At 39.6% G+C, this 576,716-nt stretch overlaps 1 protein-coding gene across 5 annotated transcripts; it reads left to right on the top strand.

Annotated features, from left to right (window-relative positions):
- The first annotated feature begins 143,806 nt into the window (after window positions 1–143,806).
- Window positions 143,807–573,354, top strand: LOC136858362 (peripheral plasma membrane protein CASK). 5 transcript variants are annotated; one of them, XM_068228998.1, is made up of 12 exons: window positions 143,807–143,917; window positions 264,140–264,331; window positions 332,555–332,719; window positions 355,711–355,785; window positions 418,493–418,591; window positions 436,569–436,707; window positions 447,362–447,418; window positions 471,240–471,359; window positions 478,843–478,965; window positions 498,988–499,095; window positions 559,376–559,551; window positions 570,848–573,354. In XM_068228998.1, the coding sequence occupies exons 1-12, from the start codon at window positions 143,912–143,914 to the stop codon at window positions 571,025–571,027; spliced, it is 1,440 nt and encodes a 479-aa protein (XP_068085099.1). In that variant the 5' UTR covers window positions 143,807–143,911; the 3' UTR covers window positions 571,028–573,354. The 5 variants fall into 5 exon arrangements, with proteins under 5 accessions (XP_068085099.1, XP_068085107.1, XP_068085102.1 ...); XM_068229006.1 differs by lacking the exon at window positions 447,362–447,418 and having other exon boundaries at window positions 355,711–355,779; window positions 478,855–478,965; XM_068229001.1 differs by lacking the exon at window positions 447,362–447,418 and having other exon boundaries at window positions 355,711–355,779.
- The last annotated feature ends 3,362 nt before the right edge of the window (window positions 573,355–576,716 follow it).

Below are 576,716 nucleotides of genomic sequence, written 5' to 3'. Positions count from 1 at the left end.
AACAATCATATTCTTGGTTTCAACAATATTCCGCAACTGCTCACACAGCAGAGGAGTCCGTGGGTACAATTACAGAAGTTGTCATTGATGCTTTCACGGCCTTACTTACAGAGATGATACTGTGTAGGCTTTTGGGCTTATGCCGTGTCAAGAAAATAAGGTGAAATTCTTTACGTTTCGCAGAGATCTGTGCTCTGGGTCCTTAGAAGAAATCTCGACTGTCCACCAGAAAGGCTTCTCAAACAATGACTCTTTGAATTTAGACGTTATAATAGAAGTGATAAAGGTACATACATTCGCCACCAGATGACTCCCACGGCGTGGGACAACGGTAGCGTTCGAAGCGGAAGCTGACCGAAGCTGTGGAAATACGTAGAAATCCTAACAATTTCAACAGGGACACCGGTTATCAATTAAGTAATACCTGGTTGCCAGCCATTAAGAATTTACGTAGGTAGTTCCCTTCCCTGTCCCTTCACTATTGTTATTTCGTCTCAGTGTTTTCCTAATTCGTACGTTTCCCGTTGCCAGATGTTTCATTCCAGGCTTGTGTCTATGTCATACACCTGTCAAAGTCATATGTTACGTACACACATTATGTGAACCGCTTAGACTGTTTCTGATGGTTCGGTCAGCTTCCGCTTCGAACGCTAACGTTGTGCCACGTCCTGGGAGCCATCTGGTGGCGAATGCACGTACAATTTCCGCTTCTATTATGACGTCTAAATTCAAAGAGTCATTATTTAAGTAGCCTTTCTCGTGGACAGTCGAGATTTCTTGTAAGGACGCAGAGCACAGTTCTCTGCGAAAGTAGAGAATTTCTCCTTATTTTCTTGACACGGCATAAGCCCAAAAACCTATACAGTATTATGTCTATAATTACATAAGTTTTTGAAGATACCGTGATTAGTGCTCGTTTATGGCCCTCGCGCCGCTCCTCAGAACTAACAGTCTGTGATTTTTATTTGTGGGGTGCCCTGAAGGACAAAGTGTACCAAACAAATCCACGCACATTAAAGGAACTTAAGGGAAAGATACGAACTGCAATAAGGTACATTAAAGTGGCCGAGCTAAATCGTATCAATCAAAATGTGCTCACCCGGTACAGTGTCCGTTTGACTGCGGAAGGAATACATTCCCAGCATTTACTATGAAATAAGAGTTGAGTGTAGTTTCTTAAACTATGTTTACAAATTTCAGAAACGAAGACGAAGTACAGGCCGGTTGTGGCCAGTAAGTTGTGACACTTGCACGGTGATGGAATGTATTGACATTTGCACGGAACGCCAAACATTCCAGGAAATTACAAAGCATGGGTTATTTCAGAATGCAGACGCAGTGGAAGGGAAGGCCCACCCGGTAAATAGAGTCCATTACTACAGGTGATACCTGATGACATGTAGTAATGCTCCGGTTTGAACTGGTGATAATAATTGTCAGTTATTGTTCTGCAGCTCTGGAGTTTGCCGAGACCAGCATGTGGAAGCCTTTGTTGATTTACAACTGGCAAATAACCCGGTACAGTGTCCGTTTGGCTGCGGAAGGACTGCATTTCCAGCATTTACTATGAGATAAGAGTTGAGTGTAGTTTCTTAAACTATGTTTACAAATTTCAGAAACGAAGACGAAGTATAGGCCGGTTGTGGCCAGTAAGTTGTGACACTTGCACGGTGATGGAATGTATTGACATTAGCAATCGACTATGGCAATAAAGATCAACTGACTTACTGGCGGTGTGTACTGTAGATTTGAAGAAAAGTGCATGTAAAGGAAGAATGACAACAAATACAGTTTTAGGCGAGGCAAGTCATGTTACCATTCCGGATGAAGCGTTGAATGAAGTAAGAAGAAGTGTAGTAAATGCAAAACACCTTGCAAGGGAAAAAGACAGTATGATTTCAACAATTTACACCGAAGAAGTAGGCAGCTCTTCAATCGAGGCTATGACATTGTGACATCGCTGTCATCAGATAGGAGTGCCAAATAATCATTACATCACATCCGACGGAAAAGAATAGGATATACAAAAGACCCGTCGATTCTGATATAACTATGGGGAAACGCAAAGAGACTGCCTCCCCATGGCGTTCCTTGGAAACGGGGTGAAGTCAGCTAAATGTCTCTTACAAATTATAAAATTAACAGGTACATATAAATTACATGTAAATTCACTACCGTGATTACAAAGTAAAACGTAATGTACTGCACGTGTCTGTTAATACCAGAGTACATGAAACTCTCAGCTCCGTGCAAATGTTACCATCCTACTTCTTACTCACCAAGTACTGTTAGGCAGAGGGAAAGGCTCCGCGCAAGTGTCACTCCTGTCACTCCGTGCAAGTGTTTCAGCCCCGTGGCCAGGTGGCCCGCGGGTGTGGGGAAGCCAGCCGGTCTTGGCTCAGCGCGTGTGAGCGGTAAGGTTTTATACGGAAAATGTATCAGCTAACGTAACGTACTTTCAACTGATCTTTTCTCGTTGCATTGTGAACAAAGTCCTGTAAATATTCCTCTTCCTCCTCTGATCTGACCACTTTGTCAAACTTCTCTGGTTTTAGATGTGAGAGAGATAACCGTTCTATCACTGTGTTCCTTCGACAAAATTAATGTTTCACCCTCACGTAGAAAGTGGTGAGTTAAACATGTCTGTTCAGTCCATGCACTCATAAATGTTGTCTTTGGATAGTCACAGCACTCATTAGCTGAGTCTACAGTTTAGTAGTTAGAGGTGGTGGTGGTGGTGGTGGTGGTGGTGGTGGTGGTGGTGGTGGTGGTGGTGGTGGTGGTGTTTATTGTTTTAACAATAAGTACTTCTGGGCAACCGTCCTCTCTTATTATTAAGGGGAAGAAAAGGAAGGAGTCCGACCCATAAAAGAATGAGAGTGACGGCAAAAGAAAGGGAAGGCCTACGAAGGGCATAAAAGTGAAAGACACGCTAGACCTCTCAAACCTAATACCATCGGGGTCGAAAAGAATAAGAATTGTGGAGGTCGAACAGGAAATATGAAAGCGAGGGGGTTGTCATACGTAGGTGGAACCAATACCAGACTCAATTGGGGTTCTAAAAGTCATATGGTCACCAGCCATGCTCCCAACTTGAGAGTCCCTGGGGTTCTTCGTTCAGTCGCCTCTTACGACAGCCAGGGAATCAATCAATCAATCAATCAATCAATCAATCAATCAATCAATCAATACTGATCTGCATTAAGGGCAGTCGCCATTCAATCGCACCAACACACGGTGGTGTGTTAATAGTTAAAGTAGTTGAGAGAACTCAGAATTACATCTTTGCGCAGGCAGTATCTGTTGGATTATATGTGAAATAGTATGATCCGGCTCGAGACTCATCTTCCTACTTTATTTCACTTTGGCGGAGATGGCTTCTGCAGAGAGATGGTAAGTCCTATCTCCACCGTATGAGAGTGACAAATCTTGCGAGTTAGTTATAGGTCTGTTCATTTGTTATTCCATTTAATTCTGGTCAGAGGCACATTGCAGTAGTATTTCGGCAGGAGAAAGGAAGAACGAGGATAGAGAAAGGAGGGCTACTTTGAGTTATCGAGTTCTCCAGACTGTACGTGCCAAAAAGTAAAGTTATGCGTATAATAAATCCTCGTGTAAATTAAATCGCATAATCCCACAGTCATTTTCTGGTGTTAATAGCAATTCGAGAAAGTTAATGACGTCTGTATTATAGGACTGGAAAGGCCGGGTCATGAAAATACAGTATGTTGTGACGGAAATGGAAATGGAAATCTAATCATCCCAATCTATGGAAAGTGGCCATTTGGTTGTTGTGGTTATTGTTGTTGTAGTTAGCACACTAACGAAATAACGTGGTCATGTGGTCGATTCTCTGATTTGCTTTCGTCGGTTTAGTGTTCTATGTATGTACTATTCTCTTCCAGTCTGTTGTTTGAAAGAAAGTGACTGTTGTAGAGGAAATTTCATCTTTACTTTTTGAGACTTATTCGTTTGATATTATATTTAAAAATAATCACTATACTTGAAGTGTTTAATTTAATTCAGAACGAAGGTTCGATAGGACATTTCAGCGCATTACAAATAGTGTTTCACCCCTGTGATAGGGCGATAAAATACCAGGTGGTTACAATTAATTCAACTTGCTCTACTTCCCCCACTCTAGACAGGAAACTATTTATTGTACGCGTACCAAACGCGGTAGGATTAATGTCCAAATTATGGACTAGAAGATTTGAATTATTCACCGTTTCTATGAGTATCTTGACAGACCACTACGTGCCTTTATCGCACATGGGTGTTGATAGTACGCACCGCAGTCGTTGAAGAGTCATTGGCTTGGACAATGTTCACATTATGTTTCCTGTTTGTGCGATCGTTTCTTCTAGACGGTTAAATTCGGTAATTTTAATCGTCCGGTATAACCATGGTATCCCATGCCTGTCGTATGAAATGACTAGAGAAGTGGCACCTGACTCTCAACATGGGACAGTGTGTTAGCTACCATGTGGCCCCGAGCTGGGGCTTCCACTTACTTGTGCCTGTCGTCTCGCTTCACCTTTCTTACCCGAACTCTCTGCGTCAATTCTTCTTCTCTTCCTAGCTCGGCGGTATTACGTTTGTGAGGCCAAGGGGGTCTTACATTTCCACTTCCCTCGATGCCCTTCCCTTTTATTTGCCCATACCCTCATTCTTCCAAGCGTCGGAACTCATCCAATTTTTCCTCTGATTCGTTTTAAGATAGTTCTCGTTCTTCCTCAAGACAATAATTTCCACCACCACCACCACCACCATAGGTCGACTTTACTTGCCATTAGTACCACTACTTTACCAGCGATTAGTACCATTATGAGAGGCAGGTGACCTGGATTTTGGACCCCTTTAGACTACAAGCATCGTCGATTTAGGATTTTGCTTTGGAAGCAGTCCCTTGTTCAGTTTATACTATTGTTCTAAGTTATTTCGTGCGGGTCGGATCCACTGATTGTTTTAAGTTCTTTATCACTGTTCATCGTCGTCTTTTTGAATTCTAGTCAATCGATGGATTTTGGAATTATTTTAACTTCCAATGTTGTGATTTGGATCCGCTGATTATTTTAAATTCATACTCATCCATTCTTCATCGTGTTTTGAATTCTGGTCAGTGGATTAATCTTGGTATTTTAATTATCATTATATTTTGTCTCGTATTATCAGGGGCCGATGACATAGATGTTTGTCCCCTTTAAACAACATGCATCATCATTATCACATATGAAGAAACTGCATATTTCTCTCCGGCTATTAGCCGTCTGCTATTCTCAAAATTGCTGATTCGGCCCCGGTTACGGTCGGTGAATTTCAGGGTGTTTAAGTGCAAAAACTCTGTATTGTTGTTTTCCTGGATGTTAACGATCTAAGATTCTGACACTTTGGTGTCTTAAAATCTATAACAAGCGAATGGACGTCAAACAAATAATATTATCATGTATTATTATTTCTCACACTTATCCGAATATTTTTTTCCACTTCTCTAGCATTGCTGTGCTAAACATTGTCTGATAGGTTCATATAACGCCAAGTACTGAAAGAACTAGGCCAAGAAAGAAAGACGGAAGGAATGGCGGTTGCTGTTCATATCAGTATAATGTTTGCGGAGCGATCTACCGTGTCGATTTTATGAGATATTTACTGCTGTCTTCGCGTCCATTTTACGACCCTGAACTCGAGGGGTAATATTTTGTCAGCGTTTAGGTATGAACTCTGTTACAGACTGTGAAGTTGCAGCTCATCATTTGACAGGCATCTTTTTATGGATTTAAAGAGCGCATATCTTCTACTTTGGTCTTTGTTACTATGTCCTCTTCGGAATTATATGACGTTGTATGGCTTCGTCTCAGTGCCAACCTTAGTCATTTTATGGATCGTAAATCCTTCCTTTAACTTATTACTAATGGCGTTCAGTGTTACTTCAGTGATATCTAAATTTTATCAAGAAATTGTACAAATATAGGAGTTATTATCGTCCGCATCCGTGGATAAACGTTCAGCCAGCTACCTTCGGTTCAAAGGCTCCCGCGTTCCATTTCCGGCCAGCTCGAGGATTTTATCCTGTCTGGTTAATTGCTCTGACTCGGAGACTGGATGTTCGTGTGTTTCTCAATTCAGCACCTGATTTAAAAACCAGAAATGTAATATCATCAGTTGCATTTTGGTAACATGAAATGAAATATGTGAATTAGTTACATGCGTCGGAGAACGAAATGAAATGTGTGAATTAGTTGCGTGCATCGGAGAACATTTTAAATTAACTTTTCTTTGAAATTTTTGCATACATTTTGAATTCTTCTTGCTGTAGCAAACATTTACCTTACCATGGTCAGTCAGGTAACGGTGTAAGTCTTTTCCTTAATCTGTCATATATATTTACAATGCAATTCTTAAGGTATGAAGTAAACGATAAAATAAAACTCAGAAGTGATATTCGTAAAAATAATACCAGGCCAGTTAACCAGAAAGACATACCTCGTTATGGTCTACAACAGGATTTTTTTTTTTTTTTTTTGGCTATTTGCTTTGCGTCGCACCGACACAGATAGGTCTAATAATAATGTTATTTGTTTTACGTCCCACTAACTACTTTTTAAGGTCTTCGGAGACGCCGAGGTGCCGGAATTTAGTCCCGCAGGAGTTCTTTAACGTGCCAGTAAATCTACCGACACGGGGCTGTCGTATTTGAGCACCTTCAAATACCACCGGACTGAGCCAGGATCGAACCTGCCAAGTTGGGGTTAGAAGGCCAGCGCCTTAACCGTCTCAGCCACTCAGCCCGGCACAGATAGGTCTTATGGCGACTATGGGACAGGAAAGGCTCAGGAATGGGAAGGAAACGGCCGTGGCCTTAATTAAGGTACCCCAGCATTTTCCTGGTGTGAAAATGGGAAACCATGGGAAACCATCTTCAGGGCTGCCGACAGTGGGATTCGAACCCACTATCTCCCAGATGCGAGCTCACAGCTCCGCGCTCCTAACCGCACGGCCAAGTCGCCCGGTTACAACAGGATAAAGCCATTTCATTGTTCAGTTAGTTTAATAAACTGTCATTAGATCTAAAGGAACTACCATTCATTATATTCAGATGTAAGCTTAAAAAGGAGTTAATAATACATCCATTTCACTCAGCAGGATTACTTTGAAATTAGTGAGTCTGTTTATATGGAGATTATACGTTATTCTGAATATGTGTATGTACATTTTCGGTTTTTCTTTTCCCTGACAATATCTATTGTATGTAAGATACTTAATGACTGAATACATTACGATTGCCTTGTCTATTTACAACCTTCTGAAGAAAGCGATGACGCAGTCTGTAGCAAAAATGTATTGCTGCTCTTATAAAGTACACAATCTTTGACCTTGTTGCATTATACACCGATTATGACTTGGTAACATTTAATTTAATTCATAGCATTCCTTTTCAACATTGTAAAATTACAAACGACCATAACTTAATATTATCTAACCAAATGTAACTTGTTATTAGTTAGAAGTGTGCGCGTGCAGGCCTGTGAGCTGGCCACTTCAATGTCCGTTTTACAGTGGGCCCGTACAGTGTGCCTGCGACTCACTACAGTAGAGGTGTGTGCGTGCAGGCCTGTGAGCTGGCCACTTCAATGTCCGTTTTGCAGTGGGCCCGTACAGTGTGCCTGCGACTCACTACAGTAGAGGTGTGTGCGTGCAGGCCTGTGAGCTGGCCACTTCAATGTCCGTTTTGCAGTGGGCCCGTACAGTGTGCCTGCGACTCACTACAGTAGAGGTGTGTGCGTGCAGGCCTGTGAGCTGGCCACTTCAATGTCCGTTTTGCAGTGGGCCCGTACAGTGTGCCTGCGACTCACTACAGTAGAGGTGTGTGCGTGCAGGCCTGTGAGCTGGCCACTTCAATGTCCGTTTTGCAGTGGGCCCGTACAGTGTGCCTGCGACTCACTACAGTAGAGGTGTGTGCGTGCAGGCCTGTGAGCTGGCCACTTCGATGTCCGTTTTGCAGTGGGCCCGTACAGTGTGCCTGCGACTCACTACAGTAGAGGTGTGTGCGTGCAGGCCTGTGAGCTGGCCACTTCGATGTCCGTTTTGCAGTGGGCCCGTACAGTGTGCCTGCGACTCACTACAGTAGAGGTGTGTGCGTGCAGGCCTATGAGCTGGCCACTTCGATGTCCGTTTTGCAGTGGGCCCGTACAGTGTGCCTGCGACTCACTACAGTAGAGGTGTGTGCGTGCAGGCCTGTGAGCTGGCCACTTCGATGTCCGTTTTGCAGTGGGCCCGTACAGTGTGCCTGCGACTCACTACAGTAGAGGTGTGTGCGTGCAGGCCTGTGAGCTGGCCACTTCGATGTCCGTTTTGCAGTGGGCCCGTACAGTGTGCCTGCGACTCACTACAGTAGAGGTGTGTGCGTGCAGGCCTGTGAGCTGGCCACTTCGATGTCCGTTTTGCAGTGGGCCCGTACAGTGTGCCTGCGACTCACTACAGTAGAGGTGTGTGCGTGCAGGCCTGTGAGCTGGCCACTTCGATGTCCGTTTTGCAGTGGGCCCGTACAGTGTGCCTGCGACTCACTACAGTAGAGGTGTGTGCGTGCAGGCCTATGAGCTGGCCACTTCGATGTCCGTTTTGCAGTGGGCCCGTACAGTGTGCGTGCGATTCACTAGAGGTACAGGGCGAGCTCTGCAAGCATTTCCGTTCTTCATACATGCCACGTAAACAAGATCCCGGTCGCAGTCAGATTGTTCCCGTACGCTTGTAGAAAACCCATAAACTTTGATGAATGGAGAATCAGATTGAAAACCAAATATAAAGACAGTAAAACTTGCCTCAATCTCAGCCTGTACACTAGCGTTGTAGCATGTGATGATATTCCGGTTCACTCTCTGCAATTCAGCTACGTGAATATTTCATGTTTCGGTGCGAACTGCATTTTTCAGTTCTTGTGTGTTGGGGGATTTACTTCTATACATTCTATCTTTCAAACTAGCTCACAAATAGAAGTCGCAAGGCGTTAAATCGAGAGAGCGAGCTGGTCATAATCTTCAATACTATTATTCTGTCCCCGGAACATCACGCACTGCCTAAGTGGTATGTGTCGGAAATATCCAAACATCCTTTCCTGTTCAGCTGGTTGAGGAGGAAACTAGTTCAGTAGTAATGCTATGCATCGGTCAGAATTAATGGCATCATTTATGACTAATAGCGCACCAAACTCCTACTTATAAGAGCATGAAATGGAGTTTCATGAATTCGTCTTGGATTTTCTTCTGACCAGTACCGGTTGTTTTGCGAATTTACACGTCCATCCAAATAAAACCATTTCAGAAAACATCACTAATTCAGGATTTAATTTATAACTGTTAACAGACCGAAGAAACCAATTGCAATACTGTTTTCTTGCATCTGGGTCTCTTGGACTTAAAATTTTATACCTCAGTGACTTGGTAAAGATTAAATTTTACTTTTCTTGCTGCCTACCATGCAGAAGAATATGAAGCCTGACTTTGCTGTGTCAGTTTCCGTAAAGGTTTTCCGAGGAATCACTAAATGTTTTAGTTATTACAAGTAGTATAATAGGCGGGTTCTGCCGCCACCTCCACCTCAGGCTCCCAGTGGCCACCTCCACCTCCACCTCAGCCAGAGGCCTCCCAGTGGCCACCTCCACCTCCACCTCAGCCAGAGGCCTCCCAGATGCCTCCTCCACCTCCCGCGGGAAATTTGAATTTGTAAACAAAGCCACGTGCTTTTTGACAGCTGTCATCGACAACAACGCATCGCTAACCTCAGTACTGCCATCTTGACGGGCCTAAACCTCAGTAGTGCCAACTTAACCTAACTAGCATGAGGTAAACAAAGCCACGTGCTTTTTGACAGCCACGTGCTTTTTTGACAGCTGTCATCCGCCATCTTTAAACCACAAAGCACTGTGCTACCCTCTTTCGTCACCTGTCATCGGCAGTGCTGCCATCTTGACGGGTCTAAACCTTAGTGCTACCAACTTAACCTAACTAGCGTGAGGTAAACAAAGCCACGTGTTTTTTGACAGCTGTCATCCGCCATCTTTAATCCAGAGAGCACAGTGCTGCCCTCTTTAGCTACTTACCTTTGAAATGTGGTGGCGGATAATTTGAAAAAATGCTTTTTTGACAGCAGCCATCTTTGTGCACCGTGCTGCCCTCTTTAGCTAGATACCTGTGGTGGCAGGCAATTCCACGTGACAGCAGCCATCTTTAATCAAGAGAGCGCCGTGCTGCCCTCTATGTGGTGGCGGCAAATTGAAAAATTCCACGTGCTCTTGTTTGGAAACAAACTCATGTGCTTTTTTTTTGACAGCTGTCATCTGCCATCTTTAATCAACAGAGCACAGTGCTGCACTCTTTAGCTAGATACCTTTGAAATGTGGTGGCGGCAATTTGAAAAATTCTATGTGCTCTTGTTGGGAAACAAAGCCACGTGCTTTTTTGACAGCTGTCATCGGCCATCTTTAATCAATAGAGCACCGTGCTGCCCTCATGCGGGGCAATTTCGTCAGCTGTCATCCGCCATCTTTAATCCAGAGAGAACAGTGCTGCACTCTATGTGGTGGCGGCAAATTCCACGTGCTTTACAAACCCATGTGCTTTTCTGACAGCTGTCATCCGCCATCTTTAATCCAGAGAGAACAGTGCTGCACTCTATGTGGTGGTGGCAAATTCTACGTGCTTTACAAACCTATGCGCTTTTCTGTCATCCACCATCTTTAATCTAGAGAGAACAGTGCTGCACTCTATGTGGTGGTGGTAAATTCCACATGCTCTTGTTTGGAAACAAATTCTACTCGCTCTTCAGCTGTCATCCACCATCTTTAATCAAGAGAGCACCGTGCTGCCATCTTTAGCTAGATACCTTTGAAATGTGGTGGCGGCAAATTGAAAAATTCCACGTGCTCTTGTTTGGAAACAAACTCACGTGCTTTTTCGACAGCTACCATCCACCATCTTTAATCAACAGAGCATAGTGCTGCCCTCTTTAGTTTGAAATGTGATGGCGGCAAATTCCACGTGCTCTTGTTTGGTAAACATAGCCATGTGCTTTTTTGACAGCTGTCATCCGCCATCTTTAATACAGAGAGCACCTCTTTATCGTAGTGTTCGATTCTAGTCTTGATCACTTATTTTGTTTTCTGAACGCATCAATCAATGTTCTGATCACATGTCGTATCGAGTACAGCGTTTGATTCTACTCTTCTTATGTTTCGAAAGTCTAAACATGCACAATAATGTTATCGCTGCACACGCTTGCCTTCGCGATGCAGGTTTAAACTTGTTCGATATAAAGCTATGCCTTGACATAAGAGGCGGGGGAGGAGGTAGAGAAGGGGGAGGAGGAGGAGGAGGAGGAGAATAATAAGGCCTTAACAGCCTATGTATAGTCGCCATTGTTTTTAAAGATGATAGCTGTCAAAAGAATTTTTCAAATTATCCACCACCACATTTCAGCTAAAGAGGGCAGCAGGGTGCTCTGTTGATTAAGCACATAGAATTTCAAATTGCCCTCCACCACATGCATAACAGCAGCTGTTATCTTGCGCAGTAGCCTCTAAGCTAGCTTTCTTCATAAGAGTAGCCGCCATCTTGTGCGAGCATCCCTAGGCCGTCTCATAAGGAGCTATGTATAGTCACCATTTTGTGTCTGCCATCTTGCGTAAGCATCCCTAGGACGTCTCAAGGCATCTTGTTTCTCATAAGAGCAGCCACCATCTTGTGGAAATAGATAGCTGCGAATGCCAAAGGGCTTAAGTAGGAATCGAACCGTTGATCTCATCATTAGACTATGTTTTTTCTTGTTCCTGATACTACGAACCTACGTATTAGGCGGAAAAATTTTGTCCGTTTTGCTCTACGATGCATCGTTTTCGAGATATTTAACATTTTGCATTTAAGCCCCAAATTTAATGAATCGAACCTGCACGGCACGTTATACTCTCTACCATAGCTAAACCTGATCATGTTACGAAGACTCGCTTCAATACAAGCTAAAACAGAGTGAATGCCAAAGGGCCTAAGTAGGAACCGAACCGTTGATCTCATCATTAGACTATGTTTTTCTTGTTCCTCATACTGCGAACCGAGGTATTAGGCAGAAAAATTTTGTCCGTTTTGCTCTACGGTGCACCGTTTTCGATATATTTAACATTTTGCATTTAAGCCCCAAATTTAATGAATCGAACTAGCATGACACGTTAGCCTCTAAGCTAAGAGTAGCAACTATCTTGCGCAAGCACCCTTAAAGCGTCTCATAAGGAGTTATGTATAGCTGCCATCTTGTGTCCGCCATCTTGCGCAAGCATCCTTAGGGCGTCTCAAGCCATCTTGTCCAAGGACCCTTAAGCCGTCCCATAAGATCAGCCGCTATCTTGCGCAAGCATCCCTAGGGTATCTCATAAGGAGCCATGTATAACTGCCATCTTGCGCAAGCATCCCAAGGGGGTCTCATAAGAACCTGTGTATAGCAGCCATCTTGCGTAAGCACCCTTAAGGAGTCATGTATAGCCGCCATCTTATGCAATTAGCGTCGAGAGAGGGCTGCTGTAGAATTTTTCTTTTTAAATTATCCGCCACCACATTTCAAAGGTATCTAGCTAAAGATGGCAGCACTGCGGATGACAGGTGACGAATTTACATCTACTACGATAAAGAGGGCAGCACGGTGCTCTCTGTATTAAAGATGGCGGATGAAAGCTGTCAAAAAAGCACATGGCTATGTTTACCAAACAAGAGCACGTGGAATTTGCCGCCATCACATTTCAAACTAAAGAGGGCAGCACTATGCTCTGTTGATTAAAGATGGTGGATGGTAGCTGTCGAAAAAGCACGTGAGTTTGTTTCCAAACAAGAGCACGTGGAATTTTTCAATTTGCCGCCACCACATTTCAAAGGTATCTAGCTAAAGATGGCAGCACGGTGCTCTCTTGATTAAAGATGGTGGATGACAGCTGAAGAGCGAGTAGAATTTGTTTCCAAACAAGAGCATGTGGAATTTACCACCACCACATAGAGTGCAGCACTGTTCTCTCTAGATTAAAGATGGTGGATGACAGAAAAGCGCATAGGTTTGTAAAGCACGTAGAATTTGCCACAACCACATAGAGTGCAGCACTGTTCTCTCTGGATTAAAGATGGCGGATGACAGCTGTCAGAAAAGCACATGGGTTTGTAAAGCACGTGGAATTTGCCGCCACCACATAGAGTGCAGCACTGTTCTCTCTGGATTAAAGATGGCGGATGACAGCTGACGAAATTGCCCCGCATGAGGGCAGCACGGTGCTCTATTGATTAAAGATGGCCGATGACAGCTGTCAAAAAAGCACGTGGCTTTGTTTCCCAACAAGAGCACATAGAATTTTTCAAATTGCCGCCACCACATTTCAAAGGTATCTAGCTAAAGAGTGCAGCACTGTGCTCTGTTGATTAAAGATGGCAGATGACAGCTGTCAAAAAAAAAAGCACATGAGTTTGTTTCCAAACAAGAGCACGTGGAATTTTTCAATTTGCCGCCACCACATAGAGGGCAGCACGGCGCTCTCTTGATTAAAGATGGCTGCTGTCACGTGGAATTGCCTGCCACCACAGGTATCTAGCTAAAGAGGGCAGCACGGTGCACAAAGATGGCTGCTGTCAAAAAAGCATTTTTTCAAATTATCCGCCACCACATTTCAGAGGTAAGTAGCTAAAGAGGGCAGCACTGTGCTCTCTGGATTAAAGATGGCGGATGACAGCTGTCAAAAAACACGTGGCTTTGTTTACCTCACGCTAGTTAGGTTAAGTTGGTAGCACTAAGGTTTAGACCCGTCAAGATGGCAGCACTGCCGATGACAGGTGACGAAAGAGGGTAGCACAGTGCTTTGTGGTTTAAAGATGGCGGATGACAGCTGTCAAAAAAGCACGTGGCTGTCAAAAAGCACGTGGCTTTGTTTACCTCATGCTAGTTAGGTTAAGTTGGCACTACTGAGGTTTAGGCCCGTCAAGATGGCAGTACTGAGGTTAGCGATGCGTTGTTGTCGATGACAGCTGTCAAAAAGCACGTGGCTTTGTTTACAAATTCAAATTTCCCGCGGGAGGTGGAGGAGGCATCTGGGAGGCCTCTGGCTGAGGTGGAGGTGGAGGTGGCCACTGGGAGGCCTCTGGCTGAGGTGGAGGCAGAACCCGCCTATTATACTACTATTACAGTCGGTTTTAATTCGGGTTTTCGTCTTTTAATCACCGAACTCACAGTTTTGAATGTATTCACAATTTTCTTAAATCCTTAACGCATTGGCACTTGAGATTCAGAAAATCATTCACGGAATTCTCTTCTCATTCTCCCAGCAGATCCGCGCTTTAAAAATCTACTTCACGTGAATATACGCTGTCCAGCACTCAATTCAGAAGGCATGAAACGCACTAAACCGATCAATTACTGCTGTATAAGGAGCAATCACGTTGTACGCTGTACGGGAGTTTATCGCAGACTCACTGAGACCATGACATCACTGGGTGAGCTATAAGGATCAGGCGGCTGCTGCATCATCCACTCGCCCAGACATGGCGCAGGGAATAACCGATAACTCTACTGAGGCTCGCACTGCATTAGTCTGGGTTTGGGTTAACAGATTGTTCCAAAATCATCTTTGTAATGTGTACAGTAGCGTGTCGAGACATTTTATTCATCAGTAGAAACTGTGAATTCTTTTAAAACTACTTGAAGGTTTTTGTTGAAATCGAGAGCATTATTTTCCTGAAATTCACTGTTATAGATACTGGAAGATCTGTAAAGTGGTGAATCTTGACTGGTAGATGTTTTGACCTTCATCTTGTACGCGAGGCTATATACGATCCACGCTCATCTAGTGTGTGTCGCTAAATGTCTAAGCACGGAGAAACATAATAGAATGTGCCACGACACCTGAGAGAGTTCAAAATGGAAGGAATAATTTCTGAATTTCAATTCAAACGAAAACTATGCAATAAGGATGATGGCCACTTTCTATATTTTACAGGGAAGCACAAAAGATTATGTATATGTAAGTGATCGACAGGTCCTTTGTATTTATTTTATTTTGTTAGTACAAGGAAAATATAGAATCTAAATATTTACTTGAGCCTTGGGCCTTTCAGCTTCCCGGTGGACCGCAGACATCAGCCATTTTACACCTTTCGTAAATGGAACTTGATAAATGTCTTCCCGTCCCCGCGGTGTAGAGGTAGCGTGCCTGCCTTTTACCTGAACACCCCGGATTCTATTCCCGGCCAGGTCACGGATTTTTACCTGGATCTGAGGGCTAGTTCCAGGTCCACTCACCCTACGTTTACAATTGAATAACTATTTGACGGTGAGATAGCGGCCCCCGTCTAGAAAGCCAAGAATAATGACCGAGAGGATTCGTCGCGCTGACCACGCGTCACCTTATAATCTGCAGGCCTTGGGGAAGAGTAGCGGTCGCTTTGTAGGCCGTGTCCCTTCGGGGCTGTTGCGCCATGGTGTTTGGTGTGTTTCTTTACAACTGTCGTTTACTGTTTATGAAGACTGTCTTAAGGAATTCAGTCGTAGAAAAACTCTCATTTTCGGAGAAAAACAACCATTAAAATTGAAATTGTTCGTGGTGTGGAAAGAGAAATACGATAATTTCATTGTCAGTCAGTAATTTTAATTTCACTATATGGCAACCTCAAAACATTACGTTATTCTGACGCTACCATTGGGTACCACGTCTGTCATAGTGTCACGGGAACTGTAGAATGTGAAAGTACAGTATAGTATTCTTATTGTACATAATGCTTTAAAATTTCGTTAAGCATGAAGCGGTTGATTGTTTATGTCGCTGATCGTGTACTAAAACTACCTGCCATAATAAACCTCATAATCAGTAATGTTTCAAACAGAAACACTGAACAAAGTCTGCAACCACGAACAGTGCCTCCATCAATTCTGTGATAAATATAGGCACTTTTCAGTCTTGCAAGAATAGTACGCTCAAAAACTAATATCGTTCGTTCGAAACCTGTTTTCTCTCTAGGGTCAGTTTTTCCCTCGGACTTAGCGAGGGATCCCACCTCTACCGCCTCAAGGGCAGTGTTCTGGAGCTTCAGACTCTGGGTCTGGGATACAACTGGGGAGGATGACCAGTCCCTCGCCCAGGTGGCCTCACCTGCTATGCTGAACAGGGGCCTTGTAGAGGATGGGAAGTTTGGAAAGGATATACAAGGAAAAGGGAAGGAAGCGGCCGTGGCCTTAAGTTAGGTACCATCCCGGCATTTGCCTGGAGGAGAAGTGGGAAACCACGGAAAACCACTTCCAGGATGGCTGAGGAGGGAATCGAACCCCCCTCTACTCAGTTGACCTCCCGAGACTGAGTGGACCCCGTTCCAGCCCTCGTACCACTTTTCAAATTTCGTGGCAGAGCCGGGAATCGAACCCGGGCCTCTGGGGGTGGCAGCTAATCACACTAACCACTACACCACAGAGGCGGACTCAAAAACTAATATCACGAGAAAATATTTTCGAAAGTCATCATAATGAAATACGGGCTCTGAAATAAAATAAAATATCTCTAGGCATATTTGGAAACGTTTTCTGAGAATTTAATTAGTAGTGATAAAGCATTTTAACCCATACTGGCAAAATTTTCAACCACGCATGTATAATTTAATGGCCGATCCTTGGTCGAGGAAATAAGGAAGGAAAATCAGTGAATGCCTCCAAACACTTGCTACTGCCTTAACACACCCAATACTCACCGTGGTGCATGTAATACTGTGTGAGCGGTTATGGTGGCGCACCCACCGCTAGAGCAAAGCAGTGACAAGGTGTGACGATGGCGCACCTCGGAGTCACACAAATGCGATATTTGCCCAAAACAAATAAATAATGGTATTGCTAGTGAGACTAGATGTTGGACGTCACTCTGGATACTTCGATCTTTTCTACTCCAATATAATTACTGGTTTCCGGACATTTCTTCAAAGGCTTTTTTTTGCTCCTCGGTGAGGGAAATATTATGTATGTCCGTAGCCGGATTGTTTTCAGTATCCAAGGACTGAGTAGGATACTAAATCAAGTCTGCCACCTCTTAGGCCAACGAGAGTCAAAGAAGCTTAGCGAATCATTAACTCGTAGGGACTTCTGTATTGCTAACTTAAGAATTTATCCCAGTATACGTTTATAATGTTGTTGATGACTGGCATTGTGTAGCAAACACTACCTTCCATCCTGCTGATTGCTCTGGGATGGGTGGAAATTAATGGAAATCTCTAGGGGTTAAGCACTAAATGCTATTCCTGTTTTGAATACTGCGTAGCTCTCAAGCCTGGATCGAATTTAGTTCTGAAATCAGCGTGACTGTGGTTATGTGACTTCACAGTATTGACACATTTAATGTTGGATTGTCTACATTAAGCCTAGAAAGGATAAGGAATAATAATTTCCCTTTAAAGCTTTCCGCTGCTGCAATAGCTGTTGATAATGGATAAACTAACAGACGAACAGTATGCTTCAGTTTACATTTCTGTTCCCGTGCAATTGATTCAAACACTGCATTGGAAACTAAAATACTATTTCGCTCTCTTGCATTCTGCGGTGAACTGAAAGATCATAGACAAAGTGAGTTCATCGCAAAGACAAATAACACCATACAGTTTGTTACTACGTTCACACTCATAAATGTCGATATACTTCTTGAAACTCGTCAGTCTCTAGAACTTTATTTTTTATCACACTGGGCGATTTATACTTCGCACAACTTCATTAGACATTTACGAGCAATTGAATTATAGTCGCTGCCGTAGTGGGGAAATAGGGCTGAGTTCGGCCCGGCGAATATAATAGGAGGGTGTGGCATGTAACAGCGAGGACGTCAGACCTCGTACGGGCTGTATGAGTAACAGTTGACTACAGGACTTAGCGCATTTTTATCGTGGTCAGAGCAAAACTGCCGCCGCCAGAGTCAACATTCATGTTGTACTATGAGTTCATGACAGGGGTCGCCGTCGATTAGCTGGGACTGTAAGAGCGGATGGACGGGTCACAGTCCAGTGCCACAGGGCCACTCGTCAGTTCGGTACGGAACAAACACGACGTGTGAGTAGCCATAGTAGTCAGAACTATTTCCTTGCCATGTGGTACAGGAGCAAGCGGCTCACGAGGCTACCTTTGCCCAACACCCGTCACAGGGCACAACGACTGACATGGGTAAAGAAACACCACCAGTCGACGCTCGAAGCATGAAAAAAAGGTCTCCTGGACAGAGGTGTTGAGGTACCTGTGGGTATACGCCGATAGCCGGGTATGAGTGCGTCGTGGACTACGTGATGCAATGGATCCCACTTGCCAGCATGGTACAGTTCAGGCCGGTGGTGGTGGTATCATTTGTACAGGGACTGTTCACACTTGATGAAATGGAGCCCTTGGTACATCTGGCAATATCCCTCACCGGCGAATGTTACAGGTACCTGCTGGCAGATCTTGTTCACCCCTTTATTCGCTTCCAGCACCCTTCAGGTGACTTACATCTACAGCAAGATAATGCTCCAGCCCATCGCTCTTTGAATGGTGACTGACTGGTTCGATGATCAACCACGGATGTGAAGGTGGGTGCTTGGCTCCCGATGAGGCCTTATCTCAATCCCCTTGAGCACATCTGGGATGATGTAGAGAGGGATATGCGTGCCCTGGACCCTGCCACGACAAGTCTTCCTGGATTCTGGGGAGGCTATGCAGCGATCATGGACAAGACATGAGACGAAATACATAGAGCACTAGGCTACAATGTATCAGCAATAGAACAATGCTGATATTCACTGACTAATGACTCTGAATCAGTAATGGAGATGGAACTATGGACCGGGTCCATCCACATCCTCTCTTCAACTCGTTATGACGTACCCCGCTTGGGCTATGACTGTCCAGTTAGGATGAGAGATTTGCCCCACTTAATCTCCAACATAGTTATCCCACGAGGCCACATATTGATATAGAACTTTAGGTTCTGTAGCTACCATACTGATACCATCTTTCTAGCTGCGTTGTTGACGAAGGCAAGCCTCAGAAATTTTCCACCGAGCAAGTGGCTGCGCGGTTTGGGGCACGTAGCTGTTAGCTTGCATTCGGGAGATGGCGGGTTTGAATCCCACTATCGGCAGCCGTGAAGATGGTTTTCCGTGTTTTCTCCTTTTCGCACCACGCAAATGCTGGGGCTGTACCTTACTTAAGGCAACGGTCGCTTCCTTCCCGTTCCTAGCCCTTTCCTGTCCCATCGTCGCCATAAGATCTAGCTGTGTCGGTGCGACGTAAAGCAAATTCAAAAAAATAAAAATAAAAGGTGCCCTATGTTATATCCAGCTCTATAAATAGGTCTGTATTTCCCAACTACTGTACATAATAAATTACGTACATACAAGATCCAGTATGGAGACCTTGCAGGTTTTATACTTACACAAATAAGTAAATAATAAATATAATGCGTTACAATAGGCTAAATACAGTGCAGAATGTGATTATGTAGTGTCATTCGCAAGTAGGAAACGTTCTTAGGAGGGAAATTTACTCTCTTCAAACTTCTTCGGAGGCCTTAATGTATTGTACGGATTTATTTTGACATTAATATGTCTTACAGTTGGGAGTCATCCGAAAATTTGTGTAACGAAACATTGTCGTGTAACAAAATGTGTGACGCGGTGTTACTTAGCAACAGTACCTTGAGAACTGCACAGGCCATGGATCTATATAAAGAGAGCTGCACAGGCCGTGGATCTATATAAAGAGAGCTGTACAGGCCGTGGATCTATATAAAGAGAGCTGCACAGGCCATGGATCTTTATAAAGAGAGCTGCACAGGCCGTGGATCTATATAAAGAGAGCTGCACAGGCCGTGGATCTTTATAAAGAGAGCTGCACAGGCCATGGATCTATATAAAGAGAGCTGCACAGGCCGTGGATCTATATAAAGAGAGCAGCACAGGCCGTGGATCTATATAAAGAGAGCTGCACAGGCCGTGGATCTATATAAAGAGAGCTGCACAGGCCGTGGATCTATATAAAGAGAGCTGCACAGGCCGTGGATCTATATGAAGAGAGTTGCACAGCCCGTGGATCTATATGAAGAGAGCTGCACAGGCCGTGGATCTGTATAGAGAGAGCTGCACAGGCCGTGGATCTGTATAAAGAGAGCTTCACAGGCCGTGGATCTGTATAAAGAGAGCTGCACAGGCCGTGGATCTATATAAAGAGAGCTGCACAGGCCGTGGATCTGTATAAAGAGAGCTGCACAGGCCGTGGATCTATATAAAGAGAGCTGCACAGGCCGTGGATCTATATGAAGAGAGTTGCACAGGCCGTGGATCTATATAAAGAGAGCTGTACAGGCCGTGGATCTTTATAAAGAGAGCTGCACAGGCCGTGGATCTTTATAAAGAGAGTTGCACAGGCCGTGGATCTATATAAAGAGAGCTGCACAGGCCGTGGATCTGTATAGAGAGAGCTGCACAGGCCGTGGATCTATATAAAGAGAGCTGCACAGGCCGTGGATCTTTATAAAGAGAGCTGCACAGGCCGTGGATCTTTATAAAGAGAGCTGCACAGGCCGTGGATCTATATAAAGAGAGCTGCACAGGCCGTGGATCTGTATAAAGAGAGTTGCACAGGACGTAGATCTGTATAAAGAAAGTAAGCCTGTCTTCGACAGTCAAAATTTTCATGCGAAATAGAATCGGAAAATTGAAATGAACATGTTAGTGTTTGTATTTGACGAGAAAGTTACACTTTGCATGTTACATACATGTCAGCTGTACAGAATCACAATATGTATTACAAAATGTCGTTATATATTTCTCAAATAGAGACGTCCACCCGCACTTGCGGATGACAACATGGGCCCGGAAGACAAAACAAATAATTATTTCCATCCAGGCCAAACCTTCCAAACCGATTCTTGTAATAAAACACGTTCTCCTGAAGTTGAGTTTATATTTCTGCATGAACAATATTTTAGTCTAGATTTACCTCAGTCAAGCTAATTCCGTTAAACATACCAGCATCAGTATTTAGATTATAAAGAAGGAATATTACGACGCATCCAACTTTTATGTCTGACGTGTGGGGTGGCATGCCTGACAGATGAAGAAAGTTCATAAATTCCATAGGATAATGTACTACTTCAGAAACATCATCGTATTCTACGTAATCGATTCTAATAAATAGTCGCACCTCATCCCCCCTCCCCCCCACCAAAATGAACGCATTTAATATTTGATATTTAATATTTGATTTGGCATTGTAAGTAAGGTACTAACCCTGTGTATACCGACATCAAACATTATATTTATAGGTTTAATATTCTTTCTGAAAAAAAAAGTGTACCTGTGAAGAAGTTATACACTACCATGCGCTCATTCTTTTTTTAAGTGGATTTGCGTTATTTTATCACCTTTCAAAATATTCAGAACCTGTTGGTTAATAACTTTAACGTGTTCTGGTACTTTAGGAAAGAGAATTGAATCCTCGTTACGATGTGATGAAAACCCAAACAAATATTGTACATATTTTTTGAAATGTGCTTTTGAGAAATTTCAGAATTACATTTTGGCCTAGTTCTCCATTGCTGAGTTGTAGAACCCATTTACTATGGTTGGTATCTCCAGCAATTTACACAATTTTTTGTTTTGAAATCCTTTTGGGCGAGAGGGTAGAATATTTTAAAACTGACTGGGCGGGAGTCGGAAACAGCGAGGACATAAAATCCTTCTGGCACTGACATTTGAAATCGTTTGAAGTGTTTCAAAATATCTGCAGCTAATTTTATTATCGTTTTCAATTTTTCACCATTTATATGTAAATTTCTAATTTTATTTCCTAAGTGCATGCCCTCCTTTTTCGTTGTAACTCCTTTCAACTCATAGCGTAATACGTAATTCTTATTTTTCTTTAGACGTCGTAAGTTGATTAATAATATAGAGCAAACGGTTATAATGTTTTGGCTCAAGCAATATGGGAGCCACGCGTATCCGTTTGCTTCAACTCTGGCAACACATTGGTGATATGTTGTATCGAATTCGTTGCAGTATCTCTCTTTGTTCACTTGAATGAAGTCCCACGATCTTCAAAGGGAAGGCCACGTACCTCTCATATAGAATCAACTGTGGACGGACAGTTCGACCTCTTGCCAACAGGTGAAGATGTGCGCGTCAATTTAGCGAATATGGTACAATCACTTCACTTAAACGTAATTTTATTTAAACATTAATTTCACTGTATTTTTCTTAGCAAGGAGAGAAGCTGCTGAAACATCGCTGTGAAAGACAGAATAGGAATTTATATATATGTCATGGTCATGTATCAATATTTCACTTCACAGCCTGCTAGATAAGATCGTGTCACACATTTTATTGATTTATTAAACATAGATCTATCATCGTGTGGTAGTGAAAAACGAACAATGTTGAAGAAGAAAGAAAGCAAGCAGGCAAGAGAGAAAGACAACTTTATATCCGCTAAAGAAGATATGAGTGATAACATGACAAATGAAGGATTGCGGAATTAATTTGACTAGAGGAGAACGATATGTCGAAATTTGAACCAAATAAGTGATAATTTGTTAGGACACAATTTAAAATATCCAGAAATTGTACGGTTGATTTTGTAAGATAGAACTGAATTGACTATGACCAAGAGATTTGAGTGGATATTGTCCGCAAGAGTTATATAGAGATGGAAAAGTTTGTGCAGGATAATGTGGCATAAAGATCTAGATTTAAAAAAAGTGTGTATAGTAATGACCATAGCAACAAAAATACAGTATTCCATAAATAGAACAGTGAACGTATTATCTACATGCAGTTACTGTTCGTTATCCGAACGAAATTGCATCTTTGTAACACCTACAGCGTTTACTGTAGACAAAGAATTGCTACCCGCACAGTAGAAACTACTGATTAGTGTATACTAGAATTATGGCTAGCAAGTGTTCATTATGCTCTTGTGACTGTACTGCATTAGTGTGATTTGCGATATCACGCAGATAGGTGCAATAATTACCCCAGTAAGAATATTTAATAAGCCATATCATTTCGAAGATTACCATATTGTTTTAATCATGGTTATAGTTGCTGTGAATGAAGCATACAGTTCAGTCATCAATGGGGCTCTTACGGTATAATCAGCACATATATCAAGCGGACACACCCGGTCTGCACTTAGAATCCGGTGTAATGATGGATGCACTGTCACCCACATCGCACCACATTCGAGTGTCCTCTCCAAAACACACAATCAATATGTATCAATATAATGAATATATATGTTGGTTGCCTCTGTAGTATTTGTTGTCCAGGGCATTGCTGGGGTCAAGCTGGAGCCGTCACGGGCCTTACGTCCCGATTAATAGCTCTCTGCAATTACAATAACTGGATGGGTGTGGATATTGTTACTCTCGCATGTGCAGTATTCAACAAAATATTTGAGAAACTCAGAAGCAACCCCATATTAAATGCACGAGTTACAGATTTTGTTCCAAGTTTAAAGTTTGTATTTATGTATTTAACATATGGTAAACAGGGCGTACATGAACAGTAAGAATAATACAGGCTACATAAAAAATGACAGTGATGAAGCTACGTATTATTTAGCAAAATGGTGATCTCATCAAGTTATACGAGGTATTATAATAATTCACTATTGGATATCCAGATCATTATGAAACTGAATTAAGAAAATCGGGACATCTATTAAGTCTGAATATGGTCCTTGGTATGAGCGAAGGGGTCACTCAAACGTAGTATGTTCTGTTGATTGATATTCCGCTCCGAAGTCGGAGGTAGAGGAACTGCGGAAGTCTCATTTATGCAGACACACATCAGTGTTTCGTACGAAGCCGATTCAAACACGTCCAAGTCTTACGTGACTGATCGTAACCTCCTGGGATGTGATTAGGATCAGATAGTTTATACCGTTCTGGGACTAACCTCCTTGGCTGATGTTTGTTTCCATTCACCAGAAAGCTACTCTTTTAGTTCTCTAGCTGTTCTTACTAGTGGGTCCGCCTCCATGGCTAAATGGTTAGCGTGCTGGCCTTTGGTCCAAGGGGTCCTGGTTTCGGTTTCCGGCCGGCTCGAGGATATCAACCGTCATCGGTTAATTCCGATGATTCGGGGGTTGGCACTGTAAACCGTCTTCAGCATTAGAATGCATACTAGGTAAGGCCCCACTCTCAACAAATGCGCAGGTCGCCTATCAGGCGTCAACTCGAACCCTGAACAACAATACATTTTATGTATCGCAGTGGCCTAATGGGCCTCGAATTCACATAATGACTTATGTCAAAACATTTCTAATTACATTTCGCAGAATTCCACTTCCTGCATTTAAAAGCTTAAACAACTTTCACACTCGCTACTCTTAGTTCATAGGAAAGCCACACCTGAAAAGCGAATCGAAAGATTCTGAAAATACAGGGGCCGAAGCCCATACTACACGGCCAAGAAATGGAAAACAAAGGTTATTGGAAAGGACGAGAACAAAATGAAAATGGAGGCTGAACCCAGTCAAGCACTCCAAGTACAAGACTTATGATAAAACCTAATAGGGCTAAAGGCCTGGTGACACAGAGCAAAAGAAGAAACAAAAGAAGAAAACCCTATATTAAATTAAGAGGAAACGCAGATCGACCTAACTGTTACATGCTAAGGGAAACACTGGAATCTTCCCTTTGTCACACGTAGATATAGTTCCATAGATGATAGTTCAGCTTTACCTTATGCCACCACCTTTACGCCAGCCCCAGCCTCTGCAACCGGCTCCCGAAGGAAACCTTGTCAATTAACGCATCATTCTCAAACTCCCGGTGAAGACTGACACCTTAAGGTTTAAACTCACAGCTGTATATAGGAGGCTGTCTCACTGATCTAGAAATATGACGTAATTAAACTCTTTGATTGGGGGAACACTACGTCATTAGGAAGAAATCTGATTGGTTGATCAAAGTTTCAGACAGTAGTGACAACACAGAAATAAGTCAAAAACAATTGAAAGGGGCTCAGGTTATGAAACCTTAAAATATGAACATTCCTGATCAAGTTAATTACCGGTACATTTCGGCCAACAAGCTTTGTGCATATGGTAAAGTTCAAAGAGTTTCTGTTAAATTTTACTGCTGACAGGAAATAAACCGGAATTCAAACTCAGTGAGTGGCCGTACTACTGTCACAATTATTATTATTATTATTATTATTATTATTATTATTATTATTATTATTATTATTATTATTATTATTATTAATTTGTTGTTACGTAATGGGTTCCAGGGGGCTAATAAATTTAATTGTATGAAATATTTATTATACTACTTTAATCCTCATATTCTGCTCGATAACAAGATTCTGTTCTCCTTTGATCTGTTTCCGCAAACGGTCCCATGTCGGTCACATGTTAGTTCTTGACACCTCATGTGATAGGTTGTAGTATGCTCCAAATGACGCTAATATAACCCAAAACTACACTAATGGACTCTTTCATAACATTGATTATTTTAAGAGTAAAACTCATCCAGATTGCTGTGGGAGCTATCTACAGCAAAGTAGTTCTGCCCTGAGCTGACTGAGTGGGCTAGCGGCTCAGGTAGTTCCTCCCTTCCCGGCTCGTCTCGGCTCAACTGAGCTCAGCTAATACTATCGTGTTTGCCGCGTCGGCCCCATTTCGGCTCAAACGCTTGCTGTGGGCTAGTTTGAGACGTAAATTTGGTCAAGAATACGAGTAGAGGCAGATCACTTTAAGTAAATTTATCGTTATCATTTTGAACCCGGCAATGACGGATATGTGTAGTTTGTAATGATAGTAATAACACCATGCTATTACATGGGAGGTTTTGCCATTAACTACTATCGGGGTTAAGAGATGCCAATTTGGGAAGTTGATCTTAGGTATTTTAACGTACCTGTTAGTCAATCTACTGACATTGATGTCCGTCTTATTGTGACAATGTTATTGGTAACCGACTGCGTTTACTTTCATTTACGCGCATATCTTGCATTCCTAGCAAATAAATAACTAAGAAGCCACAATGAATAGCGTCGGTGGATCCCGTTAAGTGGGAGATAATGACGCAGAGGGCTGTAAAAAGAGTTCGTAGGTCGTGGTACCCGAAATTCGTGGTAACCGAGGATACCTTCCATTAGAAATAATACATTCCCTGCCGGGACCTAAATTCTGTTCATGTAAACCCAGCGTTCGTCCTAGGCGAATTCGTGTTAATGAAGTTTTACTGTAGTACTTTCGTTGTTCAACCCGTACCATACTGGTTTCAAGAATAAAATCAAGTCGTTTGATAAGGAATGGGCTATATTCGGAGGTGGTACCTTCACCTCGCTCACAGTGGGGTTATGATTGTCACTCATGCTTACAGAAGTGCACCTCATATGGGCGACGATAAGGCATACTATGTAGAGCTGCAATCGTTGTTATGAGAGAGCGATTTCTTCAGTTTGATGGGAGTGAGCGGTAATGTTTTTTAAGGCCTATTTTGTTGTAATCCCGCAACAAGCGCGTGCATTACCTCACGGCATCCTTTGCGAACAAGCAGGCGTCAGTTGCAGCTGTGTAACTAACCTGTACGATGAATTGTGCATCTTTAAAATGTTCAAGAATATTGAATCTCCGCCGCGTGTGAGATACGGTCTCCAACACGTTTTCTGAGTGCAAGAAAAATGTCGACTGCAGACTTTCATCGTCAGCTTTGTGAGGTGTATGGTGATAATGCAATGAGCAAATGTAAAGTGCGAAAATGGCTACGAGAGTTCAAAAGTGGTCGTGAAAATGTTCATGACGAAGAACGCTCAGGTCGACCATCTGGATCACAGAAGATTGACGATAACCACTCTCTCATTGGATTTTCTTCAAGTGTCTAGGTGTGTACTGAATAAAATTGTGTCTAGAAACCTAAACTTCAGGAAATTGTGCTCGCGATGGGTGACCAAACTCCTCACAGAAGACCACAAACGAAAGAAATTGGCCAGTTCCCTCACCTTTTTTACTCGTTTTGCCCAAGAATGGCATGCTTGACATGTTGAATCGAATCGTCAGAGGAGATGAAACATGGGTATCTCATTTCACCCCTGAATCCAAGCAACAGTTAATGGAATGGTGATACTCAACCTCTCCTGTCAAGGTTTAACCCAAACAAAAGCTGTCACAGCGCAAGATCATGGCAACTGTGTTCTGGGACAGCCGTGGTGTTCTGCTGGTGGACTTTATGCAACGAGGAATGAAGATCAACGCAGAAGCCTACTGCGCACGTTGACCAAACTCCGACGTGCGGTTCAGAACAATAGACGCGGCATGCTGACAAAGGGAATTTCCCTCATTCACGATAACGCAAGGCCTCACACTGCTGCCTAGACTCGGGAACTGATTGACTCTTTCAGGTGCGAAGTTTTGGATCACCCACCATATAGCCCTGGCCTTGCTCCGAGCGATTTCCATCATCTTGGTGTGCAGCGCTTCAACGATGACAAAGAAGTGAAAACGGCCGTGAACTCTAGGCTATCTGAGCAGGCGGCAGACTTCTTTGAAGAGGGATTTCAAAACTTAGTTTTAAGGTATGGGAAGTGCCTAAATAAACAAGGCAACTATATAGAAAAATAAAGAAACGTACATAAAATTTAAAAATAAATGTGGTTTGAAAATATTCTTATTTTGTTTTATAAAAACGGCCCTTAATTAAAAACAGCCCTCGTACTGGACTACCTAACCGTTGCGGTAAAGGCGTGCTCGGTTCACGTGTGTTTGATTTCCCGCTAAGAATTCGAACACCGGGCGAGTTGGCCGTGCGGTTAGGAGCGCGCAGCTGTGAGCTCGCATCCGGGCTCGAATCCCACTGTCGGCAGCCCTGAAGATGGTTTTCCGTGGTTTAACATTTTCACACCAGTCAAATGCTGGGGCTGTGCCTTAATTAAGTTCACGCCCGCCTCCTTCCTATTCCCAGGCCTTTCCTGTCCCATCGTCGCCATAAGACCTATCTGTGTGGGTGCGACGTAAAGCAAATAGCAAAAAAAATGTCGAACAATGTAGAAATGAGACTACCACTTCTGAAGAGGGGGGCACATGCCACTTAGCCTACTCCACAAATGAGTACTAGGTTAATTCTTGGGAACAAAGGCGCCCGGCCTGGCATGGACCTATCCACACTATCCGACTTGGTCCCAATATTACGGAAAGTGGAACCCTTTTCTTCCACTATTCCAAGCACGGTTACTAGACTAGACGGTAGGGGTCACGCGCAGGCTCGCTTTGGCTGGTGGCGTCATCTGATCCCCACTGCCGGGCTTGCAGTGAACACGACCAATTGTAATTGTGTGTTTCTATTAATGATTTGCTTGTTTTTATTTAACCACTTGCTAAATATTTTTCAGTTTTGTCAAATATAATTGCCAGTTGTTATGGTGTAGGTAATTATGTTGTAATTTATTTCAGTTTTTTTTTTCCAACATTTCAAGTAATACAATAACACTGTGCTTAACACGAACTATTCCAGTAGCTTTCTAACTAATAAATTATCTTTTGCCTCGCAAATAATGTATTTACGGTTCGGTTTTCGTATTTTCTATCCATCCACTGATTTTAGAACGATTTTATACGTAGTTTTATTTCTAAAACTAGTTACAAAAATTAAGGAAACATGACCAGTCGCGCAGGATGCTTTTTACCGTTGTTTTGGTGGATTGTTGGTGTTAAGTAGTATTAAAACATCTAATATTATATTTATGTATAAGTTATTATTTATAAATGTGTATTAGCCGGTGGAATGTTGGTGAAAATCCCCTGAAGAAACGTCAACCTCTTCCACCATATTAGGGTCACAATTTTTTGGTGAAGACCTATCTGTGTCGGTGCGACGTAAAGCTACTAGCAAAAAAAAATTTGGTGGGAAAAGAGGTTTCCGCAGGCTTAGGCCATATAGAAATGTGGTACGAAAATGCGATCAAATGTTCAATATTTAAAAAGACCTAATGAATACTCCTAATTATTATTATGGTAGGTTCCACACAAAATATTTACACCAGATTTTTACTTGGTGGTTTTACATTACTTCAAAATCAGTCTATCAAACAACTCTTAATTTTTTCTCACTTCTTCTTTTTTCATTAGGAGTTCGTTACCACCTCTTGCAAGAATTCATGTGCCTATGTTTGTTTATGTTTTTCATCCCTATGAACGTTCTGGTTCTAACGAAACAAAAAACAACGAAATCTTCAAGATCAGGATGTTTTTCTTTTCTTTTTTCCTTTAAAAACCTAAAATCTCCTGGACATTTCTTAATGTAGCTTTCATGGAAGGCACTAAATTCAACTTGCATTTTCTTCTTCTTAATCTGTTTACCCTCCAGGGTTGGTTTTTCCCTCGGACTCAGCGAGGGGTCCCACTTCTACCACCTCAAGGGCAGTGTCCTGGAAGGTGAGACATTGGGTCGGGGGATACAACTGGGGAGAATGACCAGTACTTCGCCCAGGCGGCCTCACCTGCTATGCTGAACAGGGGCCTTGTGGGAGGATGGGAAGATTGAAAGGGATAGACAAGGAAGAGGGAAGGAATTGGCCGTGGCCTTAAGTTAGGTACCATCTCGGCATTTGCCTGGAGGAGAAGCGGGAAACCACGGAAAACCACTTCCAGTACGGCTGAGGTGGGAATCGAACCCACCTCTACTCAGTTGACCGCCGGAGGCTGAGTGGACCCCGTTCCAGCCCTCGTACCACTTTTCAAATTTCGTGGCAGAGTCGGGAATAGAACCCGGGCCGGGCCTCCGGGGGTGGCAGCTAATCACACTAACCACTACACCACAGAGGGGGACTGATGTTTACTTTTGTTATCTAATTCCTTCCTCAAGATTGCATTATTAACATTTTCTGCTTCAATTGGCGCCTGCGATTGTAAAATTTGCCATATCTCCTTACAATGATTTCGCTTTTGTGCCCTTATTTCACGATCTTTACAGAACTGACTCGCTAAATCATTACTACTCAGAGGCAAATTTAAATGTTAGGCCGTAAATCACGTCAAATTTTAAAGTTTCACTGTTCTTTGGAAAACGATGCAATTTAATGTCTAAGTCTTTCTGATGTCTATCGTGGTTAGAGCAACCAGCGGCAGCACAACACACCATGGCAGAGCACAGCACAGCACAGAAAAATTAAACTCTTACACAGATGGTGAGGTAAACACCATCACTAGACTAATGGTGAGGTAAACACCATCACTAGACTAATGGTGTTCTGCTTCGTTTAGCGAACATGGGGAACGCGTGACGTCAGGAGGCGTGGCTTGCTACTGCGCTCCCAACTGATGACCCCTACCGTCTAGTCTAGTAACCGTGATTCCAAGGGCTTTCATGCCCTGCACGAAGATGACTACTACTACCGGTACTCCTAAATTCCTTTCACGGAATCTGTGCAGTAGTGAGCGTTCTGCGCAAGCAGCACCGTAACTGGCTGATCCAATGAGTAGTCAGCACAAAAGGAGTAGAACGGGAGAGCGATCAGGCTCCTCATTCTCCTCAGTGACGTCATGCACAATATACTTCACAGGTTCCGTGAACACAGTATATTATTAGTAGCTTCAAATACCGCTATCGCCTTCAGCATTTTGTCTCAAAGGTATCCATAATTTTAAGCCCATTCCTGTAAGACGTTTCCAGATTATTGAGATGAAATTATTCATTTTTACCTTTTTGTGTAATACTGTATAAACCTGTATTGCTTAATTAATGTTCATCTTCTTCTCTTTCAGGTGAGTACCAGATCAGAGTACCAGAGAAATGGCAGTGGTGAGGTGAGATGAAGAAACGTTTACCTGACTTAATTACTGCTTATACAAGCTGTTGGTATATTTTTAAATATATTTTTGTAGTGTTGTACTATTTTATACTACGGCCTACTTATAATTTTTTATCTATTTGACACTGATACAGATAACATACAATAATAATAATAATAATAATAATAATAATAATAATAATAATAATAATAATAATAATAATAATAATAATAATAATTCCGAGATCGATAGCTGCATTGCTGAAGTGCGGCCAGTATCCAGTATTCGGGAGATAGTGGGTTCGAACCCACTGCGGCCTGAAGATGGTTTTCCGTGGTTTCCCATTTTCACACCAAGCAAATGCAAGGGGTGTACCTTAATTAAGGTCACAGCTGCTTCCTTTCCACTCCTAGCCCTTTCCTGTCCCATCGTGTCCATAAGACGTATCTGTGTCGGTGCGACGTAAAACATGTAAAATAATAATAATAATAATAATAATAATAATAATAATAATAATAATGGCGAGTGGCCTCCGGAAAGGCTTGGTGCAGGTCTTTCGAGTTGACGCGTTATAGGTGACCTGCGCGTCTGTGATTTTCTAAAGCTTAAAACGGGTCACACATCCAGACATCGAACCATCGGAATTAACCAATGAAGGTTAAAATCCCTGAATGCGCCGGGAATCGAACCCGGGGACCCTTTCGACCAAAGGCCATCATGCTATAATAATAGATACTTGACGTTCAGTCTTTTAAACACATGCAGTATATCCAGCTAAAGAAAGGAAAGAGAGAGTTATTTTATCCCCTTTTCTGTTAGTTGCATAGCTATGAAGTACTTATGAACACTAAAGTGTGAATTCCTTACCTTGGCGCTGGAGCACTGATGGACCTACCAAGCGACCGCTGTGCAGCCTGAAAGCCTACAAATTATGAAGTGACACATGGTCAGCATGGCGAATTCTCTCGGTGCCAACCGAGATGGCTGCGCACTTGGGGTCACTTAGCTGTGAGCTTATATAGGGGAGATAGGAGCCCACTCTCAGGAGCCTTGAAGATGGTTTTCCGTAGTTTTCCATCTTCACATCAGTCAAATACTGAAGCAGCATCTTGATTAATGTAACGGTCACTTCCTTCCCTGTCCTAGCCCTGTTCTGTCCCGTCGTCGCCCGTAAGATCTGTGTGACTGTGCGACGTAAAACCAATAACAATCAGTCAAAATCCTCTCGCCGGTTATTCTTGGTTTTCTAGACTGGGGGCGCTATCTGTCAGTCAGATAGTGCCTCACTTCTCACGTAGGCTCGAAACAGCCGTCAGGTCGAGGTAAAAGTCCCCGACCCATGCGGGAATCGAACCAGGACTTCCTGGTTAGAGGCAGGCTTGCAACACAAGACTGCGGGGCCTGCGGTCTGCAGTAGGCTTGTTTCGAATGAGATATTTAACTGTAATACAAGCATCTCTTCAACCCGAACATTTTGCTCCTAACATTGGATGCAATTGAATGGTCTGGTGCAGGTGGGTAGCCGGGGGGGGGGGGAACTCCATTTTAGCATTTTTTTTTTCAGGAGAGGCATAAAACTGAATAACATATTTCATAAAGCCTGAATAGTTCGGAGAGGTATATTATCGAAGCACCTACTGTGAGGAGGTAAAGCGTGGCTACAATTTGAAAGTTCAGACCGATTGACATTGTCTATTGTAAGTATCCTAAGTCGCTGACTAATTTTACAAACATATAAAACTGCATTTAACTTGAACAATCTGAATATCTGCGTTTAACATGAAAATTATGAAAATTAATATTCATTAAATAAAATACACACTCGTCGGACCTTGTACTCACATTTACTTGTTACCTGCTTACTTACACATACGTTATTTGAAGGGCGCCAGCTGTCACTCAGTACAGCAATAATAGAATGAGACTCTTGACTATCTCTAGGGTGTGGGGTAATAAGCTTACTTTTGACAACATACCATATAAGTTCTGGGAAAAGGAGATTGGCGTTCGGTTTCCCCATTAATTTTGAGGTTAAGATATTTTACTGTTATTGAAATAAAACTATGAATTCGTTTGATAGAACAAAATATATTCTTTAAATAATATATAAAAAATAGTGAGTCTTGTTGCGATAAAACAGATGAGAATATGAAATTATGACTTTGCAACTGAAAGAAACTAGGCATGAATTTGAATTCTTCTGGACCGGACATTTAACAATGTATACGAAATATTTCCCTCACTGATTCACTTGACTGTACCTTCAACACTTTGAGTGTAATTACGACGTAATCCTTTGATCTGGTGTTTACTGTAGATGTGTCACGCCTAACTTGGTGATACATCCTTGTGACTGCTTCTTCTCCATATCATCTGACTTCTTTGTAAGTCAATATGGTATTACCTCTTGGCAGGTCCAGGGTTGCCCTCTCTGACTCCATGGTAAGCCCTTGCGTCCGTGTCTTCAACTAAGTGACGGACCAACTTTGGCCTCACTCTCTCAATGACCAATGATTAATGGCTCACTGAGTCTTCTCCATCTCTCGTTCACACTCGTTGACTGACCGACTGAGGCCTCTTCATCTAGTAGACTTCTTCACTGTACTGCTTCCGTTTAAGTAATGACTGTTCACTTAACCATTTTGACTTCTTCACTGTACTGCTTCCGTTTAAATAATGACTGACGCTACAATATGCACCCACCTTTTATAGACGTTGGTTGACACAGTTACGCAATCTCCAGAAATAACAATGACATACTCCCACAACGCCTCAAACCGTTGCATGTAATGGTGAAATCCCCTGGGGCGGCTGAGTCTCCGAGCGAATTTCTAAAAGCTCCCGATGACGTAGCCATGACGTAGCAATAACTTGGCAGAATCACCAGTAATATTGCACAATGTAAGGATGTCACACTCAACATCTGATACATCGAAACTCTCGCTGTACAGGTATTTAATGTTAATCTACATATACGTATATATGCATACACTCAATTACAAATAATAATTATAACAAAATAATAGTAATCTCATAGATTAAATAATGATAATGATAATGATACAATAATAATAATAATAATAATAATAATAATATACATATTATCTTGTAACGGGATTTGAACCGTTACACTATACTAACACACATTTAAAATGTCTTGCACCAAAATATTAAAAATATGTTTAAATATTTGAGAAAGTCTCTTTACATAAATTATTAACGTGGAAGATGATAAAGCGAATGTATAATAAAGACGTGTGCTCCTCGAATACAAAATTAAATAAAAATAGTTACCATAGTAGGTGGAATGTTCAGTATTTAAACTATGTCTTCGTCTTCTGTAACGGAGTCAGTACAGTCTCCACTTGCCTCACCTGAGGTACACTTCCCTGCTTCACAGAACCGCATGTCATTATGTGGTACGTACTGCTACGCCAATGCTATCGTGTCTTTTAGTTTCATGGGTTTTAATGGCAGCTTTCTTTGGTATGCACCTGGAGTAGTGAGGGTAATACTTCGAGATTGCTTCAGCGGCCGCAACTTGAAGAAGATAGGCATGCTTGCGGATCCATTACATTCCACCACATCACTATTGTGAATGTAACGAAACACTCGAAAAGTACACACTTGTAAAGGTTTTCTGAAAGTAGCCTAAAGTTTTAGATGACTCACAAAGTCTCGTGTATCATACCAGTGTTCACGGTGATTACATGGAACTTCGGTGGTGACGGCTTTTTCCTCGGAATGTGCTTCTCCCTACCGAATGTTTGCTGAACCATTTTGGGGAAAGAGGGCGATACATCCTTATAATAATAATAATAATAATAATAATAATAATAATAATAATAATAATAATAATGTAAGAGGGAGTAAGTCACATGTTTTACCGTCAGTTTCGAGCGGATCTACCGCATTCCTACACCAAAGATGCAACTAATTTTATCACACACAGAGATGAAATAAACAGGTTTTCATCAATTTTGGAGTTATCCCCCTCTTACACCAAACCCTTCAATCATTAAACACAATATATCACCGAATGGTGATGGTCTGGATGTACAATACAAAAGAATACACAGCTTACCAGGAGGTGCGGCAGAAATGCCAGCTGTATGTGTTCGGTTGGTCCTATTAATAGACTTCACAAGTGACTGCTAACACCAAGTAAGGCTATTGGGAAGAGTAGTTGATCACACGAACCGTGATTCTTTCACCTAAATGTAAACACATTGTCATAAACACTGCAATCCCTACCCCCATCCCGCTTGGCGGTCACTGTAAGCTACACTGCCTCCAACATGCTGTTAATTCTAGAGGACGCATCGGCCTGTCCCGTACTCCGCATGATACGAAGCAGAAAATTTTTTCTTTACAACTTGCTTTACTTCGCTCCGACACTGATAGGTCTTATGGCGACGATGTGATAGGAAAGGCCTAGGAGTGGGAAGGAAGCGGCCGTGGCCTTAATTGAGGTACAGCCCCAGCATTTGCCTGGTATGAAAATAGGAAACCAAGGAAAATTATCTTCGGAGCTGCCGACAGTGGGGATCGAACCCACTATCTCCCGGATACAAGCTCACAGCTGCGCTCCCCTAACCGCACGGCTAACTCGCGCGGTAGGCAGAACAACTGATTGGCAATCTGCCACCTGGGAGACTGCCCTAAGTGTAGATAAATGGTGACTGATTGATAAGGTGATGTGGTAAATATGATGGGGGAACCAGATGCTAAGGGCCAGGGAAATAGAAAGCTGCCTACATGTATTGTAAATTACCTTACGCTCCAAAATGTATTATCTCATTCATCTCCCTGTGACATCTAGCAGTTCTCTTATTACCTTGAAACTATAATATTAATTATTTCGTGTTCCATCAGTCACCATTGATCTGCATTTGGGCTGTCGAGCATGTGGCAGATTTTCTATCACTTCTGCTTCAATTTGCTCTCATGAATTCCAACTTTATCTTTATTTTATGGTCTTACCTACCTTTGAAAGCTCCACTCAAGCTTATTCGTCTTCTAATGCCATCTCCACTGACAGCTCGAAACATTCCGCTTATTCGACCAGTTCGTCCCCTTACTTCCAAGTCTTCCCAGCCCGAAGTTTACAACAGTTTCCTAACTCTATTTTATTGTCCGAAATCACCCAGAACAAATCGTGTCGCTTTCCTTTGAATCTTTTCCAGTTCTCGTATCAAGCAATCCTGGTGATTGTCCCATACACTAGGACCATACTCTAAGTTTTGCAAGTTGCTTTACGTCGCACCGATACAGACAGGTCTTACGGCGACGATAGGACAGGAAGGAGCTAGGATTGGGAAGGAAGCGGGCGTGGACTTAATTAGGTACAGCCCCAGCATTTGCCTGGTGTGAAAATGGGAAACCACGGAAAACCATCTTCAGGGCTGCCGACCCACTATCTACCGAAAACTGGATACTGGCCGCAATTAAGCGCCGTACTTTAATTAATGTCTTACCAGTGACTTATACGCTCTCTTTTACAACCTTACTACAACCCCTATTACCTCATAACCATATTACTCGAGATGCATGGCATATAATATATTTTCGTAGTGAGGCTACAAAGGGCTTTAAAACAACAATGTAAAGATGAAAATTCATACCTAAGGCGTGTTTTCTTCCCAGCATTTACGCATTTGTCTTTTGAACCTGATCTTACAGACAGCGATGGAAAATATGTGTTACTGTTATTGAAAACAATGTTAAACCAGAAGATAAAAGAAATATTTAGAGCTAAATGAAGTGATGTTTATGCCTATCATTGTCATGGTTAGGAGTTATAGGCGAGGCTATTTTTTCTTTCCTTTTACGACTGAAAGCCAACGGCAGTAGCCGTGTTGAAACACCGGATCCCGTGAGATCTCCGAAGTTAAGCAACATTGGGCGTAGTCAGGAGTTGGATGGGTTACCACGCGCTGTTGGTGGGGGGTAAGGGAATGGAGGAGCGGAAAGGAACTGGCCACCCTACCGCACGTAAACTCCGGCTCAGGAGCACCTCTGCGGAAGTTCGGACCTGCCTTCGGGCAGAACAACCCTTACCTTACCTACGACTGATATGAAGTTAACCTAGGTTTTGACTGTATAGGATTTAAACTGGCCAGTGCGGAAAACAGCCACAGGCACGAGATGAGATTTGAATCCCAGTACCTGTTCATTGCGTGCGTACCTTACTCCTTGACTTAAAAATCTTAATTTGTAATATAAAAGGCTTTAGTTGCGAACTTGGCAGTATATGCAAATATTGAATTTGAATTATTTGCATATGGTCTCTTAGCATTTTGTCACTTACAAACTTAGCGCTCCATATTTTTATTCAAAAGGCGTCTACAAAGTTACTTCCTTTTGCTCCTCCCAATTTGTCTTGAATTTAAAAAGAGAACGCCTATACCAACTGTGTGGGAGCAAACACACAGAAATCCAATTTACATTTCAAACATTTACGATTCACAGTGCGTGCTCCATAAAAACACAGACTATAGCCGCCTTGGGGAGCATCCCTAGTTAGGAAATATGTTTCTACTTTTTTCCTGAGACTAGGCTTCAGAAATGCTCTTTATAGAGAGCAGAGGGAATATTATTAATCAGGTGCCTAAATTATAACGAATGAAGAGGTAAACAAAGTTAAAACAAATTTCAGAGGAAAAATTTAGAAACCGAGATGAGAAGGATTAAACAGCAAGGCACTAAGGGACTAGATTACCAAAGTTTGATCCTATTATTTATTATTTATCGTATGGTTTACAATCACATCACAATAAAAGTATTTTAAAATTATTTTCACGTCTGAACACATTAAGTCAAAATGAACACATTAAGTCAAAATGTCAGATTGGTATCTCTAATATAATTTACACCGTTTTGAGTAGCCATCAAGAACTCGGCTGGATCTCCTGAGAAGGCTGATAGAGGGCATTCTTTGATAATATGCTGAACAGTTTGTCTTTCAGCACCACAACTACACTCGGGGAGATGGAATTTTCTTCCATTTATAAAGGGAGTCTGCACATCTACCACAATTAGTTCTGATTCGGTTTAGAGTACAGCAAATTTTTCTGGCGAGCTCAAAACCTGGTGGCTTAGATGTGATGCATGGCATAGCTTGCTGTTCTGGTGTTGCAGAGGTCTTCCATAATTGCTTCCAGCTGTCAGTCATGTTGAAATTACTATCAGCAAGCTACCTTGCAGTATTCAATGGAGGGTGGCGAGAGCGAAGTATCTTCCTGTTAATAACAGGGAGGTCAAGATGTACAGGAAGAGAAGAATTGTTGCACATATTATTGTACACCTTGATAAGTGCTTGTTCTCTTCTGACGGATGGAGGTGGTATGTGACTTAATGATGGCAGCCAGTATGTAGGAGTAGGAGTACATCTGATTGTCCCTGATATTAAACGCATGGTTTGATCCTGATTGCTAGCGACTATCTTCAAATGGTGCTTCAATATTTTCCATTCGCATTCGTATTCTTGGCAAAATACTGGAATAGGACATATTTTTGATGACCAATACTTACCCTAATGACTGATTTTTAGCCATGAGACATGACAATAACAGAAAAACAAAAAAAACATCTCCTAACAGACCATGAAGTCCACTGAAGAGTGGAAGGTAAAGCTTCCACTATTGACAGTATTCGGTGCCATAAGGGATAGGGTGGTTAGCCCTATACCTTTGCCCCCAGGAATGAACCTGCTGGTGGTAATTATTATTTTAAAAAGGAACTACAACTGGCAACCATCTATTCGTAATTTTTTTTTTTTTTTTTTACAAGTTGCTTTACGTCGCATGGACATAGATAGGTCTTATGGCGACGATAGGGCACGGAAGGGCTAGGAGTGGGAAGACAGCGGCCGTGGCCTTAAATGAGGTACAGCCCCACCATTTGCCTGGTCTTAAAAATGACAAACTACGGAAAACCACCTTCAGGGCTACCGATAGTGGGGTTTGTGTCCACTGTCTCCCGAATACTGGATACTGGCCACAATTAACCAACTGCAGCTATCGAGCTTGCTACTCATAACACTTATCAGAAGAAACCGTGAGAGAGGTGAAGAATGAAGGTCTCGGAGAAAGAAAGGCCAATAGGGCGTGAAAATGAAACACACCCTGCGCCTCGCAAAACGAATATCTTCGGGATCAGAAGAGAAGGAGAGTTGACCAAGGGAGGTCAGATAGGAAAGATGAAAGTGAGGAAGGAACCTGGTGCAAGTAAGTGGAAGACTGAACTAATTGTTTCATGGTCGCCAGACCACGCTCTCAGATTCAGAGACTCGGGGGGTTCCCCTATTTAGTCGCCTCCTAAGACACGTAAGAGATACAGTGAGTGTATTCTACCGACCAAACCACAGTGGGGGAGTTAAACTGGTACTGATTTTTTGGGGTAGTCTGAGGAAACACTAGCGCAAACTCATCTCCAGAATTGGGAGACATGTTTCTAAAATTTTTCGACTTAATGGCGGGAAATAGAACTCGCGTCATTATGGGTGAGCCTAGCAACCTTTACCGCCTCGATTAGTAGCTCCTTCACAATAAGAGAGTTTATCAGAAAAATCTAAGAAATAATTAAATAACTTGCGGCTTTCAGTGAATCAACGCATTAAAATACACTGACTGACAGAGCAAATGCAACACCAAGAAGGCGTGGTCAGAACTTTATGCCAATTGCAGGGTAGACTGACGTCACTGAGGTATGCTCATGATGTGAAATGCGCCGCTGTGCTGCGCACGTAGCGAACGATAAATGGGACACGGCGTTGGCGAATGGCCCACTTCGTACCGTGATTTCTCAGCCGACAGTCATTGTAGAACGTGTTGTCGTGTGCCACAGGACACGTGTATAGCTAAGAATGCCAGGCCGCCGTCAACGGAGGCATTTCCAGCAGACAGACGACTTTACGAGGGGTATGGTGATCGGGCTGAGAAGGGCAGGTTGGTCGCTTCGTCAAATCGCAGCCGATACCCATAGGGATGTGTCCACGGTGCAGCGCCTGTGGCGAAGATGGTTGGCGCAGGGACATGTGGCACGTGCGAGGGGTCCAGGCGCAGCCCGAGTGACGTCAGCACGCGAGGATCGGCGCATCCGCCGCCAAGCGGTGGCAGCCCCGCACGCCACGTCAACCGCCATTCTTCAGCATGTACAAGACACCCTGGCTGTTCCAATATCGACCAGAACAATTTCCCGTCGATTGGTTGAAGGAGGCCTGCACTCCCGGCGTCCGCTCAGAAGACTACCATTAACTCCACAGCATAGACGTGCACGCCTGGCATGGTGCCGGGCTACAGCGACTTGGATGAGGGAATGGCGGAACGTCGTGTTCTCCGATGAGTCACGCTTCTGTTCTGTCAGTGATAGTCACCGCAGACGAGTGTGGCGTCGGCGTGGAGAAAGGTCAAATCCGGCAGTAACTGTGGAGCGCCCTACCGCTAGACAACGCGGCATCATGGTTTGGGGCGCTATTGCGTATGATTCCACGTCACCTCTAGTGCGTATTCAAGGCACGTTAAATGCCCACCGCTACGTGCAGCATGTGCTGCGGCCGGTGGCACTCCCGTACCTTCAGGGGCTGCCCAATGCTCTGTTTCAGCGGGATAATGCCCACCCACACACTGCTCGCATCTCCCAACAGGCTCTACGAGGTGTACAGATGCTTCCGTGGCCAGCGTACTCTCCGGATCTCTCACCAATCGAACACGTGTGGGATCTCATTGGACGCCGTTTGCAAACTCTGCCCCAGCCTCGTACGGACGACCAACTGTGGCAAATGGTTGACAGAGAATGGAGAACCATCCCTCAGGACACCATCCGCACTCTTATTGACTCTGTACCTCGACGTGTTTCTGCGTGCATCGCCGCTCGCGGTGGTCCTACATCCTACTGAGTCGATGCCGTGCGCATTGTGTAACCTGCATATCGGTTTGAAATAAACATCAATTATTCGTCCGTGCCGTCTCTGTTTTTTCCCCAACTTTCATCCCTTTCGAACCACTCCTTCTTGATGTTGCATTTGCTCTGTCAGTCAGTGTACAACAAAATGAAATAGCATCAATGACTGTAAGTTTACAACCAAAATAAATGTACAAATATTCATACAGTTGAACTAGTATAGTGTACTTACAGTTGGTAGGGGACGTTTTAATTATTTTGACTAATCGAAAATTCATGGTATGGCAATGCGTGCTGATCTTTTGTTACTTGTTGTACTCGCATCTTAGGTTTAAGACGACAGTGTTAAAAGCCATAGCCTCTAATAATGCATTTTTCTGATGTGGAAATGGGTAACCACGGAAAACTCATTTCAAGGCTGGTGACGGTTGAGCTTGAACCTATCATATCCCTAATGCAAGTTTACAGGTACATTACTCGTAGCGCATAACCTACTCGCTCAGTGCGTACAAAATACATTCCGATATGCGATATAGGCCCTACTGCATTTTTTATTTGTGTAAACGAATTAGAAATTGACGTTCTTAGCAAAGAAAATTTGCTTACATTATCCAAATCACGATCACATTTCTAACATATTTATGCAAGAAATGTTTATGATGAAGATGTTTTCGTTGAACATAGTCCTGTATGGAAATGAAACACGGATAATGATGATGATGATGATAATATTATTAATAATAATAATAATACGGGGCGAGTTAGCCGTGCGGTTGGGGACGCACAGCTGTGAGCTTGAATCTGAGATATTGGGTTCGAACCCCACTGTCGGCAGTCCTGAAGATGGTTTTCCGTGGTTTCCCATTTCGTTCCAGGCAAATGCTGGGGCTGTACCTTACTGAACGCCACGGCCGCTTCCTTCCCATTTCTAGGTCTCTCCTATCCCATCGTCGCCATAAGACCTATCTGTGTCGGTGCGACGTAAAGCAAATAATAATAATAATAATAATAATAATAATAATAATAATAATAATAATAATCACATGCCCGCAGCTACCATGTGTGCAAACATTTTGATTTGATTTTCAAAATATTAGTCGCCTTTGTTCTTGATGTTCTGACATTTTTTGTATGCGCTACTTGATTATTAACCATTACTCTCCTTCTGTCACTTTTCTCACAACCAGGTGGAATCGTGGTTATGAACTGTATCAAACTTGTTGACTTGTCCTTGTTTTTACGGTCGGATCCCCTTCCTGACACTAACCCTATATGGAGGGATGTTTTCACTGTTGCGTGATTCTATTGTGATTGGTAGTGTGATGTGTTGTATGCATAGTATATGGATGATTATTAGCAATCATTATTAATATTAAATTTAATTATGAACAGCCTTATGAACACCTAATCACCTTCTGACATGTCCTTCCGTTCTTTCGTCTGAAAACTCGTAGTCGTCCAGCTCTGCTAACGGGAAAACAATCAGAATTCGATTACGTCAAGGACCCAACCCTTCCACACCACTGGAGAGGACATGGTTTAATGGAACGATACTTTTTATCACACGTCTGGTCCAAATGAGCTGTAATTAGATTACCGTGTATTTAATTTGCGACAGTTGTAATCAAATTATCTGGTTACGTATTTCAGTTTGCGAATGATGAGCGGTACTACTCGGGATTTGGGCTACTATCGCCATAAATCTTCTCCTGTGCTGTAGTTTACTCTCAACAAGCACGCAGATAACATCCGCTCACCCAGCGGGAAATAGTAGTTACAAGATGGATGTGGCGGAAAGTGCACCAGGGAAATTTAGATGGCGTGCACGTAATCGTTAATATGCTATTATTATGTGACCTATCACACAGTCTAGAGCTGTTCTGTTATGTTATGTTGCTATGTTTGCGTGCACTAATTCTCTTCAGTTAGTATTTTTGATAGATTATATATTTAAAAAAGAGATTAATAAACTAACTACTCGATAGACACTATCGCTTGTTTTCACATAGGAGGGTCGAGTCATAAGTCATGGCAACTATTGTTTTTCTCGCGAACAGCAGACAATACGGAAAATCTAAGCTATGCATTTGGAAATATAGGGCATGTACTTATGCATAGTGCCTGAAGACAAATTCTGACTTCAGGCGAATCTCGTAGGAAAGTGACAGAACACAGGCCATTGGTAAACATTATTTTATTATAGTACTAGCTGATGTACCCGTGCTTCACTACGGAATTCTACATTGTATACGGTATTCTAGGTTCGGTAGTGTCCGCGTTGTGAGCAAAAATTGTATTAAATTGCGTAGCACTTAACGTTACCCTAGAAACACGACGGGGAAGTCACCAAACGTCTTTTCTCATATGAAGACTGGGTTAGGGAATTTTCATTGTAAGGGTAGGCCCCCTTGCCTACCATCAGTCACAATCAGGTTGGGGAGTTTTCATTTTAATGACAGACACTCACTCTCCACCTGCCTTTTTACATCCTCAGAAAGACTATCTTAGTAGTTTCCCCAAATGAAATGAACATAGGTCATTACAATGACGTCAGTATGAATGGCGCGATTAAAAGCAATGCTTCTATATGAAAAACTCGATCAAATGAAAAACCACACATTTTCTCACTTTTAACGAACAGTACTACGCTGCCGATCTAACAGGCCAAAGTTCCAAAGCTGGAATCACCAAGCTGCAGAGAGCCGTGATCCGTGAACGCACTTCGTCTTATCTTCGGCCGGGTTGGGGTGTCGAATAGTGGAGACTCCCAGGGCAAAAACTATGCCTTCTTACTAATCTGTTTAATAGGAGTACCCGATGAGTCGGAAAATCTCAGTTCACTATGCAGGCGGCGAAAACATCTACCTGATTTGGAGACAAATTTGGCCTCCAAGCCAGAGGAGAAACCCCCACCTCACTGCTAATTTGGAATAAAATGCATGTAGAATTTAATAGAAGTGAAGAGGAAGAAGCTTTTCTTAAGAGACGGCTCTTTTCAGGGTTGAATTTTGAGTTATTTCGTGAATTGTGGTGCTATAATTTGGATTAGTTCTAAATTGTAGTCCTAGACCAGGTCATACTACTACTACTACTACTACTACTACAACTAAGTGAGCGTCTGCCTTAAGTGTGCACACTGCTCATTCAAAACAGTGCGTCAGGGTAGGGATCGTATAGCTGGAATACTATGATGAGATAGTCTGTAACGCACCGGCAGTGTCAGAAAATATATGAACCAGAGGAATGTCATGCTAGAGAAGAAAGTTTTCTAACTCCCTAGCTATTTTCCGCCAATATTCAGTCAGGCTGTTATACTCGTTACGTAGCAGTAATCCCATCTATTTGAGTTGAGCAGCAGCATAAGAGACAAAGAACATCACAACAAACAATGGTCAGTGTAAAGTTATTGTTGATCATTGTTGTGCACTTTCAATATTGTAGGCCTCCACATTTAGTTTTCCTCGGACTCTGAAATACCACTCTTATCATAGTCGGTACGGTAAAACTGAATAAAACATAAATGATCGGAAATTGTATTCTCTGTAACTTTTATTATGTAGTACTTTTCGGTACGACCAATAACAGGGGTATCTAAAAATTAAATTTTAAGCGCCTTCCCCTAAATTACAATTTCATCCAGAGTCAGTAAAATTGTTTACAACTTAGACTGTAGTTTCTTATTCCCCGACTCCATATACCGATTTTCTTTAAATTATGTTAACCCATTTTCTCGTGGCTCGGCGTTGATGTGAACTTGGCAACAAAAATACAAATTCATGAATATCTGTGTTATCCAAGCCGGTACGGTAAAAATGTATGACATAAATGGTCGGAAATTTAATTATATATAACTTTCGTTATGTAGTATTTATCGATAGGACCACTAATAACATAAATATTTGAGAATTCAATTTTAGGCCTTCCCCTAAACTACCATTTCAGTCAGCGTGAGTAAAATGATTTATAGCCTAGATTGTAGCGGCTCATCCCCCGACTTTACATACCAATTTTTATTAAATTCTCTTCAGCCAGCCGTTTTCTAGTGAAGCGTGTACATACATAAAGACAGACAGACAGACAGACAGACAGACAGACAGACAGAAATTACGGAAAAGTAAAAAGTGCATTTCCTTGTTACTATGGACATGACCGATACAGAAATACCATTGTTTTCAAATTCTGAGCAATGTACGGACAGAACTCTTATTTGATATGTATAGATAGACAGCAAATACACAAGACTACGTACAAAGGACAGGTCTCCACTGGTTACAGGCCTTCGAATCACCCAAAGTTTCCACTGTGCGTTGCCAGCGGTGGGGCAGGCGCTGAATACCATTCACTGCATGTGTATCGCTTGTGTGACACCTCTCTCTGAAATGCTGTTACGATGTCCTCTTTGTCAGCAAACCGTTGTCCACCTAATGCTTCTCGCAGCTCTGTATGGCATTGGCGTGCATTTCTGCCGCGGAGAACCACGGAAAACCATCTTCAGGGCTGCTGTCAGTGGGATTCGAACCCACTACCTCCCGGATGCAAGCTCACAGCTGCGTACCCCTGGTTATTATTTCTTGACTAAACTTAAGGAAGTCTTTTCTCGTATAATACACGTACTCATATTCTTCTTGGAAATTTCAAACTTCCTTATAGTTTCCCTGTCCTCTGTACGTCAAGAATGAGTGATGTTGAAGACTCTTTAAGTGCAGGGAGGGATGTCTGCCAGAATAATGTCACTTATCTTAACTTTAACGTAGATGAGCAATTTACCTGTCATTTACAGGTGCCTTCTTGCATTGGCCACCTTGGTGAGAAACTAGAATCGCATTGAAATAATTTTAAAGACCGAATTTAACCGTACTTCCTAAGTTTCGTGCTTCTCTCTTATTCGCGTATAAAGAGTCAGTATTCTCCTGGGTAAAATACAGTATACTCGTCCATTCGTCTTACAAGACCACTTCAGTGCAATTTGTTCATACCCACATCTTCATCCATGCGTTCACTTCGATCTTACCTTCCTATAATTGCTCCCATCTATTTCTACCTGTAAACACGGTTGCTGGTTCCGTACTTGCCATCCACACTTTAATAAATTATCCCAAGTACACTCAGCCTTCTCTCCTGTACAGCTAATTCATCCTGAAACTAGAGCGATGCGAGGTCGCTTCGTTGGTTTCGCTGCTCACCTGCACGTGAAATCATAAAAAAATTCTCAGTTTAATTTTTCAGTTTTTTGAATATTGTAAGCTTTTCTGAGTCCAATAATACAAAATATGTGTAAGATCCTGCAACATAAATAATAATAATAATACTAATAATAATAATAATAATAATAATAATAATAATAATAATAATGACATGTGGCCTCCTTAGAGGCCTGGTGCAAGCCTTCTGTTTGATGCTCACGTCTGTGATGTTGTGGCCCTACCTAAGATGAATTATAATGCTGAAGACGCACAAATACCCAGCCCTCGAGTGAGAGGAATTAACAAATAAAAGTTACAGTCCCTCACCTCACCGGGACTCTAACCTGGGATCCCTTGGACCAAAGTCTAGCATTCTAATCAGCTAGCCATGGATCCGGATATCCTGCAACAAAAGTGTATTTTAAATGACTATTTGAATATGACGTCTTCACTACCAAAAACCCTCAGCTGTCAGTTAAACATTACATTTCACTATACTGCTAATAATAAGAGTTGGTGTGTGACATTTCTTAGAGAGAAGTCCGTTTACTGCCTGCCGAGGCGGGATAAAGGGAGTGGCTGTGTGGTTGCCATGGAAACGAGGGTTGGGCTACTGCGGTTGCCATGGAGATAAAACTTCAGGGCAGCTCGTCTTGCTGGGAGTTGCCAAACCTGTCACTGTCACTGATAAGAACCTGATTGTTTGTATAAGAGTGATCGCAAGTGGGACGACACCGCCTGGCCAGGTAATCTACAACAGATCACAGCGGTCAGAATGAAGGAGGGAACAAGTGAGCCGGAAGCGAGGGGTAAGAGCATGTAGAAAGGAATACTGGAATGTGGCAACATCGTGAAATGGCACGTGCAGTGCTCCTCCCTCCAACCTTACCTGTCAGACGCCAACTTTAGTTAAGTCTAGTATAAGTGAAGTCCATTTTTCTCAAGAACCATAGAACAAGGTTGGCAAACCTTTACCGACTAGCATGCCAATTACGGTCTTGTTCATTAGTTTTTGCTGTCTCGTGTGCCATCGGTTATTTTTCTTTAAAATCTTGATGAAACCGCTCATTTGACTTCATTTAGGTATTACATTGCATTACATGTAAATCCATTCGACTGAATATTATTTCATTATTTCATTTTGCAAGCATCTCTGTAAATTATGTTTTTAAAACAGGCAAATTTTAAAAATAATGTATATATCTGTGGCTTGGTTCTAAAAGGGCCAATGTCATTTTTTGATCGAAATTGAGATATTAACTGATACAAAAGCGTTTTATCCTGGCTTGCAACATGTTAAAAGGGCCAATGTCTCTGTTAAGTACTAAACGAACAGTTAACGTTTAACGTTTAAGCCCTTGCCAATAATGTTAGATTACCAATAAAGAATAGAGACCTGACAATTTTTAAAGAATACGATAGAAAAATGAGCTTTTAGTAAGGTGACTTCCACAAAGAAAGTATAAAGTTATATAAACTTAGTTGTTGAAAAAAATAATTGGAAAGCTATAAGCAAAACTTCAAATGCTCATAGCTCAAAAACAGGTTTTTTGACATTGGACCTTTTAGAAGCAAGCCACAGATATTTGCTTTAACCTAATAAATTTTTAAAAAATACACTACCATAGAATTAACTGAGATATACTACCTTATTAAAGCGTAACGTTAAAATATGCTACATTGCTATATTTTCGACCTATTTATTACATGTTAAAAGTATTAAAATATGTCAGTATGTTGTCTGACGTGCTACAGAAGTCGTGTTCGCGTATCAGCTAGTGACACGCGTGTCATAGGTTCGCCATCCCTGACCTAGAGCAATCAAACTCATTACACTTTTAAAATTGAATTAAAACTGGAAGAGAGACCAAAATCTACATTTTTCTTAAAATATTAGTAGGCTCTAGCCACTTCCTAAGTTTTAGACAAAAACTATTTTCTTCTTGAGAGCCACTTTTAATGGAGTAAAACACTTGTTGGATACACTCCTAAGTCTTCATCGTTGGTACTAGTGTTATTAGCGTGCAGAGAAAGAGTTAGGACTCATAAAAGTAATATCTTCTGTGGAAAATGTTCGTAGGGTTGTGGCAGAAGTTTGAATTTTTAAACGTGTTGATGAACTAAGGGAGAAAGAAAGTTGATATTGTGCATATATTTTACCCCGCTTGATGTTAGAAGGTAAGAAAAGTTTGGTAGTCTCAAAACACATACTTTACCAGTTATGAACCTATAAATTGAACCTTAAAACAAGCAGGTTTTACAGTCCCGGCGCCTTCAGCTCGATGCCTCTCAGCACATTATCGTCCGTGCAGTGCTACTATAACAACAACTATTACTACTACTAAGTTACTTGCGGGAACTTCCTCCACAGGGCTGGACTCGAAGTGCAGAGAGAATTAATTTTGCAGCAGTGGCAGGTACCTCCCAATGCAACTCATATTCTTACCCTGTGGAATGCTGACATGCAGAGTTGAGGAAAACACAGCGTATCATTAGTGAGGTGTGTTCGTGTGGTGGCTGGCAGTCGCAACCTTATGTTTAGAATTTAGTGTTCTTAATGGAGCACAAGTCCAGAATAGCTTTCCAAATCGCAAATGTCTGCACCGTGGGACGCTGTTTGATTTGTACGCGATGTCTTGTGGTGTGGGCCTTCGGTTTTACCTGAGGATAAAATGGGCGTAACCTCCGACGCGATGTTGCAGAGCCGTAGTAATTCAATGCGGAAATTAACGCAACACATGTTTGGTATTTTCATTATTCTTCTTATTTGTCTTCTGCTTCTTCTTCTTCTTCTTCTTCTTCTTCTTCTTATTATTATTATTATTATTAATCTAGTAGTAGTAGTAGTAGTATTTTCATTGATTTTATCATAAGTTATTTCACATAGTTACAATTGTCGTCATCACTGTTATTCAGATGTGAAGTTCTTAGTTATAGCACGGTTGCCTTTCGAAGTGAGAGGCACGATGCGGTACCAACTTAAAGCCGCTTGACAAGCCAAGTGCTGACCTCACTTTACTGCATATCACGACTACTGTAATTATCGCCAGCGAATCTACATCCATGTACCATTTCCTACACATACCCCCCTCTTCCTCGTGGTTTAACTTGTGAGGAAGCGAAGGTTAACTTTGCTAGAAGGCCACTAAGGTCTTAACTTACCAAGACAACTGTTGCCCAGCCAAATTACCTGCAGTTATTGGGTTTCAGATGGTCAGCGTGCCAACATCTTCAGCCCTATTGATTGGTTTTCGTGACCAGGTCCACTGCCTTTCAATTACGACAGCTCCGCATTTGGTCTGAGGAGGCGGAGTGAAACGTATTCCAGTCCTCAGTCCAGAATGAAAATCCCTGGGAATCGCACTCGGAGCGTCCAGATAAGAAGCAAGCACGCTAAACCCTACATTGCGGGGCTGGAATAATTACCTGCCCGGCACTGTTAATGCCCCGTGCTTCGCCACGCTCTTCATTGTGGACTGTGGTGAAACCTTCTGGCTCATTTCTGCGTTAGATGAGCCTCAAATGCTTGTCGTGACACAGGGTATAATCATTTATGTTGCACTAGTTATATTGCAGGATAGCTACCTACAACTTCCTCCAAGTTTGCTGCTTGGATTCGTTTCGTTTCTCCCTCTGTACACAGACCCTTGAACCTGTCTCCCTTGTGTGTACTTGGTAAAGTCATCTTTGAGTCTGTATGCTTGGATATCTAGCGAAGTTTACCTTAGCTTCCTCAGAAGTTATGAGGACTGACAGACGGAGAATATGCTTTGGAATTCTGACTGCATTTCAGTCAGCATCGACTATTTCTTTGTTCTTTATGCAATCCTCGGTTGGGTAGTCTGCCCAATTTGAAAAATTCGTAAGAGTGCGTGTGATGATGTCGCACCTGTACAAGTACATGCCCTCAGCAAGTGCATATTCTAAAAGACATGTATGCACAAATTAACTTTGTTGAGTGTGGTCCTGTCGGCAGCCCTGAAGATGGTTTTCCGTGGTTTCCCATTTTCACATCAGGCAAATGCAAGGGCTGTATCTTAATTAAGGTCACGGCCGCTCCCTTCCCACTCCTAGGCCTCTCCTATCCCATCATCGCCATAAGACCTATCTGTGCGACGTAAAGCAAATAGCAAAAAAAACAAAAACAAAAAGAAACTTCCTTCCCAATCCTAGGCCTTTCCTATCCCATCTTTGCCATAAAACCTATCTGTGTCGGTGCGACGTAAAGCCTCTTGCAAAAAAAAATGAGTGTGGTCTCCATGGCCGGGACCGCTGGCGGCGGCTACGCCTTCTTGCGCCACATAATTTCTTCCGTTATGAGTCAGGTGCAGTGATGGAACCACAGAGTCAGTAAAGAGTCGTGGTAAAAAGCAAAAGCACTACCAATTTAACGAATATTTACGAAGTAGATTATCTTAATTCCTTAATCTGAATTATAAAAATAAACTAGCTATTTCAAGAGATGCAAAATCTAATTTCCCTAGGAATAAATATATTACCTTTTCAGCGCTTTTTGTGCTTTATTCAGTTCGTTTCATTTATCATGTTCTCAATTTTTCTGCAAATTCTGTGTGATATTCTTGTTAAAAATCTGTTTGAATTAGCTTTAAAAGTAATAGGATATTTTTTCGTAAATATGAAAAATAGAGCTTCTCAGATTCTCAGATTAAGACAGGAGGTCATCAAGTAAATTAATGAGTAAAAAATAAATTAGTGTTTTCCCAGTGGCTTACAGCTTGTGATCCGAACTGAGTCTTGTACATTATCACAGAGTTGCGTACGAAAACACTACCCTGGAATGAAATGGCGTATGGCCTTTAGTGCCGGGAGTGTCCGAGGACAAGGTCTTTTGATTTGACATCCGCAGGCGACCTGCGCGTCGTGATGAGGATGAAATGATGATGAAGATGACACATACACCCAGCCTCCATGCCAACGAAATTAACCAATTATGGTTAAAATTCCCGACCCTGCCGGGAATCGAACCCGGGACTCCTGTGGCCAAAAGCCAGCACGCTAACCATTTAGCCATGGAGCCGGACAACACTACCCTATTAGCAAGTGACACGAATGAGTCGGCCAGCTACTCCATGGTTCCACTTCCTTGCACTGAGTTCCATTCTTCTTTCAAATCTGACTACAGTTCACCAATTTTGTTTTTCTTAACACCCCAACTGTATTATAAGAATGAAAGTGTTTTTCTTGGTTTTCTGTGGTGCTCCTTCTTTCTTTCACTAGGTATGGTCATAACTACCTCGAAAGCAGAAACTCTTCGTCATCTTCTTATTCTTATTACGATCATTATTCGTTCTGAGATTTGTGCTCCTCGGGAGATCATAACTATTTACTGTAGATTTTCTGTATCTATTTACTGTGTCTCACAAACATCGGGCTTTAGATTGAGTATGGAATAATTGCTTACCTTCTTCTGTTAGCTTCCCTATCCGGCCACCATGATTTCCCACGTCCTATTTCGTTTAATTTAAACCCTTCGTGATACTGTTATTCTGTAAGAACTAATGCCCCTTGAACCGAATCATTATCCTTAATAAAGCACATTGCAATTTTTGTCCAGAGGCAAGCAATGGCTGTGCCTTCCACTAGAATTCATCCTTATCATATTTTCACGAGAACGAATATTAATAAAGGACTATTATTATACAAGTCAGATGACCAGTCATTATTCCCAGTTCAAAAATTGTCTCCGTAATGAGCACGTTGTTTCTTTAAAAGGTCCATGTTGGTTGAATATATAGGGAACATCGACATTGACGGGCAGGTAGCCTGCACACGGTAGCTGAGGCCATATTATTATTATTATTATTATTATTATTATTATTATTATTATTATTATTATTATTATTCAGGCTGTCGATGATGGGATTTGGATCTCCCATTTGAATCCAACCTTACAGTTACTCGACGCGTACCGCGCAGCCAACTCGTTTGGTATTTATTATGTAGTTAAGGTTCAAGTCGAAAAGTATTGCTTATTTTCAGAATGGTTGATATTGACAAGCCCTGTTTTGAGAATGTTGTTATTTCTTATTTTAACTTTAATTTTCATATTATTGAGGTACTCATTTTTCACAGAAATTCTCATTGTAATATGAACAAAAGCAGCATAACGGGTTTTTTGTACTACCCGTGTATCAATGTTTGCACGTCCGTGTAAGTGAGATAGACTGATGGAATCTTCAGAACAGAATAGAATAGAACACACCCATCCTCTAATTCCGAATCGCCTGAAAGTGGGGAGAGAGCATTTTCGATTTTTTTTTTTTTTTTTTTTTGTAATAATGCTACTTGTTCGGGACGTCGACCCATTTGTATCTTTTGCCTCTACTGGCACCATATTGTATGGACCTGCGTGTAATTGGAATGGCGGTAGTGTGGAATGTTGTGTGTGAGGAAAGGAAGACTAAGGACGTCACAAACTCCCAGTCCGCAGGCCAGGGATATTAATCATTAAAATTAAAAAGCCCTGACGCAGCCGTGAATCGAACCCGGGGCCGCCGGCTAACAGGCGGACGCGTTTGCCCCTACACCGCGGGGCCGGACTTCGACATGTCTTAAAGGTCGACAAAATTGTTTATTCGGAACCTTTAAAATGAATACACTGCCTAAGCTGTTGTAGATACGTAGATCAGAATTATATGGACGACGATTGCAACTCCTAGTGAAGTTTAATGAAAATATTCCAGCCTATGTTTATATTCAATAGATAACTAGTTTATGTGGTTATCACCTGTACGGTTCATCAAACAGCAATGTGTATGAATCAGTATCGTAAAAACTCTCAAGAGCTTATGAAAATGAACCATATAAGCGAGAGAATGTATTGTTTATTAGGGTTGGCATGAGATATGATTTTTGCCCAGTTTTACGCCTGGATTCCCTTCTGACGCCAATCCTATGTGGTTTTGGGTAAGTGGATTGCACGCCGCAGGGCGTCTAGCTCTATTGCATGTTTTTATGGTGCTTGATATTGTAATGTATTGTGTGTAGATGAAGAGAAGTTTACCGAGACAAACACAATCAGTCACAGTCTGAGAACCAGAGGAATTAACCATAAGCAGTTTAAGTCTTCGGCCCGGCAGGGAACCGAACCCGGAGCCCTCTAAACGGAAGACCAGTGGGCTGACCATTCTGGCAAGGGGCCGGACAAGGGAGAAAATGTAATGGCAGTCCATTACGCTGCAATGCACATCTTCGATCAGTAGTATCCATTTAAGAAAATAATATCTTGCACGCATTCCGCCACCTCAGCTTATCCAAACAAGATTCGCATAATGTTCGCATGGATCGTAATAATACTCATACATTGGTACCTGCTACGGAGCCTGAATCCATCAAATCTTTGCAGTGGCGTAATATTGCAGGTCAAGGAATCAATATCAATATAATTTAAGACATTATACTAACCGAACCAGCAACAGGCTGTATTATTATTATTATTATTATTATTATTATTATTATTATTATTATTATTATTATTATTATTATTATTATTATTATTATTATTACCGTGGTTGGTGGATCAGCAGAGGTGAAAGAAGGTGCTGGGGTGAATGGGTCTAACTACTTTGTCAACAAAGAATTTAAACAGAAATGGAAGGTTATATTCTTTGAACAGCAACAAGTTAACAAATCCTCACTTCGTGAGATAACAATTACATAGCAAATTAAAAACAAGATTCAAAGAAAAGAAAATTCAGATTTTAAATCTTTAACACCTTTCGGCTTCAAGCCCTTAGTTTTACAATTTTTGAGTGGTAGCTCAAAACCCAAATTTTGTTTCAAGAGCAGAAATACCCTAATACGCGGAGCCCTTGCTCCTCATTACACTATCCGGCCTCCCAGAGGCACGTTTACAATACATTAAAGAGCTGACCCGCTCTCAATTTTTCGAGCCTATTAAAGGCCATACCAGGCTTTACCATTAATTGCCCTCAAGGCACAACTTACAAAATGAAATGGGGGTATCTTGTACCCAACCTACTGGGCCTTAGCAGAAAAAGAATAGGTTAAGTAAATGGCCCGACATACAAAAGGAAAGGAGGCGTGAATTTGCACTCCTACATGAAACTTCTTAAAACATAAAAGGCACTAGGCCAACGAAACAGAGGTTATTCCCAAACTATGGAAGTGACCCCTATAAGAAAGAAATCTGAACATTACGGAAGAAAAGAAATTCAGTTACCAAAACGTAGTCACCTCAAACCAAAATGAAGGGGAGCTCGAGAGGGTAAATCACCCTCTATCCCCGAATTACAGTCACAAATTTACTTAAGTTTTTACATAAGCTGGTAGAAATTTACATATTTATAGAGATGGGTTACATGGTGAAGGTTTCGGACCTTTCCCGCGGGTTAAACTGCTGAGTTAGCAAGAAATAAAGATGTTAAATGACCATTACCTTATTGAAGACCTGCTCCCAGATGAAAGAGGCGCTTCCCGCCTCCTGCGTCACGTCCACACTCTTAGTTAGATGTTGATGAAGTGGCCGAGAGACAAGAAAATCAGCAGTATATAAACCCTGGGGGAATGTTCGAGACCTTTCATGAATAATCAAGCCACACCCTCTTACTTCATTGGTCAGTCTTGAAAGTACACTCAAAATCGAAGAAGAAAGACACGATTGGTCAAAAATTAATTACAGAAATTCTGGATTGGCTAAGTTCAAAACCGGCGGAAAGAAAAGATTAATATTGCCAACCCACAAATGAAAGAACGAAATTTAGTAAAAAAAACTTATGAGTACAAAATTTCTTCAAGAAAGTTCTTTCACTTCGCACCAGGGTGCATGATCATAATTTTTAGGCTGTGTCATCTGTGAGAGAATGTCCAAACTTCTTGATAAATAGGAAACAAAAACACGTCGAAATTCACACGGTGACATCTTCAGAGGAAAGGTTTAAGTAGGTCCAGTTTTAAGTTCACTGTTTCTCCTGTAGAGGAGTACTTTAAGGCGGAAAATTCAAATGTGCGGCATAGTGGTGTACCCCCGGTACAATTATTATAATTATTATATTGCTATTACGTCCCACAAAGTACTTTTTACGGTTTATGGAGATGTCGACGTGCCATAAAACTACTGCACACATTTGGATGTAATTTCCAGTGTTCATAAATTCTGTGAATGGGCATAAAAAAGAATTCAACGCGTGTCAAGCCTGGGATGAAAAGTAGCTTATTTATAAACGCATAAATACTTTACAAAACTGAAGATCTTAACTTTGCTCGGTGATACAAAATATTATTAAATGTTCGTAAGTTGGCCTTTCTTTTCAGTCATGGGGAATAACCATGCCAAGTGCCTCATTTTCTGAAAAATAAAAGTAACAATAATGTTATTAACTTTAATCCACCAACTACTTTTACGGTTTACAGGGACGCCGAGGTGCTGGAATTTTGACCGACAGGAGTTCTTTCATGTTTCAGTAGGTCTACAAGCACGAGGCTGGCGTATTTGAGAAACTTCAAATACCACCGGACTGAGTCGGGATCGAATCCGCTAGCTTGGGCTCAGAAAGCAAGCGCTCTACCGTCTGAGCTACTCAGCCTAGCCTCACGGAAAGACCCTGGAACTTGGCTTTGATCAGTGGCGGCTCATGACAACATACCAGAGTAGAATGCAAATCAGTACACAATAACTTAAATAATTTCACTAAAAGGTCCTTGTACGCTTGCTTCTCCGCTCATAATTTAGTAGAACCAAGGATGTATTTTTCCGAGACTAATGAGTGAGTGTACAACAAAACTAAGATTACGACCGCCGGGCTGCGTGGCTCAGACGTATTTCTGACCCCAAGTTGGCAGGTTCGATACTCAGCTCTGTACGAGTAAAATTCACAGCAATTTTGCTACAATGCTGTATTGTAGCGAATATTAAAAGATGCGAACTTGGATTTACATAGCAGGAAGTTCACATAAGTATGACAACAAGCATAAAAAATAGTGCGTGCAGTTGCCACGTTTATCAGTACTCAAATTAATCGAAATTGAAACGATTCTTCACCCATAATGTTAAGGAAACTTCTTCCCGTGATTACGAACCCTGTTCAGAATTGCCTACTGGCGAAATCTTCCGGCGATATAATGCAATAGTAACTTCTGAGAGGTGTGGCCAACTGTAAAAGGGGAGGTGATGGACCCTTGTGGTCAACTGTAATACTATCACCTTGTTTGAGTGTAGTTGTAGACGGAAAGGCACATACCTTACCGTACTCCTCGCATATGGAGATATCTGTGCATAAACCATGACGTCATCTCCATGCGCATGCGTATAGTCTTCAGGCTCGTAGCAAAATCTCCAGTGTGCTCCCTGCATTGTCAGTAGAAACGAACAGCTGTCAGTGTAACGGAGCTATGATATAAGTCGAATACTTTCGATCGATTGATAAAATCAGGCAGAAACAAAGGAAACAATTTTGAATTATCCATGAATGCGTGAATATGCCTTAGAACTGGGTGTTCACGTGCTCTTGTGCTCCTGAGAGCCCACCGCCACTGCTTTGATTGCTCGTAAAGGTAGCATTAACATTTTGTTTCTTTTACCCTTTGCTTGCCTCATCGTACGACTTTCTTTGTACTTCATTCCATGATTTGAGAACACAATGAAGCATATACTGTATATCTCGTTAGCATCCCGCCTACGCTACCGCTTAAATCTTAATACTTCGCACTACTTTGGAAAATGGGACTATGATTATTCTAAAAATATGTTAAGTGTATGATATCATGTGATTACACAGAACCTGTGTATGTGATGAAACACTATAGACACCACTGTAGGAATGAATAGCTCTTTACTGGGCTAATTCTTGTTCTAGGACATTAAAATATTAAAACTATATTTCTCTTCAGAAGGATGATTCTTATAAATTGAAACGGAACTCTACAAAATATTATTTACCTTTATGTGGTGAAAACCAAAAGTCTGAGCCTAACGACTCCAGTAGGCCTACTAGGATATTGCTAGTTCATGGAATGCAAACCATTTGGGTGAAGACATGAATAGGCTTTTGGGCTTATGCCGTGTCAAGAAAATAAGGTAACATTATTTACGTTTCGCAGAGAACTTTGCTCTGCCTCTTCCGAAGAAAATCTCGACTGTTTACGAGGGAGACTTCTCCAAGATTGAAGTTTGAATTTAGATGTTAATAATAGAAGTAATAATAATTTCGTGTGGCTATTTCTAGCCGGGTGCAGCCCTTGTAAGGCAGACCGATGAGGGTGAGCGGTATCTGCCATGTGTAGGTAACTGCGTGTTGTTGTGGTGGAGGGTAGTGTTATGTGTGGTGTGTGAGTTGCAGGTATGTTGAGGACAGCACAAACACCCAGCCCCCGGCCCATTGGAATTAACCAATGAAGGTTAAAATCTCCGACCCGGGACCCTCTGAACCGAAGGCCAGTACGCTGACCTTTCAGCCAACGAGTCGGACAACAATAGAAGTGAAAGTGGCACGTTCATTCGTCATCACATAGCTCACCGTACGTGCTAAAGCCGAAAAGCCTATATCACGTCTATAAGTACGGGCCATGAAGGCATCAGTGGTAACATTTGGGTGAAGTTTTAGGTATATACACTAGGTATTGAAATGATATATTGCTTAAGCATTTATTTACCTGGAGTGAGTGTATGGAATCTCCTATGGAAAAAACAATCCTGACCGAGCTCGATAGCTGAAGTCGCTTAAGTGCGGCCAGTATCCAGTATTCGGGAGATAGTAGGTTCGAACACCACTGTCGGCAGCCCTGAAAATGGTTTTCCGTGGTTTCCCATTTTCACACCAGGCAAATGCTGGGGCTGTACCTTAATTAAGACTACGGCCGCTTCCTTCCCACTCCTAACCCTTTCCCGTCCCATCGTCGCCATAAGACCTATCTGTGTCGGTGCGACGTAAAGCAACTAGCAAAAAAAAAAAAAAAAATAATAATAATAATAATAAATAAAAAATCCTTGATATCCAATTAATATGCACGGCGCGTGTTTATATAATTAATTTTTGCTTTTTGATCCTCTTGTGATACATGTCGTAACACTTACGATAACGGAAGTAAATCAAAACTCCCGTAATCTACCAAGTGTAGTTATATTTGTTTTTACCTTCAAAGTTTGTTTCCATTCCTTGTAAACATGTAAGAAGCTTTTAAAACCATTTTGATGTGTAAAATTTAGAACGGCAAATATATGAAATGGTGACATCAATTTGTTGCCATGCCAGCCTCGGAAGTTACAGTCTCAAAAATGAGAGTTGACAGAGGGTAAGCTAAATGGAATTCGTTTTGATTTGTCGGTATCGCATGTTAATTCGGACTGTCAGCTTTGTGGATTACTGAAATTTAATTGGTGGTGTGATGTACGGAGGGTCTGTTATTTAATCATCCACCGATGTAGCAAAGCTGAGTATATGAAATACACAGGAGTGGAGGCATTGACGTTGAAACTCTCTTTTGCAAGATTAATTCTTGTTACGTCAATCTTCTTCTTCTTCTGCCTCTTACAAGTTGCTTTACGTCGCACCGACACAGGTAAGTCTTATGGCAACGATGGAACAGGAAAGGGCCAGGAGTGGGAAGGAAGCGACCGTGATCTTAATTAAGGTACAGCCCCGGTATTTGCCTGGTGTGAAAATGGGAAACCATGGAAAACCATCTTCAGGGCTGCCGACAGTGGGGTTCGAACCCACTAACTCCCGAATACTGGATACTGTACGCACTTAAGTTACTGTAGCTATGTTACCTCAATATTACTGTTTCTATTCCCTGCAGTACCTTAGAAATTAAGTAAATGAATATAATAAATAAATTCATGCATAGGTCTACGTACAGACAGACAGACTGATGTACAGTTATTTTCGTCCGACTGCTCACTAATTTCTTACAGAATACTGCTGGTCACAACTGCGAACTTTGTAACACAGGGAAGCTTATATGTGGCACTGTATTATGAAGATAAATCAAAATGACGACATTTTCACAATATTACTTGCTCGTTGTTCATCTATTTTTTGAAGAAAAATTTGAAAATGTTTTACGTAATGAATCCGGCCTTGTTCATTATATAAGAATGACATTGAATTTATGAAAGAGAAATGTTCCCTTGAAAATGTATTTCTATTGTATACTATAGTGTAAATCTGCTCTAAGGGGGCTTTATAGATGATTCAGCAGTTTGTGCGAATAAATCAGGTCTCTTTGCCTTATTTGACTTCTTTGGAAAACATTTGGAGTTATGTGTGTACCAAATGTAGGCGGGACGTTGTAAATAAACTGTAAAAGGAATGTCTCTTGGAGTACGTCCAAGTCCTACAGTCACACTCAGATGGAAGGTGAAATAAATCGGATGCTTCCCCTTTAGGAGCTCATCCCTTTATCCGATAAGGGGAGGAGATGCTGACCTGGCTTTGATAAATTATTGACAATGACAGCAGCAAACAGACTACGAACTGATACAAGCAACCTCTGATGAATACAGCACCTGTGTCCCTCACCATCCAGCACTCCATCGTCTTCAGCTCGGTGCAGTCTTCGTGAATTCATTGTATATAAGAAATTTAGCCAAACATACCTAAAGAATTGAGATTACTTTTAAATAATTCTCAAAACTGTGATCAAAGTTATTATGTAGGCAAATATTTAAAACTAATTGGACTAATAACATTAACGGATTGTAAATAAAGGTTATTGGTCTCTTCATAAGTTTACGAGGGTATTTAGAAGTTGATGTAAGGATATAAAGGAGAGGGCATGTAGGTCTCTGGTAAGATCCCAGTAGGTGTATGGTTCTAGTATATCGGACCCATACCAGGATTACTAAATACGATCATTGGAAAATATCCAAAGAAAAGCAGCACGATTGGTTTTGGGTGGTTTCCGATAAAAGAGTAGTGTTACGAAAAGTTGCAAAATTTGGGCTGTAAAGACTTGGGAGTAAGGAGACGAGCTGTTCGACTAAGCGGTATGTTCCGAGCTGTTAGTGGAGAAATGGCGTGGAATGACATTAGTAAACGAATAATCTTGAGTGGAGCTTTTAAAGATAGGAAATATCATAATATGATGAGGTAAATTTGGAACTCAAGGGACAGATTGGAGCAAATATCCATATATAGGACAAGGAATTAAGGACCAAGTTTTTTGAAGTCATTTAAGAAAAGTCTAGGTAAAATTTGATAGGAAATCACCTTTGTGACAGTTCTAAACATAGTACGATGATAATTTGATGTGATTTGATTAAGTACCCCGCGAAACATGCTTTAACAAACTTTACTTCAGGAAACGAAGCCAATAAATCTCCTCCCTTCAACCCTGGCTGGGAAATGGAAGTGGGATGAGGTACCTTTGTTAATTTTGTTAAAATGTTGGTATTTATTTACCGTATGGCTTTTAGTGCCGGGAGTGTCCGAGGACGTGTTCAGCTCTCCTGGCCATTTGCCCATGGGCGAATTGAGCTTCTGGATATGGGATGATGATAATGAGGTAGGGAGAGGGTGAAACCCGGTGGTAGAGGTGGTGGTGATTATAGTTTCAAGAGGAAATACAACTAAGCAATCATCTTCGAATAACACTAATTAGAGGGAAAAAATGGAAGGAGTCTAATACCGTCGGAATCGGAAAAGAACAAGTGTTGGCCAAGGGAGATGAAAGTAAGGAGCTTGGCACAAGTAAATGGAATCAACGTCTTTTTTTTCTATTGGCTTTACGTCGCACCGACGCAGATAGGTCTTATGGTGACGATGGGATAGGAAAGGCTAGGAGTTGGAAGGAAGCGGCCGTGGCCTTAATTAAGGTACAACCGAGCTCGATAGTTGCAGTCGCTTAAGTGCGGCCAGTATCCAGTAATCGGGAGATAGTGGGTTCGAGCCTCACTGTCGGCAGCCTTGAAGATGGTTTTCCGTGGTTTCCCATTTTCACACCAGGCAAATGCCGGGGCTGTACCTTAATTAAGGCCACGGCCGCTGCCTTCCAATTCTTAGGCCTTTCCTATCCCATCGTCGCCGTAAGACATATTTGTGCCGGTGCGACGTAAAGCAAATAGCAAAAAAAAAAAAAAAAAATTAAGGTACAGCCGCAGCATTTGCCTGGTGTGAAAATGGGAAACCACGTAAAACCATCTTCAGGGCTGCCGATAGTGGGATTCGAACCCGGATGCAAGCTCACAGACGCGCGCCTCTAACCGCACGGCCAACTCGCCCGGTAGGAAGCAATGGCAGGACTCAGCTAAGGGCCTCGTGGTTGCCAATTCACTCTCCCAGGTTAAGAGCCCCTCGGGCCCCTTTAGTCGCCTCTTACCACAGGTAGAAGATACCGTGGGTGTTATTTTACCGCCCTCACCCACAGAGGGATAAAACGGGATGTCGGTATAGAGTATGCTCCTTTCTAATAACACCAGAGGGTCTGCTGAAGGCTTAACGTCTCCATACAATGGACGCATCACCATCAACAGACATACATATGTCCTCACTCCATATGAACACGACAGAGAGGTTTGGAAATCACACCAGGCTTTTGGCAGGCTAGAAGTTGTAAACCACCACCTCTCCTACCCTGCTGGCCAACATTCTAATGGTGACCAATGGGACTCGAACCGGATAACCAGGGTACCATAGAGACTTGGCGCCTTAAGGATCATGGCCACTGGGTGGGGAGGTTTATTAGTTAAGGCATATCTGAAGGTAAGTTTAAGATCAATGGAACATGGTATTTTCACATCTGCTGGGCAGTTGGGCTATTTTGCTGCTTTTAGGATCGTGTTTTATAATCGGTTGTATTTCATAACTAGCGAATGTACCCGTGCTTCGCTACGGTATTCTACATTGTATTCGAATATCGAAGTAAATAGTGTACATGCAGTAAATAAGATAGTTTTAAAATTGCATGTCTCTTAGCGTTATCCGAGAAAGAGCATGGGGAGGTCCCCGTACGTTTCCAATGTAAAGTGTTTGTTACGGATTTGTGATATAACGGCAGGCTCACTTGCCTACTGGCATTCACAATCAGGTTGGGAAGTTTACATTATAATTGCAGGCCCCATTGCCTACTATGCGGACAGAATCGATTTGGGGAGTTTTCGTTAAAATGGCAGCCCCCCTTTCCTACCTCCAGACAGATTACAGTTTTTATTATAATGGCTACTATCACTACTATCACTCGAAATTGAGTTATGCAGTTATCATTATAATGACAGGCCCCTTTTCCTACTGCCAGCCAGCGTACTGCCAGTCACACCAAGTTGGTGAGTTTCCATCAAAATAGCAGGCCACTATGCCTAATGCCAGTCACATTTTAGATGAGTACATTTCTTTATAATGGCGGGCACCCTTGCCTACTGCCAAACACAATCGGGTAGGGGAGTTTTAAACAAAACTGCATGCTCACTTACCTTCTGCAAGTCAAATCGAGAAGGGAACTATTCATTACAATTGTAGGCCTTCCTTACTAATGACAGTTACACAGGAGTTGGAGAAGGAACCCTTTCCTACTGCCAGTCAAAGTCGGTGTGGGGAGTACTGATTACAATAGCAGACCGACCCTTTCTCGATCGCTAAATCGACATCAGTGAATATATATATATCGACATACGAAAGTATATGCGTGTTTACAATATTGAAGACCTTCATTTACAGATTAACTGCTACTAAACGTACGTCATATCGACAAAGGATTATACCATAAGACACGCCGGATTTAGTGGCCTAAATGGCTGGTCCAATGATATGTCATCTATTCTTGGGTCAGATTTAGAAACGTGGAACAGGGTAAAGGTTTTGTAAGATCATCTCACATTACATTACTTTTCGGATAATAATGTGACAGCTACATACGTAGCATTTGGCTCACATATGGCTACTGAGTGGGCCAATTTTCGTGAAGAGTTTGATGATTCTGTATTTCATATAAGTAATTGAAAGTATGAATAATGCATGTGAAAATTCCAAATTGACTTAACATCGATTAATAGAGAAAAATCAAACGTAAAAGGGATACAGATACGGCATAAAGTCATAAGACCAAGGTTGTAGATCATTCCAAATTGAACGGAGATTGTGCAATCCGTTACGTGATAGGAATTTCCGAAGGTCTGCACCATCATTAAAATTGCCTGCATATTTCGATATTCTTCGGGGATAAAAAATGAAAAATTTAATGATATAGGATTTTTCATTCGTTACAGGCTAAAACGTATAATTTTGTCAAATTTCAATTATCTTCTTATTCTTCTGGCAGATTATGCCACAATGTGGATTTTGGGCGAGGCGGGTAAAAATTAGGACTTTCAGGAAATCAAAAATTATGGAGATTGTTATTATTACCCCTTAAACGGAAAGCTGTACGAAAATTTCGCCAAAATAGTCAGTGTAGAGGTACACAGTCGTTACGATTTGATTTATATAGATAAGGAATCTGCTCCATGTAAAACACCTTTTGGGCTATGTCCGCTGGACTTAACCTGCAAAAGTGACCATTCATGATATCTCCCTTATTAATCCTCCTGACGAAAAAATGCACATGAAAAAAAAAGGTTTAGAGGTGGAATTCCATCAGGTTTGGTCGATTTCCAGTCAGGTTGGTCTTGTTCTGTATATATTGTGGAAGAGTAAAATCACCATTTCGGTTCCTTATAAACCGCCAGTCCATTCCGGAACATGAAATGTTATTTACGTTTAAAACCTACCTTTGGACAGGTGGATGCTAAATATAAATTTTGTTTCGAATGTCTTCAGTAGTTTTCAAGTTGTAAGGAATACGCTTTACACGCACCCGCTCGTGAGTTAAGTCCGATGGGACTTGTACAGAAAAACGGTCCTTTAATGATATCTCCCTTATTGATCCTCGTATCGAAATGATGCACATGAGAAAAAAAGGTTTAGACATTAATTTCTACCAAGGTAGGTAGACTTCCATAAACTTTTGTTGTGTATATTTTTTGGAAGTGCAAAATCACTGTTTCGGTTTCGTATAAACCCCCAGTTAGTTCAGGGATTTAGAAACAATATTTGCCCTGAAACCTATCAAGGACAGGTGTATTCTAAATACGAATCTTGGTGGAAATGCATCCAGTAGTTTCTAGCATTCACGTACATACGGCGTAATTAAGGAAGAAAATAATACAGTTAAGAATGTTGAAACTAATAGAAAATGGATTATAACTGAGGACAGCCGGATAACGACAAATAAATAAATGCCGTGAGTTATGGATATAATAAAGCGCTAACAGAGGAGAAATTTAGGTTCAGTGATTCTTAGGTAAACAAATATGAAGATGACTAATGGTGTTATTACTTAATCTATTCGAGGGCGGTTATAACCTCCAACGATATTCCGCCAATATCCCGCAGATGAGCCGATTGATGCCTCTCTTGCCATCTACCCAAGGAACAACCACGAATTTAAAAGCATGATGAGGAAAATGGCAATACGTTACTTCCCTACTGGCATGCAGTCAGAGACGTTGCCATGGTAACCTGTAGGTTCGTTGTCGGTCTGTCGGTCACTAAATGCAGAGCATGATACCAGCAGAAAATTGTAAATTTCTCCGTCATGTGAAGAGTAAGGTAAATTATGAACATAACGAAAGTTGTTTATAATGAAGAGACGTTTCACGTACGGTAAACGAAGTTTACAGAAAATCAATAGTATAAGAGAAAATAGAGGAAAACCCCTGTGGTTTTCCTATAAACACCCCGTCTATTCAAAGATTTTAAAATTATATGCATATCGGAACTTTTCCTGGGATGAGTATACTCTAAATATGAAGTTTGGCTGAGATCTATCCAGCCGTTTCGACGTGATGGTGGGAAAACCCCCCGTCTATTCAAGGATTTTAAAATGATATGCATATCTAAACCTTCCCCGGGATTAGTATACTCTAAATACAATGTTTGGTTGAGATCCATCCAGCCGTTTCGACGTGATGGTGGAAAAACCATTCTGATTTTCCTATAAACCCCCCATATATTCAAATATTTTAAAATGATATGCATATGGAAAACTTCCCCGCGATGAGTATCCTCTAAATATGAAGTTTGGTTGAGATCTATCCAGCCGTTTCGACGTGATGGTGGAAAAACCATTCTGGTTTTCCTATAAACCCCCTGTCTATTCAAGGATTTTAAAATGATATGCATATCAAAACCTTCTCCGGGATGAGTATACCCTAAATATGAGGTTTGGTTGAGATCTATCCAGCCGTTTCGACGTGATGGTGGAACAGACAAACAGACAGACAAACAGAAACAATTTTATTTATCCCCGCCCAAAGGAGTCCTATGAGTGCCTTACACAACAGTATATTTTTTTCCCAGATATTAAGTCTTATTTGTACCTATTTTGGTTGACAGCTATGCCCAAACGTACATGCATAATCTCACTGCTCTAGAATCCTGGAGCTGACGTTGCCATGGTTACGGCAGTTCATTTCTTTATCCGATTCCTAGAGCAGGGGTAGTGTGGTGCCAATATCTCCGTAACGGTTGGTTTTAGGGCCTTAAAACATGGTTTTCGGGCCCGTAGGGCTTACCGAGTTTTGTTCTTTGCGTCAAGAGGATTAAATTGAGCTTTGTCTCGTCCTTATACGACAAATTCGATATTTTGCCTATAATAGTATAAGAGAAAATGGAGGAAAACCGTTTTTCCTATAAAACCCCCGTCTTTTCAAAGATTTTAAAATGATATGCATATCGAAACCTTCCCCGGGGTCAGTATACTCTAAATATGAAGTTTGGTTGAGATCTATCCAGCCGTTTCGACGTGATGGTGGAACAGACAAACAGACAGACAAACAGACAAACAGAAACAATTTTATTTATATAGATAGATAGAACAGAGCTGCCTACAAGTTTCGGCTTCAGTTTATTACGAGGTAAGTTCGTTTTACAATAAGCTTTAATATTTCCCTAATTCGAACGTGACTCAGTAACAAGCAGAGGAATTATTTTAAAAGTAGAGGGCAGACTAATCCCGTGGGCAGTGCCTGTGTTGTGTTCTTGACGGGCGGTACCAAGGACCGTTGCCTCCTTTGATTGCATTTATTTAGCAGCTAATCCCATTGTCCTGCCTGTTACCATTTCTTGATGGATGCAGTACTTTTGTATCCATCTCTTGGCACAGGCCAGAGCAAAGTGTAGCTTCCACTGAAGTCCGAGTCTCATCCATGGCTGCGATAATATGGAAGTTGCTGGGGTATGGTTGGTTCTGAATAATGACATTCGGAGCACAAATAGTGTCTGAGTGTTATGAAAGGTGTTGCTCATAGGGTCAGTCGTGCTGCAGTGACATATTCTGGCCCAGTGAGGAAAGCAATGCCACACTACCTCACTCCTCATCTTGCCTAGTATGCCTCATCTGGGCTCTGCCATTGGTTTTTCCAGTTTCCCTATTACTGCATAGCCTTTGGTGGTGCTATTTGAGGATCCAACCAGCCTCTGGGCTGATGACCTAACAGACAGACATTCCCATTGTCTGCAAGAAAAGGACATGTACGCATATTTTTTGTTTAACTTTGATGTCTATAAACTAGAAACATCTGAACTGAACATTTACAAGAATTCTGGTTATATTTTCACTGTTCAAATATGCGTGTATTCGGAATGCTGAAATTACTTATCATAATTATTTTCATCATCATAATCATTAGTAGGCTATTATATTTTGGTCGCAAGTGTTACTTTCAATGTGAGATATTAACGAGTAAAGCAGTTAATAACATTAATTTTAAATTCTTTTAAGTTTCAAAGTTAAGAAAAAAAAGGAATTCAAATGTTCACGGAGATTAAACCTGTTAACATGTTAACCTCCCCCCCCCCCCCCCCATCCCACCTCATGCGTGCGCTCCTGCCTGTAATTAGGATTCTACATGGAAGAGTACCGGTACGTCATTTGTATTATCTTTTACTTCCGTTACTTTAAAGTGAATTGTCAAGATTCCGTTACTGCGTTAAATATAATTCGTGAAAGAATTCTAGAAAACAAGCAGTGTCCAATTTGAAATATTATTCTGGAGCATATAGATGCTGCCAACTTTTTGCGTTTACGGAACTTTTCACTCCGAGCGCGCAAGTTTGTTTGCCTGCTCACACAGTCTCGGTCACTCATAATAAAAATATATGACTTACTCGAGAGGTGTTCCCCTGAGTAGATGGAGCCATAAATTTCAGGAAATATTTCCTTTGTGTGCATTGTTTGAAATTGGGGCTTCTAGACGATTGGGGGCTTGAGAGAAATATTGTGCTTTTCTTTACTCTACATTCATAGAAGAGAATTCCTCTGGAGGTACTGTTATGATTTAGTGCGTTGCGGCTGGCGGCTTTAACAATGGTGAATGGTTCATTTTTCTGTCTATGACACTATGATTCTTTAGAAATGCAATACATACATCACTACGCGTTCATTTGTTATAAATTGACATTTCTTGAATTAATGGAATATCTAACTTGATATATCGGGCATTTATTATATTTCGAGGCAGGCAAATATCGTTCTTGTATTCTGCAGGAATATTAAGATTGATTATCACTAGGGTTATGCAGTAATAGGGTAGAATGCAAACTTACTGACGTTAGTAACGAGTAGAGTCTACCTGCACGACGGTATTGTTATGAGGTTTGCATAAACACTAGGGGTTCTGCCCATTAGAACCCTAATGTTTATGCAAACCTCATAACATTACCGTCGTGCAGGTAGAATCTACTCGTTACTAACGTCAGTAAGTTTGCATTCTACCCTATTACTGCATAAACATCCAGGCCCTATCACTAAACTTACCGTTTGGTTTAAAAAAACCTTACTACATAATGGTATTAGTAAGAATAGGTCCACTGACCTGTACTAACTTACAGAACTTCCACCTTCGGGACTGAACCAGAGGGACGTTACGTTTTATTTCTATAATTCCACATACGTTAGCTGGGGTTCAAACTAGGGCCTCCTAGGTGAGAAATCAACGTCAACGCCTCTCGGCTATCGCTCCTTCCTCTAATTAACATCAGTAGACCATTAGATTCTAAGAGGTAGGCCTAAACACGTCCGATGGTTTACTACTATACGTCTTGTATTAACTATTAGCTAATTATAATTTTAAAAACGAAATATCTTACATAATACATAATGTCATTCCGTATCGTCTCAACATATCCGAATTCCAGAGAACGGTTCAACGAGCTAGTTTGCTACCTGGACGATGAGTCTCAACATATCCGAATTTCCAATTGTGGTACTGTTTTAAAATACTCTGCATGTATACAATATTATTATAATAAACACAAATGAATACGAAAAGGTTCATTGTTATCATCAGCCGGACTGCACGCCCTCTTCAAAAAATTTACCTCAATCTTGAGGTGGGCCTGCCGTATAACCTTGCACAAACATATACGACAAGGTGTCAGTAGACACACGGACGCCACGAACCCGCGCAAAGTTAGGCCTAGTCCCATTTTTAAAATGTAGCTTTTGCTTTGTCACATATGTACAAGCTTAATTATTTACAAACTTTACAATGAAAATATGTATTCGTCAGAATGATGCCACAGATTTCAATAATAATAATAATAATAATAATAATAATAATAATAATAATAATAATAATAATAATAATAATAATAATAACCTGTTAATAATTTACAACTCTCACTAATCCACCAGAAACAACTACCCCTCTAGTTATGGTATACAATAAAAGAGATTATCTTCTAAAAGGTAAGATTACCTCAAACTAAATTATTAAACATTTTCAATAAGAAAAATATTTTTTTTAAATACGGTTAGATTGTCTAAAACATCCCAATGTGCCAGTTAATGTTAACACTACTAAAACAAAATTTACATATGAGACTGTTTTGAAAATTGTATCTGTTTTATGTATCTCACATCAACACTAATCTCTTGTTCGCAGTTGTTCGGAATCTGGACAGTTTTTGCCTTGTTCGCAATCTGGACTGTTCACAATCAAGACACAACCCCTGTGGTCACCAACCAGTACTTCCGAGTTAAGAGACCCTCGGGGTTTCCCTTTTAATCACCTCGTACTACGGGCAATGAGCCCATAATCCTACGGTTCGGCAGGGATACCGTGGATGCTTTCTACTGCCCTCATCCCTAGGGGGAAGTGTGCTCTGTAGACATACTGTCAGCTTAAATGAAAATTTATCAACACATAAGCTATGCGGAAAACATTGTCCTCCGATTATGAAAATATTTAGTAGTATATCCTCAACATTCTGCACATTACTCATAAAATGGTATGGCTGATGGAAGAGTTTCTTCATGTTACTGTCAGGTTTCTCAGAAAGAAATGAAGAGGTAAGTTGATTCAGAGTTGCGAGTCTCGAGTTACCCCCGGGTGGGACAGCAGCGTCTTGGGGCAGTGGCGAACAATGGGCTGACCTGCTCTGAAGTAGCTTTCTTCCCGTCTGCTATTACGACTGTATTTTTTTTTTCTGAGGACACAATATCTTTTCAAATATTTATCATACGGTGGGTGCTTCAGCCTGCCAGCATTGTGAAGGACCTCTGGATGCTTGATATCGTGAGTCGAAGCTGGGTTATAACTCATTCTTTTGTTGTATATAGGAAGAGAGGAGGGTGGAGAGATGACTGTGTTTAGGGCCGTGTTCTCTGGAAATAGCTTGCTCTAGTGGTATTGGAGATCAGCTGTTATTGATCTCGAAGATGATACTCGTGTTTCGTAATGGGGTGCTCACCGCCTTCCCCCTTTAACTCTACCTCAGATCATGAGCAAATCGAAAGAGTTTTGAAATGGAATTGAAGGCTTCCATGAAGCTCCAAGAACCGATGCGTAGCTCATAACCATTTATTTTTCCTACTTCTGTGACTTACAGTACATCGTACGCACAAGTAAAGACATGAACAACTTGATTACGTGTCGAAAGGAAGGTTTAATCGAACCACATGGACTGCAATGCACCGATATCGTTCATTGTGTATTCGACAGTGTTGTGCATTACAAACTATCGATAATATTATTGTATAGGGTTGTGTAATCCAAGGTATTGTTGATCATATTACATAAAACAAGTCATTGTGAACAATAGTATGTCATTACCGATCATGCTATGTAGTCCAAACTACTATTGACAGTATTGTGCAATACAGGTCGTTATCGATTATATTGTCATACATGTTATTACGTGTACCGTTTTGTGGAATTTTCTTATGTTGTGTAAGAATGACTTGCTCATGTTGATGTATAATACAGGCTAAACCATCCACGGAACAGATGATTTTAGCTTACTTTCCTACAATTTAGACCTGTATATTTTTAATTCCGAATGGTTGCTCTGAGATTTCTTCTGCACTTAATATGGAACATTGTGTGAATATCTTGCGCCACGGACGAAATTGCATAGATTTTAATTTCCTATATAACATAATTAATTATATGATGCAAATTCTGAATGCTGTCGTCAGTCTAATTATAAATAAATGATCTTTATTTTAAAGGCTAAATATTAAATTCATAAGAACTCCCCGAGACTATGCAGCAGTATTCATCCATACGATGCTAATCTTAAGCGGTCCTTACACGATCAATAAAATTGACAATACAAGCGATATTGATGAAATCCACATTTTTTAAAATCTTGGGGCGTCAGTATTTAAAAGTGGAGGGGATATTGTCAACACTCAGTTGTTGCCGCGCTTTCGTAGGAAACGGAAGTAATCTTTATGCGGAGTATAATAGATTATACAAGTGACCTTGAGACGATATCTGAAGACTTTGAAGCAGTAAGCTCGGTGAACCCTGACAGCAACATACAAAGACTATCGCAAAAGCTTGGGGAGAAAACTGCTCACTTTGGATGCCAAGCAGAGACAGTTTGCTGAGAAAGCAATAAATGGCGTGCTTTTTGAAGCAAGCTTGAGCACTCTCCATCGCAACTCCGTAAAAATAAATGAAGTATGTCAATGTCTAAGCCCTCAAAGTACCACACAACCCGGAACAAGTAGTGGCAACACTTCATCCTTCTCCACATTCAATTATTTTTCTCCTACTCACTTATCCCACTAATCAACAACAACCAACAGCAGGATTTATCAGTGGTGACTTTTTCCAACACCTCCGCAGATTAAGGATTTTGAATTTTGATTCATTTTGATTGCTTTAATTCTTTTTTGTTTTCTTTCTGTTTAATCAATGCGTAATTACTATCATATTTTGCTTTGAATTATTCAATATGCGTTTCCCTACTTCTACCGTCATGCTATTTTCATACAGGTAGTGAAGAGGTTGTGTGTACTGGCAGACTGATATACTTAGGTAGGTAGGAAGGTACCTGAAAATATATTTAAAACACTTACTTTCATGTAGTTTCGTAGGACATGAACAAGAGTTTTACTCATTTCAGTTATACTATAGCTTCGCTGATAGTTGCAGGCGACATGATACAGAGAACTTCAAATCTTCAAAGTTTCTTCCTGTAGCTAAGTACCCCAGGGTTAAGGCTAATCTTTCATTAACAGGAGTGCATTCCCTCATGTTTGTGTTCTGCCTTCTCGAGAGTGGTTCTACCATCTGTAATAATTTTATGAACGTCCTTTCTTTCATTCTGAAATAATTGATCTTCGGCATCTGTCAATCTGATTTTACTCAGCAGCCTCAAGTGAGAATATTCTTCACGTTTTTTCAACCGTCCGCCTCTGTGGTGTAGTGGTTAGTGTGATTTGCTGCCACCCCCGGAAACCCGGGTTTGATTCCCGGCCTTCTCACGAAATTTGAAAAGTGGAACGAGGGCTGGAACGGGATCCACTCAGCCTCGGGAGGTCAACTGAGTAGAGGTGGGTTTGATTCCCACCTAAGCCATCCTATAAGTGGTTTTCCGCGGTTTCCTACTTCTCCAGGCAAATGCCGGGATGGTACCTAACTTAAGGCCACGGTCGCTTCCTTCCCTACCAAGCGAGTTGGCCGCGCGGTTAGAGGCACGCGGCTGTGAGCTTGCATCCGGGAGATAGTGCTTTCGAATCCCACTGTCGGCAGCCGTGGTTTCTCATATTCACACCAGGTAAATACTGGGGCTGTACCTTAATTAAGGCCACGGCCGCTTCTTTCCATCTCCTAGGGCCTTTTCTATCCCATTGTCGCCATAAGACCTACCTGTGTCGGTGCAACGCAAAGCCACTAGCAAAAAAAAAATATATATATCTTCCTTCCCTCTTCCTTGTCTATCCCTTCCAAACTTCCCATCCCCTCACAAGGCTCCTGTTAAGCATAGCAGGTGAGGCCGCCTGTGCGAGGTACTGGTCACCCTCCCCAGTTGTATCCACGACCCAGAGTCTGAAGCTCCAGGACACTGCCCTTGAGGTGGTAGAGGTGGGATCCCTCGCAGTCGAGGGAAAAACCGACCCTGGAGGGTAAACAGAAGAAGGAGAAGTTTTTTCAACCACTCTCATCCACCGATTTCGCTGAACTCGACGAATACTTCCTATAGACATAATTATTGCTACACGACCTTTTTTTTTTTTTTTCGATCATCCATGTTTTCAAAACATACAACGCCACAAAAATTCACTTGAAAATACACAATTTCACTAGTCCGAATGGTGGAAACAAACGTACTGAGCACGTTTATTGATACAATTATTGACAATAATATTGACCGTGTAGGGTATGGCGATATTGACGGTGATATTGACATGAGTAAACGACTGTATTGACAATAATGAATTTGTCGATAATATTGATCATGTAAGGGCCGCTTTAGTATGACGGAAGCTACTGTACATTTACTTCGTCACGTAACTCTGTACTGTACTTCTCAGTACTTAATAATGTCAGGCCACCTAGAGGCACCTTCCAAAATACCAGAAAGAGCTGACCTGCTCTCGATTTGTACAAGCCTATCAAAGGCCGCAACAACCCTTACTACTAACTGCCCTCAAGGCACACAAAGAAGCAGGGGCATTTCATACCCAACCTACAGGGCCTTCACATGAAGAAAACAAAACATCGGGTTAATTAAATGGCCCAAAATACAAAATGAATGGAGGCGAAAACATGCACTCCTACACAAAAGTTATTAAAACCTAAGAGGCACTAGGCCGATAATACAGGGGCTAATCCCAATCTATTGAGGTGACTCGTATGAGGAACTTAACCCATTAAGGAAGCGTAGAAACGGTTATGAAAACGTAGTCACCTCAATTTCAAAATGAAGGGGAGCTCGAGAGGGTAAACCACTCTGTATCCCCGCTTTACAGTAAAAGAGATTTGTAGTTTTCACATAGACAGAAGAGGAATTTACATTTTAAAGTGGTACGGTAGGTTACATATTAAAGGTTTCGAACCCTCCCCGAGAGTTAAACTGCTGAGCTAGCAAGAAATGAAGATGTTAAAAGGCCATTACCTTGTTGAAGAGCTGCTGCTTGAAGAAAGAGGCGCTTCCCGCCCCCCTGCTACATATCCACACACTGAGTTAGATGTTATACTAGTGGCCACGAGACAATAAAATCAGCAGTTTTTATACCCTCGTGGAAAATTCGAGACTTTTGAAGAATGAGTAGACACACCTTCTCAACTTTATTGGATAGCTTAGAGCTACATATCCATATCGAAGAAGACATACATGATTGGCTGAGAATTAATTAAAGAAATTCGGGATTGGCTAAATTCAAAACAGGCGGATAGAAAGGATTAATATTGCCAACCCACAAACCACAGAACAAAATTTAGTAAAGACAAAACTTATGAATACAAAATTTCTTCAAGAAGGTACATTCCTTTACACCAGAGTGCATGATCATAGTTTTTTGTAGAGACATCTGGTAGAGAACGTCCACACTTCTTGATCAATGACAAAAAAAAAACCATCAAAATTCGGAGAAACAGTTGAGTTAATACAGTTTTTTAAAGTTCAGGCTTTCTCCTGTAGAGGAGTTTCAATTGTGCGCAATATTTGAACAAGCGGCGTGGAGGTGTACCGCCCGGTACAATAATAAAAATAATAATAATAATAATAATAATAATCATCATCATCATCGTATGAGGGCAGTTACCATGTGCAGGTATTTTGATCCGGTGCCATTTAGACTACCTGCATGTCAGTTTCGTTTTGCTTTACTCTGTCAGGTGCTAGGTAACAGGATCTATGGCGATCTATGTCTGTTTTTTAAATTATGCCGGGTAAACATCAAGTATGTCACGAGATATAATTGACATTTCGACATCGTTCGACGTGAGGTGCCGAATGAACGTTTCTTCCGCCCTTCGAAAATCCGACTACCTCTGCTGGCTTTGAACCCAAGATCTTAGGATCCAAAAACGGACACTGCGCCAGTGATCCACGTAGGGAGTTATAATAATGATAATAATAATAATAATAATAATAATAATAATAATAATAATAATAATAATAGTAATTGCTTAACGCCTCCTAAGCGCCTAAATTACTGCCACGGGGTCTCTGGTAATTAAACAGTCCTTAATAACTTATTATGCCAAGATTCGATGCCACAACCATGTGCACAGCAGATATGACCACCTAACCAGTTTAAACCTACAGCTGCCCTAAGAGTAAATCAATGTGATCATAGTTCGTTGAATAATATTTTGAATAGTTATGAATAACTTGCCCCAATGATGATGAATGTCATTGGTTTTGATATGAAATTGATCTAAACCATCTTTCATGCAATGTAAACATGAATGAACTCTACTTGTAAAATGGGATGGGGTACAGTATTCGTAATCGTTTTCTCTTATTCGAACGATAAGTTATATTCTGTGAAAATTCTGTGACTGGCCGATTGCTTAATTATTAGCCTTCGGCCTGAGGCTTTGTTCAATAAAAAGCCCACATTTTAATACATATTTTCTCGTCAAACTTTTAGACAGATTGCAAATCGACTGCTGATTGGTTACATGAGAAACTGAAGACATCTGCGTCTGCATCCCTTTGTTGAGAAACGTTGAACCTCTTTTATGTAAAAATCGACGGAAAGTTGAGAGTTGGGGAGGTAGAGCTTGACCATGCCTCCGAGGGAAAATTCCATATATTCATCGTTGTGGCGTGCTGTACTACTGGTTCATATGAAAATTTAAGTATAGAATTCCACAAAGCGGGAGGCATTTTTCTGGCTTTCTATGGTATATGTCCCGGGGGTACACCTCCGTCCGGTTAAACTGCGCTTCTTCTATAAGGCCATCTATGTAATTGAACTTAAACTAATGTTATGCAAGATACTTGGGGTTGCAACTGTTAGATGTATCAATTATCGGCCTAAGTGCCCCCTCTGGCGGAATTAAGGACAATTAATTCTTAAGTAATGTTGATTTTCACTGTTACCTAACCTTAGATTTTGAAGATTGTTTTGTTCTTGTGTCAAGGTTGTCAAAACTTCTGCCCCCCTCCAACTCCTGTATCAACCAATCAAAAATTTTGGGAATATTTTCTCTAGCCAATTAAAATTGGGGGTGTGTACAAGCATCCAGCCTATCTGTAAAGAGTTCTGGAAACTTCCCCTCGAGATGCTATAAAATCTGGGCGCTTTAAGGCCGTATTGTCATCACCATTCACCATTCATTCGCTCTCAGCCAAGCGTTCAGTGTGGACACGTCAAGGAGAGCCACGTCACCGAGCCAGCTACCTGTTAACCGCCAGCTCGCCAACATCGCCCGTCAAGCACCCTGCCTGCCGCTTCCAGCCCCTGACTCAGCCTTCGTAGACTACCTGCCAAGCATCTACGGACCGAGCTTGCTCCCTGCCAAGCCGCTAGCTCGCCTGCTTCGCCCGTCAAGGATTCTACCTGCCCGCTGCCAGCCCCTGCGCCACAAGCACGTAGACTACCTGCCAAGCATCTCCAGCCTGCCATTGTGCGGGCACACTTCAGAGCAATTTGTCTAGCGCTCAGTGCGTATCTGCTCGTGTCTTGTCCCGGCGTGATCCGTATAACTACACTTGACACGACTGGTACCCACTGAGTGCGCCTTTTTCAGACGCTGGTCCTCTACGGAGTTTGACCTTTACTCTTATAAACGCTCATCCTACCCTGCCAGACTCCCCACCCAGTAATATGGACACCCCCAGTGGATCGAGTAGCTGGGGCCCATATTCGAATTCGAACCCGAATTTCCACCTCCCCTTCGACATCACCTTCCAAAAATCCTCTCTCACCGGAAACGAAAGCTATCTATGTGTTCACAAACCAAACCCTGCGACCCGATCCTCTCTACATGACCACCGTCGGAAAATCGTAACCATCCTCCACCATGCAATCCATCTTATCCACACCATAAGAGAAGTTACCAACAACTTTGTATACATCTTTGCCATCAACCGCTCAGCCTGCTCCACCCTAATCGATCTCCTCTACTACAACGGTATCCCCTCCAGATCATCCCTTGAAGAAGAAGAAAAAGAAGAAATTGAAGAAACCGAAGAAGAGCATCCCTTCGAGAAACCATTCCACTACACCAGAAAAAATACTTCATTCCCCATCGCCCCCAAAAGTAACTTCCTCATCATTCCACTTACGAACCCTGGACCCGTCCCTGTCACCCGTCAAACAGTCATCCAAACCATCGAACCTATTATCAGCAAACATATTGCCGTCATCGAGGAGACCCATAACAACCACCTCCTCATCACTCCTATCCGCAATAAATCACTACAGACCATTCTCAACGCACTAAAGCATTCCGACATCCCACCCCCAATCATTGTCAATCCTGTAAATAACTCCCTGAGCCAAGACAATACCGCCCTCGCCCACACCAATATTAAAACCCGATCCAAAGAAACCAAAACCACCATCACTCGCCACTCCGAAGCTCAAACCAACCCGCTTCCCCCACCCACTCCCCCACCTCTGCCGCTACCACCTACCAAGTCCATCCAAGTTCAAACCAACCTTCCACCTACACAAACAGTTACTGGTTCTGGGCCTCATAACCCAGTCCCAAGCACTCAGACCAAGGACAGACGTAAAAAATCTGCCCCCAAGTCTAGACCACCCAGAAACACTGCCTCACGCCCCCGCCCTCCCCCGCACGCACACTCCTCAATAGTCACGATGTGCTATAATTGCCTGAAACTAAATCACACCGCTGCTACATGCACGGAAGCTACCCGCTGCAATAGGTGTGGTGGTAACCACCGCCACACAGATTGTAAGGTGCCAAAGGACCAGGCGAAGTGTGCCAACTGCCAAGGCAGTCATGCCACTTCGTTCCCTGGCTGCCCATTTTTGAAGAAGGCAATTGGAGCACATTACAAGCACGCACAACACCTACACACTAACACAAACCCTCCTCCACTCCTACGTCATTTCCCATCCACCTCTCAGCCCCGCCAAGATAACGCAACCCTCCTCATATCACTGCTAAACCTTATATCCCCTCTCCTCCCACTCCAAGCACCCGCCATGCCAAGCAATCAAATCCTCCTACATTAACCTACCAAACCAAGAAAATCAACTCCTCATGCCCTAATCAGACCCTGCACCCCAACATCTGCACTGAAATCTCCCCCTCAACATCCTTACCTACCTCGTTCTGAGCACTGTAAATTAATTAATGCGTCATGACACTGAAGCAACATCGGGAGTGGTCACCATCTGGATGGGTGACCCTCCTCTCCAGACTACGTTGGGACTCCGGCAACGAAGCTTCGACGATTGTTTCTTTCAACCGCCCCGCAAGGGGCGCAGGTCATATTCTGACCAATGAAGACTAATATCCGCAAGTCTAGCCAAATCAACAACGCCATGCTATCGAAGAAGAGAAGATCTCCAGTAAGAAAAAGCACTCAAGGCCCGAAAAGGGTCGAAGGGCTAAAATTCCTCACTGGTCCCCCGGGACCTATGAGAATGGCTGCTGGTATTGTCATCTTCATCGCTCCAGTTTATTGTGTGCGGCGTGTACTAAGCGGGCAGAGGCCGCAGGCTGGCGTTCGGAAGGGCCAGCAACTCAAGGTAATGGCAGAATTTTCTTAACATGTGATAGCTCCAGGCAGATAACTTGAGGGGAAGGTTTCAAAGCCCTTTTGTTTTATGTAAATTTCTAAACTTGGTGCTTTAAATGTAAAATCTTCGGTCAGTTTAAGGACTTTGTTTTATTCCCTACGGGGAAATATGTAATGTAAGGGAACAAAGAGTGATTTCCATCGGTTGATTCCCACTCAACTTGGTATGGGGTGACTAAAGTTTCTTATTCTAAAATTTTTAACACTCTTTTCGTATTTAATGTTTCTCATTTAGTCACCCCGGCGTAGAATAGGCTTAGCCTCTGTATGTTTGGGCCATAAGCCCAGTTAGGGTTTTAAGTGTTTTCTAGAAGGAGTGCAGGTGTTTTGCCTCCTTGCATTTTCTTTTGGCCGATCGTTATCAATCTTTTTCTTTGTACATTGTGGCCATTTAGTATGGGCACTTATTGCCCCTGTTTATGTTTCTGGAACAGAAAGTGAAAGAACTGTTGAGGAGAAGTGACTGTAAATACCTCATTTGAAATTTGTCAGACATAACCTTGTGCGCTGTAAGAAGAAACTTGTGCCTCTGAGAGGCTGGACTATATTAACTCTTGGAGCTCAGACTCGTAGGCTATGTAAATTAGTAGAGCAAACATGCTCTTATAAATAGTATACCTGTTCAGGGCTACAATGCCCATCCCCTTGTATATAATCATGTTGATCATTCTCTCTAGTTTTGTATCTGATCATGGACTTTTAAGTCGTTGTTGTGGGAGCTGACAAGCTCATTATTATATTGTCGTTTATTCAAATTTCCTATCTATCAAATTTTAAGAAGGAAAAAAAAAAGGAAGGAAGGAAAGAAATAAAATTTCAAAATATAGTGCTTTAACTTATGCTCTGGTCGTTTCCTTGTTCGCCCATTAGCCCGGCACCTTCTTACATCTCTGTAAGCCACGGAATTTACGTATCAGTATAGAATACGGTTTGGGGGTGTAGTCATTTCTGAACAATACTCTCTCATTTCGACGTTTGTCGCATTTATGCACTACATGTTTAAGACACAGGCCTTTCTCCATTAAAAGCTCAGTTATACAGTTCCTCAAAAAATTAGTTCCATTATATCAAGAGATCCTCAGATATAATGCAAGGAATTTGTTTATATTCCTAGATCAGTTATTATTATTATTGTTATTATTATTGTTATTATTATTGTTATTATTATTATTATTATTATTATTATTATTATTATTATTATTATTATTATTATTATTATTATTATCGGCAATCACTCGCGAGCGAGTATGATAGTCTTCGTAGTCTTCCTACCGATGTGTGTTCAGATGGCTGGTCAGTCCAATCCGTGAGTTACGTACTCTACCACAATGGTGACAAGCATATTATGTTGAGGAGCCTGCTGGTAATTGGCCGTTTCTCCTCAGGACATCCCTGTGTTTTCTCCAAGTGCACTTTTCCGTTGCAATAGGACGCCTCTGTTCATAAAAAACTGCTACTTCTTGACGTAGTGTTTCTCCAGACCGAACGCTCCAGAGCGCGCACTTCCCATTTGTCACTATCAAACATTTCTTCAGCCTGGCTCTGATAGTCTTTATACCTCTTTCTCTGGCCTCCAACACGGCGGTGATCCGTACTTAATTCAGAGTAAAGTACTCGTTTCGAGATGCGATCATTGGACATTCGAACTGTGTATCCAACCCACCGTAGTTGATGTCGAGCTAGGATCGCTTCTGTGCTCATACTTCCAGCTTCCTCCAGAATGCTAATATTTGCACGTTTATCCTACCAGGCCTTCATTATTTTTTTAACTGAAAGGTATTCATGCACAGATTTGTCATCAGGTACTATAAATCACTTAACTTCCGCCTTCCTCAAATTATTTGATTTTTTCAATTTTTTGTCCCTTTGAAGCAATCGTAATTGGTTCTAATTGAGGAACGGAGTTCGTTTTGGTCTAAGAATACTCAGTGAATCAAGCTCTTTCATTTCAGCTCTTAACTATTCAAATTGGTTGATTCTGAGGGGTTATGAGTGCACATTCAATTTGACGTCTGATTTCTTCAGCATTTTTTCTCATTGAAGCAATCATATCTTTCGTTCTAATTGAGGTACGCAGTTCGTTTTGATCTAAAAACACTCAGTGGATCAAGTGATTTCTTTTGAGGTAATAACTACTTAAATTGGTAGATTCTGAGAAAAGTTATGAGTACATTTGTCTCCATGACGAAGGTCTTTGAAGGACTTTTTAACAGTTCGGCGCGTAGTGTTGTTCCAAGGAACGTTTAATTCAATTTCTTTGTGTGATGTATATTCAAGTGTTTTGTTGACATAATATTACATTCTATTACGGTACCACAGCAGATCATGTGCTTTATTTCATTAACTCGAAACTTTGTAAATACATCCGTGAGGATAGTAACGAACAGCACCATACTTTGTACATTGCGGGCGGAGCCAGCCGGAAACTGCTAGTATTTCTTATAATTTACCGTAATTCCCTATTTTCTGAGACATGGTCATACACTTTGACATAGAAGTTGTATTTATTTTCATAAAGATATCATGGTGTAGATTTTTCAAATGTCAACAATGTTTACACAGTCACTTTAAGAATGCCACCATGTTGCACTGCTGAGAGTTTATCTTCTTCCTCTTCTCGTACCGCTTTCCCCACACCCTGGTAGGGTCACTGGTGCGAACTGTGTCGCACAGTGCATTCAGCTCTGTTTTACGACCGGATGCCCTTCCTGACAAGCCTATATGATCGGATGTATTCACTACTGCGTGTTTCTTTGGTTGTGGTGTGTAGTGTGTTGTGCTGTATGACTATGAAAGAAGAGTGTGGTAGGACGAACACAAACACCCAGTCTCCGAGTCAGAGGAATTGATCGAAGATGTGAGTGCTGAAAGTTTCACATGTCTTGCAGCTTGATAGTAAGTAGTCCTTGCCAGCTGCTTCGAGTATTTTAGGTGATTTTACCAGACACGAGAGTTTGGCTATTTTTAATCAGAGATCATCTTGTTGGTTGTGTGTTGCTCCTTATTCCGCAAGTTTACAATGCTGTTCATGGAGCGGTTCGAGGTTGTCGACCGTAACAGATACCTACAGTGAAGTAAATATCCACCAATAATGTTTTCCATAAAGCTTAATGCTTATCGACATGTAAATAAATTTATGCGGGACGAAATTTTGTCTACTTTTCGTCATCTTACGAATAAATAGACGGACATTAAACCACTAACTTCATTATTAGTTTTATTCTGTGTTCCTTGGTTGGAAAGCAGCATGTTCTTTGCCATTTATGCAAAACACTTTAACATAGCTGTTAAAATTACATTTTCCACAGCTTTCCAAAGATCCATTTTAGGCGAGATTCTGTGTGTAGCGTGCACTGTGTCTCAAGATATAGGCTAGAACTAAGATGTGAGCGATGCTAGTAACACCATTCTATGTACAGCCAGTCCCATAGATGAATGGTGTGGGTTGGTGTATGCATTTCAGAAGGCTTGCCTAACTGATACGTAACAGCACATTCTGACTCACTGGAGAAAGCAACGGGGAACTACCTCAGTCATCTCCCTAGTACACCTCTTTGTTCAAAAATCATCGCACTCCGTCATTGTTGTTGGCATGTTTAAGATCTGTGATGGCTAGGGATGGGAACGATATATCTGTTTTACGAAATACCGATATTTTCCTTTCGATTTATCGATGTATCGATACCGAAATTTTGATTCATTTTATCGCATAATATATAGGTTTTTCCGTAAATGTATATTTTTTCTTTGACTTATTATTATCATGAACAACATCCGCACTAGAGAACTCTGATACCAGTAATTCTGTAAGAGATGGTGATAGTGAAGGTGGAATTGCAACCTGGAAATATCTAATACAATCAGTACCTTCCTCTGAGCCTCTGATAAGCAGGGATAGAATTCGAATACAAGCAGTAGAATATGCAGCACCTAGGGACGTTCCGATATACTAAAATATCGATATTTCATTCGATATCAATACTTAATTAAAGTATCTGTACGTTGATAAGCATTGCGACATCAATCGGGGACAGCCTAGATATAAAACACTTCTGTTCTGTCAACAAACTATTAGTGATTAAACTACCATAAATTTAAGCCGTCATGATAAACACATATTCAGTAGATATCATCATGAGTGTTTTCGACATTACTGCTAATTATAATATGCAGACTACGATTCGACGTATAACCTGCTGAGTATTTCTCGATATCATATTAATTTTTTTAAAAAAATACAAGGATTTGAAATATGTTGAAGTTTTATAGCACTGGGATCACGGCAGTTCCAAGAAAAGCAAGATAATTAAGAGAATCAAATATAAGGAACAAAATATTTTGTGTAAAATCATGATAAAATATTTGTTGTATCTTCAATGAATGTGACATGTTTAGAGCATTAGAGGCTACACTATGACAGTGCTGCCTCTGTGGATCTGTGCCGGAGTGTCAGCCTCCGGATCCAAGGTAGAGGGTTCAAATCCGCCAGAGGTAGTCGGATGTCTGAAGAGCGGGAAAAAGTCCATGCAACACTCACAACATGTCGTACGATGTCCGCATGTAAGAAATCTCTGGTGACATATTTGGTGTTTCCCGACAAAATTAAAAATGAGATATAGACGCCCAAAAGAGATTAGGTTTACTCTGCAATCTAGACGACCTAGAGTAAAACGGATTGTCGAAATTGACGAGCAGACAGCCAGATGGCATCAAATTAAAATGTCTGCACACGGTAGCTGAGGCAATACGATTATTATTATTATTATTATTATTATTATTATTATTATTATTATTATATCACTAACACATCAACAATACAGTAACTAGATAACCAATAAAAGAACATTGAAACGCTATTGTTTATTTATTATACTTCTACACTTAAATATTGAATACATGTTTAACCATGGTGAGCTTCTGGAGTTAGTCCCTCTTGTATGCAGTACAATAAAGATGATTTCTAACAGTTGGGAAGGAACTTTTAACAGCCAAAAACTCTGAAAAACTCAGAATACATATACAAATATTCGATAGATAATTAAACCGCGAACTCCAGTAGCAAGATAAACTCAACCAACCAGACGCGTGCGCAGGCAGAATAAACAAAAGAAGCTCAATATAAATGTACCGGGCGGTACACCTCTACACCGTTTATTTAAAAGTTGCGCCAGTTGAAACTCCTCTTCTGGAGGAAGGTTGAACTTTATCTACTCTATTAATTCTCTACTTTCTCAGAAGATGTCACCACGTGGAAAATTTTGAGTTTTTGAACTGTGTCACTTTTGATGTGTTTTTGTTTCGCTTGAAGTAAGAAGTGTGAACTTTCTCTTCTAGAGGACACTACTGAGGATCAACAATAGCGCACCCTAGTGCGGAGTCAAAGAACTATTTGTTGGAGAAATTTTTATTTCAAAAGTTTGTTTCTTGTTAAATTTCTTTCTGTTATTGTTTAAGTTGGCTGTATACCCCTCTTTTTCCCCTTGTTTTAGATTTATCCAATCCCGAATTTCTTTTAGTAATTTCTGACCAATCTGGTGTATCTTCCCCCAACTTGTATCTGTTGCGGGGTCCTATCCAATAAAAACATTGTGGGCGGGTGTTTTCATTCCCCTAACGCCTAGAAACTTCCGCGAGAGTATATAAACTGCTGATTTTAGGGTCTCCGGGCCACTTCTGTTCCATCTTTCAGTGTATTAAGTACATAGCAGGAGGCGGGAAGCGCCTCTTTCCTCGGCGGCGGTCAACAATAAGGTAATGGCCGATTAATAAATTCTTTCTTTTCTTGCTCAGCAGTTTAACTTTCGGGGCGGGTTCTAAGCGTTCAACCATGTAACCTTTTCCTAAAATGTAAAAACAACTGGTATCTATTCTATTTTAAAACGACATATCGGGATAGAGAGTGCTTAACCCTCTCGAGCTCCCACTCACATCGTCTTGAGGTGAACTTATTCTCTCAACCTATTCTTCCGTAATGTAATGTAAATTGCTATTAAGTCACCTCTGTAGTATGGGATTAGCCCTTGTAATAACGGCCTAGTGCCAAAGTAGGTTTTAAAATCAAAGTGTATTAGGAGTGCAAGTTCGCCTCCTCTCAAATTGTTTTAGAGGTCATTCAATTAACCTGCTTTTCATTTAATAGACCTCAGTAGATTGGGTATTTTACCCCTGTGTCTATTGTCCGTTGAGGACAACTTGAAGGTGGAGTTTGGTGTGGCCTAGGAGAGGCTTAAATTAAAGAGCGTGTGGCTCTTTTGGAAACGGAGTGTTGTATGCCTCGAGGAGGCTTTACTGTGTAATTTGGAGCAAGGGCTCCAGGGTTTGATTGGGGTCTTCTGCCCCTTTGTTAAAATTTGTATATTGGAAAGTTGGGCTAGTTGCTCAAAAATTGTGAACTCAGGGCTCGAAGCCCAAACTCTGTAATCCCTGTAATTGTACATTTCAAATTGTGTTTCGGCTACTAAGTACCTGTTCTTTGTTATTACTTAATATTGAAAAGGAAATATAACCTTGTTAACTTTTACATTAACTTTGATTCCGTAGTTTGAGACCCATTCACGCCCGCACCTTCTTACACCTCTACCTACCACCAAAAGACGGTAACAAGTGGTAGCAGAGCGTGGTTGAATGGGTCTCAATTTAGCCCCTTTTGACGGCTAAACATTGTTTGTTCCGAACTCTAACCATTTTCTCAGTTGCTGGATTTTTTTGATTTTTTCCAAGTTGTTCTGTGATCATGCCCGGCCCTCGCGATGTTCTCCTTCTTAACTATTTGCGCAAGGAGGAGTTGATCTATGAATTGACTATTAGAAATGTACAATCTGGAGGCACGGTTGCAGTAGACACTAACAAGCTTAGAGAGTCCCTTGATTTGCCCATTTCCATCCCCAATTTGGGAGAGAAAGAAATTGACGACTCTCTTTCCACGATCACGGAGAATATTACTGGGCTAGCTTCCGTAGTCAGTTTTTTTGATGAAAATGATCCGTCTCCTAATCAAATTAAGCGTGTGCAAGGCAGGCTATATCATTTTTCGAATAGGGTTAACGATCTGTTGTCTCTAAAACTGAATGATGTTCAGAGGAAGGAAGCTAGTACGCTCCTGGAAAATATTTCCGAATTATCTAGTAAGGTCACTCAATTGTTAACTGGGGAAGTTCCTCCCAAATCTGATCAACCCACCATAGTGAATCCAGGTAGTGAGGAAGCGCCTCCCAAGGGAGAAGTTAATAGGATAACCGTTGCTGCTCAAACTATCCCTGCCCCATTGGACAACGAATCTGAACGTCGTGCATCATTGAGTAACATCCGTTCTGAATTGACTTCCTTGCCATTGAAACCTTTACCTACTATGTCACCCGGGTTTAGCAGCTTGCCTCATCCATTGGCAATGTTGCTAAGAGGTATCTCTAAGTTTTCGGTCAACACCACCAGTGAAGTTATTTCTTTCTTAAGGTTTTTAGTTGAATTTCAGGATCATGCCCTCGTATTTTCGCTTTCCCCTTGTCAAATTTTACAAATAATCTATCCTTATGCTATTGGTGTTCTCTCAGATAAAATAGTAAGAGCCATAGCTGAACAGTCATCTATCGAAGATTTCCATGCACATCTGCTTGCAAATTTTATTCCTGCCCGCGCGAGGTCATCTCTTATTCAGAAATACTATTATCGGGTACAGCGCTTGGATGAAAACCTGGCAGACTTCATCCAAGATATTAAGTTTTATACTAGGGTGTTTGCTCTTCACTTCCCTGAGGATCAAATTGTACAAGCTATTGTGGAAGGCATTTCACCATCTTATAGGTCATACTTGTGTTTTGCGGCGTGCCCGCAAACTTTCTCTGAACTTGAAGCGTTGGCCGTCTCAGCGGAAGGAGTTAGATACGCCGATTCTTTGCGTGTAGCAAAAGAACCCCCGCCTTCTTTTAGTAATACTCGGCCTCCACCTCGCCGATCAGTTACCCCTCGTAAATGTTATGCTTGCGGGTCGCCTGACCATCTGCGCAATAAGTGTCCTCTGATCAAGTCTAGTAGGGCAAATAATGGAGCTGGTTCATCACAAGGCTGTTTTAAGTGTGGGGCCTTCTCACATATCGCCAAAAATTGCCCAAACTCAAATAGCACCCCCTCCTGCTCAACTTCTGGTGCAAATTCCACCTATGCCAATAATAAAAAGTGACTAGTGGCTCCGGCTGAGTCGACTAATCCATCTTCCCGAGACTCAGCCCCTAGTAAACAGATTGTAAATGCAGAGAACGATCAGCCTTCAAGTTCATCTTTTGAATGCCCTAAAGAATGTCTTAGGATTGCGGCGGATACCCCCGCACCTGTTCCTTTTCTTAAGATTGAGGTAAATAACGAGCCTATAACAGCTCTCTTAGATTCAGGTAGTGTTTGTTCGATTATTGCGGCTGAATGGTATTCTAAATTGAAAACGGTTTGTTAACTTCCTGACTATGTCTCTTCTCCTGTTCAATACGTTTCGGCTAATTCATCTCCATTAGAAATTCTAGGTTCCTTACTGGTCAAAATTCGTGTTTTTAAGTTTACATGGAAAGTTAAATTGTTTGTGGCCAAGCAATTGTCTTGCCCCATTATATTGGGAGCTGACTTTATTTCTCACACTGGTCTTGTGCTCGATCTGCAGTCTAGGTCGTGCACATTCAAATTTGCTTCTAGTTGTAAAATCCCACTATTAAAGTGTAATTCTGTGTCATGTTGTTCTATGTCGCCTATCCAGGATGAGATGTTGTTAGACCTTAGACATCTACCTGAGAAGCAGGCTGATAGCATTCGCAAACTGTGTCAGTCGTTTCCTGAGGTGTTCTCTGATACTCTTGGTGTTACTGACCTTATTGAATACAAAATTGAGGTTACGGATTCGATTCCTGTCCGTTTTCCACCGTATAGGCTATCTCCACCTAAAATGAAGGCTCTGAAGGAAATCATCGATCAGATGTTGAAGGACGGTATTATTAGGCCCTCTAAGTCAGCGTATTCTTCGCCTATTTTTTTAGTACCGAAACCCCAAGGAGGTTTCAGGCCTGTCATTGATTACAGGGCTCTCAATCGGAAGGTGGTGTTACAATCTGTGCCCCTTCCCGACCTTCATTCTTGTTTTTCATGGTTTAGTAAGGCCAAGTTCTTCACCATCTTGGACTTAAATCAGGCCTATAATCAAATTCCCCTTGCCGAAGAGTCTAAACATCTTACAGCGTTTGCCACGGACTGGAATTTATACGAATACAACCGCGTGCCTTTCGGGCTCCCCACGGGGGCAGCTGTGCTCACTAGGCTACTAGATAGGGTCTTCTCCGACATCAAATTCGAGTACTTATATCACTACTTAGATGATGTCGTAGTATTTTCAGAGACTTTTGAAGAACACCTAGATCATCTGCGAGAAGTTCTCGATCGCCTTCGTAAGGCTGGGTTAACTGTTAAGTTGTCCAAGGTTGCCTTCGCTAAGCCCTCTATGTCTTTCCTAGGGCATATTGTGTCACCCGATGGTGTAGCAGTTGATCATTCTAGAACACAGGCCATCCGTGATTTTAAACCTCCCAAGGACATTAAAGGTATCGCCAGGTTCATTGGTATGGTGAATTTCTTCAGAAAGTTCATTCCTAACTTTGCTAATAGAGCGGCGCCCTTAAACCTTCTTCGTAGGAAAGGCATCAAATTCGAGTGGGGACCTTCTCAACAAGCCGCTTTTGAAGACCTTAAATTAGCTCTTTGTAATGCCCCTGTACTTGCTATGCCTGATTTCTCGAAGAAATTCATCGTCCAAACCGACGCGTCGTCGTCAGCAGTAGCTGCAGTCCTTCTTCAAGAGACTGAACTAGGGAGGCGACCCATCGCCTATGCGTCTAGGACATTGTCGGCTCAAGAAGCCAAGTATTCCATCTATGAGCTCGAAGGTTTGGCAGTCTTATTTGCCTTAGAAAAGTTCCGTCTCTATCTGGAACACGTTAAATTCGACCTGGAGACAGATAATCAAGCCTTAAGCTGGGTCTTAGGTAGGCCGCGTCGTACTGGTCGTATAGCCCGCTGGGCTATTCGTATTTCCGCCTTTCAGTTTGATGTTAGACATATCAGAGGTACCGAAAATGTTGTTGCTGATGGACTCAGCCGTATGTTTCATAACGACGTAGAGACCCACGAACCGGTCGACAGTTCATCACCTTCCGAGTCCATACTATCTGGTGTTAATGCCATCTTAACAGATGCTCCCATGCTTTTTAGGGATATTGAGAAATACCAACGTGAAGATCCGACGCTGGCTCCGATAATGGAAACCCTTTCTTCTGGGGAACATGCTGTCCCTTATGTTCTGAGGAATGGTGTTCTATGTTGCCCTTCGAGGCATGATAAGTTGATGAAAGTTGTTGTTCCAGCGGTTCTTGTACCTATGATCTTCAAATACTATCATGAGACCCCATTGGGGGGGCATCTTGGAATCTTTAAAACTCGTGAAAAGATTCGTGAAATGTTCATATGGAAAGGTATGGACGGTGAAATTCGGGAACTTGTAAAAGCTTGTAAATCTTGTTTGATCAGTAAACCCACCATGTCCACTAAAGTAGGCCTTTTGTCTTCTCATCAAGCGTCGCGCCCCATGGAACGCCTGTATATTGATTATGTAGGACCCTTCCCCCAGTCGAAGGGAAATGCCAACAAATTCATCTTTGTATGTGTAGATGGTTTTACCAGATTTTCTTGGTTATTTCCGACTAAGCTGGCTACCGCTCAGTCCACCATTACCTGTCTAAATTCTATTTTTGCTTCTTTTGGTCCGTGCCAATATATTGTATCTGATAATGCTAAGGCGTTCACATCAAATCTTTTTCGTAAATTCTGTTTTGACTTGTCCATCTCTCATGTAACTACTTCCGCTTATTACCCTCAACCATCTCTGGCTGAACGGGTTAACCGTAATCTCAGGTCCGCACTTATTGCCTATCATCATGAAGATCATTCTAGGTGGGACACGTCCCTGCATTGGTTAGCTTTTGCTTTGAATTCGGCGGTTCATGAATCTCACAAGTTCACTCCAGCTTCTTTAATGTTCAAGTTTGTTCCCAGCACGCCGCTCTCTAACCTCTGGTCTCTGAATGACATTCTGCCCGAGACAATAGATCCGGACAACATTAAAGATCTTTGGAAGAAGGCTAAAGCTAATCTTAAAGTATCTCATGAAAAGGTTAGGGAAAGGTATGATCGTGGACGGAGACCCACCACTTTGAAGGTAGGTGACCAGGTTATGGTCAAAAATTTTGTTCCCGCGGGCAAGCTTGCCCCCAGATTTCATGGGCCTTGTATCATTCTCGATTTTCTTACGCCGGTTACCTTATTGCTAAGTAATCCAGCCACCGAGAGGATATTTAGAGTTCACCTGTCCCAGGTGAAACCGGTGTAATTTCTGTGTTAACTTGCTTCATATTATTCGGAAAGGATATGAAGGTTATATTTTTTTTGAGTTTCACTTTTAAGGCATACTGCCCCTTCTATAATATTTTGGTTTTAGATGTAAGCCTTTTGTAAAACCCACCCCGATCCGTTAAACTGCCATCCTGTTCTTGCCACGGCCATTACCACGCTCCCGTCTCCTGCTCCACCTTACACTGTGGCTTCATAATAGTAAATGCCATGGATATCTACACGCCGCTGGCCCCTCAACCTCTCCACAAGCCTGTACCCTCAAAGAAGATGATAGTCCAACACTATTCTGCCGCCTAGCTTTAATGTTTCAGCGCCCCCGCAGCCGCGCAGCGCCGTGCAGCGACTGGGGAGGGGGATGGGCCCCCTCCTCTCCAGCGAGGACGACAAGTGCACGGCGAGCCGGAACTCTCCTCCCGGCCAAGGCTGATGTGCGGCGCACGACCTGCTACTGGCCCGCAGCCTGTATATGTTCACCGCGGGCGCGGCGTGCTTCAACACCTCTGCTCCCCTCATAGTGCGGGCGAGCGGTATCTCAGGGTACTTGAGGGGTCCGAGCGGCCTCCTTTTGGACGCAAGCTGCAACGGCCGGTCCGGCCATCCAACTTCATCAACATCAACTACATGGACAGTTACCATAAGAGATAACTACATTTGGGAATTCAACAGCAATATTTGGTGGACCGTGCAAAAAATTTTTCTTCACTTCTAAGTATTAAAAGTTTATCTTCAGAAATTCAAATTCTACAAACTTAAAGACTTTCATTCACCTGCAACAACAACATTTTGAAACTGAATTAAGAAATCTTGTAAATGCTTCTGCTATCTATCTTCGTATCAACATCATTACTTGGACTTTGTTTCAAACTAATTTCATGTGTCACCCCTGGAGGAACTTTTGGGGGGGGAGGTCTGTACCGGGCGGTACACCTCTACACCGTTTATTTAAAAGTTGCGCCAGTTGAAACTCCTCTTCTGGAGGAAGGTTGAACTTTATCTACTCTATTAATTCTCTACTTTCTCAGAAGATGTCACCACGTGGAAAATTTTGAGTTTTTGAACTGTGTCACTTTTGATGTGTTTTTGTTTCGCTTGAAGTAAGAAGTGTGAACTTTCTCTTCTAGAGGACACTACTGAGGATCAACAATAGCGCACCCTAGTGCGGAGTCAAAGAACTATTTGTTGGAGAAATTTTTATTTCAAAAGTTTGTTTCTTGTTAAATTTCTTTCTGTTATTGTTTAAGTTGGCTGTATACCCCTCTTTTTCCCCTTGTTTTAGATTTATCCAATCCCGAATTTCTTTTAGTAATTTCTGACCAATCTGGTGTATCTTCCCCCAACTTGTATCTGTTGCGGGGTCCTATCCAATAAAAACATTGTGGGCGGGTGTTTTCATTCCCCTAACGCCTAGAAACTTCCGCGAGAGTATATAAACTGCTGATTTTAGGGTCTCCGGGCCACTTCTGTTCCATCTTTCAGTGTATTAAGTACATAGCAGGAGGCGGGAAGCGCCTCTTTCCTCGGCGGCGGTCAACAATAAGGTAATGGCCGATTAATAAATTCTTTCTTTTCTTGCTCAGCAGTTTAACTTTCGGGGCGGGTTCTAAGCGTTCAACCATGTAACCTTTTCCTAAAATGTAAAAACAACTGGTATCTATTCTATTTTAAAACGACATATCGGGATAGAGAGTGCTTAACCCTCTCGAGCTCCCACTCACATCGTCTTGAGGTGAACTTATTCTCTCAACCTATTCTTCCGTAATGTAATGTAAATTGCTATTAAGTCACCTCTGTAGTATGGGATTAGCCCTTGTAATAACGGCCTAGTGCCAAAGTAGGTTTTAAAATCAAAGTGTATTAGGAGTGCAAGTTCGCCTCCTCTCAAATTGTTTTAGAGGTCATTCAATTAACCTGCTTTTCATTCAATAGACCTCAGTAGATTGGGTATTTTACCCCTGTGTCTATTGTCCGTTGAGGACAACTTGAAGGTGGAGTTTGGTGTGGCCTAGGAGAGGCTTAAATTAAAGAGCGTGTGGCTCTTTTGGAAACGGAGTGTTGTATGCCTCGAGGAGGCTTTACTGTGTAATTTGGAGCAAGGGCTCCAGGGTTTGATTGGGGTCTTCTGCCCCTTTGTTAAAATTTGTATATTGGAAAGTTGGGCTAGTTGCTCAAAAATTGTGAACTCAGGGCTCGAAGCCCAAACTCTGTAATCCCTGTAATTGTACATTTCAAATTGTGTTTCGGCTACTAAGTACCTGTTCTTTGTTATTACTTAATATTGAAAAGGAAATATAACCTTGTTAACTTTTACATTAACTTTGATTCCGTAGTTTGAGACCCATTCACGCCCGCACCTTCTTACACCTCTACCTACCACCAAAACTCGGTAACAATAAATATGGCCAGTCGCCCAATATGGTGGCCATTTTTTTCATGTATCGAAATATGCATTCAGGTTTGATGATATTGTAGTTGGTCTTGGCTTATCCTTATTGTTAGCAGTATATCGATATCGTTTGAATATACCGATATATTATGTGCAATATATACCGATTATCGAAAGTAAGTTTTCAATATATCGCAATATCAATATATTGGTATTTAACAGATTTCTTCCATCCCTAGAGGTGGCACACTTGGTGTCAGCTGATAAAATTAAATTAACTCAGCCATAGTATCCGTTCCCGTAGAATCCCGCTTTCGTTCCTAGATAGCAGCACAATAGTAACGTTCAAATTGGTTGGCAGACCACCTAGATGGCACCGCTTCAGATTATTATTATTATTATTATTATTATTATTATTATTATTATTATTATTATTATTATTATTATTATTATTATTGACGTATGCTACTCCTGACAGCTGGTGGTAGATTCGTTCAGGATCCAACATGTCTTCGGGCCTGTAATTAAATCAAGTAAGAGACTGTAGTACATAACAAGGTTGCCTTTAATCACTTTCATCTTGAACACATGGTCAACAGTGAATTTGTTTCCCCTTCTACTTTACTTTGATTGTACAGTCGAAAGCAGCGCTACCATATAGCCACTCATAATAATGCTATGTGACTACCGTCCCTTCAATTGCTTTGGACTTTAAGAGACGTCGGCGTGTCGAATGTTGTCCATAGGCGTACTTTAATATTCTGGAAGCCAATGACGCAGAGTTGTCGCATGAAAACGCCCTCCAGTGCGACCGACCTAAGCTGGGATCGAACCAGCTGCATCGATTAACCGGCTACGTCACTGGGGCTGGTATTCTATCATATGCCAGCATATTTTTGACATAGGTCTCTCACGTATGAGCATACTTAAATACCGGTCGACTGTGTTGGGATTCGATCCCGCATCTTTAGCCTAGAGGCGCCGACGAACCAACTAAGATATACATCTGATCATTTATAAAAGTTACCTTGCTGCGACTGCAGTGAATCCTTACCAATTAATTAGTAAACTGGTCATTAAATTATGTTCGAATATACTATGATGTAGGTCCTACTTATGAGCTGGTTCGGTGCGGATTACGGATACAGCATTGTTTGCACGATGTAGAAGATTATCTAGTGAAGTTCTCATGGGACTTTACTAATTAGGAACACTGTAATTTAATTATTATTTAGTAATACTGCGTAATCGGGTATTAATTTGTTTACTGCGTGGGAAGCCTTGTTAGAGAGGGCATTCACAATCTGTGCTCTTAAAACGCCCAGTTCCGGTTGCTTTGCGTGGTGGAAGTACTTTCAACTCCAGTCAGCTCAGCGACACATTTCGAATAGAAGCCGAACGACAGATTCTCTAACTTACTAGCGAATATCCCTTTCACGAATTATTATCATAATAAATAGGCTTAATATTATTGGCTTTACGTCTCATTAACTACTTTTACGGTTTTTGGAGACAATGATGTGCCAGAATTTTATCTCGAAAGAAGGCTGGTATATATTAGTATCCCTCCAGACACCACCGGACTGGATCAGGATATAACCAGCCAACTTGAACTCAGACAGTGCTCTAGCCGGCCGAATCATTATCGTTAGGGTAGATAACCTAACTATTGCGATAAACGAAAAACGAACGTCTTCCTCTTTTCCCGGTTTATTTACGAAGTGACCGACTGCCTGGCATAATTGCCTAGACGATCGACTTTTTTTATCCTCATAGCTACAGAATCGAATATCTGAGTCAACTGGCATTTAAGAGTGCTTAAATGAGAGATCATATCAGTCGATTTTAAGACTCCATTTTAACACAAAACTTTCCCTGCATTTTTCCCATTTGCCTCTTTCACTGTCAGGAAATCATCTTCCGTGCAAATATGGCGATATCGGGTACGATTTTATCTACACAACAACGGTAAACTACTCGCCTTAATTAGAATAGTCTTGATCCTTCGTGGTTCATTTCTGAGGAGGTAGACCAAGATCTTCTCAAAACGTAAACGTTTTCGTAGAGCTTGTCTCGCTCCTGCTAGCATAACCCAAAAAAGATTATTATTATTATTATTATTATTATTATTATTATTATTATTATTATTATTATTATTATTATTATTTATTCATACATCTTCACTGTAGACTGTTATGTCTTTAGTATTCAGCCTGCAATCTTTTGTAAATTAACTAAGCGCCTCCACAATCCTGTATTTGCAGCTAGCTGTGTGGCTTCGTTTACTTCCACACCTCTTACTTTTAAATAAAAACTGAATCTCCTTGGTCTCCCTTTACTCATGATCGAGTTCATTAATCTGCTACGTAGCCGATCCTGCTCCATTTGCCTCACATGACCCCACCACCAAAACCCGTGTGTGCGTACCGCTTCATTCTTCGAGTTTATGCCTCTATCTCCTCATTCTGAGTATCTCTTACGGTTGTTCCTACCTGTTAGTAGGATAGCAATCATTCTCCCTACTTTCATGTCCATTACTTCCAAATTATCAGAACGATATCCTGAGTCCACCCAGCATTCACTCCCGTACAGCAAAGTAAAGATGGTTTCGTCTGAGAACTCACTTCTTGATGGCAGCTGCAAGCTGACTGCATTAGTTATGCTGCATCTTGATTCAATTTCACTCAGTAGGTATACTACCATCCTGGGAGAATACACATCCTAAATACTTGAAATCATTCACATGTACCAGTTTCGTATTCCGTACCTGACATTCAATCTTCTTAGGTTTCTTCCTTAAGACATCACATGAACCAAGAGCTCATTCTACCATCAGTTCTCACTATGGCGTGATTATCAATATAAATGCCTTCTGCATGGAGTTCTAAACTCAAGTGTACCGGATTACCTCTCATCAAACTTTAATTACCTCTCTTCCTATCATAACCTTTAACAATAGATCTGTCACTCCAGGGCTTAGAACCGCTCGGTTGTAGTCACAGCCGCTAGGCTGTGGAATACCCTTCCTGCTACCATTAGGGATTTGCGTCCTCGTAGGAGATTTAAGATGGATTGCCGAAATCACTTGCTGAGTGCTTCTAGCTGACTTGTACGATGAGTGAAGTGTGAAAGAGCATATTTTCATAAAAATTAGAAATGTATTTGCTACTTATAGGTTTTTTACTCTGTTTCCTTCTTTTATTATTACTATTGTTTCATAATTACTATCATGTTTATTTATATTATCATGTTGTACATTCTATTATTATTTATTTTAATACTATCTCCATATTTACTATTAGTACTACCGTATATTAAAGAAAAAATATTTATTGTATTTAAAAAATATACTTATTTCTTTTAACTGTTGTGCTTAAGTGTAAGAGAGGGCTTTGAGCCCTAACTTCGCCACGAATAAACATTACTTACTTACTTACTTACTTACTTACTTACTTACTTATCGCCTGTAATTACCTACCCCTAGTACCAGAATTCTTCAGTACAGACAACACCTTTTCCCTTAGTACTCTGTCATACGCCTTTTGTAGATTTGCATTTGCTATTCATATCGCAACATTTTTTCAATTACGTGACGCATACTGAAAATCTGCCCTTGACTGTCTATTTGTATTCTAAAGCCACATTGGTTTCTTTTTTTTAATTTGCTAGGGGCTTTACGTCGCACCGACACAGATAGGTCTTATGGCGACGATGGGATAGGAAAGGCCTAGGAGTTGGAAGGAAGCGGCCGTGGCCTTAATCAAGGTACAGCCCCAGCATTTGCCTGGTGTGAAAATGGGAAACCACGGAAAACCATTTTCAGGGCTGCCGATAGTGGGATTCGAACCTACTATCTCCCGAATGCAAGCTCACAGCCGCGCGCCTCTACACGCACGGCCAACTCGCCCGGTCACATTGGTTTCCATCTGCCTTCTCCGCCGTTGATCACACCTTTCCAAAATACATGTGTACACCCACGGTTACTAGACTAGTCTAGTAACCATGTGTACACCTTTCCTGGTATACTGATCAATGAAATACCTCGATAATCGCTGAAATCCGTACTGTTCACTCGCTAGTAGATAGGTAGAATTACTGCTTTCGTGCAAGCAGAAGGCACCTTACATTATATGCTAATTCTATTACTCTATGAAGCACACTGTCGGCTTTACTGTGCGGCGTGGTTTGAGCCACGTAGCTGTCATCTTGCATTCGGGAGCTTGTGGGTTCGAACCCCACTGTCGGCAGCTCTGAAGATGGTTTCCCGTAGTTTCCTATTTTCACACTAAGGAAATGCTGGGGCTATACATTAATCAAGGTCACGGTCTATTTCTTCCCACTCCTAGCCTTTTCTTGTCCCATCGTCGCCATAAGACCAATCTGTGTTGGTGCAACGTAAAGCAAATTGTAAGAAAAATAATAATAATAAATATCTCCTTTCCCAAATTGTTGTTGCAATCCTTTCTGTTCCCTTGCTCTTAAATAAATACAGTTACTGTTTTCATCCAATTAGAAGGTACTTCAATCACAGTCCAAGTTAATCATATTACTCTGTGAAGCCATTTCATCCCTGCCTTCCCCATTTCAGTTCTGATTTCACCTATTCCATCTGCTTTATGACTGTTTACCATCCTTTTCACTTCCTCGAGCTCAATTTCACTGCTATCGTTCTTCTTCCTCCCCTTAAACTCCATTGTTCGGGACTTCGACCGAAAGAGTTCCTTTTACATTGAGAAGATATTCAAAATATCCCTTCCATTTTCCCAATGATTCTCCAGGATCTACAGTGAGTTTACGCCTGATTTTCCAGAAACGATATTAATTCCCCTTTTCTCTCCCTTTCTGAGATCCTATATGACCGAGCGAGTGGCTACGTACTTTGGGACACGTAGCTATCGGCTTGCATTCGGAAGACATTGGGTTCAAATTCCACTGTCGGCAGCCCTGAAGATGGTATTCCGTGGTTTCCTATTTTCACACCACGCAAAATGCAACCGTACCTTAAGGCCGCGGTCGCTTTTTTGCCACTCCTAGCTCTTTTCTATTTCCTCGTCGACAGAAGACCTATCTGTGTCGGTGCGACGTAAAGCAAACTGTAGAAAATATATATATTCAACTAAATAACTATTTATTACAGTCCAGAATGGTTTACCTGCCGCTTGACCAAACCTTTCCAAGTTGTTACCGAAACCTTCCCATTTTTTTTTCTTTGACTCTACAATTATTTGTTTCGTTCTTTTTATTTTCATCTACGTACAATTCCCTGTCTACATGAATATCCGCAGCCTGTTTCCAGTCTTCATTCGACCGGGTCAGGAATTGAATTAATGAAGCCCCTATCTGGCGGCGACGATATGAATTAAGCCGACTGCCTGTCGCACTTCTCTGGGGCAATGATTAATGACAGATGAAATGAAATAATATTGGAGAGTGTCCAGTTTAAAGTATTAGCTTTCTGTATCTCTTCAATAAGGAGGTTACGTTGCTGTTGGTCGAGCGAAAAGAGCCGAGGAGCGAAGATAACTCACTTCCGATCAAGAGTCTCTTCAGAATGTAATTCTCAGCTATTTTACTCTCAACAGCCTGTTTCTATTGTCTGTACTTAGTCCTGTCCGAACTCGTTCGGTGAATAAGGGCTCCACTTAACGTCAAAGTCAGCTTTCTCAAGCACGATGTGCTGCCTCGTTAAAACTCCTCTCTGGTGAAATGACAAAGGGCCTTTGAGGAGGTTCATTCGGCAAAGAGAAGCTGCTAGGCTAAGGAATGAAGAATTGAGCCCCAATCTTTACCTTCCCTCTTTGTAACTGAACACTGTCGTCCTGTAAAGAATGTAGTTATCTGCCAACTTACTAATTTTGGGCGTAATTAGCTAATTGACAGAGGAGACTTATCCCACCCACGCAACAGCAAATTATTTCAGAAAACGATAATCCTGCACAACATTTCAGCAATAAACTCATATTGAAGTACAGTACAGACATACAGTACTGACGGATGGGTTTCCAATCATGATTAACAACAGTTGGTACTGATATTTAAAGACGAAAAGTGTATGAATTTATACTGCCGAAGTTGGCATATTTTGAAGCCTGTAAATGTCATCTATGTTGACTGGGATCAAGCAGCCGTGTGTATGTCTTAGAAGACTTATCCAGACAATTTGTAAGACTGGTATGTTTTGCTTTATCATCTGTTAGTTCGCGGAGTCCGGCTCCATAGCCAAATGGTTAGCGAGCTGGCCTTTGGTCTCAGGGGTGCCGGGTTCGATTCCCGGCAGGGTCGAGAATTTTAACCATGATTGGTTAATTTCGCAGGCACGGGGGCTGGATGTATGTGTCGTCTTTATCATCATTTCATCCTCATCATGACGCGCAGGTCGCCTACGGGTGTCAAATTAAAAGACCTGCACCTGGTGAGCCGAACTTGTCTTCGGACACTCCCGGCACTAAAAGTCATACGCCATTTCATTTTTTACGTTCGTGGAAATTAGACATTTTTTTTCTTTTCTCTCCTTTCCGCCATTTATATGGGGTTGGCACTAATGTGGATTAAGCCTTCTTTTGCGACTGCACACCTTTTCCGACGTCAACCCTGTGTGGAGGGACCTGTTCACTATTGCATATTGCTGTGGTGGCTGGTGGTGTGATGTGGTTATTGTTTTTTGTTGTTGTTGCATGTCCATTCCTTATCCCTTTTCTCTACGGGGTTGGGTATGAGGTGAGGTGGATCTGTCGTGGCGGGTTTTTATGACCGGATTGGATGCCCTTCCTGGCGTTAACCTCATCAGAGGAGTCAATGAGATGAAATGAATGACGCGATATATGATAGTAGGAAGAGAGGAAACACGGTCCCGGCATATAGCCTACTCCTGTCGAATAGCATCAAGGGGTCTAATCAAGGCTTAACGTGGCTGGTAGTGTGATGCGTTGCATGTAAATGAAGGCGTGTATTAAGATGATCACAAATATCCAGCCCCAGAGCTAGAGGAATTAACCAAACGTGGATAAAATTTCCTATCTGGCTAGGAATCGAACCCAAGCCCCCTGAAACGAAGGCCAGTACGCTGGCCTTTCATCCAGGGATCCGGACGTGGAAGTAAGATAAGGATAATAATTATTAATATAGTTTTTGAACCTTTTCTCCAGGGCACTCCTAGATAGGTAATAAATCTGTAGGCTTATTACAAAAGCACTGATATCCATCTGTTCGTATGTTTAATGTAAATTCCCATCCAATGTTATGAAATGATGCCATTTAACTTTATGAGGCAGTATTAATTATGTGACGTGTGGGAACTGAAATAACTATAGCTTGGCAGGAAGTGATTATCTGACGGATAAGTGAAATTTGTTGTTGTTGTTGTTGTTGTTGTTGTTGCTGTTGTTGTTTGGGTCATCAGTGCATAGGCTGGTTTGATGCAACCTCTAGATTGAGGAAGTTTTACTATGTAATATATTGTGCCCTGACAGCAGTCCCTGTCACCATTTTGTAAATTTTAATTCAGTATCTCAAGGTTGGGTTAAGCCGCGGCGAAGCAATGCAGTCGGAGATCCATGAAGGCTCCACTCAAGGGACGTGCAAGTCCGACGAGTTGGGACACAGGTTAATTAAGTGGACTGTTATCATCGTGGCTTTTAACGTAGAATGTAATCATCATTTTCTGCCTAAATTACGTGAGTATTCCGCAATAGAGTATTAAGAGATCAAAGATATTGGCATATTCGACGAGACACATTGACCAACATTTAATCTTATACTAAATTAAATAACTAACCTAATGTTCCTACGCTACTTTAAATGAGAACTCCATAAAATATTTTAATTATGGAAGGATCTCCCGTTTAATGACTTAAAAATAACTTTAAATGCATTAACTACATTAAAAACAAATTATTGGCAACACAAACGAATATAGGAAGGAAAATATTCTGTTAACTTGAAAATAAACACCTAACTTCAGGCTCTTGTTACAAATAAATACAACATCATCAATCGAAACAAAAGAGACAAAGTGTCCCTCTGCTGAAGGCTTACATGGAAAGATCAGTTATCAATCTCGCATTTTTCAAAAATAAATCACTGGGAATTATAGAATCGTCCACTTCAGAATGTTATTTCCTACCCAAATATCTCATAATATTCCGTCATTTCTCCTTTAAAAATCATCGCACTATATGTCAGTATCTGTCTATCTAGCAACTTGAAAAATACCGTTATTCTAACTTCATAAAATCACCATAAATGCAACAGAAATGCTTGAAAGACACAGGATCACAACATAATGTAACATCCATCAAAATCATGTATTTAAAAGACAGACTCGATCCTCACGTACATTCATCGGTGACTGCACCTAGATAAAAAAAAAACATCAAGAGACATTGCAACGTCTACGATAACTTTGTCTAACTACGTTGATTCTGCGCCTCCGGATACCACTGCGTCGTTTGACCTGGAATACTACATTAGCACTAGGCGTCAACTCAAACGATCTACAAAATCCAACTAGCAAAGAAATGGTTTACTTACCATAGAAGATCATATTTCTTTTACGACATAGCCTCAATATCTTTACGTTACCGATTATCTTGCGAAGATCCTAAACATCCCTTTAAAATCGTGCGCTCTGGTCAATCTTGTATTTAAATAGGATAAATGTGACGATCAACTACTAGTGTTCGTGAGTGCAACATCCTATAATATTATTCTAAAATACGGCCTCGTACCTAAATAAATTATTCAACACGACAACATCAAAATTCACGCATGACCAACATAGTTCCTACCGTCAATACCATCATCAGGACCTTCACATAACATCATCATAAAATTCGCAATCCTAATGACACATCTATAATCATCACATCTCTCTATCCACGTAAATATTTTCAAAGATCCTACCGTAACTAACACCTTATTACATCGCACAACTCGTCATGCACAGCGAATTCACAATACTAAAGAACAATCTATTCAGGCAATTACGTAAAATTACTAAATACGTTGCCGCATTAATTCCATATCACCACAATAGTATCACACTTCTATTATCAAACACTGTATTTCCACACAAGCACATAACATTTTGAAGACCACAGAATCGCACGTCGCAAAATACCGAGCTCCTCCGAGGTATTCTGAGCTACAGGTTAAAATTAACGTTCATTACCATAACACCATTACGGTACCAATAACATCCATGTCGAAAATCATTCCGTAAGACCTTGCTAGCAAATATTAAAGAAATCTTACACAACCATCGCATATTATCACAACGTAGTCTGGCTCACCACACTAGACGTAACGATCATAAATATTACAACGCCATGTCCAACAAATAACGGTCGCTTTCAAGTTAAAATTGTTCATGTCAAAATTGACAACAAAATAAATACTACTCTACAACTACAATAAGCAATTACGTGGCGGAATATGTATAAGATATTCAAGTACTCATCCTGTGTTGTTGCTCCACGACGGTATCACCTTCCGAGTTCAGCTCTCACTCAATAACATTATCAAGTATTGTCCATCACATTTCAGATCAGATCCTTTGAGGTCCCTCTATTTTAGTTGTTCATGTTGATACGTGCACACATTGTATCTGAATAAATAACTGCTGACGGTTCCATTTTACCTGAAACTTAGAGATATCAATTAGAACAAGGTTATACACCTTAATACAATTTTAACAGTTCAAGCGATACACTTGCCTTTTCATTCAATAACAAGATATCTTGTTTTACAATATTGTATGTTTATAATATGCCAATATCTCTTTAATAACTCCTTTCAATACGATCTTTTCCCTATGAATTCTTGCTTCCGATCTTTCCGAGGTGCAGATTGAGAGTATATCAACTTCTTCAGAGACAAAACAGATTCTACTACAACATAATAATTGCAGACGGTTTGCTTTTCAAAATTCTTCTCAGCTTCTAGCTCCCATATGTTTCTGACAATTGGAAACATTTGACACATAATGTAAGACGATCTCGTACAAATCAGCTGTATTAGTAAAGGAACTTATTTAATAATTGCCGCCTCGTATTTAGGTTAGTAATCGACAGTTTCCTTTCTTCATCTCGATCGTCGGATCGTGCGAGACTAGATGTACAAGGTATGGCCCTCTCATATAAATTTATTGTTTACATATTTCATGGCCCTCAGTAACATTCTGTCGCAGATATACTGCCGTTCATGCATTTCGGAAACTTTACTTGAAGAATGCGTATTATTCATATAATCCTGCCCTATGTTTCACGATGTTTAACCTTCTGCTAATATTTCCGAGATACCACGGGGTTTAGAGCTGATTATCAATCTGCTGATATCTTCAATTCGGCGATGCCGTTCACGTAATTAGACAAATCAACTGCCCTCTAATTCATCTGGAGGTGTGATAACCGGACATAAGATTTCATTGACGTTATTTCTCGACATAAACTTCCAATGTGTCCACCAATCTCATCCTGACATACATTGGAAGGTTATATTCCTCCTCTACTCAAAAATGAAATTTCGTATGAAAGGAGAAATTTCATATTCATGCCAGATCTTATCATAATTATTTTCTTCAATGAAATCTTCTTTTATCACGTCTGAAATGAACGAAAATAACTCTGGTCTTGAGATACTGTTATACCATATCCTGTCTGGACTTCATCATTCGTCATCTGATCCGTCGGTCAGCGAATAAACATCCCAAGCATCTCCGTTTCTTTCGTCCTCCACGATGATATTAACCTCCTCCTCTTCAACGATCGGAAAATTGTACTGTTTAAGACTTGAAGCATTGAAAATAGCAATATTGTTGGACTCCAAACTCTGTATTTTATATGCGTTATTTCCCAGTGCTTCAATAACCTTGAACGGCCCGATATACAAATGTGCAAACTTGGAATAGAATTTTTCCGTGGGACAAGATACGGCTGGTTTTCTTACAAGAACATATGTTCCAACCTCCAAAGGTTCTCGAAATTTCTTATGCCTTAACTTCTTGAGACGTTTTCCGGCCTGCCTTTTCATACACGCCTGAGCTTGCTTTATGTTCTCTTCGATGCTAGGACTTTCTTCGACTGGTCTAGCAATGATCTCGTTCCAGGGACGTCTTGGTTGCTCGTTCATGTGAAGAACGCTTGGAATATTGCCGATAGACTCGTGCCATGTAAAATTTATACAATCGGCTATTGTTGGTAAACAAGAGGTCCATGTCCAATGACGTTCATGGCAGAAAATCCTACAATATTTTGCAATTTCCTTCATGACCCTTTCAGCTGCATTGGATTCAGGGTGCCTTATTGAACTGAACCGATGTTGAATGTTCATTTTCCTTAAAGCTTCCGCAAATTCGTTTGACGTAAACTGTGTTCCATGGTCCGTTATTATGCATTTTGGTTTACCCATCTTTGGTATCGTTACTCTTTCTAAACTCCTAATTATGGACTTAGAGTTGGCCTTCCTAATGGGCTGAAGTGATACAAATTTTGACATCACATCGAGGACTACCAATACAAAACGGTTTCCACGTTTACCTACGGGTAAACTCCCATACAAATCCATGGCATATACTTCCCTAGGTCGGTCTGGTATTACAGCTATCGGTGGTTGATACAATAATACGGAGTTGTATTTTACCCTCTGGCATATATCGCAGGTTTTTACTATTCTCCCGATGGTTCTCCGGAATCCAGTCCATGTGAAAGTCTCTCCTATTGTAGCCGCTAATTTATCTAGACCACCATGACCAATCATTCTATGGATGTACCATATGAGTTTACATCTTAGTTTGCGTGGCACCACCACTCTTAATTTCTTCCGATCTTTGTCTATGTACTTATACAAGATGTTATTCGTCAGCACATAATCATCTATTTGATCTTCGGGTCCATTATTAGCTGACCTTCTTAGACAACATTCAATAATCTCTTTCAGAGATGAATCCTCAAGTTGCAGCTCCGGCAATCGTTTTAAGCTTTCCAAGCATTCTTCATCCTCTTGAGTTATTTCGATAACATTGACCTCCAGAGGCTCTTCTGTTGGATTTCGGCTTAGACTGTCTGCCAACACATTACTTTTACCTGGGCAGAACTCAATTCTTAAATTAAATTGCTGCGCATAAAGTGCCCATCGTGATACTCTCTCGCTGGACAATGTGGTTTTTAACACAAACGTTAGTGCTTTATGGTCCGTCCTAATAACTACCGGATACCCATACACTATTTTCCTCCACTGTTGTAATGCGTAAACAATGGCCAACATCTCAAGCTCAGTGGTCGTATACTTAAGTTCATGATTTCTTAATTTTCTACTAACGAAGGCTAAATAGTTTATATTATTCTCTCCATTACTCCCCTGATACAATACAGCTCCAACTCCAACTGCTGAGGCATCAGATTGAATGATAAACTCACGATCGAAGTCCGGATATCCAAGTTTTATACTGTTAGCCAGTAATTCCTTCGCGTTAACAAAAGCTCGATCATGACTTTCATTCCATCGCCAACGATTATTGGTCTTCAATAAATCTTGCAGGGGAGCTAATATCTCTGTATACCCTGGACAGTGGCTAGCGAAAAATCTCGTCATTCCCAAGAACTGTCGGATATGCTTAATCCTTCTGGGCTTCGGAAAGTTACATATGGCCTGTATCTTAACTGGGTTTGGTCTTATTCCAGTTCCATCAATTACATGTCCAACAAACAAGATTTCAGATTGGCAGAACTTTGACTTGGATCGATTGATTTTGAATCCAGCCTCATCTAAATTTCTTAACAGCTGTTCCAACTTGACTACATGCTCCTCGAAAGTTGCTGTCGCCAGTACGATGTCATCGACATAAATGGTTATAAATTCTTTTACTTCCGGTTTCAAGTTCCTGTCTAAAGCTCGTACCAATGCAGCCGCAGAGTTAGAAATGCCGAATGGGAGTCTTTCAAAGATATACGTTTGATTATCAAACATGAAACCAGTAAATAGCTTGGATTTACTCTCCAAAACTATGTGGAAGTATGAGGAAGTCAAATCTAAAATCGTGAAAAATCTCTTGTTCCGGAATCCTCTTATTATCTCCTTTATTACTGGGGCTTTATCATACTCAGGAATTAATTTGGAGTTGACCTGTCTCGCATCAATGCACACGCGAATCGATCCATTGCTTTTTCTTACCACTACCAGAGGGCTAACGAATGGTGTATGTGCTTTAGATATTATACCATTATCCATCATCTCCTGTATTACCTTCCTAGCCTCGGGCATGAATTTATCTGGTATAGGGTACGGTTTAATCTTAAACGGCCTCCAATCTTTCACTAATAACTTGTACTCAAAGTTCTTTATTGCTCCAGGCTGCCTCTTAAAAGCATTGCTATACCTTTTCAGCAGATTCTCAATTATCCCTTGCTGTTCAGGATTTCCTCCTATTCCACTGTCGATTGTCTGTCCACATACAGCATCTTCTGTGTCGTATCTTTCCACTATCTTCTCGGCAACATGGGCAGCTTCATTTATTGAAATGTTCATGGTTTTCTGTAACTCGCTCGTTTCCTTGTTTTCTATTCTAGCTGTAATGTCCAGTCCTCTTTCACCGTCACATCTGATCCTTATTTCTTCTTTCTTTAAATCAATTACTATGTTGTTTTCCCTGATAAAATCTGATCCAATAATCAAGTTATATTGGATTTTGTCCATGACTACAAATGGATGTTCCATTAAATTTCCTCCAATTTCTATTGGCAAATAAGTTTGTATCTTGCATCTCGTGACCTTGTCTGGAATTATGCCCTTGATTTTCATGTTAGCAATCGGAATTACAGGCAAGTGTGCTTTGTCTTGTAACTCTGAGAATAGTAGTTTAGAGATGATACTTATACTTGCTCCAGTATCCAATAATGACAATACTCGAATACCCAATATTGTGACGTAAATAACGGGCAGTCCTCTCTTTAATTTCACTCCTTTAGGTAGACCGTCTTCGTACAACAATTCCTCGGGTTCAAATTCCCACGATTCGATTCCTGCTATGACCCATTCGTGCTGCCTATAATTTGGATTTAACTTACAAATTCTATTGTTTGTTACTGATTCCAAAACGAAGTTTTTTTTTTCACCCCGTCATTGCCTTGATTATTCTTGTCAAATGGTGTGGCCGCGGGATTTAACGTTTTATCAGTACCTTCTTTTCTTTGTTCTTGCTGATACAACAGACTAGTCGCGCCCACGCAATCAGCGTTCATATCTTGATTCAATATCGCTCGTTCCCATTGTTTGCACTCCTGTTGCTTTCTTAACTCGCCAAGGTACCTTTCTCTTTCCTTGTTTATCTCCTCGTCCTGCCGAATATCTGATTGTCTTGAATTTTCTCGATACCTATCTCTGCGGTACGGCCATTTATCTCTGTTCCGACTCCACCTTGTATTTCTATAATACCTAGGATATCTCCGCTCTTCGTTTCGAGACGGTGCCCACTTCTGGCGCGCCTTGTCACTCTTCTCATCCCTATGTTCCACTCTTCTGTAGCCTTCATTAGTCCTAGGTCTATCTCCTTGACCGTGACTATTGTATCCCTGGTTTCTTTCTACACCTTCATCTCCTGCTGGTGTCACCACATTTACCGTCGGATCGACGTGTCTTACTATGCGGCTACTAGTATGTGTTGTCGTACTGTCAATTTGCCGAAGTATCGACTCTGCTTGCACGGCTGATTGAATGTTTGCCGCCGTCAATAATCTCTGTATATCCGCAGGGAACTGTTTGATTATTGCTCGTACCATTTCTGTTTCTGTAGGTGGAGAATCAAGCTCCTTCAGTCGATGAAATTGCATCGTGAAGTATTCGGCAAACCTACTCGGTCCCGTTAAAGAATATTTCTTCGAGTATAGATCGAGTCTGATTCCTTGCTGTACGTCGATCCCCCAGAATTTATCCAAGAAAGCTTGTTTAAAGCCTGCATAATCCTCAAAAACGTAGCGAAAAGCTTTAAACCAAATGAGTGGTGCACCTTCTAAGTGTTTCTCCACTGTCTTTAACTGGCGCTCTGTAGATACCTTTGTCTCCCTAAAGTATTCCTCCATCTCTCTGAGAAAACCACGAGGAGTCATACTGGATCCTATATTTCCGTTGAATTTCTTAGGCCTATCCTCATAAGTTCGTATAATGTTAACAATCTGGGTTCCACTTCCTGTATGAATTGTTCCGTTGTCATTAATATCAACGCAAAACTGAGGTATCTCAAATTGACTGTTTACTTCAGTCTTCCTTCCATCCTCAATTATCGTCTGTCGGTCATTCAACGATGATACCAAATTCCTATTTGTTTCGTTTTCAATCCTCAGGTTCTGTACGTCCTTTTGAATAGCATTTAAGTCGTCTTTTAATCCTTTTATTTGCTGGTTCATCAAAGTTTTATTCTCTTCAGTTTCTTCCGTTATCAAATTGAACCTGTCATTGATCTGCTCTCTTGCTTGGGTTATCTCTTTCCGAATATTCTCATTGGTGATAATGACTTCATCCGATACCTTCTTGAGTTTTTCATCCCAACTATTATCAGTCTCTTTTATCTTCTCCTGCATCACATCTACCTCTTCTTTGAGCTCTTTAAGGTCATGGTCGACTTGAACTCGCAACTCTTGGATGCTTGACTTAAAATCATCCTTCAATTCTTCGAATTTTTCTTGAAAATTCCTCTTATTCTCGTTCATCGCTGCATTCACTTCTTCTTTTAAATTTAATACTTCTCCTTGTACTTCAGCGACTTTCGATCCTAACGATACAATCTCTTCTTGCATCACTTTCATATTTTCTTGCACCATATCGGTGATTCTGTCAAAAGTTCCTTGCATTTTCTCCCGTGATTCGTGGATTTCTACTCTAGTAGTATTCTGTGATTCCTGGATTTTCCTCTCGGTATTTTCTTGTGCCTCCTGAATCTTTTTCTCAGTATTCTCTTGCGACTCACGTACTTCCTGAATCTTTTTCTCAGTACTTTCTTGCGATTCTCTCACTTCTTGAATCCTTTTCTCAGTACTTTCTTGTGATTCTCGTACCTCTTGAATCCTTTTCTCAGTACTTTCTTGTGACTCCTGAATTTTCTTTTCTGTATTTTCTTGTGCTTCCTGAATTCTCTTTTCTGTATTTTCTTGCGCTTCTTGAATTCTCTTTTCTGTACTCTCTTGCGATTCCTGCATTTTATTCATTTTTCCAGCGAGCTCCTCCAATAACAGTTTTACTTGAGCAAGAGACGCCATCGTAATTTCCTATATCGTTCCTTATTGATAATGTATCACTCTCAATCTCACTCTACAGTCTTTGTCTAGTGTTTCCACAACACCTATACCTGTCTAGCACCTCACGAATTAAATTCAATAAATGAACGTATGGGTCTCTCCGGATCTGACCCGAAATATGACGGACATCCAATAATAAGTGACACGGAACAACCTATCGCTCTATCCGAGTTACATGACTCATTATCCCGATTAACAAGAGCTGAAACTTTACGGAAAATCCTTCCATAATGTCATAAAATAAAACTAAGTAAAATCGTGGTACTGATTAACGGTCAAATCCTTCCAATATTACTCATAAGATATATGATTAAATAAATATTTCAAACATTCTTCACCAACAATGTTGTAGATTCAATGTTCTCTGATTACCGATGTCTCTTCGAGTTTTCCTTTCTTTAAGTCTACTGCCACGCGATAAGTAATTCGACTCTAGTCGTTCGGTAATAAAACAATTCAACTCTGGCCCCACAGTTGGGTGTCAAGTAAAATTATATAACCTATATGTGCCCTGACAGCAGTCCCTGTCACCATTTTGTAAATTTTAATTCAGTATCTCAAGGTTGGGTTAAGCCGCGGCGAAGCAATGCAGTCGGAGATCCATGAAGGCTCCACTCAAGGGACGTGCAAGTCCGACGAGTTGGGACACAGGTTAATTAAGTGGACTGTTATCATCGTGGCTTTTAACGTAGAATGTAATCATCATTTTCTGCCTAAATTACGTGAGTATTCCGCAATAGAGTATTAAGAGATCAAAGATATTGGCATATTCGACGAGACACATTGACCAACATTTAATCTTATACTAAATTAAATAACTAACCTAATGTTCCTACGCTACTTTAAATGAGAACTCCATAAAATATTTTAATTATGGAAGGATCTCCCGTTTAATGACTTAAAAATAACTTTAAATGCATTAACTACATTAAAAACAAATTATTGGCAACACAAACGAATATAGGAAGGAAAATATTCTGTTAACTTGAAAATAAACACCTAACTTCAGGCTCTTGTTACAAATAAATACAACATCATCAATCGAAACAAAAGAGACAAAGTGTCCCTCTGCTGAAGGCTTACATGGAAAGATCAGTTATCAATCTCGCATTTTTCAAAAATAAATCACTGGGAATTATAGAATCGTCCACTTCAGAATGTTATTTCCTACCCAAATATCTCATAATATTCCGTCATTTCTCCTTTAAAAATCATCGCACTATATGTCAGTATCTGTCTATCTAGCAACTTGAAAAATACCGTTATTCTAACTTCATAAAATCACCATAAATGCAACAGAAATGCTTGAAAGACACAGGATCACAACATAATGTAACATCCATCAAAATCATGTATTTAAAAGACAGACTCGATCCTCACGTACATTCATCGGTGACTGCACCTAGATAAAAAAAAACATCAAGAGACATTGCAACGTCTACGATAACTTTGTCTAACTACGTTGATTCTGCGCCTCCGGATACCACTGCGTCGTTTGACCTGGAATACTACATTAGCACTAGGCGTCAACTCAAACGATCTACAAAATCCAACTAGCAAAGAAATGGTTTACTTACCATAGAAGATCATATTTCTTTTACGACATAGCCTCAATATCTTTACGTTACCGATTATCTTGCGAAGATCCTAAACATCCCTTTAAAATCGTGCGCTCTGGTCAATCTTGTATTTAAATAGGATAAATGTGACGATCAACTACTAGTGTTCGTGAGTGCAACATCCTATAATATTATTCTAAAATACGGCCTCGTACCTAAATAAATTATTCAACACGACAACATCAAAATTCACGCATGACCAACATAGTTCCTACCGTCAATACCATCATCAGGACCTTCACATAACATCATCATAAAATTCGCAATCCTAATGACACATCTATAATCATCACATCTCTCTATCCACGTAAATATTTTCAAAGATCCTACCGTAACTAACACCTTATTACATCGCACAACTCGTCATGCACAGCGAATTCACAATACTAAAGAACAATCTATTCAGGCAATTACGTAAAATTACTAAATACGTTGCCGCATTAATTCCATATCACCACAATAGTATCACACTTCTATTATCAAACACTGTATTTCCACACAAGCACATAACATTTTGAAGACCACAGAATCGCACGTCGCAAAATACCGAGCTCCTCCGAGGTATTCTGAGCTACAGGTTAAAATTAACGTTCATTACCATAACACCATTACGGTACCAATAACATCCATGTCGAAAATCATTCCGTAAGACCTTGCTAGCAAATATTAAAGAAATCTTACACAACCATCGCATATTATCACAACGTAGTCTGGCTCACCACACTAGACGTAACGATCATAAATATTACAACGCCATGTCCAACAAATAACGGTCGCTTTCAAGTTAAAATTGTTCATGTCAAAATTGACAACAAAATAAATACTACTCTACAACTACAATAAGCAATTACGTGGCGGAATATGTATAAGATATTCAAGTACTCATCCTGTGTTGTTGCTCCACGACGGTATCACCTTCCGAGTTCAGCTCTCACTCAATAACATTATCAAGTATTGTCCATCACATTTCAGATCAGATCCTTTGAGGTCCCTCTATTTTAGTTGTTCATGTTGATACGTGCACACATTGTATCTGAATAAATAACTGCTGACGGTTCCATTTTACCTGAAACTTAGAGATATCAATTAGAACAAGGTTATACACCTTAATACAATTTTAACAGTTCAAGCGATACACTTGCCTTTTCATTCAATAACAAGATATCTTGTTTTACAATATTGTATGTTTATAATATGCCAATATCTCTTTAATAACTCCTTTCAATACGATCTTTTCCCTATGAATTCTTGCTTCCGATCTTTCCGAGGTGCAGATTGAGAGTATATCAACTTCTTCAGAGACAAAACAGATTCTACTACAACATAATAATTGCAGACGGTTTGCTTTTCAAAATTCTTCTCAGCTTCTAGCTCCCATATGTTTCTGACAATTGGAAACATTTGACACATAATGTAAGACGATCTCGTACAAATCAGCTGTATTAGTAAAGGAACTTATTTAATAATTGCCGCCTCGTATTTAGGTTAGTAATCGACAGTTTCCTTTCTTCATCTCGATCGTCGGATCGTGCGAGACTAGATGTACAAGGTATGGCCCTCTCATATAAATTTATTGTTTACATATTTCATGGCCCTCAGTAACATTCTGTCGCAGATATACTGCCGTTCATGCATTTCGGAAACTTTACTTGAAGAATGCGTATTATTCATATAATCCTGCCCTATGTTTCACGATGTTTAACCTTCTGCTAATATTTCCGAGATACCACGGGGTTTAGAGCTGATTATCAATCTGCTGATATCTTCAATTCGGCGATGCCGTTCACGTAATTAGACAAATCAACTGCCCTCTAATTCATCTGGAGGTGTGATAACCGGACATAAGATTTCATTGACGTTATTTCTCGACATAAACTTCCAATGTGTCCACCAATCTCATCCTGACATACATTGGAAGGTTATAATATATATATATGGATATTAGTTACTGACACAGTTAATAAGGGTTTTCCAAAGGGAAAGAGACATTCCACGTCGTAACGGATAAAAACTTTTAAAAAATTGAATAGGTTTTAAAAATTAGAAAATTTCAAAATACATATTGAAAAACCATCAAAACACTGTTTAGTGTTTTCCTATCTGTAGTTAGTAACTTCCGAGGCCTGTATATCAACTACCCTTAGAGAGGGAAAATTGAATGAGGTTTTATTGCCACATATACATAAATTAAACTCTTTAATGATATGTAAATCATGTGAATTGTTCACAATAAAATTATTGAAATGATCATTAAAATGTTATTTTTATCACAAAATGGAAAATACATTTTTAATACATACATTATTTTTGTTTCAGCTGTTGAATAAATCTGCGTTCTCAAATTTATGGGGCAGTGAATTATATATTAATTATAATTGAGAGAAATCGCGCTAGCTGTAGGTCTGATGGCCATTTACTCACTCGAAAACGTTTGTTTTCTCTCGGAGCAACAGTATTTATTATATTACAATGATTACTGTGGTAGCTGGCCCCGCAGTCTACGAGTACCGAGTCTGCATCTCACCCAGAGGTCTCGAGATTCATTCCCGGCCAGGTTATGTATTTTTACCTGGATCTGGATGCTGGTTCGGGGTTTATTCAGCTTACGCGACAACAATTGAGGAGCTATCCGACTGTGAGGTAGCAATGCCGATCTAGAAAGCCAAGAATAACGGCCGAGGGGATTTGTAGTACTGACCATGCGTCACCTACGAAGTGCTGACTAGTGGTCGGTAAGCAGGCCACGGTACGTTAGGGCTGTAGTACCAAGGATTTTGATTGGTTTGATCACTGTGGTGAGATTGAGCTTCCAGAAGAAGCACGTATTTACTCAACAAACGGCCACTCGGCGCGTGTTCAACCGAATTGCACCAAAACTGATAAAAATCGGAACTCCACAACCGTGGCAGTTTTACTTTCTCCTTTCACCTGAATTTCTCAGAAATAGTGACTTATAAATATAATTCCTCTTGTTCATAAATTTCAAATTTAATCAAAATTTGTATTGTATAGGTCCGCCTCTGTGGTGTAGTGGTTAGTGTGATTAGCTGCCACCCCCGGAGGCCCGGGTTTGATTTCCGGCTCTGACACAAGGTACGAGGGCTGGAATGGGGTCCACTCAGCCTCGAAAGGTCAACTGAGTAGAGGGGGGTTTCGATTCCCCCCCTCAGCCATTCTGGAAGTGGTTTTCCGTGGTTTCCCACTTCTCCTCCAGCCAAATGCCGGGATGGTATCTAACTTAAGGCCACTGCCGCTTCCTTCCCTCTTCCTTGTCTATCCCTTCCAATCTTTCCATTCCCCACAAGGCCCCTGTTCAGCATAGCAGGTGAGGCCGCCTGGGCGGGGTACTGGTCATCCTCCCCAGTTCATCCCCAACCCAGAGTCTGAAGCTCCAGGACACTGTCCCTGAGATGGTAAAGGTGGGATCCCTCGCTGAGTCCGAGGGAAAAACCTATCCTGGAGGGTAAATAGGTGAAGAAGAAGAAGAAGTATTGTATAGATTTGAAGAAGACGAGAGAATACAAAAGAATGAATTGTGAATATTAGAACATTTACTGAAAGAATGCCTTTTTTAAAAGACTGCTTCAGGTACCGTTCTCTGTTTACTCTATTTAACATCATTATCATAAAACGGTCCTTTTTTCAGGTGTATGTTATATGTATATCTTTATGGAATATTATGTAAATACTCAATAATTTCCTGGCTGCATTGCTGATAGGGCTTGAAGCGAAATAAACATTTTTTTAAAGAGCTGAAGTGCGCAGAAATTGTAATCTCTTGTCGGTTACAGTTCGTGTAGAGTTGCATAAAGTTAAGGCACAAGTTTTAAAAAACAGAAGAAATGAATTCACTTTCATACAATTAAAAGAAAACCACCACCACCACAAAAATAGGTTTTGTGAACGCTGTCGGTCTCCTGGTAACCGTAGTGAGTAACGACTGTCAAAGTATTTTTGAAGTGCAAGAGTAAGTCAAATTTAATTACTTTGTTTCCAGAACATGTCAGTAAATAACTTAAGTTCTTAAGACAATTGTTGCTGTATTATATATAGTATTGTCTTTGTACTGTAAAGAAATGAATTCCCTGTCCTCAATGGTCTGTTCACAATATTTCTGTAAAATGTTGACGTGGGAAAACATACTATACACTGAGTGACGAAAAGTCACGGGAACAGGTGTTCCATTAGAAAATGTGCCGTGTATGACCTCTGACCGTTGTGGCTAGCTGCGGCGTACCTGAGCAGTCTGTCACAGATACCACGTCGCGGGTTAACCGACTTTGATCGTGGGATGATCATCAGCGCATGGGTCATATCATTGCGGAGATAACACACGAATTCGTGTTTCCGAGTTCGACAGTGTCGAGAGTGGATCTTCAATATCGCAGAGAGAATGTTACTACCCGCGTAAACAGCCGCACGGGAAGACCACAGGCGTTTAACAAACGGACATCACGTCGCCTCAGCGGAACCATACTGGGCGCTCGACGGGCTGCTGTGAGTCAGATCACCTCCCAGTTGAATGTTGGGAGTCAGGAACCCATTTTTACATGTGCCAGGACTGTAAGGAGGAAACTGCACCGCATAGGCTTCACCAGCCGACGACCAACTCGTGTTCGTTTGCTGACACTTCGACACAGGCCTCCGAGGATGGTGGTTATAAGTGCTAACCGTTACGCACGGAGGGGGACAGGAAGAGCTCGATGACTAAGGCGTGCAGTGCCTTAATTTCTTCCTCATGAAGGAATGACGAAAGCATTCGAAGCATGGCACTGTAAATTATTTTTTATTTGGCATATGATGACAACCTCTTGCAAACTAATTGTACAGCGAATTTGAAACAGAACAACATCATTGAGAGGGAAATATAAATTAATCAATTTAAACAACTCCTGTAGAAATGTATTTGCACAGTATGTGCACTCAATGCTGAACTCCAGCTAAATATCCAGTCCACTTATCCACTCCACAGCCTGGAGTGTTGTTGAGTTGAAGTCTTCTATGTTATCTAACAAAAGCTCGAAGTGGGCATTCTTGTACTAAATGCCTCACTGTCTGTTGAACCCCACCACAGTCACAATAAGGAGAATCTGACCAACCCAGTTGTGTAGACTGGATGATGTTCTACCTACTCCAAATGTGATGCGGTTAAATCTGCTCCAGGTGGCGTGGAAGGTTGAAGCCAATAACTTTTGTGGATGAATTTTTAATATCGATTATTCCTCGTGGTGGATATAGCGATCACTCTTTCAACCAGTTGACGGTGGGGTTGAAGCAGGTAGATGTTTTCTTCATGGCAGTCTTCCAAGCAGGCTGTTGAGACTTAAGACGCGTTTGACATCCGCGTGAATTGGTAGTGTCTTATTCTTCAGCATCCTAGACCAAAGACGAAACAAGACCTTCTGTCTTATTAGGTGTGGAGGTAGTATACTACATTACTAAACACCGGTAACCATTGGGTTGGTGTAGCACGCAGTGTACTGGTTATGATGCATATGATTTGGTGGAGTTGGACATCTACTAACTGTGTATAAACACAGTTAAGCCAAACACCTGAGCTGTGGAATAGACCAAAGCTATAGCTCTTGTCCCTAAAGTATTTCTGTCCGCTCCCCGAGAGGTTTCTGCCGAACGCTGGAGAAGGTTCTTATGGGTTCTTATTTTGTTTCGGATGTTTTCTGCAACGTTACTCTTAGGTACTTTGGAGTGGCATTATGAAGTAATTATTAGTCTCTAAAGAATACTCTTGGACGGCAGTTTGCTTGTGTATTGGTCAGATGAAATGTAGATGTTACTGTTTTCTGTGGGTGAGGGTGAAGATGCCGTCTGTTAAAGTAATCATTCAATTACTGGAGGTCTTGATTAAGAACAGTTTCAACCTCTGTGAAGTTGGTTCGTTGAACTGTGAGACTGATATCATCTGCATATATGAAATTACGGGACACCGTATCAGGCAGATCGTGAATGTATAAATTGAAGAGAGTAGGGGAGAGAACCAATCCTTGTGGCAGGCCGTTATTAAGTTTGTGAAATATACTCCTGTTGTGTTCATAGCGGACTACAAAAAGTCGGTTACATAACACGTTGTCAATTAGCGTTGCAGTTTTATGCAAGGAACTGTTTTAATGTGTTCGCCTGTAAGACCTTCGCTCCAAATTGTTTCATGTGCCGCTGTAAGATCGAAGAAGACGGAAACACTTTTCAGTTTGTCCTCAAAACCATCCTCCAGATATGTTGTCAGAGATAATACTTGGTCAATACAGTCATGGCTAGAACGAAATCCTGCTTGCTCAACTGGGAGTAATGGTTTAATTGCTGGTGCTATTCTATTCAGGATCAGTCTTTCTAATAAACTGTAGGTGACAAAGAGCAGAACTATTGGTCTATAACTTTGTGGAGAGTAGGATCCTTTCCTGGTTTCAGAAGAGCAATGGTTTTTGACTTCTTGAAGATTGGTGGAAGTCTTCCTGACTGAAGTATGGAGCTGAAGTATACAGAGAACCATCTTTTAATGCCTGGACTGCAGGATTTTAGCAGTTCTGTTTATATTCCATTCAGTGCTGCAGCTTTGCCATTTCGGAGAGATTTTAATCCCTCATCGACCTCTTCAGGTGTCGAAGGTTTTCAGTTGATGTCATGAGACTGATTGATGTGATGGAAATGATATTTTCGTTCTGCATGTCTGAGCTCTTTTTTTTTTGGGGGGGGGGGAGACTGCTTATCTCTTGTTTATCTAGAAGTAGATACAAGGTGATTTGCTATTGCGTCTACATTGACGGAAGACTGTTGCTTTGACGGTATGGATATGCAGACCAATTTTCGAATTAGGGACCAGGCTCTGCTACTTGAATAAGTAAAATTGATATTTCAATAGTTTTTACCCACTTCTCTTGTCCTTGGGATATGATACTGAAAATACAACCTGCCATTAATCTTCCTAAAGGGGTAAGGCCCTAGCATTTCAGTGAATGTTACAAATAAAGTCAAAGTATTTATTCGGTAATAAAATAACATGAATAAACAAACAACAGAACACAGGTTAATACCCGCGCGAGAAAAGCCTTCGCAAATGTTCCATGCTGGTCCATTAATAACCGGTGTAATCGCCTGACTGTTGAATGCAGGCATGTAAACGTGCATGTATTGTGCCGTACAGGTGCCGAATGTCAGCTTGTGGGATGAAGTTCCATGCCTGTTGCTCGTGGTCGGTCAACACAGGGACGGTTACTGCCGGTTGTGGATGACGCTGGAGTTGTCCAATGATGTCCCATAAGTGCTCGATTGGGGACAGATCGGGGGAACGAGCAGGCCAAGGCAACATGTCGACACTCTGTAGAGCACGTTGGGTTACAACAGCGGCATGTTTGAAAACACCCCCCGGCAATGCGGTTCATGAATGGCAGCGCAACAGGTCGAATCAGCAGACGGACGTATATATTGTGCCGCACCCACACCTAATTGTCTTCATATTTTATTCTCTGATATCATAAGTCAGTTAATTGTTCTCTAACTTGACGTCTACTTCTTCCCGATGGCACCACATGTAACTATGAATTGCCAAAGCGTTTCTTTCAATCTAAATACCTAGCTGTCATTAGAATATGAGGTAACTGTGTGTCAGTAGGCTTAAGATTCATAAGTAGCGCGTGCCTTGGCCGCCTGGTTAGTTTTTCACTCGTAAAGGACAGTCCACGGCTGGTGATTGAATCATATTGGAAGACATTCCATTTTTCCATTATTTTTTGCCCAATTTTAGAAATGATTACACCTCTGAATTTACAATGATCGCGAGTTTAATGCTAGATGAAGAAAACAGTGTTGTTTCACATTGACATCCTGAAAAAGTACTCGAAGTTTGGTTAAGAGTCCATTAGTAATATTACTGATAAATCTCCAATATGTTTAACGTGTTATGAACTGTTCGAGTTGACTCATCCTGTATATAGATAAACAGATTTTGCAGAATTCAAACGTTTTCCATCTAGTAGTAACAACATTTCACTCAGGCTAACTACTTTCTGTAACTTTGTTTCGTAGACTACAACTACTGTAGAGTGGTCTGTAACTGAGTGAATGCTGAGTAGCTCAGGTGGTAGAGCACTGACCTTCTGAGCTCAAGTTGGCGGGTTCGATCCCGGCTCAGGCCGGTGGTATTTGAAGGTATTCATATACGTCAGCCTCGTGTCGGTAGATATACTGGCACGTTAAAGAACTCTTGCAGGACAAACATTAGGCACCTCGGCTTCTCCAAAAACCGTAAAAGTAGTTAATGGGACGAAAAACCAATAACAATATTATAACTGAGTGAATCTACTAGTCATGCATTGAAATAGGTTCCTTCTCAACATTTATCTGAAGTAATTTTAATAATAATTTTACGTTGCATGGGATGGTTTGTTCCACTTTTGTTGGGCAGGGTTGAGGAATCACATTTCATAAATCTCTTCGCATAGGTTGGAATTGAACTTGTACTACCATCGAAGGCAACTAGCGATGCCATTTGCCTACCGGTCTAACCAATTACAAGCATAGTCTAAAGAAAATTAAGAGCTTAAACTGGCCTTGCCGTTGAAATCTGACCAACGTTCAATAGAGAATCTGAAATAATTTCATATTCCCCGCACATCCTAAACCCAAAGATGGTAATACTACACGTTCACAAACAGCATATGGCTCAGGTCATTAGCAACATGCGTGCATCGAAGCACATTTCTAGGTACAGCATCAAAGTCCAGACTGTAAATATGAAGCTGCTTGGGGGTTATTCTAGAGCACACGTTTAAAAACTGCATTCTCTCTTGTCTCGCGTTTCATAAGCGCAACAAATGACAAAGCAAACGTACGTGAAATGTAAATTTCGAAGCTACTGATGTATAACATGTGAAACATTAACAACGCTAATGTCATAATCTGTTGAGTGTTCTACTTTATCCTTGCAATTCCTTTGTGTACTCCCATGCCTTTGGGTAAACCAGATGTTTTATTTCAGACAGCATGTAACCGTAACCTCCAAGCGATAAATATGTTGTATCCTACAAAACTATGAATTCATGTATTCTTCTCCAGTAAACCAAGCTCTGATAAAATAAATGTTTATATAACATCTCGATAATAACGTAGCCTATGCTGAGTCCTCAGCCCGGATTCTCGCTGTATCCCCAGTAAATCCAACTATGACCAGTCATAGATATACTACTGTCGACCGAAAGTATTATGTGTACTCGAGTTTGGAGGTTGTTTATGAAACAACCAATAGGCCTACAGAAAATCCAATTACACCACCATTTTCCTAGCTTCATTTCACGTTATATCATCTAGGTTTCGAAATTTTAATATATACACTGGCGGGAGAAAAATCCGAACACCATGTAATAAGGAATGCAGAATACGGAAATTTTGGCAATATACTTGTCGAGGTAACATATTTAATTGATTAAAGATACAAGACTACAGGTTAACGTCCGCACTGTTGAATGCAGGTTGTAGTCCAATGATGTCCCATACGTGCTCGATTGGTGAAAGATCGGGGGATCGAGCAGGCCAAGGTAACATGTCGACACTCTGTAGAACACGTTGGGTTACAACAGCGGCATGGGGGTGTACATTACCCTGTTGGAAAACACCCCCGGGAATGCGGTTCATGAATGGCAGCGCAACAGGTCGAATCACCAGACGGGCTGTAGTTAGGATGCGTGGAATAGTTAGGAGAGTGCTCCTGATGTCATAGGAAATTGCTCCCCAGACCAGAACTCCCGGTGTAGGTCCAGTGTGTCGACGACGCAGACAGGTGGAATGCAGGCGCTCACCTGTCCTCATTCTAACAAACATACAGCCATCACTGCACCAAGGCAGAACCGGTTTTCATCGGAAAACACAACGGACCTCTACTCAATCCTCCAATGAGCTCTCGTTTGACGCCACTGAAGTCGCAGACGGCGGTGGTTTGAGGTAAGTGGAATGCACGCCGCAGGGCGTTTGGCTCGGAGCTGTCCTTCAAGTAACCGATTCCGAACAGTTCGTTGCGTCACTGTGGTGCCAACTACCGCTCGAATTGCTGCAGACGCAGTCCGTTGTGCCACAGCCATACGCCAAATACGGGAGTGCCACGGAGACGTCCGGAGCCCAGTCTTCTTGCAAGCGTACCTTCTCGTGACCACTGCTGCCAGCACGCATGCACAGTGGAGACTTTCCTGCCAAGTCGTTCTGCAATAGCGCAGAAGGAAGTTCCATCTTCACATAGCCCTACTATACGGCCTTGTTCAACCGCAGTGAGCTGTTGATACTGGCCTCTTCGTCATCGTATAAGTCTTGTTGACCCACTCACAGTCACTCCGTCCAATCTCACGGGTAACTAACGCTCTCGCACACAGTAGCGACGCTAAGAAGCTCGCCCCCTCCCTCTCGCAATAATTAAAAATGGGTCCCTCATTTCCTGCTAAGGAATGTTACAAGTTTATTTCGTAGTACAAGGTTGTATACACTGACTGACAGAGCAAATGCAACACCAAGAAGGAGTGGTCAGAACTTTATGCCAGTTGCAGGGTAGACTGACGTCACTGAGGTATGCTCATGATGTGAAATGCGTCGCTGTGCTGCGCACGTAGCGAACGATAAATGGGACACGGCGTTGGCGAATGGCCCACTTCGTACCGTGATTTCTCAGCCGACAGTCATTGTAGAACGTGTTGTCGTGTGCCACAGGACACGTGTATAGCTAAGAATGCCAGGCCGCCGTCAACGGAGGCATTTCCAGCAGACAGACGACTTTACGAGGGGTATGGTGATCGGGCTGAGAAGGGCAGGTTGGTCGCTTCGTCAAATCGCAGCCGATACCCATAGGGATGTGTCCACGGTGCAGCGCCTGTGGCGAAGATGGTTGGCGCAGGGACATGTGGCACGTGCGAGGGGTCCAGGCGCAGCCCGAGTGACGTCAGCACGCGAGGATCGGCGCATCCGCCGCCAAGCGGTGGCAGCCCCGCACGCCACGTCAAACGTCAACCGCCATTCTTCAGCATGTGCAAGACACCCTGGCTGTTCCAATATCGACCAGAACAATTTCCCGTCGATTGGTTGAAGGAGGCCTGCACTCCCGGCGTCCGCTCAGAAGACTACCATTGACTCCACAGCATAGACGTGCACGCCTGGCATGGTGCCGGGCTAGAGCGACTTGGATGAGGGAATGGCAGAACGTCGTGTTCTCCGATGAGTCACGCTTCTGTTCTGTCAGTGATAGTCACCGCAGACGAGTGTGGCGTCGGCGTGGAGAAAGGTCAAATCCGGCAGTAACTGTGGAGCGCCCTACCGCTAGACAACGCGGCATCATGGTTTGGGGTGCTATTGCGTATGATTCCACGTCACCTCTAGTGCGTATTCAAGGCACGTTAAATGCCCACCGCTACGTGCAGCATGTGCTGCGGCCGGTGGCACTCCCGTACCTTCAGGGGCTGCCCAATGCTCTGTTTCAGCAGGATAATGCCCGCCCACACACTGTTCGCATCTCCCAACAGGCTCTACGAGGTTTACAGATGCTTCCGTGGCCAGCGTACTCTCCGGATCTCTCACCAATCGAACACGTGTGGGATCTCATTGGACACCGTTTGCAAACTCTGCCTCAGCCTCGTACGGACGACCAACTGTGGCAAATGGTTGACAGAGAATGGAGAACCATCCCTCAGGACACCATCCGCACTCTTATTGACTCTGTACCTCGACGTGTTTCTGCGTGCATCGCCGCTCGCGGTGGTCCTACATCCTACTGAGTCGATGCCGTGCGCATTGTGTAACCTGCATATCGGTTTGAAATAAACATCAATTATTCGTCCGTGCCGTCTCTGTTTTTCCCCCAACTTTCATCCCTTTCGAACCACTCCTTCTTGGTGTTGCATTTGCTCTGTCAGTCAGTGTATTATTACAATGAACAACAGCGACGCAATGGCGATAATATTAATAGTAATAATAATAATAATAATCATAATAATAATAATAATAAATATGTATGCCGCTTTATAAGGCACCGATTCTTTTATTCGTCGTTTTTCCTTTAATTCAGATATTGTTATGAATTCGGAAAGAAAACGACTGCGGCTCTCGTAAAAGTACCGTTCCCGGTTCCAATACTGCCCTGGTAATGAAAATAAGAAAGGCATTTGCAGGACAGCCAACGTAGGATTTGAACCCGCAGTCTCCCGAGTGCATTGATAGGCCCAGATAGCACACGAACGCTCTGACATAAGTGGGCTGAAGCTGATAATGTTCTTTTTTACCACTTAGGCCGGTTTCGGATATGAACTCGGTAGTTGAGTGTTGAGATGAGCAGTGGTGAACTGGGTGAAACTAGCCAGTAGTGAAGTGTGTGGGAAGAATGAAACAGGATAACATGCATCGCCTACGCTTTAAAAAAAAAGGGTTGATACAACACAGTCATGGGCCCCTCACAAACCCCGTGGGGTCTGCAGGGTCGTTATCGCCACCACTGCTCGCACAGTACAGCCCGTATTAAAGCAAATCTGATGTGCAAAGTCATGGGGCCGCAACTAGCTCCACGCTAATGCGATTTGCGGGAAATTTGAATCAACGTCATCTTTCAGATGTATAAACACGCCTACCAACGTTCGTTAATCTAGCACAACCCTTTCTTGGTGTTTGGATATTTTTTTTTCCACAAGTGTATTTTAATTGTTTGTAATCGCATATGGAACGCAAAAAGTGACTGTTTTTAAGCTTGTTTCAACCATGCGTCTACTTTAAAACATAATTTCTCCACAACACTCGTCTGATCGAATCTAAATGTTAACACAGTTTACTGTGGGATTGTTTATACATTTCAGAATTTTGTAATTCTAAGAAAAAGTTACCAATTTTCCTCTGCTCGGGGAGTTGGAAAATTGCGCTCTTGGTCTCGTGATCTTTATGTACCCAATGGTTATGCTATATGACTGTGAAATACTTAATTTGAATCCATTTCGTTTTATCAGTTTGTGTTTGTATGGGGTAGAATAATATGGATGTGTAGCCGGCCGAAGCAGGGAAGGTCGTGGGACGTTCCTGCGACAGCCCGGGACATCGTGCCATGCCACGTCTCGCTCGGGAGTTGAATATACTGATTACAGCTTACATGTACGTACAGCAACATTAGCTTTACCGTTTGTTTAAATGTTTCCTCCGGTATTTAATAATTACCAGTGATTAACATTGAAACAAATGTAATTATAAGATCTTGGACAGCATTTCCCATCAGTTTTTCTCATGAGCGCATTTAAAAGTAAATGCCTGAGAAAATTACTTGTCCAGTAAATAGATTCTTGCTTATTAAGCTACAGAACAAAAAAGTACGTAGTTATAATAATAATAATAATAATAATAATAATAATAATAATAATAATAATAATAATACCGGGCGAGCTGGCCGTGCGCGTAGAGGCGCGCGGCTGTGAGCTTGCATCCGGGAGATAGTAGGTTCGAATCCCACTATCGGCAGCCCTGAAAATGGTTTTCCGTGGTTTCCCATTTTCACACCAGGCAAATGCTGGGGCTGTACCTTAATTAAGGCCACGGCCGCTTCCTTCCAACTCCTAAGCCTTTCCTATCCCATCGTCGCCATAAGACCTATCTGTGTCTGTGCGACGTAAAGCCCCTAGCAAAATAATAATAATAATAACAACTGACAACACTAATTTTATTCACTGACTAGTGGTTTTCCATAGATTTCAAGAAGTTTGTATACTGAAGTAACAGGCTGCGCGATATTTTATATTAGGAATTATTTCAGTTTTATTTTCAAGAATATTATCTTCTACACTACTTTCACTGGTAACTGAGTGTATTATATTCAAGTGAGCTGTCAGCAGGAGTACTTTATAAAAAACAAGCGTACGATTTTTAAAGCTGCCATTGGAGGTCCAAAGCCTTCATGAGGAAAGCTGATGGGGAATGTTTTACATTTTAATCCTATTTGTTTCAACTCTGATCGCAGGTAATTACTGAATAACGTGGGAAACATTTTAAGCAAACATTACTGTACATACAACTTGTAGTCCAGGGCCTCTCAAACGCCCAAACTCTCACGCGTACAGAGCGAGGTGCATAGGCTCTGTGCACTGTGCATCGGTACGCTTCGCCTCAACTCGGCTTGACTCGGATGGTGTAGTGTGCTGAGAGCGACGAAGCGTTTGGTGGTAGACGACGTGTTTATCAGTGAAATAGATAAGCGCACGACAACTACATCATAATGGAGCAACCTGTTTCGAAGAAAGCAAAGACTTCCGAAAGTCCATTTCAATCGAACTGGGAACTTTCGTATTTTTTTTTGTCTGTCGTGACGATAACGCCAAATGCGTATTCTGTTGGACGATAATTACGTGCGTAAAAAAATCGTCTACTGAAAGACACTACAACAGACTACATTCGGAAAATTATTGTGAAATCATAGGACACGTCAGAGAGAAAGAATTAAGGAAGTTGAAACATCTTGAAGAAGAACATTCTATATCCACAAATGAGGTTTGTTCCAGTACTGTAGCATTTTCATTTTGGTTACGGGTTCTGCATTTTTTAAAATTATGTTTACATTCCTCTCAAACATGTATGTGTATTTCTAATTCACTTTTTTAATTTTTTAATAACACTGGTAACCTTGTCCCATACAACTGAGCGTCTCCGCTCACCACACATAAACATTTCGCAGTGGCGGAGAAACAGCAGTGAAGGTGAGGAACGCGGAGACAGGCCGAACGGGTGAGACAGGTGTAGGGAGAGAGGAGTGGAGGGGTCTGCACTCTGGTCAACCAAGCGAAGTTGTCTTTTGCACCGTGCACAGTGCATGCACCACGCGCATGCACCCTGAGAGGCCCTGTGTAGTCAGTAGATCCAACTCCGAGCGAGGCATGACATAGCGCGGTGTCCCGGCCTATCGCGGCAACGTCGCACGACTTTCCCTTCATCGGCCAACAACTCTACCCAATACAATTACAAACTGGTATAAAGAAAGGGAATTAATTAACGTATTTAACAGTCGTACAGCATAACCATTGCATATGCGAAGATCACCTACGCAACCGAAAACGCACTTTTCCAACCACCCCGAGCCGAGGAGAAGTTACCTTACAAAATTGATAACAACTTTTTTTGTTGAAAACGTACAATTATGAAATGTACTGTATAAACAATATTTAAACATTCAAATGTATATTGTATTAAAATTAGGTTCGATCAGAAGAAGAGTTTTGGAGAACAAGCATTACCCCATGGTGCTCCAGCCGTGACGGGCCTTGGCATACCCAGCGACTGCTGCTTAGGCGGAAGGCCTACAGATTACGAGATGACGCATGGTCAGTGCTACGAATCCTCTCGGCAGTTATTCTCGGCTTTTTAGACCTGGGCCGTCATCTCACTGTTAGATAGCTCCTCAATGGTAATCGCGTAGGCTGAGTAGACTTCGATTCAGTCCTCAGATCCAGGTAAAAATCCCTGGCCTGGACGGAAATCGAAACCGGAGCTTCCAGGTTAGACCGTGGGGCCGGCAGAAAGCAAGTTTATTTCTTTACAATTAGCTTAACGCCGCACTGACACACACAGGTCTTATGGCGACGATGGGAGAGGAAAGGCCTAGGAGTGGGAAGGAAGCGGGCGTGGCCTTAATGAAAATACAGCCCCAGCATTTGCCTGATGTGAAAATGGGAAATCACGGAAAACCATCTTCAGGGGTTCGAACCCACTATCTCCCGGATGCAAGCTCACAGCCGCGCGCCCCTAAACCATCTTCAGGGCTGCCGACAGTGGGGCTCGAACCCACTATCTCCCCGATGCAAGCACACAGAAAGCAAATATTCCAATATCAAATTTATAATTTTCAACTGAAGAAGAAGAAGTAGAATACTGGAACTCGAAGGGAAATGAAAACAAATGGGCTCTTATAAACAAAGTGTTTATCAATATACATTGCCCTAAAGAGCAAAATGAGATAACAGCACAGCACAACACAGCACAGACATTACAGTAACTAGACGAGCACAATTCGATAAGAGGCAGTACATTTCAATATATATTATTGAAAGTTCTAGACCCTCGTCGCATCCTTAATAATAATAATAATAATAATAATAATAATAATAATAATAATAATAATAATAATAATAATAATAATAATAATTTGTAATAATAATCTATATAAAACACTAGGCTGGTTTTTGTGACCGCGAGTTTCAGAGAACGGCTGAACCGATTGACATCGTAAAGCATTCTGACGAAAACTCTTAGCCTGTAGATTTGTAAAGTGTCTTTTTAAAACCTAAACATTTCTTGCCGCATATCTTTAAACTATTAAATGAAAATAAAAATGTACTGTAGCATTCTGATTTGCTAAAGCGCTCGTCAGTACTTCAAGACCGCCTGGACCGTGAGAGCGCTGAACAGGAGGCACAATAGGGTGGGCGGAAGAGGGTAGGCTCGCATGCGCTGTCTGTCCTTCTGGTAGGCTGTACTTCGTGGACAGGAATAACCGCTGTTTTGCTACCCAGCGGTTGAACAATCCACATTACATTCAAAATTCCTCTAAATTTAAATGAGAGTTCGGGGTCTGGATGAAAATTAAATTCCTAAGCAGCTTACGATGTTCCATTAGCTCGGCTCAGTGTGGGATAAGCTGCAATGGCAAACAGTTATTCATTAATGTCCGTGAATCGTCTAAGATATATCATAGGTAATGACATTCCATTCTTTGTGTTGGGAAATTATTGTTCTTGGGGGAGAATTCATAAAGGTTTAGCCTGTTTTGCCACATGCTTATCGCCAAACAATTATTCATTTATAATTGTATTGAATATTCTCCTCTTTGACCCTTCTTTAAAATGCACCGCATGCATAAAAACATGCGAGCAAAAACACAAAAAAAAATGGAACTCGCTAATTATTTTGCAAGAAATCGGTAACAGCGACTACCCCTCTGCATATGGTGACGGATCAAATGTGAGTGAACTACCAGCCACAATTTTAGCACATGATGATATTGTGATTGAAATGTATAGCAAAACGTTCGTTTCTGCCAAAGATGTCATCATTTTCTCTAAAGTTTCCATTCTTAATTAATTTGAAAGTCATTGGGTTTAAACCCTGTCGTTCAAAACCACACACTAGCGTCTACAGATTAATACTGACGATGAAAGCTAGCTACTTCAATTTCCTGCATAATTCTTGAATTCTTTGGAATTAATGGTTTGCCTCCACATATTATTATTCTAAAAATGGGAGCCATAGTTATGCTCCTTAGAAATCGGAACGCTCCCACCGGCTCCTAAACGGAACCAGATTAGGGCCTAATTCTAAGAAGTATGTACGAAAATTGTTTAGATTTTGAAATAATAAATGGAGATAAAGCAGGAGAGAGAGCTCTAATCCCTCGAAATGACTTTAACAACGTTCGATTGAACACTTCCATTTTCTTTCAAACCGCGTCATTTTCCATTTCGCTTGGTGTTGTATGTCCGGCGCTCCCTTCTCGCTCCGCCAGCCAGCTACACGCGCGCCAAGTGTCATTCTTCTAGCCTCGACGCGCAGCCCTCAGTGCGCGTGCCTGGACCGTCGTGTGTGTACTATAAAGAGGAACTCCCAGCCTGTCCTGATGCCCACTTGCCCCGGTGTCCAGCTCCAGAATACACCCTACGTCGAGCACGGAGGCTACTCCTCTTGAAAATGTGCTTCGGCCAGGTGGACTGAATTTCTGGCAGTACGAGGTCTCACCTCTGGTCACTGCTCCTCTTATTCCGCTGCCCATATCCAGTCATACTATTACATACCGTTATATTTCCCTAATTAATGCAAGCTCCCTTGGTTTCGCCAAGTAAGAATTCTTCCAACATTGAACTTGCTCTTATGAACTCAGCAAGGAAGGACTTTCCAAAACATTTATGTCAGTACTTCTGATAGTTTTCGACTATCGACTTTTCATATCAAGGACTATCTTTTCGAGATAGAAGTGGATGTAAATACTGTAAACTTGTATAAAGTGTACAGAAGATAGACTCTTTCTCAAGATTCCTAATTCATTTTGCTTCAAGTTAAATTTCAGTTTTATTTGTGTAAATAGTGTATTTTGCATTTGAAGCGAATAATAAAGTTGTGTTTTGTAAATCTCAACCTTGGTTACAACACTTGGCATTTTGTATCACGATCAATAAACCTGAAGGGACGTGAAGGTCTCTATTTACCTCAGCCGGTTTTCAGCCATGGCCACTTACACTTATTTTAAAGTTGCAGTAGTACCAAAAGATAATTGTACAAGGAATGCACCTAACAAGTGGCCACGTGGTTCCGGTCAGGTAACTATCAGCTTGCATTCGGGAGATAGTGTGTTCGACCCCCACTGTCCGCACCCCTAAAGATGGTTTTCTGTGGTTTCCCACTCTTTCACACCAGGCAAATACTGGGGCTTTAATTAAGGCCACGGTCACTTCCTTCCAACTTCTAGCCATTTTCTATTCCATTGTTTCCATAAAGCCTACTTGTGTCGGTGCGACGTAAAGAAAATTTTAAAATATAAAGTACACTACAAGGAATGACATATCAGGCAATCCTTCAATAAATATTTACCCCATTGACCGTCATGCCTTGACGGGTTTCAACTAATAATAATAATAATAATAATAATAATAATAATAATAATAATAATTTCGAGTGGCTATTTCTAGTCGAGTGCAGCCCTTGTGAGGGAGACCCTCCGATGAGGGTGGGCGGCATCTGCCATGTGTAGGGAAGTGCGTGTTATTGTGATAGAGGATAGTGTTATGTGTGGTGTGTGAGTTGCAGGGATATTGAGGACAGCACAAACACCCTGACCCCGAGCCATTGGAATTAACCAATGAAGGTTAAAATCCCCGACCCGGTCGGGAATCGGACCCGAGACCCTCTGAACCGAAGGCCAGTACGCTGGCCATTCAGCCAACGAGTCGGACATAATAATAACTGTTACGGAGTTATCCGTGGTAGTTAGAGGTGAAAGAAGGTGCTGGGTGGAATAGGTCTCAACAACGAAATTAAAATTAATTTAAAATTTAACAAAGATGTTATTTTCTTTTCGAGATCAAGAAATAACAAGAATAACAGGAACTCGGTTATATATCAACAAGTTGAGAATGTACAATTACAGTTTATTAATGGATTTTGGGCTTCGAGCCCCAGATTCACAATCCCTGAGCAATGAGCCCAACTTTACCTATGTACAAGGTTCAACAAAGGGGCAGAAAACCCCAATCATGCCAAAGAGCATTTGCTCCCAATTACCCAGTTAAGCCTGCTCGAGGCACACAGAAAATACAATTTTTAGAAAGAGCGAACTCGCTCTCAAAGTTCAAGCCTATTCAAAGGCCACACCAAACTCCACCTTCAAGCTGCCCTCCACGTACACTAGAACAGGGGTAATAATACCCAAACCTACTGAGGCCCATTCAATAAAGAAACAGGTCAATTACATGGCCCAAAATTCTGAGTTGAATGGAGGCGTAGCTTGCACTCCGAATACACTGTTAAAACCTAATTTGGCACTAGGCCGCTTATGCAAAGGCTAATCCCATACTAAGGAGGTGATACGATAAGAAAACTTATTTACATTACGAAGAGAAGAAATGTGGTAATGAAAACGTAGTCACCTTAAAACAATATGAGTGGGAGCTCGAGAGGGTTAGGCACTCTCTATCCCAATTTATAGTTAAAGAGCCAAAATTTCACCAAATATCTCTTACATTTTAAAGATAGGTTACATGAGAAAAGATTTCGAACCCGCCCCGAGGGTTAAACTGCTGAGCTAGCAGGAAATAAAGTTATTAAATGGCCATTACCTTGTAGATGAACGGCTGCTCGAAGAAAGAGGCGCTTCCCGCCCCCTGCTACGTAATCACACTAGGAGAGATGTTACTGAAGTGGCCAGGAGACAAGAAAATCAGCAGTTTATATACCCTCGCGGAAAATTCGAGATGTTTCATGAATGATTACAACCCGCCCACAGAATTTTATTGGATAACAGCAAAACCCATACACCAGACGAAGAAGAAACACCTTATTGGTGGAAAATTAATTACAGACATACATGATTGGTTACATTCAAAATAGGCCAATTCTCAAACCACAGAACAAAATTTAGCAAAAACAAAACTTATGAATGTTAAATATCTTCCGGACGGTTCATTCCTTTACACCAGAGAGCGTTATCAGTTTTGGTAGAGACATCTGTTAGATAATGTTCAAAGTTCTTGCTATGGAGCAAACAAACACGAATCGAAATAGACATAGTTCAGAACACTTCAAAATTTACAGTAGAGACATCTTCTGAGAAACCTAGAATTAATATGGTAGTTAAAGTTCAGGCTTTCTCCTGCAGAGGAGTCTCAACTGGCGCAATGTCTGAATTAGCGGCGTGGAGGTGTACCGCCCGGTACAATAATAATAATAATAATAATAATAATAATAATAATAATAATAATAATAATAATAATCTACATAAATGTGTTGCTAAGCGCAAAACTCGGGAACGGCTGGACCAATTCGGCTAATTCTTTTTTCAAATATTCGTCGAAGTCCAAGTAAGGTTTTTACGAAGAGAAAAATAAGAAAAAATGCCAGCAAAAACGTAAAAACCCCATTTGTCTTTTTCCATTCAAACTGTTCGTCTCTCTTTCCTTCTCCCACGTTTGCGCTTAGCGCTGTCCTCCTCTAATCCAGCGCGTTTGCTAAATGTTCGTAAATCTCAGTGTTATCGATTAAAATGGGTAATTATCGGATTTTGTACAAAATTTCAAGCCGCATTTGATGCCGCTAACAAAAGAAAGGTTTACAAAACAATTGAGTGTGAAAATGTTAATATAATGGAATGGTACCTAAAATGCAAAATTCTCATTGCTTAGAGCTTATCATGTCATAACTCCTATTTTATATTCATTGCTGGTAAAGGAACATTTCAGCTCGACGTACGTACGTTTGTTTTTACATTTAAATGATAAGAACATGCACTACTGTATATTGTAACAGAAACGCCCGTACTTCAGTATATCGGAGAGCATGAGGAACGACAAGGCGTGTACGGCCCATGCTAAGAGAGTAAGAGAGAAGGGTAGTGAAAGAAAAATTCATGATTAAGTGGATCCTTCAGTTTATTCAATAAAATAGGCAAATAATTATGTCACCTTTTATAGCTGAATTGTAGATTTGTCCCTGAGGGCGTGAAGAGGACGTTGTCCCGCGGCGGCTGCGTCGTCTTGCGGTCGGCGTCGGCGTTGTCTTCCGTTGTTGGTGTTTGTATTAGTGTTGATGACTCGAACCAGAGGCAGGAACGGGGAAATGTGGAGCTTCCACATTTGACGTCATGGGGTACTGGTGTGACACTTCCCTATGGCGAAGCACGCCGAAATAGTTCCCACAGCAGCAAGGATAAAGTTAGAGTCACAGTTCGTATTTGGAATAATACGCAAATGAAACAATCTAGGACCTTCCGAGGTGCGGTGATCAAGCACTTCATAAAGAAAATCGAGTACAGTCTCTGCACTGTACTCCACCAGCATAATACATTTGTTGAAATAAATGACAGTCCAAGTTCCAGTACGTCGTGATTTTCAGATTATCACTGGCACTTAAGATCATAATGCAACACAGTTCAACGGATAGACACAATTAATGCAAGAACACAGTTTTAAACGAATTCAAAGCTGGCACAGTTTATGTGAGAACACAGTCTTTAAATGAATTCAAGGCTGACACAATTAATGCAAGAACACAGTTTTAAACGAATTCAAAGCTGGCACAGTTTATGTGAGAACACAGTCTTTAAATGAATTCAAGCTGGCGAGAACACAGTCTTTAAACGAATTCAAGGCTGACACAATTAATGCAAGAACACAGTTTTAAACGAATTCAAAGCTGGCACAGTTTATGTGAGAACACAGTCTTTAAATGAATTCAAGCTGGCGAGAACACAGTCTTTAAACGAATTCAAGGCTGACACAATTAATGCAAGAACACAGTTTTAAACGAATTCAAAGCTGGCACAGTTTATGTGAGAACACAGTCTTTAAATGAATTCAAGCTGGCGAGAACACAGTCTTTAAACGAATTCAAGGCTGACACAATTAATGCAAGAACACAGTTTTTAAACGAATTCAAAGCTGGCACAGTTTATGTGAGAACACAGTCTTTAAATGAATTCAAGCTGGCGAGAACGCAGTCTTTAAACGAATTCAAATATACAGCCGGACCGAGAGACGAATTATGTCGCGACGTGCTTACTTGCACACACTCGCTGACTCACGGCTTACTGCCGACTCACTCCACTCTCTGCCTTCAGCACACTGCCGTCGCATACCGTACCGCACACTCTCTTTCTGCTTTACTGCAGGCTCTCTGCTTACATTCTGCCTTACCCCAGGCTGGCGACTCGCTTATATTTCGTTCATGCAGCAATGGAACACGAAGGAACCTTCTGCGTGACGTCGCTTGTCCTTGGCCGGTGTTCTGGAACGTCGCGAACTTGCTCGCAGTTCCCATTATGCCTGTGCGCTCGGCGCAAGTTTTAAATGCTTACGGCCGGGTGTTAGCGAGCTTCTCTTAATAAAAGAATGAAACGTGAATGCTCGTAGGGTGTTACCGTTTCATCATGTATTTCTTTTCAGTCATGTTCAGAGATTTTTATGTGCAGGCACGAAAAAGTCAGTCGCTGGCCAACTTCTTTGCTATTGAATTTGCATGGGGGGTCAAAGCGAGGCAAATGGTCTTCAGATATGGAAGTTAGAAATTCTTATCTTGCTTAGTTCTCAGTTTGTGACAGGAAGAACGCCTCTTTGGGTTTTGGTTTCGCGCGTAAGCTCTCCAGATAGTCGAATGCAGTGTCGTGTTTTGTTACAAAGTTGGAGACCTTTGTCTACCCTGATTGTTTTTGAATCTTCGCTTCTCAACAAACAAGTTCATCGATTTCTTTGGTTGATTGGTTATTTTGTGTGTGCTTCCATATACAGTATACTCATTTCAAGACTCATGCCGCCTATAAGACGCGGGTGGAACAACTTCGGTCGAAGAACTCGAAATGCTACAAGCCAAGCTAATTTTCAGTCTAATCGGACTGCACAACAACGTGAAGAGCGAAATGGAACTGAAAAAAAAAACCAAACCCCACGGCACTACAGCCCTTGAAGGGCCTTGGCCTACATAGCGATCGCTGCTCAGCCCGAAGGCCTGCAGATTACGAGGTGTCGTGTCGTCAGCACGACGAACCCTCTCGGCCGTTATTCTTGGCTGTCTAGACCGGGGCCGCTATCTCACCGTCAGATAGCTCCTCAATTCTAATCACGTAGGCTGAGTGGACCTCGAACCAGCCCTCAGGTCCAGGTAAAAATCCCTGTCCTGGCCAGGAATTGAACCCGGGGCCTCCGGGTAAGAGGCAGGCACGCTACCCCTACACCACGGGGCCGGCGAAATGAAACTGAAAGGATTCGGATATCACAAACCCGTGCAGCGCGTCGTTCAGCTAAGTTTGAATCGAGCTGCTTTCAGTTACCATGTTTCAATTGACTACAGTGCCTACCAATGCGTTGCTATTGGATCTATGAACTCAGTTTGTCAAAACTGTAACGCATTGAAATACAAAAATGAAGCCGCTGTATTGTGTTGCGCAAATGGCAAAGTGAAATTAGTGCCATTGATTCCACCACCAGATCCATTGTACTCATTGGTTTCAGGAACAGGACCAGATTCCATACATTTCCTTACAAATATCCAAAAATATAACAACTACTTTCAAATGACTTAATTTGGGGCAACAAATGTACTTGGGGACAATTTCATGCCAACTTTCAAGGTAACATATAACAAACTGACTTATCCCCCCATATTGCTTTCTTTTCAACTATTTTAACGGGGAAGCATAAAGGAGAAAACATTTTGATACCACGGATCCCTATGATTCCGACTGACATACCATTTGAATTTAAACGACTGCAGTTTCCAGTGCGGCTCGCTTTTGCTATGACCATAAATAAATCCCAGGGGCAGACATTGAGTGTTTGCGGCATTAATCTTGAAAACCCATGTTTCTCGCATGACCAATTGTATGTTGCCTTTTCCCGTGTTGGAAAACCATCAACTTTGTTTGTTTACGCGCCAGGTAATCAAACAAAAGAATATCGAGTACCTTAAAGCATTACAATGAAAAATATCTTCATGGTGTTGATTGGAATCAGTGTTTTCTATGATACTTATTTCCTACGAAGAAAGAGGAGTAAGTTTAGCCACATTATCTTCACGCCATCAACTTTATCAAATTACTTCATTTGCAACGGGGGATAATTATGGCTCTGTGACGGATTTGAAGACCTGCTGAACAGTACCCATCTACGTTACAGTCAGTCAGGGTTATTTCTGGGTAGTGATATGCTGTGACCTATTTAAGCATTTCCTTATTCACAATCAAGATTAATATTGCAGGTAATGAAAACACGTTTTCCCAGTAGTTTGTTACTAACTTTTGGTAGGAGTAGCAAATTAACTCATTTGATGCTGATGATGTAGTTATTTGCATTATTCTGATTTTTGCATCAGTACAGACTGAATTTTTGCTATTTTTGCTATTTCCTTTACGTCACACCGACACAGATCTTATGGCGACGAAGGGATAGGAAAGGCCTAGGATTAGGAAGGAAACGACCGTGACCTTAATTAATGTACAGCCCCAGCATTTGCCTGATGTGAAAATGGGAAATCACGGAAAACCATCTTCAGGGTTGCCGACAGTGGGGTTCGAACCCACTATCTCCCGGATGCAAGCTCACAGCCGCGCGCCCCTAATCGCACTTCCAACTCGCCCGGTACAGACTGAATTTCAGTTCGTTCCATTGTCATTTTTGACAGAACGACGTCTGTCGGGTCACCTAATAATAATAATAATAATAATAATAATAATAATAATAATAATAATAATAATAATAATAATAATAATGGTTTAACGACTAGGTAAACAGTTTTACTGTTTTTGGAGAACCGGTGTGTTGCAATTTTATCCCATAAAAGTTCTTCTACGTGCCGATAATTCTATCGACAGAAGACTGGCGTAGACTTAATTGAGCATCTTCTAATACTGTCAGACTGAGCCGCGATACCATCCGCCACCTTACACTTAGAAAGCCAGTGCTCTCCTCTCTGATCCCCCTGTGGGTGGGGGCGGTAGAATAATATCCACCCTGTCGTAAAGGGTGACTAAAAGGGGCCCCAGAGCTGTTAATTGGGAAGCGTGGGTGGTGACGATGGGGTCCTTAGCTGAGTCCTGACATTGCTTCCACTTGCTTGTGCCAAGCTCCTTACTTTCAGCTATCCTATCCTATTCCGATAGTATGAGGCTTATGAGGCATAGGGACTTTCATTTTCACGCCCTTCGTGGCCCTCGTCTTTCTTTGACAAATGTCTTTATTTTTCGAAGCTTCAGACCGCTTTCATTTTTCCCCATCTGATTAGTGTTAATATAGAACTAGAGGAGCCATGCTGCTCCGCAACATTCGTTTTGAATAGGTGAAATTACGTGTATTGATGTGAAATTGCTCCATGCGTTGTTCCAACTGTCATTGGGACTGTCACCAATTATCATAGCGAACCCGGGAACTGTGGATTCAACACTACTCTTGGTCATTTTGGACAGTTTCTTTTTACAATCCTTCTTACTTCCATGCCAATGGAGACTGAACTTCGACTTATACGGCATCCAATTCTTCTTAGTAATCCGGAAAAGTATGGATCCGACACTAATATTTTTCGATGACTTTTACATGTCACTCCTTCCTAACCAGCCGGGCTGGGTGGCTCAGACGGTTGAGGCGCTGGCCTTCTGACCGCAACTTGGCAGGTTCGATCCTGGCTCAGACCGGTGGTATTTGAAGGTGCTCGAATACGACAGCCTCGTGTCAGTAGATTTACTGGAACGTAAAAGAACTCCTGCGGGACTAAATTTCGGCACCTCGGCGTCTCCGAAAACCGTAAAATAGTAGTTAGTGGGACGTAAAGCAAAATAACATTATTACCTTCCTAACCGTAGCGGTGCTGGGGGTAAGGCATATGTTTACCAAGTTTGGCTTAGAGCTATGCTGGAAAACACACACACACACACACACACACACACACACACACAATCTCGGTCATTTTGGACTTTTTCTTCTTCAGCCCTTTTCACCACCAATGCCGATGGAGACTTAAACGGCATCCGGAGTGTCACTGTTCATCTCGACGATCCAGAGAGTAAGGATTCGATATTAATATTGGTAATTTTCGATGATTTTTACATGTCACACCTTCCCAGCCCCCAACCGTCGGGGTGCTAGGGGTGTCTTACCCCCATAGTATTTTTCTCCAGTTAGTAAGTCATCTATACCAAGTTTTGTTGAAATGGCAGGTTTGCCTATAGACGCCTGTCATTTTTAATCGCTTAGCTTCGCTGACATCTTTACGTAAAGATTAACTCTGTGAAAGCCGCTAAGTACAGAATGTATTGCGGGCTAGAGCAGTCCTTCGCCAGCGATTAATGGAGCGGTCATTTAGTGATTTAATTTTATGATTACTCAAAGGTGACTGAAATTAGAGAGACTTATCAATGCCTGATGATTCGCCGGTGGGAAATTCCGAAGAGAATTCCGGTCCAGTATAACGGCCAGACGGAGTGTTCTAAGTAAACGTTTTTAATATATAGATTAATAATAGTTATTATAGTTCAATTCTTACGAGCTTAGACTTGACATTTGAGTGCTGCCTTTTGGCGGAGGCTAAGTAAATTAATAAACAGCCAATCATAGACAGGCGATCACCCCGATAGAGCGCGTCAGACTCTAGTTCCGGTTACCACTGTTGTCGATCTGTTGTTTACTTATAAGCACGTACTATCTGTCAGGTGTGTGTTTTATTGTGCTCAGAATGACAGCTAGAAATAATGATTTAATGGAGTGGTTGAAGGAGCACAATATTTCGGTTCGCGATGGCACGAGGAAGGGGGGATCTCATGCATCTTGTGAAACAAAACAAGCCCTTCGACCCATTTTACGTGGTGGATGAAATAGACAGGAGGCATGGGCGTAAAATTGTTCGTCCAGCATACCATTGCCATTTCAACGCCATAGAACTGATTTCGGCCCAAGTGAAGGAATATGTAGCTGCGAATATTGTTAATCTTATGTGAGTTATGCATGTTGCTACAAAGAATAATTGATTCTGGACTTATATTCCATTACATACGTTTCCGTTCGTGTTGTGTGTCGTGTCGTGAATACGTTGTTTGTAGTCGTAACAATTTGGCACCAATGTCTTCCGGTTAACTGTCAAGTCGAAACTCATAGAAATGGAACTATAACATATTACTAAAATATTTCGACATATTCATGTATTCACTTTTGCATGCTCCTGTGATGGTTAGTATTGTGATGAGTTGTACCTATATAATAAAGTAATAATAATAATAATAATAATAATAATAATAGCCAGCGTCCTCACCGTTCAGAGACTTGAGAGTTTGGTACACAGGTTGATTTTTGAGAGGAAGGCGATAAGAGAGATCGCCAATAATAGAATCCTTATAATTATCCCAGTCAGCAACCATTTTTGCAACAGTGGGAAAACGCTGCTCACGATAACGTTCTTCGATTTGGTATAAACAGTAGGAAGCTGCTCTAAATTAGCAATATCCATCTACTAGTATAGGCACAGTCCTTCGCGTTTCCATGACAGTAAATTAGGTGGGGCCGGGCGAGTTGGCCGTGCGGTTAGGAGCGCGCGGCTGTGAGTTTGTATCCGGGAGATAGTGGGTTCGAACCCCACTGTCGGCAGCTCTGAAGATGGTTTTCCGTGGTTTCCCATTTTCACACCAGGCAAATGCTGGGGCTGTACCTTAATTAAGGCCACGGCCGCTTCCTTCCTATTCCTAGGCCTTTCCTCTCCCATCGTCGCCATAAGACCTATCTGTGTCGGTGCGACGTAAAACAAATAGCAAACAAAATAAGTGGGGCCGAGCTGAGTTGCCCAGACGGTTGAGGCTCTGGCCTTCTGACCCCAACTTGGCAGGTTCCATCCTGGCTCAGTTCGGTGATATTAGAAGGTGCTCAAATACGTCAGCCACGTGTCGGTAGATTTACTGGCACGTTAAAGAACTCTTGTGCGACAAAATTCCGACACTTCAGCGTCTCCGAAAACCTTTAAAAGTAGTTAGTAAGATGTAAAGACAATAAATTAGGTGGACAATATTTGTGACAGAGAAATGCGAGGGAAAGACTAGTAGGAAAGCCAAACTGTGAAATTGGAAGATGTAGGGGAACGGGTACTCTACTCTGACAGAAAGAAATGGTGAGCGCTTGACACCACACCCGGGAAACTGGAGGTGGAAAATGATGATGATGATGAGGATGATGAATGTTTGTGTAGCCAACGTGAAATACTCGCGACGAACCATGAGTCCACGACTGACCGCTCATTTATGGAGAGACCACAACGAGGAGACGTCACAACAGACGGCGCATGCGTGTGCGCCTTTTAGAATTCCTGTGAAGCACATGACCGGCAGTGAACCAGCAGGTGATCTTGAAGTACTGGCGAGCGTTTTGGTCAATAAGAATACTATATTTTTCTTTACTTTAAAAATATACGACTAGAAATGTTTGTTTCTGTCGGTTCAGCTGTTCTCTCAAAATCATTGTAACAAAAATCAGTACCGAGCTCGATAGCTGCAGTCGCTTAAGTGCGTCCAGTATCCAGTATTCGGGAGATCGTGGGTTCGAGCCCCACTGTCGGCAGCCCTGAAGATGGTTTTCTGTGGTTTCCCATTTTCACACCAGGCAAATGCTGGGGCTGTACCTTAATTAAGGCCACGGCCGCTTCCTTCCCACTCCTAGCCCCTTCCTGCCTCATCGTCGCCATAAGACCTATCTGTGTCGGCGCGACGTAAAACAAATATAAAAAAAAAAAAAAAATCAGTCTAGTGTTTTAAATATATAGATGCTTGCCCAGTCGTATTTCCTCTTAAAACAATAATCGCCACCAGCAGCAGCAGCACCGCCACCACCACTCTCCTGTTTGAGCCACTCAGCTCCGATCTACTTTCTGCTAACCTACAAACAGCGTCAAATTTTGTGAGTTATAGTAAGTTAGCTACCGTTGCACGATAAATATATTTTTCTATTATTCCATTTCATTGACATTAGAAATATTACTGATGATAGTGAGTTATTCACATCACGTCATGGAAGGGTTCTCTTAATCTTCGCGGTATTTTCTCCCACAATTACTTTCGGTAAATTGATCCCTCGCTTTCTCTGATCTAACTGGTTGTCCGTGAGATCTGTATGAGATTCGGTTACGATAATCTGTATCTTCTGAACGTCCTCTTTGCCCAAGTTATTCAATCGGGAATCATAAATAAGGAATATAAAATTTTATTGGTAACTGGGAAACTTCCTCCTACTTCACAAGTATTGAACTACGATACCTCCTATACTGCGAGCGGTGGACATATGCATATGATGGTCGTATCGCAGCCAGAGTAGTAACATTAACGATAAATATGTCACCGGTACGATTCCCATTGATTTTTACTGTACGTATGTCCGTGAAACTTTAGCATCTTTGAGCCGTTCTCACTGCTAGGTAGTATCAACATTCTCTTCTTTACAAAAGCCCTCTAGAAGTCGGAGTATTATTGAAATCATTCGGAGTGGCTTTCAAAGAAACTAGGACAGTGTGCAAAGAGCTTTACATTTCATTACACTCGTAGATTCATTTTTCTTTCTTCTTAGAAGGAATGTTTAATACCACTTGTGTTCTATGAGTAAAACAGAAAGAACAGAATCCGTTGTTCAAAATATTATTTCTCCTCATAGTCTGCTTTCTGTTGGGACCTGCACTGGTGGTTCATTTTTTCTGTTAAAGTTAGAGACTATATTTGTGCATGTAGATTTATTATATCCAACAAGATGAAATTTTCTATTATATGGGTGATCTGTGAAAGCCGTTCTTTAAATACATGTCACACTTAGTAGTAGTAATAGTAGTAGTAGTAGTAACCCGAACTTAATTTATCATATTCAAGGGATCATTCATTTGTTGGTGTCATCTACAACAATGAAGAATAATCACAATGTCTAAATCAGAATTCAATAGAAAACTCTCCGAGTACTTTAAGTATCTTCCTTCTATTGCTAAACTCCAACTGGTGAATTCAATAGTAACTTGACCATCGTTAATGTACTGTAGGTGAAAGCGTCTATTACTATATAGTCTTTGATGGTGTGTGAAACTAACTGCTTGGCTGTTGAATTCGGCGAGGTACCCGTGGTCTGAGGTGAAGTGCTTGGAAATAAGACCTGAGTGAGTGCGGAAATTCACGAGGAATCTCTTCACCAGGATTCTAATATTACATCTCCAAATGACTCATCTCGTCTTCCATTGCCATAAAGTGTATTTCTGTAAATATATAAAAATGTAAGACTAATGAATAAAATAAAATGCCTAAATGAAAATAAAATATCAGGGTTGAAATAGTAAAATATGGAAGTAACACGATATAAACGTAAAAACTCCTGAAAGTATTTAAACTTTTTAGAACCTAAAGTTACCACAACTGCGTTCTGTAACATATGAAGATGCACGACGATTTTCACGTGCGTTCATGCAACCTATTTACATGCAAGTAGGAGTTGAAATGCTCATAAGATGACGATAGCAGGAGGCTTTCAATTTTGCTGTAGATGTAGCATCTGTAATGTCGATGGGGATTTCATTTCACCAGCTCGTGACGGTGATTGTGGTACTCTGTACGGGGGTTCCTACAGGAATACGGTAGTCCTTAGCACCGCAGAAAAAAAATACTCATTCAATGGATCTGTTTTAGCATAAATATTTATAATGACTTCAATTTTAAAATAACATGGTTGATTTAAGGGCTCAGAATCGGTCATCGGCTCACAAAATCATTTAGATGAATACATTTTTATGTAAAAAATGTTAAGAACGAAGTAAAGTATCTTACCTTCTTCGAAAACTTTAGTTTCTCAAGTTTCCCAACAATGAGTTTCATTGACGTCCTGAACTTCTCCTCCTGAATATCTTCCCTTACATAGTGAGTTGAAGCATTTTACAGCGTTATCCATTATGGTTAACTATTTTTGTTTGACTATGTCAAGCAGTTCGTGTTCTTTATACATTTAGCACCATGATTTTCCGTTGATCACTTAATCAACCCGTGGTATCCGTAGCAGCTGTCGGAAAATACAGATTTCAAAAGGTTATTTGATGCTTTGATCAATGCCCAAGCTTCGAGATAATTGAGAGGTGGTGGTGATTATTGTTTTAAGAGGAAGTACAACTAGGCAACCATCCTCTACAAAACATTAATCAGAGAGAAAAAAATGGAAGGGATCCAAAACTTCGAAAAATGAAGCTCTCGACTAAAGAAAGACAAGGGCCGCGAAGGGCGTGAAAATGAAAGACTCCCTAGGCCTCGAGTGCTCTAATTCCGTCGGGGTAGGAAAATAACAAGAGTAGACCAAGGGAGGTAGGATAGGATAGATGAAAGTGAGGAGCCTGCCACAAGTGAGTGGAAGTAATATTTCAGGACTCAGCTAAGGGCCTTGTGGGCGCCGACCCACTCTCTCAAGTTGAGAGCCTCTGGGGCACCTCTTAGTCGCCTCTTACGACAGGCAGGGGATACCTTGGGTTTTATTCTACCACCCTCACCCACAAGGCGTAGATAAGTGAGAAATACTGGGTTAAAAGTAGACGTGATCGTACTGAACGACGTTAATCACAAAAACGAAACGGCATTTAGTTTCAGTGTTTGAATATTGGTGATAGCCGATTCCATGGAGTATTTTCTCCATCTATTACTGATTATTATTTTAATTGTATTTCCGCCTTTGTAAAATTCCGTGATGCTTAAATAGCTGTTGCCTCTGAATTACACACCCACCATGTACTTCTAGTTCTTGTTTAAAACAGGAAATGATGTCGAAACTCTGAGTCCAGCGTAATCATATACGGTATAAGGCTCCCTAGTCAAGACGGTAGTTTCATACTTATAATTGTTATAAATTTGAAGGGATGTCGGGGTGTCAGAATGTTGTCTTGCAAGAGGTTTTTAACGTGCTGGAAGTCAACGACACGGAGTTGTCGCATTTAGTACCATCACATACTGTACTACCGACTTCAACTGAGATCGAACCCGCCATCTTGGTAACAAAGGATCAACGACTAATCGATTGAGGCCAAAAATCAGCACACATGGAAATGCAAGGGTTCGATTCCCCGTCAGGTAGTCCAGAAATTTAAAAACGAGACTTCCACTTCGAAAGATATATTATATCACCCTAGGGTTTAGTTAGGCAAGTTGATACCTGGATGTCCGACTCGTTGGTTATGTGTTATGTGTGGTGTGTGAGTTGCAGGGATGTTGGGGACAGCACAAACACCCAGACCCCGAGCGACTGGTCAGCGCACTGGCCTTCGGTTCAGAGGGTCCCGGGTTCGATTCCCGGCCGGGTCGGGGATTTTAACCTTCATTGGTTAATTCCAGTCGCTCGGGGGCTGGGTGTTTGTGCTGTCCCCAACATCCCTGCAACTCACACACCACACATAACACTATCCTCCACCACAATAACACGCAGTTACCTACACATTGCAGATGCCGCCCACCCTCGTCGTAGGCGCGCGCGCTAGTTGCTTTACGTCGCACCGACACAGATAGGTCTTGTGGCGGCGATGGGACAGGGAAGGACTAGGATTGGGAAGGAAGCGGCCGTGGCCTTAATTAAGGTACAGCCCCAGCATTTGCCTGGTGTGAAAATGGGAAACCACGGAAAACCATTTTCAGGGCTGCCGACAGTGGGGTTCGAACCTACTATCTCCCGAATACTGGATACTGGCCGCACTTAAGCGACTGAGCTATCGAGCTCGGTCCTCGTCGTAGGGTCAGCCTTAGAAGGGCTGCACTCGGCTAGACATAGCCACACGAAATTATTAATTCCTGGTGGAAACTTCACGTTAATGTTCATATAATCACAGCTGCGAGACCTTCTGTTTTACGAGTACTCTGAGCCATAGGGACATGACTTCTCATTTCAAAACTTCCACATGGATTGGCTGGGATTCAAATCACAGCTCCCTAGGTTAGAAATCAATGACGATGCCACTTGGCTATCGCGTCCCATCAATTCCTGGGAATAAGTTGGGCGGACATAAATCCCCTATTTCTGTCTTAAATAATGGAATGTAGAATCCCCATCTGGTCCGACTTGTTGGCTGAATGGTCAGCGTACTGGCCTTCGTTTAGGAGTGTCCCAGATTTGATTCCCGGCCGGGTCGGGGATTTGAATCGCTTCTGATTAATTCTGGCTCGGGGACTGGGTGTTTGTGTCCGTCCCAACACTGTCCTCTTCATATTCACACAACACACTACACTACCAACTACCACAGAAACACGCAATAGTGATTACATCCCTCCATGTAGAGTTGGCGTCAGGAAGAGCATCCGGTCGTAAAACGGCCAAATCCACATGTGCGACGCAGTTCGCACCCGCGACCCCACAGATGTGAGAAAAGCGGTAGAAAAAGGATAAGAATCTCCATCTGCTCCAAGGACTTTTACGGCCCGTATAAGGGATACAGTTTTAATGAAGATAACAATCATGACGCACATCGAAAAAAAATAGTACCGTTTCTGTCAGTAACGTGTAGCCTCCGACTAAACGATTAGTTCATTACGATTCTGGTGATATTTGAAGGTGCTCAAATACACCAGCCTCGTGGCGGTAGATTAGCACGTAAAAGAACTGCGGGGCAAAATTTCTGCACCTTGGCGTCTTCGAAAGCAGTAAATGTAGTTAGTGGGACGTAAAACTATGACTATGACTATTATTGTGACTCGGAATTCAGAGCATAGTTGACGCCCAGTACAAATGACACCCTTGCTTCCAGCTGAACAAGATCGGATGGAATGGAATGACAAATATTTGACGTAGGCCTACTTCCGAACGATGGCGGTGGATATGTTTGACGGGATTCTCATCATCATAACATAGTGTGAACAAGGAACGGAATGGCGGCTTCTCGTGTTTCGTGGAAGGCTGTAATTGAGTGTGAACAAGGTGAGTCTCCCGAGAGGATAATGAAGTGAGCCTTGGCTCCGAGCCAGAAGTAGGCTGGCCGGAGAGGAGACAATGGCGAGAACGAGAACATTCTGCTGAGAAAGTGACAGGTAGACGACACTCAGCGCCACCAGGTCAAGAGGATGTTCGTGATTGGATAAGGAACTGAGGAGAGACTGATTTTCAAAGGTGATGGTATGAAGGTAAGAAATGTAAAACTTGTTTCTACCGGAAAGCTGTAATGTATTTTGTGGCTGAATCCAATCGCATAGCAGACAAACTACGCCAGGGGTAGACAACCTTTCAAGTTTTTTTTTTTTACTCGAGGGGTGCCAAGTAAAATGCCTTTTATATTTAATTTTTCTTCTTTTATATATGTATTGATTACTGATAAATCGTCCGGTTTAATGGTTGGCATGCTGTCTTTAAGTCCAATGAGTCCCGGGTTCGATTCACGGTCGAGTCGGGGATTTTAAATTTCATTGGTTAATTCATCTGGCTTTGGGGCTGCTTGTTTGTTTTTGTTTGTTTGTGCCGTCTTCATCATTAGAATTCATCTTAGGTTGGGCCCCATCCTCACAGACGTGCAGGTCGCCTATAGGGTGCCAACTCGAAAAACGTCCACTAGGCGTCTGTGGAGGGCACACGTTGTTGTTGTTATTATTATTATTATTATTATTATTATTGTTATTATTATTATTATTATTATTAGCCCACCTGGTGGCCATGATCGTTAAGACGTTGAAGTCTAAACGGTCTGACACCATGGTTAGCCGGTTCGAGTCCCGTTGCTCGAAAATTATTTTCACCAACAGAATGTTGGCCGGCAGTGCAGGGGAGGTGGTGGTATACAGTTTCTAATCACTAGATTGCGTGCCAAAAGCCTGAATTAAATTCCAAACCTCTTCGCAGTGCTCATATGGAATGAGGGCTTAAGATGTTGTTGATGGTGGTTCGTCCGCCGAATGGAGACATTAAGCCTTGAGCAGACCTCTTGGTGCTATTCGACGGAAGTAGGCTATGTGCCGGCACAGGGTTTCACCCTCTCTCTTCCTACTATCATATATCACGTCTTCATTTCATCTCAATAACTCCTCTGATGAGGTTGACGTCAGGAAGGGCATCCGGTCATAAAATCCGCCACGACAGATTCATCTCACCTCATATCCAACCCCGTGAGAAACGGGACAAGGGTTGGAAAAAGAAACATGTATGCATTTATTGTTGGTAAGTCGTCCGGCTCTACGGCTAAATGGTTCGTATGCTGCCCTTTTTGCCAAGGAGTCCCGGGTTCGATTCCCGGTCGGGACGGGGATTTTAAATTACATTGGTTAATTCCTCTGGCTATGGGGCTGGTTGTTCATGATTAGAATTCACCTTAGGTTGGGCCCCATCCTCACAGACGTGCAGGTCGCCTATAGGTTGTCAAGTCGAAAGACATGCACCAGGCTTCTCCGGAGGGCACACATCATTATATTATTATTATTATTATTATTATTATTATTATTATTATTATTATTATTACTGACGATTCTAGAACAAAGATCGTTTCAGTGGAATAAGCGAGACAGAAACTATTATGTTTAATACCATTCGATAGATACAAAAAGTACTGAGCCTAAATGTTGGGGCATGTTACAAAGTGGACCTATGGTCAAAAGCTGATTCATCAAGATATTAAGGAAAGTATAACAATTCAGATTATCAGAAAAGTATTTTTTTAAATCTTTATTTAAATATCGATGTCATTAATGTGAAACTTGGCGCTGCATAGCCAACTTCATGTAGTCAGGAATCGCTGTACGTAAGCAGTTATCAAGAAGAAAATCCGTTAATCTTGCTCTGTATTTTGACTTAAGACGATTCAAAGTTCAGAACATGAGCATTACATAACAAAGAAATATATTTTGAAATACTCCTCGGCTACCATCGTGTTATTTATCAAATGAAAATAAAATAAAGCATAACATACTTAAAAAAGTAAGGTGGGCAGTTAAATTCTATTACGAGGAAGCCATAGCGCCTGCACAAACCGCGTTCCCGACCCCTGGACTACGCTATTACTGCAGTGCATGTGTGGACCGGTCCTCGGTATAAGGGTGTCTTATGCTTGAAGTTTGTGTTTCTTGTCAAGAGCAGTAAAATGGAAAATACTGTTCAATGCTCGTTCTATTATATTTAATAAGATTGTTATTTAGCTCTGTAGTGCCGGAAGTGTCCGAGGACATGTTCGGCTCGCTTAATCCAAGTATTACTATTTGGCGCCCATGTACGAACTGAGTGGCTGGGTGTGATGATGAGTTTAAGGAGAGGGTGAAGCCCGGAGTCGGCACATAGCCTAATCCTGTCGAATAACAACGAGGGGTCTGCTAAGGCTTGATGTCTCCATCTGACGGACGAATCATCATCAACCGCGTCATATGTCCTCACTCCACATGAACACAGCACAGAGTTTTGGAACTTAATCCATGCTTTTGGCACGTAATCTAGTGATTACAAATTGTATACCATCACCTCTCCTAACCTGCTGGCTAAAATTCTGATGTCGAACATTTTTGCCACCAACGGGACTCGAACCGGCTAACCATGGTGTTTGAACATACAGACTTGGCTCCTTAACGATTATGGCCACCAGGCAGGTATTATGTTTTAATAATAATTAATAATATTATTGGTTTTACATCCCATTATCTACGTTTACGGTTTTCGGGAGTGTTACGATAAAGCTAACAGTATCGGTACATCCTTTTCTGTCTTGTTTTGAAAATTCTACGTAATAGGAAATCAAGATACGATTTAATACGAAACCTACGATAAACTCTAAATGTATTTTAATAATGCTGTATGCATAATAATAATTTCCGTGTAACCTCAAAATATTTCATGCGAACTTCAAGTGTAATGGAGACTGTGAATGCGTCCTAGAGAATACACGCGATTTATGAGCTCTAACGTGTGTTTGACAACAATCGTGAAATTATATGATTAGGCTTTGGACAAGCAGATGAAGATCATGTCATATATAGTACTATAGCGTCAACCAGCGTTTATGTAATGTTTTAGTTTATGCTGTCACGAGCCGGGAGACTATTATATGCACGTCTAATTGTATATTTTTTAATAAAAAGGTGTCTGAAAATAGCTACGTGTTCTTAACCCAACCTATCTTATATGCATAGTAGATATAGGCTGTGAAGGCTCTTGGATGACTGGAAGGTAAAGGCTTCCACTATCCGTAACCTCGGCACTCAAGATTGATGGAGTGGTTAGCTCTACGCTCAGCTGCCTTTGTCCCGCAGGAATTAACTGGGTGTAAGATGAGTGAACCTGAGGGCTATCTCGTCTCGGCAGCACTTTAAAACGTCTTACAGCGGAGTCTAAATCGAACGTGCATGTGTTAATGTAGAGAGGTTGAAAAGAAGGAAGCGGCCACGATTATTAAGCACAATCCCATCATCCACTTGCGTTCGAAGAGGGGAGGGGAAAAAACCAGTAAGTTATCAAGAATAGTCGACGACGGTATTAAAACGCACTCGTCTCCCGAGAGTTTAAAAACACCGAGATATGCAGACAGAGGATATGGAGTAAGTTTTCATTATTATAATATTATTATTCCCCTTCTTTTCTTTCCTTCTTCTCCCTTTTCCTTCTTATTTTTTTAAAGTCCCTTTATTTGGTGTATATTCTAAGGGTCGCCGGGGTGACGGATATTTTTCCCGCAGGAGTTCTTTAACGTGTCGGAAATCAACGGCGGGAGTTGTTGGCTTTAAACATCCGCAAGTGTAGGCTTTTGATCTTCCTCAGCCGAGATCGAAGCCGCTATCTTGGGAGCCGAAGTATAACTTAACTGATTGCACTACAGAGGTCGATAATTATATTATTATTAGATGGATGCGTGGCGTAGTTGTCTAGATATTCTCATCCTGTGCTCTAGTTCACGAGATCAAATCCTACAGCAATTTTTTTCAGATACGAAAAATTCATAGGCGTCTCATCAGATCGATAGACTAATAGTGGAAAAAGGTTGTATTATTATTATTATCGGTAGAATAGAAGTACCACACGAGGTAAAACATCCCATTGAAAAACTTGCACAGTCAAGTGTATATTGCTGTATATGTTGAATGTGAACAATTCTATTATATTAGCCGTTTGTATACAGTATATTATACGGTATTGTATTACCGTACTGGCATAGTGGTCCAGCACCCCAACCACAACTCATTCTTGTTCAAATCCTACCGATTTTGGGCGGGACTTTCAGTTGGTCCATGGAGAGCATTCGACTTTAAACCCACAGCCAAATCCCTTATTGTGCCTAGGCGCTCCTCCATAGAAAATATTATATCGCATTTTAAAAAAAATCTAATTAGAATTGTTATATTTTGGAGTTCCAGCGTACTGGGCCAATCTATTATTAAACAGATATCATACTAATGTGATTTGCTCTACGTCCCACTAACTACGTTTACGGTTTACGGGGACGCCACCCTCTGAGCCACTCAGCCCGGCAAAAAAGATATCCATCGTTTGTGTAATGATAATGGAAAGACATGCCGATTTTATGGTTCAGATGAAGTACTGTGTATTCTAATTATACTTCGTGAAACTTGGGCTGTGCAGTGGAGAGGAAAACAAATTGCGCTGTGTGCTGCCGTTTGTCAAGCTGACGGTACGGTGTCTCTGACGGATGGATTGTTTTTGTTCCCTTCCTTCTGAAGAGATTAGATTATGAATGTGAGGCTGCTCTCGGCGTGTGATGAGATCAAGCAGTCTTTCTTTGCATTCTTGAAAAGGATTTAAAAAATCAAAATGTTATCTATTGGTAAGACAATTTCTGCATACATTTGCATGAATATTTTAAAGGAAAAGTGTGGGAGTCCTGTTAAGAAATTCGCTGCTCCCCTTATTAAGACAGTATATCATGATCTTAGTGTATACAGTCTGTGTGAAGACTAGGGTCCGGATTTTTATATAATATCAAAATGTGAAATCTATAAATATATAAATGAATGTTTGTTTGTATGTATGTCTCGAATGGACTCAAAAACTACTGAAGCGATCTGGCTGAAAATTTCACAATTTGTGCTTATTACTCCTAGGAGGGTTTAGGAAGTGTTTTGAACTAAATCTGGTGGGTGGTTCGGCATAGGGGGTGAGAAGGGTGAAAATAAAATAAAATAAAATAAAATAAAATAAAATAAAATAAAATACGGGAAGGTAAGCAAGCCGCATGACAAGGCTGATCAGCTAGTTGCCTAAGACCCTGGAGATGACTATTGTGAAATACTGCCAAGCCAACTGAGGTACGGTTTCCGAATTCTAAAAAAAAAATATTTGAAAATATTGCTTTTCATAGGAGTATCGCAGTAAGAAGTCAGTGTGAAGTTTCGTTTTGATTCTCTCTTCGAGAACATGATTGTTGAACAATAAACTTTCAGAAGCTAACTGTGGATTCTGTTCGTAATAAGTATGTTTGAAAGTACGGTATGTTACTTCGCGTGTGAATCATCATGAATTTTGTACTGTAGAATATATAAGGACCGGGTGAGTTGGCCGTGCGGTTAGGGCCGCGCAGCTGTGAGCCTGCATCCGGGAGATAGTGGGTTCGAACCCCACTGTCGGCAGCCCTGAAGATGGTTTTCCGTGGTTTCCTATTTTCACACCAGGCTGTACCTTAATTAAGGCCAAGGCCGCTTCCTTCCCACTCCTGGCCATTTCCCATCCTATCGTTCCCATAAGACCTAATCTGTATCGGTGCGACGTAAAGCAAATTATAACAACACAGCAACAACAACAACAACTGTAGAATACTTGTTGTAGCTGTGCGTGGTGCTTACTTCTTAAGGGGAGGTGTAACTAGGTTATCACCCTCTCTTAACACTGATAAAAGGAAGAAAATGAAAGCGTTCCAACCGTTCGAACAATGAGGGTATCGGAAAAAGAAAGGGAAGGATCATGAAGGGTGTGAAAATAAAATTCCCTAGGCCTCGCAAACCTAATACCATTGGAGTCGGAAGAGAACAAGAGTTGACCAAGGAAAGTTGGATAAGAAAGTGAAAATGATGAGGCTGGTACAAGTAAGTAATGTAATGTAATACATATCTTTATTTCCACCATAGTACATACCATCGGTTAGGTAATAAAGAAAACAAGCCACTACTTCCCCCGATGTCTAAATTTACAATCTATTAAATCTACTCTGTAGCATCCCACACATGCGCAGATATCCAGCACCACATGTAAGATGCTACCTTAACTACAATCTACACTAACATCCTAACTATGTGTTCTACTGCCTAAAACTAAATTAAAAGAACTGGCTGGTCGTGGTATCTCCCCTGGTAGAAGCAAGTGGTAAGAATCACAGACTCAGCTAGTGGACCGTGGTTGCCAACCCACGATTCCAAGTTAAAAGCCGCTGTGAATTGCCCCTTTTATCGCCTCTTACAATAAACCGGGGATACCGGGAATGCATTCTACGCTCTCACCCACAGGGTTTCATAGCCCTGTACGCTAAGTTTAAACAGTCCCATGAAACAAATGTCCATTGATTCACTGTAAATGATTATCTCGAGTGAGAATTTCCTGTGGGTTTTATCCCTGTCGATTATAAGCAAATACTGGGATAATAAATTACTCGTTTCAATCATCGGGGCATCTAACAGAACCCAGAACCAAGATCTTCTAGCTAAGGGCCTTCTAAGTATGGCATGTAGAAGTTTACGGAGCTGATGCTTTCATGTCCCTACTTTAAAGGAGGAAATAGGAACACTAACATTTTAAAATTTGGTCTTCATGTTAAGATCCATTCAGAACGCAAGTTGAAGTTCGCGATGCTTATGAAAGAAGTAGAAGATAGGCACAGAGCTTCATTCTTCGCAATATATTTACAGTTTCTATATTTTTCTCGGGAAGACATTTCAGTGGCACATTCCGTTCTGAGACAAAATCATTTTCAAGCCTCTAAAACACACCGGCGACAAACGAGACAGTAGCATTACCAATGTAATTGTGTATCGAATTCTGTTGCGATATTTCTGAATTTTTCATTTCCTATGAGTACTTAAGATAAAAAGTAGTGTGTACTTGGGAAAAATAATCGTACGTTCTGCGAAAACCTGCTAAACTTTTTCGAAAACTGATAACGAGCTGTCGCCATCATCTGGTTTCCTCCCAGATATCCTGGCTTTACTATAGAAGATTTAAATTCTGAAATAATGTTAGAATAAGGTGATCTCAACTTATGAAGAAGTCGCCGGCCTGAGGTCTAAGATAGCTTCCCGGCTCAGAGCTTTAAGATTGGCAGAAGATGATTGCTATGTTGTTATAACGGTACACTTTCATGCAGTCCAGCTCCATGGCTAAATGGTTAGCGTGCTGGCCTTTAGTCAAAGGAGTCCCGGGTTCGATTCCCGGCAGGGTCGGAAATTTTAACCATAATTGGTTAGTTTCGCTGGCGCGGGTACTGGGTGTATGTGTCGTCTTCATCATCATTTCATCCTCATCACGACACGCAGGTCGCCTACGGGAGTCAAATCGGAAGACCTGCATCTGGCACCGAACTTGTCCTCGGACACTCCCGGCACTAAAAGCCATACGCCATTTCATTTTTTCACTTTCATACCGAAAATCTGACTCATACCCGTAGACTGCAGTAAGGTTTTTTCTTCCGTAAAGTTTCCGCATTTACCCAGCCCTTACCGCTTCTCTTTATGACTCGCTTGAGGTAAACCCAGAGAAACAAATATGAACGTTGTTACATTCGGTGTGAAATGAAGAGTGGGGAAAAACTTCCCTTGATGTAATGTTCTATGATTGGAGTAATTAAGGAGAGGTGGGTCTACTCCAGTGTAATTTGATTGTAGGAAGGGACGTGTAGTACTCATCCAATAGTAAACTCGCGTCCTCATCCCGAGGTGGTGCAGTTCTTTTCAGGCACACTCCCAATGGAGGTGAGATGCATGTAACATTTTAACCACATACCAGACCTGCCACTCTTAAATCTCTGGCAGTACCAGGAATTGAACCTGCCTCCGAGGACGGCAGTTAATAGCTGAGACTGACACTCATCCACTGAAGAGTGTAAGGGCAGACAGCACTTATACATAATTGGAACCTTTAAGTAATTAGGGGGTCACTTATAGTAAGTATTCACATATAAGACTTTACTTGTGAATCATGTTGCTAGAAGCATGCTAGAGGGGAAAGGAGATTGACACTGGAGAAGGCGGGGGTGTTAGACATTTCATTGCCAACCTAAATGAACGTTTCTGCATGAGCCACAGCTTTCGCTCGCAAATGTACATGCTGCTCACTTCCGTTGAGTAGGGTTGTGCCATCTCGAGAGAAAACGAGGATATGTATTTACTTCTGAGCCATCTGAAGACGGGAATACTTTTTTCAGTTTCATGCATTGGATGGTATTCGAACCGCGGCCGCTTGTTAAGAAGCCGGTGATATTGTCACTTATTGTTAGCTTCACGCCTCGGCTTGCCATTTCAGTTCGACGTGAATGCCAAGACGATCCCTAATATGCAGGCCACGGTTTCTACCTCTAGTTACGAATACGCATACCAGTGCACACAACACAGTCACAGATTCTGCACTGTATAGGTCTGCTGAATTATGATGAAATTGAAAAGGAAAGCTGTGTGCTTCTTTTCATTCATCTATTTTAGTGGTATTTCAGCATTCTACCCGAGGCGATATATGGAAATTATCATATCATTGCATCGCACCACGACAATTAATCACTCTGAGGTCCCATTTGTGCATCAGTGGTAGAGTGTCGACCTCGAATCCAAAGATCGCGGATTCAAACCCGGTAGAGGTAGTCGGATTTTTGAAGGGCGCAAAGAAGCGTATTTGATACTCCATACCGTTCGTTGTTGGCATGTAGAAGATTAGTGACACATTTAGTGTTTACCCAACAATAAATAGAATTCGACCGTAGATCGCCAAAGAGAGATCCAGTTTACAATGCCATCTGGTAGAGTAAAACGGAACGCCTAAATTGATGGGCAGGTAGCCTAGATGGCGTCAGATCAAAATGTCTGCACATGATATCTGAAGCCTTATTATTATTATTATTATTATTATTATTATTATTATTATTATTATTATTATTATTACCTGTTTGATTGAAAGTCATCTGAACTGATCTGAACTGTAACCTTTTCTTCGCGCTAAAGCCCTGAATCAGATGATTGAGATGGCTTGATTCATAGCACAAAATTGTTGGCTCAAGTTTTATCGGAGGAAGAAATGATTTTTCTTTCTTTCTTTCTTTCTTTCTTTCTTTCTTTCTTTCTTTCTGTTTTAATCTGTTTGCCCTCCAGGGTTGGTTTTTCCCTCGGACTAAGCGAGGGATCTCATCTCTAACGCCTCAAGTGCAGTGTCTTGGAGCGTGAGACATTGGGTCGGGGATACAACTGGAGAGGAGGACCAATACCTCGCCCAGGTGGCCTCACCTGCTATGCTGAACAGGGGCCTTGTGGGGGTGGGAATATTGAAAGGGATAGACAAGGAAGAGGGAAAGAAGCGGCCGTGGCCTTAAGTTAGTTACAATCCTGGCATTTGCCTGGAGGAGAAGTGGGAAACCACGGAAAACCACTTCCAAGATGGCTGAGGTGGGAATCGAATCCACCTCTACTCAGTTGACCTCCCGAGGCTGAATGGACCCCGTTCCATCCCTCGTACCACTTTTCAAATTTCGTGACAGAACCGGGAATCGAACTCAGACCTTCGGGGGTGGCAGCTAATTACGCTAACCACTATACCATAGAGGCGGCCGGAAGAAATTTTTAGCATTATAAATATACTTTGTTATAATAATAAAAACACGTTATTCTCATCAAGGTATGAGAACTTCGGTGAATGCCAGTACAGTATTTACCAAAATATTTGCTAATACATTTCAAATTGATTTTAAGAATACATAGCCAAAAATAAACGATCCATTGTAGGTAGGAGAATGAGTGCCTTAGACTGTCTAATTCGGGAACGTGGAGTCATAATACTGCATCATGGAACCTTATTCGAGAGTATTTCAAATTGAGAATTTCCCGAAGGGCTCGACTGGTAACGGTCTTTCTGTTAGGGTCGACGTACCATTTGTTGTTATGATGATGATTATGATGATGATGATGATGATTATCATTATTATTATTATTATCATCTTTATTATTGTTATCCCAAAACTGGATCGAAGCCAGAACCAGTACAGTCATTATTGTGGTATGAGCTAGAAAAGGTCCGTTACGTCCAACGATCTGCCTCCGTGTGATCTTGATTTTATCAGTATGAGAGTAATTGAGGTTGGAGTGATACTAGTAATACCATCATTTATGCAGCCAGTTCGTGTAATTAATTATATGAAAGAGTGGTTTGAGGCGTCGGTTATGTATACTTGTCAGCGAGTTTTCGTATGTAATAGTACCTACAGAGAAAAGCCACGGTAACCTATCCCACTTCTCATTTCCATGGTACGTCATTCAATGACATATGATTGTGTAGCTGTTGGTATTCCAACCGACCTTCGGACTGAGAATTCAACATGCACCAAAATCAGAATATGTTTAAAAGTATCTAAGCACAGAAAAGAAACCGTACTCGTAACAGACAAATTATAATATGTAGAAAATATGGAGGCAAATGTCAAACACCTTTTTGGAATACAAGTAACAATCTCAAAATCTCCATCAGAATGTTGGCCTGCAGGGTAGGAGGGATGGTGGTATACAATTCCAAAAGTATGGTGTCAGTTCTAAACCTCTCCGTAGTGCTCATATATAATGAGAGCATACAGTATGACGCTGTTGTTAGTAATTCGTCCGCGTCCGGGAGATAGTGGGTTCGAATCCCACTGTCGGCAGCCCTGAAGATGGTTTTCCGTGGTTTCCCATTTTCACACCAAGCAAATGCTGGAGCTGCACCTTAATTAAGGCCGCGGCCGCTTCCTTCCAACTCCTAGGCCTTTCCTATCCCATCGTCGCCATATGACCTATCTGTGTCGGTGCGACGTAAAGCCACTAGCAAAAAAAAAAAAAAAAAAAGTAATTCGTCCGTCGGATGTACACGTTAAGCGTTGAGCAGACCCTTGGTGCAGGGTCCTGCTTTGGCTCGACCTATCTAATGTCGCCGCAGACGCGTGTAGGCCTAAAAGTAGTAGTCGGCAGTGCAAATGTTGCCAGCTCCTGAAATTAATTGGTGTTAGTTGTATAACAGTACTTCATCATTTTACACCAGAAATGAACGGTGTTCATGGTTTTGAGGCCCCTTAAAAAGGGCATAATTTTTCAACTGATTATTAATCCTTTCGCTGGCGTCCAATTTACATACATGATTCTAGAATGCAAATCAACGACTCTGTAACAACCTAACGTGCATTTGGCACTTGAAGAAGTGACACTTCGTTATGAAAGAAAGAAAGAAAGAAAGAAAGAAAGAAAGACGCACTGAAAAGTTTCTTGTTTCCTTATTTTTAAGGGAATCCCGTATAAGCAATCACAGTTCCGCCTAGAGTTCAGGTCTTCCCCTACTCGCCTTTTGATGACATCACGACTGCCAACGTCAAAACTTCAATTTGAACTATTGCGTTACTATACTCTCTATCATATTGCATAAAACTTTAATTAAAAAACCACCAACATATCCACTGGCATATTCATAAGAAAAGACTAGATTTCCCGCTGCCCACCGGGTGTTAAAATTTGTCCACTGATGAGTTTAAAAATTTCTAAATTTAGTGGAAAAACCACCGTGTTGGAAACACTGGTCAGAATAGAATCATGCCGTATGCAAATATATGTAAATTTCGAAATCGTTCCAATTCCCATAATCATGGTCATTACCTGAAACAACCTGAATGCTAGTCATTACTACTTGTGAGATGTGTGAGCATTGTAATTTGATGCTTATCTCGCTACGGTAACAATGGATTATTCGGAGTATTAGACGTGAAACCAAGATCATGATGACAAAATTATAACTAGCCGAACACAGCTTAGGTCACATTCAATGTTACCGTTGAGATAAATCGCACTGATTGCTGTACTATTAGCCAGTAGCTCGTGGAAGTTTCCGGTTATCTTGTGCTGTAACTTTAATTAAAGTGGAAGGGAACTTCCAGCTCAACTATAGTAACTGTATTCAACACGTATTATACAAGCTACACTAGCTAAACGATTACTAGCTCTTGTCCTAGTCACTAGCGCTCTATTGTGAACCACGAGATACAAATTAATACTTCAGTTAAAGTTTACTCTATAATTTAGTAGCTCATGTACTTTGTAGCTATTCTTGTTTACGAGATTGCTTAGTCGATAGATGCATTTTAACTTATGGTTGCCTGCTAAAGAATTTAAAGGAATCAGCTCACACTTCAGATGAGTTTTTAGAAAGGAAAGTTCATGGCATATCTATGTTTGTGGACTCGATTCCGGTTGAGTTAATAGATTTTTGAAGGACAGTCAAATTTCGTCGAGCCCCTATGTTCCACCTGAAATTAAAGGAAATAAGTCATTAAGTCTAGTACCTAAAGCAGTATGCGGATGTTTTATTTCTCTTTAGTGCTTTCAGGGCTTTTACTGTGTCTAATTTGTAAGTTTAATGCTGAAGCTCGATTTCTTAAAATACGTCTATAAACACCGGCCGAGTTGGGCGTGCGGTTAGGGGCGCGCAGCTGTGAGCTTGCATCCGGAAGATAGAGAGTTCGAATTCCACTGTCAGCAGCCCTGAAGATGGTTTTACGTGGTTTCCCATTTTCACACCAGGCAAATGCTGGGGCTGTACCTTAATTAAGGCCACGGCGCTTCCTTCCCATTCCTAGGCCTTTCCTGTCCCATCGTCGCCATGAGACCTATCTGTGCCGATGCGACGTAAAGCACATAGCATTTCGTCTATAAACAGACATCTATCTATAGAAGATACCTGCCTAAGAAGGATCAGCTTTGCAATAGTGTGTTGCAAGTAGTCCAGACACGCGCCGTTAATAGTTTGTAAGGGTGTTCAAGGACAAAAACAAGTGTTCCGCTACAAGTCAAAGGCTGCCGGCTGCGGATCCAGTGACCTTGGCAACTGTAGCTCAGGAGGGCTATTTCTACGGAGCCTTTTGGGCATTAAGGGATGTCCTGTCCAAGATCTTGACACTGTGAAGGTGGCTTTGACAGTTTCCATAACGAAGACGTATTCTAATTAAAGACTGTAATTGTCTCTGTTTTTAATGGTGACATTGACCAGGCTTGCTTTGGGATGGTGGGTTTAATTCTAGCATAGTGCTTTACTCTCATAACTTGAGTCGTGTCCCCATATTCGAACCATTCCCTGTAGGCCTGTTGCTTGATTGTGAGCAGGACGTCTGGATGTAGTAGCTGGATATAGATAGTGATCACAAAAGAACCATTTGCATGAAAAGTTTCATTGCCCTGTAGCTTCTATTATAAAGCTGTACAAATTCCATTACAAATATGTGTATTATTCCTGTGCTGAAATTCGATTCCATTGTTTGCTTATGAAAAGTGATATATTGAAAATCGAAACAGTGACAGAATAAAATATTTTAAATAAAATGAAACGAACTTACTGTGTACTTTACATTGGATTCGCAGCTTGGCTATCCAGTTTATGATACATGGGAACCTGCGAAGACCTGACGTAATTTGAAATTGACCGCTTGAACTCGCATGTTTTTATGCTGTTTATGCCCCTGTTAAAGTAAATATTTGAAGGTCAAATTCAGTAACACATACGCATTCACCACTTGGAATTTAAAATGGATGGAACAGGAAAGTTGAGGAACTACGAGGGCTGTAAATAAAGTAGAACGATATAAACGAACAAGTACAGTTGCATTGTATTCCTTCAGTGTAGTCACCCGCAAAGTCTACTACCTTTTTCCAAATGCTGGGAAGCCGCAGGGGACCGTTGGCAAGGCGTGCTTTGTTGATGGCAGCGACGGAGCGCCCTACTGCGCAAAGTACAGACGCCACGTCAGGAAATCGGCGGCCTTGGAAGTTTCCTTAACTTCAGAAACACGTCGAAGTCATAAGGACTAATGCCTGGTGAGTACGGAGGATGTTCCAAGACCTCCCATTGCTACCGCTCCAATAACAGCTTAACATTGTTTGCAACAGGATAGGGCGATCTTTCGCAATACACGTGGCCTTTTTGCGGCGGATAGCCGAACGCAAATGTCGGTCCAGAAATCGGCAATAGTAGCCACTGTTAACGGCTTGTCCCTCAGGCACAGCATGCGTAAGAATAACACTCTCTTAGTCGTATGCCACAATCAGCATAAGCTGGACGTTGCGAACCTGGGTGACGTCGTTCATTCGATTGACGCTTTCATTCACGCTCGTAGGATCGTGACCACGTCTCAACAATGGCGACAATACGCTGCAGAAATGCGTCTCCTTCGTTGCGATATCTGTACAGGTGGATGCCACCCATACATACCAGTGCCATTTCTCTACATCGGTGATTTGATGTGGAACACAACGGGACGCAATTTTCCTCATGTTAAGACATTTCGTCAGTACGTGCCACACCGTGTGATGACTGAGACCAGCCTCTACGGATAATTTCCGGATAGTTCATTGATGATCTACAGAAACGAGACCACTCGCGATGTCAATCTGATCTTGAGGAATGGACGGCCGCCGATCTGTACAGTGCAAATCCGCAGTCGCATTCCGACCCGCACGAAACGCAGTGACCCAGTGTGCAGGCGTCCTGTACAGCAATGCATTCCCGCCACAGGCTTCACGTAATCCTAAATAACATTCTGATGAATTTTTGCCACGGACAACCTCGACTTTAATCCACGAACGCTGGTCACCTTTTGAAAACACGCTTTAGAGCGGTGAAATCGACACTCTTCACTTCAGCGGCAGACGACAACTACACTCCCAATTGAACCGAATGGCTGTCAAATACACACTACACATCGACAACAGCGCCACCTGATCGCCCCCATATACTATATGCGCATATTATCATCACAAACTTTCTTTGAAATATGATATTACCTCCACGAAAAAGTCGTCAACCACAGGAGTCCGACAATACAGTATAATGGAAGTTCAGGAAAATATGTCACGGTTACTAGACTTGTAAATTGTCCTGCTTTCATTTAACAGCAATGAGCAATCTTCATATTGGTGCTGCAAAATTCCACGACTTCCTTGAAAAAGGAAAATGAAAACCTACAACCTGTTTTCCAGTCATTGACCGGGTCAGGGATGGAATGAATGAAGCAGATATAGGCTATTAGAACGATGGGGTCGCCACTCCCAAAGTGATTTATTAATGAATGATAGATGCTATGAAATGAGAATGGAGAGTGTTGCTGGAATGAAAGATGACAGGGAAAACCGGAGTACCCGGAGAAAAACCTGTCCCGCCTCCGCTTTGTCCAGCACAAATCTCACATGGAGTGACCGGGATTTGAACCACGGTATCCAGCGGTGAGAGGCCGACGCGCTGCCGTCTGAGCCACGGAGGCTCCCCACGACTTCCTTATACCCCATAAAAAGATTTCACTTTGAAATCCACACAAGAGACATGATTCTTAACGTTCAATCATGTTACCATGCGAATTATGATAAGTTAGGTGTTGACAGTGCCACATTAATATCTTGACCGAGCTCGATAGCTGCAGTCGCTTAAGTGCGGCCAGTATCCAGTATTCGGGAGATAGTAGGTTCGAACCCCACTATCGGCAGCCCTGAAAATGGTTTTCCGTGATTTCCCATTTTCACACCAGGCAAATGCTGGGGCTGTACCTTAATTAAGGCCACGGCCGCTTCCTTCCCACTCCTAGCCCTTCCCTGTCCTATCGTCGCCATAAGACCTATCTGTGTCGGTGCGACGTAAAGCAACTAGCAAAATAATAATAATAATAATAATAATAATAATAATAATAATAATAATAATAATAATAATAATAATAATAATAATAATAATAATAATATCTTGAAAATATTGATATTTATATTTCCATCACGATTTCAACTGTAATCGCATATTTTTACGTTTAATTCACTTATTTATTCGATCTACCCATTCAAGCGTTTTAATGTTTGGTCAGCGGACCAGAATACCTCACCTTCCTCCAGTGTTCAGGCGTGCAAGTTAGTATTAGAAATCTATTGCTACACCCAATTTTTGTTTGCGTCACCATGTTAGCAAAACCATCAGTGCTAACCAATGAGTACAGAATAACATTATCATTGTGCTGCCCGAGTTAAAGTCAGAAGCCAACGAATATGCTTGGCTGTCGTATAGCCAAAAATACAGTATTGCAGACCGGTTGCTGTCTATTATTGATCAACGTACGACATTTAAATACAATAATTCAGTATTATAGTTTGAGTTTATTGAGGTGGTGTAAGGATTTGCAACAAAAATTAAGATAAATATTCAAGAAAGAAAAACAGAAATGTATAATAAAATGACAGGAAATTGTAAATAACAGTCGAATTAGCTGCAGGAATTTTGAACCACTTCAGAAGTCTTCAAATGTCAGTGCCAGCAGATGCCTATTCCACAACGATTACATATTTAAAAGCTACAATCAACAATCTGTCGCCACTGATCTACATTTGAGGCTGTCGCCCAGGTGATAGGTTCCCTATCAGTGGTTTACCTACTCCTTCCTTAAATTACTTCAAAGAAGTTGGAAATGTTAGTATTAGAAATACTCTCTTGGTAAATTGTTCAAATTCCTAATTCCTCTTCCTGTAAATGACTATTTCCCCCAGTTTTTCCTCGTGAATTCCAAATTTATCTTCATATGTTTTAAAAGTTATTCGTTTACTAATGCCATTCCACGCATCTCTCCACTGACACTTTGAAGTATTCCGCTTAGTCGAGCTGTTCTCTCCTTCCTCCCGAATCTTCCCAGCTCAAAGTTTGCAGCATCTTCATAACACTATTCTTTTGTCAGAAATCACCCAGAACAAATCGTTCTGCTTCCCTTAGGGTCTTACCAGTGACTTATATGCTCTCTCCTTTACATCCTTACTACACCCTCTAAATACCTTCAAAACCATATGAAGATATCTGTAACCTTCATTTACAGTCCCGTTTACGTGATGAAAATCTTTACTTGTATTACCATCTAGGTACTTACAGTGATTCCCATGAATTACTGTCATCCCATCAGCACACTAATTAAAACTGAGACGACTTCTCCTCTTGGTAAAACTTATGACCTTACTTTTCACTCCGTTTACAGTCATACCATTGACTACTGTCAATCTCACAACTTTATTGAGTTTGGTTTTTTTTTTTTTTTTTTTTTTTTTGCAGTCACTCACAATCCTCTAACTTATTTATTACTCCATACTGTATAACACAATCCGCAAAAAGCCGTATCTGGCCTTGGATAGGTCGATAGTGATACGTCCATTTGACCTCCTGATATACGATATCTGGTATATCTTGTTGGAATTCTACGAGTCTCTCAGAAATAACTTTACCTAAACCCGAACTAGCCGGCCCCGTGTAGGGGTAGCGTGGCTGCCTCTTACCCGGAGGCCCCGGGTTCGATTCCCGGCCAGGTCAGGGATTTTTACCTGGACCTGAAGGCTGGTTCGAGGTCTACTCAGCCTACGTGATTAGAATTGAGGAGCTATCTGACGGTGAGATAGCGGCCCCGGTCTTGAAAGCCAAGAATAACGGCCGAGAGGATTCGTCGTGCTCACCACACGACACCTCGTAATCTGCAGGCCTTTAGGCTGAGCAGCGGTCGCTTGGTAGGCCAAGACCCTTCAAGGGCTGTAGTGCCATGGGGTTTGATTTTAAACCCGAACTACCTTCTTTTAAACCAGTTAGTAATTTGGCGAACGTGTCTAATATAATCGGAACGGCCTGTAGTACAAATACGTGCTCCCTATAATGTCAAAACCAAGAAGCAGACTGACGGTAATAAATCTACCACAAGAATCAGTAGATTGGAAACACTGCATATCACAGAAGATGGAGCTGGGCTTATTATATATTTAATAAATACATTCATTAATGAAATAGTACAATATGAAGGACTGTTCCTCTTGTAACGTTCCAGACGTTACAGTGTAATTATGTTAATTTTATTATGTATAATTAATTCAGGAATTTAACGTCATGATATTTATTTTGGTATGTAATTGTATTATAATTCATATTTAATCATTTGCTCACTATCATTTCATTACTTTGTAACTACGACTTGTAAACGAGGGCTGAATATTCTAATATTCACTTAGATTCTTGCGACATTTGTTTAAAATTAACTTGCAGTAGATTTCCGCTATCTTGCCACATCACCGAGGAGGGAGAAAGGACAATTTTAGACACCAAGTTCTGGGAAAGCGAGCACGTGTTCACGCGTCCTAACGTAAGCTACCGTATTTCGACCAGAATTATTCAAACTAATCAACGCCTATATTTTGAAAGGAGCGTCATATTGCCATGGATACTGAGAGAATGGACCAATAGAAGAAGAGTTAATATCAGAGTTAAGACCCGTCAACTCTAATATCTGGAGTGGGGAGAGACATGTCATCTGATTGGACCACGTGGAGCGACCTGTAATTAGCGCCAGAGAAGGTCATAAAAGGGCGTGCTGGAGCTCTTGGCTTCATCTTGATCTCTACTACTGGACTCGGCTATATTCTACTTGATCTTCTTCGTTTGATTCTACGTTAGTATTTTACTTCATTACCACGACGTGGTACTTAGAAATTCCGAATGAGGGGTGTATAGCCACTCTCATCAGGAAGTACGTACAGCTCAGCTACAAGACCGGTTTGAACCAGTCTAAGTCAATAGGTAGTATTAATCTAGATAGAAATGAAACTTCAGAGAATATTTTCCGTAAAGTTGGAAGGATTCTTAATTGAGTATCCTCTCCAAATAACCCAAGGTGGTTTTGCTAACTATGACTTAGGGCTTATCTCCAATATACGGGATAAAGCATAATAGGGAGTGTTAGTTTTGAAGTCATCTTCCAATTAGTGGTGGGTGCAATTTGCAAGGCAGGAATGGTACTTAGCTGCAGATGAAGAGATCTCAAAGACGACCGATGATGTTCCAGCTACAAGGAGGGAAGCCTTCCAAGGACCAGCAGAACAAGACTAAATGGTGAGCAAGCGAGTTAAAGATATTGCAAGTTTTCGCGAAGTAGAGTCATTCAATTTTTTATTAAATTCATTTTCTATTTTAAATTCAGTCTTCGTTAAACCGTCGTCATTCATATTAAATATAATAAATAGTATTTTTCTAGTTCACTTCAATCAATCTGCCTTAATTAGCCTTTTGATTTTTAATTCTCCTGCTTAATGATTAGTGCACTATCACCCCACCCCTGTGATAAGAGTCCGTCCAAGCTTGATTATAAATTTTTATCTTTAAGTCCTCAACTTAAAGATTGGCGCCCTTAGCTTGAATGGTTGCATTTCTCATTTGATGATTGTTCTCCGAGAGGGGAAGTCACATAAATGCCGCTCCAACGTGTGGCGAGAAAATCATTAAGTACGGAGCAGTTAATAACAGTAACGATATCAGAATTCGTATTATGGGCAAAATTTGGATATCCACGTTTCATTAAGAGTGTTTGATTGTGGGAAGGGTCATGGCTGATCAGACGAAAGAGGAGAGGATGTTGCGCAGTGGACGGGCGATAAAAGGCAATAACGTATTGAGTTCAGAGGAAGAGTTGTGTGGTCTAGTAGAGGAAATTGAAGATAGAAGTGTAAGTAGTATGGAGAGTGAAGGCAAGCAGAAAGAAATCAGTATGGAGTCAGATGATAGTAGGATGGGGGGCGAAGCAGAAGTGAACACTAACAATGAAAGTAATAATAATGATCAGTTAATGAGAATGATGCAGTTAATGTTAAGTAAGATAGAGGACAGTAAAACTGAAATAAAAAGTGAATTAGAACAAACTAAATCTGAGCTTAAAGGTGAATTGGAACAAATTAAAACAGATGTAGAACAAACTAACACTAAAATTGAGAATATTAAATATGAACTTAAAGAACAGTTAGAGCAAACTAAAGCTGAATTAAGCAGGGAGATGAGGGAAAATAAGGAGGAAGCGAATCGGAGAATGGACGAACACAGTAGGCAGTTACGCGATCTGGTGGTAAAAAATGAACATTTTAATAAGCGATTAGAGGACCAGAAAAGTGAATATGAACGGCGAGGGAAAGAGGTAGAAGAAAAGTTTGCGGGGCAGAGAAGTGAATTCCTGGAATTAATGGGGAAGGAAAACAACTCTACTAGGGAGGAAGTAATGAGGCAGGTCACTAGTATTGATAAGAGAGTTGAGACTCAAAGAGGGGAAATACGGATATTTAAAGACCACGTCCAACAAGAGATGGACACGGTAAAGCTTAGAATAGAAGATGAGACCCGGGCAAGTGAAGAAAGGTTTGCGATAGTTGAAGAGAATAAGATTGAAATTAGGACATTGAAAGAGAAGCAGGTTAATTTGGAGAGAGAAATTGATAGGAGAGACAGAGATGTAGAATGCCGGATAGAGAAAGCAGAAAATCAGTTAAAACAGGTGGCAAAGGATAAACAGGTTTTCACGGGAAGGCAATGTCTAGGAAATAGCTACATTAGGGAAATAGAACTACCTAAATTTAATGGGAAACAAACGAACCCGCTAGATTTCCTTAAGATGATAGAAAAACGATTTGAAAAGCGTCTAGAGGAAGGGTCTATGGACTGGGAAGACGTTATGGAAAATATTGACAATGCTTTTGTAGGAGAAACACGGTCTTGGTTCATGGTCTATAGGCAGACGATGACGAACCTGAAAGAATTCAGAAATAAGTTTAGAGAGAAATTCTGGAATGAAGCGATACAAGCTCGGGAGAGAGAAAGGGTGGTATTTGGGAGGTACAAACAGCATGAAGGAGTTACTATGACCGAGTACTTCCTGGCACATGTCATGATTTGTCAGAACTTAGATGGTATAACAGAGGGGTCTGATGTAGTAAGACTACTTTTAAGACATTTTCCGGACAGGGTGAGAGAAGCGGCCTGCATGCAAAAAGTTGGAACTATTCCGGAGATGGAGAACCTACTAGGCAGTTTTGATGCTTTAGGTAACCTTAGGAGTAGAACGGAGAATATTCAGAACTTTAGTCATCACAACGGAATGAGACATAACGGTAGAACACAGAATCACGAAGCTCGCAATCAGTTCAGACCTCAGCAGAACAGCAGGAGCGGAGCACAGGAATATAGGACAGGAAATTCCCAACGGAGGCCAGAGCAATGTACTAATGAGTCCAACGTCAATACACAAAGGGAACCTTTAAACTAACTAGAGACTGTAATGTTAGGTCAGAATTCCAGCCTAGTATGAAGGTAGCGATGTGTCTTGCCATGAAAGTGTTACCATATGACCTCGATGTTAGAAACGATTTGTTGTATGAACCCGAGCAGAATTATGGAGATTCAGGTAATAAAGTAGTCAATCCCGTTGTTAAATTGAAAGTCTGGGGGGCGTGGGTTAAAGTTTTGATTGATTCTGGTAGCCAAATATCATGTATTAGTTCTCAGTGGTATGAGTCATTAGTGAAACAGGGTATTCAGTTGGAGGAAATGCCTGTTAAGTCTACGTTCATCATTACGGCTGTTGGAAAGAAGTCTAAGCAAATTTGTAAACAAGTAGTTGTTCCGATCTGCATTAATAATTCTATTAGCGTTCAGATATGTTTGGTAATTCCGCATTTGATATTTGATCTTATCTTGGGATCTGACTGGTTAACGTTAAAATTGGCTCAGTTAAATTACAATGATCTTGTGCTAAATTTGAGGTGGAATAATGAGGATATCAAGGTCAAGTTTGAGGAGGAAATTCAGAGGAAAACGGAAGTTAGTACAGTGTGGAGAATGAGAGAGGTTTCTAAAGTAAATGAAGAGGCTAGTGAGGGCCTGAAGTTGTGTCAGTTGTGGATTAATGAGGATAAGATATGTGGCTTGAAAGAAGCCGTAAGTAGAAGTGAAGTAAATGAAATCCAGAAGGACAAGTTATTTGAAGTGTTGTGTGAACACGTGGAGATTTTCTCCGAGAAACCTGGTGTTACCCATCTGTATGAACATTCTTTTTCTGTGCTGGATAAGACTCCATTCAGCGGACCGCGATATCCGATACCACACAAATATGCAAAAGCCGTAGAGGATCAAATTCAAGCTATGTTAGCAGACGATGTGATTGAATTATCAAACAGTCAGTATGTTAATCCCTTAATTGTTGTGCCTAAGTCTGATGGATCAATACGTTTGTGTATTGATGGCAGGGAGATGAACCGACGTATTGGTGCTGATCAGTTGAGATCACAAACCATTGAAGAGTTGATACAGAATTTTCAGGGTAAGAGTTGGTTTTCTACGTTAGATCTTAGGAGTAGTTTTTGGCAGATACCTTTAAGATCAGAAGACAGGCCTCTTACTGCTTTCAGCTATAAGCATAGTTTGTACCAATTTAGGCGTGTTCCTTTTGGGACCCGTACGAGTTCGGCAGCTCTTATTCGCGCACTTAGTATTGCCTTGGGAGATGATACTGGAGATTATGCTACTATTTATATCGATGATTTGGTTATAGGATCTAGTACCTTTGAAGAGCACTTGGACCACTTGGAGAGGGTTTTTTCTAAATTAGAGTATGCTGGTTTTACTCTGAAACTTGACAAATGTGTTTTCAGTAGACGAGAGGTGACTTTTTTGGGGCACCGTGTATCGGCAATGGGAGTGACGCCTGAGAGCACACGAATTGAAAAAATATTGAATACTACGACACCTAGAAATATTAAGGAGCTCAGATCGTATATTGGTGTATGTAATTTTTTCAGACGATTTGTAGTGAGATTTGGTAACTTACTAGAGCCTCAGAATGAACTAGTGAGAGTGTTAGGTTTGCCTGAGGAACCACCTCGTAATGCTGAATTTTACGTCCGACTGGCACGGGAGAACCTGATTAAATCTGGAGATAAACGTAAAAGACAACAGAAACGTAAGGTACTGGATAACTTTGAGGTAGGCGATATGGTTTTGGTGAGAGTTCCCATGTTGTCAAACAGTGAGGATAAGGTAACTAAGAAATTTTTTCTGTTATATCAAGGCCCTTATAAAGTACATCGTAAACTAGGACCCTGTGCTTACCAGTTAGCGGATGGCGAGAGCGTAATGAATGGTTCATATAACATTAGTAGTTTGCGGAGATACCTGTCGTGTGAGGTGGCTGAACCGGATTGTGAGATATAGGTCAGTAACTCGGGGAAGTTGCTACTTGTTATGTCAGACTACGAGTGGGATGAGTTTACGGCTCTATTGTGGTGGTATTTCCTAGTTGTGTTTGTAAACAAGGGAGGTGTTTGTGTGTAGCGGTAGAATTACGCTCGTTCATTGACGATCGATCATCTGTTTTCCGTATGTGAGGCCATGAAATTTGATATATTTGTTTTCTGAGATGTTACAGAAGGCTAATTAAAGCTGACGACGGCAAATAATTAATTTTCCCGTATGTGCATTTCTAACTTGCAATAATTTTACCGTGAGCTTAAATCACGTGTGTATTCGAGTGAAGTGTATGGCATCCTGCTTCAAGATAAAGTCGAAACATTCGAAAGAGTGATAAAAGTGTAAATTGTTTGTATTATTTGTTTTACATGTTTCTAATGTAAAAGATTAGAAGAGAACGTGTTACTGCTATCTAGCAAAGAATGTCGGAGAGATGGGGAGTAAAAGGACATATAGACACTCGGCAGAGTCTGTAATCTGAATTGTATATATATTATGTTATATTTTCTAGGATAATCTTGTTTTTTTTTACAAAAGTGAAAAGGTGCTTGTGTTGGGCATAATTTTGTAGCTATACCTCAAGATGAACTGAAATAACAGACAGTCGCAATGGTAAGCAGTCTAAGAGAGATATGATGGAAAGAGTGAGATATAATTAATTGTATGTAAATAATGTCGCTCGTTATGGGCAAGTAATAGAGGTATTTCAAGTCAATGTGGGAGTAAGTGTGTGAGTTCTCAACTCATATGATATTTGTTAAGAACTCATGGGGGCGTATGTAACGTTCCAGACGTTACAGTGTAATTATGTTAATTTTATTATGTATAATTAATTCAGGAATTTAACGTCATGATATTTATTTTGGTATGTAATTGTATTATAATTCATATTTAATCATTTGCTCACTATCATTTCATTACTTTGTAACTACGACTTGTAAACGAGGGCTGAATATTCTAATATTCACTTAGATTCTTGCGACATTTGTTTAAAATTAACTTGCAGTAGATTTCCGCTATCTTGCCACATCACCGAGGAGGGAGAAAGGACAATTTTAGACACCAAGTTCTGGGAAAGCGAGCACGTGTTCACGCGTCCTAACGTAAGCTACCGTATTTCGACCAGAATTATTCAAACTAATCAACGCCTATATTTTGAAAGGAGCGTCATATTGCCATGGATACATAGAGAATGGACCAATAGAAGAAGAGTTAATATCAGAGTTAAGACCCGTCAACTCTAATATCTGGAGTGGGGAGAGACATGTCATTTGATTGGACCACGTGGAGCGACCTGTAATTAGCGCCAGAGAAGGTCATAAAAGGGCGTGCTGGAGCTCTTGGCTTCATCTTGATCTCTACTACTGGACTCGGCTATATTCTACTTGATCTTCTTCGTTTGATTCTACGTTAGTATTTTACTTCATTACCACGACGTGGTACTTAGAAATTCCGAATGAGGGGTGTATAGCCACTCTCATCAGGAAGTACGTACAGCTCAGCTACAAGACCGGTTTGAACCAGTCTAAGTCAATAGGTAGTATTAATCTAGATAGAAATGAAACTTCAGAGAATATTTTCCGTAAAGTTGGAAGGATTCTTAATTGAGTATCCTCTCCAAATAACCCAAGGTGGTTTTGCTAACTATGACTTAGGGCTTATCTCCAATATACGGGATAAAGCATAATAGGGAGTGTTAGTTTTGAAGTCATCTTCCAATTAGTGGTGGGTGCAATTTGCAAGGCAGGAATGGTACTTAGCTGCAGATGAAGAGATCTCAAAGACGACCGATGATGTTCCAGCTACAAGGAGGGAAGCCTTCCAAGGACCAGCAGAACAAGACTAAATGGTGAGCAAGCGAGTTAAAGATATTGCAAGTTTTCGCGAAGTAGAGTCATTCAATTTTTTATTAAATTCATTTTCTATTTTAAATTCAGTCTTCGTTAAACCGTCGTCATTCATATTAAATATAATAAATAGTATTTTTCTAGTTCACTTCAATCAATCTGCCTTAATTAGCCTTTTGATTTTTAATTCTCCTGCTTAATGATTAGTGCACTATCACCCCACCCCTGTGATAAGAGTCCGTCCAAGCTTGATTATAAATTTTTATCTTTAAGTCCTCAACTTAAAGATTGGCGCCCTTAGCTTGAATGGTTGCATTTCTCATTTGATGATTGTTCTCCGAGAGGGGAAGTCACACTCTTACATCAAAGATGTTCGTTGTTTTCTGGGCACTGCTTCTCTCTCAATTATTCCAGTTTGCATACGTATGTTCTGTTGAACGAAACTCTGCACTGCTTCAGAATTCAGCAAATTCTCACCTTTGTCTCTGCAACAGTCAGTCACTCGGCAGTAATTAAACATCCATTTTTCGGTGGTGATTTTATGTAATTGGTACGACGTAACTTCTATCATCTCTTACCCTGCAATCTCACTCTGTATTAGTGAGTGATAATCCCCGACAGACCGGGTTGTAAATATAGTACCCGGTCAATCAACGCTTAATCAACAACGGACGCCTCCCACTCTCACAATTAGAATCTGCAAATAAAGTAACTATTTTTTGTTTTTTTGCTGCCCTGCAGACCATATCATGCTGTAAAAATAATCAATGAATTGATAGATTGAACATGTGCAATTGGGGTGCAAGTTTCATTTGTATGCCTGATACCTGGACACCTTAATTCCTCACCACATTAGAGGGATTTGTAACTAAATTTTTCCCCGTCACATTTCATTTACTCTCTAGGGAATATCAGGTGACGCCTGGGCGGAGGTGGCGGTGATTATTTTAAGAAGAAGTACAACTAACACTAATCAGAGAGAAAAAATGGAAGGGTTCTGACACTTCGAAAAATGACATCGGCCAAAGAATGTTAAAAACCACGAAGGGCGTAAAAATGAAAGACTCCCTAGGTCTCAAATTCTCTAATACCGTCTGGGTCGGAAAAGAACATGAGTTGAGCAAAAGAGGTCGTATAGGATAGATGAAAGTGAGGGGCCTGGCACACGTAAGTGAAAACAATGCCAGGACTCAGCTAAGGGCTCCATGGTTGCCAACCTACGTTCGCAAGTTAAGAGCCCATGAGACCCCTTTTTAGTCGCCTCTTACAACAGGCAGTGGATACCGTGGGTGTTATTCTACCACTCCCACCCACATGGGGATGACGCCTGGGTGAGGCTGTACCTGCGAGGTATGATCCAAGAGTTCGGTGACTTAACGTGAATGCTCTAGAACACCGATTCATAACCACCTTCAAAGTAATTCCCTTGGACGAATATATACCTTTGACAGCTTCTGGAGGCAGTTATGGAAGCAATCCTCTTTTACTTTTCCTGGTGCCGTCTCCAATCAGAAAGTTGGCGACTTTCTTGTTTTCTTTCTTTCTTTCTTTCATTCTTTTTCATATAAGAGAATTCGCCATATAGTGAATATCGAACCAGTATTGGAGTTTTCGCGCCCAGGATAGTCTTCTCAGCACACGTTCACGTTTCCCTTCCATCTTGCACCCCCTGTGGGTGGGGGACGCAGACGAAGAATTCACCCACGGTATCCCCTGCCTGTCGTAAGGGGCGACCAAGGGATGATCAAATTAGAACCATGAAACTACTTGTGATTAGTACCACCATGCGGAGAACACCATGGGTCGCTTTTACTTACGCGTAGTACCACTGTGTTGGGTACCACATAGGTTTGTGATTAGTAGCACTATATAAGCGACACAATGGGATGAGGGAACCCATAGTTCTTGCTTGCCTATGATTAGTACCCACTATATGAGAAACACCACGGGATAGTACGAGTCCCTGTGGTTAGTACCCTTGTGTGATGAACGCCATAGGTTTGCGTTGCCTGTAAATGGTGCCGCGATGTGCGAAACAGCGTAGGTCTGTAATACATGTGCGAATTTCATTACCTGTGAGTAGTACCAAAATGTGTGGAATACAGCGAGTCTACGCTACTTTTGATTAATACCGCAACATGACAAATACCATGGTTCCACTTTCCTAGCGATAAGTACAACTGTGAGGGGCCGCTGACTTGCATTTTGGACCCCTTTCGACAACAAGTATCATCGATTCGGTGTCCGACTCGTTGGCTGAACGGTCAGCGTACTGGCCTTCGGTTCAGAGGGTCCCGGGTTCGATTCCCGGCCGGGTCGGGGATTTTAACCTTAATTGGTTAATTCCAATGGCACGGGGGCTGGGTGTATGTGCTGTCTTCATCATCATTTCATCCTCATTACGACGCGCAGGTCACCTACGGGTGTCGAATAGAAAGACCTGTACCTGGCGAGCCGAACTTGTCTTCGGACACTCCCGGCACTAAAAGCCATACGCCATTTCATTTCATCATCGATTCGGTAGTATTGTGCTATAGAAGCAGTCCCTTGGTCAGTAATACTATTATTGTACGCCAGCTTCTGTGCATGTGAGGCACTGTGGGTCGGTTCCACTGATCGTTTTAAATTCATATCCGTCCGTCCGTCCGTCCGTCCATCCATCCATCCATCCATCCATCCATCCATCAGTTTTGAATTGTGGTCAGTGGATGTTTTTGGGCTTTTAATTTGTCGTTTCATTTCGTCTCATTTCGTACCATTAGGGGCCGATGACCTAGATGTTAGGCCCCTTTAAACAACAAGCATCATCATCATCATCTTCCATCTTGCCTTCTACGATCAGCTATATCAGGTTGTATTATTTGGCATTTTTGATTTCAAAATACTCGTGTCCTTTCATTCCTTGGTGTGGTGCAGCTCTCTTTAGGTTCAACCCCAATGGAGGTAACCTGCATATACCTATTTAACCATGTACTAGCACTCCTGCCAATCTTAATGTCTGGCCGTACCGGGAATCGAACCCGAGCCCCCGAGGACTGCAGCTAATAGTTACGGAGGTGGACGCAAATTCTGATGTTACCGAATTCCACCGAAACAGGTTGCTTTCCTGCGTTATGTGAGAGTTAAGACTTTACGTGATTTACCCGCACGACGAATCGGAGTACCTCTTCGTCGGTGAAGTGGTTTACCCATGAGATCTCGAACATTCTCGGATATATCCACAGTTCAAAGGCCTGCGGTAGGTTAATTGACGAAGCATTTAGCGTCAGTCCTTTGACACCGCAAAACAACATCGATAAAACATACCGCTTCATGACACACCAGCGGGTTTCGATACGGAGATCACGGTTCCACACTGACGGTTTAGAAACACACTTCATGAAATGCCGATCTGGTTTTGATTTCTACATCTGGACCCCAATCTTCTGCAATCTCCCGTAGTACGACTTGCATGCTGATTGACTCCCGCTAGTAAAGAAAAGCATCAGGTGAGGAAGGTTATGTGTTTCCCGTGAGCGATGCGGGGGCTGCATAGGCCACGTAGTCTATGCTTATGGCTGGACGGCATCACGAATCATCGATTTACCAGAAAATTACTTCATTGCTAGAGTCACTGGCTAAAAATCTTAGCAAAGCAAAGTCATCTCCGTACAGGCCATGAAGGCCTTTGGAGTAGTGGAAGGTAAAGGCTTCCACTATTCGTAACCTCGGCTCATTTTTGTGTAGGCTGAGTGAACCTCAGGGCTATATGCACCTCCGTAAGTGGAAATCTCGTTTCTTAAATTTTGCGACTTCCTGACGAGGATTCGAAACTTTACTGCCTCGGCCAGGCATCCCCTGGCTAAAAATATTACCAAAGAATAATCTTAAAAGACGTGCTCAGCCGTATCACACAAAGGAGATGTTAACATTTCTTTCCTTATAGTATTTTAACTCACCGTAAGTAGCCGTTCATACAGAGCCGTAGGAATCTTCTGATTGCTGCGAAAGACGCCGATGAGATTTTCAAGGGGAATTTTCTAGTCGATAATCGACGTCATCGAGAACTTTTTCTGTGATCAATGTGCGTCTTCATCTCCGCTTCTTACCGGGCGAGTTGGCCATGCGGTTAGAGTCGCGCAGCTGTGAGCTTGCATCGGGAGATAGTGGGTTCGAATCCCGTTGTCGGGAGCCCTGAAGATGGTTTTCCGTGGTTTCCCATTTTCATACCAGGCAAATGCTGGGGCGGTACCTTAATTAAGGCTGTACCTAAGGCCACGGCCGCTTTGTTCCCATTCCTAGGCCTTTCCTGTCCCATCGTCACCATAAGACCTATATGTGACGGTGTGACGTAAAGCAAAAAAAAAAAAAAAAGTAAAAGTCACGGCACCCAAAGACATTCCTGTATTGAGCGACTAAAATGTCACCAGGACACTTTTCTTTCCTGATATGCTCAGCTTGTTAAAATATAATGTTATTGGCTTCACGCCCCGCTAACTACTTCTACGATTTTCGGAGACGCCGATGTGCAGGAATTTAGTCCTGCAGGAGTTCTTTTACGTGCCAGTAAATCTACCGACACAAGACGTATTTGAGCACCTTCAACTACCATCGGACTGAACCAGGATCGAACCTGCCAATTTGGGGTCAGAAGGCCAGCACCTCAACAGTCTGAACCACTCAGCCCGACTTGTGAAAACTAGATGAAGTCATATTTATCTTTATCTTGTTTATCATGTTTAACTTTTTCCCTCCACAAAGATATTTAATTCTCTTTCATGGGCCCCGGAAGTGGGTAGGCCAGTTGTCCCAGCCATAAATATATATATTTTTGGGAATGATAGATTATAGCCCTATAGTACTATGATCTTTCTTTCTTTCTTTCTTTCTTTCTTTCTTTCTTTCTTTCTTTCTTTCTTTCTTTCTTAATCAGTTTATCCTTCAGGGTTGGTTTTCTCTCGGACTCAGCGAGGGATTTCACCTCTACCACTTCAAGGGCAGTGTCCTGTAACGTGAGACTTTGAGTATGGTGATGAAACTGGTGAGGAGGGCCATTACCTCGCCCAGGCGGCCTCACCTGTTATGCTCAACAGGGGCCTTGTTGGAGGATGGGAGGATCGGAAGGGATAGACAAGGAAGAGGGAAGGAAACGGCCGTGGCCTTAGGTGCCTGGAAGAGAAGTAGGAAAATACGAAAAACCACTTCGAGGATGGCTGAGGTGAGATTCGAAACCCTTCTACTCAGTTGACCTCCCGAGGCTGAGTAGACCCCGTTCCAGCCCTCGTACTATTTGTTTTCAACTTTCATGGCAGAGCCGGGAATCGAAACCGGGCCTCCGGGAGTGGCACACATTAACCACTACACCACAGAAGCGGATTAGTACTATAATGCTACCTATATGTTTATTTTAGTGCTGAAATCCGATTTCTTACTTTACTAATGCTGAAAGCCCGAAAATGTAATGCTATTCTTTAATAGGGGAATCAGTCTAGAAGGAAATGTTGAAAGTGATGTGATATCTATCCAGGTTCGTTGTTATCCTAATACTATGGGTTACAGTACATTGCACGTAAATAAAAGACGGCACTTACAAACTTGCTTGTTATCCGCGAATTTCTGCGGCCACAAAAGTCACATTTTTCAAGAATGATGACATCCACACATGGTAGATTGTCTGACTGTGCTGTTTTGAACCTTTCTTCTGTCATTTCGAAGTTATTCGCGACCATGAATAATAAACAATCGGCTTTTAGCAACGGCTGATGCACAACGGCTGGTAGAGCTCCATGCGGTACTGGATCGTGACGTCACAGCGCGCCGCTTACGTCAGAGGCCGTTTCACTCGCCTTGCGGAAAGGCACTATTAAATATTTTTTTAATGGTAGAAAACAAGGCAATATACCACAATGTAATACGTTTACGTACTATTTCATTGGTGTACTTTAAAAAAAAAAATTGAAAATGATGCATGTTCCCAATTGAAGGACGCCTCTGCGTGCCCGCTATTTCACTGTTCATGAGCATAGGGAGGGGAGGGATTGTAGAGTGTATTACACTCATGTTCATAAAAACCAGAACACCTTAAAAGACTAGAGAGAGGAAGTTCATATTCACAGGACATGTTCATTACTATGTCCTACAGAAAGAATTAGCATTTCAGTCACCTAGGTTCAGCCAGTATCGCGTTGCCTAGTAAGCACTGGGTCCTCCATGGGCACTGATGACTTGTTCCATGCGTGATGGCACTGACGCGTATAAGGCCCGAATGACGTCCTGGGATAATAGCCATCCATGCTGCATTCGCCTGGTTCCACAGTTCATCTTTGGTGGTTGGCATTGGGTCACAGCACCGCAACCGTCGTTTCACCATATCCCACGTCCGCCTCCGTAGCGTAACGGTTAGTGTTATTAGCTGCCGTCCTCGGGGGCCCGGATTCGATTCCCGGTACTGCCAGAAATTTAAAGAATGGCAGGAGGGATGTTGTGTGGTTGAAATGGTACATGCAGCTCACCTCTATCGGAGGTGTGCCTGGAAAGAGCTGCACCACCTCGGGATGAGGACACGATTTTACTTACCATATCCCACACATTTTCGATTGGCGAAAATTCCGGTGATCGGGCGGGCCAGGGCAACAGTCTGACATCCTGTGACAACAAGAAGGCACGTGTTCGTGCAGCAACATGTGGTCGCGCATTGTCCTGCTGAAATATGGCGTCTGGGGTGTCGTGCAAAAAGGGTATGTCTACGGGTCGCAGAATGTCATTCACGTAGGTCAAACTATAGTCACAGTGCCGTGGACACGCACCGACTGTGATTTGTGGTTGTACCCAAGAGCACCTCACACCAATAAGGCGTTGAGTTGGCGCTGTATGTCGTGTGCGATTGCAGTCAATGTGATGTCTCTTCCCCTTTCTACGGCGAACCAAAATGCGGCCATCATTTTCAAACAAACAGAACCTGGATTCGTCCAAAAACACTATCTGCTGCCATTCCTATCCCCAGTGACGTCGTTCCATACACTATTGCAGTCTAGCATGTTTATGCACATTAGTCAAAGGTGGCGGAGAAGTAGACGACGCGCCGGTAACCCAGGCCGTAATAAACAGCGATGGACTGTCACTCCTGATAATGTACGATGTGTTACACTGTTCCACTGTTGTGCCATAGCCGAGGAAGACGCAGATCTGTCCTGCAATGCCATTCGGTTGAGGCGTCGATCTTTCCGGGGGGTGGTCTAAGTGGTGCGACCAGACCCATCTCGTCGTGTGATATGACGCGTTGCAATCCCAACAGATGCATGATTTGAGGGAAAGGTATGTGAAAATATTTAGATAATACGTGATTTTCTATATTCTACAGGTTTTAATATTTTCAAGGACTAAATATCTCTAATCAGCAAGTTCGGGATTTACCCCACTGGTTTTCTCCAACCAAATCTTCTTTTATTCCAAAAATTAAAAATCTCACTTATACGTAATCAGACGCTCCTTGTCACTGGTATGAGAAGGAAATCCACAGACGCTTACGTAAACAAAAGACCGAGCGAGTTGCCTGCGCGGTTCGTGTCATATAGCTGTTAGCTTGAAATTCAGATATAATGACTTCAAATCCCTGCAGATGACTTTCCAAGGTTTCAGTCAATGAATATTCAAGATAAACTTAAATAATTATAACTAAGCGGTCCGCCTATTAAATACAATATATAATTTATTATATCTAGTACATGTTTCGTCCCGTAAGGGATATCATCGGCTAATAATAAATTAACATTAATATATCAGAATAAATATTATTAAAATTGGAAATACACATTAAAATTTTTGACATTTAAAATAAAATAAAATAAAACAAAATCAAATCAAATAAGATCCAAGGTTTTCCATTTTCAGACCAGCAGATGCTGAGGCTGTACCTTAATTAAGGTCACTGGCGCTTGCTTCCCAGTCCTAGCCCTGTCCTATCCCATCGTCGCCATAAGACCTGTCTGTATCGGTGCGACGTGTAAAACAAATAGCATCTTAAGCAAGGAGAGCTGTTGAGTTCGTTCTTCGTACACACAGCCGCATTGCTCAAAATATTTGCTCAGTTTTCTTCAGTGCTTGTTATCAAAAGGAAACAAGTAGGAATTTATGGAAGATGACGATTCATTTTTTTTTTAATCGTCCCATGTTTAGTTCTCCCTTTAAGCGTCAAAGCGCCGCATTTGTAACTTAATACGCATGTCGTTTGTGGTAAGTGTACTAGTATTAATACCTTGGAAATAGTTCCCAATTAATTACGGATGGTAATTGTAAGGACACAATTAAGCAGGCATGATCAACTTTCACTTCGACTTTCCTCTAACAGATTAGGTAGGAGGAATCTTTCAATACATGTTGACAAATCCACGGTTCAGCAGAGATCAAAGCGGTGTACTAGAGCCATTAGCTGGAGCTTTGGCTGGGATAACAATGGTACGGCCGCAGCTAATTCCGTGCAAGTAGCGCTCGCACCGGTGTGGCGGAAAGGGAAAAGGCGACATTTATCAACACGCTTTGTCTTTACTCTTTAACGAGATGATGTATCCTCATCTGCATCTCTAAAGAGAAAAAAATTAATATAATTTACTGGGGCAGGTTATTGCTTACTCTGACCAAGTATAATTGATTGCAGGTTCTTTTCCAGCATGGGCAGATTAAGACAGGAAGGATTCATTGTTAGCGCAAGTGGGATTTTTTTTTTGATACTCAAACGAGAAAATTTGTCATGTTGACGTGAACAAGCAAAATGTTTCCGTTTTTAAATTAAACATATGTCAATCTTAAATAGCTATGATCATTGAAATCCTTCAAAGTAAGAATAGGAAAAATTTAGAAGATTAACTCGAGCCTAGAGATACCACTTCCTCTATGGGGGGTGTACGCAAATCGCAATATGGGCCTGAAATGCAGTGTGAAACTGAAAAGCATTTAGTTTTAAGTCGACTTCGAATATGCCCTGAGGAATCTGGCGAGCTGATCACTACACCAGCAAGATAGTATTGGAGTTGTCCGCAGATGCTGTATTTCAGTTGGTGTAGTCCGCTACAAGTCCAGAGTTATCTATGGCGAGGTATATTTACTAGGGGCTGCCTGTCCAAGGCGTTAAAGGCGTGCTCGGTTCGCCCGGAAGGACGTGGGTTCGAATCCCCGTCAGGAAGTCATAAAATTTAAGAAACGAGATTTCCACTTCCGGAGGTGCATATGGCCCTGAGGTTCACTCAGCCTACACCAAAAATGAGTACCAGGTTACTTCCTGGGGGCAAAGGCGGCCGGGCGTAGAGCTAACCACTCTACCCCATCACGTGCCTAGGTAACGAATGGTGGAAGCCTTTACCTTCCACCCCCTCCAAGGGCCTTCGTGACCTGTACGGAGATGACTTTGTTTTGTTTTGCTTTGCTTTTTTGATATATATTTACTACAATCCCAAACAATCCTTATAACTAATCGAAGACTGTTATCCGAAGCAGATCGCGCAACTCTCCCAGTGATACGGATACAGAACAAAGTCATACTTTACTGTAAAACAATCTTGGAATCACTGTAAATAAACACCTATCTGGTCCGCCCATACGGTATCAACTTGCAGGCGAGTGTTTGCGTCACCGCATGCCTTCAGCAAGTTCAGATTTATATTTCCTTTTAAACTTAAAAAGATTTTAGTTGAAACGCTAGTTATGCCAGTTCTTGATTACTGTGATATAGTTTACAATGACTGCACTGATATATCACTGCAGAAGTTACAGCGCTCGCAAAATCGATGTGTGAGGTTTATCTGCAACCTGAAATACAGAGATCATCTCACAATCGTCCTACATCAACTCGGCTGGCTCCGTCTATAAGACAGACGTTATCTTCACTACCTAACCTTACTGCAACGAACTTTAAATCCCAATTCTCCTTTTTACCTTAAGAACGTTTCTATAACCTCTCTGTATACCACGAGAAAAAAACAAAAAAACAAGAGCACATAACATGCATATTCTTACCATACCCAGTCCCAAGTCCTCACTATATGGCAATTCCTTCACAGTTACTGCAATTCGTGAATAGAACAATCTGCCACAAGACGTCAGAGTGAGATCAGTGTCCAAGAAATTTAAATGTGCCTATACAAAATATGAAAAGACGCAAATGGCAAGGCAATAAGACATAATCACTTTCCTACTTCCTCTTCTTTTTTATTTTAAATCCTGTTTCCCCTGTCTACTTTAATCTTTCCCCTGTACCTTTCTCAACTTGGGTAGAAACTCACAGTACAAGTGTACTTTTATTTCCTCTTGTTACGCCCCTGGAGCACACACACTATACAGTCACTCTGTATTCAGAACGAGATCTTCAGCACACCTTTAGACTCTAGGAAGACATTAGTAGGCTCTTCTGCCTCAGATTGGGGACATGACTATGCAAAATAGTTTTATACATACTAGTCTTCATAATACGAGGAAATATTTCCCGTCGAACGCAATTTAATAGCTCTAATAGTAAAGCGAAACTTTGTAGGCAAAAAATAGAGCCAAAAAATGACCGGAAGAAGGTAAGTTCCACGGGCTTACTAAGATATGTAAAAATATTCTTATGAAATAGTAATAAATATTATGATACAGGCCGAACAAATACGCCTTTGACAAGTACATACAGTTAGCATCAAAACTCACTAGGCAGATGGTTTTAATAGGTGGGAGTTACCCATTTCATTCAGTTTTACTTACGAGATATTCCAATGTTCTTGTCGAAAGTAAAATCGGATGGATCTCGTAACCTACTTACGAAATCATCGGTGTGGTCATTGTTGTCAGTTGTATGTGGCTCGTGAAATTGGTTGCCATACCTCACACGCTTACTTTAATTTTTATCACATCTGTTTAACGCCTCTTCGATTTGCTATAGCTGTTATGAGACGTCGAAGTGACGACTTTTTTGTAATGTAGGTACCAGTAAATTTCGTGACAAGAGTCCCTAGCATTTAAGCGTTCTTAAATGCCAACCTTTCTGCGACGGAGATCAATCCCGCAATTGTGAGCATTAATTCTGAATGTAATTGCTTTTTTTTTTTCATAGTTACCGCTTATCCTCCAAGCTGGACCTCACAGGGAATGATAGTTCGTTTTTCTACATTAACTGGATCATGTCATAAAACTGACTTGTCCTTCATATTAAAGTTTGGATCTGCCTTACATGGGCTGCACCATATTAATAACACCCACACGAAATTAAATTATTCATCATCATCATCATCATCATCATCATCATCATTCGTTGAGCTCATTTCCAAGAGTTTAATATCATTACTGATATAGCGCCGCCATCCAGGACGATTCTCAGCTCTCCTTTGCACATTGAAGAGACAAGCCGGTAATTGATGTCACCTGTGGTATCCATCTGTTAGCAGTTCTTCCCTCTGGTCTCCTTCCCCTTTCATGACAGATTTCTGAAGATAATCTACTTCCAGCCTCACACTTTGACCAAAAAACTGGAGAATTCTTTGGTGGACACGGAAAGAAAGGCGTTTAGGAATCTTCCGTTCTTCGAGGATGGACACATTCGTTCTTTGGGCGAATTAACAAGGCAGGTATACTTCAATTAAGGCAACGTCCGCCACTTTCGCAGTCTTAGCCTAATTGGCCGCCCGCCAGCCGTTTTAACCGCCTTCAAATACATTTATTTAGTAAAATATTAACTCGAGTAACATAAAACGGACTGGGTTGGTGTCTATCGCAGGTCAGTACGGTGTGTTTCACTATTTCCTTTCCTATCATCCTATGCTATGCACAAGAATTCCTTGCTGTACGTTCGTTCCAACTTCATATTTTATGTATTTCTAGATTTATTTTTATTGTACTACTGCGTCCCAACAAAGGTCTCAGTATACCCTCCTGTAATATTGTTATAGGATTCAGTTCTGCTTTATTTCATTATTTCATTTTGTATTTCTATCTTCATCTTCTTCTTACTGTTCTTGATATTTACTTTCAATTAAATTTTAGTTACGTGTTGGTGTGTTGAGAAGGTACTTTATTGGACCTACTGGCATGTGTTTTCAAATAAATAAATAAATAAATAAATAAATTAATTAATTAATTAAATAAATAAATATTCTTCCTTGTCCTCTTTCCAATTTATTAGATCAGTACTTGTGAATTTGCCCCAGTTTTACGGGTGGATGTCCTTTCTGACGCCAACCCTATATGGAAGGATGTATTCACAAATGGTGTTTGATAGTGTGATGTGTCGTGCGTAAAGGAAAAGAAGTGTATTAAGATGAACACAAACATCCAGTCGCCGAACGAGGGTAATGGGCAAGGCCAACAAGAAAGACAGGCCCCGGCGCGCTCACGAACGAGCGAAGTCACGTGACCCATCCAGTCTTTGCCGAACAACTGCGCTTATATGAATGATCCTTGGATTTCCTCACATGAATAAGCTAGATTATTTATTTGACAAGCATTCGTACACTGCAGTAATCACTGCATCTCACACGGCCAACTACAGTACATTACGAATCGCGAGCGACTGAGACAAGAAATCGTCGTGAAAAATGCAGGGGAGATAAACAGCTTAATTTGAGGATTGAAAGGTATCTCTAGACATTTTAAATTTAATCACATAATCACTGCAATTATTCGCGATTGGATGAAATGAAATGGCGTATGGCTTTTAGTGCCGGGAGTGTCCCGAAACATGTTCGGCTCGCCAGGTGCAGGTCTTTCGATTTAACTCCTGTAGGCGACCTGCGCGTCGTGATGAGGATGAAATGATGATGAATACAACACATACACCCAGCCCCAGAGCCAGCGAAATTAACCAATGATGGTTAAAATTCCCGACCCTGCCGGGAATCGAACCCGGGACCCCTGTGACCAAAGGCCAGCACGCTAACCATTTAGCCATGGACCGGCGCGATTGGATATTTTACTCTTTTAGTAATTTGACATATACTGATTAGATCAATTAATTAAATTCATTTCATACAATACACTTCCTTCACATTTGTTACTACATGAGAAAACAAAAAAAAAAAATAACTAACCAACTTACCGCAGTTTTCCATTGTCCTACTTCTCTCTTTGGTCTTACTGCAGGAATGCTCACACCGTGAAATAACATTCTTTTGCTGTACTTGTTAATTTATATTTCAATGAGTGAAGTCATTTAAGTTGAGTGCACTACAGTTGATGTCCCTGAGAGAGGAGTGGGAGGTTTGGTGAAGGTAATAATTGATTGTTTTTGAAAATGATAAAATAATTACTGCAACAATCATTTCTGAAAAGCATTAATAATACAGGAGAAAAGCACACAAAAATAAAGAAAACAAAACAGTGTTGAGAACCAAAATCATACTCAGAAAATTTGAAATATTTTACCAGATTAGACATGAAACTCATATTTTAATTTCACGACAATATGAACTGAAAAATATTATGACACTGAATTTACTTCCCAACTCTAGTAACTATTTGAGTCAGCATTCATGCTGAAATAAAACAAAGGTGTTTGCTGTACATACATTTATTTACAATCTAAGTTTAAACACGGCCATTCCACATAAAATTGGGCCAGGATCATAACATTTGACAATAAAAATACATTTATTTAGGATTGCCACCCCTACACCACGTATTAAGCTGTTTTAAATTTCTTAAGTTTCCTGTTAGCATTACATCTTTTTTTTTTTTCATTTTCATTGTACAAAATTATCAACCACGGTCACTAATATTTACAAGTTTTAATGTCACTTTGCAGGAACACAAACAAGATTCTTCAGAATTTATTACCACTCTAGCATTGCAATCATTCAGGTAGTTGGTCAGTATCTCTGAAGTCAATCTCTGCAAAAGTCCCAGCAAGCTGAAATTTGCCCTTAAAAATTATGAACATTAACCTTCACCTGCCTTCAGGAAAATCAAAATTGTTAAGGGTGAACCTGATCTTAACTTCTTTGCACCATGAACTTAACAGAAACTAGCTATCACTACAGCACGTTTTCAGCTCAGGAAAAATGGAAATTTTATCTTAATTAATCTCACAAATAATACTGAACTTATTTACATTGTTATTTCATCTTAATTGTGGATAAATTTCACTGATATTGAAATAATTTCTGACTAAAATCTTGAATATATTACATTCTCAAGAATATTTTAATTCACGTAATTTCAAACAATTATGTCGATTTAAGATTTCTCAAGCATTCTTTCCATGAAAATCCTTCATAATGTGATTGAGAATAATTTATTATGACATTTATAAAATAACGTTACACAACGCCTTGGAAATTTTACAATATCTAAATGTGTTTACAAAACTTTGTTGGTGCGAGGTTGAAATAGTACGGGCCTATTCATTTTTAATCGCACGTCAGTGTAGAGCTTTACTTAAATACACTATAAAATTCACTAAACATAATTAATTCCACAAGGTAATTTAGCGCAAACAACTCCGAAATAGCCTGAGTCCACCGTGGTGAACACGCGGTCAAGTCAGAACCACATTTTAATAAATCACAAGAGAAAATATTTCTAACTACTCCATTCATTCTACATTTACACATATGATACTACACGAATTTTATTTATACTATTTACAAACGAATTCTAGAATTTAATTTTCGATTCTGATTTTTATCATAATATCCTATCAGTGGAATAATCAGATGACTATCTGGTAAATCATTACGTTCGATAATCAGTGACACGTGATTGAATATTGGCAATCACCTTTAAAAGAAAATAGCAGGAGTACTACAACGTCGATCAAATAAAATTCAGCAGTTTGATACTCAGAAGAACTGGTCAACAATTATCAAGCATATTAGTAAGGTTAAACGTCATTGTCACCGGACACGTGGTCAGTGAGTCACGATAAATGTATTATTATCCATAAATCTCATAAATATCACTTAACACGTGCTCAAAATTCGCATAACGCATGGTAACCCAAGACACATGCTTCTCCAAAATAATCCACAAATTAATCCTACAGGATCGCAGTATTCCAGGCTCATAATTCATAAACAGAGCACACACTCAATAACTCACAGGGACAGCAAATATTATTTATCACTCATGACCGTTAATATTTTGTTTAACCCGGCTTAAAACTGTATTATTATTATTAGTGGTGATTTTTGGTTCTACCATAAATCTGAATTTAACTCTGAATTCGACGACAGTATCCTGCATAAATCCACAGAAATGCATGAGATGAAATGCTCACTGAAATTTGTCCTATAAGACACAACGTAAATTTGTCCCACACGACTTCATAAATCTGAAATTATTTTAATTAAATTATCTTTTATCCGAGAGGTTCAACACTTTTAAATATTAAGTTTAAGCATTTGCATGGAAATTAGAAATACTCTCGGAAAACATTCTGGAGCAAACTACACTAATAGAATCCAAATTACGTTCACACTCAATGTACCAACACTACCATAACACTAGAAGAATAAAGTATAAAGATATTGCAAAATTGCACTGATCTAATAGAAATATTAATACAAATGAAGATGTGCGTACTACTTCTACACAGATGGGCAGTAATAATATTACAAAGGTGTACTTAAATTTGCGACGAGACTCGATCTCTTCTCAGGTGGTTAACACTGCTCACATGTGCAGGTCGTCCGAGCGGCTTTCTCCCTCATATTAGAACGTGCCTACACTTAGCACGGCATGATGACAGCTAAGTCCATTCCATAGGTGAATTATTAGTTTCTCTTGAAGATAAGCGAAGCATCCTGGTGTAGACGATCATCGTGGAATGTAGAGGTGCTCTTCTTTCTTGAGTTTCGATGGTTGCTGAAACTAACACAAACAGCTTTAGAAATTTATCAAGTACGACCACGTTGAACAAATATCTTGACGAAGACACTTAACTTGCAGCTCACGAAAATATTATACAGCAATACGGAATAATAATTAAAGAGAGGGGCTTATTTATTATGTTTCCGAGCTTATATGTCCTCAGCTGTGGAGATGTGGCGCCTTCCTTACACATAATTGGTCATCTTGATGTTCTGTAATAGGCCGTAATCCTTAGAAATTACTGGGCTCCGAGCGAGTTTCGACACGCGCATCGTACGGTCGGAAGAAACCTTTACCACTTTCCTACCGCTAGAGTCTGGTGATTCGTCCATGCTTTACCATTTTTTCACATTCTGCTCTGATCTTGTCTAGCATTTCTTCGTAACACGCAGGCACATGTAATTTTCTTAATGTAGATTCATTCTTCTTCTTCTGGATGTCTTGCCCAGTCTCCCGGAAGTTAGCAATCAGTATTCCAGTCCAGTCTTGATGTTCTTGGGACATGACGTTCTTTTTCTGCCTACTCCTCGCTGTCCTTCGATTTTGTCCTTTAAAATGAGGTGTAATACTGCATATCTTTCACCACGTAACACATGCCCTAAGTACACAATTTTCCTGCATTTGATGTCGATTAGTAATTCTCTTTTAGAGTTTGCTCTCTGTAATATTTGTTCGTTAGAGACGTGCTCTACCCAGGAGACACTTCGCATTCGTCTATGAAACCACACTTCTAGAGCTTCCACCCTTTTATGGTGGTCGTTTTCAATGTCCAAGCTTCAACTCCATAAAGCAAAATTGACCAAACATAACATTTAACCATGCGCTGTCTCAGTTTGAAGTTTAAGGCGTCATCACACAGTAAAGCCTTCAATTTCTTGAATGCTGACCTTGCCTTTCTATACGGGTCTTAATTTTGAGATCTTGATTTAAATCATCTGATATCCAACAACCAAGGTATTTAAATTTGTCAACTTTTGCATTAATTTGCGTAACATTCGGAACTTTTTTGAAATTGGAATATATGAAGAGGAAGCTGCTTCGCCTAAAATGACTTGTCTCTGGGTAGTACGTGAAGCGGCTATGTTATGTTTATTTTCTGCTAAATGTTGTAGGACTTGTGATTGAATAAATGAATGAATGAATGAATGAATAAAATAAATTCAGCAACATATTGCTGTAAACGAGAACATTTGTACTTGACTTCCCTTTCGGCATTATATCACCAATCACAATCACTTCACTTAATATACCGGTACTATAACAAAAGTGTGGTTCTAACTTTCCAAGGGCAATGACTGACTGAACTGAAGAATAAGGGTTGATTCACACTATGGGTACGATCACGGTCTGCTCACGCCACGGTCACAGTCCGATCACAGACATTAGGTATTCACATTAGACGAGCAGCCTATGGGCAAGCTCCGGTCTTGACCACTCAGTTGAGATCAGGCCGTTGTTGCTGTACAACAGGGCCTCTCAAACGCCCAAAATCTCACACGTGCAGAGCGAGGCGCAAGAGCTCCGTGCACTGTGCATCGGTGCCGCTCGGTATGGCTCGGATCAACGCTTCGTCTCTGGGCTACTCGGCTATGCTCGGCTCTACTCGGCTATACTCGGCTCAACTCAGCCCGGATTTGGAGCGCTACGGCGCAAGTGGGGGAGAAGGAGACAGGGGGAGCGAGCGAGACAGGCGTGAGGAAAGAGAGAGACAGCGCTATTGCTCCAAATCGAGGAGTGGGGGGTCTGCACTCTGGTCAACCAAGCCAAGTCGTCTTTTGCACCGTGCACAGTGCATGCACCACGCGCATGCACCCTGAGAGGCCCTGCTGTACAATATCAGGCGAGTTCTCTACAAGAGAGTTGGCAGTTATTGCGATTGTCCTGGATGATGATGAAGAAGAAAGAAGAAATGTGAACAAAAAATGTAAAAGGAGGACATGTTGGATACATCCAAGTTTAATTAATAGGAAAAATGAAGGAGAAAATTATACTCTCTTTCCTTATTTGATGAACGATGAAAGTAAATTTTTACAGTACTTTGGAATGAACATAGTTACCTTCAGAAGCTTTCCGAATTCACCAGATGGACTTGTATTTTAGCAATATGATAAGATCTGACACTTTCAGATGGATAAGCTTACTCATCTTCAAGCTTTAAATGAACTGCAATGTCCTGCTAGGCATTCCTTTTTGCAACATTGTCACTGTAACGTGATGAACTAATGTCACACAACATGGACTTGCTCCTTACCAGTTCAATCAATGTCTCATCTGAAAAGGATATAAAAATTCATGTGTTATTCTCTATTAATCTAACTTCATATTTGTATTCTAACTGCAAAGGAACACTGAATTTCAAGTGTATACAAATGATGTATTCTTATGTTGTACGTAGTCTCAGTTCATTTTTTTTAAAAAATTGTGTACTAATGGTTAGTCACAACCTTTTAAAATGCAATAATGAAATGTCATTAACACCATACAGTAATTTGTAAATACAATAGACACATTAAATGCATGAGATATGTTGTACTATTTACCTTTCTCAAAATCCCACGTAGAACAACATTTACTTCTACTCATGTTAATATGAAGCAAAAAGTCCCGGATAAAGCGGATTCAAGCTGCCACTTCTTTAAAAATCTAGAAAAGTACCAAAAGTGATACCACACTAGCGTGCAACTGAAAGCTGGGGTGGGGACTGAAAAGCGCAGGCACTACTGTACGCTCGCTCGCATGTGCGTTGCTTGCACGTGGTGTATTCACACTGCCGGTCCGCTCATGGAACGATACGATCACGCTCCGGTCAAATATTCTTTGGGAAGATCGTTGTTTGCTCGTGCTCGTACCGTGACCGTACTGTGATCGCTAGTGTGTACAGTTCCCATCAAATCAGTTCAATAATATCTGACTGGACCGCGACCGTGGCGTGAGCGTTCCGTGATCGTACCCTTAGTGTGAATCAACCCTAAGACATCGCTCCGTGCGCATCACATTGCATCTGACCTCGTGAGGGATTCCCCTTTGAAAAGGAAGCTAGCACGTGTGGTCAACGTTAGTCATTCACTTCGCAACAACGAAGTTCATTCGCAACGCGCTTTCATTAACACGAAAAATATATGTAACATGAGCTTTTTAATTTAGAAATTAGATCAAACAAAAACAATTTATGTGTTAGAACAAAGAAAAACAGTTTGTTTTCTTATTCAAAATATTGATTTACATAAGAAATTAAAAAATATTTCCATGTGAAATAATAGTTCATATATAGATTACAGTGTTAGAGTTCTGAATTTCTGTCATAGTTAAGGTCATTTTTATCTATAATATATATATTTATTTTCACAAAAATCCGTTCCCTATTAATTACGGTACTAATTTACTATTTACTGCATAATCTCCTAAGCATATTTTGTGGTTTAACCTTCAGTCGAAGTCGAGAACACAGGGGGAGTTGGCCGTGCGGTTGGGGGCCCGCAGTTGTGAGCTTGCATCCGGGAGATAGTGGGTTCGAGTCCTACTGTCGGTAGCCATGAAGATGGTTTTCCATGGTTTCCCACTTTCACACCAGGCAAATGCTGGAGCTGTACCTTAATTAGGGCTATGGCTGCTTCCTTTTCACTCCTAGGCCTTTCCCATCCCATCGTCATCATAAGACCTACCTGTGTCGGTGTGACTTAAAACAAATAGTAAAAAAAAACTCGAAAACTGCATCATAAACAAGTACCGTATGTTCTCAGAAATGACACAAATTATTTTTACCGTACAGACGGGATATTTAGTCCTTGATTAACAACCGAAGTATATCTACATGTTTTTATTTTCTTTTTTCTTCACTTTTAATCATCATGATCTATCAGTCTATAGACCTGTCATTTCTTCTTGTTCATTTATTGGAAGATACTTTATTTCTGAAGATTTTGTGAAGTCTATGCACATCTGTGACCTTGTGAAGGTAAATCGATTGCGAAACATTGTATTTATGTAGCGAGTTCGTTGATGAGCAAGTTCTTACAGAGACACAAATATTGTGATTATAAAAAGAAATTATCATAAAAAGGCTTCGTGAATGACTGCTATGTTTAGGAAATGCCAGTTTAGAATGAACGTTTTTAATTAATGTTGCCGCTAAGAAACGCATGCAGATGCATAGAACGGAAAGAGTTTCTGTCTTTTCCTAAGCTCAGCTTTTATGCATGTGAACTGTGTGGTGACCTGCATTCGAATGTTGTTGGAGAAAACTAGAAACAACCATTGAGGAAAACGTACTGAAATATTTCCGTATTAATGAACCCAGGGCCACACAACTTTATTATTCAGAATCTAATTGCCGAGTACCCTTTGTCCCGTTAATGAATAACAGCTTAGTAGGGGAACAAGTTTCTATGGGGTTTTATTGAATACAGTCGTAGTAATAATACAAATAAATGAATACATCCAAATGAGGGTTTTATGGTTGAACAATTCTAATAAATCATTTATGTCCTGTACAGGTGACGCAAAACGTATTATCTCTTGTGGGGAATGAGCAGTTAGAATTAGCTGATACACAGTACATACTGTTATATAAAGCGGTCGTTTTGTTCTATTCAGCAGGTCTCTCTCACTCAAAGCTTTCAACATGAATTTTACCTCTACCTTGACTGCTTCGAGTTTTCAGTTTCCATAAATTGCAGTACATAAAACTGAAATTATTTTTTATATATACTGAAATCTTTAGCTAATGTAAAAATGTAACACTGTTATATCAAACGGCAGTTTTGTTCCATGTATTCAGCATCTTTTTCAATCAAAGCTTTCAGCCTGAAATTTAACTTCCACCTTGATGCTTGAAAATGTTATATCTATCGTATAATATTGTCTTTCGTGGATTTTCGTGACCCATATTTCGGTTATCCTTGGATGTTACAATATTGAATGAGGTTTTATTTTCACACATAAAATATAGGTGTTTTAATGATCATGTAAATAATGCGTTCACGATATTGTTGAGATAATTATTAAACATTTTTATTTTTATTCAACAACGGAAAAGAATGTATTCATACAGCAATGCTTACAATTTCGGCAGCTGAATGATTCGGTATTGTCAAATATTTAGGACCGTGAATGGTAAACAAATAAACCATTAACAAATAATTACTAATATAAAGTTGAGTTCGAAGAAGCACATAGTTACTCATAAAGTGCGCTGATTGGAGTGCGTGTAGAGTTGTATAGGATCAGGCGCGAGTTTCAAAACTAAGCAATTACAGTAAGTTTACTTCCACACAATTACATGAAGACAACTCCCCCCACCATTTTTTGCTTTGAGGAGGAAACCGTAGTGGCATTCAAAATATTATTTTAATGTGGGGAAGTCGGTAAAATTTAATACATATGTTTTCAGAACATGTTAAATAACTAAATTCCTAAGACAGTTAGTTATTAAGTTACTGTATTTTATATAATATTATATAATATTATATAATATTATATAATATTATCCGTATAACTGTAAAGGAATAAAGATCATTAAGATGCTTCATTTGTAGTCTATTTCTCTTAATTCTGCTCAGTTAAATATTGTATTTTGTAATTACATGGAAGAGAAGGTCTAATGACCTTCATCTTGCCAGACAAAATAAATCTATTTGATTGTGTTCTATTCATAATATTTCTGTAAAATGTTGGCTGTCGATAATATATAGATTCAACATTTGATACAATGAAGACTTGAACAGGAGAAGCTGGTATTATGCAGGAATTATTATCTGCAATTACATTTTTTCTAAGATATATTATTGTGGAAGCCCAATCTCTAATTTGTTTTGTATACCATTCACGGAATCAAAACTTTGACGATACAGATTTATTCAGTTGCCGAACCTAAAAGCACTGATGTATTCAAATACTCTTTCCCATAGTTGAATACGGAAAAAAAATTAACATTTTTTATAACTATGTATATTATGTATATTATTAAAAACACTATTTTTTTTACTGTCGGATTTCACGTAAAAGGTCCCGAATATTTAGTACTGCCTAGACACATGCAAAGGCGAGTGAGATCCAGCTCGCAAAGGTCAAGCCTGCCCGTCTAGGAGGCATTCTGTTTTAAAACTTATCAGCTCGTTTGATACTTTGTGTAGCCACCCTTATTCATTCACTGCCACCGAGCAAGGAGGCCGTGCGGTTAGGGTCATGCAGCTGGGAGCTTGCATTCGGGAGATAGTGGCTTCGAACTCCACTGCCGTCAGCCTTGAAGATGAATTTCCGTGGTTTCCCATTTTCACACCAGGCTGTACCTTAATTAAGGCCACGGCTTCCTAGTCTCTACAATTGGCGTTATGATAATTAATTACTATAGAGTTTATTATATCCTTATGAAATTCTCCCTCCTCTGCGAACCATGTGACCTTGCCGCGGTGGGGAGGCTTGCGTGTCCCAATGATGCAGATAGCCGAGCCGCAGGTGCAACCATATCGGATGGGTATCTGTTGAGAGACCAGACTAACGAATGGTTCATCGAAAGGGTGGTAGCAGCCTTTCGATAGTTGCAAGGGCGGTAGTCTAGATCATTGACTGATACGGTCTTGTAATAATACTCAACATGGCTTAGCTGTGCTGATATTGCTACACGGCTGAAACCAACGGGAAACTACAGCCGTACTAATTCCCGAGGACATGCAGCTCTCTCTGTATGAATGATGTACTGATGATGGCTTCCTCCCGGGTAAAATATTCCGGAGGTAAACTAGTCCCCCATTCGGATCTCCGGGTGGGGACTACACGAGAGGGGGCGATCATCAGGAAGATGGATACTGACATTCTGCGAGTCGGAGCGTGGAATGTTAGAAGTTTGAATCGTTGTGGTAGGTTAGAGAACCTGAAAAGGGAGATGGATAGGCTAAAGTTAGATGTAGTTGGTATAAGTGAAGTACGTTGGCAGGAAGAACAAGATTTTTGGTCAGGCGACTACCGAATTATCAACACAAAATCAAACAGGGGAAATGCAGGAGTTGGTTTAATAATGAATAAGAAAATAGGGCAGCGGGTAAGCTACTACGACCAGCATAGTGAAAGAATTATTGTCGTCAAGATAGACACCAAACCAATGCCCACCACAATAGTGCAGGTCTATATGCCTACTAGTTCTGCGGATGATGAAGAAATCGAAAGAATATATGAGGAGATAGATGATTTAATACAATATGTAAAAGGTGACGAGAATCTAATTGTGATGGGAGACTGGAATGCAGTGGTAGGCCAAGGAAGAGAAGGTAGTACAGTAGGAGAATTTGGATTGGGACAAAGGAACGAAAGAGGAAGTCAGCTGGTTGAATTCTGCACTGATCATAATTTAGTCCTTGCCAATACTTGGTTCAAACACCACAAACGACGCCTGTATACATGGACGAGACCTGGAGACACCGGAAGGTATCAAATAGACTTCATTATGATTAGGCAGAGATTCAGAAACAGGTGTTGGATTGCAAAACTTTCCCAGGAGCAGACGTGGACTCTGACCATAACTTGTTGGTCATGAAATGCCATCTGAAGTTGAAGAAATTGAAGAAAGGAAAGAGTGCAAAAAGATGGGATCTAGACAAGTTGAAAGAAAAGAGTGTGAGGGATTGTTTCAAGGAACATGTTGCACAAGGGCTAAATGAAAAGGCTGAAGGAAACACTATAGAGGAAGAGTGGAGAGTCATGAAGAATGAAGTCAGTAGGGCTGCTGAAGAAATGTTAGGAAGGAAGAAAAGATCAACTAAGAATCAGTGGATAACTCAGGAGATACTAGACCTGATTGATGAACGACGAAACTACAAGAATGCTAGAAATGAAGAGGGCAGAAAAGAATACAGGCGATTAAAGAATGAAGTGGATAGAAAGTGCAAGGTAGCTAAGGAAGAATGTCTGAAGGAGAAGTGCAAGGATGTCGAAGGCTGTATGGTCCTGGGTAAGGTATGTGCTGCATACAGGAAAATCAAGGAAACCTTTGGAGAAAGGAAATCTAGGTGTATGAATATTAAGAGCTCAGATGGAAAGCCACTTCTACGGAAAGAAGACAAAGCAGAAAGATGGCAGGAGCATATCCAACAGTTGTATCAAGGTAAAGATTTAGATAATTTGGTTCTGGAATATGAAGAGGCTGTTGATGCTGATGAAATGGGAGACCCAATTTTGAGGTCAGAGTTTGACAGAGCTGTGAGTGACCTCAATAGGAACAAGGCACCTGGAATTGATGACATTCCCTCTGAATTACTGACTGCCTTAGGAGAAACCAGCATGGCAAGGTTATTTCATTTAGTGCGCAAGATGTATGAGACAGGAGAAGTCCCATCCGATTTTCGGAAGAATGTTGTTATACCTATTCCCAAGAAAGCCGGTGCTGACAGGTGTGAAAACTACCGCACCATTAGTTTAGTATCTCATGCCTACAAAATTTTAACACGTATTATTTACAGAAGAATGGAGAAACAAGTAGAAGCTGAGTTGGGAGAAGATCATTTGGCTTCAGAAGATATGTAGGCACACGTGAAGCAATACTGACTTTACGTCTGATCTTAGAGGATCGAATCAAGAAGGACAAGCCCACGTACATGGCATTTGTAGATCTAGAAAAGGCATTCGATAATGTTGATTGGACCAAGCTATTTATGATTCTGAAGATGATAGGGATCAGATACCGAGAACGAAGAATTATCTACAATCTGTATAAAAATCAGTCTGCAGTGATAAGAATCGAGGGCTTTGAAAAAGAAGCAGCAATCCAGAAAGGAGTGAGGCAAGGCTGCAGTTTGTCCCCTCTCCTTTTCAATGTTTACATAGAACAGGCAGTAAAGGAAATCAAAGAGAGATTTGGAAATGGAATCACAGTCCAAGGAGAGGAAATCAAAACCTTGAGATTTGCCGATGATATTGTTATTTTATCTGAGACTGCAGAAGATCTCGAGAAGTTGCTGAATGGTATGGATGAAGTCTTGGGTAAGGAGTACAAGATGAAAATAAATAAGTCCAAAACAAAAGTAATGGAGTGCAGTCGAACGAAGGCAAGTGATGTAGGAAATATTAGATTAGGAAATGAAGTCTTAAAGGAAGTAGATGAATATTGTTACTTGGGTAGTAAAATAACTAACGATGGCAGAAGTAAGGAGGACATAAAATGCAGACTAGCACAAGCAAGGAAGAGCTTTCTTGAGAAAAGAAATTTGCTCACTTCAAACATTGATATCGGAATTAGAAAGATGTTTTTGAAGACTTTCGTGTGGAGCGTGGCATTGTATGGAAGTGAAACATGGACGATAACTAGCTCAGAAAGAAAGAGAATAGAAGCTTTTGAAATGTGGTGTTACAGAAGAATGCTGAAGGTGAGATGGATAGATCGAATCACGAATGAAGAGATACTGAATCGAATTGGTGAGAGGAGATCGATTTGGCTAAATTTGACGAAAAGGAGAGATAGAATGATAGGACACATCTTAAGACACCCAGGACTTGTTCAGTTAGTTTTTGAAGGAAGTGTAGGTGGTAAGAACGGTAGGGGCAGACCAAGGTATGAATATGACAAACAGATTAGAGCAGATGTAGGATGCAATAGTTACGTAGAAATGAAAAGGTTAGCGCAGGATAGAGTGGCATGGAGAGCTGCATCAAACCAGTCTATGGACTGATGACTCAAACAACAACAACAACAAAAACAACAATGAAATTCTCTCTTAATTCTTCTAATATTTTGTTTAAATTACTTCCTTCCATTTTGGTTGGTCCATTTATGTGCTGGTAATTTTCCTATTATTTTTCTGTGTTTTTTCTTTCTTTGCCGAATTGTGCATTGAAGTTGCCTAGTAAGATTTTGACGCGGTTTGGAGGAATTTTTGATATTCTTTCTTCTAGAGTTTCCCAGGATTTGTCTACCTTTTCGCGGTATGTTTTATTGTCCTCATTCATTGGCACGTGTCCATTAATTAGTTTGTATGTTTTATTTGCATACTTTACGGTGATTGTCATTAGTCTATCGTTTACAGGTTTCACATTTGTTATTGAGTTGAGTATGTTTTTCTTGATTGCAAAAAAGACTCCTAAAATTGGCGTGTTCTTCAGAATTCGTTTGTCTGTTTTACTTTTGACTAGTCTGTAGTTCCCGAAATCCATTGTATTTTCGTCAGTCAGTCTTGTGCCTTGTAGTGCCAGTATTTGTATTTCCTTAAGTGCGACCAGTATCCAGTAATCGGGAGATAGTGGGTTCGAGCTCCACTGTCGGCAGCCCTGAAGATGGTTTTCCGTGGCTTCCCATTTTCACACCAGGCAAATGTCGGGGCTGTACCTTAATTAAGGCCACGGCCGCTTCCTTCTACTTCCTAGGCCTTTCCTATCCCATCGTCGCCATAAGACATATCTGTGTCGGTGCGACGTAAAGCAAATAGCAAAAAAAAAAAAAAAAAAAAAGTATTTCTTGTTCGTTTAAGGTTTGTTCTAGTTCATACAATTTTCCTGTTCGTATGAAAAAGGTTTAGCTGTTTGGGCGAAATTGGCCAGAGGTCTCCGACTCCCTCTTTTTGCAATCAGTCCAGACTCCGACAGTCTGGCTGTACTGTTCTTGACAGCAGTGGATTGGTTACCACTTGGGGTAAAAGTTTGATTTCTAACACGCCTCATTGTACTTGATTATCACAAGTTTGGACCTAGGTCCAGTTCTTATGACTGGAGTGGTGAGTTCCGGAACATGAATTTCCAGCCGCACCTCTGGTGATCAGACGCTGACCACATTGCCGCTTGCTGCAAGTCAGACGCGAAGTGGATCTGAGGTGGCTCTTCCGTCCCCTCTGCCACCCTATGTCCTCTTCTGCCTTCGAGGCCGTTGACCATTTTCCCATTACCTCAGTTGATCCGCGGGTGCTAATTTGGCTATGTCTTATTCACATCTGCCCTGTATATCTTCAGGAACTTCCGCTATCAGCCATTGGGACTCACCGTGTCGGGGTTGAGGCCCCCCATCCCAGTGTCTCACGCAGGGTTATGTTTAGCTCTTACTTAATTCAGAGCCAAACCCCAACGCAAGCTGATCAGGCACGGATTATTATTATTATTATTATTATTATTATTATTATTATTATTATTATTATTATTATTATTATTTTTATTATTATTCATTTCTCTAGACTTACTAACGGGAGTTTAGTTATTCAGCGAATGAATCCGAAGGCCTTATTTCCCGTTCTTGATAAGAAAAGGTAAACTGGTCTCTTCTTCCATTTTATCGGCGCGTGTACTCTGTTCCTTGCTCATTCCAGTCACTCTTGTCCCTCGTCTTCGATCTCCGGCTGAATCTTGTAGCTCGAATGGAGCGTTCTTTACGGCCTATGAACGTCTCTTCGGAGGAAATGAGTTACGATGGATCATAAAATTAACCATACGGTCGTTAGTCGTCACTAGTCTCTTGAGGGTAGAGAATGGACTTCGTGTTCAGGCCGTCCCTTCACCTCACATAAAACATGTTCCTCCCTGCAGTGCTTTATGTTATGGTGAGGCATGTACTGGTCGGAATTTTCACAGTCAACTCGAGAGCAATGTACTATTTATTTATTTCATGTCAGAGTGGTCCAACTCGTTGGCTGAATGGTCAGCGTGCTGGCCTTCGGTTCAGAGGGTCCCGGGTTCGATTTCCGGCCGGGTCGGGGATTTTAATCTTCATTGGTTAATTCCAATGGCCCGGGAGCTGGGTGTTTGTAGTGTCCCCAACATCCCTGCAACTCACACACCACACATGACACTATCCTCCACCACCATAACACGCAGTTACCTACACATGGCAGATGCCGCCCACCCTCGTCGGAGGATCTGCCTTACAAGGGCTGCACTCGGCTAGAAATAGCCACACGAAATTATTATTATATGTCAGAGTGTTGAAACAACTTAAAATATAAATAAGGTATTCCATACCAACAAAACAAAGTACATTTTATGTCACAAAACATGTTTCACACAATGTCTGCCCAGAAATGGGCAACAAAAATTCCCTCTTCAGTGGCTTGAATCAAGTCCTGAAGTGTACAACGAACAGGGCAGGACTGACAGTCATACAGGTGTTGGGTAGTTTGCTGCTCCCCACAATCACAGAAGTCTGACTGATCTTTCAGATAACCCCAATTTTTAGGTTATCCTTGGATTTATCTACTCCACTCCTCAAACGATTCAGTGCCTTCCAGGTTGCCCATTCCAAATGATGACCCGGGGGTGGAGATTCAGAAGGCACCATCCAATCACAAAGATGCTCCATTTTTGCTCGCCACCTATCACAACGTGCTGTTCTTGTTGGTTTTTGAGAAAACTTTTCCTGGACTTCAGTCTTCTGGGTGGAGGTCGATGTCCAAATAACGGGTGGTTGCTTGTGAAATCCACCTCTCTTGCCTTGCAAACACTTCTCGCCGAATGTCTGGAGGAGAAATACCAACCAGGCAGTAGAGTTTGTCAGTGGGAGTAGGTTTCAGACACCCATTTACTATTCTACATGTTCCATTAATGGCTGCATCCACCCGCTTCGTATGGGCTGACCTGAACCAGACAGGACATGCATACTCAGCTGCAGAGAAACTCAGAGCATCGGTTAATCGTAAGGATATGCAATCTATTTGCTGAAACATTTCTTTATAGAAGCACGGAATTAATGCAATAAGGAATACCTGCAACTTTTTGAAGGGAGCCGGTATAACTAGGTGGTGATGAAGGAAAACACGTGGTAGCAAAAGATCTTCGAGGTCGACGCTAAAAAGGAACATTTAAAGAGAGCCCATGAATAAAGGAAGAAGAATGCATTCTACTGAAAAACGATAATAATAATAATAATAATAATAATCTAATTTTAATTTCCCCACACCCTGGTGAGATTGCAGGCGCGAACTGTCTGCTATTTTTCCATCTTCATCACTCAAAATGAGCGTGGATTTTGCCGTTTTTACGGCCGGATGCCCTTCCTGACTCCAATACTATATTTAGGGATGTATTCACTATTGTGTGTTTCTGTGGCAGTTGGTTGTGAGGTGTGTTGTGTGTATGTTAAGAGGAGTATATTAGGACAAACACAAACATCCAGCCCCGGAGCCAGGAGAATTAACCAGACGAGGTTAGCATACACGACTCAGGCGTGGATCGAATCTGGAGCCTCTGAATCGAAGGCCACTACGCTGATTAACGAGTCAAAAAGCTGGATACTACTACTAATACAATAGCAATACCATTTCACATTAAGCGTGGTGCGAATGGGTCCCGGATAAGTCTTCCATTAGTTTCAGGACCTTCAGCCATCTCCGTCCTGTTGTGTATCCTTTCCCACCTCCTTTGAATTGTTATTCTATGACTGTGTTAGGATTTGAAGGTCTAGAGTGTCTTCCATTTTCCTGCCCATCACGGTCCTTCTTTTTCTTTAATCAGCCACACTCATCCCTCGAACAGTGTCTTTTCAATTAGCATAACGGTAGGTTCATAATCAAGATTTTTCTCTTAAAATCAAAGTCATCATCGAGCTGCAACCTTATATTCAGGAGATCACCGCCAGCAGCCCTCAAGATAGTTTTCCATGGTTTTCCATTTTCACAACAGGCAAATGTTGGGGCTGTACCTTAATTACGGCCGCAGCCACTTCCTTCCCACTCATATCCCTTTCCTATCCCATCGTCGCCATAACACCTAGGCCTATCTGGAAAAACACCTTCTTATTTAAACTTCTGAAGGCTAGTTTGATTTTCGGGACGTCTACTCTTTCTCACAACGATTTTCACTGAAAAATCGTAGAACAAAGTACAGTACCGTAATGAGGTTACGAATACCGAAAGTCTACATATTTCACTCATCTAAGGAATGTCATGGCTTGTAACGGAGATAGCTTGCTTTTATTTCATTTTACTGAATATAAATGTGTTCTTTTTTAAGTGTGTTGAAATTCATTTTACTAACGATCATCTGTTAAGACCTTGGCTATAAGGTAAGCCGATATTGATACCAGGATGAAACTCTTAGTCTAATTCGAAAAATATTGGCAGTTCGGAGCGCGCATGAATAGGGAGAGGTTAATAAAGCTTATGAAGGCAATCGAACGTAGGCTGTTCTGAAAGTTTCCAAATGTGCATGCTTGGCAAGAGCTTTGAAATATCGGCAAGAAAGAAGAGAATGAGAAACCTGCGAATGTCCTGAAGTTCAGACATAGAGTGCTGACTGCACGCTTTCCGGATCTTTGGCTAAATGGTCAACGTATTGGTCTTTGGTTCAAAGGACCCCGGGTTCGATTCCTGGATGGGCGGAGGATTTTAACTGTGTATGATTAATTCCTCTACCTTGGGTAATGGGTCTTTGTGTTCTTAATACAGTTCTCTTCATCTGCATATAACACATCGCACTACCATTACAGAAACAAACATTAGTGAATAGCCTTCATATAAGTTTGGCGTCAAGGAGGATATCCCACCGTAAAAACTAGTCTAAATCTACATGCGTGCTGACTCCAATAAATTTGGAAAAGGGAAAGAAGAAGAAGAAGTAATACAGACTGCTCACTGTGAATGAGCGTAATCTTACATGAAAGTTCTAGAAGACCTTCATAAAAAACTTTTCACGTAATGTTATAAAAATAATTTTGGACCATTTTCCTGGGAAGTTATTCATTTGTGTACGATATTTTTAACTAAGGTAGACAAATATTGACCTTTTAAAGATCAATAATGCATTCAAATCTCCTGGGGCATCTCTCTTATTTGATAGGAATTATTATAATGATGTGGTACTTGAGTGACAAATTTATGGTTTAACAGAATCGCTTCTGGAAATATTAATTAATTTATAACAAAGCCTTCATACTGAGAACATTTGGATTCTGCACAGTAGATGGAACAAGAATTCGTTCGGAAAAGAAGATGGAATTAATCAGAGAAGGATCGTCTGCCTCTCGCCTTCTTGGAGTATAGCCGGAAGCTGTCGTGGCAACGTTAATGGCAGACTGTAGCCTATATCTAGATTACAATATTTTCTGTTCAGTGCTTCTCGTTAGTCCCAGTATTATTTTCTTTATCTAAGTCAGTGGTCACAAAATGCGGTCTTGTGAGATATGCCCCTGAACAAAGGCAAGCGGAAGAGACGTCACAACATACCCCTCGTCACTCTACCCTTTCCCCTAGCTTAAAAGAGGTATCAGGAGCGGACTCATTGTACGAACCCTTTCGTTCCGTATAGTACATTTTGATGCATCGAATTTTGCTCAAACCCTGAATCCTTCCGTGACGATATGCCTTTTAATTCACTCAAAATTATTATACTTCGGACTTCACAAAAACTGCACTCTTGATATTTACACCCCAAACCCCATGGCACTACAGCCCCTGAAGGGCCTTGGCCTACCAAGCGACCGCTGATCAGCACGAAGGCCTGCAGATTACGAGGTGTCGTGTGGTCAGCACGATGAATCCTCTCAGCCGTTATTCTTGGCGTTCTAGACCGAAGCCGCTGTCTCACCGTCAGATAGCTCCTCAGTTGTAATCAGGCTCAGTGGACTTCGAACCAGCTCTCAGGTCCAGGTAAAAATCCATGACCTGACCGGGAATCGAACCCGAGGCCTCCGGATAAGAGGCAGGTACGCTACCCCTACACCACGGGGCCGGCCTTAATATTTACACCGGGCGAGTTGGCCGTGCGTGTAGAGGCGCGCGGCTGTGAGCTTGCATCCGGGAGATAGTAGGTTCGAATCCCACTATCGGCAGCCCTGAAAATGGTTTTCCGTGGTTTCCCATTTTCACACCGGGCAAATGCTGGGGCTGTACCTTAATTAAGGCCACGGCCGCTTCCTTCCAACTCCTAGGCCTTTCCCTTCCCATCGTCGCCATAAGACCTATCTGTGTCGGTGCGACGTAAAGCCCCTAGCAAAAAAAAAAAATATATATATATATATATATTTACACTGCTACCAGATTACTAACTGACGAGCCGGAGCACTCCAGCAGTTGCGGTGATAGTGCGTTATTTAAGGCTCTTTTATTTATATGTGCTGGTTCTTTAATTAGGGGTTACCTGGCCTAGGCGGTAAAGGCGTGCTCGGTTCGCCCGGAAGGACGTGGGTTCGAATCTCTGTCAGGAAGTCGTAAAATTTAAGAAACGAGATATCCACTTCCGGAGGTGCATATGGCCGTGAGGTTCACTCAGCTTACACCAAAAATGAGTACCATGTTACTGGTGGCAAAGGCGGCCGGGCGTAGAGCTAACCACTCTACCCCATCACGTGTCGAGGTTAACAATGGTGGAAGCCTTTACCTTCCAAGGGCCTTCATGGCTTGTACGGAGGTGACTTTGCTTTGGTTGTTTAATTCATAATATGAAGGATTCTCAAGTTATTCGATATTTATAAAAATACACACAGTTCCCTGCAAATTGCATTATTAGGATTTGAAAAATGAATTATTTTCGTTATTAAAGCTTCACTTCCACTCAAATATGTCAAAACTAAAGAACTAATAACAACAGAATTGGGAATGCAGTTGCAATGGTGAGGTCAGCTTTACAAGTCAACTGCAGTTCTTTCATTGTTAGCAGTACCCATTGATCTCAGCATAACTCAGGCGCTTTATACGAGTGATAAGTTTATTATATTCTTTATTAGAACAATGTCAAACAAGGAAACTCACTCACTGGCATATTAAGCTCACCGGACAAAAGTTAATCACCCCTGGAGAGATCATTACAAGCATCATTTAATACCATGTAACTCCACCTCTGGACTTGATAACTGCTTGGATTCGGTTAGGGAAACCACAAAGTTGTGCAGGTACGTCACATCAATGTTAAACCACTCGCTGAGGATTTGAACGCACAATTCCACCAAATTGTGGGGATGCTGATGTCGGCGTTTTACCTGCTGTACCAATATGTCCCACAGATTTTCAATGGGGTTCAAGTCAGGTGATTTTGTAGGCCAATCGAGATGTTATAGGGTGGTGGAGTGTTTATAAAACCAGTCATATACGTGTCCAGCCCGATGAACGTTGCTGTTGGTTATCTTGAAAAATCGGGGTAACAATAGCATACGCGTCATGCTGATGTTGACTCAAAGGCAACACCTGATCATCCAGAACGTTTAAATAAAGATACTGGTTCATGTTAGTGGTCACCTCAGTGATCGGGCCCAATCCATGATAAGGAAAAAACATCCCCAAAACATCACAGACCCACCTCCATCTTGAACCCGACCATGCACACATCGAGGATGAAATGCTTCATTTGGCCTTCGGTGCATCCTATATGAGGCTTTGCCGCCGATTGGCACTTGGATAGGGTACAGGCCGTCCAAAATCGGGCACTTCGCCTTATCACGGGTGCTGATTGGCATGTGCGCAATGTCGACATTCATGAAGAATGCCACATTGCAACCCTCAGGGATAGAAGGCGGAGCATGGCTGTAAAATTCTACAAGAAGATACCCCATGCGGGTAATCCCCTCATCACATCACTCGGCAACTACGAAACCGAGGGCCTCAAGCACAAAAGACCCAAGGTTATCCTGAATTAGACAGCGCACTGCGCTAGGCCACACACTGGTCAGCCATGATACCACCAACTCCGTCTCTAACCCGAAACCCAAAAAACCATTCAGTCAGGGAATAAATTTAAGATAGGGCATTCAAGACCGGTATCGGTCGACAAGCCATAAACTTCTCGGCCCTGAGGCTCCGCCTCAGTGCCGATGAAAGACCGGGTTCGTCGTCGTCGTCGTCGTCGTCGTCGTCGTCGTCGACGACGTGCGTCATTGCAATATAGGCCACATTACGTTCCGCTAGTCAGCTACTGTCCACTTTCGATGTATTCTAGCTCATTGAAGACACGCAGCTTCATGTGCCTGTGTGAGCAATGGCCTCTTGCGAGGTGACCGACTCCAAATGTTCATTGCATGCAGTTCCCGTCGCAATGTTCTCTCTCCAACAGGTTGGGATGGACCTTCATTTACTGACTGCAGCAATTCCTGTCGGGTTTGAAAGCGATTTTGATTCAAAAGCCGTGACACGCGTCTCCGATCCCTCTCAATCAGGATCTTTTTCCGACTTCAATTCTGATGCGTTTCTTGGGCACGTGTAGTGGCACCGCTGCTTGTAGACACGTTGAACAGTCCCCTGCGAAACGCCAACGAATCCAACAACTTCTCGCACCGTATGGCCATGATCACTGCGAAACACGATTGTCCCTTTTTGCCACTCTGTCACAGCCATGTTGACGTACACTGTCCGCTTGAAGAATTATTGTCTCACTGATCGCTACTGGCTTATGCTGACGTAGAGGCAGTGCGCGTGTGGTTGAGCTCGGGACTCGTTCGCTGCGCCATTTGCGCAGGTTTAACGATCCATCTGTACGTGCGCACTAGGGTGGCTACTTTTTTGGTCCGGTGAGCTTAAATATACTATAGCAATTTATGTTCAGTCTTCCATGGTACCCTGTCGTGTCCATATTTATGCGTTTTAATGTATTTTAACAGTGCGAAACAAGATTTGAAATTTAGGATTATAAACGTCAGAATTGTGGGGGAAATCCGATAGGTGAGGGAAATTTTAGCAATGTGATGAACATTTTAACTCTTCCCACACCGTAATCCTATTCAGTGGGAGTAAAGAACAACTCAGTAGACTATGTCTTCAACTGAGGGAAGTTTTCGTAAATAATAATTGTGGGATAAGTTGTAGCGAAGTGTGTGGAACAGAATCTCTGAATGTTCAGTGCACTGAAACACAAATACAAAATATTCTTCCATCATAGTTTGTCGGTTACAACAAATCCAGTTTATGAACAGCTGGCGGGGTGAGTAGAAGTTAGTTAGTGAGTGAGATAGTTCATAAACTCTTAAACGATTATTTCTGTCGAACAAAAGATTGTGGAATAATATGCATATTGTTAAGAAATGAAAATTCACCTGTAACGTTCTCGCTGGTAATTCTCAGAGGCAACAATGTCAGAAACTACGGCTGAATACCGTAAACGTCCTTGCCGACAGTGTGGTTCGAACCCATTATCTCCCGAATGCAAATTCACAGGAGTACGCCCCTAACCGCACGGCCAACTCGCTCAGATTATTATTATTATTACTAATAATAATAATAATAATAATAATATATTTAAATTGATCTTGATGTTGACGGCTTGTAAATAAATTTGCTTTACTCTCTCAAGAGAAAACTCGACTGACGTATTAATGCGAAAAGACTTAATGAAACGTAACAGTAATATGACCGAGACCGTGCTACCATGGCGTCAGTCAATTGAAACCTCAGTTCACCAAAGTTTTCAGACAGAAAATTCTTAAAATGCCCCGTATCATTAAGCCTTCCGATATAGCCCATGCAGTTTCAGTGAATGTATTGTAACCAAGTGAGTTACAGTTTCACCTTCAAAGAATATGATAATAGTAGATGTCACATTGTCCGTGTCAAATTGCCGTAATTTACGATGCTATTGTTCGCATGCTTTTGTCATATCCTCTCTATTTCTCACAGCTACTCCCACAACGTACATTTTTTACTCCTCTTTGACCAGGATTTCACATGTGTTTTCTTTTTTAAGCCTGTTTGTGGAATACTTCTTTTGGACCAAAGCCAGGGAAAATAAAACAGTATTGTCACATCACTTCCTTTCGTGTGATTTCGGATGCTGAAGTCATCGAGCCGTGAACATGACAATCAGCAGCTATTGTGCACGTCGTGTAGAGTACAGTATCAACTTGCCTCATATCGGGGATTCCCCGAACTTCCTGTGTTTTCTAGTGCGGCCGATCTTGTTTCGTCTTTTTGCATACCGTTCACGGTATTGGATGGACTTGTTTGGGTTTTGTCATAGAACACATCTACTGTATGATTCCAGAACCGTACTTGACCGATGAGCATTATGAAAACATGAACTTTCAAAATTAAAATTATTTCTAGACAACAAAGTTCAACGTCTCATTTTAAAGATGAAGGACCACTGTAACCAGTAATAAGGATCTGCCCTCGGTTTGGCGTTATCGGGTGATGCAGTGCAGCCACGATCTTGAGGTACTAAAATCACCGTGCCGCGTGACTAACAATTGAATCATCGAGCGAGTGGCCGTGCGGTTAGGGACACGCAGCTGTGAGCTTGCATTCGGGAGATAGTGGGTTTAAACCCCACTGTCGGCAGCCCTGAAGATGGTTTTCCGTTGTTCCCCATTTTCACACTAGGCAAATGCTGGGGCTGTACCTTAATTAAAGCCACGGCCCCTTCCTTCTCACTTCTAGCCCTTTCCTGTCCCATCGTCTTCATAGGACCTATCTGCGTCGGTGCGACGTAAACCCAAATTGCTAATAATAATAATAATAATAATAACACTTGAATCGTGGAAATAAAAGATCCACTAACTCCAGTAAACCAAATTTTACAGCAGGGACGAAAAATTATTTTATGGCCATGTTCCCCATTGAATCATCTTGATTTTTTTAAAGTGCAGTATTACCCTAATATAAACAAACTATTAATATAAAAATAACGATAGTTGGATAGCTTTTTATTTTTAAAAAATATTATATAAGCCTGGAATCAGGTGGGTTTTGCTTTCCATAGTGCCTTTAAAAATTGCAAACATCACAGCAGTCTTTATAGCCCTTAACTTCACTGTACATATACATTAATTGTTTATTGTCTGACATTTGATCTACACCAAAGTTATACACCCACATCTGCCTGAGTTAGAATTCATCACAAACGTTTGTGATGGAAAGAGGGAGATTTCGCTGGAAGTCGAAATTTATGGTTTCTGTGTCATTCTCATCTTGTGTTGGCCAATGCTGTTGGCATGTGATAGAATATTTAAATGGAAAGCAGAAACTTGCTAACTCCATGGAATAACTCCGTTTGTAATTTCCACGAAATAATAAACAGCTTATAGCTGACTAGATACTTTCAAATTGAGGTGGTCCTTGCTATACATGGATAGTAGGCTACGCTTGCAATATTTTTCCATCAACCTCGAAAATGATAAAATGGAGTTAGGTGGTTTTTGATTTCCATTATTCAATTAGTGTAGCTCTGGATTCCTGCGTGGTAGTATGTCCTATGAAGTTTCATTTGATTATCAGTAGCTTCTACAAGTATACGAAAATATATCAGTAGTGACCGCTGGAGAAAATTGTGGTCCGAAGAAGTGTGAAAAATGTTTGTCTTACGCAAAATGTCGCGAAGTATGGGCGATAAATGGCTTTTAAATGATTTTTAAAACCGCATTATAAAGGATAGAAAGTTTCTTCAGAATTCCGAAAAAGTCCAAAATCACCAATGCCGAGCTTCAAAAGGCTTATCGGTACCGTTTCAAACTTCAGGTGACTGATCGCCGGGAGGAGAGTTCCGTGTTACTGGAGATGCAGCTGAATACATCTAGTGCCTCAGTAATGGAAAATGATTTGGAATTTATGGATGTAGATCCTGATCGAGTTTGTCTTGAAAATGTTTAAATTTATTTAAATTAAGAAATGTAAACAATAACATTTTAATCCCATACTGACTAGGTGTTTTATTTCGACAACACATAACACGTGGTCCCGTATTCTACGTCAAAATTTGCGACAGTGACCGCGACACAGCCCCGTTCGAATTTGGATCTAGTAGAAATTCTTTTAGTCGTCCTCTGAATCCTTAGATAGTCGGATTTTTAAAGGGCAGTAAGAAGTCCATTCTTCCCTCCGTATCGTACGATATCGGAACGTAAAATGCCTCAGTTGACATTAGGTTCTTAACCGACAAAATTAACTAAAACTCGGTAATTAGTCGTACAGCAGAGTTCCAGTATCTCTGGATCTGATAGGTTAAACAGTAATAATAATAATGTATTTTTAATCGCCAACTAACTACTTTTAAGGTTTCCGGAGACGCTAAGGTGCCGCAAAAGTTGTTTCGAATGTGTTTCTTAGTAAATCTACCAGCACGAGGCTGGCGTATTTCAGCCATCTTCAAATATCATCGGACTGAGCCGGGATCAACCCCGCAATCTTGAGCTCAAAACGCCAGCGCTCTACCGTCTGAGTCATCAGCCCGGCTAGAGTAAAGTAAAGAGAAACTTCGAAATTGACACGCAGACTGCGTAAAATGGCGTAAAATGGAGATAACTGCACACGGTACCTGAGGTTATATTATTTATTTTATTTATTTATTTATTTATTTATTTATTTCCTTAGCTGATAGACGGTTTCTTTGCAAGCTGCTTAACGTCGCACCGATACAAATAGGTCTTATGGCGACGATGGGATAGGAAATGGCTAGGACTGGGAAGGAAGCGACCATGGCCTTAATTAATGTACAGCCCCAGCATTTGCCTGGTGTGGAGATGGGAAACCACGGAAAACCATCTTCAGGGCTGCCGACAGTGGGGTTCGAACCCATGATCTCCCGAATACTAGTTACTGACCGCACTTAAGCGACTGCAGCTATCGAGCTCGGTGACAGACGTTTTATGTGGTACATTCTTAGAAGCATAATTGCTAGATAGATAGTCTTCGAACACAATTATACTTAAATTTAACAGTATCCTACGACACTAGGATAACTGCTACTACTCGCCCCTGGACTCGAATTACTGATCTTTTACTACTGACCCCAATCTGGCAGGTTCGATTCTGGCTCAGTCCGGTTGCATTTGAAGGTGCTCAAATACGCCAGTCTCGTGTCGGTAGATTTACTGGCACGTAAAATAACTCCTGCGGGACTGAATTCCGACACCTCGGCTTCTCCGAAAACCGTAAAAGTAGTTAGCGGGACGTAAAGCCAATAACATGTTAATTCGTTATTACTACTTACAAGTTTTCTTTTCGCACTCCGATGAGCTCCCTAGACGGTAACACCGTCTGTCAGGCCAGGGAGATTTTTATCGGCGATGTGATTTGCGGAGAAGGTGAGGTGGATGCGGGTGTGGTCTATAATAGGAACTGTCCCCGCATGAAATCCATTCTCAGGACAGCCCACGGTGGGGACCAGCCCCTCCATCTCCCGAATGTAGAGCTGCAAGGGTAGTAAAATTAGCCACTGTTAAGCCGAAGCCTTCTCTACTCGGTCGTTAATTCGTTACCTTCCGGATAATGTAATCATTTCACGTACGCTGAGCACTTAAGTATGCTGGGAAATTGTGAAAGGCTTCCAGTCTCGTGTGTTGCAGCGAATGTGAAATGGGTAAGTCGATTGCTCTCGGAACAGCTGGTTCCACCACATGCCTCTTGGGCCATACATGCGGACTGTTTCATATTCAAGCCAGGTTACAGAACGGAAGCACTAATGTTCACTGTTCAATGGAGAGGTTTTGGTTGCTCTTTTTATTAGCAAGGGTAATGCGAAATGGCGCTTATTGGTAGTCTCTGTATCTGATATTCCCTTTGATGCCGACTAGCTGTTTGCTTCTGGCCATTAATTCCAAAATATCCAGTTATTCCAGCGTTACCAACCTTACGATCTGGATCGTACATGTACGGTAATTCGATGCGGTGTACTACCGTACGATCCAACCCGCGGATCGTACGCCTATTGTTCGATCCTATGACGTATCGTAAAGTTTGTCTTGTTTTCCCTTTCCCTTTTGTTCCTTCTTTTATTCTTGCAAATTATGTTCTGACATAGATAACAAGCTCGAAAGAGATAGAGGGACTTTTCGAATAATGATACTCCCGAAGGGAATTTACCAAGAATGGGCTCTTTCCTTTCTGAGTTATTTCACGGTCTCGCGCCTGTACTGTAATCAGTGGATTATATTTTGTCTTCAGCAGATTGACGATAACTGAAATAAATTACCTTCTGCCAACGTCAATGATGATATTAAAGCCTTCTCTGAAGTAGATTAATTTTGGTCTAAGTTACAGGAGGTGAAAAATACGGTTAGTGGATACGAGTTTCCCGTACTTCTAGAATTTGCACTCTCTGTATTGTCACTCCCTCACTCGAAAACTGATTGTGGAAGAATATTCAGCAAAATTAAACTCATTAAAGTCAAAAACAGGAATAGGCTAATTACTTCTACGGTCAGTGTGTTCGAGTCAGTGGTACGTGTAAAGATATCAAACCTTCGGAGAACATGCTCAGAAGGACGACTAAAGCACAGTGGTATAATCAGCCAACAAGCTCAAGTACCGGTACTTCAGAACCTTCTGCTGTGAATGTACCTCGAGGTTCCATAGAAGATGATCATGACGACAACGATGACGATTTCCAGCTATGAGCTAAGGCACTTCATGTCTTTATGTCTCACGTTGTCTACTTCCTTACAAATTACAAAGCCTATTAACCAAGAATCGAATGAGTCAGCTTCCTGAGAAGCAAGCTGCTGCGTAAGTGAGCTATTGCTTCTGTAAAAAGACTTAAATAGAGTATATTTTAATGGTTATTTTAAGTCGTACGATCCTCTCTTGAAAAAATACGATAGTTTTGGTGCTACTGTGCGATTTTGACCATCTCGGAGGTTGGCAACGCTCAGTTATTCTCCCTTTAACCTCACTTCTAATTTATAAAAGGCCAACACATTTTCTGTATTCACTGTGATGCGAGATTAGAAAATTCATTCATTCATTCATTCATTCACTCCTTTCATTCAGAAAAGTTACAGTTGTATGTGGGGTGTGATAGTCGAGTAATGTCACCGTCTTCTCACTAAATTGGCCGTGGTTCGGATCCCGGCCAGAGCATGTGAGATTTTTGAAATGAAAAGTCACATCTATGTAGTTCGGATTCCCCGTAAATTTGGAGGTCCCGTGGCTATGATCACGATATCAATAGTCACGTAAAACTACAATCTCGCCTGCTTAAATATATTACCATACCTTGAAAACTTTGCTGGAATTGAAACTAGTTGGAAATTTTACAGGACAATAAATCAAGTAATTATCATTCACGATTTTACGTGTAATTCGAATCCCAAGGACGAGAATTTCCATTTCAGGAATTACATATGCTCCGATCCCGATTCGTCTCATTGAATCAGTAATTATTATTATTATTATTATTATTATTATTATTATTATTATTATTATTATTATTATTATTATTATTAGCTAGGACGGGAAGGTCGACAACGAAATCAACCACGGAGTTGGAGCAACAGGGTATCTGTTCCATGCCATTAACAGGAGTTTCGTTGGGAAAAGAGAAATCAGCAAGACCAAAGTGACAGTCTGTCATTAGGTATACTTTCCCAATGTCTTACATACGCCGACGTTGTTAATATTCATTACTCGTGAAGGAAGTAGAATACATGCGTCAGAGATGAGGTACCTGAGAAGAGTGTAAGACTATGGCTTGGGAAGTACAACATGGAGGCAAGCGACAACGGTGTCGTCCTCGAATAAAGTGGGAACGAAACGTCCACTACCCACGACGCAATGGCGAGCGCTCTGCTAAACCTCAACACCGTGAGGTAATAATAATAATAATAATAATAATAATAATAATAATAATAATAATAATAATAAATACAATTAGGGAACATCCCGGCAGTAACATGTATTGGCAGTAGTGTAGCAATGTTGTTTTTCTTTCTTTTCTTTTTTTTTTTGCTAGTGGCTTTACGTCGCACCGACACAGATAGGTTTTATGGCGACGATGGGACAGAAAAGACCTAGGAGTTGGAAGGCAACGGCCGTGGCCTTAATTAAGGTGCAACCCCAGCATTTGCCTGGTGTGAACATTGGAAACCACGGAAAACCATCTTCAGGGCTGCGCCCCTAACCGCGCAGCCAACTCACCCGGTGTAGCAATGTCTATGATATAATACAGTACTGAACAACTAACACAAAAAATTACGAAAAGTGCATGAAAATAGAAATACGAAAATAAAACGGAAATAAAAGTAACTTACATTTTCCTACAAGTTCCTTGCGATAATTTCACTATGTTATGGCCTTCACTTTGCAGGAGACTCGCCCACCAAAATTTGAGAAAACTTAGTCATATCATTTATCTATAAATTTTCCAAAACCTAGGTTTCAAAAGGAACTAGATATTTTATACTGAAACTGCAGATAAATAAGAAAAATAAAGTAGAAGTGCTTGTAAGTATCATGTGGCAAATTTCAGTAAATGTAATCACTAGTCAATTCGTGATAGTGTTTTGTGGATTTCAAAATACAGTATAATGTCGTAATAGTATTAATAATGGCGTGTGGCTTCCGAAGAGGTCTGGTGCAGATCTTTTGAGCTTGTGTGAGAGTGGGAACCTGCCTATGAGAATTCTAATGCTGGAAATGGCGCACACACCCAGCCCTCGAGCTATTTGAATTAACCAATGAAGGCTATAATCCCTGCCCAAGCCGAGAATCGAGCCTGGGGCCCCTGAACCATATAGCCACGGAGCTGGACAATGTCATGATTGTGTCTTCTAACTGGCATTCACATTTTGCACTCTTCATTGTCTGTATGTCGGTTTAAAACTTTAAAATCTTGGGAAATTCGATGGGTTTACCGTTGTTTCGATAATCATTGTTTACCGAGCGAGTTGGCCGTGCGGTTAGGGTCATGCAGCTGTGAGTTTGAATTCAGGAGATAGTGGGTTCGAACCCCACTGTCGACAGCCCTGAAGATGGTTTTCCGTGGTTTCCCATTTTCACACCAGGCACCTTAATTAAGGCCACTACCGCTTTCTTCCCACTCCTAGCCATTTTCTATCCCATCCTCGCCATAAGATTTATCTGTGTCGGTGTGACGTAAAGCAAATTGTAAAAAAAAAAAAAAAAAAAAAAAAAAAACATTGTTTCGCACAATCTATTATCAAACTTGTAACACGTGGGCTCTACTCGCAAAGTTTTGACTCTTTCTTTTTCAAGCCCTTGCAGTGATTCTATTTTAATTTTCTTTGGATTACTTTTATTTAGTTTTCCTTCTGTCTCATGTGTACCTTTAGTTGTCAGATTTTCAAACACAGTAACATGTTGGTAGTTGCTTTAACACGTTTTTTTTATCCCTCGGTGCATTATTTGCTGCAAATACATTCGCGATGGAGTCTGAGTTTCAACAGTTGTTTGTGAATCTTCTACTCTCCTGACTACGACTAGATGGTATAATGATTGAAAATAACTGCACGAATAACCTAAAAGCACAGGTGACATAGTTTTATCGCCAAATGTTACTTCTTCTTCTTTTCCTGCCGCTTTCTCCCACACCTGTGGGGTCGCGGGTGCGAACTGCGTCGCACATGTGGATTTGGCCCTGTTTTTACGGCCGGATGCCCTTCCTGACGCCAACCCTCTATGGAGGGATGTAAGCACTATTGCGTGTTTCTGTGGTGGTTGGTAGTGTAGTATGTTGTCTGAATATGATGAGGAGAGTGTTGGGACGGACATATACACCCAGTCCCCGAGCCAGAAGAATTAATCAGAAGCGATTAAAATCCCCGACCCGACCGGGAATCGAACCCGGGACCCTCTGAACCGAAGGCCAGTACGCTGACCATTCAGCCAACGAGTCGGACTATCGCCAAATGTTACTATAGAAGAGTAATGCATTAAAGAGGTCATGGGTCTGGCTAAGTAGTTCAAATGGTACAGCGTTGGCCTTCTGAGCTCAAATGGGTGTGTTCGATCCCCTCTCAGTCTGGTGTTATTTGAAGGTGCTCAGACACGCCAGCATGTTGGTAGATTTACTGGTACATAAAATAACTCATGTAGAACATAATTCCAGCACCCCAGCGTTTCCGAAAACTATAAACGCAGTAAGTGGGGCGTAAAATCAATAACATTATTGTATTAAACAGGTATGTAATTGTCTGACTCCTTGGTTGGATGGATAGCGTGTAGGCCTTCGGTTCAGAAGTTCCCGGTTTCGATTCCTGTCCGGATCAAAGATTTAAAATCGCTTCTGGTTAATTCCTCTGACTCGGGGTCTGGGTGTTTGTCCCACCTTTCTCTCCTTTGCACACACACAAAACACAACACACTGCGAACCACTACAGAAACACACAATAGTGTGTAGACGTCAGGAAAACAGAGGCAAGTGTACATGAAAGTTAACTAGTTCGCAACCGCGATCCTACCAGAATGTGCGACAAGCGGAGGAAAATGAGGGATGTAAGCCTACATGTGCTATCACAGATCCCTGCTCTCGGGTACTCTTGAGTATGGTACCAAAAGCAAGTAAGTTCATAGTTCTATACATGTCTATCCCATAATCCCGTTTCTTGATACAGGGTCGGGGATGAGATGAGATTAAATTATATGGCATGTTTTACAGCCGGATGCCCCTCCTGTCGCCATCCTCAGTTAAGGAGCCCATAAAGATGAAATGAATGAAATTGGGTAAGGAGGTGGAAGAAATCGGGTGTGGCCTATGAATGGGAACCGTTCCGGCATTGGCCTGGGAATATGAAAGTGGCTGAGGTATGAGCGATGCTAGTAATGCCATTCCTTATGCAGCCGGTCCCTGCTATGAATGATGTGAAAATGTCGCTCATAGGGTCGGTTGGTGCAGGCATTTCAGTGGGCTTGGCAGACTGATGTGCAATAGCAACTTCTGGCTCGGCGAGGAAAGCAACGGGAAACTACCTCACTCATTTCCCTAGTACGCCTCTTCAGTGACACCTAGGCCATCTATGACAGCTAATGGTGAACCTGTTGAGGATCCAACCAGCCTTCGGGCTGAATACCCAACATACATACATACATACATACATACTGTACATGAGAAACCACAAAAATAAAGAACAAGATTCACAGGACTGCCGACGGTGGAGTTCGAACCCACTCGTCTCCCGAATGCAGAGCTTACCTCCATAGCCGCAGCGCGTTAAAACGCGCGGCCACTGCGCTCGGTTTAATATAGAATACTCCCATCCGTTAGTTCAGGATCGCCATGAAGTGGAGAGAGAGTAATCATTTATTGCAATTCAGTTTATTTTTGATACATGATTGTCTTGTTACTATCACTTTATCTATTAAGTTATTACATTAACATTACAGTACAATTACGTCTGATCACTATTTACATCCAATTTATAAATTTAAGCTTTTAAAATTTTATTTTAACAGTGTTACATTGTACACGACAACATGCTTGTGTTAATGAAAGAATTTATGTCACGACTCGGAACAGTGTTATCCTTTGCTTACAATAGACGTTATGAATTAACTGAATGAATGAATGAATGAACTGCAGCATTAGATTGCATTCATCCACAGTACCATTTTCTAAAACTCTGCCTGCCTTTAGACTCGATAGCATACTTTTATGTTCGACAATGCTTCTTCTTCTTCTTCTTAATCTGTTTACCCTCCAGGGTTCGTTTTCCCTCGGACTCAGCGAGGGATCCTACCTCTATCGCCTCAAGGGTAGTGTCCTGGAGCGTGAGACTTTGGGTTTGTGGATATAACTGGGAAGGAGGACCAGTACCTTGCCCAGGTGGCCTTACCTGCTATGCTATGCCTTGTGGGGAGGATGGGAAAATTGGAAGGGATAGACAAGGAAGAGGAAAGGAAGCGGCCGTGGCTGGAAGTTAGGTACCATTCCGACATTTGCCTGGAGGAGAAATGGGAAACCACGGAAAACCACTTCGAGTATGGCTGAGGTGGGGATCGAACCCACCTCTACTCAGTTGACCTCCCGAGCTTGAGTTGATCCCGTTCCAACCCTCGTACCACTTTTCTTTTCAAATTTCGTGGCAGAGCCGGGAATTGAACACGGTCCTCCGTGGCTGGCAGCTATTCACGCTAACCACCACACCACAGATTTCCTTAACTCCTTTAGCATTTCTTGTCCTCCCAAGATACTCCAGGGCCGGGGTTCATTTCAACACTACTAGTCACTAGAAGAGCCATAACCACTACTAACGTCATCACCACTTGCGCTGTATTAAGGGAATTGACGACATCTTGGATGTATTTGATTTTTATCCTGCAATGGCACCTCCCTATATATAGCACACCTGTATTGCTCGATAGACAGTCCCATTCTTGTATTTCACACCCACGCTCTCGTAACTCACTGTATTACCGGGCGAGTTGGCCGTGCGGTTAGGGACGCGCAGCTGTGAGCTTGCATCCGGGAGATAGTGGGTTCGAGCCCAACTGTCGGCAGCCCTGACGATGGTTTTCCGTGGTTTTCCATTTTCACACCAGCCAAATGCTGGGGCTGTACCTTTATTAAGGCCACGGCCGCTTCCTTCCCACTCCTAGCCCTGTCCTATCCCACCGTCGCCATAAGACCTATCTGTGTCGGTGCGACGTAAAACCAATAGCAAAAAAAAAACCCTCGCTATTAGCACTTCACGTCCGTTCACCTCGCCGGCTGGATTGCAACTGCTCGGTTTTATAGTTCTGTGTGATGGTTGTCATTGTGGCAATGAAGACCGAGTAGGCTACAAGCGGTCGGCAGAACACAAGAATGCCGGCGGGGCAGCGACAATGTGGACTGGGCTAGCAGCGAGCAAAACAATAGCATCGGCGAATTGTTGAGGCTCGTGACAAGGAAGCTCCTTCTGGAAGCTGATTAACAATGGACCAGTCTCCTGAATGATATGGAATTGGGAACAATTAGAATCTTCTGCAGGCCTTTATAAACCCTTGGATACTCGCGCGGGCTACAGGTGTAGCCCAGCCATATATTTTGTTGTAGTGCAGAGTATATCCGTTGATAGGAAAGTTGATACTCTCTATAGCTGCCTGCCAATGTTTCACTTAACTAGCGAGTGTCTTTCCGGCTTGACTAGGCGCACCATTTAGGCGCCAGACGGATTAGAAGTGGTCTGGGCTACAATAGTAGCCCGCGCGAGCATTGCTGTTTCAGTGCTGACAATGACCGAGCAAAGGAAACGTCGCTCCGCAGGCGGCCAACTAGATGACTCTGAAATCAGTCAGTGGTTAGATGAAAGAACTGATAGCATTGGTAGCGGCGATAGTGACGATAGTGAACAGGATATACTTACACATGAAATACACCAAACTGAATCTGAAGAAGGTCCTCTATAAGCAGTGAGGAAGATACACCGCCCAGGCGCCAGACGGATTAGAAGTGGTCTGGGCTACAATAGTAGCCCGCGCGAGCATTGCTGTTTCAGTGCTGACAATGACCGAGCAAAGGAAACGTCGCTCCGCAGGCGGCCAACTAGATGACTCTGAAATCAGTCAGTGGTTAGATGAAAGAACTGATAGCATTGGTAGCGGCGATAGTGACGATAGTGAACAGGATATACTTACACATGAAATACACCAAACTGAATCTGAAGAAGGTCCTCTATAAGCAGTGAGGAAGATACACCGCCCGAGTGTCCAGCGACAAATGACGACGCAGGTACCGGCAGCAATAATTTCAGATGGACAATTTCAAGCAGCTAAGGGATCATCTATGTACTAATTTGCGTACAAGAGCCCATAATATTATCGTGCACTTTCCTGGCAATAAGGGAATTGCTCGTACCGTGAAACCTGAGCTTGAATGCTTAGAACTTTTTATAGGTAGCAATATAATACAAATGATAACCACAGCAACATATAGGTGAATTAAGAGACATGTTTGAACGTGATCGTGATGCAAAATTTACCGATACTACAGAAATACGTGCTTTGATAGAGTGCTAAAATTCCTTAAAATGCTCACGGAAACTCTAAGACAGTGTTTTTACCTGATGTTGCTTTCATTTACTTACCATGCAAATATATTCTAATTTAAGTGTTTGTGTATGTATGTAAATAAATTTAAAAGCTGCGATTCTTTTATTTTTGTTTCTATGGTAGATTTTCCTTAGTGTGAGATGCAAACATTTTTTTTTTCACGGGTTTCTATTTCCTCAACAAAAGAAAAACCTACATATGGTCTTCAAAGTTGGCTTAGAATGTTAATATTTACTACTATTTAAGATACTATTACCAAAGAAACCTAAAAATAGCGCGTACGAGTCATTCTGATTGAAATTCAGTGTGGGCTATATATGTAGCCCGCGCGAGTAACGCTGCATCTATTCCTTGCGCGAGTGTCCGAGGGTAAAGGGCGCAACTGGCGCACGCCAGTCAGTCTGGAGCCGGTCTCGGGGCGAGCCTTGAGTGCGTCAATCACGAGACGGTCGCGGGTCGATGACGAATCATTCATCGGGAGTCCGTCAGACGCCTACGCGAAGTTTAACGAAGCTTGCTAACCGTGAACTATTCTGGAACCGAGCAGAGCGGCTTTGGTTAATAGTAACCTAGGCTTTACAGCTCTGCATTGGAGAGGCGGTGAGCTGGTCCCATCGTCGGTTGCCCCGAGAATGGTTTTCCGTTGTTTTCCATTCTCCTCGCTAATGCGAATGCCGGTACAGTTCCTTTTAAGGGCAATGGCCGCTCCCCTCTCACCTTCTTCGAACCTCAGATCACTGCAACACATCTCCTGGCCTGAAAGAGGACGTAACTGTCTAGGAGGCCCGCCATACCCCATGAGGGTACGGAATGAAAACATTTTACTAGTAGTTACTGTCCATGGTGTAGAGGTAGCGTGTCTGCCTCTTATCCGGATAACCTGGGTTAGATTCCCGGCCAAGACAGGGATTTTTATCTCGATCTGAGGGCTGCTTCGTGGTCTACTTAGCCTACATGATTACAATTGAGGGACTATCTGACAGTGAGAAAGCGTCTCCCGTCTAGAAAGCCACGAATAAGGGCCGAGAGGATTCGTCGTGCCAACCATACACCTCGTAATCTGTAGGCCTTTGGGCTGAGCTGCGGTCACTTGGTAGGCTAAAGCCCTTCGGGCCTGTTGAGCCCTGCGGTTTTGTTTTGTTTTGGTGGTAATTGTAGCGACACTACACTGTGAGAAGTTGGTGTTATTGTGTGTTACGATCGTTAGCAAAAGCGGTGTCGAGTGGAAAACTCAAACGCGTTGGAATTTGTGATTAACTAGCAATAACAGTTCAATAAATTTAGTAGATAGTAAAATACGCTACCTCTCTGTGCATGAATTTCAGTTTTAAGAACCTTGATAACTAATTTAGGGGTCTGAAGTTGAGGGTCGAACTCGACCGAGCAGATACACGAAACACACTCCGAACATTTAATCCATTTGGTCACTGACGACTACGTATCCATGTCACTGCTCTACCTTCAACCAAGACTCCATCCAATACACTATTCACCATCCGTCTGTTTACAACACTTCATTGTTCGAGGCTGTCCATCCAACTGACTAACCGCTATAGGATAGGCTACTGCTCCTTATATAGACACCAGTTGTCTCATGGTATTACACCCACGTCATAGTTAAAACAGTCCATGATATCTCAAACCCAGCTCCCAGGTGTTACAGATTGTGTTGAAATAGCCTCAGGCAGATTAGGAACTCCCTAAATTATCTCATACTTCTTAAATGAATACAATGACAGAGCGATGACTTGACAGTTACTGTAACAGTATTGCACCATGTGCTGCAACGTGTTAAAGTTGTTTCACAAAATATATATCCATATCTTATATTAGGCAGTAAATCTCACTCTACTTTATCTTAATGCTAACATGCAGACACACTCATATATATAATAAATTAAATACAATGAAGCAAGCGATAATTAATTAATACATAGCGAAGTCAGATTATGGAATCGTAGGGCCTATCAAAAAATAATAATGTTATTTTCAATAATAATAATAATAATAATAATAATAATAATACAGAGGAATGTTTGTAACGGGATTTGAACCGTTACAGTCGTATCAGCTTTTTTGCAAATTCAGCATCTTTCCACTACATTTCTACTGCTTATTCTGGATTCGAATCATCATTAGTTCATCCATTAGCTCGTAAACATCTTTTCTCTTAGTAAATACATATATTTGACCGCCTCTGTGGTGTAGTGGTTAGCGTGATTAGCTGCCACCCCCGGAGGCCCGGGTTCGATTCCCGGCTCTGCCACGAAATTTGAAAAGTGGTATGAGGGCTGGAACGGGGTCCACTCAGCCTCGGGAGGTCAACTGAGTAGAGGTGGGTTCGATTCCCATCTCAGCCATTCTGGAAGTGGTTTTCCGTGGTTTCCCACTTCTCCTCCAGGCGAATGCCGGGATGGTACCTAACATAAGGCCACGGCCGCTTCCTTCCCTCTTCCTTGCCTATCCCTTCCATTCTTGCCATCCCTTCACAAGGCCCCTGTTCAGCATAGCAGGTGAGGCCGCCTGGGCGAGGTACTGGTCATTTTCCCCAGTTGTATCCCCGACCAAGAGTCTGAAGCTCCAGGACACTGCCCTTGAGGCAGTAGAGGTGGGATCCCTCGCTGTGTCCGAGGGAACAGCCGACCTTGGAGGGTAAACAGATGATGATGATGATGAAATACATATATTTGAACCATATCTGATAAGAGAAAAAATGAAACGAAATCATGAAACTAGTGCTTGAAAAAACCAGGGGTATCAAATTGTATGCAAGACAGGTGAAATATTGAAAAGGGAATATCTTGATGCGAGTGTTTTTTTCGAAAAGGGAGACGTTACTTGCTTCATGTATGAAATCTTAACGTCCGTTGATGTGGAGGGAAGTTTATCTATGTTTCGCAACGTATGGTGCTGTCTGAAAATGGAAGATCCTTTACACCAATTTCAATTTATGTAAACCTAGTGTGGTTGAAGCCGGCCCCGTGGTGTAGGGGTAGCGTGTCTGCCTCTTACCTGGAGGCCCCGGGTTCGATTCCCTGCCAGGTCAGGGATTTTTACCTGGACCTGAGGGCTGGTTCGAGGTCCACTGAGCCTGCATGATTAGAATTGAGGAGCTATCTGATGGTGAGATAGCGGCCCTGCTCTAGAAAGCCAAGAATAACGGCCGAGAGGATTCGTCGTGCTGACCACACGACACCTCGTAATCTGCAGGCCTTCGGGCTGAACAGCGGTCGCTTGGTAGGCCAAGGCCCTTCAAGGGCTGTAGTGCCATGGGGGTTGGTTTGGTTTTAGAGTGATTGAGCAAAATATGATTCCATTAATCTAATTTCAATTTCTTTCTTCAGGATGTCCATTGCGGGCTCGCTGAATTCATTCTAGGTAGAAAAGAAATATTTCATTCTAAATGCTGCAAGAACGTACTTTTTTAACAAACGTGGAATTTCCTTTTTTAAATTATGTTAATGTAAAAATACAGAGGGTGAATCGGTGATGTTGTTACAAACTTTCAGTGATGATGGAGGACGGCAAATGGATCAATATGTTATAAGGCACCATATTCCGGAAACGATCGAGATATTTGGTCGTGGATACAACTGGGAAGGAGGGCATCTGCTATATTGAACAGGGGCCTTGTGGGGGAAAGAAGCAGCCGTGGCCTTGTACTATCGCGGCATTTACCCGGAGAAGTGCGAAACTACGGAAAATCGCCTTGAGGATGCCTGAGGTGGAAATCGAACCCCCTCTACTCAGTTGACCTCGTACCACTTTTCAAATTTCCTGGCGGAGCCGAGAATCGAACCCGGGCCTCCGATGAAGGCGCTAATCACACTAACCACTACACCATAGCGGTGGACAGAAAGTAAAAAACCGGAATAGTTTTTTGCTTGTTCTCCTGGTTTTAACCATTAATCCATCGTAGATTCAGTTTTTGCATTCATATTTCCCAATTTACCATTGTTGTACCAGACGTAAGGCTCTAAGAGTAATGCATACTTCTCTTTGGAGGGCTGTCCAGCCGAGGCGGTAAAAGCTCGCTTGATTCAACCGGAAGGACGTGGGTTCGATTTCTCGTGAGGAGGTTGAAACATTTGCTTTTTTCCTTGCTTCTCTTTTGTTTTATTGATTTAAAACTATTTATTTCAGTGATTACCCTGTTTTCGCCTGATTATTTTAGAGCTCAGTCCAATGGTTTTTGAATGTGCTCAAAAACGCCAATCCCGTGTCGGCAGATTTTCAACGCGTAAAAGAATTCCTGTGGGTCAAAATTCCGGCACCCCAGATCTCTGTAAACCGTACAAATAGTTAGTGGAACGTGCAACCAGTGGAATTATTATCTTAATGTGGAGCTCTATTCCGAAACCATTTGACTATAACCTTTTAAGAACTTCCAGGTCTTAAAGCATTAACTCCATACAGTAATATTAATTTAAAAATTGGGGCAACGAGTCTAGTGCATCATGTTACTGCTTCGTATGAAGTTTGTGTCACCATGATTCTTTTACTCTCGGAAGGGGAGGCATTTGCATTGTTTATTAATTTAGTTTCTGGGACAAATAATAGTTTTCATAAAGCATTCTTGGATACTCATGTGTTTCACTGCAGCTTATTAAATGCTGCTTCATAAATAACCATTACTTGTTGTATGTTACCTAATGAAGTTAATGTTATGGTACTTAATTACCAAACAACTTATCAAAGTTCTGTTCTTTTCCTTCTCTTGAAAAACAAGAAACTCTCATTTGCCATATTGACTCAAGTTTCAAGACTCGTAAAACATTTTTAATAAAGCTGTGCCAAGGAGAACTTTTAAATAGGCTAAGATATTTCATTTGCGCCTCTTCTACACATTCCTGTGGGAATATAAAGATTCTTTGGGGTTTTATGACCCACAGTTCTGTGTTATGTTATTTCTTACGAGATTCTTTCGTATTCATGGCTTGCACTTCCTTGCTCGTATCCTGTAATATCCCCCAGGGACCATTTGCACATTTCAGGGTAACGAGCATAAATGTGAATAGTTAATAACTTGGCATTGCCTACATTCATAAACGAAGTTGTAGAAGTAGCTGGTGGTGTTATATTACATTCTGTTTATATTAATTCTCTTTGATTATTTCTCTTGTGTGCACAAACGGAATATTTGGGTGGTGATTTTTTGTGCCAGAGATAAATCTGAGCTAGAATGTCAGCGGCAAATTTCTCCCACTGAAAAGCCGTCCGGAATGAGCTCTTCGGGATAACTTCAAAAAGTGTTGACTGTTGACAATAATAATTATTTCGTGTGGCTATTCCTAGCCGAGTGCAGCCCTTGTAAGGCAGACCCTCCGATGAGGATGGGCGACATCTGCCATGTGTAGGTAACTGCGTGTTATCGTGATGGAGGATAGTGTTACGTGTGGTATGTGAGTTGCAGGGATGTTGGGGATAGCACGAACACCCAGTCGCAGAACCAAGGGAATTAACCATTTAAAGTTAAAATCTCCAACCCGGCGGGGAATCGAACCCGGGACGCTCTGGACCAAAGGCCAGCACGCTAACCATTTAGCCATTGAGCCGGACACTGTTGACAGGCCTAATGATTGTGCAATGATGACGAAAAGTTGAAATTGATCTACTTACCGAATAGAAATGATGATGATGATGATGATGATTATTATTATTATTATTATTATTATTATTATTATTATTATTATTATTATTATTAATTTTACCCGCGTCTGATTAATTCCTCTGTCTCGAGGCCTTTAAGGCGCGTCCAAAATTGTAACCAATCGAACCTCCTAACGTAACTGCTTCGTCTTCCTGTCTGGACGGTACTCCGTAACTGTCACATGAACTTAGCCCATAACATGAACGGTACAAAAGAAATACGCTTCTTTCCACTGAGTGTCGGTTTTTCCGCGTCATATCAAAGGGCTGTGCGCATACAAGTTCCAGCAAGCTTGGGCGTGTAATATACAGAATCTCGAAACGTAACACGCATTCGTCTCTCTCTGCTTGATCAGAAAACATGGAGTGGACCGAACAAAAAAGTTGCATTTTATTGAAAATATGTACAGAGGTAAAGACATTTTTAAAAAATAATGTTATTGGCTTTACGTCCCACTAACTACTCTTTTACTATTTTCGAAGACGCCGAGGTGCCGGAATTTTGTCCCGAAGGAGTTCTTTTACGTGCCAGTAAATTTACCGACACGAGGCTGACGTATTTGAGCACCTTCAAATACCACCGGACTGAGCCAGGATCGAAACTGCCAAGTTGGGGCGAGAAGGCCAGTGCCTCAACCATCTGAGCCACTCAGCGCGGTGTAAAGACATTTTGTGGCTAGCCGAACATCCCAGGTATTTCAACAAAATTTTAACGAACAATTACCTATCAAATTCATAACGTGTTCAAAACCTGTAGGCGACATCCTGGGGTCCACTAACTATTTGGAACTTCATGTCAGCCAGCAAATTATAACTAGGCCCTACCACGTGTATATAACGGAATTTGCCACCATGGCCTCTGTTTCCGTCTCATTTTGCTACCATAATGCAAAAATTATAGCCTGTTGCAGCCACCTCCACGTTTGAAAGCTGCACTATCTCAAATGGCGAAAAGCTGGTAGGTTACGGTGGGGGTTGGAAAAGTTCACCTCGTAACTGCGGTGCGTAACCTTGCCCGTTTAACCTTGGCGCGCGACGTGGTTACATTACGGAGTTTGGAGCGCATGTCTGTACCCGCTTTCATTTCACACACCTACATATACACACAACACTCATATTAGCAACCACTACAGAAACACGTAGGGCCGACTGCAGAAACGATGACTAGTTTTAAGCCTTAGACAACGTCTACCTAAACAACGTCTAAGTTACGTACGATGTTCCATTGCTTAAACCAGTACCTCTCAGGGTGCATGCATCGGTGCATTGCGCGCTACAAGGTGCAAACTATGACTTCACTAGATTGACCAGAGTGCAGACTCCCCACTCCTCGATTTTGAGCAATAGCGCTGTCTCTGTCTTTCCCTACGCCTGTCTCGCTCCCTCCGCCTGTCTTCCCCTTCCCACTCGCACTGCAGTGCTCAACCATCCGAGCAGATTGAGCCGAGCTTAGCCGACTCGCCCCGGGACGAAACGCTGGTCGGACAGATGCACGGTGCACAGGATCGGACCTCCGCGCCTCGGTGGTGGTGGTGATTTTTGTTTTAAGAGGAAGTACAACGAGGTAATCATCCTCTCTGAACAAATAGGTGGAAGAGAACTTTAAAATATAAAAAAGAAATAATTTATTGAACAAGTAATTTGGAAACGCAGTACAAAATAAAACAAAAAGCAATTATAGGATTAGACCGAAACGATTACTAACGTATCAAAAGGGAACGTACGTTCCCTGAGTAACAGTACACTTGTACCCTTGATAAGTCCACTGTCGCACATAAAGCGGATGACGAGATCAGCAGTAGTCGCGTCATCGGCTAGTATGCGTTCGAGTGTTTCCTACAGGCCGAGGCTCCGTCTTAGGCCAGAGAGATCGGCGCACTCTGTGAGGATGTGGGCCACGGTCAAGTCGGCACCACAAGAACACACTGGGGGGTCTTCCCTCTTTAGGAGATAAGAGTGTGTGGATCGTAAATGACCTATCCTCAGCCTGCATAGTACTATGGCCTCTCTCCGTGAAGGTCGGAAAGAGGACCGCCACACGGTAGTTGTCTTCTTAATTGCTCTCAACTTGTTGGGAGTTCGGATATCTAGCCACTCCGATTCCCAGGACGCCAAGATGGTTCGACGTAGCTGAGAACAAATATCCTTAGCAGGTACATTGACTGGTCTTGGAGGTAAAAGTACAGCTTCCTTTGCAGCTTCATCCGCAAGTTCGTTTCCCGCAATCCCAACGTGGCTTGGAAGCCATTTGAAAGTGATTCTGGTGCCAGCATCCCATAACCTGGCTAGAAGGTCATGTATCTGCCGCACCAGTGGGTGTTGCGAGAAACAGGTTTCAATAGACTGCAGAGAGCTTAACGAATCGGTACACAACAGAAAGTGGCTTCTTTCGTCACGCAGTGCAAACTGCAGAGCCTGTAAGATGGCGTAAAGCTCTGCAGTACACACGCTACATACCTTAGGGAGCGAGATCATCGTACTCATATCATCAATGACGAAAGAGCAACCAACATTATCTCCGATTTTTGAACCATCCGTGAAGATAAGTCTCGCAGCCAGATATTGGTGAACGAAGTCCTGGAAATACCTCCGATAAACGGAGGAATCCGTGTTCACCTTGGGTCCACGCAGCAGATCTAGACGTATATCCGGAGGTACCGCGCCTCGGTTTGCACACGTGTGATTTTGGGTGTTTGAGAGGCCCTGGCTTAAACAATGTGCAACCAGTGTTTAGCTAGACGTCGTTCAAGGTTTCAGTATTGGTTCGAAAATTGAAATAGAAGTATGTCCATGAAACATTTTGCTTGTTGCAACTAATGAAATTCGTCGCGCGCCAAGCGTTAATCAGCTGTCGTCCTCCTACACATCAGCTACACATTACTGAAATATGTCTAAGCATGAGCATGACTTGCCCACAGATAATAATATCGCTTTCGTAGGAAATAAAATCTCATAATATTATCAACACTAAAGCGACACGCCACCGTACGAGGAAGTGTAAGCAAAGCAAAGCAAAGTCACCTCCGTACAGACCATGAAGGCCCTTGGAGGAGTGGAAGGTAAAGGCTTCCACCATTGCTAACCTCGGCACGTGATGAGGTAGAGTGGTTGGCTCTACGCCCGGCCGCCTTTGCCCCCAGGAATTAACCTGCTACTCATTTTTGGTGTAGGCTGAGTAAACCTCAGGGCCTTACGACTTCCTGACGGGATTCGAACCCACGTCCTTCCGGGCAAACCGAGCACGCCTTTACCGCCTCGGCCAGGCAGCCCCTACGAGGAAGTAGCTTTGTTTATAGTGGTGTTACGATGAGTGTAATCTAAATAGCTTCGGCGAAGGGAAGATTAAATTATAGTACTGTCTAACCGAATGAGTTGTACGGGCCATATACAGTAGATGTAACTTGCATTCTGGTAGTTCGAAACGCACTGACGGCAGCCCTGAAGATTGTTTTGCGTTGTTCCCCCATTTGCTGTTATTATGGCCACGGCTATTCCTTCCCACCTTTCCCAGTCCTTGCCTTTTCCTATCTAATAGTTGCCGAATTAGCACGATGATTAACCGAGAGGATAAAAAACCACACACACGGCAGTACCACTAATTATGTATATTTACTTCGCAGTAAATATAACTGAGTTCGTACCGGTTGATGTACTGTATGTAACAGCCCTCTGACGATAGGAACAAGTTATTCTGATATGTATTTAGTCGAAGTGATCTATAATTCCAGTAAAATTATCCCAAATATAATAAAATATATCGGTTTTCAAGAATTGCAGTTACCGGACTGCCCCTAGTGTCATATGTTTTATGGTATATAACCTCTGATTGTGATTCACTCCTACAATTTGAGGTTAAACAGTGTTCTCGCCAGTGTTAAAACATGGCCTGTTGAACATCCGTTTTAGACAGTATCTAAGTGATAAATAACTTCTTCGCAATGCGGGAGCCATACTTAGACACTGTTTAACCGTAAACATCGTCTAAATATCGTTTCTGCAATCGGCCCGTAATAGTTAATACATCCCTACACATAGGATTGGTATCAGGAAAGGCATCCGCCGATAAAACTGGGCTCGATCCACGAATACTACCGATTCCAAGTAATTGGGAAAAGGTCAGGAAGAAAAGGAAGGATGATTATTATTGTTACCGTGTTTTAGCGGTAGGTAGAGGTGTAAGAAGGTGCGGGCGTGAATGGGTCTCAAACTACGGAATCAAAGTTAATGTAAAAGTTAACAAGGTTATATTTCCTTTTCAATATTAAGTAATAACAAAGAACAGGTACTTAGTAGCCGAAACACAATTTGAAATGTACAATTACAGGGATTACAGAGTTTGGGCTTCGAGCCCTGAGTTCACACTTCTTGAGCAACTAGCCCAACTTTCCGATATACAAATTTTAACAAAGGGGCAGAAGACCCCAATCAAACCCTGGAGCACTTGCTCCAAATTACACAGTTAAGCCTCCTCGAGGCACACAACACTCCGTTTCCAAAAGAGCCACACGCTCTTTAATTTAAGCCTCTCTCAGGCCACACCAAACTCCACCTTCAAGTTGTCCACAACGGACACAAACCCAGGGGTAAAATACCCAATCTACTGAGGTCTATTAAATGAAAAGCAGGTTAATTAAATGACCTCTAAAACAATTTGAGAGGAGGCGAACTTGCACTCCTAATACACTTTGATTTTAAAACCTACTTTGGCACTAGGCCGTTATTACAAGGGCTAATCTCATACTACAGAGGTGACTTAATAACAATTTACATTACATTACGGAAGAATTGGTTGAGAGAATAAGTTCACCTCAAGACGATGTGAGTGGGAGTTCGAGAGGGTTAAGCTCTCTCTATCCCGATATGTCGTTTTAAAATAGAATAGATACCAGTTGTTTTTACATTTTAGGAAAAGGTTACATGGTTGAACGCTTAGAACCCGCCCCGAAAGTTAAACTGCTGAGCAAGAAAAGAAAGAATTTATTAATCGGCCATTACCTTATTGTTGACCGCTGCCGAAGAAAGAGGCGCTTCCCGCCTCCTGCTATGTGCTTAATACACTGAAAGATGGAACAGAAGTGGCCCAGAGACCCAAAAATCAGCAGTTTAAATACTCTCGCGGAAGTTTCTAGGCGTTAGGGGAAAGAAAACACCCGCCCACAATGTTTTTATTGGATAGGGCCCCGCAACAGATACAAGTTGGGGGAAGATACACCAGATTGGTCAGAAATTACTAAAAGAAATTCGGGATTGGATAAATCTAAAACAAGGGGAAAAAAGGGGTAAATATTGCCAACTTAAACAAAGACAGAAAGAAATTTAACAAAGAACAAACTCTTGAAATTAAATTTTCTCTAACAAAATAGTTCTTTGACTCCGCACTAGGTTGCACTATTGTAAATCTTCAGTAGTGTCCTCTAGAAGAGAAAGTTCAAACTTCTTACTTCAAGCGAAACAAAAACACATCAAAAGTGACACAGTTCAAAAACTCAAAATTTTCCACGTGGTGACATCTTCTGAGAAAGTAGAGAATTAATAGAGTAGATAAAGTTCAACCTTCCTCCAGAAGAGGAGTTTCAACTGGCGCAACTTTTAAATAAACGGTGTAGAGGTGTACCGCCCGGTACAGACCTCCCCCCCCAAAAGTTCCTCCACGGGGTAACACAGAAGAACATAAACTTTTGTTTGAAAATAAGTTCCAAGTTTTGATGTTGAGATTAAGATAACCTGCAGAAGTATTTGAGAAATTTCTTAATTCGGTTCCAAAATTTTGTTGTTGCAGGTGAAGTAAAGTCTTTATGTTTATAGAAGTTGAATTTCTGAAGATAAGCTTTTAATACTTAAAAGTGAAGGAAAAATTTGCAATGTCCACCAAATATTGCTGTTGAATTCCCAAGTGTAGTTATCTCTTATAGTAACTGTCCATGTAGTTGATGTTGATGAAGTTGGATGGCCGGACCGGCCGTTGCAGCTTGCGTCCAAAAGGAGGCCGCTCGGACCCCTTAAGTACCCTGAGATACCGCTCGCCCGCACTATGAGGGGAGCAGAGGTGTTGAAACACGCCGCGCCCGCGGTGAACATATACAGGCTGCGGGCCAGTAGCAGGTCCTGCGCCGCACATCCGCCTTGGCCGGGAGGAGAGCTCCGGCTCGCCGTGCACATGTCGGCCTCGCTGGAGAGGAGGGGGCCCATCCCCCTCCCCAGTTGCTGCACGGCGCTGCGCGGCTGCGGGGGCACTGAAACATTAAAGCTAGGCGGCAGAATTGTGTTGGACCATCGTCTTCATTGAGGGTACAGGCATTATGGAGAGGTTGAGGGGCCAGCGGCGTGTAGATATCCATGGCATTAAATATTATGAAGCCACAGTGTAAGGTGGAGCAGGAGACGGGAGCGTGGTAATGGCCGTGGAAAGGACAGATTGGCAGTTTAACGGGTCGGGACAGGTTTTACAAAAATGCTTACATCTGAAACAAAATATTATAGGTAGTGCAGAATGCCTTAAAAGTGAAACTCAAAAAAATATAACCTTCATATCCTTTCAAAATAATATAAAGCAAGTTAACACAGAAATTACACCGGCTTCACCTGGGACAGGTGAACTCTAAATATCCTCTCGGTGGCTGGATTACTTAACAATAAGGTAACCGGCGTAAGAAAATCGAGAATGATACAAGGCCCCTGAAATCTGGGGGCAAGCTTGCCCGCGGGAACAAAATTTTTGACCATTACCTGGTCACCTACCTTCAAAGGGGTGGGTCTCCGTCCACGATCATACCTTTCCCTAACCTTTTCATGAGATACCTTAAGATTGGCTTTAGCCTTCTTCCAAAGATCTTTAATATTATCCGGATCTATTGTCTCGGGCAGAATGTCACTCAGAGACCAGAGGTTAGAGAGCGGCGTGTTGGGAACAAACTTAAACATCAAAGAAGCTGGAGTAAACTTGTGTGATTCATGAACCGCCGAATTCAAAGCAAAAGCTAACCAATGCAGGGACGTGTCCCACCTAGAATGATCTTCATGATGATAGGCAATAAGTGCGGACCTGAGATTACGGTTAACCCGTTCAGCCAGAGATGGTTGAGGGTAATAAGCAGAAGTGGTTACATGAGAGATGGACAAGTCAAAACAGAATTTACGAAAAAGATTTGATGTGAACGCCTTAGCATTATCAGATACAATATATTGGCACGGACCAAAAGAAGCAAAAATAGAATTTAGACAGGTAATGGTGGACTGAGCGGTAGCCAGCTTAGTCGGAAATAACCAAGAAAATCTGGTAAAACCATCTACACATACAAAGATGAATTTGTTGGCATTTCCCTTCGACTGGGGGAAGGGTCCTACATAATCAATATACAGGCGTTCCATGGGGCGCGACGCTTGATGAGAAGACAAAAGGCCTACTTTAGTGGACATGGTGGGTTTACTGATCAAACAAGATTTACAAGCTTTTACAAGTTCCCGAATTTCACCGTCCATGCCTTTCCAGATGAACATGTCACGAATCTTTTCACGAGTTTTAAAGATACCAAGATGCCCTCCTAATGGGGTCTCATGATAATACTTGAAGATCATAGGTACAAGAACTGCTGGAACAACAACTTTCATCATCTTATCATGCCTCGAAGGGCAACATAGAACACCATTCCTCAGAACATAAGGGACAGCATGTTCCCCAGAAGAAAGGGTTTCCATTATCGGAGCCAGCGTCGGATCTTCACGTTGGTATTTCTCAATATCCCTAAAAAGCATGGGAGCATCTGTTAAGATGGCATTAACACCAGATAGTATGGACTCGGAAGGTGATGAACTGTCGGCCGGTTCGTGGGTCTCGACGTCGTTGGAAAACATACGGCTGAGTCCATCAGCGACAACATTTTCGGTACCTCTGATATGCCGGACATCGAATTGGAAGGCAGAAATACGGATGGCCCAACGGGCTATACGACCAGTACGACGCGGCCTACCTAAGACCCAGCTTAAGGCTTGATTATCTGTCTCCAGGTCGAATTTGACATGTTCCAGATAGAGACGGAACTTTTCTAAGGCAAATAAGACTGCCAAACCTTCGAGCTCATAGATGGAATACTTGGCTATATGTGAGAAGGCCCCACATTTAAAACAGCCTTGTGCTGAACCAGCTCCATTATTTGCCCTACTACTTTTGACCAATGGACATTTATTGCGAAGATGGTCAGGCGACCCGCAAGCATAACATTTACGGGGTGTGACTGGTCGGCGAGGTGGAGGCCGAGTGTTACTAAAGGAAGGCGGGGGTTCTTTCGCTACACGTAAAGAATCGGCGTATCTAACTCCTTCCGCTGAGACGGCCAACGCTTCAAGTTCAGAAAAAGTTTGCGGGCACGCCGCAAAACACAAGTATGACCTATAAGATGGTGAAATGCCTTCCACAATAGCTTGTACAATTTGGTCCTCAGGGAAGTGAAGAGCAAACACCCTGGTATAAAACTTAATGTCTTGTATGAAATCAGCCAAGTTTTCATCCAACCTCTGTACTCGATAATAGTACTTTTGAATCAGAGATGACCTCGCGCGGGCGGGAATAAAGTTTGCAAGCAAGGGTGCATGAAAATCTTCAATAGATGACTGTTCAGCTATGGCTCTTACTATTTTGTCGGAGAGAATACCAATAGCATACGGATAGATAATTTGCAAGATTTGACATGGAGACAGAGAAAAAACAAGGGCATGATCCTGAAATTCCACTAGAAATCTTAAAAATGAAATTACGTCACTGGTGGTATTAACAGAAAACTTGGATATACCTCTGAGCAACATTGCCAATGGATGAGGCAAGCTACTAAATCCGGGTGACATAGTAGGTAAAGGTTTCAATGGCAAGGAAGTCAATTCAGAACGGATGTTACTCAATGATGCACGACGTTCAGATTCGTTGTCCAATGGGGCATGGATAGTTTGAGCAGCAACGGTTATCCTATTAACTTCTCCCTTGGGAGGCGCTTCCTCACTACCTGCATTCACTATGGTGGGTTGATCAGATTTGGGAGGAACTTCCCCAGTTAACAATTGAGTGACCTTACTAGATAACTCAGAAATATTTTCCAGGAGCGTACTAGCTTCCTTCCTCTGAACGTCATTCAGTTTTAGAGACAACAGATCGTTAACCCTATTCGAAAAATGATATAGCCTGCCTTGCACACGCTTAATTTGATTAGGAGACGGATCATTTTCATCAAAAAAACTAACTACAGAAGCTAGCCCAGTAATATTCTCCGTGATCGTGGAAAGAGAGTCGTCAATTTCTTTCTCTCCCAAATTGGGGATGGAAATGGGCAAATCAAGGGACTCTCTAAGCTTGTTAGTGTCTGTTGCAACCGTGCCTCCAGATTGCACATTTCTGATAGTTAATTCATAGAACAACTCCTCCTTGCGCAAATAGTTAAGAAGGAGAACATCGCGAGGGCCGGGCATGGTGACAGAACAATTTTGAAACTCTCAAAAAATTCCAGCAACTGGGAAAATAGTTAGAGTTCGGAACAAACAATGTTTAGCCGTGAAAAGGGGCTAAATTGAGACCCATTCAACCACGCTCTGCTACCACTTGTTACCGTGTTTTAGCGGTAGGTAGAGGTGTAAGAAGGTGCGGGCGTGAATGGGTCTCAAACTACGGAATCAAAGTTAATGTAAAAGTTAACAAGGTTATATTTCCTTTTCAATATTAAGTAATAACAAAGAACAGGTACTTAGTAGCCGAAACACAATTTGAAATGTACAATTACAGGGATTACAGAGTTTGGGCTTCGAGCCCTGAGTTCACACTTCTTGAGCAACTAGCCCAACTTTCCGATATACAAATTTTAACAAAGGGGCAGAAGACCCCAATCAAACCCTGGAGCACTTGCTCCAAATTACACAGTTAAGCCTCCTCGAGGCACACAACACTCCGTTTCCAAAAGAGCCACACGCTCTTTAATTTAAGCCTCTCTCAGGCCACACCAAACTCCACCTTCAAGTTGTCCACAACGGACACAAACCCAGGGGTAAAATACCCAATCTACTGAGGTCTATTAAATGAAAAGCAGGTTAATTAAATGACCTCTAAAACAATTTGAGAGGAGGCGAACTTGCACTCCTAATACACTTTGATTTTAAAACCTACTTTGGCACTAGGCCGTTATTACAAGGGCTAATCTCATACTACAGAGGTGACTTAAAAACAATTTACATTACATTACGGAAGAATTGGTTGAGAGAATAAGTTCACCTCAAGACGATGTGAGTGGGAGTTCGAGAGGGTTAAGCTCTCTCTATCCCGATATGTCGTTTTAAAATAGAATAGATACCAGTTGTTTTTACATTTTAGGAAAAGGTTACATGGTTGAACGCTTAGAACCCGCCCCGAAAGTTAAACTGCTGAGCAAGAAAAGAAAGAATTTATTAATCGGCCATTACCTTATTGTTGACCGCTGCCGAAGAAAGAGGCGCTTCCCGCCTCCTGCTATGTGCTTAATACACTGAAAGATGGAACAGAAGTGGCCCAGAGACCCAAAAATCAGCAGTTTAAATACTCTCGCGGAAGTTTCTAGGCGTTAGGGGAAAGAAAACACCCGCCCACAATGTTTTTATTGGATAGGGCCCCGCAACAGATACAAGTTGGGGGAAGATACACCAGATTGGTCAGAAATTACTAAAAGAAATTCGGGATTGGATAAATCTAAAACAAGGGGAAAAAAGGGGTAAATATTGCCAACTTAAACAAAGACAGAAAGAAATTTAACAAAGAACAAACTCTTGAAATTAAATTTTCTCTAACAAAATAGTTCTTTGACTCCGCACTAGGTTGCACTATTGTAAATCTTCAGTAGTGTCCTCTAGAAGAGAAAGTTCAAACTTCTTACTTCAAGCGAAACAAAAACACATCAAAAGTGACACAGTTCAAAAACTCAAAATTTTCCACGTGGTGACATCTTCTGAGAAAGTAGAGAATTAATAGAGTAGATAAAGTTCAACCTTCCTCCAGAAGAGGAGTTTCAACTGGCGCAACTTTTAAATAAACGGTGTAGAGGTGTACCGCCCGGTACAATTATTATTATTATTATTATTATTATTATTATTATTATTATTATTATTATTATTATTATTATTGTTATTATTATTATTATTATTATTATTATTATTATTATTATTATTCTCATCAAACGAGGTTTGAAACTTCCCTGTAGGTAGTATCTATGTGTTGCTATAGCACAACTATGTCTGTATGTGATCTAACCTGTAGAAAGAACGTTAAAGGAGTGTTTCAGTTGACGTTGTAGCACCAATAAGAAAGCATTTGGAGCCGTGTTCTGGGCAGTATATGCAAGTCTATGAAAGCAATGTCCGCCTCCGTAGCGTAACGGTTAGCACTATTAGCTGCCGTCCTCGGATGCCTGGGCTCGATTCCCGGTATTGCCAGAAATTTAAGAATGGCAGGAGGACTGGTATGTGGTTGAAATGGCACATGCAGCTCACATCCAGTGTGGGTGTCCCTGAAAAGAGCTGCACCACCTAGAGATGAGGACACGAGTTTAGTTTTTATGAAAGCAAGGAACCCCGAGCTGAATATTATAGGACTTGATTCGACATTTGTAATGGTTGCAGGACGTCGTTTGACCAATCAAACTGTTAGAAATAGGTTGCATGATGCCACTCCTCTTTCCCATTTTAAGCCGAGCTGTATAACCTCGATGCTATGCAGCCCGGTACAGATAGGCAAATAATTTTAATGGAAACTCCAGAGCCGACGGAGGCTGACATTTACCGACGAATGTTACGTATGCTGGAATCTAGGTGGTAGTAGACAGTGTGTTCGTAGGGAATCAGACTGCGTATATTAGACACTGCCCATCGTACGCTTTAAGGTGGGGGTTCATTGGTGTTCTGGAGTGCTACCAGATCTCTGTACACATCTCGTGATCGTTCAGGATGCACTGGAACGTTCCGAAGTACATTCTTTAACGAATAGTGGAACAATATCGCCGGCATTCCGGAAAGGATATTTTAAAGGACTACAATTCACGTGTCCATTGAACAGTAACAATTGTCTTGTTGATATCAATGAATGGAATGGCCTGCTTATTCCCCAGACATAAACCCTGTTGAACACTGCTGGGATCAGTTGAAACGAGCTCTTTATATACATCCTAAGTAATCTGTACGATTTACTCTAAATAGGTAGTGATGAGTGGAGCAAATTAGAACAAGATTGGCTTAATGGCCTTGTGGACCTATGCTAAGACGGATTCAAGCATTTATCTAGCGCATGGGAACATCTTTGTTACAGACGATGTAGACCTTAGGAGGAGTGTAAAGTAAAGGCTTCCATTGTCTGCAACCTCGACGCTAGATGGGACAGTTCTATGTTAGTAGTATAATAGACGGGTTCTGGCGCCTCCTCCTCCTCCGGCTCTCGGAAGAGGCCTCCTCCTCAGCCAGTGGCCTCCTCCTCCTCCTCAGCCAGTGGCCTCCCAGTGGCCACCTCCTCCTCCTCCTCAGCCAGTGGCCTCCCAGTGGCCTCCTCCACCTCAGCCAGAGGCCTCTTCCAGTGCTGCCAACTTAACCTAACTAGCGCGAGATAAACAAAGCCACGTGCTTTTTGACAGACAACAACGCACCGCTAACCTCAGTACTGCCATCTTGACGGGCCTAAACCTCAGTAGTGCCAACTTAACCTAACTAGCATGAGGTAAACAAAGCCACGTGCTTTTTGACAGCCACGTGCTTTTTGACAGATTTGTAAACAAAGCCACGTGCTTTTTGACAGCTGTCATCGACAACAACGCATCGCAAACCTCAGTACTACCATCTTGACGGGCCTAAACCCCAGTAGTGCTAACTTAACCTAACTAGCATGAGGTAAACAAAGCCACGTGTTTTTGGACAGCCACGTGCTTTTTGACCGATTTGTAAACAAAGCCACGTGCTTTTTGACAGACAACAACGCATCGCAAACCTCAGTACTGCCATCTTGACGGGAATAAACCTTAGTGGTACCAACTTAACCTAACTAGCGAGAGGTAAACAAAGCCACGTGCTTTTTGACAGCCGTCATCCGCCATCTTTAAACCACAAAGCACTGTGCTGCCCTCTTTATCGCAGTAGCTGCAAAATTCGTCACCTGTCATCCGCAGTGCTGCCATCTTGACGGGTCTAAACCTTAGTGCTACCAACTTAACCTAACTAGCGTGAGGTAAACAAAGCCACGTGTATTTTGACAGCTGTCATCCGCCATCTTTAATCTATAGAGCACAGTGCTGCCCTCTTTAGCTACTTACCTTTGAAATGTGGTGGCGGATAATTTGAAAAATGCTTTTTGACAGCAGCCATATTTGTACACCGTGCTGCCCTCTTTAGCTAGATACCTGTGGTGGCAGACAATTTCACGTGACAGCAGCCATCTTTAATCAAGAGAGCACCGTGCTGCCCTCTATGTGGTGGCGGCAATTTGAAAAATTCTACATTCTCTTGTTTGGAAACAAACCCATGCGCTTTTTTTTGACAGCTGTCATCCGCCATCTTTAATCCAGAGAGCACCGTGCTGCCCTCTTTAGCTACTTACCTTTGAAATGTGGTGGCGGCAAATTCTACGTGCTCTTGTTTGGAAACAAAGCCATGTGCTTTCTTGACAGCTGACATCCGCCATCTTTAATCTATAGAGCACAGTGCTGCCCTCTTTATCGTAGTAGATGTAAATTCGTCACAGCTGTCATCCGCAGTGCTGCCATCTTAACGGGCCTAAACCTTAGTGCTACCAACTTAACCTCACTAGCGTGAGATAAACAAATCTACGTGCTTTTTTTGACAGCTGTCATCCACCATCTTTAATCTATAGAGCACAGTGCTGCCCTCTTTAGCTACTTACCTTTGAAATGTGGTGACGGATAATTTGGAAAATGCTTTTTGATAGCAGCCATCTTTGAGCACCGTGCTGCCCTCTTTAGCTAGATACCTGTGGTGGCAGGCAATTCCACGTGACAGCAGCCATCTTTAATCATGAGAGCACCGTGCTGCCCTCTACGTAGTGGCGGCAATTTGAAAAATTCTACATGCTCTTGTTTGGAAACAAACTCACGTGCTTTTTTCTGACAGCTGTCATCCGCCATCTTGCATCACAAACCTATGTGCTGCGCTCTTTAGCTAGATACCTTTGAAATGTGGTGGCGGCAATTTGAAAAAATCTATGTGCTCTTGTTTAGTAAACAAAGCCACGTGCTTTTTTTTGACAGCTGTCATCCACCATCTTTAATCAATAGAGCACTGTGCTGCTATCATGCGGGTAATTTCATCACCTGTCATCACCATCTTTAATCTACAGAGCACCGTGCTGCTCTCTGTAGTAGCGGGCAATTTGAAAAGTTCTGTTAGCTGTCATCCGCCATCTTTGAGCACCGTGCTGCCATCTATGTGGTGGCGGTAAATTCCACGTGCTCTTGTTTAGTAAACAAACTCACGCGCTTTTTTGTCAGCTGTCATCCGCCATCTTACATCGCAAACCTCAGTGCTACACTCTTTAGTTGAAATATGGTGGCGGATAATTTAAAAAGAAAAATTCTACAGCAGCCATTTCTCGGCGCTAATTGCACAAGATGGTAGCTATACATGACTCCTTAAAGGTGCTTATGCAAGATGGCCGCTATACATAGACTCCCTTGGGATGCTTGCGCAAGATGGCGGTTATACATGGCTCCTTTTGAAATATGGTGGCGGATAATTTAAAAAGAAAAATTCTACATCAGCTATCTCTCGACGCTAATTGCACAAGATGGTGGCTATACATGACTCCTTAAAGGTGCTTATGCAAGATAACCGCTATACATAGACTAACTTGGGATGCTTGCGCAAGATGGCGGTTATACATGGCTCCTTATGAGACGCCCTAGAGATGCTTGCGCAAGATGGCGGTTGCTCTTATGAGGTGGCTTAAGGGTCCTTGCACAAGATGACTAGAGACGCCCTAAGGATGCTTGCGCAAGATGGCGGACCCAAGATGGCGGCTATACACAACTCCTTATGAGACGCTTTAAGGGTGCTTGCGCAAGATGGCTGCTGCTCTTAGCTTAGAGGCTAACGTGTCGTGCTAGTTCGATTCATTAAATTTGGAGGCTTAAATGCAAAATGTTAAAATTCTCGAAAACGATGCATCGTAGAGCAAAACGGACAAAATTTTTCTGACCAATGATTTAACAGCTGCTGTTATGCATGCGGTGGAGGGCAATTTGAAATTCTATGTGCTTAATCAACAGAGCGCCCTGCTGCCCTCTTTAGCTGAAATGTGGTGGTGGATAATTTGAAAAATTCTTTTGACAGCTATCATCCTTAAACAATGGCGACTATACATAGGCTGTTAAGGCCTTATCATGCTCCTCCTCCTCCTCCTCCCCCTCCTCCTCCTCCTTCTCTACCTCCTCCTCCGCCTCTTATGTCAAGGCATAGCTTTATATCGAACAAGTTTAAACCTGCATCGCGAAGGCAAGCGCGTGCAGCGATAACATTATTGTGCATGTTTAGACTTTCGAAACATAAGAAGAGTAGAATCAAACGCTGTACTCGATACGACATGTGATCAGAACATTGATTGATGCGTTCAGAAAACAAAATAAGTGATCAAGACTAGAATCGAACACTGTACTCAATACATCATGTGTTTAGAATATGTCAGGGGATACGCTTGTTCTAAGAAGATCAGATTGAAACATAACAAGACTAGAACAGAACACTGTAATCGATGTTGTTAACTTCAACATGTGATCAGAACATTGATTGATGTGTTCAGAACACAAAATAAGTGATCATGACTAGAATCGAACACTGTACTCGATACAACATGTGATCAGAACATTGATCGATGTGTTCAGAACACGAAATAAGTGATCAAGACTAGAATCGAACACTGTACTCAATACAACATGTATTTAGAACATGTTAGGGGGTACCCTTGTTCTAAGAAGATCAGAATGAAACATAACAAGACTAGAATCGAACACTGTAATCGATGTTGTTAACCTCAAGATATGATCAGAACATTGTTTGATGTGTTCAGAGCAAAAGTACAATTTTGATGATTTGCGCAGCTAACTCGCTCGGTAAACGATGTGGCCAAAGTATAACTTCAAATTATTTACCTTCCATCATTCGTCTTGTGTGTAAAAATCAGTCGAACAAGTTATCGCATAAACATAGCTGAAAAAAAATCGTGATAGGGTATGGAACCCAGGGGTTACATCTTGTCAGAAGAGCAAAAAGGATGAAAGGACTCTTCCTCCTCCTTACCGCACATTCCTTGGCTGAAGGGCTAATGGGCTAAAGGGCTAATGGGCTAAAGGGCTAAAGGTGCAACAACCCCGTCGATCGCTATCAGCAAGAACGCTTGTACTTTGTAGAAAATTAATCTTTATTTGTAAATGGTTTTATGTTCAGAACAAGGAATGGAACCTAGGGGTTACGTCTTACGTAATAAAATCCCCGAGGTGCGATGAGTTACGTTTTTCGAACTAGTGTTTGGAACACTGAACTTTTCAAGATGATAGCAGAGAGTTTAGCAATGTTCTGTTGTTGGATTTTAAATTCCGCGCTACAACATGCATAAGGTGGCAGCCTTGAGGTTTACCGCCGTAAAGATGGCAAGAGTGAGGTTAACAATGTTCTGTTGTTGAATTTTAAATTCCGCGCTATAACATGCATAAGGTGGCAGCCTTGAGGTTTACCGCCGTAAAGATGGCAGCAGTGAGGTTAGCGACGCTCTATTGTCCTTCAAAGTGAGGTTAGGGTTCGTCAAGAAGACAGCTGTCAAAAAAGCACGTGGCTATGTTTACCAAACAAGAGCACGTAGTCGTGACGTCACGGTCACGTAATCAATCCTTAGCTCGACGTCGTTAAGAGCAGTATTAGGGTTAGCTATGCTTAAAAGTCTTGGGAACAGAGCAGCAGTATGAATTGCTATGTTTCAAAGCGTGTACACATGACCTATCGATTTTACATGCATCGACCATCGAACTAAACTTCACCCGCTAGATCGTGCTGCTATCTTAGCATAACCTATACCCATAAAATTAAAGTACAATGAATAGCCATGTTTCAAAGCGTGTACACATCACCTATCGATTTTGCACACATCGACTCTTGTACTAAACTTCTTCCGCTAGATTGTGCTGCTATCTTAGCATAACCTATACGCGTGACCTTAAGGTACAAAGAATAGCCATGTTTCAAAGCGTGTACACATTACCTATCGACTTTGCATGCAACAAATATCGTACTAAACTTCTTCCGCTAGGTTGTGCTGCTATCTTAGCGTAACTTATACACATGAACTTAAAGTACAAAGAATAGCCATGTTTCAAAGCGGGTACACATTACTTATTGATTTTGCATGCATCAAATATCGTACTAAATTTCTTCCGCTAGATTGTGCTGCTATCTTAGCATAACCTATACCCATGAACTTAAAGTACAATGAATAGTCATGTTTCAAAGCGTGTACACATCAACTATCGAATTTGCATGTATCGACTCTCGTACTAAACTTCTGCAGGTAGATTGTGCTGCTATCTCAGCATAACTAAGACGCATGAACTTAAAGAACAAAGAATAGCTATGTCTCAAAACGCGTACACATTACCTATCGATTTTGCAAGCATCGACTCTCGTACTAAACTTCTTCCGCTAGATTGTGCTGCTATCTTAGCGTAACCTATACGCATGACCTTAAGGTACAAAGAATAGCCATGTTTCAAAGCGTGTACACATTACCTATCGACTTTGCATGCAACAAATATCGTACTAAACTTCTTCCGCTAGGTTGTGCCGCTATCTTAGCATAACTTATACACATGAACTTAAAGTATAAAGAATAGCCATGTTTCAAAGCGTGTACACATTACTTATTGATTTTGCATTCATCGAATCTTGTACTAAATTTCTTCCGCTAGATTGTGCTGCTATCTTAGCATAACCTATACCCATGAACTTAAAGTACAATGAATAGTCATGTTTCAAAGCGTGTAATCATCAACTATCGATTTTGCATGTATCGACTCTCGTGCAAAACTTCTTCAGATAGATTGTGCTGCCATCTTAGCATAACTAAGACGCATGAACTTAAAGTACAAAGAATAGCCTTGTTTCAAAGCGTGTACACATTACCTAATGATTTTGCAAGCATCGACTCTCGTACTAAACTTCTTCCACGAGATTGTGCTAAAATCGTGTAAGTGTGCTGCTATCTTAGCATAACCTATCGATTTTACATGCATCGACTATCGCGAGCATAACTAAGACGCATGAACTTAAAGTACAAAGAATAGCCTTGTTTCAAAGCGTGTACACATTACCTATCGATAATGTATGTATCGAATATCATACTAAACTTCTTCCGCTAGATTGTGCTGCTATCTTAGCATAACCTATACGCATGACTTTAAGGTACAAAGAATAGCCATGTTTCAAAGCGTGTACACATTACCTATCGACTTTACATGTATCGACTCTCGTACAAAACTTCTTCCGCTAGGTTGTGCTGCTATCTTAGCATAACTCATACACATGAACTTAAAGTACAAAGAATAGCTATGTTTCAAAGTGTGTACACATCACCTATCGATTTTGCATGCATCGAATCTCGTACTAAACTTCTTCCGCTAGATTGTGCTGGTATCTTAGCATAACTTATACCCATGAACTTAAAGTACGAAGAATAGCCATGCTTCAAAGCGTGTACACGTCACCTATCGATTTTGCATGTCTCGTACTAAACTTCTTGCGCTAGATTGTGCTGCTATCTTAGCATAACCTGTACGCATGAACTTAAAGTACAAAGAAAAGCCTTGTTTCAAAGCGTTTACACATTACCTAATGATTTTGCACGAAACGACTATCATACTAAACTTTTTCCACTAGATTGTGCTAAAATCTAGTAAGTGTGCTGCTATCTTAGCATAACCTATCGATTTTACATGCATCGACTATCGTACTAGACTTCTTCCGCTAGAGCATGTAGCAATCGCTTTTGTGTATCCCAAACCCATGTGCACGAACTTAAAGCATAAAGATGAGCTATGTTCTAAAGCGTGTACACATCACCTATCGATAATGTATGCATCGACTGTCGTACTAAACTTCTCCTGCCAGAGCGTACGACTATCGCTTGTGTGTGCACGAACTTAAAGCATAAAGAATAGCAATGTATAAAAATCTTGTAAACAAAGCAGCAGCATTACGTATAGTCAAGTTTAAATGCGTGCACACATCATGTATCCATGATGCACATAGTACTAAACTTATTCCATTAGAATGTACAAAGTTCGCATGTGTTTGTGCTGCTATCTTAGCATAGCCTATGTGAATGAACTTAAAGCATAAAGAATAGTTATGTGTAAAAAATCTTGTGAACATAGCAGAATGTTTACTACGTAGTTGTAGACATTAAACTTTGCATGCTGAGGCGGCATACTACGTGACCGTGACGTCACAGCCACGTGCTCTTGTTTGGTAAACATAGCCACGTGCTTTTTTGACAGCTGTCTTCTTGACGAACCCTAACCTCACTTTGAAGGACAATAGAGCGTCGCTAACCTCACTGCTGCCATCTTTACGGCGGTAAACCTCAAGGCTGCCACCTTATGCATGTTATAGCGCGGAATTTAAAATTCAACAACAGAACATTGTTAACCTCACTCTTGCCATCTTTACGGCGGTAAACCTCAAGGCTGCCACCTTATGCATGTTGTAGCGCGGAATTTAAAATCCAACAACAGAACATTGCTAAACTCTCTGCTATCATCTTGAAAAGTTCAGTGTTCCAAACACTAGTTCGAAAAACGTAACTCATCGCACCTCGGGGATTTTATTACGTAAGACGTAACCCCTAGGTTCCATTCCCTGTTCTGAACATAAAACCATTTACAAATAAAGATTAATTTTCTACAAAGTACAAGCGTTCTTGCTGATAGCGATCGACGAGGTTGTTGCACCTTTAGCCCTTTAGCCCATTAGCCCATTAGCCCTTCAGCCAAGGAATGTGCGGTAAGGAGGAGGAAGAGTCCTTTCATCCTTTTTGCTCTTCTGACAAGATGTAACCCCTGGGTTCCATACCCTATCACGATTTTTTTTCAGCTATGTTTATGCGATAACTTGTTCGACTGATTTTTACACACAAGACGAATGATGGAAGGTAAATAATTTGAAGTTATACTTTGGCCACATCGTTTACCGAGCGAGTTAGCTGCGCAAATCATCAAAATTGTACTTTTGCTCTGAACACATCAAACAATGTTCTGATCATATCTTGAGGTTAACAACATCGATTACAGTGTTCGATTCTAGTCTTGTTATGTTTCATTCTGATCTTCTTAGAACAAGGGTACCCCCTAACATGTTCTAAATACATGTTGTATTGAGTACAGTGTTCGATTCTAGTCTTGATCACTTATTTCGTGTTCTGAACACATCGATCAATGTTCTGATCACATGTTGTATCGAGTACAGTGTTCGATTCTAGTCATGATCACTTATTTTGTGTTCTGAACACATCAATCAATGTTCTGATCACATGTTGAAGTTAACAACATCGATTACAGTGTTCTGTTCTAGTCTTGTTATGTTTCAATCTGATCTTCTTAGAACAAGCGTATCCCCTGACATATTCTAAACACATGATGTATTGAGTACAGTGTTCGATTCTAGTCTTGATCACTTATTTTGTTTTCTGAACGCATCAATCAATGTTCTGATCACATGTCGTATCGAGTACAGCGTTTGATTCTACTCTTCTTATGTTTCGAAAGTCTAAACATGCACAATAATGTTATCGCTGCACGCGCTTGCCTTCGCGATGCAGGTTTAAACTTGTTCGATATAAAGCTATGCCTTGACATAAGAGGCGGAGGAGGAGGTAGAGAAGGAGGAGGAGGAGGGGGAGGAGGAGGAGGAGGAGCATGATAAGGCCTTAACAGCCTATGTATAGTCGCCATTGTTTAAGGATGATAGCTGTCAAAAGAATTTTTCAAATTATCCACCACCACATTTCAGCTAAAGAGGGCAGCAGGGCGCTCTGTTGATTAAGCACATAGAATTTCAAATTGCCCTCCACCGCATGCATAACAGCAGCTGTTAAATCATTGGTCAGAAAAATTTTGTCCGTTTTGCTCTACGATGCATCGTTTTCGAGAATTTTAACATTTTGCATTTAAGCCTCCAAATTTAATGAATCGAACTAGCACGACACGTTAGCCTCTAAGCTAAGAGCAGCAGCCATCTTGCGCAAGCACCCTTAAAGTGTCTCATAAGGAGTTGTGTATAGCCGCCATCTTGCGTCCGCCATCTTGCGCAAGCATCCTTAGGGCGTCTCTAGTCATCTTGTGCAAGGACCCTTAAGCCACCTCATAAGAGCAACCGCCATCTTGCGCAAGCATCTCTAGGGCGTCTCATAAGGAGCCATGTATAACCGCCATCTTGCGCAAGCATCCCAAGTTAGTCTATGTATAGCGGTTATCTTGCATAAGCACCTTTAAGGAGTCATGTATAGCCACCATCTTGTGCAATTAGCGTCGAGAGATAGCTGATGTAGAATTTTTCTTTTTAAATTATCCGCCACCATATTTCAAAAGGAGCCATGTATAACCGCCATCTTGCGCAAGCATCCCAAGGGAGTCTATGTATAGCGGCCATCTTGCATAAGCACCTTTAAGGAGTCATGTATAGCTACCATCTTGTGCAATTAGCGCCGAGAAATGGCTGCTGTAGAATTTTTCTTTTTAAATTATCCGCCACCATATTTCAACTAAAGAGTGTAGCACTGAGGTTTGCGATGTAAGATGGCGGATGACAGCTGACAAAAAAGCGCGTGAGTTTGTTTACTAAACAAGAGCACGTGGAATTTACCGCCACCACATAGATGGCAGCACGGTGCTCAAAGATGGCGGATGACAGCTAACAGAACTTTTCAAATTGCCCGCTACTACAGAGAGCAGCACGCTGCTCTGTAGATTAAAGATGGTGGATGACAGGTGATGAAATTACCCGCATGATAGCAGCACAGTGCTCTATTGATTAAAGATGGTGGATGACAGCTGTCAAAAAAAAGCACGTGGCTTTGTTTACTAAACAAGAGCACATAGATTTTTTCAAATTGCCGCCACCACATTTCAAAGGTATCTAGCTAAAGAGCGCAGCACATAGGTTTGTGATGCAAGATGGCGGATGACAGCTGTCAGAAAAAAGCACGTGAGTTTGTTTCCAAACAAGAGCATGTAGAATTTTTCAAATTGCCGCCACTACGTAGAGGGCAGCACGGTGCTCTCATGATTAAAGATGGCTGCTGTCACGTGGAATTGCCTGCCACCACAGGTATCTAGCTAAAGAGGGCAGCACGGTGCTCAAAGATGGCTGCTATCAAAAAGCATTTTCCAAATTATCCGTCACCACATTTCAAAGGTAAGTAGCTAAAGAGGGCAGCACTGTGCTCTATAGATTAAAGATGGTGGATGACAGCTGTCAAAAAAAGCACGTAGATTTGTTTATCTCACGCTAGTGAGGTTAAGTTGGTAGCACTAAGGTTTGGACCCGTTAAGATGGCAGCACTGCGGATGACAGCTGTGACGAATTTACATCTACTACGATAAAGAGGGCAGCACTGTGCTCTATAGATTAAAGATGGCGGATGTCAGCTGTCAAGAAAGCACATGGCTTTGTTTCCAAACAAGAGCACGTAGAATTTGCCGCCACCACATTTCAAAGGTAAGTAGCTAAAGAGGGCAGCACGGTGCTCTCTGGATTAAAGATGGCGGATGACAGCTGTCAAAAAAAAGCGCATGGGTTTGTTTCCAAACAAGAGAATGTAGAAATTTTCAAATTGCCGCCACCACATAGAGGGCAGCACGGTGCTCTCTTGATTAAAGATGGCTGCTGTCACGTGAAATTGTCTGCCACCACAGGTATCTAGCTAAAGAGGGCAGCACGGTGTACAAATATGGCTGCTGTCAAAAAGCATTTTTCAAATTATCCGCCACCACATTTCAAAGGTAAGTAGCTAAAGAGGGCAGCACTGTGCTCTATAGATTAAAGATGGCGGATGACAGCTGTCAAAATACACGTGGCTTTGTTTACCTCACGCTAGTTAGGTTAAGTTGGTAGCACTAAGGTTTAGACCCGTCAAGATGGCAGCACTGCGGATGACAGGTGACGAATTTTGCAGCTACTGCGATAAAGAGGGCAGCACAGTGCTTTGTGGTTTAAAGATGGCGGATGACGGCTGTCAAAAAGCACGTGGCTTTGTTTACCTCTCGCTAGTTAGGTTAAGTTGGTACCACTAAGGTTTATTCCCGTCAAGATGGCAGTACTGAGGTTTGCGATGCGTTGTTGTCTGTCAAAAAGCACGTGGCTTTGTTTACAAATCGGTCAAAAAGCACGTGGCTGTCAAAAAACACGTGGCTTTGTTTACCTCATGCTAGTTAGGTTAAGTTAGCACTACTGGGGTTTAGGCCCGTCAAGATGGTAGTACTGAGGTTTGCGATGCGTTGTTGTCGATGACAGCTGTCAAAAAGCACGTGGCTTTGTTTACAAATCTGTCAAAAAGCACGTGGCTGTCAAAAAGCACGTGGCTTTGTTTACCTCATGCTAGTTAGGTTAAGTTAGCACTACTGGGGTTTAGGCCCGTCAAGATGGTAGTACTGAGGTTTGCGATGCGTTGTTGTCGATGACAGCTGTCAAAAAGCACGTGGCTTTGTTTACAAATCTGTCAAAAAGCACGTGGCTGTCAAAAAGCACGTGGCTTTGTTTACCTCGCGCTTGTGAGGTTAAGTTGGCACTACTGGGTTTAGGCCCGTCAAGATGGCAGTACTGAGGTTAGCGGTGCGTTGTTGTCTGTCAAAAAGCACGTGGCTTTGTTTATCTCGCGCTAGTTAGGTTAAGTTGGCAGCACTGGAAGAGGCCTCTGGCTGAGGTGGAGGAGGCCACTGGGAGGCCACTGGCTGAGGAGGAGGAGGAGGTGGCCACTGGGAGGCCACTGGCTGAGGAGGAGGAGGCCACTGGCTGAGGAGGAGGCCTCTTCCGAGAGCCGGAGGAGGAGGAGGCCGCCGAACCCGTCTATTATACTACTTATGTTCAGCCGCCTTTGCCCCCAGGAATTAACTTGGTGTTCATTTTCGGTATTGCGAGTGAACCTCAAGAACGTGAACGTCTCCAGATGTTGGAGCCTGGTTTCTAAATTTTTGGATCTTCTGACGGGAAATCTAACCCACGCCTTTCCGGCGAACCTCGGCTAAGAGAACGTGCAATTCAATTTTCACATTGCCAATTAATGTGAAAATCCTCCAATTGTAAAACTAGCGATGTGATCTTGATAAGCAATGTTTTCGTTTTTTGGTTTATAGAGCAGGAATTTGTGCCCGTGTACTATACGCAAATGAAGTAGATCTGTGTTAAACTGTCGTGAAGCATATATACAGGAATAGATAATGAAATGTTTTCAGGTGTCCGACTCGTTGGCTTAATGGTCAGCGTACTGGCCTTCGGTTCAGAGGTTACCGCGTTCGATTCCCGGCCGGGTCGGGGATTTTAACCTTCATTGGTTAATTCCACTGGCTCGGGGGCTGACTGTGCTGTCCCCAACATCCCTGTAACCTCACACACCACACACAACACTATCCTCCACCTCAGTAACACGCAGTTACCTACATATGGCAGATGCCGCCCACCCTCATCGGAGGGTCTGCTTTACGAGGGCTGCCCCCGGCTAGAAATAGCCACACGAAATTATTACGAGTATATTTTGAAGTTTTTGAAGTCTTCCTAACGTTATCCCCGTACAATGGCAGGGTGTGCTTTATTGTTTTCAATGTTATCATTATCTCAGTGTTAAAAAAGAAAATTGAAGTAATCAATCGCACGACTCTCACAGACGTCCAATAATTTTTTACATTCCTTATTCAAATGGTTCAGAATGTACAGGATTGTGAGTGAACACAAAAAGACCTCGACAGTGTTGCGACAAAGAGAGCAGAGAGAGATATGTTGGTAAAGGGTATGAAAAGTCACCAAGACGTAAATTGCTGTGTTGATGGTGTGATAGTTCTACATGGGGATCACTGTAAGTACCTAGGTTTTAATATAGGGTAATCACATTAACGACGTTCTAAATAAAGGTTACATACAGATCTGCCCATTTATATGGTTATGAGGTTATTGAGGAGTTTCAGAAAGGTTGTAAAGGAGAGGGTATGCAAGTCTCTGGTAAGACCCTAATTAGAGTACGGTTCCAGTGTATGGGACCGACTCCAGTATTGCTTGATACAACTAGGAAAGATCCAAAGGAAAGCAGCACTATTTGTTCTTGGTAATTTCTGACAAAAGAGTCCGGCTCCATGGTCACAGGGGTCCCGGGTTCGAATCCCGGCAGGGTCGGGAATCTTAACCATAATTGGTTCATTCCACTGGCCCGGGGGCTGAGTGTATGTGCCGCCTTCATCATCATTTCATCCTCATCACGAGGCACAGGTCGCCTACGGGCGTCAGTTCAAAAGACCTGCATCTAGCAAGCCGGACTTGTCCTTGGACACTCCCGACTTCATTTTCCGACAAAAGAGTAGTGTTACGAAAATGTTGCGAAATTTGGGCTGGGAAAAGACGAGCTGCTCGACTAAATGTTGTGTTCCGAGCTGTCGGTAGATTTTTTTTTTTTTACGTCGCACCGACACAGATAGGTCTTATGGCGACGATGGGACAAGGAAAGGCTAGGGATGGGAAGGAAGCGGCCGTGGCCTTAATTAGGGTACAGCCCTAGCATTTGCCTGGTGTGAAAATGGGAAACCACGGAAAACCATTTTCAGGGCTGCCGACAGTGGGGTTCGAACCTAGTATCTCCCGAATACTGGATACTGGCCGCACTGGTCTGGAATGACATACGAATAAGTTCGAATGGTGTTTTTAAAGGTAGGGAAGATCATAATATGAAGATAACATTGGAATTCAAGAGGACAAACTGAGGTAAGTATATTATAGGAAGAGGAATAATGTTGTTTGTTTAGTCCTCATCCCGAAGGCTGAATAATAGTAATAATAATAATAATAATAATAATAATAATAATAATAATAATAATAATAATAATAATAATAATAATTGTACCGGGCGGTAACCTCCACGCCGCAAATTCAAATATTGCGGCAGTTGAAACCTCTCTACAGGAGAAAGCCTGAGCTTTAACAAACTGTATTAACTCAACGGTTTCTCGGAAGATGTCACTACTGTAAATTTGGTAATCTTGAAGTGTTCTGAACTGTGTCTATTTTGATTTGTGTTTGTTTGCTCCGTATCAAGAAGTTTGATCATTCTCTAACAGATGTCGCTACCCAAAACTATGGTAACACACTCTGGTGCAATGGAATGAACTTTCTTGAAGAAATATTGTATTCCTGAGTTTTATTTTTACTAAATTTTGTTCTGTGGTTTGTGGGTTGGCAATATAAATCCTTTCCTTCCGCCAGTTTTGAAATTAGCCAATCATAAATTTCTGTAATTAATTTTCCACCAATAAGGTGTTTCTTCCTCGTCTTGTGTATTAGTTTTTGCTGGTAGCCAATAAAAGTTTGTGGGCGGGTTGTTATCATTCATGAAAGGTCTCGAATGTTCCACGAGGGTATATAGACTGCTGATTTTCTTGTCTCAGTGCCACTTCAGTGTGTGAATATATAGCAGGGGGCGGGAAGCGCCTCTTTCTTCAAGCAGCAGCTCATCTACAAGGTAATGGCCTGTTAACATCTTCATTTCTTGCTAGCTCAGCAGTCTACTCTCGGGGAGGGTTCGAAACCTTTAAAATGTAAATTAACTTTTCTGTGTAAAAACTTCATATCTCTTTTACTGTAAAGCGGGGATAGAGAGTGCTTCACCCTCTCGAACTCTCCTTCATTTTGAAATTGAGGTGACTACGTTTTCATAACCCTTTCTTCTCTTCCTTATGCATTAAAGTTTTCTCATACGTGTCACCTCCCTAGCTTGGGATTAGCCCCTGTATATCGGCCTAGAGCCACTTAGGTTTTAAAAAGTGTATTAGGAGTGCAAACTACGCCTCCAGTCAATTTGATATTTTGGGCCATGTAATTAACCTGTTTCTTTTCTGAGTAAGCCCAGTAGGTTGGGTACATGATACCCCTGTGTAAATTTGTAAGTCGTGCCTGCAGGCAAGCGATTGTAAAAGTCGAGGATGCCTTAAATAGGCGTGAGTAACTGGGAGCCGGTTCGCTCGTTTCAAATTAGGTTTGGAGTGCCTCTTGAAGGCCGGAATGTATTTGGTGAGAGCAAGTGCTCTTTGATTTCAGGGGAAATCTGCCCCAGGTGGTCTGGTTGAATATTGGTAAAGTGGAGCTTGGAGCTCATTAATTATTCACCCGGGGCTTGAACCCCAGCAAATGTAATTTATTAAACTTGTTTTCCAGCTACTTGGTACCTGTTTCTCTGTTGTTGTTATTTGTTGATTTTGAAAAGAAAATATAACCTTTGTTAAAGTTTTCTTTAATTTTGTAGTTGAGACCTATTCCCGCCCGCACCTTCTTTCACCTCTGCTGTTCCCCAGATACCTCGGAATAATAATAATAATAATAATAATAATTGTTACCGTGTTTTGGTGGTAGTTATGCATGAAAGAAGGTGCTGGGTGGTGAATAGGTCTCAAGCTACTAAAGTGAAATTAATTTTAAAATTTAACAAGGTTATATTTTCTTTTCAATATTAAGTAATAACAAAGAACAGGTACTTAGTAGCCGAAACACAATTTGAAATGTACAATTACAGGGGTTACAGAGCTTGGGCTTCGAGCCCTGAGTTCACAATTCTTGAGCAACTAGCCCAACTTTCCGATATACAAATTTTAACAAAGGGGCAGAAGACCCCAATCAAACCCTGGAGCACTTGCTCCAAATTACACAGTTAAGCCTCCTCGAGGCACACAACACTCCGTTTCCAAAAGAGCCACACGCTCTTTAATTTAAGCCTCTCTCAGGCCACACCAAACTCAACCTTCAAGTTGTCCTCAACGGACATAAACACAGGGGTAAAATACCCAATCTACTGAGGTCTATTAAATGAAAAGAAAGTTAATACATGACCTCTAAAATCACAATTTGAGAGGAGGCGAACTTGCACTCCTAATACACTTTGATTTCAAAACCTACTTTGGCACTAGGCCGTTATTACAAGGGCTAATCCCATACTACAGAGGTGACTTAATAGCAATTTACATTACATTACAGAAGAATTGGTTGAGAGAATAAGTTCACCTCAAGACGATGTGAGTGGGAGTTCGAGAGGGTTAAGCACTCTCTATCCCGATATGTCGTTTTAAAATAGAATAGATACCAGATGTTTTTACATTTTAGGAAAAGGTTACATGGTTGAACGCTTAGAACCCGCCCCGAAAGTTAAACTGCTGAGCAAGAAAAGAAAGACTTTATTAATCGGCCATTACCTTATTGTTGACTGCTGCCGAAGAAAGAGGCGCTTCCCGCCTCCTGCTAGGTACTTAACACACTGAAAGATGGAACAGAAGTGGCCCGGAGACCCTAAAATCAGCAGTTTATATCCTCTCGCGGAAGATTCTAGGCGTTAGGGGAAAGAAAACGCCCTCCCCCAAAATCTTTATTGGTTCGGGAAAAGAAACCCCTACATAGAGGAAAAAGAAACACATTATTGGTGGAAAATTAATTAAAGAAATTCGGGATTGGCTAGATCCAAACTAAGGGGAAAAAGAGGGATATACAGCCAACTTAAACAATGACAGAAGGAAATTTAACAAAGAACAAACTCTTGAAATAAAAATTTCTCCAACAAAATAGTTCTTTGACTCCGCACTAGGTCGCACTATTGTTGATCTTCAGTAGTGTCCTCTAGAAGAGAAAGTTCACACTTCTTACTTCAAGCGAAACAAAAACACATCAAAAGTGACACAGTTCAAAAACTCAAAATTTTCCACGTGGTGACATCTTCTGAGAAAGTAGAGAATTAATAGAGTAGATAAAGTTCAACCTTCCTCCAGAAGAGGAGTTTCAACTGGCGCAACTTTTAAATAAACGGTGTAGAGGTGTACCGCCCGGTACAGACCTCCCCCCCCCCCAAAAGTTCCTCCAAGGGGTAACACAGAAGAACATAAGCTTTGTTTCCAAAATAAGGTCCAAGTTTTGATGTTGATATTAAGATTAATTGCGGAAGCATTTATAAGATTTTAGTAATGTGGTTGGTTGCAATTTCAGAATTTTGTTGTTGCAGGTGCAGTAAAGTTTTTCTGTTGTAGTAGTTGAATTTCTGAAGATAAACCTTTAATGCTTAAAAGTGAAGAAAAGTTTTGCAATGTCCACCAAATATTGTTGTTAAATTCCCAAGTGTAGTTATTGCTTATGGTGACTGTCCATGTAGTTGATGTAGATTGAGTCGAATGGCCGGACCGGCCGTTGCAGCTTGCGTCCAACGGAGGCCGCTCGGACCCCTCAAGTACCCTGAGATACCGCTCGCCCGCACTATGAGGGGAGCAGAGGTGTTGAAGTACGCCGCGCCCGCGGTGAACAGATACAGGCTGCGGGCATGTAGCAGGTCGTGCGCCGCACATCAGCCTTGGCCGGGAGGAGAGTTCCGGCTCGCCGTGCACATGTCGTCCTCGCTGGAGAGGAGGGGGCCCATCCCCCTCCCCAGTCGCCGCACGGCGCTGCGCGGCTGCGGGGGCGCTGAAACATTAAAGCTAGGCGGCAGAATTGTGTTGGACTATCATCTTCTTTGAGGGTACAGGCTTGTGGAGAGGTTGAGGGGCCAGCGGCGTGTAGATATCCATGGCATTTACTATTATGAAGCCACAGTGTAAGGTGGAGCAGGAGACGGGAGCGTGGTAATGGCCGTGGCAAGAACAGGATGGCAGCTTAACGGATCGGGGTGGGTTTTACAAAAGGCTTACATCTAAAACCAAAATATTATAGAAGGGGCAGAATGCCTTAAAAGTGAAACTCAAAAAAAATATAACCTTCATATCCTTTCAAAATAATATGAAGCAAGTTAACACAGAAATTACACCGGTTTCACCTGGGACAGGTGAACTCTAAATATCCTCTCGGTGGCTGGATTACTTAGCAATAAGGTAACCGGCGTAAGAAAATCGAGAATGATACAAGGCCCATGAAATCTGGGGGCAAGCTTGCCCGCGGGAACAAAATTTTTGACCATAACCTGGTCACCTACCTTCAAAGTGGTGGGTCTCCGTCCACGATCATACCTTTCCCTAACCTTTTCATGAGATACCTTAAGATTGGCTTTAGCCTTCTTCCAAAGATCTTTAATATTATCCGGATCTATTGTCTCGGGCAGAATGTCACTCAGAGACCAGAGGTTAGAGAGCGGCGTGTTGGGAACAAACTTAAACATCAAAGAAGCTGGAGTAAACTTGTGTGATTCATGAACCGCCGAATTCAAAGCAAAAGCTAACCAATGCAGGGACGTGTCCCACCTAGAATGATCTTCATAATGATAAGCAATAAGTGCGGACCTGAGATTACGGTTAACCCGTTCAGCCAGAGATGGTTGAGGGTAATAAGCAGAAGTGGTTACATGAGAGATGGACAAGTCAAAACAGAATTTACGAAAAAGATTTGATGTGAACGCCTTAGCATTATCAGATACAATATATTGGCACGGACCAAAAGAAGCAAAAATAGAATTTAGACAGGTAATGGTGGACTGAGCGGTAGCCAGCTTAGTCGGAAATAACCAAGAAAATCTGGTAAAACCATCTACACATACAAAGATGAATTTGTTGGCATTTCCCTTCGACTGGGGGAAGGGTCCTACATAATCAATATACAGGCGTTCCATGGGGCGCGACGCTTGATGAGAAGCCAAAAGGCCTACTTTAGTGGACATGGTGGGTTTACTGATCAAACAAGATTTACAAGCTTTTACAAGTTCCCGAATTTCACTGTCCATACCTTTCCAGATGAACATTTCACGAATCTTTTCACGAGTTTTAAAGATACCCAGATGCCCTCCTAATGGGGTCTCATGGTAATACTTGAAGATCATAGGCACAAGAACAGCTGGAACGACAACTTTCATCATCTTATCATGCCTCGAAGGGCAACATAAAACACCATTCCTCAGAACATAAGGGACAACATGTTCCCCAGAAGAAAGGGTTTCCATTATCGGAGCCAGTGTCGGATCTTCACGTTGGTATTTCTCAATATCCCTAAAAAGCATGGGAGCATCTGTTAAGATGGCATTAACACCAGATAGTATGGACTCGGGAGGTGATGAACTGTCGACCGGTTCGTGGGTCTCTACGTCGTTATGAAACATACGGCTGAGTCCATCGGCAACAACATTTTCAGTACCTCTGATATGCCGTACATCGAATTGGAAGGCAGAAATACGGATGGCCCAACGGGCTATACGACCTGTACGACGCGGCCTACCTAAGACCCAGCTTAAGGCTTGATTATCTGTCTCCAGATCGAATTTGACGTGTTCCAGATAGAGACGGAACTTTTCTAAGGCGAATAAGACTGCCAAACCTTCAAGCTCATATATGGAGTACTTTGCTTCTTGAGCCGACAATGTCCTAGACGCATAGGCGATGGGTCTCCTCCCTAGTTCAGTCTCTTGAAGAAGGACTGCAGCTACTGCTGACGACGATGCGTCGGTTTGGACAATGAATTTCTTCGAGAAATCAGGCATAGCAAGGACAGGGGCATTACAGAGAGCTAATTTCAGATCTTCAAAAGCGGCTTGTTGAGAAGGTCCCCACTCGAATTTGATGCCTTTCCTACGAAGAAGGTTTAAGGGCGCCGCTCTATTAGCAAAGTTAGGAATGAACTTTCTGAAGAAATTCACCATACCAATGAACCTGGCGATACCTTTAATGTCCTTGGGAGGTTTAAAATCCCGGATGGCCTGTGTTCTAGAATGATCAACTGCTACACCATCGGGTGACACAATATGCCCTAGGAAAGACATGGAGGGCTTAGCGAAGGCAACCTTGGACAACTTAACAGTTAACCCAGCCTTACGAAGGCGATCAAGAACTTCTCGCAGATGATCTAGATGTTCTTCAAAGGTCTCTGAAAATACAACGACATCATCTAAGTAGTGATATAAGTACTCGAATTTGATGTCGGAGAAGACCCTATCTAGCAGCCTAGTGAGCACAGCTGCCCCCGTGGGGAGCCCGAAAGGCACGCGGTTGTATTCGTATAAATTCCAGTCCGTGGCAAACGCTGTAAGGTGTTTAGACTCTTCGGCAAGGGGAATTTGATTATAGGCCTGATTCAAGTCCAAGATAGTGAAGAACTTGGCCTTACGAAACCATGAAAAGCAAGAATGCAGGTCAGGAAGGGGCACAGATTGCAACACCACCTTCCGATTGAGAGCCCTGTAATCAATGACAGGCCTGAAGCCTCCTTGGGGTTTCGGGACTAGAAAAATAGGCGATGAATACGCTGACTTTGAGGGCCTAATAATACCGTCCTTCAACATCTGATCGATGATTTCCTTCAGAGCCTTCATTTTAGGTGGAGATAGCCTATACGGTGGAAAACGGACAGGAATCGAATCCGTAACCTCAATTTTGTATTCAATAAGGTCAGTAACACCAAGAGTATCAGAGAACACCTCGGGAAACGACTGACACAGTTTCCGAATACTATCAGCCTGCTCCTCAGGTAGATGTCTAAGGTCTAACAACATCTCATCCTGGGTAGGCGAAATAGATGAACATGATGCAGAATTACACTTTAATAGAGGGATTTTACAATTAGAGGCAAATTTGAATGTGCACGACTTACTCTGAAGATCGAGCACCAGACCAGTGTGAGACATGAAGTCCGCTCCCAATATGATGGGGCAAGACAGGTGCTTAGCCACAAACAATTTAATTTTCCAAGTAAACTTAACAATACGAATTTTGACCAGTATGGAACCTAGAATTTCTAATGGAGATGTATTAGCAGAAACATATTTAACAGGAGAAGAGTCATAGACAGGTAGTTTACAAACAGATTTCAATTTCGAGTACCATTCAGCCGAAATAATGGAACAAACACTGCCTGAATCTAATAGAGCTGTTATAGGTTCATTATTTACCTCAATCTTAAGAAAAGGAACAGGTGCGGGGGTATCCGCCGCAATCCTAAGACACTCTTTGGGGCATTCAAAGGACAGATTAGCAGATTGAACGTTCCCAGAATTTTCGATCTGCTTACCAGGGGCTGAGCCTCGGGGAGATGGATTAGTTGACTCAGCCGAAGCCACTAGTCACTTTTGATTATTGTTGGAAGTTACACCAGAAGTTGAGCAGGAGGGGGTGCTATTCGAATTGGGACAATTCTTAGCGATATGTGAGAAAGCCCCACATTTAAAACAGCCTTGTGATGAACCAGCTCCATTATTTGCCCTACTAGACTTGATCAGAGGACACTTATTGCGCAGATGGTCAGGCGACCCGCAAGCATAACATTTACGAAGGGTGACTGATCGGCGAGGTGGAGGCCGAGTATTACTAAAAGAAGGCGGGGGTTCTTTTGCCACGCGCAAGGAATCGGCATACCTAACTCCTTCCGCAGAGACGGCTAATGCTTCCAGTTCAGAGAAGGTTTGCGGGCACGCCGCGAAACACAAATATGACCTGTAGGGTGGTGAAATCCCTTCGACAATAGCTTGCACGATCTGATCCTCAGGGAAGTGGAGAGCAAACACCCTAGTATAAAACTTAATATCTTGGATGAAGTCTGCCAGGTTTTCATCCAAGCGCTGTACCCGATAATAGTATTTCTGAATAAGAGATGACCTCGCGCGGGCAGGAATAAAATTTGCAAGCAGATGTGCATGGAAATCTTCGATAGATGACTGTTCAGCTATGGCTCTTACTATTTTATCAGAAAGAATACCAATTGCATAAGGATAGATAATTTGCAAGATTTGACATGGAGACAGAGAAAAAACAAGGGCATGATCCTGAAATTCCACTAGAAATCTTAAAAATGAAATTACGTCACTGGTGGTGTTGACAGAAAACTTAGAGATACCTCTTAACAACATTGCCAATGGATGAGGCAAGCTGCTAAACCCGGGTGACATAGTAGGTAAGGGTTTCAATGGCAAGGAAGTTAATTCAGAACGGATGTTACTCAACGATGCACGGCGTTCAGACTCATTGTCCAATGGGGCAGAGATAGTTTGAGCAGCGATGGTTTTCCTATTGCCTTCTCCCTTAGGAGGCTCTTCATCACTACCTACATTCACCGTGGCGGGTTGATCAGTTTTGGGAGGAACTTCGCCAGTTAGCAATAGAGTGACCTTACTAGACAATTCAGAAATAGTTTCAAGGAGCGTATTAGCTTCCTTCCTCTGAACGTCATTCACCTTTAGAGACAACAGATCGTTAACCCTATTCGAAAAATGATATAATCTGCCTTGCACACGCTTAATTTGATTAGGAGACGGATCATTTTCATCAAAAAAACTAACTACAGAAGCTAGCCCAGTAATATTCTCCGTGATCGTGGAAAGAGAGTCGTCAATTTCTTTCTCTCCCAAATTGGGGATGGAAATGGGCAAATCAAGGGACTCTCTAAGCTTGTTAGTGTCTATTGCAACCGTGCCTCCAGATTGCACATTTCTAATAGTTAATTCGTAGATCAACTCCTCTTTGCGCAAATAGTTAAGGAGGAGAACATCGCGAGGGCCGGGCATGATGACAGAACAATTTTGGAAAACTCAAAAATGCCAGCAACTGAGAAAATGGTTAGAGTTCGGATCAAAACAATGTCTCGCCGTCAAAAGGGGCTAAATTGAGACCCATTCAACCACGCTCTGCTACCACTTGTTACCGTGTTTTGGTGGTAGTTATGCATGAAAGAAGGTGCTGGGTGGTGAATAGGTCTCAAGCTACTAAAGTGAAATTAATTTTAAAATTTAACAAGGTTATATTTTCTTTTCAATATTAAGTAATAACAAAGAACAGGTACTTAGTAGCCGAAACACAATTTGAAATGTACAATTACAGGGGTTACAGAGCTTGGGCTTCGAGCCCTGAGTTCACAATTCTTGAGCAACTAGCCCAACTTTCCGATATACAAATTTTAACAAAGGGGCAGAAGACCCCAATCAAACCCTGGAGCACTTGCTCCAAATTACACAGTTAAGCCTCCTCGAGGCACACAACACTCCGTTTCCAAAAGAGCCACACGCTCTTTAATTTAAGCCTCTCTCAGGCCACACCAAACTCAACCTTCAAGTTGTCCTCAACGGACATAAACACAGGGGTAAAATACCCAATCTACTGAGGTCTATTAAATGAAAAGAAAGTTAATACATGACCTCTAAAATCACAATTTGAGAGGAGGCGAACTTGCACTCCTAATACACTTTGATTTCAAAACCTACTTTGGCACTAGGCCGTTATTACAAGGGCTAATCCCATACTACAGAGGTGACTTAATAGCAATTTACATTACATTACAGAAGAATTGGTTGAGAGAATAAGTTCACCTCAAGACGATGTGAGTGGGAGTTCGAGAGGGTTAAGCACTCTCTATCCCGATATGTCGTTTTAAAATAGAATAGATACCAGATGTTTTTACATTTTAGGAAAAGGTTACATGGTTGAACGCTTAGAACCCGCCCCGAAAGTTAAACTGCTGAGCAAGAAAAGAAAGACTTTATTAATCGGCCATTACCTTATTGTTGACTGCTGCCGAAGAAAGAGGCGCTTCCCGCCTCCTGCTAGGTACTTAACACACTGAAAGATGGAACAGAAGTGGCCCGGAGACCCTAAAATCAGCAGTTTATATCCTCTCGCGGAAGATTCTAGGCGTTAGGGGAAAGAAAACGCCCTCCCCCAAAATCTTTATTGGTTCGGGAAAAGAAACCCCTACATAGAGGAAAAAGAAACACATTATTGGTGGAAAATTAATTAAAGAAATTCGGGATTGGCTAGATCCAAACTAAGGGGAAAAAGAGGGATATACAGCCAACTTAAACAATGACAGAAGGAAATTTAACAAAGAACAAACTCTTGAAATAAAAATTTCTCCAACAAAATAGTTCTTTGACTCCGCACTAGGTCGCACTATTGTTGATCTTCAGTAGTGTCCTCTAGAAGAGAAAGTTCACACTTCTTACTTCAAGCGAAACAAAAACACATCAAAAGTGACACAGTTCAAAAACTCAAAATTTTCCACGTGGTGACATCTTCTGAGAAAGTAGAGAATTAATAGAGTAGATAAAGTTCAACCTTCCTCCAGAAGAGGAGTTTCAACTGGCGCAACTTTTAAATAAACGGTGTAGAGGTGTACCGCCCGGTACAATAATAATAATAATAATAATAATAATAATAATAATAATAATAATAATGCTATTTGCTTTACGTCCCACTAACTACGTTGACGGTTTTCGGAGACGCCGAGGTGCCGGAATTTTGTCCCGCAGGATTTCGTTTACGTGCCAGTAAATCTACCGACACGAGGCTGGCGTATTGAGCACCTTCAAATACCACCGGACTGAGCCAGGATCGAACCTGCCAAGTTGGGGCCAGAAAGCCAGCGCTTCAACCCTCTGAACCACTCAGCCCGGCTTTTAGGGAGAGGAATTAGGGACTGGAATAAATTATCACGGGAGATATTTGATACATTTCCAACATTTTTGAAATATTAGGTAAACAAATAGAGAATTTTGATTGATTGATTGATTGATTGATTGATTGATTGATTGATTGATTGATTGATTGATTGATTGATTGATTGATTGATTGATTGATTGATTGATTGATTGATTGATTGATTGATTGATTGATTGATTGATTGATTGATTTATCTTGGAAATCACACTACAGTCATTGTTCATTTGGATAATTCCATCGATTGGACATGTCTTGCAATTAACTGATTTTTGCCTCCATCCAGCTGTGCTTGTTCACGGTTATAAACATTGTTTGTTTAACGTAACTGTTGCCCGACTCGTTGGCTGAATGGTCAGCATACTGGCCTTCGGTTCAGAGGGTCCCGGGTTCGATTCCCAGTCGGATCTGGGACTTTAACCTTCATTGGTTAATTCCAATGGCCCGGGGGCTGGGTGTTTGTGCTGTCTCCAACATCCCTGCAACTCACACATAACACTATCCTCCACCACAATAACACACAGTTATCTACAAAGGGCAGATGCCGCCCACCCTCATCGGAGGGTCTGCCTTACAAGGGCTGCACTCGGCTAGAAATAGCCACACGAAATTATTATAACGTAACTGTTATTGCAGGACTCACTCTTGTTTAATGATCGTGCCATTATTGTAAGGAGCATTAATTAAACGTGTCAAACATTATAGCGGATCTGTAGGACTGTTTGTAAAGGAATCGCTCAGTTATTGACTATCTTATCTCTTACACTAACTGATATCGGCTCATCACGCTGCGTAATCTGTCATATTTCGTCCACTAGATTAATAGGAACGCATTTTTGTTTACTTACACACTTGTATTGCTGGACCGTTAGATGTTCAACAATAGAGATTATATCTGACTCCGGTTGCATTATTCCCAGTCTATAGCCACAAACCATTAATGTTTCAAATGATGTTAAGTCATGTTTCGGAGAATATACGTATCCGTTCGAATAATAATAATAATAATAATAATAATAATAATAATAATAATAATAATAATAATAATAATAATAATAATAATAATAATAATAATAATAATAATCCCGCCCAAGGGAGATAAGGAATATTTCTAAGCTTTCTCCCTGTGTTCTTCTCTCCACAAATTACACCTTGTTCCGGTTCTATATGGCGATTTCGTAGAAGTCGAAGTTGATTTTCTTTTTAAATATTTCTACCTCTGCACATCTTCTGATATTCGAGGTGCTATGTCCACTAGGTGGTTAATCTTCTTTACTGGAATTGGCCTCATATAGCCCTTTATCATGTTCATCTTTGTTAACCTACTTAGCGTATAGTTAGAACTTCGCCACATTGCTGACAAGCATTTTTCCGAGGAAATAGTGAAATGTGAAGTATTTTTCATCAGGTAAATACCACAGTCTACATTTGGTATTTATTACTGGTAAGTAACCTTCTTCACCCCGAAGTCTGTACAAAGGAAGTTAAAATATGCTACGATTCAAGAAAAATGCTGACATTTACTGTATACTAAAAACAATTGGTACCGAGCTCAATAGCTGCAGTCGCGTAAGTGCGGCCAGTGTCCAGTACTCGGGAGATAGTGGGTTCGAACCCCACTGTCGGCAGCCCTGAAAATGGTTTTCCGTGGTTTCCCATTTTCACACTACGCGCGTGCTGAGGCTGTATATTAATTAAAACAACGGCCTCTTACTTCCCTGTCCCATCGTCGCCGAGAAATCTGTGTTATTAAAACTCCAGCCAAGAAGATAATATGGAGGTTAATGCACGAAACATTTTTGGCATTTAGGAGGCTGATGCCGACACTACGAAGTTCTCCAATGGAGGAAATATAGTATAATTTTACTGCTATTCAAGTTAACTACAATTTGCATGGTAGGTACAGCATTAAGTGGAATTTTTGTCGTTAGCAAGAGCCGAACTCTTGTCAATTTAGTCGTTCATTAACAGTTTTGTTTCTAATTCAGCATATGGAATTTAATGCCGGGATTGTTCGAGGACGTGCTCGGCTCGCCTGGTGCAGGCCTTTCTATTTGACTCCCATGGGCGACCTGCGCGTCCGGGCGTGAGATGATGATGGTGATGAGGTAGGGATAGTGTGAAACCCGGTGTCTGCAGATAGCCTACCCCTGTCGAATAACAAGGGATCCGCTCAAAGTTTATCGTGTCCATCCGACGGACGAATCAGTATCAACAGCGTCATTTGCCCTCACTCCATATGAACACTACGGAAAGGTTTCGAATTGAATTCAAGCTTTTGGCATAAAATCTAGTGGTTAGAAATTGTATAAGACCACCTCTCCTATCCTGCCGGCCAACATTCTGATGAACATGTTCCACCAGTGGAACTCGTGCTGTCCCCAGAATTAAATGCACAGATTCACTGTCGTTAGGCAACGTACATAAGATAGGTCAAGTCAAGGAACCATGGTCATAATCGTTAAGGCGCGAAATATATATGATCTGACACCGTGGTTAGCCGGTTCGAATCCCGTTGTTCGAAAACATTTTCACCATCAGATTGTTGGCCGGCAGGGTAGAAAAAGTGGTGGTATACAATTTCTAATCACTAGATTAGATTAAATCCCAAAACTCTCCGTAGTGCTCATATGGAGTCAGGGCATATGGAGTTGTTGATGGTGATTCGTCTATTCTTCTATCATACCACGTCATTAACTCCTCTGATGAGGTTGACGTCAGGAAGGGCATCCGCTCGTAAAACTCACTACACGAAGATTCATGACACTTCGTATCCGATTCCGTAGAGAAACGGGACCAGGGATGGACATACATTTAGAGCAGGGGTTTCCGACTTGTAAGGATTAGAGGGCCACATGGGAAACCTGAGGCATGATCGTGAGCCGCACTTTAATAATAGGCCGATTTTCATTAAATTTCGCAAATAGAACAGAGATACCAGTATGAAATAATATGCATAGTTCAATTGAAATGAAGATTTTATAATTATAATTGCTTAAAACACTATTTTTACAATTGCCTAAAAGAGTTAAGTTAAAAATAAACGCTATTATACCCAGGGCAGTCGTTAGTTCATTTGAATTAATATTTTTGACAAATGACAAAAAGGAAGACATACCTAGAAACTAACTGAATTTAATAATGCAGTCCAAAAAAACTTAAAGGACTGTTTATTGGAAATAATATGAAAGGAACAATGATATAGTTGTAAGAGCCTAAAATCCCAACAACGTACTTCCAGGGAATCTGCCACCTGGGCGACTGCCCTAAATGCAGATCAGTATTGATTGATTGACAGGAGTACTTCCCTGAAAATTCCTTCGAGTGCGCAGCACTGTTTACCAGCCAGTATTACCAAGGAGAGAAGAACGAAGAATTGTAACCGCTTCTTACACCAATGGCAATTAAAGTATTTCATTGCAAGCTACGTTGCATAAAATGTCCACAGTGAGAATGACATGAAGTTCAAGAATTGGTATGGTTATCATAGCCATTTTTATAATGGGCAGAACTAGCACTAGCATTTGTGAGAGCTCATATTCCGCCAAAGTTTGCATTTTAATTGATTAAATCAAAAATAATCTATTCAGACCAAGTGAATACTTTAAAATAGAAAATAATATTAAAGAATGAATTGTTTCTGACTTGGCCTATAAAGGGTACACGAATTAATACATTTTTGAACGAGCTATAAAATATTTGTTGTATTGTAAATTTTCTTCACATTTCTTAAAATGGTTTCTTACAAAACCCTCGCGGGCCACAAAATATGGCTTCGCGGGCCGCTATTTGGAAACTCCTGATTTAGAGGAAACAGAGTACATAAGGCAGATTATAATAATAAACTTGACATAGTAATGCATATATCAGTAAACGGTGCCATTTTAAGTCCATGGCATAGGAAGCAATTTCCGTTCAGTCCATGTTATCCAGAAGTTAGTGTTTGCGTGTATGTGTGTGATGCTCAGACAGATATACTCCACGTAAAGATCTGAAATGTTTGTCACGCATGGCTGTGTCAAAGAGCAATTCTTGCTCCAAGAAATGAAGCTGACTGCGTCATCAACGTGCAAAATTTACAAGAATTACCCGGTATTCTACAAATTTACAAGTCTATCGACACGACATATAATACAGTCAACTACACAATAGAGCTTTTGAACAACTTGGAGTCACTTAGAGTACCCTCGAACATCTTGGGATGGAGGAGTATGGCACCGATTCTTCTTCTCAGGAATATGAATCCTCCTTCCCTCTGCAACGGAACACGACTCTCAGTCAAGAAACTGATGCCGAATATTATTGAGGCCACCATTATAAATGCACATTTTTTCAAGTTGCTTTACGTCGCACCGACACAGATAGGTCTTATGGCGACGATGGGACAGGAAAGGGCTAGGAGTGGGAGAGAAGCGGCCGTGACCTTAATTAAGGTACAGCCTCATCATTTGCTTTGTGTGAAAATGGGAAACCACGGAAAACCATCTTCAGGGCTGCCGACAGTGGGGTTCGAACCCTCTATCTCCCGAATACTGGATACTGGCCGCACTTAAGCGACTGCAGCTATCGATCTCGGTCCATCATAAATGGACATGGCGTGGGCGAAGTAGGTTATAATAGTATTCATTCCTCGGATTCAAATCATCCCTTCGGATATACCGGTACCGTTTCAGTTTAGGTGTCTGCAATTCACCGTTTGTTTGAGTTTTGCTATATGCATCAGCAAAACACAAAGACAGTCGCTTCAATTGTAGGACTCCACTTTCGGAAACGGTGCTTCTTCCATTGTCAACTGTACGTGGGTTGTTCAAGTGTTGGAAAAGCAAACACACTCTACATTTAGATCCAAATGTAAGGTCACTTAATATACTTTATCCGTAAGCTCTATAATAATATATATATAATATGGTCTTTTATATTATTTTAATATTATTTGTGCCATTTCGCCAACTAGGTATCTTAAGCATTAGAAGTAACAATTTTATAATACAAAGAAAATGTATTTCATGCAATTTTTGTGAAACCTATGTGTGTTAATAAATGTATTTTTTATTTTGCTTTTAAATAAACATCTAGCGGTTGAATTAATAAAATAGGGAGAAGCCGTGACCATGACCGTAATCACAAAAGCTGTTTACGTTATTATTATTATTATTATTATTATTATTATTATTATTATTATTATTATTATTTTCATGTAAAGCTTATACGGCGATAATTCTGTTGGACTGTAATGTGTTGGCATGGACTCCACTCGAGTCGCTGACCAGGTTCAAGTGAACTGTGATTTGTCCAGGTTAACAAAGTTCTTTACTTAATTAGCTTAGAAAGTCCTGTCTTCATGACTAAAGGCATTTTAGTCCTACTAATTTTAAAATGTCGTTTCCCTTTGAGGTAAACAACATATACGTTTCAGTACGAAACGAAAATTATGAAGTCACGTTATCAGGTATCATATTTGTACTCATTATTTTCTTCTATAACATACGCAGTTTCTAGCCATGTTATCTTCTGTGCTTGACATAGTTGTACATTCTTCATGGATATTCTGACTTTTATATACTCATGGCATGTTTTGATACGTGTTTCAGGCCTTGCTCCAGGCGCACGATGTTGTGGCGCACGAGATCTACGGGGAGGACGCTGTCCGGGTCACGCCACCGCCCCTGATGCCTTACCTCAACGGCGGCGACGACCTCGAGGGTCCCAATGGTGACGTCGAGATGGAGAACGTGACGCGCGTCCGCCTCGTGCAGTTCCAGAAGAATACTGACGAGCCTATGGTAAGTGCTTGAAGTCTAAATGAAGTCACTCCTCAGATGATATCATGTGAGGCATGCATTTACTATCTGAAGATTATCGCATCCGGGAGATAGTGGGTTCGAATCCCACTGTCGGCATCCCTGAAGATGGTTTTCCGTGGTTTCCCCATTTTCACACCAGGCAAATGATGAGGCTGTACCTTAATTAAGGCCACGGCCGCTTTCTTCCCATTCCTAGCCCTTTCCCGTCCCATCGTCGCCATAACACCTATCTGTGTCCGTGCGACGTAAAGCAATATATATACTTTTTAAATGCCGACTCTTTCGGGGACATATGTATCAATATTGGTGTAAGCTGACCACATGCAATGCCAGTAACTTTCGTGACTCTTGGTCGGCCTACCCGAGTCAACCTTTACTTCCAGTTTCTCTTCATATTTTCTACCCGACCTCCCAAGAACAGATCTTGTGCTCTTCTGACCCCGATGTCTAAAGAATATTTATGCGATATCTAATGCAAATTTATTTTTCCCGCTTCTCAAGGCACTTCCCTTTAAAAAAAAAAAGGATATCTTCACTCTTGGAAAGTTCAGAACGTTTAAGTGGGAATCCTCCGAATTAAAACTTCTGAATAGATCCAGAGTGGTATTCGAAGTCACTTCTATTCTCATTGTCAGTAAGTTGTCCTCACGATGACCAGTCCATCCTGTTCCATGTTCTACAATTCTAAATAGGATGAAATCCTCCATAACAGAATCAAGAATCGAATCCGAACCAATGGGATGGTGGTGACTACCCCAATGAAATGTATGATATTGTACATACTTGGGCAGAATATAATCGAGCCTGGCACCATTGTGGCATGCTAACCTGGGTTGGTTCAGTTTCTATTCATGGTTCGGCAACAAATTTAACCAGTTATCGGAAGTGGAGAACCTCCGTGGCTCAGACGGCAGCACGTCGACCTCTCGCCGCTGGATACTGTGGTTCAAATCCCAGTCACTCCATGTGAGATTTGTGCTGGACAAAGCGGAGGCGGAACAGGTTTTTCTCCGGGAACTCCGGTTTTCCCTGTCATCTTCCATTCCAGCAACACTCTCCATTATCATTTCATAGCATCTATCAGTCATTAATAATCACCTTGGGAGTGGCGACCCCATTGTAATTTCTTTCTTTCTTAATCTGTTTATCGTCAAGGGTTGGCTTTTCCCTCGGACTTAGCGAGGGATCCCACCTCTACCGCCTCAAGGGCAGTGTCCTGGAGCTTCAGACATCGGGTCGGGGGATATAACTGGGGAGAATGACCAGTACCTCGCCCAGGCGGCCTCACCTGCTATGCTGAACAGGGGCCTTGGTGGGGGATGGGAAGATTGGAAGGGATAGACAAGGAAGAGGGAAGGAAGCGGCCGTGTCCTTAAGTTAGGTACCATCCCGGCATTTACCTGGAGGAGAAGTGGGAAACCACGGAAAACCACTTCCAGGATGGCTGAGGTGGGAATCGAACCCACCTCTACTCAGTTGACCTCCCGAGGCTGAGTGGACCCCGTTCCAGCCCTCGTACCACTTTTCAAATTTCGTGGCAGAGCCGGGAATCGAACCCGGACCTCCGGGGGTGGCAGCTAATCACACTAACCACTACACCACAGAGGCGGACTGACCCCATTGTAATAATAGCCTATATATGGTTCATTCATTACATCCCTGACCCGGTCAAAGACTGGAAAACAGGTTGTAGGTTTTCATTTTCATCGGAAGTGGCTGGCTTCTTGGCTGAATGGTCAGCGTCGAGATCCTCGGATCAGGAGACCCGGGTTTATAATCTCATCTGGTTAATTCCTCGGACTCGGGGAATGAGTGTAGTGTTTGTCCCAACATTCTTCTCTTCATAGACACACAACACAACACAACACAACACCACTACCAATCACCACAGAAACACGCAACAGTGAATACATCTCTCCACGTAGGTTTAGCATGAGGAAGGGCATCCAGACACAAAACTGGATAAATCTGTATCAAATGCCGATCTCAAGAAATTGGGAAAGAGGCTAGAAAGAATTCTTAACATACAGGTCCCATTGCCAGCCCCAGACTAATCACGAACTCATTTTCGCCAGTAAACATCAGCGACACGAATTATAAAACAGCCTTTACAAACATTCATGAAACACCGTGTCTGATGCTCCTGAAGGGAGGTAACTCAGTGGTGACTATGCAACGTAATTTAACCGATATGGCTTATCAGTAAAGCACAAATAAATACAATTCCGCACTCGTTGGAGAGACATCACTTTCGTTCTGTATATAGGGTTAGATAAACACAGCCCTCCAGTGAATGTTGATAAGTTCCGTGCTTTTGCCCGCATTAAACGTATCACTTATTCGGGCCCTCCGTGACTACCTGTTTAGTAACTTTGCTATTTTTTAACTATCACGAAGATTCCTGTTTACCGACTTGTGCACCTGTGAGCTATCTATCGGTGTGCTTGTAAACTATGGTATATGTAAGTTGGCCTGTTCCTGTGTTTCAGAATAATTAATTTAATTTCGTGTGGCTATTTCTAGCCGAGTGCAGCCCTTGTAAGGCAGACCCTCCGACGAAGGTGGGCGGCATCTGCCATGTGTAGATAACTGCGTGTTATTGTGGTGGAGGATAGTGTTATGTGTGGTGTGTGAGTTGCAGGGATGTTGGGGACAGCACAAACACCCAGTCCCCGGGCCATTGGAATTAACCTATGAAGATTAAAATCCCCGACCCGGCCGGGAATCGAACCCGGGACCCTCTGAACCGAAGGCCAGTACGCTGACCGTTCAGCCAACGAGTCGGACTTTCAGAATAATAAAACAGAGCGACTGACTTACCCTTGTGTTTCTCTGTACCACTAGATTTTTGCCATGTATAAGTGAAGTTAGCCGGCCCCGTGGTGTAGGGGTAGCGTGTCTGCCTCTTACCTGGAGGCCCAGGGTTTGATTCCCGGCCAGGTCAGGGATTTTCACTTGGACCTGAGGGCTGGTTCGAGGTCCACTCAGCCTACGTGATTAGAATTGAAGAGCTATCTGACGGTGAGATAGCGGCCCCGGTCTAGAGAGCCAAGAATAACGGCCGAGAGGATTCGTCGTGCTGACCACACGGCACCTCGTAATCTGCAGGCCTTCGGGCTGAGGAGCGGTCGCTTAGTAGGCCAAGGCAAAAAAATAAGTGAAGTTATGAATGTGGTATCTAGAAATGAATTTGGGGAAATGTTAAGGGAGTCGAGAATAAGGCATATTATAACTGTCCGAGATCCTCGAAAGAAAGTCTTTATTCAGTAAGAGGTGCTTACTAGTCGAATTCAAAAAGTAGATAGAGCATGTGCTTACGTATCGTACTCGTTAAGCTACAGAAACATTCTCTTTTGATGAATACATCATGAATATTCTGCTTAAAATAGCTCCTATAAACTAGGTATCGAGAGGTGTATTTGGTTTCAAAACAGTAGAATGTTGGGAATAGCCAACCGTTAAACTATTCTCTCATCGCGGCTGCGAGTTCACTGGTCCGGAAAGTTGCATGCGTCTATCGTGAAGCTGTATTCAGCTTTTTCCCGGTTCATAAACGATTGTGAATGCAAGCTAGCATTTAGAATTTAATCCTGTTGGATGTCAGCAACACGAACTGTGCGTGGAATGATTAGAATCGTCAAATGCCATAGTTCTGTCTTTGTATATTACTTCAGAGAACAGCTTTTCATTAGCTACAAGGTAAGAGCTCAGACTATTAATCCTGTGGGAGACAGCGTTAATTAACCGTGAACTCCTATTCAGACGGATATTCCCACTTTTGACCACTGAAGAAAAATCGTTTTCGTGCTGGCCAGACATCGAGATGATTGGCTCTGACTTCTTGAAGAGTACAACAATTTCAGTTCAAAATTATTTGAAATAGAAGTTTCCAATATTTTCTCAGGATGAAAGCGAATAAACATTAACTCATTATTCATACAATATATAAACAGTTGGAACACTAACAAGATGTTCCCTTGTTACCAGAATTAATTCATTGGAACAATGTAGTTAGATTTTGATTAATATTCGCAATCAGAAACATGAATTTACATTTAAATATATGAATTTTTCAGGGAATAATGCGGGAAATGTGTACGCTATTTACATATTAAAACAAGAATTTCGTCAGTTTCTTTTCCCTGCTCTGCCTTCTTTTTTGAAAGAAAAAGTCGAATGACGATGTGTTCGGAGTCATGGCCGCAGGTTTTGATGTAGAATACATGTCCATATAAGGTATCTAGTCAGAATGGGTTTGAAATTCTGCCGTTGACAATGTATTTCTTATTGTTGTTGGAGTCATCAGTCCATAGACTGGTTTTATGCAGCTCTCCATGCCACCCTATCCTGTGCTAACCTTTTCATTTCTACGTAACTATTGCATCCTACATCTGCTCTAATCTGCTTGTCATATTCATATCTTGGTCTACCCCTACCGTTCTTACCCCCTACACTTCCTTCAAAAACCAACTGAACAAGTCCTGGGTGTCTTAAGATGTGTCCTATCATTCTATCTCTTCTTCTCGTCAAATTTAGCCAAATCGATCTCCTCTCACCAATTCGATTCAGTATCTCTTCATTCGTGATTCGATCTATCCATCTCGCCTTCAGCATTCTTCTGTAACACCACATTTCAAAAGCTTCTATTCTCTTTCTTTCTGAGCCAGTTATCGTCCATGTTTCACTTCCATACAATGCCACGCTCCACACGAAAGTCTTCAAAAACATCTTTCTAATTCCGATATCAATGTTTGAAGTGAGCAAATTTCTTTTCTTAAGAAAGCTCTTCCTTGCTTGTGCTAGTCTGCATTTTATGTCCTCCTTACTTCTGCCATCGTTAGTTATTTTACTACCCAAGTAACAATATTCATCTACTTCCTTTAAGACTTCATTTCCTAATCTAATATTTCCTGCATCACCTGCCTTCGTTCGACTGCACTCCATTACTTTTGTTTTGGACTTATTTATTTTCATCTTGTACTCCTTACCCAAGACTTCATCCATACCATTCAGCAACTTCTCGAGATCTTCTGCAGTCTCAGATAAAATAACAATATCATCGGCAAATCTCAAGGTTTTGATTTCCTCTCCTTGGACTGTGATTCCCTTTCCAAATTTCTCTTTGATTTCCCTTACTGCCTGTTCTATGTAAACATTGAAAAGGAGAGGGGACAAACTGCAGCCTTGCCTCACTCCTTTCTGGATTGCTGCTTCCTTTTCAAAGCCCTCGATTCTTATCACTGCAGACTGATTTTTATACAGATTGTAGATAATTCTTCGTTCTCGGTATCTGATCCCAATCACCTTTAGAATCTTAAATAGCTTGGTCCAATCAACATTATCGAATGCCTTTTCTAGATCTACAAATGCCATGTACGTGGGCTTGTCCTTCTTGATTCGATCCTCTAAGATCAGACGTAAAGTCAGGATAGCTTCACGTGTTCCTACATTTCTTCTGAAGCCAAATTGATCTTCTTCCAACTCAGCTTCAACTTGTTTTTCCATTCTTCTGTAAATAATACGTGTTAAAATTTTGCAGGCATGAGATACTAAACTAATGGTGCGGTAGTTTTCACACCTGTCAGCACCGGCTTTCTTGGGAATAGGTATAACAACATTCTGCTGAAAATCGGATGGGACTTCTCCTGTCTCATACATCTTGCACACTAAATGAAATAACCTTGCCATGCTGGTTTCTCCTAAGGCGGTCAGTAATTCAGAGGGAATGTCATCAATTCCAGGTGCCTTGTTCCTATTGAGGTCACTCACAGCTCTGTCAAACTCTGACCTCAAAATTGGGTCTCCATCAGCATCAACAGCCTCTTCATGTTCCAGAACCAAATTATCTACATCTTTACCTTGATACAACTGTTGGATATGCTCCTGCCATCTTTCTGCTTTGTCTTCTTTCCCTAGAAGTGGTTTTCCATCTGAGCTCTTAATATTCATACACCTAGATTTCCTTTCTCCAAAGGTTTCCTTGATTTTCCTGTATGCAGCATCTACCTTTCCCAGGACCATACAGCCTTCGACATCCTTGCATTTCTCCTTCAGCCATTCTTCCTTAGCTGCCTTGCACTTTCTATCCACTTTATTCTTTAATCGCCTGTATTCTTTTCTGCCCTCTTCATTTCTAGCATTCTTGTATTTTCGTCGTTCATCAATCAGGTCTAGTATCTCCTGAGTTATCCACTGATTCTTAGTTGATCTTTTCTTCCTTCCTAACATTTCTTCAGCAGCCCTACTGACTTCATTCTTCATGACTCTCCACTCTTCCTCTATAGTGTTTCCTTCAGCCTTTTCATTTAGTCCTTGTGCAACATGTTCCTTGAAACAATTCCTCACATTCTTTTCTTTCAACTTGTCTAGATCCCATCTTTTTGCATTCTTTCCTTTCTTCAATTTCTTCAACTTCAGATGGCATTTCATGACCAACAAGTTGTGGTCAGAGTCCACGTCTGCTCCTGGGAAAGTTTTGCAATCCAACACCTGGTTTCTGAATCTCTGCCTAATCATAATGAAGTCTATTTGATACCTTCCAGTGTCTCCAGGTCTCGTCCACGTATACAGCTGTCGTTTGTGGTGTTTGAACCAAGTATTGGCAAGGACTAAATTATGATCAGTGCAGAATTCAACCAGACGACTTCCTCTTTCGTTCCTTCGTCCCAATCCAAATTCTCCTACTGTACTACCTTCTCTTCCTTGGCCTACCACTGCATTCCAGTCTCCCATCACAATTAGATTCTCGTCACCTTTTACATATTGTATTAAATCTTCTATCTCCTCATATATTCTTTCGATTTCTTCATCATCCGCTGAACTAGTAGGCATATAGACCTGCACTATTGTGGTGGGCATTGGTTTGGTGTCTATCTTGACGACAATAATTCTTTCACTATGCTGGTCATAGTAGCTTACCCGCTGCCCTATTTTCTTATTCATTATTAAACCAACTCCTGCATTTCCTCTGTTTGATTTTGTGTTGATAATTCGGTAGTCGCCTGACCAAAAATCTTGTTCTTCCTATACTTCTTATACTAAACAAATTTACACACCTCGAGACAAAGTCGATGTACACCGGGTTTGTGATAAGAGAAGTATCAAAAATACGCAGTGGTAGCAGTTCGGCGTCAATATTATGAGCGGAAATTAAATCTAATCTGTACCAGCGAGAGTCGTAGGTTCTTTGATGGGCAGATAATCTGTTTTGAAATACGATTTTGTGGGCCGATGACCTTGGATGTTAGGCCCCTTCAAACAACAAGCATCAGCGTCATCATCATCAACGAAATACGTTTTCATGAAGCTTACAGCGTATAACTTCAGTTTGGCATAGATATTGAAATCTCCACTTGTGCACTTGTGTGATCAACTAAATGTTTTCACTGATATTCTTTGTAGGCTCGGAGTATGCCATCATGCCTTTGTTGGCGAGACGTAGTGTTTACAGTGCCCTGTCTTCTAGTGTGGGCTAAAATAAATGTGTTACTTTCTTTAAATGCTATAAATCTCTGACCGCGGTGAATAAGTTGATAAGTCACATTAGCAAAAATGAGATAACTACACCAATGTATTCTCCTATATATCCTCCACAGGTAAGCACTGACACTTGTCCTTGTCGCATACAAAGAATGTGTATAAGCACATATCTGCATTTTGAGATATCTGATTATGTGTTTAACCAGATAAGTTCATTTTTATTAATCAGTTTATTCACCGGGGACAGAGAAATGGCATGGAAATGTTGATCATTGGGTTGGGTGATGCATGCATTTCAGTAGGCTTGGCAGTTAGATATGAAATAACTTCTGGCTCAGTAAGGAAATCAACGGAAAACTACTACACTCCTTTCCCTAGTACGCCTTTTCAGTGATGCTGCGGGGGGCGCCAGCAACGCGGGACTTGCTTCACGACGCTCAGCTGCCATAACTTTGAGACGCTTCCGTTGAGTTTTTGAAGCTCAGCGTTGATGATTTTAGGCTTTTTAAAATTTTGACAAGCCGCTCTATTGTCTCAAATGCGTTTTCCATAATTCTGAAGCCATCTATTGTCTATATGTTGCGGATTCTTGCCAAATAAAGATATTTTTTGCAATTTTTCACATCGCAGCTTTTCAGCTGTTCACTATTTGATTACTTTTTCCGTGTATTTGTAGACGTGCTATCATGCCGGAGTCCAGAGCTACTTTAATTATCAGCCGCGTGGTACAGTGAGTTTAGTACCTCAAGATGGCGGGGCTGTTGCAGCACTCGGTGACATTACATCGAGGTCGGACTGTTAATGCTAGATACATTGGTCCCTTCCCCTTTACAACTATTGAACACTATCGTCGCTGGAGTTATCTAGAAATTATTTCGATTTTAAAGCCTCCATGTTTTTTTGTAACGCTCACAGGCCCAAGTACAGTTCCTTAACTACGGAAGATCACGCCTAACATCCTGAAAAGTCTTTCTGGTCAACAAACATAACGGCGTGTTACCATAATGTTTTCATTCCGTACCCTGAAGGGGCACGGCGGGCTTCTTGAAGGGTGACGCCCTCTCTCAGGCAAGGAAATGTGTTGTAGTGATTTGAGGTGCGCAGAAAGTGAGAGGAGAGCGGTGGTGGCCTATGAAGGGAACTGTACCGGCATTTATTTTTGTGAGGAAAATGGAAAACCACGGAAACCATTCTCAGGACAGCCGACGGTGGGACCAACCCACCACTTCCCGAATGCAGAGCTGTAAGGCCTCGGCTTAGCCGACGCTGCAGGTACTCTGCTCCGTGGTATTGATTTCATGGTTTTGTTCGGTATGCAAGTGGAATGTGGGTATGATCACTTACTGACTTCCCATATCTTATGTTCACCACTACTGTCGGATTTTTTATTATGGACACTCGAGTTTAGGCTTTAATTAAAAACGAACGAATAGGCCTATTGCAATGCGAATTATACCAATATTTTGCTTGTTTAATTCTACATTAGCGTATATAAGACACATTGTTTTCGACGTTCATTAAATATTTTTTATTTGTGGTTGTAATAAATATTGCCCGGGTTTTTGGCTTCTTCTCTAGGAAGCGCTCACTTAGGAATATATACAAGGAAAACTACTTGTCTGATGGTAATGAAATTTTTATATGTTATAACCACATGTATTTGTAGTGTAATAATCAAGTTACAATTTTGTTTAACCATCCCGAAAAAAGTTCTTATCATTTTTCTAAAGCAACTCTTTCTCAGCCCAGGATAAACGTACAACAGAAAAGTTGGGCTTGTTTTGAAACACTCAGTCATGGTTATTAGAAACTACAACAACTGTAACCGTACAGTTTGGTACCGAATTTATGAAGAGTAATATTGAAAGGAGGTTTTGTGTACGCCGAACCGTGCGATTAACAGCAGGCCGGGTGGTGAAAACGGGCGCAGTGTTGCCGCGTTCAGTAGTTATCACGCGCGCAACGAACACAGTACACTCGCCCCGGGCAGTTGTGGAACGGAATGCCCATGACCTTGGTTTATCCGCAAGCTATTTTCAGTTGTCCTACGTTCTGCATGTTGGCCACGTCACTTCAAGATGCCTCCAAGACCGCCGTTATCAGAGGGTGAACTTGCAATGATTTTGAGTGCTATTTGTTTCTTTCAATGTGAGGGGGGAAAAGTAGGGGACAAGAGGTTCCCTGTGTACAAGAAGGTGGCAGATTGTCTTGGATTATCGCTGTCGTCAGTGAAGAGAGTAGGAGCCGCTTCAAAGGAGAATGATGGAAATACGTTATCCAGGTCAAGAAAGAAGCAGTGTGTGAGACCGGGGCGTCCGAAAATCCATCTAGATGATTTTACTTTGGGCACAATACGAAGAAATATGCACGATTTTTATATGAATAAGATATTTCCCACAATTAAAAGCCTCCGCATGAAACTGTTAGAAAATATGCCGGATTTTCCCGATATGTCAATTTCTACGCCTTTGAAAGTAGTTCGAAGCTTGGGATTCCGATTCAAAAAACTAAACAGGAAACCAGTGCTAATGGAATCTGTGACAGTTGCTGCATCCCGACATACCTACCTTAGACGAATTAGAGACTTCAGAGCACGGCTAAACTTTGACAACTATAATCTGTACAGAGGGTACATTCAGCAAATTTATGGATGGCGTGGAGGGTTCAAAACACCGTCTGGAGCTGGGAAACGCATCATAATTGTACACATCGGAAGTGAAGAAGGATTTCTTGACGGTGCAGAACTTTGTTTTATTGGCAAGAAAGGCAGTGGTGATTACCACAATGAGATGAACTCGACTCATTATGAAAATGGTTCACAAAAGTCCTGAGTTTATTGCCTCAAAAGTCGGCTGTTGTTATAGATCAAGCTCCATATCATACGATGGTCGATCCTTCATCTAAAAACCCGAACATGTCATGGCTGAAACCTGAAATTATATCCTGGATAACATCAAAGAATATTTCACTACCACCTGGAGTTGACGGTTATAACAAATTAACGAAATCAGAGCTGATTGTCCTTGCCAGGCCTTATTTTCAAACACCGGTAAAGAAGCTGGAACAACTGACTAAACGACTTCGACCAGATGTACAGCTTGTTTGGTTACCAGTGGCCCATTGCGAGCTTAATCCAATCGAGCTCATTTGGGCTTACGTAAAAGGGAAAATAGCAAAAACAAATATGGCTAACACATTAGAAAACGGTAGAGGTATGGAAGCAATTAACGCTTTATGCCGAGAAGCCTTACGTACCGTCACCCCTGAACTCTGGAAACAATGCATTAAACACGCTAAGAAGATTGAAGACCACTACTGGGAAAAAGATGGACTGTCTGAAAATGTCCCTTATTTCGAGCCAGTCATAACAACATGAATGACAGCAGCACCGATTCATCGGAACACAGTGATTTTTCAGACGAAGAAAATTGATAGAATTAAATATTTTAAATATATGTAAATAATAATGCAAATAACTCTTGTAAAAATTGTACAGCGTGATATTCCTAAATAAGTCAACCATTTTTAAACCTGCCTTTGAAGGTCCAAAGCCCTTATGAGAAAAGGTGATGGGAAGTGGAATTTATAAGAGGAAATAAAATTAAAGGTTGAAAGTAAACGAAAAGCTGTGTTCGTTGCGCGCGTGATTACTACTGAACGCGGCAACACTGCGCCCGATTTCCCCACCCGGCCTGCTGTTAATCACACGGTTCGGCGTACACAAAACCTCCTTTCAATATTACTCTTCATAAATTCGGTACCAAACTGTACGGTTACAGTTGTTGTAGTTTCTAATAACCATGACTGAGTGCTTCAAAACAAGCCCATGTTTGCTGTTGTACGTTTATCCTGGGCTGAGAAAGAGTTGCTTTAGAAAAATGATAAGAACTTTTTTCGGGGTGGTTGAAAAAAATTGCAACTGGAGTATTACACTACAAATACATGTGGTTATAACATATAAAAATTTCATTACCATCAGACAAGTAGTTTTCCTTGTATATATTCCTAAGTGAGCGCTTCCTAGAGAAGAAGCCAAAAACCCGGGCAATATTTATTATAACCACAAATAAAAAATATTTAATGAACGTCGAAAACAATGTGTCTTATATACGCTAATGTAGAATTAAACAAGCAAAATATTGGTATAACTCGCATTGCAATAGGCCTATTGGTTCGTTTGTAATTAAAGCCAAAACTCGAGTGTCCATAATAAAAAATCCGACAGTAGCTGCGTAGCTCAGTAGCTTAGGCACTGTCCTCTTTATTCGTGATTCTGGAATCAAATCCCTGTGCAGTTTCATTTAGCCTTTCGAACATAGGTCCTAATGAATACTACCAGATCACATCCGTAGATCTAAAATAACGCAGTTTTTCGCTGTCATTTACTTCGCACACAACTGTATAAGTTTAATGACCAAATATTTTCTAAGCTGTTAAGATAGGGGCAAAAGATCTTCATAAGTCGACGCCCCGAACAAGTAGCATTTTTTTAAAAAAGCTGTTAAGATGAAAGAACAAAATGTAACCTGTAATTTGCGAGATGTTTACTGAGTGAATATGTATCCGTAGGAGTGACAGAGGATGTCATTCGCGTTGCCTGGGTACAAAAGCTCTGATCAATTATTGCACTACCGGTAGGCTGATTGTGAGAGCGAATTATCCTGTTAATGGGAATCCTTTTTTGAAAAGTGTTGAATATTCATTACATTGTTTGTCCAGTTGCCTCCATTCGTCTACACCGCAAGAGTTTGACAAGATGAATACAGTACATGATATGTAAGCTGAGGAGATTTCCTAAAATGCCTCGTTTATTCCTGTAATTGGTAAACATGCAGAGTAAAGTTAAGAATTTGCTTTAGGTCAAATTATAACAAATAAAAGGCATTTGTTAGTGTCTGTAAATACCTGATTTGAACATTAGCGCCTCTTTTTGTGATAAATGCCTATTTAAGTGCCTAAAACGGTATTCTTTAATTGTTTTATTTTACTTCACTTATTGTTTCGATATATCTCTTTTGTCGGCAGAGAGCGTAGACCGATATCGTCGTGTGAGGTTGAGAGAACATTCTCCCGATTTAGAAATATCCTGACTGAAACGAGCGATAAATTTACATCAGAAAACCTTATAAAATACAAAGTAGTCAACTGTAATGAAGCTGGAGAGTAAGTTGTTTCAGTAGTTTCAGTACAGTTTTATTCCATCTTTACAAAGTTGAGATTAATAGCAAACTGGACCTTCCAAATATTGTGAAAAGCCCTATTTAACATTGTTCAAGGGATAAATTAAATTAAATTGTTAGGTCGTAAAGTACCGAGCTCGATAGCTGCAGTCGCTTAAATGCGGCCAGTAACCAGTATTCGGGAGATAGTAGGTTCGAATCCCACTTTCGGCAGCCCTGAAGATAGTTTTCCGTGGTTTCCCATTTTCACACCAGGCAAATGCTGGGGCTGTACCTTAATTAAGGCCACGGCCGCTTCCTTCCCATTCCCAGTCCTTCCCTGTCCCATCGTCGCCATAAGACGTATCTGTGTCGATGCGACGTAAAGCAACTAGCAAAAAAAAAAAATAAAAAAAAAAATAAATAAATAAATAAATCCTAAATGAACGAAATAACCATCTCCGTTAGACCGTAAAGAACTATGACGATGAAGGTAGAATATACATATTGTAACGATGTTAGCTTCCACCACCCATAACCTCAGCACTAAGTGCAACAAGGTGATTATTTCTATAACCGCCCACCCTTGCCTCCAGGAATTAAGCTGATAGTCACCTCTGTTGTAGGTTGAGAAAACCCTCAAAGCCATGTGCTTCTTCAGAAGTGCAAGTTTCTAAATTTCTCGACTTTCTGATGGGGAATCAAACTGACGTCATTACATGTGGACTGAGCTCTTGTTTCCGCTTCGGCTAGATAGCCCATAATCTTAAGAGCCTCGTAATTAGTTATGGGAGTATACATAAATTCTAAACTGTGAATCAGTGCCAGCGTGAGCGTGAAGTAATGCCTACAAGGCTCCAGGTGAGTCTGGAATTGCTTCCACATATTTGTGCTAGACTCCTGGCTATCATCTTTCCTACTTCACCGTATATCAACTCTTGTTCTCTGCTTATTGGGTTTACCAGACTAACTGACTTTCATTTTCACGCCCTTTACACCACTTCCCTATCTTTACCCAATACATTCTTTGGGATATTGGATCTCTTCCTCTGTCTTCTTCTTCGGCCTGAGGACGTTCACTCTTCGACATGGACCTCCTCCAGTCTTTTCCGTGTCATTCTTTCCTGGACAGTCTGCATCCAATTTCCTCAGGCGCACTTTCCCTTATAGCATCGTGCGAACGGAGTTGGGTGGGGGGGGGGGGGGCGTCCTACACTCGTCGAGTATGCTCTGGGACACCAGCATAGGAGTCAATATTGGTCTACTTCTCTGAGTTTCTGACCATATACCCGCCCCACCTCCGTTTCAGCATTGTCTTCCGCTTTATAATGTCTGTCTTTCTACTTCTGCTTATCACAATTTCGTTTCGGATCGATGATCGACAAGGTATCATCGGGTAACATCGGGATACAAATGAAGTCACAAGCGCCTTAATGACTTCCCACAGAATGGACTTCGGCAGTTCATTGCCTGGTGTAATTCACGTTTCATGAATTTTGTTACTGTTCTTTGAGTTCAGGTATATCAAACATCTGTCAAAATGGATAAAAACTTCAGAACCTTCAGGAAGCATCTGCAAGTGCACTCTCAGCCGCCTAATACAGAACTTGGCGGTGCTCTTGAGGACGGAGAAGAATTTCCCTCTATAGAAGGAAATCCAGCTACATAATGACGCATTAAGGCTCTTCTATTTGTCTTCCTATCTAGCCATAAAAGCCTACATCTCGCATTTACATGCTCTCATGTCCCCATCTGCTGCTTCAAGAGAAGTGCCTGCTTTCAACAAAGTTGAAGCGTTATTTAAAATCTCGATGTTAAAAGATACTTGCAAAATTATAATGGAAGATAGTATAAGATCAAAGGGATTCCAATGACAAAAAAAAAAAAAAAAATCAATAAGAACCTATATGGACTTGACATTTTGATGTTGGCACTTCATCGTGGGATTCTCGGTTCAGGTCCCTGTGTGTGCATGTAACATGTATGCACGACAAAACAAAGGGGGGAGAGGTTTTTCCTGTAAGATCGACTTCTTCTGTCTCATTCATATTGGTACTTTTCCATAATCATTGTTCACTGCTCCCAGGGTGCAACTTAGCTGTATCTCTGATTTTACGGCATCACCATCAGCTGACGCGGTTTTCACACTGCCATACTGCATCCGCCCCTACCCTAATAAGGCACCGGCATTGGATCTACAGGGTCGCACATGGGTCAAAAGTACATTAAAATAGGCGCTTATCTAACATTATCTTAAAGGCGTACAGGGTAGGATGACGGGCATACTTAACTACAATGAGAACGCATTCGGATTAAATTTTAGCTAACAAGACCGGTTTATTTAACCTTGATGGTGATGAGAATGACACATTAAGATACACTTGTGACTACTCTAACCACTACTCTTATAATTTCATATCTTCCACACAATATAAATAACATTTGTTTGAGCGCCAGTTGCTTTTTTTAAGAAAAACAACAAAATTCGGTAGAACATACCTCTTATATCAATTATCTCAAGGCGTGAGGTGATAAACTCACATATCTGGCAATATACAGGGATATGGATCAGGAAAATATTAAATTATTGTTGCATTTCCACAATTGAGGATTGTACATGGAACTGGAATCACTTATTATAATTAAAAATAAAACTGAGTTTATGACTAAATTTACGTCACAATGAACAATCATTGACGTCTTTTAATTTAACAAAAGAAATATATCGTGAGATTTGTGGTATTAAATAAAAGGAAAAATTTAATCTAAACAAAAAAAGCTATTGGCATGAACTTGAAGTGAGATGTGATATCGCCGCTGATTACACTCTTCTTCATGTTATGAATGCATAACATGTCTGATGCTTTAATTACCTGTTGTCTGCATACACCGCTGTTGAACTTGAAATTCTTGGGAAAACCTGTGAGCTGAAGTCGGGAGCCGTCTGTTGTTATCTTCTTATATAACAAGGAGTTGGCCTACATACCATGTACGCGTGTAGGGAGCTCCAATGTAATTACGTCCACTCAATATATTATAAGAGATTTGAAAATATTATGGAGACATCTTGTGAAGTCCATCCTCACAAGAAGATGATGTTTCTTTATCAGCATAGTACCCGTCTCTGTTCGGATACAAGCACCACTTGTAGACTTCCTCGACGATTACCTCTTCAAACACAACTCTTAGCTCTGACCATCACACTAAGACCACTTCTTCCATTTGATACATCTGACTGTTACTTATGATCTGCACGATATCAACTGCTTATGAACTGAGTAAGAACAGAATACCTCTCCCCACCGTCGCCTTGACTTTATATAACCTCGCGATGACGACTCATCTCCCCACTCACTGTTCATCCCTTCTACTTCCACATACAGTAGCTGGCGAATACTGACACTTGGTCGCAATCACGTGTCCACGCACTGATGTCATCAGTCATGTGTCGTCTAAGCGTACCCAAGCGGTCCAAGAATGACTATACCGAATGCGTCACCGGGAAATCTCCTTGTACACAACATTCCCAGTTAAACATAGCCTCGATTGCAAAATACTATGCCAGCTCATCTAGCCAAAGTTACAAGCCACAGCATGACAATATGAAACCAACAAATCTCACTTACTACAATACAGAATAATTACAAACATATTCACTTAACCTATGATTAAATACAATAATATACGCGATACCTAATTATTACAGACTAAATGATGAGAAACAGAATATATAAAATCTAATGAATCAGGTTAATAATAATAATAATAATAATAATAATAATAATAATAATAATAATAATAATAATAATAAAAATAATAATAATAAATACAGAATGGAGTCTGTAACCCTGTTGTACGGTTACAGAACGCCTCCCTCATGAAATAATCGATTAAATGAATCGATTGATTCATGAAATATCTACACAATCACCTGAAATCGAGTACACCATAGATACATGTATAAAATGCCCTTTACAAATTTGGTACATAGTATCATCCATCTGGATGTTCGTTGTTACACATATAAAACATTTATCAATTATCATTTTCACTTTGATTATACAGTATTATTTACATACAGATTACATTTCTTTCTCACTTCTGTCGTTTCAAACGTTCATTGAGTGTTCAAAAGTAATTCTCGAAGACATTTCATTATATACACTTTCTCCAAGCACTGGAGTTTATTGCACTGCCGTGCCTCACTTATCACAACACACGCTAATTTCACTGAAGTCCTGTTCGCAATGCCAGCTTCATAAAATATGGTGAATTAACATAATAATGAAAATTAATCAACAAACTCACATGATATATTTCTTAAGATTTCTTATATTGTATGTGCCTACGATATTTCCTTCCTTGTCTTCTAATGAATAAGCACATTTCCCAATCCGTTTCACTATGGTGAAGTATCCCTGATATAACAAGAAAAACTTAGAAAATTTACCAGCTTCTGCTGATGACGGAAGTGGCACTCTGAGTAAAACCTTGTCACCAAGTTCAAATTCATCCAATTTAGTCTTTTTCTGCTGGCGAATACGTTTATCTCCTGCTTTCTTTAAATTCTCCCTAGCCAGCTGGATATAAAAATCCTTAGTTTTCTCCTCTCCCAAGTCCAAGCCTAACATACTCGCAATTTCATCAGTAGGCTTCCTGCCGTGATGAATTTCATAGGGCGTAAATCCAGTGGACTCGTGCAACGTGATGTTACACCAACGTTCGACCTTACCCAACTGTGAAAACCACGAGTTGTGTTTGTCATGCACATATGCCCTAAATATACGTCCTATTTCACGCATCGTTCTTTCAACCATATTGCTTTGCGGGCAACGTACCGATGAAAATATAGTTTTGATCCCCAGTTCATTAAGTTTGGTATTCCAGATCTTCGAAATAAACTGGCTGCCATGATCAGATAATATTCTGAGGGGACATCCGAACTCAGGAATATATCTGTCCACGACCTGTTTGAGACAACCCCTCAATGTAGCTTTCCTCAATGGGTACATCTTGACATATTTGCTGAAGGCATCAATCAAGACAAAAACAAATTGGTAACCATATCTGGATTTAACTAACGGTCCAAACAGATCAACACTAATAAGCTTCCCGGGTCTGTCAACAATAACAGCCTGCCTGGGCCCCTCTAGAAGTCTAGTCGGGTGCTTAGAGCGTTGGCAGAGATCACACGTAGCGAGTATTTTCCTCACGTGCCTTCCCATATTTCTCCACACAAAGTTACCCTGAATAGCATATAAGACCTTATTTGCTCCAAAATGACCCAGCTCCTTATGATAAAACCAAATCATATCCTCTTGCAAGGCTTTAGGTACACATACATTGAACTTCCCAGAATAACATTTCCGAGTGAGAAAACCATTACATAACTTATACGTAAATTTACCGTTCACTAGAACAGTACCTGGTTCCTTATCTCTAAGCGAGGTCAACAGTCCCGCCAACTCTTCTTCTCTTTCCTGCTCGGACAACAGATAACGAAGTCTATCTCTTTCTGCAGTATTATCAGTCATCGAGCCAACACAAATCAAAATACCTTCTTTCACCTCTAAAGAGACAGTATTTTCCTCCTTAGGGAGATACCTGCTGAGAAAGTCAGCCATAACATTATCTTTCCCTTTAATATGACGTATCTTAAAATCATACTCACTTATGGCTAAAATCCAACGAGTCATACGATTACTAGTTAATTTATAAGTATTTAAGAATACCAAAGCCTGATGGTCAGTCCATATCTCGAATTTATTACCTAAAACATACATTCTAAACTTACTTAATGAATACATGATTGCAAGAAATTCAATCTCAGTGATCGTATATCTCTTTTCTGCCATACTGAGCCCACGACTTGCCAAGGAAACTATGCCTAAATTGCCGTTATCATCTCTCTGACATAAACATCCAGCAACTCCCTTCTCTGAACCATCAGTCATGAGAATAAATTCACGATCTGACATAGGATATCTCAACATAACAGCTTCATTAAATCCATCCTTCAACTTCTGGAAAGCCTCATCATGTTCTTTCCTCCACTTCCACTTCGCACCTCCTTTCAATAGCTCACGAAACGGCTCTAACAGCGCAGAATATTTACCCACAAAACGTCGAAAGTAATTACACATTCCCAGAAAAGATTTCAATTGCTTAACATTACGTGGAGTAGGAGTGTTGTTTATCTTGTCTAATCTCGTCTGTTCCGGTTTTACCCCCTGTTCAGATACAGTGTGTCCCAAAAATGTGATCTGTTGTGAACACAATGTCGATTTACTCAGTTTTAATGTAAATCCCCCTTCCCTGATTTTATGTAGAACAATCTGTAAGTGTTTCATGTGTTCCTCAAACGTGTGGGATGCTATAACAATGTCATCGATGTACATGGTCACAAAACTATCCGTATCTCTCCCTAATACTTTATTCATGGCTCTAACTAATGCTGCAGAAGAAGTACGGGTCCCGAAGGGCACCCTGGCGAACTGATACAAGCAATTCTTGTATGCAAAGGCCGTAAGTGGACGGTCACTTTCTCTAAGTGGAATCTGCCAGAAAGATGACGACAAATCAAAAGTAGAAAACCATTTTCTACCTTCAAAACGTTGAATAAGTTCCTCTACCGTCTCCGCCCTTTGCTGATCGGCTTCTATCCTCATATTCATTAATCTGCCATCAATGCACAGTCTTACCGTGTTATCCTTCTTAGGTATAATAACAAGTGGATTTAAATTAGGACTACATGATGGTTCAATTATATTATAATCTAGCATAATGTCAATCTGCTCTTCAACAGCGGTAGCGTATTTTAACGGAATGGGATATTTCGGTCCTACAAAAGTTGAGTTATCAATAACATTAAATTTGTGTTCGTAAAGATGTGTTCTACCAGGCCGATCGCTAAAAACATCACTATGTGATATCAATAATTCACACAATTCGTCCTTCTGACTTTCCGCTAAATTACATTTCTCCACTGTCTCATACAATTCATCTCTAGAATCTCTCTGTATAGACACATGGCAGACATCAATATTTTTCCTCATATTAGGAATTTCACAAGATCCTTCCGTACTAGAACACACTTTATTCGCACTAATTTCTGACAAAACATCATATGGTAAACTGACTTCCCTGCTACTCTTTCCCCAAATAAGATTGACATTACACAGATCAAAATTTAATTTAGCCTTGTGACACGTTAACCAGTCGGTACCTAAAATAACGGCATAAACTAAATTAGGCACTACTAAGCATGGTTGGAAAATACATTCTCCACTTATGCTAATGGGGACAGCTATTTGTTTATTCACTCTTTGAGACTTGTTTCCAACAGCTGTTACGATGAACGTATTCCTCACTGGAATTTCCGCTACCTCATACTTCTCTCTTAAAACTTCCTCATACAGCTTGGAATTTACACATGACTTCTCACTACCAGAGTCCAACAAAATCTTAACTTTTCTGCCCCATATCAGCAGTTCAATCGTCGGTGTAACAGTAACACTACTTAAATTATCCTCATTACATAATATAAGATCACTTAACAAATCTTGCCTTATATCTAAATTTAAATTACACTTATAAAATTTATTGTCTACGATTAAGTCGTCACTTAAAACATTTGAATTATTGCTACTTAGGTCACAATCATGTTCACTTACAACTATAGGCTGGTCGACATTAACATGCTTATCTACCTTATACGTGAACTCACCATTTACGGACTGTCTCAGTGACCTGTTTATACAGTCCGTTGCGCGTTTAAAGTACTTGGTTCGGTTACGACTTGTTGGTTACACACCTCAGTCGGCCTCCCCTGTTGCCTATTTCCTCTAGCGTCATTATTATTATGGCCTGTATTCTCCCGCCTCCCAGCTTCTGGTTGATTACCATAATCACGCCTCCCAGTCCTGAAATTTTCCGAACTATTTTGATAATTTCTCTCCCTGTGGAAATTATTATTAGGTCTCTCCTGATATTCTCTTCTGTAGTTACGATTATTCATAGGCCTGTCCTGATTATTAGATTGGTTACCCCTTCCTTCTACATTCCTATTTAGTGTCCTATTATTATTCAAGCTACTACCTAAAGCATCAAAACTTTCCAACAAAATCTCCATTTCCTTAATAGTCTCCACTCTTTGCATACAAACAGCTTCTCTTATTCTATCGGGATAGTGCTTAGCCATAAGTCTAACTATATCAGCCTCAGGTCCAATACATTCTAAATTTCTCCACACCAAAACATGAGCCAAAAAGTATTCAGTCATTCTAACACCCTCGTTAGAATTATACCTGCCAAACATTACTCTCTCTCTCTCTCTACTCTGAACACCTTCACTCCAAAATTTAGCTATGAATTTTTCTTTAAATTCAGTTAGACTAGACATCGAGCTTTTATATACTTGAAACCAAGACTTAGTCTCTCCTACGAAAGCATTAGATAAGATCTCCAATACAGTTTCCCAGCTAATAATATTGTCTCTTAATTGAACAGCAAATTTCTTCTCTACTACTCTCATAAATTCCATCGGGTTAAATTCTTTCCCAGAAAACTTAGGTAAATCATGATCTCTAGTGATTAAACCATTATTTACAATTATCTCACGTACATTCTTACTATCACGCACTTCTTGCTGGAGTACTCTCTGGCAACTCAGAAATTTTTCTTCCAATGTTTCCTCAGCCTTTTCTTCAATTTTTCTTAACTTCTCCTGTAATTTTTCTTCCGATTCTCTCACCTTCTGTGTTAATGATTTTTGTTCACTCTCTAGATCACCTACTTCTCCAAGTTTTCTTTCCACCTGTTCTACCCTACTAATACATTTCCTAGTTTCTTGCCCCACTGTATTGGTTATCTTTTCAAACCTTTCTTCTACTAACTCATTGATTTCTCCTTTATTAGACTCGATCTTGGCGCCTAATTCATCAATCTGTTTGATGCATGTCTCACTAATTTGCTCTATTTCCGCATGGAGATTGCTCCGACCCAATTCCATCTCAGCTCTGATGTCACTACACTCCCTATTTACCTTACTTTCTAAATTATTAATTTGCTTACTTATTTCTAACACCTTATGATCTATCTTATTACTAACATCATCAATCTTCTTATTAATACTATTTATGGCATTACTCTGAGCTTCAATTTTTTCACTAATGACCGCTTCAATTTTCTCACTCATAATTTTATTCTGAGATTCAATTTTCTCACTCATAATATTATTCTGAGATTCAATTCTCTCACTCATAATATTATTCTGAGATTCAATTTTCTCACTCATAATATTACTCTGAGATTCAATTTTCTCACTAATGGCATTATTCTGCTCAGTCATTTTGGACATCAGCAAATTAAATAAACCCAGGTCAATCACCCCTTTACTTTGATCTTGCGTGACAGCGTTTTCCTCAGTTTCTACTATTTTCTGACTTTCAGCAGGTCCCACCTTAGTCACCAACTTCCTATTTATGTTACCACCTTGGATTTCCTTGGACACAATAACCTCAGCCTCATCACCTGACTGCATATTGCTATCCTTGTCCATCTTCGGTTTCCTACTAATTTTTCGCGATCTCAAAGCTATTTCCCCTTGCACTTCCTTTGACATTACCCCTTAAATACAAACTTCAACCAAATGACCTTCCTAACATTACTCGGTGAATTTAACATGTGCGTACTCATTAAAAGAACTGATCCATGTATATTGCCATTCAGAAACACTTTTTCTGAACCTTTCGAGTCCCACGTTGCTGGCGACACTTTGTGACTACTCTAACCACTACTCTTATAATTTCATATCTTCCACACAATATAAATAACATTTGTTTGAGCGCCAGTTGCTTTTTTTAAGAAAAACAACAAAATTCGGTAGAACATACCTCTTATATCAATTATCTCAAGGCGTGAGGTGATAAACTCACATATCTGGCAATATACAGGGATATGGATCAGGAAAATATTAAATTATTGTTGCATTTCCACAATTGAGGATTGTACATGGAACTGGAATCACTTATTATAATTAAAAATAAAACTGAGTTTATGACTAAATTTACGTCACAATGAACAATCATTGACGTCTTTTAATTTAACAAAAGAAATATATCGTGAGATTTGCGGTATTAAATAAAAGGAAAAATTTAATCTAAACAAAAAAAGCTATTGGCATGAACTTGAAGTGAGATGTGATATCGCCGCTGATTACACTCTTCTTCATGTTATGAATGCATAACATGTCTGATGCTTTAATTACCTGTTGTCTGCATACACCGCTGTTGAACTTGAAATTCTTGGGAAAACCTGTGAGCTGAAGTCGGGAGCCGTCTGTTGTTATCTTCTTATATAACAAGGAGTTGGCCTACATACCATGTACGCGTGTAGGGAGCTCCAATGTAATTACGTCCACTCAATATATTATAAGAGATTTGAAAATATTATGGAGACATCTTGTGAAGTCCATCCTCACAAGAAGATGATGTTTCTTTATCAGCATAGTACCCGTCTCTGTTCGGATACAAGCACCACTTGTAGACTTCCTCGACGATTACCTCTTCAAACACAACTCTTAGCTCTGACCATCACACTAAGACCACTTCTTCCATTTGATACATCTGACTGTTACTTATGATCTGCACGATATCAACTGCTTATGAACTGAGTAAGAACAGAATACCTCTCCCCACCGTCGCCTTGACTTTATATAACCTCGCGATGACGACTCATCTCCCCACTCACTGTTCATCCCTTCTACTTCCACATACAGTAGCTGGCGAATACTGACACTTGGTCGCAATCACGTGTCCACGCACTGATGTCATCAGTCATGTGTCGTCTAAGCGTACCCAAGCGGTCCAAGAATGACTATACCGAATGCGTCACCGGGAAATCTCCTTGTACACAACATTCCCAGTTAAACATAGCCTCGATTGCAAAATACTATGCCAGCTCATCTAGCCAAAGTTACAAGCCACAGCATGACAATATGAAACCAACAAATCTCACTTACTACAATACAGAATAATTACAAACATATTCACTTAACCTATGATTAAATACAATAATATACGCGATACCTAATTATTACAGTCTAAATGATGAGAAACAGAATATATAAAATCTAATGAATCAGGTTAATAATAATAATAATAATAATAATAATAATAATAATAATAAATACAGAATGGAGTCTGTAACCCTGTTGTACGGTTACACACTGATGAACTACATTAATATTTATAAGTGTTGTGAATTATTCTATGGACGTTTGTCCATTATGCGTGATAGAAATGAGTGAGTATATCGCGACGCAATGTATCGTGACATGAAGCGAATGGAAAATTTTACCATAACACTGAGGCTATATTATATCACTAACACATAAGACTAACATGCACGCGACAACATGTCTGAGCCATCACTACTCTAATGAAAACCTAGATTTCCCAATGAAATGACGTAAAGGAAAATACACAAATATGAAACCGCACCTGGGTTCGAACCGACCCTCACTAGTATAGACATTGCCAGGCCGATGGACAGAACCACCGCTGAACTTATTTACAATCAAACATGACACATAGAACACATAAAAATCATACATGATATGCAGCAAAATATGGGAGGCACTTTAATCTTCCTTCCGACGCTGTAGGCTTCCAATGCCTACGATGAGCATCGAACTGACAACCCCTTGTGATGAAGACATGGTCCTGTAATCCCTATCTATATTATATTCAAACAATTAATAATGATTCACTGGCAAACATTAGCATTATCGGCCGGGTCACTTGTTAATAAATCCACTACTCTGGCGTGTTGAATAAATCACATATTTAGCCGTTCAAAGAGGCCAACTTCCCTTTAACAGAAATGTCCCTCCTTCCTCAGCTACGGGACACCCACACACACAAAAAAAGAAACACAACCAGGGCAAGGTCGGGGCCACGTCCGCCACCCCAAGGGTCAATAGCCCACATAACAAGCGTAACATTCCCTTTCAAAAGGAAACAAGAACACTTCACACTGAAGTACATCCACAAAATAATCTAAGGGCTCATAACTCGCGCAAATCACCTTGAATTCAACACATATTTTCCCAACAGTATCACGTCACTTTTACGACGCGACTCCGGTATTACAATGCTAATATTTGCGCGATCATTATTATTATTATTATTATTATTATTATTATTATTATTATTATTATTATTATTATTATTATTATTATTATTATTATTATTATTGCCACTCTACATGACTTACCCGCTGCTTTGATCATAGCTGGTCATCGTGCGGAATCTATTTAGCACCTGGTTACTTTATCGTCACACGGCAATACATTAATTAATCAATTAATATTCACACGGATTGATATTTGACACTCGCATTATAATTACATCCTGGTAAATTTAATCACCTAATCAATTTAAATCATAACGCTCCCTATCTAAATATTTCAGTGGGGGGGTTCGGTTGTCAGTTCTACCGGCGCTTCGTAGTTCCGTGCCTTCACACCACATAGTACTTACCATTTTTACTTGCCATGCACTTATCAAATTAGAATAATTACTCTAATTAATAACTACTCTAACTGCAATCCCCTAAACTCATTACTACCGGTCTTCTGACGCAAATAATCAAACAAAATCTCCCAAGATAAAATAATTGAATAAATCTCTACCACATGCAAAACTAAAGTATTATATTCCCTAAATTATTTACAATCAATGACTCAGACCTGTCGTCGGCTTCCTAAACTAAGAATGAACAACTACGCGCCCATTTCGGTCTTTATTTCAACTGGATTACATCTTTAACCCTTTATAGCGTCAGCTTACGATAAACATTTCCCATCCCCACTAGGCATGCCAGATAAAAAAAAAATTAATACTCATCTCTATTACATGACGACACCTTCGTCATTTCGGGAGGTCCATCCTGGGCTTACTCTTGGTCCATGGGCACCGCGGTGATTACTTGCATTTCCATACCACCTTGAAGTTGAGAGTCCATGGTTCCTTGCTGGTGGAGCCGCTGGCAATAGATCCTGTGCACAAACACGTCACTGTTTTAATTCCACCCTCTGGTTAACAACGTTCAGCGTGAACGTCCGGTCACGATCTCAGATACGACTACGTAGTCCGCGGTTCAGTACCGAATCCCGTCTATCTCTCAGCCACTATTCAGTCTACTGCTACGTAATACTATCGTGCTATAGTAATAATAATAATAATAATAATAATAATAATAATAATAATAATAATAATATTACTTTCTGCACTGAATGTTTGCGACACAACATGGTTTTATAAAAACTAACACTGGTGTCACTGAGACCAAATCTATACACTCTTTACACTCTTTATGCGAATTCTATTATTTTACTTGAAATTGAAGTTAAATTCACTAGAACAAAGAACTAATGAGAGCTTAACCAAACATAGCTCCGCCGTCGGTAAGTCCCGAGTCCCGAGTGACCCTCGTCCCTCACTGCAGTGGTTTTTACAAGGGAGCGATACCCCTTCCACTAATTTGAGTGTTGCCTATCCACGGCGCACTTGAGGTGTAATAGTACGGCTAATCAGGTGACCAATATTTAGTTGATGTGATTGAGACATATCCATTCAATCATCCTTCGGTGGATCTCCTTTAATTAATTAAAATCTGTCCGGCTTCCCCTACCACGCGGGGTGAACTCCCTCCGTCAAGGACGTGTCATGAGAATAAACAGATGGCCCCGGTACTTTTCCACGCAGAAACAACACAATATGCTTTATTTTTCTGAAAGTTATCAAGAAAGGGGACATTAGACACTCTAAATAAATGTCCCAGTGACATTTATCCCTTTTAAATCGGGTGACGACTCCAGAATTCGAGTTTCATTAATTTCTAGATCGTAGATAATTAAGTTGGCTAGTCCGAATTCAAGATGGCTCCTATATTTCGTTTCGAAAAAGTTGGTTTTCCCTCATTCTCTGAGTCTTGAGGAGGGATGTCTTCTCTCGAGTGATGTCATGGGGAATCCCCATTCATAACCCCTCCTGCTAGGGTGGGTCGGCTTGGCGTCTGCCGCGCGTTCCAGCTACACAAAGGACCATATTACGCGATAGGTCGCAAACAAAGAAATCTCGTAAAATAACTTTAAAAGACTCAATTTATCTATCTTAATGGTGTGAATATTAATTAGTTTCGGTATTACCTGTATTAATGATATGAATATTAATCAATTTCAGCATTGTTTTCTTTAAATAGCATTGCGTGCGTAATTACGAAGGTCAATATCAACCAAAGGTCCTTGGATCATGCCCCTGTCGGGTTCAATACTTCAGTGCCATCCGTGCTTAGCCGTGGACATTGGCAAACTGATTTCCTTCCTATTTCCTTTAATGTTCAAGGGGTCACTTATCTAGTACCGTAATCGGGAGTATACCTACGGCGGGGTTATCAGCTACTGTCCGCTTTACAAACAGCCAGCAACAACACGCAGTCACCTATTGACCAATAATAATATTATTACATACAGTATCTTCGAGTACCAATGGGATCCTGTCTATGAAAACGGCTAACCTTTGGTTGTGTCTTTTCTTTATGTGGTCCTCAAGTCTTGTGTGCCCATATTTTGTATGCTGAGAATAGGGCCAGAATATTATCCTAGGCAAGCTTACCAGACCTACGAACCTAACTAATAACTATAAACATCTGTACTTACGACGTCTATAATTTCTTCGGACTCTGCTTTGTATCTTCTGCTGCCATTCATTTCTGTTAAATAATATGGCATCTACAATTACAGAAACTAACTCCTCACTAATATAACAGCTAATTATGAATAAAACCATTTTCTTTTCCAAAGCGGTGAATGCAGCGATGTGCTCAGACTAACCAAACTGGTGCATACACAAGAAGTCTTCTATTTCTAAGAAATCCTTACAAAACTTATACCGCTTGAATGAGAAGCCCCATACTCTTAAGGGATATACAGTGGCGGTCAAAATAATAGAGCCACCTCTATTGACGAGATTAAGAACTAGGATATCTATTAGTTCGCAAAATCTCCACGAGTGCCGTGTTGTCAGTCCCTTTTAGACAGTATCAGGGAAGACGTCGCTGCTGTCTGTAGTCGTGCGAAAGGAAGCGTTTGAGCTAGACGTTCGAAAAGAGGCATAATGGTAAGAAACTTATGGGTCAAAATAATAGAGCCGTTTTACAGAAGTCCCGTTCAAATTGATTTTTTGCAGTTGTTTTGGGGGCTAGTGATATTATTTGTCAACAAACCTCCACTCAATATTATTTTGTATGTAAACTGACGTTTGGTTTTGTTTACATTCTTCTAGATGGGCAGAGCAGAGCATACAAGTGATGATGGTCGTATAGTAATGTTCCGGATGTTCAAAAGTGGGATATCCATGAATCAAATAGCCAAAGATTTACACGTTTCGCGAAAACGAGTCCAGAACGCCATTAGACTGGCAAAACAAACAAAGCCGCAGGTGGGGAACAGGGGGCGACCTCGTGCAACTACTCCTCGCGTAGACAGACTCATTACTAGGGAAGTAAAGAAATCCATTTTTGTCACCACCACGACTGAAAGCCATTTTGTTTAGCGACAAAAATGATGTTCAACCATCAACTTCAACGATTCAAAGACGACTGAGATCCGCAAAATTGAATGGGCGCATTGCGAGACAGGAGCCACATGTTTCAAAAGCTAATGTTCGGAAAAGGTTGGCCTTCGCCCGGAGAAATGAACACAAACCCAATATTTGATGGAGGAACATCCTTTGGTCCGATGAATCCAAGTATAATAGGTTTGCCTCAGACGGAAAAGTCTATGTGCGCCGCCCACCAAACCAGGAATTTAATCCCAAGTACACTTTAAGAACTGTGAAATACGGTGGCGGAAGTGTTACGGTATGGGAATGTTTTTCATGGTATGGCCTTGGTCCAATACACCGTATCAACGGCATAATGAACGCAGAAATGTACAACGACATCTTAGCAAATGTGATGCTGCCTTATGCTGAAGAGGAAATGCCGCTGAAATGGAAATTTCAGCACGATAACGATCCAAAGCATACTGCAAGGATCATAAGGCAGTTTTTTCAAATATCACCATATCGAAGTATTAGAGTGGCCACTTCAATCCCCTGACGCATCATCCATCGATAACTTATGGGAAATCGTAGACAAGAGAATTGACCGCTCAAAAGCTACGTCTTTAGATAAACTTTGGGAAGAAATCCAGAGAGCCTTGTATGCGATCAGCAGCGACGAATGCATGCGTTTAGTCGACTCTATGGGTAAGAGGTGCAGGGAAATCCTCAAAAATAAGGGTTACAACACGAAGTACTAATGCACTCCTATGCAAAAACGACTGTTCCTGTAAATTTCATAAGACTTAGATCAAGTACAAAATATTTGTGTCAATTGGCTCAATTTTTTTGACCCTGTGGTCTGGTATTATTTTGAATATTATTGATTAGTTTCAGTTGTATTATCTATATAACTGACTGTGGTACAATGTGACTCTGTTGTAATGGTTCCTGTACAACGTAAAATTTTGTTTCCATCATAGTACAAACATGTCTAGTAATGAATTTGCACTTTATTCTAAATCTTTGCCAGGTGGCTCTATTGTTTTGACCACCACTGTATCTCAGCTTAGATTTGTTGTGTCACAGCTGCTATCAGTGACGTAATATTTCCGAGTAGTGTGTCGTCTAAATACGTAACGAAGATCAACTGCATCCTGCATGTATGTACGACGAAACTTGCCTGACTAAAGGAATATGAATTCCTGTTCATGTACTCTTTGTAAGATGATTGCTGTTTTAATGGGGAGCGTCGAGGTCGTCGGCCACATACTTTGTGACCTCGCTTTTATAAAATAAGCTCGATCTTGATTCTGGGAGCAGATGCTGAAATGTCCACTGTTTTATCCAGGAGTAGATATTTTTCTCTCAGACTGGATTTTAGGGAACAATGTCCCCGTCCCTCATTAATCCAACCCCCATTCCCGTATTTTCGACTGTGATGTAGCGGTAACATACACATTGTATTCCTTTATGTGTCGATACAACCAATCCCTAAGACGAATGGAGTGAAAGTGTTAAATACAAGATCGGTTGGTGTGTGCTGTTGGAAGGCTGATGTGTAATAGCACCTTCTTTCGCAGTGAGGAAAGCAACGAGAAATCCTCTCAATCTTTATTTTCATAGAACGCATCTTCAATGAAGCGTACACTGTCTGTAACAACTTAAGGTGGAGTCTTTTATTCATTTTATAATTTAGATAGAAGACCCTCTCTCTCTCTCTCTCTCTCTCCACAACTTCGAGCTTCTACACGGCTTGTCTTCACATTGCCTTACGCAGTGAACATTTGTCTTATATCCTGCCTCTCTTCCCATTTACATGTGACACCCACTCTTGCTCCATAAATATTCTACAATTCATTATCTTCAGATCAAATATATTTTCACTAAGCATGAGCTTGTCTTCGACGTCCTTTTCTTTTATCCCATTTTTTCTTCTTGTAAATTACTACTCTCATTTTTGCTCTTCGTCTCTGTACATCACCTCGTACTTGAGTTTCTCTCCACCTCCTTTATTTTTCCCAGGTAATCAATATCGCTTTCAATGCCTCTTCAACGGCCCTTGTCGCCCTCTATGCAATTCACTTGTGTCTACATTCTCTGCCTCCTCATATCTTCATTGTCTTCGGAGGAATTTTGACCTCTTTATGATTTCCAAGCCTATGTGTCTTTAATGCTTTACAGTCTGTCGAAAACTAATTATAACACCTACATCACTATTACATACCTGTAAAAAACGCCTGAAAGAACATGATTAGATTCTATCAAATCAGTCTATTTATCACGAATGATGAAAATTATTCAGAAATGTAGAAACATTTAGGTTTAAATTCTGTTTATACCCTTTGATAATTGAGAGTTATAACTTATGTTGTGAAGAGCTCAGTGGGGCGTCATCTCTCCTTGCGAGTCTAACAAGGAGTGCCTTGGTTTTTAGTGATTTGAGTCTTTTGGCTTCGTAATTTGGAGTATTTTTAAACAAATGAACCATATTTTTTCGGCATCGACCCAGCTATTGTAACTTTGTCGCTTTTCAATCTGTTTTCTTCTGGTGGTTTAACGTCACATTACCACACTGAAGGTGTCGGCGATGCAAGGATGGGGAATGTCTAGGATTGGAAAGGAAGCGGCCGTGGCCTTAATTAAGGTACAGTCCCGACGTTTGCCTGGTGTGAAAATGGAAACCACTGAAAACTATCTTCAGGGCTGTCGGCGGTGCGATTCAAAATCCACCATCTCCCGAATACAAGCTAACAGCTACGCTACCTTAATCGCACGGCCAACTCGTTCTGTCTGTCTGTCTGTCTGTCTGTCTGTCTGTCTGTCTGTCTGTCTGTCTGTCTGTCGAACATTAATCATAACACGTAAAACACTATTACATACTTGTAAGCACACTATCGTACTAAGAATGACACGTTTCGTTCTTGAAGAACATCATCAGGTTCTATCAGACAATTAGTACTCAACAAACCGAGAAGCATTAATGTTATATTAACTATGTCGACACCGGAAACTGTGACCTAATTTTAAACAAAATTTCCAAGTCTGCTAAGTAGCCACACATCCAGTCTGTTATTATTTACAATGACACATTATAGTAAAGGGAAATTAGAATACCGTATGTGTTTACGGGGTGAGTAAATACGAACGTCCATCTCAAATATCTCCAGATTCATCAAATACTGTATATTGACGTACTGTTTTCATATTCTTGAATAGTATTAGAGGGCTCGTATAACAATAAGTTCTCCTTTTCTTTACAGTTATTAATAACGGAGATATCGATGCCAATTTCGTATTTAAAAAAATGGAAATGTACAGATTTCATTCAGGCAAATTAATCGATGTATTGGTCTTCAACATACCGTACATTTATTTCTTCGGAAGAAAATCAGTATTCCAGACAGTTCACTCTGTGGATCAGTAGTAAAGTGCCAGCCTTCGATCCCAAGATCATGGGTTCAAACCCGATATAGGTAGTCGGATTTTTAAAGTGGGGGAATAATATAAAATCTATTGTGAGTGACCTTGTAAACATAGATACTCGCCCCCCAGACTTTTCGTGTGTAACATTGTATATTCTACGACACCTATGCATATAGTTTGTGGATACCTTGAACGGTTTAGGCAGCCTAAGCCGAACAAGTTTTCTCGTACCTTTACTTTCTTCGAGGTGTTTCTCAGAAATAATTATTGATCGCCTTTCTTTCATAACAGTGCAATAATTTATACACGCAAAACATTTGCTCCGGAGATCCTCTAGGCAAAAGCGAAAACCGTATAAAAATATCCCCAGCTGTTTTCGAGTTATAGAATGCTATTCCTGTATCTAGCTCAGGATTTGTACTGTTAACAATAATGAAAAATGTAATTGTGGTCGAAATTTTAAAGGTAGGTATGGAATCCCCGGGACGTTTTTGTAAAACTTCGTTTTCTCTACAACTCCCTGGCCAAGCAGTTAGTCAATATCTTTAATGGTTTAGACAACGTAAGCCGAGATATTGTTCGTGGGTCGTCACTTTCTTCGAGTTCATTCCCTTAAACCTTTACTGCTCGGCTTCCTTTCATTATAATTCAATGTTTAATACACCAAAACCAAAACCTCCTTCTGAAGTTCTTCTAGGCAACTGTGTAAACTGCATAAATATATGTCGAGCGGTTTAGGCAGTGCTAAGCCGAGCCTCACGCATGCTCTTTCCGTACCTACACCAGGGTTTCTCCTGACAAAAAGCATACCAGCGGTTATTGTGGGCGACCCTCTAAGGATAGATGTTTGTCTTCGGGACATTTTTGTGGGATCGGTATCTATGTAAAATAAAAAATGAAAAGAAAGTACAATTAACGTTCTCTGGCTACAGGTTTAGCGAAAGGAAGGTGTTGTTGCAGAGAAACAATTTCGCAGCGGAAAGAGAATCAAACGTATCGCCGGGAATACACGCAAGCAACTTAGTATCGGGTACGACTGATACTAACATACTGTACTAATATGCTACGGGTAAGTGGGTAACCAGGTATTTACGCTTCGGATAGTCCCCGTAACTAGTATCCGGATACCTGGGTGTTGAGTTAGCCGGGTCTCGTCATCAGCCCTAACTGTATAGAATAATCACTGAACTCGTGGCTCAGACGGATAAGGCGCTGGCTTTGTGAGCGCAAGTTGCCAGGTTCAATCCTAGCTCACAACGGTGGTATTTTAAGGTGCTCAAATACGTCATACCCGTGTCGGTAGATTTACTGGCTCGTAAAATAAATCCGGTGGGACAAAATTACGGCAACTCGGCGTCGCCGAAATCCGTTATAGTTCGTGGGACGTAAAACAAATAATATTATTATAACATTATCACACCCTGGATTTGTCTATCTGATTGTTATGCAGATTTTACGGTAACGTTGTATTCCCAGGAAGACAAAAGCGTCGAGAAATACACTGACCTTTTTGCTAAAACTCTGCTCATTGAATGCAGCTGGTTTAAAATGTGTATAAGTGGACAGCATTGCTAACATCGCTCTTGAACAAGTCAAACTTTAAATTAACAGTACAATTTTACCTTTGTTATAATGAAAAGTGGGAGCCTCCGTGGCTCAGACGGCAGCGCGTCGGCCTCTCACCGCTGGATACCGTGGTTCAAATCCCGGTGACACCATGTGAGATTTGTGCTGGACAAAGCGGAGGTGGGACAGGTTTTTCTCCGGGTACTCCGGTTTTCCCTGTCATATTTCATTCCAGCAACACTCTCCATTATCATTTCATCGCATTTATCACTCAATGAAAATCACCTTGGGAGTGGCGACCCCATTGTAATAACAGCCTATATATGTTTCATTCATTACATCCCTGACCCGGTCAATGACTGGACAACAGGTTGTAGGTTTTCATTTTCATATAATGAAAAGTATATCAGATATTTTTTTAAATTTACTTCCTAAAGTTCAACATGCTACTTGAGCAATCTTGTACCGGTGTGTATAGAAAGACGAGCATGCCTCTTTTACAAAGTATTGATTTATTGCACTCGCCCTTGTTCGCTGAATTCTGTAACGTGTGCAGTGAACGTAAAGAAAACCTTAATTAGACTAACTGATGCGAAATAATCTAAAATCAGTCTTTTTATTGTGATCGTAGAGCTGCAGAACCGTATTGCGATCAGACTCCTCTCGTGAAGAATTTCGCATCATTGATTCCAAATACCTTGCTGAAACGTATCTACGTTTTGTTAGACCAGCACTGTTTTAATATGTTCTTCAGTGTGGATGTCCTCGCTAAAGGAAATAAAAATGAGTTGAAAGCAAAGCAGCTTTTTTAATTATTTGTAAGCGTATACTCTTCCCAGGATTTATAATTATTCCGCCTGCTAATTGTTCTTCCGTCTAGAGACCTGCTTTATACGGTGGCTTCTATTTAGCAGAATATATCGAGGGAAGAGTGTATCCAAGGACTTAACGAGTGATACAGAGAGCTCATGTTCATGGCTGTAGTACTGTGGGTTGTATTCAATGGGCTTAGGGCTTTCCCAGCATTTGATTCAGTCTACTGCATATTAAAGCCTTCAAACTATTTCCTGTATGAAAGAAAGTAATTGGAAACAGAAAAGAGAATAATTTGTTCGAAAACTATTACACTGTTTCATTAAACATACGCATCACGGAAATTCATTTCTGCGTTATTTTCAGTTCATCAGTTCTTTACCATTAATACATATCGATAGCATTATCGTCAGACTTTGATTTTTGAAGACGCTCAAACGCAGGAGTGAGAATTTTATGGAATACTTTTTAAGAAAATTATAAAGCCCAAGCTATTCTCACCCACGACGTGGACGACGAATAGAAAGTTACTCCTGTAAAATTTAAAATTTTTTTATAATATATGTTTCATACTCGGTTGACGATGTCTTTGTATTGAAATTTACTCTTAAAGAAGAACATTGCGTTTATGTCAAATAAATGGAGAAGTTGTCCGACTCGTTAGCTGAACGGTCAGCGTGCTGGCCTTCGGTTCAGAGGGTCCCGGGTTCAATTCCCGGCCGGGTCGGGTATTTTAACCTTAATTGGTCAATTCCAATGGCACGGGGGCTGGGTGTATGTGTTGTCTTCATCATCATTTCATCCTCATCACGACGCGCAGGTCGCCTACGGGAGTAACATAGAAAGACCTGCACCTGGCGAGCCGAACCCGTCCTGGGATATCCCGGCACTAAAAGCCATACGACATTTCATTTCAATGGAGAAGTTTATAGGCTGGACGTATCAAGCAAAACTTAGGAAGATAAATGGTCAGGCATTTCATTCTTATTAGGGGAAAAAGTAAATTAAAATTTACATAATCAAAATGCAATACACCGGGCGAGTTGGCCGTGCGCGTAGAGGCGCGCGGCTGTGAGCTTGCATCCGGGAGATAGTAGGTTCGAATCCCACTATCGGCAGCCCTGAAAATGTTTTTCCGTGGTTTCCCATTTTCACACCAGGCAAATGCTGGGGCTGTACCTTAATTAAGGCCACGGCCGCTTCCTTCCAAATCCTAGGCCTTTCCTATCCCATCGTCGCCATAAGACCTATCTGTGTCGGCGCGACGTAAAGCCCCTAGCAAAAAAAAAATGCAATACTGGTTATATTAAGGCTACTCCTAAGCTATGATACTGGATCTATATTCGGAGGACTCTTACGTCACTCGATGATTCGTCTGTCACAGCTGTGCGTATTTTTTTAATAACGACTGAGTGCCAGTCCAAACTTGGACTTCAGTAACCTAGTCATTGTCCTCAGCTAGGCTAGGAGTCGCTTATCAGGCTCTCTCAGCAAAGATTTATTTGCGGTAGCGTAGTCATTTATTTTATTTTCCTCTTCCAGCCAACAGAAAGTAGGACCATCTAAGTGGTTACCACGTCTGATGTCGCTTACCTTCGGAGATCCCATAAGGTCTTGTGTTTCAACATGGCTACGACTTTGGCCACATGTAATTTTTAAGTCACTACAACCATAAAATAGTTGTGGATATCTTTGCATACTGTAGTGGACATCAAAAAGGTATATTAAACACAATTAGCAAAATGTTCTCTGGCCATAGGCGGAGAATGAGATGGAATGAAACATAGTGTCGACGACCTGCAGATTGCTTTGAGAGAGAAGACCACGAGGCCCCATATGGTTCGGGCATTGCTCCCTTTTCTGATTTCTGGTTCCCTTTCTACATTTTCCTATCCAACATCCGTTTGTCAACTCTTGTTCTCTTTCGACCACGCGAAGCTTTACACGGACCTTCCTTTCTTAAGTCGTAATTTCGTTTTTTAAGAGATCGGGCCTCTTCCTTTTTTTTATTTACTAGTGGTTTAACGTCGCACCCATTCATTAAGGTGTTTGATGACGATGGGATAAGAAAAGGCTTAGTCTGGGAAGGGAGCGACCGAAGTCGTAATTAAGATGCAGCATTTGTCTAGGTCACTTTAATGCGGCAAGGGGTGCGTGTTTAGTATTGAGAAAAGCGTGTAAAAATGATGTGAGACTATACCTGAAGTTGCAGACAAGAGAGATCCCTCCTTTATGCTTGCCAGGTAGCCGCCAAGCCGCCTCTATGAACATTCTTACTTATATAGGAAATTTAAAACGAAAGTATGCAAAATCAGCGAAATGGAGTCTTTTTCTGTGTTCATATTGGCTGTGATGAAGAGCAGTTTGCTAATTTCTCAGATAGAGTTCGCATCATAAATGTCCAAGGGCTCTCACATGAAACCGTGAAGTTAAAAAGTGTCATGGCGTACGCCGTATCCGTAACGGAAGGACTGAAATTCACCAGTTTTATAGTAAGTCACGCCGTAGTGAATTACAGTCACTGTTAATTAATTCAAGCTTGGTCCACTGTCGAACATCGAATGCGCTGATCTCCCAGAGGATACTTCTTCATTGATATATTATGAGTTCAGTTTTATTTTGATTTTTGCCGTTATGATTCTCACAATAGGGGAGAATATGTTTATCGTGGAACATTATTTACGGTCACACGGAGTGGGGCTTCAGAAGGTGTTTATCGTGGAACATTATTTACGGTCACACTGAGTGGGGCGTCAGAAGGTGGTTATCGTGGAACATTATTTACGGTCACACTGAGTGGGGCGTCAGAAGGTGGTTATCGTGGAACATTATTTACGGTCACACTGAGTGGGGCGTCAGAAGGTGTTTATCGTGGAACATTATTTACGGTCACACTGAGTGGGGCGCCAGAAGGTGGTTATCGTGGAACATTATTTACGGTCACACTGAGTGGGGCGTCAGAAGGTGTTTATCGTGGAACATTATTTACGGTCACACTGAGTGGGGCGTCAGAAGGTGGTTATCGTGGAACATTATTTACGGTCACACGGAGTGGGGCGTCAGAAGGTGTTTATCGTGGAACATTATTTACGGTCACACGGAGTGGGGCTTCAGAATAGGCCGAGTTTGCTTCACGTTAAAGAACAGTACTAGGAACGATTTTATAAGAAGGCACCAAATAAAAGAGCATTTGTTAGTTGTCGTTGACAAGTTCCGTCGTATGCGATCAATCTTATGTCAACGAAAGGGGACAAACCACAGGGCACCCAAGAACCGTCACCACAAACAAGAATCATGAACTAATTCTGTAACAGGTGTTACAGTCCGCAAAGTGTAGTCTACGGCGAACATAGCTGAAACTCGGTTTGGGTGACAAATCTGTTCGGCGGATGTTTAAACAGCTGTGTGGATTTGCATACCTCACTCAAGTTACTCAGCATCTAATAGAAAATGATGAGCGAGTCCGATTACAATGTTGCAGCCACGTGTTGTCCACGACGCGACGTATGAGGATCCGGATTACTTCTTCAACGTCATCTTTATTGCTGCATCAATCCACAGACAACTCGTTTTTAGGGTTTGAACGGCCCGATGTCGTAATACAGCAAACACTATACAGTGCGCGGGTTACGATTTGGTGCGCCGTGTCCGGTCATGGAATATTAGGCCCTTATTCGTCGAGGATGCTACACAGAATCGAAAAACAGTGAATCCCCATTCACGTGGGATTTGTGCCGTTTTTGTCGCACCAGAAACGTATCCCTCTAACGACAATGGATACAGTAAGATGAAGCTACAGTAGGAGAGGCTGGCGTCACAGAATTCTTTATAGTGTACTATCCACGAGACTTTTAGTGAAACTTCGGCTCCCTAGTGCAGGATCGCTAGACCTCGGTTATCTTCGAGATACGGATTGGTATCACATGGCACCGAAAATGAGTCAATTATGCATCGTCGTGTGACATAATGGCGATGTGATCGCAAACTTCAAAAACTACTGTTATTTATGTAGAAAAGCAAACGAATATAGGTGAAAAATGAACTTTTGAAACTTATTGCAATGGCTGAGGAAAATCCAAGTACATCACCAGGAACGCCTTAGAACTCCTACGCGGAAATGAACATCATGGGCTATACACAGCTAGGGCAGAAAAACGCTAGCTAAAGGAGCAGATTGCTGTGATCTTGAAAAAGAAAATACATAGTTGTTCTTTCCCCTCAGTAAGTTTATTGAATGAGCTGCCGCATACTCGGGAAATCTGTTTCCACGATTTCCTGCCTCTCACCCTGGCGAATCTCCAGACACCCCGGGGAGATTTCAGTTCAGTTCAGTTGCCAGTAACACCGGAACCGTTGAAGCTCCCTCTTTGTCCTTCACCCCCGTGCCACTACAAGTTTCGTGGATAGTAAGTACATCCTTCAAAGTAATTTGAATATTGCATTACACTACTGAAACGGTTAGTATTTTTCATGACAATGCGTTTCCTTTAGGGTTGTGGCAAAACAAAAACCATATAAATATTTAATTGAATAGGTAGAGTACGTGTTCAAGAGGTGTACCATCGCGTGCCTCACATTGTTCTTAACATTCCTGAACATTATTTTCTTCTTGGTTGAATAGTCAGCGTACTGGCCTTCGGTTTAGAGGGCTCTGGGTCCGATTTCCGACCGAACTGTGGATTTTTACTGAGGCTGCTAAGTGAAAAAGAGCAGGTTAAATAAACGGCCCGAGTACAATTTGAATGGAGGCAAAGACTGAGCTCCAAAAATTTAAAAACCTATAGGGCGCTTGGCCGATAAAACAGGGGCTATTCCCAAACTACTGAGGTAGCACGCATGGAAATCACTTTAATACATTGCAAAAACGAAAGGTTACAAAAACGTGGCACCTCAAACCAAGATGAAGGGGAGCTCGAGAGGGTACTTCACTCTCTATCCCCGACTTACAGTTAAAGATTTTATGAAATTTTACATTAGTCGAAAGAAGATTTACACTTTAGAAAGGTAGGTTACAACGATTCGGACCTTTCCCTCGGGTTAAACTGCAGAGTTAGTAAGAAAGAAAGATGTTATGTGGCCATTACCTTGTAGGTGTACTGCTGACCGATGAAGATGACAATCAGTTGGCCAAGAAACGTGAAAAGCCGCAGTTTATAAACCCTCAGGGAAGGTTCGAGATCATTCAAGATGAATCGGGACACACCCTCTTAATTTTATTGGTGACATTCAAAATTAACACTCAAAATCGAACAAGAAGCCTGTGATAGGTGGAAAATTAATTACAGAAATTAGGGATTGGCTAGATTCAAAACTGGCGGAAATCAAAAGGAAATATTGCCAACCCAAAAATAAATGAACATCGTTCAGTTACAAAAACCTAGAAATACAAAACTTCTTTAAATTATAAGTTCTTTCACTTCGCATCGGGGTGCATGATCATAGTTTTAGTGGTATCATCTGTGGAAGAATGTCCAAACTTCTTGATGAATGTCAAACAAAACAAGTAGAAATTCACTCAGGTTAGGAACCTGCACAATAACAAAATTACTCAATATTTAGATGGTGACCTCTTCTGATTGAAGTTCCAAGTTGGTGTAGTTTCAGTTTCACTGTTTCACCAATAGAAGAGTTCATTTAGGCGCTAGTTCTGAATGCACGACATTGAGGTGTACCTCCTGGTACAATTATTATTATTATTATTATTATTATTATTATTATTATTATTATTATTATTATTATTATTATTATTATTATTATTATTATTATTATTATTTAATTACATTTAATTTAATTTAATTACACTGGACGAGGGGTATTTTGGCGGCGGATTCCATGAGGTCTCAAAGGATTTTATTTTCCTCAGACCTGGCAACACTGTTGTTGAATAGAGTACGGATTAGAAATTCTTAGAAGGCAATGCAAATTTTCTGTGGCAAAAATGAAGTGCACAGCCTGTTTCCAGTCATTCGACCGGGTGAGGAATGGAATGAATGAAGCCCCATCTAGCGGGAGGATAGGAAATGTGCCGGCTGCCGAAGCCTGTCGCACTCCTCTGGGTCAATGATTAATGACTGGCAGATGAAGTGAAATGATACTGGAGAGTGTTGCTGGAATAGAAGATGACAGGGGGGACTGGAGTACCCGGAGAAAAATCTGTACCTACGCCGCTTCTCCAGCACAAATCACATGGAGTGACCGGGATTTAAACTATGCAACCCAGCGGTAAGAGGCCGGCGCACTGCCGCCTGAACCACGAAGGCTTCATTCATGTAACATATCTATACTTATTTTAATTTTTTATTCCCCCTAAGACGTCTTTGCTTACCCCTACGGGTAAACGTACCTCAGATTGAATACCACTGCTTTTGTTCAGAATGCTTCTTGAGAAGTATCGGATTTTCTTTTAGTGAGGTCCAAATGCATATTCATCCATCATCATTCTTTTGTACTGTTATCCGTTAAAACATTCGTTCGTCGCTCATATTTATTTTATTAGCGAGGATAAATCAGTTTGACTAGTGCCACTTAGGTGACTTGCGTGTCGATTTCGAGGTTCTGTTCTCATTAAACTAGTCGATGAACTGTAGTTTAATTACAGTTCACGAAACGAGAATTATATATACAGTATATAGGAATTAGAATATCGAGAGAATTTAACCGAATGAGCATTTACTGTGTTCAGCGGGTTCTTCCGTATGTCCCTATGAACGACATGCTGAGCTGTGGATTTTCCCCATCTTCAGAAATCTTCGGGAAGATTGGAACGCGACATCTTGGGTATAATACGTTAGAAAATTGGTGGTCGGACGAGTTTCACTTTCGAGGATGCAGAGTGAATTATTGTTAGGTTTCCCTGCAGTTTGCCTCTTTCAAACGGAAAAAACCCAAAACGTGCCATGTTTATAGGTAAACATATTAGAAATCTGTTTATGAGAAACGTCGTTTGGAGAGTGGCACTATGTGAAAATGAAACTGGACGAGAAAGAAATAAGGTAGAAGTCTTTGAAATGTGCCTAGTGTTACCGAAGAATGTTGAAGGAAAGATACACCGAATGATGTTGGTAGAAGGAGAGCCGTGTGTCGAAATTTGATCAGATGAAGAGATACTGGTATATTGATAGGACACATTTTGAGTCACACAGAACTTGTTCAGATAGTTTTGTAGGAAAATGTAGGTGGTAAGAATGGTAGAGGACGGCCAAGATCTGAATATAACACACAGTGCAGATTTAAGATGATAGTGGTAATAGGTTAGCACAGGATACAGTGGTACGGAGAGCTGCATCGATCCAGTTTATGGATTGATTATCTCAACGATAACACTAGCGATAACGACGATGACAAGATTATGAAGATCACCCAGTGCTTACAATAGTTCACGTTTGCAACATTTGCCAGAGGTGATTCAGATAATCCACGAACCTCACGTAAGACAGTCATCGAATGTCAGTGTGGCGTCGTCTCGACCAGTCAAACTATAACATGCCTTAAACCTATGATAGTCGGTGCAGTATTCTAGGAACAGGCTCGAAAGATATTCTCGGAATGCATAACAATCAATCCTGAATAGCGCAGAACTGTGCCAATTTGATCAGTTGATCTCTTAGCGCTGAGAGACGGCGCAAAACAGCCGAACAGCTGGGGGGACGTGCAGATCGTTGAGCGCCTTGTCACTGTCAAGTAACCCCAACGAGTCAGCAGTCTGAAAGCGCAAAAAATAAATTGCTCTAACGAGACGACAGGTGTGTATGTCACCAATCCTATCTCACGCACATCCTCTGAAGAACCGCAGTTTCTTCTAGACGAGTCGCAGTGGATGTAATCGTGTATTTCAGTCTTGGGAAACTACCGTGATATCTAGCTGTGAAGTGTTCTGTCCTATACAGGGTTGCTAACCTCGGATAACAAAAATAAAGGACTGAGTCTTCATAATATAATTTTTTAAATCATTATTATTCCAAATTAGAATAAAGCACCTTTAACGAAGATAAATATTTTATTACTCACTGACAAGATAAGTAAATTTGTGCCCTCGTCCTGGGGTAGTACATCTCTATTCAGGCCCACTTCCAATGGAGATGAACTGTGGTTTCTGGCAGTACCGGCAATCGAACCCAGGTCTCCGAGAACGAAAACTAATAGCACTAACCGTTACGCTACGAAGGTGGACACCATCAAGGCAATGGCGAATGTACACATGTGGGACAGCGTCGGCAATCCGTCAGCGAAACTACGCGAGAGACCGGGGTCAGCGTGTCGTCTCAGAACTCACGAATCTTAAAACTCACGAGTATCAAAATTCACGAATTCCAAGAAGAGAATTAGTGAGAGTAGGTTCCTGTACTTGGGCCAGTCTCAAAACTCACGAGCCGGGCCAGTTCTTCCTTGAATGGATAATGCCCACCTTACCCGCATAGCGACTGTAAATCTTTCAAAATGTAATCGGAATTGTGCGAGAAGGTCCAATGTTAGCGGCAACTGGAACTGTGTGCTCTCCTGTAAATTATACCTCTCTTCTCCAGAGTTGGGCCTGTCGTGTAGCTTTCACTGAGTATACGCGACAGGAGTTTGAGAAACCCATGGACATCAGGTACACACTGGTGGGCTGTTTCACTTAATTAATTTGCAATTAACTTGCTCACTTGCAATTTTTTTTTTCTTTTGCTAGGGCCTTTACTTCGCACCGACACAGACAGGTCGAATGGCGACGATGGGACAAGAAAGGGCTAGGAGTGGGAAGGAAGCGGCCGTGGCCTTAATTAAGGTACAGCCCCAGTATTTGCCTGGCGTGAAAATGGGAAACCACGGAAAACCATCTTCAGGGCTGCCGACAGTGGGATTCGAACCCGCTATCTCCCGGATGCAAGCTCACAGCTGCGCGCCCCTAACCGCACGGCCAACTTGCCCAGTGCAATTAACTTTACCGGCACACCTATAACCGCTGTACATAAAATTTAGTTTACCCTGTTGCGAATAATGAATTCCATATTGTGTACTCCTCAATGATACCAAGCAAAATGACTGAGTAAAGATCAGTGTTATACTTGCAGAATTTGGTCTGTGATAGGGTGATAATTTCTGTTAACAATACATGGGATATCCCATTCTAAAAGTGGGTGGACAAACATGTGTTTGAAGGGCTGCGGTCTCGACAGCGTTTTATAAGTTTATAAGGTAAAATAATTAGTATTAAGTGAATGTGTCCCATATGTTATTTTGTGTGTTTGGAAATTCCATTTCTTCTTGTAGATATTTTGGGTAAATCTATATGCTGATTCGGTTGGTTTTACTGAATTGAACTGAACACTGCCGGTACAGTCTTGGAACGGTACGATCACGTTCCGGTCAAATATTCTATGAATAGATCGTTCGTTGCCTGGACGTGAAAGCGACTGCAGCGTCACTGCTAGTTTGCACAATTCTCCTGAAACCAGTTCAATAATGTCTGATTGGGCCCTGACTCTAGCAATATCGTACTGTGACCGCACCCATAGACTGAATCGATCCTAATACTAATAGTTTTAGACTGGTGTCAACGGGGTCAGCTGGGAGGCGCCAATCGTCGTCCCATCGACTTTCGTTGCTGTTTGTCCTTGCGACTCATGTGGAGCTATCGGAGATTGGAGACTGGTCCAGTTGAAGTATGAACACCAGAGATAGAGCAATGCTCGTATATCCGTTTCTGGTTAGGAAGAAAGAGAGAAGAAGCAGGTATTCGGTATGCTTCCCACTCTAACGGAGAAAACGGGTGAAATTTGTAATATACGACGTACGCACGTATAAAAAAGTATGGAGGCACATATTTTGAGAAGTCTGGAAAGAAAGGAGCGGGAACACCGTCATCATTTTGAGTATGAACAATTGAGGTCGCTGCTGTTGGCACCATATGTACAGGGGAGGCGGAGCTACGCAACGCACTCCAATCCCTAATTCCTCTTCTTATAAACAAATATTTATCCGAATTTGTCCTCTTAGATTCCAAGTTTATCGTCATATTATGGTCTTTCCTACCTTTAAAGGCTTTACTCAAGGTTCTTCGTCTACAAATGACACTCTCTTAACACGGAATGATCTGTAGTTGCGCTAGTGCAGGTAATGCAGACGAAAGAGTGTGAAGCCGGCAATTCATTTTATGTGAAACCGCACCGCCGTAAAGTGATGTTTCCGAAGATGGAACAACGAACATGAATAAAGATCGAGGTGGGCATAGAAGGTTTCTGAAACATCATCTTCGTCCTTCACTGCGCGGGAGACAACCCCATTTCCAAATGCATCTGCTTATTGTCTTGCACGACAATGCCTTCTGTCACATTGCTGTTCGTGTAAAGAAATTGTTGGCACGGTGAAGGTGGGAATTCATGGAGCATCCATGCTATTCACCGGACCTGAGCCCCGTGACTTCGATCTCTTCCCCAAACGAAAGGAACTACTACTAGGGAAGCGGTTCCATACGCGAAACACCATACTTCAAGCGGTAGGGCGCTCCGTCACGGACATCACAAAACTGGCACTGCCACTGATATCTTGCGTCTTCCACGCATCAGGCAACAGGTGCAACATGTATAGCACTCGTCACGTAAATCTATACACTGAAAGGCAAATATCGACGCCCTATTCTCTTGGATTATCACTGCTGCCAACTTGACTAGTTACATATTGAACTTCTGGAATGGTATTTCCGCTTAGTTATATGTGTCAAGATATTTATGGTCTCCATGTATTACTATATTGTAATTGTTTGTGTTGTACATTTACGTTTGTATGAATGTGATGGTATGGTTGGGTGTAGAAATAGTCCAATTATTTGTGTTGTACAAGTGCACGCATTATGTTAATAAAGGTCGAGACCAGAGCAATTTAATCGTTTGTCAAAATATTTATGCTCGGTACTGCATAACGTACTAATTATTTTTAAGATGTTACAAATTATTTACATATTAAAGGGGAACATGTAAACGAACACCCTCTGAGTTATCATAGTTTCTGAAAATAACGTACAGTAACTGGTATTCAGCTTTAATTGGCGATTTGAAAGCCACCTAAATACTAACCTGTACCTTGAAGTTTTGTTTTAATTAATACGTTACATGGGAATGGCTATTGCATATCATTTCTGTCATTCTATTCGTAATGCACGAATGGAAATGGAATGTACGTTTATGCGAAACCGCACCGCCCTAAAGGGATGTTTCCGAAGGTTGAACAACAAACATGAATAAAGATCGAGGTGGTGCATAGACGGTTTCTGGAACATCATCTTCGTCCTGCACTGCGCGGGAGACAACCCCATTTCCAAATATAATTAATTATAAAAAATAATTACTATATAGTAGAGGTCAACACTGAAGACAAGGCGAATTGATTTAATTGTAAATTATGTTGATAGTTACTTGGTCACATGCACCATTATATGGTAGCCTATTCAGCTGATATGTTTTATTTCATTTGAATTCATAATTATTTGAACAGGCCATAACAATGTGCCTGCCGTATTATTCTCAGACCTATTACATTGGTGTTGAAAGCAACGTACATTCCATTTCCATTTGCCCCCCACTCGTGCATTACGAAGAGAATGGCAGAAATGATATGCAAAAGCCGTTCTCATGTAACGATGCTCATTAAACGGTTTATGTTCATCTCACCTTGCAGTCCTCTTTCCAGTATTATCCATTTTCCTCTTTCTTATTTTGTTTTTACAAAGGTTTTCTCATGCCTCGAAATTTTCTGTATTGCGGTTTTGCTCAGGGTAAGTTGCTTAGGTTAAATACTGTTACCTTTTACACACACAATAATGTAATTACGTTGGTAGTTTGGATGGCTTTGCTTAAGGGCATAATTAGTTTAAAGCAGACCCTACACGGTCAGTAATACTGATCAGTAATACTGAGTCAATAATACTGACAGTACGCATCAATATTGTAGCTATCTTACACGATCATTATTACTGTCAATATTTTGGTCAGTGCACTAGCTTACAATAACCGTCACTACGGAAAGAGATTTATAACATGCAATTGCGGTATTCTATCAAAATGCATCGTAAAAGACGGGCATTTTGTAGCTATCATATTAGTACTGCACGAAACGCAGTTTTAAACGTAAACGATGGGTTAAAGATTGGCTTAGGAAAAGAGAAGAGTATTCTCATATGAAGTGTTGAGGGAAACACAATATACCGAAGCAGAAGATCATCAGAACTATCTCCGAATGCGTGAGGGTACTTTTGCGAAATTGCTACAAATGGTAGAGCCTTTTGTAATAAGGCAAAATACAAACATGCGGTGCTGTTTATCGGTGGCAGAGAGATTAGCGGTGACAGTGAGGTATCTTGCAACTGGTATAAATTTTGAAGATTGGTAGAGCCTTTTGTAATAAGGCAAAATACAAACATGCGGTGCTGTTTATCGGTGGCAGAGAGATTAGCGGTGACAGTGAGGTATCTTACAAGTGGTATAAATTTTGAAGATTTAAAGTTTTCCGCTGTAATGTCACCAGTTTCCATCAGTACAGCAGTTGTGGAAACATGTAAAGGATTGTGTTAAGTACGTTTATTCTGGCAGCGTTTCATATAGTTCGATAAACTTCTGCAATAGGCCTACTTGACGGTTCCACAAGCACCTCTACTTGGCCTTGGTGAGAAACGCATTTGTCGTCCACCGCTGCTCCGTTGATACTGACAGAAATAATGACAAGCGCACTCACACGGTCAGTATAACTGTCAGTATCCCCACCACTCTACAGTACTGACGCTCGCAGATCAGGAAATCCGGATCTGCTTCAGTACTGGCCTTCATTCCATCATTCCAGTCCACACGCGATCAGTATTACTGTCAATATTTTTCGGTACTGACAGTTTTATTGATCGTGTAGGGTCTGCTTAAGTATGGTCTCATTCTCAATTACCGTCTTGGATACGTCATAAAATTGTCGGCGTGTGTAGTGTATACGTACATTCACCTCTTCAGCAGAATAACGTCTGTAATTTGGAAGGCTTTATTTTCTACAATATAAGCGGTATAAGTGCACTTCTTCTGCCGGATTGCGTGGCAGACGGTAGAAGTGCTAGCCCTCTCATCCCAAGTTACCGGGTTCGATCCTAGCTGACTCTGGTGGTATTTGAAGGTGCTCAAATACGTCAGCCTCGTGTTCATACAATTACAGGATTGTCAAATAATTCCTACGGGACAAAATTCCAGTACCTGGGTGTCTCCGTGTGTCCGTAAATCGTAAATTTGTTAACGGGACTAACATTATTATTATTATTATTATTATTATTATTATTATTATTATTATTATTATTATTATTATTATTCAATTTTTCACTGTAGCTGAAGCGCCTAATTTATTGGATACTTGCTAGTTAATCGTTGCTGTCCTAAATAATTGATCAGCATAACGCTGTCCGGCTCCATGGCTAACTGTTTAGCATACTGGCTTATGGCCCAAGGGATTCCGGGTTCGATACCTGGTCCAGTTAGCGATTTTAATCCTCGTTGGTTAATTCCTCTGTTTCAGGGGCTGTGTATGTGTGCTGTCTTCAACAATAGAATTCATACTGAATAGGTCCCCATCCTCACAAACGCGCAGGACACGTATCACGAAAAACCTGCACCAGGTCTCATACGCCCTTTAAAAAAATCATAACATCGGAGATTTGAACCTGGAACAGAAAATTAGCAAGAAGTGATTTTTGAGGGAGGGGAAAAAAGGTACACCTTTATGAGTCGAAAATTGTACTTTTCAGAATATTTGTGTCCGCCTCTGTGGTGTAGTGGTTAGCGTGATTAGCTGTCAACTCCGGAGGCTCTGCTCTGCCACGAAATTTGAAAAGTGATATGAGGGCTGGAACGGGGTCCACTCAGCCTCGGGAGGTCAACTGAGTAGAGGGAGGGTTCGATTCCCACCTCAGCCATCCTGTAAGTGGTTTCCCGTGGTTTCCCACTTCTCCTCCAGGCAAATGCCGGGATGGTACCTAACCTAAGGACACGGCCGCTTCCTTCGCTCTTCCTTGTCTATCCCATCCAATCTTCCCATCCCCCTGCAAGGCCCCTGTTTAGCAAAGCAGGTGAGGCCGCCTGGGCGAGGTGTACTGGTCCTCCTTTCCGGTTTCATCCCTCCGACCCAATGTCTCAAGCTCCAGGACACTGCCCGTGAGGCGGTAGAGGTGAGATCCCTCGGTGAGTCCGACGGAGAAACTAACCCTGGAGGGTAAACAGACTTAGAAAGAAAGAAAGAAAGAAAGAAAGAAAATATTTGTTCGTCGTAGAATATACTTCTTTATTTAACCTGTTCAAAAATATTTCTCCATTACTTCCATGGAGAGGCTATGTTGTAAACGTCCATGTACCGTAGGTGACACTGAACTATTTAATTGCGTTAGTACAGTATGTGCTCAAAATGTATACCATCTCGCGTAATTCTGGAATACTTATAGGTGGGTTATCTGCCTTGAAAACCGGTCCCTTCAACATGCGCCAGACGTAGGCATGTGGGGCTGTGAGATCCGGGCAGCAGGAATGATATGGGGGTGGACTTGTCCTAGAAATTGACTGTCTCCACACAAACTCTCGTTTCAGAACGGTTCACAGGAAATCTCCTTCTATCTGCACAAAGCTCGCTGCGGCACGCAGAAATATAAGGCTTATTTCTCAACAGTAGAATTAGTTCAACGAAGTTTGTGACACTTTGCCAGGAAATATGAACTATAAACTTACACAGGAATGATAAATATCATAAGTTGAATATTCTGCATGAAAATTCAATCAAAATGTTTAAAGTCTTCTATTGAAAATAATGACAGTCAATTATCACTTTATGAAAATTCGGCAAGTATTGGGATCTTAACCCGAAATTTAGGTTAAGTCCCTACAATCTTCCTATGAAATATTTTAGAGTTCCACGAGGCAGGATAGTAAAATCGACTAAGTATTTCAAACAGACTTCGAACCAGAGCGACACAAAGAATGAATGAACATCTGCAGCGTTCTTTCATAAAAATCCTGGTTCCCGCGAAAAGTGACGCAGTTATTTCATTTCATTTAGCATTTTCTCAATGTGCTGTATTTGCAGCTGAAACTTAGGTTCACAGTCCTCTAAATTTTCCAGCATTACATGTTTTCCAGTCTTTGACCGGGTCAGGGATGTAATGAATGAATCAGATACAGGCTATTAGTACGATGAGGTCGCCACTCACAGATAGATGCTATGAAATGAGAATGGAGAGTGTTGCTGGAATGAAAGATGACAGGGAAAACCGGAGTACCCGGAGAAAAACCTATTCCGCCTCCGATTTGTCCAGCACAAATCTCACATGGACTGACCGGGATTTGAACCACGGTATCCAGCTGTGAGAGGCCGACGTGCTGCCGCGTGAGTCATGGAGGCTCTCCTGAACAGTGATTTTGAATACTAACTAAGACTTAAAAGGAATCGAACCAAAACTTCCTCACTATAATCAAGTAGGCCTAATACCAGAGTAATACGAAAGCATTATTTGATACATTAAACATAATTGGAGGAATTTGCAATGCACAGTAAGCTATAGAATACAACTGCACCTCTTTAAACTAATATTCTTAGCGTACTTTCAACAGGAATTTTGGTGCTGAATCTTACTCAGTTTTTAAAATAAATTCAAAACACGTACAATATAATAAAAATTTAAATCAAGAATGACATACGTTCAAATATCTAAATATTTTTTTGGTGACAAGAAAAAAATACAAAAACTTATATAAATATCTACATGAGTAATGATTTTCAAGGGCTAATTCAAATCTCAGTGATAAACGAAGATCGTCTGTTGGAACATGCTTACGTATGCGCTGAGTCCACGAATACACTTGTCAACTGTTGTGCTCGTTGTCCTCTCCACGCGGCTCAGGACTCATTCTACCCGCGTGGTGAGCACCTGAGTGCAGTGCTAGTGCAAGTACATGGGCACAGGACGAGTACAGAGACAGGCAAGTGGAATCTGGATTTCGGCAAGTACAAGATGGTTTTTATCTCTAACTACTACTACTGCTACTAGTACTGCTGGACCATTAAGCCGGAGCAACTACAATTGAAACGTGACTGTGTTTTAAAAGTAGGAAAAATCACAATGTGAAGATAAATTTGGAATTCAAGAGGATGAGACAAATATTTTTGTATATGAAGAGGAGTTGGAGAGTGGAATAATTTACGAAGAGAGGTGTTCCATAAATTTCCAAATTCTCTGAAATTGTTTAAACAAAGACCTGGTTACGACTGATAGGAAATATGCCACCTGAGCGACTGCGTAAATGGAGATCGGCGGTGACATTGTTGAGAAGCAGTATGTGGAGTTTCTGTATCAGAGTCAGACTGCAAGACAGAGATTATAACCTACCCTGAGAAAATTATGAAGTCAAAAATAGTTCGTGCCGATCCTCTGTGATTGCTCACAGTTTTTTTTACCAGTCGTATTTACCCCCAACCCACCTTAGACAAATTCCGAAATTAAGTTACATACTGATAACTGATCCACTATTTTACCCGGCTCCTTGTGTCGTGGGCTCGATTCGCGGCCGGTTCGATTATTTTAATTGCGTATGTTAATTCTTCTGCCGCGGGTGCTGGGTGTTTGAGTTTATCTTAATACACTTCTCTTCATCTGCATTCAATACTCCACTGTACCAACACCACAGATAAATGCAATAGTGAATACAACCCTCCACATAGGGTGGTTTTCAGGAAGGGCATTCGTCCGTAAAACTGAGCCAGATCTACGTATAACGCCAACGCCATGAAATTAGGGAAAATGTCAGGAGGAGAAGGAAGAAGAAGAAGAAGAAGAAGAAGAAAATAGAAGTGGATTAATGCACTATGTTATATTATGCGAACTAATATACCCTACTAGGTGCAACCTTGGGCAGATGAGATTTTTGCTGACCATAATTCAAAATGACTAATCTTGATAATAAGTACTATATAAATCTACGCGATTTGGGAGATACTGTCGGCACCCCTGAAATGGTTTTGGGTGGTTTTCCATTTTCACAGCAGCCAAATACTGGGATTGCACCTTAATTAAGGCGACGGTCGCTTCTTTCCAAGGTCTAGCCTATCCCATGCCATAAAACCTGTGAGTATCGGTGCGACGTTAAACAAATAATAAAAGGAAATCAGCTATAAGTCATAGACTTTGCTATAAGACGCACAGTATAAATACGAGGCTGATGACCACAATACCTAACTCGCACTAAACCTGAGAGTGACTAAAACTACAATTTTGCTTTAAAGCCTGTAAGAGCCTGTTCCATGGTTCTGCTCGGTCGCACTTCAAGCACACACTACTGTATGTGCTTCAGCTGACCTCCATCTTAGCATAAAAGCGCTTCACAGCTCTTTATAATCTGTAATTAAATTAAAGCTAAGAGCAGAAGAGGCTCGTTAACGGGTCCCATTACTCGTGGTGGTATGTCGGCCTTATTTATGGCGAGAACCCCGTAATCGATAGCCACCCTTATCGTGCGGACATGGGAACTACAGGGCTTTATAGTCATTAGTCCGTCTACTCAGCCCTGTGATGAAAGGAGTGAGGGATAGTACATCGTTCTCGAAGACATCCTTATAAAGCGATGTTCACTGATGAAGGAAGATGATGGATCAGAAACGTACGTGTATAATTTATTATATTTACCTTTAATGCGCACATTAATTTGTTTTTTTTTTTCTTTCTCTTAGTATTGGATTAGATGTAGCAATGTTGGCGGTTGACGTCTGTTCAAACGTTGTGAGTAATGCTAGCCATTCCCGAAGCTGCCTTTGCGGATCAATGGTAGAACGCCGGCTTCCGGATTCCAAGGTCGCGCGTTCAAACCTAGCAGCGGAAGCCGGGATATTTTAGGGGTGGAAGAAAGTCCATTCAGCATTGTTGGCATGCAAAATATATCTTGTGTCACATTTGGTGTTTAGCCGACAAAATTTAAACTCAGCCATGTAAACTCAGCCATGGATCCATTGTACAGTACTATCATCTTATAGATTAGAATGGTCATCGAAATGGACACGCGTATATCCTAAATAGTGTCATATCAAAATGCCTGAAGCGGTAGATGAGGTCGTGTAATAATAATAATAATAATAATAATAATAATAATAATAATAATAATAATAATAATAATAATAATAATAATAATAATAATAATAATAATAATAATAATAATAATTGTACCGGGCGGTACACCTCCACGCCGCTAATTCAAACCTTGCGCCAGTTGAAACTCCCCTACTGGAAGAAGTCTGAACTTTGTCTTATGTGTTAATTTTCAAGTCATCCTGAAGATGTCACTACTTCGAGATTTTGAAGTTTCTGAACTGTGTTGTTTTCGACGTATTTTTGTTTTGCTTGTAGTAAGAAGTGTGAACATTCTCTTCTAGAGGACACTACTGAAGAACTACAACGGCGCACCCTAGTGCGAAGTGAAAGAACTGTTTTTTTTTTTTTTTTTTTTTTTTTGGAGAAAATTTAATTTCAAAAGCTTGTTCTTTGCTAAATTTCTTTCAATCATTGTTTAAGTTGGCAATATTAACCCTTTCTTTCCCCTTGTTTTGAATTTAGCCAATCCCGAATTTCTTTAATTAATTTTCCACCAATAATGTGTTTCTTCTTCATCTTGTGTAGGGGTTTTCTTTATCCACCAATAAAATGTTTGTGGGCGGGTGTTTTCCTTCCTGAAACGCCGCGAACTTTCTGCGAGAGTATATAAACTGCTGATTTTAGGGTCTCCGGGCCACTTCAGTACCATCTTTCAGTGTGTAAAGTACATAGCAGGGGGCGGGTAGCGCCTCTTTCTTCGGGCAGCAGTTCAACAACCAGGTAATGGCCGATTAATAACTTCTTTTCTTGCTAGCTCAGCAGTTTAACTCTCGGGGCGGGTCCGAAGCTTTTCCACCATGTAACCTTCCCTAAAATGTAAAGAATCTTTGTATTTATTCTATCTTTTAAGCTTCATATTGGGATAGAGAGTGCTTAACCCTCTCGAGCTCCCTCTCATATTGCATTGAGGTGAACTTATTTTCACAACCGTTTCTTCCTTAACGTAATGTAAATTGTTTCCTTCTAAAAGTCACCTCTTTAGTATGGGATTAGCCCTTGCATTAACGGCCTAGTGCCAAGTAGGTTTTAAACAAAGTGTATTAGGAGCGCAAGTTCGCCTCCTCTCAAATTGGTATTTTAGAGGCCAGGTAATTAAATTTTCTCACTTAATAGGCCTCAGTAGGTTGGGTATCTTTACCCCTGTGTTTATGTCATTAGAGGAAAACTTGAAGGTGGAGTTTGGTGTGGCCTTTGATAGGCTTAACCTTTGAGAGCAGATCGCTCTTTTGAAGTTTGTTTCTGCGCGCCTCGAGGAGGCTTTATGATGTAATTGGGAGCAAGTGCTCCTGGGCTTGATTGGGGTCTTCTGCCCCTTTGTTGAATTCTGTATATCGTAAAGTTGGGCTAATTGCTCAAGAATTGTGTGTCTGGCTCTCGGAGCCCCAAATCCTGTAATTGTACATTCTCGATTAGTGGTTTTGCTACTCTGTACCTGCCATTATTGTTATTTCTTGTTTTTGCTAAGAAAATATAACCTTGTTAAATTTTAAATTCACTTTAATTTCGTAGCCTGAGACCTGTTCACCCCCCGCACCTTCTTTCACCTCTAACTACCACGGAAAACTCCGTAATAATAATAATAATAATAATAATAATAATAATAATAATAATAATAATAATAATAATAATCACAGACTTTGTAAGACATAGACTATATATAGCCTACCCTGAGATGACTATAAGTCAAAATTAGTTCGTTCCAATCCTCGGTGATTTCTGACAGCCTTTTTGCCAGTCGTATTTACTCCAATCCTCCTTAGACAAATTCTATTATTATTATGATTATGATTATTATTATTATTATTCTTTGGGTTATCAATCCATATATTTGTTTGATGCCGCTGTCCATCCCACCCTATCCTGTGCCTATCGTTCCATTTCTACGTGACTACTACATCCTACATTTGCTCTAATCTACTTGTCATATTCATAACTTGGTCTACTCGTAACATTCTAACGGAACACACAAGAGAAATACACTTTATATTTATAAGATTGAACAAAGAATGTACAGTATTTCAAGCAAAGTTTACGGATTTTGTTTTTACAATTGGCTTTACGTCGCAGCGACGCAGATAGGTCTTATAGCGGCCATGGGATACGAAAAGGCTAAGAGTGGGAAGGAAGGAGCCGTGGCCTTAATTAAGGTACAGCCCCAACATTTTCCTGGTGTGAAAATGCGAAACCACGGAAAACCGTCTTCAGGGCTGCCGACAGTGGGATCCGAGCCCACTATCCCCCAAATGCAAGCTCACAGCTGCGCGCCTCTAACCGCACGGCCACTTGCTCGGTCTTCCTAGTCTTCCTACTGATGTGTGTTCAGATGGCTGATCAGTCCAACCTGTGAGTTACAGTACGTATTCTACCACAAAGGTGACAAACATACTTTAAGAAGTCTGTTGGTAGTTGGCCATTTCTCCTCAGGACATGCCTGTGTTTTCTCCAAGTGTGCTGTTCCGTCGCAATACAGCGTTTCTGTTCTTCAAAAACCTCTACTCCTTGATGAATGTTTTTCTCCACGTCGTACGTTCCAGAACGAGCACTTTCCAGTAGTCATCACATTTCTTCAGGGTGATTTTGATGCAGTGCCTTCTAAGCTCACCGGACTAAAAATCAGTCACTCCTGGAGAAATATTTGCAAGCATGATTTAATACCGTGTAACACCGCTTCTGGACTTGATAACCGCCTAGATTCGGTTAGAAAGTGAGTTCACAAGGTTGTGCAGGTATGCCACAACCAGTTTAAGCCACTCGCTGAGGATTTGATCGCGCAATTCCTCCAAATTGCGGGGATGTGATGTCGGCGTTTTACCCGCTGTTCCAACATGTCCCACAAATTTTCAATGAGGGTTCAAGTCAGGTGATTCTACAGGCCAGTCGAGATGTAATGGGATGGAGGGTGAGTGTTCATAAAACCAGTCACATATGCGTCCATCCCGATGAACTTTGCTGTTGTCATCTTGAAAGATCGGGGTATCAATAACATACTCTCATGCAGATGTTGACTGAAAGGCAACACTTGATCATCCAGAACGTTTAAATAAACATGCTGGTTCATATTAGTGGTCACCTCAATGAGCGGGTCCAATCCATGATGCTAAAAACACCTTAAAACATCACATACCCACCTCCGACTTTAACCTGACCTTGCACACATCCAGGATGAAATGCTTCATTTGGCCTTCGGCGCACTGGACTACGTGGGTCATTGGAATACACAAAAAAGGTGATTCGTCAGACCACATTAGGTTCCGCCAGTCAGCTACTGTCCACGTTCGATGATTTCTAGCCCATTGAAGACGCGCAGCTTTTGTGCCTGTGTGAGCAATGGCCTATTGCGAGGTGACTGGCTCCAAATGTTCATTGCATGCAATTCCCGTCGCAATGTTCTTTCGCTAACAGGTTGGGATGGACCTTCATTCACTTACTGCAGAAATTCCTATCGAGTTTTTGGAGCGTTTTTTATTCACACGCCGTGAAACGCTTCTACGGTCCCTCTCAGTCAGGATCTTTTCCCTACCACAATTCTGACGTCGTGTTTCGTGGCCACGTGTAGTACACCACTGCTTGCAGACACTTTGAACAGTCCGCTGCAAAACATTAACAAATCCAGCAACTTCACGCACCGTATATGGCCATGGGCAAGACCAAACACGATAGCCCATTTTTGCACTCTGTCACATCCTTAAATCTAGCCATGTTGACGTACACTGTCCGCTTGAAAAATCAATGTCTCACTGATCGCTACTGCCTTATGCTTACATAGAGGCACTGCGCCATCTGTGCAGGCGTAACGATCCATCTATGCGTGCGCAGTGGAGTTGCTACTATTTAGTCCGGTGAGCTAATATACAGTACAGTAGGTACAAATGGCGCCGTGTTTTAAACAAGTTTCCACCGTCTTTGACTGGCGTTTCGTCTAGGTCACAGCAAAGCCCCTTACAAACGGTAACGTCACGGAAGGCAGCAGAATTTTTTTTTCTCATAATACGTATCTTGCGAATATTTATGACCATAAAATGGTGTGCTATATCAGCGACCATTGTGTTCCACGTAGATCTTGATAGAAGGGGCTATTTTGTGATATGACATGGGAATGTTGTGTGCTGGATGACCTACCTTTTTTTGGACGTAGATCATGTTGCTACATATTTCTTTCGATTTATCGGAATTCTTTTTCTCCCCTGTGGGTGGAGTGAAAGGATGTATCTTGTGTACCCCTTGCATGTGGCAAGAGGCTACTAAGAAGGGAACAACAAAACAATCTGTACTTGCTCTGGCGTCTTCGACGTCCAAAAAGCATATCCATGATTTCCGTGTTGCGGGTAAATTTACATATATCTTTAATGATTTTAATTTATTGATATTAAATGTAGTTGCAACAAAAAGGAAGGTATGCTCTTAGGAAATAAAATATGTGCTTATATATAATAGGAAATTGAAAATGACGATCAAATTAGTTGCAAATGTTTTGAACCACTTCATACAACCTCAGATGCTAGTGACTGTTTCCGACGCATGCTAAGTCCATTTAAAAATATTCTTTATGACCAAAAATGAAATATTTTAACGTATTGCTGTTGATCGCAACTATGGTAAATAGCTTCTAAAACTTAGGAATGAAGAAGTAGGCCAACATAGCATTATCGAGAATTCTCAAAACTAGATTTCAAAAATTATGTTATTTGTTTGGATTTTCTTTGCAGCCGAATGAGAATTCAGTTATTTTTCCGAAAGTAGCAGAACAAGTTACGGTCATCAACGAACAAGTTCTGAACATCTTGATAGGCGATAACGTATAGTCGCTCAAAAAGAAAAAAAGAATAATAGGCGCGTGATAACGTATAATTTACTCGTAGGTACATTTTTCTCTGGAACAACTGAAACTATAGATATAACGTTTGTTTTTGATTTCCACATGGTTTGTATCTGTATGGGAGGTGAAGTATATTTTGACAATAATTAAAATTAAGTCTGGTAAAATATTAAATCGTCCGCCTCTGTGGTATAGTGGTTAGTGTGATTAGCTGCCAACCCCGGAGGCCCGGGTTCGATTCCCGGCTCTGCCACGAAATTTGAAAAGTTGTACAAGAGCTGGAACGGGGACCACTCAGCCTCGGGAGGTCAACTGAGTAGAGGTGGGCTCGATTCCCACCTCAGCTATCCTGGAAGTGGTTTTCCGTGGTTTCCCCACTTCTTCTCCAGGAAAATGCTGGGATGGTACCTAACATAAGGCCACGGTCGCTTCCTTCCCTCTTCCTTGTCTATCCCTTCTAATCTTCCCATCCCCCCGCAAGGCCCCTGTTCAGCATAGCACGTGAGGCCGCCTGGGCGAGGTACTGGTCATTTTCCCCAGTTGTATCATCCGACCCAGACTCTGAAGCTCCAGGACACTGCCCTTGAGGCGGTAGAGGTGGGATGACTCGCTGAGTCCGAGAGAAAAACCGACCCTGGAGGGTAAACAGATTGAGAAGAAGAAAATGTTAAATTCGGTAAAAAAAAAAAAGTCAATACCATACGCTCATTCTTCTTCTTTTTTTGACCGACTGTACATTAGAATTGACTCTGTAGAATACGATGATGCTGTTAAGTAACACATTATCCTGTTACATTTCATAACACTGTTCATCCTTCAGGCATATCACCTCACAAGTTAGACGTAAACGTTGGATGCGTCGCAATATTCTTCTTCTCAATCTAAATTCTAATGTTGATTCATGCAACGGAACGTGACTGTCTGAGATAAATCTAGACAAAATTATTATTCATGCAGAAATTCGGATGGGTTCAGCTTCAGGTAGAATGTGTTTTATTCCAAGAATAGCTTTGGGAATTCTGGCATATTCGTTCTTAAGCGGGGTTACTTAAAAATCCAGCCTTCTCTGTTACAGTCAATAAGCCATAGGGACAAACTTCTCTCCATTCCGGTGTTTAGCCATGGACAACTATATGTAGCTTTCTTAAGAGTTCAAAGGTCCATAGACGTAACAATACAAATCCCTTTCCTCAATATCGTTCATAAGGAAATTTCATAATGCCTGTTATGATTCTGTACAAGTAACATGTATGCAGTATGGAAAGTGTAACATTTTTCGAAAAATACAAACATTAGCATATTCATTTCAATTTTCCATTTTAATTTTATATAGCAATTTTCCTTGTGCGGTGACTAGCCTTAAAATTAAACTAATAAATAAATATTCTCAAATAAACCTAAGCATATACTAATTCCATATAGTGGGTAAGGGACTTTCAAAAGCATAATATAATAGGTTGTAATCCAGAGATCATAAAATCAGCTGTTGTATTTTCAGCGTACAAATCACTTTGCGAATACCGAGAGTACTTTTCACAACAAACTTCTGCACCAGATTCCGAAATGAAACTTAGAATATATCCGTTGTTCAAGTGTGGCCACTTTTCTTTTGACACCTGTGCCTATTACTTTATCGAATTGCCCGAGTACAAAATGAAAATTAAAAAAAGTAATGAGTAGAGGAGGATTCGAAACCTCACTGCTCTGAGCTGAAGTATCTACAGTGCATAACTCCACACGCCTTCTTAAAGCGTGTAGGTTTTTCTGTATACATTAGGAGACCGAAAGTTCTCACTTCGAAAAATTTTTTGTTACACCATTATAGTCCGGCAGTAATTACATAGCGGAAGCTATTACTTCTGCCATATATACTATCCGCATGCCTTAGTTAATATCATATTTGAAAAGAAACACTTTTCTATTATGATGAGGTGGTAATGAATAGGCATATCTGCAATTGATCGCAATCCATCACGTCTTCTGTGATACCTCTCTGCCATTTTCTTTCAAACAGATATGGCTTCTTGGGCCAATCATATACGCAAATCTCCAGCTACATTTAGAGGGATGGATATAGTTTGTACAGTACAGTAACATTTCACAAATATGTTTACAGAAATAGACCCCGCTCTTGAGGCCTTCGGTTCAGAGGATCCAGGGTTCGAATCCAGGCCAGGCCAGGGATTTTAAACGCGTGTTATTAATTATTCTGGCTGGGGGACTGGGTGTTTTCTTTATCCTAACACTTTCCTCTTCATATTTACACAACATACTACACTACCAACCGCCACAGAAAGACGCAATAGTGATTACATCCCCCACATAGGGTTGGCGTCAGGAAGGGCATCCGGCCGTAAAACAAGACCAAATCCCCAACTGCTACACGGTTTGCTCTCGCAACCTCACAGGCTTGGGAAAAACGGTAGAAGAAGAAGAAGACTCCGCTCTACATAGAAGGGTACGCTGCCTCACTGCCTTTCGTGCGGTTTCTGCATTTTACGGGGAAGCCTATATTAGGCTATATGTACTCAAGTAATTGTAAGATATCGAGTGAGTTGGGTACGAGTAAGGTGCATTTAATTCGTAGCAGGTAACACATGTTCAAGTAAAAGTAGGCTCAGCTGTTTCAGTGTATAACATGTTTATGACCGCGAGCATCAATTCACGATAGGACATATAAAGGATTATGTGACAAGCCACAGAACCTGCAGTTCTATTTGGAATTCGAACCACTTTCCATCTTGAAATTCTTACTTGGATTGTCCATGATTCAAACCGACTACTGTTGTGAGAAACTAACAGCGAAATCACTCACACAAAGTTGGTCGCCGTTCGAATTTCGAATCCTGGCCATTGCATATGAAATATTTGAAGTGAGAAGTCACGTCCCAGTGGTTTGGATTCCTCATAAATCTAGTGGTAGTGGTTTTCGATATCAGCAGTCACATCGCTGTTGAAATCTCTCACCTATCAGTCCTACTTCTTCGATCTTTGGCTTGTACTTTTACTTTTGGGAACAGCCTTGCAGACGTTATTAATTAATTTATTTATGTAGTTGCGTAAAAATATCTTATAATTTCATGCGGATTTTTCTATCCTGGTGCTGCCCTTGTAAAGCAGACCCTCCTATGAGAGTGGGTGGCATCTGCCCTGTATGAGACACTCCGTGTTGTTTTTGCGGAATATAGTGTTATTTGTGGTGTGTGAGTTGGTGGGATGTTGGGGACATTATGAATATCAAGCCCCCGAGCCAAGGGAACCATTTAAGGTTAAAATCTCCGACCCGGCCGGGAATCGAACCTGGCGCTCTCTCTTGGCACCGGGCGAGTTGGCCGTGCGCGTAGAGGCGCGCGGCTGTGAGCTTGCATCCGGGAAATAGTAGGTTCGAATCCCACTATCGGCAGCCCTGAAAATGGTTTTCCGTGGTTTCCCATTTTCACACCAGGCAAATGCTGGGGCTATACCTTAATTAAGGCCACGGGCGCTTCCTTCCAACTCCTAAGCCTCTTCTATCCCATCGTCGCCATAAGACCTATCTGTATCGGTGCGACGTAAAGCCCCTAGCAAAAAAAAAAAAAAAAAAAAAAGAGTACTTGGCTGACCATTCAGCTAAGGAGCCGGACAATACTATTACAGATGTATTGAGATTTTGAGTAATTTGCTGATCTTTCGTATAACGCTAGAATTTAGCGATACTACTTATGAAATCGCCTGTCGTATTTTTGTGTAGCAGAAGTTCGACTTAGATTAGCGAGCTTCTCCGTAAGCTTTCCATTTTAAGATAGTAGGTAAGGCTATCAGTCAGACTAATCCTTCCCACAGAGCATTGATTGGCAAGTGAGCCTCGCACCCAAGTAGAGGAGGGCTCTACCATCGACACTTCTAAATCGGTTTTATCCCTATCAATCTCTGTACCATAGTCCTCAGCTAAAGCTACCATGGAATTATTTGTAAAATGAAGATAAGAAATAAGGAGAAAAGGAAAATAACTGTTGGAGGGTACTGGCGTTCTGTAACTGATTGTTACCTTTACGTCCGCTATTACATTGTATACAGTGAAACTAAAGACTAAAGACTACCCCTATTAGCGATCGATTTTTGTAAGAACTGATTTTAAGAACCGCATCTCATTCCGACCAACTATCAGGTATTTTCTTGATGTGACCTCTTTTAAAAGACCATTTCCAGGGTTAAAACTACATTCTACAGTGTGTATTGAAAACTGAAGTGACGTCTGTCTGTCTGTCTGCCTTCTTCGGCTGCGGTCTTAGAGCACACATCGCAACCTCCCTTCCAAATGAAATGCTATGCGTATGGCTTTTTTTAGTGCCGGGAGTGTCCGAGGATATGTTCGGCTTGCCAGGTGCAGATCTTTTGATTTGACACCCGTTCGTGACCTGCGCGTCGTGATTAGAATGAAATGATGATGAAGACGACACATACACCCAGCCCCAGTGCCAGCGAAATTAACCAATGATGGTTAAAATCTTCGACCCTACCGGGAATCGAACCCGGGACCCCTGTGACCAAAGGCCAGCATGCTAACCATTTAGCCATGGAACCGGACGTCTTTCCTTCCAAAATTCCAGTGAAATACCTCGATAGTTGTTGCAATTTTTCCTGTTCCCTTTCTGATAGATAGGTACAATTACTGCGTTTGTCCAATCAGAAGGTATTTTATTAACATTCCATGCCAACCATATTAATCTGTGAAGCCATTCCGTCCTTGCCTTTCCATTATATTTCACTATTTCAGGTCTAATTTAATCTATTCTGCAGCTTTATGGCAATGAAGTTTATTCACCATCCTTTTCACTTCATCAAGCATAATTTCACCAACATCATTTTCCTCCTCCCGATGAGTTTGGTTGTTCGACGTCACCAAAAATATTTCCGTTTTATTAAGAAGATTTTCAAAATATTTCGTTCTCCTGTCCACTGATTCCCTGGGATCTTTTATGAGTTTACCAGATTTAACCAAAACACTATTAATTTACTTTTTATTTCTATGATTATATAGTACTGTCCAGAAAGGTTTCCCTGCCGCTTGACCTAGTATTTCCAGGTTATTACAGAAATCTTCTTCGATTAAACAATTATTTGTTTCGCTCTGTTACTTTCATCTACGTACAATTCCCTGTCTGCACCAGTCCTTGTTTGGAGCCGATTCTGATATGCCTTCTTTACGTTTATGTCTCCACAAAGACGCACACAAAATGCTGTCAGTTGCGTGCACTATTTATTTACGACTTATTTGCACATTATACGCACATAACCTAATAAGCTGCCATCTTAACAAAACACTACTACGAAAGACGTTATGGGAAAACCAGTGTGGAGACAGCCGTTACACTCTATAGATCATTAGATTCTGCCAGAGAATACCTACAATATTTGATGAAATTTAGGACTGAAAATCAAGTTATTTACCCCGACAGAGTAATAAATCCATTCGTGGATGTCATTACACGCTGCTGAAATCCCAATGTGCTATCAAATATTTAATTACTTGACTATATCTCGAATGCCCAGCGGTGGTATTGATAACTGATAATTGCTTGATTTCATTCCACATTTGAATGTTACACACCGCCTATTTTAATTACAATTTCAAATAAAAAGTTCGGGATTTTTGAACCGACAGTGGGTAACCAAACAACCAGCTATTAATCCCCTGATTGTTAAGTCAATGTTTGTTTGTTTATCTATTAAATCCCGTGGGCAGGAATGACAGATATATCCTGGTAATAGTGCACTGGACAGTAACAGTGCAGTGTTGACAACATGACGAATAGGTATACTCCTGCGTAATTGCGTTAATGTCATCGTTATACGACGGAGGGACGATGACATGAACACAAAATGCGTAGGCTGAATGTTATTTCAGACTAGACAGCAAATTAGATGGAACGTTCCTGCAGTCTGCGGAGAAATTCAGCATGGTAAAGCTCCTCCGCGGTTCTCTACATGCAAAACGGTGTGCATGTGTGTATGTTTAAGAATTAAAAGCCTTTTCCACACATATTAAGGGAAGAGAGAAGATTAGAAATTGATGTATACTAGCACAAGCAAGACAGGCCTTTCTTAAGAAAAGAATTTTGTTCACCTCGAACATTGAGATAGGAATTAGGAAGTATTTTTGAAGACTTTCGTTTGGAGCGTGGCATTGTATGGAAGTGAACATGGACAATAACTAGCTCAAAAAGAAAGAGAATAGAAGCTTGTAACTGTTCCACCTCGTCAAGACACTTGGGGAGATGAAAGTTATTACCTTGGGACACCTGAATATTACATAAACTATTTGTGGCTTGCCCGCAAATTGCCACGCAAATAGAAACAATTAACATTCCATGGTTCCCCATTTCTCTATTTAATGTTTGGGCGCCATGGTTACAGTTTTATTGTAAACCAAAATTTATATTTACTAGCATAGAGACTTATACTTAAATCACAGGGGTAGGATTTTAAATAATTAACCATTAAGTATCGCTTAAGAAAGAAAATTAACGCAATATAAAATACAAATGAATTTATTATACACACAAAAAAATGAGATGAATCGGAAAAGTTCCTTAAAGCGTGGAGGGATTTAGAATTTACTGAATTTACTATTGCTTGCTTTATCTAATTGAAGCTCACCAATTGCAGCTTCCGTTGACGTCATCTGGTTTCCGTGGTTACTCGTTCTCTCCTTCTCGATGTAGAATTTGCTCCATGGACATCCTTCCTTCCTTCTCTGATATGGTACGGTCTATCTGGACTAGCACTCCCTATTTACCTTGTCTTTAAATTCGACATTGGTCCTATACTTGTAAAAACTGATCAGCGTTGATCGTATGAGGAGAAAATTCAGAGATATGAATTTTTCCATATTAGTAGAAATATCAATCCAACTGAGCTATACAATTTATACGGTACAGACTTGTACCAAAATTCCGTAAACTTGAACTAAACATAGTTCTTCGTCCACAATATTTACTGAAAATAACACAAGCCGTAGGCTTGTTTCGTTTCACGTAGATCCGATAACATTACCGCAGCTGAGTACTGTATCGAAGCGATAACACATTGTACAAAATAACTATGTCGCGGAGCGACCACACACTGTATCAAAAATCAAATCACGTTGTTCAAAGTAGATGTTCACAGTAGAAGTAGTAGTGATGGAATATCTCGTTAGGTTGTAAGGTTGTAAGGTCGTAAGGTCCCGTTCTCGTGTTGAGAATCAGTATATATCCGGGCTCACCCCCACTCTTGGTAACAGTACAATCTCAAAACTCATATACAACGAAGTATCTGATTCGATAGATCGAAGCATCAACTCCCCTTTTCTTCTTCCTCGACAAGTCCAGAAGGCGTGGCGATGATATAGCTGACCAGCTTGCAAGCCTCGCGCACGGGTCGCTGTTTACTAGCCTTGGTCATAAAATAAACCCATGACTCACGCAAAATCCCAAGCTTCAAGAATAACCCTCCGTATACACAAATATGAGATGAAATGAAAACAACTATGTCTCAACATATTGACCGTATTTACAACATAATGAATTCTTATCCTACATAATATAATAATTTAAATAATAAAACGATGTTATCATATATACAATATGATTCCAAAAAGCCTTGATTACTAATGATTGACGTTGAATAAATATGTTATTACAAATAATTGCCGATGGCGGATAAACTTGATATCAAATGATATCGCGTAAAATGATATTATATTAAATTAGTAGGGCTGGAGAAGCCTGGATGGTTACAAGCTTTTGAAATGTTGTATTACAGAAGAATGCTGAAGGTGAGGTGGGTAGATAGAATCACGAATGGAGAGATACTGAATCGAGTAAATGTATAATTTCAACTACGGTACTCAATACTAACTAGCAACAAGTAACTGCTTGTTGTACTAATTTTTCACGCTGGGTCAGTTTCCCTGCAACTTTTCCATTTTTCGAGCTTTCTTCGATCGACATTATTTGATTGGCCTATATTCGATTTGATTTATTTTATTGCGATTTTATAATAATATCTTCCTATATATTTTTATTCTGTCGTCTGTTAGAAAATCGGATCTAAGTCGCTGTTATCATCTTTAAAATCATCATTTACCTTCTTCTCGTCATCAGAACGTTTATCGAGGATATTATGGATATCTTCTTCCGTGATATTTTCTCCAACTATGATCATATAAATCTGTAACCTTTCTTCAGATTATCCCAGTTATTTCTGGGGTCTTTGGAGTCACCCAGTCTTATTTTTTGGTTTAAAGCCGAATGCCCTTCCCGACGCCACGTGATTTTTGAGATGAAAATCTCAACCCAGGATAGTTTTTTTACAATTTGTTTTACGTCACACCGACACAGATAGGTTTTATGGTGACGATGGGATGGGAAAGGCCTAGGGGTGTAAAGGAAGCGTCCTTGGCCTTAATTAAGGTACAGCCCCAGCATTTTCCTGGTGTGAAAATGGGAAACAACGGAAAACCGTTTTCAGGGCTGCCGAAACGGGGTTCGTACCCACTATCTCCCGGATGCAGGCTCATAGTTGCGCGCCCCTTACCGTACGGCCAACCCAGGATTGACCAGGATTCAAACTTCAGCCTTCCAGGTGGGATGCCAGCAGCTAAGCCACTGAGGTAATAACGACCCCCATTAATCATAAAAATCTAAAAACTATAAATACAGTATAGGTTTAGCTCTATTGCTACATCATTAATAATTGGTCTATTGCTACATCATTAATAATTGAAACATTCCGCTTTTATGTAACAGAACTCGTAAAAGTACAGGGGGCCGAGCTGAGTGGCTCAGACGGTTAAGGCGCTGGCCTTCTGACCCCAACTTGGCAGTTTTGATCCTGGCTCAGTCCGGTGATATTTGAAGGTACTCAAATACGTCAGCCTTGTGTTGGTAGATTTACTGGCACGTAAAAGAACTCCTGTTGGACAAAATTCCGGCACCTCCGCGTTAAAAGTAGTTAGTAGGACGTAAAAACTACAACATTATTATTAAAGCACATGGGAATTGATATTAACGCTTCATTTTGTATGTGACACTATTGTGAGCGTTTATTTATAGTGTTTCCAATACTGACAGTGATTTTAGAAAGATTATAACTACCTCTTGCCTGAACTTTCTGTCCACTTACTTGGCCAGCAGGAAGGAAGCAAAACACTGCTCAATGCACTGCTAAATGCAGATAAGCTTTGAAAAATGAAAGTATAATCAATTGAAGTGTATTGGGTGTTAGTCGTGGAGACGGACGCTTAGATTCTGAGGATAAATACATTAAGGAATGCCTCATATTGTAGTTTTTGAGCTCACCGTTGAAAACATACACAGAAGAATGCAACACCTCTGTTCTCAAAACAGTGAAAAGGATGTTTTAAGAACATTGAAATTTAACAGATTCCATAGGCAATTACTCAAGTTAAGGCGACTGGGAAACTTTTTTTAAACAATAGCAACGTCAAATCACTTCATTCTCATTATGAGTTCATTACGGGGCATAATATCGTTACTGAGAAATGAAACGAGTCTAATGAAACTTCTTAATATCCTACACTTGTCAATCCCTTGGTGTGGAGGTAGCATCCCTGCTCCCCAGAGTTCCCAGATTTGCCCAAATATTTAAACCCTGATGTTTGATTTGTATCGGGTTCGTTGTTAATCGCAAGGACAGCTGAGGAGCTGTCTGATATGAGAAGTGGGTGAGAAAGTCGTCACGCTGATCACGTGACTCGAAAAGCAGCAGTCGTGCGGTCCAAGTTCCTGAGTGGATTGTATAAGAATAATAATTTGATTGGCTTTACGTCCCACTAACTACTTTTACGGTTTTCGGAGACGCTGAGGTGCCGGAATTTAGTCCCGCAGAAGTTATTTTACGTGCCAGTAAATCTACCGACACGAGGCTGACGTATTTGAGCACCTTTAAATACCACCGAACTGAGCCAGGATCGAACCTACCATGTTGGGGTCAGAAGGCCAGCGCCTCAACCGTCTAAGCCACTCAGCCCGGCGATAGTATAAGAATACGCAGCAATGTTATGCTCGGTTGGATGTGACCGTGTGCAACGAACTCGAGGAACTTAGACAGGATTTTTCCTACTCTTCTTCTCAGTGTCTCGCCCAGCGTTTACACACGTTGTTTCTTTATATGTCCCATGAAAAAAAATTACAAGCGATATGAGATGGGAAATGCCGGTAATGTTTACTATAGCCTTGGTTCGCCTGTTGCTATTTCTTGAGGAGTACGGCATTTTTTTATCTGTCTTTTGGTGGAATCCAGAGTAAAATGTAGCTTCCGCCGAATTCTCAGTCTAATTTATGCCTTTGGTAGTATAGAAGCAGCTGAGATATGAGTGGTACTGAGTAATGACATTTCGAGCATGGCTTTTGCGTCTGGAGGTAATGAAAGGTGCTACTCATAGGGCCATTCGAGCTACGGAAGCATCTTCTGAACCAGTAAAGAAAGCAACGACAAACTACCTCACACTCCTCATCGTGCCTAGTACGCCTCATTTTGGCGTCGCCCATAGACTTCTGTTGTTCACTATAACTGCATAACCTTCAATGGTGCTATTTCAGTATCCAACCAACCTTGGGGCTGAAGGCGTAACGGAGTGATTCTTAATAATACAGAGTATTTAGGTTAAATCAATATTAAAGCAGATATTAGCGATTATTTTACTCTTTATGTTTTCCTCTCAACTCCGTTTTCTTCAACATGAATATCTAAGTACGGTATAAGTTTCATGAAATTCCATCGCGCCGTTTCCCCGTGGATCTGTAACAGGAAAACAGACAAAAATTAAAGTGAACCCAACGTTAGCCATTACTTGCCCTGCCCGATATAAAAACCAAGAATTAGGTGAATATAAAAAAGAAAGACGATTAGGCTATACAGAGTGAGTCCGCTATAACGTTCGCCTCAGATATCTCATAAACCATTACATAATATCTGTTTTTACTTTCAGCAATGTTTCATTTTTTAATGAAAGTCTATCTCCTACACATATTATTAGAGATATGAAAATTGTAGATTCAGGGGTGTGATTATTTTCAAAATCTCCTCAAAACTGGAATGTCTTCAAATGTGCTTCTTATATCAGCCACCGTTAGTTAATTAAACCAGGAAAGAAGGATGATATTGTGATTCTAGCATAATTTTACTTTGACTGTTTGACTAGATGCGATTTTTATGTTCTTGTTGCAGGGTATCACGCTGAAGATGAACGAGGAAGGCAAGTGTATCGTGGCGCGTATCATGCACGGCGGTATGATCCACAGACAGGCTACCCTTCACGTCGGCGACGAGATCCGAGAAATAAACGGAGTTCCTGTAGCCAACCAGTCAGTCACTGCCTTACAGAAGATTCTGGTGAGTATAACTTTCTAGCTCTTACCATTGTGGTCTGCTGTAAGGTACAGTACACTTCATGTAACACCACAGCATTAGAAGCCCATTAGAAGCATTAGAAGATTTATATGAATGTAGATGTTTATCGTATTTAGATCCTAGTTACGAAATGTACACTTCCACGCCTTAATTACGTGGTTATTGTTGCATCAATTGTGACTGTAGCAACACATTTGCGAGCCAATCTAATGAACTCTACTGAACACCAGTAGCAACAGTGCAAGACCATGCTTGAGGGAAATATTGAGTAATACTGGGTAAGATGACGGACAGACACAGGATGCCTTCGGTTGAGTTTATATCGTAATGCTCGTTTGCTGTTATAACCTACAAGACTTTTTCCCACATATTTCCACTTGATGGTACAGAATTATTTCAATAGGCTACATTCCAAACTTCAGTGTAGATATTGAGGTACACACGCATGAGCAACATCTTTCACAAAGGTCCTCTGAAATGAATGGCCTTCCTAATGGTAAATCTGAGTTATTTGGACCATTATGTGTTAAGCAACAAAGTAGAAGAATACTTGTTTGACTCCATCTTGTCTTGTGTCCTAAACAGGTTATTCAGGATAACTGTCGAATGTACATTGTATAATCGAACCTTTTACATTTTATTGCTTAGTCTGGTTTCTTTATTCTTGGTCCCCCTGTGGGTGGGGGATGTAGAATACATGCCTGTTGTAAAAGGCGGCTAAAAGGGGGATCAGGGGCTCTCAACTTAGACCTTGGATTGGCGACGGTAGGTCTCCTAGCTCAGCCTGGCATTGCTTTCACTTACAGTATTTATGTCATTCTCGTAGTTTTCATCCTTCCTACCTGACCTCCCTTGGTCGGCTCTTGTTCTTTCGCAACCCCGGCGAGGCCTGGGATGTCTTTCATTTCCACGCCCTTTGTGGCTTTTCCTTTTCTTTTGCCGGCATCTCTTCCATTTTCCTTCTGATTAATGTTAATAGAGTACGGTTGCCTAGTTCTGCTTTCTCTTAAATCAGTTATCACCACCACCACATATTTGTTATTGGATTTGAAGATTCACAGATATTAGGATTTGAGTTTCTGCGAATACTCCTTCCACTAAACAATTCAAACTTTATAGAAACTTTCCCTTACCGGGCGAGTTGGCTGTGCGCGTAGAGGCGCGCGGCTGTGAGCTTGCATCCGGGAGATAGTAGGTTCGAATCCCACTATCGGCAGCCCTGAAAATGGTTTTCCGTGGTTTCCCATTTTCACACCAGGCAAATGCTGGGGCTGTACTTTAATTAAGGCCACGGCCGCTTCCTTCCAACACCTAAGCCTTTCCTATCCCACCGTCGCCATAAGACCTATCTGTGTCGGTGCGACGTAAAGCCCCTAGCAAAAAAAAGAACAAAAAAAAAACTTTCCCTTCTTGATTGAAAGAGCAAGGCTCGTTTTTTTTAAAATCCCAGATTAGTTTCTTATACTGATAATGATGACGAAGAAGATAATCGATGATCGTTCATTTACAGTGACAAACATCGAGGTCATCGTACCACACTTCCTCATACTCTAGGAAATCGATTGTAACTAATGTGATATCATGAAAATGAAAACCTACAACCTGTTTTCCAGTCAGGGATGGGATGAATGAAGCCCCCAACCTGCGGCGAGGATAGGAATTGTGCCGGCTGCCGAGGCCTGTCGCACTCCTCTGGAGCAATGATTAATGACTGACAGATAAAATGAAATGATAGTGCAGAGTGTTGCTGGAATAACGAATGTGTTATCATGAAATACAGTGTAACATTCAATGTTAAAAAGTAAAATTTATTTGGTGATAATTATTAAATCACAGCCGGGTGAAATTGCCCCGTAGTAACCTTGAGAAATGAGACGATGAAGTTCATTGACTTGGCCGAGGGAAGGTGTTAAATTGTATATGAGTAGTCATAGAAAAATCTTATAAAATATATGAGAAATCGTTCTTTTCCCGAATGTAATGGTGAATTTTCATTTGATATCTTAGGAGACCTGAAAGAACATTTAAATAAATTACATCCGTAGCTTCAGGGAAATTACATTTTAATTATCACTTGTACTCGTTACATTAAACATTTAAAATTGAAATTGTCTCTACTAAGTGGAAGACACTGCATATTGTATGTCATTATCTCAGCGCAGGAAACTGCTGACCCAGGTAAATCAGCGACATAATGCAATAATCTTGTTTTCACTTTCTTACCAATTCAGTAAAAGATTTCATGTGTTAGACTTGCTCCACAGGGATTTCTGATCTTTTTCACTCCCTTAATCTCCTCATAGTAATAGACGAAGAGCATACTGCATTACATTGTGACTGATTCACCTAAAGTGTAATAATGTGATGCGATTTATGAGTCTGGATGAAGTCTGATACACTTTTGTGAAGATTCACTTGAGAAAGCTTCCCTCAACTCTGTAAGTTAGCTGAAAATATGCTATGCTATTTTCGTTTGGTTCCACCTTCAAATGCGAACAGTTACTTTCAGTACAAACATTTAACAAATACGTAGAGTCGCTCAAAAAATAAAATAATGAGTGCATGGTAGTGTGTAAGTTCTTTGCAGATACATTTTTCTCAGAAACAATTTAACCTATGTGTATATATTTATGATGTTTGTTGTGGTTATCCGCAGGATCTGAATTTTCATGGGAGGTGAGTTATATTTCTGTAATAATTCAGAGTGAGCCTGATAAAATATTACATGAAAGGAACATACGATACCATGCTCTCATTCTCTTTTCAAGCGAGTATACATACATACATACACTCACACATACATACATACATACATACATACATACATACATGCATACATACACCGGACAAAAAATCAGTCACCCTAGTGCGCACGCACAGATGGATCGTTAAGCCTGTACAGATGGCGCAGTACCGGGCGAGTTGGCTGTGCGGTTAGGGGCGCGCGGCTGTGAGCTTGCATCCGGAGATAGTGGGTTCAAGTCCCACTGTCGGCAGCCCTGAAGATGGTTTTCCGTGGTTTTCCATTTTCACACCAGGCAAATGCTGGGGCTGTACCTTAATTAAGGCCACGGTCGCTTTCTTCCAACTCCTAGACCTTTCCTATCACATCGTCGCCATAAGACCTATCTGTGTCGGTGCGACGTAAAGCCACTGGCATCATCATCATCATCAAGATGGCGCAGTGAACGAGTCTCGTGCTCAACCGCAAGCGCACGACCTCTACGTGAGCATAAGGCAGTAGCGATCAGTGAGATACTGATGTTTCAAGCGGACCACGTACGTCAACATGGTTAGATGTAAGGAAGTGACAGCGTGGCAAAAAAGGGGGCAATCGTGTCTGGCCGTGCCCATGGCCATGCGATGCGTGAAGTTGCTGGACTTGTTGGTGTTTCGCAGCGGATGGACTGTTCAACGTCTACCGGCAGTCTTCGTGGCCCACGTCAGAATTGTGGTCAGAAAAAAGATCCTGAATGAGAGGGACCGGAGACGCGTTTCACGGCTTGTGAATCAAAATCGCTTCCAAACCCGACAGGAATTACTACAGTCAGTGAATGAAGGTCCATCCCAACCTGTTAGCTAGATAACATTGCGACGGGAACTGCATGCAATGAACATTTGGAATCGGTCACCTCGCAAGAGGCCATTGCTCACACAGGCACATAAAGCCATACGCCATTTCATTATTTCAGATTATGTTTCGCAAGACTATCAATTCATTTATTTTATTCAAACCATGTTGTAACCAACTCTAGTTTTAAGGTAAACTTAAAGTACATACAGTATTCTGTCCAAGGAGGTGTAATGGATTCTGTTTGAACCTTGTCCTCTGCCCCTTCGAGCTGCCATTGGCCTCCGCGGGTGTAAGTTCTTCCCATACTCATATAACTGGCCGAGTTCGACTGTAGCTCCTTTGAAAAATAGAGTGGTCGACTGAAAATCGAACATCTTTCTTGAATTCACATTTTGAGTTTTGGGTAAACTACCGCTCGTTCTGTCTCATTCTCTACTTTCTGACTTTGTCATCTCCATATGATGAAAGTATTGGCAAACTACCTTTTTTCCCACCTTGCCTACTATGCCTCATTTCAGCGCCGCCATTGTTTTCTTTCTTAAAATATAGGCCTATATTTTGCTGTAACAATATAACATTTGATGGGGCTATTTGGGGATCCAACTAGCGTTTGGGGTGATGACTTAACAGACAGACATACGCATAACTGAAGAAGGACCTCTTTCAGGTAAAAACAGAAAGTGACGGAAAATTACTTCCTAAACTTCGCAAACCTGATACCGTCAGGGCTAGAAGATTGGTAAGACGAGATAGATGGAAGTACTGCAGTGGGTCTGGAATACGTTAGTAGAAGCAGTGGGTTCTTTTCTATTGGTTTTACGTCGCACTGTCTCAAGCAAGTCATATGGCGACGATGAAATAAGATACAGCTAAGACTGAGAAGGAAGCCACCATGGTCTCAAATTAAAGTATAACCCCAGAATTTGCCTGATATGAAAGTAGGAGACCACGGCGAACCATCTTCACGGTTGCCGACATTGGAGTTCGAACCCACCATCTCCCGAATGCAAGCTAACCGCGCAGCTTACTCGCTCGGTGGAAGCAATGTAAGTTCACCTGGTACCTCATGATTGTATCATATCATTCATAATGAACTTTTTATCGTGCGATGTATCATATGTCTCACTTGTTATAGGTCTAAGTTGCTGTATAATCCTACTTCTAAACTTTCTTTAGCGATTTTCAAGATTTCAGTGTGGTATTGGATGATATTGAATTGCAGTGTATTGAACCCTATTCCTGCGACACTGGGTAAACATTTTTCATTTGCTCGATGTATGTACCATCCGATTTTATTAATCGGCAGGTATTAACGCGCGTAGGCCCTATCGAGTATTTATTGCTTTGTTTCATTGTATTGCCTTTATCGGATTGTGCTGAAATATCTGTGAATGCTTCCTGTCTGATGGTATTTTTGGTGGTGACCACATATTACTGGGCTTTAATTACGATCAAGTGGGGCTCATAAACTTAAGATTGTCCGAATATGGCAGGTGGATCTATGAGAGCAATTTTGAATGGAGCTACCACATAATTTATCTGGTCACAATGTAGGCTGATTGATATCGTCTGTTGGTAGATGACGGCCTGTTGACAAATGATGACCGTTATGGACTAGCGTGCTGCCATCTGCCAGCAAATTAGAGCGAGTTGTCGCTCGTTTGGAAGCTGGCGCGCTTTGTGACCAGACAAAGGGTGCGTCCGAGTGAGCGCAGGCCTGGCATGCGTCGCCGTCTCTTTGACAGATCACGTCGTCAATATTCTACCGAGATTCATTTTACCTTCGCAATAATGGAGGTTCTGTTCTCTCCGTGCGAGTGACTTGTTCATTGTCCGCGGTAGTCAGTCATCTCTTCGTTCTTAACCCTGTATATGACAGAAAACTGGCACTGCGTTTTAATTTAAACTTAGCCTGAGTGTTGCCCATAAAATGATGTTAAATTCAAAATATTTACTCTCTTACACAGTAGAGTTGTAACATGATATACCATGAAATTAGTTGAACTGTATTTCTCATTGCATGGCCACTAGTAAAATAATTCATTAACAATATGATAAATAAGAATGATGGTGCACGATGGAACAACTGAGATTTTTAAAAACTTACTAACACCTGACAATTAACAGATTTTCAAAATTTACCTCAGAACAGAAAACATAATACTCTTATATAGTTAAAACTGTGCAAAATATGTTCCAAATATACAATTGTCTTCAAATATTTACCAAATCATCCATCATTCATAAACAACGAATCATAACTGAAGCTGCCAACATGAATAGCTTTGAATTTTTTCCGAAAGGCGCCTGGTTTTTCACTGAATTCATCTGAGCGATGAATAATAATTAACAAAGGTGTGAAATTATTTGATCATCATTCTATGAAGTGTTAATTCGTTTGTAAACATCTTTCCTTTTTACAATTGGCTTTACGACGTCACGCCGACGCAGATAGGTCTTATGGCGACGATGGGACAGGAAAGGGTGGGAAGTAAGCGACCTTGGCCTTAATTAAGGTACAACCACAGTATTTGCCTGGTGTGAACATGGGAAACCACGGAAAACCGTCTTCAGGTCTGCCGACAGTGAAGTTCGAACCCACTGTCTCCCGAATGCAAGTTCACAACTGCGCGCCCCTAACCGCACGGCCAACTCGCTCGGTTTTATGATCATCATACGCGCATATGCATGCAATTAATCTATCTATATACATACAGTATATAAAGCAGAATGTCTGTCTGTATGTTTGTTCCTTATACAAATACACACCGTTCCACCAATTTGAACCAAATTTTGTATACTTACCTTTTAGGACCCTGCGGGTAACCCTATTTACAAGAAATTTCAACATCCCTCTCCTTTCCCTAGATTTATGCCTTTTGACACATTAACATAGGCTAATATAGGCGAAATATTCAATTTGTCGTACAAGGACAAGACAAAGCTCGTTTTAAGCCTCACGACGGGTAGAACAAAACTCGGTGAGGTCCTACGGGCCCCGAAAACCTACCGTGGTAACGTCAGCTCAAGGATTCTGCAGTAGAATACAGGCCTGGTGTTCGAAGTAGGCAAGTGCAAAAATGTAGGCTAGGCCAAGGAGAGATTCTGCTACACATATGACTGTCTCTAAGAAAGCACTGTGGGGGTAAGGGACGGTGGATGATGATGTGGTCGAGGGGATGATACTAAAAAATAATCGAAAACGGTGAATATTACTGTCGAATCCATAGTTTCCGGCGTCAATGAGATGAATAGTGACACTCCGGATATCGTTTAGGTCCAAGTAAAGCACCCATCAGCATGGTGATTCAGAAGGGATGATAAAGAAAATGTCCAAATTCACCGAGATTAATGTTGTTTACACAGTTTTCGGTGTCGCTCGGCTGATTGGTGACAGTCCCAGTGACAGTTGGAATCGTGTACATCTATATATATATAAAATAAGAGTTTTGTCTGTACATTGCTCAGAATTTGAAAAGAATGGTATTTCTGTATCGGTCATGTCCACAGTAACAAGAAAATGCATTTTTTACTTTTCCGTAATTTCTGTCTGTCTGTCTGTCTGTCTGTCTGTATGTATGTATGTATGTATGTATGTATGTATGTATGTATGTATGTATGTATGTATGTATGTATGTATGTATGTATGTATGTACACGCATCACGAGAAAACGGCTGAAGATAATTTAATGAAAATCGGAATGTAAAGTCGGGTGATGAACCGCTACAATCTAGGCTATAAATTATTTTAATCACGCTGAGTGAAATGGTAGTTTAGGGGAAGGCCTGAAATTTAAACCTCAAATATTTATGTTATTAATGGTCGTGTCTTAATGAAAATCGCTAGACAAAGATGGGAAATAAGTCGCTACAATATAGGCTATACACGCTGAGAAAAATGGTAGTTTAGGGGAAGGCCTAAAATTTAATTGTCAAATATTTATTTTATTCGTGGTCGTATCTTCACAAAAATTGGAATGCAAAGTCGGGGAATAGGTCGCTATAATCTAGGCTATCAATAATGTTATTCGCACTGAGTGAAAAGGTAGTTTAGGGGAAGGCCTGAAATGTAATCTATATATATAAAATAACTTGTCCTGACTGACTGACTGACTGACTGACTGACTGATTCATCATCGCAGAGCCAAAACTACTGGACGTAAAGAAATGAAATTTTGGGTATATATTCATATTAAGATGTAGGTGCTCGCTAAGAGAGGATTTTTGGATATTCCTTCGCTAAGGGGGTGAAAAGAGGGGTGGAATATTAAAATTAGTGTGTCTATATCTCGAAACTTTAAAAGTTTACAGATGTAAAAATTGGTATTTAGAATCTTCTTTAAAAATAAGGATACACGTATTTTTTTGTTTTCTGAAAACCCCAATAGGAGGGGTGAAAAAGGGTGAAAATGGGGAAAAATGGGTTGAATGCCTTCAATCAGGATACCGGGCTTACATCTCAGAAACTGAAGATATTACAGACCTGAAAATTGGTACTTTTGATCTCTTTTAAAAATAAAGAAACACGTATTTTTTTTGTTTTTGGAAAATCCAATTAATGGGAGGGTGAAAAGGGGGTGAATTTTAAAAATGAGTGAATCTATATCTCCAAACTTTTAAAGTTTGCAGATGTAAAAATTGGTATTTAGAATCTTCATTACAAATAAAGAAACACGTATTTTTTTGTTTTCGGAAAATCGCAATAGGAGGAGTGAAAAGGGGTGGGAAAAGGGTTGAATGCCTTTAATGAGGCTACTTCTATCTCAGAAACTGAAGATATTACAGACCTGAAAATCGGTGTTTGGGATCTCCTTTAAAAATAAAGAAACACGTATTTTTTGTTTCTGGAAAATCCAATTAAGGGAGGGGGTGAAAAGGGGGTAATATTTTAAAATGAGTGTATCTATATCTCAAAATTTTTAAAGGTTATAGATGTGAAAATTGGTATCTAGAATCTCCTTTAAAAATAAAGAAACACGTATATTTTGTTTTCGGAAAATCCTAATAAGAAAGGAAGGAAAGGTTGAAGAAGGGGTCGAATGCTTTTCATGAGTCTACTTATATTTCAGAACCTGAAGATATTACAGACTTGAAAATTGGTATTTGGGATCTACTTTAAAAGTAAGGAAACACGTATTTTTTCGTTTTTGTAAAATCCAGATATTGGGGGTGAAAAGGGGGGGTGAATTTTTTAAATTGAGTGTGTCTACATCTTAAAACTTTAAAATGTACAGATGTAAATATTGGTAGTTAGAATCTCCTCTAAAAATAAAGGAACACATATTTTTTTGTTTCCTGTAAATCCCAATAGGAGGGGTGTAAAAGGGGGAAAAATGGGTTGAATGCCTTTAATGCGGATACATATATCTCAGAAACGAAAGATATTACAGAACTGAAAATTTGTATATGGGATCTCCTTTAAAAATAAAGAAACATGTATTTTTTAGTTTTTGGAAAATCCAATTAATGGCGGTTAAACAGGAGTGACAACTTGGGGTGAATTTTTTGAAAGACTATATCTACAGAATATCTTGGAATCGTAAAATGTTACAGACGTAAAAAGTGGGTGTTTGAAATCTCCTGTAAATGTAAAGAAACATAGGTGATTTGTTTTTGGAAACTCCACTTAAGGGGAACTCAAAAGGGGTGAAATTTTGAAATGAGAATTTTTACAGTATATCTAAAAAACTTAACATGTTACAGAAGTGAAAAATGGTATTTTTTATCTCTATTAAACATAAAGAAACGTGTATTTTTAGTTTTCGGAAATATCACCTGGGTGGAGGGGAGGGTAAATGTGACTGAAAATGGTGTTGAATTCTTTCAATTAGGCTACTGATATATCAAAAATGCAGATTTTACAGACGTGAAATTTGATATTTTCAATCTGCTTTAAAAGTAAAAATACACGTATTCTCTAAAAATCCAATGAAGCGGGGGGGGGGGGTGAAAGAATTGAAAAATTAATTGGCTTAATTGTATGAGAATACATACATCTAATAAAAACTAAAGTTATTACAGATGTGAAAATTCGTATTTGGATCTCCTTTAAAAACAAAGAAAAACGCGTTTTGGGCGGGAAACCATCTTTGAGGGCGGGAGTGTAAAGGAGTTGAATTCCTTTCATGAGGACACATAAATCAAAAACTGAAGAAGTTAGAGTCGTGATAATTGGTATTTAGAAGATCCTTTACTATTAAAGAAACAAGTATTTTTTTCGGGAAAGTTCACTTAGGGGGGGGGGGGGAGTAGTGTGAAATGAAGTTAAAAAAGTAAATTACTTTTATGGGGATACTCATATCTCAAAACTGAAGGTAATAGACGTGAACATTGGTGTTTGGAATCTCCCTTAAACATAAAGAAACAAGCCTTCTTTTAATTTTTTTTTGGGGGGGGGGCGGTATATAAACTTAACGGCGGTGGGGTGTAGAAGGAGGTGAGACCAATTGATTTTACTGTTATTAATGTACTTATAAGGATCCTCCGTTGCTCAGGCGGCACCGCTCCGGCCTCTCAAAGCTGGGTTCCGTGGTTAAAAATCCCGGTCACTCCATGTGACATTCGTGCTGGACAAAACGGAGGCGGGATAGGTTTTTCTCCGGATACTCCGGTTTTCCCTGTCATCAGCCATTCCAGCAACACATAATAATAATAATAACAATAATAATAATAATGTTCCGGACCGTCGTCAAATGTGCGGACCGCGCTGGCAACGGCTCCTGGACGGGTAATGACTAAGAATGCAGTCCGGCCGCGGGTTCAGTGCCGCCAAATCACCCAATATGACACCACGCCGGATCTCCTGAAGGATTTTATCCATATTAAAAATGATTAACGGAAAAGATGGCAAAGATTTACGGACCCAACTGACCAGGAGGAATACCTGAGCCTAGCCCGGGAAGTACGAAATCGATTGTTGGAAAGGAATATTGAAAAAATGGGAGGAAACGTGCTGTAAAATAATAGAAAACGAGTCAGATCGGGAATTTTGGAGGATTCTCGCAGAAAACGAGTCAGATCGCGAATTTCGGCGGATTATATATCTAAAACAATAAGCATTCAATTATAAATTTCAGTATAATACCGTAGCGAAGCACGGGTATCTTGCTAGTCTATATATAAAATAAGTGTCTTGCCTGTGCATTGCTCAGAATTTGAAATGAATGATTTTCTGTATCTGTCATGTTCACAGTAACAAGGAAATGCAAATTTTACTTTTCCGTAATGTCTGTCTGTCTGTCTGTCTGTCTGTCTGTCTGTCTGTCTGTCTGTCTGTCTGTCTGTCTGTACACGCATCAATAGAAAACGGCTGAAGAGAATTTAATGAAAATCGGTATGTAATGTCGGGTGATGAACCACTGCAATCTAGGCTACAAATTATTTTCTTCACGTTGAGTGAAATGGTAGAGGGTAAGGCCTGAAATGTAACTCTCAAATAAGTTATTTATGTTATTAGTGGTCGTATCTATAAATACTACATAACTAACATAACTTTAGTTATGTCGTAAGTTAGTAGTAGTTGTGTAAGAAGTTATTAAATTTCCGATCACTTATGTCTTATACATTGTTACCGTACCGCATATAATCAGAGATATTCATGAATTTGGATTTTTGTTACTAGGTCCATATCAGCGCCGAGTCACGAGAAAATGTGTAAACAGAATTTAGTGAAAATCGGTATGTAAAGTTTGAGAATAAGGAACTACAGTCTACGATATCAATAATTTTGTAAGACACCCTAATATCACAGAGTCGAAAGAAAACTAATGTGAAGGCCTGCAATATAGAAAGCTCATAAACTTTATCAACAATAACATTACATTGACCATTGTTTGTTGTGATGTGCTTTTTGTCTTCTGTTTCCTCTCATCCCCGATAGATAGGATCACTGCAGCGTACCGAGGCTTTTTCAATTTGCTTGACGTCACACGGACACAGGTCTTATGGCGACGATGGGATAGGAAATGAATAGTGGTGTGAAGGAAGCGGCCTTGGCTTTAAGGTACAGCCTGGTGTGACTGGTGTGAAAATGGGAAACCACGGAATACCATCTTCAGGGTTGCCGACAGTGGGGTTCGAATCCACTATCTCCCGGATGCAAGCTCACAGCTGCGCGCCCCTAACCACACGGGCAACTCGCCCGGTCGTACCGACTGTAACAGCCTGCCTTATATTGGCGGGAAGTAGCTGGGGAGTAAGATAACTTTCTTCTTTAGCATGCCATTCCTCTGGTTCATACATTTTCTGATACTACTGGTACGTAACACACTGGTTCATCATAGTATTCGAGCTATTCAATCCCTACTCTGAGGCACTGATTGGAATGAGCAGTGTGCATATTTAGCGGAATAATGACAGAGGAGTGTTCACGGCAGTCTGCGACCTGGTTATTCCAGCTCTGGAACTTTGGACTCTTAGATCGGCACCGTAGTACAGTTCGTTGAAAGTGAGAAAGTGTGCGGTTTTTAATTTGATCGAGTATTTTATATGATAACATTGCTTTCAATCCCTACATTCCTACTGACGTTTTTGTAATGACCTATGTTGAATTCAGTTAGGAAAACCACAAAGTCAGTCTTTCTGAGAATCCCGTAGCGAAGCACGGGTACATCAGCTATTCATACCTATATTGCGACGCGTAAATACGTTCCGTCTATAACCGGAGTCTTAATGATAGGCAGTATAATAATAATAATAATAATAATAATAATAATAATAATAATAATAATAATAATAATAATAATAATAATAATAATAATAATAATAATAATAATAATGTCAATACAGAGCAAGGTATGAAATTTTATAGTATTCAGTTACGACCTCACATAAAATGCAGTATATAGAAATATAATTACAGAAATAGTCCTACATTACACAGTACCAACAGCTCACAGAAATACCTTATTTTGCAAATGCGTAAATATGCATAAATTCGTGTCCTCGTGCAACTCTTTTCAGGCACCTAGTTGAAATGAGCCGCATATACCGTTTTTACAACATAACAGCCCCAATGACAATCTCACATTTCTGGCAGTATCGGGAATCAAACCGGGAACCCGAGGACGGTGGCTAATAGCACTAACCATTGCACTAAGAACATCATCAGATTCTATCAAGTCAAAAACGAATGTCATTCTTTTTTTAATGGTGTGTATTTTTATTTCTTGTTCAATAGTGGGGCTTTTTTTTTTTACAAGTATGTTATAGAGTAATGAAGGAAAACCTACATACCTGTTTTCCAGTCATCTTGCGGCGGGGATAGGAATTGTGCTGGCTGCCGAAGCCTGTCGCACTCCTCTGGGGCAATGATTAATGACTGACAGATGAAATGAAATGATATTGGCAAGTGTTGCTGGAATGAAAGATGACAGGGAAACCCGGAGTACCCGGAGAAAAACCTGTCCCGCCTCCACTTTGTCCAGCACAAATCTCACATGGAGTGACCAGGATTTGAACCACGTAACCCAGCGGTGCGAGACCGACGCGCTACCCTAGCAGTATTTACCTTCGCTAACATGATATCGTATTAGAAATAAGCCAGACTATTTTTTTCTGAAGACAGAGTTGTTGAATGTGTGCATGAACATCAATCTCATTATCCCCACTACTGATACATAAATCATTACGTTGCCTTTATCGTGAAATGGTAGGGTAGCTAGTGAACCGATGTTTCCCTTATCACATTAACAATTATTTCTCTATTGCTATTTCTGCGAACTGTTTTCCTTGTAAATATGACCACATTGTGCAAGATTGGTAGAATTACGCTGATAGCTGTCATATAAAACACTCTGAAGTCCCACTGTTATTATTTAGTCGGCCATTGCAACACGCGGTGAGACTACAGCAGATTGCGCGGCGACACACGATAAATTACAATGTTCGCTACACTGTAACGGTTCAAATCCCGTTAAAAGGTGATATCTTTATTATTATTATTATTATTATTATTATTATTATTATTATTATTATTATTATTATTATTGTAACTATTATTATTGTTCAGTTCAATTCTGTAATGATGTTCGCTTGCTTGATGGTAGTTAATTTGTTATGTACAGTAAATATGTGTGAGTAGATTAACATTAAAGACATGTAAAAAGTTGCTGCATAATATCAGATATAGATATATTGTGTGAAATAACTTTTGACATTTCAGCATGTTGCAATACTGCTAGCGTAAGTGCCGAGTCATCGCTCTGTCATTGTGTGCATTTAGCGATGTGCTCATTTTTAGGATATACCTACAGCCGCCTTAGGCTTTTTCACAACAACCTGCAACAGTTTGAGTTGGATGGGTGTGAAATCATTGCTATTTTTGGAGATTGCGTAGGTGTGTCAACTAATGGCTATGTACGCTAGCCGTATATTATAGCGTCAGTCATATGGATGGAGAGACTTGGCAAGGAGTGTTGTAGTGAGATGGTAGTGAGGAGTCATATGGATGGAGGGGCCTCAGTAGTTCAGTTAGTTGGAAGCAGTTGGATGAAGGAGTTGAACGGAGAGACTTGCCATGAAGTCAGTGGATACAGAGCCTTGCCATATGGAGTACTAGTGAGATGGCAGTAGTGAGTCAGGGAGATGGAGAGGCAGCAGTCACATGGATACTTAGTCGCCAGTCACCATGTGGATTAAATGTTCGGGGTGTGAATCTAATTTCAAGCCATGCTATATCTCGTCAGTGAAACAAAAAGGATACATAACCAAATTAGGCTTGATATACCTACAGGATAACAATTCAAACGAATACGTCGTAAAAACACTCAAAGTGTTGAAGGTACTGTTTGTGAACTAGCGAGGGATAAATTTCTTGTGCAACCTTTAAATGTTCGGTCAATAGGATTTCAAATTAATGCCTAGATTCTTTCAGTTGTAATGTCATGCTTTTATATTCTCATCTGTTTTATCGCAGCAAGTCTTACTACTTTTTTGACATAATTTAAAGAATATATTTTGTTCTATCAAAATTTATCGTTTTATTTCAATGGTAGAATTAGATAACCTCAAATTTAATGGGGGAAACAAAACGACAATCTCCTTTTCCTAGAAATGAAATGGCGTACGGCTTTTAGTGCCGGGAGTGTCCGAGGACAAGTTCGGTTCCCAGATGCAGGTCTTTTGATTTGACTCCCTTAGGCGACCTGCGCGTCGTGATGAAGATGAAATGATGATGAAGACGACACATACACCCAGCCCCCATGTCAGCGAAATTAACCAGTTATGGTTAAAATTCCCGACCCCGCCGGGAATCGAATCCGGGACTCCTGTGCCCAAAGGCAAGTACGCTAACCATTTCAATCAATCAATCAATCAATCAATCAATCAATCAATCAATACTGATCTGCATTTATGGCAGTCGCCCAGGTGGCAGATTCCCTATCTGTTGTTTTCTTAAACGATTGCAAAGAAATTGGAAATTTATTGAACATCTCTCTTGGTAAGTTATTCCAATCCCTAACTCCCCTTCCTAAAAACGAAATTTGCCTCAATTTGTCCTTTTGAATTCCAACTTTATCCTCATATTGTACCGGTTACGACCTGTACATGAGTATTTTTTAAGTATAAATGACATTTAATTATCACGCGTAATGTTCTGAGCACGCCTGGTTTGTTTACCGTCAGCGGGGCAAGCAAGCGAGTGAAGGACAGCTGTGAGCTTCGACGTAGCCACAGGGGCTAGCTAGACCGCCCGCCCGTCACACCACGTGTTCCCAGCCTGGACTCGTATATTCTAGATTCCACGTCACATCTTCCCGAATGTTCGACGGGGAAAATTTTGTAACTCCCGTAATAATTATGCTAGCGGCTTGAGCGATATGTCATCTTGTTTGGGATCACCTGAACGTCGCAATGCTCGAGTTTTAAGTAAATCCATCGAGGGGTTCAGGAGATATTCAGTCAAGCCGTATTGTGACGTAGACGTCCCGGATCGAATAAAAGGAGGGCCAACTGTAGCCTGTTCGCTCAGTTACAGCTGAGTAGTCAGCGTGGACACTCTCGCTGCTACTATCGTCGTGTAGTGATAGTCCCGACGAGGAACTCTGTAATTTTCTAAGTATTCATAAAGTGAACTTGTATTTTTTTTAAGTGTGGGAGAACGAATTCTTCCAAGTATTCTCAAGTGGACTTGCAATATTTCGAGTGTTAAAGAACATTTTCTAAGTCTTCATAATTGAACTTACAATATTTACGGGTGTTCGAGACTGGAATTTTTCCAATTATTCATGAAATGGACTTGTATTATTTACGTGTGTTAAATTCATAATTGGACTTGTATTATTTACGCGTGTTAAAGAACGAATTCTTCATAAACTGAACCTGCAATATTTGCGAGTGTTAAGAGACTCATTCCTCTAATAAACAGTGATTTATAAACTTTGCTAGTGATGATCTCTGAATGTGCTCAAAGTTCCCGTAAGCATAAATTTGTGATTTTGCCGGTACTGGTTCAAAGACTTATAAACTTTGCCGGTGATGAACTCTAACTTCATTCAATGTCTTTAAAACATGAATTTAGGATTTCGCCTGTGTTAATTCAAAGACTTGGATACCTTGCCAGTGATAGACTGTAAATTTATTCATGTGGATGGACTTGTGTTTTTCGTCACTCAAAGACTTGTATATTCGCCAGTGTTGATTCAAAGACTTATAAATTTCGCCAGTGATAGACTATAAATTTATTCATGTGCATGGACTTGTGTTTTTCGTACATGTTCACTCAAAGACTTGTACATTCGCCAGTGTTGATTCAAAACTTTATAAATTTCGCCAGTGATGAACTTTAAATCTATTCAGATTTTCATGTGGATGGACTTATGTTTTTCGTCCGTGTTCATTCAAAGACTTGTACCTTCGCCAGTGATGAACTTTAAATTTGGTCATAGTTTTATGAGAAGGGACTTGTGTTTTTTTTGGCCAGTATTTATTCAGAGACGAAGACTTTTGCTAGTGATGAACTCTGAAATTATTTTCCTCGTATACAGAGACATATCATTTTACGAGTGTTAAATTTTGAAAGTCTTGACGAATAATAACCAGTGACTTCGCTAATAGGTTAATCACCCAAGGTTTTTATGAACTCAGATTTATCAGTACTGCGAGTGACCTAGGAGACATCAACCCTCTCAGTCACATTGGACTGAGGTAGTAAATGATTATCTGCAACATCACCAGGATTATCGGGGTTCAACCTGGGCCTATAAAGTTCGAGGCATCTCTACCTTCTACCAACCCAGCCAGTCCAGCCGCTTTGTACGGAGTCCCTGGAATCTTCTGGAACGTGTTCCAACCTGCTCGGATTGGTGAACTGGAGAATCCGAACCATATTATAGGACTATGTGGAAGACAACTTATATCTACCTGGAGGTGATGTGCAATTTCATGTCTTATATGAATAAACTCAAACTCATGTTCAGTCAGAGTCAAAGTTTTCTTGTAGATAAGACCCTACCTCCTGTACCGAGCCCTAGCTACTAGTCACCCAGTTTTAGCCCTGAGTACTATATTCTTGCTTACTTTAAAATATAATCTGAGAGTCGGGCTCTTTTACGGGCACAATATTGTGATCTTTCCTACTTTTAAAGACACCACTCAAACTTATTCGTCTACTGATGTCATTCCACGCCATCTCTCCACTGACAGCTCGGAACATACCACTTAGTCGAGTAGCTCCTTTCTCCCAAGTCTTCCTAGCCCAAACTTTGTAACATTTTTGTAACGCTACTCTTTTGTCGGAAATCACCCAAAACCAGTCGAGCTGCTTTTCTTTGGATTTTTTCCAGTTGCGACTTACACACACTGATTTAATTAAAAATATAAAATTGAATTATAATGAAACCCTATTAAAATAATATTCATTAAATAAGATACTCAATCGTCGGACTATGTACTCACACTTAGTTCTTACCTGATTACCTGATTTAGCCATGGAGCCGCACCCTTTTCCTAGAACCTATATGTTATGCTGTCTAGAGATATTCAAGACTCTCATTATATTACTGCTGCATTGAGTTGCAGCTGGCGCCTATCAAATACTGTATGTGTAAGTAATCAGGTAAGAACTAATTGTGAGTACATAGTCCGACGATTAAATATCTTATTTAATGAATATTATTTTATAGTGTTTCATTATAATTCAGTTTTATATTTTAAAATTAAATCAGTGTGTGTAAGTCGTAACACGCAGCGCGGCGGTGCATTTCTCCCATCAACGCACGGAACCTATAGGTTGGCATCAGGAAGGGCGCCTATCCGTAAAACTGGGCCGAAATCCACTTCACGTATTGAAATGGCGTATGGCTTTTAGTGCCGGGAGTGTCCAAGGACAATGATGATGAAGACGGCACATACACCCAGACCTCGTGTCAGCGAAATTAACCAATTAAGGTTAAAATTCCCGACCCTGCCGGGAATCGAACCCGGTACCCCTGTGACCAAAGGCCAGCACGCTAACTATTTAGCCATGGAGCCGGGCACTTCACGTATTGACAACAATAAGTAAGAGAAAATACCAGGAAGAAGAAGGAGACTGTTAGGTAAACTCTATAACATGAAGAAGGACTATAAGATGACACAAACTGTTACTAGTCTTTAAAATAGATTAGCTGCATCCCCAGGTCAGTACAGTCGTTCAAGGAAACAAAAGAAAGGTCTGCCCAAGGAAGTGATCCTACCTTAATTCTATTCAGTATTTATACGAAGCTGTTTTAGTTGATTCAGAAGACGAAGATGGCGTTGAGGAGGGGACATCACCGAAAAAAAACCGCAAACGCATAGATAATTTTCTTTACAATTGGCTTTACGTCGCACCGACACAGATAGGTCTTATGGCGACGAAGGGATATGAAAGGCCTAGGGGTGGGGAGGAAGCGGCCGCGGCCTTAATTAAGGTACAGCCCCAGCATTTTTCTGGTGTAAAAATGGGAAACCACCGAAAACTATCTTCAGGGCTGCCGGCAGTGGGAATCGAGCCCACTATCTCCCAGATGCAAGCTCACAGCTGCGCGCCCCTAACCGCACGGCCCGGTGGAAAAGATATTAGCCTTAGTGGGGAATTAGGGATTGGTCATTACAGTCAATACTGTATGTGTAAGTAAGCTGCACTCTTTTTCATATTGTACCTATGTATTCTAAGGTATTGAAAGTGGTCAGTTTTACCTTCAATAAAAACCAGTTCACCGACTCCATTCGTCGACATGCACCCCCACATTACTACATGCCCACTGCCATCCTTCACTGTTGCTTTCAGGTTTTTCTCTTAAAGCTCAGTATTAGGACGCCGCCAAACTGTTATCCTCTCATCAGACTGAAATATGTTAAATCTACTCTCATAAGCAAATATAACGTCATTCCACCACTCATTGTCCTCTCTAACATGCTCTTTGGCAAACAGCGTTCTCTTTCGATTTATTTGGTTTATGAAGGGCTTCCTTCTTGCAATACGACCGTGAAAGTCTCTTCTGAGCACTCTCCGTGTTGTTTAGGGATGGACTTTCTTTCCGGTGTCTGCGTCAGTCTGCGTAACGAGGTTTGGAGCATTGGACTTGGGTTCCTTTTTTGTCTTTCTGGTGATATAACACTCTTCTCTCACAGAGAAAGTTCTTGGACGTCCCGTGTGCGGTAGATGTTCAATCCTATCTTCCTCCCGGAATCTTGTGATAATATCAGAGACTGTACTTTTCTTCATTTGTAACATTTCAGCAATGTGACGACAACTTTTACCTTTGGCATGGTGGAAAAATTGCTAGCTGCCGCTGTTCGATTGCACTCTCTCTTCCTCTGCGGGCGATTTTCTCTTAAGTTGTGCACAGTACTCTAACTCACTGAATGTTTACGTTCATACTGTCCGTGGCTCTCCTACATACAGTGGCTCAAAAAAGTATTGGTCTGCCCATAGCCATGGTATGAACGGAACTGTATGGTACAAATAATGGTGCATATAATGGAATTATACATATGCAGATATGTAAGACAGTCAAGTACATCAGTAGGTTGAATATAGAGCCAAGAAGATTCACGCTGTTTGCAAACGGACCAGTAATACAACGGCGTGCGTCATTACACGCCAAACAAGTATTGATCTAGTACACATCATCGTGACATCGTGCTGTCTGCCGCATCTGGCTTATTGTGTCTGTGCTGACACGTCGGAAGGTAATATTCAGCACTTTTTCCATGTTCAGCTAGCAATGGGAAGGAAAATGAGAAACAACCGTGGAAGAAAGGAGGAATGTAGTGCGACTATTTCAAGAAGGTAAATCTTTCAAGGACCTAAGTGAAATTATTGGAAGAGCTCTTACAACTGTTAAAAATGTTGTGTGCAGGTACAAACGAACAAAGACAATAGAAAATGGACGAAGAAGTGGTCGTCCCTTAAAGTTATCAGTACAAGACAAACGGCAAATTGTGCGTAAAATGGCCCAAAATCCTCAGCTAAGTGCGCCGAATATAACAGCTGCGTTACAACAAGATGTAGGAGTGCAAGTGTCATCTGAAACCATCCAAAATGTGCTACGCGGAAGAGGATATGCGAGTAGAACAGCCCATAGAAAGCCGTACATCAGTAAGGCTGACAGAAAGAAGAGACTTGCGTACGATAAAGAGCACAGAAATGCCAGCTATGAGGATTGGAAGGCAGTCGTTTTTACTGATGAGAGTAAATTTACCCTCTTCAGGTCAGACGGACGAGTGACTCTGTGGAGGAAGACGAATTCTGAACTTGAAGAGAAGAACCTGACAGCTACTGTGAGACATGGAGGTGGTTCCCTGATGGCGTGGGGTTTCATGAGTGCGAATGGTGTAGGTGAATTGGCCTCTATTGAAGAGACTATGGATCATGAAACATACAGTAACATCCTCAAGACACATCTTCCATCAAATGTACAAAAAATGGGACTCTCAGCAAAGTACACGTTTACGCAAGATAACGACCCCAAACACACAGCCCTGAATACGAAGCTATGACTGTTATATAATACACCGCGTTGGATGGAAACTCCAGCACAGTCTCCCGACATCAATCCCACCAGGAATTTGTAGCACTATTTGGAGCAAAACGTGAGAAAGCATGCAATATCAAACAAAGCTGACCTGAAAGAAGCCTTACTCAACAATGGAGTAACATACCAACGAAAACTACGGAAACCTTGGTACGATTGATGCCAAATAGGTTAGCTGAGATTATAAAGAGGAAAGGAGGACCTACCAAGTACTGAAACGTTCACGAAGGAGCAAGTAATTGCGTTATGTTAATTCAGACCAATACTTTTTTGGTGGCAACTGAAAATGATTGTTTTAAGTTATGGCTTCTTAGTTATATGGACATGGAAGAATTATGTTTTTCTTACAATGTACATGTTATACAAGATGATAAATAATTAGGGATTATAGTATATGTCAATTTTTATCATCATTCCCTTAGATTCCTTGTCCTCATACGTAGCATATCTAGACAGACCAATACTTTTTTTGAGCCACTGTACGACCTCTCCATGGCAACTGACTTGTGTCCGAATAATTTTGTTGAAGCACGTTAACTGCGTTCTGAGGTTCCAGGGTCACTGGTTCTCTTCTGTTAACTAAAAGTACACATTTCAACGCCGTGTTGAATCTGTCAAACTGGGTTCTGTCAGAAACTAGTTTGCGTGTACAATATTTGCTCTGAAATATAGGGACAGTGTGTAGCAAAGGCTATAATTACTAACGTGTCCGAATAATTATGTGAGTCACTGTATGCACAAATTGAATACATACCGAAAGGAACTACGTATCATTGCAAGTCATGTGATCGTGGACTCTTACAATAACTAAAATGTTTAGTCCGTCGAATGGAATCATTGACCAAGTAAGGAATTTACACGGCCAGTCAAAATTAAAACCCCAAAACAGACTTTTCATTATAACTAGTCAAACGCTAGCGCATTACCAATTACAAATTGATTGTTTTGTACCAGTGCTGAAATGTGGTTGGAAAGCGGGTGGTTATTCCATTACTGACAATGTACCACAATTTCATACTGTCTCGCAAACTAATGTTCATGATTTGACTGATAAAAGGTGTGCTGGAAATAATTGTTCCAATTTTCCGTTTATAAGGTGAGCACATTGTCTTGTGTTTTTTTATTCACATTTTGTGTTAGACTTTCACTATCATGCCATGGACAAAGAACCAATGCCAGACTGTGTTAGAATAAGGTCATTTGTTGAGCACTTTGAATTTGTATGTTAAGTAGTGATTTCTAAACCTTTGTATTGTGTATTTATTCCACAATGAATTCATCTTTGTTAATAAAATATCCCAACTAACGTCAGTCTTAACCCGCCTACCCGTGTACACAACTGTAAGCAGATAGTGGAGAACCGAACGAGTGGAGAGGGAAGGCGAGGCAAGACTGCCGCTGGCTGTGATCGCTGACGTGTGCGGGCATTTACTGTACAATTCAGGGCGCGCACCGCCAACTTGGAGGTTTCAAATGCCCCCTTAAAAAGGAGCAGCCAAAAATTAGACCTCCACTGCCTGTCTCAGCTTAAAAAGACCTTCACGAATATGTAAAAATCAAATCGAAATTCGCCGTCCGACTTTGTACCGTTCCCTCGTTAGAGATATTCCTGTAGCGTCAGCCCGTATCGAAGATGTCCATTTAGACGCTGTCCGGAATGTACATAATATTCGTTGGAACACAGGCACTTGTACAACAAATCATCAACCGTTCATCTGTTACGCGAGTATTACAAAACAATGAATTGGGTATATCCGCGCCATCTGCTGTTACAACAGAAGCTTCACGGTCTGACTTCGATACTTCGGGAATATTTTTTTCATGGATATTACACAAAAGAACAGTGTAGCGGCCTTTGTATCAATAGTCCTTTTCTCGGGTGAATCACGATTGATGCATTCATTACAGTTTCTATAATTGAATTACCACTGGCGGTAACAATTCCGTCTGTACTGGCCTGTCTCGGACTGTAGCGGATTCCGTTTATTGCTGTTTTAACATTGAGAATTTCAACTTGGTTTCACCGTTAGTCTCTTCACAGTTACCAACAACAGTAGGGTACAGTGCAGGTAATCTATATTTTCCAATATTTTGTGATAATCTTCCCGTCAAAATGCCTATGGCTCTCTAGGTTTGCAATTTTATCAACAGACAGCGTAACACGAGTTCTCCTCAAACTGTGCTGCTGTAGAGATCCCTCCCACCACGCACCGCCAGCAACACTTGGGCACTTCTCTCTGATGGATCATTAATCTACGTGTTCAGAGATTATCACAACCATTAATGACAGGGTTTTTGCAGTAGACTCACTATTTATTTATTTATTTATTTATTTATTTATTTATTTATTTATTTATTTATTTATTTATTTAAGTGTGTGTGTGTTTCTTTTGTTCCAGCGCGAGGCAAGAGGTTCGGTAACGTTCAAGATTGTTCCCTCATACCGCAGCGCGCCCCCTCCCTGTGAGGTACAAGTAAGCCCGGCTTATTTACCATTCATTTGAAATTCTTAAGATCGCAGCATCTCTGGATTATCAGTGCGGGGATTTATTACTTCCTTAAATGATGAAAATAAGTTGATGTAAATTTCACTTGAGTCTCAAAATTAATTGGAATATCAATTTCACTATTGCTTATCTGTAATTCATGACAGACAACGTACATATTAACCACCAGACTATTTGTGACTTTTAAGTGAATCACACATATTTTATAAATAGTACACCAAATGTCTCATTCTCTCATTTCGCTACACAGGAATTGAGTATTGAGTATTATTGAGTATTATCTTTTAAGTACACTACAGCTCGGTAATACGACAACTGTTGTTTTCAGTTCGTATGTGATCTACATAAACTGTTATAGTCTAGATATTAGCGTAGTAGTGTACAGTGCGAACCACATATTCTTCATTTATTACCTACTTACAATTTTTTGTTATCACTGCCAATACTTGCATGGCGGTAAAAGTATTAGCTGAAGAACTATTATTTTGAATCTGGCCTTCAGGTTTGTTTGAACCGTGGAAGAGCTCGTTGTTGTTGTTTGAGTCATCAGTCCATAGACTGGTTTGATGCAGGTCTCCATGCCACCCTATCCTGTGCTAACCTTTTCATTTCTACGTAACTATTGCATCCTACATCTGCTCTAATCTGTTTGTCATATTCATACCTTGGTCTACCCCTACCGTTCTTGCCACCTACACTTCCTTCAAAAACCAACTGAACAAGTCCTGGGTGTCTTAAGATGTGTCCTATCATTCTAACTCTTCTTCTCGTCAAATTTAGCCAAATGGATCTCCTCTCACCAATTCGATTCAGTATCTCTTCATTCGTGATTCGATCTATCCATCTCACCTTCAGCATTCTTCTATAACACCACATTTCAAAAGCTTCTATTCTCTTTCTTTCTGAGCTAGTTATCGTCCATGTTTCACTTCCATACAATGCCACGCTCCACACAAAAGTCTTCAAAAACATCTTTCTAATTCCGATATCAATGTTTGAAGTGAGCAAATTTCTTTTCTTAAGAAAGCTCTTCCTTGCTTGTGCTAGTCTGCATTTTATGTCCTCCTTACTTCTGCCATCGTTGGTTATTTTACTACCCAAGTAACAATATTCATCTACTTCCTTTAAGACTTCGTTTCCTAATCTAATATTTCCTATATCACCTGCCTTCGTTCGACTGCACTCCATTACTTTTGTTTTGGACTTATTTATTTTCATCTTGTACTCCTGTAACGTTCCAGACGTTACAGTGTAATTATGTTAATTTTATTATGTGTAATTAATTCAGGAATTTAACGTCATGATATTTATTTTGGTATGTAATTGTATTATAATTCATGTTTAATCATTTGCTCACTATCATTTCATTACTTTGTAACTACGACTTGTAAACGAGGGCTGAATATTCTAATATTCACTTAGATTCTTGCGACATTTGTTTAAAATTAACTTGCAGTAGATTTCCGCTATCTTGCCACATCACCGAGGAGGGAGGAAGGACAAATTTAGACACCAAGTTCTGGGAAAGCGAGCACGTGTTCACGCGTCTTAACGTAAGCTACCGTATTTCGACCTGAATTATTTAAACTGTTCAACGCCTATATTTTGAAAGGAGCGTCATATTGCCATGGATACATAGAGAATGGACCAATAGAAGAACAGTTAATATCAGAGTTAAGACCCGTCAACTCTAATATCTGGAGTGGGGAGAGACATGTCATCTGATTGGACCACGTGTAGCGACCTGTAATTAGCGCCAGAGAAGGTTATAAAAGGGCGTGCTGGAGCTCTTGGCTTCATCTTGCATCGACTTAGATCTTGGATCTTCTTCTACTGGACTCTGCTGCATTCTTCAGTAGTATTCTTCGTTTGTTTCTGCAGTAGTATTCTACATTAATTACTTCATTTACCACGACGTGGTACTTAGAAATTCTGAATGAGAGGTGTATAGCCACTCTCATCAGGAAGTACGTACAGCTCGGCTACAAGACCGGTTTGAACCAGTCTAAGTCAATAGGTAGTATTAATCTAGATAGAAATGAAACTACAGAGAACATTTTCAGTAAAGTTGGAAGGATTCTTAATTGAGTATCCTCTCCAAATAACCCAAGGTGGTTCTGCTAACTATGACTTAGGGCTTATCTCCAATATACGGGATAAAGCATAATAGGGAGTGTTAGTTTTGAAGTCATCTTCCAATTAGTAGTGGGTGCAATTTGCAAGGCAGGAATGGTACTTAGCTGCAGATGAAGAAATATCAAAGACGACCGGTGATGTTCCAGCTACAAGGATGGAAGCTTCCCAAGGACCAGCAGAACAAGACTAAATGGTGAGCAAGCGAGTTAAAGATATTGCAAGTTTTCGCGAAGTAGAGTCATTCAATTTTCTGTTAAATTCATTTTTTAATTTAAATTCAGTTCTCGTTAAACCGTCGTCATTTATCTTAAATATAATAAATAGTATTTTTCTAGTTCACTTTAATCAATCTGCCTTAATTAGCCTTTTGATTTTTAATTCTCCTGCTTAATGATTAGTGCACTTTCACCCCACCCCTGTGATAAGAGTCCGTCCAAGCTTGATTATAAATTTTTATCTTTAAGTCCTCAACTTAAAGATTGGCGCCCTTAGCTTGAATGGTTGCATTTCTCATTTGATGATTGTTCTCCGAGAGGGGAAGTCACACTCCTTACCTAAGACTTCATCCATACCATTCAGCAACTTCTCGAGATCTTCTGCAGTCTCAGATAAAATAACAATATCATCGGCAAATCTCAAGGTTTTGATTTCCTCTCCTTGGACTGTGATTCCCTTTCCAAATTTCTCTTTGATTTCCTTTACTGCCTGTTCTATGTAAACATTAAAAAGGAGAGGGGACAAACTGCAGCCTTGCCTCACTCCTTTCTGGATTGCTGCTTCTTTTTCAAAGCCCTCGATTCTTATCACTGCAGACTGATTTTTATACAGGTTGTAGATAATTCTTCGTTCTCGGTATCTGATCCCTATCATCTTCAGAATCATAAATAGCCTGGTCCAATCAACATTATCGAATGCCTTTTCTAGATCTACGAATGCCATGTACGTGGGCTTGTCCTTCTTGATTCGATTCTCTAAGATCAGACGTAAAGTCAGGATTGCTTCACGTGTTCCTATATTTCTTCTGAAGCCAAATTGATCTTCCCCCAACTCAGCTTCAACTTGTTTTTCCATTCTTCTGTAAATAATACGTGTTAAAATTTTGCAGGCATGAGATACTAAACTAATGGTGCGGTAGTTTTCACACCTGTCAGCACCGGCTTTCTTGGGAATAGGTATAACAACATTCTGCCGAAAATCGGATGGGACTTCTCCTGTCTCATACATCTTGCACACTAAATGAAATAACCTTACCATGCTGGTTTCTCCTAAGGCAGTCAGTAATTCAGAGGGAATATCATCAATTCCAGGTGCCTTGTTCCTATTTAGGTCACTCACAGCTCTGTCAAACTCTGACCTCAAAATTGGGTCTCCCATTTCATCAGCATCAACAGCCTCTTCATGTTCCAGAACGAAATTATCTACATCGTTACCTTGATACAACTGTTCGATATGCTCCTGCCATCTTTCTGCTTTGTCTTCTTTCCCTAGAAGTGGCTTTCCATCTGAGCTCTTAATATTCATGCACCTAGATTTCCTTTCTCCAAAGGTTTCCTTGATTTTCCTGTATGCAGCATCTACCTTTCCCAGGACCATACAGCCTTCGATATCCTTGCACTTCTCCTTCAGCCATTCTTCCTTAGCTACCTTGCACTTTCTATCCACTTCATTCTTTAATCGCCTGTATTCTTTTCTGCCCTCTTCATTTCTAGCATTCTTGTATTTTCGTCGTTCATCAATCAGGTCTAGTATCTCCTGAGTTATCCACTGATTCTTAGTTGATCTTTTCTTCCTTCCTAACATTTCTTCAGCAGCCCTACTGACTTCATTTTTCATGACTCTCCACTCTTCCTCTACTGTGTTTCTTTCGGCCTTTTCATTTAGTCCTTGTGCAACATGTTCCTTGAAACGATCCATCACACTCTTTTCTTTCAACTTGTCTAGATCCCATCTTTTTGCATTCTTTCCTTTCTTCAATTTCTTCAACTTCAGATGGCATTTCATGACCAACAAGTTGTGGTCAGAGTCCACGTCTGCTCCTGGGAAAGTTTTGCAATCCAACACCTGGTTTCTGAATCTCTGCCTAATCATAATGAAGTCTATTTGATACCTTCCAGTGTCTCCAGGTCTCGTCCACGTATACAGCCGTCGTTTGTGGTGTTTGAACCAAGTATTGGCGAGGACTAAATTATGGTCAGTGCAGAATTCAACCAGCCGACTTCCTCTTTCGTTCCTTTGTCCCAATCCAAATTCTCCTACTGTGCTACCTTCTCTTCCTTGGCCTACCACTGCGTTCCAGTCTCCCATCACAATTAGATTCTCGTCACCTTTGACATATTGTATTAAATCTTCTATCTCCTCATATATTCTTTCAATTTCTTCATCATCCGCTGAACTAGTAGGCATATAGACCTGCACTATTGTGGTGGGCATTGGTTTGGTGTCTATCTTGGCGACAATAATTCTTTCACTATGCTGGTCGTAGTAGCTTATCCGCTGCCCTATTTTCTTATTCATTATTAAACCAACTCCTGCATTACCCCTGTTTGATTTCGTGTTAATAATTCGGTAGTCGCCTGACCAAAAATCCTCTTCTTCCTGCCAACGTACTTCACTTATACCAACTACATCTAACTTTAGCCTATCCATCTCCCTTTTCAGATTCTCTAACCTACCACAACGATTCAAACTCCTAACATTCCACGCTCCGACTCGCAGAATGTCAGTATCCATCTTCCTGATGATCGCCCCCTCTCGTGTAGTCCCCACCCGGAGATCCGAATGGGGGACTAGTTTACCTCCGGAATATTTTACCCGGGAGGAAGCCATCATCAGTACATCTTTCATACAGAGAGAGCTGCATGTCCTCGGGAGGTGGTTACGGCTGTAGTTTCCCGTTGCTTTCAGCCGTGTAGCAGTATCAACACAGCCAAGCCATGTTGAGTATTATTACAAGGCCGTATCAGTCAATCATCTAGACTGCCGCCCTTGCAACAACCGAAAGGCTGCTACCCCCCTTTCGATGAACCATTCGTTAGTCTGGTCTCTCAACAGATACCCATCCGATATGGTTGCACCTGCGGCTCGGCTATCTGCATCATTGGGACACGCAAGCCTCCCCACCGCGGCAAGGTCACATGGTTCGCAGAGGAGGAGAGCTCGTTATATGTCTTAAATTTGTCATTTTTGCCTTCTCATTCGTTATGAAGTGGTTTACTTTTTTTTTTGTAATAATTCATATTGGTTGATGATATCCAACTAGTTAAAGTTTTCAGCTTCTCTTTCTTTTGCGCAATAGGCAGTCTATCTATATTATATCTTGTTCTAATTTGGAACATAGCATTTTTGTAAAATCATAAAGGTGGTTTAGATCAAGCTAAAACAAGTCTCTTCTCATTATGATTGTCTACTTTTTTCCGATAAGCAAGCTTATATTATTGTATAGCATTGGATAGACATAAATTTAGGCTCTGTTTTCGTAATGGGAAATATATCATTCTAAGCTGAATAATCCAGAGTTCCTGTGAGATCAAGGTGAATGTTCTATACTAAGGCATGTGGTTAAACCCATTATAGCTGCATTCTAACCGTTCTGAATGACTCTTTTCCAAATGCAAAGTTAATAAGTATGTCTTCACTTTGGAGGTTCAATGCAGCTAGAATAGGTGTCAATAAATAGGTAACGGAAATAGCTCTATTGTAGCATGTTGATTTTAGGTCAGACTGAAGTTTTGTGGATCCTGTCTTTAATTCTTAGTCCTACATTCTAAAGGTGAAATAACGTTACTATCTTTCTGTTTAGCTGTACAGCATTATTTTTCATTGTTATTTTAAAATATGGCATTTCAGAGATGACTTTATATTGCTACTTGGTTTAGATACTTACTATTAGTAATTTCGTCCTGGTGTATTAAGTTATCTATAATTGCTAACAATAGGAAATCAAGTGAGGCTATCTGTGCAATAACGACGTGACCAACAGTTTTGGGTGAAGTGCGATATCGGCATATGACAGCCCTTTATGGCCCAAACTCAGTCTCTACAGTGGCCAAAGCAGTCTAACGCCAACATTTACGATGTTGCAGCACAACAACATGTTTTTGTGGACCTGATTGCGATAGACCGATATCCTCCTTCATCTAAAATTTTTGGATAGGCCATTATTGTGCTGTAGCCTCGATTAGACCATATTGAGATAAAGCTTGTAGTAGAATATATAGCTTTTTACTGATTTTAAACTTATTGATGCAGTTCAGTATGATGAAAGATAGAGTAAAGAACGATCGCCGTCGCAACCAGGGTTTCCCGAAAGACCTACCTATTAATATGTCTGCATAAACGTTTCATTTAGCCTTTTATACTTTTACAGTAGAAAATAATACCATCATTGTATATTAATTGAGGTTTATCTAAAATATTTATCAATATTAAACTAACGAATATTTTATTGATTTAATGCTAATGATTTCTGAGATATTATGCTATGTGCTACTATTTAAGATCTCACATATTATCATGAAGTTTTATTAAGTGTTGACTTGGTAACTAACTTGCGTAGAAAAATAATCTTCTTTTTCTTCTTCTATTACCACCGCTTTTCCCACAACTGTTGTGTCGCGGGTGCGAACTGTATCGCACACGTTGATCTGGCCATATTTTACGGCTGTATCCCAGAAAACGAATAGTCTAATTTATGAAATAACGTTGCAAGTAATATTATACATGACATCTCTAACATCATCTGTAGTGTCTGTGAAAAATGATTAGCCTGTTATTATTATTGAAACATATGTAACATACCTACATATCTTCTTTCCGTTTATTTTGACTTCCTATTAAAATTGATTCATTTACTCCTCTCTTAGTCCCGAAGTGTTAGTCGGAGAATTTATAATTTGTATACTTTATAACTATGACAAATTCTATTTCTAAAATGTAAAATCTCTGTCAGGGATTTTAGAACTGAAGACTAATCGGATATTAAACTAATATGCCTATGATTACTACTACTTCTTCCTCAATTTTATTATTATTATTGTTTTAAGGTACCAGACATCAAGGTCTAGGACTCCTCCTCCTTTTCTTCTTCTTCTTCTTCGAGTCCTGCAACCTTAATGGATGTTGACAGTCATTCCAGCTCAGATAGCAGTAGGCGATCGGAATAAACTAATTATTGGACCACTGGTGCAAATTTCCGAATCAAGAAGTGCATCGTCGTCTATTGTCGCGGCTACGAAATTAGGCGGGTCAGAGAAATTACGCTGTTGCCAAGGTTATGTGGCAACTGGCGAAGAAATGTCTAACTGAACACATCATTTCGGAGCGCGAGGCAAGTTGTTCTCTCTCAAGTTCCTGATGTTACTTCATACAATATTTCGAGACAAATTATACTACAAGCTTCAGAAAAGACTGCTGATTCGAGTGGTATAACTATTTTTCCATATAAGCCACTTTAAATAATTATGAAAAATAAAATCTTGAACGAGTAAGTTTAAATCCGTAGAATCATGTATTGAAAATTTCAGTAAGCGGCCAAGTTTTTATTTCTTCAGCCAATAAAATTTTGTCTGCAGGAAAAATGTAAAATATCGCCTATTTTTTATCTGAAACATATTTCCGTGAGTCTTGTAATTTTCCTGGAAAATGGCCCGGAAAGCGATCGCTTGCTGAGGCAGTTCGGGGCGCGCGCACCAGCACAGGCTGCAGGACCCCGTAAATACTTTCGGATTACATATTAATCCGTATCAATTTTATTACATTATAAATATTTGTATACTGTGTATTTTACCGAGTAATATAGGAAAAGAACTACTTTAAAGAATAGGTTTACATTAATTTACTATGAAGTAAGAATCGGTTTCTGGCTTCAAGGCAGTCTTAATCACTGTCATCATTCATCTCACTATCTGTCGAGTCGTCTTTTACACTGATGATGAATGGCTCCTTTCTTTCGTCCCTTACTATTTCCTTGGCCCAATCGTCTGTTTGAACATCTTCCGCGCGATTGAAGCACTTTTCCCAATCTGCAGCGGTCACACGGTCGATGGCTTCTGACGTGAGTTTTTTTACGCCCTTTATTTTGAATGTCTTATTCCTCTCTGCCACTTCTCTCTTGTCTTGAGCCCAAATCAATTCTTCACTATCCATCTTTAACTGCACTTACGATGCGAGCTCAACAGCTGCTTGACAGGGAATGACTCGGGTAAGGTGGCCTGGAGCGGATGGGCTTCAGTTTGACAGCACTGCACGATCAGCGTTGCCAATCCGTGCCCAGGGGTAAGCGACTCTCGACCATCTGTCGCTTCGCCGTTCCCATATCTGACGACAGCGCAGTTTTCCTCACCCGCCTAATTTGGTGGTCGCGACAATAGGTCCTTTTCTTCTCTAAATGATTTTACCGAGCAATAAGTTGTTGAATTTGGTACTTTAGTTTGCGACTGATGACTTAAATATGCCAATTTTCTTGCTACTCGATCTACTGAATCATTGTTGCCTCTTTGCATTGACCACTAATAGCACTGTATTATCTACGTATCTATTATTAATGATTATGCTATCGATCGGTCGATCCAGTGAGGTACTATGATACATTACATACTCGTTGAAATAATGATGCTGAGTAGGGTGACTGAACAATTGTCAGCTTTGTTTGACAGGTGTGAAATTGCTGCACTCAGGGCCGAATTCAACACTGCAACACCTCTGGGCACTAATCATTTTCCGCCCCCCCCCCCCTCCGTTCCTTAAACTGGATAAGACAAAATTGCAATTAGGCCTACTATTATTTTTATATAACGAATAAAGGTAAAATATTAAACATTAATTCCATTTAATAATAATAATAATAATAATAATAATAATAATAATAATAATAATAATAATAATAATAATAATAATAATAATAATAATAATAATAATAATAATAATAATAATCTGTGAGCTCGCATCCGGGAGATAGTGGGTTCGAACCCCACTGTTAGCAGCCCTGAAGATGATTTTCCGTGATTTCCCATTTTCACACCAGGCAAATGTTGGGGCTGTATCTTAATTAAGGCCACAGCCGCTTCCTTCCCATTCCTAGGCCTTTCCTGTCCCATCGCCATGAGACCTATCTGTGTCGGTGCGACGTAAAGCAATAATGATAATAATAATAATAATAATAATAATAATAATAATAATAATAATAATAATACCAACTGAGAGAGCAGACGGCTCAATTCTGTACAACTCACTACCTCGTCTTATAAACATTAACACGTATTCACGATGAGCATGAAAATTCTCATGTTCCGTTAACCGCTGATTTCCATGCTTCCAATCATTTAAGCCATTCCAATCATTGAAGTTATTGCAAATTGGGAAGTCTCCAAAAAGTGTACAAGGAGCACAAAAACAGATCCTTGGCTGCAGGAATAAACCAGATACTCACGTTTTATAATGTCGCCATTTAAAAGCTTTATAGGGTGACCAACTTTAAATTTTCAAATGGAGGACAGACCCGTAATAAAAGGAGGACTTTTCATAAAAGATGTTCTAAAAATGGAGGAAAAATAGAATTTTAATATTTACATACAAAATTTAGTATTACATACCTTATACCGTAACTGTTATGCTGATGAAGATGCTGAAGTTGTAGCTATTTTATGCTGATACTTGTCGATTGCACCCACTTTCGACAGCAAAGATGAATTATTTTCTTGTAATATATAATTGTAAAACTCTCCACATGACATGTTTTTAAAGTTGTACTTCACTATTATAATACCCTTAACTGACTCGGTCATCAAACGGTTTCTTTCTTCTGCCCACTGTGTATTAATCAGGGAAAACACTCTTTCAGCGGTTGCATTGGAACCTGGAATAGCGAAATAAAACTGACAAATGTTAAGCAGCTCACTAAATGTTTCAATGTCAGGCTATATTTGAAAAACTCAAGCCACTGCTTATCTAATGTTGTATGTTTATCAATTTCGGAACTCCTAGTGTAATTCTGAACGTTGCAAAATGGGTCAAAAAGTTTAGAATCGTCTATCTCCACGCCTTTAGATTGCTAATACTCGAGACAAGGAAGAACATCTTCAAAATGAGTGTCTTTCATACTACGAAGCTTCATCCATTGGAAACGCTTAAATTCTTCCATCATAGGGTTACACCACTTTAACACGTATTGAGTGCACATTGCATAAAAACCAACATGTTCTACAAATGTAATGCATTCTCTTTCGAAGCTTTTTTTTAGTGAGGGATTTCAGAGACTTTTTGACTTGAAGAGGTATGAATTTATTTTCCATCCTATCATTCAGTGTGGCCGGAGTTGAATCTAATACATCACAAACTTCTGCTATAGGGAGCGTTTGTTTTTCATATTATGAAATTTTGTTGTGAAAAATGTGCATAGTGAAATGAACAAACCACAGGTAAAGCTCAGAAAACTCGTTTTCAAAAAAAGGACCTAATTATAGCAGGAACAGAATTTGAAGGCTGAGAAAGAAAGTACGACTTTAGAGCTGCAAACAGTTTTAGCATTCTTTTTACTGCAGGAAACAAACTTAACCACCTTGTTTTGCTGTGACACAAGAGCTGTTCATAATTTATTTCAACAAACTTGCAGAATTCTTTGAGTTGTTCAGTGCGAATTGTATAGATATGGAAATAATTTAAGACTTTTAAAAATTATACTCTCCACATCAACTGGCAGTATATCAGCACCTTGTTGCAAACAATTATGGAGTACATGTGCTGGGCATCCTACCCCGATTATATGTTCATTTAATTTACTTTTAAGTGCTGAAAATACGTTTATGCCTTCTCTATGATTAACCCCTCCAAAATTTACATTTGCATTGTCTCGACTAAAAGCAACGCATTTAGCAGAAATATTATGCTTCTTTAAAGTCTCAAAAACAAAATTGAATATTGTCTCCGAAGTTTCATTAGGACATGTTTATAGTTCTAAGACTTTATTTTGAATACCATTTTCTTTATTGTCGAAATATTGTATAACAATAGGAAAACGTTTCAAAGCCCCATGGTTGCTAGCATCAGTACCCACTCCGAACAAAGGAATACTATTATTCAATGCTTTAGTGATAATGTCAATGGAATGAGGGGTGATTACATTATTTATGATAGCTTCAGTTTTTGTTCTAGCGCATGATATTTTGTTAGCAATCTCAGACTCTGCAAACAGCACTTTATCCAACTTTGATGTGCAGTCCATAGACCTATCCGACTGATGGTGAGAAACAGTGTGATATGCCCATGTTGCCTCTGTTGCCCGAACTTTCCTGTGTAGTGGGGAATGTTAAATCGGGAAAAATGAATCAATATTACTGCTAGAAGAACTGCTTCTAATTCTTTATCTATGCTTTTCACTAGCAATGTGTCTCTCGAGATCACCTGCACCTTTGTTTCCAACAGTTACATAACAGTCACAAAATATAACACTTCGCCTCACTTTTCGTTACGTCCCCCTCTAAAACATGGGTACTTCTGTTTCAGTTTCTCCGAGAACTTACATTTCCTCTTTTGTGCCTCGCCACTTTTGAGTGACGGCATATTTATATTATTCAAATTTCATAATAAAATCACAAACACTCCACTCACTCAGAAGGTCCGAATCAAACTAGCACAAAAACAAAACTACGTAATACCGCAGCCAGCATTACTTGACTGGTGAATCTCCGGGCCCGACCGAGCACGTTCAGATCACGTCGGCCGGTGTCACCACTTTGGTGACAGGTCCTTCAGACAGCTCTAACTTAAGATATGATTTATTATTCAGTAAATTTCGTAGCCTGATAGGGGTATACAGAATATGGACTGAGATAGAGGAAGTGAAACAAAAAATAGCTTTTGCAACAGAGAAAACAATAGGAAACTGAATGACTAAGAATACAATATGCAAAAAGCCGGACATTTAATAGCAAATAATAAATGCCTGCCGGACAAAGGACAAGCATGAAAAAAGGAGGATATGTCCTATGCCGGACGGTCGGTCACTTCAAACAGCATTGTCAGAAATCGCTAATTGTCTGGATACATCCGTGTAGAATTACAGAAACACTGTCCTGATTCTGTTTCACCCCACTTTTAGCCTAGCAGTCTCTAGTAACATTATTCATAAAACATAAGGGTAATCGTTTAGTTTAAAAATACCTTCGCTTGGTACTAGATCGTCTTCACGATTTTCATTTACAGTTCCAACAGCAGACCAATGGAAACGCAACTAAAACTGGGCTTGCACTTATCAAGTTTTCTGTTCCGGTACCTTCATTTTTATTTTCACCATTGCATGAGAGGAAGTTGTTTGAATTATAGTTTGTATTCTGTGGAAAAATAAGTCTAATTTTGGTGTTTGAGAAAACAATTCACTTTCTCTTCTCTTCTTCTCTTCTGCTAATCTGCGATAATTTGTGCCACTTGCCGTAATAGTCTTCGACGGCGTCCATGTTGTGTACGTAACATAAAAAAAAACAATCAAACTTTTACAAGATGAATAAAAATGGCTTTCACTTTCATGGACTTCTTGGTATTATGGGAAAATAGCGGCCTTCTCTATTCACTCAACATCACGCGGTTGCCTCTAGGTGGCGTTCATTCGCCTCCCGCTTGACTAAAACTGAGTTTGACTGGACAACACAACAGGACAAGACAATATTTTCCTCGTGTGCACGGACGATCCGAGGACAGGACAATGACTACGCTACTGTCTCGCGAATTAGCCTCGCTTCATATCCATCGTGACAATGCCTTACCTCCACCATCGCTCCTGCTGTCCTGTCCTCGTGTGAACGCGCTCGGAACAGAACAATAATGAAATAAAGGCGGGATTCGAGGACTAGTGTTCGTCAAAATGCCACCAGAGTAGGCTTACTGCTTAAATTCCAAGGTCATTGGTGTTTGTAGAGAGCATGAATGCCTGTGGGGAATACGAATAACAATGTCGCAACAACACGATCGGAAAAAACATAGAAGGCATGACTTAGATTGAAAGGATGTGAAAAAGAAGATCAAAAGCCTGAGATCGACGTACAGTACTGACAAAAGTAAAGAAGAATACAGGATTATTAAGCGATCAAGCGCTGATGCAGCCAGCGTGTAGCCTGTAACTAAAAATACCGTGGTTCGAAAGTTTTAAATATGTCCTGTTGACATCCTCATACACTTTTTTTTTTTTTTTTTTTTTAACAATTTGCTTTACGTCGCACCGGCATAGATAGGTCTTTTGACGACGATGGGATAGGAAAGGCCCAGAAATGGGAAGGAATTGGCCGTGGCCTTAATTAAGGCACAGCCCCAGCATTTGCCTGGTGTGAAAATGGGAAACCACGGAAAACAATCTTCAGAGCTGCCGACAGTGAGATTCGAACCCACTATCTCTCGGATGCAAGCTCACAGCTACATCGCCCTAAATATTTTGTATTATTGAGGATCTTCTAATTCTTTTAATAATAAAATATATTATCTTAATGAACAACTACGTGCCATCCATTTTCGTATCCACAATCTTATTATTTTTGGTTAATTCATCTCCTACTAGCCTATATCTAATACTTCTGCGTACAAGATATGTAATTATTTTCTTCACTCTCCTTGGATCTGTTTTGCTGAAGTACGAACATTGTATTGTCTTGTCCTGCGCAACTGACGAGATGTTTATGGAATACAGGACAGTACAGTACTTGTCCTGCATATTGTCCCCGTGTAAACTCGACTTAAGGCTAGTTTACTCGGTGACACTAGATTTCGTAAGTGAGTTTCGCAACTGATTTTTATTTGAGTGCGCTTGCGCGAAATCTAGTGGTGACACTGAATTGCGAAACTAGTCAGTTTCGGTTGCTTCCAACTTTTCTTGAAACGAAAGTAGCAGTTGCGAGATAATTAATTAGATAATTAGAAGTATGAAATACGGAGGATAGTTTAGCGTGTAAACATTAATACTGAGTTTTATTTGCTGAATAAATGTCGCCCCCTCTTTGATGTCTCAAGATTGTTTTTGTTATCGTTAAGTAAAATTTTCGAGTTGAGTGTACAGAAGTTATTCAAGCTCTATTATTTTTCAGTTTAAGTAAGTGATCCTCAGAGATAATCCATACCAGTGTAATCTGATGAACATCACAATTATGGCCGAGTGGATCAATCTCGATCAGAGAATGTGATGACCAATGATCCCAGGAACAGGATAGAAAGATTACACCTCCAAAGCATGTATGCAGTCCACCAACATTGACCGCTGGTCAGTAAAGCACCGTTAGCTACCCATACATTTGAAAACTTTTCCATATCCAATCTTTCCCTGCCCCCACCTCAAAAAAAAATAAAAAACCATCACAACTTTGTCAGTTATTGAAATTAAATACTCAGCGAATTGTATACACAAAATAACAAAGCAAGTTTATTAACGTGAATGTATTTACAATTCACAATACCTCTGTGTATATGGCACTCTGCCATAGTTGAAAGACATCCATGAAACAGTGTTAGAGGGGGGGGGGGGAAGTTTCATATAATACATGTCTTTTCCTTTTGATCTTCAACCAAGCAGGAGTTTGATTCTCTCATTTTCTTTTTCGAGACATCTATTCTGGACAACATACAATTGATCCATATTGACAGCCTACAAACATCTACTGGGCACTGTATTCCACAGTTCTGTTTTCCCCCTCAGCCAATTTTTAAGTTTGTTAAATACATCCACTCACTATAAGCCACAGCGCAATTTATAAACGGTTCCTGTGACTATACCTTGAAAGGAATAGCGCCATTTAACTTAACAAACATTACTTCACTAAATAGCATTACATTATATAACAACTGAGGAACATTGGTGTCGCTCGTAAAAAAAAAAAAAAAAAACACCAAAGACTTATGGAATTTTTAAGTGTCTTTTTTCATTTACATTTTTAATTGTTCGGTATTTTACAGTATTTTTTTTAAATTATGCCATTGTTGATTTATTTAATGGCTGAGGATGACCTTAAAATAAGATCAAAACTAGTCCCATTCATGTTTTAATGAGAATATGGCCAATTTTTAAAATGAAAATATAGTTATGTTGTCATTGATAATTATGTATTGGATAGGTGGGCCCATTCTTACCCCATTTAACATGGAGTACAGATGGTTGATGTGATCTTGCAGGCTGTGATGTGAAGTATTTGTTGATTGTGTTGAATTATTAAGAGTGGTACAGTACTACTTTGCCATACCTCCATATACTGCAGTTGTAGAAAGAGAGAATATTTTCCCTTCTAAATTTTCAGTGGACACAGGAGTGAAATTAGCTCAGAGTTGAAAATGTAAAATTGTTATTAATTGTACTGTTACAACATGAAAAATGTAACATGTGCACAATACTATGACAGCATTGTCCCTAAAATGGATTTTCTGCAAAAAAGCCCAAGCCACTGAAAAATATGTGAAATTAACAACTGGATATGAATTCCCTCATTTTTTTTTTTTTTTTTTTTTTTTTAACCGAGCTCGATAGCTGAAGTCGCTTAAGTGCGGCCAGTCTCCAGTATTCGGGAGATAGTAGGTTCGAACCCCACTGTCGGCAGCCCTGAAAATGGTTTTCTGTGGTTTCCCACTTTCACACCAGGCAAATGCTGGGGCTGTACCTTAATTAAGGCCATGGCCGCTTCCTTCCCACTCCTAGCCCTCTTTCCCGTCCCATTGTCGCTAAAAGACCTATCTGTGTCGGTGTGACGTAAAGCAACTAGCAAAAAAAAAAAAAAAAAAAAAATTAAATCTTTACAGTAAGGTAACCCTGCTGATTTTTCCATTTTCAAATATAGTAACCCTTTTTCAACCTTGGATACTGAGAAGAGATGATTGCTGAGAAATAAGTCTAATACGGAGTGGGATTATTTGGTGATAGGTGTTGCATCTAGAACAAGCTGTTATAGAAAGAGGTTGTAGAATGCTGTTAGAAATGTGTCTGCCAATGGATTACCAGGGATTGGAGCAGAGTCACGGATCCATATGATGCCCAGGTTAAAGTCCCATATGAGGTACACAGCGTTGCACTTGTCTTAGAGATTCCAGCAATCCTTCATGCATATATAGGGCTTGGATTTTATGCCCTGTATATGCTACCTATCAAGAATTTGTTGCCCCTTAAAGCTTCCCTATCAGTCTCCAAGTATCCTAGTTGGACTGGACTGGTTGTAGTTCCAGTCATATAGCCGGGAGAACACCCCCTCCAGATATCCAGGTTCTATCCTTCCTGAAGACCAGGTATGGTTGGGGAAACACTTTAAAGTAGCACTGCACAGCCACGTCTCACAGATGCTCGTGATTGATGGTTCGAAACTGGCCATTGATGCTGTTATCTCCTGTTGTCTCCTATAACATATTATACTAAGGGCATTAAATAACAGGATGGTGATATTTCAGAAGGCCTATACACTAGTAACAGAGTCATTACTATTTATATGATTTCCTTTGCTTGGCACTTCAAAGAATGAGTCTGATGGTACCGGAAGCCAAACACTTCCAGCACTGCCAAGACGACCTGCCATGTTCAATTTTTTGGTAATCAGGTGGAGAAATTTTGGTGCAGGTCTTATGCATGGACATTTAACATGACACACACTTCATGTATAGCTGATTGATATGACCCATAGAACAACAAATATGGCATTTCTTGTTACGTTTCTATCCAAAGGTCCTGGGTTTGTTTCTACATCTCCACACACAGCTATGGTCAGGAGAAAGAGCTGAAATGTTGAGGACAGAGGTATGGCAACCCTGTGCCTCGCTTGAAGCTTGCTGCTAGTACCAGCAGTCATGAATACATTTACACTGGTGCACCATGTTAAACACAATATTTTACAATACTTTACAATTGTCCTTGTGTTCATATCCCTATGCCTATGTGTACAGGAAAATGAACCTTAATGCACTATACTGTAGGAGGGAATCACGCATGCAATTCTGCAACAGGCCTATGCTACAAGGTATGTACGGTTCATTTTCATGTACACATGAGCATATGAAAATGAACACAACGACAATTGTTCTGATGGACTGCATATCCGTACGTGGCTGAGAGGCATGACCAGTCTTAAGGAAAATAATGGTTAGGAAGTTAACCCGGTTTTTCTCAATCGTTACAGAAATGTCATCTGAAGTTGAAGAAATTGAAGAAAGGAAGGAATTCAAGGAGATGGGATCTAGACAAGTTGAAAGAAAAGAATGTGGGGGATTGTTTCAAGGAACATGTTGCACAAGGGCTAAATGAAAAGGCTGAAGGAAACATAGTGGGGGAAGAATGGACAGCGATGAATGAGGTTAGTAGGGATTCTGAAGAAAGGAAAGATCAACTAAAGATCAGTGGATAACTCGGGAGGTACTAGACCTGAATAATGAATGATGAAAATATAATAATGCAAAAAGTGAGGAGAGTAGAAAAGAATACAGGAAATTAAAGAATGAAGTGGAGTGCAGGATGGCTAAGGAAAAATGGCTGAAAGAGAAGTACAAGGATGTTGAAGGTTGTATGGTCCTAGGAAACATAGATGCTGCATACAGGAAAATAAAGGAAACCTTTGCAGAAAGGAAAACTGGGTGTATGAATATTAAGAGCTCAGATAGGAAACCACTTCTAGGGAATGAAGACAAGGCAGAAAGATGGCAAGAACATATCCAACAGTTGTATCAAGGTACAGACGTAATGATATGGTTCTGGAACAGGAGGAGACTATTGATGCTGATGAAATGGGAGACCAAATTTTGAGGTCAGAATTTGACAGAGCTTTGAGATACCTAAATAGGAACAAGGCACCTTGAATTGATGACATTCCCTTTGAATTACTGACCGCTTCAGGAGAAACAAGCATGTAAGATGTGTGATGCAGGAGAAGTGCCGTCCAATTTCTGGCAGAATGTTGTTATACCTATTCCCAAGAAACCTGGCGCTGACAAGTGTGAAAACTACTGCACCATTAGCTTAGTATCTCATGCCTACAAAATTTTAACATACATTATTTACAGGAGAATGGAAAGACAAGTTGAAACTGAGTTGGGAGAAGATCAGTTTGGCTTCAGAAGAATTATAGGAATACGTGGAGCAATCCTGACTTATCATCAGATCTTAGAAGACCAAATTAAGAAGGACAAGCCCACATACATGGGATTTGTAGGTTTAGAAAAAATATTCAATAATGCTGATTGGACCAAGCTATTTGAGATTTTGAAGGTGATCAAGATCAGATACTGAGAATGAAGAATTACTTACAATCTGTATACAAATTAGTCTGCAGTGATAAGAAACAAGGGCTTTGAAAAAGAAGCAGCAATCCAGAAAGGAGTGAGGCAAGGCTGTAGTTTGTTCCCCCTCCTTTTCAATGTTTATGTAGAACAGGCGGTAAAGGAAATCAAAGAGGAATTTGGGAAGGGAATCACAATCCAAGGAGAGGAGATCATAACCCCGAGATTTAAAGATATTGTTATTTTATCTGAGACTGCAGAAGATCTGGAGAAAATGCTGAATAGTATGGACAGGGTCTTGGGGAAGGAGTACAAGGTGAAAATAAATAAGTCAAAAACAAAAGTAATGGAGTCCAGTCAAACAAAGTCAGGTGATGCAGGAAATATTAGATTAGAAAATGAAGTCTTAAAGGAAGTAGATGAATATTGTTAACTAGTAGCTAAATTAACATTCTAACGAGTCTCAAAATTCATGGCTCTGGACAGCAGGTGCCTGATGATCGTAGGAGGGATGAGGTGCTGTACTTTGGTAGTAAAATAACTAATAATGGCAGAAGTAAGGAGGACATAAAATGCAGACTGGCACACGCAGGGAAGGCCTTTCTTAAGAAAAGAAATGTCCTCACTTCAAACATTGATATGGGAGTAAGAAAGATATTTTTGAAGAATTTTGTTTGGAGCGTGGCATTGTATGGAAGTGAAACATGGACGATAACTAGCTCAGAAAGAGTATAGAAGCTTTTGAAATGTGATGTTGCAGGTGAAGGTGATGCTGAAGGTGAGATGAGTATCACAAATGATTAGATACTGAATTAAATTGATGACAGGAGATCTATTTGGTAAATTTGATGAGAAGACAGAGAATGAGAGGACACATCTTAAGATGCCCAGGACTTGTTCAGTTGGGTTTTGATGAAAGAATGTTAGAGGTAGACTAAAGTATGAATATGAAAAGCAGATTAGAGCAGATGTACCAGTAGTAGTTTCATAGAAATGAAAAAGGTTAGCACAGGATGGGATGGCATGAAGAGCTGCATCAAACCAGTATATGGACTGATGACTCAAACAACAACACATCATTGCTATAGCCTCACGTCTGTTCTGGGTTCACAATGGTCAATAGTGCTGCATTCCTGAACTACAACTTCAATGGATTTATATTTTGTCCTTCAACTTTGCTTTCAGAAGATAGGACTATATTTATTGCCAGTTTTAGGGACTTCTTTATTATTAACTTAATGCAGACTATGACAAATGTTTTTAAATCTAGGAGCCAGCACTGAAACCTAGGAGCCAGGTAATTTTTCTAGCAATCACATTGTTAACATACTGGCATCTGGCCTTCTGAAAAACAAAATATGGTAGTATTAGCAATAGGTATTGTGCTTTTATAGTTTTACACACTACAACAGATTACCACAAAGTGTAAAGACAGCAGGACACTGAACTAAATAAGACATAAAAATTTATGAAACTAGCCAACTGTTGCATACTTATATTTTGATACTGTTCTAAGAAGCTTTTAAATTGTAAAATGTAAATAGCAAAGTGAATAGTGTTGTCAACAACACCAAATTGCACAATTCCTTTGTACGTATTAGTCTGTCATGTTAAAGGATTAATAACTTAAATTTTAAAGATCATCTGCCTATCTAAAAACTAATATGATACAAGTCATCCTTATTTTACCTGTTGTGTCCATGCACATGCCTAGGAGCTTTGAATGCTGTCAACATATGGAAATAAATTCCACGAGAGTACATTCTATTCCACTTTACAATAACAGCTCTGTTGAAACTATCAATTTAATAGCAAACGAGATTCTATTTAAATCTAGGAGCCAGCACTGAAACCTAGGAGCCAGGTAATCACAGGATATTATTCATATCATTTACTTGAGAAGAATATTTGAGTTACTTCTATATCTCTAACACTTTCTTTACGAGAGGTTTTCTTGACACCGAAACGTTTGTACTGAACATTCATTTTTTTTCTATTACTTACGTAATGCATCCTAGATTATTATTTAAAATAATAACATTGATATCAAAGCAGAAATCACCTGGAGTGTCAAGGGTTTGTGCATTATTACATGCGCTTTGCAATAATTCAGCAACACCAAACCGAGAATTCAACATATAAGTTGGGAGATTATACTCAGCTCGAAAAAGAAGGCGCCAAAGAAAGAATTTTGGGCGCCATGCCGACTTGGTGCCCGGAATTTGTCATACTTGACTTAACGTACTCATTCTACACCAGAGACTGTGGTGATGCCAACCATTTTTGACATGTAATAAAGAAAGTTGAACAATCAGTTCTAAAATATTTCTATAATTAATTTACTGTTAACATCAGTAAATCATTTTATTTAAAGATGGCACTTTGTTCTCTTTCCCTTCATTATTTGTTACAGAATGGAAATATATTTTAGTAGTAATAATAATAATAATAATAATAATAATAATAATAATAATAATAATAATAATAATAATAATAATAATAATAACAACAACAACAACACATGGCCTCCAGAGGGGCCTGGTGCAGGTATTTTTCTAGAAGATGGCCTATAGGTGACCTGTATATCTGTGAAGATGAGGCCCTACCTAAGATGATTTCTAATGTTGAATACATCATGAACACGCAGCCCTTGAGCCAGACAAATTAGCCAATTAATGTTAAAACCCTCGACCTGTCCATGAATCAAACCCCGGGACCATTTGGATCAAAGGCCAGCCTGCTAACCATTTAACCATAGAGCTGTGCATTTTAACACTACAATACTGGTAAATGTACTTAAAATTAAAGTGTTTAAAATTTCATTTATAAAAAGTTATTGACCTTTCCAGATACTTTTTTTCTGAAATCAGTAGTAATATATTGTAAAAGATGAATGATAATCCTGACAATTATTTATACAGAATTAAAAATTAATTGGATGAAATTTTTTAAATATGTAAAATGAATATTGATTTGGGGATAAAAACTAAATCATAAACTCATAAATCATAACTCCAGTTATTAAAAGCATATAGTGAGTTCAGAACCTACAACAGATTTAAAGGTCTTTAATTTATTAGCTGGGCTATACCACTGTTTTATCATTCATCTCACTTGCATTCATTCATGAAGTGGTGAGCATTCATCATTCCAACACAATAGACTGAATAACACACAACTCTCCACAAAAGGCACAAAATGTTACAGTAAAGAACTTTATACCAGAAAGTACCAAGCAGTTGTTAGTGGTTATAATCACACATTCAATGACAGCCTCCTACACAAAATAAAGAACAAAACACACACCCAAAAACCAGAACAACGATAAGCATGGAACATTAAACTTCTTTAGGTGCTGTCTCCTCATAGTAAGTTGGCAAGAAATTTCTAATGTTGAAGACATCACAAACACCCAGCAAAACACCTATTTTGGGTTTCGTGTATCAAGTTTACTGTATTGTGGTTATTAAACCACTGTTGGTGGTTCAACATCCAGGATAATCTTCTTTACCCACGTTCACATTTCCCTTCTATCTTGCCTTCTGTGATCAGTCGTATCGTCTATATTTGTGTTCTGACTGAATTAGACTGCTTTCCTGCATTTTGCAAGGATTGGGACTTTGCATGATTTCCTGGCGTGACTGAGTACTTTCTCAATGGTGACGTGGTATACTTATACTTCAACATTCTGTGATGCATCCACATTTCAAAAGCCTGTTGTCAGTACATTCTTCAACACCACAAAGCACTGCCAATAATACTTCACGACACACCGACAAGTTTGATGTACTCTAGTACACCATTACTGCACTTTATTTGAAAGAGAAGCTTGTAATGGTAACTCAGTAGTGTCCTAGCCAATGTCTTAGGAAGGCTCACTAATACACTGCCAAAATGCTGGACTTTTAGATTTACAGAAGAGGCATATTTTCTAAAATATTCATATTCACAATCAATGGAAAAATAATGTTAGTTTCCCCATGGTAACTGAAATTTTCAAGTTGCATTTCGAGCAAGGTGGTGCTGTTGTTCAAAAAATACATTAAAGTGCCTGTATTTCTCCAGATGAGGAGTTCCATAATGTGCCAGTAAATCTTATGACATTGGGTTAAATGCTATATCAATTCTTTGGGATTCATTCATGCAGTTTTGAGTACAGCAGGCAGGCATCTAATCAGTTACAGTGCAGCCAGTAAGTGAAGAATGTTAACTAGGAGAAGAGCATGAAAGTGATAATCTTCATTCAATATATGCCTTATTAAACCAGATCTTATTTATCTGAAAAAGAATTCTTGTCTATATGTTCCATATATTAACAATGTTTGTTCTGGGATTAACCTGTCTGTCAAATCTAAGGACAAATTCAACACATAATTACCAAAACCAGGAAAACTGGTTAATATTTGAGTATAGAACCAATGAAGCCAAAAACTCCCAAGGAATTAATCTGGGTTCACTTAACCTTCTGAGATAAACTGAGGAGCTGTTTGATATAAAAAGTACCGATTCTGTGGTGAAAGCCAAGCATTACAACGAAGAATATCATGTCATCATGCTGATCATGTGACACTGTAATATATGCAATGGCATTTACTGGTTCACGAACCACATAACCCGTTGCACAAACTAAGAGATGGCACTGCTGGAGGTCAGTGTTTATTTGCCCATCACTCTTTTGTATTGTGCAAATATAAAATAAATGTAATTAAAAGTAAAATCGTGTAATTCTGTAACCTCCTAATAAGTACGGTTACAAGTAATAGTTTATGATAATAATAATAATAATAATAATAATAATAATAATAATAATAATAATAATAATAATAATAATAATAATAATAATAATAATAATAATATTTGCTACCACTGCGTAAACACATCGTTACGCAGAAACACATTTCAACGCAAGGAGGAATAATAATAAATTGCACGAAATTAAAATCATAATGAACAGGTTAACAAACATGACGGCTAAGAAAGGATAGTGTGGAAGGTGGCTGGGAACCATATCCACACGGTGAAAGGTATTGGCATTGCTGAAGAAGCGAAGTCAGTGATGATTCAAAATGAATATTCAGTTTACTTAAAATTAAACTGAAATGAAAGCTCAAATGATCCACAAAATTACACCTTTTAAAATCGGAAATAAATCAAACAATAATTACAATGACTACCCAGAAGGTTCCAATTCAGTGATTCTACTTCATACAACTTTAGGTCGGAACATTTCCCACATGGCGTAACGTTTAAATCACATAGAACTGTCAGAAGGAATAAAATTTAGGTAACATAATACCGTTAGAAGGCTGTTCATAGAAAATAAGGAAAATACAACATTTAAGATAATTATCCTAGTGCAGCGCACGTTTATTAGGCAGCCTCCTCAAAAACACTTCTGAGGAAAGTGCCTGTCCTAAAAGTGAATACATCTAAGATGACGCAGAACTGAGAGACAGCCCCAAGGGGAAATTAATAGTTTATAATTACATCGAAAGGCGTTGAACACACAATTTACAAAAACAACAAAATGGGAACTGTCTCTTTACAAATGTGATGCGACTTACTGAAAAGGCTAAGTCATTTTAATAAAATTTGGAAGCTGAAGGAAAACACGGGTAAGCTCCGGCGAGAGAAATTAAAAGAAACACTACATTTGAAAATAAATACCTGAAAGATGAAAAAACAATTAAGAGCTTACCTGGTGGAGGGCCCAAGAAGACCCGTCACCTTGTAGAAGGCAACCTTTCCCTTCACTGGTCAAACAGAAAAGACGCCTTGGAAGAGCAAGGCTCTAGCGAAACGCTTCTCTCCGGAAATTAGGAAACCTTACAACAACTTATGAGCGTCCGATCTTTTTCCTTCACCTACCAATCACACTTACGTTTATTTTCTCCAATTAGGGCCCAGAAATTAGTGCTGACAAAGAACATTGAGAAGCACCGAGAAGTAATGAAATTGATGCAATATGGTGAAACCGGAAATATCCCATGCCGATCTGGTGCGTGTGCTACAGGGTGTTTCCTAATACATCTTACTTTAATCTTACCCACGACAAAGAAACAAATGAAATGGCGTATGGCTTTTAGTGCCGGGAGTGTCCGAAGACATGTTCGGCTCGCCAGGTGCAGGTCTTTCTATGCGACACCCGTAGGTGACCTGCGCGTCGTGATGAGGATGAAATGATGATGAAGACAGCACATACACCCAGCCTCCGTGCCATTGGAATTAACCAAGTAAGGTTAAAATCCCCGACCCGGCCGGGAATCGAACCCGGGACCCTCTGAACCGAAGGCCAGTACGCTGACCGTTCAGCCAACGAGTCGGACACAAAGAAACAATCTTGAAGCCATAATAAATACATTACATACCAAATTAACACATAAACATATATAATTCCTCACCGTCTTCCAAGTCCAAGTAATCACTACAAATTTATCATTTGTTTACAATGGCCTGTAGTACATATAATTTATTATCAGTATTAGTCAAAGAACCAGTAACCATCACTGCACTCATTGTTCATTCTGAACTGCATGGTGTTTGCTGGCTTTGCAGATTGCTTATGAAGTGGTTCAGGGTTTGCCCACACATGCTGTAGATCACTGGGCCAAGCAGCAGTCACCTTGACAGGCCCAGGCCCCTAAGCGGATATAAGTGCCACATTTTTCGTTTTTATATACAGGTTGTATCTGAAATACTTTAATAAATGTCAGAATGGGTATCTCACCAGGACATACTGTAGAGACAGATTTATTTTGTACCCGTGTGAAGAGATGTCTCATTGCTGAAAAAATAACACCACATTTTATGAGATCCATTCTCTCCGTGCTTCAAAATTGTTTGAGATGTGTTCTATGAATGAATATGTACACAAAATACTGTATTGCATGTGTACAGTAAATTCATGTGAAAGCAAAGTTTGTAACTCTATCAAGGGCCCTTGAACAGGGTTGTAGTCGAGAGTACATACGGGTATACGCTGTGTGCCCTCTGCTTAACTTCACTCATTCGAGTACGCCTTCTGATTTCTTGCGCATACCTTCTACATGACTTTCTTTTCTTTTTTAATTTTGCCATTTGCTCCAATATATTAACCACCATTAACATTATGTTTGTGTGACAGAACATACTGCAATAATATATTTTTTGTATATGTTACCTATGAGATATTTTTTCATATGACAGTAGTTTTGAACACATTTATGCAAATTGTTCATTTCTTTTTTATTCTTGAGAGTTTTATAATTAAACCTTAATAAACTTAATAATTTGTAATAGTTCTATGGTGATATTTTAAAATAATCTCAACCTCTCATATTTACTTGCAATTATGTCATAATTCAATCTCTCATATTTACTTGCAGTTATGTCATAAAAGTAATATCCTTTTAGATAATAATAATAAAAATGCAATAGGTTTAGTAAATGTTTTATTTTAAAGTAATTAATTTAGGGTATTTATAAAGATGGTACAAATGAACATGAATATGCGGTATATAAGGTGCTTATCTTGCAATAGACTCATAATGAAGTTTTTGAAAAACTGATTAACTTTTGAAGTGCTATTCTCTGTTGTCAGTATTGAATCGGTTTTTTACTCCTCCATTCTAATAAGTAAGAATTTATAAAATCTAAATATGAAAAACATAAAAAAAAGTAACATGACCTAAAGACTGGGACCAAAATCAATCAATGCAATATTATGTTTAAGAACACTCTTAAGCCACGTCTTTATAAATATTCATTACCCTATTGCTGAATTATATATGTGCTTATGTTGGAAATGTAGTTTGCTTAGTCATGCACACGTAGCTTACGAAAGTTACTGTTGTAGAACATTATAAGAAAAGTGCCTGAGAGGGATGTGATTGTATATGTTGTTTAGCTTGAGTGAATCTTTACTTTTTTAAACATATGTTTAATATGTGGCTGGTTAAAAGTTATACTAAGGTAACTAATCAAGATTTCAATATATACCAGTAATGAGTGTCTTTCTTATACAACTTCTGTGTTTATCATGCATGTAATTTGTTCCATGATTTATCAAGTCAATAAGCATGAATTATTACAGATTTCAAGCAACAAGCATGGACAGATTAATGAAATTATTGTCCTTTTATTTTTCAAATGTTTTGAGTATTGTTTTTCATCATAATTGTGGTAAAAGGTAGTCTGGAATATACCTAATAATTGTACTGAAAACAAGTTCTAAGGAAGTTCTCTTACATTCAACTATGCTTAAAGTATACAGTACTTATTTTACTCCAAGTAGGGACAGTCCAAGCTTGTTGATTTGGATAGTTTGAGAAATTAGAAATCTAGACCTGTTGGACCATTATGCCTTAGACCTGTCAATTTTTTTTATTCCACAATTTTTGAAGTAATTTCAGATCATCACACCAGAATTCCAAGGTACATTTTATGAGAGGATTTCTTTTTGAACTTCTAATTAAATTCACTTTGTTTCCTTATTACAAGTTTTCATGTTATCTTGAAAACTTGTTATTGACTTATTTATAAATAAGCCATTCTTGTTTGGTGTCACAGCATCATAATGTTGTCCAATCTGCCTTAATATTTTACAATAGAATCCAAGTAATGTCTTAATAAGGATATTGCAAGATATGCTTGTCTCACCATAATCACCTTACGTGCACACAAGGTATTTTAATATCACACGGTGCTGTGACAGTGCAACAAAATATCACATATACAGGTACTTATTTTTAGTCACATTTGTCTTATAATATGAATGCCTTAATAATAGAGTATACTGTAAATTGAGATATAGGTAATTGGCTACCAGTACTGTACTATGTTTCTGGTAATCTCCTTTTATGATGTCCTTGCAATCAAGTAATTGCCAGTAATTTACTTCCATTCTTTGAAATCACGCTCCCATGGAAGTTCATATATTGATTTCATAGAGTTTATACTGCTATGGTAATTGAAGGGAGAGAGTACAGTAATTTTGAAGGTTAAAATTACAATCCTCTTTAATGTCAAGAAACCAACCTGGAGTAAACCAAATTTTGAATACAATAATAAATTTTCATCTAAAATGATTTTGAAGCACTTACAATTAGTTCTTAGAATTTAACTGAACTAAAATGGAAAAGCTGATAGAGAGAAGTTAACATAAATGTGTGCCTGTAAGTTATTGTTATATACCGGTATAATCTCTGCTAAATACTGTATTGCCAATACCCATTGCTTACCTACTGTATATGTAAATGTGTACTTTAAAATAATGTAGAACTAGTTTGTTGCAATTGTACTGTTAATTCATTCAAACCCACACACAATTATGGCTTACCGGTATGTGAGATTCACAGTTGTTTATTATTACTGTGTAAAAGAAACACAAAAATCATGTGCACATAGCTGTAAATGAAATGATGTTTACTGCTACTGCTAATTAAATACAAGTTTGATCCAATCAAGTTGCTCTGAATGATGATGATGATGATGATGATGATGATGATGATGATGATGATGATGATGATGATGAAATGAGCTTTGAAGAAGGTTCAAATAATTTTGGTTGTGCATTGAGATCTCCAAAGGAATCATGAAAAATGGTTTATGTCATTTATGTCATTTGCAATCACCTGTATCTTTTATGATCATTAGTTGATATTCAGAAAAATAGACTTCAGTGTAAGTATTGCAAATATAACTGTGTCATAAGTAGTTATTGAGTATGCTCTAATAATGTTACATATTAGAACCTAAACCCAAAGGTTGGTGATAATAGTGTAAGGTAACTCCAATAAATGAGACTAATTTCGAATGGAGGCTGCGCTGATGTAGTGATCTAGCTAATTGGCACCCAACTTGAGTGTTTCTAAAGTAATGGCTGGTATAGCAAGGAAGGCCAGGTATTGGATTAGATATCCCTTGTAATTCGTGTTATGCCATTAAACCTAAGGGTCAATAATCAACTGAGTATTGAATGTTGTGACTTGGTATCAATAAAATAACAACATGATATATCAGTGTAGGATTTGAGGATTTGTGATTATATTGTATTTTCTCAAGGGGTAGAGAAACCCTAGGTGGTATGCATAAAACTGAACACCTGCTTTCTTTCAACATTTTCAGAGCATGTAGGTACTTCATTTCATAAGAATTAAAAATGGCAGTAGATGCTTGTACATGAAGGACCTACTGCAGTATGGAGCATCTGCTTTCCTGAGAGTATTTGCTTTGCTTCTGGGATGGATTTAAAATAGTATGAGCTTTGAAGAAAGGAGTACGGTATGTGCTACAGAGTTTTGAAGGTATCTCAGTAGGAAGCTTCACTTTCTAAAAGAAGCTGATGTCACACGACAGAATTTATGTTGATGAATGGTCCGAAAAAGTTTTATAAAGCTCACAGAAAATCACGCAAAGCTGATTGCCACACCGTCTTTAAGTTTGAAAGACATAATGAAGAATAGATAAGTGAATATTTTCTAGGTGACAGTTATCAAACAAGAGTTGCTGCCATATTGAATAAAGAAAATGAGAATTTTTCTTTGTTTCATCAGAGGACCTGCTTTCTGGATTGGTATTGGGGAAAACATTGGAATTCATCAGACAACTGTTTCCTTGACTGTTTCTAAAGCAATGACTTCTATAGCAAGGAAGGCCAGGTATAGGATTAGAAATCCCTCTTCTGCTGAAGAGCTAGAAACTGAGAAAGACAGATGGCAGGAGAAATATCACTTTCCTTCTGCAATAGGTGCTATAGACTGTACCCACATACCGATCATAAAACCCACTTAACAAGGTAATGAATATGTCAACAGAAAGGGATTCCATACATCAACCTACAAGCAACAGGGAGGAATTTACAAGTGTTCATGCTTCTTGGCCAGGGTCTGTTCATGATTCACATGTCTGGAAAAACTCAGACATAGATAAGATAATGCAGTTGAATAGCACTAGTGCCGTATTGCTTGGAGTAAGTAATATTATTTACTAATTTAACATAAACTCACACTCAGCAAAAATGGCTGTCATTCATTTTAACAGAAGCCTACTTTTAATATACATAACTATAAACGCTTAAATATTTAAAAAAAATTAAAATGTTATGTGATCATGCTAATTTTAACAAACCACACTACAGGAAATCTGGAAATAAGTTCATGAAAATGTGAGATACATTACTCTTAGTGTAGTTTCATGCATGTCTTCTTCAGTTGAAGAATTTTCTCAGTTTTATTCATGTCACTCCCTGAAGTTAAACCCTGGACATCACTTCTGTTCGACATTATGTGGGTTAAAAATTAAATAATTGAGAAGGAGGTTCAACCTATTCAATACTTAAAAGAAAGAAATGCAGTAATCACATTCCTATTTAAATGGGACCGGTTTCGACCTTAGTCCAGGTCATCATCAGCCGTAAAAACATGTACAATGTTTATGAATATTGGGGTCAGTTTCACACTCTGATAGGCACAAAGACACGACACCACATTCTGTCATGCACAAAGTCACAACACTATCAACTCTGTGCATGACAGAATGTGGTGTCGTGTCTTTGTACCTATCAGAGTGTGAAACTGACCTCAATATTCATAAACATTGTACATGTTTTTACGGCTGATGATGACCTGGACTAAGGTCGAAACCGGTCCCATTTAAATAGGAATGTGATTACTGCATTTCTTTCTTTTAAGTATTGAATAGGTTGAACCTCCTTTTCAATTATTTAATTTTTAACATCAATAATTTCAATACGGAACAATGAAATTTTTATCTTTAAATTATGTGGGTTGTCATTTTTGTAGATATTATATAGATCTGACCATTTTGTTTTATAGACATTATCTATCTATCTACCTATCTATCTATCTATCTATCTATCTATCTATCTATCTATCTATCATTTAGTGATCTGCATTTAGGACTGTTGCCCAAATCGCAGATTCCATATGAAATGTTTATGTAACCTTTTCTAATTTTTTCAAAGAACTTGGACATTTATCAAACATTTTCCTTGATAAATGATTCCAGTACCTTACACCTTATCCTCTAAATGAATAATTGCTTCACTTTGTCCTCTTAAATTCCAACTTTATCTTACGATCGTTCTTACTTTTAAAAGCTGTACTCAAGCTTATTCATCTACTAATGTCATTTCACGCCTTCTCTCCAGTGATAGCTTGGAACATACCACTTATTACATGTTAAAAGCTTCATTCTTGGTCCATATTGACCAGTGGCATATGCTGGGTCAAGACGTGGGCTACCACTAGACGTAGGTTATCTCTTTTCGATATTTGGTTTAGTGAACATCAAGCCTTTTGAGCATTTTGAGCTGCAGCCAATACCCAAGAGAGTGTTGTCAAGGCTGTTTCACAAGCTACTACCCTGGCCTCTGCTACTGTCAATAATCAATGCCTAATCATTGGAGATGGTAGCCTAAGGTTTAGCAAGTTAAATGGATAGATGGATGGAATGCTTTCCTTTGGTCCGATGGCCTCGGTTCAATTTTCAGAATCAACCCCCTTATATTCTTAATTCCCCAGGCTTGAGGATTGGGTGTTTATGACGTCTTCACCATTTATTCCATCTTCATTAGGTCACCACCAAGCCTATACAGCCTATCTGGACATAACCCTTATATCCAACTACTTTTACGTACTGCTAACTGAATACTTCTTCCTTTTTTAAGTCCTCATATATACCCCCCTCCCCTTCTTCATTAATGATGCCTGGAATGGCCTTCCTGAAAACTATTTCTGCCTGAAAGTATCTATACATATCCTTCCTCGGCTCTCTACAATTCATATGCCTGTCAATTATGTTTGTCATCATGTTATCCTTAGCTGACTTGGATATAAAAGTAACACACTACAAGGTATAATACAGGTCAAGTTTTGGGAGGAACAATCATTTACCCCCTGCTACCACTTGCAGCCCCTAACCACTTACATAGCAGTACTCTACCTCCATCTTGCCTTTTCCACTTCCTTCTTCAGTCCTTCTATCCCTTTCACCAGATCATATTCATATTCTTAGCTATTCCAAGAAATGTTTGCAGTGAATCATTTGCATGCCTAGAACTACTACAACGTGGTGAAAATAGCAACGAATTACGTGACTTTTAACATCACATTAGTACATATATATACTGTATACTGACATATGAGCAAAGAACACTACAGTAACTTATACTCATTCATGATTCATTTATAAAAACTATAACATGAGCTGCAAAACTTTAAGAGGTCAGTCTATAGACTAGGCAGTAAGTAGGAATTCATGTTCAAAAACAAAATTCTGCCCAAGTTTTTCGAGCCGAAGCATGTTTGACAATCATTTATCACTTGTCCTGCTTTAGAGAACAATCTTTCACAGGGCACAGAGGTAGCAAAAACATGGAAGTTAAGCTGGACCAATTTCAATAAAATTGGATAGAGGTAACACCTCTCATTCCACCATTGTAGTGGTTTCCAATTTCTATGCAACAAATCATCCTCCAGGTAGCAATTAATTTCAATGGTGCAGCTGACATTTGTATGCCTAATAAAGAAAAGAACAATGATAATAATATCATATACAGGTGTTTATTATTATTATTATTATTATTATTATTATTATTATTATTATTATTATTATTATTATTATTATTATTATTATTATTATTATTATTATTATTATTATTATTATTATTATTATTATTTATCACCACCTTCTCAACATACCTGTGGATTTTCTTGAAGATGTCGCTTTATCAAAGTCATTCCAAGTAGAGAATTCATTCCTGTTGTCATCTCTTTCCAAAACTTGTTCACAACCGTCTGCGTTAGCTAAAACCTGCTCTTTGATTTTGACAGCAGATCGATTACATGCCTCTTTATTGTTTCCCCTGCAGCTTTGTCTGTGAATACTAGTATCTTGAACCTTGGATCCAGAAACGTACAGAAGGCAATCACTTCATTGTACTCCAGATTTATGAATCTAGTAGTGAATCCCTCATATGATTTGTTTACAATGCCAATCAACTGTCATACACTATTCATATGCTGCTGGAACAAGTGATGAGGAAGTAGTCTTCCTATCAGGCAAAACGTTACTCCGGTACAAAACTCTGCAAAACTTTCGTATTGCACTATAGAAAAAAGAAAAAGAAAAAAAAAAAAAAAGAAAGAAAGAAAGAAAAAAAAAAAAAGAAAGAAAAAAGCTGAAAATCTATGGTAAACAACTGTAGTAGTAACCTGTCCAGTTCCTGTACATCACTAATTTTTCTTTGCACTGGTAAAAATGGTGACAGTGACCGTTGCTTCACTGCCACACAGGTGATGATGAAGATTCAGGAGAAGGGATAGTTACATGAGGTGGCACTTGCAAATGGCTTTCTAGGACCTGATATTTGAGTACCATGAACATAACATACACACATGCACTGATAGAAACACGGAAACATTTATTGTTGGGTGCCTTCATTCAATGAGTTTCTTCAAGTTAGAAACCGTTCCGTTGTAACTACTTTTTTTGCCCAATAAATTACATTGGGCAGGCTTATTTACATTGTCTGTGACAGTGAAATAAGACCACAGAGGACTCATTTTCTGTCATTTACTCATCGCACACAGTACAGTGTAAAACACAAAATATAAGGATGGGAGATCACGCGGAATTGTTTTGAGAAACTACGCAACTGTATATATTACTGCTAGTAAGCCTAATACACCGCTCTTGAGGCAACTAAATAACATCGGTAATTTTGTAACCGATGGACAAGTAACAGTCTAGGAGTGTCTGTACTGTCTCTAAGCTGTTACAAAATTATCACTTGTGCCTACATAGGAGTGCACGCTTAAAGCAAACTGTCGTGCTTGCTTACAGTCTAACATCTGTTAGCCAATTAGAAGCTCCCTTGATTTTGTTGAGACAGTTAATTTTGTATTGGGGTTTCAGATGGAACATTAACATCACAGCTTACTGTGATGGAACAGGATACATTATAATGTTACAATATGTAACTCCAATCTCTACTTCTTAATGTCTTTATTTCCCTGTTATAATATAGTGGGTCCTTACCATTTCTTACCAATTTTAAAGGTATATACCTGTTTTCATAATCTTTAACAATTATTGCTTTAAACCCATCGCATAGGCTGTTCACATTTCTATTTACCATTTTCCATTGATCATGATTTCTTTTGAAAAATTCCCCCTTGCCTCAACCATGTGGTATTTCCTAATAGTCCTACTTTTACAACATTTCTTTCTATCTATGACATAAAACAGCTTCATGATCACTCATACCATCCACTTCAATTTCTCTATAGAGCTCATCTGGTTTTTATCAGCACTACGTCTAACCTAGGTAGAATATTTTTCCCTCTAATTGGTTTCATCACATTCTGATTCAGCTGTCCTTCCTGTATTAACTTATTCACCATATATTGGTCATGCTTTCTGTCATTCACATTCCCTTCCCGGTTACAGATCACCCATTACAATAATGTTTCTTTCTGTGTCGTTCCCCATATAGCTGATTATCTTATCAAATAATTCTACATCAGCATCAGCACTAGCCTTGGCAGATCTCTTCACCCCAAAAACATCTTCAGAGATAAATCTTTTGTTAAAAATAAGCCTATTATTATCACACTTTTTTGGAGTTGTAGGACCTCTTTCTCCTGTCAAGTTTCAAAATTTTAATTGTCTCAGAAATATAACCCTTGCCTATATTGTTCTTTGTAATGTATTCGTAGGGGTTATGTACCAGTTGTTGACTTTACATACTTAAAGTTTTAGTCGTCTTTCTTTTCTTCGCAGAACAACTAATACTCAGTTGAGTATCTCTCCTGGGCATGGAACCTCCGCAACTGGGTCATGTAGCTCGATTGAGGATCATTTGCGTACACTGGTAAATTTAATTCAGGATTTTCTGTTTTCTGTTATGGCATTCAAATGTAAACTTGGCAGAAGCAGTCCATAAGAATTTGGAAGCTTTTAAAGTGTCATACTACACTGAAGATGCCTTGGAGTGACCATGTGAGAAAAATTCTCTGTAGAATGAAAAAGGACGCAGAAGTACTAAACATTGTGATAACAAGGTTGTACATTACATTTATCACATTATGAGGAATAAAAGCAGATTTCAGGGACTGCAGTCTACCAAGCAGAATGGCAACATGTGTTAATGCGTTACGGCTATGGAGCCTAGCTCTGCATTCAGGAAAAGCGTGTGTTCGAACCCCACAATCGGCTGTGCTGAGGATGGTTTTCTGTGGTTTACCACTTTCACTTCCAGGCAAATGTCGGGCAGTTCCTAGTTCATAGACCACCTTACCCAATTTAATTTATCATCATTGATTTCATCTTCATTAGCTCATCAACTGAGTTTGGCATCAGGAAAGGCATCTGGCCGTAAGAACATACCATATAAATTCAACTCACCTCATCCCCGACCCCGTATCAAGAAACGGGACTAAGGGATAGACATAGCTACATACATCACAGGCTGCAATCTGTTCTACAGAGAAAAATTCCATAAGGAGAAATGTTGGTAAAAGATGAACCACTGAGATCATGGGCTTCTAAGATTGCAACAGAGCTATTCCAAGTAGCGTCTACCTGAGTTGATACAGTCGAGAGGATTGCCTTCAGCTGGAACAGACAGAGGTAGTAAGAGGTATATGTATTTGGGTAAGTTATTTACTACCAGTAGGAGAGTTCTTCCATATGCATGTACTTAATTTCTTGCAGAAACAACTGAGGACCATCCAAGGACTATAATGCTTTATAGTTCTTAATCAAAGTGTGTGAGAAAGTGTGACTGTTATCAATGGTGATGACTGCAAAGTTGTTTGTGGAAGAACATCTCTGGTAGATAAAATGTCCTGTAAAATAAAATAGAAAGTAAAAAGAAAGAAAGAAAAGAAAGAAAGAAAAGGCACTAACACTACAGAAAAATCTATAAAATCACTCCTCAGCCCTGTGTAATCTTTTAAATATCATCATCATCTTCATTTCCCATTTCCAGCTTCTCAGGTTGGGTTGTGAATCAAGGACCTCCATCACTGCCTGTCTCTCCACCACTCTTCTTTTTTAAATACATCTTCTGATTTTCCTCCCCTCTTCTCAATGCACTCTCACACTGAATCTGTCCATCTTTCAGGGTCATCCTCATGGTCTCTTTCCTGTTAACTCTGAAAAAGCTGTTTTTGGCACTCCCTCTTCTCCCATTCTCATCATATGCCCATACCACTTTAGCCTTGTTGTTTCTATCCTGTCTTAAAATTTCAAGATTCCTGTCCTTTTCCTTCTCTCTTCATTTCTAATTCTATCCTTTCTGCTGTTGCCCTCGATACCTCTTAGGAATTTCATCTCCACTGCCTGTATTCTCCTTTCCTCTCGTTTTGTTGTAGTCCACAATCCAGCTGCATCGGTTAGTATGGGTTCATAATAGGTTGAATATAATACTTTCTTACATTATTTTCTTCCGGACATCTTAGTTCCACAAAATACCCCTTACACTCTGGTGGTAGAAGCTCATTTGCTTGTTGTATTCTTTTCCCAATTTCCTCGGTTATCTTTCCATCTTCTGTGATCACACTTCCCGAGTACTTGAAACTTTTAACCACTTCCAGAATTTTACCATTCAGTTTTATCTTTCCTCTTCCTTCCTTCCTTCCTTCCTTCCTTCCTTCCTTCCTTCCTTCCTTCCTTCCTTCCTTCCTTCCTTCCTGTCCCTTGTCATCACTATTGTTTTCGTTTTCTCTGTGCTTATTTTCATCCCAATTTTTTTTACTCTTGATTCCATACATCTACTTGTTTTTGCACTTCCATTTCATTCTCAGCCCATATCGCTATATCATCTGCAAACAACATGGCTTTTGTTGCCTGTCTTCCCAATGTCTGTTTAATGTTCTTATGAATTTCATCCATGACCATGATGAATAGTATGGGGGAAAGTACACTTCCCTGTCAGAGACCAGTTTCAACTTTAAACCATTTTGTTTTTCCTATACTAGTCTTCACACTACTAACACAAATTCTGTACATAGTTTTTATCATTTTCACTTCCACTCTGTTAACTTGTTTTTTCCTTAATGTGTCCCATACCTACTGTCTGGGCATACTGTCATAAGTTTTCCCAATGTCAATAAATGTCATCACTATGTCTTTTCCAAACTCCCATCTTTCCTCCATCATATGTCTTAATGTAAAGATCAAGTCAAACATTGATCTGTCTTTCCTAAAACCATCTTTTGAATATTATGACTGATTAATTCTCAAAACATAACTTCCAGCTCAACTGAAGCATATCTATTGAAAATGTTATTGTGCCTGCATATACATTGTTCTCGATAGCTCTAGCCTGTTGAATAAACTATGTAGTTGTGATATCTCAAGTGAATTGTGATTTGTAATTGGAAGGGCTGATAATCACCACTATTACCCTTTGTAAACCGAGGCCAAGATACGGGAATGATAATGTCCTTATGTTAGGTACCACCCAAGCATTGACCTGGATTTGAAGTGGAGAAACTACTCTTATATCAAATACAGTATATATTTAATTACAATTGAATTTATCATGTATCAAAAGTATTGCTTATGTGTCCATAGTAAGTTTTGGTAGAATCACTGTGTCATACTTTTATTTTATTATTTTATTATTGAAAGTGAATAAGTGTAAGAGAGGGCCATGTGCCCTAACTTTGCCACTAATATCGAGTGAATGAATGAATGCTTCGACATTCAAAGACAAAGACAAAGACAAAGGCAAAGACAAAGACAAAGACAAAGTCACCTCCTTGCAGGCCATGAAGGCCCTTGGGGGAGTGGAAAGTAAAGGCTTCCACCATTGTTAACCGCGGCACGTGATGGGGTAGAGTGGTTAGCTCTACACCCAGCCGCCTTTGCCCCCAGGAATTAACCTGGTACTCTTTTATGGTGTAGGCTGAGTGAACCTCAGGGCCATATGCACCTTCGGAAGTGAAAATCTCGTTTCTTAAATTTTGCTTCAACATTTACTCTTCCCATAACCTAGTAGTCATGAAGGCTCCAGTCTTTCGTTGCTGGGCCGATGATCTGCTGTAGATATAAGGCCCCATAAAACAATGATCATCTTCATCACCTTTCATCATTATTGTTCTTGGAATATGAAAACAGTACCACAGGCATTATATGGCAAGTTTGGTTAAATATCACCTTAATCATTTTGCATGTGCTGACGTTCTGGTTGCAATGATAAAATAATTTGAGGAACTGCACTGTGAAAGTTTGGAACTTACAAAACAGTGTATTTGTTGTACTACGGTACATTTAAGTGCAGAATGTATAAATAGTAATGTAAGATACTTCACATATCAAAAACAAACATTAATCATTTCTGACTTCAAGAACGAAAAGTGAAAATAATCAACATTGGAAGGTTTATAAATATTTTGGAAGTCTTCATAACTGTTTTATTTTATTTTATTTCTTAACATGTGTACCATTCTGTTATCTACTTATTTTGTTGCATAACCATTTGCAACAATAACAGCCATGAACCATCTCAGCACTGTGTCAGTCTTCGTCATGATGTCTAGCAGATATAGTTTTGCGTGCATCACATGATGCCTCAAAAAAGGTATCTGGTCTGTGTAATTGTAGCTTCATGCCCCATTTGGCCTAGTTCTGCCCACATATGCTCAATAGATTTAAGTCTGGACTTTGAGCATGCCAGTTCAGAACTTACTTTTGTTTCTAAAATGATCCTTTACATACTATAAAGTATGCTTGGAGTAATTACCATGTTGGAAAGGTTCTTTTGGAATTCAAGAACATAATTATACTCTTGGAGTGCATTCAAACACTGAAAGCAATGCATTATTCCATTCACATGTATCAAAGTACTTGCTCCATAATGAGAAAAGTATTGTCATAACAGAAGACTACTCCCACCATGATTCACTGCGGGAAACTTGTATTGCACATTGTTTCATTCATTTGGTGGACACTGAACATAAAGAATTACATCCAAAGAAATAATTGAATTTACTCTTGTCACTCCAGAGCACATTAGACCAAATAGCAAAAGTCCAGCATTTGAACTTTTTTTTTTTTGTTAATGGTTTAATGTCCCACTAACGCATGTAAGGTTTTCGGCGATGCAAGGATAGGAAAGAACTAGGATTGGGAAGGTAGCAGCTATGGCCTCAGTTAAAGTAAAGCCCCTGCATTTGCCTGACGTGAGAATGGGAAACCACGGGAAACAATCTTCAGGCCTGCTAATGGGGATTCAAACCCACTACCTCCTGAATACAAGCTCACAGCTGCACAAACCTAACCACATGGCCAACTCTCTCGGTTGTTTGGACTTTTGAGCAAAGCTAATTTGATCTTCTTCGTTGATATGAGAGGCTTCTTACTTTGTTGCTGACTATTTAAATTAGTAGCTTTCAGTTGCATTTTCACTGGTGAGACATGCAACTTTACATTATTATTTGCCTCTAGATTATCACTTATGTCAAACGCAGTATGCCATAGATTTGCCACAGACGTCATTTTGATGAAATTATCTGTCCTTGGTGAGGTTTTCCTTGCTCATCCACACCTTGGCTCATTGCAGACAATCAGTCAATACTGATCTGCATTTAGGGCAGTCGCCCAGGTGGCAGATTCCCTATCTTGTTTTCCTAGCCTTTTCTTAAATGATTTCAAAGACATTGGAAATTTATTGAACATCTCCCTTGGTAAGTTATTCCAATCCCTAACTCCCTTTCCTATAAATTAATATTTGCCACAATTGTCCTCTTAAATTCCAACATTACTTTCATATTGTGATCTTTCCTACTTTTAAAGACGCCACTCAAACTTATTCGTCTGCTAATGATATTCCACGCCATTTCTCCGCTGACAGCTCAGAACATACCACTTGGTCGAGCAGCTCGTCTTCTTTCTCCCAGTTCTTCCCAGCCCAAACTTTGCAACTTTTTTGTAACACTACTCTTTTGTCGGAAATCACCCATAACAAATCGAGCTGCTTTTCTTCGGATTTTTTCCAGTTCTTGAATCTAGTAATCCTGGTGAGGGTCCCATACACTGGAACCGTACTCTAGTTGGGGTCTTACCAAAGACTTATATGCCCTCTCCTTTACATCCTTACTACAACCCCTAAACACCCTCATAACCATGTGCAAAGATCTGTATCCTTTATTTACAGTCCCATTTATGTGATTACCCCAATGAAGATCTTTCCTTATATTAACACCCAGATATTTACACCCCATCAATGCAGTAATTAAAACTGAGAGGACTTTTGCTATTTGTGAAACTTACCACTTGATTTTTAACCCCGTTTATCATCATACCATTGCCTACTGTCCATCACAACATTATCTAGGTCATTTTGCAGTTGCTTGCAAACTTATTTATTACTCTGTACAGAATAACATCATCTGCAAACAGCCTTATCTCTGATTCTACTTCTTTACATATATCACTGATATATATAAGAAAACATAAAGGTCCAATAATACTGCCTTGAGGAATTCCCCTAATTATTACAGGGTCAGATAAAGCTTCGCCTACTCTAATTCTCTGAGATCTATTTTTGAGAAATATAGCAACCCATTCAGTCACACTTTTGTCTAGTCCAATTGCACTCATTTTTGCCAGTAGTCTCCCATGATCCACCCTATCAAATGCTTTAGACAGGACCGAGCTCGATAGCTGCAGTCGCTTAAGTGTGGCCTGTATGCAGTATTCGGGAGATAGTAGGTTCGAACCCCAGTATCATCAGCCCTGAAGATGGTTTTCCATGGTTTCCCATTTTCACACCAGGCAAATGCTGGGGCTGTACCTTAATTAAGGCCATGGCCGCTTCCTTCCCACTCCTAGCCCTTCCTTTTCCCATTGTCGCCATAAGACCTATCTGTGTCGGTGCGATGTAAAGCAACTAGCTTTAGACAGGTCAATCGCGATACAGTCCATTTGACCTCCTGAATCCAAGATATCTGCTATATCTTGCTGGAATCCTACAAGTTGAGCTTCAGTGGAATAACCTTTCCTAAAACCGAATGGCTTTCTATCAAACCAGTTATTAATTTTGCAAACATGTCTAATGTAATCAGAAAGAATGTCTTCCCAAAGCTTACATGCAATGCATGTCAAACTTACTGGCCTGTAATTTTCAGCTTTATGTCTATCACGCTTTCCTTTATACACAGGGGCTACTATAGCAGCTCTCCATTCATTTGGTATAGCTCCTTCAACCAAACAATAATCAAATAAGTACTTCAGATATGGTACTATATCCCAACCCATTGTCTTTAGCATATCCCCAGAAATCTTATCGATTCCAGCTGCTTTTCTAGTTTTCAATTTTTATCTTATTGTAAATATCATTGTTATCATATGTCAATTTTAATACTTCTTTAGCGGTACCTCTCTTGTTTAGGTTGCTCCGTGCACTTACAATCACTGCTCTAAGTTGGGCCCATTTTCAAGCAAATGATTTCAAGATGTCTAGGCAAACTGTATTTGTAAGGTCTTGACAGAATTCCTTCACTTTCTGCATGATCTCAGTGAAGAACATTTGAAGTAGTAGAGATTGCTGTGCGCTAGCAGAGAATACAGAATCATGGAAGTGTTTAGGCAAACCAGATTGGACTTTAAGAGGTATACAATATGACAAAGTGGAGACAAAGTAGAACTTCATTAAGATAAGTTCCAGATTTCAAGTTCCTAAGTATTTAAACAGAGATAAACAGAAATATTAATACATTTCTAAATACATTTGAGTGTAATTTGATCGAATCTTTTAAGAACAAAATATGTCATTCTATTTTAATTAAGCTGTTTCTTTTTCAAGTATGGTGTAATACCGTTACCATATGGTTCCTTTTTCAGATAGTTTATAAATTTATTAATCAAAATTAGTTTTGGCGGACTGAAGAACCTAACAGTTATAAATTAACTGAATCAGATCTGAAAAAGAAATGGCTTCAGACATTACAGATTATTGGTTAGGTTTATTTGGACATATGCTCAAAAAGTCATTGAATCATAACATTTTGTATAATATGGAAGGGGGTCTCAAACTGTTATATAAATGGAGAATGACTGACTCTTGGTCATTTTTATCATACATAGTACTGACGAATTTTCTTTGTGGTAGTTGTTAATCAGATTTTGTTTTAAAGTTATAAGAAGCTTACATTTATTGCCTGTTGTGCCTTACCTTCCAGCTGTCATATTGAAATAGTATAATAAATGAGATCACTTTATTATGAGTGATTGAGAAGAAATGTGCTGCTCTGTGACCTATGAACAAATATGGTCTTCTTAAATATTCTAGATTTGATTACATCATATCTCTGTAGAACTAACATTAGGGGGTGAAGAATTATAAACACTAATGAAATTATCTAAGGACAATGCTGAAATGTGAAGTAAATATTTATAAATTTGCCCAAAAAAATAAGATTTACAATGCATGTAATTTCAGTTTTCATTAATGATAAAACTCTTAGTAACTGATTAATTTTCTTGAGCAAATGAGTATCATAAATTCTCATGTAAAATTTGTTTTGTGTACAGTAGCATGATATTTACTTATTTCTTCATATTTATTTTATATCATACTGTACCAGGAAATGCCCATACTTCAGCGCTAGCTTGAAGAGCATGAGATATTGACGCAGGGCGTGTACAGCACATTAATTGGAGTGGGTACAAAGAGAGAGGATTTTAGTTCAGTAATTTGCATTACTTTAAAAGTTCTAGCTTTATCTTTCAAATTCAGTTTTATATCAGCTTTCCAAGGAGTACTATTCTGGTGTAAAAGCTTCTCAGATGTCCGCAGGCAATGTCTTTCCCATAGAACCACATCCTCGGACCGTCCTCACCATGGAACTTGTGTCAGCACCATGGAACCATGTCCTACTGTCATCCCCATCATATCACACCCTGGTTCTCTTGGTAACAGCTCTAGACATTCTTGAAGTTCTCGATGTGGGATTCACACTTGCTCAAAGTTGGCTATAAGAGTTTGAAAGAACCAGTCCTCCAAATACAACCAGAACAGATGTGCTATATGTGACACAACTTGATGTTGAACAGTGTCGGCATGTTAAAGATCCTGGAGACACATTTAGTGTTTACCTGACAAAATAAATTCAAACTCAGCCATGGGTCACCCAACAGAGAACCGTTTCTCTGCCATCTGGTAGAGGAAGCAGAGCATTGAAATTAACATGCTGTAACCATAGATGGCATCAGATCAAAATAACCTCCACACTAACTGAGGCTATACAGATTATTATTATTATTATTATTATTATTATTATTATTATTATTATTATTATTATTATTATTATTATTATTATTATTATTATTATTATTATTATCTGGTGTCGGCTGAAAAGTGATATTTGGCTGCATTGGCATTACAAACAGGTTGATTTTTTACCTACTCTTCTGTAGCCTTCGTAAAGTCAAACTGAGACAAGCAGAATGGACACCTGTTCTTTTGTAGCAGTGAGAATGCCAGGTAGATTTTGTCTAGGTTTTCCTCTCTCTGAGATTGGTGTTGCCTAGCTTTGTGCAAGTGACTCAGTACAGCCATTCTTGAGTCCCCCTTGAAGTGAACATGAGCACAGATCGCCAAGTTCCACTAATCTGTAGCCCCTCTTCTTTTCTGTTAAAATTGTTCTCATGTTTCGTTATTTGAATAACTTCTCAGTAGAGATCGTGGTACTGTAGATTGCTCACAATTTATTTCATGATCAAGGAAAGGGAGTATGTTCTGCGAGAGCAGATTTTCTGATTTGGGTAAGATGACAAGTTAAAAAGGTTAAAAATGTTTTAAGGCATTATGTACCACAAGAAAAATATCCCAGCTGTTACATTCAGCTAATAACCCTCAGTACTCACTCTCCAGTCCAGTACCACCGGTCAAGATGGCCGTGCAGTTAGGGGCGCGCGGCTGTGAGCTTGCATCCGGGAGATAGTGGGTTCGAATCCCACTGTCGGCAGCCCTGAAGATGGTTTTCCGTGGTTTCCCCATTTTCACACCGGGCAAATGCTGGGGCTGTACCTTAATTAAGGCCATGGCCGATTCCTTCCAACTCCTAGGCCTTTCCTATCCCACCGTTGCCATAAGACCTATCTGTGACGCACCGATGTAAAGCCACTAGCAAAAAATAGCAGTCCAGTACATTTGTTGTTCATGCAAAAAGATTTACACATGTAATCACATGCAGCATTGACATCAGGCTGAAGAAACATAAGAACCCTTGTTACTTATCAAACTAGAAAAATATACAGTTAGTTACAAAAGTAAAATATGAGAAAACCGTAGTACTGGTTATCACCTGCCAGCATCATGTTCATCTTTTTTCTTTCTTGAGATAATATGGAAATAATGAAACATGTGAACAGCTTCAGAAAAAAAAAAAAAAAGGAAATAATGAAACATGAGAACAGATTTTTAAAAAATATATTGGAGCCACAGGTCAGTAGAGTTCAGTAACATTTGCTTGCTGTGAGGTGGAACAAGCATCTGGAAAACACTGTGCAAGTCTAGGCAACGTCTATCTGAGAGAAAGACAAATCGATGCAGCATCGCCATCAAGCCTTCTTACTGCTATAAAAGTATGGGCATCCTTCCTGCTTGTATTGTTTCACCTATTTTTATCTTCATCATGAAATATAATTAAATACATATCCTTTAATGATCATGAGTTATTATTACACTGAACTGTTCATTTCTTTAACAGCCACAGATCTGTTAAATGAAGACACTTCTGTAGACTGTTCTATCATTTCCATTTTTATGCACGTCACCCTAGTTTGTCAAATACACAGGCTACCAAATTATACATAGAACACCTATCTGTGACCAAGATATTTTGATAAAATTGAAGTAATTAATAATGTACCATATATAATAAAACTTTGACTTTTATCAGTCTTAAACGATATTGATGTTAACTAGATAGGAGGAAAAAATGTTTTCATGTATGTTATAATGTCTTCAGGAGTGACAGATGTTTACCCAGTAAAAGGTTTTTTAATATGCCAATGATTTTATTGACACAGGTCTAGTACATTGTTAACTCTTAGTGGTTGACTAGAAAAATATATACTGAAGTCCACAGACTGCTACTCAATAGATGTGATATTGCCCAATCATTGTGAAAAACTGAAGTGTTCTTGGAATAAACATATGTTGCAAGAGTTCTGACATACAAACATAACAGGAGATCATAGTTGGAACATATCTGCCATATAAGCATTCTTAAATAACACACAAAAATTGATCCTGAGCTTAAAGTACAGGAAGTGAGCAACTGTCCAATTAAGCTGTGTGACTAATCGTAGTATAGTCAAATTGATGGTATAATGAATATCACCACTTGGTAATGGACAATAATGCTCAAGAAGATACTACTGTGACTTAAAAAATTATTTTTAAAACAATTTTTAGTGCATAGGTCATTTCATATGAATCATGACAACTGTGAACATGAGGCAGCATGCTAAGGCTGGACTAATATTGGAAACCATGTGAGACGTGCTATTGAAGGCCACCAACATATTGCATCTGCGGGCACAGGTGGCTATACTAGACACAGAATAACTATGAACATGAGTGAGGATCCAGATTTGCTCCCCCCAGCCAATGGAATAGCACAGCATTGGCTATATAAATAAATGAACGCAGTGGGGAGCTGTGTTCGATATCTGTATCTCTTTCCAGGCACAAAAATCATTACAGATCAATTGCTTTGGTGATGTTGTGTGAAAGCGCTAACATTTCTGAAGGTGCCTGTTCAAACCCCTTGATTCTACAGTCAGGCATTCAGGAGATAATATCTGCCAGTGAACTGAAGGGATAATTTCAACACCTGCTTCTCCCATATGAGTGAAAAAGATATTAAGAAGGTGCTGAAATATTTAGGATCGCTGGAGAAGTGTGTTTAGAGAAGATCTCTTGGTGAAATTCAAGCTAGGGTGACAGTATTTCAGTACCAGGTTAGTGCATTGGAAGTTTAAGACATGCTGTGTACTGTAATTTTGTATTCATAATGTCTCTTAGCAAGCCGAGCAGCATTCGAACACTTGATAGTGGTATTACATCTGATATGTTTTTGACATGCTCTATTGGTGAAAAATATCTAATTCCCTCCATGGGAATTTAGAATTTTCTATAAGTTTTACACAGTCAGGCGAGAAGTATAATTTACAGTGGAATGGCTATTTAAGGAAACTTACAAATACAGAAGTACGTGAGAACTTTCTCAAAGTCGGGAGTGGTAGTGGTGGTGGTGGTGGTTATTTTTTTGAGAGGAAGTGCAACTGGGAAACCATCCTCTATTAGCACTAATCAGAGAGAAAAATGGAAGGGATCCGACACTACAAAAATTAAGGTATCAGCCAAAGAAGGACAAGAGCCATGAAAGGCATGAAAATGAAAGACTCCGTAAGCCTCAAATGCTCTAACACCATTGGGGTCGGAAAACAACAAGAGTTGACCAAGGGAGGTTGGGTAGGATAGATGAAGGTGAGGAGCCTGGCACAAGTAAGTGAAAGCAATGCTAGGACTCAGTTAAGGGCCCCGTGGTTACCAACCCATGCTCTCAAGGTAAGAGCCCCTGGAGCTCAAAGCTGGGACCTGATGCTTTACACTTAAAGCAACTTCGAAAAAAAATTAAATCCTGAACATTTTTATGAATTCAACCATTCATTTTTGTTTAACACTTTTATTTTGTTCACCTGTCAATTATTGGACACTGTTAACATCCTTACAACTCAAGCATGTGCTAAGTATCTTACGTCACATTCTTCATACATATAAATGTGTTTGTTGTAGTCTTAGCAGCTACAATTTTCATATTCCAGTGGACTTAAATTTTATGTTGCCTATGTAGAAATTGAAAGAACAATGAGTTGAAAATAAAGTGTGTAGGTTTGTTGAAAAGGCAAGCAAATTAATACGGAAAGCTGCATCATTTGAATGGCCCACCGAGACCCATGAACTCTTGCTCAAATTTGAGCAACTGTGACACACTGCCCCATGTTCCTGCAGCATGTGTTTCTGTAACCCCACAACATCATCATGTAAGGCTAGTCTTGTGTTGTGAAAGACCATGCTGAGTGACAAATTGCAGTGTCGTCTTCAGTGATAAATCATGTTATTGTCTTGGCTAACATGATCATCATAATTGCGTTCTACTATGGATTGAGAAGAGGGGCCAACCCAATCTGATTGTTGAGAGGGGCATTATGATCTGGGAAGCTATTAGGTTTCATTCGAAACTCCAGTTCGTTACTCTACAGGGTAATAGGATTGCTTGACAGTATGTTGTCGGACTACTCAATCTAGTGGTTGTCCCTATAATGAGGAACGTTGCAAATATGATTTTTCAGCAAGATAACACCTATGTATACACTGCATACATCTCCAGGAAAGTTCTCAAAAATACACCTTTATAATGGCCCGTCAAGTCCTATTGAACACATGTGGGACTTAAGTAGAGTTGTTCAGTCATCTACCCAACAACCTCAAACTGTAGAATAACTGACCATCGCAATGCAGCAGGAATGGGCTGCGATTATGCCGGAAGTGATAAGTGCCTTATTGACTCTATGCCTCAAAGAGTTCAGCAAGGTATAGCAGCTCAAGTTGGTCCTAACCTGTACTGGCTTTTCTTGAAAAGCGAGCGTAGAGGAACCAGAAAGTGTTATAATCACATCGCTGTCAACTCCACCCTACCTGCTCATTTGCTACTCCGCAATCTCACCCTTCATGGTATTGCAGTTTGTGTTTCGAATAGTTTCTGTTTGGCAGTTGAGTTCATTAAAGCATCTCCCCAGCAAGAAATTTGCTTTACTTTGTTTTCTCATTAGAACAAAGTATTTGTTTGCTCTTTAGAACAAAGCATATATCTGAGATAAGGGAGTAAATGAAAGAAAAATAATTGTATTGAGACTGTTAAACAACAGAGTGCAGAGAAACACATGCTTAATGTAAAGCTGTGTTCAAGAAGTAGTCTATGTTTGTGAACTGAAGCTTAAAATATCTAGAAAAAGTTTGGTGTGTGGTAAGATTTAAACCATATAAGATTATCTAAGTTACCCAGGAACTGCATGTACGTCATACATACATGTGTATATTTTCTATTTTGTCATTTTATATCACTGTACTTTATTGTACTCTGCACCATAATTGATCTCTTCACATGAAAATCAACTGCATTGTATGACAGTAGATACAATTATAACTGCATATAATATCATGTTTTTGGAATAATTTCATCTCTTTGAAGTTCAGTAGTACCAGCTGTGTTTTCCAAGATATATTGTTGAATGCTGTTTATTTATAAAAAGCATGCAGACCAAATTTGACCTTTTAGACATTCATATTGTAACAAATTCTACTGTAGCCTATATCTTTCAGAATTATAAAGGATGAGTGATTCAGTCAGTATGAAATGAAATGGCGTATGGCTTTTAGTGCTGGGAGTGTCCAAGGACAAGTTCGGCTCGCCAGATGCAGGTCTTTTGATTTGACACCCATAGGCAAACTGTGCGTCGTGATGAGGATGAAATGATGATGAAGGCAGCACATACACCCAGCCCCCGTGCCAGCGAAATTAACCAATTATGGTTAACATTTCTGACCCTGCCAGGAATCGAACCCAGGACCCCTGTGACCAAAGGCCAGCATGCTAACTATTTAGCCATGGAGCCAGACTCAGTCAGTATGAACATACTCCACACAAATAATTTGCATAGTTTGATGCTAAATAATATATTTAATAATTACTGTTACAAAGCCCTTTTGAATCAACTGATATATTTGAGATTACCATATTCTATCTTTTACTACTGACAGTCAAGAGGCTAGCAGATTTTAAATATCATGAATTTTATGATTTACACACTCACTTCTTCTTGTCAGAATATCCTAAACAAATGTATTAATGAACAGCTGCACTTAAAGAACTCCCATATCCAGTATTTTAAATTATTGATTAGGGTATTGAATTTGCACTGTATTAAGGCAAGATTTCTAATTCTCTCGATGGATTCTAGTACAGCATTTAATTTGCTTAGGACTAAAATATATTTCACATTTTACATTGGCGGTCGTGGTTAAGTGGCAAAACTTCAAGGTTATCACCATCATATACCTTAATTTTGTGAACAGTTCACATTAATCATATTATAGTACATCTGATGATTTATTCTACAATTCATTAAAATGTTATGAACCATTCTAACACTAAATATCCCTATAGGAATATCAGGAAGTCTCATAAAATACTAATAATAAATTTATGCATGTGACACCATTCACAAAATGGCTTTATTTTTTGTTGTAGCCTATGGAATTTTGCAGTTTTTGGTAATTAAGGTAATAGTAATTTATAGCTACAAATCTATAATTAAATTTCCACAAATGTGAAAATTTAGAATTTAATTGTAATTTTCTCCTCCTTTTTTTCCCAACGCGATATAGTTGTTCAGGATTAAGCCTCTTCCAGTATTAGTAAGTACTTCTCAGTATCTGGTGTGATGTTTGAGTATTGTTTCTTGAACTTTATTAAACAATGCATGCAAGATGAATGTATTTTCTTTACAACATTTTTGTTCAAATTGCACTAAAAAAATAGTTTATGCCTTTTTGTGATTGTAGAGCAATACCCAGAGAGCTAATTGCATGAAATCATGCACATAATTCTTAGTCTGTCACATACCTTGGTTATTATTTACAGCTTCTTTCGAGTTGAGTGCAAAGAAGTAGATAAGTTATTAAATTATATAAAAATATAATGCACATTGTTAAAGCAGTATTATAGTTATAATGACTAAAGCATTAATTTTATTATTCCCCATTATATTTTAATAATATTTCTAAGTATATAACAATTTATAAATCACATTTTAAAATGTCTTTGCACATTTTTCAAAAAACTCTCAAATTTTATTTTTCAAGGACTCTTTGTAATAAATTGTGGATTATTTTACTATTTTAGAAGTAAACAATCAATGGAGAGTTTCATACCACAACGTAAGTTCTAAAATACTGACAATACCATACTAAAAACACTACCTCAGTTAAATGGAGCATTCATAAATAAATATCAAGACTGATAAGGTAGTTTGTACAGTGGTCGTTTTTAGGGCCTGTATTATATATTTTTGAAAGTGATGAGGTTGTGTATAAACTTTGATCTTGTTCCTGGATGTTGATATTTTAAATATGTTGGTAGTCCTTGTCAAACATGAAATGACACAAGCTGGTGGCTGCCCATACTTTTATAGCAGTGAGATGATGAAGTGGTAGAATAGAAATTTGAGGAAACAACAATTCTGGCTGCTACCCACCACTATCATGCTTGTCTCTAAGAGGCTGTGGAGATAATGAAACATGGCAACTGTTTCAACAGGAAAGGAGAGGACCTACTGATAAGCTTGTTTTGGCAGTATTCGTTCATCACCAGATGTATGGAAGCCCACCAGCCCATGTCATTTCTTCTTGACAGGCTGTTGACAAGTGGTGAAAACATCTGTACTTTTAAAATGTCAGAATGACCTAATATCACATATAAAGATCAAAGCTTGTTGGTTGACACTGGCCATGAAAGCCTGCACCACTATATAGATCTTGTGAAATACTACTCACAGTCAGCACTTTGGCAGTATATAATGGAACAAGTGTCTTGATATTAGGCCTAACTGTGATTCTTCTTTGAACATTTAGCAATAAGATAATGGTTAGCCTGAGATTACATCAGAAAGAGGATTTTATAGAGAAAAATAGTGAGGAAAATTTTGGTTATTATACTTTCAGATTTGCAATAATAAGTAGCATAAGTTTTCGTTCTGATATTATGACAGGTATGTCTCTTCTAACTTAGCATTGCAGGCCTAATGACTATGTAACAGGAAATATGAGTTGAATGCAACATACTAAGAAAAATACAGGGAAATACTTGTTTGAATTAAAGCTTGAACAGACATTTCCAGATTTTTACTTCATTTTGGTATGATTTATTGAATTTTGCATAAGTATGTTGCATAGGAGCAGCATTATCAAGCTAGGGAATGTGGAAAGATAGTAAGGATAAGTACCTTAATTAAATACTTACCTAGTAAGGCAATGACGAGAAAGAAATTCTCAGTTAATCATTCTTCATTTCCAGATTTCCTTCTCAAGCTTGATATACGATACTGAACTAGTTTAGAAAAAACCTGCAATCTTATAATCCTACTGTAGTGCAGCTCATTTTTACCATGAACACATACTCATGAGTGGCACTCTTGCACATTGTGAATCATTGCCTGCATTTCTGCCCGGAAAACACATAATGTGCTTTGAAGTTATTGTCACCCATTTTCTTGAATGTACACCTTCTGTGATGATGCTTTTTGATATATTCAGAATTTCTGCTTACATAATGTCAAATCTGTTGTTAAGTTATTGTGTTATCCTTAACAAAGTAACTAATTCTTGCATTTTGGACCTATGGAACAGATTTAATTGGCACAAATACTTTTAAATTAGAGAAATGACTGTAACTAATTTTTCCAAAGATATTCAGAAGTTTGTAAAACATTTTATTAATTGCAAGGGCATGAAACATAAAAGATTGGAAATTTGTTTTGCAAAACTTTTATTGTGCACAGTTTTCTGGTGCAGCTACAGTATTAACAACGGAAAAAATTGACAATTTCTGTTCCGGTTTCCTTTATTTTGCTATGTCACTGTACACTAATCAAATAATAATTAGCCTAGCATACACCCCAGATATAACTAAACATTATACTGAGTTACTGTACTTAGTTTTGCATTAGTAATGTCATCTAACAGAGACGTTTGGCAGCCGGGGGGGGGGGGGGGGGGGGACAAACACACACACACACTCACACAATAGTCAGTGTAATGTTGTTGCTGATCAGTTGTATGGGCTTAGAATGTTGCAGGCCAGTGATATTTGGCATTGATGGACTTTGCACCAAAAATTTAGATTTGTAAATATCTCTATTATTATAGCTTGTATGCTAAATTTGTATGAGCCAAAAAAGACTGAAAAATATATTTTTCTGTAATTGTTACGTACACTTTTTAAACAGGACTAACATTTCTGGAGATATTTGGAAGTTTGTGAAAAATATAATAATTATGAATATCTTTATTATTATTAGTATTATTAAAATGCATAAAATATCAGAAATTATATTTTACATTTTATAATGTACAGTTTTTTTTATACAGTTAATATATTAATGGAGAAATTTGACATTTCCTGTTTTGGCTCACTTTAATATTGCTACATCACTGTACACTAACCAAATAATATATAGCTTAGATCACTTTATGGATATCCCTGAACTTCAGTACAGAGTTTAAAGAAATTTTGTCGAGCTAGTTTTCTCGTGATGTTTAGACAAACGTCTAGACAGAAAGGCAGATAGACAAAAATTGAACTGAACCTATTTTCAGCTTGTACCTAATCTGAGATAGATATGAAGTGTGCGGCCATAATTTGATGTGTACAGACAAAATTATAATTTTGTTTATATAGCTGAATTTGCTGCCAGAGAAGTTGTTCAGTATCGAGCAAATAAATTACTGTAATTAGGATTATTTGATACTTGTAAAATTTGAGTTATAAATAATAATCCCTGACAGAGTAAATAATTTGATGCAGTAAGGATACTGGTAAATATTTATATCATAATTTTGTATTCATTTATTTAATCTGACCCAGGATTGATATTCTAGGTCTGCCAAATGACACAGAATAGTACACAGTAAAAATTTTGATGAAAGATAATTTTTTAAGAAATGAATCAGACTAATCCTTAAAAAAAGGTTACAATTGGCCATGTTAAATGCTATGAAGCCCATATAAATAAAATATACATTTATAATTCACACTAAATGCGTCTGTAAAAGAAAGACATGCAATGGAAAGCAACTTCAAATCAAATTAAAATCACTTTATTTGCAAATGAGGTGTCTACCTCCGTGGCAAATGGTACACCAAAATACATTATTATCAAGCACTAAATTTTAAATTAACAAGAGAAGAAGACATTTTCCTAGAATATAGTATTATACAATTTACACTAACAATTTTTTCTATGAAACACACAGCTCATCCTTAATAAATTTCTATTGTTTAAAAAATTCTACTTATAATATCTCCTGTACTTACAAACATAGTCAACTCATATACAGTATATGAAATTACTTCAAATAATACTATACAACTGGTATAAGATTAATATTTACATTGCATTTATTTTATTTTTTTAAATTTTTACCCGTTCTGGAACCTAAGTAGCATAACGACCTGCTGCGTCTTAACCAGAGCCCCTTTTGCTACCACTTTTCAGAGTTCCTGAAGGGCCTTCACAGCTATTGTAGCGGTCCCAGGGCCCTCGAAGTCCCCACTGTACTTCACCCCTACAGGCAGTCCCCTACTTTGGCTGTCCAAAGTCCTTAGACCAGGGGATGGAATTAATTTATTCACACACATTTTTTTTATTTATAATAACCTGCACTGGTCGAATGCCCTCTAACACTTCATTTATTTTTTCTGTTGCTGTTTATTCTCTTCTTGAATATCTGTACAGATTTTGGAAAAGGATCAAACACTACCCCTGGTAGACTGTTCCACTTCTTCACACCCTTCCTAATGAATGAAAATTTACCCCAATCGCTTCTTATGAAATCCCTTCTAATTTTATACTTGTGGTCAGCCCTACTGATATAATTATTTTCCAAATGAAACCTGTCAAGGATTTCTCCCCATGCTTCCTCTCCTGTATAGGCTCTATATAATCCTATAAGTCTAGTTTTCTCCCTTTTCTTACTTAAAGTTTCCCCTCCAAGTTTCTCTAACATTTCTGATACACTACTTTATCTCCTGAAATTACCTGTTACAAATCTTGCTGCTTTTCTCTGCACGCCATCTATTTCTTTTATTAGATATTCTAAGCTTTCCTAATCCTGTATGCTAGAATGCTAGCTACATATTTCTGCAATTTTTCTTGGTAGTTGTACATGTACAAAGTAAATTATCCATACAAACTCTACTGTTTTGGTAAAAAGAAGGAGCAGTATTGTGTAAAACATGGGACAAGTAAATAGATCTGCCTATGGTAATTGTAAGAGTACTATGAACAAGGCAACTTGGCTTGTAAAGTGTACATAGATTTATATGTTATCTGTTAGGTCATCAGGCCAGAGGCTGGTTGGATCCTCAAATAGCACACGAAGGGCTATGTAGCTATAGGAAAACCACAAAAACCAATGGCAGCACCAAAATGAGGCATACTAGGCAAGACGACGAGTGAGGGAGTTCACCAGTGCTTTTCTCACCAGGCCAGATCGTGCTATTGTAGCACCCTATGAGCAACACCTTTCACAACCCTCAGATGCACTGGATGTGCTCTGAATGTCATTACTCAGCCCAACCCATACCCCAGCAACTTCCATATTGTCACAGCCATGGATGAGACTGGGACTTCAGTGGAAGCTACACTTTGCTCTGGCCTGTGCCAAGAAATGGATGCAAAAGTACTGTATCCATCAAGAACTGGCTTCAGGCAGAAGATTTACATGTATCTTTCAGTTTGCATCTAATTATTTCATGTTGCTGCCATGCAAACATTTGATCAGCCTTCATATCTGTTTTAAAATAAGGGGATATTAATTTTTTACACTTCTCTACCAGCTAGGAGAATACATTGTTTATCAAGTAACCACAGTCTTATGCTTCAGTTAGAATTGTGTTGAAGTTACTCATTAAGAAGCATGTGTATTGCAGCTTTCTTTACTACAGTGTTTCTTGCAAGGTTTGAAAACTTCATAAAATATTTTGTAAAAAATTGTTTTTATCATTATTATTTTTATATTTATAGCATAGATCATTATCTCATTTACAGTTAATTTTTTATTTGCTCAAGGCTGTAGAAATGCCTGATCCTCAGATTTTAAAAAGCTTCTTTTCTATGAGAAACATTTATCATAAATGGCAATCTATGTATGATACTTCTTAACATCATATAAGCAGTAATAATTAGCTTTTTATGAACTGTATGTATCACATGAATGTACACAAGTCCAAATAAGTAAAATTTTAAATTGCACAGAACATTTTGAAGTTTTGGTTTCATTAGTTCTTGAATTAAACATTTTGAAGCATGCATTTTATATGAAAAACTCTCATAATTTTCAGTTGGAATATTATACAAGTTGCATTTAAATAGTTTCATAATTAATAATAATAATGTTTGTAATAAGATGCTTAACATTGAGTTATATTAAACAGAAATAGGATTCTTATATAATTGAATTGTAATTTTCTCATTTATTGATCATCTGTTAAGCTTCATATCTATTAACACTAATCTAGCTTTTAAATTTTATATCAAGTAAAAGTATTGTTATATTTAATATTTAATATAATTACTAATCTTTACAGTCATGATCATAAATTTAATTTTTAATAATTCTATTTAGTGATGCAAGGAGAATCTTAGTCATTCTTAATTCTGCAATAAGTCAGAATGTCAGTGAAAAAATAATTTCTAACTTGTAGCAGTAACGTCAGAATAAAATGAGATGAATGGGTGATGTTTTAGATGTCAACTTGGTAATTTCAGATGCTGTGGAGACACAATTCAATTTTCTGAAATGTGCTTATTGGCTCTTAGAGTTACTGTATTTTTATTTCCTAATTGTTACAGAATTATATCATAGCTAGCTCTGACTTAACAGCAGTGAATATTCTTCTACATTTACCTTTCTGAGACTGAGTTTTCACCATGTTATTAGTTTGTCTCTGCTGGAGAATGACTGAAGTGTTCATTCTTTTATCTTTGAAATAGAATTTTCTTTGTATCACTTTGTCTGGCATCAAACTATTTACAGTACTTGTGATGACTTGACTCGTTATATAGATGTTAAGTACTGTACATAGTTTCATAAGTCCAGCTCCTTGGCTGAATGGTTAGCATACTGGCCTTTGGTTCAAAGCACCCCAGGTTTGATTCCTGGCCGGGACAAGGATTTTAACTGTATGCAGTTATTTCCTCTGGTTTGGGAACTAGGATTTTGTGATTGACTTAATACACACCTACATACAACATATCACACTACCAACAACCACAAAAATACTTCTCTCCACATTGGGTAGGCACCAGAAAGGGCATCCAGCATGAAAACTGAGCATAATTCACATTCGTGCCGACCTCAGATGATTGGGAAAAGTCTAAGACACAATTTTTAAAATAATAGTCTTATGTAGAAGAAACAGTATTTCCACTTCTGAAGGTGTACATGGCCCTGAGGTTCACTCAGCCTCTACCAAAAATGAGTATCAGGTTAATTCCTGGGGGCCAAGGTGGATAACCATAGAGCTAATCACTTTACCTCGCCAAGTGCTGATGTTATGGACAGCGGAAGCCTTTATCTTCCACCCCTCCAAAGGCCTTCATGGTTTAAGTTTGTGCACCTTAATAACTTTGTACTGCTTTAGCCCATGTAACTTCTTAGCCTTTTGTACAGAACCATTAAAAATTCCCATTTGCTGAGAAAGGCATTGCACTGCGCAGTTTCATCAAGATTTTCTTCCGCGAGCTTTATCGAACCCACTTCTTATCATTTGAATATATGAATCGCATTATAACTTTGAACTCCTGGAAATTTATCTTCAAATGATCTGATACTATGTAGGGACATATGAATCATAAATGAACACTTGTTATGGAGTAATGTAGAATAATCATGTCTATTGTTTGTCATTTTGTATTCTTAGCAGACTTAATTCTTGGATTAGATATGTTTTATTACTTTTGCTGTTTAAATGACTCTGACAGAACAGTGTGAGACTCAGGGTCTATGTGGCAGTTCAATAAACCCATCCCAGCCGACAGCTAGAGCAGGGGTTTCCAAATTGTAGGGGCTCGAGGGCCATTTTGGAAACCTTAGACATGTTCACAGGCCGCACTTGAATAGGCCAGTTTTCGTAAAATTCTGCAAATAGTACAGAAGCACCATTATGAAATAATATGCATAGTTCAATTGGGATGAGGGTTTTGTAATTTTAATTGCTTAAAACATTATTTTAAAACTAGCAAGATACCCGTGCTTCGCTACGGTATTATACTGAAATTTATAATTGAATGCTTAATGTTTTATATATAATTCGCCGAAATTCACGATCTGACTCGTTTTCTGAGAGAATCGGCCAAAATTCCCGATCTGACTTGTTTTCTAATAGATTACAGCAAGTTTCCTCCCATTTTTCAATCTTTCTTTTCAGCAACCGATTTCGTACTTCCCGGGCTAGGTCCAGGTATTCCACCCGGTCAGTTGGGTCCCTAAATCTTTGCCATCTTTTCCTATAAGCATTTTTAATATGGATCAAATCCTTCAGGAGATCCAGCGTGGTGTCGTCTTGGGTACCTTGGCGGTAGTGAAGCCGCGGCCGGACTGCATTCTTAGTCATTACCCATCCAGGACGCGCGGTCCGCACATTTGACGACGGTCCAGAGCAATATTATTATTATTGTTATTGTTGTTGTTGTTATTATTATTATTATTATTATTATTATTATTATTATTATTATTATTATTAGATGTTATGGACCCCACAGCAAGATGCAAGACCGCTACTTGGCGGTAAATTACATCTGCTGCCATTGTCATTGTTGACAATGTGACCAGCACCATTGTCGCGCGTAGGCAAGTGTGCGGGATTTCTGGCAATATGAATGACATACTTCTGTGCATTATTGACCTTAATATAGAGGTGAACAATTTGTCGGTCAATCGCATTCCTGTCGTTTATTTCAAATGTGTTTAAATTTTTATTTATATGCCAGGAGAATCTACTGTAATCTAAGAACGTTCTCCGAAGGAAAAGATGACTGTTGAAAACGAACCCAGGAAGGATTAAAATTGATCGGTTTATGATCAGAATAAGTACATCGAAAATCTACAGGCTGTTTCCAGTCATTCGACAGGGTCAGGAATGGAATGAATAAAGCCCCATCTAGCGGCGACAACAGGAACTGTGCCGGCTGCCGAAGCACTCCTCTGGGGCAATGATCGATGAATGACAAATGAAATGAAATATTGGACAGTGTTGCTGGAATGAATGATGACAGGGGAAACCAGAGTATCTGGAGAAAAACCTGTCCCGCCTCTGTTTTGTCCAGCACGAATATCACATGGAGTGACCGGGATTTGAAACACGGAACCCAGTTGTGAGAGGCCGGCGCGCTGCCGCCTGAGCAACGGAGGCTCCTTATAAGTACATTATGGACAGTAAAATCAATTGGTCTCACCTCCTTTTACACCCCACTGCTGTTAAGTTTATTTACCCTCCCAAAAAAACAAAAATTATAAGGAGTGTTTCTTTATGTTTAAAGGAGATTCCAAACACCAATGTTCATGTCTATTACCTTCATTTTTGAGATCTAAGTATCCCCATAAAAATAATATTCTTTTTTCACTTCCTTTCACAATCCCCCTCCCCCCCCCAAGTGAATTTTCCAGCAAAAAATACTTGTTTCTTTAATAGTAAAGGATCTTCTAAATACGAATTATCACGATTCTAACTTCTTCAGTTTTTGATTTTTGTGTCCTCATGAAAGGAATTCAACTCCTTTTCACTCCCGCCCCCCAATATGGTTTCCCCCCCAAAACACAGTTTTCTTTGTTTTTAAAGGAGATCCAAATACCAATTTTCATGTCTGTAACAACTTTAGTTTTTATTAGATGTATGTATTCTCATACAATTAAGTCAATATATTTTCAATTGTTCCCCCCCCCCCATCGCTTCCTCGGATTTTCCGAGAACACATGTTTCTTTACTTTTAAAGCAGATTCCAAATATCAAATTTCACATCTGTAACATCTTCATTTTTGAGATATAAGTAGCCTAATTAAAAGAAATCAACTCCATTTTCACCAATTTTACCCCCCCCCTTCCACCCAAGTGGTATTTCCGAAAACAAAAAATACATGTTTCTTTATTTTTAATAGAGATTAAAATTATTTTTTTTCACTTCTGTAACATGTTAAGTTTTTTAAGATATACTGTAGAAATTCTCATTTTAAAATTTCACCCCTTTTTATTTCCCCTTAAGTGGAGTTTCCGAAAACAAATCACCTATGTTTCTTAACATTTACAGGAAATTCAAAATACCCACTTTTTTACGTCTGTAACATTTTACATTTCTCAGATATTCTGTAGATGTTGTCTTTCGAAAAATTCACCCCAATTTGTCACTCCTGTTTAACCGCCATTAATTGGATTTTCCAAAAACAAAATATACAAATTTTCAGTTCTGTAAAATCTTCAGTTTCTGAGATATATGTATCCTCATTAAAGATATTCAACCCATTATTCACCCTTTTACACCCCTCCTATTGGGATTTACAGAAAACAAAAAAAAATAAAAATATATGTGTTCCTTAATGGAGTTTCTAAATATTAGTTTTTACATCTGTAAACTTTTAAAGTTTTAAGATGTAGACACACTCATTTTAAAAAATCACCCCACTTTTCACCCCCATTATTTGGATTTTCCAAAAACAAAAAAATACTTCTTTATTTTTAAAGTAGATCCCAAATACCAATTTTCAGGTCTGTAATATCTTCAGGTTCTGAAATATAAGTAGCCTCATTAAAGGCATTCAACCCCTTTTTCACCCTTTTCCACCCTTCCTATTGGGATTTTCCTAAAACAAAAGAATACGTGTTTATTTTTAAAGGAGATCCCAAACACCTATTTTCAGGTCTGTAATATCTTTAGTTTCTGAGATATAAGTATCCTCATTAAAGGCATTCAACCCATTTTTCACCCCTTTTCACCCCTCCTATTGGGATTTTCCGAAAACAAAGAAATACGTGTTTCTTTATTTTTAATGAAGATTCTAAATACCAATTTTTACATCTGTAAACTTTAAAATTTTTGAGATATAGATGCACTCGTTTTAAAAATTCACCCCCCTTTTCACCCTCCCATTAATTGGATTTTCCAGAAACAAAAAAAATACGTGTTTCTTTATTTTTAAAAGAGATCAAAAGTACCAATTTTCAGGTCTGTACTATCATCAGTTTCTGAGATATAAGTACCGGTATCCCGATTAAAGGCATTCAACCCCTTTTTCACCCTTTTTCACCCCTCCTGTTGGGATTTTCTGAAAACAAAAGAAATACGTGTTTCCTTATTTTTAAAGAAGATTCTAAATACCAATTTTTACATCTGTAAACTTTTAAAGTTTTGAGATATAGATACACTCATTTTAAAATTTCACCCCCCTTTTCACCCCGTTAGCGACGGAATATCCAAAAATCCTCTCTTAGCGAGCACCTACATCTTAATATGAATATATCCCCAAAATTTCATTTCTTTATGTCCAGTAGTTTTGGCTCGGCGATGATGAATCAGTCAGTCAGTCAGTCAGTCAGTCAGGACAAGTTATTTTATATATATAGATAAGTATCCTCATATAAAATAATTAAATTATTTTTCTCTTCTTTTCACCACCCGTTAAGTGCCTTCTCCAAAAACAAAAAGGTACATGTTCCTGTATTTTTAAAGGACTTTCCAAACACCAAGTTTCTTGTCTCTGACATATTAAGTTTATGACATATAATGTAGATATACCAATACTCATTGAAAAAATTCTCCCGCTTTTCCAATTCTATTCAGCCCCTTAACTGGATTTTCTGAAACAAAAAAAATATGTGTTTTATTATTTTTAAAGGAGATTTCAAATACCAGTTTTCATGTCTGTACGTCTGTAAAACCTTCAGTGTTTGAGATAAATGTATACTCATAAGAATAATTCAAAATCTTCTTCTTGACTTCTTTCCATCCCTCTCCTGCCTTAAGTGAATACCTGCCGGCAAAAACGTTGTAACCCTTACTTTTCTAGAATGCTTGGTTTCCATGCATAAATGATGTATGTGGTCAGAGTGAGGCACGTAGGAATTTATGTTGGCAAATTTGAACGTTAAGCTCCTTTTTCTCTTTTTTTAAATTTCACCACGGGTCATGCGGGTGTAGAAACGTTGTATCAATATAAAAAATTGCATTTTGAGGGTTACAACGCTTTTGCCAGCAGGTATTCAAGTGGACTTTCCGAAAACAAAAAAAAATATATGTTTCTTTATTTTGAAAGGAAATTCAAAATACGAACTTTCACGTCTGTAACACTTCAGTTTTTAAGATAAAGTATCCTCATAAACATATTTCAACTCCTTATTTACTTATTTTCAACCCCACACCCCTTACATCAATTTTCCAGGAAAAAAAAAACAACAAATGTGTGTTTCTTTAGTTTTAAAGGAGACTTTAAATACCAATTTCCACATCTGTTACCTTCAGTTTTGAGATATAGGTTTCTCCAGAAAAAGAATTCAATTTTTTTACTTCCATTCACACTCACCACTCAAGTGAATTTTCTAAAAACAAACAGTACCCGTTTCTTTAAAAGAGCTTCCAAATACCAATTATCATGACTGTAACATCTTCAGATTTTGAGGTATATGTATCCTTGTAAAAGGAATTCGTCTCCGTTTTCATACCCCCCACCAAGTTGATTCGCCCCCAAATGCGTGTTTCTTTATTTTTAAAGGAGATTCCAAATACCAGTTTTCATGTTTGTAACATCTTTAGATTTGTTGGTATATATACATTATCATACAAATAATTCAACTTTCCATTCTTTCAGCCCCCCCCCCCCCGCTCCCATTAAGGTTTTTTTTTTTTTCCGAAAACTAAAGAATACGTGTTTCCTTATTTTTAATGGAGATTCCACATACCAATTTTCATGTCTGCAACAAGTGAAGTTTTTGAGATATACTGTAGATATGGTAATTTTAAAAATTCACCCCCTTTTTCAGTTCCCCTTAAGTGGTTTTTCTGAACAAAAAATATTTATGTTTCTTTAATTTTACAGGAAATTCCAAATACCAGTTTTGTAGTCTGTAATATGTTACATGTCTGAGATAATTTGCAGATATAGTCTTTTTAGAAATTCACCCCGTTTCTTCACTCCTGTTCACCCATTATTCATCAAATTATCCAAAAAAACAAAAATACATGTTTCTTTATTTTCAAAGGAGATTCCAAATACCAGTTTTCATGTCTGTGACATCTTCAGTTTTTGAGATATAAGTCTCCTCATAACAGATGTTGAACTCCTTTTCGCCCTTTTTCATCCCCTCCCCCAATGGGATTTTCCAAAAACGAAAAAATATGTGTTTCTTTATTTTAAAGGAGATTCCAAATACCAATGTTTACGTCTGTAAATTTTTAAGTTTATGAGATATAGATATCCTCATTTTAAATATTCACCCCCTTAGCAACGGAATATCCAAAAATCCTCCCTGAGCACCTACACCCTAATATAAATGTATTCCCAAAATTTCATTTCTTTATGTCCAGTAGTTTTGGCTCGGCGATGATGAATCAGTCAGTCAGTCAAGACATGTTCTTTTTTATATATATATATAGAGAGAGAAAGAGAGATGAAACAGATAAAAGGAACACATAACAGGAAAGACACAATGACAGGTCAGTGTAGTAAGAGGGGAGAAATAGCAATAAAACACAAAAGAACAAGGACAATCTCCACATCTTCATATAGATTAGCTCTCTCCTCGTCAATCCCAGTTCATCCACATGTTTCTTGTCAGCCTCCAACAAGCTCATTTCTGCTTCCCACCTTCATCAGAAGGGTGGGTATCAGCACTCATTCAGGGATCATCTTGATAGTCTCGATTTGGGAAGTGTAGTATGAGAAGAAAGCCAGATAAACGCAGGAAAAAGGAGGTTGCCCATGTGTGAAGATGTAGAGACTGCCCTTGTCCTTTTGTGTTTTCTTTCTATTTCTTCCTCTTCCCACACTGACCTGTCACTTTGTTTTTCTTATTAGGTGTTCCTTTCATAATTTCTCTTTTTCTGCATATATGACTTGATTTGCACTTGTGTTGTCCTCTCCAGAACTCTGCTTTTAGTGTTATTTGTAAAAACACATTTTGAATGTCTGTTTGACATTGTTGAAGGGCTCTCATTCTATGACATTAAAAATGTGGAATCATCTCTGATTAGATCATATTCTTTCATTTCAGATATTACAGTATTTTGGTACAGACTGTTTTATTTTCTGCATTTGATTTTGAACCATAAATATATGCTTAAATTTTATTTATAGTGGACATAATAATGCTGTACAGTTGTCTTCCTTGTAACTTTCTGTCTCAAAAACAAATATAGCTTATTAGTGTAGTGTTAAATATGACAAATGAGCTAGCCCTAGTTTGTATCTTTTCAGATATTTGTTCGTGCTCAGTTTGATTATGATCCTTTGGAGGATGATTTAATTCCATGTGCACAGGCTGGGATTGCATTCAAAACAGGAGATATTCTTCAGGTATGTTTTCTGTGTTGTGAAGTATAATCTATATAATTGTTCATTAGTTGTCTATCTTGTAAAAATATATTGTAATTGTTCTTCTTGTATAAGTTGCAATATTAAATGAGAAACATTTATAACCATAAAATTAACCCCAAGGGGAATCATAGGAATGGGAAGATTAGCTTTCAAAGTTTAAATAGAATTAAGTTGGTGAAGCTCATTTTTACCAGTCACCAGTTCATTATGGACTTAGAGGCACTGACGGTAATTTACTGATGAATTTATTCTTTCATATATGCCAGATTCCACTCCTTTTGTTTTCCTCACCTAGCATCGCTTAGTCAACTCATCTTACAGTATTTGATTTTCAAGGCTATGTCCTCTTCATGACCTTCGAAATATATTCGAACCTCACAACTTATTATTTAGAAGAGGTTTGTGCCTCCTTAAATTGTACATACAATATTATGTAAGACCTCTGTATTTACTGCTGTGGTTATTTTTTTTCTTTTACCATCATAAACTTCCACAGTTGACACATGAATACTTGTGTAAATGAATGTAGGCCTATTTTTTTTCTGTTAAGAGTTCAGTTTTTCAAAATAATTTACAGTACTTTGAGAATAAGTGAAGAGAACAGTAGCAAGCAGAATATATCAATGTTAACACCACTTACAGTAACATCTCAAATATTGTTTCTGTAAAATTTTACTTGGAGTAAGAAAATTGTGCTTAAAGTTACTTAAAATAATACAGGGTGGTGCACAAATAGCTGACACATTTAATTTTAGTATAACAACTTTATTTTTCACAGAACATTAATGGAATTGTAGACATAGGTAGCTTGGACCATGGAAATACATTTCACTATATCACATGTTCAATGTGGCCTCTACTGCGCAGACAATCTCTTCGAGACGAGTACACATGTTTCTGACAACTTTGCGGCACAGGTCTTCATAATTTTCACTGCAGAGCTGCACAATCCGACCATGCATTCCCATGCGGCTTTGAAGTCTTTGAAGCAAAGAGTTTTTCTTTCAAACATCCCCATAAAAAGAAGTCATAATGTTTTAAATCTGGGCTTAAAGTAGGCCAGAAGAACTCGCCATTATTGTTGTACTGTGGGCAATGATGAGATATTACACGATCACCAAATACTCCTCTCAAAAACATCATTAGCTGTGTGAGATGTTGCACCATCTTGCATAAACCACTGTGTATGAATAGGGAGTTCTGTAGCGAGAAGTTGAGGCATGAATTCATTCTCCAGCATGTCCTTGTATCACTGTGCATTAACTGTCTGACTGAAGAAAAATGGTCCAATTAATCCATGGCTTGACAGAGCTACCCACACATTTACTTTTTCCCCATACGTGGTTTCTTCATGAATAATGTCTGGTTTTTCTGTAGCCTAACACCACACATTTTGGTTATAAACTGCCCCGTTGAGGTGAAAATAGGCTTCATCAGAGATCCAAGTGTTAAACAGTACTTCATCTTTATCTTGAGCCCATAAGGCATACTGCAATCTCTTCTGCCTGTGAAGATCTGTTAACTTCTGTAGAACAGTAATTTTGTACGGGCACAATTGAAGGTTACCGTGTAACATTCTTTGAACTGAAAGGCGCGATATTCCACTTTATCATGAGCTCCCCATGTTGACTTATGTGGGCTGCGCTGCATGGCGACCCTCAGTGCAGCGATGTTTTCAGGAGACCGAACTGCTGGTGCACGTGGTTGCTTTTCTTCCTTCACACTGCCTTGTTTTCAAAGTTTCTGTATAAGCAAAGGATGGCATTCCTTACTGGAGCCCACCTATTCTGAAATACAGCTTGAAATTTCCTTTGTGTCACCATAACACTTTTTGATTCGCAATAAAAGATAACTGTTTCAGCGCGCTGTTGAACGGAGAGTCAGCCACGGCAGAAAGCTCAGTGGAATGCAGGCATTCAGAAACAAAGCAGCATTGTCACCTCAACAGTTATTTCCATGAAACAGGGAAGGTGTGCACGAAATTTGAACAACATAGTACATAAGTTGCAATTTATATTTGATTTTCAAATGTGTCAACTATTTGTGCGCAACCCTGTAAATTAAACACAGAAACGCACTGATACTGTACAAATATTTACAACTCTACAGATCCTTAGCCCACTACAGTTATTCTAACATTGATCTCACAAGAAGCTGTTGATATAAGTTTTCATTCTAGCAGTCCTCAAATACTTATTTAGGTTATAAGCCTGGGAAGACTTAGAAGTCCTCATGGAAATTTTACAAAAAGAAAATAAACAGAAACTAACAATACAAAATGAAATAAACATTCAGAGACATAATTGTAGAACCAACAGATCTGTTGAATGTTGTACTGTGGTTAACGATGAGATATTACACGATCACCAAATACTCCTATCAAAAACATCGTTAGCTGTGTGAGATGTGAAACCATCTTGCATAAATCACTGTGTAAGAATAGGGAGTTCTGAAATTATTTAGCTGTACCAGCATGGTATTCCCAACCTGACATTCAGTTACTCAGTGCACCTATTTTCAAGTTCCAATCAATCAATCAATCAATCAATCAATCAATCAATCAATCAATCAATCAATCAATCAATCAATCAATCAATCAATCAATCAATCAATCAATATTGATCTGCATTTAGGGCAGTCGCCCAGGTGGCAGATTCCTTATCTGTTGCTTTCCTAGCCTTTTCCTAAATGATTTCAAAGAAATTGGAAATTTATTGAACGTCTCCCTTGGTAAATTATTCCAATCCCTAACTCCCCTTCCTATAAGTGAATATTTGCTCCAGTTTGTCCTCTTGAATTCCAACTTTATCTTCATATTGTGATCTTTCCTACTTTTATAAACGCCACTCAAACTTATTCGTCTACTAATGTCATTCCACGCCATCTCTCCGCTGACAGTTCAAAACATACCACTTAGTCGAGCAGCTTTTCTTCTTTCTCTCAATTCTTCCCAACCCAAACATTGCAACATTTTTGTAACGCTACTCTTTTGTCGGAAATCACCCAGAACAAATCGAGCTGCTTTTCTTTGGATTTTTTCCAGTTCTTGAATCAGGTAATCCTGGTGAGGGTCCCATACACTGGAACCATACTCTGGTTGGGGTCTTACCAGAGACTTATATGCACTCTCCTTTACATCCTTACTACAACCCCTAAACACCCTCATAACCATGTGCAGAGATCTGTACCCTTTATTTACAATCCCATTTATGTGATTACCCCAATGAAGATCTTTCCTTATATTAACACCTAGATACTTACAATGATCCCCAAAAGGAACTTTCACCCCATCAATGCAGTAATTAAAACTCAGAGGACTTTTCCTATTTGTGAAACTCACAACCTGACTTTTAACCCCGTTTATCAACATACCATTGCCTGCTGTCCATCTCACAACATTTTCGAGGTCACGTTGCAGTTGCTCACAGTCTTGTAACTTATTTATTACTCTATAGAGAATAACATCATCCGCAAAAAGCCTTACCTCCGATTCCACTCCTTTACTCAGATCATTTATATATATAAGAAAACATAAAGGTCTGATAATACTGCCTTGAGGAATTCCCCTCTTAATTATTACAGGGTCAGATAAAGCTTCACCTACTCTAATTTTCTGAGATCTATTTTCTAGAAATATAGCAACCCATTCAGTCACTCTTTTGTCTAGTCCAATTGCACTCATTTTTGCCAGTAGTCTCCCATGATCCACCCTATCAAATGCTTTAGACAGGTCAATCGCGATACAGTCCATTTGACCTCCAGAATCCAAGATATCTGCTATATCTTGCTGGAATCCTACAAGTTGAGGTTCAGTGGAATAACCTTTCCTAAAACTGAATTGTCTTCTATCGAACCAGTTATTAATTTCACAAACATGTCTAATATAATCAGAAAGAATGCCTTCCCAAAGCTTACATACAATGCATGTCAAACTTACTGGCCTGTAATTTTCTGCTTTATGTCTATCACCCTTTCCTTTATACACAGGGGCTACTATAGCAACTCTCCATTCATCTGGTATAGCTCCTCCGACCAAACAATAATCATATAAGTACTTCAGATATGGTACTATATCCCAACCCATTGTCTTTAGTATATCCTCAGAAATCTGATCAATTCCAGCCGCTTTTCTAGTTTTCAACTTTTGTATCTTATTGTAAATGTCATTGTTATCATATGTAAATTTTATTACTTCTTTGGCCTTAGTCTCCTCCTCTAACTCGACCTTATCCTTATAACCAACAATCTTTACATACTGCTGACTGAATACTTCTGCCTTTTGAAGATCCTCACATACACACTCGCCTTGTTCATTAATTATTCCTGGAATATCCTTCTTGGAACCTGTTTCTGTCTTAAAATACCTATACATACCCTTCCATTTTTCACTAAAATTTGTATGACTGCCAATTATGCTTGCCATCATATTATCCTTAGCTGCCTTCTTTGCTAGATTCAATTTTCTAGTAAGTTCCTTCAATTTCTCCTTACTTCCACAGCCATTTCTAACTCTATTTCTTTCCAGTCTGCACCTCCTTCTTAGTCTCTTTATTTCTCTATTATAATAAGGTGGGTCTTTACCATTCCTTACCACCCTTAAAGGTACAAACCTGTTTTCGCATTCCTCAACAATTTCTTTAAACCCATCCCAGAGTCTGTTTACATTTTTATTTACTGTTTTCCACCGATCATAGTTACTTTTTAGAAACTGCCTCATGCCTGCTTTATCAGCCATATGGTACCGCCTAATAGTCCTACTTTTAAGACCTTCCTTTCTATCACATTTATTTTTGACTACCACAAAAACAGCTTCATGATCACTAATACCATCTATTACTTCAGTTTCCCTATAGAGCTCATCTGGTTTTATCAGCACGACATCCAGGATATTTTTCCCTCTGGTTGGTTCCATCACTTTCTGAATCGGCTGTCCTTCCCATATTAACTTATTTGCCATTTGTTGGTCATGCTTCCTGTCGTTCGCATTTCCTTCCCAATTGACATCTGGCAAATTCAGATCTCCCGCTACAATCACATTTCTTTCCATGTCGTTTCCCACATAGCTGACTATCCTATCAAATAATTCCGAATCCGCGTCAGTGCTACCCTTTCCCGATCTGTACACTCCAAATATATCAAGTTGCCTATTATCTTTAGAAATGAGCCTTACACCTAGAATTTCATGTGTCTCATCTTTAACTTTTTCGTAGCTTACAAATTCGTCTTTCACCAGAATGAACACTCCCCTTCCCACCATTCCTATCCTATCTCTACGATACACACTCCAGTGCCGTGAGAAAATTTCTGCATCCATTATATCATTTCTCAGCCATGATTCAACTCCTATTACAATATCTGGTAAATATATATCTATTAAATTACTTAATTCTATTCCTTTCTTTGCAATACTTCTACAGTTCAACACTAACAATTTTTTGTCATCCCTACTTGATTTCCAGTTCCCTGTTCCCTTATCACCACTCCCTAGGCCATCCCGTTTCCCTGAATGTACCTCGCTATTACCCTTCCAAACAAATTTCCTAACTTATACGTACCACTGCGGTTTAAATGAAGGCCATCCGAGCGCAGATCCCTATCTCCTACCCACCCATTAGGATCTAGAAATTTCACTCCCAGTTTCCCACATACCCACTCCATAGTCTCATTTAAATCCCCAATCACCCTCCAGTCAGTATCCCTCCTACACAATATTCCACTAATAACAATCTCCGCTTTCTTAAACTTCACCCGTGCTGCATTTACCAGATCCCACACATCTCCAACTATGTTGGTATTTATATCAGCTTGCCTTACGTTGTTGGTACCAATGTGAAACACTACCACCTTCCCTTCCCATCCTTCCTCTCTTCTACTTTCTTCAACATCTGCCTCAACCTAATTCCTGGATAACATTCTACCCGGGTTCCCTTTCCTCCACACACTTTCCCCATGTGTCTAACGATGGAATCCCCCATGACCAGAGCCTCAACCCTACCCACCTCATTTGATCCCCTCCCCTCCTGATCAGCCCTATCTTTCCTGATAGCTGCAGAAGCTACTTCCTCCTCCCTTTTCTCCTTCCGATGACCCTGTTCCACCTGTCTTTTCCTATCCTCTACTCTACATTTCCCTTTTCTACCTTTTCCCTTCCTCCTACTTCCTCACATCTCAGCAACGGTTCCCTGTCCCTCATCTTCCCTCTGTTGTTCTACCTGGAGTGACTCGTACTGATTTCGCACAGACACCTGTCCTGAATTCTGATCCTGAATAGAGCCCTTAGCCTGCAATCTCCTTCCCCTTAGAACATTAGACCACCTGTCTTCTACAACTCCTCCCTTTCCTTCCCCTCCCTCTTTTACACCTTCTGTAACCTGTACCGGTACATTGTTTGAGGGAGTCCTATCTTCCTTCCTGTCTTCTGTGAGAATCCTAATTATCTCCCTCAAACTTTCCAACTCCTTCCTCATACCCCTCAATGCCTCGCCATACCCACAGTTCGTACACTTGCGCTCCTTAGCCATTCTTTATGGAAAAATGTGAAATTAAAAATAATATAACTTATTTGCAAAAAATAAATGAATGGAAGGATATATTGCTGGGATAGTACACAACAATAAGGTAATTAATATGCGACTATACTACAATACTACTTAGTCGTGCTCTATTTTTTATCCTACAACCCCTAACAGGATAAAAACTGCTGTTAATTACTGAATATCGAAAGTAATACACAAGAACTACACAATTCCAAACTGCAATTAAGCCTATTCTAATTCCAACAACAGTATTTTAGTAAGAGTTTCTACGGATACCTCTACTATACCAGTACTACACAAAATATTTTACAACAATAAAATAAGCACACTAAATTCTAATAGGATATTACTCGTATACTACTGTACAGTACACTACAGTTATTTTTAAACTACTTTCAGACATATCCTAATTACGATACCGATACCGTATGTCACTACTAAGCACAACAGAAATGAAATGTGCAAGAACTACTGTACTCAAAGATTACGAACGAATGCTTAGACAAATTATTATTAGTATTACGGTCTAATAGATACACACGAAAGATAACACACGAATATAGCAGGCACGATACGGCACTATCTAAATGTACTGTATCTATACTACAATGTATCTACACTACACTACACTGCGTTTGGTTAAATGCTTAAGTAACGAAAGGATTGCCGTACACGAAGAAAAACACGAATATAACTGGCAAGATACTATCTAATATATTATACCTTATCTTCACTACAATTCTACTGAAATGTGGTTATGTGATTATTACAGCTGGTGGATTACTATTATTTTCCCTACTCCACGGGACGGAGAATAAAAGTGTCCTTAATTAGGCCTACTGAAAAATACGACATGATATATGATAGTAGGGAGAGGGTGAAACCCGGTGCCAGCACATAGCTTACTGCTGTCGAATAGCACCAAGAGGTCTGCTCAAGGCTTATTGTCCCCATCCGACGAACATTCAGTTCTCTTAGATTTCGTATCTACTGATATTAGTTTTGTCTTGGAAAGGCTAATTTTCATATTGTACTTAGTGCACCTATTTTCAAGTTCAATTTAGGTGATGCAGGAAATATTAGATTATGAAATGAAGTAGATGAATATTGTTACTTGGGTAGCAGAATAACTAACAATGGCAAAAATAATATACATCCTAAATACCTACTTGAAATTATCTAGCTGTACCAGCTTTGTATTCCCAACCTGACATTCAGTTACTCAGTGCACCTATTTTCAAGTTCCAAGATATTAGACTGCAGGCTATCAGCACAAACTGTCATTAAGACCAAGCCATTACAGATTACAGAAATTCAATCACAAACAAACAGGCTAGTCATCCAGTCAGCAGTTATAGTACAAATCAGGAGTGGGCCACGCTTCAGAAGGTCATCACTGAGTCAGCTGAGGAAACAATTGTTTTTGTGAGTAAAAGACAAGACTGGTTTGATGAAAATAATGAAGAAATTAAGTGTCTTATCAATCCCAAATGGGAATCCCATCTATCTTATCTTCAAGATCTGACTTCTATTGTAAGAAATCACATTTCTTGGAACTTAAAGGAAAATGTCACGCAAAAATTAGGGAAATCAAAAATAACTGGTGGCAACAAAAAGCTGAAGAACTGCAAAGACTACCTGATGCCTGTGACCTGCAAAATTTCTATGCTGGCATAAAGGTCCAATTCAATCTTCATCGAGGTTATTGAAGACTGCTGACAACTCCATCATTTTAACTGATAATGGAGAAATTTTAGAGTGTTGGAAGGAACATTTCTCTGTGCTTCTAAATCATGCCTCCAATGTTGCTGAAGACTTCTTTGTAATGTCCTTCAGCAGCCCCAACAACCATGAATGGCAGTTCCACTCACATACAGAGACTTCACCAAAGCACTCAACTAAAACCAAGAAAGGCTCCTGGACCTGATAACATTCCTCTGGAACTGATACAAAATGGAGGTATACCCTTGAAAACTAGACATTCACACTCATCCTCTTGATTTGGAAAACTTGAGAAGTACCTGATGACTTGAAGAATGCTACCATCATCGCTATCTTCAACTACCGTGGTATATCGCTTTTGTCAATTGCAGGTAAAATTCTCGCAAGATTTCTATCAAACCCGCTCCAAGTTATCTCAGAGAGGATTTTTCCTGAGTCTCAATGTGGTTTCCCAACCTTCAGAAGCACAACAGATATGATATTCAGTGCTAGACAACTCCAAGAAAAATGCAGAGAGCAACAGCAGCCTCTGTATTTAGTTTTCTATGATCTTGGAAAAGCCTTTGATTCAGTACCAAGATCTGCTATATGGAACATATTGAGGCATTTTGGATGTCCTGAACGTTACGTGGAATTTGTTTAAGCTCTTCATGATGGCATGTCTGGACAGGTTCTTCATGGTCACTCAGTATCAGATTCGTTCCTAATCATTCATGGGTTGAAATAAGGCTGTGTTCACTCCTACACTCATTGCACTGTACATGGCTGCCATGCTGCAAGAATCATCTGCAAACAATTTAGGCATGGAGATTAAATTTCGTTTTGATGGAGGGCTTTTCAATCTGGCAAGACTTCGCTCACAAAGACGTACTCTGGTTACTCGGGTGACAGAACTGCAGTATGCCTATCAAACCTCATCTCCTGCTCTAACACCTGCAAAACTACAACTGCATATGATCGCTTTGGTCTTGCCATTAATGCGGAAAAAAACAAAGGTACTTTCACAACCTGTCCCATGGTTAACTCTTCCTGAGTTCAGTATCTCCACCTTAGACACAACGCTGGAGCAGGTTGATCACTTTTCATATTTTGGAAGCATCTTGTCTAAACGGTGTACCTGCAAACAAGATGTTCATAAAAGAATTGGGGTTGCTCATGCAGCATTTGGTTGGTTAATGCACAAAGTCTTCATGAATAACAACCTAAAACTGCATACCAAACTCATGGTGTACATTGCTGTTGTCATTTTCATGCTTCTGTATGGCTACAAAACTTGGACACTTTATCGCCGTGATATGAAAAAACTTGATTGCTTCCACCAACAAAAAATGAGATACATCTTGAATATCAAGTGGGAGGACTATGTGACCAACACTGCAGTTCTCAACAAAGTGCAGCTAAATAGCACTGAGGCAACAATCATCGCTCATCAACTGAGATGGTTAGGCCATGTTCACCGCATGAGTGATACCAGGCTTCCCCGCCAAATCCTTTTATGGTAAACTTTGCTCCAGCAATAGAGCTCATGGAGCTCCTCTTAAGCATTTTAAGGACCAGCTGAAACACATCACGAAGACAACTGGTATAAATATACAGACATGAAAAAATGTGCTCTGGACCATTCTCTGTGGTGGAACACTACATCCACCGCTGTCAACTTGTTCAAAAGAGAATGCCGCAGACATCAAGAGGCCAAGCGACAAGCAAGAAAGCTCCATCAGTTACAACCCTGCCCTCCTGCATCCATTCAGTGTGATTTGTGTGGGCGTATGTTTTATGCCAAGATTGCTCTGTTTAGTCATCGCAAACACATCCATAAACTGAGTTGAACTGCTCACTTTATTTAGGAAGAAGCTATATATACTTGGATCAAGTTACAGCCGACGAGTTTCTGTTAGACACGTAAATGAACGAATGATGTAGATAGATTTGGCAGTTGGAGGAATCAGGATGAGAACTGTCTCAGTGTATTCACCACATGAGGGTGCAGATCAGGAGGAAGTTGACAAGTTTTATGAAGCATTGAGTGACATGATTGTCAAGGTCAACAGCAAGGATAGGATAGTACTAATGGGCGATTTCAATGTGAGAGCTGGAAATAGAATTGGAGCATATGGGAAGGTGATGGGTAAATGTGGTAAAGAAGCTAATAGAAATGGGAAGCATTTACTAGACTTCTGTGCTAGTATGGTATTAGCCGTTATGAATACATATGGGAGGGTAGGGGAACCACATCCATAATAGACTATATGTTAACTGACTTTGAATTCAGGAAATCTGTTAGGAATGTGTTGACTGTCCGGGGATTTGATTTGGATCACTATATGATCTGTAGTGTACTAAGTGTTTCTAGGCCTAAGCTAGATAAAGTAAAATCTGTTTGCAGATGAATAAGGGTTTAGACAAAAAATACATGGATATGATTAGTGAAAATTCCAAACAATGGACGGTAAGCAGGGTCAGGATATAGAAAGAGAATGGGTGGGATACACGGATGCTGTAGTAAAAATCAGCAAGGGAATGCTGAGGAACAACTACTGTGTGTAAAGATGGGAAAAAGCAGACATCGTGGTGGAATGATGAGTGAGAGCAGCTAATAAACGTAATAAGAATGCATATCGGAAATGGCTCCAAACAAGGACTGATGCAGACAGACTGGTGCACATAGATTAAAGAGTGAAAGAAATAGTTGTTGAATCCACTGAAGAAGTCTTGAGAAGATTTTGGTAATAACCTGTAAAGGCTAGGTCAAGCAGCAGGGAAATCTTCGCGGACAGTAATAAAGATTCCTAGAAGGAGGGAAAAAGGAAATTAATAGTGTTTTGGGTAAATCAGGTCAGCTCATGACAGATTCCAGGGAATCACTGTACAGGTGAAAGGAATATTTTGAAAATCTTCTCAACGTGAAAGGAAATCTTCTGGTGACATCATGAATAACCGAGCTCATAGAGAGGCGGACAATAGTTTTAGTGAAATTAAGCTTGAGGAAGTGGAAAGGATAGTAGATAAACTCCATTGTCATAAAGCAGCAGAAATAGACAAAATTAGATTAGAAATGGTGAAATATAATGGGAAGGCAGGGATGAAATGGCTTCATAGAGTAATAAGATTAGCATGGGGTGTTTGCAAGGTACTTTCTGATTGGACAAAAGTAGTTATTGCATCTATCTATAAGCAAGGGAACAGGAAGAATTGCAACATAAAGGTATTTCACTGATCAGTATACCAGGCAAGGTATTCACCGGCATCTTGGAAGCGAGGGTGATGAATGGTTAGATGAAAAGCAGTATGCATTCAGACTACAGAGGGGCTGTCAGGATCAGTATGTACCAAGTAATTGAAAAATGCTCTGAGAGGAATAGACAGTTATGTTTATCTTTCTAGATGTAGAGAAGGCACATGACAGGGTACCGAGGGAAAAGATGTTCACCATACTGGAGGACTATGGTATGAATTGCAGATTATTAAAAGCAATCAAAGGCAGTGAGAATTGATGGTAGAAGGTACTTACAAGGGTTAGACAAGGCAATAATCTTTCACCTTTGTTGTTCATAGTTTACATGGATCATCTACTAAAAGGTACTAAGTGGCTGGGAGGGATTCAATTAGGTGAAAATGTAGTAAGCAGTTAGTAGGTCAAACCGGACGTAGTTTTAAATTCAAATATACAGAACATGTCAATGCTTTAAAACACAATCGATTTTCTCCAGTTGGCCAACATATGAAAGAATTTAAACATGGCCAAGCTTGGGTCAGGGAAGCAACTAGTGTTGGGGTAGGAAGGGAGAGGGAAGGAGGAGGAGTGGCAGGGGAGGTGTGAGGAAGGGAAGGAGGGGAAGTTAGGGAGGGTGATGCAGTGAAAGCATGTGATGTGAAAAGGTATTACACATAATATAGAAGACAGATCTATTATTTGGAATTTTAATATTTTTGAAAAATGTAATAAGAAAATCGAACAAGATTTTAGGTTTTTCGGAGATATCATTTAAGTTTAGGTTTGAATGAAAATATTGATCTAAATGAATATAGCAGTTTTCATGAACATCTAGTAAAGGACCTTTATTTAGAAATTCTAATACCTCAAGATTTTTATCTATTTCAGTAATGTTTACATTTTTTTAAAATACTATTTGTTCGGGGCGTCGACCTATAGAGATCTTTTGCCCCTACTTGCACCACGTGATATGAACCTGCATGTAATTGGAATTGCGGAAGTGTAGAGTGTTGAATGTGAGGAAAGGAACATTAAGGACGACACAAACACCCAGTCCCCAGGCCAGGGATATTAATCATTTACAATTAAAAACCCCTGACCCGGCCGGGAATCGAACCCGGGGAGGCCAGGTGACAGGCGGACGCGTTGCCCCCTACACCACGGGGCAGGACACATTTAAGCATAACGTTATTGACAATTCAACTGTTTTTATTGATCATATGACGTATAATTTTAACAAAATTTACTAAGATTTATTTTAAATGCTGTACCATACATCAATGTTTTTTAATGTGTCTTGGCAATTTTAATAATATCTATTTTGTATTCTGATATATTAATGTTAATTTATTATAGCTGATGATGTCCCTTAGGGGACGAAACATGTACAAATATAATTAAATTATAAATTGTATTGAATTGGCAGGCCACTTGTTTATAATATTTAAGTTTATCTAAAATATTCACTACTAGCAAGATACCCGTGCTTCGCTACGGTATTATACTGAAATTTATAATTGAATGCTTAACGTTTTATATATAATCCTCCGGAATTCACGACTTGACTCGTTTTCTGAGAGATTACGGCAAAGTTCCTCACATTTTTCAATCTTTCTTTGCAGCAATCGATTTTATACTTCCCGGGGTAGGTCTAGGTATTCCACGCGGTCAGTTGGGTCCCTAAATCTTTGCCATCTTTTCCTATAAGCATTTTTAGTATGGATCAAATCCTGAAGGAGATCCGGCGTGGTGTCGTCTTGGGTGCCTTGGCGGTACTGAACCCGCGGCTGGACTGTACTCGTAGTCATTACCAGGCCAGGACGCGTTTCCAGCGCAGTCCGCACAATTTGACGACGGTCCAGAACATTATTATTATTATTATTATTATTATTATTATTATTATTATTATTATTATTATTATTATTATTAGATGTTCTGGACTCCACAGCAAGATGCAAGACCGCTACTTGATGGTAAATTGCGTCTGCTGCCATTGTCATTGTTGGCAATGTGACCAGCACCATTGTCGCGCGTAGGCAAGTGTGCGGGATTTCTGGCTATACGAGTGACATACTTCCGTGCATTATTGACCTTATTATAGAGGTGAACAATTTGACGGGCAATCTCATTCCTATCGTTTATTTCAAATGTGTTTACATTTTTATTTATATGCCAGGAGATTCTACTGTAATCTAAGAACGTTCTCCGAAGGAAAAGATGGCTGTTGAAATCGAACCCAGCAAAGATTAAAAATGATTGGTTTATGATCAGAATAAGTACATCGAAAATCTACAGCCTGTTTCCAGTCATTCGACAGGGTCAGGAATGGAATGAATAAAGTCCCATCCTGCGGCGACAGTAGGAATTGTGCTGGCTGCCGAAGCACTCCTCTGGGGCAATGAGCGATGAATGACAAATGAAATTAAATATTGGACAGTATTGCTGGAATGAATAATGACAGGGAAAACCGGAGTATCCGGAGAAAAACCTATCCCACCTCCGATTTGTCCAGCACGAATGTCACATGGAGTGACCGGGATTTGAACCACGGAAACCAGCTGTGAGAGGCCGGCGCGCTGCCGCCTGAGCAACGGAGGCTCCTTAAAAGTACATTATGAACAGTAAAATCAATTGGTCTCACCTCCTTTTACACCCGACCGCCGTTAAGTTTATTTACCCCCCACCCCAAAGAAAAATTAAAAGAAGGCGTGTTTCTTTATGTTTAAAGGAGATTCCAAACACAAATGTTCACGTCTATTACCTTCAGTTTTGAGATGTAAGTATCCCCATAAAAATAATTAACTTTTTTCACTTCCTTTCATACTCCTCCCCCCCCCCCCCAAGTGAATTTTCCGGCAAAAAAATTACTTGTTTCTTTAATAGTAAAGGATCTTCTAAATACCAATTATCACGACTCTAACTATTTAAGTTTTTGATTTATGTGTCCTCGTGAAAGGAATTCAACTCCTTTTCACTCCCGCCCCGCAAGATGGTTCGCCCCCATAAACGGGCTTTTCTTTGTTTTTAAAGGAGATCCAAATACCAATTTTCACGTCTGTAGGTCCTAACAACAATTTTAGTTTTTATCAGATGTAAGTATTCTCATAAAATTAGGTCAATTAATTTTTCAATTCTTTCACTTCCCCCCCCCCCCCCCAATACTTCATTCATTGGATTTTCCGAGAATACGTGTTTCTTTACTTTTAAAGCAGATTCCAAATATCTAATTTCACGTCTGTAACATCTTCATTTTTGAGATATCAGTAGCCTAATTAAAAGAAATCAGCACCATTTTCAGTCACTTTTACCCCCCCCCCCCTCCACGCAAGTGGTATTTCCGAAAACTAAAAATACATATTTCTTTATTTTTAATAGAGATAAAGAAATACCATTTTCACTTCTGTAACATGTTAAGTTTTTTGTTATATACTGCAGAAATTCTCATTTTAGAATTTCACCCCTCTTTATTTCCCCTTAAGGGGAGTTTCCAAAAACAAATCACCTATGTTTCTATACATTTACAGGAAATTACAAATACCCACTTTTTACGTCTGTAATATTTTACCTTTCTCAGATTTTCTGTAGATATAGTCTTTCGAAAAATTCACCCCAATTTGTCACTCCTGTTTAACCGCCATTAATTGGATTTTCCAAAAACAAAAAATACGTGTTTCTTTATTTTTAAAGGAGATCCCATATACAAATTTTCAGTTCTGTAATATCTTCAGTTTCTAAAATATACGTATCCTCATTAAAGGCATTCAACCCTTTTACACCGCTCCTATTAGGATTTAGAGAAAACAAAAAATACGTGTTCCTTTATTTTTAAAGGAGATTCTAAAATACCAATGTTTACATCTGTAAACTTTTAAAGTTTTAAGATGTAGACACACTCATTTTAAAATTTCACCCCCTTTTCAACCCCATTATTTGTATTTTCCAAAAACGAAAAAATACCTGCTTCTTTATTTTTAAAGTAGATTCCAAATACCAATTTTCAGGTCTGTAATATCTTCAGGTTCTGAAATATAAGTAGCCTCATTAAAGCCATTCAACCCCTTTTTCCCCCTTTTCCACCCTTCGCATTGGGATTCTCCGAAAACAAAAAATTACGTGTTTCTTTATTTTTAAAGGAGATTCTAAATACCAATTTGTACATCTATAAACTTTAAAAGTTTTGAGATATAGATACACTCATTTTATAAATTCACCCTCTTTTTACCCCCCCCCCCCCCCATTAATTGGATTTTCCAAAAACAATAAATACATGTTTCTTTATTTTTAAAGGAGATCCCAAACACCAATTTTCACATTATGAAATATAAGTAGCCTCATTAAAGTCATTCGACCCATTTTCACCCTTTTCCACCCTTCCTGTTGGAATTTTCCGCAAAACAAAAATTACGTGTTTCTTTATTTTTAAAGGAGATTCTAAAATACCAATGTTTACATCTGTAAACTTTTAAAGTTTTAAGATGTAGACACACTCATTTTAAAATTTCACCCCCTTTTCAACCCCATTATTTGTATTTTCCAAAAACGAAAAAATACCTGCTTCTTTATTTTTAAAGTAGATTCCAAATACCAATTTTCAGGTCTGTAATATCTTCAGGTTCTGAAATATAAGTAGCCTCATTAAAGCCATTCAACCCCTTTTTCCCCCTTTTCCACCCTTCGCATTGGGATTCTCCGAAAACAAAAAATTACGTGTTTCTTTATTTTTAAAGGAGATTCTAAATACCAATTTGTACATCTATAAACTTTAAAAGTTTTGAGATATAGATACACTCATTTTATAAATTCACCCTCTTTTTTCCCCCCCCCCCCATTAATTGGATTTTCCAAAAACAATAAATACATGTTTCTTTATTTTTAAAGGAGATCCCAAACACCAATTTTCACATTATGAAATATAAGTAGCCTCATTAAAGTCATTCGACCCATTTTCACCCTTTTCCACCCTTCCTGTTGGAATTTTCCGCAAAACAAAAATTACGTGTTTCTTTATTTTTAAAGGAGATTCTAAATACCAATTTTTACATCTATAAACTTTAAAAGTTTTGAGAAATAGATGCTCTCATTTTAAAAATTCACCCCCTTTTCACCCCCCATTAATTGGATTTTCAAAAAACAAAAAATACGTGTTTCTTTATTTTTAAAGGAGATCCCAAACACCAATTCTCAGGTATGTAATAACTTCAGTTTCTGAGATATAAGTATCCTCATTAAAGGCATTCAACCCATTTTTCACCCGTTTTCACACCTCCTATTGGGATTTTCCGAAAACAAAAAAATACCTATTTCTTTATTTTTAATGAAGATTCTAAATACCAATTTTTACATCTGTAAACTTTAAAAGTTTTGAGATATAGATACTCTTTTTTAAAAATTCACCCCCCTTTTTACCCTCTCATTAATTGGATATTCCAAAAACCAAAAAATATGTGTTTCTTTATTTTTAAAAGAGATAAAAAGTACCAATTTTCAGGTCTGTAATATCTTCAGTTTCTGAGATATAAGTATTCTCATTAAAGGCATTCAACCCATTTTTCACCCCTTTTCACCCCTCCTATTGGGATTTTCCGAAAACGAAAAATATGTGTTTCTTTATTTTTAATGAAGATTCTAAATACCAATTTTTACATCTGTAAACTTTCAAAGTTTTGAGATATAGATGCACTAATTTTAAAAATTCTCCCTCCTTTTCATCCTCCCATTAATTGGATTTTCCAAAAACAAAAAATACGCGTTTCTTTATTTTTAAAAGAGATCAAAAGTACCAATTTTCAGGTCTGTAATATCTTCTTCAGTTTCTGAGATGTAAGTACCGGTATCCTGATTAAAGGCATTCAACCCCTTTTTCACCGTTTTTCACCCCTCCTATTGGGATTTTCTGAAAACAAAAAAATACGTGTTTCCTTATTTTTAAAGAAGATTCTAAATACCAATTTTTACGTCTGTAAACTTTTAAAGTTTTGAGATATAGATACACTCATTTTAAACTTTCAACCCCCTTTTCACCCCCCTTAGCAAAGGAATATCCAAAAATCCTCTCTTAGCGAGCACCTACATCTTAATATGAATCTATGCCCTAAATTTCATTTCTTTATGTCCAGTAGTTTTGGCTCGGCGATGATGAATCAGTCAGTCAGTCAGTCAGTCAGGACAAGTTATTTTATATATATAGATTTGATATATAGTCAATACAGGAATATTATTATTAGAAATGAAGCTGTTGAAGCTTGTTACATGTAAAATAGAACAGCACACATTTCAAAAATGCCTCTTTTGATAGGCACTCACTCACTAACAAGCTTATTTTACATCAAAATCCAGGACAGATTCACATGCACCTCCTCTGCATTGAACTTGCCACACTGCTGCTGTGTCACTGATAGGAAAATCACAGTGCAGCTGGTTCTTACTGCAAATATTCATACTGTACTTGTGAAGTATATATTGCATTTATATAATTTAATTTCAGATAATTAGTAAAGATGACCACAATTGGTGGCAGGCGAGAAAAGACAATGCTGCAGGTTCAGCGGGTCTTATTCCATCACCTGAACTTCAAGAGTGGAGAACAGCTTGTATGGCTATGGAGAAAAGCAAGCAGGAACAAGGTAAGGTTCATGTTCTTCTTCTAGTCACATTTTATTTCTGTATATTGCATTAAGTTCATGATATGAATGGTATAAATGTTCAACAATAATTGAGGTGTTGATGATTTTTGTTGTGAAAATAACCTTGGATAGAAGAATACCTTGACTATCCCCCATATCCAAAACATGCCATCACAACAAGTGAGGGTGCAATTGAGGCTTCAAGGGTATACAGCACTGAAAAAAGAAAGGCAAGGGGAAAATTTGCTACTACTGATATAGTTATAGACTATTGTCTCTTTCTACTTTTTATTGGTCTTTTCTCAATCTAGACTGCTGACATCAAAATTCATTTAAAGAAACATAAAAGTAGTCAAAATACTTCTGTACAATTATTAGAATTTTAGGTATTCCTATGAAAAGAACAAAGTTCTGGGAATTTCAAAACTGTTTTCAGCAATTTATACCTATTTAGAGTTTATAAATTTTTCTGAAACAGAACTTTTACATCCTCTTATAATAATTAGATGGGATCTGCTGTTATGTATTGGAAGTTTCAGGTGAGTTTTGAAAGAGAGATTTGAAGCCACTTATTTGCAAAAATTATACATTCATTTGCTTGCAAATATGTTTTTATTTGATTTTACTTCACCTTCGTTTGAACTGTTTTGTTTTCAGGCCACATTCCACTTCTAAAATGTAATATGTAAAATAAGGTTTCAAAAATCTCATATATGTATATGCACTTTGCCAAAAACTCAGGTTTGCTTTTAGTCTCACATGTACTATATCCAGTGGTTCCAGCAGATCACATACCACAAGAAGTTTATATATTTTTAGAGTTTTTTGTATATACTTTTTTCATGTTGGTTCAGTTGATGAGCAACTTCATACTTTTCTCCAATGCTAGACATTGAGGAATCATTTCCAACACTAGACATTCAAGAAGGATTATTTGGCAATCCAGTTCATTGAGGTGGAAATATGAGGAACTTCAATTTAAATTCAGATGCCTCCTAAGTGCATTCTGTACATACTTGAGAGACAACTTACTTGAGGGTACTGAAATCTTAGAGTGCTGATATGGATGTGATGTTGATATGATGATGATAATTGTAATAATTATGATAACGACTAACATCTTTATTGTTGACACATTCATAGCTTAGAGTAGTCATTCATTATCTGTTAAAACTCTATATTTCATTGTTCTAAACTTACTTTTTACACATGAAGTCTGTCCTTTAGTTGTTACTAAATTTGAATCAGTGTTAGTGTCACTGAAGTATCATAAATATGATAAATCTTGAAACATGGTACCAATGACCTTGCTGATAAATCCTGAGAAGAACCTATAGTATATTGTTTCTTTCACAAGATGTATCCATATGGTTAAATCAACAATTATTTATAGTTTGGCCACCAATATGTTGTTGCTCACCTAGCACCACCCAGAGAGTGCATGCAAGGTAATAAGGTAAATCCTGTATATGTGAGCAACATTTATTCTATATATCTATATCTATAACCCAGGAGGTTATAATTTTCCACATAGGACATGGATATGTTTGAATCCACTTTGTATGAAACACCAAGGTTGAGCATACTTACTGCATAAATGAGGCTTCCATAGTTCACCTACCTTTGACTGCTGAGTGACATATTCAACACTAGAGCATATCATATTTGAGTACCTTCTTTGCTCATACCAAAGACTACAGGCAGACTTAATAGATGTCCTTATTAACGCAATTCAGTGGCTTAATGATCTGAATATCCAGTTGTGACTGTTTATGATGCTTCTTATAACATGCTGATATCATCATCATCATCATCATCATCACCTTGCTGATAATACTGTACTGTACTTCCTTCACTCTGTGTGTGTGTGTGTGCGCACACGCGGTGATTTGGGGAAAGGGAGAAAAGGAAGTACAAAGGAGACTGGACATTTGGAATGAAAATCTGAAGGAGTTTGGAATGGTAATTAGTAAAAAGAAAACTGTAGTCATGCACTGTGGAAAAGAGAAAAAGAGAAGCCAAGTGAACATAGATGGAGGACGGTTAGAGAATGTAGAACAGTTTACATACCTGGGTAGCATTATTAATGGAAGTAATGAAATCAACCCTGAAATTAATAACAGACTAAGTAAAGGTACAACATTTTATCATCAAATCAGAGAGCTTTTATGGGATGACAAAGTACCCAAGAGAACGAAATTAACAGAATATAAACAGTATTTCATACCAATTGTAACATACGACTAGAAACACTGGTAACTAATAAGTGAAAAGATAGTAAGATCCAAGCAGTAGGAATGAAATTTTTAAGAACATCGGTTAAAAAGACAAGAAGAGATAGAATTCAAAATATTAAAATCAGAGAAGAGCTGAATATAGAACTATTAGTACAGAAGATACAGAAAGCAAAACTGAGATGGTTCGGACATGTAAAAAGGATAGGAAAGGAACGGGTAGCAAGAAGGGAATTGGAAAGAGAAGTTAAGGGAAAGAGACCAGTTGGAAGACCAAGAAGAAAGTGGATGGATCAGATCTGGAAGGACATTAGAGAAGCTGGATTGGATGTGGCGGAAATAATGGAGCAGGAAAAGTGGAAGAGCAGAAAGGAGTGGAGGAGGCTTGTAAACCACACCCAGGCGACTGGAGTGGGACATTGATGATGATGGATCCAGAAATGCTTTATTTTCCTGTTAGAACTCATTTTCTACAACTCTACATAGTACATTAGTCATGGAAAACACAGAGGAGTAGAAGGTACCAGCATATCACATGAAACTCTTTCTTACATGAAATGTTCAAAATGTCCTCTGTCAAAAGTGGTGCACGCATCAGTCCGACATCGGATTAAATCCCGGATACCCAATGGACTTTCTGTAATAGGATAATGTTAGCTGACTAAGTAGAACTATAATGGAATAGAATATACTTAAGATCAAAATTTTTTGTTAATGGTTTAATAATATATAGCAAATGTTTATCATTGTTGTCCATCCGTACCTTAAGAGAGCATTTTGTGAGATGTCTAATTCAAATTAAATCCTGAATGCACTGATATGGCAGACTGAATAGATTAATACACCTAAGAACAAAATCTTGTTTTAGTAGTTTAATATATATATAGCAAATGTTTATCATTGTTATCCGTCCATATCTTAAAAAATCATCTGGTGAGATTTCTAGTTTGAATTGTTCATAGGTCATGCACATTTATAGAAGAAAAGTATCTGTAGTCCTATACTACATGCAAAGACTGCCAAAAATTTAGCTGCAGTATTAAAATGAGGAACTTCCTTTGTTATTCTGGAAATGACAACTTTCATGGAAGGTAGGCCTTTAATTTTGAATTTTTGTAAGCCTTGTTCTGAACAATAATTCCTGCTATATCTCTTCTGTACTGGTGGTATATACTGTGGATAAAAAAATGTAAGGCAAGAGAGCAAAGGTAACCACATTTTTCTGCAAACAGTACTCTTATTATATACTGTAGCTTGAGAAATTACCTTGTATGGCCTATTTCTGTCATGTAACGCTTTTAATTCCCAATACTGCCAAAAGTTTAAGATTGGCAGAAGGGCTGGTACGTGCTTACCTGCTTACCTCCATTGGGGATGTGCCTGCAAAGAGTTGCATCCTTGGGATGAGGGTACAAATTTTCATTAACTTGTGTGACATGTTTAATTTAAAAGTTTGGTCACATGCCCCATCTCAAAATAAATATGCTTGTGAGATATACATGTTTGTATTATGAATTAGAGGAATCTTTCATAGAACCTTAAACATATAATACCTCAGCAATTTTGGATTGCAAAATCAATATCAGTAACTGTTTTACGTGGTTTCAGTATGTTTTTTTAAGAAGATTCTGCCCCTCACTTACCAAGTTTAGCAGTCAACATATCCCATTATTTGAAACTGGTATAATGTGAAGTACTGCTATGAAGAAATTATCACCCTTTTCTCCCACTGTCATGATTGTGAAACAAAATGCACATAATACTGTACCATAAACTTTAAATTAGGACATGTCATGAGGATGCAGGATTCAAGACTTCTGAAACAACTAGTACAACACAATCTCATCTCAAAAATTACCACAACAGGATGTAAATGGATCAGAGAAGTAAGAGAGGATCTGAAGGAAATAGGCCTTACAGCAGAAGACACCATAAATAAGATAAAATTGAATACAAAACTCAGGAATACAAACCTCCACTTTACCCTTACATGAAACGAATCAACAACAAACATATTTTCAACCGAGGAAAGGGCATGGAGATCGGAGCATGTGAAGAAGTACTGAGAGGACCGCAAAGCCCGAACAATCCCTTCAAAGAGACCTGAATGATGGACTGACTAAACTGATCCTATGCGGTCATAAAAGAAGAAGAAGAAACTTGAATTTAAAGAAAAGAAAAAAAGCAAGTGATCATATTACTTGCCAGAAACATGCCACCATTTGCAAGCTTCAATCTTAATTTATTATAGTTTCTACTTATGTTCAGATGACTAATCTACTAATAAAAATGTCTAGTCAAATTGTGTCTTGGGGAGACAATGACAAGATAAGAGATTAATGTTAAATCTAGGTAACATAAAATATGAAATATTCATCCTAATTGTCTCATCTCACTCATTATCATATATTTACATTTCTACGAGTTTTTGATGTATTCTATCCATATTTTTGAGTCACTTATTGGCTTATCTTTCATTCAATGCTACAAGTTAAGAGAGCTCAGACCATCTCTTAGTTCTGAGAGCTAGCAAAGGGTGCCAAAACTAGCTTTACTGGATGACTAAGCAATCCAGACAGTTGTTAAAACTCCCTTAACACTCCCTTCTTTAGAGAAAGTTGAGGAGAACTATGACTATTGGATTATCAATGCTGGTACTTCCCCTCTCCTGCTCTGTCATATCCCTTGAAATGCAGTGTGCAGCTATGCCACTTGCACTGCACAATGCATTCACCAACCTCCACAGGAGCAAGCAAGATACTCATACCTGTATTAAGCTATTTTTTAAGCAAGTGCCTGATAGTTATAAATGGGAATGGCTGAAATGAAAATCAAGTCTCATATGCCTAATGTTTTATGTCTGAAAATGTTCTGAGTTTCTGCAAACTACTTTTGAAACACCATCCAGGATGAAGGCAGCTGTTGAACAGTTTTCCCTCTCCAAACGTAGAGTTACTATCCTTCACTCTTGATGTCCATTATATAGTGATGATGAGATTTATAATGAACGATTGCCACACAACCATTTTAAGAGAAGCTTCTAAGTTTCAAAATTTCAGTCAGCTTCTAGCATTGGCCGGGTATTAGTGATGGGCAAATGATACCCATGTTCAAGAGGGATCAAGCCAACCCGATGTGCACTGAGGTTCAGGTCTGTTAGAAGCAGCTCGAGCAGTCACATGACTGAAGGCGGGGTCTGATTCAGGCTACAGAGCGAACATGCAGATAAGCAAACAGCTTATGAAGTGAAGCACCGCTCACACCGATGTGTGTCATATATTACTACATTCAGTCATTAACGTATATCTTGTGGGGAAGAAAGGCTGTCCATAAAATTAGAAGGGTTAGATTATGATAATATGCTAGGAAAAGGACAAGGCATGTATCCATAATATTCCCTGCAAATTAACAGAAGTATTTGCTCCCAAGGCAGTACTTGTGTATTTTATAACAACCATATGTTTGACGCAACATTTTGAATACGGTAATATTATTCTTACGTTGTCATGGTTCAGGCAGCTAAGACAGGTGTGTAGCACGGGAGGCGAGGTGCTCCCTCTGTCTTCAATGTTGACGGTTTGAATCCCCTCCTTGTGAAAGAATTATGTTTTTTGCTCTTATAGAAGAACCTGAGTAAGAAAGAATTAATATCTCATCAATCTTGTACACAAATACATGTATCAATATTATTATGCAGCAATGTTAACTATCCTTTCCATGACTCAGGATTTCAAGCTATATCCTTACCAAATTCCAGGTCAATCAGTCCAGTAGTTTACAATCCTATCTGGAACAAACAAAACAGACACTATCTCAGTTTTGGTAATAGTATAGATGACCTGCATGAACTGATGACAAATGTGTCGAACAACTGAAGACGAAATATCACATTTTTAAAGTCATAACTATTCAAATATGTAACTATTTTGACACTATACAATATACTTTGTTTTCCTTTTTCTGTATTTATACAGCTCAAGCTACACATTTTAGTAGACAATTCATTATTCTGAGGAGACATTTGTAACGAATCATTGCACAAATACAAGTTCTGTCTGTCTCCAAAATACAGCTACGGGTTGAAATGATTATATGTACAAAAGACATGGAAGTAACAGTAAACATAGGATGAACCAATACTGTCCAACATAATACTCTCACATGTGCTTCTCAGTTCCTTGGGTGTTAGTAAGAGTAGGCTGCTAGGTTGTTTGAACTCTGACATCATCTTTTTGAGCAGCTCAAGCCGGGCTCAAGCACATCACTACTGGGTATCATAAAGTGATATTGTAGTAATCCAGTTGGTAATCCAGCCTTTGCCCAGTGATGTCTCCAGAGACAACCAATTCAGTATAAAATAGCTGCTCCTTTTTTTCCATTCTTTAGTCTGAACCATCTCATTATCTTTATAGCAGCTTCTAGTTTTCAGTACAGTTCACCACCATTCTTTCCTTATCCTCCACTAATGAAGTCTGCAGCCAAAAACTTTGGATGCGATCGTTTTCTTTTATGAGTAGGCTTTTATGGTAGGTCACTGCTTCAAATCTCTTTCCTATGCATGTTTAAATAGTGAAATTTGTATAATTTACTATAGTTTCTACATCCGTTCAGAAGACTAATGTACTAATAAAAATGTCTATCAAATTGCATCTTAGGGAAACAAGGACAAGATTAAGAGATTAATGTTAAATGTAGATAACATAAAATATGAAATATCCATTCTACTCGTCTCACCCCACCCATTTACATATTGATTTACACCTCTAAGAGTTTTTCGTGTATCCTATCAATATTTTTGAGTCACTTATTGGCTCAGCTTTTCTTCAATACTACAGGAATATTACTTTACATTTTGCATTTTAACCATTACCGGTAATATTTATATGATCAAAGGTAAAACCAAATACATATAGCTGCACATGGTATTGTAATTAATGCAGTAGCTTCCTGCCCAGTTGGTCTCAATTCAGTATTTGTCTGTGGCTTAAGACAGAAGAGTTGGGCTCAAGAGAACAGTAGAGAAGTGAAGTGGGTTAAAATCTCTCTCCATGTAATCTTAGAATTGATTTTCCATTGTTTCTGCATGTTAACTCCCAGTGAATATTGGGAGATTAATCTAACCTACAGACTATGGCTGCTTCCTTCCTAATCCCAGATCCAGTTAATTACAAATACACTATGTAGGTACTCATGCTAATCATACACGATCCCATTCACACCAAGTTCATAGTGCTGTTGACCATGATGTACCTACTAAGCTGCATAGAACAGAACTGGAGGAAAATGGATACATTCCTTTCTGAATCCAAGTAATGAAATTACTGAGGTTATATAATCCATAGGCTCAAACTAAGAGAACTATCTGTGCATGACTGTGCTATATAAATATAACTTTGGTAATGAATAATAGAATGTCTTTACATTAGACATTATAAGAAAAATTATCAACATATAGGCACCAACTTATCTTTTTCTATAGCTACAAATATTGTTTGGTTCTTAATGATTATCATTATGTTAAGTAAAAGTACCAGTATGTCAGATTCTTGAAGATTATATGAGTTCAAAAGAATTAAGCTAATGCTTTACCATGAGAAGTTTAATTTGGTACTGTTCTTGGATACCATAATTATCTGCAGATGAAATCATAGTCATATATTTTATAATTTGTCTTCTTTGCTTTTTCCAAATGAAATTGTTTATAACATCATGAATGAGGCTACTTTCCATCATTTGAAAGTACAGTATATAAAAGGATTAAATATTGGATTATATATAAAGATGATATTTTAAATGAGACTGAATAAAGTAATGAAGGAAATCAAAGTGGTTACTTTATCATTTATGAGCACTTGTCTAGTATCTTTACCATCAATTAAATTCATAATTCAGAACAAATAATAAAAATACTTTTTATTTCAAAGTTGCATCAGTTAGACTTATCTTACAAGAAGTTTTGTTGGAGGTTTGTTTGAAGTTTCAGACTTGAAATATGGTTTATAGGGATTGTTTAAGAGTTCAGAGTATTTAATATTTTAGTACTTACAATATTCAGTGGAAAAATACAGTATCATAAATATCTCTCACAGTACTTTTCTCATTAGCATACTGCCACTTCTCATTTCCTGTGGGTGTTCTTTATAACTGAATGTGCTTTTGTTAAAGTGGTTTCTTAATGGATATTATCTTCCTGTTCTCTCTTTCTTTCTCCTTTTCCGTGTGTCCTTGTCTATGTAGTGTGTAGTCACTTAGAATAAGGATTGCCAACATTTTGACTACTTCAGTTTTTTGACAGAAGATGATAATACTAGGGTAAATCCTCTCTGAAATGTATTACAAGTCAGATGCTTCATGGGAAGTAAATTTAAGATTGTGAATTGAGCTCCTGATTTTTGTTTATTTCTTCCTATATTTCTCACTCTATGATTCATTTCTTTCATGCAAATATTAAATGAACTCTGTCAATTGACCATTTCAGAATTAAACCTGCATAACATCATAAGCACAGAGTAATTTGAATTCACTATATAGCCATGAAGGTCCTTAGAGGAGTGGAAGGTAAAGTCTTCCACTATTCCTAACCTCGACAATAAAAGGGATAGAGTTGTTAGCCTTTGCTCCCAGGAATTAACCTGCAACTCATTTTTGGTGTAGACTGAGTGAACCTCAAGGTTATGTGCCACTATATGGTAAAGAATTCTTACTACTTTCCATATTAGGTATGGTTCTTCAAACTCAGTAAATTAATTAATTCTACAAACATTTATTTCTACAGTCATTTCACATCTAGCTTCTTTCAAAACTGCCTAAAATGACTGCAGAATTGCAGATGAACTATGCTTAGGTCTCAGGCTTAAATTAAGCGTACATATATAGCTTTCCATTTGCCAAAATGCAAACTGTGAAGTTTTGACATGTACGTCTACAGTTTTGGAACTGTAGGCTACTTGGACAAGTGAGTGTTACAAAAGTATGAAATTTTGAAAATAAAAATATTTCCTAGACAGCACATGTGACAACAGTGTTCAATACCTCATTATAAAGAGGAGGGACCATTGTTCCCAGCAACAAGAGTCTGACTTTAGTTGATCCATTAGCGTCACTATCTTGAAGTACTAAAATTGGTGTACTACATAGCCAACATTTAGTAAGTTATAGCTCTGGGCTCAGATGTGGTAGGTGTGAGGTGTCATTTGATTTGTCTCAGTGAGGTCTACAAGTGTAAAGAAAATACAAAACAAATAGAGAATATTCGAGAAAATTGTGGTGCAAGGAAGTGCAAAAAAAGAAACTAACAAAATGTCACAGCATATGGACAATAAATGGCTTCAAAATGATCGAAATTGCATTTGAGAGGATGAAATGGCCTGTCAGAATTCTGAAAAGTCCAGAATCACTAATGCTGTGCATCAAAAGACTTTTTATTTTATTTGCTTCACATCACACCGACACAGACAGGTCCCATGATGACGATGGGATAAGAATAGGAGTGGGAAGGAAGAGGCTGTGGCCTTAATTAAGGTACAGCACCAGCATTTTCCTGGAGTGAAAAATGGGAAACCATGGAGAACCATTTTCAGGGCTGGCGACAGTAGGGTTCGAACCCACTATCTCCCAAATGCAAGTTCACAGCTGTGCAACCCTAACCACACGGTCAACTTGCTCGTTCAAAAATAAAAAGGCTTATCAAGAGCGTCTGAAATTTAAGGTGGTATAGCTTCTGGTGGCAAGTTCTGCGCTAGTGGAGCTCCAGCCGAGCACATTTTATGTCCCAGAGGTGGAAAATGATTTGGAACTCATGAACATGGATACTGATCACCCTGATGATTATTAAGGGGCTTCAGAGCATGCTTTGAAGCTCCCATAACTCTGTGTGGCACAAATATAGATTTAACTTTTGCCTGTAATACTGACATAAATTTCTTTCCATATTTATGTTACTTCTCATATCATAGACCCTTTGTGTACTGACTTTGTTTTGAAAATGTATGGATTTGTTTAGAATTAAGATACAAAATGACGATAATGAAATTTCAAATTCATACTGACTATATATGTCATTTTGAAAATCTCTATCATGCAGTAAGTATTCTGCATTGAAGTTTGTGCCTGTTACACCGACACAGCCCTGTTGTTTTTATGTTTTGTTTCACTATAGATTTTCTTTATCACCAGCTAAGTAACCTTCTTGAGGAAGAAGTTTCCTTTGGGAGGGGTCTCAGATATCCATCATAATAAATAACAGAAGAATATACCTTGTATTACCAGTTACCCTTTTTTATATCAAAATATTTCAATATGCTTGAAACAGTTGATCTCCCTCTCTGTTTCATTCAGAAAATGTTGAAATAGTTGGCAGTCCTTACTAGAAATGATTTGTGTTCCGGTCTGTTGTATTTCTCGTTGTTGGTATGCTGTAGATGGGGACACAGATGGAGGATGCACTTCTCACAAAGACGGATGTGATGGCACAACAGGTATGGGGCATGCTGTTCCCCTTCCTCAAAGCCTGAAATCTGAATTGCATTGCTATTGAATGTTAATGTTGTTTCTGTTGTTTATCAAGAAGAAAAGTTTTATTTTGCATTTTATACCTAGGTAGAGGTTTATAATCAAGTCAACTGAATTAACTGATGTTTAAATTTCTAGTTTCTAATGGTTATGCATTTGTTTGAAAAGAGTCTTTGATAATCTTCTAACCAGAAACCTATTAATGAATTATTAGAGGATACAAAAAGGTACTGGAGAGCCAGCTTTATTACTATGGAACTTCAGCACCCCATATCTTTAACTCTGTCTTTTGCAACTACGCATATTTTTAACATTCTTTTTCTTTTTGTTTCTTTTATTGCAGTTGCCCATGTGCATGCTTTTGTTAGCACGTCAGTTATTTGGTACTTCTTTCATGCAAAACTTCATGGAAAACCATTCATTTGTCATTTTTTTAGTTTTGATTCTCGTAAAGATACATAAAAATGACATTTTTTCTGGAGTAGATAAAGTATATGCTTCAAGAATTTCTTCATTTTGCATTATTTCACTTTATTTTGCAGTTTTATGGTTATATTGATATCTAGTTTTCAGTAGGCTCTGATCCATATTTAGTTGTTCTGAAAGCTCATGTGAAAAACATATCTCACTACAAGTTAGTTTTATCATTCGTAAAGCAAATAGCATTATTAGTTTTATCATTTTTAAGTTCCTCCAGTAAAGTACTTCTATTGTAGTGACTATAGAATGGTCAGCAGACAAGAAATAATCTGAATTAGATGCCAGTATCTTTATAGATGATGGTAAAAATTAAATAACGTTCATAAAAATAAATAGTTTAACTTCAGTCAAAGATAAACTCTGTGCATATATATATATCTATGTATAAGTATGGGAGTATTGTAAAAAAAAAGTATGAAAAATACAAAAAATTGAATAAGGAGAATTGAGAAAGAAGACACTAGATATATGGGATGTTTGCATCTTCTGCATTTTGTGTGAGGTAAGCCTCTGTGTTTTATCCATCTGTGTTTACCCTGTGTGTTGACTGATGAAAAAGGAAAAAAATAATAGTTAGCCTATATGAATGTTTGTTCCCCTGCTGAATTAAATTATGTAACACCCCCTTGAAGTAGAAATCTAATAAACATAATCTTCTTTGTGTGCACAACTTTTATTTTTCTCCAGATAGATAAATCTGTAGGAACTGCTTCTTTGTTACGATCAAGTGGATGGTGGTGGTACTTTTTGTTTAAAGAGGCAAAGATTATCAGCTCCTTGTAACATAAATTGAAGGGGACATGGGAGTAGTTCAGACTTGTCAAGAATGAGAGAGTGTGTGTTGAGAAAAGGAATTGTCATAAGAAACAGGAAAATAAAATATTACCTAGGCCTTGCCAACCTTCTGCTCTTTGAGTTAGAAAAGTATAAGGCTTGATTAAGTGAGTTCAGACAGGAAAAGTTAATAAACATCAGGGTTAATCATCAAATGTCTTGCAAACTCTGAGCTCCTAGGGGTGGGGAATGTTTTTATTTTTTATGGTATGCCCTTTTATAAGAATTCTTTGGGTTCTCTCTAATACTTGGCTGATTTTATGCAGAATAAGCCTAACCTAAACTCATGAACAATCAAGGAATTATTAAGAGAAGTATTATGATTGCAAAAGTAACACATCAAAATGGAATTTCATTACATTATTTTTTTCAATGGAATATGATATTTTGAAATATTTAATTATAGAGGAAAATATTAAACCCTTGATGTTATTCTCAAACTTTCTATTCCTTAACCATTGCAGGGTCTAAAAAAACTCTCATGCCTCTTTGCAATACAAATTCAGACGCTAAAAACATCTCCAATAAATTCCTGTATTAAAGTATATAATAGAACATCAATTTGAATAAAAACAAGTTGTATAAAATATAAAACTGATGACTGGCAACAAGTTTTAATGAAATACTGTCAAACTTTAGTGGAATTTTTTTTAAAGGATGTTGCAGAAATCAATATATTTGTAATTATAGAAATAATTTATAGTAGTTTTCTCTAAACGATGAGTAATAGATCCCATATTCATTGCAGCCAGTGGTCTCTTTAAAGCATTTCTGCATGTACTACATTGTCTGGCTCCTTGAATGAGGGTCATTGTAGTGGCCTGCAGTTCAGAGGACCTTGGATTTGATTTCTAGCAAGGTCAGGGATTTTAATCTTAAGTGGTTAATTCCCTTGGTTCAGGGACTGGGAGTTAGTGCTGTCCCCAACATTGCTGCAACTCATACACCACATACAGCAATCTCCTCCATTACAATAACATGCACATTTTCTACGCATGACTGATGCTGCCCACCCTTGTTGAAAAGTCTGTATTACAAGATCACTATCAGGCCAGAAATAGTTACATGAAATTATTATGTATTATATACTATGCTGGGAGTAATGTGACCTTTAGGTAGTGTTTTCACTTACAAATAATCGAAGGAATGCACTCGATACATAGCAACATATAACTGTACTTGTAACATATAACTGACCATATATCATGTCTCTTTTATAGAGCCTTGAGAGGTATCTAAATTTCTTAATACCATAAAATCACAACAGCACTGGATTTTAATGCGAGGGTAAGTGGCGGCTAACCACCTTAATTCCAGACCATTTAAAAATACTATTGGAAACTAAAATATTTATTTTTCTTATTCCATTATAAACTGTTTATGCTGATGTATGTCTTCGGTGCTCCAGACATAAGGTTTATAGCTTTAGAACTGATTTCTTTGCAGTTTTCTACGTTATCTTATGATTCAAATTCTCTTCCAAAAATTTCTGGAAATAAATGTTGTCTTCTGCTATTATCCAGGATGGTAAATGTTAAACAATGGAGAATTCTGAAGATTTGTCATTTAAATGACAGTAATCCCAAGTTGAAGTAAGAAATATGATAATTTATATGGTTTCTGTCTGCTTGTGTTTAAACAATACCATAAACTTTAATTCATTACACGCTGTATAAAAACAATAGGAAGGCTGTATCTGACATCAAATATGTTTAGGAGTATGTAGAAGTACTGCAAGATCTGTCTAAAATCTCATCCAAATACGGTTACTTATCCTCCAGAGGAAATATTACTCTCCGTAAGGTCTCCGGGGAGTCTATCAACATACAGTGATGCATATTATCTAGCCATGGAAGCTTCATCCCATGTAATTAGCTGTGCAGATTTGATGTCAGATGCAGCCTTACTATTGGTTTTTGAAGATGATACCAAGGTTTTATGTAGTTTTAAAGGTAACTGTAATTTACTATCAGCTGTATGACCATTTGGTAAGAGCTTGGTGGCATTGCCTGTCCATGCCACTGATATAACTTCCAACTCAATATTAAAACACTTCTGCATCAAACTTTGGCACTGAATTTTGCTGTATATTAGAAGCAGACTTTTGAAACAATGGATATGGGACGTATTCCACAAATTTATAATGAGTGATCGGGAAAGTGCGAGGAAAAGGTAATTGGACTGAATTACAGTTACCTTAGAAATATTTTGTGCAGTTAAAATTACAAATTACTTTTCAGCAAGTAATCAGTAAAATTACAATTACTTCACAGAATGCTAGTCTTCAGGAAATCACTGGCATTCTTTTTTGCTTGGGGTTGGAATGATAACAAAGTTTGCAAGGAAAGAGATGTTACTTAACATTTTTCTTTTTTTGTGATTTCGTAGAGACATAAAGTGGCTATCATTACTAAATGAGACTAAGCATGATACCTTAGAAATTTCAAAAAAATATATATATATTCTCATATTTTTTATTTTAGCATTTCAAATAATTTGCCACTTGCTTTACAAGTTAGTTGATTCTTAAAATTCTCATCCCTAAACCTCAACCCCTTGGGAGAAAGCGCATCTTTCCAGCAAATGGAAAAATGCTATATGGGGGGCACTTGAATGAACGCCTGCATTTAATTTTATGAATTTCCCAACTGTGATGGATATGTAGGATTCATTATCACTTAACTTTCTACCGATTCTGCTTCCTTGCGATGCATAGGCTATTGATTACTAGGATGTAATGATTAATTTCAAGAACTAAATTACCGGTACATGGTTCGTGGTGTGGGTTGCTGTAGTCATGACCCAGTTCATGAACGATGGGCAACAGCTGAGCGGCCTAATAAGTGGCCCTGAGAGTCGGGATACCAGTTGCTATTGAATAGGAGTGGACATCTCGGACATATTCTGAGTCATGGCCTTCCTTGTTCTCAGGCAGCTAGGGCTATACAGTCGACCGGTGGTCCCTATCCCGTTAGAGGAGAGATTCTCACTGGGACTGTGTGTAGGTAGGGTAGCATCCTGCTTCACAGAATTTTCACTGAGCATGCTCAGAATATTTTAAGTAAGCCTTGGATCTATGGGAGTTTTTTTTTTTTTTTACGTCGCACCGACACAGATAGGTCTTATGTCGACAATGGGAAGGTCTGGGAATGGGAAGGAAGTGACCATGGCCTTAATTAAGGTACAGCCCTAGCATTTGCCTGGTGTGAAAATGGGAAACCATAGAAAACCATCTTCAGGACTGCCAACAGTGGGGTTCGAACCCACTATCTCCCGGATGCGAGCTAACAGCTGTGTGCCCCTAACCACACGGCCAACTCGCCCGGTACCTATGGGAGTAACTGAGTCAACTTCCATTCGACATGCGAGGGACTCCTTGGAAACAACTTGGCAAATGAAATGGAATTAGATTGGGAGCTACTAAAGTTAATGGGGCTTATAGAAGAAAGAAAGAACTGGCTGAGACAGCAAAGAGCATGTGTCTGAATGTGTCTGAATGTGTTAGGAGTTAATGATATTCGGGGAAGGGGAGATTGGAAATTATAAAGTGCTCTTGATGGGCGTGAAAACAGGAAGGTCAGAGAGTGGTGTAGGACTGTTCATCAGGAATACTATTTGCATGCAACGTACAGTAGTTTCTGTTAGGCACACAAATAATTATTGAATCCAAGAAGAAGTCATGAGACATTTTGGTAATAACCTGGAAAGACTACCTCAAAAGTGGCAGGGAAACCTTCCTGGATAGTAAGGGAAGGAAAAATTAAATTAATATTCTACCATAAATCTCTTACTCTGACTCTTACTAACCACTCTTTTCTCTTCTGTCCTCTGGCCCACTCCCTTCCAGCACTCAAAGACACATGATTCACGCAGGGAATACTTACCTAGTACAGGAATACAGGGGCCAGATGATTTGGTTGAGACAAACGTGGGGCAGTTTGCATTTAGACCTGTCAATCCTATCAAATACGGATAAACTTAACTATCCACTATGAATCCAAAGTTGGAGTAAAGGAGACAATACAAGTTTATTAAAATAAAATAGAAAAATGAGAATTACAGGTTAAAATATAAGGGTATCATAAATTTTACATTATGTTGATTGATGTTGCCATGGTAACTTGAGGTGGTGGACTTGTGCATGAAGATTAGTAAATGAATAAAATAATTGCCCATGGTGATGAAAGAGAATAACAATGAATAAAAAAGGGATGAGGAAAATAATATAATAATAGTCGTACAACCTGTGTAAATCAGAGAAGATTCCTAGAAGATGTATGCAAAGCTGAACAAAATTTGAACCATACATGGCTCCAGAGTATATATACACGGCACTTATTCATGTACTTGTAGAACAAGATAATATTTGGAGCTCCATACAAGGAACACATTTGTTAAAAGTATATTATTTTCATACAAGAAGTTTGTGAGAAGAAAATTCATGCCAAAAAGCATTTTCAGAACAAAATTACCAAGTATGCAAGACATTCCTTTCACCAAGAGTAAAATCTACAACACTTGACATAATAAATGTGATGTAAGAATGATCCCAGAGAAAATATAAAAGGTAAAAAGCCTAGAATAAAAGCCATGGAGATGCAAAATAAGATGAACGTTCCATTTTGTTGAGTGACTGATGTCATGAGAGGGATTAACCTCTAGAATGAAAACAGAGCAGAATGCTAAGATGATAGGGGAGAAAAATGAAAATGGTTACCACATTTTAAAAATGCAAATAAAGCAATGTATAGCAGATGCACACAGAGACTTACGTCCCATGCACGCAGCATATACAGTTCGGAGGCAAAACAATCAATGCGATGAGCCACGGACAATTTTTTATATATCCACTTTATGTCCACCATTTGGACGCTTTAGTTGCAATTCATATCGCCAAGAAAGTATTATGTGCAGTAATTTAGCATAACAGACACTTTCCATACGTAGTTACATTTAACTAAGTCGATACTGGAAAGTATGGATGGCTTCCTTCTTAAGAAATTACCTTTTTTAGAGAAATTTCATGCTTCTGTGTTACATAAGAAATCCCACTATGTTTCACTGACAGAACTTTATTACAAAACCTGCCTAGCCTGTGAAACCAGCATGGCCACAAATATAATAACCTCCAAAGCATAAAATTGTACATCGCTGATGGAAAACACATTATACAGAACTCATATGAAACACTTTGCATTCTTGGTAACAAAGTGAATAAATTGGCAGTAGAGGACTAATACATTCATTATTTATACAAATTTTATGAAACACTTTGCATTATTGGTAACAAAGTTAATAAAGTGGCAGTAGAGGACTAATACATTCATTATTTATACAAATTTTTTCATGACATCACCAGTTCATAATCATTGACTATTTTATGCAACATAAACATTATTGTACATATACGCATATGGTTTAAAGTGATTTGATAGAATCTGGGGTTGTTCTTGTAGAGCAAAATATGTCATTCTTTGTTTTATAGTGTGTTCTTTTACATGTATGTTATAGTGTTATATTTTTAATTTGTATGTTTGACAGACTGGAAAGCTGTTAAGTTACCTAGTAAGTCAATACTGGAAAGTAGGGCTTCCTTCTTAACAAGTTATTGGTAACATGCTTGGGAAATACAATTGAAATATAACAAAAAACAAATATGCCACACTGAAATAGATGGCCGCCAAAAAGGAGAAAATACAGATGAGAATGAAAACTCCAAATAGAGAGATAGTACATTCCAAGGGAATGCACACCAGACATCCAAGCTTATAACCTACAATCCAACATGGCTTCCAAGAGAATTACAAGTATCCTTGAAATTCTATTCCCAAGAGAAGTCGAAGAAAACTACACTCATGTTCATAATAACCAGAACACCTTGAAAGTCTACAGATAGGAAGTTCATATTCACAGGACATGTGCATTAGTATGTTCTGAAGAAATGGTTAGCATTTGAACCATGTCAGCCCTAAGGTTCAAAGTCCACATCAATATCTCAGTGCACAACCACCGACTGATAAAATGTGCCTGCGGCTCTCGTTGTCACTATAAACTGAAGATAATGGATCAGTGTGACTTGAGCAGACATGCAGGATTCCTGGCTGACGCATGCGAGAACCGTACCATCAAATGAGGTGTTTAAAAGTGGGTGCATTATGGGCATGAGAGAACATGATGCATCCGCTATCCAGGAAATTGCTGCTCGTGTGAGACGAAGTGTGTTCAGCAGTGCAATGGGTATGTACAGAATGATTCAAAGAAGGCCGTAGAACACAATGAGATGGGTCTGGTCACACCACCCAGACCCTCCCTCCTCCCCCCGAGAAGATCAGCACCTCATCCGAATAGCATTGCCGGCCAGATCTGCATCCTCCTCAGCTCTGGCGCAACAGTGGAACAGTGTAAGACATCGTACACTATCAAGAGTAACAGTCCATCACCGTTTATTATGGTCTGGGTAACCGGCGCGTCATCTACTTCTCCGCCTACCTTTGACTAATGTACATAAACATGTTGGACTGTAATGGTGTATGGAACAACGTCACTGGGGACAGGAATGGCAGCAGGTAGTTTTTTCGGACCAATTTGATCTACGTGAATGACATCCTGTGACCCGTAGCCATATCCTTTCTGCATGACACCCCAGACACCATATTTCAGCAGGACAGTGTGCAACCGAATGTTGCTGCACGAACACATGCCTTCTTGTTGTCACAGGATATCAGACTGTTGTCCTGGCCCGCCTGATCACCGGACTTGTCGCCAATCGAAATGTGTGGGATATGGTGTAATGACGGGTGCGGCGCTGCGACCCAATGCCAACCACGAAAGATGAACTATGGAACCAGGTGAATGCAGCATGGATAGCTATACCCCAGGATGCCATTCACGCCTTATACGCATGGATGCCATTACGCATGGAACAAGTTATCAGTGCCCATGGAGGACCCAGTGTCTACTAGGCAACAGGATATGTGCTGAACCTAGGTGACTGAAATGCTTATCGTTTCTGCAGAACATACTAATGAACATGTCCTGTGAATATGAACTTCCTTTCTCTAGTCTTTCAAGGTGTTCTGTTTTTTATGCACATGAATGTAATAAGTGAAAAACACATATACAGATTGCAATATATCACTCCCATCACAGTTACACCACATACCTTTACTTTTGCTTCTATGCCACAAAGCAGGGAATAGGAAGACAAGGCAAAATGTCGAAATAATATTTTCTAGGAGGATACAGTATGACAGCCAGTGAAGAATTAGAAGAACATTGGACTGTATCCCTTTTATATTTCAAAACTAAGGAGGAATATTATCCAACAGCCCTGATGGGTCTAGGCTTACCAGCTGACTGCTGCTCAGTCCGAAGGCCCACAGATTACAAAGTGTTGTGTTGTCAGTGTGACAAATCCTCTCGGCTGTTATTCTTAGCTTTCTAGACTAGGGTCGCCATCTCAACTTCAGATAGCTCCTAGATTGTAATCACATAGGTTGAGTGGATCTCAAACCAGTCCTCAGATCTAGGTAAAAATCCCTGACGTGTCCGGGAATCAAACCTAGGGCCTCTGGGTGGGAGACATACATGCTACCCCTACTCTGTAGGGCCTGCTGAAGGAATATGATAACTACATGATTTTAATCCTACCATGGGAATCGGATATGTAGTCAAAGGAATATATGTTAGGTCAAGAAAATTTGCCATATGAGCATGCACGAGCACACATGAACACAGAGTCGAAGTAGGTTTAGTCATATCTGTTGATTGTATTCATCGTGTATGCTGATTTATTTTTAATTTTTTTTTTTTTTTTTTTTGTGTTTGGTAAATTGTTTTAGAAGGAATTGCATATTTCATACCTGTTCTTTAAGACTGTGTATGACTAACTGAGGGTTAAAGATACATTATCTCATGATTCTCAGAAATATTACAGAGATTACAATAGAGCACACAGTTTGATTGCCAATCATATGTATCATTGGTTCTTTATATTTTGGGAAAATAAGATAAAGTGAAACACTAATTTATGATTTACTATACAAGATTCAGCAATCAGTGAGAAAGAAATTTAAAGTAAGGGATATACTTCTTGATATATCCAAAAGCTTACACTGACCTGCATCATAAAACCCTTTGTCAAAAAAAAAAAAAAAAAAAAAGAAAAAATGTGGAATAAGGATCTGCCTCATTCATGGATAAATTCATTTTTATGTGACTGAAGACAAGTTGTAGAGCTGAAATATTTTGGTCAACTGACGGACTCCATATGCAGTTACTAGAGCCTCACATGTAAAGTTCAATGAAGATCTGTTCTAGGATCACTATTGTTTCTTTTATTTTTTAACAAATCACAGTTGCATATAGGTTCTGCAAAACTGGTGCTGTATGCAAATGGTTGGAATATAATTAATGTATCAGAAAGAAATACAATGGTTCAACAAGATATAAAATGAAATGGTAAAAATGAAAATTCCTGGTTTAGCAATAATAAGCTGAAAACAAACGCTGATGAAACAGTCTGTTTACTTTCACGCTAAACAAACAAAAGAAATAAATCCTCATTTAGTGCAAATGGACAATAAGACAATTAACATAGTGTTGAAAACAACATTTCTGAGTTTGGGGCTACAAACTGACTTAAAGTGGAACACACATATTGATGAGATCAACAGTAAAATAAGAACTGTTACGAAATAAGAATATTAAAAACCAAAAGCAGTACAAGAACTCTGCATCATCTTGTAATCTGCCCTTTGGGCTTACATACCATTGGGATTGTTTGTTTGTTTTTATCTTAAAATTTGAAATAATAATACAGTAGTTATTTGATCCAGCAATCAATCATCCAGAAAGTTCTATTAACCGGAAAATCGATCAAGTGCTTCATTCCAGTTCACTACAGCTGTGAGAGTTTTGAAAATCACTCAATTCTACGAGTGCATGCCAGATGGTGTGGTGTTGCTAAGTTAGCTATTACCTCTGCCATTACAGTTTTGTGCTCAGTGTGTTCTGTGTTGTTTCATTGTCTAATCGCTACTACAGTATCATGGAAGGAGAAGGTTACAAAAAGAAGAAAAGAAAAAATACCGGTACCTTGCATAATAGACTTGAGCATGACAAAGTTAATGAATGATATCTCCGCCTTGTATGTTATTTGTCTCCGAGTGTACAATTTCTCCTGCTTGCAATCCATTTGCACTCAATCTCTGTTTGTGCTTGTACTTCTGATGAATGAACAAGCCAGTTGTAGCATGGAATATGCATCTACACAAACTGCATTCAATGAATTGGGAGAGGATAAGGCTGCATATGGTGGACTGTGTTAAAATCTTTATGCCTGTAATGCTTTTACTCAAACACTTCACTAGCAGTACAGATGGTTCAGCATCAATTTGAGCAATCATTGACAGGTGTGTCCTAGTTATGTGACCTTCATGATTTGTTTAAGTTAGTATTTATAATGTTTATTTTTTTAGTTGGGCTGAGTGGCTCAGATGGTTGAGGCACTGGCCTTCTGACCCCAACTTGGCAGGTTCGATCCTGGCTCAGTCCGGTGGTATTTGAAGGTGCTCAAATACGTCAGCCTCGTGTGTGTAGTTTTACTGGCACATAAAAGAACTCCTGCGGCACTAAATTATCTGAAAACTGTAAAAGTAGTTAGTGGGACGTAAAGCCAATAACATTATTATTATGTTTTAAAGGGTCACCACAGGAATTGGTGAGGAAGCCTGGTGTTGTTCATTCAGCAAACATGCCCCGTCCATTAAGCCAATGGCCAGTTGTGGAGGCTTCTACACTGTTTATGTACACTTTCTCAAGAACTGCAAGATTGGAGGCATGGTTCTCCCATGTGACATATACAGTTAAGACTGGTTTATATATAACTCAGTTCTACATAATTCTGTTTTATTCATACATTTCTGTAGGTCCTAGCAAAATATAACTTGAAAATATTTTAATTTAAACTTCTTTTGTATGTACCTCATTTAAAAATTGAGTGTTATACGTATTCATTTTCATTAAGTGTAATTTATTTGTAAGTAACAAAGTTAAAATAATGTCACCGACATATGCATTTTCATTGCAAGTGATAAAAATCATTGTTATCCGTATTGAAGATACTGAATGTAGGATGCTAAAAGGTTTGTTTTTTCACCTATTCAATACATATAAATTTTATAAATTAGGAATTTATTATTAATTCCACTTGAGACATGTTTCGCCCTTCATTGAGGGCATCATCAGTCAAAATATCACCTCAAGGTAAAAAATCAGGTAGCTGGTTAGTAGTTGACATGTACAAATTAATACATTTTTGTAGTTTTTGTAGTTTTGTAGTTATATTAATAATATGTATTAATTTGTACATGTCAACTACTAACCAGTTACCTGATTTTTTACCTTGAGGTGATATTTTGACTGATGATGCCCTCAATGAAGGGCGAAACATGTCTCAAGTGGAATCAATAATAAATTCCTAATTTATAAAATTTATATGTATTGAATAGGTGAAAAAACAAACCTTTTAGCATCCTATATGCATTTTCTCCGATCAAAACACAGATGAGCCAGAAATGTGACACATTAAAGTCGGCTCGCTTCATTCACTTTGCATATAACTTCATACAAATAATAAAGCAAGGATAAGTAAAAATCATGTTAAATAATACATTAAGCAATGAAATGAACAAAAATGATTGAAATTCACTTTGTGTATAACAAAATATAACTTACTGAGAAGGATATGACATCGTGGTTCATTCATGCATGAAAATAATACAACAACCAGCAGATCAAAAAGGTGCGGAGGTCGAGAATACTTCTCTCCCATGTGCAATTGATACCAAACTTGCAGTAATCAATTTAATATCTCATAAATGATTTATCCTTTTGAATATAGAGGTCATAAATATTTATGTCGACAAATGTCGGCAGTGGGAAGATATAGGTTAAGGAACATTAGAAAGCCATGAACTTGTGTGTTTCATACTCATTACAGCTTTAGTTTTACAGTTTCAGTTCTAAATTAGAGCTCATTAGACGATATAACAAAATGAAATTTTAATTTTTTTATATGAAAGGTATGGAAGTGTACTTAATGAGCCCCTTCATTATGATCGTGAGGTAAAATTAAACTTCAGTTTTGTTCCTCTGCTAGAATAATTACTCTGTCCCACAAAACACTTTTAGATTGAGTGATCCAGAAAAAGTGAAAGTAGGGATACAGCACTGTCACTGGTAGTAGATGGATTACATTTGCTTTCTGGTAAGTGCTGCCAAAGGCAGTGGTCATGCAAAATGCCTTGAGAAAGTAGATTTGTGCAGTGTTGTTAGTGTCAATTTATACAATAGATATCCAATAAGCACTCATCATGGCATGGCGATATATTTCATGAAGTTTTGAATTTTAAGGAGAGTTTCAAAGAGCCCCCATCGTTGGATTTTGGGGGGACTGTTGGAATTTGTTGTATTGGGTGTCACTTGCATCATTCCAGTATTATTATGTGATGGGTTTGGAAATAGCAATACCATAAATGGACATGCTCATTGCAGATGAAATAATCTCATCATCCAACAGGCTGAATTCAAAGGCTTCTCAGCTCATCATTCTAAAATATGAAGAGGCATCAACAGATGTTCCTGAGTCTACTGCCATAATTGTAAAGCAACTTACAAAACAAGACTTACATTTGATGCCTGTTACACTGTCTGTAGCACTTCATCATCATCAATTACTTCACTTACAAGGCAAGGCGTTCGCTTTGCCCGTCCATTGAATTTGTGTACTTCCTTTCTCCGTTGCGGTGGTGGGGGATGTGGCGGGGTTTGGAAGAGTGAACTCACCCCAAATGCAGAATGCACCCTTTTGTACGATTGAATATTGCATCATAAGACTCTTGAACTAGCGACATTCGGCGTCGTTGAATGTATCTGCACTACATGTTCTCTTTGTGTCTGTATAACTGATGTATCCTGCATGGCTATACTGATTTTGTACATGTTGACTGTATGTTGTAATTAAATCTATTACCCATAAGAACTGATTTATTTATGGTGATGATGTAGAGCAGCCTGCTAAACCTGCAGACCAAGACTCCATATATCTCACATACTCTGATAGGTATTATTTTTATTTAAGTTAGATGAACAAAAGTGTGGAGCATTTCTAGGTGTACTATATGGGACATCTGAATCAGAATTACCTTCATCAACTGAATAATTGCCCTCACCATCTTCTTCTAATCACTTCAATATAAGTTCTTCCAACATACTGTAATTCTATGACACACACAAGAAAAAGCATCGCTGTATTACTATGTATTATTACAATCTGGGGCATATACAGAGGGGGATTCAGGGGATATATGCTCTCCCCCCATATGTCTAATTTATCATCCCCCTCCCCCTCCTGCATGGGTGGTCCTGGAGCAAGTTACTAGTGTAGAGGTCAAAGAAAGCATATCTAATACATCAATGAGATGTTGGCATAAATACGAGGGCTAGTTTTTCTTTTTAAGTTCCGACTGGTCACAAAATTAAAACCATAGTGAGAATCTTATGTAGCATTGCACAGATGTGTTGTGTAGTGTCTCTGGTATGCCTGTCAACTATGTCATGTCGCACTTGTCAGTTCTGAGCATGCAGTGAGCATGCCTAGAACAATAGAGGCTCATGCCAAGTGTGAAGTGTGTGCTGTCATTCGATTTTTTGCTGAGGGGTACAATGCAGCTAAAATTCTAAGACGAATGAGTAATGTGTATGGTGAAACTTTCATGAGTGACAGCAAAGTGCGGCAATGGTGCAGGAACTTTGAAGCAGGATGTACAGACGTTCATAATGCAGGTGGTCAAGGAAGGAAGCGAGTGTCAACCGATGATCTTGTTCAGCGAGTGGATCAGGCAATTTGAGTAAATCATCGGTTCACAGTTTCTGTGTTGAGTGATTCATTTCTCGAAATTTTAAGGTCAGCTCTCTATATCATCATGAGTGAGAAACTTCATTACCACAAGTTCTATGCGAGACGGGTTCCCAAGATGATGTCTGACCATCACGAAACACAGTCAATGGACACCGTCTTAATGTTTCTCCAGGGCTATCATGCTGAAGGAGATGATTTTTTGAACAAAATTGTCACAGGGGATGAGATATGGGTCCATTTCAAAAATGAAGAAACAAAAGAGTAATCCAAACAGTGGATGCATTTTCATTCTCCAAGTAAACCAAAGAAGTGCAAGGGAACATTCTCCATCAGAAAGTGTATGGCTACTGTGTTCTGAAACTGAAAAGGTGTTTTGTTGGTGGAATTAATGGAACTTGGCATGACCATCACTACATCTTCAACGTCTATGAAAGGCAATTCAGAATAAGCGAAGAGGAATGTTGTCATTAGGCATTGTCCTTCTTCATGATAATGCTCAGCTGCACACTGCAGCTGCAACAAAGATGCTCCTGCAGCGTTTTCGATGGGAAGTGTTTGATCACCCCCATACAGCCTGGACTTGGCTTCCTCTGATTTTCTTCTTTTTGATCACGTGAAATGTTCTCATGAGTGAGAAACTTCAGTACACAAATGTCAATGTCGGAGCGGTGACTATGTAGAGAAGTAGCTGGACAGTGTAGCTAAATGTTGCAAATAAAACACCTTTTATTTTCACTGTGATTTTAATTTCATGACCAGCAGCTAGGAGGACAGAATTTTGGCAAAGGCAATGAGCTGCAGACCAACATAGAGAAGTGGCTGAAAGCACAGGCGGCTGCCTTCTATGACAAGGGTATTGGAAAGTTGATACCATGCTACGACAAATGTCAATGTTGGAGCGATGACTACGTAGAGAAGTAGCTGGACAGTGTAGCTAAATGTTGAAAATAAAACATCTTTTATTTTCAGTGTGATTTTAATTTCATGACCAGTCAGACCTTGAAAAGAAAAAGCAGCTTTTGTACACCAGTTACTACTAAAAAATATACCATCGTTAGATTTTTTCTAACATTGTGAACGATCGCAGGTTAATGAAAATATCACAATCATCCAGTACCCATTATGTGCTCTTGCACTGTACTCATAATGTTACACCTTGTTGTTCTGTATTTCACAAAACTAAGAGAGATATAATGTCCACCCTCTGCAACTCGCAGAGTTATAGTATGCAAGGTGCAAGGTCAGAGATTTTTAAAATTAGGTCACTCTTCAGTAGTAACAATATATGGGACTGAATTCTTATAATAGTAAAAAAGTAGTTGTATCAACATTCTCGTAAGATCTGTTTGTCAGAAATTTCAGAATTTCTACCTGTGAATTTTAAGCATTTATAATTATCTTCAATAAATTAGTGTCTCATCTATAATTCTGATTTCCATATTAAATTTAAATTTGGTTCATAGTCATAGTTCATGTCTTTGAGGAAGTGGGTATGATGGAGTAAGAAAGGTCAGGTTTTATGTCGTTGAAAGTATTAAAAAAAGTATTGCTTTAAACATTCTACATAATGTGAGTCAATCAGCACTCTTATTTATATTTCTTGCATTTGTATTTTAAAATTATGCTACATCTTATAAAAATATAATGCCAAGTAAAAGTCTATATGTTCTAGTCATTGGTTGAATTGTTTCTTGGTAGTTGATTTCTAAAATAAGACATTTTTAAAACCAGTATGCCATAATTTTAGAGTACCATACTTCTGTTGGATCTCAGTAAATAATAAAGTACATCATAAGAATAGAAACTTTCTCCAAGTTCCTGTGAAACTTCATTAAATGTCAGCATTGACAATATTTAAAAATCTGCATGTGCATTATGCCTCGGCATTAGTAGAACTTTTGGTGTAGTTAGTAAGCACATCACTTCAGTGTAGGATAATCTCACTAAGATCTGAATAAAAGTATAATACAGTACACTACAAACAATTTTATTCAACTGTCTTCCATGGAAATTAACCTGAAGCAGTATATGTTTTCCAATTTTAGCAGAGATGTACTTTTTTGAAATACAACTGTCTTTTTATTTGTTTCCATAATTATTCATTCTTCTAATATCTTGCAGAATCTTATTTCTTTCCGTATCATGTTTTAGGTTTTGTAATGTAATGCAGTTATTATTGTGATCTGCTGGAACTTGATTTTCAGATCTTCATTTCATGAACCTTAGTTAATATGAAGTACAGATTTTTCTTTTTCCTTAAATCCAAGTGCTTTTCTTCAGTATTTTAATATAGAAGTATTTTTTTTCAATATATAGTGATATCAGACACCTTATTGAAGTTTTTGAAAGTACATGACATTGTTAGGTTTAATGTTCATTCAGATTATGTTTAGGATGACTCCCACAAGAAAAATTAATATGAATGTACTCCAGTTTCAAAGTCTACACTAAATATGTTTAGCATCTTCTTTTATAATTAATTCTACTATGTATTGTTCTCCACCATTAGAGGATAGGTATATCGTTACTGTTGAAGAATGCTGATCTTGGCTAAGAAATGTCCACAGACATTTTTTTGTAACAAGGGGTGGCCATATACATCTCTATTACTTGACAAACTCCTTAAAATGCAAATATAATGGAGGAGATGTGAAGTAAACAATGTTAGAAAGTTAAATATAGCAATCTGAGGTGGAGGTTTGTTATTTATAACTATTCCCAATGTATTTGTGATGAAATGATGAAATTTGAATCTAAATTTAGAGATGATGATAAAACTATCACCAACAATGTTTTTCACTCTTTTTGGTCCACTCCTTCAATCATTAGTTCTAGCTAGCTTTAGTGTCTAATCCCATAACTTGTTCATGAAACTGAATCTGAATGAACATAATCTTAAAGCCACTCTGGCCTGTTTGCTCTGCAATTTACATGCTTTAAAAATTCATTGAAGCTTTTCTAATATTAGTAGGCTGCAAAAGACTTTGCTTTACTTTCCTTTTTTTCTTTTTATAACAAATTTATGCTCTTGTAATTGTTATTTATGAATTAATATTAAAATATGGCTTGTGTTTTAATATTTTATGCATGAAAATTTATAGAGATAATGACTGTAGAGACATAGTATTGCTGAGTGTTTTCATTATGATATTGTTTTATATTATAAACAATCTTTGGGTCTTATGGTTTATTATATTTTATGACTGAAGAACTATTGATTTTAATCTACATTATTTCTCACAGAATTAGTGAGAAATGTACAGTTGCTCAAAGAAAGAATGATAGCATGGTACTGTATAGTTCCTTACAGAAACACTTTTCTCAGAAACAACTGAACCTATAGATTTAATGTTTGTTGTGGGTATCCACAGGGTTTGTACCTACATAGGAAGTGAATTATATTTTGATAATAATTAAAATTAAATCTGGTAAAATATTATATGCAAGGAACATACAATACCATGTACTTATTCTTTGTTTGAGCAACTGTACATTTCTTATAATGTTTGAAAGTAGATGGCCAGTATTTTGTAATCAGAGAGCTTTGTCGTAAACTCATGGGAGAACATTTTGCTGAATATTTTCTATTGCTCAGGCAGGTAAATAATAAGACACTGCTTTTTAGCATCAGTCATGTACCTAGAAAAGTTTTTGGAAAAAGAAAATGCCACTGTACAGCTTCTGGTTGGCTTCCTGTTGAATTTTCTTTGCCATATTTATGATTTCTCTCCAAATATAAAGCAGAGGCTGGCTCTTACAACATTATCGAAGAGAGACTAACTGCTGTACCCATCTACAGTGGATTGCAAGAATCAGGTTATTTCATAATAATAATAATAATGCTATTGCTTTACGTCCCACTAACTACTTTTACGGTCTTCGGAGACGCCGAGGTGCCGGAATTTAGTCCCACAGGATTTCTTTTACGTGCCAGTAAATCTACCGACATGGAGCTGTCGTATTTGAGCACCTTCAAATACCACTGGACTGAGCCAGGATCGAACCTGCCAAGTTGGGGTTAGAAGGCCAGCGCCTTAACCGTCTGAGCCACTCAGCCCGGCCAGGTTATTTCAAAGAAATTGCAAGTTGTCTTACCATCTTATAAGTACATCACTGGAAATCAGAATTTCAGAGATTTGGTTAATCAGAGGTAAATGGACACAGGCAGGTCTGGCAAAAAAAATCATTCTCAAAGGGTGTTCAGTCATTAAGCTTATCTGTAGAGGCAACACAGTGTATCACTGAAGAGCCTCTCTGTACCGTACACCAATTTCATTGTTCCACCACTTGGAGTATGGCGGAACAGCCTACTTGCAACTGTGAAATTCAAGCATACTAAGTAGAGTTGGCCATGGAAGAAATATCTCAACCTACTGAGTTTCACCCTGGCAGTAGACTGCGCTTGTCCCTAGGACTTGTTGGTGGTCATGGTAAAACAGACACTAACAGGGAACTGAAGCCATTTGAGCTGAAATGGGTAGTCGCTAGGAATTGGAGAACTATATAATTATATATAAAAGTCATTGTATATACGTATGTATCTACGTATCACATCTCCTCCTAAACCACTGGAGCAATTTCAACCAAATTTGGCAAACGGGTGACTTACTATCTGGAGAAAAATACTGTGGGTATATGACACCCCTAGCAGCCCTAGGGGTAGGGGTGGGGAGAGGGCGACATATAAAAAGAATCTAAAATAGTGTCCAATCCATAGTTTTTGGGATTGCTGAGATGAACAGCGGCACTCGAGATGTTGTTTAAGTTCACGTTCAGCTCCTGTTAACGTGGGTTGGTTTGGGGGGATAGAAGGGGTGGGAAGGAAAATGTTCCAAATAACCAAGATTATGGATGTATGTGTGCATGTTCCAGCATAGCTTTCAATCAAATTTGGTGCTAATATTACTTACTATCTGGAAAAAGTCCTGTGGGCGTAAAAGATCCCTAGCATCCCTAGGTAGGGGGTGAAATGTAAATAATGACCTGACCAATATTTGTGTAGAATCCATAGTTTTTAGGGTTGCTGAGATGAATTGTGACACTCTGGATGCCATTTAGTCAAAGCACAGCCCCATGAGCCTGGGGATGAAAAGGAGTGAAACAGGAAACGTCCAAAATTACCAAGATTATGGATGTTTTGTGTGTATGTTTGAGCACAGCTTTCAACTAAAGTTGGTACACATAAGACTTACTATCTGGAAAAAATACTATGGAGGTAAGACACCCCTAGGGCAGGGGATGAAATGTAAAAATAATTTTAAAAAGGACCTATATTAATGTCAAATCCACAGTTTTGGGGGGCTCTGGATGCCGTTTAAGTCAAAGTTTATCGAAAGGAATGTATAAACTGACCAAGATTATGGATGTATGTGTGTACATTCCAGCATAGCTCTCAACCAAACTTAGTATGTATATGATTTACTATCTAGAAAAATGTACTCTGTGGTAAGACGACCCTAGCATGCTTAGAGGGTGGGGTCACTGAGATGAGAAGTGACAATGCGGATATCCTTTAAGTCCAGGATCAGCCCCCAATGATATAGGGTGGTGGTGGTGGTGGTAGGAAGAGGTGAAAAAGATAAGGTATAAAATGACCAAAATTATGGATTTATGTTCCAGCATAGCTCTCAACTAATCTTGGACTTACTATCTGGAAAAAATGCTGAGACTATAAGACACTCCCAGCACTCCTAGGAGAGGGGGTAGAAATGAGTTTAAATTCAAAAATAGAAAACTTCCGATATTAATGTACAATCTATAGTTTTCGGGGTCGCTGAGATGAAGAATGACACTCTGGATGTCCTTTAAGTTCAATTTTAGCTCCCATTAGGCATAGGGGGGAGAAGGGGTGGAAAAGAAAATGTCTAAAATCACAGAGATTATGGATGTATATATGTTCTAGCATAGCTCTCAACCAAATTTGGTATACACATTTTTTTTATTTTCTGGAAAAAATACTGTTGGGATAAGACACTCCTAGCACCCCTAGGGGCAGGCGCAGAAAGGGGTGAAATATTATAATAATAATAATAATAATAATAATAATAATAATAATAATAATAATAATAATAATAATAATAAAATAGAAAACATCCAATATAAGTGTAGAATTCATAGTTTCCAGGGTAGCTGAGATGAATAGTAATACTCCAGATGACATTTAAGTCCAAGTTCAGCCTCCATTAGCATGGGGGTTGAAAAGTGGTGAAAAATAAAATGTCCAAAATGACTGAGATAAGTGGTGATTCTTCAGTTTTTGGGGGTTGCTAGGCTGTTTGGTGTCAGTTCCAGTGACAGCTGGAATCATGTACATCATATCTATAGCGCAATGCACAAATATGTAGTTATAACTTACTCTTATTATTTATTTGAAAGGTCAGCTGCTTCCCAGACAATCTGGGCTGTCATAATGACAAATTTTAATGTGAAACTAAATAATTTCAAACTTAAAATTAAACACATAAAAATAACTCTAAATCTACAAAAGAGTTTGTAAAAATCAATGAATTTGACAATAAAATCTACAAATATTCACTTCAGACAGGTAATAATTTGTAATTGAAATACTGCGGGGGGGGGGGGGTTATGACACCCCTACTACTCCTAGGGGTTGGGGTGGGGAGGGGGTGACATGTACAAACAATCAAAATTGACAAATGTTAGTGTGGAATACATAGTTTTTGGGGTTGCTGAGATGAATAGTGACACTCTGGATGCTGTTTAAGCCTAAATTCAGCCCTGTCAGCATGAGGGTGAGAAGGGGTGAAATAGATTATGGCCAAAATGATCCAGATTATGGATATATGTGTATGTATCAGTACAGCTCTCAACCAAACTTCGTACACATATCACTTACTACCGTATCTGGAAAAATACTGTGGGGTTACACACCCCTAGCAACCCTCGGGGGACTGACATGCAGAAATAACGGGAACCAACCGATATTGATGTCGAATCCATAGATTTTGGGGTTGCTGGTATGAATTGTGGCATTCTGGATGCTGTTTGTGGCATTCTGGATGCTGTTTAAGTATAACTCCAGCCCCCACTGTCATGGGCATGAGAAGGGTGAAAAAGAAAATGTCGAAACTGACCAAGATTAGTGTTGAATCCACAATTTTCAGGGTGCTTAGGCTGATTGGTGACAGTTGCCATGACAGTTTGAATTGTGTGCATCATATCTATGGCATGACACACAAATATATATATAGTTATCACTTATTTTTATTATTTGTTTGAAAAGATCAAGTACTTCCCAGACAATCCAGGCTGCCACAAGGCCAAAGTTTAATTAACGTGAAACAAAATAAGTCTAAAATTAAAACTTGAAATGAAATGCATAACAATAACTCTTAATCTTCAAAACAGTTTGTAAAAGATCAATCAACATCACGACAAAGAAATCTACAAAAATTTGCTTCACACATAATTAACAGGTAATACAAATCGTAAAAGTAAACATTCGATAAAGTACCTGGGCAGCCAGCACTGGGTAATACAGTTAGTATGTTATAATTACACTCTCCTACCCCATACCCAGTGAGAAAAACTACCTCTATTACAAACATGTGTGACATTTGCGCTCATAGTTGCTTGCATTTGCACACCTCAGAGACACTCAAGTTCTTTAGCAGCTTGGGAACTCTGAGCTTGAGTGTGAGCTCAGGAGCAGTCAGCTGAGGAGTGGTGGCAAATCAAGGAACTGCCGCTGTGTCATCCTCATTCATTGTAGTGTTTACAGATTATTATGTCTTTTCCTCAGCCTGGAAGGGGGAAAGGACAATCTTATTGAAAATAATAATAATATAGTTAGAAAAATTAAATACAATGATTTTGCAAATATTGAAGTATTCAAACTCTTTAAGCCTTTTCAGTCATGAAATTACCAACATTTTATCTTAACATGGCAGCAGGCTCATCAGTTTAACTAAAATGTCCTAAAGAGCTCGAACACTTCAACAATGATGTTGTTATGAAAATGAGACTCTCTCTGTTAGGATCGTTGAGGACAAGAGTAAACCGAGCAAAGTGTACTGGAAAGAAATAATAATCTACCCATTGAATTACATCCTACTAACTATTTTTGTGTTTTCTGATATGCCATGGTGCTGAAATTTTGTCCCACTGCAGTTATTTTACATGCCAGTTAATGCATCAACACGAAGCTGGCATATTTGAGCACTATCAGATACCACCAGATTGAGTTGTGATCGAACCCTCCAACTTGCACTCAGAAAGCCAGTGCTCTCCCATGTGATCCACTCAACTTGCCCTTCTTGATATCTTGGCTGGCTTGGTTATTGGTTTGGTAAACAGAAAAGGAAGAAGAAAAATTAGTTGCATATGAATGCAAATAGAATTAATGAACACGGACACTTTAAAAGACTGACCAATTGCCTCTTCATCTTCTGGCAGAACAAGAAGATTCGTACCACTTGGCTGACAGAAACTGAGAAGGACATGAAAGAAAGGAGTTACATAGGCAGAAAATATGACAATACTGGTCAAAGATCAAAGCCCAACAGTTGAACAAGCGTGGTCCAAAGTAGGCCCATTTGAACCAAGAACAAAAAGAAGAAGAACATGGACACTTTATAGACCAATAAATAGATGCAAATTAATTCAAACAGCCAATCAAATATCACTGATTAGTTAGGAAGAAGTATTGAAATATGTATTATGATCAATCCCACAAGTGTTCCCAAATCTTAGACCTGCTGGTAATAAGACCACCCCTTGTGATGTCCAAGGGAATGACTTGCTTGAAGAATAAGCAGAAAAGTGAAGAAAAGAAAGAAAAGAGATTAGCTGTATAAAAATGCAAATGGAATTTCCAAATGTACTTTAGGTAGTTTGTAGACTAATAAAGAGGCAAAAAGGAAGTTAAACAGCTGATCCGAAGTCCCTGATTAGTTACAAAAAAGATCTTTCATAAATGTTTGTTACATCAGCCAAATACGAACATCAGTCGATCGGCAAACTGCATTCATAAGAAAGAACTTTGGTGCAAAGGAGAGAGAGGTGAGCGGGGGGCTCTAGTGTTTACTGTCTTTGATTCACATCATGTGATTTTTAATGAATTGTTTTTATTTAATCAAATTGAGGTATACTTTAGTAGTTAAAAGAAATACAACTGTTTGTGTATATTATTGTAAGCTTCAGGGAAGCGCATGGATGTTAAAGAGGAATTTAATTGGGTTTATAAAGCTATAGATTTTAAAACTGCACAGAAAAGCTACTGGCTCTCAAAAAAGTATACCAGAGTGAGGAAAGAAACGATCTGCCTATAAAAAGAAATAGTGAGAAATACTTATTTAAGGATCATTGCTTCCCTTGTTTTAAATTTATATTGGCTATATGAAGTTAGGACAACGCAGAAAATAAAATTAAAACATCTTTCTTATTATTTTTTAAAATGTATCTGTTGATATGCTGACCGATCAGTATTTGTTTATATGTATCATTATTAAAGCTTTCAGAGCTACCTAAATAATTCTTAGCATTACTATTTAATTATGTAATACTGATTATCTGTGTTGTTTGCATTACAGTAAATTGCTCAATCTTCGGGCGGAAAAAGAAGCAGTATAAGGACAAATACCTGGCTAAGCATAATGCAGTTTTTGACCAATTAGATTTAGTTACTTATGAAGAAGTTGTGAAGCTTCCATGTAAGTATTTACACTAATTATTTATCAGTTACCATTATTTTGATGTTTGGTTATAAATATTTATTTTGGATAAAGAAGTGGAAATAATTCATTTTTTGACCAGTCATGAGTGACCTCTTTATTGAACATAGTTAACGCTTTTAGTTTTATAAATGCAATTTCATTATCTTGCCATCTTTAGCATTCTCAGATTATTCTTTACTGTCTCAACTTTCTCAATTTTCTTTTATGTTCCAAATCATGAGTCTTCATTACTATACATGGCTTTCAGGGTACTTTACAATGCAATTGATGAATTGTGAATAAAAAGAAGAGAAATGTTATTAATAATAACAACAACAACAACAACAACAACAACAATAATAATAATAATAATAATAATAATAATAATAATAATAATAATAATAATAATAATAATAATAATAATAATAATAATAATAATAATCAATCTACCAAAATAAACCAATTCATTCTTCTTGCTGTTCTTAAGGAGATGGATAACAACACAAATTATATCATCGAATAAACTCTGACCAGCTCCTATTCACAAACAAAATTCATGGGGGGAAATCTCTATATTCTAGATCAGAGGTGCTCACGCTGGGCATTCCATCCCGCGGGCGCCCAGCACTGTAAGTGGGCAGGCTGGCAGGCGATGAGCGTATACTATTCAACCACAGTGAAGTTGTGGCTATGTCACAAGCCGTGAAGGTTGGGCGAAATTCTCCCAGTCATTCTCGATCTCTGCTGCTAGACCCCAGTTTGAAATGGAGGCAGAAAATAATGAAAGAAACAGGGCAGAAATCAATGTCATTTTCAATTTACGTTGTAAGAAATAAGTTACTGCATTTACGTTCATTGCACTTTATGCATTTTCACCGGATACAATAAAGAGTTAGGCCTACAATCTCAAATATTTTGTAATGTACGTAATGAATTACATTTTAAGAGGTGCTTTAGGAAGAAATCTAATATAATATGGAGTTAAGGTGGATAAGCTGCTGCTTGTGGTTGTTTGGGATTAAACTATCTGATAAACTCACCAACAATCCAGTCATGCTTACCGGGAATAAAATCAGTAAGGTTATTTATTTGAAGGCATACTGTACTGTACCCGCTCAAAGCCTGAGTCCCAACCAGCATTTATCTCAGGGGGTGTTACAGTCCGAATCTATCGCAACTAATAAACAATTTAAAAATGTATGAAGATATAAGATCTCCAATAAATGTATGGGCTCCATCCAATCAGTACAACAGGGTTGAACGGGGCACTCTAATCATTAACTTTAAGGCTCAACATAAAAAACCACACAAAAATATATTAAATCAGATCAAAGGGAAAAATTGGAAGGCTCCGTCCTAGGAATGGGGGTGGATCTTTAAACGGTCACCAAGGGTTTACTATGCTACAAGGACAAGAACCTGGAGCTGTTTTCCTTGCATATGCTAAAGGAGCATTTTATTTAAGATAAAATTTTAACACACAACAAAATCCGTTGACCCTTATTTTGCCGGTAATTTGGCAAATCATTCCTGAAAATTTCACATGATATTTTACACTTTTGACCATTCATCCACTTGGGTGGTGGAACCGTTGATTTCTGAGGGTTTCAATTCGACCCTCGTGAACACAATGACCATTTATGGTCATGGACCAATTACCTGTTGGCCAAGTGGGGGCGATCACATGAATCATGTCATCGCCTCCACTTTTATTGAGATGAGACCAACCCGGGATAATATAAAACTCTCCCCGGGTTCCTAACCAAGATATGCTAATCATTAACTGAAGGAAACGACAAAGCGACTCTAACCTAATGGTCCAGATGTAGGGATTTGCCATCACTTTACAAATAACACATTTAACTTATTATTTACAACAATTTGACATTATTGCATTGTTTTACCAGCTGACTTCCCTAATATTAGTCATCATCATCATTCAAAATAATTTAAAAATGTTAATTTTATTATTATTATTATTATTATTATTATTATTATTATTATTATTATTATTATTATTATTATTATTATTATTATTATTATTATTATGAAAATTTTATATTTTAAATTCATTTTCCACCATTATTATTATTATTCTCAGAAATAATATAATAAATTCTCCTTTAACTTCTTCTTCTTATTATTATTATGATAAATTAATTTCACTTGTTACACGGCAGTTAACTATTATTGTGTTTAATGCATAACCCTTTACAATTCTGGTCTAGTTTGGCACTGATCAAACAATTAAAACATGATTTACTTGGATTATTATTATTATTATTATTATTATTATTATTATTATTATTATTATTATTATTATTATTATTATTATTATTATTATTATTTTGAAAGTTTATATTTTAATTCCCAGTCTTTAAAATATAGCCACATATGTTAAATCCCAATATGAACTATCAAGCTCCAAATTCACATCAGTCGGGACATAATAACGGTATTCGAACCCACAACCTTATTTTCGTACTGCCGTTAATTTATGGGAACACCATGTCCTCCCAAGACAAATCTCAAATCCCATGGCACCTCGTAGTTGGGCAAATACATCCAATCTCTGCAAGTGCTAAATTATTCCTTCCTTTTCATTCTGAAGTCCATTTATTCCACTGGAACTCTTCAAAACATTTAATTCACTAATTAATCTTTGGTGCGTGGACTCCCATGCCACTCATGACACCGAAATCAGCATATTATAATGATGTAGGCCCCAAGATCCATCTATTTCTTCATCAACATCAGTACAACTCAATTTCATCTCATTCCGGATTTTTGTCCCGCACGACTTCCAACATCAAAATTGAACTCGAACCACTCTGGGCTTTCAACATAGTATGACCATCATATATAAGTGCCTCTATCGCTTTTAAACAAATATTTATGATTATTATGGAGTCCAAAAACGTTAAGTCAACCATTTATGTTAAAATCAAATTTACTGCCTGAATTAAAGTCTTCAATGCCACATGTTATCTCCGCATTGAAATTACTTTAACTTGCAATCATTCTATCACTAGGCCCATGCCTTTATTCACAAAGCATTTTTATTAAACACTCATTTACACATTACCCCTGTTCATTTATCACTCCGATACTTCTACTGATTATTATATTTCTGTCCACTGGTGAAACTTCGCGGCACAAATAATCATTGACATTTACAGACAATTCAATGGACTTCATTCTGTCCCACAACAATTAAATTCACTTGGCAACACTCTACCTCTGGATAATCCTACAACATGCCTTAATATCTATAAACTTTCCCATAACTGAAAAAGAACACATTTGAGCACTTCTAAAATGAATATTAATCTTATCTTTATGTGAAACGTGCTCCTATATAATTACGAACAATTCAAGCACTTGAACAAACACATCAACCCTAATCTACTCTATTAAATAATCAAATTAATGATGAGTGCTTGATCTAATTATGTACATATTAATTTGTCCCTTTGTCTATCTATCTCTGAATTTACATGAGCCAGAAAGCGGCTCGTTTCACAATCAAGTTATCATATTGAAAGAATATGATTTCCTCCCACTAATGTTAGCAATATATTAATGGATACTCATCTTCGCCTTGTAGTTTGCTAAACTGGACGAGGAGCATTGCCCCCATCCAAGTTTAGCACTGCATCCTACTGGTATTCATGCCAGCTTGAAGAGGTAATCCTTGACACTTTTCAATATTATACATATTAAATCTTATAAAAACAAATAACTTTTTGCACTTGGAATAATTTTCACTCTAAATTTAACACATAAATATTACACTCTTGGCTTTTTATCTAGCCCACTTAATGTAAATATACATTCTTCGTTCCTTCTCCGGACACTAGGATCATGGGATACCTCGGTATCACCTTCAACGGCCCAGCGCGCACTCGATTCTCCCGTCTCACGTTCGCGTGGCTGACCAGGTATCAGTAACTGACTGTTCACTTGGTAAAATTACGTCGAACACCTACGACCGTTCTCACGTAACATACTTCCTATTCCTGATATGAGAATCTCATACTCCTATCCGTAGGTTTTGATTTAATGAGTTCTGTAAATATTCGAACTCCTGCTAGTAGATTGTTCAAGACTGTAATACGAACTAATTCACCTCATGTATCGCTGTGCTACGTAACATACTAACACCTCAAACAATATTCCACAAGTGAGTACACACACGTACTTGCGTAGTAACGGCTCCAACAATTCTCCACGAGTAAATCCGCACCCTGGCGTAGTAACGGCTCGAACAATTCTTCACAAGTCAGTTACTTCTGTCTCCATGACCATGTATTTATATTCATCTCACCCCTCCTCTGAGTTCACAAGAGGTCATCTCAAGGCGCGCAGTTCCAATATCCTCATACGGCTATTTGCGGCCCTGCCAGTGGCTTAAACTAGGGATCTACTGATGTAATTATGTTATTATAGCCTCTGTGCCAATTCTCAAATAATATCGTTCGCTAGTAATTAATATAATTGTGAATTTAGCTCCCATTCCCCGGGCAGGGGATTTTGCGCCGTTTTTAGTGTCTCTTGCCTGCAGCCAATCAACAAATAGCATCCATGAATTCTCAAAATTACGCCAGTCAATCTCCCTCAATTAATAATTTTAATAATTATTATTATATGGTTAGGCTTCTAAATTGCACCTTATCTTGAATTTATAATCCATTTCCTTCTATAAATTTAATCCGTGGAGTTAACATTGATAGAGCTTCTTACAATACGAAGTTGTCGGGACTGCTTCTGCCCAGTGAATTTTACGATTGGTCCAAACTTATGCGGGACTGAGAAGTTTCATATTTTTTCCTTTAAGTACCAACCGTGCACCTAGCCCTCGTTTGGTTCACTGGAGTTCCCCTGATGTCATTTCTAGGAATCCTGCCCTCGGCACGTATGTTATTCCAACTATAACTTCGCCTGTCGCTATGAAACTTTCCACTGACTCGGAAATAACTCTGCCTTTCTGTTTTTCCCCTCGTCACAATTTCTGAGAAAACTAATTCTGCTGGCCATTGTATTTCTTAACCTTAGAGGAGACATCAGTCTGTGGTAGGTTTCACCATACCATTCGAACTGGCCCACACTTACAATATATAAAGTAAGGTATTCTTGCTTCTGAAAATGAAATATATATTCCTCAATAATTAATTACTTTAGAATGATGCCTATCACATCCCCACCAGCGTGCATTACATCTATCTGGTAGATACATTTACATTGCTGTTGTACTTTAATCTTGGATAGTAAAAATCTATGTCCTCACCCATGATGAAACTCTCACCTATCACCAGACAGCTGTTAAATTTTAACTACTATTTTTTTAAATTCAGTGAACAGGAAAAGTCACACAACACTATAACACCATGCAAAATTATTGTTGCATTATGTAATATATTATATTACTTTTTGCTTAATGAATAACAGAAATTTTACTTTAAAAAAAAAATGAAAGTACTGTCATTCCCATCCAAGGAATTGTAAATCGTAGCTTGTACGCTTAAACCCTGTATCTTTGTAGACTGTAACAAAAAATATAATGTGTCAGTTTTCTTTGAATGAATAAATATAAGAAAATAAAACTGACTGTTTATATCAAGTGCAGTATAAATAAAACCAGAATATCTTGAAAAGGTCAGTTTTGTTGTTGCGATTATAGAGTTTTATTTTAAATAATGTATCCCAATCAGCATTTCGCTGAGTAGTGGAGGGGAGCTTCGTAATCACAATTGAACTTCAATGCTCCCTCGCTTCCCTGCAAATTGTGTTCACTCTCTCGCTTCACTGTGACGTATGCTTTCTATGTAAGCTGTCTGCAATTACATCACGCCAGCCCGAGCCCGGCCGCACTGGGCTAGCCTCTATTCTAGATCCTCTGACATTAAGATTGGTGTCTGTCAAGGGTTTCACCCATTCTTTTCCACTGTGTTCTTGAGAAGGTCATTTGTGTGTGGAGAAACATACTACCCAATAATGATAATAGGCTGGGCATGGATTCAAAGCAGTGAACATCGAATCCCTTGCTTTTGCAGATGATACAGTCATAATGGCAGATGACTTCAACATTGCACACCACCAGGTTGAAACATTACAAGAAGTAGCAAAAGCTGTAGGTCTCCAGGTTCGTTTAAAAAAAAAAAAAAATTGGAAGTAATGTTATCTGATCATCGTAATACCACTGCATTTCTTGATACCAAGTATGGAAAAATTAAATATTGCATTTATTTTATCTTGAAGAGATCATTTCCTTTAATGGATCAGAGAAAAAAGCCCTTAAATATTGGTCTTGATGGATGTAAACCGCTTTTCACCTTTGCAAACCTCTGCAAAACAGTCCAGATCGATCTCACGTCTGGCCAAATATCACCACTACACCACAGTAGTATGTCCTGAAGCCTTATATGCTGCTGAATGCTTGGCCCTTGCTCACCTTGGTGAGATAGGTGAGATGGAGAGGATCAAAATGAAAGAAAGGAAATTCCTACAAAAGATCCATAGCCACCATCAAAATTCTGAAGGATAATTGCCACCTGAGGTCAAATGTTGAGTTCTAGTCTAAATTTGTAAAGCTCTCACTTGTTTTGCGATCTTTTGTATCAAATATCGAACAACAGAATATCTCAAAGAATTCTTGATCTTCTCATGACTTGGAAATGTACCACTCCATGGGCAACTGCAGTGAAGGAGGATTTGGTCAGTGGCTCTGAGACACTCAAGAAAGAAGTAAGTTCAGGACCTACGTACACTGGATAAAGGATCTTCTGGAGAGAGAAGATGACACGGCACAAAGTGGTCGAAAGAGCAAAGAACTACATTCTCCATTAAGACGAAGGAGTACTGGAAATCCAGAAAAGCAGACAAATGTTAACCGGCGTCCTAAGAAGCTGAAATGATATGTTAAGAAGTATATAATAATAATAATAATAATAATAATAATAATTATAAACTAAAACTGTGAAATGAATAACATATAAACGACATAAAACAAAGGTCTTAAGTATAAAAATAGCTCTGGTGAAGATCTTTCATAATGAATTGAGGTATCTGATGGATATAAATAATTGAAAGCGTAATATCTAATGGATATGAGTGAACATTTTGGATCAATGTATGAAATGTAATTTGCATCAAACCTAAAAATATAGTTGATACAATTTCACTTACAGACATTAATTCAGTGTTAATCTTCATAATTATGAGAAATTTCCACTCCTTTTAATGATTGAACTGTGTTCTCTCTGTATATATTATTTGTAAAACATATTTATTGTAAATAACTGATATACAGTGTAAGTACTCTCTTATCTTAGCTTGCACACAATATTTATTTTGAGTTGGCTATTAGATAATAGAAAACTGTCACTGATTGCTAGAAAGGATCCAGTTTAGTGAGAACTGCATCAAGATGTAGTTCTTATTATGGAGGTGAATTAACTGACAATATTTATGTAATCACTAGTGTCTGATCCAGCATTCCAGAGGAAGACGTTAGTGCTCTTAGGAGCCCATGGAGTTGGAAGAAGGCATATAAAGAACACGCTCATAGCCAAAAATCCCGACAAGTACGCGTACCCAATTCCACGTAAGTAATATATGTTTATTTCATTGTTTTGTTGTATATGCTGTCTCTTGTCTCAATAATGGAACTATGAAGATTGGTTCTTAAACAGTTCTTTAAAAAGAAGCATGGGTGAGATTCAGTCAAAATCAGTATCATTCTATGATATATTAAAAGTATCAATGAACTATTTTTGTTTTAATTGATTTTCATTGCTAGGGTAATGATTTTAAATGATGCACAGTTACATAAGCCTCCAGAATTAAAATGAAAGTATCATCCTTTAAAAGCACATACACAGTAAAACTTGTCTTAAACAGACCCTCTATTAAGCAGAAACTTGCTTTTAATGCAAAAATATCTCGGTCCTTGACTTGGGCATAAAATGTCATGCAAACCATCGTAGATTATATGGAAACTGTGAAATTTTGCTATTGTCTTTATGTCACAGCGATACAGATGGGTCTTATGGCGACAATGGGACAGGAAAGAGCTAGGACTGGCAATATATTGCCATGGCCTTAATTAAGGTGTGAAAATGGGAAACCATGGAAAACCATCTTCAGGGCTGCCAACAGTGGGGTTCGAACCCACTATCTCCCGAATACTGGATACTGGCTGCACTTACGTGACTGCAGTTATGGAGCTCTGTCAAATCCTTGTGAATTGTTTAGCAAAATTTTAACCATCATCATATATATATAATATTGAAGGCTAAGAGCTCTATTCAGGATCAGAATTCAGGACAGGTGTCTGTGAGAAATCGGTACGAGTCACTGCAGGTAGAACAACAGAAAAAAAATGAGGAACAGGGAACTGTTGCTGAGAAATGTGGAAGTAGGAAGAAAGGAAAAGGTAGGAAAGGGAAATGTAGAGCAGAGGATAGGAAAAGACAGGTGGAACAGGGTCACGGGAGGGGGAAAAGGGAGGAGGAAGTAGCATCTGCAGCAGCGAGGAAAGATAGGGCTGATCAGGAGGGGAGGGGATCAAATGAGGTGGGTAGGGTTGAGGCTGTGGTCATGGGGGATTCCACTGTTAAACATATGGGGAAAGTTTGTGGTGGAAAGGGAATCAGGGTAGAGGAATTAGGTTAAGGCAGATTTTGAGGAAAGTAGAAGAGAAGAATGAGAGAAAGGAGAAGATGGTAGTGTTTCATGTTGGTACCAACAACATAAGGCAAGCTGGTGTAAGTACCAACATAGTTGGGGATATGTGGTATCTGGTAAATGCAGCATGGGTGAAGTTTAAGGAAGCAGGGTTTGTTATCAGTGGAATACGGTGTAGGAGGGATACTGACTGGAAGGTGATTGGGGATTTAAATGAGACTATGGAGTGGGTATGTGGGAAACTGGGAGTGAGATTTCTAGATCCTAATGGGTGGGTAGGAGGTAGGGATCTGAGCTCAGATGGCCTTCACTGAAAAAGCAGTGATACATGTAAGTTAAGAAATCTGTTTAGAAGGGTTATAGGGAGGTACATTCAGGGAAACAGGGTGGTCTAGGGAGCGGTGATAAGGGTACAGGGATCTGAAAGTCAATTAGGGATGACATAAAAATGTTAGTACTGAACTGTAGAAGTACTGTATTGTAAATAAAGGAATAGAATTAAGTAATTTAATAGATATATGCTTACCAGGTATTGTAATAGGAGTTGAATCATGACTGATAAATGATATAATGGATGCAGAAATATTCTCACGGAACTGGAGTGTGTATTGTAGAGATAGGATAGGAATGGTAGGAGGGGAAGTATGCAGTCTAGTGAAAGAAGAATTTGTAAGCTACGAAAAAGCTGAAGATGAAAAACATGAAATTCTAGGTGTAAGGCTCAACTCTAAAGATAATAGGCAACTTAATGTATTTGGAGTGTGCCGACCAGGAAAGGGTAACACTGATGCTGATTCAGAATTATTTGATAAGATAATTAGCTATGTGGGGAACGTTATGGAAAGGAACGCGATTGTAGCGGGTGATCTCAATTTACCAAATGTCAATTGGGAAGGTAATGTGAACGACAGGAAGCATGACCAACAAATGGCGAGTAGTTAATATGGGAAGGGTAGCTGATTCAGAAAGTGATGGAACCAACTAGAGCAAAGAATATTCTGGATATGGTGCTGGCAAAACCAGATGAGGTCTATAGAGAAACCGAAGTAATAAATGGTATTAGTGATCACGGAGCTGTTCTTGTAGTAGTTAAAAATAAAGGTGAAAGAAAGGAAGGTATTAAAATTAGGACTATTAGGCAGTTTGATATGGCTGATAAAAGAGGCATGATCGAGTTTTTAAAAGGTAATTATGACCGGTGGAAAACAGTAAATAAAAACTCTGGGATGGGTTTAAAGCAATTGTTGAGGAATGTGAAAATAGGTTTGTGCCTTTAAAGGTGGTAAGGAATGGTAAAGACCCACCTTATTATAAGAGAGAAATAAAGAGATTAAGAAGGAGGTGAGATTGGAAAGAAGTAGAAATGGCTGTGGAAGTAAGGAGAAATTGAAGGAACTTACTAAGAAACTGAATTTAGCAAAGAAGTAAGCTAAGGATAACATGATGGCAAGCATAATTGGCAGTCATACAAATTTCAGTGAAAAATGGAAGGGTATGTAGTGTATAGGTACTTTAAGGCAGAAACAGGTTCCAAGAAGGATATTCCAGTAATCATTAATGAACACGGAGAGTGTGTATTGGAGGATCTTCAAAAGTATTCAGTCAGCAGTATGTAAAGATTGTTGGTTACAACGATAACGTCCAGATAGAGGAGGTGACTAATACTAAAGAAGTATTAAAATTTACCTATGATAACAATGACATTTACAGCAGGGTACAAAAATTAAATACTAGAAAAGCAGTTGGAACTTAAAGGTTTTGGGGGATATACTAAAGACAATGGGTTGGATATAGTACCATATCTGAAGAACTTATTTGATTATTGTTTGCATGAAGGAGCTATACCAAATGAATGGAGAGATGCTATAGTAGCCCCTGCGTATAAAGGACCTCTCTAAGGCATTTGATAGGGTAGATCATGGAAGACTACTGGCAAACATGAGTGCTATTGGACTAAACAAAAGAGTGACTGAATGGGTGGCTACATTTCTAGAAAATTGAACTCGGTGAATTAGAGTAGGAAAATCTTTATCTGACCCTGTAAGAATTAAGAGGGGAATTCCTCAAGGACTTTTATATCTTCTTATATATGTATATATCAATGATGTGAGTAAAGAAAGAGCCTCCGTAGCTCAGACGGCAGAGCACCGGGACCTCACCACTGGGTTTCGTGGTTCAAATCCCGGTCATTCCATGTGAGATTTGTGCTGGACAAAGCAGAGGCGGGACAGGTTTTTCTCCGGGTACTCCGGTTTTCCCTGTCATCTTTCATTCCAGCAACACTCTCCAATATCATATCATTTCATCTCATCTGTCAGTCATTAATTATTGTCCCAGAGGAGTGTGACAGGCTTCGGCAGCCGGCACAATTCCTGTCCTCGCCGCTAGATGGGGGCTTCATTCATTCCATTCCTGACCCGGTTGAATGACTGGAAACAGGCCGTAGATTTTCATTTTCACATTAGTGAAGAAGTGGAATCAGAGATAAATTTTTTGCAGATGATGTTATTCTGTACAGGATAATAAATAAGTTACAAGATTGTGAGGAACTGCAAAATGACCTCGTTAATGTTGTGAGATGGACAGTAAGCAATGGTATGATGATAAATGGGGTTAAGTCAGGTTGTGAGTTTTACAAATAGGAAAAGTCCTCTCAGTTTTAATTACTGCATTGATGGGGTGAAAGTTCCTTTTGGGGATCGTTATAAGTATCTGGGTGTTAATATAAGGAGAGATCTTCATTGGGGTAATCACATAAATATGATTGCAAATAAAGGGTACAGATCTCTGCACATGGTTATGAGGGTATTTAGGGGTTGCAGTAAGGATGTAAAGGAGAGGGCATATAAGTCTCTGGTAAGACCCCAACTAGAGTATGGTTCCAGTGTATGTGACCCTTACCACCATTACTTGACTCAAGAATTGGAAAAATCCAAAGAAAAGCAGCTCGATTTTTTTCTGGGTGATTTCTGACAATAGAGTAGGTAGTGTTACAAAAATGTTGCAAAGTTTGGGCTTGGAAGACTTGGGAGAAAGGAGACGAGTTGCTCGACAAAGTGGTATGTTCTTTTAAATATGTAAAATTTTATTGTGTGCTATTTTCCACCTATTCAGTACAATCAATTATAAGATAAAGGAACTTTTTAAATCTTGTTTAAGAAATGTTTTATCTCATTTCAATTTTACCAATGTCTATTGTACCATGTACCATATATGTTAATCACTTTTTACTTTTGACCAAGGCATTCCTTTAGCATATTAGATATTCCCATGTCTAATCAAGTTCCTTAACCCTCTTGGAGCCAAGAGCCGATCTAGTCGGCCGCTCCCCATCAGCTGGAAGAGGCCAGAGCTCCGCCTTCACTCTACTACTGTAAAGTGCCAGGCCGTTTTCAGTGGAAATACATGTATTTTAAAATTTGCGTATATCTACCGGTGTATAGCAAATACCAGCATGAAATTTTCTACTTATCCACTACGTAGAATAAGAAACTGGTCTGGAGAGATATAAAGAGTCAAAGACGTTTTATTGTTGATTTATAGTTGTTGATAACGTTTATTTTTAGGAAGAGAAAAATATTTTCGCACTTTATCTCTCAATATCTACTTCGAAAAAATAATTTACGATACAAAAGAATATACGTAATTATGTATAATGTATTTCTAAATACAATTCTATAGAATAATTAATTTGAATGAGAAAAATAAAAACGTTAAAAATAAAAATTCAAACATATGTCACTAGTAAAAACAAGACAATTTTACTCCGATAAAATTCGCGTGTATGTATCGATCTTTGGCAAATAATGTCAACAAATTTTCTATGTGTGGACAAGACAGTATTAAAATAATTCTGAATTATTAAATAAGTAAAAAATAATAGTTGATATTATAATTTTTGTTTTCAGAAAAAATAATTTCTCGTTTTCGGTTGTAGTATATATTAGAAAAATAATTTTACAATACAACAGAATTTACGAAATTAAGAAATGTATGGCACTAAATCCCTGATTTGCTTTGACCTACTAAGTGACCGCTGCTCAGTTCGGTACCTGCAGTTTACGAGGTGAATCATGGTCAGTGAGACAGATCCTCTCAGTAATTATTCTTGGTTTTCCAAACCGGAGTCCTCTCACCCTCAGATATATCCTCAATTGCAATCACTTAGGGTCACTTAGATTGAGTGAACCTCGAACCAATCTTCAGGACCAGGCGAAAATTCTTGATCTGGGCGGGAATCGAACCCATGACCTCCGTGTGGGAGGCAGGCATGCTACACTTGGCCCGCGGAGACCGGCATTTAGGTAATGATAGAGGACTATATGTGACTATAAGGTTTAGCAGAGAGTAAGTGAAAAGTAAATTGAAGTGTGATATAGGCGGAAAATCAGACGGTAGGGCATGTTTAGGTCCAAGAACTTCCTTGAAGGAGACAGGAGGTTGAGGAATGTTGTCGGGTTCATTGGGACAAATTTCCACAAAATGTTCTTCAGAGACATCATCATCATCATCATCATATTCGTTATCACTAGTTTCATCTACCACCATATACAGAGTAGCTTTAGTGCTGTTAGACACAATTAAACGTCTTTTCTTTAGCTGCGGTGATTCCGCGGACGTGTCCGGTATAATTTCATCGCTACTCTCTGAACTAAATTCCCTATCGCTATCCGATAAATCATCAGCGTTAACTTCACACTGTTCTAAATACTGCATTAATTTATTGTCATCAATACCTGCTGAAAAATTATCACGTGAATAACATGCCATTTTCCCGTCACAAATCCATTCACTGCAAGGAGCAACCTCTTACTGACCGGTTAGCGGTATTTGTAAACACAGGAAACGACTCTTGTGAAAGGTATAACACCCTCTTAGAACTGCCAAAGCAAGGCCAGGCACACAATAACGTGTAGCCCCTTTACTACAGGTTGTAACAAAAGTATGCACTCCACTATGGGTTGCCTCAAAATTACGTATATCACAGAATTTTAAGCTGGCCGATGTAATCGGCTCTGGCAACTTCCGACTGGATTGTTAACGGCCGACCAGATCGGCTCTGGCAATTTAAAGGGCAGAGCTCGCACTACCGCCTGGCACCAAGAGAGTTAAACAACGACTATACATTATGTTAATGTTTTTAATTTATAAGAATTTTTTGATTATATCATAGCTAAACAGGTACTTGTTTTTGGTTTTGAGCTGATGATAAGGCTGATGATGCCCTTTAAAAGGGGCCTAACGTGTCCCATGTTCATAGTTTATCTAGGAAAGAACATTAATCTTATGATTGATTGTATTGAATACTGTAGGTGGAAAATAACAAACAATAAAATTTTACACATTTAAAAGAAGTTTTCAGTACGGATTAAAAAACAATGAATTTTACAACTTGCAATAAATGGTATGTTCCGAGCTGTCAGAGGAGAGATGGTGTGGAATGACATCAGTAGACGAATAAGTTTGAGTGGTGTGTTTAAAAGTAGGAAAGATCACAATATGAAGATAAAGCTGAAATTTTAGAGGACAAATTGTGGCAAATATTTGTTTTTAGGAAGGGGAGTTAGGGATTGGAATAATTTACCAAGGGAGTTGTTCAATAAATTTCCACTCGATCATTTAAGAAAAGGCTAGGAAAACAACAGGTAGGGAATCTGCCACCTGCTCAACTGCCCTAAATGCAGATCAGTAGTGATTGATTGATATATGAAGGTATAGATACTATAGTCAATATCAATCTGGAACTTGAAACAATGAATTTCATTTCTTGCAATCGTACATGTATTCCAGTGTCTGTGATGCAAAGGAGAGTACTGTATATTGTACAATAAATTCATTCTTTCACATTTTCTTTGGTTTGCTGGGTATTTCGCTTAACCAACTGGACTACCTGGACAATTACTTTCTCTAATCTGTCTTTCATCCTTGGAATTCACCACCTATAATCCAGTAATTTTTACTAGAAGAAGAAGAAGAAGAAGAAGAAGAAGAAGAAGAAGAAGAAGAATCGAGTGCAGATTGGAGCTGCCATCAGAAGTTTAAAGGAGCTACAGGAATTTTCCCTAAGACAGAGTTATTTGATAGACATAAAGCTGGGCGACTGCCCTAAATGCAGATCAGTATTGATTGATTGATATGCTTGGAGTAATTTCTGAGGCTAAAGTTTTAGTGGAATGTCAGGTAATAAGAATGACTACCTGGTACTGCAATTCAGAAAACTAGATCTGAATGCTGGAGGATGTACTCATAAAAAATGTTAATTTAATTCGTGATAACGTCTGATGTATTTTCAAGTGTCTAGTGCGATTATGTAGAGAATGATCACTAATTTCTGGTACACTTTCATTAAGCAAAAACAAATGCTGCATCTTAGTGGTGGAAAATTCCTCTCAGATCCTTCTACTAACCTCATTTCTTTCTCATTAGATTTTTGTGAAGTAACGCCCTTGATGCAAGAAATTGCAAACAAAGTTTTCCCAAATATTCTTGGCAACTTTAAAGACCATCAGTGGCATAATGAAAGTGCAATTCTAGCACCTAAAAATGACAGTGCAAATAAGATAAATTTCTAGGTACAGGATAAACTTCCCAGCTCCATTGTGATGTACAAATCTATCAATACTGTTTTAGAGAGCAAACAAGCTGCAATTTATCCCACCAAGTTCTTGAATTCTTTGGAAACTCCTGAAATGCCACCACAGAAGTTAATATTGGAAACTGATCACTGATAATGTTATTATTTATGCAATGTCGACCCACCGAAACTGTACAGTGGAATAAGGCTATGTGTGAAACAACTCGTGCCAGATGTAATAAAGGTGACTGTATTAATAGGCATTGCTAAAGGAGAAGATATTTTTATTCCACACATTCCTATGATACCCACTGATATGTGTTTTGATTTTGAGTGATTGCAATTCCCAATACGACTTGCATTTGCAATGACTATAGACAAGGTCCAAGGGTAGTCACTCAAGGTAACAGGCATAAACTTGGAAATTCCATGCTTCTCTTGTGGTCAGTTATATGTTGCATGCTCAAGAGTGGATATGTCTAAACATTTATACATTTGTGCACCAGCGGGTAGAATAAAGAATATTGTGAATCCAAAAACACACAAATAATAACTTTGCTACATTGTCAAAATATATTTGAACATTTGATGAATCAGAACTCTTTATTTGTATGAAAAATGAATTACACCAATGTTTATTATATGCTTTTGGGGGTATTCATTCATGTAAAGACGTTTGGCCTTTTTGCCTTACGTTCAGTTTGCTTAGGATAGAATTATCAGTATTCACAGAAGATACATTATGAAGACTATGTTTAAGGCTAAAGTTTGCAACTTGTTATAGATCCATTTCATCTTAACTGTGCCACGTGCCACTATATATAAATGATCCCATGTCCCTGAAAATTTCGGCCAGGCAAGAATGATGATATCAAAAAAATGCAAGTATATTGTCCTTACCAGCCAAAGAAGCCTGTTGTAGCTGAACATATTGTATAGAATGACCATCCAGTTCATTTTTGATGGAACAGAAATTGCAAAACACCTAAATAACTTTAAAGAAAAAATAATTGTGTCACCTTACTAGCCTGGTGCAAAACTTCAGAATTGCCAACACTTACTGATAGGCTTAGGACATCAAAGGTATGAGCACCGTGTACATATTGCGAGGGTTAGATATCTTTGATAAGACTAGAAAGGAAGTGGGGACCATAATACTAGATTCTCAGAAACTAAGTAACTCTAAGGTAAACAGAGAGTGTACATATGACACTGTGACATATCATTTCGAAATGTGTACAATATAATTTGATAATGTATGTACTATTCCATAAGGCAAGGGACCTCAGGAAATTTGGAGCGTTTGTAATCATTAAACAGGGTGAAGTTGGGTATGACAGCTAATATGCTATAAAATACATTGAGTCATTGATACTCTCCTCAGTAGTTCTTTGGTTCTCAATTTCAACTGATCTGTTGTTTGTTATGGAGGGACAAACTTATTGGACACTATTACATTCTTTCTAAAGACATACTCGTTTAATAATATTCTCGCAGTTCACACCCAATTCATGTAACATAAACTGTTGCATAATTTGATGTATCCAATGGAAAATTCTGTATTTTATAGACATATACGAGGAGCATTTGACAGTAAATCATGGTTTCACCCTGCTGCCTCCAGCAGCGGCTCACACAAATTATTTTTCAGATACCAAAAGTATTTCATCACCAACCAGCATCCGCATTCCAAGCTGATATTTGTCAGCATGGATGGTATATAAATTTAAATTTTCTGTCTGTCAAAGCAAGAAATATAACACTTAAAACACTATAACATACCTGTAAAAGAACACGTTCATAACAGATGACATGTTTCATTCTACAAGAACATCCTCAGATTCTATCAAATCACTTTTAAACATATATGTACATATGTACTATATTGTTTATGTTGCATAAACTTGTCAATGATTGTGAATGGGTGATATTATGAACAAGTGTGACAAATTATATGAATGTTGAAAATTTGAGAAAGTTTTCTTTACTTAACTTACATACAGGTCTGGTTTCACCCATCTATTATCTCCGGTGTTCGTACCTGGACTGATTTCAGGTCGTTTGCTTCTATTGTGGCTTGCTAACACAAACTTGTGTGTATGGGAGGTAATGGATGGCAAAGAATGGGCAGTATGGGGCTCTATTCAGTGGTGGAAAAGAGAGAAAGCGGGGGGGAGTGGTATGTATCTATAGCCTATTTGTCTTTATGTTGAGTAGAAAATTAATGCATGTTAATGATTTTTGGAAGAACTTAATGTGCAGCAATGAATTAAAGAGTACTTAGTCTGACTTCATCTTTAATGATAAAATAATAGCTTACTATACTGTCCCGTGTGATAGGCCATTGTCTAAATTCAAAGAATTTAATACAAATAAGTACTAGGTCACACTTATTCATATCACCCATTCACAATCATTGACAAAGTTATGCTACACAACTTAAACAGTATTGTACACATATATACATATTTAAAAGTGATTTGGGGGCCAATGGCCTACATATTAGGCCCCTTTAAACAAGAAGCATCATCATCATCATCAAAAGTGATTTGAAAAATCTGAGGATGTTCTTGTAGAAGGTAATATGTCATTCTGTTATTAGTGGTTCTTTTATAGGTAGTGTTCAAAGTGTTATATTTCATGACTGAAAAACTTAAAAGTTATATTAACTGAGTCAACACTTAAAATGAATGGCTTCCTTCTCAGCAAAGTATGGACTGTTACAAGAGAATATCCTAGAGATAACCTGCCCCTAAACTGATAGCAAGCAGATTGTATCTGATACGGTTATTTGTTGAATTTCCTGTCCTTTACTTTACTGAAATTTCAAGCATTTTCACAGTCATATCATGAAATACAGGTGATGTTTGATAATTGATGATGAATGTTTGAGTACTGAGTCTGCTATAGCCTGGATGGTGGATTCAGTTGTTCTAATCTTCCTCAAAATTCTTTTTGTCAATATGGACTGTATATGAAATTTAAGTTTTCTGTCTGTTGAAACAAGAAATATAACATTTAAAACACTATAACATACCTCTAAAAGAACACATGGCTAACAGAATGACATGATAAATTCCTCAGGAAGTCCTGAGTTTCTTTAGGGGAACCAACCACTTACCATTTTTGTATTTTGTATATGCTGTTAAGGTCCTCACACCATGGTTCGTAGATGGCCTTTTTCTCATCACATATGTTTGTTTTGGCTGGTGTTGTTATCCTCAAATCTCACAGTTGGATCAGTCACCATAGCTGCTCCTTTAATTTGGTATATCACTACGATGTCAGATCAACATTTTGATCTCTCTTTGGAGAGACATCAGATTTGTTCATAGACTTTGAGATGTTGATATCTATGATCATAGAACTCACAGCATTGTGGTAGTTGATTCTCCCTTGGGACAAAACCCTAATACTTAAGGAAGGGTTTTGAACACATTACATGTTCTGCAACAGGATGTATTAAGGCTCCTACCAGGAAGAATTCGAACAGGGATGACATTGCAGTTCATTTTAGTTGCTACCGTCCATAGCCCACATTACATTCCTTTCTTATTGCTTACCCAGGAGTTTCATTTCTTCCAATGAGAAAGGAACCTTTTCCTTTAGATGGCAGCAAGGTCCAGTTCCTGAAAGAATCTTCCCGAAGCAATTGTCAGATAGATTTAGTATTAGAGTTTCCGAGATGTTCAATTTGCTCTCCGTTGAGTGGCAAGCACTGGAGACAGTGGTTAATTTCAGTCTGAAACTCTTTCTAATGGCAAAATTACTAAACTAATTCAAAGTCACATTTACTTAAGCTTACCTAGCCATGTCTTTTAAGACTTTATCCCCCTATATATATATTTTGAGATTCTACATCATGTAGGGAATAATTTGAAATAAGTATGTAAACAAGCCTCATATACAATTGCAAATCAATGAGAAATAATTATAAAACTATTTCTGTAAATAATACAATGAAGTGTGCTTTGCTTATGTGTATAGAGTTTATAGAATAATTTTTCATTATCTTATGTCTCTTATAAGACTTCTTCTTCTTCTACTTCCGAATTTGGCCAACTGTGAACCGCATAGAACTTAACCTTCTGAAACCCGGGACTTTGATTTTTGCAAGATTTGACTTAAACTAGGTTCTGGGGTTAAGGAAAGAGTTAAAGCATATTCTGATTTTTTCTGCACTGATAGTTCTCACTAGTTCCCACAGATGTCACCATGTGCTAGAAATGCAGCAAGTGACAATACAAGAGGCCACATCATGCCTCAAACCTAAGGTATAGTTTACTATACCGGGGGTCTCAGGAGGTTAAGGCTTGTTGGCCTTTCTTCTCTTCCCAGAACCTTTTCATTCTCTCGCTTCGTATTTTTCTCTCCTCCTCAGAGATTATCCGGTTGGGCTTCTTTTTAGGTGGTTTGTCCTCAAAAAATTTGATTTTGTTGATTATGTTTCTAAACTCTTTCCTTTTATTGATCACCTCTAGTGTAATTCCAACTTCTTCTCCATCTCTTTTGATCTCTTCTACCCACTTAGTGGTGGCCTTCAATCCTACAATGTACTTAAAGATCTTTTTGGTCAGTCTGCTTTCATTCATTCTTTCTAGATGTCCGTAGAAGTTCAACCTCCGCTTCCTCATTGTGTTTGAGATCTTTTCCGTATGTTTATAAAGATCCTTGTGTTTCCTTTTTTTCCAGGTTCCATCAGTAGTTTTCTGGGGTCCCAGAATCTTCCTTAGGATCTTCCTTTCTTTCTTTTCCAGTTCTTGTAGCTCCCCTTTTTTATTCAAAATAAGACACTCTGAGGCATACAATCCTTCTGGTTTGATTACTGAATGATAGTGTCGGATTTTGGCCATGTAGGATATTGCCCGTTTGTTGTACATACTCTGGGTTAGTTTGTAGGCCAATTCTAATTTTCTGATTCTTCCTTTGATAGCCTCTTTGTCTAGCCCATTGGGTTGGATCCATTCTCCCAGGTATCTGAACTTCTCTGCCCTTTTAATCTTCCCATACTTTATCTCCATGCACTTCTCATTTTGGTGCCTATACTCCATATACTCCGTCTTTCCGTAAGAAACTTTAAGACCTGCTTTTGCGGCGATTTCGTGCAGTTTCTCTATCATCTTTATAGCGTCTTATAAGACTATTGTAAACCTGTTACTCCTATTTACTATTGCTATTTTAATTCTGTTATAAGAGAAATTGAAAGTGAATTACTGGATCCCCCATCAAACTTACACATGAAATGCTAATTCTCAAGAATCTTAGACTTGGAATGTGTAAGAACTGGCAAAACTGAAGTGCTATTTTCCCCAAAAATAACTTTACACAATCCTTCTCACTGATGTTCGTTTCCAGCATGCAGACTTTCCTTAATTTTTTTTCCTCAATGGAAAACCATCTTCAGAGCCTCCGACGGTGGGGTTCAAATCCACTATCTCCCAGGTGCAAGCTCACAGCTACACGCCCCTAACCACATGGCCAACTTGCCCATTAAATAAATAATAATAGTAATAATAATAATAACGATAATTTCACGTGGCTGATGGATATAGAATAATATGAAAATTGATCAGTTCACAAATGCCCTTCAGAGACAGAGCTTGACAAACTCTATGGTGAAGAACCATTGAAAAAAAAATTTGTTTGAACATACATATTTCATGAGCTCTGAGAATACTGAAAGATGTTCCAGGAACATTTCCAATTCTTTATACATATTTGGAGATGTGATTCACATTCCAAGGGAATGACTTGAAGACAATGTTCTGTAAATAGATAAACATTATTTATTTCTATATAATGAACCAATTCTATTTCTTCTGAGAATAATGTTTTGCATAATGTGATAATGCTTAGCAACATGCTGCAAACTAAGTGAGTGTGCAGACAGAATATAACATCTGGGATTGCCTGCCCTTAAAATCATGCAATAGAAAATATGTGACTGTTAATCACATGATCATCAACCCATGAAATACATGTTTATCTGAGGCACAGAGATGTGATGTATATTCCAGAAAGATCAACCATTTTACATAAACTAGGAACCAACATTATTAAAGTAGGTATATCGTCATCGGCTGTAACTCGATCCGAGTATACCGTATATAATTTCTTCCTGCATAAAGTGAGCAGTTCACCTCAGTTTATGGATGTGTTTGCAATGACTGAACAGACCAATCTTGGCATAAAACTTCTTCTTCTTTTCCTACCACTTTTTCCGACACCTGTGGGGTCCCGGGTGCGAACTGCGCCGCATATGTGGATTTGGCCCTGTTTTACGGCCGGATGCCCTTCCTGATGCCAACCCTATATGGAGGGATGTAAGCACTATTGCGTGTTTCTGTGATGATGGGTAGTGTGGTATGTTGTCTGAATATGATGAGGAGAGTGTTGGGACGGACACATACACCCAGACCCCGAGTCAGAAGAATTAATCAAAGCGATTAAAATCCTGGCCGGGAATCGAACCTGGGACCCTCTGAACTGAAGGCCAGTATGCTGACCATTCAGCCAACGAGTCGGACAATCTTGGTATAAAACATACGCCCACACAAATCACATTGAATGGATGCAGGAGGGCGGGGTTGTAAGTGAGGGAGCTTTCTTGCTTGTCACTTGGCCTCTAGATGTGCGTGGCATTCTCTTTTGAACAAGTTAACAGCGGTGGATGTAGTGTTCTGCCACAGTGAACAATCCACAGCACATTCTTCCCATGTCTGTATATTTATACCAGTTGTCTTCATAATGTGTTTCAGCTGGTCCTGAAAACTCTTTAAGAGGGGCTCCACGAGGTCTACTGCTGGAGCGAAGTTCACCATAAAGAATTTGGCGGGGAAGCCTGGTATCACTCATACAGTGAACATGGCCTAACTATCCCAGTTGATGAGCGATGGTTGTTGCTTCAATGCTATTTAGCTGCGCTTTATTGAGAACTACAGTGTTGGTCACATAATCCACCCACTTAATATTCAAGATGTATCTCATTTTTTGTTGGTGAAAGCGCTCAAGTTTTTTGATATCACGGTGATAGCGTCCAAGTTTCACAGCCATACAGTAGTGTGGAAATGACAACAACTTTGTACACCATGAGTCTGGTATGCAGTTTTAGGTCATTATTCATGAAGACTCTGTGCAATAACCGTCCAAATGCTGCATGATCAGCCCCAATTCTTTTATCAACATCTTGTTCGCAGGTACACCGTTTAGACAAGATGCTTCCAAGATATGAATGATCAACCTGTTCCAGTGTTGTGCCTAAGATGGAGATACTGAATTCAGGAAGAGTTAATCCTGGGGCAGGTTGTGCAAGTACCTTTGTTTTTTCACATTAATAGACCGAAGCAATCACATGCAGTTTTAAAGCAGTTGACTGACTGTTGTAGTTCTTCAGGTGTTAAGAGCAGGAGATGTGGTTTCATCAGCATACTGCAGTTCTGTCACCCAGGTAACCATAGTATGTCTTTGTGAGCGAAGTCTTGCCGGATTGAAAAAGCCTCCATCAAAATGAAATTTAATCTCCTTGCCTAAATTGTTTGTGGATGATTCATGCAGCATGGCAGCCATGTACAGTGCAAAGAGTGTAGGAGCAAATACACAGCCTTGTTTCAATCCATGAGTGATGGCAAATGAATCTGATACTGAGTTACCATGAACAGCTTGAACCAATTCCACATAATGTTCAGGACATCCAAAATGTCTCAATACTTTCCACATAACAGATCTTGGTACTGAATCAAAGGCTTTTTCCAGATCATAGAAAACTAAATACAGGGGCTGCTGTTGCTCTCTGCATTTTTCCTGGAGTTGTCTAGCACAGAAGATTATATCTGTTGTGCTTCTGAAGGTTCGGAAACCACATTGAGACTCAGGTAAAATCCTCTCTGAGATAACTTGGAGCTGGTTTAGTAGAATTCTTGCGAGAATTTTACCTGCAGTTGACAAAAGCGATATACCACGGTAGTTCCCACATACACTACAATCGCCTTTCTTGAAGAATAGTGTTGATGGTGGCATTCTTCAAGTCGTCAGGTACTTCTCGAGTTTCCCAAATCATGAGGATGAGTGTGAAAAGTCTAGTCTTCAAGGATATACCTCCATTTTGCATCAGTTCCAGGGGCATGTTATCAGGACCAGGAGCCTTTCTTGGATTTAGTTGATTGAGTGCTTTGGTGAAATCTCTGTATGTAGGTGAAACTGCCATCCATGGTTGGGGCTGCTGAGGTACATTACATAGAAAGTTCTCAGCAACACTGGAGGCATGATTTAGAAGCACAGATAAAAGTTCCTTCCAATGCTCTAAAATTTCTCCGTTATCATTTAAAATGATGGAGTTGTCAAGCAGTCTTCAATGACCCCAATGAAGATCGAATTGGACCATATATCTCCTTTATGCCAGCATAGAAGTTTTGCAGGTCATGGGCATCAGGTAGTCTATGTAGTTCTTCAGCTTTTTGTTGCCACCAGTTATTCTTGACATTCCTAATTTGTGCCTGATATTTTCCTTTAAGTTCCAAGAAATGTGATTTCTTCACATTGGAAGTCAGATCTTGAAGGTAGGATAGATGGGCTTCCCATTTGTCATTGATTAGACACTTACTTTCTTCATTATTTTCATTAAACCAGTCTTGTCTTTTTTCTTCCCAAAACGGATTGTTTCCTCAGCTGACACAGTGATGACCTTCTGAAGTGTGACCCACTCCTGATTTGTACTATCACTGCTGAGTGGATGACTAGCCAGTTTGTTTGAGATTGCATTTCTGTAATCTGTTGCAGTGGAGATTCAATTTGAAGTTTTCTCTCTCTTGTTCTCCTCAACCTGATGGTTGGTAGGTAGCATGACTGTCCTCGTCCAACGACCTTCTATCCTGAGCCAGCTGCAGTTTAGGGGAAGGCCTAAAATTTAATTGTCAAATATTTATTTTATTAGTGGTCGTGTCTTCACGAAAATTGGTATGCAAAGTCGGGGAATAGGTCGCTATAATCTAGGCTATCAATAATGTTATTCGCACTGTGTGAAATGGTAGTTTAGGGGAAGGCCTGAAATGTAATCTATATATATAAAATAAGAGTTTTGTCTGTACATTGCTCAGAATTTGAAAAGAATGGTATTTCTGTATCACTCATGTCCACAGTAACAAGAAAATGCATTTTTTACTTTTCCGTAATTTCTGTCTGTGTCTGTCTGTCTGTCTGTCTGTCTGTCTGTCTGTCTGTCTGTCTGTCTGTCTGTCTGTCTGTATGTATGTACACGCATCACGAGAAAACGGCTGAAGATAATTTAATGAAAATCAGAATGTAAAGTCGGGTGATGATCTGCTACAATCTAGGCTATAAATTATTTTAATCACGCTAAGTGAAATGGTAGTTTAGGGGAAGGCCTGAAATTTAATTCTCAAATATTTATGTTATTAGTGGTCGTGTCTTAATGAAAATCGCTAGGCAAAGATGGGAAATAATTCGCTACAATATAGGCTATACCCGCTGAGAAAAATGACAGTTTAGGGGAAGGCCTAAAATTTAATTGTCAAATATTTATTTTATTAGTGGTCGTGTCTTCACGAAAATTGGTATGCAAAGTCGGGGAATAGCTCGCTATAATCTAGGCTATCAATAATGTTATTCGCACTGAGTGAAATGGTAGTTTAGGGGAAGGCCTGAAATGTAATCTATATATATAAAATAAGAGTTTTGTCTGTACATTGCTCGGAATTTGAAAAGAATGGTATTTCTGTATCACTCATGTCCACAGTAACAAGAAAATGCATTTTTTACTTTTCCGTAATTTCTGTCTGTCTGTCTGTCTGTCTGTCTGTCTGTCTGTCTGTCTGTCTGTCTGTCTGTCTGTCTGTCTGTCTGTCTGTCTGTCTGTCTGTCTGTCTGTCTGTATGTACACGCATCAATAGAAAACAGCTGAAGAGAATTTAATGAAAATCGGTATGTAATGTCTGGTGATGAACCACTGCAATCTAGGCTACAAGTTATTTTATTCACGTTAAGTGAAATGGTAGTTTAGTTATTTATGTTATTAGTGGTCGTATCGATAAATACTACATAACTAACATAACTTTAGTTATGTCGTAAGTTAGTCGTAGTAATGTAAGAAGTTATTAAACTTCCGATCACTTATGTCTTATACATTGTTACCGTACCGCATATAATCAGAGATATTCATGAATTTGGATTTTTGTTACTAAGTCGATATCAGCGCCGAGTCACGAGAAAATGAGTAAACAGAATTTAGTGAAAATCGGTATGTAAAGTCTGAGAATAAGGAACTACAATCTACGATATAAATAATTTTGTAGGACACCCTAATATCACAGAGTCGAAAGAAAACTAAAGTGAAGGCCTGCAATATAGAAAGCTCATAAACTTTATCAACAATAACATTACATTGACCATTGTTTGTTGTGATGTGCTTTTTGTCTTCTGTTTCCTCTTATCCCCGATAGATAGGATTACTGCAGCGTACCGAGGTTTTTTAAATTTGCTTGACGTCGCACCGACACAGGTAGGTCTTATGGCGACGATGGGATAGGAAATGAATAGTGGTGTGAAGGAAGCGGCCTTGGTTTTAAGGTACAGCCTGGTGTGACTGGTGTGAAAATGGGAAACCACGGAATACCATCTTCAGGGTTGCCGGCAGTGGGGTTCGAATCCACTATCTCCCGGATGCAAGCTCACAGCTGATTGCCCCTAACCACACGGGCAACTCGCCTGGTCGTACCGACTGTAACAGCCTGCCTGTATATTGGCAGGAAGTAGCTGGGAAGTAAGATAACTTTCTTCTTTAGCATACCATTCCTCTGGTTCATACATTTTCTGATATATCTGGTACGTAACACACTGGTTCATCGTAGTATTCGAGCTATTCAATCCCTACTCTGAGGCACTGACTGGAATGAGTAGTGTGCATATTTAACGGAATAATGACAGAGGAGTGTTCACGCCATTCTGCGACCTGGTTATTCCAGCTCTGGAACTTTGGACTCTTAGATCGGCACCGTAGTACTGTTCGTTGAAAGTGAGAAAGTGTGCGGTTTTTCATTTGATCGAGTATTTTATATGATAACTTTGCTTTCAATCGCTACATTCCTACTGACGTTTTTGTAATGACCTATGTTGAATTCAGTTAGGAAAACCACAAAGTCAGTCTTTCTGAGAATCCCGTTGCGAAGCACGGGTACACCATCTAGTAACAAATATACCAAAATACAGTAATGCTGATCAAACATTTAACAAATGGTACTGGCTGAGGAACCTCATATTTCAGTGATGGCTATAACCTGATCCTGAATGAGATGTTTGGTATTATAAATTAAACTTTATTCCTCAGTCTATAAGGACTAAACAATATTTATTCTAAAAGTATAATAGAACTGGTTTGACAATTGATTTTTTCCGTGGCATCTGCTTCTTCACGTTGGCCATAGCAAGATTCAAAGCATACTGTTGGGTCCAGAATCCATGTTAAATGACTTAATTTGACAGTTGTTTGTTCCTTTTCAATACTTAATTATAGGAAAGCTATTTCATGGTTATATCTATTATATTCTTCCATGGTCAGGTTGGATATGACTTTGCAGATTCTCTTGTTAAATTAACCACCATATGCCATATGGAGGGCATTGGCAAGGATTTTGTACTTTCTATGGCAATTCCAATAGATCTGAGATCTACCCAGCATAGAACAAACATTGTTAAAGTAGGTATAGACTGAGGTACAAATATGATTTTTTTTTTTGTAAAATAAATTTCAAAACTAAAAACATAAACTTTGTCTCTAAAACATGTTTCTTGAACAATAAAGTAAGCCTTTTAAAATCATGTCAATGGCTCTAAATTTTATTAAATTTTAAAATGCTAATATCAATCATTTTTGTCCCATCATGACTGAAGTTACATTGTAAGTCATACTTGATCATAACTTAGTTTCTCACATCATAAATCTGTTTAAATCCTTTCTATACATGTTATTGTAGCTCAATAAATTTGACAGTCAGTTCTCAATGATCGTAGGAAGCACCAGTTAAGGAACTCTTGCTTAGCAGTTTGTATAAAGTAGAATGACCAGATTTTTCTCCTCCTTCTTGTGGATTGTTTTTTCTAAATCTATAACTGTAATTTTTGACTAAACAGGCTAATTAGACTTTTTTAAACTTTTATTTAGCAAAATCTTAAACTGAAGCATCCGTTTGAGAAAATATTTTACTTTGTATTCTCTTGTCCTATTGGAACATATATCACTACATTAGGTTACTTTTCACAATTATATTTAATGGAATTCAGTTGAAATTAATAAAATCCTTATTGAAGTTGTTGAAATAATCTTGGTTAATTCTCAACTGTTTATATATATTCCAGATACAACGAGGCCTCCTAGAAGTGATGAAGAAAATGGAAGGAACTATTATTTTGTATCACATGATGAAATGATGGCAGATATAGCAGCTAATGAATATTTAGAATATGGTAAGGAATTAATTTGATTCTTATATTGCATTTGTTCCCCTTTTATCATTAAAAGCAGACAGGCATCAGCAGACTATGCATCTCTCTTTTTTCTCTGATTTGTTGCTTATATAATCAACATAACAGGTTCTAAAAGGATAGTAGAACATAATATTAAGAGGATTCTGAAACTGTTAAATACTGAACAGATGTATGATAAAGAAAGGGCAAATTTCAAAGAATATTACTTTTCTCCCCTTCCTTATGAATTTTGGGATCTACCACAATGAGAAATAAAACAAGTTCCAATACAGTTGTTAGCAAGACTGTAAATGCAATCATACGGTAATGGAGTAATATTCATGGAGAGTCAGACTAATGAATAGTTTCTGAATGGGCAAACAGTCCTTCCAATAGCTGCTTGGACAACTAGATGATTGAAGCAGCTTGACATCATTATCCAGCAAAGTTGTACTGTAGTTGTATGGCTGAATGACTGAAAACAAGTGGAAGCTATAGCCATTATTTCCTGAAGATATTTATCTCTCTCTACAATGATGTGATGTACTGATGATGAATTCTCCTAGTGAAATATTCAAGTGAAATATTTCCCATTCACTTCTTTGGACAGTTATGTTCAGGAAGATGAAACTCTCAGAAAGGTGAATACTGACATTCTATATATCTGTGGTAAAATCTGGAAAATGAAATAAATAGCTGAAGTTAGATAAAATTGGAACATTGTTAGGAAAGATCATAATATGAAGATAAAGTTGGAGTTCAAGTGGACAAATTGTGGCAAATACTCCTTTATAGGAAGAAGAATTGGGGGTTGGAACAATTTACCAAGGGAGATGTTCAATGAATTTCCAACTTCCTTGAAATCATGTAAGAAAAGACTAGATAAACAACTGATTGGGAACTGCCACCTGGATGACAGACCTAAATGCAAATACTTATGTCTAGCGCCTGACAATGTGCAGCCACTCGGAGTAACTCGGCTAAGTTCGGTCCGTCACCTATGAAATACAATATGGCCGGCAGGTAAGCAGCTGATGGTAGTCGGCAACATGGCCGACTGGATCCCTCCCTGCGCCCTAGAGCGACGCATCAAGTCGGCCGTGTCGGCAAGCTAATTGTTCGACAATCACCCACCACGTTTGCAGTTAAGCTCCCTACATTGCCCTACTTCCTCAACTTTCAAATTTAAACATAAGAGTTTCATTTTTGGTCCGTATTGAACTGAGAATGGAAGATAGGAAGGTGGACCCTTTCTAGTTTTTCCTATCTTCAACTTTCAAATGCGCACAGCTCGTAGAAATTAAGTATTTGAATCTTAAATCCCATCATACCTCACACCGATATTTACAAATCTTAATTTCTACGCTACTTCTTAAACCAACCATGCAACTCCAGTATGCCAAGGTTTTTGAAAGTACAGTAGGTAAATTAATAAAAAGTTACCATATTAACGCTGCGTATGTTTCATAGATCTCACTGAAGTTTTAAAATCTTCCTGTTGAGAGGTTTCTATTGAATTGTATAAATCGCTCGCACTTCTGTAAATAATTTGTGGCAATGTTAATTAAAGGTGGCTTTAAAAATATTTCTAAAAAGAACTATGGATGCCCATCATTACAAGTGCCACATTATATTTCTCTCGTGAATTTGTCTTTCATGAGAGTGGAGCAGTTTAGCAATTCATTTCGAGGAAGCTGCAATAAGAAAATCAGCGATTGTCAGAAGCGATACAAAAAGTGACTAGAGTCATAACAAAGAAATAGTGACCTTCCATTACCGGATGGATGTATTATTTCATGCTTCAAAAGTGCCACGTCCCCCACATAATGTTTCAAACATTGAAATATTAACCTGGTAATTATCGGTTACTATTCGAAGAACTTGAAAACCACCGAGAGAGTTGTCCGTGCGGTTAAAGGCGTGCAGCAGTGAGCTTGTATTCGGGAGATAGTGGTTAGAACCCCACTGTTGGCAGCCTTGAAGGTGGTTTTCCTTGCTTTCCCATTTTCATACCAAGCAAATGTTGGGGCTGTACCTTAATTAAGTGCACGACCGCTTCCTTCCCACTTCTAGCCCTTTTCTATCCCATCGTCACCATTAGACCTATCTATGTCGGTGCGAAGTAAAGTAACTCGTAAAAGATTGAAAACCTTTGTCCTTTGACTGCTTCAGTGGCATCTAATGTAAATTATGCCACCTGCTTTCCAGTTAGCGAATAAGTGAAATATAACAAACTGGGAGACTATTCTATAAAATGTTGGAAATCCCTTGAATAGAATACACAGTAGTTTGTTAGCCAGCTCGACCTCAACACCCAGTGCATCTCTGTCGACATCTCTCATGCCGAAACATGTCTCAAGCTTCTATCATATTGTAGTAATATTTGAATACTGGTGTCCCATTGCTATCGGAAAGTTCAATATTACAAAGTCCATAACAAATATATGGACACTGATATTCCATTACTATCTTAATGTGCACCAGTAGAACATAGCCGACAGATGTCACCCGAGCACGGCCGTGTATAATCGACAGATCTCATCCGAGCACGGCCGAGTATAGCCGACAGATCTCACCCGAGCGTAGCCGAGTGGCTTCACATTGTCAGGCGCTAGACACAAGTAATGCAAATTAGTGGCGATTGATTGAGCAGAATTTCCTGTTTGACAACTATGCAATTGTCTTAAAATGATGAAGTAGAGAAATTTGTCTATTAATAAATAGTATAGGGCAAGAGGCAACAACCAATTTGGTAAATAAGTTATTACTGTCAGTTGCTTCAGATTCAGTAGTATGGATACTCAAGTTTAAACCTAAGTAAACAACAAATAAGTAGGCTTATCTCAAATTTAGCTTACAATATTGCAGTGTATTATATTTTGAAAAACAGTTATCCATCCCAATTAGGGTTGGCTGCCAGAATTCAGATAATATTACATATGAAATATATATCACTATCACTATCAGCCATATTCAATTGCTTTTACGATGTGGCCTCTTTAAGTCCGAAGCAAGGTAGGTTTTCATGAGGTCTCTCCATCTGGGATGGTCTTGAGCGATGTTCTGCCAATTGATCCCAGTAATCTTACGGATGTCTTTGTCCCATCTGTCCGGTGGTTTTCCCCTAGGTCTCAATTGATCTTTCGGACTCCACTCAAGCACAAGCTTTGTCCACCTACCATCAGTTCTCCTAGCAACATGGCCTGCCCACTGCCATTTTAGGGTAAACACCCTTTCTAAAATAACCCACGACAACTGCATATCTACATGCAAATGAAACTCACAAAGCCTTACTAAAAACAGAGATACTAGACTATTTGTACAATGTCTTTTTACCGAGCTCGATAGCTGCAGTCGCTTAAGTGCGGCCAGTATCCAGTATTCGGGAGATAATGAGTTCGAACCCCACTGTCGGCAGCCCTGAAGATGGATTTCCGTGGTTTCCCATTTTCACTCCAGGCAAATGCTGGGGCTGTACCTTAATTAACGCCACGCCCGCTTCCTTCCTACTAGTCCTTTCCTGTCCCATCGTTGCAATGAGACCTATCTGTGTCGGTGCAATGTAGAGCAACTTGCAAAAAAAAAAAAAAAATACAATGTCTTTTAAAATTTGGAGAATTGTATTCTCTTATTTGAAAAAAAGTATCAACAAAGATATGAGTATCATGCGAGTAAATTTAGGCAGAGATTAAATTGAACCAAAGACCAATCCTATCATTAACAAGGAAGTGAGAAGGTAATGGGTAAATATGAGAAAAATATGGGAGCTAACAGGAATGAGAAGTATTTACGGACTTCTATAGTAGCGTAAGACTAGCAGCTGTTAATTTTGTTCTTCAAGTAGAGGGCTATTCTCTGCTCCACATAGGGTTACCAGATCTGTAATAGACTATGCCTTAACCAACTTTGAATTCAGGAAATCCATAATAAAAGTACAGGTGTTTCAGGGATTTTTCAGTGTTGTATTTGTGAAAATATGGGTAACAGAGAGAACTAAACTACATACTGAAAACTTGTTTGCTTCATAGTCACTAATTGAAAAGTCTACCACTGGAAGTGAGAGAGTTAGTTCACGAAAGCAGCACAGTATCACAGTGACTGACTGTCTCACTGTGTGCAGAATGCTCTCACTCACCCGCTTCCTTATATGCTCCTCACTGTAAGTATCAATAGGACAGGTCTGTCTGCAGATGGATAAGAGTAGAAAATCTTCACTACAAGGAAATAGAATACGATGAGTGAAAAGTTCCGGAGAATCTACAGATTCTACTTATGCAGGTTCCAGATGGAAAAGATGGCGTACAGGGATGCTGTAACAGAAATATCAAGGGAATCCCTTGGAACAACTGTAGGAAAAGATGGGGGGAAAAGTACACATCTTGCTCAAATGAAGAAGCAAGGGCAGTGAGTAAATGTAAAAAGAAGGTGTATCAAAAATGGCTCCAAACAAGACTTGATGTAGATAGGGATATAAAGGAAAGAAATAGAGCTAAACAAATAATCATGATGTGCAAAAAGAAACCATGGGTACATTTTTTAAATAACCTGGAAAGGCTAGATAAGGTAAGAGGGAAACATGTAATAACTGTGATAAATCATAGGGAGGGAAAAAAGGAAGTAACATTTTGGGTAAATAAGGTGAACTTACTGTAGATCCTATGAAATCTTTAGACCGATGGAAGGATTATTTTGACTTTTTTTTCTGTTTGTTTCATGTCATACCCACTAGGAGAGGTCTTATGGTGATGATGGGATAGGACAGGGCTAGGACTGGGAAAGCAGCGACTGTGACCTTAACTAAGGTTGCCTGGTGTGAAAGTAGGAAACCATGGAAAGTCATCTTCAGGGCTGCTAACAGTGAGGTTCAAACCCACTACCTTCCAAATGCAAGCTCACGGCTATGTGACCCAAACCACATAAAGTCATATCACTGTAAGAGATATTCTATTGATATTACAAACAACAGAGCTCATTAGGAGCTGGAAAACAATATCAGTGGAATTACCCCAATGAAGTGGGGAGAAAGACAAATAAACTACAGTGTCATACAGCACCAGGAATAAAAAAAAATGCTGCAAATAGACAGTTATGGTGATTCCAAAAAAGAAATCACTGGAACAGAACTGGCTTTTGGGTGGTTATATTCTTGTGACTTTTAGTTATGGTAATGTTTTGTAGATGTAGAGAAAACATATGACAGAGGATGTTGACCATACTGAGGGATTATGAGGGATTATGGGATCATGGATATGTTATTTATTACCTAGTTTATGGCATAAAAATCTCTCTCTCTCTCTCTCTCTCTCTCTCTCTATATATATATATATATATATATATATATATATATATATAAAATAACATGTCCTGACTGACTGACTGACTGACCGACCGATTTACTGACTTATCACCAAGCCAAAACTACTGGACATAAAGAAATGACATTTTGGGGATACATTTATATTGCAATGTAGGTGCTCACTAAGGGAGGATTTTTTGATATTCCATTGCTAAGGAGGGTGAATTTTTAAAATTAGTGTATCTGTATCTCAAAAACTTAAAAGTTTAAAGATATAAAAATTGGCATTTAGAATCTCCTTTAAAAATAAAGAAATACAATACATATTTTTTTGTTTTTGGAAAATCCCATTAGAAGGGTTGGAAAAAGGGTGGAAAAGGGGTTGAATGCCTTTTATGATAATACTTACATCTTAAAAACTGAAGATATAACAGACATGAAAATTGGTATTTCGGACTCTCCTTTAAAAATAAACACATATTTTTTAGTTTTTGGAAAATCCAATTTATGGGGGTTAACAGGAGTGACAAATGGGGTATTTTTTTTAGAAAGACTATATCTACAGTATATCTCAGAAACGTAACATTTTACAGACATAAAATTGGTATTTGGAATCTCCTGTAATTGTAAAGAATCATAGGTAATTTGCTTTCACAAAAATACGCTTAAGGGGAACTAAAAAGGGGGTGTATTTTAAAATGAACATATCTACAGTATCTAAAAAACTTAACATGTTACAGAAGTGAAAATTGGTATTTTGAATCTCTATTAAAAATAAACATGTATTTTTTGTTTTGGGGAAAACCACTTGGGTGGGGGTTAAAAAGGACTGAAAAGGGGATTGAATTCTTTTTATTACAATACTGATATCTCAAAAACTGAGATGTTACAGACTTGAAAATCAGTATTTGGAATCTCCTTTAAAAATAAAAAAATGTAATTTTTGTTTTCAGAAAAATCCACTTGAGGCGGGGGGGGGGGGGGGAAGCGGGGGAGAATTGAAAAATTAATTTAAATATTTGTACGAAAATGCTTATATCTCAAAAACAAAAGATGTTGCAGGCATGAAAAATTGGTATTTGGAATCTCCTTTAAAAGTAAAGCAACATATTCCTTCGATTTCAGAAAATCCAATTAAAGGGGGGTGAAAGAAATGAAAAAGTCATTGAATTATTTGTATGAGGACACTCATATCTAATAAAAACTAAAATTGCTACAGACGTGAAAATTGGTATTTGGAATCTCCTTTAAAAATAAAGAATCATGCATTTTGAGGGAGAAAATCAACTTGGGGGGTGAGGGTGAAAAGGAGTTGAATTCCTTTTATTGGGACACATATATATCTCAAAAACTGAAGATGTTACAGTTGTGATAAATGGTATTTGGAAGCTCATTTATTAATCAAAAAACTTGTACCTTTTTTTGTGAAAGGAAGTGAAAAAAAAATTCTTTTTATGGGGATACTTATATCAAAAAAACTGAAGGTTACAGACGTGAAAATTTGTATTTGGAAGCTCCCTCAAACATAAAGAAACACCCTTCTTTTGTTTTAAGAAGGAAATCAACTTAATGGGCGTGGGGTGTAAAAAGAGTTGAATTCTTTTTAAGAAGATACTCCTCTGTGAACCATGTGACCTTGCAATGGTGGGGAGGCTTGTGCATCCCAATGAAGCAGATAGCCGAGCTGCAGGTGCAACCATATCGGATGGGTATCTGTCAAGAGACCAAACTAACGAATGGTTCATCAAAAGTGGGGTAGCAGCCTCTTGGAATTTATAAGGGCGACAGTCTAGATGATTGACTGATATGTCCTGGTAATAATACTCAACATGGCTTAGCTGTGTTGATACTGCTGCACAGCTAAAAGCAGTGGGAAACTACAGCCATAACTAACTCCAGACCACATGCAGCTCTCTCTGTATGAATGATGTACTGATGATGGCTTCCTCCTGAGTAAAATATTCTGGAGGTAAAACGTCCGCCATTCAGATCTCCGGGTGGGGACTACATGAGAGGGGGCGATCATCAAGAAGATGGATACTAACATTTTGCGAGTTGAAGCGTGGAATGTAAGAAGTTTGAATCATTGTGGTAAGTTAGAGAATCTGAAAAGGGAGATGGATACACTAAAAGTTACATGTAATTGGTATAAGTGAAGTACGTTGGCAGGAAGAGCAGGATTTTTGGTCAGGCGACTACAGAATTATGAACACAAAATCAAACAGGGGAAATGCAGGAGTTGGTTTAATCATGTATAAGAAAATAGGGCAGCGGGTAAGTTACTACAACCAGCATAGTGAAAGGATTATTGTTGTCAAGATAGACACCAAACCATTGCCCACTACAATAGTGCAGGTCTATATGCCTACTACTTCAGCAGATGATGAGGAAATTGAAAGAATATATGAATAGTTAGAAGATTTAATACAGTATGTAAAAGGTGGCGAGAATCTAATTGTGAAGGGGGACTGGAATGCAGTGTTAGGCCAAGGAAGAAAAGATAACGCAGTAGGAGAATTCAGATTGGGACAGAGGAATGAAAGAGGAAGTCAGCTGGTTGAATTGTGCACCAATCACTATTTAGTCCTTGCTAATAGACTTCATTATGATTAGGCAGAGATTCAGAAACCAGGCATTGGATTGCAAAACTTTCCCAGGAACAGACGTGGGCTCTGATCACAACTTGGTCATGAAATGTCATTTGAAGTTGAAGAAATTGAAGAAGGGAAGGAATCCAGTGAGATGGATCTAGATAAGTTGAAAGAAAAGAGTGTGAAGGATTGTTTCAAGGAACGTGTTGCACAAGGACTAAATGGAAAGGCTGAAGGAAACACAGTAGAAGAAGAATGGTCAGTCATGAAGAATGAGGCCAGTAGGGCTGCTAAAGAGATGTTAGGAAGAAAGGAAAGATCAACTAAGAATCAATGGATAACTCAAGAGATACTAGACTTGATCAATGCACGACAAAAATACAAGAATGCGAAAAATGAAGAGGGCAGAAAAGAATACAGGTGATTAAAGAGTGAAGTGGATAGGAAGTGCAGGACAGCTAAGGAAGAATGGCTGAAGGAGAAGTGCAAGGATGTTGAAAGTTGTATGGTCCTAGGAAAGGTAGATGCTGTATACAGGCAAATCAAGGAAACCTTTGGAGAAAGGAGAACTAGGTGTATGAATATTATGAGTTCAGATAGAAAACCACTTCTAGGGAAAGAAGAAAAGGCAGAAAGATGGCAGGAACATATCCAACAGTTGTATCAAGGTAAGGACGTAGATGATATCGTTCTGGAACAAGAAAAGGCTGTTGATGCTGACGAAATGGGTGACCCAATTTTGAAGTCAGAATTCGACAGAGCTTTTAGAGACCTAAATAGGAGCAAAGCACCTGGAATTGATGGCATTCCCTCTGAATTACTGGCTGTTTTAGGAGAAACCAGCATGGCCAGGTTATTCCATTTGGTGTGCAAGATGTATGAGACAGGAGAAGTGTCATCCGATTTTCGGCAGAATGTTGTTTACCTATTCCCAAGAAAGCCGGTGTTGAAAAGTGTGAAAACTACCGCACCATTAGTTTAGTATCTCATGTCTGCAAAATTCTAACACATATTATTTACAAAAGAATGGAAAGACAAGTTGAAACTGAGTTGGGAGAAGATCAATTGACTTCAGAAAAAATGTAGGAACACGTGATGCAATCCTGATTTTACGTCTGATCGTAGAGGATCTAGAAAAGGCATGTGACAATGTTGAATGGACCAAGCTATTTGAGATTCTGAAGGTGATCAGGATGAGGTACTGAGAAAGAAGAATTATCTACAATCTATTTAAAAATCAGTCTATAGTGATAAGAATCAAGAGATATGAAAAATAAGCATCAATCCAGAAAGGGTTGAGGCAAGGCTGCAGTTTGTTCTCCCCCCCTCCTTTTCAGTGTTTATATAGAATAAGCAGTAAATGAAATCAAAGAAGAATTTGGAAAGGGAATCACAATCCAAGGAGAGGAAATCAAAACCCTGAGATTTGCTGATGATATTGTTATTTTATCTGAGACTGCAGAAGATCTGGAGCTGAATGGTATGGGCGGTGTCTTGGGTGAGGAGTACAAGATGAAAATAAACGTCAAAAACAAAAGTAATGGAGTGCAGTCGTACAAAGTCAGGTGATGCAGGAAGTATTAGATTAGGAAATGAAGTCTTAAAGGAAGTGGATGGATATTGTTGCTTGGGTAGTAAAATAACTAATGATGGCAGAAGTAAGGAGGACATACAATGCAGGCTAGCACAAGCAAGGAAGGCCTTTCTTAAGAAAAGAAATTTGCTCATTTTGAATATTGATATAGGATTTAGAAAAATGTCTTTGAAGACTTTTGTTTGGAGCGTTGCATTGTATGAAAGTGAAACATGGACAATAACTTGCTCAGAAAGAAAGAAAATAGAAGCTTCTGAAATGTTGTGTTACAGAAGAATGCTGAAGATGAGATGGATAGATTGAATCATGAATGAAGAGATACTGAATCGAATTGGTGAGAGGAGATCAGTTTGGCTAAATTTGACAAGAAGAAGGGATAGAATGATAGGATACATCTTAAGACACCCAGGACTCGTGCAGTTGGTTTTTGAGGGAAGTGTAAGGGGTAAGAACGTTTGGGTTAGACCAATGTAAGAATATGACAAGCAGATTAGAGCAGATGTAGGATGCAGCAGTTATGTAGAAATGAAAAGGTTAGCACAGGATTGAATGGCATGGAGTGCTGCATCAAACTAGTCTATGGAGTGATGACTCAGACAACAACTTATCTCTCAAAAGCTGAAGATGTTACAAACATGAAAAGTTTTATTTGGAATCTTCTTTCAAAGTAAAGAAACACTTAATCTTTTGTTTTTGGAAAATCTGCATGGGGGGAGGGTGAATGAATTGAAAAAATAGTTGAATTCCTTGTATGAAGATACTTATATCTCAAAAACTAAAGATGTTACAGACGTGAAAATTGGTATTTGGAATCCTCTTTAGAAATGAAGAAACATGTCTTCTTTTGTATTTGAAAAATCCACTTACAGGGTGGAAAAATTAAAAAATTAGTTGAGTTAATTTTATGAGGATACTTATATCGATGAAAGCTAAAGATGATACAGACTTGAAAATTGGTGTTTTGAATCTCCTTTAAAAATAAACATGTATTTATTTGTTTTTGGAAAATCGACTTGGGGGGGGGGAGGGAGGGTTAAAATAAGTAAAGGAGTTGAATTCTGTTTAAGAGGATACTTATATCTCAGAAACGGAAGATGTTACAGACATGAAAGTTGGTATTTTGAATCTCCTTTAAAAATAAAGAGAGAATTATTTTTTATTTACAGAAAGTCCACTTAAGGGGGGAGGTTGTGGAAAGAAGTGAAGATGGTGTTCAATTCTTTCTATGAGGATACTTATATCTCAAAAACTGAAGATGTTACAGACGTGAAAGTTGGTATTTTGAATCTGCTTTAAAAATAAAGAAACACATATTTTGTTCTTTTCAGAAAATCCAATTAAGGGACTGAAAAGAATTGAAAAAGCGGGTAAATTTTTAAAATGAGTAGCAGCATATCTGCAGTATATGTCAAAAACTTAATATGTTACAGACATGGAACTTGGTATTTGGAAAGTCCTTTAAAAATACAGGAACACGTATTTTCTTGTTTTCGGAAACAGCACTTAACAGGGGTGAAAAGAAGTGAAAAAATGAGTTGAATAATTTTTATAAAGATGCTTATATCTCCAAAACTGAAGATGTTACAGACGTGAACATTGGTATTTGTAATCTCCTTTAAAAATAAAGAAAACATGTATAATTTTGTTTTCAGAAAATCCACTTAGGTGGAGGTGGTGGGGGAAGGACTGATAATGGGGTTGAATTCTTTTTATGGGGATACTTATATCTCAAAAACTGAAGGTGTTACAGATGTGGAAATAGGTATTTGGAATGTCCTTTAAAAATAAAGCTACATGTTTGTTTTTTCCGACTTGAGAGAATATTTTTTTTTCACATGTCATCTTAGCGAAAAGGCAATACCACAAATGTTGTTTACAAAGAGTTTCTGTACATGCAGTGAATAAGATTTTTAAAAATTGCATGTGAGTTTTTATACTTTAGGGATTTTCAGATAATGTGTTAGTACACTACCAAGGAACAATTACTTTTATCAAATTCCGAAATCCACGCGAGTGAAGCCACTGGTAACTGCTAGTGTAGTATATATATAGGCCTACATACCAGTATTGATAATATATATGTGGACAAAATATATGGATCTCTGTAAAAGACACATCCAAATAGAATAGGTTATTAGAAGCAATCAAAGGCATTTATGTTGAGAAACAGGTCACAGTGCGAACTGATAGTAGAATGAGTTCTTGGTTCAGTGTAATTGCAGGGTTTAGACAAGGCTGTAATCCTTCACCCCTATTGCTCTAGTTTACATGGATCATTTACTGAAAAGAATAAAATGACAGGGAAATGTAGTAAGCAGTTTGGCTTATACCGATGACTTTGTCTTAGTGGTAGACTGTGCTGAAAATTTACAAGCTTACAGCTTAGAACATGAAAAGAAATGCAGCAAGTATGATAAGAAAATTAACTTGTCCAATACTAGAGTAAAGTCAGTTGGTAAGAAACCTAAAATGACTGAATGTCAGGTAGGGAATAAAAAACATGCAATGAGCTCATAGTTGTAATCAACAGTATTCTGTAAGGAAGGAGTGAGTTCTCAGACAAAATTAACATTGCTGTTTCAGAATTGAATTTGTTGTATGCATGTGGAAGCTGGGTAGACTCAAGATATTTTATTCATAAACTGGGAGTAACAGACATTCAGTAGCAAGATTGATTGCTGTTACAAACAGATGGGACAATGTTGGGAGGGGGACATTTGCAAGGAAGAGATAAAAGCTAATTAGGAATGAACTATATGCATGAAGCTGTGTGTATAAACTGGCTTTGGTGGTGGAGACATGGAAGGCAAATGGAGGAGAATAATGTACTTGGCATTGGATGATAAGAGAAATAAAGGGAGACATGGCTATGGTGGTCACACTGTTTTAGTGATTTTTAAGAGGTGTAGAACTAGACTAGATTCACAGCTAGTTGCAAACAGAGTTGTAGAGGTGCATTTTATTCACAGAGGCTTACAGGCTGCACACGGAAAGATGGAGATGTGTGTATGTTATTTGAAATTTGCCTCCTTCTTTGTTGTTTATAGTTGAATAAAATTGAGTATCAATACTTTTGAATTGAAAAATAAGTCAAAACTAACCATGTAGATGCCTAGCAGTTCTACAGATGATGAAGAAAGAGATAATATTAAGAAGCAGACAATTTCATTAAAAGAGATTAAACTTTTTGTGATAGAAGATTGTAATGGAATAGCAGGATAAGAAAGAAAAGAGAATGCATTATAAGAACGTTAACTACCGTTACTACAATGATATGAAAGAGGAAACCATACTATGGTAGAATTCTGCAGTTTATTATTTAGCATATGGCTTTTAGTGTTGGGAGTGCCCAAGAACATGTTCAGCCTGATGCAGGTCTTTATATTTGATGCCCATGGGCAATCTGGTGCATCTGTGTGTGAGATGGGGATGATAATTAGGTAGCGAGAGTCAACACATAGCGTACTCCTGTCTGCAGTAATTATGAATTACTTGTTGCAAACATGTCGTTTGAACACCGTAGAATACACCTGAATAGACTTGAAGATACAAAATACAAATAGACTGTTTCATAACTGTGGTATGCAGAAATGAGTAATATGAATGGAATTTTACTGTTAGGTGTCAGGTGAAATTGAAGAAGTAAAGGGAGTGTAAGTAGATAATTTTAAAGAAAGAGCTATATCTAGGAAAGTAACTACATAATTATTGGAAAGAGAAGATCTTGTTGATGTACAGATAGACTAGCAAATGTACCCGTGCCTCGCTACGGTATTCTATATTGTATATGGATATCCAAGTAAATTACTGTACATGCGGTGAATCAATATATTTAAATTGCATGTCTCTTAGCGTTATCTAAGAAACAGCATGGGCAGGTCCCCATATGTTATTTCCAATGTAAAGTGTGAGATGCGAAGTTGCGATGATAACGGCAGGCTCACTTGCCTTCTGCCATTCACAATCGAGTTGGGAAGTTTACATTATAATGGCAGGCCCCATTACTTACTGCATGGTTTACAATCAATTTAGGGAGTTTTCATTACAATGGCAGGCCCCCTTTCCTAATTCCAGACAGATTACAGTTGAGGAGCTTTTATTATAATGGCAGGCAACTTCCCTACGGCCAATCAAAATTGAGTTGTGCTGTTATCATAATGACAGGCCCATTGTCCTACTGCCAGTCACACTGAGTTGGTGAGTTTCCATTAAAATAGTAGGCCACTATGCCTAATGCCAGTCACATTTTAGATGGGTACATTTGTTTATAATGGCAGGCACACTTGCCTACAGCCAAACACAATCAGGTAGGGGAGTTTTGAACAAAATTGCATGCTCCCTTGCCTTTTGCAAGTCAAATTGAGAGGGGAATTATTCATTACAATGGTAGGTCCTCCTTACTAATGCCAGTTACACAGGAGTTGGAGAAAGACCCCATTCCTACTGCCACTCAAAGTCGATGTGGGGAGTACTGATTACAATAGCAAGCACATTTCTTGATCGCTACAAATCTATATCAATGAGTATTGTAACGAGTTGGCGGGGTAGTATGATCGATTAACACTAGACTGGTAGCTTCAATACTAAGATTTATTAGCTATGCACTAAACTATACAAGACTACACACAACTGTTACTCATAACACAAACTTATACCGTTCGTGCGCTCTCTCTCCCTTCGTTTCTCGCTTGTTCTCACACTACACAGTTTAACACTCACACACAAGGTCCTGCGTCGCACGGCTACACGTTCTCTCTTTCGCCGACAGTCCGCACTGTAGCACACTAGTCCGCTAATCGCGGCAGTTCACATACTTCACTGCACTGGCAGTCGCTCACAACTGAGCCACACCGACTTCTAACTCGGTCTAACTCTCACTGCTGCAGGCCGGTCGTTCCTCTCTTGTATACCTGTGCTGGCTCTTCTAGAATCGTCCAGATGCTGGATGAATCCAGAGACATCGCAAGATGGAACACTCCAGATTAGTCGCAGGGTCATCTCCATACTTCTCGGCTACGGACCGCGAGCGGAAGCGAGTGGGGGCTGGCCTGCTGCTAGTGATTGGCGCAGCTGAAGCATAAGAGGTGGGTCTTTACGGTGCCGGGCCAGGCCCACTGCCAGTTGACATGGCGGACGCTAGGATCATTGCAGTATATTGTATACAGATCGACATACGAAAGTACGTGCATGTTTACAATACTGCAGACCTTCATTTACAGATTAATTGCTGCTAAATGATACATCATATTGACAAATGGATTGTACTATTTCTTGTATCTCATCTGTCATAGGTCAGATTGAGTCAGAAACACTGTAAGATTGTCTCACGGTGCATTACTTTTCGGATAATTATGTGACAGCTACAAACATAGCATTTGGCTCATGTATGGCTACTGGGTGGGCCAATGTCCATGTAGAATTTGATGATTCTATCTTTCCTGTAAGTGATTCAAAGTATGAATTATGTGTGTAAAATTTGCAAAACTTACCTACAATCGAGAATTAGAGACAAATCTAATGTACAAGGCAGAGAGAGAGAGAGAGAGAGAGAGAGAGAGACACAACAAAACATCATAGGACCAAAGTTGTAGATCACTCCAAATGTAACAGAGATTGTGCCATCCGTTTGGTGATAGGACTTACCGTTTAGCCACGAAATACCCCGAAACGAAGGTCTACACTGTCATTAAAATTGTCTCCATATTTTAATATTCTTCGGGAATAAAAAGTGAAAAATTGAAAGATCTTGGAAGTTTTCCATCGATTACAGGCTGAAACTTATAAGTTAGCCAAATTTCAATTTTCTAGCTCGTCTGGCAGATTGTACTGCAATCTTGATTTTAGAGTAGGGGGGTAAAAACAAAAGGTACAAAATATGCAGATGGTCATTATTATGCATTAAACGGATAGCTGTATGAAAATTTTGCAAAAATAGTCAATGTACAGACACACGGGTATTACGATTTTATTTATATAGATAGACTAGCAGTCACCCGCAGCTTCGCTCGCGTGAATATCAAAATTTGATCAAAGTAATCATTCCTTGGCACTGTACTAAGACATTATCTGAGAATCCCAAAGTATTAAAAACTCACCGATCGGGCAAGTTGGCCGTATGGTCAGGGGCGCGCGGCTGTGAGCTAGCATCCGGGAGATAGTGGGTTCGAATCCCACTGTCGGCAGCCCTGAAGATGGTTTTCCGTGGTTTCCCATTTTCACACCAGGCAAATGCTGTGGCTGTACCTTAATTAAGGCCACGGCCGTTTCCTTCCAACTCCTAGGCCTTTCCTATCCCATTGTTGCCATAAGACCTATCTGTGTCGGTGCAACGTAAAGCCACTAGTTAAAAAGAAAAAAAACCTCACCAAAAAATAGAGTTTCATTTACCTCAGAAACTCTTTGTAAACAACGTTTGTGGTATTGCCTTTGACCATGCGACATAGAACTGTACATGTGAGAAACTATGTTTATACATTATTATCATAACCTATTATGTATCTTGTTAGTTTTGTAATTTAGGCTGATGATAACCCTTCAGAAATGAGTCAAAACCAGTCCCTTGAATAAAAACATGTTGTAAACACTATGCTGTACAACATACATTTTGTATTGAAACAGTGGAACCTTCACTGAAATTTCAACATATGTGTGTTGTCTCAAGTCGAAAAAAAATACACGTTTCTTTATTTTTAAATGAGATTCCTTATACCAATTTCCACGTCTGTAACATTTTCATTTTTGAGATATAAGTATCCTCATAAAAAATAATTCAACTAATTTTTCACTTCCTTTTACCCCTGTTGAGTTCCTTTCCCGAAAACAAAAATGTACTTGTACATGTATTTTTAAAGGACTTTCCAAATACCAAGTTTCTTTTCTGTAACATGTTAAGTTCTTGACATATACTGTAAATATACCGGTACTCATTTTAAAAATTCACCTGCTTTTCCAGTTCTTTTCAGTCCTTAAGTGGATTTTCTGAAAACAAAAAGTATGTGTTTTATTATATTTAAAGGAGCTTCCAGATACCAGTTTTCACATCTGTACATCTGTAACACCTTCAGTTTTTGAGATGTAAGTGTCCTCATAAAAATAATTCAACTCCTGTTTTACCCGCCCCCACCACCGCCCGTTATTTTTATTCACACCCCCTCCCCCCAAAATGCGTGTTCTTTATTTTTAAAGGTGATTCCAAATACCACTTTTCACGTCTGTAACCTTCAGTTTTTGAGATACAAATTTTTCATAAACGTAATTCAATTTTTTCACCTCCTTTCAACCTCCCACTTAAGTGAATTTTCCAAAAAGCAAAACAAAATACGTGTTTCTTTATTTATAAAGGAGCTTCCAAATACTAATTATCAAGACTGTAACATCTTCAGTTTTTGAGATATATATATCATCACAAAAAGAACTAAACTCCTTTCTCACCCCCTCCCCAAGTTGATTCTCCCCCTCCCCCCCCACCAAATCCGTGTTTCTTTATTTTTAAAGGAGATTCCAAATCCCAATTTTCACGCCTGTAACATTTTGAGATATATGTATCCTCAGAGAACACTGATCAACTACCAATCTCATATTTGCACTTAGAATACTGTTAGAAAAGCATTGGGAGAAGGGCAAAGACTTAACACTAGTGTTTTTGGATCTCGAAAAAGCATTTGATAGTGTTCCAAGGAAGACTATATGGGAATGTTTAAGAAAGAAGAATGTACCCAAAGGGCTTATCCAGAAAGTTAAAATGCTTTACGAAGACTGCTGCAGTTGCGTACAGATAGGAAACGGTAATTCTGATTGGTTCCAAACCACTAAAGAAGTGCAACAAGGCAGTACCCTTTCACCATTACTTTTTATCACTGTCATGGATGAAGTCATGAAAGAAATTAAGCAGAAGAACAATATGGACATCAATGCATTTGCATTTGCAGATGATGTAGTAATTTGGGGAAATACAGAGAAGGAAGTCCAAGAGAGGCTGAACACCTAGATTGAACATTTGAAAGCACACGGATTAACAATAAATAAATCGAAAACTGTTACTATGTCTGTCAACAGGCAGAAGAAGAAAGGAAAAATAATGCTGGAAGGTACACAACTGGAAACAGTAGACCAATATAAATATCTTGGGTGCATCATTTCAAGTGATAACAGAATACAGCATGAGATTAACAACCGCATTCAAAAATCAGCTCAGTTTTACCATCAAGTTCGGAACCTCCTCTGGAACGAACAAGTTCCCTTAAGATCAAAGCAGATTCTATTCCAATCATACTTCACCCCCATAATAACATATGGCCTAGAAACCTGCACAACAACCCAACAAGTGGACAGCAAACTACAAGCTGCAGAAATGAAGTTCCTACGAACTATGGTACAGAAGACAAAAAGGGACAGGGTAAGGAATGAAAGAATAAGGGAGCAAGCTGGTGTGTACCCATCCCTGAATGAAAAAGTGACAAGGGCCTGTTTGAAATGGTTTGGCCATGTCAAACGAATGGATGATGGAAGGACAGCAAAACAATGGCTACACACAGTCGTGGCCGTAAAACGACCGGTAGGAAGACCTAGGAAGAGGTGGCTGGACCAAGTGAAAGAGGACATAGGAACAAGAGGAATCAGCTGGGATGTCGTCTTGAGAGAAGAGTGGTACATGGACAGACAGAAGTGGAGAGTGCTCGTAAACCACACCCGGGCAACTGGAGTGGAAAACTGATGATGATGATGGTATCCTCAAAAATAGAATTCAACTCCTTTTTCACCCCATCCCCCACCCGTTGATTTCCCCCCAAAATGCATGTTTCTTTATTTTTAAAGGGGATTCCATATGCCAATTTTCACGTCTGTAACCTTCAGTTTCTGAGATATAAGTTTCTCCATGAAAAGAATTCAACTTTTTCACTTCCTTTTACATTCCCCCGTAGTGAATTTTCCGAAAACAAAAAATACTTGTTTTTTAATAAAGGAGCTTCTAAATACCAATTGTCATGACTAACATTTTCAGTTTCTGAGATATTTGTATCCTCATAAAAAGAATTCAACTCCTTCCCCCACTCCCCACCCCAAGTTGATTTCCCCCCCAAAATGCGTGATTCTTTATTTTTAAAAGACATTCCAAATACCAGTTTTCACGTCTGTAACATCTTAAGTTTTTGAGATATAAGTATCCTCATAAAAGGTATTCAACCACTTTTCCCCTTTTCAACCCCCTTAATGGGATTTTCTGAAAACAAAAAAAATGTGTGTTTTATTTTTTATTTTTAAAGGAGATTCCAAATACCAATATTTACGTCTGTAAACTTTTAAATTTTTGAGATATAGAACTCCTCTTTAAAAAATTTCACTCTCCTTTTCACCCCCTTTGTGACAGAATACCTGAAAATCCTCCTTTAGTGAGCATCTACACCCTAATATAAATGTATCCTCAAAATGTCATTTCTTTATGTCCAGTAGTTTTGGCTCAGAAATGATGAATAAGTCAGTCAGTCAGTCAGTCAGTCAGTCAGTCAGTCAGGACATGTTATATACAGTAGATAAGGAATCTGCTCCATGTACAACACCTTTTGGGCTATGTCCACTGGACTGAGAAAAAAGTTTTAGAAATGGATTTCCATCAAGGTTAGTCGATTTCCAGTCAGGTTCGTATTGTATATTTTGTGGGAGAGTGAAATTACTGTTTCGGTTCCCTATAAAATCCCAGTCCATTCTGGGAATTTGAAATAGTATGGACCTTAAATGAGAATGAACAGGGAAAGACCTGTCAGAAAATATTTTGACATCTCATAGAAAGAAGACCACAGGGACGACCAAGAAAATGCTGGATAGGGACTGCAAAATCAGATGTGGAGGGGAGAGGACACAAATGGGAGGATGTACTGGAATAGAAGATGTATGAAGACAGAAGGAGATGGTGAGCACTTGTACACCACACCCAGGAAACTGCAGTTGGGAAATGATGATGATGATAGGAAACTCGTGTCCTCATCCTGAGGTGGTGCAGCTCTTTTCAGCACACCCCCAATCGAGGTGAGCTGCATGTACCATTTCAACCACATACCAGCCCTCCTGCCATTCTTAAATTTCTGGCAGTACTGGGAATCGAACCCGGGCGGCAGCTAATAACATTAACTGTTACGCTACAGAGGTGGACAATGATGATGGCGATGAGGATGATGATGGACCTTAAAACCTACTTTTTGACAGTGGATGCTAAATATACATTTTGGTTGAAATAACTTCAGTAGTTTACAAGTTATAAGAAATACATTTTACACTCACCTGCTTTTGAGTTAAGTCAGTTGGGACTTGTGCTGAAAAAACGACCATTAATGATATCTTCCTAATTTATCCTCCTATTGAAATGATGCACATGAGATTTAGAAATTGATTTCCATTAATTCTGGATGTGCTTATTTTGTGTGAGTGCAAAATCATGGTTTCAGTTTCGAATAAACCCCCAGTAAATTTAGGTATTAAAAAATAATATTGGCCCTAAAACCTACGCAAGGACAGGTGGATTCTAAATATCAAGTTTGGTAGAAATGTTTCCAGCAGTTTTCAAGTTATAAGAACTCGGACAAACAAATAGACACTAAAGCTAAAACATATGCAGATGGTCATTATTACACCTGAAACGGATAACTGTATGGAAATTTTGCCAAAAAAGTCAATGTACAGACACACAGTCATTATGATGTTATTTATATAAGAAGATAAGGTGAGAGAACTACTTTTGAGACAGGATGTAATAAAGGAAGGCAGATGCTGTTGATGATATTCCCTCAGTCGCCAACTGCCTAATTTTAAGATATTGTGGCCCTTAAGAGCTAAAGTGGGCAGTGGGAAGGGTAGAAAGACTATTTATCCTGTGAATCTGATTCTTTCTGAAGGTAGTGAAAAGGCTAATGGGCGCTGGTGCTGGTGGAGATGGTACCGGTAATTGTTTTAGGACATGTATGAACATTCCCCAAACCATTTAATAAGTAACCCGCAAAGTCAGTAGTTCAGAAAAAATTAGTAGATGGGGGCACAAATGAACACTGGTTAACTCTCAGCATGATAAATCATTTCCTGACATTCCCATATGAAAACTGTTGCACCATTGCTTACAAAGTATTTCCTACGGAACTGTTAAGTCACTATTGCAAGGAATATCCATATTTTACCTGTAATATGGTAGAACTTCTCAAAAAAAATGTTGCAACATTTCAATTTGAGTTTCCTCTTGGTGCAAGTAAGAATGCAACTGCTGGCAGTAGCTAGTAGGTACATTTTCACTTTGTAGTACAAATAGATGAGCACATGCTTGATTATAGCAGGGTTTTCTGGTTGATTTAGATTACAGTGATACTAGTGTTTCTTTCCTTTGAAATTTATACTGTATTTCGTAGTTCCTGTAAACACTTTCCCTTCAAGTGCAATGGATGTGATGAACCCTGGAGCTGGAGAAAGGGTCCTGTGGATACTACTTTTGCAATCAGGGTAATTATTGATATGTGGCCCTTAAGAGCTTTGCCAAAGTGGGCAGTGGGAAAGGTAGAAAGACTATTTATCCTGTGGATGTGATTCTTTTGTAAGGTAGTGAAAAGGCTAACGGGCTCTAGTGCTGGTGGAGATGGTACCAGTAATTGTTTTAGGGCATGTATGGACATTCCCCAAACCATTTAATAAGTACCTAACCCACAAAGTCAGTAGTTCAGAAAAAATTGGTAGATGGAGGCACAAATGAACAATGAGAGCTGGTTACTGATTCTCAGAAAAACATTGAATGCATTTCCTGTGTACTTTAGACTACAGTAAACAAATAATATGTTACAAGACTTCACTTGTAGTTCTATTTCTTTTACATTTTGAATTATTTTACTGAAATTGGACAAATAAACACTGAACTATCACTGTGCCATCTCTTATAATTTGCATGAAGGTCAAGAACTACTTGATGTTCATGCCAGTAAGTTCCCATGCATGTTTTAAGGGAAAATCATTGAGAATATTAATTAAAGGAAGAACCAAAAATGAGGACATCAGCTAAAGAAGTGAGAGAGCTACAAAAGATGGCATAAGAAGAACCTGGTAGCCTTCAGAAACTCAACACCATCAGGCTGAAGAGAGAACAAGAATCAGTTAAGGAATGTTGAACAGGAGGAGCGAGTTTCAAGTATATGAAAGAAATTAAAAAACTCAACTGTTGCAAAATTGTTTCATCATCTAACAAAGTATGAGCCTCTAAGCGCGGTTGAGAGGCTTGCAAGGTATCTTTCTTACTGTAGCTATGTTATTTGCTTGAGTTTCATAGAAGCAGAAGTCAGGCTCATAGAAACTATTAGAGTAAATAGTCTTGTTTACAGCTCACTGCACCTTGAGGTGAAGTATGTGATTCTTCCTCAGTTACCAGTTTGTGTGTTTGTTTCCTGTAGAATTAATTTGATAAGCAGTAGTTTTTTTTTTTTTCATACACAACAACCTTGTTCTCTGGCCACATGGAGTAGAAAAAGTTGCTACAGCATTTAAGTAGTCATCATCATCATCCTCCTTTCCCCTTATCCAGCTCCCACCAGGTTGGGGCACTTATGGCACTTCTCCATCTTCCTCTCTCCTTCTACCATTCCTCTTCCATCATTTTGTCCCAGTCCATGGACATTATGCAGTATTTATTTATTTATTTAGCGTATGATGCTACAATTGACAATCGACTATCTACAAGTTCTTAACAGGCACAAAAAAATTGACTATATATACATACAATATATATATATATATTACCAAGAGAAACTATTTCTATATATATACAAACTCCACATTAAAAGAGGTTAATGTGGGGGTCTTTCAGTCTCTTAGAGACAAATGTCCAGCTCTTCCAGCCAAGAGAGTGCCTCAGGGGTCACTCGGTGAATGTCCTCTATGGAACCAACAAAAGCACGCTGAGGGCAGTCCTTCAGAATGTGCAGGATGGTTTGCACTTTAGCACCACAGCCCCAGTGATGCAGAGCAGAAGCACTTCTTCCTACTCCACAGCGTATCCTGTTGAGTGTGGTCCAGGTGGAGCAAGGAAGGTTGAACCTAGGCAACATTTTAGTTGGATCCCTGACATTGACAATGCCACGAGGGTGTGATTGAGACCATTCGCGTTTCCATATTTCATCAGGCTTGAAATGTGAATTAACTAATTCCTTTGCTGTCTTCCAGGCAGGTTTCGTGACTTGAGTCTCATTACAGCATTTTTATCTGTATCCTGATGTATTGGGAGGTAATTATTTTTCGCTATCCTGGTCCACAGTCTAACAAGGGTGCTTTGCCGTCTGATGTGGGAAGGCTGAATGTTGCTCAGTACACTTTATTGAATTGATCCACCTTGTTCTAGGTCTCCCTCTTGCTCTCTTTACCTCAAACTTCATCACCATCATCTTTGGTATTTTTTCTGATCCATCCCCTTTACATGTCCAAACCACCTTAGTTTATTCCTTTAAAAAAAAAAAATCATCTCTGTACAGGCCATGAAGGCCATTGGAGGGGTGGAAAGTAAAGGCTTCCACTATCTCCAACCTTGGCACTTGATGGGATAGAGTGGTTAGTTCTATGCCTGGCTGCCTTCGTCCCCAGGAATTAACCTGGTACTCATTTTTGGTGTAGGTTGTGAGTGAACCTCAGGACCATATGAGTTTATTCTTAAAAATTCTCTCATTTAGTTTTTTTATTCTGACTTCTTTTCTAACATCTTTGTTTCTCACTCTATTTCCTTGTCTTTCCTATCATATTTTCTTGGGTATTTCATTTCACTGGCTTGAATTCTACTCTCATCTCTATTTGTCATTGCCCAGGTATCAGCTGCATAAGTCAATATGAGTGCATATTACATTGTGTACATTATCTCTTTACTCTTCCTTGGTATTTCCTTATTCCAGACAAGGCTTCTTACATTCTGCTAGAATCCATTGCCCTGTTGAACTCTCTTGCTAATCTCCATGTCCAGCTTTGTATTCTGTATTAATTCACTCCCTAGGTATTTGAAACTGTCCACAATTTCAAGACTTTGACCACCAATTTTATTAGTATAGAATTTCGCACAATGTGCATGGAGTAGTTAATTTTCACAGAACTTTCTTAGAGAGAAGCCGCGTCGATTACACCACAGTACGTGATATCTGTCACATGGCCGACCGCATAGTTCACACAGACACTGTATATCCGGGACGTGGAACTTCTTCATGCTGCACACTCTATGGTGAAACCCATGTACTGCAAGACGGGTAACTATATGTCGAAGCTCGTAGTTCGAGTCCATCCAGTCAGTTGACATCATTGCTTCGGTCGCATAGAAATCGCCCCATATTTCCTTCCGTTTCTCTTGCAGCTCGTGTAATAATTGTTGATAGGCCTCAGTAGATGGCAGATGCAACTGCATGCGAAGTTCTTCCATGTAGTATTCCTGCCGAGCCAGAACATACACCAGGCGGGAAGGGGTGAATTTTGAAAGATTCATAGCCTTTTTCAGATACCTTGCTTTGACACTTTCTAATAATTTCAGGTCTTTCTTCTTCAGGTGGTCCCATATACATTCCAGAGCATACGTCAAGACGGGTGTCACTTTCAGCTTAAATAGGTCCATAGCCGTTTTGAGCGAAAGTTTACTGATATTCTTCACTTCGCTCATTGCGGCCACTGCAGACGCTACCTTCTCCTTTATATGTATGGAGAAGACATCGCCATGGGTTTGGAATGTCAGACCCAGATACTTGAAATTGTTCACTATTTGCAGGTTTGACCCTTCTAATGTAATAACTTGGTTTGCAGCTAGTCTTCCTCCCTTTCTGAAGGTCATCATGACCGTTTTCACTTTATTCATCCTTAGCCCATTCTCTTTAGACCATTTCAGTAATTTGTCGAAGGCTACTTGTAACTGCTCAATCGATTCCGAAGTTAGAACCATGTCGTCCGCATACATATAGATCGCGACGTTGTTCATGCTAACTACTTGTACTACATCCAAGACAGCTATGTTGAACAGTAGGGGGCTTAGTGGGTCGCCCTGCAATATACCGTTCGTTTGTTCTAACACGCTGGATACGGATCTGTTGTCGTCGATCTGGACCACGTTGTTCGCAAGAATACTCCTTATAAGCCTTGATATGTAGTTTTGAGGTCCAATTAGGGATTCTAGCTTCTCTATTATAAGCTTTCTGCTCACCAGGTCGAAGGCCTTGCAATAGTCAATAAATATGGCATGTAATTTGCCACCTTTCAGTCTCAATGATCTCTCGATATCATTTTGTAGGCATTTTATGCCGTCGATTGTTGAACGACCCTTCCGGAAACCCAGTTGTTCCTCAGGTAATCTTTTGTCCACTAAGTCTGATAGTCTTTCCGTCAATAATCTTGTCAGTATTTTAAAGCCTGCACATTCTAAAGCAATGCCCCTATATGAGTTAGGGTCACCTATGTCTCCTTTTCCCTTGTATAACACCTTTAGTAATGAGCTTCTCCACTTGTCTGGCACGTTGCACTCTAGTAGGCAGTTATTAAGCAAGTGTGTCCAGTCTTCTGTCAGTACATTTGTGCTCTCTGTTATGTGTTCGTTGAAAATCTGGTCAGGGCCGCATGCTTTTTTCTTCTTCAGCTTTTTTAATGCTGTTTCGACTTCCTTTGCAGTAAACAGTTCTACGTTTACGTTGCTCTTGTGATCTTCAACTGGTGCCGGTCGTGTTTCTTCCTTCTGTAGCACATCTTTGAAATGCGCTTCCCAGATCTCCATGGGTATATCCCTGGGGAATTGAGGTTGTTTTTCTTTCAGGGCTTTATATGGATGTGCCTTGGCTTCTTCTATTAGCTTCCTTTCTTCATCCAGCAGAAAATCTTTCCTTGTAGCTCTCAATATGGTTTTGTATTCTCTATTTTCCTTTACCTTGTCTTTCTCTTCTTGATATCACCATGGTCTTGCTTTTCTCTACACTGATTTTCATACCATACTTTTCAATTTTCTCATTCAGTGCATCAAGTTGTTGTTCTTTGCTGTTCATTCCCCAGACCACAGTATCGTCTGCAAATAGTAATAACTTCATTTCCCTATTCCCATATGCTTCCTTTGCCTCCTTTACAATTTTGTCCATAACCATTAGAAACGAAAGAGGTGACAATACACTCCCCTGTCTTAGTCCAATTTCATTTCTCTAAACCATTCAGTCTTCCCAACTGGAGTCTTCTGACACAGTTGTTGTACATTGTTTGCAGTTTGTGTATCCAATCTCTTTTTGACTGTTTTCCCAAATTAAATAGTATCCATCACAATTTTCATTTTGTGAAAAGGATATAGATGGAAAGTCCCAATTCTTAGACATTCTAATTATAAAGAAGGACTGGGTTCTGGCAAAAGACAGGCTATGCTGAGAACATGCATGTCTCAACCTATGTATGAGAGGTCAAATCAGGCCTGCATATTACATGTAGTATGGTGGCATCTCCGAAAACCTTAAAAAAGGTAGTTCGTGGGACGTGAAACAAATAACATTATTATTATACATTTAGTATGTAAATGACAAGGTAGACGTTGTGTTACTGTACTGTGCTATCATCTTTAGCATATTACAGGTGAAATGTAAACACTCCATAAAAGGAAAGGAAATGTAATATGTTGTTGCAGTGATATAGCAACACAGAAGCTAATGATTTACTTCTATGCTAGATGCCAGCTTTGAAAATATATACCAGTACTGCACCATTATTTTAACATGCCATGTGAAAATTTTATCACAAATTATTTATAGAGGAATAGAAAATAAAGCTGAAGCTGAATGGGAAGAATATTACTCAGTGAATATTTATTTAATTTAATGCTTAGGTTTCTACAGAAAAGTTCTGACAGTACTTCAGTGGTGATATAAGCAAGAACGCAAATGTAGACTAGCTCTAGCAAACAAAGATTTTCTGAAGAAGAGAAAAAGGCTTGTCTCCAATATGTATACACACTCTGTGTGTGTGTGTGTGTGTGTGTGTGTGTGTGTGTGTGTGTGTGTGTGTGTGTGTGTGTGTGTGTGTGTGTGTGTGTGTGTGTGTGTGTGTGTGTGTGTGTGTGTGTGTGTGTGTGTGTGTGTGTGTGTGTGTGTGTGTGTGTGTGTGTGTGTGTGTGTGTGTGTGTGTGTGTGTGTGTGTGTGTGTGTGTGTGTGTGTGTGTGTGTGTGTGTGTGTGTGTGTGTGTGTGTGTGTGTGTGTGTGTGTGTGTGTGTGTGTGTGTGTGTGTGTGTGTGTGTGTGTGTGTGTGTGTGTGTGTGTGTGACATTAAGATTAGTTCTATACCTCTTATTGCAGAGCCAAAACTACTCGACGTAACGAAATGAAATTTTGGGGATATATTCATATTAAGATGTAGGTGCTCGCTAAGAGAGGATGTTTGGATATTCCTTTGCTAAGGGGGTGAAAAGAGGGGTGAAATTTTAAAATGAGTGTGTCTATATCTCGAAAGTTTAAAAGTTTACAGATGTAAAAATTGGTATTTAGAATCTTCTTTAAAAATAAGGAAACACGTATTTTTTCGTTTTCAGAAAATTCCAATAGGAGCGGTGAAAAGGGGTGAAAATGGGGAAAATGGGTTGAATGCCCTTAATCAGTATACCAGTACTTATATCTCAGAAACTGAAGACATTACAGACCTGAAAATTGGTACTTTTGATCTCTTTTAAAAATAAAGAAACACGTATTTTTTTGTTTTTGGAAAATGCAATTAATGGGGGGGGGGGGGTGAAAAGGATTTTTTAAAATGAGTGTATCTATATCTCAAAACTGTTACAGTTTATAGATGTAAAAATTTGTATTTAGAATCTCCTTTAAAAATAAAGAAACACGTATTTTTTTGTTTTTGGAAAATCGCAATAGGAGGGGTGAAAAGGGGTGAAAAAGGGGTTGAATGCCTTTGATGAGGCTACATATATTTCTGAAACTGAAGATATTACAGACGTAAAAAGTGGGTGTTTGGAATCTCCTGTAAATGTAAAGAAACATAGGTGATTTGTTTTTGGAAACTCCACTTAAGGGGAACCCAGAAGGGGTGAAATTTTAAAATGAGAATTTTTACAGTATATCTAAAAAACTTAACATGTTACAGAAGTGAAAAATGGTATTTTTATCTCTATTAAACATAAAGAAACGTGTATTTTTAATTTTCGGAAATACCACTTGGGTGGAGGGGGGGGTGAAAGTGACTGAAAATGGTGTTGAATTCTTTTAATTAGGCTACTGATATCTTAAAAATGAAGATATTACAGACGGGAAATTTGATATTTGCAATCTGCTTTAAAAGTAAAGAAACACGTATTCTCGGAAAATCCAATGAAGCGGGGGGAGGGGGGTGAAAGAATTGAAAAATTAATTGACTTTAATTGTATGAGAATATATACATCTAATAAAAACTAAAGTTGTTACAGACGTGAAAATTCGTATTTGGATCTCCTTTAAAAACAAAGAAAAACGCGTTTTGGGGGGGAAAGCATTTGGGGGGCGGGAGTGTAAAGGAGTTGAATTCCTTTCATGAGGACACATAAATCTAAAAGTGAAGAAGTTAGAGTCGTGATAATTGGTATTTAGAAGATCCTTCACTATTAAAGAAACAAGTATTTTTTGCGGGAAAATTCACTTAGGGGGGGGGGGTGAGTAGTTTGAAATGAAGTGGCAAAAGTAAATTATATTTATGGGGGTACTTATATCTCAAAACTGAAGGTAATAGACGTGAACATTGGTGTTTGGAATCTCCCTTAAACATAAAGAAACACGCCTTCTTTTAATTTTTTTGGGGGGGGGGGGGTTTGGCAGTAAAAACTAACGGCGGTGGGGTGTAAAAGGAGGTGAGGCCAATTGAATTTACTGTTCTTAATGTACTTATACGGATCCTCCGTTGCTCAGGCGGCAGCGCGCCGGCTTCTCACAGCTGGGTTCCGTGGTTCAAATCCCGGTCACTCCATATGACATTCGTGCTGGACAAAACGGAGGCGGGGCAGGTTTTTCTCCGGATACTTCGGTTTTCCCTGTCATCATTCATCCCAGCAACACATAATAGCAATAATAATAATAATAATATTAATAATAATGTTCCGAACCGTCATCAGATATGCGGACCGCGCTGGAAACGGCTCCTGGACGGGTAATGACTAAGAATGGAGTCCGGCCGCGGGTTCATTGCCGCCAAGGCGCCCAATATGACACTACGCCGGATCTCCTGAAGGATTTTATCCAGATTAAAAATGATTATAGGAAAATACGGTATGGCAAAGATTTACGGACCCAACTGACCGGGAAGAATGCCTGAGCCTAGCCCGGGAAGTACGAAATCGATTGCTGGAAAGGAAGATTGAAAAATGGGAGGAAACCAGCCGTAATCTAATAGAAAACGAGTCAGATCGGGAATTTTGGTGGATTCTCGCTGAAAACGTGTCAAATCGCGAATTTCGGCGGATTATATATCTAAAACAATAAGCATTCAATTATAAATTTCAGTATAATACCGTAGCGAAGCACGGGTACCTTGCTAGTCTATATATATATAACTAGCAAGATACCCGTGCTTCGCTACGGTATTATACTGAAATTTATAATTGAATGCTTATTGTTTTAGATATATAATCCGCCGAAATTCGCGATCTGACTCGTTTTCTATTATTTTACAGCACGTTTCCTCCCATTTTTCAATATTCCTTTCCAGCAATCGATTTCGTACTTCCCGGGCTAGGCTCAGGTATTCCTCCTGGTCAGTTGGGTCCGTAAATCTTTGCCATCTTTTCCTTTAATCATTTTTAATATGGATAAAATCCTTCAGGAGATCCGGCGTGGTGTCATTTTGGGTGATATGGCGGCACTGAACCTGCGGCCGGACTGCATTCTTAGTTATTACCCGTCCAGGAGCCGTTGCCAGCGCGGTCCGCACATTTGACGACGGTCCGGAACATTATTATTATTATTATTATTATTATTATTATTATTATTATTATTATTATGTGTTGCTGGAATGGCTGATGACAGGGAAAACCGGAGTATCCGGAGAAAAACCTGTCCCGCCTCCGTCTTGTCCAGCACGAATGTCACATGGAGTGACCGGGATTTGAACCACGGAACCCAGCTTTGAGAGGCCGGCGCGGTGCCGCCTGAGCAACGGAGGATCCTTGTAAGTACATTAATAACAGTGAAATCAATTGGTCTCACCTCCTTCTACACCCCACCGCCGTTAAGTTTATTTACCGCCACCCCCCCCCCCCCCACAAAAAGAAATGAAAAGAAGGCTTGTTTCTTTATGTTTAAGGGAGATTCCAAACACCAATGTTCACGTCTCTTACCTTCAGTTTTGAGATATAAGTATCCCCATAAAAGTAATTTACTTTTTTCACTTCATTTCACACTACCCCCCCCCCTAAATGAACTTTCCCGAAAAAAATACTTGTTTCTTTAATAGTAAAGGATCTTCTAAATACCAATTATCACGACTCTAACTTCTTCAGTTTTTGATTTATGTGTCCTCATGAAAGGAATTCAACTCCTTTACACTCCCGCCCTCCAAGATGGTTTCCCGCCCAAACCGCGTTTTTCTTTGTTTTTAAAGGAGATCCAAATACGAATTTTCACATCTGTAGTAACTTTAGTTTTTATTAGATGTATGTATTCTCATACAATTAAGCCAATTTATTTTTCAATTCTTTCACCCCCCCCCCCTCCCGCTTCATTGGATTTTTAGAGAATACGTGTATGTTTACTTTTAAAGCAGATTGAAAATATCAAATTTCACGTCTGTAAAATCTTCATTTTTGATATATCAGTAGCCTAATTAAAAGAATTCAACACCATTTTCAGTCACTTTAACCCCCCCCCCCCTCCACCCAGGTGATATTTCCGAAAACTAAAAATACACGTTTCTTTATGTTTAATAGAGATAAAAAAATACCATTCTTCACTTCTGTAACATGTTGAGTTTTTTAGATATACTGTAAAAATTCTCATTTCAAAATTTCACCCCTTTTGAGTTCCCCTTAAGTGGAGTTTCCAAAAACAAATCACCTATGTTTCTTTACATTTACAGGAGATTCCAAACAACCACTTTTTACGTCTGTAACATTTTACGTTTCCAAGATATTCTGTAGATATAGTCTTTCAAAAATTCACCCCAATTTGTCACTCCTGTTTAACCGCCATTAATTGGATTTTCCGAAAACAAAATATACGTGTTGCTTTATTTTTAAAGGAGATTCTAAATACCAATTTTCACATCTATAACCTTTAAAAGTTTTGAGATATAGATACACTCATTTTAAAATATTACCCCCTTTTCACCCCCTCCCTTAATTGGATTTTCCAGAAACAAAAAAATACGTGTTTCTTTATTTTTAAAGGAGATCCCAAACACCGATTTTCAGGTCTGTAATATCTTCAGTTTCTGAGATATAAGTAACCTCATTAAAGGCATTCAACCCATTTTCCACCCCTTTTCTCTCCTCCTATTGCGATTTTCCGAAAACAGAAAATTCGTGTTTCTTTATTTTTAATGAAGATTCTAAATAGCAGTTTTTACATCTGCAAACTTTAAAAGTTTGGAGATAGAGATTCACTCATTTTAAAAATTCATCCCCTTTTCACCCTCCCATTAATTGGATTTTCCAAAAACAAAAAAATACGTATTTCTTTATTTTTAAAATAGATCAAAAGTACCAATTTTCAGGTCTGTAATATCTTCAGTTTCTTAGATATAAGTACCGGTATCCTGATTGAAGGCATTCAACCCATTTTTCCCCATTTTCACCCTTTTTCACCCCTCCTATTGGGGTTTTCAGAAAACAAAAAAATACGTGTATCCTTATTTTAAAAGAAGATTCTAAATACCAATTTTTACATCTGTAAACTTTTAAAGTTTTGAGATATAGATACACTCTTTTTAAAATTTCACCCCCCTTTTCACCCCCTTACCGAAGGAATATCCAAAAATCCTCTCTTAGCGAGCACCTACATCATAATGTGAATATATCCCCAAAATTTCATTTCTTTATGTCCAGTAGTTTTGGCTCGAGCCAAAACTACTGGACATAAAGAAATGAAGAGCCAAAACTACTGAACATAAAGAAATGAAATTTTGGGGATATATTCACATTATGATGTAGGTGCTCGCTAAGAGAGGATTTTTGGATATTCCTTCGGTAAGGGGGTGAAAAGGGGGGGTGAAATTTTAAAATGAGTGTATCTATATCTCAAAACGTTAAACGTTTATAGATGTGAAAATTGGTATTTAGAATTTTCTTTAAAAATAAGGAAACACGTATTTTTTTGTCTTCAGAAAATCCCAATAGGAGGGGTGAAAAAGGGTGAAAATGGGGGAAAATGGGTTGAATGCATTTAATCAGGATACCGGTACTTATATATCAGAAACTGAAGATATTACAGACCTCAAAATTGGTACTTTTGATCTCTTTTAAAAATAAAGAAACGCGTATTTTTTTTGTTTTTGGAAAATCCAGTTAATGGGAGGGTGAAAAGGGGGTGAATTTTTAAAATGAGTGAATCTATATCTCGAAACTTTTAAAGTTTGCTGATGTAAAAATTGGTATTTAGAATCTTCATTAAAAATAAAGAAACACGTATTTTTTTGTTTTCGGAAAATCGCAATAGGAGGAGTGAAAAGGGGTGAAAACGGCTTGAATGCCTTTAATGATTCTACTTATATCTCAGAAACTGAAGATATTACAGACCTGAAAATTGGTGTTTGGGATCTCCTTTAAAAATAAAGGAGCACTTATTTTTTTGTTTCTGGAAAACCCAATTAAGGGGGGGGGGTGAAAAGGGGGGTAATATTTTAAAATGAGTGTATCTATATCTCAAAACCTTTAAAGGTTATAGATGTAAAAATTGGTATTTAGAACCTCCTTTAAGAATAAAGAAACACGTATTTTTTTGTTTTCGGAAAATCGCAATAGGAGGAGTGAAAAGGGGTGAAAAATGGGTTGAATGCCTTTAATGAGGCTACTTATATTTCAGAACATGAAGATATTACAGACCTGAAAATTGGTGTTTGGGATCTCCTTTAAAAATAAAGAAACACGTATTTTTTTGTTTGTGGAAAATCCAATTAATGGGGGGGGGTGAAAAGGTGGTGATTTTTTAAAATGAGTGTATCTATATCTCAAAACTTTTAAAGTTTATAGATGTAAAAATTGGTATTTAGAAAAATAAAGAAACACGTATTCTTTTGTTTTCGGAAAATCCCAATAGGAAGGGTGTAAAAGGGTGAAAAATGGGTTGAATGCCTTTAATGAGGCTACTTATATTTCAGAACCTGAAGATATTACAGGCCTGAAAATTGGTATTTTGGATCTACTTTAAAAGTAAAGAAACACGTATTTTTTTCGTTTTTGTAAAATCCAAATATTGGGGGGTGAAAAGGGGGGGGTGAATTTTTTAAAATGAGTGTGTCTACATCTTAAAACTTTAAAATTTACAGATGTAAAATTTTTTAGTTAGAATCTCCTCTAAAAATAAAGGAACACGTATTTTTTTGTTTTCTGTAAATCCTAATAGGAGGGGTGTAAAAGGGGTGAAAAATGGGTTGAATGCCTTTAATGGGGATACATATATCTCAGAAACGAAAGATATTACAGAACTGAAAATTTGTATATGGGATCTCCTTTCAAAATAAAGAAACACGTAATTCTTAGTTTTTGGGAAATCCAATTAAACAGGAGTGACAAATTGGGGTGAATTTTTTGAAAGACTATATCTACAGAATATCTTGGAAACGTAAAATGTTACAGACGTAAAAAGTGGGTGTTTGGAATCTCCTGTAAATGTAAATAAACATATGTGATTTGTTTTTGGAAACTCCACTTAAGGGGAACTCAAAGGGGTGAAATTTTAAAATGAGAATTTTTACAGTATATCTAAAAAAACTTAACATGTTACAGAAGTGAAGGTATTTTTTATCTCTATTAAACATAAAGAAACGTGTGTTTTTAGTTTTCGGAAATACCACTTGTGTGGAGGGGGGTGGTAAAAGTGACTGAAAATGGTGTTGAATTCTTTTAATTAGGCTACTGATATCACAAAAATGAAGACGCTACAGACGTGAAATTTGATATTTGCAATCTGCTTTAAAAGTAAAGAAACACGTATTCTCGGAAAATCCAATGAAGGGGGAGGGGGGAAGAATTGAAAAAATAATTGGCTTAATTGTATGAGAATACATACATCTAATAAAAACTAAAGTTGTTACAGACGTGAAAATTCGTATTTGGATCTCCTTTAAAAACAAAGAAAAGCGCGTTTTGGTGGGGAAACCATCTTGGAGGGCGGGAGTGTAAAGGAGTTGAATTCCTTTCATGAGGACACATAAATCAAAAACTGAAGAAGTTAGAGTCGTGATCATTGGTATTTAAGAAGATCCTTTACTATTAAAGAAACAAGTATTTTTTGCGGGAAAATTCACTTGGGGGGGGGGGGGTATTGTGATATGAAGTGCAGAAAGTAAATTATTTTTATTGGGATACTTATATCTCAAAACTGAAGGTAATAGACATGAACATTGGTGTTTGGAATCTCCCTTAAACATAAAGAAACAAGCATTCTTTTAATTTTTTTTGCGGGGGGCGGTAAATAAACTTAACGGCGGTGGGGTGTAGAAGTAGGTGAGACCAATTGATTTTAGCTGTTATTAATGTACTTATAAGGATCCTCCGTTGCTCAGGCGGCAGCGCGCCGGCTTCTCACAGCTGGGTTCCGTGGTTCAAATCCCAGTCACTCCATGTGACATTCGTGCTGGACAAAACGGTGGCGGGACAGGTTTTTCTCCGGATACTCCGGTTTTCCCTGTCATCAGCCATTCCAGCAACACATAATAATAATAATAATAATAATAATAATAATAATAATAATAATAATAATAATAATGTGCGGACCGCGCTGGAAACGGCTCCTGGACGGGTAATGACACCACGCCGGATTTCCTGAAGGATTTTATCCATATTAAAAATGATTATAGGAAAAGATGGCAAAGATTTACGGACCCATCTGACCGGGAGGAATACCTGAGCCTAGCCCGGGAAGTACGAAATCGATTGCTGGAAAGGAAGATTGAAAAATGGGAGGAAACGTGCCGTAAAATAATAGAAAACCAGTCAGATCAGGAATTTTGGTGGATTCTCGCAGAAAACGAGTCAGATCGCGAATTTCGTCGGATTATATATCTAAAACAATAAGCATTCAATTATAAATTTCAGTATAACACCGTAGCGAAGCACGGGTATCTTGCTAGTCTTTAAATATTTAGAAAATGAGTCGTCTTGGTCTACTTCTCTTACTCTCCATAATAGAGTCCATTATTCTCTTAGGTAACCTATCCTCCTCCATTCGCCTCCAAGTACCCTCCTGCCGTTGTTCCCACCTGTTTGTACCAGCAATCATTCTCGCTACTTTCATGTCTGTTACTTCTAACTTATGAATAAGATATCCTGAGTCCACCCAGCTTTCGCTCCCGCAAAGCCAAGTTGGTCTGAAAACAGACCGATGTAAAGATAGTTTCGTTTGGGAGTTGACTTCCTTCTTACAGAATACTGTTGATCGCAACTGCGAGCTCACTGCATTAGCTTTACTACACCTTGATTCAATCTCGCTTACCATATTACCAACCTGGGAGAACACACAACCTAAATACTTGAAATTACTGACCTGTTCTAGCTTTGTATCACCAATCTGACATTCAATTCTGTTGAATTTCTTACCTACTGACATCAATCAACTAAAAATAACAATAAAATAATAACTCAATTTTCTACAACTCTACATAGTACATTAATCATGGGAAACACACAGGAACAGAACATATCAACATAGCACAGGAAACTCTTTCTTATATGGAATGTTCAAAATGCCCACATTTAAGACGTGTTCACATAGGTTTGGTGTGGTTGTTTTTTTGGTATAATTATTATTTTTATTATTATTGATTATTATTATTAGTTGTGGCCGACTGTGGACCACGTTATTTCAACCATTTGCATCCTTAAGCTTTAATTCTTTGCCAGTATTCCCACATTTGCTTTCTGTGAGCCTCCTTTCTTTCATCAGTCCACTTCTTGCTGTTTTCAACTTCGGCTTTTCTTGGAACAGCTGGTATGCTCGAACTTTCTTCTGGAGAGGAACACGTTCCTGGATGTCTTCATGTGTGATCCCTATTTCTTGAAGGTCTTTTCCAACTTCGATGAACCAGGGTCCCTTGGTTTTCTTGTTTACAAAGTAGGATAAGATCCGGTTGGTCAATCTCTGCGAGCTCATACGTGTTATGTGGCCATAAAAATTAATCCTCCGTTTCCAAATGGTGTCCGTTATCCTTTCCACATGCAGGAACAGTTCATTGTTATGTCGTCTCCTGTACTCACCATTTTCTCTGATTGGTCCTAGGATCTTTCTCAGGATTTTTCTTTCTTTGGCTTCTGACTTTTCAGTTAAACCCTTCCTCTTCAATACAAGGCATTCTGCTGCATAAAGGTCCTCTGGACGAATGACTGAACAATAATGCCTATTTATTATTATTTATTATTATTTTTGGTATTATTATTATTAATGTGGAAAATTTGGATTTCACAAGCAGATTAGTATAAAAGGTTAGCACAGAATAGTGTGTATGGAAGGAAATATGAAAGCATGCATCTAGTTTTACATAACTGTTGATTTCGTGATCATAGCCATGGGACTTCCAATTGTACTTGGTATCCGAACCACTGGGAAATGACTTTCTTCTTTTAAGAAATCCCATGTGCATTGGCCAAGATTCAAACTACCACCACCTTAGTGAGAAGCCAGGTGACAATGTCACTTGGCTATCATGCACCAGAGGGGTATATCAACCCAGTTCGTGGACTGATCACCCAAACAACAACATATTTTTATAGAGCAATTTGGAAATATATACACAAATATAATTATACTGTATTTCCTTTTTCATCTGTAAGTAGCTCTTATTCTGAGTAAAACTGTTCCTTTTTATAATTGTACTTGATTCCATGACTCCACTGACTCCATGCTGCAGCTGAGTCAGTCCAGAAACAATACTAGTTTAATCTGTACTACTACTACTACTACTACTACTACGTGTGTTTCTGCTATGAAGCATATTATTAATGTATGATACGTGACTCCTAGATCCTCTGTGGCTCAGGCAACAGTGCACCGTCCTTTCACCACTGGGTTCCGTGGTTCAAATCGTGGTCATTCCATGTGAGATTTGTGCTGGACAAAGTGGAGGTAGGACAGATTTTTCTCTGGGTACCCTGGTTTTCCCTGTCATCTTTCACTCCAGCAACACACTCAAATATTATTTCATTTCATCTGTCAGGCTTTAATCATTGCCCCAGAGGGGTGCAACAGGCTTTGGCAGCTGGCACAATTCCTATCCTCGCCGCTAGATGGGACTTCATTCATTCCATTCCTGACCCAGTCAAATGACTGGAACCAGGCTGTGGATTTTCATTCATTTCATTTTGATATGTGACTCCATGCTGCAGCTGAGTCAGTCCCGAATCAATACTAGTTTTATCCCTACTACTACTACTCCGTCTTCTTTTATGCCTAAGAAGATGTACAATATTATAGGGAAGGATCCACCTTTCAATACTCCGTAGTAAGTTGAACTAAAAAGTAGTTACAACCTGTTTATTGGGGCCGGTTTCAACACATTTCAAGTGTCATCATCAGCCAATTAGCGAAGATCTTAAAACAACTAAATACATTGAACACAGGCAAAAAATTAAATTAACATTGTATCATATCGTAGCAATTCAGTTAATGTTCAAAACACAATAATCACAGTCAAGAGAGTAAACAGAACATCACTATTTGCGCCGAAAACAAATATAATTGAAGTTCATAAGCAGGTCAAGTATGTACTTATGTAAAGTCGTTGCTAGGCAGGTCTTGTAGGTATTTGTTTCTCCGGCCGAAGAGTAAAAGGTGACGTGAATGAAGTCATAGAAAACAGTGTAGGATTTAATTTCGTCAAATTCAAAGTGGATATATAGGTTTTAAAATCATTTAAAACGTTAAAAAAAGAATAAAGTCAAATAAAAATATATTAAAAAATAGGAAGAAATAATGAAAGAAATACGAGGTTCCACTCGAAACAACTTGCCGTAGTAATTGATAAAGAAATGATAAATAGAGAAAGGGGGAACGTTTATTAGAGGGTGGTGATGGTGGTGGTGGTGGTTATTGTTATTAGAGGAAATACAATTGGGCAACAATCCTTTATATAACACTAATTCGAGGAAAAAAGAGGAAGAGAACCGACACTTCGAAAAATGAAGATATCGGTTAAAGGAAGACAAGGGCCACGAAGGGCGTGAAAATGAAAGACTCCCTAGCCCTCGCAAACCTAATAGCATCGGGGTCGGAAAAGAACAAGAGTTGACCAAGGGAGGTCGGATAGGATAGATGAAAGTGAGGAGCCTGGCACAAGTAAGTGGAAGCAATGCCAGGACTCAGCTAAGGGCCCCGTGGTCGCCAACCCATGCTCCGAAGGTCAGAGCCCCTGGGGGATGGAGGGTGGGAAGGAAATAAAAATGGAAGGGATCCGATACTTCGAAAAATGAAGATATCAGCTAAAGGAAGACAAGGGCCACGAAGGGCGTGAAAATGAAAGACTCCCTAGCCCTCGGAAACCTAATAGTGTCGGGGTCGGAAAGGAACAAGAGTTGACCAAGGGAGGTCGGACAGGATAGATGAAAGTGAGGAGCCTGGCACAAGTAAGTGGAAGCAATGCCAGGACTCAGCTAAGGGCCCCGTGGTCGCCAACCCATGCTCCGAAGTTCAGAGCCCCTTGGGGGGGGGGGAGAACTAAGGAGGATCAAGGGGGGTGTTGCGGAAGGGGGAAATCTCTCTAAATGAACTAAAGATCCCAGTAAAATTCTATTCATAAATAGCATTTGCTTCCACACATCATACCTTGAAATTAAAGAGAGTGTTAAAACATCTCCAAGCCCTGTCTTTTTGTGCTACTCTTACCTTTGACAACCATGACTCTTAGATAGCCTACATTCATTTGTTTGACTCACGGTATTTCATCAACGGAGCTAATTTATATACCCAGCTTCAACCAACATGTCGATTCTTACATTTGCTTTTATCTTGAGCTTAGGAAAAGTATCCGGTGCGCACTCAGCTTTCACTTCATTATAACTCAGATGACCTAAAGAATAAAGCAATGTTAAGAATAATCTGTGAAGTTATTTTTACCCTCAGGATCCCTGTGCTGGTGAAACGTCACTGTCGTGTATGATGGGATATTCAATTCATTTGATTCCATTCATGTTATTGAATACATACAGTTATCTGATTCACCAGTCCTATTAAATCTGTATAGTGTATACTGATAGACAATAGCAACAGCATTCAGTGCTTGCTGCTGCCATCTGGTCCTCATTCTGTGAACTGCTTTCCTATGCCTCATACAGCTTTCAGGTTCAGGTTTCTCCTGCAACCACCTCTTCGCATCAAGTTTTGATGTTACAAAGCCTTTCCCCCACAGTGACAATGCCATTAAAAAGTATGTAGAATTGGATGAAAAAATACCTGTATACATAATAATCAATAATCTGCATTTAGGATTGTTTCCCAGGTGGCATGTTCTCTATCAATTGTTTGCCCAGTCTTTTCTTAAATGATTTCAAAAACTTGGAATTTTCACTGTATTCACAATTTTCTGATGCAACGTCTTTTTAGTTAGTTATTGCATCAGTCAGCTCACTTATAGACCCTGTATACTGGTGATCTCATGATTAAGTGATCAAAGTCTTGAGCAATTATGTGACATACAAACTGAGAGAAGGCTGAACGGTTCTTCCCAGTATAAAACAGATAATTTTGAGTGGTCATGAGCATGACTCATAGTTGTACTGTAGGGTAGGCTAGAGAGCTGAGTTGAATTAATTGTTGAATGTCAACTAAGTTATAATACAATTCATTAAACTAATAAATAGAATAACCTAATAGCCTACGTACTTACTACCTACTTTGGAATCGAGCTTCGACTACCTTTTAAATACTGCAGATAAATCCCAGCTATTATTTTAAACGTCCCTATAGGAAGAAGACAGTGAATGGAAGTGGGTATTATGTTCAAATGAGCTGAGAGCGAGAGTCCATTATAGCGTACCATTCTTTCAGTGACCCATGGCTCTGTATGGTTTGTCCATAGTAGAAGTTCAGCTTAATGACAGAATATCTAAAATTCCTCTCTTATTGAGCACCTGCACTCTAACACAACTTGTCCAGAAAAACAGTGTCAGAAAGGTTCTGATAGCTAAGGTACACCTTTGACAACAACTAACAAAACTTGGCAATGTCTTCCACAACCAAATATGCTGTTAATAGGGTATATGGTTACCCCTAACGGCCACACATGCTTCGCAGCGATGTGGCATGCTCTCTATCAGATTGTCCAAAAGCTCTTGTGGCAGTCAATCCCTTTCCTCCGAAAGGGCTATGCGGAGGTCTTGGAGGGTCCGTGGTGGAGGCTGACGGGATGCAGTTCGCCTCCCCACTGCATCCCAGGCATGTTCTATAGGATTCAGATCCACAGATCTCGCTGGCCAGTCCATGCGATGAATGTTTTCCCCAGCCAAAACCCATCCACCAGAGCAGCGCGGTGCGGTTGGGCATTATTGTCCATTAAGAGGAAGTCTGGACCAACTGCACCTTTGAAGAGTGGAACATGTGGTCTCAGTACCTCATCCCTATATCTCCGAGTGTTAACAGTGTTCCTCGGACCATCCATGAAGACGTGCAGACCCGCACGGCCATTCAACATGATGCCGCCCCACACCATGACGCCACCACCACCACCATACTGGTCCCGTTCCACGATGTTCTTGTGGTTGTATCAGCTACCGGTTCTCTCCAGATTAATGTGCGATGGGAATCGTTCTCAATCAGAAGCGGGATTCATCTGTGAAGAGCACATGCCTCCATTCATTCATGGTCCAGTTTCGATGTTGATGGCTCCACAGTAAATGGGCCCGTCTCTGTGCTGGAGTGAGTGGGATGCACACCGCTGGACGTCGGACAAACAGCACTGCTGTTCTGAGCCTCCGGTACACAGTTTGCCAGGAAACGGTAACCCCTGAGACAGCTGCAAGCTTTGCCGACAGTTGTCTTGCAGATGCACTCCGATTTTGTCAGGCGGTTAAAGCCAGATATCGGTCCTGCTGTGGGGTTGTTGGGGTGGTTACCCTTGGTCGACCTGGTACTGGCCTACGACTAACATCTCCTGTGTCTTGAAATCATCTCCAAAGCCTGGAAATGACACTTTGTGGCACATTCAAGGATACTGCAACTTTGGTCTGTGTCTGGCCTGCTTCCAAGCAGCCGAGTATTCTACCCTGCAAAACCCGGTCCAAATAGCGTTGTTGTGCCATTATGTTGTCACGTTCCCCATGAGGATATACTCCGCACACTATAACAAGGCAAACACGACTGAGAGAATATGGGGCGCAGGCACTGGCTGTGTTTACCTTGCGGTTACGCCGCTAGTCAAAGTTGGGAACACTCCTTTCCTATACAGAGCGAAGGTTGGTAGGTGCATATGTCGTGCGATTTGCGGTCTATTTCCTGTTTCCCTGCTTACTCATGACTTTTGCTTAACTTTTGGATACTAGTGTATAAAGAAACACGCATTTTGGGAGGGGATCAACTTGGGGAGGGGTGGGGTGAAAAGGGAGTTGAATTCTTTGTATGAGGATACATATACCTCAAAAACTGAAGATGTTACAGTCTTGATAATTGGTATTTGGAAGCTCCTTTATAAAACAGAAACATGTATTTTTTTGGAATATTCACTTAAGGGGGGAGGATGAAGGAAAGTGAAAAAATTGAATTCCTTATATGGGGATATTTATATGTCATAAACTGAAGGTAACAGACGTGAAAATTGGTATTCCTAATCTCTTTTAGAAATAAAGAAACATTTTTTTGGGCAGGGGGATCAACTTTAGGGGTGGGGTTGAGAAAGGAGTTAATTTTTTATGACTATATATGTAACTCAAAAACTGAAGATGTTACAGTCCTGATAACACATATTTTTTATTTTCAGTGGGTGAATTTTTAAAATGAATATGCCTGTTGGTATATCTACAGTATATGTCAAAAACTTAACATGTTACAGATGTGAAACTTAGTATTTGGAAAGACCTTTAAAAATACAGGTTTTATGTATTTTTTGTTTTTGGAAAAGGCTCTTAACAGAAGTGAAAATACATTTAAAAAGAGCTTAATATTTTTTATGAAGATACTTATATCTCAAAAATTGAAGATGTTACAGATGTGAAAATTGGTATTTGAAATCTCCTTTGAAAATAAAGAAACATGTATGTTTTTTTGGAAAATCCACTTAGCTGGAGGTGGGGGAAGGACTGATGCAAGGGTTGAATTGAAGGGGTGAAAGGAAGTGAAAGAAATTGAATTCTTTTTATGAGGATACTTATATCTCATAAACTGAAGGTTACAGACATTTAGGTTGGTATTTGGAATCTACTTTAAAAGTAAAGAAACACACATTTTGGGGAGGGGGGGGGATCAACTTAATGGGGGGTGGAGGTGAAGAAAGGAGTTGAATTCTTCGTTTGAGGATACTTACATACTGAAAAACTGAATATGTTACGACATGAAAATTTATATTTGGAATTTTTCACAGTAAATAAAAACATATTCTTTTGTTTTTGAAAAATACACTTAAGGGGGGAAGAATGAATTGAAAAATGAGTTGAATTCTTTGTATGAGAGTTCTTATATCTAAAAAACTAAAGATGTTACAGGCGTGAAAATAGGTGTTTGGAATCTCCTTTAAAAATAAAGAAACACAAATTTTTTTGTTTTTGGAAAATTGCTTAAAGGAAGATGAAAGAATTGAAAAATTAGTTTAATTACTTGTATGAGGATGCTTACATATAAACAAACTAAAGATGTTACAGAGTGAAAATTGGTATCTGGAATCTCCTTTAAAAATAAAGAACTGGGCGAGTTGGCCATGCAGTTAGGAGTGTGCTGCTGTGAGCTTGCATCCGGGAGATAGTGGGTTCGAATTCCACTGTCGGCAGCCCTGAAGATGGTTTTCCATGGTTTCCCGTTTTCACACCAGTCAAATGCTGGGGCTGTACCTTAATTAAGGCCACGGCCTCTTCCTTCCAACTCCTAGCCCTTTCCTATCCCATCATCGCCATAAGACCTATCTGTGTCGGTGCGACATAAAGCCACTAGAAAAAAATTAAAAAATAAAGAAACATGTATTTATTTTGTTTTCAGAAAATCGACTTAAGGGGGTGTTGAAATTAAGTTAAGGAGTTAAATTCTGTTTATGAGGATGGTTATATCGCAGAAACGGAAGATGTTACAGACGTGAAAATTGGTATTTGTAATCTCCTTTAGAAATATTCACACATATCTTTGGGGAGGGAAATCAACTTAACTGGGAAGTGGGAGGTGAAAAAGGAATTGAATTTTTTATGAGGATACTTATATCTCAAAAACTGAACATGTTACAGACATGAAAATAAGTATTTGGAATCTCCTTTAAAAATAAACATGTATTTTTTTGTTTTCAGAAAATCCACTTAAGGAGGGTGAAAAATTGAAAAAGTGGGTGAATTTTTAAAATGAATATGCCTATTGGTATATCTACAGTATATGTCAAAAATTTAACATGTTACAGATGTGAAACTTAGTATTTGGAAAGACCTTTAAAAATACAGGTTTTATGTATTTTTTGTTTTTGGAAAAGGCTCTTAACAGAAGTGAAAATACATTTAAAAAGAGCTTAATATTTTTTATGAAGATACTTATATTTCAAAAATTGAAGATGTTACAGATGTGAAAATTGGTATTTGAAATCTCCTTTGAAAATAAAGAAACATGTATGTTTTTTTAGAAAATCCACTTAGCTGGAGGTGGGGGAAGGACTGATGCAAGGGTTGAATTATGTTTATGGGGATAATTATATCTCAAAACCTGAAGATGTTACCAACGTTGAAATAGGTATTTGGAATCTCCTTTTAAAAATAAAGAAACTTCCTTTTTCGACTTGAGCCTCACATGTACAGTTTCATGTCGCGTGGTCATCTTAGCCCCAAAAGGCAATAGCACAAACGTGGTTTACAAAGAGTTTCTGGGGTAAATGAAACTGTATTTTTTGGTGAATTTTTATACTTTAGGGATTTTCATATAATGTCTTAGTACAGTATCGAGGAAAGATTACTTTTAACAAATTACAAAATCCTCGCGAGCGAAGCCATGGGTAACTGCTAGTTGCGAATAAAGTTTTAGTTAGAATTTTGCATAATCATCTCCAGATTCACTCTGAGAGAATCCTTCCTGAGTTCCAGTGTGGCTTTCAAACCTAAAGAGGTACTACTGTCATGATATTCTGTGCTAGACAGCTCCAAGAAAAGCACAGAGAGCAACAGAAACTTCTCTTCTTATATTTTTTACATCCTGGGGAAGGTATTTTAATTCAGCCTGAGACCAACATCTAGCAGGGTTCTTATCAAAATAATATCTCAGAGACTTTTCTGATCACTCATGTATTAAAACAGGGGTGTGTACTTGCTTTAACACTCTTTGCCATATATCTGGCTGCCATGTTACATGAAAGAACAGCAGAGAACCCAAGTGTAAATATTCAGTATCATTTTGGCGAAGTTTTCTTCAGTCCAGCATGACTTCACTCCCAAAAGCTGACTGATTACAGCAAGTGAAATGCAATATTCAGATGATGATGCATCACCTGCTCTTACATCTGAGGAACTGCAAAATTCAGTCAGCTGCTTCCAGAAAGCATATGATCACTTGGCCTATATCATAATACATCCCACTAACTATTCTTTAACAATTTTCAGAGACCCTGAGGTGCCATAATTTTGTCCCACAGAAGTGCTTTCATGTGCCAGTACATCTACCAGCATGAGGCTAACGTATTTGAGCACCTTCAGTTACCACCAGACTGAGCCAGGATCGAACTCACCAGCTTGAGCTGAGAACGCCATCCTGCTACCATCCGAGTTACTCGGTATGGCTATCAACATTTTTTTTAAAAAAACAGAAGTGTTTGCTCAACCTTCACTTGGTAAAATCTTCCCTGCTTTCAACATGTCAATCTCTGATACAACACTGGAGGATACCTTGGAAGTACCTTATAGAAGGGTTGTACCTACAAACAGGTTGTATAGAAGAGAACTGGTACTGCCCACGCAGCATTTTGATGTTCAGCACTGTTCCTTCATTAATTGAAACCAAATAGTGCATACCCAACTAATGATGTACCAGGCTGTTATAATCTCAATGCTACTTTTATGCCTGGGAAACGTGGACACTTTACCATTGTAGCGTAGAAATACTTAGTGTTCCCACCATCAAAAACTTAGATTTACTGCATATTGAACATCAAAAAGGAGGAATATGTCACCAATGATCATCAGCTTAGATGGACAGGGCGTGTACATCATATGGATGATACCAGATTTCCTCACCAAATCCTTTACGGTGAAGTTTGTTCTTGTGTGAGGCCTAAAGGAGCCCCTTTGAAATGCTACAAAGATCGACTTAAACATAACATGAAGTTGACTGGTAGTGACCCACAATCTTGGGATGTGAATGTTGAAAGTCACTCACTTTGCTGCCACACCGCCTCATTTGCCATTAGTACTTTTGAAGAAGATTGCTGCAGCCATAAAGAGGCTAAACAACAAACTCGAAAACTCTGTCAAACTCAGTCGTGGTCTCCACCATCCATTCCATGCAATTTATGTGCGGCGCTGGTTTCACTCTAAATTCGGCCTGTTTCGTCACTAGAAGTATATTCATATAATTATATTGAGGATGTGGAAGATTGCAGGAGGGAGATGTATACTCAGACATGAGTCGCAGGCAACAATGATGATGATATTAATCAGTGTCAAAACTGAATCTTAATTTGAGTGATTGCTTGAGTAGAAGCATGAAATGAAGAGGAATGTTTGAGCCAAATACTAACAGAGAGAGAGGTTTTAAACTTCACCCTAATTCAGTAGGTTTTTGGGATTGATGGCTTTAGAAAAAAGGTAGAACTGGGAAGATGGCAGCCATGGCCTTAATTAAGGCCCAACCATGGCATTTGTACAGTGTAAAAACGGCAAACTATTACAACCTGTGCCACATAGCCAACTAGCTCAGTCCAAATACTAAATGTGGACAGTAGTAAAACTCTCTCAATAACTGAGAGAAAGTGCTGCCAAGAAAGAATTTCATTTGCTGAGCTATTTGCTCTCATAGTTCTGAGAAGATACTTTGGACTATACATGGTAACCGAATAACTTACCACCAAGGTGGCTACAGGTCGAATCTCTGTCCATGTGGGATTCTTGAAATGAAAGGTCATGTCTCTGTGGTTCATATACCACATAAAATTTGAGGTCTCATGCCTGTGATCACAATATCATGTCACATTTAAAAAAATTCAAGGCTAATTTTAGACTACAGGGAAAGAGCACTATATTATGGGAGGGATGTATAATATTCATGAGGTATATTTTTGGGCTTATGCCGTGTAATTAATGATAAAAACACACTCAACGCGTTTCGAAAGGGGATGTATAATAGTTGCATAGCTGTATTAACATGGATATGTTTTTGTTGTTGTTGTTGTTGTTGCTAGTTGCTTTACGTCGCACCGACACAGATAGGTCTTACGGCGACGATGGGACAGGGAAGGGTTAGGAGTGGGAAGGAAGCGGCCGTGGCCTTAATTAAGGTACAGCCCCAGCATTTGCCTGGTGTGAAAATGGTAAACCATGGAAAACCATTTTCAGGGCTGCCGACAGTGGGGGATATGTTTTTGGGCTGAGAGTCTATCTAGAACTAGTATGGACAGTTTTGTATTGATAATTTTCTGACACCACAATAACCATGGCAACCAGCAAAAAAAAGCATATCCATGCTTTTCTGTGTAGCGGAGAAACTTAGTTAAAATTTTTGCAAACAACGTCTGAAAACAAAGTTCAGATTTGATAAGGTATGGTAATATCCTCATGCATTATTTGTTTGGTAGAAGTCAGTGGATATTTCAAAATGATTCACTGCCATCATTCTTGATATTGCAGGGAATAAACATATCATAGCTGTTTCAATCATTATAAATTTCATTGTGATACGTATTGACAGTTATGAGTTACAAACAAACAAATAATAAAGTATTGTGTTTATGATAGCTGATCACAACAGAATATTGGCCTTCAAATATGTTATTTTTAATGCCATATTTTGAAATATTTTGGAAGAGGAGATTTGCTCTAAATTTTATTACTGATGGAAATAATGTTGAAAGGAATAATAGCTTTACCCACTACTGTTATAGTGATTCAAATCAAATATACCACAGACTGAAATTCATGAAGTAATATACTGTAGCGTAATAAGTAATAAAATATGAACAAGAAAGTGTATTTTAAATTCATTTGATACTTACAAGATGAAGGAAAACAATCTAATTTTGTTAAGAAGGAAGCCATAATTTCCAGTGTTGACTTAGTTAATGTAACTTTAAAGCTTTTCCATCTGATGAAAACACTAATTTTAACACCCTAACATACCTGTGAAAAAAATGCACAATATTAAACAAAGAATGGCATGTTTTGTTCTACAAGAACATTCTCAGATTCTATCAAATCACTTTAAATCATGCGCATGTATGTACAATGAAAATCTTCAGCCTGTTTCTAGTCATTTGACCGGTTCAGGAATGAATGAATGAATGAATGAATGAATGAATGAATGAATGAATGAATGAGTGAATTAAGCCCCCATCTAGCAGCAAGGATAGGAATTGTGCTGGCTGCTAAAGCCTGTCGCACTCCTCTGGAGCAATCATTAATGACTGACAGATGAACTGAAATTATATTAGTGTGTGTTGCTGGAATGAATAATGACCGGATAAACCAGAGTACTACCGGGCGAGTTGGCCGTGCGCGTAGAGGCGCGCGGCTGTGAGCTTGCATCCAGGAGATAGTAGGTTCAAATCCCACTGTTGGCAGCCCTGAAGATGGTTTTCCGTGGTTTCCCATTTTCACACCAGGCAAATGCTGGGGCTGTACCTTAATTAAGGCCACAGCCGCTTCCTTCCAACTCCTAGGCCTTTCCTATCCCATCGTCGCCATAAGACCTATCTGTGTCGGTGCGACGTAAAGCCCCTAGCAAAAAAAAAATACAGAGTACTCGGAGAATAACCTGGCCTGCCTCCACTTTGCCCGGTACAAATCTCACATGGAGTGACCAAGATTTGAACCACGGAACCCAGCAAAGAGAGGCTGGTGCAATGCCGCCTGAGCCATGGAGGCTCTATGTACATACAAAACTGTACACAAACAATCTTAATTAAATATTGCATTCAAATTACATAGCTAATGATTGACACACAATAGAAGCCTTTGGAAAAGAGAACATTTATGAATTTCATTTACTAATGCAAGAATATGCCAATGACTTTAATGACTATAGAAGGTAATGAGTTGTTCCTGAAACATTAATGCTGTAGAAAGTTGATGTTTTTGAATTTAATTTGCTGATGTGTGAATATGTTAAGAACAGTATCTTCTCGGCCAAGCGAATCGCTAAAACACAGCCTAAAGAAGCCAAAGTACAGCTGACCTGGAAGACAGCTGACCTGGAAGACATCTGACTGCGCTGTGTGCTTACCCCCTTTCACCTCCCCTCATGCTACATGCCCTAGCATACTAACGGTTCAGGCGACCTTGAAATACTGGCGAGCGCTTTAGTCAATCAGAATACTATACTCTTTTAGTAATTCAAAAATATACAGCAAGAAATTAAAGACACACTGCAAATCTACAGGCCAAGAGTTTTTATCAGAATGCTTTACAATGTCAGTCGGTACAGCTGTTCTCGCAAACTTGCGGTCAAAAAATCAGCCTAGTGTTTTAATACTTTGAACACTATGCCTGTATGGGCACACTGCTTTCCTGGGTGTGGACGGCACCTGTTACGCAGCTGCACGTATCCCATATGATTTCCGTCCCTTGCTTGGAGGTAGTAGTTTATCTAATATCCACTAAAATGCAGCAGTGATCGGGAAATTCAAAATGAAAGTATAAAAATTGTACTTTCTCCTTGCCGTGACCTCAACCAAGGCACTCGATGTGCCAGGTACTGAGCAGGCCAAATATATTGTGCTGCCAGCTGTGTTATTGTACAAACATGTCCTCATGCTGGCTAAATGGTAGTGATATTTTGGATATTTTATTGGGAGAAGCAGGTTCAGAAATAGTTGACAATGATGAAGACTCTGCTTACGAACCAGATAACATATCAAGGGATAGTTCGGGCAAGAGCGTTACTTGCTACGTCACTTTCGAATGTAAGTTTTTAGCTGCATTATTTACTTTGAATACAAACAATAGAAATACTTCACCTCTCCAGAAATTTGGGCTAATTTTTTCGTTTAGACGAAGAGACGCAGGCTGTTGATTCACCTGTACCACAAAAAGAAAGTAGATGGTGGTGCAAAGAGTGGGCAAGGTTGGACTGTGGATAGCCCAGGGCTACTATACCAAAACAAACTATTCCTAAATAGGTAAATTTTGTATTTCAAATGTGATTGTGTTTATTTATGGTTTACATAGCTACATCAAATGATTCATTTTTATTGTTTGAGCAGGCTTGTTGATATAAGTTGAATGTAAAAGTTTTTTCTGCACATTTTTTCATGTTTTTCATAAGACTAATATAATGAAATTACTTGCTGATTAATACTTTCATTTTGAATGGCTGACACATTCATATGATACAAAAATCAGGTATGTACTTTGTTTCACTGCTGTGTAATAACATGTTAAAATTAATGAAAAAACCTAGTTCACTGACAGGGTCCATGTTAAAATATGGTAGTGTTTAAAGTGTTAAATATACAGATGCCTTTCCAATTTGATCTCTCCCTGGAAGGAGCCTTAATACATCCCATTACAATGCAATGAGTTCAAAACCTTGCCTCATGTATTAGGGTTCTGTCATAAGGGAGGGCAGATGGGAATAAATCAGCAGAATACAGTTCGCTCATTAAAATTGCTGGAAGCCTTTATAAACAGCACTTAGAGAGGTTTGTGAAGAAGGTGAATGTCTTTCCACAAGCGGGCAAAAGATACGGGTAATGTGATTTATTCCACTAGTAAGATTTGAGGAAAATAAACAGCAGCCTCGATTACTGTGCAAGGAGGTGGCTCTGACTACCTCGGGAGAAATATGGGGTTTAAAATGGCAAGTCATTGGGCTTATGATTGGTGGCAAAGAGACCATTTCTAAAGAGATGCTGGACTTCTTAAGAATTAAAGAAATCTCGGACACCACCATCGAGACAATAGTGGACTCTGTGCTGAAAAATTCACTGGGGATGGTAAGATACTACTTACTGACATAAAATGCCATGTATTGGATTTTCTTTTTTCCTGAATAAAATCAGAAATAGAAAATCCATCTGATAGTTGACAATTTTAATTTGGAATTATAACTCAATTCCTGTTTGCATCTTAAAAGCAACATAAAAGTAATTAAATAATCATTCATAATAATTGATTAGGAAGCTGATCATTTTGGACATGATATAGGCTTTTGGGCTTATGCCGTGTCAAGAAAATAAGGTGAAATTCTTTACGTTTTGCAGAGAACTATGCTCTGCGTAATCAGAAGAAAATCTAGACTGTCCTCAAGAAAGGCTTCTAAAACAATGAGCTTTGAATTTAGACGTTACCCATTAGAAGTGGAAATGGTACATTCATTCGTCACCAGATGGCTCCTCGGACACGGTATAGTGCTAGTGTTTGAAACGGAAGCTGACGGAACCATCAGAATCAGTCTCTTTTTTTTTTTTGCTAGTTGCTTTACGTCGCACCGACACAGATAGGTCTTATGGCGACAATGGGGCAAGGAAGGGTTAGGAGTGGGAAGGAAGTGGCCGTGGCCTTAATTAAGGTACAGCCCCAGCATTCAGAATCAGTCTAAGAGGGTCACATAACAGAACAGGCGTACACATATATGAAGGTATGACATTGACACAAGTCTGGACTAAAACATCTGGCAATGAGGAATGTACGAATTTGGAAAACACCGAAATGAAATAACAGTAGTGAAGGGACAGGGAAGGGAACTACTTACGTAAATCCTTAATGGCTGGCAACCAGGTATTACTTAATTGATAGCCAATGTCCCTGTTGAAATTGTTAGGATTTCTAGGTATTTCCACAGCTTCCTGTATAATCCTGGACCTGCAGTGTCTTGTGTAAGAGCTCAAGCATCTTGGAACATGACATCATGACCCAACGATAGAGTGTGCTCAGCTATTGCTGATTTGTATTTGTCTGGCTGGTTGAGACGAATATTATGTTCATGTTCCTTGATACGAGTACCAATGGACCAGCATGTGTGGCCAGTGTATACCTTACCACAAGTACAGGGAATTTCGTATACCCCGGGATGTAAAAGTAGGGACAATTTGTCCTTGGTTTTACCCATTTTGATTCCCTAATAAGGGCAGCCATCAGATGGATTATCCTTCTTTTAAAATTGTTGAATTAAATATGTATTGTTTTTGCAATATTTTTCTTCAGCCACGGTGTTTCTGTCATAATAATTTCCCAAGAGAAACCAACCACCTTCTACAGTAATTATTGGCATGTGAACAGGAGGGATCTGAACATTTTTTCTCAACTGAAACAATTTCCATCAGACAAAGCCATGATGAATGTAGAGATAGGGAGATTCCAGGAACCAACCACTACCATCTACTATCAGAAATTTTACTGTCTCTTCTGTAGTTCTTCCTATATTTGCTAGCCTGAAGGGATTTTGGATAAATTAAAACGTTTCCCTCTCCATGTTGTTTCTCTCTACATTTTTTAGCTTCAGTGATTTTGGAGAAATTTTAACTTTTTTCATGTTGTGGTTTTAACACTGAGGCTATGAACTTCCATTCAGGTAGTTAGCAAAGTGAGTTGATCCTCTGTGTCATACTAATGTGCTAATTTTCAATTTTGATTGGTCCAACATGATACTCATAACAAACCAAGAACAACTTTGAATTATTAATGAAATCATTGACTTGCTCCAACAAAACAATACAAATGTCAAGAATGCACTTTTCATTGATGGTCCCAAGGACTATAGAAAAACATTTAGGATATATAATACAAAAGTGCATCAATTTAGAGCTTAATGTTATATCGGTAACATGGACAGGAATAGCGACTGTTTTGCTGCCCAATGGTTGAACAGTGTATATTACATTCAAAATACATCTAAATTTAAACGAGAGTTCAGTATCTGGATTAAAATTAAATTCCAAAGCAGCTGATGATATTCGATTAGCACGGTTCAATATGGAATAAAGCCCCAATGGCAAATAGTCATTCATTAATGTGTGTGACTTGTCTTCTAAAATATATCATAGGTAACGGCATTCCATTCCTTCTAGTGGGAAAATAATTGTTCTTGGGGGAGATTTAATAAAGGTTTTGCCTGTTTGCACATACTTATTGTCAAACAATTATTTATGAATCGTTGGTGGTGGCGGTTGGAACTCGTATCCGAGTAAACATATTCTTCAGCAGTTTACATTTTCTCGTTCACAAAGTTTTGTGAATATGTTTCGTATGACTTCGTAGTCCAATCTTGACATGAAACATATGTCCACACAAATCACATGAAATGGTTGGGAGAGGAGGGAACTGAGCTTGACGGAGCTTCTGGGCTTGTAGTTTATTCTCTTCACGTTGCCAAACACCGAAACTGATGTAGAAACAGTGTGGCGCCAAAGTGTACGATTCTCAGCAAGCTTGCTGAGATTTATGAGTATAATTGTATTACAGTAAGTACTCTCCTCTTTGAACCTTCTTCAAACTACGCCACTTACATAAAAATATGCGGCAAAACCACAAAAAAATGGAATTTGCTGATCTTTTGCAGGAAAGCAGTAACAGCAACTACCCCTCTGTAGATAGTGATGGATCAAATGTTATTGAACTAGCAGCCAGAATTTTAGCACATGATGATATCATGGTAGAAATTTATAGCAGAATGTTCACTTCTGCAAAAGATATAATTTTCTCGAAAGCTACCATTCTTAATTAATATGGGCTTATACTCGTTAGTTCAAAACCATACACTAGTGTCAACAGATTAATACTGAAGATGAAAGCTAGCTACTTAAATTTCCTACATAATTCTCGAATTCCCTGGAATTAATGGTTTGCCTCCACACAGTCTATTCATATTGTAAAAATTGGAGCCATGCTCCCTATAAATCTGAACATTTACCAATGGCTCCTACATGGATTAGGGCCTAATTGTAAGAAGAACGTATGAAAATTGTTTGGATTTGGAAATAATAAGTTGACATAAAGCTGGACAGAGAGTTCTAATCTCTCGAATTGACTTAACAACATCTGATAAAACACTTCCATTATCTTTCAAGAGGCATCAATTTCCAATTTGCTTGGCAATTTTTATCACGATCAGTACACCTCAAGAAGCGTGAGGGATACTATTTACCTCAGCCAGTTTTCAGCCATGGCCACTTATATGTTGCAATGTCAAGAGAGCGATACTGGTATTTTAAAGTTGCAATAGTGCCAACAGGTAATTGTACAAGGAATGCATCAAGCAAGTGGCTGCGCGGTTCGGGTCACGTAGCTGTTAGCTTACATTCGGGAGATAGTGGGTTCGCACCCCACTGTCAGCTGCCACGAATGTGGTTTTCCATGGTTTCCAATTTTCATACCAGGCAAATGCTGGGGCTGTACCTTAATTAAGGCTATTGTTGCTTCCTTCTCGCTTTTAGCCATTTCCTATCCCATTGTCACTGTAAGACCTACCTGTGTCGGTGCGACGTAAAAAAAAAAGTACTTGGAATGTCGTGTATAAGGAAATCCTTCAATAAATATTTACCCCATTGACCGTCATCTTGATGGGTTTCAGCTATTTACTGTTTATTTTGATTGCTTCTGTCCATTGCCCGCATAACCTAGGTCTCATCTTACTGATACAAGCATTTCCTTTCTTCCAGTGGGAAAATAATAATACTTCCTTACCATTGCATGATGCACCAACTTCTAAAGGAATGAGTATTTTTCAGATGAGGATGGAAAGAGGGTTTTTAAGATGTATAATTTGCTACTTGCTAAGCAGCAATAATTGAAAACAACTGATGGATTTCAGTACAGTGTTCTCTAGTGGCTTCGATGTATGGGCTTCTCATATACATCAACCTCTTACAGATATATACATGCTGAATAAGTGCCTCCCATCGAGATTTGAAAATTCCAAGTCCTCTAAAACTGTGTGGCACATAATTCATTGCATCTGAGGTGTCAGTAGGTAATCCAATAATTTCTTTAATAGAATTCATTATTAATGTATTTTTTATCAATGTCACCATGCAGTTTCATTGTCAGTTTTGAGAGGTGTACACTAGAATGGGTAGATTAGCTGTGGCTAAATATTTTAGTTGAGTATATTTAGCTTCTGATCTGGAATGAGAAGAGGCAAAATTAACCAGAACCAGCACCAGGCAAGCTGGATTTGCGGTTTAGGGGCATGCAGCTGTGAGCTTGTATCCGGGAGATAGTGGGTTCGAACCCCACTGTTGTCAGCCCTGAAGATGGTTTTCGATGGTTTCCATTTTCATACCACGGATGGTTCCTTCCCACTCCTATGTCTTTTCTATCCCATTGTTGCCATAAGACCTATCTGTGTTGGTGCGACATAAAGCAAATTGTGAAAAATTAACCAGCTGGTTTAAATTCCTTGAGAGCTGTTTTTCTTTTTCTCTCCACATAGATTAAATTTAATTTTTTCTTGAAATGCTTCCCCAAAGTACTGTATTGGTTCATCCAGTAAAATGCACTCAATTGTATTTCCGTCCAGAATGATCAGCTGACCTTTGGATATAGAGCTGTACTTTTTGCAGTATTTACATTTTTCTTGAGCATTTTATCTGTTGCTCTTTCGACAATTGTCTGTAATATGGAGTAGATTGTTATGGGCCACTATTCCACCTTTGTGAAAAATATTGTTTTGTCATGCCTAAAACATGAAAGAGACATATCCCCAACAGAGCATATAAATGACAATGAAAGAAGTGGTTTAGTATGCATTGAGGTTTTTAATTACTTCTAGTCATATTCAATCTTTCCCAGAGGTGGTGTCTCGTCCCATCCCTTGACGTCCATTAAAAATGTCACTTCTAGTTGTGAAACCTGCTCAGTTTCGAGAGTATTGGTTTTACACACCTGATCTTATTTTTCAAGCGAGTGTACACTGCTAGAACCAAACGCCACTCTTGTTCATATTAATAATGGACAAAATCATAAAGTCTATCAAGAAAATGGATAATGAACCAAATGCATTGATATTTCTGCAAACCATGTGACCTTGCCATGGTGGGGAGGCTTGCGCGTCCAAATGAAGCAGGTAGGTGAGTCGCAGGTGCAACCATATCGGATCGGTATCTGTTGAGAGATGAGACTAACGAATGGTTCATCGAAAGGGAGGTAGCAGCCTTTCGGACATTGTAAGGGCAGCAGTCTAGTTGATTGACTGATATGGCCTTGTAATAATACTCAACATGGCTTAGCTGAGTTGATACTGCTACACGGCTGAAAACAACAGGAAACTACAGCCGTAACTAACTCCCGAGGACATGCAGGTCTCCCTGTATGAATGATCTACTGACGATGGCTTCCTCCCAGGTAAAATATTCCGGAAGTAAAATAGTCCTCCATTCGGATCTTCGTGTGGGGACTACACCATCAAGAAGATGGATACTGACAATCTGCGAGTCGGAGCATGGAATGTTAGAAGTTTGAATCATTGTGGTAGGTTAGAGAATCTGAAAAGGGAGATGGATAGACTAAAGTTAGATGTAGTTGGTATAAGTGAAGTACACTGGCAGGAAGAACAGAATTTTTGGTCAAGCAACTACAGAATTATCAACACAAAATCAAACAGGGGAAATGCAGAAGATGGTTTAATAATGAATAAGAAAATAGGGCAGCAGGTAAGCTACTACAAACAGCATAGTGAAATAATTATTGTCGTCAAGATAGACACCAAACCAATGCCCACCACAATAGTGCAGGTCTATATGCCTACTAGTTTAGCGGATGATGAGGAAATAGAAAGAATATACTGTATGAAGAGATAGAAGATTTAATATAATATGTAAAAGGTGACGAGAATCTAATTGTGATGGGAGACTGGAATGCAGTGGTAGGCCAAGGAAGAGAAGGTAATACAGTAGGTGAATTCAGATTGGGACAAAGGAACGAAAGAGGAAGTCGGCTGGTTGGATTCTGCACTGATCATAATTTAGTCCTTGCTAATACTTGGTTCAAACACCACAAACAACGGCTGTATACATGGACGAGATCTGGAGACACTGGAAGGTATCAAATAGGCTTCATTATGATTAGGCAGAGATTCATAAACCAGGTGTTGGATTGCAGAACTTTCCCAGGAGCAGATGTGGACTCTGACCACAACTTGTTGGTCATAAAATGCCATATGAAGTTAAAGAAATTAAAAAAAGGAAGTAATGCAAGGAGATGAGATCTAGACAAGTTGAAAGAAAAGAGTGTGAGGGATTGTTTCAAGGAACATGTTGCACAAGGTCTAAATGAAAAGACTGAAAAGGAAACACAATAGACAAAGAGTGGATAGTCATGAAAAATGAAGGCAGTAGGGCTGCTAAGAAATGTTAGGAAGGAAGAAAAGAGCAACTAAGAATTAAACCAGTCTATGGACTGATGACTCAAACAACAACATATGCCATTATGGGGAGAAATAGTAGATAAGTACAGAAAAAAACTAACTGAATAGAACAATATGTTTGATAACTTTAAGCTGAAGATGAGTAAAACATAGACCACAGAAATGACCATCAACAGGGAAAGAACAAACTCAAATCTCTTTTTGGAAGGAACCAAATGAGAATCAGTTTCTCATCCCATCAACAGGGAAGGAACAAACTCAAAACTTTTCTTGCAAGGAACCTAATTAGAATCAGTTTCTCACTTCAAGCATCACAGAAACACAATCTTGAAAGACAATACTGTCATGCAGGAAATAATCAGCAGTACACAGAAAGCATCAAACTTTTACAGTCAAGTCAGAAATGTACTCTGAGACTGCAAAATACCACAAAAAACAAAAACAACCATGTACTACACCTACTTCATACCATTTCTCACATACAGTATAGGGGCATATACTCTACTAAACAATAACTACAGCAGAATTCAGGCAACAGAAATGAGATTCATTAGAACTATGAATCAAACTACGTGAAAGGGTGAAATCAGGAATGAAGTAAATAGGAAGGTCCCTGTTATCAGTTTAATAAAAAAGCGCAGACTTCAGTAGACGGGCACATTATGAGAAGGAACAGCAAACATGCCAGAAATTCTTTGAGTTTACTTTGCAAGGAGAAAAGACGATGGGAAAGACCAAGGAAAAGCTAGCTAGGGACAGTAAAATCAATTGTGAAGGAGAGAGGTCTCATATGGGAAGATGTCCTGGAACAGAAAATGTATTAAGACAGGAGGAGATGGCACATGCTTGTACTCCACATCCGAGAAATTGGAGTTGGAAACTGATGATGATGATGATGATGATGATGGTGGTGGTGGTGATGGTGATTATTGAAGAAGCTAATTTGGTTATATTCTGCTACATTTATAATGTCAGTTCTTTGTTCAAATTTTCAATATAAATAAGCAATATATAGTAGAGTAAGGCCCTTTGTTACCCTATCGCAGAGATGCACGTCCCATTTGGTACTCATGATCTTATGCCAAACAGGTATGTGTGGCTCTCAATGAGACCTGTGGGTTAGTGACAGGCTGTTTAAAGTCTACTCTGGTCAACAAACTCTATCAGCTTGTAGGGATTGCATCAATGTGAAACGGCTCCAAACAAGGAGATGGAAAGAGTTGAATGAGAAAGTGCGTATCCATTACATAGCCACTTACTCTCAGCTCAGGGACTGAAGTCCAGGAACAACTTTTTATGAACATCTTGGGAACTAATTGGATCAGCCAAAAGATTACATCTATGGAAAACAACGTCTCCCAAAATCCCTGGACTGGTAGTAGTAGCTGAATGCTTATCACTTGGCTGCAAAGAGAACTGAACCTGAAAATCTTCAGTAGATTGAGATGAGGTGTGAGCAGACCCAAAGTGACCTTAGCAAAATGATCACTTGCTGTCAAGATCAAGTGTGAATGCGGGTAAGAAGCACATGCAGCAATGTCTGCTGTGCCCATTCTCCTGTACAGAAGATCAACTCTTTCAAGGCACACAGAATGCACTTGATGTAGCAAAGTTTTGGTCAAAATCTGTTTAATTTTAACTGTATATTCTAGATTTTATGAAATAATAATAATAATAATAATAATCATCATCATCATCGTCCTAGGGAGCTTGTTGTAAAGAAATAAAAGGTATTTAATGTAACTGTGTACATCACGAATGTGAAGAATAGCAGAACCTCCTATTATCACCACTGTCAAGAAGTTTGCCATCTGAAATGCCTCTGATCACAGATCATGAGAGTTTTCAATAGTAAGTAACTGAAACTAATATATAGACCAGAAGATACAAAAATAGCAGTGACATTTTTTAAGCATATATATTTATTTTTTCCTTTCCCCCTTTTTTAAAGATAGATAGAAATTCTATGTAATAATAGTAGGTTCATGTGCTTATCACATAAAGAGGGAAATCTCTCCTAGAATTGAGGAAAATTTTTAGAAATTTACTTTTCATAAATGTATTGCATAGATAGGCCTCTTATTACTTTTGTCTGCCTATTGCCATGATTGTTAACGTTTTAAGTCTATATGATCTGACACCGTGATTAGCCGGTCCCATTGATGGAAACAATTTTCACCATTAGAACGTTTGGTGACAGGTTAGGAGAGATGGTAGTATACAATTTCTAATCACTATATTGCATGCCAAAAGCCTGGATTCAATACCAAACCTCTCTGCAGTTTTCATACGGAGTGAGGGCATATGATGCTGTTGATCGTTACTGTATTCATCCATGGGATGGAAACGTTAAGCCTTGAGCAGACCACATGGTGTTACTCGACAGGGGTAGGCTATGTGCTGACACTGAGTTTCACCCTCTCCCTATCTCATTATTATTGTTATTATCGTTGTCATCATCTCACACCTAGATGCACAGGTTGCCCATGGGAATAAAATAGAAAGACCTGTACCAGGCAAGCCGAACATGTCCGTGGACAATCCTGGCACTAAAAGCCATACACTAAATAAAATTCACCCCTGCATTCACTCCTGTGGCTGTAGTCATCCCAGCTTATGATACTCTCAAAGATTCCTTTCAAGTACAGAACCTTGTGTGGTTGCATTACTTGTTCGTTTCTATACAGAGCCTTGAAAGACATTCATGGATGCAAGTTTCACATATTAGTGCTGTCTCATAAGTTTGAAAGCTAAGTTGATGTTATCAAATCAAAATCAAAATCTCTTTATTTGTAAATGAGGTGCCTACCTCAGTGGCAAGTGGTACACTAAAATACATTATTGTCAAGCACTAAATTTTAAATTAAGAAGAACATTTTTCTAGAATACAATAATATACAATTTACGTTAACAATTTTTTCTATTAAACAAACAGATCATCCTTAATAAATTTATATTGTTTACAAAATTTTACTTATAATATCTTCTATACTTACAAACATAGTTAACTCATATACAGTATGTGGAATTACTTCAAATAATACTATGCAACTGGTATAAGATTAAAATTTACATTGCATTTATTTACTTTTTTTTTTTTTTTACCCATTTTGGAACCTAAGTAGTATAACGACCTGCTGCGTCTTAACCAGAGCCCCTTTTGCCACCAGTTTTCAGAGTTCCTGAAGGGCCTTCACAGCTACCGTAGCAGTCCCAGGGCCCTCAAAGTCCCCACTGTACTTCACCCCTACAGGCAGTCCCCTTTGGCTGTCCAATCTCCATGGACTAGGGGATGGAATAATTTTTTCACACACATTTTTTTATTTACAATAGCCTGCACTGGTCAAATGCCCTCTAACATTTCATTTATTTTCCCTGTTGCTGTTTATTCTCGAATATTTGTACAGATTTTGGAAAAGGATCAAACACTACCCCTGGACAAAGTAGATAATATATTAACTTCTTGACATAATGGTTAGAAACAGACTATTGACCCACAATCCCCAAGTGCACTACAATCCTGGCTACGTTATATATTTCAGACTGGTTTGAGGACTTAGAACCAGGTACTCTCAGCATTGTGAGAAAATTTGATAATCTGTGTCATCTTGTTCCAGATCAAGGAGACTAGCAAGGTGATAATCCTTATTACACTTTTAGGAGGGTTCGCCTGGCCATCCAGATGGCAGTATAGCTATAGTTGTTGTTTAGATAATATAATGGGAGTTTATGACATAAGAAATTAGACCAGACTATTTTTGTTGAGAAGAATTCACATTTCTTCATATTTTAATTATAAATCCCTTGTATGCCATGGTTTCTACTGAGACACATTTCTCGATTATATTCAGTTTTATAATGTTTTAATAGTTTTTATGTTGCAAAATTCAAATAAACCTTTCAGATCAATGATGATGTGAATGTAATTATGTTTTTACATGCAATTGCAGGATTGTATTATTTGCTTTTTGTGTATTATAGTCATGATTGTGTGTTTTATATTTTGAGCAGGGACCCATGAAGATGCAATGTATGGCACAAAACTTGAGACAATCAGGAAAATCCACCAAGAAGGTCGCATGGCAATCTTGGACGTTGAACCACAAGCCCTCAAAGTTTTAAGAACAGCAGAATTTGCCCCATATGTAGTGTTCATTGCAGCTCCAGTTCTTCAGAATTTGGCTGATGTAAGTACTTTAAAGGATATTAAAACAATAACATTGAGAAAGGAATACAATTAAGGAATGTATACAAAGATGGATGACAATTTATTTATTTATTTATTTATTTATTTATTTATTTATTTATTTATTTATTTATTTATTTATTTATTTATTTAAATTACAACGTATAGTCATGTATCTGGGCTGTGTTAGAACTTTAGGTTTAATTAATTTTAAATTTTAATATTTTAGTAAATACTGTCTATCAGTATTTGGGGAATTTGTGTAAATATATCAAAATCATTCATTTCACTCACACTGTATTTATAATCACTTATAATTCTTTAATTTTAGTTCATCAAAGCAACAGTCTTTGACCTTCATGCAAGCTTGTCTATTGCACTAAATAGTTCACATCATTTACACTTGTTGACACAGAAAATAAGCGTCCTCTGGAAGGTATGGTTGCCCGCAACACGTACAAATGGTAAGATAGGACATGCAACAAGACCTTGTCGAGTTACGTTCCACTTTGTTGTTCTTACACGGCCACAGGACATGTCTCTTGGTCTGGGACATAATATATCCATCCAGCAGCCACATTAATCTGACAAGTCATATTATAGTTTGCTGAAGTGCCTCTGAATGTGCAGGCTCTGTCCATCAAGGCAGTAGCCATGTGTGCTAAATCGTGAATTCTGCCACGTGTCTCTGGTGTAAAGAATTCGAGTCTCAGTTGAATAAAATAATTTTGAGTTTATTTTTATTCCTACACTGAGTTATATGGCGAGTTATGTAACTTCCTTTGTTTTATCATGCCATTATTGACATTTAGTAGGCTTATTTTTGGCCCTGGAAAGGACTATTGGGTGGTCCTCTCAGTAAGGGGACCACACACTGACATTGTGTACCATCTCTTCCAGGCGTGTGGCCATGGGATCAATTAGGGCAGAAGCATACGTATTGCCATCACCAACCACCTCATTCCAGGCTGCACTGACAACATCCCAGAGAGCATTGTTCATATTTGGTGTAAGATCAGGCCAGATCTCCATCATTGTTCTCTTCATCTTGGCCCACACATTCTTGATGATATTCCTGTCTACCCCACAAGGAGGCTTGACCTGACCTTACCTGCGAAGCATTCCTGAACTAATCGGGATGTGTGGATTGGAGACAGATCCTGTTGAAATTGTATAACATTGGAGGGTTGAAGCACCCACACAGAAGGGACCATAATATTCTCTAAAATGTGCATATAATGCCTGGTGGTAACACTTTGCTCAATTCTATGCAACATTCCTATCCTGCGAGAGCTCATCTAACTCCAACACGCAACAGATACACGGCCAGAGTGCAATACTCAACCATATAACCTGGATTGTGTGAGGTGCCAAAAGGGCAAAATACAAGTACTGGCCCATCGTTTGCCGAGGAAAATGTGCTCTCATCGGAGAAATGACATTCGACCAATAACATAGCACATTGTCCTCAGCAAATGCAAGGTGGTATACCCTCTTCTTAACAGTGAGCTTTTGTTTCTTAGTCGCTTGCCAGAATTGTAATCCTGTCTCATTCAGATGTCTCAAGGCTGTCCTCATGCTGCCGGGAAATCACACAGCCTGGTGTAGCTGCATGACGTTCATGAACGGGGTCAAACAGTGATCATCCTCTTCCCGGTTCAAGACCCACTAAGAACCTGAGCCAGCACGTTGGCTTAAGTCTCCTGATTTTCAAAAACATTTTATCCAGTGTGTTGCCATACTCTGTGGGATGCCATAGCATCGTCCAGCCTCTATTGCGGTTTGATTTTCTTAGTCAACGAAAGCAACTACCCGCTCACGTATGTGAGGTCCTTGGTGTGTTATAGTTGCTGGTAGAATGACTTACCTGTATGCAATAAGCATGATGGAGGTATCCTGCAATCTAATTGCTTTGCCCACTGTTACTGCCTGTGGAGTGAAAAAATCCCAAGTTGATTTGGAAAGAAAAGGCCACCTTCCTATTCTGAACCTGAGTCCGTACCCACTGCTTCACGATCAGGCATGCGTAACACACCTATAAGTATGTCTGCAACCTTCCACCTCACACATATTTGAGGCTGTTTACAGGAAAAGGTGCTATCTAATTGCTTCCCACACTTGTAAATATTCCAGTTATGATGGTTATCTCTATATGAGTAATGTTTCATTACCCCTGAGTATCGAACTAGGAACCACAACATCATGGTTGCATGTGACAATGCTTGTCACTGTACAGTTGGACTTCAGATTTTTCAGCACGCTCACTTTTTGTGTAGGCAAGTGTACAATCAGCAGGGATATTCAAAATGACTCACAGTTTCTAGAGACCATCATAGCATACTAGTTGAACCCCGTTGTCAGCAGCCCTGAAGATGGTTTCCCATTTTCAAACTAGGCAAATGCTGGGGGGCTGTACTCTATTTAAGGCCATGGCCACTTGCCACTCCTAGCCCATTTCCTATCCCACCTATCTGTGTCAATGCAAAGTGAAGCAAATTAAAAAAGAAAAAGCACACAAGTTCGCATGTTAAAAATATTGCGGTGGGACTATTCCTGACTGCTATTCATCGGATGAGTGGAAACCATATTTTTTTACATTAGCTAACATCCATAGCCTTCCACAAAAATGTTACATTCTCAGATATCACCTTCTTAAATGACTTTTTGCATCAAGTTCAAAAACTTCATACCCACAAAAATGGAGAGTTCAGCTCTCCACCATCTCCAAGAAACTATTGCCTAAGCAGTAATTCTCTCTGATGTCAAGGCTAGGTATTTCTTTACCACATAGCCCCTTAAGAAGGAATGTGAGAGGATGGTTGGGCAAATATTTTAGGATTTTTAGACACGATCTTTTGGGTTTTTTATTTTCATCTGTAAGTGATAACCAGGAAAATGCATTGACATCAATAAATTATGACGGCCGATTTAATACTTTGTAAGTCATTTGATCTGCTTACTGCAGCCATGAGATGTGACAATGATTCATAGCAGGTAGGAGGTATGTGTAGAAATAGAAAGGAATTCGCATGTTACAGATTAAGCCAACTTGAATAGAAATACATAGTAGAATAAACAAAATGAGAGTTAAATGAGGGAAGAGGAAGCAACAGAAAATAATAACAAGGACAAATAATTAATGAAAACAAAAAAAGGACATAGACAATCACCACATCTTCATACACTTACCCACTTACCATCTTCACACCGACACACTCTCCTTATCAATCCCTGCTCTTCTACATTTGTTTCTCCTAAGCTCCCAACAAACTTGCCTCTACTTCACAGCTTCATCAGGAGGTGGGCTTCAACACTTATTGAGAGGCCATTTTGACAGATCTTTTAATCTCTTCAGTCAGTCTCCAGATCAGTGTTTTATGGGAAGAAATGTGGATAAATACAGGACAAGAAAAGAGACCAAGATAAACATGATACAGCTGGTAAATGACAGAGAACACAAAACGAACAAAATTACTCCTTTCTTACACCGACCTGTCATTGTGACAAGTGAGATGAATGGTGTATCCAGACATTTTTAGTGTTTTTGCTAGTGGTCTAATGTTACACTAATACACAAAAGATAATAATAATAATAATAATAATAATAATAATAATAATAATAATAATAATAATAATAATAATAATAATAATAATAATAATAGTAAGAAGCAGAATTGTATTAGCTTAACGTTCCACTAACTACTTTTACTGTTTTCGGAGATGCCAAGGTGCCAGAATTTAGTCCCGCAGGAGTTCTTTTACATGCCAGTAAATTTACAACAGGAGGCTGAGGTATTTGAGCACCTTCAAATATCACGGGACTGAGCCAGGATCAAACCTGCCAAGTTGGAGTCAGAAGGCCAGTGCCTCAACCGTCTGAACCACTCAGCCTAACACACACAGAAAGTTCTTGGTGATGTAAGGCTGGGAAAGGGCTAGGATTGAGAAGGTAGCACCCATGTCCTTAATTAATTTACAGCCCCCAGCATTTACCTGGTGAGAAAATAGGAACCCATGGGAGACCATCTTCAGGGTTGCTGACTGTGGGGTTCAGATTCACAAGCTCACAGCTACACGTCCTGAATTGCAGTAACGGTGATTAGGGGGCGGGAGGGGGGCAGCGGCTGCCACCCCCCCCCCCCACTCTTTGGAGAAAACACTATATATGTATTCCACATTCCATTTTAGCCGGCTAATCTAAGAATTATTAAAAAAGGCCGTTTGTACAAGTCCTGTTATCTTACGAGCTAATTCGTTCCTTTCTTTTCTTTAATCATTAACAAAATTATTAACAGAAATACACACATAAAGTCGTTCGTCCTGGCTAACTGATTTGTATAGCACCACACAGCAGTAGTGGAGACTTAGCATGTGCTGTGAGGAAGGGTAGCAGGGGTGTATATATTTTGCCAAGGTATGTTTGACCCGCTTGCCACACGCATTCTTCAGCCTGGCAGTCTCTTTAGTGTATTAATTTCTTGGTGTGTAGTCAAACAATTTAAAAAAATATTTATTGTATAAACTCGCTGTACTTCTATTTAATAGTAATACATATGTAATTATTGTTCCTTTGGTGAAAGTTTTATTGTATAGTACTGAATCAAAATATCAAAAAAATATTATTACCGCACTCTTGGTAAATTCTCAACCTTTACCTCCCTGTTGAAATTCGCTCAGAGAGCTTCAGAAAACTTACCGATTTGTAGCCTTTTTTCTTCCCAGTTTTGGTGTGCATACCCCCCACCCCCATTGTATACATACATACATACATACATACATACATACATACATACACACACACATACATACATACATACATACATACATACATACATACATTATCATTATAGACTGTTATGCCTTTCAGCGTTCAGTCTGCAAGCCTTTGAGAATTTACTAAACGTCGCCACAATCGTCGATTTGCAACTAGTGTTGTGGCCTCATTTAGTTCTATACCTCTTATCTTTAAATCGTTAGAAACCGAGTCTAACCATCGTCGTCTTGGTCTCCCTCTACTTCTCTTACCCTCCATAACAGAGTCCATTATTCTCCTAGGTAACCTATCCTCCTCCATTCGCCTCACATGACCCCACCACCAAAGCCAGTTTATGCGTACAGCTTCATCCATCGAGTTCATTCCTAAAGTAGCCTTTATCTCCTCATTCCGAGTACCCTCTTGCCATTGTTCCCACCTGTTTGTACCAACAATCATTCTTGCTACTTTCATGTCTGTTACTTCTAAATTATAAATAAGATATCCTGAGTCCACCCAGCTTTCGCTCCCGTAAAGCAAAGTTGGTCTGAAAACAGACCGATGTAAGGATAGTTTCGTCTGGGAGCTGACTTCCTTCTTACAGAATACTGTTGATCGCAACTGCGAACTCACTGCATTAGCTTTACTACACCTTGATTCAATCTCACTTACTATATTACCATCCTGGGAGAACACACAACCTAAATACTTGAAATTATTGACCTGTTCTAGCTTTGTATCACCAATCTGACATTCAATTCTGTTGAATTTCTTACCTACTGACATCAATTTAGTCTTTGAGAGGCTAATTTTCATACCATACTCATTGCACCTATTTTCAAGTTCCAAGATATTAGACTGCAGGCTTTCGGCACAGTCTGCCATTAAGACCAAGTCGTCAGCATAGGCCAAACTGCTTACTACATTTCCACCTAACTGAATCCCTCCCTGCCATTTTATACCTTTCAGCAGATGATCCATGTAAACTACGAACAGCAAAGGTGAAAGATTACAGCCTTGTCTAACCCCTGTAAGTACCCTGAACCAAGAACTCATTCTACCATCAATTCTCACTGAAGCCCAATTGTCAACATAAATGCTTTTGATTGATTTTAATAATCTACCTTTAATTCCATAGTCCCCCAGTATGGCGAACATCTTTTCCCTCGGTACCCTGTCATATGCTTTCTCTAGATCTACGAAACATAAACACAACTGCCTATTCCTCTCGTAGCATTTTTCAATTACCTGGCGCATACTGAAAATCTGCTCCTGACAGCTTCTCTGTGGTCTGAAACCACACTGGTTTTCATCCAACTTCCTCTCAACGACTGATCGCACCCTCCCTTCCAAGATGCCAGTGAATACTTTGCCTGGTATACTAATCAATGAGATACCTCGATAGTTGTTGCAATCCTTCCTGTTCCCTTGCTTAGAGATAGGTGCAATTACTGCTTTTGTCCAATCTGAAGGTACCTTACCAACACTCCACGCTAATTTTACTACTCTATGAAGCCATTTCACCCCTGCCTTCCCACTATACTTCACCATTTCAGGTCTAATTTCATCTATTCCTGCTGCCTTATGACAATTGAGTTTATTTACTATCCTTTCCACTTCCTCAAGCATAATTTCACCAACATCATTTTCCTCCTCCCCATGAGCTTGGCTGTTTGCAACACCACCATGATGATTTCCTTTTACATTGAGAAGATGTTCAAAATATTCCCTCCACCTCTCCAGTGATTCCCTGGGATCTATTATGAGTTCACCTGAATTACTCAAAACACTGTTCATTTCCTTTTTCCCTCCCTTCCTAAGATTCTTTATTACTGTCCAGAAAGGTTTCCCTGCTGCTTGACCTAGCCTTTCCAGGTTATTACCAAAATCTTCCCATGACTTCTTTTTGGATTCAACAACTATTTGTTTCGCTCTGTTTCTTTCATCTACGTACAAATCCCTGTCTGCCTCGGCCCTTGTTTGGAGCCATTTCTGATAAGCCTTCTTTTTACGTTTACAGGCTGCTCTCACTTCATCATTCCACCAAGATGTTCTCCTTTTCCCATCTTTACACACAGTTGTTCCTAGGCATTCCCTTGCTGTTTCTATTACAGCATCCCTGTATGCCACCCATTCACTTTCTATATCCTGAACCTGCTTACTGTCTACTGTTCGAAACTTCTCGCTAATCATATCCATGTACTTCTGTCTAATTTCCTAGTCCTGGAGATTTTCTACCCTTATTCGTTTGCAGACAGATTTCACTTTCTCTACCCTAGGCCTAGAGATACTTAGTTCACTACAGATCAGATAGTGGTCTGTATCATCGAAAAATCCCAGAAAAACTCGTACATTCCTAACTGATTTCCTGAATCCAAGATCTGTTAAGATATAGTCTATTATGGATCTGGTACCCCTAGCCTCCCATGTGTAGTGGTGAATAGCCTTATGCTTGAAGAATGTATTCGTAACAGCTAAACCCACACTAGCACAGAAGTCCAGCAAACGCTTCCCATTCCCATTAGCTTCCATATCTTCCCCACATTTACCAATCACACTTTCGTATCCTTCAGTTCTATTCCCAACTCTCGCATTGAAATCGCCCATGAGCACTATTCTATCCTTGCTGTTGACCCTGACCACGATGTCACTCAATGCTTCATAAAACTTGTCAACTTCATCCTCATCTGCACCCTCACATGGTGAATACACGGACACAATTCTTGTCCTAATTCCTCCCACTGACAAATCTTCCCACATCATTCGCTCATTTACGTGCCTAACAGAAACAATGTTGCGTGCAATGGTATTCCTGATAAAGAGCCCTACCCCAGACTCTGCCCTTCCCTTTCTAACACCCGTCAAGTACACTTTATAATCTCCTATCTCTTCCTCATTATCTCCCCTTACCGGAATATCACTTACTCCTAGCACATCCAGGTGCATCCTCTTTGCTGACTCAGCCAGTTCTACCTTCTTTCTTCCATAAGCCCCATTAATATTGATAGCTCCCCGTCGAATTCCATTTCGCTCGCCAAGTTGTTTCCAAGGAGTCCCTCGCCTGTCAAATGGGAGTGGGACTCCATTACTCCCATAGGTCCGAGGCTTGCTTAAAGTGTTCTGAGCTCGGTAAATTCATGAAGCAGGATGCTGCCCTACTTGCACATAGTCCAAGTGAGAATCTCTCCTCTAACGGGTTATGGACCACCGGTGAATTGTATAGTCCTAGCCGCCTGAGCACAAGGAGGGCCACGACTCAGAATATGTCCGAGATGCCCACTCCCATTCCATAGCAACTGGTATCCCGACTCTCAGGACCACTTACTAGGCCACTCAGCCGTTGCCCATGGTTCACGAACTAGGACGTGACTTCAGTAACCCACAAACTACAAACTGCATACCCGAATTAATTATTTTAACCATAGCGTTTGATTAACTCTGTCCGTATTGACTTCATTTTAATCTTACATTCAGTAAACACTTATTCCCCCTTATCAATACTTAACAATTTATTTTATTATCAACCATACATGTTTCAAGAGCCCCAAAAGCTCTCTTTTTCAGCAGCAAAAAACATCAAAATGTTTTGGACTTGTTAAAACTATAAATCTCTAATTTTACCTTGTTCACATTATTTATACAATTTAAACATCCATGACATTATTAAAATATTGACCAATTATCTAAATCTCCAAATGTGTTCCTTTAGATCACCGTCAGTCTTGACCTTGCTGCAGAGTTGTTTTGGTTTGGACCACAAGGTGAAGTGTAACAGTGCACACGATAAATTATTGGATTCCAGCTACAAATAGCTCATGTGGGATAAAATAGCTGTGGCTCGCATAGGATCAAGTCCCAGTGTTATGTATGAATAAAATAACAACCTTAACAGTGTAGATACAGAGCAGGATTAAAGAAGAGGAGAGCATTGGGAAATAAGAGCTGACAGCAATTTATAACATAAGTTGAATATGTTTATTCCTTTTATTTTTGTGTGTACACAGTTTAAGTTTAATATTGTTTTTACTTAAAGTTTGCAAATTAATGAACAATGGTGGCAAGAAAGTTATTATTTTAACTTACTGAGACATTATGTTGTCAGTGGTGTTTAATATTGGTAGTTTTCACATTCGATTGACAGAGATCTCAAAAGGACACATTTGGAGATTTAGATAACTGGTCAATATTTAAACAGTGTTATGGATGTTTAAATTGTATAAATAATGTTAATTAGGTAGAATTAATGATTTATTTATTTTTATAGATGTAACAAGTCCAGAATATTTTGATGTTTTGTACCACTGAAAGAAGAAAAAAGAGCATTTGGGGCTCTTGAAACATGTACAGTTGATAATAAAATAAAATAAATTGTTGTTAAGTATTGACAAGATGGAATATTCTATAAATGTAAGGCTTCATACCTGACTTGCTCCGTATACAGACATCTGATCTAGTTCTTAAAGTCCTATGAGTTCTCAATGATATTGATGACAGGTTAGTACTGAGGCAACTCTGCCAGGTTTAAGTTATGTCAATCTGCAGTAATTCATCCCAGTGCAAGACTGTTATTCAATGACATCAGGAAATGAAGTAACATTGTGAGGTGCACCAATCAAACATTTATCCATATATGGCAGTTTGTGAAGTGAAATACAAAAGTGTATTCTCATACCAGTCCAGTTTGTATGGTTGTTGCACTGGAGAAGAAAGTTGTTTTTGTGCTAATGAATCTGGTTTAAGAACAGATGAAGTGAGAATTACCTATATTTATGTGACATAACATGGTCATGTTAAGGTATATTTCCAAGATTACTTATGTTAAGTAGTCAGTTGCTGAGCAATGGGGTATTGGATGGTTTATATAAGCCTTTGGACTAGTCACTCGTCTCTAACACCATCTTTCCATTATTTTTGCACTTTTGTCAGTGGTTTGTTGTTTTCTCATTTTGATGCCTTTCAACTTACGGGCTATTTTAAACATGATAAATTTGTAGAACCCACCAGTGCAGTAATTTTGTATGCTTTCTGTGCTCCCACAACAGGCTTTATCAAAGTCTGTAAACCTTCATCGATGAGTTTAGAATTAAGCTATTTGGCCTTCACATTCTTATAGAGTGCATAAAGGATTGGAGGACACATTAGATGTAGTACAAAAAACAATCATATCTGATTAATAATGAAATACAGTATATTGATGAAAAACGTGGTATAAGGATGCTGTAATGGTTGGACTACAAGCTTATTTGATACAATGATGGCATCAAAGCAGGACTGGAAACACTGGCATGCTCGATTCACATGGTCCTTGTTGTGATTGGACATTAATCAAGTAATGTTGGCTTTAAGAGAATCACTTATATTGTGAGAATGTTTATTAGTCTCCTGTTGAACAACACCCTTTACGTAATAATCTAGGGAATTAGATCTGGTGAGTTAGATGACCACATGTTTGGTGTGATCTAGTCATGCAGATTGGTTGCCATCCAATCTTGTGTTGTCACAGCCTTTTGTGCAGGTGCAGAGTTTTGTTGAAATACATACGGCGCTCTCTAGCATATAGCTTCTATTCATGGCTTTATAAATGTCTCCAGCACCTCAGTGTATTCAATAGCATTCACCTGCAGGCTCTGTGGAATAAAGTGGGGTAACATGATGAGTCCTTCGATATTCACCACTCCTAAAACCATCATAATTGTGGGAAATTTGGTTTGTATAATATGGGTGATATCAGAAGGATCTGCACATAACCATCTGTATTTTCCCCGTTCATCTTTAGATGCTGGTAGAACTATCTTAACTTTTTTAAAGAGAATGCTTGCAGCCATTGTGTGCATATGTGTGCACCAACATCAACTGCTCTTTCAAATAATATGAAATTTATATTGAATGTCCTTATGCTCTGCAGTGTAGATTGCAGCCTCAGACACCTGGAGATGTCTGGCAATGGCTCTCTGAACATCCTGGGATTCTCTTTGATGATGTTCTACACCTGCTGTATGAAGTGTGGAATCATATTGTCTGAATGCTGTGATTGCTTTTTATGCTTAGCTATGTGCATCAGACCCCCACTGGAGATATCCAACTCCTGAACTTTGTGCACAAAAGACTGTTGATTTTAAAAAACCTTGCAGTCTCAACATTGCTCTTCTTTACATGTATTGCAACTATCACAGCCATTTCATCTCTTGTGTTAGCTGATAGACTGACATTGATACTTCGAAATGATAAAAGTACAGCATTTAATTTGCATGTAACTGCAGGCGTGCACAATGAAATTTCCTCAAATACCGTATGCACTCTGTACATGTGCTGTGTGGAGCAGCAATCTATGTTAGAAGTTTCTTTTAACTTAATTTTAGTTCTTCAAACACTGTGTTGTAGGCCATTTTATAGACTCCTACATTAGCTAGAATTTTAATGGATGTGGGTTATTCAGAATTTTTGTACGTGTAAGGTATTTTTATGTGGCGACATTCAAAAATTATCACATGATTGAAGTTTTATAAATACAGGTCTTGTAATTTTTTAATTTGTTTGTTTACAGTATGATGGAAGCCTAGAACGTCTTGCAAAGGAGTCGGACCTTCTACGACAAGCGTATGGCCATTTCTTTGATTTAACAATTGTGAATAATGACATCGAAGAAACTATTGCAGCATTAGAGAAAGCTATTGAAAGAGTTCATACTACCCCGCAATGGATTCCAGTCTCCTGGGTATACTGACAGAAGCTACCGCCGGGATCGACGGCTACTCTGAAATAGGACTCACTACCCAAGTTCAGCAAGATTTCTGTTATCTATGACTTTGCTCAAACAAAAAGTAATATGAAAACAGCACAAATGAGGAAAATAGTATTTGGTTATCAAGGAAATTTTGCACAATTCTTCAATGCATCTACTTGTTGTGATGTTTTGTAACGCAAGTTACAAGTAGGACTGGTGGATTTTATCCTAATTTAGTGCTCATCTCGGGGTTAATAAAAATAAATATAATAAAGTGAACACCCAATCAAATAGGATGTGAGTCTGTGATAACCTGGATAAAATAATACTAATTGTGTAGCCATGAAAACAGGCTACTTTCCATTTTTTGAAAAGCATCACACTCTTTGCATTAAGTTGAACTTTAAAAAAGTGCATAAACATTTCAGTGAATTTGGTACATTATTATGCCAATTCAAACCTCAGCCTTATAGATAAGTTATTGAAGCCTGTGGCAACCTGTACATCTTGTTCACACCTATTCTTCTAAGAAATTTGTACTTGCTGTGTACAAACTGATGAGAAGTGGTTATCTACAAGGCTGCCATAGACTACTTTGAACCTGACAAGTTATGATACAACTTTTTAAAATGCTACATAGGAAGGTTAACAGAGAAATTAATAAGAATATGTCTTAGCACATTTTTTAAGATGATGAAGCATGCACAAATTGGCTCACATGTAAGCAAGACTGGAATTGTTGCATTAAAGTTCTGGAATGATGATACTTTAAAGAAAGCACAAAGATAGATAGTGGAGGTAAAGCTGGCGTTTTACTTGTTTTTCATTTTCATATATTTTGTTTAGTTCTCTTTTCCTGTCTTTTTACTTTCTTTCTCCTTTCAATTTTATTTGAAAACTGAGTGCCCTGAATCTGTGGCGGTGAATTGAATAGGGGATGAAAGCAGATTGTTAGTTTTGAGAGTGAATTGTTATTTTCTATCTGAATTGCTTTCAAGAAGACTGCAATATTTTCAGAAGATGGAGACATGGAGATATGAACAGTTGAAGACGCTTTGAAGATCTCAACTATCTTTCTCTCTCTTTCAGTTCTGTTTCTGTCTATAATGATGGGCTGGCCCAAAGATCATGTTGCAGGTGATGGAATACATACTCCAGACTAAAATTTATTGTTGTATCAGTTACTGTTTTTATCCATATGGATTGGGCATGGGGTAATTCTTTACCATTAAATATCAACATAAATTAGAGCTGGGAAAAACTATGGATGCTATGATTCTTTTAAATACAAAGTTCATGGAATAAAGTGAATAATGCATCATCACTGATGTGGGCTGTGAGTGAATGTTTTAGATAATTAAATTGTTTTTATAAAGATGGACTGTCAGTTTAAAGAATTGATACACTAGTGATGTGCAGAATATACAAATGGGAACAGTATGTAATACCAATTTTTAGTATTATTTGGCATGAAGAAATATTAAAGGTATGAGAAATGGTGGCATATAATTGGTTTATCACTACTATGGGTTAAAAGGATACTAAAACAGAGCTTGATCTATGCATAATTTGTATGTCTTGACGACTTCCATTAACACAATAAAAAAGGGGTATTCCTATTTACTACAGTTATACTAAGTAATATAGATTAACAGGTTTTAAAAAGAGGAATTAGTTGAATATTAGGGTGAAAGTACTCACAAACTTTTTCAGTGATTTAGTCATAAAAGAAAAAAATCTGAAAGAACGAGATCTTGATAGAATTGTATGTGCACATCTATGTATGGTTATGAAATACCATTTGACAGCAGTTGCTGAATAATCAGGTTACCTGTGATTTTATACATGCTCCAGTGATGCAACTTGTTACATGCAGGCTAGCATCTAGTATTTAGTATTCACACAATGTGAGTAAATGTTTGATTTTTTTTCCATTTCATCTTTACCATTTGTCTATTTCTCTCAAGATCACTTTGACATCTTCAACTGGGATATGGCAGGAACAAATTAGGGGAAAAGTGATTGTTTCAACACAGTACTTGTGTACATTTGGTTAGTTGTGTTAAAAATGGGTGCATGAAGAAAATTGTTCAAGAAAAATAAAATTCATAGGAATTTATGCTATATAGTTACATATCAGGGGCTTGAAAGACCAAAACTGGAAATGAAAAAACTGTTTTCGGATTTGAAAGTGTGCTAACTTGATGCATGATTCTACTTAACTTGGAGAATGTTCAATGGAGTATGCTCCCCAGGAGTCCCTGTGTAGCTAACTATAATATGTTGACATATGGACTGTGTTGATTGAAATATATTTAAGGACCATACATTTTGTGAAAAGATTGCATTACTCTTTCCTGTTTCCTTCCTTCCTTCCCTCCTTTCTTATTTATTGCAGTGTCAGTTTAGAAGATTATATTGAAATGATAATGTAATGTACAGCATGTTTGCAAGAAGCAGATGAATTACAGTTGAATATCATCCCAAGAAATCTCAACAGTAGATTACATACTTCAAAGAAGATATGTAAATATTTCAGAAATGTCATTACTTCATACTTGTTTCTACCAATTTTGTAGGTAGACATATACAGCAGTTCTCTTCCTATTTTATCCAGGAGATAATGGGTTCGAACCCTACTGTCAGCAGCCTTGAAGATGGTTTTCCGTGGTTTCCCATTTTCACACCAGGCAAATGCTGAGGATTGTACTTTAATTAAAGCCATAGTCGCTTCCTTCCCACTTCTGGGACTTTCCTATCCTCTCGTTGCCATAAGACCTCTGTGTCAGTGCAATGTAAAGCAAATTCTTCTCCCTTCTTATTTTTCTTTTTCAAACACTCATGCCATGTGAATGTATTCACTGTCATGCTCATTTAAGTATGTTTCAAATTAAAATATTTTCATTCTTAAAAATGTACAGTTAAATTTTATGTGTTCAGAAAAACCTAAATTGAAATACTGCATAAGGGTAACTTTTTAAATGATCCATAGAGGTTGTTATGAAGTAAAGTACATTAATTATAGCATTCCTTCATCATACATACTTTTTTTTTGACAAGGCCAGTTTTCTTTTGACTAAGTTTAAAAGAGATGACAATTATTATTTTTAAATACTAGGTACTACTGAAATTTTATTTTGAAAGTATGATTAATCCACCATTAGCTGTGGATGGACAGGATGAATCATGTATGTATGTATGTTGGGTATTCAGCCCGAAGGCTGGTTTGATCCTCCACAGTTCCGCCAACAGCTGTCATAGATAGGCTTGTAAACACCCACGTCTGGATTGCTGAAATGGAGAATTAATGATGATAATGACTACAGTACTGAAAATTTCCTTATTCTGATTCATTAAACAGAACAAAAATGCAACATTATATCTAAATCAGACTATGTAGTTGGTAATACATCTTTTATTTAATGACATATTTCTCAGCGGCTTCAGTTCCATGCTCTTATTTTCACTCATACCTACTTTTCTTATTTTTGTCACTTTGAACAATATGAATATTTTCAACAAACACACAAAAAAAACCCACTTAAAAACTGAAAATGAAATAGGATTCACCTTTTGACAGTTTGAAAGAAGTGCTGTAACATGAAATGTATTGAGTGGAAAAAGCTCATTTTTGAAGTCTGAAAATGGTAACATTCTACAATTTCTATGTGGATGTTCAATTGAGTACGGTATATTATGGTGATAAATATTTCAAAGTGTTATATCCAACTGCAAGATTGGAAGATGGTTATTGAAGAAATTATTGATCAACCATTAGAGTATGGTTCCAGTGTATGGGACCCACACCAGGTTCACTTGATATAAGAACTGAAAAAGATCCCAAGGAAAGCAGCGTGATTTGGATTATTTATCAGGAAAAATGTTCAATAAATTTCAAAGTTCTTTGAAATCATTTAAGAAAAGGCTAGGTAAACAAATGATAGGGTATCTGCCACCTAGGTAACAGCCCTAAATGCGATTGATTGATTGATTGATTGATTGATTGATTGATTGATTGATTGATTGATTGATTGATTGATTGATTGATTGATTGATTGATTGATTGATTGATTGATTGATTCTATTTGGAGTATTCACAAACTTATGAGAAGTTGTTCTAATTAAATAGCTTCAAATTTTGTCCATGTTATTCAGTTGATACTATGCTAGATAAAGATAAGAAACTTCACAGATGGCACTTCTCTCTCATTTGACATGAGCGGACAGGCTTTCACTCTCTGAGTTAAAATGCTCTTGAATATTTGTTTTGTGGTATAGTTGACAGCACTCATAGCTAGAAAGTTTGAGAGCTCTGCATTTTTCAGTTTGCCTTTCTTGGAATATTCATAAACTTATGAGAAACTACTGTATTCTCATCAACTTGCTTCAATTATATTGGTAAGAGAAACATTTACAAATAAATCGGTCATTTGAGAAATCGTACAAGTCCATTTTTTGTGACAAATGAGTTTTCATTGTATTCTTGTTCTACAAGGAGGCAACGGAGAGCAGAACATGGAGAGATGCCATTTGTTTGTTCATTATTAACAATATATACACCTTATTTTACAGTTTGGTTTAATTCTCTCTTTCTTAGCCGATGGTGTGTAGACAGTTTTATTTGCTTTTCTCATGAATTACTTCTTATTTTCAAATGACTGATTCAAATGAACTTCATTATAACTGTTTACTTACTGGTTTGGTTACCAGCAAGGAGAAAAGACATGAGGTGTTGATAGTGAGCTCAGATTGCAGACATGTCAACTATTGTAACATGGAAGTATCACTTGAGCAATACTGGTAACGCTACTGGGAGATGGCATTGTTGGATAAAAGCCAAGTATATTCAAGATGTTGACAGTCCCTTAATATGCTGTAGTGCAAATAGTGCTGACATGAGTGGTGGTTATGGTTCTTTTAGTGATTGGTGGTGTTGAATTGAGGCCCGGACCTGCACTGTCTTAGGAGGACAATGAAAAGCTCAAAGAGGTCATGAAGGAAGTGTGTCAAGTAGGCAAGACCAGACAAATATTATTAGAACAAAGTAACTAGATAAAGGACAGAGAAGCTATAATTGTGACTGCGCGACATAAAGGTGAGAATGTTTAAATAAGTCTTATGTAGAGGAAATTAATAGCCATGTACTTTGAAGAAAGGGTTCAGAGACTTGAATTAAAGGATCAGTCATGTGTCGGAGGATATGAGGAGAAATATTGTAATATATGAACTGGAAGACTCCAATAAGGAGAATTTCAATGAGATGATAGACAAAGTAACTTTGCTGATCAAGGAGAAAGTGGATTATAATGAGAGTGACATTGACAACAGAATAGGAAAGAATACAGGAAGGAAACCTATAAAAGTGTGTATAATGTCAAGTCTAAAGGCTCGTAGAGTATTAGAAAATACTAGGAACTTGAAGGGGAATAAAATATGGATGAGGAAAGAACTAATTTGGAAGAAATAAAAAACCTGGAAGCACTATTCTTTCACTTAGGTAAAGTGCAGCATTTATTTGCGGAACAGGCTAACCGTGGTAGGAGATACTTGGGGCAGAACTTGGTCTGCCAAGCAGCTACAGGAAATGGAAGAAGGCCCTGATGTGTCAGCAGTAAGCAGGAAGGTCAGTTTCATGCAGGAGCAGCTGTACCTTATGTGCTGAAGTGCTGCAGCACATTGCCTATTGGAA

The sequence above is a fragment of the Anabrus simplex genome, chromosome 1, assembly GCF_040414725.1.
Source record: "Anabrus simplex isolate iqAnaSimp1 chromosome 1, ASM4041472v1, whole genome shotgun sequence".
Taxonomy (NCBI): Eukaryota; Metazoa; Arthropoda; class Insecta; order Orthoptera; family Tettigoniidae; genus Anabrus; species Anabrus simplex.
Note: the sequence above shows the minus strand (reverse complement) of the source record. Positions and strands in the feature narration are given on the sequence as shown.

What these genes read in the sequence shown, in the direction of transcription:
- LOC136858362 (XM_068228998.1), top strand. An exon ending in AGAATACTGACGAGCCTATG is followed by an intron (nt 264,332 to 332,554) that starts GTAAGTGCTTGA and finishes TTCTTGTTGCAG; the next exon opens with GGTATCACGCTGAAGATGAA. An exon ending in TTCTTCAGAATTTGGCTGAT is followed by an intron (nt 559,552 to 570,847) that starts GTAAGTACTTTA and finishes GTTTGTTTACAG; the next exon opens with TATGATGGAAGCCTAGAACG.